The sequence below is a fragment of the Sus scrofa genome, chromosome 1 (genome assembly GCF_054392235.1).
Source record: "Sus scrofa isolate SSC_HxYL_T2T_F1_AM1 chromosome 1, Sscrofa_HxYL_maternal_Yorkshire_Landrace_v2.0, whole genome shotgun sequence".
NCBI lineage: Eukaryota > Metazoa > Chordata > Mammalia > Artiodactyla > Suidae > Sus > Sus scrofa.
Window position 1 is genome coordinate 17,870,076 of NC_139383.1, and position 487,587 is coordinate 18,357,662.

Genomic DNA, 487,587 nt, shown 5'->3' on the forward strand with positions numbered 1-487,587 from the left:
CTCCAGCATATGGAAGTTCCTGAGTAGGAGGAGTTGAATTAGAGTGGTAGCTGCTAGCCTACACCACAGCTACAGTAACACCAGATCTGAGCCACATCTGTGACCTATGCCACAGCTTGTGACAATACCAGACCCTTCACCCACTGAGCGAGGCCAGGGATTGGAACCTGAATCCTCACAGAGACAACATCAGGTCCTTAACCTGCTGAGATATAATGGGAACTCTGGGGAATTTCATTGTAAAAGATATTATTTATAACAATATCAAAATGTAAATTTCACCCCAAATAAATCCAGCTGCTTTTCTACCTTATGTGGAAAATGTCATAATTTTACTGAAAGACACCCATGTGACCCCATGAATAGATACATCCTGTTCAGAGATGGAATGATTCAAAATCATTATGAGGCTAATTCTTAACAAATTGATTCTATCAATTCAATTCCAATCAGAATTCTAATCTATTAATCTCTACCAGGGATTTTCTGTGTGTGTGTTTGTGTGTGTGTGTGTGTGTGTGTGCGCATCATAAAATAAGCTGATTCTAAAATGTACACTAGGGTAAAGGGTAGAGAATAGTCAATACCATTCTTAAAACGAGAAAACAGAGAATTTAATTTATGAGAACTCGGATTATTATGAAATATATTAAGAATAGGTGGTTTGGGGAGCTCACACCTGGAAGATCTGACATTTCAGAATAAAACTTTTTTTTTTTTTTTTTAGGGTCACCCCTGCGCCAGCATATGGAAGTTCCCAGGCTAGGGGTCAAATCAGAGCTACAGCTGTTGGTCTATGCTACAGCAACACAGAATCCAAACAGCATCTGCAAACTACACCACAGCTCAGGGCAATGCTGGATCCTTCACCCACTGAGTGAGGCCAAGGATTGCACCTGCATCCTCGTGGATAGTCAGATTTGTTTCTGCTGAGCCACAATGGGAACTCCAGAGCCAGACTTTTTAATAAAAATAAAATCAGACATCTAAGAAGTGGACTTAGATCCTTACCTCACACCATAAACACAAATCAATTTCAGGTGGATTAAAGACTTGACGTGGGATGCAAAATTATAGAACTTTTCAATGTGGACATAGGAACTATCTTTATGGCGTGGATTGGTGTAGGGCTTTTTATTCAATACATAGACACTCTAGAGACACACTGGGAGACACTGAAAAGGTAACATTTTGTTCCTGCAATTAACTAAAAAGAAGGGACACATCATATACGGCAAAAAGGATGCCCCAAATCTATAACCTGGCAAATTATAGTGTTTGGGAAAGCGTCAGAGATAAACCAGCTTTTCATACAGAACTCCTTATATTCACATCCTAGTAGGGCTGATGACCATGTCCTTCAACAGGCAAAGCAATGAAAAATACCATTGACATACATCGACAGAAAATGGAGTTCACTGAATTATCTTGCATAAGCAATAAAATAAATATTAAAGGTTAATCTTGAGTCACAGAGGACATACCTTCCTATCAATATGAACAGATGTAGTTAGTGCCTTAGCACCTGAAAGCTACACTTAACATTTTCATCTGTAAAACAGATAGAAAGAAGTCATTCTTAGAGCATATAAAAATGATATGTAGCCAGAGATAGGAACTTCCCCCCAAATTATTTGGTTATAAGACAGTGAATCATGGAAGTGCCATTAAAACCTGAACATAAGAATTTTTAAGAGAACATAAGAATTTTTCCTCTAGGCCCGTCCTCACTAGCTGATGACTCCACAGTCATGAGCATAAATATTTTAAACCCAGTGTTTCCTCCCCTGCTCATAAGAGATTGATAAAATCCAGGGAACTGTAAGAATGTCTTCTTCTGCTTCTCTCCTCTCCCCGCCAACCTCTTTCTTTCCCTCCTTCTCTTCCTCCTCTCTCTCCATCTTTCTTCATATTTTTTGGGAAACAAAAATTACTAACAACTGAAGACAATTGCAGAAAAAAGTCGTTTCTCTATAAAGAGGAGGGAGAAGAGTACAAACTTGGAATTTGGAGCATATTTTAAATTGATTTCAATAAAATAAAAATATAACCCCAATGCCTTTCCAATATCAGATGCTTATCATATTTTCAGGAGTCTCAGACAGTTTTTCCTCTGCATGCTGGAAAGAGAAGAAAGCTCTCTTTCCCCTATCTAAATAATTTCAGGCACATATCAGATCAATAAACTACAGCTGGCATAAAACAATGATTATTTCATAAGGACAAGTCCTTGTGAACTAATCATAAATGTCTAGACTTGGAGCTGTGACTCCTTTTATAATGACAGAAGATCTAACACATGAATCACTTTCTTTCCAACAAAAACAACTCGGTACTACTGGAGAGGAGAACGCTGAAAAAGCAATTTTAATAACTGTCCTGAGAACACATTGGCCTCCACTTTCAAGGTTCTAATTTATGGACCCAACTCAAGGGGAAGAATGGGGATATCACGCCTCTTCTTTTCAGCCTCAGGATCTCAGACTCGCTTGGCTCACTGCCACCCTGTCCTGCCAGTTAGGGATTTCTGAAGAAGACACAAGCCAAGGTCGTCAGCTGGCCATAAGGTTAAAGGGACTGTTCGGTCGTAGAAAGTCACCAAGTGGAATCCGGATGTCATAGCTGCTTAGAGTCACTCTAATCCTGTGCGTTGAAACATATACATTGCTTTACAAAAATGGTGTCAAAGACTGCTTATCAATGCCATTCCCATTCTGGCTCCCCTTTCCTCCCAGTATCCTGTGGACTTCTGATTCCCGTGGCTCAGTCCTTCCCTTCTCTTGCTGGGCTGGCCCTTCTGGCATGAGGACGGACTGGGGCGTGCTTGGTCTGATTTCTAAGGGGCCCTATGCGAAGCTCACGCTGCCTAGTTGCCCCGGGGGACAGCCTGGGGCCAGCTGTGGCCTCTCCTGCAGGGTTAAGCAAGTTTCGGACAAGGCCATCAGGGGAACGGATCTACAGTCCCAGGTTTGCCCGCAGAGTTACAGCAGTCTCTCTGGTGAAAGCTTTCTCAAGCCTCATTTGATCCTCACCCCGGTGTGTGCTGTGGCTCTGTTCATTTTCTATCTCCTGGCTTTTTACTTCAGAGTTTTCGCTTTATCTGAAGTTGAAAAGGCGCTCTAAGAATAGAAGTGTGTTTCTCTTTCTGACTTACTTCCTTTAGTATGAGAATCTCTAGTTGCCTCCATGTTGCTTCAAATGCCATTATTTGGAACCTCTCCACAAATCAGAAACAGACTCACAGACATAGAGAACAGACTTGGGGTTGCCAAGGGGGAGAGGGGAGGGAATAGGACGGATGGGGAGTTTGGGGTTCATAGATGCAAACTATTCCATTTAGAATGGATAAGCTATGAGGTCCTGCTGTACCACACAGGGAACTTATATTCAATCTCTTGAGCTAGAAATGATGGGAGATGGTATGAGAAAAAGAATGTGCATCTATCTATCTATCTATCTATCTATCTATCTATATGACCGGGTCACTGTGCTGTACAGCGGAAATTGACACCATACTGTAAATCAACTACACTTTAATAAAGTAAATAAATAAATAAAAAGGAAAAAGAGAACAGTAGTGTGACTGGCCACTGTTTTGAGATATTAAATTTGTGGAGAGTCAGAATTTTGGCTGCCATGGCCTCTGCCCTCTAGTGACACACCATGTTCTGTTACTTGACTAAAGGGACTTTGCAGATGTCATTACAGTTACAAGGCTTACACAGGGAGATTATCATTTATTATTGGACCAGTCTAATCACTTGAGCGCTTAAAAGCAGAGAACTTTCTCTATTTGCAACCAAAGAAAGATGCATCAGAAGAGGAAGTGAAAGAGTCAAAATGTGAGCGGGACTTGATCCACTGTCGCTGGCTCTGAAGGTGAAGGAGGCCCTGAGCCAGGGAATGAGAGGTGGCTAAAAGCGGAGAAGAACATCAGGCTGACAGTGGGGAAGGAAAGGGTAGACACACCGAACAGATCTGGGCCCAAAGCATGAAGGAGCGTAAAACCGGACCCCCACTCTCACCCCATCCAACCGCAGGGCCTCCAGAGACGAGCCCACAATGGCAGACACCTTGATTTTGGTTTCATGAGACTTTGAGCAGAGGAACCAGCTGAACCCACCAGGACTTCTCACCTGCAGATCTGTGCGATAAATTAGTCTTGTTTTAAGCCATTTAGTTTATGGCAATTTGTTACAGCAGCAATAGAAAACCAGTGTAGGAGTTCCCATCGTGGCTCAGTGGAAAGGAATCCGACTAGTATCCATGAGGACGCAGGTTCGATCCCTGACCTTGCTCAGTGGGTTAAGGATCTGGCATTGCCATGAGCTGCGGTGTAGGTTGCAGATGCAGCTCTCAGATCCTGAGTTGCTGTGGCTGCGGTGTAGGCCGGCAGCTACAGCTCGGATTGGATCCCTAGCCTGGGAACCTCCATATGCCATGGGTGTGGCCCTAAAAAAAAAGACCAAAAAAAAAAAAAAAAAGAAAGAAAACCAATGTAAGTTGTCATTTTTTTCTTTTATAGTCTCCCAACTCTCTTTTCTTTTTTTTTTTTTTTTCGTTGAGGAATTTTTTTATTTGGTATTTAGATCGATATACAAACACACCTCATTTTATTGCCCTTCACTTTCTTTTTTTTTTTTTAATTTTCCCACTGTACAGCAAGGGGGTCAGGGGGTCAGGTTATCCTTAGTTGTATACATTGCAGTTACAGTTTTTTCCCCCACCCTTTCTTCTGTTGCGACATGAGTATCTAGACATAGTTCTCAATGCTACTCAGCAGGATCTCCTTGTAAATCTATTCTAGGTTGTGTCTGATAAGCCCAAGCTCCTGATCCCTCCCACTCCCTCCCCCTCCCATCAGGCACCAACTCTCTTTTCTCCTTCCAAACAAGAAGTTGGCTCTGTGTTTTAGTTATGAGGGAGCCATGATGTAGGAAGTGTGCCCAGAATTAGACTGACCACTTTTCTGGTCTTTGTTTAATGAAATCTCAGGCCAAAGGGAAAAGGGATTCCTGAGCTTAGGTAGAATGTCTAGATGAGAAGAAGCCAGAAGGAGGACAGAGGGATAGTTTTTTCTAAACCTGAGCTAACCCTGCGTGTGGGGGCAGGAGATTGGGAGGGAAGAAGAAGAAGAAGAAGAAGAGGGATCATCAGAAGGGTCGCTGAGGATGGATAGCCCAAGAAAACATCTCTGCCTGGAATGAGCTTGGTGGCTGGACCAGCGGCAGGGCCACCACTGGGAGCATTGTCTGAAAGCCCAAGAGTGATGCAAAGTCTGCACCATTGCTCCTATGCTACTCCCACGTGGTATGCGCTACTCCCACGTGGTATGCGCTACTCCCACGTGGTATGTGCTACTCCCACGTGGTATGCGCTACTCCCACGTGGTATGCGCTTCCCCAGTCACCTGGGGAGCCTGATGGAAGGAGCGTGAGGGCCCCCTGCGCCAGGACAGGTGTGGCCCCCCAGTCCCAGCCATGGTTCTCTGCTTCCACCCAGAGCCCCACTACATGTGAGGTTTGTAGGGTGCACTGTCCAGGTTCTCCTAAGCACTGGCCTTTCAGTTAGTCACCCTCTTACCTCCACACCTGGCTCTTCTCGGCTCCAATTCCACTGATGGTAGTGATGCTCCTGCTGCCACCTCCTTGCAGTCTTGCTCCTAACTCTTCTAATCTCACCAGCTCACTGAACCCATTTCAGGGCTCACCAGGCACCTGGGCGAGGGGGCTGGGAGGGGGCTAGGGCTCCTCAGTTCACCCCAGGAGCTATATAGTTACACACTCTACAACATGCCACTACCTTCTGGCGGTCTTCAACCCACAGAAATGTCACCACCAAGCAGGTGACCACATACTTCGTGATTAAAACCAGGGTACTTGATAGTGAAAGGAGAAGCAATGGGAAATTCTGCCAGGACAGCAGGCACGTAAACCCAGGGGATTCTGGGAGGTGTGGTCATGCTAGCAAAACACCTCTTTTCTTTGTTTTGCTTTTCTGGTCAGCCTCTGTTCTCTGGTGGCTGGGACGGGGGTCCCAGGGTGCGCTGGATGGGAGGGGGGACACTATGCTGGGTTCAAGATTCCCCTTCCCCTCCTTTCAGACCCTTTGCTCCTTTTTATTATTGTTGTTATTATCTTTACAGTTTCCTTTTTCTTTAGAGCATAGTCGATTTACAGTGTTGTGTCAATTTCTGCTGTGCAGCATGGTGACCCAGTCATGCATATATATACATTTTTTTTTCTCATACAGTCTTCCATCCTGGTCTATCCCAAGAGATTGGATATAGTTCCCTGTGCTATACAGTGGGATCTCATTGCTTGTCCATTCTAAGTGTAATAGTTTGCATCTATGAACCCCAACTCCCAGTCCATCTCACTCTGCGCCGCCACCCCCCTCCCCTCCCCCCCCCGACCACAAGTCTGTTTTCTGTGTCCATGAGTTTGCTTCTGTTTTGTAGATAGGTTCATTTGTGCCATATTTTAGATTCCACATATAAGTGATATTGTATGGTATTTATCTTTCTCTTTCGGACCCTCTGCTCTTTGGACCATGCTGGGCTGCCTCATTTTCCCTTCTGGTTGCTTGAGGTCTTCCCTGGAAGATTTTTGTCCCTCAGGCAGATAGATTCATGTCAGCTTATCCCTAAACCCTTCAAGGAGACCTGGGCAAACCTGAGCTCGAGTACACATAGCTCATACTTTCAAGCCATCTACTTTATGTTACTGAGTTATGGTGGCACAACTGGAAACTATTTGAGCCAGAACTAGAAGCCTCATCTTTTAAATTTCATTCCTGGGTTTTTTCTTCAACATCACAAAGTTCCAGGTGGCTAGAGCATAGCCTCCTTGCTGGCAATGCCTATAATTTTTGGCTTGGTCAAAACTAGATTCTTAAAATTTCTCATCCATCACTTTCTGCCTCTCACATCCCAGCGGAATCTGATGACTGGGCCCATATACTTTTCCAAAGGCAATACTTCGTTGATCTAGAAAAATAAAATTGCCACTGTAGAAATGACTGGCAACAAGGAAAATTTAACCTCAGCTAAAGTTCATTAAGTGAGAAACTTCAATTTAATATTCATGTCACTGGTCACAGAAGAGACAGCATTTCCTCAATGGCAGGTGGAAGAAAAGAGTCTGGAACTTAGATCTCAAAATCCCTTTGTTTCTAGGGCTGTATCTCCATGGAGCTTTATTTGATTCCCACCACATGGTCTGAGGATGCTGATGTCTGTGTATCTTTCAGAGGGAGTCACGCAGTTAGAATGCATTGCTATAAAATGATCAGGTATAATTTTATAAGGTAAGGTCAGAAAACATTGCAGTCTCTCCTGCTCCCTCTTTTAGAGCTAGTTTATTAAGTTAAAGAAGGGAAAGAAATGTGCCTTCAAACAAACACGCTAAATTAGACCTTTCAAAACACTTGTCATTAAAAGATGATTTGTTGAAACTTCAGACAGGTTAAACGTATGCCACAATTTGAGTGAAAAAATTAGCTTTCCAGGGTTGCAATTACAATCCTACTTAGTTGCCATGGTGATCACACAGCATATGGATTTTGTCAGATAAAGACATCAGGGGTGGTGAGAAGGGACAGTGTATTTTTTGAATCACCACATGCCAAGTGTCAACTCTTTGGCGGTTCTCTTGCAAAAAAAAAAAAAATTTAAGGAAAAAAATGTATCTGGATTCACAAAAGGATTAGGAAGAGGCACAAGGCTTTGGTAGAGTAAAAAGAAAAGGGGGAGAGTACTGGAAATATTTGAAGAAAATATGAATTTAAAATAACTTGAACATTAATGCCAAACTGAGTGACAAGGGCTCGGTGGGATTTGGTGTTAGAAACACCAAATCTACTATGTGACAAGTTCCAGGAATGGATGGCCAATCTGTTCAACGCCCACCCCCACCCCCGTTTTAACTGTATGTGTCTCTAGGATGATTTTCGTTACTGTCGATCCACTGGGCCAGTATAAAAACTACAATGTAGAGTAAGAATGAATGTCCCTGGCCTGAAGACGCAGGCCTCTAAGATGGGAAATAATCCAAAATGAATTTCTTCCGGTACCAAAAAGCAAAACAAAAAGACTGAATACCCCGTGGACTCAAAATGAAACTTGGAATCTCGATTTACAGTTATTTTCATTTATCATTTAGAACATAATACACTCATAACAATGACATCTGTTCTGCCAGCATGAAAGTGAAACTGAAAGATGGTGCCACATCTCTGTCTGCTGTGACCTGGGAGACAGGGCCCCGGAGTCGGCTAGCCTGGATCCAGTGGCCTCACTGGCTGTAAGGTATTAGGGGTGGCAGCTGTCTGTCAGCAACTATAAACTCCTGACGTTTTGGACTTGACTTTTGTGCAGGAAGAGGAACAAGCAACACACAAATAATACATAAGATATTAGCAGAACATAATAAGGACGGCGAAGTAGGAAAACTGTGGTCTTGAAATGCCAAGTCCATGAAGGGGCAGGAGGGATGTGGGTGGTGGGTGAGGGACCTACTCCAGATGGAAGGTCCTGAGACCACTCAAGGAGGTGATCTATGAGCTGGGGGGATCTGAGGGCTGAGACACAGGCAGCCAAGCAAAGATCTGGGGAAAGAGCTGAGCGAAACAACACCACAAAGACTTGGAGCCATCAAGAGCTTGACTGGAGCAGAAGAGGGTCTAAAAAGCTTCCAACAGAGGAGATCAAGCAGGGTCTGGAGGTCCAGGATATAGGCTTTGTTTTTTTTTTCCTCTATAGGAATTACAGAATTACATCAAATTGCTCCAGAATCTATGAAAATGTTACTATTAGACATTTTTGGAGGACGGTCTTTGAAAAGAAACACATGGGGTTGGATGGGCTTTCAGGATATTTTGCGGAAGTGCCAGCCAGCGTCTGGGGTGGATTTCGTTGATGGAGGAATGCGTTCCCTCTTCCTGGCCTTCCCCCAAGGGGATGTGATTCAGCAATGGTACCCAAGCCTTGATGATCATCAGCATAACTGGTGGAGCTTGTTAAAAATTCAGGCTCCTGGCCTCTCTCCCGGGCTTGCTTAATTAAAATGAATTGGGAGGATGGGGCTGGCACATGCACACGACTCTATAGAGGGGGATAACTAACAGGGACCTACTGTAGAGCACAGGAGGTCTATGCAATGATCTGAAATAATCTACGTGGGAAAAAAGAATAAACACAGGTGTATAGATACACAGATACCTATAACTGAGACGCTTTGCTATAAACCTAGAGCAAATTCAACCTTGTACCGCAACTACATCCCAATAAAAATAAATAAAAATCATAGTGGGGTCCAGAGCACTTCTCTTTCTGTTAAATCCTCCCAGATGAGTCGGATCCTCTGCACGTTGGGACACTGGGCGGTGCAGAGCAAGGGAGCAGGACAATTCCACCTCTGCCAGGGTGACCGGGGGGGAAGTGGGCGGGGCACGTACTTCTTACTTCCACAAATGGGGGTGAGGAGGGAGGTGGGGGGTGAGGCGGGAGATGGGGGGTGCGGTGTCTTCGGGAGGGACTGAGGTCTCTCCCATTGTTTACACAACAGGTCCCCTCTGGTGAGGGCTTTAAGAGTTTGAGTTCCCCTCAGAGTCCCAAATTGCCAGTCTGTTGACTCATTTAGTGCTTCTCATCCTGACATGGAGATGATTTCTTAGACTCGCAAACTTGTCTGGGTATGTTAATAGCGTGTCTGTGCCTTTAAATAGAAAGGCATCAGGGAATATTAGCCCAGGCTAATTATACACATCAGTTATAGCTAATAATTAAAATTTGCCTTAGGCTTTGTGGGAGGGTCGCTCTCAGGGACTAAGGGTTGGTTCTCCTTTCCTCGTTGTTTTACATATTTACAAATTAATTTAAATGTGATAATCCTCAACACTGATCATTATAAATGCTTCGCTAAATAGAAATGTGTTAGCCTTGAGATAGGCTCCTTATAAGATGCCTAAGACACAACCACTGATCCAAGAAATCTCCCTACAGGGCACTCTGCTGCAGTTGTGGAGGGGCAGGGGCAAACCAAACCCAAAAAGCCTCTCCGATCTCCATCAGCCTAGTTTCTTGGAAGTCAGTGGGGCTCAGAAAATGTCCACCCTATAGACATCTATTTGAAGCTGGACCCAGATCAACATCCAATTTAATACAGGTCAGCGAACACGTGTTAAAAAGCAAGGTCTCTCGCCTGCTTCCAATCTATACTGGATTAAAAACAATGATTTAGAGGTGAAAGGCTCTGTGTACCCTGCCGGGAGCTCAGGGCCACTCAGCGCTTTGGCTATCCTTCAGCACCGAAATCCATGGCACCATATTTTCCTGAGGTCATCTGCATCAGACAGGCCGTTGCTCCATCTCATCCGGCCAGAGAATTTATTATATCGATTTGGGGAATAAGGTTAATTGAAATGAACTTTGGGTTTTAAAGGTGGGTTTGGTGCCAGACTTAACAATTAAAATGGGATTCTTCAAACGACTTGGGCGTGCATGGACCGCGCTGTTTAGAACCGAGGCAGGCTTCGTTGTACAACGTGAAATGCTCATTTACTTTTCTCCTGTTGCTATAACAACTCACTTTTGAACCAGACATGGTGATAGAAAGCCTTAGCTTCCCGATGAATTTCACATTGGTTTTGTTTAGATGTTCAATCAGTTCACTTGGAACTGCAGCTGCAAGTGCAGGAATAGATTGGCCTCTTTCCTTTTTTAGAAACCTTGCTAGGACTGAAGCTGTTGTTTCCATCTGGTCTCTAGGGTTCCACCCCATGCACAGTGTGTGATTTCCCCGGCATAAATCACGTTTCAAACTCAGGATGTGTGCTCTTCTCTCCCTTAAAGGTAACACCAGGGTTTTTGCTGCTCCCAACAGAGAAATAGGACCGTCAAGCCATTCTATGTCTCAGTCTTCTTCCATCCACGTGCTACCAGCAGGACGTGTGTCTCTGCAGGATTTGGGGATTCACAAACCTCAAAATCCTGGTAAACCTCACACAGCACAGCAACACATATTGTTTCTTAATGACTCCAAGGGAATGACAAGCAGATTTGGCAAAAGGAGAAGCAGACAAACATTTTTGGAGAAACACAAAAGAGTAATCACACACCCAAAGAGATGCCAATCCACGCCCATTCACTTCTTCACACCCCCTCCACCGATCACAGATGCTCTCCAGGACCTAAAACAGATGCCCTTGCTTTTGGAAGATCAGGCTCCCAAACGCTGATTTGGACACTGGCAGAATCAAGAATTGAATTGAAAAAAATGGACTCAAATATTTGGAGTAAAACAAAGTGCTTTCTAGTCAACATCTACACCTTCCCTTTGGGGGAAGATAAACTACAGAACAGTTTTCACAGCTTGATGAAAATTTTTAAAATTGGAGGATTCTGGAGGCTAAGAAATAGGATGTGAAAAGCAATTCCAGGAAATACAACTCCCCTCGAGACAATATCTTTAGCAAGATAGGAAGTGGCCATTAGGCAGTGCTGGTCCTTTCAACACTTTTTCTTCTTATCCATAGGTCTTAGGAAGAAGAGCTGGGACTGTGAACTATGAATTGTTAATCAATAGCCTCTATTCCTTAAATATTAAGCTAAATACCTAGGTGTTAACATGGGAAAATCATCAGAAATGCTAAGGTGTCATTTTAATGTCAACACGTGACAATGCCAGCGTTTTGGTCCTTTTCCGATACGCTGCTTTTCTCTTGAGAGTCCAGATAATTCCATGACTCATTATCACCAACTTGGTTAGAAGCTACGTTTGTGGCAGAATGTGGCATTTGTTCCTTATGGCATTACAAAAAAATGTGACCTAGTTGGTGACAGAATAATGATGACCTTTAGGTAAAGAGAATTCTTTTTTTTTTTTTTTTCTTTTTATGGCCACACCTGCAGGCTGTGGAAGTTCCTGGGCTTATGCCACAGCCACAGCCACAACAGATCCCACTGTAGCTTGTGGCAACACCAGATCCTTAACCCATGGAGCGAGGCCAGGGATGGAACCCACATCCTCATGGATACTAGATGGGTTCGTTGACTGCTGAGCTGCAATGGGAACTCCACACAGCATGAATCTGAACTTCTGTTCTGCAGGTGCAGAGTGGGATCCCAGGTTGCAGCTCAGCCTCTGGGCCAGGCAGGCTCTCTGTTGTCTTTGCTTGATAACCAGCAAAGACTATTACATTCCTAAGTATTCAGGAATGTAAATTTGGAGTCCTCCTAACTCCCAGTTTCTATTTAACTCTGTAAATGAAGCATGGAAGAGAGAGAGTCAATATTTGAGCCCCTCTAAATGTTAGGTGCGGCTTTTGTTCAAGAGAAATCACATCCGAAGCAGTTTTCTAATCGTATGTGTGAAAAAATGGGTCAAATCAATTGAGGAAAGCCCTGAGAGCAGGCCCCCCTGCCAAACGACCAGGAACACTGCCTCGTAAATAGCTTTGTTCAGAGATGAGCGGATAAACCAAGAACATTTTGAGAGGGGAAAATAGCAAGATGTTTGAAAAGAACTGCCTGGCCAGATGCACGGACCCTGAAAAGAACCTTGAATAAAAGGTCACCTCCCAGCAAACACGACACACAGCTGCAAGGAGAGGGCTGGAGAGAAATGAGACCACAGCAGGGTGAAGACATTCACTCATGTGTTCAATCGCTAAAAAATACCAAACAAACTTGCATTTTGAAGATTGAATCCACCCCAGTCTTTGCGCCCATTGCTTGGGAAACAAGGGGGCAGGCGGTTCTCGCAAGTAGCTGAAAGTCTAATGTGCCGAGATGTGAATAAACACAGTCAGCACGTGACACTCAATGCTGACATAAAGTGCACGGCAGCGAGCTGGGCAGGGCCCTGGAAAGGGGGTGACCTGTGAACCAGGTCTCGAATGAAAGAGAGATTTTCTAGATATAGACAGGAAATGGGAATGGGAAATACAAAAGATCCAGAGGGGGAATTATGTGTATTATGTGTGTGAAAGGCCTTTGGAGCTAAGCTCAAGATTTGAGGCCCGACCACCTCCTTGCAGGGATTTTGCAGCAGGACAGTGACGTAACGCGGTCTGTGTTTGGGGAAGTGTTCCCGGAGGAGTGCAGGGGACCAACTGGGAATGGAGAGAGACTCAGAGGTGGGGCAGCTGTTTCACTGGCGCACCATCCAGGGAGTTGCTGCTGAGACTTAAAGTCAGGGCACCCAGGAGTTCCCGTCATGGCGCAGTGGTTAACCAATCCGACTAGGAACCATGAGGTTGCGGGTTTGATCCTGGCCTTGCTCAGTGGGTTAAGGATCTGGCATTGCCGTGAGCTGTGGTGTAGGTTGCAGATGTGGCTCGGATCCCGCATGGCTGTGGCTCTGGCATAGGCCCGTGGCCACAGCTCCGATTTGACCCCTAGCCTGGGAACCTCCATATGCCGCAGAAGCGGCCCAAGAAATGGCAAACACACACACACACACACACACACACACACACACACACACACACAAAGTCAGGGCACCCAGTCCAGAAAGCTTATTCTCAGCACACGGATCTGCATCACAATTTGCTCACTGAACAGAGTTCTGCAGGGCTGTATGGTAGAAGGAAAAAAATGCCAGAGTAAGAGATTTAAGCTGAAATGCTTGTAAATTTTTAGATGATGTGCATAGTTTGAGTACAGTTCAGAGCAGCACAGATCTCTTCCTTTGTACTGTATTTCTCTGCTCTCACTTCCTCTTCTGAGAAATGGTGGTAATCACAGCCCCGCCCTCTTGAGAAAGAAAGAGGCTAACGCTTTCACGGGCTGGATTGCCTAGCACCATGGAAGGCATATCTTAGTCCCTTAATAAATGTCAGCTCTGATTAGGTTTTTTGCACATTTACTTTAACTGGCTTGGGTGCGTGCATGTGTGTGGTGGGTTTGAGTGTGTGTGTGTGAGGGGGTGTGCCTGCGTATATGCATTTGTGTGCTGGGTGTGAGTGTTCTGTGTGTATGTCTTTGAACGTCTCTTTTGTTGCTCCACTGCATTCTTTCTTTTCAAAAATTCCCTAGTGGATCTTTTATTGGACTCTTTCAGGTGGCCAAGCCAAGTGAAGCACGAAATCTTTATTTGCTGCAAAGCCAAATTTAAAGTATAAAGAACAACAAGAAAAAGGGAAGAATACCATATTCTAATGCCACTTAAGAATCATTTTGTTTTTAACTTGGATCCTCCTTTGTCAGCAGTACCGATTGCTGAAGGTGAATGTACCGTCTTGCCATTTTTTTTTTTTTTTTAATGGCTGTAGACACAAATGCTTTCTATATTTAGGGGAAATAATTTCAATCAACCACCCACAAAGAAAAAGAAGTTGAACAGACTTGTGGTTGCCAAGGGGGAGGGGGGAGGGAGTGGGATGGATGGGGAGTTTGGGGTTGATAGATGCAAACTATTCCATTTAAAATGGATAAGCAATGAGGCCCTACTGTACAGCACAGGGAACCATATCCAGTCTCTTGGCTAGAACATGATGGAAGATAGTATGAGAAAAAGAATGTATGTATATGTATGACCGAGTAAATATTCTGTACAGCAGAAATTGACACAATACTGTAAATCAATTATACTTTAATAATAAAAACTGTGAATGCCGATTCAAAAAAAGAAAAGAAAAAGAAGTTAAACGTGTAAAGTGCATGTGAATGAAAAAAATAACTTTCAATCCTTGATGGGGAAATTTTGCGATAACACCAAACTTCTTCTCACTGTTTTTAAAAGGTATTTCTGGAAGCAACAGTGAAATGACTCTATTGTTCAATTCATTTATCAAACCATCTCTTGCTTCTGTTTGGAATGTGGGGAACGAATGATAAGCATCTTATATGTTAATGCTATCTCCCTTGAGCATCTTATTCCATTAAAAGGATTTACTTAACTCTATTTAGAGCCAGCAGTTACATAGGTAGATTGAGTGTGCTATTAGAAATCCCCTCTCGAAAATGGTGCTTCTGTGTATTTATGGTAGGCCACTTTTATCACTTCCTCATTTTCCACTAAAGCGGCATTGAATCATGGAGAGAGAGGAGGTTCTGGTGTTGGGAGATCTAGGTTCAAATTGCAGCTTTGCCACTTAGGTGTTTGATCCTGGAGACATGATTTTATTCATGTGGTAAAATGTAGAAATATTACTTGGCTCTTAAGCTGCTTTAGGATAGCTACTCTATCACATTACCTGGTACAGCAGAGGCTCTGTAATCATAGCCATGCCTAACCCATGATCCTGTCAATAATTCGCATGGTAGAAAGTATTGTCTACTCAGGAGTTCACATAGCTTACAGATTGTGGTGACAGGCAGTTTGTGACCAATTCTTTATCTGATTGTTAATGCAACCCACAAGGCACTGCCCAACAACCTTGGTTCACTGGAATCCCTCATTCCACACCAAACAAGAAATCAGAAACACTCCTTCCACGGCATCACCTAGGTAGGACATATAATAGCAACTTCTGTTATACCACTTGGTAACTATAGGGCATAATGCAGAAATGAGAATCAGAGGTACACATAGAACTTTGCCCAGCAGAAGACAAGAGTTCACAGAATTGGAAAACCACTAGCCATCTTCAAGTTCAAGCAACATAAACACAAACAACTGCAAAATTTATTCCAACCAGTACACTATTTGGCTTATTCAGGCAACACCCAAGGGAAGCCCCCTCGCCCTTGCCATTGGACGTTCAGGAAGGTTCATGGAGCTTTTGATCATAATGCTGACATTTCTTCAGTGAAAGCCAATTGACTTAGGAAATGATTCTCCCAGGCAGGAAGGACAATCCATATGCGCTTGGAGCCAGCACACAGAAAGGTCAGCGTTTCCCCACCAGCCAGTCTTTCTGTTTTGGTTTCTGCTTTGATCTAATGGCTGCTGAAGTTTGGTGATCCTTTCTGAGCAGTGCCTGGGGTGGCATTCGGGCTGCTCAGCATGCTTTCTACAAATCACTGCTTGAAAATCCAGAGATCACAGATCAAAAAAAAAAAAAAAAAAGCAGACCAAAGAATAAAATAAATACAACTACATAATAAACCCACCATAAGCTTGGTTCAGGGTAGATTAGAAGGGGAGAAAAAAGGAAATTTTAACTAAGACCTTCAGTTCAGGGCAGAGCACCAGGCGTCCCCAGCCAGCCTAGTGACTGCAGGAGGCTGAAGGCCTTGGGTTTTCTGAATGCTTCTTCCAAACAAACAAGAACGGTCTAATCTTCCCATGGAGCCGGCATGCTCAGCAAGCAACAAAAGCAAACTGAGATGAAGACATTCTTCGGGCTACCTCTTTTAGGCCTATAATCCCCAAATCAAACATGTCTTTCTTACATGTGCTTCCCCGGATCGCTGTAAAGACAGCAGACAGATTCCCCAGGACTCCTTCCAAGGTCTCTGTAGGATGCTGGGCAAAGCTGGTCTCCTGGAGAATCTAAACCATCCTGAGCTGACTGTGTTAATGAACTTTCTCTGGTCTGCATCACCTAAACACCCCTGCCAATATCAAGATGCCTAATGTATAAAAGTCAATCAGCCACCGCCTTGACTGCAGACAAAACCAGTACCTACAACTCCCACTTGCGATGGGTTGGCCTCACAAAGGAGCAAATGTCCCTTCTCTTCTATGGCTGACGATATTCTTAGGTTGGGGACAGAGCAAAGTGTTATCATCATTTGCATCCATCTTTGCCTACAGCCTCAAACACTGTTCTTCCTTTGCATCTTTTGCTTTTTGAGCAGGAAGGTTAGCAATGGCCCCAGGCTCCTCTTTGCTGATTTCCAGGCAGTCGCTTGAAAGAGGCCTCATCTTAATTAAGTCAGAGCCCCTTCATCAATGTAGTTGTCTTTGACCAGGCCAGCTCAAAGCACATGACTTGGCTAACTAGCCCTTGACTGGAAACCATGTCTTAATAGGGAAGCCTCCTAGAGGTACAGAGGTCCTGCCTTCTCTGCCTCTAAATCTGACCTGTTGTTTGGATGTACATCTGTAGGAATCATACAAACATCATGCCATTTGGAAAAAAACTGGGCAGTCTTTGAACACATGGGTGTGTTGAAGAAAACACATCAGGTGCAAATATTTAAGGAGCATTACCAGTTTCTAAGTGATTTATTGTTCTTAGGCACCCTATGAATTATTATTTCCAAAATGAAGGGCTTGAAGAGGCCAACTAGATCTGCTTCTACGCGGGCAGTGCTATGTTGGGAATAGGCCAATGGCCACCGTGGGAAGAGCGGTAGGTGCCACCTGGATCTGGAAGCAGCTCAGCAAGACTCAGCCCTGGGTTTCAGTGCCACACTCATGTCGACTATAGGATTAATAAACAAGTCTTCCTCTCCCTCCTGTCATGAGACCCCACCCCTAGCTCAGGGCACAGGTTTTCAGGGAAATCTGGTACCCAGTCCAAAGGAACATCCCTGTGGCAGAGAATCAAAGCTTCAGATGCCACAATTTGAGCCACCGTGATGAAAGTCAATAATTTCCAGGGATTTTATGGACTGTTTAATGTCAGGTTGGTAGCTTAAAAGTGGCCACCAGGAAAGTATATACATCATGAAGATGAACAAATACTACGAATTAGAGCCCCTCTCCTCCCCCCAAGACCTGTTATTCAACAGTGAACCACCGGACAGAAATATATCAAGTGACGTAAGAGGGATATTCACTCTCCTAAGATACCTAGAACCATCACTGCTTGAGGGCCAACCAGAAAGTTCCTTTAAAACACAGCGAACAATAAAGACAGATCTGAAGATCTGACTAGGTTGGTCCACTTTTTACTCTTTTTTTTTTTTTTTTTTTTTTTTTTTTTTTTTAAGGCCATTCCTGTGGCATGTGGAAGTTCCTGGGCTGGGGTAGAATTGGAGCTGCAGCTGCGGGCCCATGCCACAGCCACAGCAATGCCAGATCCAAGCTACATCTGCAAACTATGCTGCAGCTTGCAGCAATGCCAGATCCTTAACCCACAGATCGAGGCCAGGGATTGAACCTGAATCCTCACGAACACTATGTTGAGTTCTTAACCCGATGCACCACAATGGAAACTCCCACTTTCGACTCTTGGTATCATCGTACATTTTAGGCTTATTTATTTATTTTTACCTAAGTAACAAATAAATACAGTCTCATTGCAAAAAAATTGAAGTAATACAGTATTACTATTATTATTGAAATAATAATGTACAGAGCAAAAATAGATCCTTTTCATGCACTGATTTCTTCTTTACTTCTTCTCAAGTTAAGTACTCCTCAGTTTCCTGTACCCTTTCACTCTTCTTTCTATGCACAGACACACATATATGAATAGAAAACATACATTTTCACACATGTATGTGTTCATATGTACCCTTCCGCATCTTTCATACATTTTTCTTTTTAGGGCCGCACCCACAGCACATGGAAGTTCCCAGCCGAGGGGTCGAATTGGAGCTGCAGCTGCTGGCCTACAGCACAGCCACAGCAACGCCGGAGCCGAGCTGCATCTGTGATCTATGCCACAGCTTGTGGCTACGCCAGATCCTCAACCCACTGAGCGAGTCCAGGGGTCAAATCCACATGCCCATGGAAACTCGTCGGGTTCTTAACCCACTGAGCCACAATGGGAAAGCCTGCATTTTATATTTTTATAAATCTCTAGTCTGATCAAGATATTCCAAGACCCCGTTCAATTCTAGGTCACCTGATCTCTTACCATGAATTGAAGCTCGTTGTCATCAGAGCAGAGGTGATTTCTCTCTCTCTGTTTTACATTCATTCACTCCACCTCCATTCACGCTTCTGGACATGCCTGGAACATCTGTAATTTGTGTTCCATATAAATTGGCCTATTTTTGGGTGCGCCATAACATGCCTATTGCAATGCTGTGGATAAACCTCCTCATTTTTCTGAGAGTAAATTAGAAACAATTTTCAGAAACTATAATGATAGAGATGATAGACGTCGTATATAAAAATCAATTATTTTGAAATATGTGGGGCCGGTTTTATATAAGTTTTTAAAATTAGTTTTGTTTATTGATGCTTTGGGAAAACAACCATGTATTCGAAATGTCGATTATATTGTTGAAAAATATAATTAAATACCTGGATAGAAGAAGGATATTATCTCACATGACATAATTCATGGCAAATACTTTAAAAACAGTTATGGGCTATTCAAACAGTACCTATTGATGTCATGCATAAAAAGAGAAATTTGTTCTTTCTCTCTTGCATAAATATATTATTAAAGGGGCTATATATCAAGCATGCATTCTTTACGCTTTGACACAGGTTTCACACGACTTTCTCCATGTAAATGTTTATTCCTAACTCACTGAGCAATTGCTATGCATTATGCATAAGCCTTCAACTTTCAATATTCAGATAATTTAGAATTTCTACCTATAATTTAAATTCCCTACATGCAAATGACTATCAATATATTTCAGCTAAATACTGCTAATTCTCAGGTTATTCAGGATGACAAGGAATCGGCTTGGCAAGAATAATCCAGAATGACTTATAATTCTCAGGACATAACCGCTTTGCAGGACATGCCACGTCTTTCCATTATGAACCTGAATAATCAAGCATTATGTTAACACTGATTATTTCCTTAGTGGCCATGTGAGGTCCCCTGGCAGGCACACGTCTTCATTTCCTTTCAGATGCTTCTGCGTTTGGCATAATACAACCCACTCAACACTATGCAGTGAATAGCTGCAAAGGTAATGAAAACAATAACCAAACCATTAAATGTACCGAATTCCATTCAAACATGTAGGTGCGCTTGACATGTCTTTTATTCAGAGGCTGTCTCCCAAATGTCCTAATGACCACTGAGCATTTGTTACACATCAGCACGTTGTGAGTGGCATCCACATTTAATGTCAAAATAACCACTTCTTAATCCTCAAACCGTGGCAGGTGTAGCTGCAAATCTCATAGCCTGAGGAGACTGAGGCGAGCGCTGATTTGATAGACTGAACTTTATACCTTGTCCTCTGTGAAATAAGCACACTCTTTTGGTAGCAAGTACTTAGGAGATTCCCCAAATATTTGCAAACATCTCTGTCAGATAGCATCACCGTCACCATGTGATTTAAACAAGCATGTATTCATCACACTTAAACCAGATGTCATCTGAGTAGATGAGAAATGAATCATTTGCTCCTGACAAGCTTGTTTATTTCTGGCAACACTCTCCAGCAGGGATTGTCTCAATGCACAACACACACACTCCTTAGGTCTAGATAGGAGTATGAAAGTCCAAATGCTGCAGGAAGAAGTATTTCTTCAAGATGATGCTCCTTACACACAGACCCCCCCTCTTACCGCTCAGATCAAGGAGGGCGTGGCACAGGAGAGATGAAGTCTTAGAGCTCCAAGCTCTCTGGGTGGCTAAGAATGTTAATTCTGTAAGAATTACCACCTCCAACTCCAGCCTGAGGGATCATTTCCATTAATTAAAGGGTGGCTCCCATTAACTAAAACATGCTGGGAAGGGTGCTAAGCATTTTGCTAACAGGATCTCATGTAATCCTCACAACAACTTTAGACATAGGTATCTTCTCTCCATTTTAGAGTTGAGAAAACCACAGTACAGAAAGGAGCTGAGTAAACGGCTTTAAGGATGCCCAGGGATTAAGTACAAAGCATGTCAGTGATTCCTACCAGGTCTTCTGCCTCCAAAGTCTGTACCAGACTGTGGTATCTCAAAATCTCAGCTGACGCACTCAAGTTTTCTGAACCTCCTCTTTCTTATTTGTGGGATTAGGGAGTTGGGCAATGGATTAACTAAGGGTCTTATGATTTTATTTACTTATTTAAAAAAATAATTCAAGTTATCTGCTCTTTTTTTTTTAATTTTTTTTTCCTTTTTTATACCTGCGGGCATATGGAAGTTCCCAGACTAGGGGTGGAATCAGAGCTACAGCTGTTGGCCTATGCCACAGCCACAGCAACACCGGATCCAGACCACTCCTGCAACCTATGCCCCAGCTTATGGCAATGCCAGATCCTTTAACCCACTGATCAAGGCCAAGGATGGAACCCTCATCCTCATGGACACTATGTCAGGTTCTTAACCTGATGCACCACAACGGGAACTCCAGTTTTAGATTTCTAAAAAGGTAAGCACATCCCAACACTTACAAAACAATTCCTATAATATTTTTGATCATTCTCAAATATCTGTCCGCCACATATTGTAAATGGGCAGGAAGTTAGCTTCTCAGAATGTAAATACAATCTGTGATTTTCTAGTGTGTTTGCTATTCTTAGTTAAGAAAATTAATTGCAGAGCCTTAAGAATAAGAGACATTTGTAAATTTTGCTGGGGGTGAGGGCACAGGTTAGGTCAAATGATCAGAAAAAGATTATGTAGAGATATGCGTCATAGAGAATTATTGCTAGGTCCACTCTATAGTTCCCGAGGCAACTGAGTGGCTTAAAAGAATGACTCTTCTAATAACGAGGAGAAAGCCGAAAGAGGGAGATGGTGAGCAAATGATTGGTGAGCACTGCCATTTTGCAAGAGTAAGGTCTTTCCCATAAATCCTAGAGATGCTGGCCTGCTCCCAGGTCAGAGGGTCATGATTCAAATGGCCAGAGGAACTGCCGTGTCCACGTTAAATGATAGCCCTCCTTGCTACAGGCCTACGAGGAGATGGCATTGAAGGAAAAATATCAACTATCACTACTGTCCTCTGTGCTCACATTGCCTGCTCCTCTCTCCCGACGGTAAGGAGGTGAAGATGAGAGGATCGCAACTGTACGAAGTTGGCTGGTGAATGAGAAGACCACCCAAGGGCTGCACAAAAGATAAAGGAAAGTGTGTCTCTTTCACAGGTGGTTGCAAGGGCATTCATTTCATCCCACTCTTGTGTCACAGGTATTAGAACCCACCTCCCTGTTCATAGTCAACCCAGACTAGCTCCTCCTCGCTGCTTTGGGCAATGTCTGCTGATGGAAATAAATTGCTGATAATCAGGAAATTTTTTTTCTGAGTGTGAAAGTTAATATTATAGGGTGCATATGGGCAGAGACTCGGGAAGTAGCATTTGTGTTAGGGTGGTGAGATCAGGAGACAATTTGTTTTTATATTTTACATTTCCATGGATATGGCTATACCATGGTATTAATCATAGATACAGAAACGGGGGGGGGGGAGAGCAATTTGGTATATATAAATTGATCTGCAACAAAATAACTTCCACACGTTGCTCTCCATAAGCAAAGGGAAGTCCCTCTTATATGTGTTCTCTGGGATCACCCATGGGAAGGATCTGAATTTCTGACAGTCTTAAATGTGACAGCAGCCTTTTAGCATGGAGACGAGTACAGTAATTTGGCAGCAAATCCAAGACTCATGCTCAGCAGACTGGTAGATCGGAAATAAATCACAGATGTCACACACATGCTCTCTTAGAAGGGAGAGAATTGATAAGGTGCCAAACCCTATCACTCCCAGACCGTTCTTGTTCCAATTGATAGAACCTCTCACCCTTGAAATTCTGACAAGTACTATTAGGGAAAGAGATTCTAACTCATATCTCTTCCTGACTCTTTATCCATCTTTCCAAACAGTTTCTATCTGAGCTCAGTCTCAGGCTCATTTAATTATGACATCTGAATCAATACTCCATACTAGACCCAGCCTGCACCAGCTTGCTTGGCAGCTTCCAATAGCCATGACAGCCTTTCTGAAAATGTTCATTTTCCCATTTTGAAAGGAAGGTATCCGGCTTAACATTAGGTATCTTTATTTATTTTTAATTTTTAAAACCAGTTGTTCCTTACAGGCCTAGCAAGAATTAACACATATTTTAAAAAAAAATGTTGCATTTTCTGAATTCAGATTCACTTTCTGTCTCTGAAATGTTAAGCTGCAGACGAGAGAAATGGAAATGAAGCCAATAGCAATTTAAATAAATTACAAGCTGACAACAACCTGCCTTGGTGATGTTTTAAATGAAATGTATTAACTGCAAAGATATCAGAATGCTTTAGAATATCTTAAGAGACTTCATTTTGTTACTGTGGTGGATTTGCAGATACCTGCAGATAAAGGAACATAAGCATGAGGGAGGCTTAGAAAAAAAATTGCACAAAAATGATGTGCTAAATTTGGAGGCTGATTTGGTGAATAAACACGATCAGTTAACATGAATCAATGTTTTTTAAATACAGAATGTACATCTAAAGAGGACTTCTGGCGGAAAAGCTCTCTCCATGTTATGTACATAATATATAGTTATGGTTATACACTAAGAGCATCTATAATGGCCTTGAATCAGAACACTTAGAGGCTTGTCCCTGCGAACCAAATCTGTGAGTCTAGTACAGATTATCTGGGGTCAGAGTCATCTTGCCTATCAAATATTTGCAGAGAAAAGAGAACTCAGGATAACAAACCTTGAAGTTTGAAAAGTCTGTGATTATAAGGACATCTCAATGGTGTGTGCTTGGGCCTTTAAAATACTCATTAGGAATTTGGGGACACTTTCTACAAGGTAGAGGCCTCTGTGTGTCTGTAAGCTATAGGCTTATATGTGCTGATAGGTTATATAGGCCTATATGTATATATGGGATAAAGTCCTGAACATGTGTCTAAGGTACATAGAGGCCTCTGTAAGCCCACACACTTTTAGGTCAGCATGTGTCTATACAGCACAGGTTTCTAAGGGTCTTAAAAGTATAAACCAGTATGTGTCCATAAAGTGTAGGCTTATATGTGTCTATCCAGTACAGAGCCGTGTATTTATAAGATATAGGCCTCCATGCGTCTATAAGGTAGAGAACTTTTTGTGTCAAGAGGGTATGAGCCAATGTATGTCTACGAGGCTTAGGCTTCTATGTATCGAAACAAGATAAAGGTCTCGAATGTCTTAAAAATATCTGCATGTGGTCAAAGAATTAGCTACATTACCCTGATAAGATTCTTTCCAGTTTTGGGAATAAACTCCCTAATTTTACCATGAGGAACAAAAGAGACACACAGACACATACTCACTCACAGATGTACTCACACACATACACACACACACACACAAATAAAATGACTCCTCAGAAGTGTCAGGGAGAACTCTGTATACAATATAGTTTATCTATGACTTAAGTCATAAAATACAGACATTCATAGGTAAGCTCTTTTAATCATGAGCAATTTAAATGTGATTACAGAAAATCTTTTAAATGATGCTTTGGGAGCCGTCACATCAAAGTCAATTGTTTGGTGACTGTTTTTAATGCTCCTACCAAAAAAAAAAAAAAAAAAAAGACCCTCTATATCTTTCCCCTGAGAGCACTTAGTTTTACTGACACTAGCAGGACTTCGATTCGTTGAGCTTGGCATTGTCCTAAAGGAGAAATAGCCATTATGATTGGTCGCCTTTGGGAATGACACATGATTGATGAGAGTTCACGGGTATTCTCATGAAGGAACTTAGGCCTAATTCAACTTAGCAGATGCCCCAAACAATAATATTAATAGTTGGCATTTATTACTGTCACCATTTTTTCAAACCCCTCGACTGGCTCACTGTCGTACATTATATACCAAGATGTTTCTTGCTCAAGCGATTATCTCAAAGAGGCAATCAAAGCATGAAAAAAATTCTTCCAAACACACGGTGTGTCTTCAAAGTATATTTATGGATCACTTCATATTTTTACAGCTTCCAGAAACTAGGTCCTAGCAGTTAGAAATGTGTGTCACTAAATAACCACTTCTGGATGACCAAGAATACAATTTCATCTCATTTACCCTCCATAAATATGATAATCATTTATGAATCCTAAAAAATAGCCTCCTAAAATACCTATATATTTTTGGGCTTACAGGAGAGAGCTGAGAAAAGATGGCAGAACTCTCTTTTCCTGATGTCAAACAAATGTCTTAACCATTTCCTGTGCATTCAACTTTGACATGGTCACAGAAGGAAAGAACTAGAGCCAACCGGGTCTAGCTTCTTAAACTTTGACTTAGACTTGACTTTGCCTTGACTCCAAACATCTCCTAGGACCATAAAAATATTGTTAGATCCTCTTTGTAGAACCCGATTGGTCAGCACTATTTTGTCTACCAAGTGTTCTGTATAGAAGGACTTCTGAGGGAGGGGTGTCAGCGGTGGAAGTCATTCAAGACAAATTGCCATGGGACTGTGTTCTGATGCCAGAATCTCTGAAGAAAATGTAATCCCAGGTCTCTGAATGCTTTTTACCGCTATTAAACGTGGCTCCAAAGGGGAACAGAGTTGGCATAAGAAACTGTCAGTGTAATTCAGCATAAAGAGCCCTTACTTAAGGCAATCATTTAAATTGTTGTCCAAACCTAGATAGTTATGTTTTTCTGACTATGTTCTGAGTAAATTACAACAGGCAAACTGGAACTTGTGGTCACACGGCCATCACTGGCTGGGCAAATATTTGCTCCTTGTTCTGGCTCTTGGGCCTCAGTTTTCTTCCATGTATTGTATTGAAAAAGATGCTCCACTTCAACTTCTTTCAGTCCTACTACGGGGTGACCAACATTATGGCTAATCCTCGAGAGTCAAGAAGCAGAAAAAATATTTACATTCTAAAAGCATTATGATGTGTTTCAGTGACTGTTCTCCAAAGAGTCTATAAAATTCACTTCAACACCCAACCTGTTAGAGGCTTAAGGGAACTGGAAAATCATCAGTTCATGCGGAGAAGAGCTGTTTTCTGTGGACTGCAAGCTTAACGTGTGCCAACAGTGAAACTGCACTACCAAAAAGTGTCATCTGAGATATCACTAGTAGAAGGACAGCCTTGAGAGCATTGAGGAAAGGAGTATTCCCTGCTGTATTCACTACTAGTCTGTCCATACCTGGACTAGTACATCCAGGATGACCTGGAGCAATTCCAGGCGTGTGATGAGGGCAGCAATGGCCTGGAAACGAGGTCATTTCTGGAGAGATGGAAATAAGTGGGAATAGTTAGACTATAAAAGGAAGACATTACACCTAATTTTACAATCCTGAAGTGCTTTGATGTGGACAAGGGATTTCTCGAGGTCCAAAGGCTAAGATGATAGCCAGCACATTGAAGTTATAGGGACAAAGCCTGCATCGGTGTATGCAAGGCCTTTCTAATATTCTAATGTGTTTGCACACAGAATTTTGAGGGAATGAGCTCCTTGTCACTTAAACTGTCCAGCAGCATCTGGATTCTTCCATGAGCGGGGGAGGGAACGAACTATATCAGACGTTTCCCACTTGTGTTCTGCAGCACCTGAGGAGGGGCCACAGTAGGGCCTCAGGAGGCCTCCTTATAGAATTAGGACACTGGGGCCCTTCAGCGGTATCAGGGCACCAGCCTCCAAACCTTTCAGGTTTTTCATTATGGCCAAGAATGTGTGTTGCTGGCAGCCAGGTATTGTTCATAGAAGAAGCCCATTGTCTGCAGAATTCACTCCCTCTGATTCAGCAGAGCCAGAGTCTGGCAAGTTGTAAGGCCTGGTACACATGCATTTGTTTCTACAACCTTTTAATTAAAGTTTTATCTGGAGCTTTTAATTGAATTTGTGTATGGCAGAGAGGCAACTTCTTGTGTGCTAACGGCCTCGCCGCTGTGCAGCCGAAGCCCAGGGATCTGCACATGCCAACAAAGCTACCCTTGAATGTATATCATATCTTCAAATTATGTGAGGAGGAAGCCAAGTTCAATGGCAAGAGGAACTCTGCAGCTCTCGAGAATTAAGGTCACATTTGTTAACTGGGCCCAGTATCCCTACCCATATGAGTGGAATGGATTTCTCAACTCTGTTCAGAATCTTTGTTGAACATCTGTTTTTTTTCTTTAAAAAAAAAAAAATCTGAGATCTAATTCAGGATAAAAACTATCCACATAAGTATCAGATAATTCAGGCTAAAAGTTCTACTGCTTGCATTGAGGTTTTCACATTGGCAGCCCACATTATACAAATTAAATGGCATAATCAGTATTTCATTCCACTTGACATGAACACAGTCCAAGTCTCGCTTTTTATTAATAGAATTCTTCTCTTTTTATTAATAGAATTTTTAAAAATCTTCTTTGCTTTACTTCAGATTTAACAAACCACTGTCTGAGGAGGGAAAAGGGAAAGTGAATCTTCTTCCTTTTCAAACCCAGTAACCTTGGCAGCACATAAGCCTCCATCAAAGGCAAACAAGGCTGTAAATAACAATTATTTCCCATTCACAACAGCTGCCTTTGACAGTCCAAGAAATAACAAATTACAAGTGAATAGCCCCCAAGAGGATTTCAAGCACTTTAATCATTCTGAACCTGTTTTGATGTTGTTTCTTTAGAGTCGAATTATTAACTCCTCTGAGGAACTGCAACCAAGTTTGTGATTTCTGGGTGTTCTACCTAAGCAGAGTTGGAACAGAAAAATCCACTGTCAAGGATGTTTTTTTGAAAAATTAAAGCAGCTAAGATATTTTGAGGGCTTCAAATTCAGGAATATACCCTCCTTCCTTCCTATTTTCACGATGAAAAGGGACTAAAGAAACTTGATGTATATCGCCTGTTCTTAGGAAGCTTATCTTACAATGGGGCGTCAGAATACATTCATTCTTTTGATTCATGTGTTGCTCACTTACTCTTACCTAATGAATCCTGGAGTGCTGGCAGGGGATCAAGAATGCGGTATTGGTATAGATACCCCTATAGAGTTGGAACGGATGAATGCATCTAAACCTACAAGCATGTGAGGCAAGGAATGAAGGTTGAACAGAAAGAGCTCTCATCCTGCCAGGAAGTAGCTGTGTGACTGGATGTAACCTTCCAAGCTACAGTTCTCACTGTAAGAGGCTCTTTCCGGTTGTATAACTTCTGTGCTTACAGTCCTAGTAACACACAGTGCCTACAACTGGAACGATGGCAGTCACCTCCAGGCAGGTGCTGTTGAAGGATGCCAAGATAAAACCAGGTAATAAAGATGGGTCAAGGATTCATCAGACGAGCAGTTCACACAGTGCCCAATCAAAGAGCACCCAATTGTGAAGACTCTCGAACTATGTAACTAGATTTTTATTCTGTTTTGATATAATAACAGAATCCCCAAATGGAATTATACTTAAGACTAAGAAGAGGCAGCTGGTGGTAATGTAGGTATAATTCTATCAAGAAATTCAGCTGGAGCCATAACGCAAAAATGAGATGGGTCAGGTGATTAGATTTGTATATATATCTACTATTTCCAGAAAATGACAGTTTCTGCAATTATTTTAAAATAATACCCACGGTTTCTTTCCATGGACATCTTTATCCCAAATGGCTGTAGTATGATCTCAGTATTACTTTGTCATGCACACTTTATCACAGAAATGGAATGTAAGCTACCCTGTATATTTCAAAACTGTTTTTGCTTTTCAAGTACTATGGCTCAAATTACAGATTTATAGGCTATGAATGCTACATCCCTACAGTTTTTCTGACAGAAAAACAGGCATTTTACCTGTTCGAAAACCGAATCTGCCTCTGCCTAAGGCACTGAGAGGAATGCAATGAGTTAATAATCAGGGACACTTCATTCTTATCCTTCCATGGAGGCAATTATTTCAATTTTAAATATCGGGGTCACATTTTTGTTACAGTTCGTTCAGAGAGCTAGCTATAAAATATGTAAAATTCAGAAGTCCTTTGGTTTTCTCTTTGATTATTCCAAAATGCTAGACTAGCACTTTTGATCTGGGGTTTTGGGACTAAGTCTTAATTAGAAGAAAGCCCGGCATTGACAACAGTGTGCCGATGCCACATTTTTTTTCCCCAAGGAAAAAAAAAATAAGGAAACACATGGTCATTATTAGTGAAATCCTAATTTGACAGTCATTGCTCTTTAAGACTTAAACAATAGTTACCACAGTAAATTAAATAAAATGTGGCGCAAATGAACCTACTTACAGAACAGAAACAGATTCACAGACATGGAGAACAGATTTGTGGTTGCCAAGCGGGGCGGGAGGAATAAATAGTATGGACCAGGAGTTTGGGGTTGGTAGATACAAACTATTATATTTAGAATAGATGAGCAATAAGGTCCTACTGTACAGCACAGGGAACTATATCCAATATCTTGTGATAGAACATGGTCGAAAATAATATGAGAAAAAGAATGCGTGTGTGTGTGTATGACTGGGTCACTTTGCTGTATAGCAGAAGTTGATACAACACTGTAAATACTTTAATAAAAAATTTTTTAAAAAATTCAACTGGTCAGTACAACTCCCGATCCTTGGGTGGTTATTTCCATTCTTGCTGATCAAAAATAGTTCAATATTGGCATTTTTATATAATTCAATCTACTAGTTGGGTTTAGATAATTTTTTCATATTTCATAGAGATTTTATGACTTTATACATCATAACTGCAGCCATTCTAAGTTCTAAATAAATTGTGAATTTATGTAGTATGTTACAGGCTTATTCCTTAAAGGTCATGGTTTAGCACTGAGCTTTTCAATAAGTCAGTTAATGTGGATGTGGATAGTTTGACATGCATGCACTTTAGTAATCATGCTTTGGTTTTCTGTCCTGGGGCTAGAGGAAAGCTTGCAAATTTTAACATCACCTGCCTTGTTTCCGAGATTTCTATCAATGCCAAGGCAACCACCCATCACGGGAAAGTCCCAGCAACAGAATTATTTTTATTTATTTATTTATTTGTTTATTTATTTATTGTCTTTTTAGAGCCACACCCGCGGCATATGGAGGTTCCCAGGCTAGGGGTCTAATTGGAGCTATTGCCACCAGCCTACGCCACAGCCACAGCAACACCAGATCCGAGCCATGTCTGTGACCTATACCATGGCAATGCCAGATCCTTAACCCACTGACCAAGGCCAGGGACTGAACCCACAACCTCATGGTTCCTAGTCGGATGCATTTCCACACCATGACAGGAACTCCCAGAGTTATTTTTATCGTGGGATCAACAAGAGTCATCAAACGTAGCATAATGTCTAGGGCTCTTGAGACTTAATATATTTAAATCTATGAAACAATTAATGAACACTCACTGCTTACATACTCTAAGCACTTGCATCCTTACCAGTATTCATTATATATAACACTATTCACAGTTCACTTCAAATGCCAGACTTGAGCAAGGGGACTATTCCTTGAGCAAAACATAAATAAATCCCTGCAGTGGATTTCAATTAGATTAAATCTGCTGTTCTCTGGTACAGTAGCAGAGGAGTGGCAATGTGTGAAAGCACCATCATGTAGCCCCTGATCTGGATCTCGTCCACCAGGCTCTGCCCTTGGAAACTAAGAAAGAGAAGGGCGTGCTTTGTGAATGAGTTTGCCCTGTAGCAGAAAGAACCAAAGAAAAACCTGGCCTTCTTCCCTGAGCACTTCCACAAAGACACACAACATGCAGTGAAGGGTGCCGACAGGGGAAATCTTTCCAAGTTAGGCTCCAGGGAAAGGTCTGCTTTGCCTTCCTTGGAAACTCACAAAGATACCAGTGTGGAGATTAAGGATTGCCAAATTTCCCTTCAACGGGGAACAGGCCAAGTGGCTCAGACATCCCTCGTCACTCGTGGGTCATCGGAAAAAAAAAAAAAATAAAAACAACTGTGCTGGGGAGTTAATGGAAAAAAAACTTGGGTAGTTTCTCATTTCAGGAGAGCTCTAGCATTCAGATAGGTTTCAACTTTCCTCTAAAATTCTGAACAGAAAGAATCTTACTTAAGAATTTTCCATCGTGAAAAAAGACAAAACTTAACTCAAATCACCAGTGAAATCTCAAATGCCAAAAACAACAACCTGCGGTTCTTTCGGTCTTAGGTGAAGTGTTTCTGACATGAATTTTCACTTGGCATTTTCCTTCTTTCTTTATGATTGAAAAAAGCATATGTTTTCCTTTTTGATAAAATGTGCGTCTTCGGACAAAAATATCTGCGACCTGCTGGATGGTGGTGCTTGATAATTGATTAATGACAGATAGCAATGATACCTTTGATTTAACTTGGTAATTAAAGTTCTGTGCACTTTGAACATCCGATGCAGTTGAATCTGCTTATAAGATTAAGCAGATAGAAGAGGGGTTAAGGTAGAAGAGGAGGCTCAGGAATAGATAAAAGCAAATTCCTTGTCTCTCCACAATGCAGTTGGGTAGGGACAAACATTGGATTATGGGAATTGAAGGAGCTGATGCACTTGGCTGTGAAATTAAATAACTGCAGATGTGAATGTTCTGTCACTTGTGCTGTCCCTTTAATTGAGACTATCTACGTCTAGAGCCTTCTCACTAGTGCAGAGGCATCCAGAAAGAAATGTTCAGAGTTAGCTGTACGAATGCTGTATCACTGGTTGTAAAACAAAAATATTATACATGACTTTTTAATATCTCCTAAGAGGGACATAATAAGGAAAATATATTTGCTTTCCAAGAAAACAGATCAAATAAGGTAAATGATTCACTATGTAAGAAAAAAATTTCATTAATATTCTTCATAAAATTGTTTCATAAAAAGCTTACATATGAAAATAATTTTTCACTTAAGTAGATTTACTCTTTGATGTTAATAGACTTAGCTGCTCAAATTAATTTTAAAAACAAAATTTTTAATTGCGAAAAACAACATAACACATTGGCTTTGTTATAATCTAGGAAATTATTTTTTAATATTTCTTTGTACTATTGAGCAATTGAAAATCTGTGAAGTAATGCATTCTTCCATGGGAAGCAACCACTAAGGTGGTTCTGAAACCTTAATTTTTATATTAAACAAAAGCATTAGGCTTTAGAGTTTACTGAGGCAACAAAATGAAATACACAACTGCCTTGAAATATTATGCACAAGTAATAAAACATTTATACCTGTTTTATATAAAAATGTAGATTTTAATCCATTACAGTTGAGGTGTGAATAGTCCAAATTAATGCAGGTGAATAAATACTTCTGCTGAGTGCTCTCCGGTGAATTGCAGTCAAAATTAAGACATACAATTTAACAAGATAAAGTCACCTTTAACTTATTCTTTGTTAATGTTAAACAAGGGGAATTAAATGTCTTTATTAAGATTAGGCTTTATGAATTAAAACATTCCATATGCAGTGTATGTCAGTCCTTACCAGCTTCCTTGGTGTTAACACACGTTATGAAATTTACCTGTAAGAGTTCCATTAAATAATCCTAGAATTTCATAGCATTGTCTCCATGTATGGAAAAACTCCTTGCTAACTCCCCAAATTGCAAACATATCTAAAATGAAGATGGCATCAAATGGCTCATGATTAGGTTGTTGTTTTCGATCTGACATTTTAAAATGGACTTTGATCACCTGCAGACATCCTTTTCTAAATTAAGATTGCAGGAGAGTACAAACTATTTGACTTACTAAATGGAATTCAATATAATGAAACTGAAGAACTTAAGGTGATAAAGCAATGATGTTAGGTTTGAGTAAAAATAATTCAGTGAAAATAAAAAGAGTAGAACATCAACCACATCAGCACTTTCCAAGGCACAGTGTAAGTAAGTCAGGTTGGTGTAAAGATACATTATAACCCATTCTAAGATGTCTCTTTGGCAGCTGGACACTGTCACAAGCTGATGTTAAGTTGTTTTATCTGTGAAGTTTCCAAAATGGTTTATATAAAACCTATAAAAATATAACCCTATTTTCTTTCGGGTTTTTCTATGATAAAAAAAATATACTTTTAACTTTTTCTAGAAAATGGGGATAATGCGTTGCAATGTAGACCCAATCTTCACCACGATGACAGGCCATTTGTTGGCACATCAATGAACAAAATGCATTGCACTTAAAATTGAGTGCTCAGAGACATGTGTGGATGAACAAGGAGACCATAGGATAGGTTATGATCCATATTTGGGAAATTTTAGACATTATCTATGCAAATATTTACATTTCAAATAATAAGTGTTTACCTATAATATATAATTGTGTTAGCTTACTGAAGGAAGATTATGATGTTGAGTAGAGCTATATTTGTGTTATATATTTTAGCTGATTTTAACAAACATAAGCAGAATGGGAAATTGCTGTAGATAATCACCAAATCTCATGTAAAGGCCTATTTTCAAATTTCTTTAAAATCCTACTTGATACAACTGGAAAAGAACTGGATTGGGAGCCAAAAGACAGGGCTGAACTTGGACAAGGCATTTCACCTTCTTAATGTCTGGTTCTCATTGTACTTTTCCGCGTATAAAACACCAGGCTAAATGTCTATAACATCTATCTGAATTTATCTTCGAATTTCATATCCATTTATTTTCCCTGACAGGACTTCTGATAGTCAAATGGCTGAAATGGCCAAACGAAGAGAGAAAGAGAAAAATGTAAAAATTAGAGAAGCTATAGCCAAATAAACAACCTTTGATAAAGCAAGAACTTACAGTGAACTCAAAAGTTTTACAAAGATTTTAAATATGTAATATTGTTTTAAAAATGTGCTACATTTAAAAAATGAGTACACAGAAAAGAAAATCATGGACTTGGAGAAGAGACTTGTGGCTGCCTGATGGGAGGGGGAGGGAGTGGGAGGGATCGGGAGCTTGGGCTTATCAGACACAACTTAGAATAGATTTACAAGGAGATCCTGCTGAAAAGCATTGAGAACTATGTCTAGATACTCATGTTGCAACAGAAGAAAGGGTGGGGGAAAAACTGTAATTGCAATGTATACATGTAAGGATAACCTGACCCCCTTGCTGTACAGTGGGAAAATAAAAAAAATAAAATAAAATAAAATAAAAAATGAGTACAAAGTGGCTATTGACAAAGAAAGTGCCCTTGAATGGATTTGGAAATTTTGACCCCTTAGTGCTACTGACATTGACCGCAGGATGCTTTGAATATGTCAGGATACTCAGTGAAGATATAAGCACATTAAAAAGAAGAACACAAGATGAAGAAAGGAGAAAGAAATTAAAAATTAAAACATAAAATTGGTCAAGCCATAAAAATATAATTAAAAAATCCTCTGAGGCATTTCATCATGATTAACATAAAAAGTTGTAACATTTTCAATTAAAAATGAGATAATTCATTATAAAATGAAATGTAGGCTGCTCCAAGTATTATCTCATATAGGTCCTTTCCGAGATAACCAAAAAGGCTTAGTTTAAACAATATTACCCTAAAAGAATATTTTGGACTATCTTAATGATATGTTAAAATGTCAAGTAAAATTGATAGTTATTACTAATAATACATCAGCTCTACCCAGAGAAGAAAATATAATAACCATTCACTACACTCAATTACTTTGAGGGATTCTGTGATTAACCTGATATTTTAAATAAAAGCAGATTGTTTTATTTGCACTATTTGGCAGACTGACTGTAAATACTTTATACTTTGTAAATAGAAAGAGAGAAATTTTGAGAAATTATAAGTCCCCAAGAACTCCTTTGACATTCATCTTTTTGGACTGATTAACCACAGAGTGCATTGTACGTCGTTAGTCCTCAATAAAATGGAATGAAGTGGCTAAAGCCCCATTTTCCTTAAGTAAGTTCCCACCAAACACCATTCCCAGCTTCATCACTATACCTTAGCAGCAGTTCTCAAAGAAACTTTTCTGGGTTGTTCATGTTACATGAATATGGCCAATAGGAGTTAAATGATGTTACCTCTGCTTCTTACATGGCAGGAATTTTCTGAAATGTTAATATGTTAACATACATTATGAGTCTCCAAGGTGGATTTATGATTTGTAGCAACCCCAGACAGATTTGTTCTCTATCTCTCACAACATCTTACTGGACCACTGTTTTGCTAAAATCACTTAGAGAAGGTGGCTGTGTATGGTTGACCCCTTGGCCAACCATCCAAATTCCTCCTCATTCTTTCTCGGTCCTTCTAGATGCCCCCAACACAAGGTGTCAAATATAATAAACACTGTCTAATGTCTCCTTGGTTGATTGAACATACTATCTTGCTGAATCTGCATGGATCTCCTTGCAGGGGGCAAAATATGGTAGATGCATTTTAATGTGCTTTCCTCATTTGCATTCCTCTGTATATAAGCTGCTAACTAGTGAATCCAGGGCATCAAACTGTATAGTGTATAGAAGTCATTAGAACTGTGTTAGCAGGAATGAAAGAAAGGAAGCAAGGAAGAGAAAGCGGGAGAAAAGAAAGTGCCACATTCAGCTGTTGATGACCAAAATCAAGTCCTGAGCCAATAGTCATGCAGAGCAAAGAATTGCTTAAAGTCCTATTTTCTCTCATTTGGCATACTCAGAGCCAAGCCTGGCTACTAGAGCTTAGAATTTATTATATACCGGAAGAAGAGAGAACTCAGGATATAACACAAAGAAAGTAGAACATCATTCCAGGACTTCGGAAAGAGAAAGTTCTGGATGTAAGGAAGGCAGAGAAAGATTTTCGACCTTCTCTATCTCAAAATCCTAGTAGGTAGATGTGTTAGATTGGATGAGAGTAACACTGAGGGTAAAGCAATTTTATCTTGCTTTCTCTTTGAATTTTCCAAGAAAAACAATTTCACAGGGTGACTGGAACAAGCTGGGAGCTCCAAAGGGTTGGATACGGTGACAGCACCCAGGGAACTTGGGCTGCGTTGGGGAGATATTCCAGAGTTGCATGCCATGTCGGGCAAGTGGAGGAGGTAGCTGATGGTGCTGGCTGGGAAGTCTCCAGCTCAGACTGTCCCTGCACCCTGGAGACAGGGTGATCAGACCTGTTGGGAGCCAACTGTGAGTCAGCTAGATCTCAGGAGGATGTGTCAAACCCCCAAAGGCAAACCCACAGTTCACAGCAGCAGCCTGTCAGCCACGCATGTACCACACAAACCTTGACACAGGTCAGTGGACACAGGTAAACCAAGTTCAATACCACAATGCCCCGAGCCCTCTTCTGCACCCAGACATACTAAGGGTGGTAGCTGGGGTAGAAAGAGCAGATATTATTTGAGCCAGAACCTGCAAGAAGTTGAACTTTGCCTACTTATTCACAACTATTTAAATGAGAGGAGATTGAGATTTGTTAACTAGCAAGTCTGAATTTCTCCCTACCTGGTATGCTGAGAGCTCAAAAAAGTCAGACTAGTGCTAGAAAAAGAAACTGGATTTTCTCTGCACAGCTAACTATGTGCAAATTTTCAGTGTCCTTTATCCTCCTAAAATACTTATTTTCTATACCATGCTTCATATCCCATTTTCTACTGTTATCCACCTTTTTTTTTTTAAGGCTAGTATTTCCTGTGTCTCTCCCTGATGATGTGGTTTCATGAGAACAAGGATACATTATATTTCTATTATTACTAAATATTACAAGCCTAGCACTAACACAAGCCACTAGAACAGAGATTAATTATAATTTTTTCATAATTCAGCCCAATTCTATAATACATTTGATCATATTTGGATTCTGTAATAAATACTCTATAACAGATTGTACCTAGCATAATTAAACATTTAATGTTGAAGAGGTATAGTATCAGTTAGTTTGTAGTACCACAGAATTTTCAAACAATATAGAAGTGAAGGCTGTGCAACTATCACTCATATGATCAGACTTCGTTATACCCCACAGTGGAAATACATTATGGTCATTATATATTATAGATCATATGCTAGGTCAGCATTTTTTAATAAGAAAAATAATATCATAGACACATCATCGGCAGAAACTCGAGTACATCTGATACCAAAGTGGAAGATGTTCTTAATAGAAGCAGCACACTATAACTCATAAGCCCTAAGTGAAAAGTAGACTTTACCCCACATAAAATATTTTTGAGTTCTCTTTATAGTGAAAATAAAAATCAGCCGTTCCTCCAGAGTTGACCTTTCTGGGTGGTGATAAGAATTTTAAAATAACAAAGGAAGCTCTCAAACCAAAATGGGTTACAGACTAGAAACAAAGTGTCTTTCTAGTACTGTTGCCTGAGCTAAGGGATGTGGAGTTAAACACACAGCATTTGTTCACCCTCCAATTTTTTTCCCCCACCACAGGGGCAGTATCAATAAGTAGCCCCTGGCCTTTTCAAACCTACACCACCGTCTCTCATTTATGGCATCCAATAAGGTCAAAAGGCAAAAGAATAAAAAACTCCCAGCATGGGCCAACTTTGTCAATTTAAAATGCGGTTCACTATTCAGCCCGTTGTTAAGCAAGTCGTTCAAATAATGTCTTGGTTCACATGTCTGTGGATCTCTGATGGGGTTCAAAGCCTGGGGAGCAGCCTATGCAAGTTTGAAATCTAACCTTCCTCACCCTTCCATCTTTCTGTCTCCTGTTTTCTGATCTTTTTAATCCAGAATCTTTAATAGAAAAATTCTGGTACAGGACTGAAAACAGCATGGGGTCAAAAGCCCATACAGGTTATTTAAAGCAACACCTACAGTCTTTTGAATGTTTCAGGAGCAATTTAGTTCACCTCTGGGTACTTTTCTTGAAACACATTCTATTAAACACCCATAAATGCGAGTCAAACATGTTTTAAGGTCAGATTATCAAAAGTCAAAAGCCCAATAATTCCAAATGTTTTTTTAAAAAGGCTCTTCAAGCAACAAACTACATATATCTCAGATCATTTAGTTAATGTAAAAACAAGAGATTTTGGATAAAGACTGTGAAGGAGTAGATAACAGAATACAGCAGAAACAAATCTAATGTCTTTCAGGAAAAACAACTTCCAACAAAACCAATAACCTGAATCAATAGCTTTTAAGATAATCAAGGACATGTTAGACACAGAGAGGCCTAATTTTCTCTGTTTTCATGCAAAAGACATATATATATATTCTATTATGAAATCTGACTTACAAATCAAAGGACTCTAGTTCTTTTCCCTGATTTTTGTTTCCCTTTGGGATTACGCCTCAGCCATTCCTTGAAAGGAGAAATATTGCCCTCAACAACATGCCTAGAAAAACAACTACCCTCACTCACTAACCTGCAGCAGGAAATCCATAAAAGAATGTATCCGTGTCAGCATCACCAGAAAAGGTAGGCATGTGTCAGTTTCAGTCACTTCATAAAAGTGTTTTTATAAAGTAGGATTTAATCACCACATTATGCAGAGTACCAATGGACCATCTAATATTCTACAGAGGAAGAAACTTTTTTTTTTACTGAAGGAGACTGGAAGATGAAGAAGGTTCTTGGCAATGATCCAGCCGAGACAGACTGGAGTAACACAACACAAGCAAAAACTTAAGCGACGTGTCTCCGTGTGGAGTTTTACGGTTTATCAAAATATGAATGGAGGGGATTAAAAAGTATTCAATAAAAGCAGAAAGAAGTAAATAGAAAGAAAGAAAGAAAAGAAAGTCACACAAAAAGAATTTCTGAAAGGCAAATTTTCATCAACACTTAATCAACTCTTGGGCCCTTTTCCAGCCTGGAAAACAAAGTGTGCTATGACATAACTCCAAAGAGCTCAGGGAAAAAAAAAAAATTTAATCTAAAAAAGATTTAACACATACCAGCACTTTCAATATAAAGCATATCCAAAGTCCCCTCGTGTTTTCCAGTTTGCGTTTTGGTTCTCTCAGGCAATTCATGTACAGCATTGAAGCAACACCATGAACCACAATAAAATGAACACTTACCAGACAAATCACCACTCCCTGAAGCAACGAAAACACCACTTACCTAGGAAAAGAAGAAAGGGATAGAGAGATTAGGATGTTATCATCTAAGGACAGAGCAATTCTTAGATTGTTTCAGCCCCTCTATTGCCCAGATTTTCTCAAGGAACGTCCTTAGGATTTTAGAAGAAAACCAACTGTTAATTGATTTATGGCATGAAGAGAGTTGTATGAGCAGTGACTTCAACAAGACAGCCCCCTGTTGCAAAATCTCCTGTGAGTTCATTTCACCCCAAGGCACCAGGACATATGACAACAGGCAGGCACAAAGGGGAAAATGGTAACAGGAATCTGAAAGGAAGAAAACCCCACTCTTGTTGTTATTTCTAAGGAGAGTAAAAGATTGTCAGGAAACAATCCAGAGTGCTTGACAATGAATCCAGATCAGGGCATGGAAAGGAAGCTATGCCCTAAACCCCAGCTGGACCACCCCCAGCTGGCACATCTAGATTTAACGAGAGCTTATGGGCTCCCAGAGCACAGGGATCATGAAACATAGGTATTTGTCATTTTGGATTGGCTCTGTTTCAAAACACTTTTAACTGTCAAGTTATTCAAAGTGCAGAACATTTATAATGTGTATGAACTTTGTAATTTCAGTTGCTAATTAGTTACCAAGTGAAAAATATTGGCTGTGCTACCTCAAGTACGTATCACAAAACATAAGAAAATGGTACAGAAACGATGCACTAGAAATTAAACAATATTTAAAATTCATTGCAGCTGGAGTCTCCAGTATGTAACCAATTACTTTCAATTGCAGTATTCTTATAGTTTAAATGACGGGTGTTCTTTCCTCTGAATTCTGAAGTCTTGTGAAGAGCAGGGAGGAATTAAAGAAGAGAACACAAAACATAGTTGGACGTGTCTGAGAAACAAAGGTGAAGGAGTAGTTTACAGGCAAAAGTCACCTCTACTGTGCCATGAAAATGTCCTTAGTCACTTCATTTGTTTACTTATTCAAGAGATGTGGAGTTCCATCGTGGCTCAGTGGAAACGAACCTGATAAGCATCCATGAGGACGCAAGTTTGATCCCTGGCCTCCCTCAGTGGGTTAAGGATTTGGCATTGCCACGAGCTGTGGTGTAGATCACACACACAGCTCAGATCCTGCATTGCCATGACTATGGTGTAGGCTGGCAGCTGTAGCTCTGATTCAACCCCTAGCCTAGAAACTTCCACATACTGAGGGTGAGGCCCTAAAAAGACAAGGAAAAAAAAAAGAGAGAGAGAGAGAGATGTTTATTGAATGTCTACTGTGTATAAAAGACCATCCTAGGCCTTGCATGGAAATCAGATACTTACAAAAAGTTAACACTGATGTTCCCAGGGAGCTGAGAGTCCTGCAGGAAAGGATGTGTAGACACAGAGGGTGGTAGAGGGGAACAGCGGTCACAGGAGAGGTACAAATGAAATGCTGTCAAAAGGGTGTGCTCACATGGGTTAGAGTCACTAGAGAGGTTCATGGAGAAAAGCTGGAGCATATTTAAGGATGGGGGAAGATATCGGACAGAGGGACGTGAAGTCATCTCCAGGTCATATATGATATAGACATAGACAGAGTGAAATCCACCATACAGTCTACGCAAGGTCCAAATGGTATCCAATTTCAGTTCAAGAGTGTCTCGTAAAAAGTAGCGGGAGAGGAATTCCTTTGTGGTGCAGTGGGTTAAGGATCCAGTGTTGTAATGGCAGCAGCTTGGGTCACTGCAGTGGCTTGCATTCCATCCCTGGCCTGGGAACTTCCATATGCCATGGGCTTGGCCAAAAAAATAGTGGGAGAGAAAGATGGAAGAGCAGCTGAAAGAGGGCCATGGCTTAGTGGTCCAAGAATGCCAGGCGGACCACTTCCTCCTCTCACCTCCCCTTATTGCAAGCTGGCCATGCAGAGACCAAAATGCATTTGATCATATATGCTGGCTAACATGACTGTTGCTGTGACCCCGTCTTACTCTTCTTTTTGCTGATGATACTGCCTAGCCCAAGGGATGGTACTAGAAGCAGAATCACTTTTCTTGTGGGGACATGATAGACTGGCAGACATTGGTTCGCTTCCTCTCATTCACAGACCTGAGGACGATGGGCTGATATTCTCAAGGCTCTCACTCCGCATCACTGCTTGCTCATCTCTCTTCATGCCCCTCTCAACCACCTTACATCACTCCCTCCCCAATACTGTTACCCTCTAGGAAGAGTCCCTACTTTTCTGAGTGGTATTCCACCATATCCATGAATCCAATATCCAATGAACTCATCCTTTTTCATAAATAATAATATTTTTTCCCCTATAGCTTGACCACATTTCATTTTTTTTTTTTTTTTTTTTTAGGGCCACACCTGCAGCATATGGAAGTTCCAGGCTAGGGGCTGAATTGGAACTACAGCTGCCAGCCACAGCGACAGCAACTCAGGATCTGAGCTGCATCTGCAACCTACACCATAGCTCACAGCAATGCCAGATTCCTAACCCACTGAGCGAGGCCAGGGATGGAACCTGAATCCTCATGGATGCAAGTCAGATTCATTTCTGCTGAGCCACGACAGGAATGCCACACATTTCATCCTTTTAAATGAGTTTTAAGTGAGCACCCGATGTGTCTTTATACATGGATAAGTAATGTCTAGGGGTTAAAAATCTGAAAAGATATTATTGTTCAGATCTTCAAGAAATGTACAGTTTGGGGATAAGACAGGCACAAATCATGAAATATAAGGCAGTCTGGGGTGGAACGATAATACTATAGGAAATCTCCGCGGACAAAGATCGGTTCTGGTTGTGGCATCTTGCGTAAGGTACCCTTGGGTGTGTCTGGAAGATGGACTGTGTTTTGCTAAGCGGAGCCATCGTGGGGAAGGAGAGGGATAACAGGAAAGAAGAAGTGAGGGTGTAAGGAGCAAAGAGATAGGGAAGCACGGGAAGCATTCAGGCAATAGAGGATACTCAGGCTTGACTAGACTAGGGTGGGAGGGTCGGAGGTGTGAGAGCACCACCCTCAGAGGGCCTTATATGGTGCATTAGGCAGTTGGGAGGGAACGGGTTGGCCGTGATGGGGAGGACCGTTGACTATATTTTAGTTAAAATACGGAAGACAGAGGGGCAGCACTGTGTGAAGACAGAGGCAGAGATGGCACTGGTGCCCCTATGGGCCTAGGGATGCTAACAACTGATAACTGTCACCAGGAAGAAGCGATTGGTGGTGGAACCGATTTTTCGTTCAAACAGACCCTAATCTGCTGACATCTTGATTTCAGACATTCACCCTCTGCAACTGCAAGACAATCAATTCCTCTTGTTTAAGGCACACAGTTGGTGACACTGTTACAGCAGCCCTAAGAACTTAACACAGATTTGAGGAAAAAAGGACAAAGATGTCTGTCAGCATCATTACGAGGATAGTCAAAAGTCCATCTGGATGGGAATTTGTAGTAGTTTAGATCCTCTGAGAATCAGATGCCAAGATACAATTCGACCTGCAAAGATTCAGGGGGCGGCGGCGGGGGGTGGGGGAAATGCTTGTGAGGGAGGGATGGGGAGAGAGCCAAGGAAGGCTGGCAGGGCCAAGTCTGACCCCCCAGGGCAGCAGGGAGGGAAGGTGGAAGGCTCTTGGACTGCAGTCTGAGAAAGATCTGGCAAAGCCACTGAGGCTCCTGTAGTCTCTTCCAGGAAGCGGTGATTCTTGGTACCCCCATGTCCTGTAGCAGGTCACCAGGGGGGAGCAGGAAGCCTGGCAGGTGCCTTCTATCAATCAGGAGTTCTGCCAGGCACATTCTCATGGCTTCCAGGCAGTCAGAAAACCAGGGAAAAGAGACAATACAACTAGGATTTGAGCCAGTGTGACTCAGAAGACAATGGGCATTAAGTCGAGTTCCATGTTTACATCTGCAGAATGGAAGGTAACGCCTGTCTGCTCATGGATGACAAGGATGGTCTAGGGTGTGGCTGCGAGGCTGAGATTGAGTTTCTGGAAAAAAAAAAGAAAGGCTATTGTTTCACGAGAGTGGATGAGATTAGGAAGGGCCAGGGGAAAGGAGAGACTCTTGTGAAAGCTATAGACTAGATCGACAGGAAGGAGGAATCCAAACTAATGAAGTTTTTACAGGAGACTAAGAAAGGCAGGAGGCCAGCTTTGGGGTGGGAGTCTGCCCTGTCCTGGGAGCTCAAGGAAGAGGTTTTCCAGGAGGAGGCGCAACTGTGGAGCCCAATAAGCAGAGTGATCAGGGAGGATGACCACAGAGGGAGGTGGTGGGTTTCCATGATTACAGGAACTTTCCAGAAGGTGATTGAGGTGGAAGTCTGAGTTGTGTGAGGTCAGGTCACAGACCAGCAAATATAGACATATTATATTTACTACTTTCCTGGTCATGAGCAGAAAAAACATAGGCGCTAAGGGGGATAAACCAACCCACATTCTGAGGAACGATATATGGCGTTCAAGAATGATCTGAACACTTCCTAGCAGATAAAATGATGCTCTAGCAGATACAGTGTTTCTCAGCTGCCAAACTGTCTACAAAACCTTACAGGAGTCTGTTCTGGGATTCGAAGTCTCCAGCAAGAAGAAGCAATGGAAAAGAAGCATCAGGAATACAACAAGCATCATATACATCATATACATATCACGTATGCAATTTACAATGACAGTGTCTCTTTCACCAGGCAAGAGGATTTTTAAAAAATCTCTGATTATCCTCAGAAGGAAAGATAGATTCACTGTCTCTTTCTTCTTTGGTTTAATTGGGGATTTGTTTGGCAAGTCGTAACATGGTTACAAGCCCACAGCTGTGGCTGCAGCCTTTCCATAGGGAGCTCTCAGCCAACAAGGACAGATCAATACCTGCCTGTTTGGAAGACAGGGTGTTCCTGCAGCCTCACACTGACCTCCTCAGATGCTCACACCTTGAGGGGCTTCCCTGCGCTCCTCGCCCCCCTTCTCTCTTTGTTGATCACAAACAAGTTGCTGAGAAGTAAGCAGAGCATTTAGTCACACAGATGTCCTGATGTCTAGAGATCAAGTCAAATGGGACTTTCTATCACATCTCGTTTATGCTTGCTTTTATTTTGCATCTTTTCAGGGGATATGATTGTTAAAGCTAAACTGAGATCCAGGATATATTCATTCTCTCTAAATCAGAGAAGGTGTGAGAGCTGGAGGCAATCTCTTCCTGGTTTTCATTCTTTTCCCCATGCGTCATTTCAAATGAAATTCAATACTATCTACTGGGAAAGGTGCCCATTCAAAAATACCACACACACACACACACACACACACACACACACACACATTCAATTTTAGTCTGAAATAGTTTAAATTAAATTCCAAAGTATCATGTTTTGGTCATCGCATTTTAGAAAAAATACTTTAGTTTTGTGGGTTTTTTTTTTAATTTTTAAATACCATGCTCATTGAGTTGCTTTGTCATTTTGGTATTCATCCCTTTTTCTTTGGTTCATAAACGATAATTTTGTATAAGGCAAACAGATAATAGTACATCTAAAAATAACTAGACTCTATTTCCATGTGAGTTATTAAACTGCTTGGGCTATAAACTGAAACGTGAGATGATAAAGCCTTGACGATATTAAACCACTACTTATTGTTGCAATTGCAGGCATGTTTGGAATTCCAATGCCAGTGAGAGTTCCAGCTACATAATGCCAAGCCCTCCAGAGGGGAAATCTGCCAAAGCCCCTTTAACCACATGCCTGTAGGAATTTGTGCACTTAATTAAATGCACATACTAAGTAGTTAAACAGCAGAGTCACTGTTTATTCACACACATATCACTGAATCACCAGATGGCATGTAAAAGAGACCTAAATTCCCTGATGGTGTGTTACATATCACACAAAACACACTAAACACAGGTAGGTGCCATCTCCAACATTTGCATCAGCATAAACTATACAGATAAAGTATAACCAAGAGGAAAATAACATATATGATAGCAAGCTGGAGAAAAAAAGACTTTAAGATGTCTCAATTGCTAGACTTTCAAGAAAGACATTGCCAAAGATGACTGAGCATTTGTTTTCAAAAGTCCTCTAAACATGCTCCAGCCCAATTTAATTAGTCATAGACTTTCTAAATATGTCACTTCAGACCACAAATGATGCTGCAAATACACATCGTAAAGCAGAATTATATGATCTTTGCTGATACTGCATACCTATTTCCTGGTAGAATTTTCAATTTCTACAATTTTACGAAGCTCCAAGTACCCCCATCATAGAACAGTGGATTGAGCCAGAGAGGATGCTCTGCCGCCACCTCTCCATTCCCAACTGGACTAAGGAGGAAGACACGGCACGGAGTGGCTGCTTCTATTCCTGATGCTCACGACCTTGTCACCCCACACCATCCCCTGGCCATGCCGAACTACATGTAATGTTAGGAAGAGGCCCTTTCTTTCTTAACTCCATATTTCACCACTCCCATCTGAATAACTCTCTGTCATCCTTTGAGCATCAATTCAGACATCCTCTCCTTTTCAAAACCCAAGCTGGGCTCTCCCACAGCCCTTGTGCATGCCTTTGTCAAGACATTTATTACAATGAAAACTGTACGAAGGCTCTCACATGCAACTACACATTTCTCAAAGACTGAGAAACCCTGTCTGTTTTGTTCTTTAAATCCTCAACATCTCACACAGTGAAAGAAACACAGTGGACATAAATATTGAACCAGCTACTTAATATCATGGCATATTTACAGTTCTTTTACAGCTATTACTCATACTAATAGTTACCGCTTTTTCACAATGTAACCACTATGCAGGATTCTACCTAAGTACCTGCTAAACTCTTTCTGGCCCACTCACTATATGTAAATACAGGGTCAGCGTCTAAAAGCTATGAAATGCAACGATCTACAGGAAAACTTTAAACATCAGTTCCTGACTATTGCATGAGTTCCTGGAAACTGCCTTTGGCATTGGGGAACTGCCCTACCATTTCTGCAGCACCCACAGCCAATGGCTGGCCTACGCTATATGGGCACAAAGGCCTGGGTCCCTTGCCTCAATTAGGACTAATCAAAAGTGGCTTTCCAGCCCATAATTGCCCCCAGCTTGGGGAGTTCTCTGCTCAGCAGGTCAGCTTCTCTGCTGAATCTCACCTCCCTTCTGAGTACTGCCCAAAAAACCCTTCAATACTCAACTCCTACCCTGGAATTTGTTTTTAGGTAATTTAATGGAAGAAAAGGACCATGGCTTAGGATGTAATTTTAAAAATTATTAAGCAGTTGTTGCACATTGTTTTCAATGTGATGCTGTACTGCTTGAAGCAAATCTCATCTGTGGCATGAGTTTTCAATGTCTGGCTTCTCTCCAGAGCCAGGGATGAGGTGAGGTGAGTGAGGCACCTCTTTCAAGTGTAAAATTTAAGGGAGCAGCCACAAAAGCAGTGATAAAGATAAACAATATTTTAATGCAGCAGTAATCTTTTTTTTTTTTTTTTTTTTGCTTTTTAGGGCTGCACCCAAAGCGTATGGAAATCCCCAGGCTAGGGATCAAATTAGAGCTACAGCTGCTGGCCTACACCACAACAGCAATGCTGGATCCGAGCCGCATCTGCGACCTACACCACGGCTCACAGCAATACTGGATCCTTAACCCACTGAGCGAGGCCAGGGATTGAACCCTGGATCCTAGTCAGGTTCGTTAACCGCTGAGCCACAAAGGGAACACCTAATTTTTAATTTTTTCCCATTTTTAAAAGTTTTCTTGAGGTATAGTTGATTTACAAGGTTATGATAATTTCTCCTGTGCAACAAAGTGATTCATTTATACATGTATATATTTATACATGTAGACAAGCCCATTCTCTTTCCGATTCTTTTCCCACATAGCTTATCACAAAACATTGGGTAGAGTTTTCTGTGCTATACAGCATGTTGCTTTTAGTCAACATTGCTAATGCGGTATTTTATTTTATTTTGTATTTTTAAAGGTATAGTTGATTTATTATGTTGTATCAATTTCTGCTGTACAGCAAAGTGCTCATTCTTTTCCTCATATCATCCCCCCATCATGCTCTGTCCCAAGAGACTGGACACAGTCCCCATGCTGTACAGTAGGACCTCATTGTCTATTCATTCTAAATGTCACCATTTGCATCTATCAACCCCAATCTCTCGGTCCACCCCATTAACGCAGTATTTTAAAAAGTTGACGTTAATGCCAAAAGATCCATGATGAACAAAACATCAACACTTTAAATAAGGACAGAATGAGTATTACTGATGTTTGTTCTTATGCCTCAGGCTCCAGTAGGACTTGGCATGGTGCTGCTTCTGCCCAAGCCAAACAGAATTTGTTTTCTGAAAGAAGCCTTTTCTGTTCAAATTCCAAGTTACAAGGTGCATGACTTGATAAGGCCCTCTATGATGTGGGTCCAGTTTACCTCCCAAGCCTCATCCCCTGACACTGATCCTTGCTTCCCACAAACATATACCACCCTACCCATGCTTCACCCACAGAGAACCTCTTATAGCTCCTATGCTGTGCCATGGTATCTAGCCTCTGGGCTCGGCGTGTGCTATTCCCTCTACCTGTTCCCCACCTGCTCTCTGCCTGGCTGGCTTCTACTCATTCTTTAAGATTCAGCTCAGATACTACTTCACTTGGGAATCCTTCAGGATTCCCATAAAATTGAGTTAGTTCCTTCCTAGGTGATCTCATAACATCATAGTCTTATCCCTATAAGAACCTGTCTTAGTCCAGATATTTTGGAAATAACTGAAGGAACCGCATTTTATTTTATTTTAATTTTATTTTTTTGTCTTTTTGTGCTTTTTGCTCTCGCAGCATATGGAGGTTCCCAGGCTAGGGGTCGAATCGGAGCTATAGCCACTGGCCTACACCAGAGCCATAGCAATGCAGGATCCGAGCCACGTCTGCAACCTACACCACAGCTCACAGCAACGCCGGATCCTTAACCCACTGAGCAAGGCCAGGGATCGAACCCGCAACCTCCTGGTTCCTAGTTGGATTCGTTGACCACTGAGCCATGACAGGAACTCCAGGAACCGCATTTTAAATAAAGCAAGCTAAAACATTACGGAAAGAATGCACTGGGAAATCTCATGGAACCCAAAGCAAAGGTGCACGACTTAGGCCTCAAGAAAAGTAGGAACCAATTCAGTAGCTGGGAAGCTAAGTCATGGCTCGGTCTCCCTCCCCTCCTCCCTTCAGAGTCTTGCAGTCTCCTGCCTTCTCTTCTTACATCTCTCTTAAAGGCCAGCATACTCTGTTAGGCATCTCCATGCCAGCTCAAATGCTCCTTTTCTTCTGGCCCCAGCTCCTCTTTACCCAGTTCAAGCCATCCACTCTGATACACTAGCATTTCTCAATCTCAATCCTTAAAGACAGGAAAGAGATTCTGCCCAACCAGTTGGAAGTACGTACCCAACCTTGGGATAATCACAATGGCTGAAGGATACAGAGTCCTGTATCTTAACATGGTTGTTGAGGTCCACCCTTGTTGTTAGGGGGCCATACACGGACAAGGGGAGATAGGTTATCATACATGCATGCAACTGTCTGTTTATTAGTCAGTCTCTTCTACTGCTCTACAAGCTCCACGGGTGTAGGGTCTGCATCTACATTTCCATTGAGTGTCTATTATCTGATAGTCAGTACCAAAGAAGTGCTCGATAAATAGCAATTGAATGAAAAATATCTCTGTCCTTTGATTAATACTGTTGTCAGTAAAAAAATGTTCTTTGATTTAGTAATGAAAGTAGTAATGAAAACATGCTTCTCTTCCATATCTTCAAAACAACTAGCTATAGAAGTGAGGCGCTGAAACTTTGCTTAGGATAGATTAGTGATGGATATAACTGATTCGCTCCTCCCAATATACTCCGTAACATAGACTCATCTTCTTTAAGTCAGTATTTCTTAGAAGTTGAACACAAGGCATGGGCTCATTGAAGACTCAATCACCTCTTGAATTACAAAGAATTTTTACTTCACTTGAAGCTCTACCATTATTCATAAATGACTTAAATTAACCAGCCATGAATTTTCCCACTGAAAAAATTTCCCACCTGTTAAAGTGTCTTAGGGAACTTGAAGTCTTAGTCTCTAGAAGAAGCTGTGTATGTTTGGGTACACAGATCCACATTCTAAATCTTGGTTTAAAAACCAAGATTTGTTATTTCCATGTCTGTCTTTCTCCCCCCACCCAACCCTCCACCACACATACCTGAACCTATACAGGCTTTGTCAATACCCATGACATCTGCTCTGAAGACTCAAGGTAAAGTATTTTCTAAAGTCCAAGGGTAAGATGAAGACCCAAGGGCTTTCAAACTCTGCCTTGGATACTTTCAGGAAAGGTTTCTCTTCTACTGCACAGAGAAACTACTGGTAACTCTGACTTTATTTTGTGTGTATGCTCTCCCAGCATAGGTAGCATGGACCCTCCTGGTTCGTGATTTGATGAGGACTGTTGGTTAGCAAGGTAACTATAATGCCAAGCAAGTTTGTGCATCAATACAGGGAAAGAAAGCTGGGAGAGGCCAGCAAAGGCTTTTCAACTTTAAATTTTATAAATTTTAATGGCCTTCCCTCCCCACTCCTTCTAAATTCCTTAGCTCTGTGGGAAGGCCTGACTGTAGCCCCTGGAATTGTCCATGTGGTCAGACTCTGGGACATAGTTATCTAGGGTATGACTCTGATATAGAACCAGGTGGAGAGCTGTGCACATTGCTTGCACCTGGTTTACAAGGGATAATCACACAAGACCTAGGAACTATTTGCCTAAGTCACCCAGTTGGCACTGCAGCCCATTCTAGAACCCTTATTTGTGGTTCCTAATTCTATATCCCTTTCCCTTTAAAACACAAAATTTCATGAAAGGAGAATGGTTTGATATGCTTCCTTCCTTTCTTACTTCTTTCCTTTCCTCCCTCCCTTCTCTCTCTCTTTCTTTTCCTTTCTTCCTTCCTTCCTTTCTTTTTTTTTCTTTTTGGCTTTTTAGGGCCACGTCCACAGTGTATGGAAATTCCCAGGCTAGGGGTTGAATTGGAGCTGCAGCTAAGACCTATACCATAGCCACAGCAAAGCCAAATCCAAGCCATGTCTGCAACCCACACCCATGGCAACACCGGATCCTTCACCCACTGAGCGAGGCCAGGAATTGAACCTGCGTCTTCATGGATACTAGTGGGGATTGTTACTGCTAAGGCCATGGTGGGAACTCCATCACCAATTCTTTCTTAAAAAAACTTATTCATGAAAATGAAAATATTTAAAAATTCTACTTCAAGAGACATAGTACCAAGAGACTAATTCAGGTGATATTAAGTATGAATTATATCCCATAAAATGGAATATGAAACATGTTGGCTTAGTTTTTCCTTCTTTATTTCTGCTTCCCATTCCTGGTGGTAGCCACAGTGTTATAGGTAAAATTGCCTATTGGTCACTTTTAAAACAATAATCCCTGAGGGCTGGCCTGTAAGGTGGGTAGTCATGAAGCACTTGCACTTACTAAAAGGCAGTTTGGCATATGTGTCATGTTTAGTCAGTGGAAGAGTGGGCCTGTTTAGACCCAGTTGTTCAGCATGTGGATGGGAATGGATTTGTATTCTCACCTGCCTACTTGCAGACAAGTGAATCTCAGGTTATTCCCACCCATGAATGATGAATAAAAATAAGGAGATATAAATGATATCATATGGTATTTGTCTTTCTCTTTCCGACTGACTTCACTTAGTATGCGGGTCTCCAGTTCCATCATGGGAAAAAATAAGAATCATAAAAAAATTCAAATTAAAAAAAAGAAAAAAATGAGAAGAGTCAGTCTTCCGCCCATACTCTTCTTAGACATAATTGGTTATTTTCTCATGAAAAACTAACCTCAGTGCGGTAGCTTAAATAGAAATCCCCAAAAGATATGTCCAAGTCTTAAACCCTGGTACCTGCAAATGTGACCTTACTTGGAAATAAAGATTTTGTCGAGTTAAGATCTTGAGATAAGATCATCCTAGATGGAGAGTGGGCTCACTCCAATTCCAATAACTGGTGTCCTTATACGAGAAAGGAGAGGGGGATTTGAGCCACACAGACGCAGTGACACAGAGGAAAACTATGTGAGGACAGAGGGGGAGATCAGAGTGATGCAAATTGAAGCCAAGGATCTAGGAGAAAGGCCTGGAGCACACAATTCCTGGGAACCTCTCTGTGAAACCAATCACACTGACACCTTGATGTCAGACATCTAGATTCCTGAATCAAGAGAGAAAAAACTCCTGTTGTTTTGAGCACCAAATTTATGATAATTTACCCTGGGTAACGAATGCACTCACATACCACTTTATATCTCAGTTCCTGTTCATTCTGAGCTCATTAGAAACCCAACAAGAGCAGTGGTAGCAATTGGTCACTACACTAGAGAAAAGCTCTCTCCTTGATCCTTTGAAAATAGTTACCAAAGAAATATTTTCATAATAAGCTAACTGCCCCAGCTCCCCCCTCCCCCTAATTGGGACGAAATCCACCTACAGCCACAGGACTCCTACTCTTATGTGCATCTTTAGAAGGTCTAATCTAATAGTTTGGGTTTAGGCAGGTCTACTGGGTCCCCTGCTCTGGCCATCTTCCTTTTTACCCAGCTAGCTGTTGGGCCTGCCCCAGGTACCCCTCACCAGAGTGAGTGTTTCCAGCCATAGAGTCCTAGCCTTTTTTAAATTAACGAATCAGAACCCAGTATGACTTGGCCCCCCCCAGAACTAGTACCTTGAACTAGAAAAGCTTGAAGAGGAGCTGAGTTTACATACATACATAGTCTCTGGCAAACAGAGCCTGCGTGTTCTTTTATAGAAGAGAGAAAAAGGTTTCCCTGTAGCACCAGTGGGGGCTGTTTCAACTTCCCTAATGCAGGTTACAAAGGTTTTGCAATGGAGTGTCCTTCCTTCCGTTCCCCACTTCCACCAATACATTTAAATGCAATATGCTTGTTTTTTTTTTTCTTTCTAAAATAATAACTTTAGTGAAAATAATGCAGACACAATAAAAATGCACGTAATATAGAAGGGCTAGTTGCATGCAATATGCTTCTAATGCAATGGGGAAATATGTTTGCCACCAGACTCAGAGTGTTGGGGGGCATGCTTCATAATAGGATGTATTTTACCAGGAAGAAGTAAATCAGAGGCATATATTAAGAAGCACCCAGGGGCACACCCATGGCAATGACCTTTAAAGGGCAGTAGTAAGTTACTTGACAGCATAACCAGCGAGTGAATGATCTTGCCATGAAAGGTCACCTGCAACTAGAACAATATTTCCTATTTCAGCACATACTTGGTACTTTTTGACACATTTCTCTTCCTCAGGATGATCTGATTTCTGTAGAATAGATCGGATGCATTTTCTTCGTTTTGTGATGAATGTGCCCGATTTGGGCTCTCAGTAATACTGGCTGGCACCTGTAGGCAGTCCTTGCTATTTTGGTTGTTTTGAAGGCTGGCTATTAAAAAGAGGCATTTGCATTACTCTCTTATTTTGACATGCCATGGAATTTTAGAATGTTGCAAATTAAAAGGGGCTTATGAAACACTTCAGTCTAATCCCTTTTTGCAAAAGAGGACACAGCTAGGAAGGAACAAAGCCCCTTGTCCAAGGTGACACAAAAGGAAGGGGGGGGAACCCCAGCTCCCTACTCTTGAGTCTGCTTCACCTTCCATCCTAACACAACCTTCACAGGTAAGTCAGCAAACATTTAGCAGAGTGGATTAGCAGTGCTCTGTGTTTAAGTGCCTGTGAAATTCCTTAATAGGTATCTCTTCTCCCTACTTTGCTGCTTTCCCAATGGATCCCCAAGACGCTTGCTTTGTTCTCTTCTCATCTTGCAGACACCATGGGCTGTGTCTGGTCAGCCATCACTTTTGTTTCCTAATCCAATTGCATGACTTGATATTCACAGTCCCTACTCATTGTTCTGGTGTGTTAGACCATGACTATAGCTTGCCAGATCTCCTGTCTCTGGTGATCACTGATGCTTCTCAATCTTCTGTCTTGTGATGGGATTTTATCCATGCTGTTGGAAGGCAGGAAGTTGTCTGAAGCAAGCGTGGAAAATATTGAGTGGTTTGGTGTTTGGTTAAAGATACTACATTAAACCAAAAAGCTCAAAAACATCAATCTGGCTCTTTTTCTGCTTACTTTTTCCTCACTGGAAATGTAAAAAAAATTGTTGGATTTCATTCTCCTTTGAATGTGTCATTTAAAATGTTGATTGTACATAATCACAATGTTTTTGCTATGGAAATCGATTTATCACAGTTAAAAAAGTGACTAAGCCACTGAAGTTACTCAGATAATATTCAATCGGCAAACCATTGTCTTGGCTTCCACCAGCCATTGCCTGTTTGTGTGCAGTGAACTCTGAAGTGAAAACGCTCAGTTACAAGTGAGCTGGTACATGTATCGTAGCTTCCTTTCCTCTAAGATTCAGCAACACTGCAATTCCATTCCCAACCGCAACAGAGACACACACCAGCACATGAGTGGGCTCCGACACAGCTCTATTTTCATCTCAAGAAGAAAGAAAAAGAGGGGAGTGGAGGAAGACAATAATTTTAGTATTTGCCTTGAGTTAAAGTATATTATCTTTGAAAGGGTTGGCCAGGAAAAAGTCAAGTTTGCTTAAATGACTTTTAATGACGCCTGCATGCACACCATGCTGTGAGGTATGTGAGTATTTTTTGAGTCAAGCTGAGTCCCCAGAGCCCTCCAGGCCATGGCTGGGCCTCCTTGTACATGACTCAGGGGGTCAGTGGGGACTCCCTGGCTGACCCTGGCTGGCTGCTCTGGGACCCAGTTCCCTGAAAAGGTCCCTGTTCTTTGAAGTAGTTGGGTGCAGGGTTTTGCTCATGCCCATTTGGGACTCTCAGGCTATTCTTGTCTATTAAACTTCAGTTTGCTCACCTCGTGCTCATTTGTCCTGTTCCACAAATTTTGCTATATATAACAATAAAATGAGGAAGAAGAAAAGTGCTTTTAAAATTCCAGAAGAAAGAGGCTAATTTAATGCTATTATACAAGAAAATATTACATGCTGGTATTTCTCTACCTTCATATGTCAAATAGAAATAAAAGAGAGACATGGAAGATTTCTTTGGAAAACATTTAGAACTCAGGGCAAGGTGTAGCTTGAAGGTTTCTTTTCTTTCGAAAATGCTAAAAAAAACTATGATGCTTATTGGACTGCTTATTTCTATTTGATGTATCACTACATCACTGCAGATTTTTGATATGCAAATTCCTATGAAACCAAAGATGGAAATATTCTTCTCATTGATCGCCATGGGCTTTTATGTAATAAGGATAAATACATAGTAAAAATGCAATTCAAAGAAGAATGTCCTTATCAGAAAGAACAGACAAGCAGCTTGTTTCCCTGCTCTGCAAACAAACATTTTTTATGACATTCTTCAAGTTAAATATGAATTTATTGATTTTTGCCATTTCTTCTGCAGAAACACAGGGCATCAAAGAGAGGACTACATCTGTCAATATGATTCAAGTCAATATGATTCAAACAGCCTCAATGCTTTTCCCAGAATGTTCCTTTCAAAATCCAACTCTGCTATTTAGAATGTAACTAGAGAATTACTCGCAGGGGCAGGATTGACAAGCAAAACCTGTACTTAGATCTGTATCCTCCTGGACGGATCTTTTGTAAAAATGGGGCAAAGATGTAGTAAGTAATTTTGAAAAATGAAGGCAACATGAGTATGGACACAAGGTAAGTATGCTGAAAGGTATGCATGAGGCAAGGGTGCTGAGTGAGGGGTTATTATTTTAGCTGAGAAATAAGAGAATAATCAGATCCTCTTTTCTCCATCTCAATCCAGGGCCCATCGGCATCATCACCACTGCACATTCACTTTAAAAGAACAGAAAGCGTATGATCACACTAGCTCACAAAGAAAACTACTGTGCACCAGAAAGATCAAAACGTCCCTTCCAGATTCTCCATGGAGAGTGTTCTTCTGTGGCCATGAGAGGCAACATAGCTTTAGAGCAGAGATTCTTTTTTTAATATATATGTATATAATGATTTTTATTTTTTCCATAATAGCTGGTTTACAGTGTTCTGTCAATTTTCTAACTGTATAGCATGGTGACCCAGTCTCACATACATGTATACATTCTTTTTTTCTCACATTATGATGCTCCATCCTAAGTGACTAGATGTAGTTCCCAGTGCTACACAGCAGGATCTCATTGCTCATGCATTTCAAAGGCAATTAGTTCATATCTATTAACCCAATTCCCAGTCCATCCCACTCCCTCCCCGCCCCCTTGGCAACCACAAGTCTGTTCTCCATGTCCATGATTTTCTTTTCTGTGAAAAGGTTCATTTGTGCCATATATTAGATTCCAGAATATAAGTGATATCACATGGTATTTGTCTTTTTCTGACTTACTTCACTTAATATGAGAGTCTCTAGTTCCATCCGTGCTGCTACAAATGGCATTATTTTGTTTGTTTTATGGCTGAGTAGTATTCCATTGTGTATATATACCACATCTTCCTAATCCAATAGTCTGTGGATGGACATTTGGGTTGTTTCCATGTCTTGGCTATTGTGAACAGAGCTGCAATGAACATGCGGGTGCATGTGTCTTTTTCAAGGAAAGTTTTGTCCTGATATATGCTCAAGAGTGGGATTCCTGGGTCATATGGTAGTTCTATAGGTAGTTTTCTAAGGTACCTCAACACTGTTTTCCCTAACTGTTGTACCAATTTACATTCCCACCAACAGTGCAAGAGGGTTCCCTTTTCTCCACACCCTCTCCAGCATTTGTTATTTGTGGACTTATTAATGATGGCCATTCTGACTAGTGTGAGGTGGTATCTCATAGCAGTTTTGATTTGCATTTCTCTAATAATTAGTGATGTTGAGCATATTTTGATGTGCTTGTTGGCCATCTGTATATCTTCTTTGGAGAAATGTCTATTTGGGTGTTTTTGGAGCAGAGATTCTTAAAAACAGTTGCTACCACTCCTTAATGGTGTTTTAAAAAATTTGTGGAGACACTGTTTTTGTTTGTCAAAATGACAGGCAGTTTCTGGAGTTCCTGCTGTGGCTCAGCAGTAATGAACCTGACTAGTATCCATGAAGACGTGGGTCCAGCATTGCTATGAGCTGTGGTGTAGGTCACAGACACAGCTTGGATCCTGCCTTGCTGTGGCTGTGGTGTAGGCTGGCAGCTGTGGCTCTGATTCAACCCCTAGCCTGCGAACTTCCATATGTTGCAGGTCCAGCCCTATAAAATAATAAAAAAAAAACCAGGCTGTTTCTGATGTTCAGTGGCCAGATGCCAAGCATGTTGTACCTTCTGCAGTGTGCATAGTGTACAGGAGAGTTCTGTACGTAGATTTTGAACATTCTAAGACATTTAGGTATGTAAACACCACCTTATAATTACTTGAGCCCAGATTCCAACTCTATTTCAAACACAAATATAAATTATTTTTGGAATGATTTTAAGCTGTACTGAATTTTCTAGAAAATCAAGTACTATGTATAACAAAGGATTTATTTATTTTTCTAATTTCTTACCAAGATTTCTATACTAATTCAGAAAATCACATCAACAGGGGTAAGGTCACTGACTGTATATGAATGGCAATAGACCAAGTGTATCAGTCTGCATTTGTAGTTGTCACATCTATGGTGATTCTGCATATTTGCAGCTGTCACATTTATGTTGCTTATACATACAGCTGTGAGCATCTGACATCATTAAGTCTTCCAGTAAAGCCATATCATTTATTATAATTTTTCCTTTTATTTCCTCATTACATTAAATTTTGGGGGGTTGGTTCTAAAAATATATGTGTGTGAGTTATGTCATTTGTGAATTATAGCTCAGAATTGGAAAAGGAAAATTAGAAAACATTTACATGAAAAAAGAATGTTGGTTTGGAGAAAACTCTAATTCTAAAGGACACATGCACCCCAATGTTCACTGCAGCACTACATACCACAGCTAAGATATGGAAGCAAGCTAAGGGTCCATCTGAAGAAGAGTGGATAAAGAAGATGTGGTGTATATATACACAATGGAATATAACTTGGCCATAAAAAAGAATGAAATAACGCCATTTGCAGCAACATGGATGGGCCTAGAGATTGTCATATTAAGTAAGTCAGACAAAGACAGATGTCATAGGATATAACTTATATATGGAATCTTAAAAAGTGATATGAGGGTTCCCTGGTGGCCAAGTGAGTTAAGCATCTGGCATTGTCACTGCTGTGGCTTGGGTCACTTGCAGTGCATGTTCAATTCCTGGCCCAGGAACTTCTAAATGCTGGAGGCACAGCCCCCCCCCCCCAAATGATATAAATGAACTTATTTACAAAGCAGAAATAGACTCACAGACATAGAACAGAAATTTATGATTACCGAAGGAGATCGTGGCTGGGAAGGCAGGATAAATTAGCAGTTTGGGATTAACATATTCACACTACAATGTATGAAATAGATAAACAACGAGGTTCTACTGTATAGCATAGGGAACTATATTCAATATCTCGTAATAACCTATAATAGAAAAGACTCTGAAAAAGCATCTCTGTGTGTGTGTGTAACTGAATCACTTTGCTGTATACCTGAAACTAACACAACATTGAAAATTAACTAGAATTCAATTTAAAAAATGATTTTTTTAAAAAAGACTCTTGGATGTAACAGAGTTGGGACCCACTGGCATAAATGAAATGGTGCATTAGGAGACCTGATCTCCTGCAGCCTTGGTCAACCAGGTGTGGTCCTGGTGAAGTCAGGTCATCCCCGAGTTCACGCAATGGAAAATAATGGGCTGCAGTAGATCTCTCCCAATCTTAAATCTCAACTCTCTTAGACATTAGTTTATATTAAAACAATTTGAAAAATGGAAGCAGCTTAGTTAACAGGGCCAAATCAACACTTTGAAACTGTTGCAAAGTGTTGAATGTTACTGAGTGAGTGTTCTAGATAAAGATAGCCAAGGTTCATTGAAAGTTTGGAAATACTTAGGCAAGATTCTATGAAGGAATAGTTGAGCATATATCCTCTTCTTGTGTCTGTTAAAATTATGCAGCCATTGAAATTTTAGAAGAGAATATTGAAAGCATAGGAAATACTAATATGTTAAATAAAAATCAGGGATCAAAATTTGATAGGAAAAATCTGTCTACAAAAACATGGCAGGATATATCTTTGGGTACTAGAACTCCTAAATTTGTTTATTTTTTTCCTTGTAATAGATTTTATTTTTGATGAGTATGTTTTTATAAGGAAAGGAAAACCCCTTTATATCATTTTATTTTAATTTATTGTTATTATTAACATATACTTGATTTACAATGTGTTTTCAAGTTCTGTTGTACAACAAAGTGACCCAATCACACAAAGTTCCCTGTGCTGTACAGTAGGGTCCCACTGCCCATCATTCCAAATATAGTGGTTTTTCACCTGGAAATTCCTTATACTGCTGCTGGGCAGTAATGTCCTAATGTACCTGTCCCTACGGGTCAGAGAGTGAAGCCATACCTCTGTGAGTAAGTGGTAGGGTCTCTGCTTAAAAGAGTAGGCATACCTAATGTCAGTGATCCAGGAAAGAAGGTAGTCCTGGAAAAAGAAATGGTGTTTGAAAGGCATATCTTACACTGAATAAAGGGTGGGAACAGTATTCCTTTGTCTGTCTGGCTCAGACTAACAATTAAGGGATAGATTGCTTGGGGATGGTCTGAGGAGGGGAGGGAAGACTGCTCTGGCCAGTTGGAGGAGGCTTGGGGTAAGGCAGGGGTCAGTCCTTAGGAGACTCCATAAATGTAGAACTCCTAAATTTTTAAAAAAATTATTACTTTCTCAGTTTTACAAAGTCAAGGTCCCAGCTTTACAAGGTCTCAGTTTTACAAGGTCAAGGCCCCAGCTTTACAAGGTCTCAGTTTTACAAAGCAAGGTCCCAGCTAATGGTTCCTGGTGGGGACCCTCTTCCTGGTTTGCTGATGACATCTTGCTATATCCTCACATGGTAGAGACTAAGAGAGGAAGCGAGATCTCTCAATGTCTCTTCTTATAAGGCACTGATCCCATTTATGAAGTCCCCATCCTCATGAACTGATTACTCCCAAAGGCCCTACCTCTTAATGCCATCTCGTAAATCTCTCAACACATGAACTTTGCAGACATTCAGTCCATAACACTAACTTAGTATTAAATCACAAATTTTTACTTCATAATTTTTGTTTCTTGTATTTTTAAGAAATCTTGTAAGAGGGCCATTCTGACTGGTGTGAGGTGGTATCTCATGGTTGTTTTGATTTGCATTTCTCTTATAATCAGCGATGTTGAGCATTTTTTCATGCATTTGCTGGCCATCTGTATATCTTCCTTGGAGAACAGCCTATTCAGGTCTTTTGCCCATTTTTCCATTGATTGATTGGCTTTTTTGCTGTTGAGTTGTATAAGTTGCTTATATATTCTAGAGATTAAGCCCTTGTCCATTACATCATTTGAAACTATTTTCTCCCATTCTGTAAGTTGTCTTTTTGTTTTCTTTTTGGTTTCCTTTGCTGTGCAAAAGCTTTTCAGTTTTCCCATTTTTGGGCATATATCTGGACAAAACTCTACTTAAAAGAGACAAATGCACCCACATGTTCATGGCAGCACTATTCACAATAGCCAGGACATGGAAACAACCTAAATGTCCATCGACAGATGATTGGATTCGGAAGATGTGGTATATATACACAATGGAATACTACTCACCCATAAAAAAGAATGACATAATGCCATTTGCAGCAACATGGATGGAACTAGAGAATCTCATCCTGAGTGAAATGAGCCAGAAAGACAAAGACAAATACCATATGATATCACTTATAACTGGAATCTAATATCCAGCACAAATGAACATCTCCTCAGAAAAGAAAATCATAGACTTGGAAAATAGACTTGTGGCTGCCTGATGGGAGAGAGAGGGAGTGGGAGGGATCGGGAGCTTGGGCTTATCAGACACAACTTAGAATAGATTTACAAGGAGATCCTGCTGAGTAGCATTGAGAACTATGTCTAGATACTCATATTGCAATAGAACAAAGGGTGGGGGAAAATGTATACATGTAAGGATAACTTGATCCCCTCGCTGTACAGTGGGAAAATAAATAAATTAATAAAAAGAAAGAAATCTTGTAAGAAATTAAACATAGCCTCTCTTGATTGTTAGTCCATCAAAATGCCTCAGGATCATAATTTTAAACACTACAGATCATCCAGAATTATAGATTTGAAAGGTATTAGAGATGAGATTGAACATGTGTTTATCCCAGCTCCAGTTTTGGAAGTTCGATATTAAAAAATACCTAATCTTACCTTGGGGTTTATGAATTTGTTTAGTTTTAGTTTTACGTGATTTGTTTGTATATATTGAAGTTATCTATGTCTCAGAAAGAGCAAACCTTGGAGCAAAGTCTGGGGCTCAAGTTAATAAAGGATTTAGTTCACTGTCTTTTTGAGTCAACTTAGATTTTTAATTTTCAGATCAGGTTTATGTCCTGAAAAAGCACATGGCACTTCCATGATTATAGACCATAAATATCAAATAATAGTAATATGCAGAATCTGATTTAGTTAAATTACATTAAATTAAAAATTTAACATCAGTATACCCTGTAAACCTGCTCACTGCTGATGAACTAAAATAGAGTAGCTTCACTCTCATTATCTTGAGGTTCTCTTAAGGCCTAAGCTCCAGCCAAACATACTAACATGTGCCCTCTGCTGAACCAGTAGTGTTGGCTATGATTAGTTTCCTAGTGGGAGCTCCCTGTGGTTCAGCCTCTTGGCTTATGGCTGAACAGGCAAACTCTTTTCTCTCTTCATCTCCCAGACCCTACTGCCCCATTCACATCCCCATATAGGCTGAAACTGCCTTGAGGACAGCAAGTCACCAAATATCACAAATACAGGGAGAAGGAAAGCAACCAGCCTGTGAAACCTGTAGACCCTGAGTAAGTTTTTCAACATCTCCAAGCCCGTTTTCTTATCTGTAGAGATATGTTTATATCTGCCCTAATTCAGAGCTATGAAACCAAAAACTAAACCAAAAGCACTCTGTAAATTTTGAAGCATTAAATTAATAAAAGTTACATTATTATTATCATTTATTCATCCAAATGCATAGGGCAGAACAAGGTCAGGATACATTCTTATTGACTACCTCAACATAATTATGATAATTACTGGTCTTTTTATTGACAAGCCCATCATTGCCTAAAATTGATTAGCAATGATGTGATATTTAAGTGAAAATAACTAGTCTTGTGCTAAAACTCAAGGATCTATCAACATAATTGGAAAGATCAATTGCTCAGCATATCGAGTATAGAATTATAAATTCACTCTATTCAGATTTGCACTTGTTACAAACACATTCTGGACCTCACTATTAGGTTCAATGTATTTAACTTTTCATTTTGTTTGCCTTCAGTTTGAACACTGGTGGGCTCCACAAAAAATGTTTGAGACAGACGGTAACCCCAGTTGCTTCTCTATTGGTTTGTTTGCATGTTGGATTTTTTTTTTTTATCATAGTTACTCTGCGATTTAACAGTAGGTGGCTAATGGAAATGTTATTTGCAGCAGTGGCAGACTAAATCAGTGGGAAATAAGGGGGGTGGAGGGGGAGAGTTGGGGGAAAGAAAGAAATGTGTTTACACTTGAGGATGTCACATGAAACAGCTGGAGCCCTGAGCCCTTGATTCTGGAACTGGCATGTGCTTTAAAGAACTCATCTACATTATTACACGCTTCTTCACACTTAGAAATCTATTAATTTACAATTAGTTGTATTGATTTTCTAGAAGATTTGTAATTTCTGTTATAATTTACAGAGTTCTGAAGAAATTAACCATGCCCCTTGGAAAGATAAGCATTACTGAAAAAATAGATCCCAGCATGAGTTACCGAACACATCATGGAGCGTCTCGATTTTTAGCTTTCAATTCTATATTAATTACAGCAGAACTGATGGGGGAATTCCATCTGACTATCAAGAAATATCCTTCTTCATTTGATGCCCACTCATGCCCATAATAATTTAGTAAGAATTCTAACCTGGACATACAGGTAAGAATATATCCTTCCTGTTTTTTGGAGGAGAGAGCCAGCATCATCTCCTTATACAACAGGAGAAAATTTCCCCAACAATCCACATATGCTCTAAGCTGTATTTTTTTCCCCACATAAGATGTAGCAATAATTAGTCAAAAAGCATGCAAATACTTGTAACTCTTTTAAATTAATTCAGTTCCCCTAAAAGTTTTAGTGGGTACAGGATGTGCCAGGCACTGTTAGCCCTGCAGTGGAATCACAGTCCAGGGTTGGAGAGGGTTCAAGGCTGATGAGAATAAGGGACAGTGTTAACTCAGCGTCCTGAGTGCAGAAATATGTACGGGGTTCAGAGGACTCAGGAAGAGGAGCTTAGTCCAGTCAGAGGAATGGGAGTATGGGGAAGTGATATAAGAGGAGGTGATTCTCCATTTCAAGAAAAAGAAGACTTGAGTTGTTACAATTCTGGTAAGATCAAATGCAACTGAGTCTGTGTTTTTCATCACAAGATCCATTGCCATTTAAGATAATTTCTGACCATTATATGTAAGAGTTCAATCCTAATGCTTATGTTGTTAATTCACTTTGTATTGTTTTTCCTATAATGAAATATTTGTCAAGATGATTGCTCCTTTTTAACTATTACATGAAGTGTTATGACGTGGTGAAGAGGAGTAACTCTGAGGTCTCTGTTTACTTTGGGTCAAAATGTGAGAACACCGTGAACAGAAAGCCTGGGCAACACTGGCCCATGGCTTGAGAAATGTCTGATGCAGAATCACCTCTCTCCAACATACCATCTCCCCGTGCACCGTGATTTGGGATGAAGTGGAACTTACACCTGTAGCTTGAACACAATTGTGCAGTCCTGGAAAAGTCATGTTATCACACTGAGTCCACGCAATGGAAAACGATGAGCAGGACCAGTTCTTTACGGTACCTTTCAGTTTCAAACTTGACCTCCATGACTTTGACGCTAGTTGAGGCTTGGGAATATTTAGCTTTTTTAGGAAGTGAAAACAACCGAGCTAACAGGGAGGGCTGCTGTGGTGACACCAAGCTGTGGCAGATTCCTACGCAATGGCTGTGTTCCAATATTGACACATTTTCTTGGTTCTCTTTTTGGAAGGAGTAACTGTTTCCTGTTGCTCAGGTTTTGATTTTGTTTGCTTGTGTGTGTGTGTGTATGTGTGGTTGTGTGTTACTACTCCCCCTTTTGCTAAAACAGTGTTCTGATATCTCTTGAACCAGCCGCAAGCAGTGACCTTCCCATCTGATCACAATGCCTTGCTGGTCTGTTTCTGCCTAAGTTCCACGAGGGCCCTGGCTGTTCAACAGTATCTTATTCTAGACCAATGTCTGGTTCAGGATATCCGCTCACCTCCTATGCGGTCAGTGAATGACTTACAGAAATGCAGAAATGTCTAAAGGCCTGACATGAGACAACTCAAGGTGGAGATTTTAAGAATGCTTTGCTTTCTCCTGTATTTGAAAAAAATTGTAACAGAGATAATGACACAGTAGAGCTTATAGAGTTTGGGGAAATCTAAGATGTATGGTAGTTCTGAAGGGTTTTGTTCCATTGTGTCCTTATCTAACACGTCGCTGAACACCTATGGTGTTTTTGTATTGGTCCCAAGAAAGAATTCTGTCCAGGGAGTGGGACTGAAGACCACTGCACACATAGTAATGCTCTCCTTCTCCATGTCACAAAACTAAATACACTTTTATTCAAGCAGTAGCTCTTTGGATTTTTGGCTCCCGATCATTATAATGGGAATTTGAAGGAAAAAGTGGAGACTGACAGTCTGTTCAATTACACGGTGGTAAATAAGTTGTCTAAAATGATTTTAAGTTCAGTCCAATAGATGTTGAAAATTAAATCCAATTACCAGCAACCACAGGCGTACCTTATTTTATTGTGATTTGCTTTATTGTGTTTCACAGACACTGAGTTTTTTGATAAACTGGAGGTTTGTGGCAACCTTCGAGCCAGCGGGGCTATTGGCACCATTTTTTACAGTCGCATTTGCTCACCTCGAGACTCTGTGTCACATCTCAGTAATTCTCGAAATATATCAACCCCTCCACCATAGATGATAATTCCCGAAGGCTCAGATGGTGGTGAACAGTTTTTAGTAGTAGAGTATTTTAAAATTAAGACCTTTCACATTGCTTTTTTAGGACATAATGTTAGTGCAACTTAACAGACGACAGCATGGTGTGCACATCACCTTCACATGCACTGGGAAACCAAAAAATGTGTGTGACGTGCCTCATTACCATATTTGCCTTATTGCGGTGGTCTTGGGACCAAACCCACAACATCTCCCAAGTATGCCTATAAGAGTTGGTATAAAAGGGTTTTAGCAATAGTCACATGTATTTTTTTTTTTTTTGGTCTTTTTAGGGCCACACAGTAGCATATGGAGGTTCCCAGGCTAGAGGTCGAATGGGAGCTACAGCTGCCAGCCTATACCACAGCCACAGCAATACCAGATCCGAGCTGCGGCTGTGACCTTCACCACAGTTCACGGCAATGCCAGATCCTTAACCCAGCGAGCAAGGCTAGGGATCAAACCTGTGTCCTCACGGATGCTAGTCCAATTTGTTTCCACTGAGCCACGACGGGCGCTCCAGAAAGGGAATGTTATGTACATGTGTGACGGGGGCACTTTACTATAGAGCAGAAATTGGCTCAACATGGTAAATCAACTCTACACTAATAAAAAAAACTTGAAAAAAAGAAAGAGCAGTAAGACAGGAACATTCTGAGTGTTAGTGCCAGTGAATATTCACCGTGAGCCTGGGTTGCCAATCTCGCTCTCCTTGCCCACTGGAAATCAGTTGAGGTCAAATGTTTTCCAGTGTTTGTTTCTGCTGGATCAGGGAGAATTTAAGTGCTGGTGCATGGCTACTCCCTTCAAATTTTGAGCAGCGTCATGACTCCAAAATGATAACTCACCCTCTGAAAGAACAAGGGGATCTCACTGTGACAGGAAGATCTGTGTGATGCACGTGGCTCCTGGCCTCCCCTTCCCTCCCCTCCCAGTGAGGCCACTGGATTTCTGGTGGAGGAGAGACTCAGCTCAGTCAACACTCATCAGGAGCCAGTGGCTTCTTGAAATGCCATGCCTTTTGGAGCCTTCTCCTCCATCAATGGGACAACGCAGTGATGAATGAGAAGCACATGCTATTTTGCCAAGGGACAGTCATGGCACTGGACCAAGTCATTTTTCACTCCTGGTCTGGATTAAACTCCTTATTTCAGCTTGATTCTGGGCCCACCACATGCTAACCCGTGGAAGCTATGAAAAACATTCTTCCCTCTAAGGCTTTCACATTACTTTTACACACCGGATAGTTTCCAAGACAACAGTTAAGTAAAAGACAATTTGACCAGGATCAAATGCGACTAGGAAGGCGACATTTATCGGAGGCGAGAATTCTACCACTGAACCACCAATGCCTCGGTAGAAGGCGACATTTACGGAAGGTCTGCTCTGTAGGCCGGGCACTTCCCGAGTCATGTTGAGAATATTTAAGCCATTTACATTGCTTCATCCGTAAGAGAAATCAAGAAAGGTGGTGCTCTTGTTTCACTCGTAAGAGAGCCAAAGATCAGAGAAGTTAAATAGTGAGTCTGATATTACACAAATAGAAGAATATTCAAACTAATTTTTCCTTTTTTTTTTAAGGGCCAAAGGTGTGGCACATGGAAGTTCCCAGGCCAGGGGTCGAATTGGAGCTGCAGCTGCCGGCTTTTGTCATAGCCATAGCAATGCCAGATCCTTTATCCACTGAGCAAGACCAGGGATTGAACCTCCATCCTCATGGACACTATGTCATGTTCTTAACCCACTGAGCCACAGTGGGAACTCCTAATTTCTCCTTTAAAAAAATTTTTGTTTTAACTTTTTACCTGGGAATAATTTAAAATTTATAGAAAAAAATTGCAAAAATAAGATGCACCTAACTTTTATCTCAATGCGTTATCATTTGAAGGCTATTTTTGTCTTTCTATAAATATAGAAATTACATATTATTATGTTTTTAGAACCATTTGAGGATGTGACAAATATCATTGCACTTCCTTCTAAATACACGTATTTCATGAAAACAGGGCAATTTTCTTATAGAACCACAGCAGAGATTTTGACTTTAGTACATTTAATACTGCTACCATGATCTTATTCTGTATGCCAATTTTGTCAAATGACCCAATAATTTTTTTAATGGCATTTCTTTCCCTCCAGTACATGATCTAGTCTAGGGTCCGGTATGAGATTTATTTGTTATTTCTCTTGACCTGGAACAGTTCCTCAGCATTCCTTGGCATTTTGTAATATATAAATATTTGAAAAAATATAGCCTTCTCGGTCTCATTTTTTAACACAAAATTTCCACCCATCATTTTGTGCTTGTCTCCTATTTCCTTATGATTAGCATCCTCACCCAGAATACTACATAGGTGGTACAATACCCAGCTCATGGTATCACATCTGAAGGCACAGATCTCACTGGCAACATTAATTCTCATTACCGAGTCAAGGTGGAGTCTGATCACTCCACTACATAATTATTGTTTTTTTTTTTTTCTTTGCAACTAAAAAGCAGTCAGTGGGGAGATATTACAAGGCCAAGCAGATATCATGTTCTTCATCAAAAATTTCCCCTAAGTTCAGCAACTCTTGAAGCTGTTTCTTTTTTTGCCCGATCCACTCTTAAGGTGGTTACAAAAGCTAACTTTCCAACTCAGACCTCTTCCATTCAGCATCCAGTGCAAGCAAGATCCTTCCCTAACTTGATTTATCAGATTATTGGAATGGAGGCATGAATGCCTTTTGTTTAATGCTGTGTTATGAATTATACTGTTAATTTTATTTAAATTGTCCCAGATCTATCTATAAAAAATCCCCTTAACAGCTTGCTTCTGTGTCCTTGTGGACATCTTTTTGTTGTTGTTGTTTTCTTTCAGAATCTTCTACTTGCTAGCATGACAAGGTGTTCCAGCCCTTGGGGTGCTTTGTTACACAGCAAGAGATAACTGATACAACCGTCATGGCATCATCTTGGCAATAGCTCTGTCTAGCTCTCCTAGAATGTGTGAGAGGGTGAATGTGGTAGAAGGAAAAGACATTTCTAAGAAAAATGCTATTGGATTAGACAGGGAGGGGCCTGGCCAGAGGTTGCTAGGGTATTTGCCCCACAGGTCTCAGGAATATGGAACAGTGGGTCTAAAATCTGGGTCCCAGTTTTGGCGTTGTACTAAGCAGCAATGTAACAGTGACAAAGTCCCCAACCTGCTATGGTCTCACACGTAAAACAGGGAGATGACCTGAATCCTCAAAGTTCCTTTCCACTCTTGACTTGTCAACTGATGTGTTCATTCCATTTGGTCAAAGTCTGAAGTTTTGATGAACTGACCAGTGAATCCCAGCTTTTTTTTATTACTCAATGAATTTATTACATTTATACTTGTACAATGATCATCACAACCCAATGTCTTTTTAGGGCAGCACCTGTGGCATATGTAAGTTGCCAGGTTAGGGGTCAAATCGGAGCCATAGTTGCCAGCCTATGCCACAGCCACAGCAATGCCAGACCTGAGCCACATCTGCAACCTACACCACAGCTCACGGCAACGCTGGATCCTTAATCCACTGAGCAAAGCCAGGGATCAAACCCGTGTCCTCATGGATACCAGTAGAGTTCGTTAACTGCTGAGCCACAGCAGGAACTCCGAATCCTGGCTTTTGAAGGGAATGGAGGGGAGTAAGATAAGGAGATAGGCAGGGAGAGTTCCCCAGGCAATAAACATTTCTGTTAAAAAAAAAAAAAAAGTGTTGTAGCTGCATTTTGTATCCTCCCAGATAAACGTAAAGTCCAAGGGGAGCCTCCTACTCATTCTTTCCAGGTATTTGGGGGGAAATAGGTCGCAGCAAAACATTCCACAATTTTACCTCTTTGTAAGCATTTCTCTTCAGTGATATGCGGGCCTTTAAAAAATAATTTTGCCCAGAGGTAACAGGCTTAAGGATGGATAACGTTCACCTCACTTGAAGGAGCTCATGTAGTATTTGACAGAACATTCAATTCCAGAGAAATCATCACAAAGAGATTTATTCTATTTTGGAAAATGTGACACATCACCAATTTGTATTGTCTGTCGAGAGGTACAGAAAATCCAGGTTCGGTGGCATTTTCTACCGGGCAGCGGTCAGGGTTCCGGAGGAGGGGGCTGGGCAGCCCGGAGGGCATGGGATACTGGGGTGAGTAGCAGCAGGAGTGGACACTACCCAGCAGAGCTCTCGTCCCAGTCCTCTCGCTCCTTCTTGCACATTCTCGCCCTTCCCACCTCTTCCCCAGTCCTACTTCCTACAGAAAGGAAGCTCCGTTTCTGAGAGCCAGTGGAGCATGACCTCGGGAAGCATCTCCTCTCAGAAATGCCACCTGACAGAGGTCCTCTCAGGACCAAATGTCACGTGGGAGCTGAGTGCCACCTGGGTGCCATTCATCTGGTGAGAAAGCAATTCCTTTTATTGGAGGGGATTATCTGTTGTTTACGAGGGTTCAGCATGATAATGGGGACCTTAAAACCCCTTATTGATGACACTCTTCTTTACCAGACTGGGAAACAGTCCTTGAGGATGCTATTTTCCTGGAAGTGCTACAAATGAAGGACAAAATTCTCCAGAACATGCTTCCTTGCTTTGCCACCAAATCATCACTACACAATCAAACATAAAAAGTGATAAATGTATTTAGGTGGGGAGAATAAATGTTGCTAACACTGCACTCTGGGTCCACAAGGACACCTGGAAAAGTTCCTGGTGTCACATGAACGGGCTTCATCACCTTAGAGGAAAAGGGCGTTCTGGGAGATGTGTCTTCTAGCTCAGTGTTGGAAAACATCCTGCAAAGAGCCAGGCATTAAATATTTGGGGCTTTTCAGGGCCATAAAGTCTCTGTGACAGCTCCTCAACTCTGCCAATGTAGTTTGAAAGCCGCCATAGACGGGATATAAAAGAATGAAGGTGGCCATTCCACTCTGAAGTTCCAATAAAACTTTATTTACAAGGACAGGTGGAACAAAAGAAAAGAGAAGAAGAGGAAAAGATGGATAGCCCTTTTTTCTGATACCTATTCTGGCTTATTTCCCACTAAATAATTACAAATTATTTCATCTTTGAATCTGTCTTCTCCTAAATCAAGTAAAGATATTACTTCTCTATCTCACAGGTTTTCAGAGACCCTGGAAACATTTTCAAAGGCGTGAAGCACCGTACACATGCAATGGGCTTCCATCATGCGTGAAATCAACAATCCTTAGAGTTCCCATCATGGCGCAGCGGAAGCGAATCCAACTAGGAACCATGAGGTTGCAGGTTCGATCCCTGGCCTTGATCAGTTAAGGATCCGGCATTGCTGTGAACTGGGGTGTAGGTCGCAGACATGGCTCGGGTCTGGCGTTGCTGTGACTCTGGTGTAGGCCGGCAGCAACAGCTCTGATTCGATCCCTAGCCTGGGAACCTCCATGTGCTGCGGGTGCGGCCCTAAAAAGACAAAAAGACAAAAAGACAAAAAAAAAAAAAAATCCTAACTTGGATCTAGTACAGATTCTTCTAAGACGTTCGCACGCAAAAGCAGCCTCTAGGGGTCAAAGAAACACATCTAGAGACGGATGGATCCTGGCCCAGTCACATCAAGGGCTGTTTTAGATGGATGGCTATCACAAGCCTGGCCTGCATGGTACTGAAATTACACACCTTCACTCTTGGGGCTGCTTCAGACGCATTCTACAGTCATAACAGAAATATATTTCTCATGCTCAGCGCTAGGGTTTGAATTAGGTAAACAAATCCCCAGATCCCTTCTACAGGCTTTCTTGTCAATGACTCACATCCTACAATTTCCCCTTTTTTTCAGTCTGTCTCTGTGCATTTCTCTCACTATATATGCAACACATAGTTTTTCTCCTTCCCTACCACGGAGTGGCGAAAGCCCATACGGAAGCCAGTGATCCAGCTCATGACAGACGACCCTAATGGGCAATGAGTTGGAAGCGGATAACACGATCATACGTGGACCCCATGTCAGCTTCATCATCCAAGTCCAGCCAGTTGAAGGAAAGGCAATAAGAAGAATCCCTTCTGCGTCCTCTGTCATAAAATCGCAGTTCGCACCCAACAATGCATGTGGCATGAGATCTGCACAATTCCTTCACAAACACACATGCATGCTTGTATTCCTCTTCCATCCCCTCCAGCGCCTAGCCTTGGCCAGTCTCTACCTGGGTCACAGAACCACCCTAGGAAAAACTTATTCTCAGAAACTTTGAGACGAGTAGTTGCTAAATAGAGGTTCGATAATAAGCTGTCACCTGCTGCTCTGTTTTGCACTGCAAATGTAAGAATATAGAAACATTTTAAGCAGCTTAGGGGCAGCAATAATAGAAAACTAGTGATTTGGGTAATTTACATATTTATAGAGGCTGTGGGGATTTTAGTCAGGAAACAATGAAGAAAACAGAGTTGTCAATGATCAAATGCCGCCTGCCATGAAGAGCTAAAACCAGTAATTTAGAGCTAAGCTCAGTTACACCTTTGAAATTACTGCAGAAAAGAAAAATAAAACACCAAAAATGTGCATTTTGGTTCAGGTTATCAGCTTTAGAGCTCTATAAAATGAATGCATCTGAGCATGTGACATTTCACACAGGTAAAAAAATACCATTACAGAGAATAACAGTGCAAATGAAAAACGAACTGTGCAAATGGATGATAAGGTTTCCTACACGGCTCTCTTGGGAATATCTGCATTTTCATACGAACAAAGGCCTCAGTCAAAGGGAAAACTCTCTAATAGTACAATCCAAGATATTGGAGGCAAAGACTCCTTCCGACTGTATCCCATCTCCCCTGAGTCCTGGCCGATGTCCTCACTAAGCTTCAGATCAGTCAGTGGCCATTTGGCATTCATAGGGTCTATTCTCTCCATATTTCCTACCCCTTAAAAATGAATTAAACTCCTAAATCACCTACCAAGCACAGTGCTCACGTGAACAGAGAGCATCTCAGGGTAGAGAAGATGGGGGGCACTTTTCTTTCATACCCCATAACCTATATAGGTATGCTCACCAGTGGGAGACACAGCATGTGCAAAGGCCCAGCTGCAGAAGGAGTCAAGGACATAGCGTATGTGGACATTTCCAGCCAGTTCCCTTTATTTGGACCCTCTTTTTACACCTGCTCAATTTTTCTTCTGGCCACACACACAAAAGCATGTTAAGTCTGCTTTCACAGCCCAGGGGCCCCGTATTCTCAGCAGGCCTGTGTAAGACTGTCTCCCTTAATAAAAGTTCTGGATCACTCAAAGATGGAAAAATCCTTGGAAAGATCCAAGCAGAATTTTTCAAACCTCTCTGCATTGTAGAGCATCCTCTCCCATTTTCCATCTATTTCCTACAATTCTAGCAACCTCTAAAGATATTTTTTTCAAGGGAAAACTAAAAGAGATTCAGCTAGGGGATTAGCCACAGGCCCGGAGGTCTTAAGCAGATCGATTCAAGATGCGCCAGAATTTCAATTGCTTGAGCGTAGACTAAGACATTCGTTGGACCAGGATCTTAAATGGGAAAATGGCCCAATTGCAAGAGTGGAGACTGACCTAGACAAATTGAAAGTGACTTCAGGACCCTGAAATGTCAGGCCTGCACTGAATCTGCAGGGTGATTTAAACAAGGGTCTGGGGGTAGGCGGGGCAGGAGGCCCTATTCATTTATCCTCTGCCTCTCTGAAGTCAGTGTCCAGTTTTGAGGTAAAAGGAAGACTAATCAGACACAGGCAAACCTCCAGCATCAAAAGGTTCTGTAAAAGCAGAGGGAAGCCACTCCTGGGATGGCTACTACCAGCAGATAACTTTGAAAAAACTGTGAGTAACGACAAAGCCCCCTGAATCCTAAAATGTCCCCTGAGAGCCCGAAGTATAAGCATCTTACAATTATCTCAGCTGAAGCTCAGGCTGTTTTCCTATAAAAAGTCCAAAGAACCATGCGCTTTACGGATGTTAGGGGGAAAGACTTAAAGCGTTCCCTTATCAAGATTCTTGTGCAAGTTTGCATGGCATGTTGTTTGGCCTATTCCCAAGGCAGATTAAAGATTGCATGTAAGTGTATGAGATTGCCTTCCACCTGACTGAGAGCACTGATTCCTCCTATCACACCCCAAATGACTTACAGATTATTCTACAAATGTCTTTTCCAGCAAGAGTCCCTGCTGAATTAGCATCCACAGGAAAAGAAGTTTTTCAAGACGGAGTCGCTGCTCCAGGCACTTGTCCACGGCAGTCACCGAATGAGTTTGTGTTTTGGCCCTAGCCTTCTTCTGCCCTGAGCATTTTTAAAGGATGTTCTGTTGGCCAGAGAGAGAAACTGTAGACTCCTAGAATGTAAAAGCCAGAAGGAAGGCCATTGAGCTAAACCCTCTCATTTCACCAGTGAAGAATTGCAAGGCTCAGAAGTGGATAAGAAAGTAGGTATATCTTCACAAGAGCAAGTGAAATCCATTTTTCAAATCTAAATTTCTCTCTGTGGATGAGCTCCAGGTTCTGCCAATGTCACCAAGAGTCAGAAAAGAAGTCAAAGACCAACAAAACAGATTAAGAAGTGTCAGCACGGGAGCAAGAATAACCATGGTGGAAATTTTCCAGAAATTTTTTTCCTGTTTTTTTTTTCTTCACTAAAAAGCATTCTCAAATCGCAGGCAACTCAGCATATTGCATTTCTGCCAGAAATGCTTGGGGATGGGATTTACAAATTGTCCGTGGCCAAGCTAATTTAAATTTATGTTCACACATCCAAAGGATCTTTTCTGAGATCTCACTGTGTGCCAGGCACTGGGCTGTAAAATGAGAAAATGTACGCATTGCCCTCCAACTGCTCATCTTCTAGTGGTTTCAGAGAATGGGGTCCCACAACAGAAACCAAAGTGTATCCCTTTGGTCTAATGCAGGCCAGCCTCAGAGGATGCAAGGGTTCATGGGTGGTCAGGCCTGGAGAAAACTGAAAGGAAATTACCTTGTAGGCTATAGATTTTTGGAACTCATCTCAGAGCTGATATTTACCCTTCTTCAATATCAGTTAATTTCTTGGCACTCCCTGGTATACTTCATTCAGGTGTCAATGAGAAGACCTGTGGTTTTAAATAAACATAAGCTTTCGTTTTCAACCTCACCATTTTATATATAACCAGTGAGTTATAGACTAAGCAAGCACGGACAATGATTATATCTGGGTAGTGATTTTAGGGGTGATTTGGTTTTCTCATTTTTGCTTACTTGTATTTTTTAAAATTTCAAAAATGAACACGTTACATTCGAGATGTAATAAAATATGTATTTCAAAGCCATTGATTTAGCTTTGAGTCATGTGCTAATGGAGAATATCTACATATAGGATGCTGTGAACAAAAATGAAGGAATTTCTTCCAAATGCAGAGTATCTGATGGGAGAAAGTGATGGTGACCAGAAGAAGGAAAAGCCACTTAAGAGTCCTGAGCTCCTTAGCTTAACTTGTGGGGACTAGGAAGATGATGGTGGGAACAGAAGATCAATCCAGGAAACCAGGTTTGAGGTGAGTTACAGACTTTCATGGCAGAGGTGTCTGACTCGGGGGAGACAGGTGTATAAATGTATTAGTTAGGGTGGATAAATGGCTGTAAGAAAAAGACCCAAATTGCAAGGGCTCAAACACAATGATGTTTTTCTTTCTGACCTAAAAGTCCAATGAGGGTGTTTCATGGGCTCTGCTCCCCTCAGTTTTTCTGAGACCCAAGCTGGACATTAGCTCTGCCACCTTGAACGTGCAGCCTCCATCGTGTCCCTGTAGCTGCTACTCTGACCACAGGGAGTGGGAAGAACACGGAGGGGCATCTCTAAGATATATTATGGACCACGCTTATAAGTGTTGCACATCAATTCTATACAAAAATCTCAATGGAGAAAGCTAGTGCTGTGATCACAACTGTAGTTGGGCAGCCATACAAGCAGCTACTATTGAAGAAGAGAGGAACCCAGGTTGGTGAATATCTACCAGTTATGGCCACAGAAAGAGGGAACCACAGGAATGAGACCACTAGTAGAAGCTGGTTAAGAGGATTTCTCCTGGGAGCACAGTGTTAACAGTGTGAAGAATGTATAGCAGTATTTCATACGGTATGCTTCACAGACTAGGAAATCTGGAGAGACTCCATACCATGGTGCCATCTTGAAAATTCACAATGCCTATTAGTACACTAAGTGATCTTAAAACTTTGATTAAAAATAAATCTAACCTTGATAGAAATATCTACTTGAGTTTTCCAGCATTTCCCACATACATATGACAGCAAATCAAATTCCCTTTCTGGGTCAGTCCACCATCTTGAAATAACTGCTGCTAAAAAATGCTGTTGGTTGTGCATACTTTCTGAATCTACACTAAGTTGCATATTTAGCAAAAACATGGATTTTCTTCATCCTCGAATAGAGCTAGAAGTTTGTTTAGTGTCTTAGAATTGGACTAGGATGAGTTTTTATTCTGTTCTATCATAACCATAAAGAATAACCTTGAGGTAATCAATCAGATCAACTTTTTATGTTTCCTTTCCCCATCCAGATAATGAGGGCCAAGATATTGACCTACCTTGTAATGTATTTTACAAAATCAACATAAAGGTTTATATTAATGTTATTAATCAAATTAGCAATGAAATGGCTAATAAGTAATTAGCCATGGAAGAGTGACTCCACTATAATTGTATGCCCAAGGATTTGCCACCCTTCTGGAAGGCTTGACCTCATGGAGGAAATAATTAACATCACGCTTTATCTTTGGATATTATGGATGGCAAATAAGATCTGGCTTTAAAAAATCATTTCTAGCAAATGAATCTTTGGAAGGCTTATAAATACTGATGCTTCACAATCTAGCCAAAAATATTTATGAAGTTCCTATTAAGTAGGTCTATGCAAAGCCTAAAAAGGAATTTTGTAAGGTTTCTGACTTATAATAACATACAGGTTTATACAAACTTATGATAAAAGTCAGGATGTGAAAGGAGACTGCAGAAAATTTCTTATTTGGGCATGCAGGGTGAGGATCAGAAAAAGTTTCAAGAAAAAGATGATACTTAAGCTGCCTTTTGAAGAGTGGTTTGGAATTCAGTGAATAAGGTAGGGACAGTGAGTAAGAAATGCAAGATTACAGGATATTTCCCACAATTAGAATCATATTAAAAGGTGAATTAAATCTTTACCAGGATTAATCATAGGTGACAGTCACAAGGAAATAGCCAACTCTTTAATTCTGTTTTCTCAAAGTGTTTGGAGATCATTTGTTTGGAGACAGGTTAATGTGAGATCTGAGAAAAACAAGGCCTCCTATGGTTAAAAAATAAGTTAGAGAAATATTAGGTTAAATAAGGTTAAATCTGTTTCATTACTGGGTGCTCTTCAGTGCGCATGGATATGCAAATGAGATCCCTGACTCTCTGAGAGGGGGAAATTGAATAAATAATTCTCCAAATGTCTATCAAAGTCCAAACTTCCTCCCTGTGTGTTCATTCATTTTACACCTTAGGGACAGTTTAAACCTTAGCTCAATTTGTAATGTTGTTTTGATATGTAACGTTTTTAAATGCAAAACCTGTGACAAATAGCACATGAATATGAGCCCTAACCAATGTTTAGGGCCATCTCATAGATGCTGGAGGTTATTTGGACCAAGAATGATGGATTTTTCTCTTGATGGCTACACTATTCAAGGCTTAAATTGGAAAGTCATTGTTATGAAAGCAATGCAATACCAGAAAATATTCAGGCCTTATGCCCCAAGAGGAGACTATGGATTTTTGAACCAGAAACAATATCTGAGCCAATCAAGAAAGAGGAGACAGGGCCATTTAGGATATAAAATATCAACTAACACGTGGGGTGACAGACTTGAAGTCTTTGATGACTCAGAAGTAGATCTGCCTGATGGGAATGGGAAAATGGGTCAGGGGTTTGGGTGGCGGATTCCTAATGAAGTATAAGGAAATCGACATGAATGAATGCATATAAAAGGTTGGTTATTAGTATTCTACCCATGAAAATCACAGTGTGGAGTTGTAGCAAAGCCTCCGATTCTGCCTACAGAATAAATGCTAAATAAACGAACAGTCACAGCAAAGCCAAGTTTCTGATTCTTTCCCATTCTTTCTAATGTAGGTGCCAGTCCTCACACTTTAAGTCCCAGAAACATGGAGGATGTCTCCCTACCCCAAATGTAATAGAAATTGTCACATCAGGATGTAAAAAAATGGTCTACCAAGAATTTATTTCTCTGGCATGGGAAAAACTACTTTAGAAAGACCATATAGTCTCTTAACACATTACAATAAATGAAAGCAGAATGGATTTAAGCAAAGGAGAATATAAGAAAAGCTCTTATCTAACTGCATTTAATACTCATTTTTGTGTTCTTCAAAAATGATGCCTGATGGACTCTTATTTGTATAAAATTTTCTTTCCACTTATTCATAATTGAGCAAATGTGATTTGAAACACTTTCAATTAATTGTCATACTTCTTTGTGAACACACAGGTGTGCACAGATGTATAAACCATAAATTAGCTGATATTTACTGAGTACACACTAAAGGCAAGGCACTATTTTAAATTCTTTTGTATATAAAACCATTAATTTTCATAACATACCTATCATGCTGGTGTTGTCATTATGCCATTTTACAGGTGAAGAAACTGAGGCATAGAGATGTCAAGTGACTTACTCAAAGCAATGTGACTAGTAGTTGGTGAAGCTATGATTTGAACCCTGACTGCCTCCATATCCTACACTCTTAAACAATTAATGCTATTTTTTCTATGTGTATGTGAATATGATTCCTTCAGAAAAGTTACATTCTGGGTGCTTAGACCTTACTCAAGTATTTAAATAAATTTTGCTATGTTTATAGAAAAAATCCTTACTCTCCACTTTTATAATAAACTAGATTAGGCAAAACATTGATAATCACTTCTAGAGGGGCCATACTAGTAATTTTTTTCCTTTTGAAAATAATAGTAAAAACCTGGCAAATGGCATTTAAATCTAATCTAGGGAGTCACCTGGCTTCCTTCTTTCCTGAGGTCTTCCAGCAATAGACTGGCTTACAATGTTTGAGTAGGTGAATGCCATACATCCAAAATGACATCGATAACCTACACAATTAGGGAGCAAATTGAGAGGGTTCCTGTTTTTCCAGAAGTATCGAGATAACTACTGCAATTCTTCATTTCCCTTTGGCGGATGACCTGCTGGCCAAGCACCCATTAGCCTCCTTTCTCATAGCTCACCTGCTTCAACATCACGGTCTGGGGCAGGGCTATTCACTACGATGGCTGGTTTTCCTACCACGGCACTGCTCATTATGAATGACCTTCTGCATCTCTAGCGAAACAACAAAAGACAAAATAGAACTGGCTCATTTCCCAGTGAGCTCTTGCAAATCCCTTGCATGTTTCACAGACTGTAGCATGGCTGATAAACCTTTATCAATCCAACATCACAAAAATAAACATGATCAAGGTTTCAGGTCAGCCACTTTGGTGTATACAAGCAACATGTCACACGCCCTCCTTTTCTCTTGACACCATCCTCCCTCCCCCATGGATCCTGACAGGTGGGAGACATCCCTACACTGGACTTGCTCTGTGGCTGTTACCATGGTTCCCTAGTGCTTGCTCAAAACTCACAGTGCATTTCTCTGGGAGAGCTCCTGGGAGCTAAAGATTAAGACTCAGTCTCCAAGGCTTCATGGCAACTGGGTCTGTCCTAACAGAGATGAAAAAAAAATCATCACATAGATGCAGTTTTACTTTTAGCATCCTCCATCTACCTTCTTGCTTCCCACATTCCTTCTCTCTCCAATACTCCTTCACTGACCTGCCTCCCAAGAGCTTGGCACAAAAGTCTCTGCCCCAGCTCAACAAAAATGTCTACTCAGGAAGGGACCCAAATGAACATTTCCATAACTGAGTGTGAATAATTTACTGCTACCTGGGATATAACCTCTTAACTAACTATGGAATACAAGCCTTATAGAAAAGGTTTTTGAAACAAGCAGTGTTCTTAAAACCCCAGAAATGAGTCCACATACAGGGGGTCACAACTCAAATGCCTGTTTATGCTGGTGATGTAAATGTATAGAACGGGCAAGAGTAAGACAAGAGGGCATAGTGAGGACTGGGGCATGCTGGGGAACCCACACTTTCTCCAAACATGTGGCCAAGCACTGTTGTCATGCAAGAATATAGTCCTAGTCTTGCTAGATATTCTATTTTTTAAAAATAGAAGTGGAAAATATATCCCTTTATTCTTAAATGTTGTCAACCAATTGAAAATCTGAAATCACTCTGCAGGCTTTATAAAAACACACTATGGACCTGAGCTATCCCAGGGGCATGGAGTTTGAAACATCTACCTTGGCCAATGATATCCTTGCCATCTGGTCCTTAGTCCCAAGTCCCATGGCTCCTGCCTACTTAAGTTGTATATGATGATTTACTAGAATCTGATCCAGTTCTAGAGCTGGCCATCAACATCTTTCATGAATAAGGAGAGTGCTTTCTGGTTTTCAGTGAACTATTAACACACGTGATATTGTTTAATTTTCACAATCACCAATCTACATGCACTTATTGACTGTACGGTGATATATTATTTTCTGCTTGAGTATAATTAAATATATACATATATCTACATATGTATATATGTACATACACATATCATATCATATTATTATCTACTATAAGCTTATATGCTGACAGTAAAGCTCTCTCCAAATTCTTAAAGGTGAACTACATAATTTATAGACAATGAATAAGACCAGATTATGCAAAAAGGAATCTTGAAGATAAAATATTTCCTATTTCTTCAGAAATAAAAAGAACAAAAAGTTGGTTTTAATATAATAGGTGGTATGAAGAACTAACTTAACCTACTAATATTTTGATTTTTTGGGAGTGCTGTTACTGGTGAGTTTGGTCAAAAAAAAAAAAGATTCTTGTGTCAGAGAGGAAGTGTCCATTCTTTCTCGGGGAGAGATTACCCTAACTCAAACCCAGAACCCAGCATGTCCTATCCTAGAGGGAGATAAATTATCAGAAGAATGAACCCACTGGTTTATCAGAGCCTAGAATCTTCTCTTATGATTCAGTGCTTTCTGAGTAGCCTTCCGATCATAACTCAGCATTGATTTCAATTTTTTTTTTCTCTTTGTAGAGTCGCACCTGTGGCATGTGGAAATTCCCAGTAGATGCACTGACTGGAGGAAATGGGTATCTAGTTGCCTTGGCAGTCACATTTCTTGTTACAGATTGCTAAACTGGCGACTAAGTGTATAGGTCAAAGTCCCGAGAGCATGCTCAGAGTCGGCCTCTGGGGTTGGGGAGGTGTCAGCATGTAGAGTGTTGGCCAAAATCATAACTCAGGGCTTAGCAAGCCAAGAACCAGACTCTCAGCTGGGATATACTCATCAAAGTCAATGTCATCTTCTGAAGGCTCTCAGCCGCCAGCTGCCTCGTGTCTTGCACACCCCTCCCCTTGTCCCTTCTTTGTAATCCAAGTTCCCATTTGATAGAGAAGAATCTAGGGCCTGGAGGATTTGCTGATTTGCCCCATGACTACGAAGTGGTTGAGCTGGACCTGGATCTCTCTCCTCGGGCCAGTCCTCCTTCTGTTGCAACAGCTGTGGGCAGTTCAGGGTGGCCCAGAAACTACATGGGGACCTAAGGCCAGTGATGAGGTTTAAGAATCTTCATCTACGGCCACCGAGGACACATTCCAATGCTAAGTCAGGCACAACCCAGGCAGGTGATCTTCCCTTTCTTTGTTTGTACCTAAACCTAAAGTGATACTTACTTAACCAAGGATGTGGAGTTGGGTTACAAAGATTCCTTTGAACGGTTTGATTGAGAGATAAATCATAGAGCATAAAATCCATCTGTTTAAAATGTACAGTGGAGCCATTTTGAGTTGAATTACAAAGTGCCATCTGAGCTACTCATCGTAATTTCATTTCAGAGCCTTTTTCCCCACCTCCTGCCTATAAGCTGTCAGTCCCTGTCCCACAGTTCTAGGTGCCCACGATTCAACTTTCTGTCTCTACACATTCGTTTACAGAATGATCTATTCTGGGTAATAAATTTCCAAGAAATGCAATCATACAATATGAAGTCTTTTGTGACTGGCCTCCTTGGCCGATGCCACGTTTTTGGGGTTTGTGTGTTGTATCAGTACTTTCTGATACTATAATGATTCCTGGTGCTATAATGATTTGGAGAATGATTGCTGTGACCAAACTCCAAATTGCAAACTCTGCTGGCGATGTGGGCTTTTTGTTGTTGTTGTTAATATTCATTTCTGCTACTCCAGCAATTTTTTTTTTTTTAAGAACACCCCCATGTAATATTTTAGCCAAGGCAATCCAGGGAGTTCCCATTGTGGGTTAAGAACCCAACATAGTGTCCATGAGGATTCAGGTTTGATCCCTGGCCTTGCTCAGGGGATTAAGGATCCAGAGTTGCTGTGAGCTATGGTGTACATTGCAGATGTGGCTTGGATCCCGTGTTGCTGTGGCTGTGGAGTAGGCTGGCAGCTACAGCTCTGATTGGACCCCCTAGCCTGGGAACTGCCATAGGCCACAGGTATGGCCCTAAAAAGAAAATAAAAAGAAAAAGAAAAAAAAAAAAAAAGAAAAAAAGTGCGCTCCTTCCCTGTTATTGGGCTCATCTTGCACATCCTTCCCTAGAGGCACCATCCTTCCTCCCTGCCAGGCAGAGCAGATGCAAGCTGTCCTGCCAAGGCATCTGCTAACCTCTCCTTCCCTTGTATGCTAGGGAGGGGGGAGCGGGGTTCCTCTGCCCCAGGGCTCTGAGGTCAGCCCCCATTTATATCACCTCCCTTTAAGTCACAGATAAAATGAGATGTCCTGTTTCCAAGCTCCCCCAGGTCCCACTCAGAGCAATCAGTCATTAAGTGAATGGGGCAGGGACCAGCCCTCAGTCACGGTATTGGCCCCCATCCCCAGGGGCCACACACGGCACCCAATAAAAGTGCCATAGAGCGAAGTGAATCAAAAGACAAAGACACTATGGTGACCACTGTGGGGATTTCATGAAGTAACAGGAAAATAACAAAGTTCCTCAGTCTGGGGACATTTTAACTGCAGAGAACCTCCTGGTGGCTCAGTGGGTTAAGGATCCATGGCTGTGGCTCAGGTCACTGATGTGCATGGGTTGGATCCCTGGCCTGGGAACTTCACATGCTGTGGGCACAGCCCCCCCCCCCCCAAAAAAAAAAGGGAATAAAACATTTTAAGATAAAATAGGTTTGCTAAAGCTCTGCCACATGCAACATACTCCCTCCTGCCTTCACTGATCAAATATTAGTGTATAATGTTAGCTGTCTCTTTAAATCTCCCTGCCTTTGGAGTCTTGTTTTCCAAAATGCTGTTTAAAGTCCATGTTTTCCAGTTCAGGTTTCCTGGGAGCAGCATGGCTGATTTGGAATGGTGTCTCTGCCCACTGGAAAGGCTTTGTACCCCTCTGCATTCTGACTGCTGGGAAGCCCTCGCAGGCAATCGGATTTTCTAACGGGGCCAAAATCACAGATCTGTCGGCATCTGTCTTCGATCTTCCACATCCTATCTTGAGGCGCCATGTGCTTTTATTATGATTGGGGGTGTATGACTGGCTGCAAAGCCAAGGCAGGGTAAGGGAATCAGATCGTTCTTTACTCTCACGTGCTCAGGCTTTGCAGTCTCCGAAAGACCAAGATGGGAGCAAAGGACGCCTGCTGCGATGCTCTGTCTTGGGCTCACCCCTTTGCCTTGGAACGTCTCCCTCACTCTGAATTCCTTTGGCAAATGCATCAGCACCTGATTCTGCTCCCATTTTCATTCTCATATTTCACTCCAGGAGCCTGATATGTGGCTGGACCTGACAAGAATAAATTTATAAGGATGCGAGCTCCAGAAAACCTTGAATATATTCCAGTTAAAGGTCTATGGGGGCAACAAAGAAATCAGCTCTAACTCATTTTTGAGCACTGTAACAAGGGCATTTTCCAGGGGAGAAAAAATCATGTTTTATTGTTGCACTTGTAATGTTCACAGCTGTTAAGGACTCTGTCACCTCTAATGACAATACGTTAAGGGGAACATGTCAGCATCTGTAAGGGAAGGCGGGGCTGGAGCAGAGGGTCGGCCCCAGCTCCTCCCAGCAGCTGTACTTTTCACCAAAAAAAAAATCAATTACTGTGTACCAGGATGCTGGAGTCAGGCTATTGGTCTTTAACTAATCATGTTTTGCAGCAATTCCTTCCCACAAAATAATTTTTATTAATGAGAGGTGAGATGAGAAAGCTCCACTTCGCCTGGAGCAGCCTGCTGATATGTTAATACCTCCTCTTGCTGAAATGCTAATGAATCAAAATTTAATCCTCATTTAGACAGGAGCGAGCACAGACTTGGGAATCGTGGAACTCAGATGGGAGTCTCTTCTCTGCCACTTACTGACCAGGCTGGGTCTGGAAACAGGAAGACTCACTTACTTCATTGCTAAAATGGGTTTCTCGTGAGAATTAGATGAAATCAATTAGCTGGTATATGGAAAAATATACTATGGATATTAATTATACAGTAAACATACAACTATGTACAAAAAACTTCATATGCATACCAGTGTCCTCTGAGTTAAATGGGGTCTGCTTCTGCAGTGCTTAGTATAGGACTTTCTAAAGAATTGCATTAGAGGAAGCATGAAAAGTGCCTAGCAAGGCATCACCTCTCCATAGATCTTGCAGATGTACTGCTAGTATCTTTGAACAATAGCTTCAGGACAAGATTGCTTCATTTAGGAACTGGGCAGATTTTAAAGTTATTTATCTGGGTGAATGAAGGACTCAATATTAGAAATGGGGCATTAGAAACCTAAGAGAATGGAAATCCACCAAGATGTGATGCATTAAATAAAGTACAACCATGCAATGGAATACTACGCAGCCTTTGAAAATGATGTTTTAGAAGAATCTTTCAGGACACAGAGAAATAGTCATGATATAGGCACTAAGAACAATGAGGTTATTAACCAAAAATGTATACACGCATTTTTCATCTAAACATGCATATGTAAATGTATCTCTAGAGAAAAGATTAGAAAGTAGTTGTTATGGAGAGAGGATTAAGATGGTGAAATAGAAGGACTGGAGCTCAACTTCCTTCTTAAAAACAACAAAATTCACAACTAAATGCTGAGCAATCTCCACCCAAATGGACCGGAAACCTTAAAAAAGATACCCTACTCCAAAAGAAAAAGAGGAGGCCACATTAAGAGGTAGGAGGGGTGATTTCATGATATAAACAACCCCATACCTCCCAGGTGGGAAGCTCCATAGACTGAAAACTAACTGGTTCACAGAGACTCACCTACAGGAGTGAGAGTTCTGAGACCCACATCAAACCCTCACGTGCAGGGATCTGGCACTGGGAGAAGGAGCCCCTGGAGCATCTGGCATTGAAAGCCAGTGGTGCTTGTGCGCAGAAGCTCCATAGGACTGGGGAAACGGAGACCCTATTCTTAAAAGGCACACATGGACTTTCATGTGTACTGGGTCCCATGGCAGAGTGAGATCTCCATAAGAATCTGGGTCAAACCTGACTGCAGTTCTTGGAGGACATCCTGGGAAAACGGGTGAATGTGGCTTGTTGTGAGGGAAGGACATTGAAAGCAAAGCTCTTGGGAATATTCAGCAGTGCGCCTTTCTCTGGAGGTGGCCATTTTGGGAAAATCTGGCCTCACCAATCAGTCAGTGCTGAGAAACTCCAGGGCAAAGAACAACCCAGGTGGGATCACAACCCCACCCTTCAGTAAACAGGCTACCTAAAGACCCCTCAGGCACACAGCTCCTCTAATCCCATCCAGAGACTAAGCCCCACCCACCAGAGGGGTTAGAATCAGCCCCACCTACCAGTGGGCAGGCATGGGTCCCTCCCATCAGGAAGCCTACAGCAAGTCCCCGTACTGACTTCAGCCACAAGGGGGGCAGACACCAGAAGTAAGAGAGGCTACAACTCTATTATCTGTAAAAAGGTCACCACATCAAAAACCTATAAAAATGAAAAGACAGAGAACTATAACTCAGATGAGGGAGAAAGGAAAAACCCCAGAAAATCAGCTAAGTGATGAGGAGATTCTCAGTATCCAGGAAAAAGACTTTAGACTGTTGATGCTGAAGAAGATGCAAGACATTGGAAATAAACTGGAGGCAAAGATCGATAACTTACGGGAAACACTGAGCAAAGAGATACAAGATATAAAAGTTAAACAAGAAGAGATGCAAAATACAATAACTGAAATAAAAAATTCACTAGAAGCAGCTAACAGCAGAAACAGGAGGCAGAAGAACAAAAAGTGAGGTGGAGGACAGATTAGTAGAAATTACGGATGGAGAACAGAAAAGAGAAAGAAGATTGAAAACAAATGAAGAGAGTCTCAGAGAACTCTGGGACAATGTGAAATGCACCAACATCCGTATTATAGGGGTGCCAGAAGGAGAAGAGAGAGAAAAGGAGACAGAAAAAATATTCCAAGAGATAATAGCCGAAAACTTCCCTAACATAGGAAAGGAACCACTCACTCAAATCTAGGAAGCACAACAAGTACCATATAAAATAAACCCAAGGAGGAATACACTGAGACATATATTAATCAAACTGACCAAAATTAAAGACAAAGAAAAAATCTTGAAAGCAGCTAGGGAAAAGAAACAAGTAACGTACAAGGGAACCCCAATAAGGTTATTGGCAGATTTTTCAACAGAAACTCTGCAGACCAGAAGGGAGTGGCATGATATACTTAATGTGATGAAAGGAAAAAACCTGAACCAAGATTACTCTACCCAGCAAGGCTCTCATTCAGATTTGGAGAAGAAATCAAAACCTTCACAGATAAGCAAAAGTTGAGAGAATTCAGGAACACTAAACCAGCCTTACAACAAATACTAAAGGAACTTCTCTAGGCAGAAAAGAAAAGATAGCAAAAGGAAACAAAAATTCCGCAAATGACAAGGCTCACCAGTAAAGGTATATATACAGTAAAGATACGAAATCATCCATGCACAATTATACCACCAAAATCAGAAATCATGAGAAGAGGTGGGTACAAATGTAGGACACTGGAGATGAACTTGCAATTAAGAGAACAATGACTTAAAACAATCTCATATACATATAGACTCATATCAAAACTTCAGAATAACTGCAAACCAAAAATCTGTAATTGATACAGAAACAAGGAATCTCTGAAGAAGAAATATATCTCAGTAAATTAGTGCATAATCCACCATGAAGGGGGTCATTTGACATTATTCTTGGAATACTGAAGTCTTCTTACATCTGATTCTGACTTCCTCTCCATCAAAGAATTGATGATAATTACAATTAAATAATTCAACTGTACAATTGAATAATACAGTTCTACAATTGTATTAATAACCATCTCTCTCCATGGTACAATGTAAGGTCTATAATGTCTTGTTTATCACATCACCTAGAATGGTGTAATGCCTATATTGAAGAATCAATAAGATATAACAAATTGTGAGGACATATTTATATAGTTACACTGTTTTTTAACCAATTTATGCATTTTATATTTTACTTATTTTTAGAGGGTGTTTTATTTTTGTTATTCTTACCAGTTAAGTTATTCTTTTTATTATGCTATATAAAATATTTAATAGTATATAAGGCTTTCTTCTCTATTAATTTTAGTTGCAGTATACACAATTTTAATATAATGCTAATTTTTAAAGAAAAATTGAAATGTAATAGATAATAGTAAATAGTAAAGATGAAAGCCATACAAAATCGGATAAAATATAGAATAAATTTCCTATTTGTCTCAGTATAATTTCTGTTCCACTTCTCCAGAGGGAGTCACTTAATCTCTTTCTTAAGATCCATGATATAATAATCTGTGTGAATGTAATTGTGTTTAAATATACATATTTTATTCTGTAAAAAAAATAAAAATAAACCTCTACTATTTGATTAAAAAATAAAAAATAAAATTACAGGACAGGCAAAAAATGAATAATAAAAATAATTTTTTTCATAAATAGAAAAAAAAAAGAAAGTAGATGTTATGGACTGAATATTTGTGTCCATTGCCCAAATTCATACGTTGAAACTCTTCCCATCCCCTGATGTGAAGAAGCCCTCATGAATAGGATTAGTGCCTTTATAAGAGTCATGGCTTCCTCCCTCTGCTCTGCCCAATGTGAAGGGCACCAGGGGAAGCCAGCACTATGAAATCCAGAAGAGGGACCTCACCAGCCTGACCCTGCTGGCTCCTTGCTCTTGGTTGTCCAGACTCCAGAACTGTGGGCAGTAAATTTCTGTTGTTTATAAGCCACCCAGTCTATGGAACTTTATTACAGCAGCTTGAACTGAATAGGAGAGAAATACACTAAAGCTACCTCTATATAAGCAGAAAAGTAAGGAGGACCTGCTTAATAAAAAAGTGATTAAAAATCAATTTTGGATGACTATAAATTTAATGTGAAAAAAGAAAATAATGTAATGTGAACAGCAGTTTAACAAAGATGCTAAAAAAATGAATGCACTCACAGTGTGTTGAATAGAAATATAAGTATACAATAAATCAAGTAAGATAGCAATATATTCTAGGCTGCTCAGAACTTAACCAGTATAAACTATCATATTTTAATAGGAAGAAAGAAAAATGGAGTTATTCAGGGATACAAGATCAACATCCTGATTTGTGCTAAGGGTATGACACCTTAAAACCTTATGAAAATCTTGTGGGTTCTATTTCATGTTTTCACTTTGATTTTTGTACTAGTTGGATAATAATGATGGAGAGGCAGCAGACTCCAGTGGTTAAGGGCTTAGGGTCTGGAGTCAGAGTCTGGCTTCAAATTCTGGACCCATAACGTCATAACTTTGGACAAGTTATGTAAGTCCTCTTAGCCTCAGTGTTCTCCTGTGTAAAATGGGATAATAACACCACCCATCTCAGAGTGTGGCTGGCAGAATGTTGAGTCCTAGTTACAATTCTCAACACATACTAATACTTCAAAAATATTAGTTATTATTAAAAAGTGCTAGTAGCCGAAGTGAAATTTTTGGAAGCTCAGAGAGGAGTATTACAGTCATGCTAACAGAATAAAGGGACTTTGGAAAAGGACCTAAATCCAATCTGAAGGAATTTTTAAATGTGTGAGCAGATGGTGTATGCCTCCTGGGTCCACCACCCCGAATCTGCCTCCATATGTTAGGTGCCACTCTACCATTCTGTCTTTTATTCCAAATTCTCTGATCTTTTCCTTTTTAATGAATTACCAACTGGAGCCACTCACCAAAGAAGGAGTAGTACTAAGGCATTCAAGAGGTGGGAAACAGATGTCATTCAAAGAGGAAACCAAGACACGACCTTTAGGGAAGCAGAACTTCAGACGTGAACTTAGATTCACAGGTTCCAAATCCGAACTGTATTGGTGCAAACAGACTTCTACCTCATGAGTTCAATTCTTCCTGAGTTAAGCCAATGAGGGTTTGGTTTATAAACCAAAATATTAATTTAGCTGCAATGCAATACAACAAGTACCACTAGAAAATAAAGCTAGAAATTCACAATCAGTTAGTTCGGAGGTCTTCTCCCTGATAGGAAAGCCAATTTTTATTGTCAAAAGTTTGATTTCTGAAAATAGACTAAGAATGAAGGAGTTGTTGCCATGAAGGCTTTTCCTCTGTTGTGCTCACTGCTTTCTATCCAGCATTTCCACTGTAATGGCTCAATAAATTGTTGAGTTGAATAAATGAATGGAAGAAACAAAGGAAGGAGGAAAGAAAGGAAGGAGGAGGGAGAGAAGGAAGGGGAGGAGGGGGGAGGGAGGATGGTTTCAGGGGCTAGTGTCATCAACAAAGACGAACCTGGCTCCTCTGTCACTGTCACCCCAAGGCTAGCCATACAACATGATCAGACTTGCTGTCAGATGCTCAGTCTCCTGATCCCTGGCTCGGGCTATTGCCCAGTGACAAATTCTTGTCTAAACTAACCTTCCAGAGACACCCAGCATTGAGAGAGGGCTAGAGGCAGGAAAAGTGGGACAGGATGGGAACTTAGCCTCTGTCCCTCCAGTTCTGGGCACCTCCAAACCCAAGGCTTACACAACAGACTTCTGCTTTCCTACTGAACTCCAGTGTTTTCTGCTGCTGTTGCTTTAAACCCCATCGCTGTGGAGAACACTGAGCCTTTACAACGGATGAGCTTCTATCTTAGATCTGGGGAGAAAGCTTATATGAGTTCAGAAGAGGATTTGTCATTTTTTAAACTAAATTTTCCCACATTAGATTTTATAACATTACTCATCTGTCCTTAACAATCAGTTGAAGAGTTGAAAGCCTCTGCTCTCCCTTATCCTCAAATGGTACAACGTCTCTTACACATTTAATCTCATCACTCAGTCCCGAATCCACATTCTGTAAATGAATAATGACTACTTATAAAACCCTTAAAATTCTATTACATCCCTCTATATCCTACCTCCCCAAACAGACCACAGGTATGTAAATTTAAATATGCCACATGATCTCTACGAGTCAGTTATAAATCTCCAAAGTGCATTCCCCCTTCTTTTCATTCTTTTTTACTTTCCTTTTCTCTCATTTATTTTGGCATTCAGTTTTCCCCATGTTCTATTTATTTATTTATTTATTTATTTATTTATTTATTTTGTCTTTTTGCCTTTTCTAGGGCCGCACCCTCGGCATATGGAGGTTCCCAGGCTAGGGGTCAAATTGGAGCTGTAGCTGCTGGCCTACACCACAGCCACAGCAACGCGGGATCCGAGCCGCATCTGCAACCTACACCACAGCTCACGGCAACGTCAGATCCTTAACCCACTGAGCAAGGCCAGGGATGGAACCCACATCCTCATGGTTCCCAGTCGGGTTCGTTACCACTGCGCCATGAAAGAAACTCCCCCCGTGTTCTAATTTTATCATTACACGAATACTGCATAGACTACTTGTTGTCAGAATTTGAGCCATACAGAAGGTGTATAGAGTATGAATACTGTCCTTTAACCAGCTCTCCCCCCATTCCAAGGTAATCATGGTTGACTATTAAATTCATAGCCTTCCAATTTTTTTAAACACTTTTTACATTTTCCTAAGAATATATACTCATATAAGAGGATGTAAGGTTATTTATGTAAGGCAACATTTTTAAAAATAAATGGGATCTTATTATATGTGTTACTTGATACTTTTTTACTTAACCTCTCTAGAAAGAGTCATGTGTCAAATCATATAGGGCTACCACATTCTTTCTAGCAGCTCTATAGTCTTCTACAATATGGATACACCAAGTGTATTATACTGTTTTCAGTGGATGGTCATTTAGGCTATTTCCAATTTTATTTTAGTGGATCCTTCTTTGAAAAGTTTTATGCACAACCGTAAATGGGTATAAATATAGGACAGACTGCTAGATTTGGAATTGTTGCATCAAGGAGCATGTGCACCTAATTTTTTAATAAAAATTGGTTAACTTCCCTCCAAAAAGAACATCCCAAGGTACATCACTCTCCACTATTCCTGTGGGTCTCAATTTTCATGCACTGGTGCCGACACTGAAATTTACTGATCTTTTTATTATTATCATTAGTATTATTTTCTTTTTTAGCCACACCTACGGGGCATACGGAAGTTCTTGGGCCGGGGACTGGATCTGAGCCAGAGCTGTGACCTACCTACACCACAGCTGCAGCAATGCCAGACCCTTAACCCACTGTGCTGGGCTGGGGATCAAACCAACACCACCGGAGACAAGCCAGATCATTAACCCACTGCATCACAGTGAGAACTCTGATCTTTTTACTGTTGACTATCAGGTAATTTCAAAAATTATACCTCATTTACATTGTCATGGTGATTAAGTGGACCAAGTGTAGGTATATATATATTTTAGCCATATATTTAGAAATATATATATATATATTTTTTTTCTCTTGTAAATTTGACCATTTTTCTCTTGGGTTATTTTTTTCTTACTGATTTGCATTTTGTATAATTTTAATATTAATCTTTTTTCTGTTACACATGTGACAAATGTTTCTCCTCAGTATCAAATTTGCTTTTTATATTCGCTTATGGTGTTTTTTCCTGGTTCAGAAAATTCTTAAAAATTATATTACCAAAGGTAAGCATACTATAAACTGCCTAGCTAGTGCCTGGAGAGACTTTTGAGGTATGGTACAGCGAGGGGGAACTCAGGCAGAAGGTGGCAGTGGCCCTAAGTTGAGGTGACAGAGTTAGGAGTCCAGGGAGGGCAGCATATCAGAGAGGGAAGAACAGTGCATAGAGAGACCTTCAGAGATCTGCAGTGTGTTCCCTAAGATAATTCAGTTGAATAAGGATCAATGCATGTGTGTGAGGCCAAGGAAAGAACCAACCCAAAGAGTTAAAGTGAACAGTGCCTAGAACCCAAATAGGGCTAAGAATAGCGTGTCTCCTACAGCTAGATTAGAAATTTCATAGGTCAGGAGCATTGATTAGGATACTAAAACGATTTTGCCTCAGATATGATATAAAGGGATCAAAGTGTTTCTAGGTAACTTAGCGATGTTACAGAACAAAGCTCAAAAATACTTACAGGAATACAAAAATCTAGCAACCGATAAGGTAAAACACAGAATATCTGGCATTTAATGATAAACTACTCAGTATGCAAAGAAGCAGGAAAGTACAAATTTCTTTAATGAGAAGAAAAATCAATCAAAATTGATTAAGAAATAGCACAGATTTTGGAATTAGTAGAACAAGACATTGAAGCAGTTATGAGAATTGTATTCCATATATTTGAAAAGCTAGAGGTTGAAAATGTGAAGACTGAACATGTTAAGTAGAGGCACGAAGGATGTTTAAAAGACCCAAGTAAAACTTCTAAAGATTAAAAAAAAGAGTGTGAGATAAAAATACAGTGGATGAGATTAAAGGGACATTAGACATGACCACCACCAACACCAAAATAGTGAACATGAAAACACAACAATAGAAACCATTCAAAATTACAGAAATTGTGAAAATGACTGGTAAAAAAATGGAATATACCATCAGTGAATTGAGGACAACCTCAAGTGATCAGATATACATGTAACTGGCATACACGAAGGAGAGGAAAGGGTAAGGGAACCAAAAAAAAAAAATATTTGGAAAGAAAATGGCCCCAAACTTTCCAGATCTGATTAAAACACTTAGAGTTGTAGAGATCACAGATCCAAGAGGGTCAAAAAACTACAAGCACAAGAAATATGAAGAAAAATACATCATAATCAAATTTCTTAAAAGCAGTGATAAGAGGAAAGGCTTAAAAGCAGCTAGAGAAAAAAATACATGTACTGAGGAACAAAGAAAAAAATGACAGCAGACTTCTTATCAGAAATAATGTAAGCAAAAAGACAGTACAGCAGCAGTTTTAAAAATATTGCAAGAATAATACCATCAACCTAGAATTCTTATTCAGTGAAAATATCTTTCAAAATTAAAACTCGGTGAAAATGTTTCTAGATATACACAAGCTGAAAGGACTCATCACCAACAGATCTGTACTACAAAACACAGTAAAGTCCTCAAGCAGAAGGAAAATCATAATAGAGTGAAACTGTGACCTACACAAATGAATGAAAATTATTGGAGAAAATCCTTATGACCCTGAATTAGGTAAATTTTTTCTAAGTATAATGTAAAAGAATGATCCATAACATAAACAAAATTATAAATTGAACTTTACCAAAATTAAGAACTTCTACTCTTTGAAATACCCTGGTAAGAGAATGAAAAGGCAGCCCATAGGCAAGAGATAGCATTTTCAAGTTATGTATTGGTCAAAGAACTCAATTTAGAATATATAGAAACTCTTTCAACAGTTGGCAAGAAGAAAACAAACAATCCAACATGTTCTCCTGTGGCACCATGGGTTAAGGATCCAGTGTTTTCACTGCAGTGGTTTGGGTCACTGCTCTGGCTCGGGATCAATTCCTGGCTGTGGAACTTCCACATGCTGTGGGCATGGCCAAAAAAATTAACATAAATAAATAAATAAATAAACAAACACATTTCACTGTACATCAATAAATGTGTTCTATCATATCCTTAAAAAAAAAAAAAAAGATTGTGAAGAAAAATGGAATCTTCCTATACCGTTGATGGGAATGCAAACTAGTGCAGCCACTATGGAAAACAATGTAAAAGTTCCTTAAAAAAACTAAAAATATAGTTGACATATGATCCAGCAATACCACTCCTGGGCATATATCCAGAAAAGAGGAAAACTCTAATTTGAAAAGACACATGCACTCCAGTGTTCACTGCAGAACTATTTACAATAGCCAAGACATGGAAGCAACCTAAACATCCATTGACAAATAAATGGATAAAGAAGATGTGATACATATACACAGCGGAATATTACTTGACCATAAAAAGAAAGATAAACTGACATTTTGCAGCAACATGGATGGACCTAGAGATTATCATACTAAGCAAAGTCAAGTTGGATGGAGAAAGACAAATATAGTGTGATATCATTTTTGTGCGGAATCTGAAAAAAGATACAAATGAACTTATTTACAAAATAGAAATAGACAACAGGGAGTTCCTGTCATGGCTCGGTGGTTAATGAATCTGACTAGGAACCATGAGGTTGTGGGTTCAATCCCTGGCCTTGCTCAGTGGGTTAAGGATCTGGCGTTGCTGTGGGCTGTGGTGTAGGTTGCAGACGCGGCCCGGATCCCACGTTGCTGTGGCTCTGGTGTAGGCCAGCGGCTACAGCTCCAATTAGACCCCTAGCCTGGGAACTTCCATATGCCATGGGAGTGGCCCAAGAAATCACACACAAAAAAAGAAATAGACCACAGACATGGAGAACAAACTTATGTTTACCAAAGGGGAAAGAAGGGCAAAGGGATAAATTAAGAGTTTGTGATTAACAGATACACACTATTCTATATCAAATATATAAACAACAAGGACCTACTGTATAGCACAGGGAACTATAGTCAGTACTTTTTAATAAGTTGTAATGGAAACAAATTTGAAATATATATATATATATATGTATATATATATATATATATATATATATATATATATATACACATACTCCTGATGACTTTGCTGTGTGCTTGAAACTAACACAACATTACAAGCCAAATACACTTAAATTAAAAAATTAAACATTAAAAAAGTAATGGTAGAAATGAATTGGATTAGTTATCTACTGCTGCAACTGATTTAAAAAATAGCAGTTTAGAATAGCACGGTTTATGTGGGTTAGAAATCTGGGCACTGCTTAGCTGGGTTCTCTGCATCAAGATCTCACTACCTACAATCGACATGTCATCTGGGCTGCATTCTCATCTGGTGGCTCAGCTGGAGAAGAATCCACTTCCAAGCTCACTCAAGTTGTTCACAGAATTCATTTCCTTGTAGCTGTAGAGCTGAGACCTGTAGAATTTTTTTGCTGACTATAGGCTGAATGCTTCTTCAGCTCCTGAATGCTACCCAAACTTCCCTGTCATGTAGCTGTTTCCATAGGCAGTTTAGGAAGTGGCATTTTGCTTCTTCAAAGCTAGTAGAATCTGCTAGGAAGACGGAGTCTTATATAACATAACACAGTCCAAGCATATCGCATTCACTTTGCCATATCACATAACGTAATCTTAGCAGGACATCCCACCATTTTTACCATATTCTGTTAGTTAGAAGCAAGTCTCGGTTCCTGCCCACCCTCTAAAGGAGGGGATTACACAAAAATGTGAACACCAGGAGGGGAAAGTCACCTTGGAGGCTGTGAGCCACATAGACATTCCTTTCTTAGTAACTTTGATGGAAAATTCTTCAAAATGTGGCTTTGCTTTTGATAGACACTCTTTATCAAGTTTTTTTTTTTCTTTTCTTAGTGTGCTTTGAGGGATATTTTGGAGTTTTTTGGGGGGGTGGTCTGTGTGACTCTTTTGTTTCATTGCTTTGCAAAGAATTTGAATTACATCAAATGCAATTTTGGCATCCCTAGTGATTAGCGTGTGGACTTATTTTTAAAAATCTGATAAGGTGGTACTATTATTTCCAATACATGATAATGTAGTGAGAAATCCTGGGAAATACCTTTTTAAATACATTTGCTGGATTTGATTTACAAATACTTTATTTAGGATGTTTGCAACTAAATGCAGAAATGGGCTTGAAATGTAGCTCTATTTTTATTTTATGGTACTTTATTCTGTCATATTAACTTTCAAGGATGAGTTGGAAAGCCTCCTAACATTTTCTTCTCTTTGGGATTAGGTATGTAATATAGGATGTATATCTTCTTTCCACATATAGTAGTTTTCCCATGAAACCATCTAAGATTTTTAGCTGCTCACGATGAGACATAAAATAAGGATGAAAAAGGACTGGCTGGTCAGGCAGGCCCCAAACCGGTCACCATGAGCGTTGCTGCAAGGCACTTCCTGTGTTCATTGTTCTTACTTGGAGTGTCCCTGTAAAATTAATGCCCTTACTGTCCCAGTGGTGGTCCTCTCTCCTATTTAACCTGAGCAGTGTTGTTTTGTTTTGCTTTGTTTTGCTTGCTTTTTCGCCATCTCCTTTCCCCATGGATCCAGTCCTGGGTGCTTTTTACATTTTTTGTAGTTGCTTAGAATTTCTCATTCCCTCATGTCATGCTTTCTTGTTTACCAGACACTTCAATTCATACACATCTTATTTTGCTATTTGAAGAAACTTGGGGTTAAAGAAGAAGCAAAATGTTTTGTTACAGCCACCATCTTGATCCAGCCTTTTTTTTTTTTTCTTTTATTATTTTAGGAAAAAGTGTTGGGTCAAATTTAGATGATCAAGTGAAGGCTATAAAACTTTGAACATGCATCAGAATTTGCTTCAGATTTACCAGGCTTACATAACACTAGCTAGGCTGCCTTAGAATGCACTTGAGAGACAAAGATAATATTGGCAGGGCAGAGGACTTTTAGGAAAGAATATATTGATAATTAGACTTATGGAATTCATTGGTATAATACATGATTTTTAAAGCTATTTTTAAAAGGTTAATCAAAGCTTTCTAAGTCTTAAGGATTGGGTCCTGGTTCGAAAGCAAAATTAGTAGTAGTACCAAGATAGAAATGCCTCCTATCCTATAATTAAATAAAGCTATAGTAAATAAGTTGTTTAAAGTTTCTATTTCTTTCCAAGACAACAACTCCCCAGTGGTGCAAATATTGCGACAGTTACATCACATAGTCATATTTAGGTATTTTTCAATTCAATATTTGAATTCTGTAATATTCAGATAACCGTGAATATTATAGAATTAAAGGGAATCAAATCATTAATGTTTGCACAACTTGCACATTTCATATGAAACACTTAAATTGATATAAGGTGGGCCAACCTAAAGCCAACTATATTATGAAGAAAATAAACATGAGGTTGAAAGACGTTTCTAATTTATCTGATACATTTCCCTTCTATTTCACAATGAATGACTTCATAGCAACATCCCATATGCCTCTTCAACAACTAATTACCTGAGCATTAAGGAGTTTGAAATTAGTTTAAAACTGTTTATGATAAATGGATTTTACTAATTATGGGAGGTATTAAGGGCAAGTAACTAACTGGAATGTCAGAGATTGGGGCACCTGGATTTCAAAACTAAATCACAAGCTCTTTCCAAAGTCACTGCATGTAACTGCAGGTGTGCTGGACAGTCCACCAGAGGCTAGCCTTTGCTCCCTACCTGCTCCACAGCAAGGCAGCATCTTGATGGATGTCAAGGAAACATATCACATGGTCTCTGGGTTCTACGCCACCGGGAACCACACCTGCTTAAATGTTCTGGCTCTCCCTTGAGATGCTAAGCTACCAGTTCTCTCTGCCAAAACTCATCTCAGGCAAGATGCCTGTACTCCTCCAGAATCTCTTTCTCCTCTGTTGTAGTCAGGGGAAATTCTACCACTTTATTTCCTAAGATGGCCAAAGGGGGGAAAAAAAAATGACTGGAAAAAAAAAGTGACTGCAGAAAAAAAAAAAAAAGATTAAAAATTTAATTGTATCTAACAAAGGAGTCATAAAGGAAAAGGAGCATCTCTGAGACTAAAACCTTAGAATTGGTTGGTCTGTATGCATCTGAACTCTTAAGCAATAACCTTTCATTAACTTAGGGCATTGAATAATACAGATTTAATAAGATAAACAGGAAAGAAGTCTTATGGCTCTGAAATGTGAAAACGCAAATATTCACACCCATTTCCACATTTCAGTGGCCTTTATTATTACATTTGCAGTGATGCAGCAATAAAATTAGACATCAAAACTTGCACCTTTGTCTTCGGTCTAGAAACTGATTAATGTCAAAATGTCACATCCTTTCCACCGTCAATAAACAGAGACTGGAAGCTGGTTATTTCTCTAAAAGGTTTTAATGGCACCGAGAGAAAATGAGTTGATAGCTTCATAATCATTTGGATTTTCGAGTACTCCATTTTTTAAAAAAGGCTCTATAATCTCAGAGATTAAGGAAAAAAAAAGGGGAATGACTTACAGAACCACTCCTACCCAGGAAAAATCCACTATACTCTGAAATGTGATGAAAGGGGAAGATGGTTTAATGCATTTTGTCCATCACATTTCTGAGCTTCTCATCTGTTGTGTTCCTGGGATAAAGCCTTTATGGCCTGTATCTGTATCTTTAGAGCATCATAATGCCAAATTACATGACTCAGATCTGCTTCAACCCACTCTTAGGGACAACTCTGAAATAAAATTAGAAATGGCACACTAATCCTTGGCTTTTTATTATAATTTTATTTTATTTTTAAGTAGCACTTACATTACTACAAAATGCCCCTTGTGTCTGCTAGACTCCTGTATAAATGAAGTGGAAATTAGATACACAAGCATGCATACTACATTCAATCATGGAAAACCTTCATTCTTGTGTAAATTAAAATGATCCTCTGCACAGATGCAAAAGAACTCATCCAAGTAAAAACATTTACATGTAATTTACAGAATGTTTTCTCCCTTGGAAGCAATTGCTTCTTCCAGAATCATAAAAACCTACATTTTAAATGTTGACTAATGCTCAAAGACACTGAACCAAGCTAATAAAGAGCAGAAATTGAAAGAGATCCAAATGGGAAAATGTAAAATAACCATATATTTTGATCTTTTCAGGAAATGTTTATCTGACAGTAATTTTACGTACTGTATTAAACAAATTACCTAAATTATAATTACTTGTCTTCTAAATTTCTTTCCTAATAACAGGGCAAAACATGTATGTACAAGAACTTGGTCTTTTGATGGGTTGTTTGATTTCTATGGTAAGTTTTTATTGTAAACATTGTTCTTGGCTCTCACGCTAGCAGGTCCACCATAATGGCTTCCCTGACATCAGAGGGTCTGGCTTGCTCAGTAAGTGCCCTGTTCACAGAATGAGGGGCTCTGCCAGTGTCACCCAATAACTGCCAGCACAGGAGAGGTGACTTCGACTCAGAGCATGCACCGTTGACTGCTCACTGTTTTTTCTACTCCCTCGTTGACCACTTTATCACCAACAAAGTTCCCAAAGGGGGCAAGCCACTTCAGCTCCCGCTGCCTTATTTTCCTCATCTAGTAAATTAGGATAATAAATAGAGATCTTGGGGTGTGGTGGTGAGAATAAACATGATAACATCTAGCTCCATGTCTAAGAAAATGCCGAGTAAGGAGAGGGGTGAGAGAGGGGGAATGATTTTATCCCAAGCTTAAGTCAAGAAAGCTGCAACTGAGACGGAAATTGAGCCCCAGGGCTTTTGGCAGCTCAGGCAAAAGAGGAAATATGATGCATCAAAGAGCTCACATTATCTTATGAACAGAAGCATCCCCTTTCATCAGAAGAAAAATTCCCTGCACTGACGACCAAACTCTTCAGAGGACTTTCCCCTGATTTCTCTGGGGCACTGCGGGACACGAGGGCTGGTTATGGACCGCCCCCCTCCCTACCGACCCCTACGCCTACCCCAACCAGCTCTGTGAAATGCAACGGAATTCTTCCTGTGCTTCTTTCTCAGATCAACCTCAGACCAAAGCCAGGGGCATTGTGTTAAATTCCTAACTCTGTGAAGACATGGCTGTGGGAAGCTGGAGTTACACACCCCAAGTGTATAACTTTCTCGTGGTCAGACCTGATGAAACGGAGAAATCCCGGAGGAGCTGATGTTTGGCAGGTCCCTGGGGCTCCTGCTCTCTGCTAGGATTTGACGGGAGCAGACATTTCAGAATTGAGATGCAGAGCACAGCCAGCAGCCACTGTGCTTTGTTGTAGGAAAGGAGCTCAGGTGCTTTCGGTCTCTGACAAGCAGGAGTCAAAGCTGACGCTTTCCTATGAAGATCAGGTGCTGAAGGGCCACCTCCGCTGTTGGGAGGCGCACCCTGAGATGACAGGTAAGGCGGCAGCTTTGGACTTTGATGCTCCGTACCCCAGGATGATGTGACAAGGCCGCCAAAGAGCTTGAGGATCTGATGTCCCACTTACCTACCTCTGCCCCAGGGAGCCTTGACATGAGCCTTGGAGAAAGCTTCATTTTGACTGGGGCGCCATCGAAATGAACCTGCTGGAGTGACTTAGTTGCCAGCCTTACGCCTAGATAATGAAATGCCTGGCCCTGCCGGGCTGCTTTTCATTCCTCCCTCTCCCTGAATGCTAAGAGCTCTTGCCCAAACAAATGTCTTGGTTTCCCCATAATTGCCACTGAGCTGTCATTTCTGAAAATAACTAAGCAATGGCTTCTGTTGCTTGTTATGGCCACTCCTGGGCCGTGAGGGTAGAATGGAGTCATCCACATGGAAGAGGTCCTTATCATCCTATTTGCTATGGCAGGTGGCTCTCCAACTCGGTTCATCTAAAATCTGCGTCAAACTGCTTAAGGAAATGTTAAAAAGAGAGCTTAAATCCAGCACCGGGTCCAGGGTACACAGCCCTGAAAATAATACCCTTGCTGAAGGAAGAAGCCTTTGACAAGGAGAAGGATGTGATGCTGAGGGTTATTTTTACAATCGGAAAGGTTTCCTTAGAGACCGAGGATAATGACACAAAGAATGAGATCAACATTTGGATTCCTACGTTAGAACTGTCTTCAGAAAAGTACGTGTTTCCCCGGTGGGATGGATGGTGGAAAGTACGGAAGATGTTACATCTGAGTGGCAGTGAAGAGCTGCTGAAGGGCGAGCAGGCCACGTAAAGGAGAGGAGCCCAGGTAAAGCAGAGAGGATCCCAGCCCGAGGCAGCAGCATTCCGAAGTGCAATTATCTCAGGCACCCAAAGAAAGCTTCCAGCCCCAAACCACATGCTCCACAGATTTTGAAAATCCATTTACAAAGCAATTCTTTCTACTAAGCTTCATCCTCTTTCTGACCTATTATATTACAATATTTAAGGAAGGCACAGTATATTAAGTCTCTACCAGTGGCGTGTGAATGTGTTTATCAGATGTTTTTATCCAGTATAGCAGACGTCTGGAAGGAAAGACGGGACAGGGTGTGTTGTGTGTGTGTGTGTGTGTGTGTGTGTGAGATAGAAAGAGACAGAGACAGACAAAGATTGGCATAGAAAGAGGGAGTGAAGGAGAAACAGAGACAGAGAGAGGGAGAGACAGAGACTTATTTGCACTTGCAGGGAAAAAAAAAGGCATATGTGAATAAATGGGAAAAGAGAGACATTAGGACTTTACCTATCTGGACAACCTAGGACTGGTTACCTGGCATCTCAGAATCTCAGTTCCTTCCAGAGAAGGTGGACATAAAAATGCTTCCTCTTGAATCCACACTTGACAGGATTTTTGTGAGGGCTAAATAAAATAACACATGCAAAACTCCTGGTCCACAGTAGACATTCTGAAGGCATTTATTTTATTGCCTGTGTTAGTTTCCTCCTTTATAATTTTGCCTAAGAGCCACCCTAAGAAGAAGCAGGAGGAAGAAGGTGCTGAGGAGTCGCTAGAAGAACTGGAGGCGAGAGGAAGTTCATTTCCCTTCCCATCATCTCCTGTGTTGTGCAAAAAGAGAGAATCTACCTCTAGGTGTCCAGCACCATGGGTTAGAGCCAGCTAATTTATGTTTACATACAATGTTCCATCAGGGAGTCACAATCCAGTTGGTTTCTAGGAGAACATGCTTATCGGCACGCCATTATTCTTTAAACATTAGCTGAGAGCTAGTCGGTAAATGGTCCTTTAGGACAGCCTTTAAAAAACAATCCCCTATTGCTTTTTGTGCACTGTTTTCCAAAGCCTCTGCTAATAACCGCATTTCAATCAGATCTCTTAGTACAAATGAACCTCCCATCAAAACTCTAAGGGCAACTCATGATATTATCTTTGCCAATTGAAATTCTCAAGGTAAAATACATATGTGCTATAATTGGCACCTTTGAAACATCATTTTCCCATGGAAAGCTTTCAGAGCTGCTACGAGCAAATGCAGCCTGGCAGGTCCAGAAAGGTGAGGTCTGAGCATGAATGCTTCATTACCAGCAGGGTTTTACCCAGGTGACAGAGTTTCAGCAATCTGTCAGTCATGCCCATCTCTGGTCTCACAGAAATCCAAAGGCACTAAGCTCCAGGCATCAGCCTGTTCAGATAAATAATGACCCTAGCTGAGCCATTTCACGGAAAAGCAAAATTCTGTGTCAATATTGCTTGCCCAGGAGCGGTTGTGAAATTCACAGCTTCTTCAGCACAGCATGGAGAGCGGAGCAATGCATATGGGTGAGCACTAAACAGTGATAAGAGTCCTGATTTCAAACAGGGGTAATGGCATATTTTTGTGGATCTGTGATTCCTTTAATTTCCATTACAGGGAAGCACCTTCATCTGATGTTACAGCAAAGATTCAATACCCAAGCCCTTCCTTAAAATAATTCCCTTCCAAAATATTTGTTCAAAATTACATTTTTGCTAGGGTTCTCCAGAGAAACAGAACCAACTGTTGGTTCTGTTTCTCTGGCGAATATATATTGGAGAGAGAGAGACTGATATTTTGAAATCTATTTTAAGGAATAGGCTCATGTTATTGCAAAAGCTGGCAACCCTGGAATCTACCAGACAGGCTGGTAGGCAGGAGGCCAGAGAAGAGTTGACGTTGCAATCTTGAGTCCAAAGGCAGTCTGAGGGCAGACTTCCTTTCCAGGGGACTTCAGTCTCTTCTCCTAAGGCCTTCAACCGGCTGCATGAGGCCCACTCACAAATGGAGGGTAACCTGCTTTATGCAAAGTCTACTGATTCAAACGCTAATCACAGCTAAAAAAAATACCTTCACAGCAACATCTAGACTGGTATTTAACCAAGCAACCAGGTGCCACAACCAAGCCAAGTCGGCACATAATTTTATCACACTTGTTAAAACAAATGTGTCAAATCCCCTTTGACACTATATTTCTGTCTTTCCTGTATATAATCACCTGTGCCTTCATGCTTGCGTGCCTGCTAATGTGAAGTTGAGGTCTCTGCTGTAAGGTTGAATTAATGAGTTTATCATGCACACCATTATGGCAAAATGTATAGAATCATCTTTTACCTGAAATTTACCTGCAAACCCTTGTGTCATCAGCCCTCCATATCCATGGCTCCTCATCCACAGATTCAACCAACCATGAGTCATACAGTATGTTTTTATTGAAAAAAAAAAAAAAAAGTGGAGCTTCACAGTTCAAACTCACATTGTTCAAGGGTCAACTGCAATATTACTAAGTCTATACTCTGTGCTGGGAACTGCGTACTAGGATTTTACTTGGGTTATCTTCTTTAACCCTCATGACAACTTTATGGAGTCTATTAATATCCTTGTAAATGGATTAGGAAAAAAAATAACTAAGACTTTGGGGAAAAAAATAAGGAATTGCCCAAATTCCCACTATTAAGGGATGGATCTGGATTCAAATGGAGCCTGCCTGCCTCCAAAATTCAGACTCTTAACCACACAGCACCAATATCTGCCAAAGCTCTATCCCAAAGAACAATTGATGGCTAGTTGCGCTGACTTTAATCTAATGACCCTTATCATTGTAACTGATCTTTGCAAAGCCACTGACAGGGACAATGTTTGGTTGAAGTAGCTACTTACCCTAAACATTCTATTTTATAATAGTGGTAGCAGAAATAAAATAAAAACTGCCAAGAAAGTGGTTTAAAGTAGCCTAGCCCCAAGTGACGACATCACTATCCTCCACCAAATCAGAGCGAGTTCTTCCTTTAGTGAAAATCAGTATTTCTGTGCTCGATAATGCAACGTAAAATGTACTGAGGATAATAAAATTTGTTTTCTTTCGTTTCCTCTCTTTCAGTTTCGAATCAGTCAATACGGAGTAACAGAAAGATGTGTGTGGAACCAGAAAGGTGATTCACCAGAGATGGTCAGCCCTTAGTGAACCAAGAATCACAAGAAGTCTATGAAAATGCAGATTCCTGGGCCCCATCCCTTGAGATTTTAATCATTTGTCTGCGCTGAGGAACCTGCAATCTTCAGTGAGTGCTTCTCACAAAAATATTCACTGGTGTCATTTTGGAAACTGCTCACTAGAGGTTAGTGACTAGTTACTCCAACGTGAAACTCACAGTGAAAGAGTGAAGGACATTCAGGACTCAGGGCTTTCTTGGTCTTTCACAGCTTCCCTCTGACGACAGGCTTCATAATTTGTGGGGCTCAGTGCAAAATGAAAATGCAGGATTCAAAAGTTACCAGGACTTTCAAGATGGTGACAGCAGAGCATTCGATCAAGCGTGGGGCTCAGTGTGGGGCCATGTGGAACTGTCCAAGTTGAATGCCCAAGGAGGCCCTGTTGCCCCCCTCTGCAGTGTTCTGGCATTTATGAGACTCAGATGACAAGAGAATGGAAGAGGAGAAGGATGAGAAAGTTGCAAGGAAAAATTATACATAGCTGCTGAATACCGCTAGGAAGACTGAACTTGAATGCATACAGCAGATGTTGGGGGGGGGCATATAAAGCAGTCTTCACTTAGAGATGGTAAAAGACTTAAGTGGGGCCACTATAAGGCCACCACCCTGATTGTGCAAGTCACTGTACTGGCCTTTGAAAAACCTGGCACTGTCATCACATAATTCACAATTTTTTTCAAATGTGTTGTTTGGTTTTGGAAAAAAAAATAGTGTATGTAACTTAGAATAAATGTGACAAACATAAAATTGGTGATTACATTTGAAAGATTCATTTTTAAACAGAGAAATCTTTAAATGATTATTTATTATTATTATCTTAAATAAAGAGGTTCCAAAATTCAACTTCTAAATGCAAGTGCAAATTTGAAAAGGTAAGTGAATGAACCAGCAGATGGTTAAAAAACAGCAAGATGGGGGAAACAGGACACAATTAAGAGAGTTAATCTCTTCCCATTTGGGCATTTTCTAACGTGAGATGCCAGGAGCCACCCAGAAAACTCTGGACACAGCTTAACATAACCGTCAGTCCTTTTTCAAAGTCTTCCCCAAATCCCACCGACAGTATGAATCTGTCATTATAAACACAGACAATCAGTCACAAAGGATCACTGAAATTAGAGTAAACCAAATGCTGAATATTATCAAATATATTTTGGGGAAAAGTCCAAATGCTCATGCTGACCCCTCCAACCCCTGGAAAACTCCTGCTCAGCATCTTCAAAAGTACCAACAAAGCTGAGTTTTGATTAGGAAAGCACAGAGCCCATTCTCGGACGAACTTCTCCTTAGTAATCGCTGGGCATCTTCCTTCACGGTACAAATGAAGACATAACGGCTTTCCCCCCACTGTGGCTTAGCCATTGAGTACCCAGCCAAAGGCCCAGATCATGCCGCCAGCTGTCTGGATGGCGGGCCGTCCTGAGCAAACACACCGAGAGCGCCGTTCCCCACACAACAACATGCTTTTCAGCCCCTGCACAAAAGCTTGAATTTAATGTGGGCTGTAAAGCCAGCCTGACAATAAATACAAGAAAAGGTCATTTTAGATTGAACACAGCTTTTCAATAATAGGAATTATCTGATGCAACACATGGGCATGTTCTTCTTTTACCCGTGAGAGCTGGAGACATTTTAGATCAATAATGGGATGAAGAAATCTAAGATCTAATATGAAATGAGCAAAGACCTTCAGAGTCAGGTGTGTAATATTTGGGTAAAGACTAAACTCGGAAAGCCGCGATTAGGGAAAGGAAAGCAAATCAGAAGGCCGTTTTTCTCACCCAGGGAAAAAAGCTTCTACTCTTGCTTAGCATTGTCCAAAGTCTCCTGAGCAGTTAAATAAGCATCGTATCATGTTCGCTAACAGCAGATGGGAGCTGAGACAGATTTTCACTACATATGTGGTACTGTTTTGAAAAATATAGTAACCTTTGATGATATGTTTTCCAGAGACGTGTAATATACAATAATTCACTGACTTAATGCCACCTTTCTTCTATGTAAGTCTACCACTAATTTGGGGTTTTTGAAATAACATTGGTGATGCATCATAAAATACTTCTTAACTTTTCAAAAGATGTAGAGGATACTAAAAGAATCTGCGTGGAAACTATGGTGGCTATTTAAATCAATGAAGTAAAGATAAATCTGATAAAAGAAAGTATTGACTTTGTAATTACAAGGAAAGTCAGGCAAATTAAGTAGAGAGTCAATATTTATTTATTTGTTTGTTTATTTATTTATTTTTGTCTTTTTTGTCTTTTCTAGGGCCACACCCAAGGCATATGGAGGTTCCCAGGCCAGGGGTCTGATCGGAGCTATAGCTGCCAGCCTACGTCAGAGCCACAGCAACATAGGATCTGAGCTGCGTCTGTGATCTACACCACAGCTCACGGCAATGCCACATCCTTAACCCACTGAGCAAGGCCAGGGATCGAACCTGCAACCTCATGGTTCCTAGTCGGATTCGTTAACCACTGTGCCACAATGGGAACTCCCCAGTCAACATTTAAACTTAAATATTTAAAAAGTTTTCCAGTTATAAAATTAGAACAATTTAAAAGAAAAATTTATGCTTTTAATGAATAATCCATTATAACTAGTAAGTACCATAAGTATTAGTATAATATATACACAGAAAACCTTCTCACCTCATATGGATACTTTAAAAGAATTTTATTTGTATGTCTTGGGTTACTCGTTATCCTTTTTGTATGAAACTCATACTATAATTCATAGCAACGGTTAAAAAAAAAATCCTAGACTATTAAAAAGTCAACTAACAATGTAGTAAATGAAAATAGATACCACATACATTTTGACTCATTCATTTATGATTTCAATATATTCCTAATTTTAATAATATTTAAGGGTACAATTATTAAAGATGAGGTTACTAAGTCATAGATTGGTTCAGTTTGCCAAATAGTTGTTGATAACCCACTGGTGCCAGATACTACATCTGGCCCTCAAGCTGATTAAAAAAAAAAAAAAAAAACACACACACACACAAAGGAAAAGAAAAACTGGGCACACTTGCTGTCTTCAAGGAGCTATGGGACTTGCTGAGAGAAGCTTTTTTAAAAAAACTTTTCATTAAAGTATAGTTAACAGTGTTGTGCCAACTTCTGCTATGTGGCATAATGATCCAGTCATACAAACACACACATTCTTTTTCTCAAATTATCTTCTATCATGTTTTACCCCAAGAGACTGCATATAGTTCCCTGTGCTGTACAGCAGGACCTTATAGCTTGTCCATTCTAAATGGAACAGTTTGCATCTACAAGCCCCAAACTCCCCGTCCATCCCACTCCCTCCCCCTCCCCCTTGGCAACCACAAGTCTGCCCTCCATGCCTTTGTGTCTGTTTCTGTTGTGCAGACAGGTTCATTTGTGCCATGTTTTAGATTCCACGTAGAAGTGATATCATATGGTATTTGTCTTTCTCTTTCTGGCTTACTTTACATAGTGTGAGAATCTCTAGTTGCATCCATGTTGCTGCAAATGCCATTATTTCATTCTTTTTTTTACGTCCAAGAAGTTTTTTTCAATAAGGCATCAGGGTATACTGACCCATCCATTTGTTCTCAATGATTAGCCCTTGTGACTGTGGCCTAACACGGTTCTACCAGGTTGAGTGGACATCATGGGGGAGGGATTTTCTTCATGTCTAGTCCATCAGGGACCGTGAAGTAGGCAAATCCATGAGCATGAAGTTAGTCCCCACAAATCCCCATTCCGCACCCAGGTACAGGAGGGATGCCTCATGGGTTTGAAGCCAGCCTCTCCTTCTTCCCAGCAGTGTGGCCTTGGGCAGGTAACCCAACCCTCTGATACACTTCCTCATTCATATCACAAGAGTAATAACCCTCCCCTACTGGGATGCTATGAGGATCAAATTAGTTATTCATATAAAGCACTTATATCAGTGCATAGCACACACAGAATGTTCCCAGTAAGTACTGGTTATTCCCAGTCATCAGAAATGGAGTCGCACACACTGGAAAACAGCTCATGAGTCTTCCCAGTAGGCAAGACTTTTCTCCATTTTTTTTTCTTAATTAGGTCTCTGTTAATCAAAATAACTTTACACACATATATGTATGTTAATATTTCTGAGGGTTCAGTTCCTCTTTAATTACTTAGCAGAAAATCAGTCACAGATTTAATTCACTGTATTAGAAACAACTAGTTGGCATCACGGAAAGAGGATTTGGAGCTTAAGAAGAATTAAATGGGAGAAGAAAGTCTAAGAGAAAGCTGGAACAAACTGGCAGATTTTTGAATGATGTGATCAAGTATGACCTTTTCTTAATATCGCTGCCTCCTTGGAGCTTGCTAACAGGACAAAGACAGGGTGACACTATTCAGCAAAAACTATCCTGTAGGAAAGTCCAGAGGATGGAAAAGGTAGGAAATTTCCCTTCCATTAAGTTACAAAAACAAGTGTCCACTGTCTCTCCCAGGAAGGTGAGCTGCTCAGGACACCAACGTTCCAGATGAGCCATAGCTCTTTTTGGTGCCCAAGAACCAAACGGCTATCATACTGTTCATTTTGGTTGTTCGATAAACTGAATGGAATGAGAAATAAAATACATAACTTTCTCAACTTTGTCTCTCTCCTTCCTCCACTTCCTTTATTTTTGAAAAAATTTTAGACTGTTTTGTTTTTGTTTTATAAATCTTATTGGAGTACAGGTGACTTATTGTGTTAGTTTCAGGTGTACAGCAAAGTGAATCACATACATATATCCATTCTTTTTTGGGTTCTTTTCCCACAGGCTATCACAGATTTTGATGTTCTGCTGGCTAATCTTTAAAACAAGGTTGCTTTCTAGAGATTTATCTTGCCCTGCTTCTCTGTGTCAGTGGGAAAATTAGCCTCAAACAGCAATCTAATAATGTCAAAGCAGGACAAATGCAGTGGTGAATTTGTATGGTTTTTATAGTCGCATTACTAAGCTTAAATATACTCCTTTTGAATGGCTAATTCTAAAAAAAAAAAAAAAAAAAAACTTGCTACTTTTAAAGTTGTGTCGAACTCCAAAATATTTTTTTAATATGATTTTCTCCCAATTGATTCTGTCAACGAATGAGATTCTAATTAAATTATCTTAATTTAACACAGTCAAAAATGCTTAGATTAGGTTTGCTATTAATGGTAGGGGTCTAAAGAAAACACTCCAGAAGATGCCTGAATGTTTCACTGTTTTCCCTTCATAAACATCACTCTCGCTGGCAATTGATCTTACACACAGATATTTCCACCGCCACCCTCATTCCCAAACCAAACCAGCCCTATTTTCCAAAGATGGACTTAGTCCTTGAAAGCAGAAGGATCAGAATGAGCCGGTGGAGAAATGGTGGGAAGGAGTGGTTTGCGAGTCTGCATGAGCTTCTTCCTCCAAAGTTGCCTGTATTTCTCCCTCCTCCGCTCCATCCTTGTTGGTCTGCCCGCTCCCTGCTCCTCACTCTCTCTCTCCCATGCTCTCCACTCCCCCAGTTTCTCTCGCTCTCCTTCACGTCTCACTTCTGCTCTGTCTTGATACGTGCACTCCGGTATGTTCTCCTCATCTGAATTTCAGGTTGCATTCGTTTAGCCAAGCTAGCAAATATTTACAGAACGCCTCTGGTGTGTCAGGAAAGTGATATGATACAGGCACGGGTTCTGTCCTTTAGAACCTTAGAGTTTACTATAGGGAATATTATAAAAACACTAATTATGACACCATATTAATGGCAAAAAAAAAATACCTATATATGTCCATATATGTATGCCAAAGAGGTAGCAAGGAAAGAGCTTCTATAATACAGTCTTGGACATGGATGAAAATAAAGGCAGGTTCCCCCGGAATACTAAGCTGGTGCTCGCCGGGTAAGCAGGATTCTTCTGTCTTTTTTTTTTTTTTTTTTTTTTTAATGGCCACCCTGGGGCATAGAGAAGTTCCCAGGCTTGGGGTTAAATCAGCCTACCCCACAGCCTACCCCACAGCCAGAGCAACCCTGGATCCTTAAACCTCTGAGTGAAAACAGGTATCAAATCTACATTCCTACAGAGACAACGTCCGGCCCTTAACCTGCTGAGCCACAATAGGAACTCCCATCCGGCATGTTTAATGAGCGCCTGGTTTGTTTCTTCCAGGCACCATGATCACCACACACACTGGGATTTTTTTTTTTTTTTTTTTTTTTTTTTTATGTGTTGTCTCGATATCTCCACCACAGCTGGGGATGTAGTTCATTATCTTTGTTCACATATAGAGATGCGCTGTCCACTGGGAGCCACTAGCCAGATGAGCCAGTGAGAACCTGAAAGGTGGCTTCTTCTGAGTTGAGACGCATTTTAAGTGTAAAATGCACACTGGATTGTAAGAATTAGTATATTAAAAAAACAAGAAAGCAAAATATCACATTCATGATTCTTATGCTGATTACAAGTGATAATAATTTGGCGATATCACATTAAATGTACATTAGTGAAGTTAATTGCATCTCTTTATTTTTTCAAATGTGGCTTCTAGAACATATGTGGTTTGCTTTGCATTTTTTCTGAATAAGCTCATCTAGTTTCTCTCTGATCGATCTGGTAACGAAGCTATGTCTTCCCATGGAGCATGTGGGTAGTCCACTCCACTCCACTCCACTCCACCATGTATTCAGGAACGACTGGAGTGCAAAATGCTTCTGCCTCCAAGCTAATCCTAGGTGTGGATTCACCATGACTGCTCTTGGGGGCAGGACCTCGCTCGGTCTGTATCCATATGAACAAAACATCTCCCCATGACCTTGGAGAAACTGCACAACCTCAGAGAAATGCCTTTCTAGAAAGCTGCAGGAAGCTGGGCTCCAAGGGCCAGAGGCTGCTCTGTGCAGGGTCTGACTATCAGCATAAGAGGAGACACGTTTATCTGCAAATTGTCCCCCACTTAACAGTTTGCAGAATATGCTTTTTTCCTTTAGAATTGACTCACATGTTATTCTCAAGCAGAGGATCAAGCACAACATTTTTCTTGCGGAAATTTCTGGGATGAAAAATGAAGTGAACATTCCTTTCTCCTTTGTTTACTTAAGTGGTCACATCCTCCTACTCAGTGCAAAGCCATCACCATCTGTTTTCTGTGATCTAATTACAAATGGAATAAGCTCTTAATTCCCCTTTCCATCATTTTAAGATCTATGACATGAAAATGCCTTGGCAAATACTTCCAGGGTACTTATGTTTTTTTACCATGTCTTTGATACAACTTATAGGGGCAACGTTATTTGTTTATGCAGAAATAAATTTCACTCAGAGCTGTTTACATGACAGAGACTGAGAGGTGTTTTCTATCAGGACTCGGCCTGGTTTCTGAATTTGTTTACTGCAGCCTATCTTCAGAAACCAGGAAGAAGTGTATTTAGCAGTAAGTTAAATGCTTTTATATCTCACGTAAATTTCTCATTCTTTAAAAAAATAATTGTCACACACATGAGAGTCTTCTAAGCTGAATGTTGCTGGATATGTAATTCGGTTTCATATTTCCTGCGCACCACAGAGTAGTAGCTTTTTTTTTCCATCATAGTTGATCTTCAGCCTTTACCATCTGGGAACTCGAACTCTATTTTTAGCCATTTCATGAGTTGCCAATTTAATGCATTTAAAGAGGGCAGAGCAGATGTCTAAAACATTGAAGGTAATTAATTAAGTCCCACAATTTCCAGACTACACAAAAACAATTTGCCATTGCCTGTAAAATGGTATAATTGAGTATTATAAATGTTTCCAGGCCAAGTCTTGCTATGAATTATTTAGTGCATCTGTCCTAATTAAAGACCTATTGGAAGATTAATGTCTCGTAACCTGACAAACTACTTTACTTAGTAACAAATTATCCATATAATGACCTCAAACTAAATTTATATAACCCAAGAAGCCATCTGAAAGAACTCACAAACATGCTTCAGTAGAAGGAATTTTCTCTGCATATTTACATTCATCTGCGCAATATTCTCTCAGCTTTGAATAGTTGTAAATGAAAACCAATCTGTTCCAAAATAAGTTTCCTAATCATCTCTAGCCTTAGTCAACACCTTGTAAAAGATATGTGATTCACATCTCCTCCAACCTTCCCACTACACCTGACAGAAAGAATTTGCACTAAAGACAAAGATATGTACATTTGTAAAATGGAATGCATTGGCAATAATGAAGAATCTTTTTTCATTCTTATTCTTAGCTTGTGCTTTTAGGATGAGATCACCCCAATTATTTTTCAGCAGCACAAGAGACATCACATAGTCAGTCAACAATATCTTAAGCTGAATGATGGGGCATTACCCTACCAAGGCTGGATCTCAGGGCATCTGATGAAAGTACAATACTGAGGTCATTGAAACCTAAACTTAGAAGCAAACTAGATGAACCAATTCTGCTTTGGCATTAGGGATCTAATGGGCCTTACAGCTCTAATCCCCAAAATGCTATTTTAAAAAAATCAATGGCATTCCATGTATCTGATGGACTATGAAGGGGTGGGGTGGTGCTCTGCTGATTGCATCTCATGATATAAAGTAGTTGGGAGAGGGAAGAGGCAGGGTCAGCAAAGGAAAAGCTTAATACCCTTTCTTTTAAATGGAAATCATCTCCCATCACAAATGCACTGCCCTTATCATGAACTTCTTTAAAAAGCACTTTATGTGTTATTTCCAAAGCTTTTAAAGAAAAATCTTCCCACCTAGGTTTTTACAGGAGATTTTTCAACAAATCTGAAAATGTTATCTCTCTCTATATATGTATACGCATTGGCTGCCCTATTTTAGGACACAAAATATAAAAACATTATCAGAGTTAAGTAAAACTTTTTAAAACTCAATGTGTTAAAGTATGGTTAATTGGCCACAATCGTAAGAAAGCAAACAAGAACTGATTAGATATATAAATCAGCATGGGATGGGATACATACATATATGGATATATGTATTAAAGAAATATTTGGCAATCTGCTTTATTGTCATAAGTCCAACAGCAGCTTGGTTAAAAACTATATAGTTCACACTCATCTGGACAGAGAAAGAAATATTCAAAAATTTTTTTCTTCTAGCTTGGATCCAAATATTTATAAAATCATTGTCATTCAGCATTACTTCCATGTAAGTTTCTTTTCGGAATAGACTTTGTCACACTGGAAAGTCTTCTTATACCCCTGTATGAATTGTATATTTTAACAAAAATGAGGTCATAAGACTTTAAAGGAAATACGTTCAATAGGATCATATTGATGGACTGCTACTTAACATCTCCACTTTTTTTCTTTTACATCTGCAGAATATTTGGTGCTCTTTTAAAATGCTTTTAGCCAGAGTCTACTTCACACAGAGGTGGAGGAGGATCTCTAGTTATATCTAATGGGCTTACTGACTTTTTTGCCAGGTGAAAGGAAGGGAGTAGTGAAACTGAGCAGAGAAAGGAAAGAGTTGAGTATTTGTTCATAACATTTGTTTTCTAAGTAACAATGACTTGTTGCAGAAATTTGGAATATAAGGAAAAGCGTAAAGAAGAAGGAGGAGGAGAAGGAGAAGGAGAAGAGAAGTGTTCATTTGTAAACAATAGTCGCATCAAAAATACTTAGAAATGAAACTCATCAAGGAAGTGAAAGATTTATATGCTAAGACTACAAAACATTAATAAAAGGAAATTAAAGATGATTCCAAGAAATGGAAAGATATCCCATGCTCTTGGAGTAGAAGAATTAATACTGTTAAAAATGGCCCTACTACCCAAGGAATCTGCAGAATTAATCTGATCCATATCAAATTATCCATGACATTTTTCATGGAACTAGAACAAGTAATCCAAATATTTATATGGAAACATAAAAGGACCCGGATTGCCAAAATAATCTTTAGGAAAAAGAACAAAGCAGGAGGAATAACTCTCCCAGACTTCAGACATTACTACAAACCTACAGTAATCAAAACAGTGTGGTATTAAAAAGAATGTATACATGTATGTGTAACTGGGTCACCATGTTGTACAGTAAAAAAAAATAATAAAATTGTATTGGGAAAATAACAATTAAAAATTTTTTTTAAATCAGTAAAAAAAATTTTTTTAAAGTGTGGTATTGGCAAAAAAGCAGACATATGGATCAATGGAACAGAATAGACAGCCCAGAAATAAACCCACACACCTATGGACAGCTAATCTTCAACAAAGGGGGCAAGAATATACAATGGAGAAAAGACAGTCTCTTCAGTAAGTCACGTTGGAAAAGTTGGAGAACCACATGTAAATCAATAAAGTTAGAACACACCCTAACACCATACTCAAAAACAAACTCAAACTAGCTTAAAGATTTAAGTATATGTCAAGACACCATTAAACTCCTAGAAAAGAAAATAGGCAAAACATTCTCTGACATAAGTTGTACCAATGTTTTCTTAGGTCAGTTTCCCATGCAGTAGAAATAAAAACAAAAATAATGAGACCTAATGAAACTTATAAACTTTTGTACAGCAAAGAAAACCATAAACGAAATGAAAAGGCAACTTACAGATTGGGAAAAAATATTTGCAAACAATGTGATAGACAAGGGCTTAATTTCCAATACATATAAAGAGCTCATACAACTCAGGTGCAAAAAACATAAAAAATAAAAAAATAAAAAATAAAAAAAAACAACCTAATTGAAAAATGGGCAGAAGACCTAAATAGATATCTCTCTAAAGAAGATATACAGATGGCTGATAGGCACATGAGAGATGCTCATCATTGTTAATTATTAGAGAAATGCAAATCAAAACTACAATAAGGTACTACCTTACACTGGTCAGAATGACCATCATTAAAAAGTGTACAAATAATAAATGTTGGAGAGGGTGTGTAGAAAAGGGAACCCTCTTAAACTATTAGTGGGAATGTAAACTGGTAAGCTATTATGGAAAACAGTATGGTAATTCCTCAAGAAACTGAAAAAAAAAGAGTCATCATATGATCAAGCAATCCCACTTCAGGGCATGTACCCAGACAAAACTATAATTCAAAAAGATACATGCACCCCTATATTTATAGCAGCACTATTTACGAAAGCCAAGACATGGAAACAACCTAAATGCACATTGACAGATGAATGGATAAAGAAGATGTGGTATATATATACAATGGAATATTACTCAGCCACAAAAAGTGAAATAATGTCATTTGCAGCAACATTGAGGGACCTAGAGATTATCATACCAAGTGAAGTAAGTTCAGAAGAGGAAGACACATACATGTATGATATCACTTATACATGCAATCTAAAATATGACACAGATGAACATACCTAAGAAACAGAAACAGATTCAGAGACATAGAGAACAGATTTGTGTTGCCAAGTAGGAGGAGTGATGGGGGAGGGAAGGATTGGGAGTTCGTGATTAGCAATTTCAAACTAGTATATAGAGGATGGAAAGACAATAAGCTCATACTGTGTGGCATTGGGAACTATATTCAATTTCCTGTGACAAACCATAATGGAAAAGAATATGAAAAAGTATATATATATATATAACTGAGTCACTTTGCTGTACAGCAGAAATTAACACAACATTGTAAATCAACTACGATAAAAATTTTAAGAAATTATTAATAGACCCACCGACTAATGATAATCTCATTAGATTTTTGGTATCCCTTTTTTTTTTTTTCCTTATCTAGGGCCGCTTCCCGTGGCATATGGAGGTTCCCAGGCTAGGGGTCTAATTGGAGCTGTAGCCGCCAGCCTACGCCAGAGCCACAGCAACGCAGGATCCGAGCCGCGTCTGTAACCTACACCACAGCTCATGGCAATGCCAGATCCTTAACCCACTGAGCAAGGGCAGGGACCGAACCCGCAACCTCATGGTTCCTAGTCGGCTTCGTTAACCACTGCGCCACGACGGGAACTCCCCTTCATTTTTTTCTCTATGCATCCATTATGTAATGGAGTCTTTGTATCTCACTATTTTACTTTCCATTACATTGAAATCACTTTCCAGTGGTCTCAGCTTTTTACCTGTCTAAAGAATGACTTTTTTTTAAAATCATAACTAAACGTAGTATTCCTGTGAAGCAGAGGAAATATGTCCTTTCCATGTAATTAAGTTTCAGACTCCTCAGAAAGGGCAATTCAAGAAATTAGCTCCAATCTACTCAAAAGATCTCTCCTGAGGAGCAGACAAGTTGTAAGCTGATCAACAGAAAACAAGTGTAGGTCTATAAACGCCTGTGTTCCTGCATTTTTGGAAATAGTCTGTTAGCAAAAAAATCCCAGCTCACTAACATACATTGGGTGTATAAAAAATAAATGGTAAAAATCACATAATTGTATAAATAAAAACTTTATCTTTTAATTTGCTAGCTATTAAAGGCATACAAGCTTTATTAAATATTTTAATGAAAAACCAGGAGAACCAAATTATAAAAAAGTTTTAAAATGTATTGTTATATTATACCTACTCAAATTTGCTTTGGGAAATGCTCAATGTTCTTTATCAGAATAATAGGTTATCAATAGGCATAAGTACATTTACTGCTGAGAATGGACAATCAGATATTTGCCTATCTGTTTAAAATTGATCTTCACTCAAAACGGAGTAGGTTTTGGCAAAACACAATGAAAGAGCATTTTCTTGTTCTTCTGCCTTAGAATATTGCCTGAGGTAGACACTAAAGACTCAGCCTTGGAAATATTCATAATTGTCCTCAAGTGGCAGCCAGGACAAACCCTCATTTGAAAACATTTCGAAAAATATCAGGAAGACATACAAAATCTTTGCGATTTTGCGAATTTTTGAAGGATTCGTTTATGCACTTACTAATTCAGCCACCAAGGATTCACTGTCAGGCCCTGGAATTGTGAACCAGCTAAACTTAATGTTACAATAGAGAGGCAAAAATGCACATATGTATTACACCCAGGCAGCAGAAATGTTAAATAAATCCTTGTTTCAAACAATCTGGTGACCCAATTCTGAGACAATCCATCTTTTATCTTTCTCCTTTCTCTCTGCTGTCTCTCTCCCTCTCTCCCTCACACAAACACTCTTACACACGTACACTCCCCTATAAATACATACACATACATATGCAGACACACAAGTCAGAGTCTATGTCTATAACATACAACGGCACTCAAGACCCTATGTAAATAAGTCTCCATATATCTACCATTGAGTTTTACCTTCAGTTCCCTCTAAAATAAGCAGAAAATATGATGTATGGAACACTGGCCTCAAAAGATGCCCACCAGAAAATAGTTCCCTGGTGGCATAAGTTTGGAAAGCAATATAATTTATTCTGCTAGTGGAGATTTATAACGCATATTAGCATAGTAAAGACTTTGAAAGAATTCCTGCAACAATGAAACCTATTTTAAAGTTGTTTGCCTCAGAAAGTTTTAATCTGTAAATATTTGCTTATTTGGTTCACTCCACATTATCAACCATAGGGAAAAGGCAACGATATAAGAACCTCAACATCCTATAATTGGGACCTTTCAAATTTTATGGGTGAACACATGTGGCATGCAATACGTTTCACAAAATAGCCTCGTTTTATAAAAAGTATATAAATTGAAAAACTGTGGTGTTAAGCCCTGTATTCACTCACTAAAAAAAAAAAAAAAAAAAAAAAAAAAAAAAAAAATCACTAATTAAATAAAGTAAAGGTAGCCTGCAGGCTTTCCTCTGTTGTAACAGGATTCCTTCACATTTCCCCGATATAACAGGTTGCATAAAAAGGTCTGGTATTGCTCCTTTCATTCCTGGGGTCTGTGACGGTAGTGTGGTGTTTTGGGACATTCCAGAAACACTGCATGGCAAAGATATCTCATTTTTGACACCTTTTGGGGTGTTCAGTATGGAGTATCATTCGCAGGTGGTAGGTTTACCAACTGCATTTATTTATTAACTGAATCTTTTCTTTAGTTTTCAGAACCCTCTTAAAGGAAAATATGAAAAGGTTGTTAAAGCTAATTACATCCACTTCAAGTGCACTTAGGGCCAAGGTTTTCTCTTAAGAATTCTCTAACAGTGAATTGACATTTTGAACCAAGTCCTGCTGCATGAACGACAAGCAGGACGTTCCCCAGGGCGGTGGAATTCCAGTTACTCAAGACATGGAGACAAAAATGATATTTATGTTCTTGAGTGGCAGGTCTCTGTATAATCACCTTTAAAAGGGGAACGAAATCAAAGTGGAACACTGAAAAGAAACAAGGAAGTGGTTCCTTTGCCACCTTGCAAACACAAATGTTTCAGTGACAGACAAGACCAAATATTGCGGGCGGGGGTGGACTGTGGTTGGAGGCTCAGAAATACAGTGACAGGTCAATAGTAAAAGGCAAGACCTGGTCCTGTTTGGAACCATGACATATATGTTACCAAAAAATGTTGCGTGAAAAAAAAAAATGCCATGAAAAGAAGACAAAAGGAGGAAAAAGGTGAGGGAAAGATATTGCCTCGCTTAATCTTTAATTCCATTTTACAACTGCCCAATAAACAACCTTCTACTTAAGTTTTCCCTTCAGTGGCTTCTACAGTGGCTAGCAAAATCTTTTCACTTTACATCATAACCCATGGCTGTATAATGGTCTTTAAAAATGGATATTCAGGTGTTTCTCGACTTCTGTAGCGAGTTTTAGTTGATGAAGAGTTATCCGTCCTTCAAATCAAAGAACAGTCATAATACAGCAAAGACTGCCCCGCCCTCCCCACCAGTCCCTCCTTTGCCCAAGTCAATCAATCCACTTAGAAATGATACTTCTAAGGACCTAGGTCAACTTAGGCTTTCAAGTCCCAACATGAGCTTGAAGAATGTACTAAAATGTAGAAGATGCTTAGTCTCTGAATTTACCACCTAGTATTTCAAGAAATATTACTTCTGAAAGAATGACCTTTTACCTGTGACAATGACCCTATTAAATGGATGATTTCTTCTTTTAAGTCCTTGACAATAAGATTATTCTGTAAAGAGAAATCATTTAAACACATACTGGATCCTGCAGTGACCTCTCTTTTCTGCATCTTAAGTCTATATTTCTTGCTCTTTCAGAAATCATCTTCTAAGCTAAGACCAATAGGCAAAACACATTCAACAGAATGAACAACTTCTTTAGCACTAATACGACTTTAAATTGGACAGAAAACTGACACCACCCTCTTGCAAGAAGCTTCATTCTAGAGAATATACACCATCTTATGTAAAGATACAAAATCAGACAATTTCACCAAATGCAATCTCACATTTGAGATCTCAAAAAGGCTCTTTCTTGAAGTATCAATAAAAGAGAGTTATGAATTTGGGTTACCATAAAATTCTATTTAATATTAGTATACTTTCATATGTGAGCTCTCTTCGGTAACATAAAAATGCATTCATGGAAGGGCGATTTTTTTTTTACATTGTTTGATACCAGCAAATAAATTCTGAATAAGGAGCAAATGCTCTTCCCTCAAATTGAACTTTTCAAAAATCCATCCCAGGTCCCAGGATGCCAGTGAAACTTCTGGAAGATGCTAGAATTCATCCCAGGGATTAGAAAAGGGGTGGATGGATTCCTTCCTACTATGATGGGTCCTTTCAGCTTGGGAGAACGCACACAGTTTTTGAAATCTGAAGAAATCAGATCTAAGAAAGAGAACCAGTCTCACTCGAGAGAACGGATCAATTCCAGGCATCTAGAAGTTGTCAAAGAATAGGCAGGGTTCCCAGGCAATACTGCAGCCTAAAGACTCGGAAGTAAAGTGGCCTGATGAGTTAAGTTTTCATCGCACATCTGACAAGCGTGAGAAACATGTTTTCAAGGGAGCAGGGGAAACAAGACTTTTTTCTAACAGTCAATCTGATTCTTCAGAGTATTAGGACATGTAAAAAAAATAATTTTTTCTTTAAAGAAAGCTCAATTAAACAACAAACCAAAAATTCCATGTCTTATCCAATTTGTTAGTCATGCATGGTGGCTTTGAATGGACTTTTCTGCACCTTTTTTTTTTTTTTTTTTTTTTTTTTTTATATATAAAGGAAAGTAAAAAGTCAGGAGGGAGGACATCCTCAGAGACTTCTTAGCAAGGATGCTTTCTGGCCCAAAACTGGACCTCTCCCTTTCTGATCTGTCATCTCCATCACAAAGCGTGGAAATGTATCTATTTATGTGCAAGGCTATATACTCAGTTGGGCTGCTCTCAGCTCAGTGTCACTGAATAACAGCTGCTGTCACAGAGCCAGAGAGGAATATCTGCCCCAAGTTCACACAAGGGGCAGCCCTTCAGGGATTACACTTCCCGGGATTTATTTTGGCACATTTCCCCTTGGGCTTCAAGAGTGGGTCTGAGTATGGAAGTGGACCTGAGGGAGGGAGGCCAGGCTGGAAATGCAAACTCTGATAACCTCTGCAGAAATTCTGCTCGGTCCTACAGAAATACACATTCTCTATTGATCATTTTTAAGAAGTCTGGCAACACAAAAAGTACTCACAAGCCCTGGCATCAGGTTCAAAATAAGACCTGGGAGTTCCCGTGGTGGCACAGTGGAATGAATCCGACTAGTATCCATGAGGATGTGGATACAATTCCTGGCCTCCCTCAGTGGGTTAAGGATCCAGCGTTGCCATGAGCTGTGGTATAGGTCACAGAGGCAGCTCGGATCCTGTGTTGCTATGGCTGTGGTGTAGGCTAGCAGCTACAGCTCTGATTCAATGCCTAACCTGGGAACTTCCACATGCCATGAGTATGGCCCTAAAAAGACAAAAAAAAAAAAAAAAAAAGGCAGAGAGAGACCTGATCCATGTGGGTTTGCCTTTTCTGGATGGAAACCTAGCCTATGGGGTGGGCTGATATCCTAGTGCGTGACATCTGGAAAAGCTGAGGTTCTGACTAGCCAGGCCACTTTTGGAAATAATCCCAGTCAGCAGAAATGGAGAAGGAACTTTCCTGTGTCTACCACCTACCAACCTACCGCATACCACTGGAGCTGAAATGACAGAAAGACTAGAGATGAGATGAATTTGGTCAGCTGGAAAGGTCAGTGACCCAATTTCTCCTCTACTCTTGTAAGTGTTGACCCCACCGTGGAAAGAGAAATTTGAACTTTTATAGAATCATAACAGATGTTTTCAATAGTTCAACTGTTACCCATCCATTACCATTGTCTCTTAATTGCATATTGAGAAAGAAAAAATATTCATTCAAATAATTTATTTTCTATTTTAAAATTACACATTCACATGGACACTATCTTATCAAAAAGACTACTTTAGGTTTTGACAAAACAAGCTAACAAATCACAGAGAAAGTTTTGTTGAAGAAAGAAATTTTGCAGTCCTCTTATTGTTTGTGTTCCTATTCAAGGTAGACACTACTCTCAGCTCCTAATATTTAAACAGCCAACTTCTTTCCCAGTTGGTCCTAAGCTTGTGTAGGGCTACGACCAGCCTGAGGAATTATGGGTCCTAAATCTATGACTGGAAGCCAGAAGGCCTTTACTCTCCAAAGATGTGTGGATTTTATTCATATCCTATGGATTTTAAAGTAAAGGATAAGCTTTATAAATATTGATGAATGGTTGTCTTAACATACTTGACTTGTTGAAAAACTTGCTATAGTCTTGTATTGAATAGCTCCTGAATTAAGATATCAGTTGCTATGGGTTGAACTGTGTTCACCAAAGATATATTAAAACCCTCCACCTATAAATGTGACCCAGGGTAAAATAAGGTCTTTGCAGATGTAATCAGGTTAAGATGAGGTCATACTAGATTAGGGTGGCTCTAGTCTAATACCACTAGTATCCTTATTTTTAAAAAGGGGAAGACAAACAGAACACACAGGGAGCAGGCTACGTGAGAATGGGGGCAGAAATTAGCCATCATGTGTGCACAAATGTTTTTATGGGGATACCAGTGAGAAAGCTTAGAGAGGAATAAAGAGAGCTCTCTGAGTCCCTATTTAGATGGCTTTATTTTTATATTTAATATCTAAAAAATTTCATATGCATTCTCCATCTATCTATCTGTCTGTCTGTCTGTCTATCTGTCTATCTGTCTATCTAACTATCCAAGCCAAGGAATGTCAAGGAATTCTGGTAACAACCAGAAACTAAGAGAACACAAGGAAGAATCCTCCCCTAAAAGCTTCAGGAAGAACATGGCCCTGCTGACACCTTGATTTCAAGCTTTTAGCCTCCAGAACTATGAAGTATGAAGCAATGCATTTCTGTGGTTTTAAGGCATCCAGTTTGTGATACTTGTAATGGCATCCCTGTAAAACCAAAACCAAGTTTAAGCTTTTTAAAAAATAAATAGGAGTTCCCATCGTGGCTCAGTGGTTAACGAATCCAACTAGGAACCATGAGGTTGTGGGTTCAATCCCTGGCCTTGCTCAGTGGGTTAAGGATCTGGCGTTGCCATGAGCTGTGGTGTAGGTCACAGATGTGGCTCAGATCCTGTGTTGCTGTGGCTGTGGTGTAGGCCAGCAGCTGTAGCTCTGACTCAACCCTTAGCCTGGGAACCTCCATATGCCACAGGTGCAGCCCTAAAAAAGACAAAAAAAATTAAAAATAAATAAATAAATAATAAATATGATAGTTAACTATAGGAAACTTACTTTCTTATTTAGTGGTGGATATAAATAATATCCATAGTATTTATTATGGACAGACTCAAGTTATTTTCTGACCTATGCTTATATAATTACCTCAAACTTTAAAAAGAGAATGCCAGAGATAGTTTCAATTGCCAAAGAATGCCAGAGAGCATTTTGATGGTGGGACTAAGAGAAACAAACAAGCAAACAAATGAGAACAAAAACTAATAAACCATGAGAATACATGCTCATGTGATTTAGATGCAGCCCTAATGAAGAAAATGCTTTTAAGTGTGTTGTGCTATGGATCAATTACCAACTTTGGTTCCCTCACTGGATACCTATTAGGGAAACTCAAAAGTAAATGAATATTTATGAAGTTTATCTCAAATGAAATAACTTTTATATTTTGGCCATGTTGCCTAAGCCTGCGTCAGCATATGAGGGAAAGCCACAAAGTTTCATCATCTCATTTTTCCATATAGTAGGCTTCTCCAAATCCTCAGACATTAGTATTTAACAGAGCTGTGCAAGAGATTTTTTCACTTATCATCTCACATTAAGGAACCTGATGTAATTTTTTTTTAAATGTGTGTGTGTGGCGGGGGGGGAGTCCTCTCTTCTTTAGGTTGTTTTCTCATCATAGGCATGATCAAATGCTTCAAAAGAAGGTGGAAAGCAAGCAAGCCAGGAAATTTAGCCTTTACCATGACAAGAGTCATAAGGACATGTGGTGAATGATGTCAATGTACAAATTACCATTTAGAGAGCCGGCAGAAACAGCCAGCCTGGAGAAACAGTAAAGGGTAGCTGGACAGTGTTCTGGGCTAAGGGAGCACCATGTGTGATGAGGTCCTTGCATCTGTGGTTCCCCCATGTCTATGACTCAGCGTGGGCAGCAGATTGGAGCACAGGGAGGTACCCCCTGGGGACCTGGGAACGTGAAGGAATGCCCATCTTCATGGTCATGACCCTGGACAATTCCCACAAATACAAAAGTCATCCCTCAAAAATATATGGTTACATATTTCCAAGGCCTGATGAGGGAGTTTAGTGAGTAGACCTCTGCTGATGGGTGATTGCTTCTCTAGGCTACCCAATCAAAGCATCTGTCATCAACTGTACACTATGGGCATTTTATCACTTTTAAGAATTGATTATCTCCAACTGTCAAAGCCAGTAGGTTTAATTACTTTTGAAGCCTTTACCAGTATACAATATCTAAAACTATATAAATCAGCCAGAGGTGGATGAGGCATCTCTAGCACCCCAAACTAACACAATAAATTGCTCAAAGACGACAGACTAATAAAGCACCAATTAAACAAGTCTTACTATAAGCTTCAAACAAAGCAACCTAAGATGCATAGCAGTAGAAATAAATGTTTGAAGAAAGGTCAAGAGTTATACTAACACCTAAGGGATTGAGTTGCAGATTCTCATCTAGTTGATAAGTGACCAATGACAATTTGGCCAGGCAACACTGATCAGGTCCACTCATTTAAGAAATATTGATAAACTACCACAATCAGAGGCAGGTAGAGGACTAACATGTCCCCCTCCCCTTTTTTTTCTAAGTCTTTTGACTTTTTAGGGCCACACCTGAGGCATATGGAGGTTCCCAGGCTAGAGGTCAAATAGGAGTTGTAGCTGCCAGCTTATGCCACAGCCGCAGCAATGCAGGATCCAAGCCACGTCTGCAACCTACACCACAGCTCATGGCAACGCTGGATCCTTAACCCACTGAGCGAGGCCAGGGATCAAACCTGTGTCCTCATGAATGCTAGTCATATTCATTTCTGCTGAGCCATGACAGAAACTCCCCTCCACCATAGCCCGATCACAACTTGTATGTTACAACCCAAGTAAGCCTACCTCCAAATTCTGCTCGGAGTACCATTTTGTTATTAGCCAGCAGGCACAAAAAGCCCTCTGAGAGCACTCTTCATGAAGGGTTCACCCTAAGGCATATATGATATTCTGACAGGGAATGAGCCCACTTCTAACTAGTTAAGGGGCAAAATCTAGAGAAGGGATTCAGATGAGCCCAGAGATCTCTAGACCTCAAAGGCTGTATTGCAGGTGTCAGGTTTTGGGCATGTCTGGCATGGAAGGATAGTGGCGTTCATAAAGTTCTGGTTGTGAACCACTGAAGAAAAATATTTCCATATATTTTATGCTAATGAATTAGCCATTTGTTCCTTTGCATTTTGATAACTATTAAAATATAAGCAATGTATAAGGAGCTCCCCCTATAGTGTTGATTCATAATAACTATGTTTCAAATGCCAAACATTTTTTCCAAATGCTAATGTAATTTAAAATGAGGCTTTAGGCTCATTTACATGCACACATACATGATAACACTCTACCTATAATGGCAGAAATGGGGCCCATGAAATTTAATGCGTAAAGTGTGCAGTGGACTTACTATGAGAAAAACAAAGTGACTGAGATGACCCTAAGCAGCTGGTGGCTGGGAATTCTGGGGCCTGGCCTCATAGTCCAACTGTGCCTATAGTGGTTGCTATTATCTGGTCGTAGTTTTCTACTCTGCCTTAAATATCAATGGCAACGATTCTGGGCCCTATGGACATCCAGGGCAGGAATCTACTGATTAGATGGTACAGACTTGTTTAGCTCCTTTTGTGTTACCTCTCTCTACCTTGCAGTTCAAAGACAGGACCGAGAGGGGAAGAGAAGCAATCATCAACAATTACTTCACATTACCACAGGATGCATTATTGTAGATTATTTTTGCTACTGAAAAAATCCTTACAGAATTCCAGAAATCTCAAAATTTAACAATATGCAGACACTGAGTCTTTAAAAACAAAAAACAAAAAACTAACTCATTGACCAATATGATGGGTAGGAATGGAAAATGCTGATGAAAAGCATCACGACCAGATTCTTGGTCTATCTAGGCATTAAAGAGAGCAAGTGGGGGGCAGTTTTTACCTATTAAGCTTTAGAAGTTTAGGTTGATAATATAAAATATGTTTGCATTATGTAGTTGAATAACCATACAGAGCAAAAGACTGGATGATAACACAGACGATTCTGGTGGTGGTCTTCTAGACTATTCCAAGAAGCATTTTTGAGTGAGTATTATCAAGCATAAAGTTACCCTTCTACTTGAAATATCCTGTCCTATCTTGCATCTCATGAAAGAGAAAATTTACATTTAAATTCTGAAGTTATACTCTACTTACTGACTACTTTGTAACTTTTGGACCTTATTTCCTCATAATGGCACTTTCAACTGCATATACTTAAAGCATATATATGCTTATATCTACATCTCTATATATTATGCATATGCTACATATATATCCATAAAAGCATCAGCCCAATCAAAATAAGGAACAAACACGCATCACCCAAATGTTTTCACCATGTTCCTTTGTAATTTTCCCTCTGCCTCTTTCCATTTGCCTCCACTGCACCACACCCATCCCCAGGCAACTATGGATTTGGATAATTTCACTGAAGATGAGTTTGCATTTTATTGAATTTTATATAAATGAAAATGTGAAGTATGGACTCTGTCATATAGCCTTCTTGCACACACCATAATTACTTTGACATTCATCTATATTATTGCAGATAACAGTTGATTCCTTTTCATTATTGAGTAGTATTTCATTTTATGTACCACAGTTTGCTTATCCACTCATCTATTGATGGATACATGGGTTCTTTCCAGGTTATTGTTATTACAAATAAAATTTCAACGAACATTGATGTATAGTTCTTACATGGACATATGGTTTCAATTTCTCTTGGGAAATACCTCTCAGTGGAACGGTTGGATCATATGGTGAATGTAGTTTTAACTTGTTAAAGAAACTGCTAGACTGTTTTGAAAATTGATTGTATGCATTTTATCTCTAGATAAATTTGGGGAGAAATGACATTTTTAACAATATTGAAACTTCTGACCCATGGGAACCATATATTTCTTCATTTGCTTAGGCCTTTAATTTCTTTAGCAATGTCTTGTAGTTTTTAGTATACAGTTCCTGCCCCCTTTTTTAGATTTATCACTAAGTATTTCATAGTTTTATGTAATTTTACATGGTATTGTTTTACAATTTCAAGTCTCAATTGTCTCTGCTAGAATAGAGATACAATGCAGTGATTTATATTGGTCTTGAATCCTGCAACCTTACTAACCTAATTTAATATTTGTAGATTCCATCAAATTTTCTATATAGATAATTATGCTGTTTGTGGATACAAACAGTTTTTCTTCTTCCTTTACAATCTGGATGCTATTTTTTTGACTGATTGATTGCTGGTTTTATTGCACTGGCTAGAACTTTTTGTAAAATGTTGAATAGAAGTAGTAAAAGCAGACATCCTTGTCTGGTCACTGATCTTAGGGGGAAAGCCTTTAGTTTTTTACCATTAGATACAGGATTAGTTGTAGGTATCCTGTAAATACCTTGGACCAAGTTGAAGATGTTTACTTTTATTTCTAGTTCTCTCAGACTTTTTAAAATCAGGAATTGATATTTTATTTCATCAAATGCTTTTTTTGCATCTCTTTGAAATGATCTTATGGATTTTCTGCTTTAGCTTGCTAATGTGGTGAATTATACTGATTAATTGCTGAATGTTAAACCAGCCTTGTATTCTAGAGATAATCAATCTTATAAGCTTTTGCACAGCAAAGAAAACCATAAACAAAATGAAAAGACAACCTGTGGACTTGGAGAACATATTTGCAAATGATGTGACTGACAAGGGATTAATTTCCAGAATATATAAACAGCTCATACAACTCAATAACAAAAAAAAAACTAACAACCACTCAATGGGAAGAAGACCTAAATAGACATTTCTCCAAAGAAGCATACAGATGGTCAACAGGCATGTTAAAAGATGCTCGACATCGCTAATTACTAGAGAAATGCAACTCAAAACCATAATGAGGTATCGCCTCACAAAAGTCAGAATGGCCATTGTCAAAAAGGCTACAAATAATAAATGTTGGAGAGGGTGTGGATAAAAGGAAACTCTCCTATACTGTTGATAAGAATGCAAATTGGTGCAGCTACTATGGAAAAAAGTATGGATATTCCTTAAAAAATTAAAAATAGACTTGCCATATGATCCAGCAAACCAACTCCTAGACATATATCCAGAAAAGACAAAAGCTACCTTTAAAAAGATATGTGCACCCCAATATTCATAGTCGCACTCTTTACAATAGTGAAGATGTGGAAGCAACCTAAGTGTCCATCAGCAGATGAGTGGATAAAGAAGACGTGATATATATATATATATCTACACACACACCAATATATACATAATGGAATGTTATTCAACTATAAAAAAGGATGAAATAATGCCATTTGCAGATGGACCTAGAGCTTATCATACTAAGTGAAGTAGGTCAGAGAAAGACAAATATGATATCACTTATATGTACAATCTAAAAAATAGTACAAGTGTATTTATTTACAAAACAGACTCAGATGTAAGAAACAAACTTATGGTTACCAAAGGGGAAGGGTGAGGAGGGATAAATTGGGAGTAGGGGATTAACGGATGCAGACTACCATATATAAAATACATAAAAAATGAGGATTTACTGTATAGTATAGGGAACTATCTTCAAGATCTTATAATAAAATGTAATCAAGTCAGGAAAAAAGAATATAGATATATACATATGTAGGTATACCAAGTCACTGTTGTGCATCTGAAACCACCACAATATTGTAAATCAACTACCCTTCAATTAAAAAAAAACAAAAAATGTGTACAAGGAGTTTTGAAGATCCAAGTTATAATGGAAGGCAGTCTGAGGCAATCACAGTCTCTCATTCTCTCTCACCTGCATAAGGGAAAGTTTTGCCAATTTCAGTGTTCTCACATGAAGGCATCCTCTATGTTTAAGCACAGGTCAGTTTATATCATATTTACCACTTTAAAATGTTAATATGTAGTGGTCCATATATGTTAAGATCCAGTGGTTCCAACTGAGCAAAATCCAGTTCCTCAATACGGCTTTGAAGGCTCTTTTCTGTGTGGTCCCTTCTTGTCTTCTCTGGTCGCTTCCTTTCCTACCTCCCCAAGAGCAGATGGTTTATCCCTATCAAGGCTGCTTGCCTGTCAAATCTCCTTATTTATTCTCATATTTTTCTCCATTCCCCCACCCCTGGGAAACTTCTCTCTTATTACATCTCTCTCAAACATCACTTACCCTCTGAAACAGTCTTAGCCTTCCCCAGACTCAGGCCTTCTAAATAGTGATTTTCAGCTGGGACTATATATTAGAATCACTCAGAGAAGTTTTTGAAAATACCAGGTGTAGACCAGCTAAATCAGAGTAATGCCTGGTGCACAGTAGGTACTTAGGGAATACTTTAAAGCAGTATTCAATAGAATAAAAATAGATAAACAAAATACAATAGTGAAATGCATCTTCAGAACATTTAGATTTTTTATTTTTGTATTGAAGTATAGTTGATTTACAACGTTGTGCCAATTTCTGCTGTACAGAAAAATGACCCAGATATATGTGTGTGCATACATGTGTATATATATATATATATATATATATATACACATTCTTTTTCACATATTATTTTCCATCATGTTCAATCCCAAGAGGTTAGACATAACTCCCTGTGCTCTACAGCAGGACCTTATGGCTTTCCCATTCTAAATACAATAGTATGCATAAATCAACCCCAAACTCCCTGTCCATCCCACTTTCTCCTCTCTCCCTCCTTGGCAATAAGTCTGTTCTCTATCCATGAGTCCATTTCTGTTTTGTAGAACAGTTTCGATATGTATTTGCCTTGTTCATTTCTGACAATAAGGGTATTATTATAGGTATTATTACATAGAAGAATTGATTAATCATGATAAAGCATTTCATCCACCTGCAGTGTTAACTCACAGATAAGAGTCATTGAGATAGAGAGATGGATAGCAAAGTTTCCTTTTGAAGGAAATTAATAAATGAGGCTTTTGGAAGGAGATGTCAATGGCTAAGTAAAAATACATTTTTTTCCTGATGCTCTTCAAAAGGTAATTGACCTAAAGGGAAGACGAGTGTTACTTGGGTGAAACTGATAGGTTTTAGAGCTTTGCTATTTCTATGATTTTAATAATCCTGCAAAAATGTAGTATGAACTACTTTCTATACCTGATCAGATCAGGGATATAGGTTAATAGGTTTACTTATCTGGTGGTGTATGAGAATCATCCCAAAGGTGCCTCAAACATGGTATTTACTGAGGCTTTTGCTGTAGCTCACAGGTTCATATCCTGCGATTTCACTTTCAGAGGAGCCAGAACTGCTGACAAGGGGTATGTTATCAGCCTACGTCGTTTGCAGAGCTGTCCCTTTTCTTCCTTGAGAAGAAGCAGTTTTTCCTTAAAGCTCCCAGGGCAGGAACCAAGTGACAGTCCTATTACTGAGGCTTAGAGGGAAGAGGCTGTGAGAGGATTTTGCTACGCAAGGGCATCGATATATCTGGTTGGCTTGAACGGCTGTGACCTGTCAGAGAGCATTGCTTCAAGTTTGTCCATTCCTTAGAAGGAAACTGAAGGAGACATTAGAATCTGTATGATCTAACAAACTCTGAATTAAACTTTAGGATACAGGTCCTGTTTTCCTCCTTACTGATTCTAGACCGGTGAACCAGGCACGGGCTACCTCGTTTAATATAGAAGAGATAAGAAAGATGGAGGGACAGTTTTAGGGCCTAGGAGAAAGAAATGTGAATTTTTGCAATGACTCTTCTCTTTTTAAATGTTTCTAACAAATTACTTCAGAGTTGGGCTATAATTTAATGCAAATGAATGGATGACAGGATGGGAAGGGTGGATCTTTACCTGTCTCTTTATTGGGATCCGAGCTGTGTGTGCGACCTACACCACAGTGCATGGCAATGCCGGATCCTTAACCCACTGAGCAAGGCCAGGGATCGAACCTGCATCCTCATGGATGCTAGTCAGATTCATTGCCCCTGAGCCACGACAGGAATTCCTTTATTTTATTTTATTTTATTTTCCCACTGTAGAGCAAGGGGATCAAGTTATCCTTATATGTATACATTACATTTACATTTTTTCCCCCGCCCTTTGTTCTTTTTTTTTTTTTTCTTTTATCAGCATTTTTAATTTTAAAAATTGCCCACGGAGAGTACTGCTCCTCTGTTGTGTATCACACTGATAAAAATCACTGGGAGAATTAACACTGAATATGAAGCAGCTTTAATCTTTTTTTCCTTTCTTTCTTTCTGTTTTTTTTAAAGACCACATCTGAAGCATATGGAAGTTACCAGGCTAGGGGCTGAATCGGAGCTGCAGCTGCTGGCCTACACCACAGCCACAGAAATGCTGGATCTGAGCTGACTCTGCGACTTACACTGCAGCTTGCGGTAACAATGGATCCTTAACTCACTGAGCAAGGCCAGGGATGGACCACACATCCTCATGGACACTATGTCTGGTTCTTAACCTGCTGGGCCACAACGGGAACTCACCAGCTTTAATATTTAGGTAGGAAATCATATTATTGGAGATATGGCTATCCAGAATTTATGAATAAATTAAACATGTTAATAATAAAATATAGAGATATTTAAGAAATATCACATAATTATTCTCAAGTCTCAAATATTTTGGATCTAAATAGAAAGATACCAATATTATCAATGGGCCACAATTTTAAAAAATTCTAATATTTATTGAGACTGTTAGTTACTGTGCTGAATTTAAAGTTCCATATATACTATATGTTACCTCAAGTGTAACATATAATATATATGGATATGGTATATAGATCATATACATATGTTGTATCTGCAAATATAGCAGGGTGCTCTCTCTATAGGAATAGTCTACTATATTAACAAGTATTTTTTATACTTATAGATAAAGTAATGTTGAGGATATTTATAAACAGTAAAACTGGCATTATATTTTTCTATAATTTTTAGGCCTTTGCAAAACAAGTGCTAGTAAATATAAAAGAATATAGAGACCTATTTTAGAAGATGTACAATATTAGAAAAACACATTTTGACCAATAATTATATGTCAGATGTAAGAAATTGTTGGGTTTTGTCCTGAAAAGTAAAATGTATTTGAGTAAAACTACACCGTGCTTCAGAGAAATACTTAAATATTGACATGTGACCGTTTATTTCCTAACATAATTTCAGTGAACTTTTGGAGATAAAAAATATGAATTTTCTTTTTCATTAACATTTTATTGGGATATCTAAACCAATGTGGTCTATTGGCTGACCATCTGCTCCCAGTCTAAAGCAGGCTGGAAGAGAGTGTAGATTCTAATTATCTACCCGTATTTTGTACATGGTGAATGTATTCTCAAAAATTTGAAAATGTTAAGTATGAATGTCCATTAAGCACTGTAGTACTAACATAACACAATCGTTATAGTACCAAAAGATGCCTAGAGTGTAACTTCTGAGTAAATCAAAACCCTTGTATATGAACCATCCTTAGGAGAAAAAAGCCTGTATTTCTTTTAGAAGCAAGAGAAAAAAATATCAGAGTACAAATGGTGAATGAAATCAGCCTCCTTGATCAATTCAGAATATTTCCTAATATTCTGAAATATCTAGGGGAAATAAAAGAAACCATTTTTAAAACAATGCCCTCAAAATTTGATAGCACTTTGTCTCTTCCTGATTATATCTGACACATAAACTGCACCTGTGAATTTTTCTCTCAAAATTTTAGAAATTATCTTTTCATGTAAATTCCTTGATTGTGGCTGGAAATATTTGGAACAATACCCAGCAGTGTTGAGCCAAAAGCAGGTGGGAAATAATTACCTGGAGCTTGGTTATGAAAACACTAAGAGGTGGCAAGAGTTGAGCTAGGGATTCCGAATATTATACTTTCTAATTTTCTGAGGCGTATTACATGATGCCATTCACCTTGAAGTTTTACTGTCTAAATAATACTATCTTTTCAAGATGATTCAGTGAAATAGCTTAAGTTTCAGACTATAACATAACTATATAATAATTAAAACCAATACAATACACAACTTAGGACTGAATAACTGACATATTTTTATTTTTCTTAACAAGAATAGTGTCTACTTGCTGAGAATATATTACTGCAGTATTTTGATGCCATTATTGAAATATTAACCCTCTATAATTAGAGTCCTTTCAAAAAAAGCTCCCACATGGCATTATATTTCTTTGACTAAAAATAATAGAAATTTAATTTTAGATACAGGCCTCTGCTGGTTAATTTAAAAACCAGTTAATTTTCATCTCTAGGAAGTCTAAGGCATTCTAAATTTATCATACAACTATTTTTTCTTTAACTAGGCTTTATTTGATGTCCATAATAAATTGCCTTGGTATGTTATCATTTAATTAACTCATAAGTACATTCTGTATCACATTGTCCTTTCAAAGCCAGAAAACCATAAAGCTTGCTGGATTTGTATACATACATTTTCCGAAGATTCTCGAATCATTTAAATAGCATTCATGACCCTGTTAGCCATTCTGAGTTTTTATATAAAAATAAAGGAGTGCAAAGTCAAGTTTAAAACACACTTATTAAAACATACATAATAAAAAAGCCAAGTACATGGGACTGATCTTAAGTCATAGAATTTGCTTCCTCTCATTTTTGTCACAAAACATCTTTGTTTACCAAAAGCATGTCACTCTCATCTTCAAACAAATGCCTTTGTTACTGTGTGCCAGAACCCAACTAAAAATTGAATACAACTGCATGCAAATATTGTCTTCAAATGCTAGGCAGCATACCAAACATTTAACTCTTTGTCTAGATTGACCTCCCCCCACCAGCCCAAGACCTGCTCCAGCCTGAACAAATGCCTTAGGGGACAAGCAGTGTCCTTTTATAGAACTCTATGAACTGGTGACTGGGCACATACTTTCAGCACTGTGGTAACAGAATTTTGAATCTTTGTTTCATACGCTGAGGCTTGCCTTGAACTAATTTAGACCAAGCTGCTTAGATCAGCAAATATCCAACATTAGGGCTAAATCAGGACACAAAACATAACACTGAATGTCCATTAAGTGCTTTAGTACCAACATAACACAATCCTAATGGTACTAAAATACGGCCTTAAGCGCTATTTCTAAGTAAATCAAAGCTCTTGGATATGAGCCATGCTTAGGGGGAAAAAAGCATGCGTTTCTTTTAGAAGCAGAAGGGAAAAACAGCATAATCAGTGAACAAAATGAGCCTCCTTGATAAATTAGGAATATATACAAATATTCTGAAATGTCCCAAGTTAATAAAAGACATCATTTTGGAAAACAATGCCTGCCTTGAAAATTAGATAACACCTTGCCTCTTTCTGATTTTGACACATAAACTGCACCTGTGAATTTTTTTCCTCGAAATTTAGAAATGCTCTTTTGATATAAATGGTAAGGTTTCGATTAAGGAATCATTTGCTTGGGGTAGATTACAAAAACCCAAAATTATGGGAAAAAAAAATCATGGGATAGAACAAGGAAATTTAACTAGTCTGTCTTTGATTTATCCAGAGCAACCAGCACAGAGAATTCCAAGCTATCTTACCTAAAGTCAGCAAATGACAGCCAGTTTTTGAGCTACAACAGCAGAGTTGAGCAGCTGTATCAGAGATGCTACGGCCTGCAAGAGCCTAAATGTTTCCTGTCAAGCCCTTTGCAGAAAAAGTTTGCCAATCCCTGATCTAAAGGATTCAGACCTAGGCAAGATTTCTGACTTTGCAGGAGAAAACATTTCAAACCTGGGTACTCAAGGGGATTTCTGTGTGCTGTACAGAAATGCAATGACTGAAAACTAGAAAATGTGGTTCAGCCATATTAAAGCGTGATAGCCAATCTAATGGCAGACCAGATTGGCTGGGATCTGCATTGTGTCTTCACCCTGTGTGGGATCTCCTTTTGGAACACTGCACCTTCAGCAAGTCCAGTGGACAGGAGATGCTTTGTCATGACACCACCCAGCAATGTCTATATTAACTCGAGAGGCAGATAGGGCTGAGTGGTTAAGAGCTTGGGTTCCAGTTCCAGCTCCATCATGAATTTAGCTATATATAATTAGGTGAGTGTTGACCTTCTGGGCCTTAGTTTCCCCATGTGTAAACTGGGGATATTATAAATAATAGGATAATAATCCTCGATGGGTTGCTTCAAGGAAGAAATATATTAAGAGGTGTGGGGCGCTTAACACAGTGTCCAGCATGTGACACAGGCACAGTAAACAGTAGCTATCACTGTTTTCTCAACTCCCAACTTTGGGAGAGCCAAGACGCAAAGTCTTAGGATGTGGGGCTCTGAGTGATTACAGCCTTTAGAATTCTGAGAAAAAGTGTGTGAGTTCTATTGGCCTGAAAGCCATAGGTACTGCTAATACTGTGCTTAGGTGCCTGCATTTATAATCAAAATAAAAATTCTAAATTTCTGGAGTTCCCTTTGTGGCTCAGGGGTTAACGAACCTGACGAGGAACCATGAGGATGCAGGTTCCATCCCTGGCCTTGCTCAGTGGGTTAAGGATCTGGCGTTGCTGTGAGCTGTGGTGTAGGTCCAAGATGTGGCTCAGATCCTGTGTTGCTGTGGCCATGGTGTAGGCTGGCAGCCGTAGCTCCGATTCAACCCCTAGCCTGGGAAATTCCACATGCTGCGGGCACGGCCCTAAAAAAATCAATCAAACAAACAAAAAAGAAATTTCTATCTACTGTTATTGAAAATAAAGATACATTTTTTTCCCCCATTGACTTTCAGGGATCCCAGATTAAGAACCCCTGACTGAGGAGGAGAAATGGATTTACTCTGTACACTCTAGAGATGATGCACTAGCATCAGCTGGTGGCCATGACAAAGATATCCTTCAGCAAAATCATAAAGGGGCATTGGAACAATTAGTTGTCTATAAATTCCCCCCCCTGCTCCCAACTGTCCCATAAAGAAATATATTTCCTTTCTGGAAAACTTCCCAACAGCTTGGGAGAATACTCCCTAGGAGCACAGGGGGAAAGCTGTCATGGACACTGGCTAAGACCCACCCATGAGAGAGGAGAGAAAAGGCATTAGCCTCTCATATTTCCCAACTGACCTCTAGAGACTCCTTAACTCAACCAGAGCAATGGGAAAATGACTAGCCGAGGGGTTTAATCCCGAGTCACCCAGCCAAAGGCGTTTGGAAGCAGTTGTTAATTTTCCTTCCCTGTTGTCTAAAGCATTCGATAGACTGCTGACTGGCCAGTATCAGGGAATCGTGGCCTTCTGATTATTGTATGTAAATTAATCTACTGAAGGAAGAAAGCCCAAGTGTTTAGTAGGACAAGGTTGCTCTGTTTTGACAGCATTTTTGTTATGGGTTCAAGAGTAATTACTGAAATAAATCATCAATAGGTGGTGGCAATATTGATTTTTTGTCAGCACCTGAGTAACCTACAATGCAGCCTCGATCTGGAGCCATGTTCATTGTCTTTGAGCTTTATTTTTGAATTGCGGTCCAAAAAAAGGCTTTAGCCTCCGCATGAAATTGCCTACTGAGCTGCTTTTCCCAGGAAATCTCACTGCCCAAATCACCTCTCCCTCTCCGGCTCTCACCCTGAACAGTCTCCTTGGACCATTTCACTGCACCCTCTTAACTAGTGTGAAATGCTAATACGGATTGCTGTGATTTTCCAACAAAGCGAAAGGAAAATGTGATTACTGGTCACAGGGTTTTATATTAGCACTTGCTTCTGCTAATTTAAAAATAGGTTGGGCTGCAGGAAAACCAATTTCCTCCCTTAACATTAGTTTGTTCTGCTGGTCTTTGTTTAATAAATATCCTCTGGGTCCAAACTAATGTGAACAGGAGAAAGAGACCTGAGTTCTCATTCTATTAAATGTAAACCTGAACTCTAGCCTGATTTAATATGGTTGAAGACCACTTTGAACTTGATCTGTAAACCAAAATAAAACAACTTCCATGGTTTTATTTATATTTTTGGCTGGCTGGCTCAGATAGAAAATCTTTGATGTTTCAAGTTATTAAAGGTGAGTCAGGGAACTATGAATAGCAGGGGAACTGAATCAGGATAACCTAACCTTAAATAAACTCAGATTAAATGGGTTTTGTTTAATACCAAGAAATGCTCCTTTGGCTGATAACAAAAAGCAGATAATGAAGCAGAGCGTATCAACCAAAGCTTCCACATTTGCAGAATCACAAATCTCGTCTCATTTAGTTGTCTCTTAAATTTTGATGAGGACTAGCTCTATGTGTATCCTAGAACAGTAACTCCCCCCATTCCTATTTATTTGTGCTCTGTATTTTGAATAAACATTTTTGACTATTCTAATTCAAAATCCAGACTCCTTTCCATTTTTTCATCTATTATTCTGCATCTGTTGATACATATGTATAAACAAAGCTTCCCTTCATTGCTCTATGCCCCAACGCCAGGTCAATCATAAACCACGCCTTCTCTCTGCTTCACCTTGCATTTGCTTCTGCTTATCTCCAAGATTTTCAGAGCATCAAAGAAAATGTATAATAAATATTGATAATGATACCATGTTGGCACCTGTATACCACTCTATATTTTACTAAACTGTTATTATCTCATTTGAGAGAATTATTATCTATATTTTACCAATCAAGAAACTGAGCTTCCAGGAGTTCCCGTCGTGGCGCAGTGGTTAACAAATCTGACTAGGAATCATGAGGTTGCAGGTTCGATCCCTGCCCTTGCTCAGTGGGTTAACGATCTGGCGTTGCCGTGAGCTGTGGTGTAGGTTGCAGATGCGGCTTGGATCCCGCGTTGCTGTGGCTCTGGCATAGGCTGGTGGCTACAGCTCCTATTCGACCCCTAGCCTGGGAACCTCCATATGCTGTGGGAGCGGCCCAAGAAATGCCAAAAAGACAAAAAAAAAAAAAAAAAAAAAAAAAGAAACTGAGCTTCCAGATGGCCAAAACAAAACAAAACATGAAAAGATGCTCAACAGTACTTATTATTAGGGAAATGCAAATCAAAACTACAATGAGGTATTATCACCTCACACCAGTTAGAATGGCCATCAAAAAATCTATAAACTATAAATACCAGAGATGGTATGGAGAAAAAGGAACATTCCTAAACTGTTGGTAGGAATGCAAATTGGTGCAATCACTATGGAAAACAATGTGGAGTTTCCTTAAAAACAAAATATAGAATTACCATATGATCCAGCAATCCCATTCCTGGGCAAATACCCAGAAAAAACTGTAATTCGAAAAGATACATGCACCCCAATGTTCTTGGCAGCACTATTTACAATAGCTAAAACCTGGAAACAACATAAATGTCCATTGACAGAGGATTGGATAATGAAGATATGGTACATAGGTACAATGGAATATTACTCAGCCATTAAAAAGAATGAAGTAATGCCATTTGCAGCAACAAGGATGGATCTAGAAATTATCATACTAAGTGAAGTTAGACAGAGAAAGACAAATATCATATGAGATCACTAATATGTGGAATTCAACAAAAATTATACAAAATATACCTTAAAACATAAAAACAGACTCAAAGATTTTGAAACTACATTCCTGGTTAGCAAAGGGGAAATGTGGGGAAGGAGGGAAAAATTGGGGGTGGGACTGACACACTACTATACATAAAAAGGATAGGTAACAAGGACCTACTGTATAGCACAGGATAACCTACTCGATACTGTGTAATAACCTAAATGGGAAAAGAATCTGAAAGACAAGGATCGATGTATATGTATAAATGATTTACTTTGCTGTATATCTGAAACTAACACAACTTTCTAAGTCAACTATACTCCAATAAAATTTATTTTAAAAAAGAAGGAAACTGGAGTTCCCATCACGGCTCAGTGATTAACGAACCTTGCTAGCATTCATGAGGGCGCGGGTTGGATCCCTGGCCTTGCTCAGTGGGTTAAGGATCCGGCATTGCCGTGAGCTGTGGCTGCAGAGGTGGCTCGGACCCCACGTTGCTGTAGGCTGTGGCATAGGCTGGCAGTTACAGCTCCGATTGGACCCCTAGCCTGGGAACCTCCATATGCCGCTGAGGGTGCAGCCCTAAAAAGACAAAAGACAAGACAGACAGACAGAAAGAAGAAAGAAAAGAAAAAGAAAGAATTTGAGTTTCAAGAAATTAATTTATGTGCCCAAGATCACACATTCCCAAACAGAAGAGTTAATACTTGAAATTCTTATTTTCTATACCATATCTTTCACTACTATAGGTCAAGGTTTCTTTGATTATAAATGTTTCCAGGTCTCAACCCTTTTCCCCTCCTTGTTGAGTTTTTTTTCTCCTGTGCTTTCCTTTCTAAGACTAAGTGTCTGTGTTTGGGTTGCCAGGAATATGCCGGTTCTCACAGGTAAGTCCCCATACAACACGTGGGTATGCATTTTTGAACCCCTGCCTAGAATATTTTTTTTTTTTTTTTTTTTTTTTTTGCTTTTTAGGGTCACATCCTCGGCATGTGGAGGTTCCCAGGCCAGGGGTCAAATCAGAACTACAGCTGCTGGCCTATGACACAGCCACAGCAATGCAGGATCCAAGCCTCGTCTGTGACCTACACCAGAGCTCACAGCAATGCCAGATCTCCGACTCACTGGGCGAGACCAGGGATCGAATTCACATCCTCATGGATACTAGTCAGATTCGTTTCCACCGCGCCACAATGGGAACTCCCCAGAATAATTCTTTAATAACAATTGCCATAGATGTTTTATGTTAGCTGCACCTCAACAATTTTATACGTTTTACCTGAGGACAGTGCCTTGCACATAGTAACCATTCAATAAAGGTTTGTAGAATAAATGCCTGAGTATACATTAGAAATCTCTGACACACCATCAAAATACTCCCAAGCCTTCTCTAGGGGGTGTCAGGCTAATGTAAATGTGAGCGGAAAACTTGGCAAATGTCAAAAGGCTATAAATAATCACTTGGTTTATCAGTGCAGGGAATTTACATATACAGACATTTCCTTTGATGAATGCTAAACCTCATAATGAAAATGAACATCTATTTAGAAAAATTAAACATACGGTGAAAAAGCATGGGCTTTGGATCAAAGACTTGGCTCCTAGACTCATCTCCGTCACTTACCTCGGACAAGTGACTGAATACTTCCAACTCCAGTTTCTTCATTTGATAACAGGCTTAATAACATCTCCCTCACATGCTTATTGTGAGGATCAAATGGGATAATGTTTGAATGGTTCCTTTGGACACCTAACAGGCCCTTTATAAATGTCACGGCTACTATTTTTTTTTTTTTTTAAGTCATGAGGGTCACATTCAAATGTGACTTGCTAAGAATTGATAAACTGAATTGATCCAGATATCAGATTCTCTATAGGCATATGACAGATTTGGAAACTTCAAAAAGTGTTATTCTAAAGATTGGGGGGAGGGGGAGGTCATAGATCTAGGCAGTAATAAGACTCTACCCAACTGGAATCTTCTGACGTATATTCCTCATGTAGATCCTAAGCTAGGCTCTTGAGGAAAAAAAAAAAAAAGAGTCTAGTGTGGTTCCTTTTATCAGGAGTTCAGTTTAGAGGGGCACACAAATGAGCACTGAAATGCAACTGAGCAGATAAGTGGTCGTACAGCAGCATGGACACAGTGGGAAGGAGTTCACAGGTAGAAGCCACTGAGGTTGGGATAATTGCAGATGGTATCTCAGAGGTTATAATATTTAAGCTACCTCAGAAATTCATTTAGACTTTTTATATACTGCATATACATGTTGGCTGTGAATATCAAAGAGGGTGATTTCTTCAAGGCCCCAGGATGTCCTTGATTTTGACCTTGAAATGTCAGTGGCTGCCCTGATTTCTTGCATGTGCTTTCAGTCTCTTTCTGTAGCCTCATCAGTGACTCTACTTTGACACGACCTCTTCTGAGAGGGAAGGGCTGCTTCTTTCTTTCCTTACTCACACCACGTGAATATGGCTTACAAGTAAGACCTAGTTTAATCAAGTTTACTCTTCAACTCTGATCCTAGATAAATCTCATCTATCTGTCATTTCTCCCTGGGATATGTCAACTCAGAGATATTAGCACAAATCCAAGGCTGGAGAGATCTTACTCCTCCAGAGTCAGGTTGACCAAAGTAACTCAGTAAAACAGAATCAAGGGACAGGAAGTTGAGAGCCAACAGCCATTGCTTAGTGACGATACGAGAAAGAGTAATGACAAAAGGAGGAAGAGACTATTCTTGTTGCCTACTATGTCTTAGGACATTTAAATAAATACTTCTCATTAAGTTTTTACAATACCATAAGACAAGTATTACTACCCCCATTTTACAGATAAGAAAGCTTAGTCCCGGAGTTCCCGTCGTGGCGCAGTGGTTAACGAAACCGACTAGGAACCATGAGGTTGTGGGTTCGGTCCCTGCCCTTGCTCAGTGGGTTAACGATCTGGCGTTGCTGTGAGCTGTGGTGTAGGTTGCAGACGTGGCTCGGGTCCTGCGTTGCTGTAGCTCTGGCGTAGGCCAGGGGCTACAGCTCCAATTCGACCCCTAGCCTGGGAACCTCCACATGCCGCGGGAGCGGCCCAAAGAAATAGCAAAAAGACAAAAAGAAAAAAAAAAAAGAAAAAAAGAAAAAGAAAGCTTAGTCCCAAGATAAGACCAAGAATTAAACACAAAAGTTGGACCGACTATTCTGAGATCCATGTGCTCAGGTCTAAATCATGTTATGTTTTGATTCCATGCTCTTACTCAAACTTTAGTCCTTCATTCCATATTTTTATTTTCTGGTATTTGTCAAAACATTTCAGTGGCCAATTCAGTTTTTCTCAACAGTTCTGTAGCTTCGAGGCTTTATTCTTCCGCATTTGTCAAAATGTATTGGTGTAGGGCTTTTAGTCATGTATATCTCTCTTCCAAGGTCCTCTGTATTTGAGAATCCTAAATTCCTTTTTAGTCTGTTGAGTGAAGCGAGCACTGCCTAAACATGCTCCCTTAACACTACACGTATTTTAATAATTAAATATCCCATGTTGAAAGTGGGAGTATCTCGAGGACAATGGTGAAAAAGAGGAAAACAAGAAAGAAGGAAGGCTAAGGTCATTGAAGAGGCACAGGTGTTCTGTCCCTTTGGTTCCACCTCTAATAGTTTAATTTTACCCCTTGTGGTTAGAGACTTCATTGACTCAAGATTTGACTTGAATAATTTAGTTAGTGGCATGGTCTGTCACTTGAGATAGTCAAAAGCAAACCTTATTCCAAGAGTTAGTCAAGTAGAAGAGTCTAGAGGTAGAAGGTATTCTGAGTCAATGACTCAATGGATGTGACCAAGGACCTTGTTTACTTACATCTTCCCACTCTGTTTTCCATAGGATCAGCTTTATCCTAATGCTGATTTCTATCACAGAAACAATGTTGGTTATAGCAATTCTCAGCATCATACCTACATACTGCATAGTCTGCAACGGGACAGAACATTTCTTCTAGCAGCTTCCTTAGAAGTTTCGAGATGCCTCTTCTATGTCTCACTGACCTAAATTGGATCATAAATCCTTTCATTATTTCCTTTCCTCTCCTTTCCTTTTCTTTCTTTAGGGCCACACCCACAGCACATGGAAGTTCCCAGGCTAGGGGCTGAATCGGAGCTGCACTTGGTGGCCTACACCACAGCCACAGCAACGTGGGATCTGAGCCGCTTTTGCAACCTACACCATAGTTCATGGCAACGCCAGATCCTTAACCCACTGCGAAAGGCCAGGGATCAAACCCGCATCCTCATGGATACTAGCTGGGTTCTTTACCACTGAACCATGACAAGAAATCCCATAAATCCTTTTTTAAACAGTCTCTGTCCAGATTGGCCAAAGGAATTCTATGAGCTGACTGGCTTAAGTCCGGGTTATCTGAACTAATCACTGCAGTAAGGAGAATCAGACTGTCCTGACTGGGTTAGACTAATACATGTCCACTCATTAGCTGAGAATAGTGCCATCTTTCTCCAGAAGCCATGAACTTTGAGGTGGAAGTACACAGAAAGGAGGAAGAGAGGTATGAACACTGGGTAGGCTACCACCAAGGAACAGTACCCACTTACATAAGAGAAAACAAAGTAATCACCAGAACATAAGAAAATCTTATTAGATTAGTATTCTTGGTAAGGAGTTCCCGTCATGGCTCAGCAGAAATGAATCTGACTAGCATCCATGAGGATGCAGGTTCAAGCCCTGGCCTTGCTCCATGGGTTAAGGATCTGGCATTGCTGTGAGCCGTGGTGTAGGTCACAGATGTGGCTCAGATCCCGCGTTGCTGTGACTGTGGTGTAAGCTGGAAGCTATAGCTCTGATTCGACCCCTAGCCTGGGAACCTCCATATGCCACAGGTGCAGCCCTAAAAAAACAAAAAAAAATTACTCTTGTTAAAATCGAAGGGTGTGTCAATCTCTAGGAAGAGAATATTAACACTCTCAATCTACCAGTGTGTCATGGTACATCCTCTTCATATACGTAGTCCAATTCTCTCAGGTGTTTCAGAAGAACAAGTTCTCTGTTTTTCTTTTGGGTTCTTTCTAGCAATTGGCAACTGACATCATTACTCTCAAGGAAGTCTTTTTATATAAACTTCATTTTTGCTTTGAAAGTACTTGTCATTTACACATTTTGAAAAAATATTTGTGGGTATCTACTAGGTACATGATATTATGCTAGAAATACACAGAAAAGATATTGTGACTGAATTTAAAGGGCTTACAATGTAGTAGGGCTGAGAAGACATGCTTTTAAATAATGGATTTAAAGCAGCATTGGTATACACTTAAAGTAAGTACAAAGAATCCGAGAGGTCCAGAGGTAGACAGATAATTTCTAGCCATGTACGCTAGGCAAGAAGAATTCGGAATGGTAATTTTTTAAAAAATCTGAACACCAAGCAATGAGAATGCTCATTAGGAAGTGAGGTATTTAGTCTGATATGGCTGAAGGAATCAGCTGGATGAGAACATTTGAATTTTGCCTTCATTGAAAGTGGTGTGTAGAGAATAATGTAGAAGGAGTATAGAGTGTGTATTGTTCAGGCCCCAACTAGGAAAATAGAAACAATTCTTTGTACTGAAAAAGAGTAAACTGGGTTCAAAGACTTGTTTACACAGGTAATGAAAGAGCTGAGAAGCCAAACATGGCCAGTAACGTCCCCTTCGGATAAACATAGGAAAGGCTACTGCTGCCTTTAGAAGAGAGGGACAGAGGCAGATGTGAAGGGACCAGAGGACTATGTCACACAGCAAAATCTGGGACCTTAGAGAACCTGTTCAGAAGCAACTGGAGCCAAGGAGAAGATGCAGCTCCTCCTGGAGATCCTACCTGAGGCAATGGGAGGGAGAGAAATATCCCAGCTTGTTCCCCTCCCCACCCCCTCGCTAATCTCACCCCAGTGCCCACTCTCCCACTGGCCCAACTCTGCCAGAATCCAACTGATATGGGGGCTGCCAGGGTCCACAACTCATGATATGGAGCAGAGCAGGGAAAAGTTGGAAAGTCAAGGAATGGACCTTGGAGTAAACAGGCCCAGGAATAGCATAGGAGGAAAATGCAGGGAGTGTCACTGAGTCTCTGCCAATGATGACTTGTAGAACAGGTGACGCCACCTGATGGACTTAAATAGGGTGAAGGCAGAGATCATCACGCATGGCCACTGCATATGTGAAATGGGTTGAAGCTGAGCTGAAAAAAAGGTTCCTCATAATTATTTAAATGAAATAGCAATGAGAAAACAGACGACCCCTCTGAGAGAACGATGCCACCATGGGAGAGCATGGAACCAGAGCCAGAAGCCTGCAGTCTTCTCAAGGAAATCAGACAATAAAACAGTGATCCAAACATCACAGTCATTACACACTTCCATATACTCCCTGCCTTAATGTAGACTGACTTTTCATTTTTGTGTCAAAATATAAAGATATATACTATCCACATTTAATTATGTATTAGGTTAGGTGAAGCTTCCACATCAGAGTCTCCCACTGGATCAAAACAATGCTGATATATCTTATTTAAAGCATAATCTCAGAACTCCAAAATAGCTTTCCTAGCCTGTAAGAGCGTACAAGTTTTGTTGTTGATGTTATTGTTGATTTGATGTTTCCAAAATTATTTTATTTCTTGATATCATCTGTGTCCATTCATGCTTATGACTAAAGATAGCAATGAGTGTGTTTCCGAAAAATTAGGATCTCAGTTTGTTTCACCACCAGCTTCAGTGTATGCATATTTCTCTACATAAGAAAAAGTCTAGTGTCTGTCACCCCATCACTTCATTATGTTTCGTTAACTAATTTTGCACAGGTCCGCCCCAATTTGGAGATCCAGAACTTTTACAGAGAAAAGTAACTACAGTAAAATTGTAATAACAAACTAAATGACACCATAGCATCCATCACAAGTTTTTAAATACAGCTGGATGACCAAGCATAATACAAAAGGCCAAATTGTATTTTCTAATTCTGGCCATATTTCACAGAAATGGACACCATAAATATAGTTGTGAAAATGGAAGAGGGCAACAGCAGATGAGACAATGTCTATAAAATTACCCAAGGGAGGAGTTCCCGTCGTGGCACAGTGGTTAACGAATCTGACTAGGAACCATGAGGTTGCGGGTTCAATCCCTGGCCTTGCTCAGTAGGTTAACGATCCGGTGTTGCTGTGAGCTGTGGTGTAGGTTGCAGATGCAGCTTGGATCCCGCATTGCTGTGGCTCTGGCGTAGGCTGGGGGCTATAGCTCCAATTCGACCCCTAGCCTGGGAACCTCCACATGCCATGGGAGTGGCCCTAGAAAAGGCAAAAAGACAATAAATAAATAAATAAATAAATAAATAAATAAATAAATAAATAAAAATAAAATAAAATAAAATTACCCAAGGGAATACAAATGAGTTCACATATCCCTGTCTAACCCCCAACAATCTAACAGCTGTGTGCTTTCTCATCCTTGTCCTCGCCTAATCACTCAGGCCCATTTCTTTATTTCCTATCACTCCAGTGGTTTTGAGTCTCATCTCCAAAATTAGTCTGCTTCAACAGATTCGTTACAACAACTATGCTTGCTATAACATCTTCAGAAATTATTGCTTCAAACAATAACAATGCTTTGGAGGGATGATTGCAACAACCTAAGAATAGATCAGTCCTATGACGGACTATACACCCCAACTCTCCTCTCATGTCAGGAAAACAAAGAGAAATAAAGAAGAAGGCTTCTCCATGTGTACTTCATATGCTATAACTCATGGGAAATGAAACCCCTATTTATTCATCTCTTTTAGTAGCGTGCATTTGTAAGTTGCCTGCGCTGTGGTTTATAAATTATTTTAAGCTCTTACACTGCTGTTCCAAAATATAAATGTATGTGTTAATACTGTAGACTTGGACTCGGCTGCTGATAATACAGGGGAAATTTAACTAGCTTATAAATGTTAAAATGTAAAAGCAAAGGAAGTCCTGCTATTCATCTTCGCTGCAATATTCAGACATTCATGAAATTGAAAGTTAATGTACCAGGGACTTTCATTATCTGACCCATTCCATCCTATCTATTAGATTCTCAAAGCACTGGAGACAGAGGACCAATATGTCACCAACACAGGACTGGAAAGGTCACAAAAACGAAGCATCAATAAAGCACTACTTCTGAATTAAATTTCACAGGGCTCAGCAGAAAATATGTTCCACAGACTCCGAGTATTTGTAAGAATAGAACTGATAGCTAGACGCAACTTGAAAAAAAAAGGGAAAGTATTTCTTGATTTTAAAAAAACTACATTAAAACTGTATACACATACACAGAAAAAGGGAACTATTTTATATGCTTAATGCAGAAGAAAAAAACTCTTCACTGGAACCACAACAAAGTTTACAGTCACTGAACTCACTAGCTAACAATACAATCTGGTTAAACCACCCTTTCTTTCCTTAGTAGAAGTCCATACAGGACTTGTAAAATCAATGTGGTTTTCAATACCCTTCCCCAGATTTCATTCTAGTGAATATGTGAGTTAACTTATCATGGCCTTTGCTATTTTTACTGTCTGAAATATGTAAGCTTAATTCACTGAATAAAAAGTAATCCACCAAAATCCATGACTTCTTTTAGCTCTGGCAATTTTGAATAATCGTGAGTATTCTATTATTCAACAAGTATATTTTCAAGATCTGCTGTCAGTAATCTTAATAGGTGCCATGAAGATGAAAAGATAAGTATTAAGAGAAGGTTTCCTTTAAATTAGCTGCAGATACAGGAATATACGGAAAAAGATGAAGCGCAACACTGCCTAGGCTGAGTGGCCAATGAGTTATGCAATTAAAGTTATAGGAGCTTCTAGGAGAAAGCAACTGCCAAGGTCTGATGAGAACAGATTGTCAAGCAGTAGTTCTCAAACATTAGGATTTCACTTCCAAAGGATCAGAGGGACTGGCACTTTCTATTTTTTTTTTTTCCTAAATTTTTTATAGCTACAGCACTTTATGGAAGTTCCTGGGCCAGGGATTGAATCTGAGCCGCAGCCACGACCTACACGGAAGCTGTGACAATGTCGGATCCTTTTGCCCACTGCACTGGGCTGGGGATTGAACCTGTGCCTCTGCAGCGACGTAAGCTGCTGCAGTTGGATTCTTAACCCACTGCGCCAGAGTGGGAACTTCTTGAGTTTCTATTTAAAAAAATAAATAAAAATAGCAATCCTGCTATTCACAGTCATTATGGCTTTCCTTCTAAAAAGGGCATTTAACACCAAACTTTCAAGAGAACATTACCTGAGAACAAAAACTGTCAATTAAATTGAGTTTAGTGACTAACTCATTACATTACTATCATTTTTTATTTTATTAGGGAGAATTTTTTTTTTTTTTACAGACTAAGATTTGGGAGACTTTGGTTAATTCTAAGGTCTAAATGTATACTTTAATAGGGAAGTGATAATAAGGCAGTATTCCTGGCCCCAGGAGCTTTGAGTCCAGAGAAAGAAGAGACATACACTGATGTGATAAAACAATTTGGTAGTGAAAAGTATTCATTGTTCGGTAGACAAAATGCAAAAGAAATTAGGGTGATCAGAATGCTGAGCGGTCTTGGTCTGGGATGGGGTGTGGCTTAGCTTGAAAGGAGGAGAGGAAGGGACATTTAAGCAAAAGGGAGATTGATTTGCAGGTGATGACACAACGGAAAGAATAAAAGTAAATGAGGTTGTGATCAGGAGACAAGACAGACTGCAGGAACAATTTTATGTTGTGGAATATTGTGGGAATTCTTTGAAAATGCACTCTTGCCAGTAAAATCAGTTGGGGCTAAATACACATAAAGAGACAAGGAAATTCACATCTTTTTATGGCTCTGTTAATGATGGAGACAAATATCAGTGTGGATGATAATACAAGTGGAATTTAATGAGAACATTCATTCCTGTCCCTAGTATTTTAAAAGAAAACTTGGGAGGCATTACATTTTAAACATACAACCCTCTTTTAAGAAAGGGAGAAAAATGTTATAATAAAATTAAATTTACTTTTAAATTTAAAGTATTTTTTTCTAAGTCCCACAGGCATTTGTCAGCACTAAGAGTTTTCATCCCATGCATTACCTTTCTCTTCTCTTCTTGACATGACTGGGTTATTTATTTTCTCTTTTCCTTGCTCCTTCTACCACATCACACTATTCAACTTAAAATATTCCAGCTCTAGAATACCGATTAGACAGTTGGGATTCTACTAAAATACGAAAAAAATAGACTATAACTTCTAGGAAAATGTAGTATAAGATAATTTCTTCCAGATTTTAAGAAGAGATTAAAATCATGGTTCTTTGTTAGAGCTACATCTGCAGCATCTGGAAGTCCCTGGGCTAGGGGTTGAATCAGGGCTGCAACGCCGGGTCTTTAACCGGAAAGGCCACAGCTGGAAACTGCATCCTCAGATACCAGTCAGGTTCTTAACCCACGGAGCCACAATGGGACCTCCTGAAATCACAGTTCTTTGAAATAAGGAAAGAAAGCAATAGCCTGAGGTTCTACCAGAGGAACAGGGTCTTGCTTGAATAGTCCAAATATCACTGATTCCTTAAATGTCTTGGTCTGACAAACTAATGTGTGTGTGTGTGTGTGTGTGTGTGTGTATTAGTTTGGTTATATATATATATAATATATACATTAGTTTGGCTGCTGTGGCTCAGCAGGTTAGGAACCTGATAGAGTCTCTATGAGGATACAGATTCTATTCCTGGCCTCGCTGAGTAGGTTAAGGATCTGGTGTTGCCACGAACTGAGGTGTAGCTCACAGATGTGGCTTGGATCCAGAGTTGCTGTGGCTGTGGCATAGGCCTGCAGCTGCAGCTCAGATTCAGTGTTTAGCCTGGGAACTTCCATATGCCTCAGGTGCAGCAGTAAAAAGAAAAGAAAAGATTTGGCTGGAAAATTTCAGAGTTTGCATCCACGAATGGTTGTTGTACGTGACCACCGCGCCTTTCTAGAACACTGTTGTGTAGTTAGCTGCTTACAAACCCTTTGAACCATCCGCCAAGTTTCCCTCAACCAGTCTTGGGAATGAAGATCTTGGAAGATATTTTAAAAATAACTCTTTCTCTGTTTCTCTGAACACAGGCTGCCACGTTCCCTGAGCCTACAGGTCTGTTTTAAATTCAAATGGAATCCGAGGATCTTGACAGAAAGGACCCCAGAGACAGCTTGTCCAATTGACAACAGAAAATCCAATAAGTCTTTTCATCTTCGGCCGCAAGATGTTGTGTTGGGAGGAAAAGAGAAAGAACGAGAGCAAAGGGAATGCTAATAGCTTGAGCAGATTTGGGGTGAAAAGTCTCTCTTTTTTGGGGGGGGGTTTATTCCTCACCATCCCCATATGCTTAAATTTACCATTAAACTTTGAAATTAAGAAGTGTGGTAGTGCCACAAATGGGAGAGAAGTTACAGCTTGACAACCCGACCTGCTTTTTCATCAAATGTGGAGCCTTTGAGATATTTATTCCACGTTAAATATCTTATGTTATTTTTACGATGAAAAGAGTTTGTATTTAACTTCAACTTCTTTTGCGACTTATGGTTGTTATTGAAAGATGAAGTCTTTTCATCAGATCTAGACGTTTTCACTTTGTCCTCGCAGGGGCACAAAAGGGAAAATTTTCTCCATTTCTGCAGGAGCCTCTATTTCTCTTACATTTGCCAGAGGGGTAAAGCTTTTGTGTTTGGAAGATGTATGTAACTTTGTACTTAAATAATTCTCTGCTGCAGAGACTATAGATTTCTCTGAGAAAAGTGCATTGTAAAGGTTACAAGAGGTAACAATAGGAGAGAGAAGAAAAAAAAAGAAAAACGCCTAGCAAAAACCTATTTAACATGTTTCCTGTTACTATTCTGAGAGACTGCTATTAGGGTTTAATTAGATCTCCCTGACAAAATTCATTACAGAAAATCCTGGCTTAGTGAAAAAATAATAAACTCAACTCATTCATAACCTATTAGTTATTTTGCTTTTAAGGAACTAGAATGAGGGTTTTTTTTTCTCCTTTCTTTCGTTTCCCTTACCTAGAAGACTTGAATGAAAGTTAACAAGTAGTAAAGGAGGAGGCAATGAGAGCAGCAGGAGGAATAAATCAACAAACTTCGCCCATCTGCCCGTCTTCCATGACAACATCCTCCACTTAATAAGACAACGTGTAAATGGCAAGAGCTCATTGGGCGAGAGTAGAGTAAAAAGAGACTCCACAAGCCCCCGGCATCTCTTCCCTCATGCCAGTCGTGACTGTTGTAGATTCAGACCCTTTTATTCTCTCCTATATTAACACATCACCTCTAAACCCGCAGACCTCTTGGCCGTCACTGTTGCAAGCCAGCCCCTCTCCATCCAGCTTCCCAGAAGGAGCCTCTTCAAAGGCAAATCTCATTTTGTTCATCTTTTGCTTAAAATCCTTCAGGGGTGTCCCATTACTTATGAAATAATAAACCCATTTATAACAGAGCAACCAAGGCCCCCCACTATCTGAAATCTACATAGATCATCAACCGTATTATGCTTTGCCTCTGCCCTCTGGCACAGCTCATCTTGCCCGAAGGTCTGGCTGCCCGGATAGAACCACCTGCAACTCCTTGGAATGAGAACCTCCAAGGCAGTCTCACAGGCTGAGCTTTAATACACAAGGCTGCCTTTCCCTGAAGTGTGCTGTCTCCATCCTCGCCCACCTGGAGAACATGCAGGCATCATGGGGCTCTTGGTGGACCACTAGGGAATGTTGCTCTTGTGATCTATATGTGCAGACACATGTTACATAAATATATGCATTCATGTACTTGCCTCCAAAGTACACATTTGTATACTTTGGAGACAGATTATCACGTTTGTTTGTTTGTTTCTGTTAGAAAAAATAGCACACATTTCAGGAAAAAAAGAGTGGGAGAACTTGCCTCTCCCTTCTCAAGTTTAATTGGAGATCAGGCACGGAAGCTAAGACTATTCCGTGCATCAAGCCCACACCTTGTGACTGAGGAGAAGACCATCTTAGTAGGATAACACTCCATCTGGCAAAATCTGGGAGTCACACATTCCCTACCACCCACCTCGGGCACCGGAGCCAGGAGGTCACACACTGAAAACTGCAGGAGGCAGGAGCCCAAATAATCAACCTCCTACATGTACCCCGCTGGGTCCGAGTTTTACATGCCCAGAGTAACTAACCCCATCAGTGAATGACTTTATATGCAAAGCAGTACTTCCTCTTGACCCCAAATTCATCTGTCTAAAGTTGCAAGGAAAGTGGGTTCCCCTGTAATTACAGTTCAGGGTTGGATGAATATATTTGTGTTATCATATTCATATTCCTCACAGGTTTTAGACTTTGATGTTAGCTTCCTCAGTCTTCATACTTCAAGGGCTAAAGACTTGATGGGTTACTCTGTCCTCCTCTGATACACCCGGCAGGCACTCATTCCTCTGCCTATTCTTGCTATGGTTATAATAGCCTTCTTTTTTCAACTTCCATGGATTTTAAGGACTCCAGCTTCCTCTGAATTTTAAGGTTCAGTGACCAAAGCTGCACAAGATCCTCCCAAAGTGGCCAAACCCTGTTGGTGCGAAGGCAGGGTTGTGATTTGTTTTGGCGTTGCCTGCCTTCCCATTGATTCAAATCATTTCTTTGACATTTTAGGAAAAGAATCTGCCCAGTCCATTTCCAGGATTGATGACCTTCAATTCAGTTCAACTCAAGAAATATTGATTGAGCAATGACCATGAGCTCAACACTCTCATAACTAGAGTCAATAATGGTTAAAAGCCATCATTTTATAAACTTAGTAGAGATTGGGGCTTAGAATGGAATATTAGCTCTGGGCAGAATTTAGGAAATCAGTAGTTCTGATGGTTTTATAAATTCTTATAATCCAGGAAGCACATTCTTCAAATGAAAGCTCATTATAATGCTCAGAAAATAAAGGTTGAGCGGGTCTACTCCAAGAAGTTGTTCAGGAGACAAAAAGGTTCCTGGGAGCCTTGTCCACTGTACTTACACATACATTCATGGACACAGAGTTAACGCTGGACTCATCATTTAATTTACAGAAAGGTGACTCAAGTAATAAATCCAAGGTTACATGTAAGTTAGTGACCAAGACGGTCTGATTCCTGATCTTGGACAGACCCGCTACATTCATTGCATCTTCCTCTTACTAAAACTCACCTAATTTTTTTTTTTTTCCCAACACCCTATAAGGACAATTCTCTAGATCAACTTCCTGAGTTTTATTATTTCACTATGCCTGGGCTTACTGTTCTTCCCTCTCTCTTTCCCTTCTTCCCACCATTCCCTTCTCCACCCCCCCAACCCCCTCTTCCTTCCTTTTTATAAATAAATGCGTTTTTCACACTCCTCTGTTTAACTTTCTAAGGCCTTAAGTTGGCAGAAGCCTGACCTCGGGCTTTTAAGTTATGTTTCAATCAGACAAATCAATCTCTATTTGCACTCTGAGCTAATTTGTCCTGAATGCGTTCAGAAGGCATTTACTTGTTCTAATTCCTTTAACCCACCTCATTTTCCTACATTCCCTTCCCTGATCAAGGAAGATGATCTGATTAGGGTTTCTGCTGAAAGCTGCCCTGTGGTCTCTAAAAGTCCCTTTGCTACCCTTGTGGGTAGAGGATGATTGGCATTAATAATAGCCCCCATTCAGCTCTTTCGTGGACTGTGAGCAGCAGCTTAGGCTGCTGCAAAATCCACTGCTGCATGTTTTAAGACCTGCCAAGAAACAGCAATAGGCCAGCATACCTGGCAGCAATAAGATCACAGTCCTGACACATGAGGATGCATCTAACAGCAGATAGAACCATAATAACGCAACAGTGATAACCCTGGTTTATCTATTGCAGGGCCGTGGCATTCTCTTCCCATACAACCTTAGTTATAAATGAAACATGACATAAATGAGTGGCGAGCAAAGAAAAAACTTGGGCCACCTTAATTTAGGCATCGTCAACTTTTTGAATGCCAAAAGTAAATATAAAAGATGAAGAGACCAGACCGTGGATCAGAAATACGAAAACTAATTCTTACCCCGTCCTCAGGATGCTTTGTTATTGGAGCTCATGACCTTCTTTGGAGAAAAGTATATGTGAGGAAGTTGAAGGACCATTAGTAGCATATTCTGTAGCATTAGAGACTCCCGAGATTGATGCTGCCCTTTAAAATAGAGCCTGCTGAGCTTGGCCAGACATTAGTTACACATCTCTTTCTTACAGCTCTGCATTATCACAAATGATCATTCTGGGCATGCTAGCCATGGAGGATTATTTCACCACATTCTAGCAGGAGGGTCAAATGAGTGGAAGGTGGAGAGACAGTGAAAAGAGACCAGAAATTGCTTTAATTTCCTAATCCAATGCATCGCGACAGCTAAACTCACCGGGAATCTATTCACTGAAAGCAAGAACAACACTGAGCCCACCATGGGGCCACCTGTATTTCTAATACACACATTAACTATAGTAATATCACAACTATCAACGCACACATTTAAAAGAGACTCGTGGCATATTCTGTTCAAGTTCTATGTTCCCTGAACAAAAATGTTGCCATGGAAACCTCTACCATAAGGCAGGTGTAGTTCTGCAAAGGACTATGGGCTATGAAATCAGGTTCCCATGGCAACATTTTTGTTCAAAGCCTGAAGAATCTTAAATACATGTGCCAATACATATTATTACCCACCAAGATACACAGGTGGGATTAATAAAGTTCAATATTTGCTCAACTAAAAGTTGTAATCAGAGTAAAAATAAATGAATTAGAACAAGTTCCTATGGATCATTTATATAAACAGAATTTAGAGTTGTAACACCACTTGCACATGAATAAGTAACTATATGTAAATTATTAATAGATTACTTACTTTTATTAAATTCATTAAGCAGAGAAATCCTCATAAAAATGAGAGAATTTTAAAATCTGAAATAGATCTTCAACTCAAAATTCACTGATTAAATTCAATCACTCAAATCTACCAAAGAAAATTAAGATCACACTACCTTACCTGTAATAGAACCAATTATTATGGTGACCAAACAGCTAAAGGAAAAAATGTCAGGTTGATTCATCTATGTTATGTGAACTCATGCTAATAAAATGTGCCAGTTGGGATATTTATGATAATTGCCATTTCCAGAGCCTCAAAACATCCATATAAATATGCCAAGAACCAAATTAAGAAAAACTTTTCCCTTTATCTTTTACAAATAACCCAGAAAGTAATAATCATTCATTACAATAATATATTTCAGAAAGTGTATAAAGAAGATACACTACATAAGGCAAAGAAGTTATCACACGGAAATGCTTGAGTACGTTTTTAAAAGGAGAACTTATCTTTCATTATCATTTTACATTTGCTAGCCACATAAAACTTCAAAATAAAATTGATGAGCGCTAGAGTGAATACTCTATGAGGTTAGAAACTGTGTTTGGTTTTGCTGGTCATTGATCTGCACAGTGCCTGGAACACATTAAACATCCAATAAATATGTACCGAATGGATGGATGAAACACTTTATCAATTTGGGCAACAAAGAATTTTAGGTTACCAACGGTGTCTTTCACAAAATTATTTAAATAAAATTTGGGTGATTCAAGTGAAATATTCCCATTCGTTCACCTTTTAAATTTAGAAAGGTATTATCATTTCTAAATTGTTTTGTAATTAGTATTGGTTCCCAAACCTTTAGCAATTTTTCCTTCTCTTTTTTTTCCCAGCCATTTCATCAAGTGCTTAATGATCTATAATCAGACATATAAATGCACCAGGAAAGCTGAGCACATAAAGAAACCCTGGGGACCTTTTTATAAAGTAAAGAATTCATTTTTTTTAAAAAAATGCAATTAACCAATTTCCAGTTTATCTATTCTGTGAGTTATTTTTTTCCTATGTTGGGATTTTCTTAGAGTGGTACGTCTGTTAACATGTAAAACTGAACTCTGATCTTTTTTTTTTTCCTAATTTGAACTAAATTGCATACAACTTCTCATAGTTCCCCAAAGATGCTGAAACTTAGTCTAAGAATATGACCACAGTTATACAATTCATTTCCAAAATTTCATGCATTATATGTATATTCTTAAAAGAAATGGGTATATCATAATTTCCCAAAGCAATATGTTAGCCACAGCTTAAAGACACACAATCTAAAAACAAGAAAAGAGTTTCCATTGTGGCTCAGCGGGTTAAGAACCCGACATAGTGTCTGTGAGGATGGCCCGCCCTCAGTGGGTTACGGATCTGGTGTGGCTGCAAGCTGTGGTGTAGGTTGTAGATGTAGCTCAAATCCCGCATAGCTGTGGCTGTGGCGCAGGCCTCAGCTGCAGCTTCTAGTCAACCCTTAGCCTGGGAACTTCTATATGCTGCAGGTGCAGCCGTGAAAAGAAAAAGAAAATAGAAGCAAGAAGAGAGCTCTGAACTGCCAAGGACATCAAGGGGGCTGAGTGTGGGAGATGGCCAGGCCATGAGCGCTGTGGAAACCCACTGGGCTCTGAGGATGGGCTGCAGCTCCATCCAAGAATCCCTGCTCAGCTGAGAGGTCCTGGGTAAGCCATAATCCTCCCTGAGCCTAAATTCTCTTATTACTTAAAATGGAAATAACTTTAATGCAAAGGGATTTGTGAGCACCGAATGAGATGATGGATGTGCAAGGGTCCCATGAAGTTCCGTGTCTTACTGCTACATATACAAATGTAAGTTTTGTTGCTGTATTATTTTATTCAAAGTCCCTAAATATTAAATAAACTAAAGACTAATCACCTTGTGCATGACTTTAAAAAAAAATAACATTTAACAGCATACATGCCTTTATAGCATCAAGTTCAATTCTGCCGGTGTCTAATTATTTTCTGAAAGTTTGGAATCCTGGAATGAGACTGCATGTTCTTTCACTGCTATTTAAACCCTAAAGAGTTAGGATTTTTTTTTTTCTTTTGCCACACCCGAGGCATGTGGAAATCCCTGAGCCAGGGATCGAACATACGATGCGCCACAGCAGTAACCCCAGCTGCTGCAGTGACAACGCTGGATCCTTAACCTTCCGGACCAAAAGAAAACTCTGAGTTAGGATTTTATTTTAAGGAGTTTTATCTTTTTAAAGTCACTGGAGTTAAACTCCATTAGTACCAAAGCGTTAAGGCAATTCTAATAGTTCCCAGTTTTCAGAATTTCTTATGCCCTAGGAAAGTTTGGGTCGGCAACAACATGATACTCTTGTAGAAACAGGTGACTTAAAGTTTCCCAAAGTTTAATAAGGTAAATTCTTCTACTATTTTTCAGAAATCTGCCAAAGAAACATGAACTTGTTAAAAAAAAATCCAGTAACTTTATCCTTTCCTTCACACTAGAGGAAAAATATTGAAACTATAAGCAAATAAGACATACAGGGAAATATGCAAATGATTATTTAAAGAATCTTCTAAATCAGGCTACAATGACGGTTTTTAATTTATTCACCCACAGAAAGTACATTTGCTGCAGTGCTTCTTAAACCTTGGGTCAGGGAGGATGGGAGTGTGATTTCTGATTTTGCAAATCCTATGAAAAATTTAAAAATCTGCATTACCTGGGTGACTCCTTATAACCAAGAGTTGAGACATAAATAAAATTATTCATAGTTTTCCCAGAGAAAACCAGTGGGAGAATCGAAATCACACAAAGGGGGAATAGCCACGAGGAATGCAGAAACCCAGCTCTGACCATGAAGAGTATTCCTGTTGCCACCGGCTATACCCACTTGACACCTTGTTTCTACAGAAGGTGTGGCAATAAATATCCACTGTAGAATTTTCCACATACAGTATTTTGAAAAAAAATGAATGTTGTATTTTGAGGTGCTCCAATGAATGAGCTTTTCAAAACAGATGGTGATTTAAATTCACGTTCACTGTAAAAAAGAAAAATAACCAAGACAGTAATAACAATTCAAACAATGGACCATCACACTTTTTTACTCAAAATTGTAAGACTCAAATTGGCAACAGAAAAAAAAAAGCTCAAAAAGTTTTTTTTGTTGTTTTTGTTTTTTTAAATTCTTGAGCATGAAACCATTTTCAGCAAAACTATCACCTGTTGTGTTAAATTAAAGTTGCTAGGACCAGTTGGGCCGATGACATAAATTGGTGGCATTTGCCCTATGCATTTTGGTTGCTCTTCTGGATAAGGGCTTTGTAGAAAGGAGTTCATTATTTAGTTTCAAGTGTGTGGATGTAGATCTAGGTACAAATTGATGATTTTAGGACATGTGTTTTTGAGTCAACACTGGGGACTCATTTTTTTAAAAACTTTAAAAAGTGTACTTCTATTCCTTCATTCTAAAAAATACTAGATGTTGCACCAGGCTCTCGGGATGTAAAGCTGTGAAACATCTAGAGAGACCCTTTGCTAGTGTCATCTGAGGGTAGAGGAGGGAAACTTATAAAAACACATCCAGGTAAAATATGATATGGTATGAAAAAAGCAGCAGTCCAGAAAAGGCAAAGACTAAAATCTACTTTTTTTTTTTTTTTCTATTTTGGAGCAACTAAATGAACAAAATATGTTACTAAAAAAAAAAAAAAGCTATGAACAAGTATATTGCAGGGTAACTTTCCCAGTTATCATCTGTTTTACTAGAAAACTAAAGTGAAAATTGCAATCTGCTGTAGAACATACTGGAGTATGATTTCAAACTGATTACAGACTTGAACTCAGCCTCTTCTACTGGATCCCGGGACAATCCTATGTAAGCTTCTGAGCATGAATTTTATTACTATCCAGTTGCTGTTTGGCCCTTTCAGAAATTTCTGCAGAAACATTTTAGGGGTGGTGGTAGAGGGAGGTATTTGTAGGACCCCGAGTTTCTTCACAGAGCTAAAATGCTGTCAGGGGTATAAAAATCATCTAAGGACTGCTTATGTTACACAATTTGATTCTTAATCTTACAAAGGCATCTAATGAAAGGAAAGCAATTATAAAAGATCATGCATAAATGTTTGCATTCCCAGAAATGATAGGAAATAAATAATTTAGATCAAAATGAAAAAAAATTGCCAGAGTGGAATGGTATGATTAAGTCGTGCTCTTCGGCATCTGTTGCTTCAGAGAAATGTGGCTCATTCATTCATTCATTAATACATAGTCTCTGAATTCCTGCTATGTGTTAGGCACTGCAGTTAGAGCCACATGACATGGCAATAGCTGATAATTAAAATTAGCCCATTTAAAAAAAATCTTAAAACCAAAATGAGGTCATTTTTTTTATTTACAGAAATCTCTTGCTGCTGCCTAAATAAATTAGTAAAATGAGGCACCAGCTTCACCAGATTTTAGTCTGACAAAAATAATCGAGGTGGCCAGGAAACAATGCCATCATGAAGCATTGCAATTTCAGCTGAGTGATTCAGGAAACGTTTCTTTCCTTTGACCTTTACACCCGTAAGTGATCGAACTCCTCTGTCCAGTGTATAGGTCAGACACCTCTATTGCTGCACAAATATCATTCAAGAGAAAACACTCTATTGCCCAACTTGATTACATGGAAATTGGTTTTGTACAATAGAAGCCTTTTTGTTCAGACTGACTATGGCCTCCTACAGTGTAACTTTCTTTAGAGAGTTAATAGACTAGGGATGGATTTTGAATTTCACACACATACACAAAAGCCTCATTACCATTTACATTTGTGCATGGCTAACAAAAATGAGCAAGAGCTACTGCAAATCGTTAAAGCCGAAAAATGAAATTGAACCGAGGTAAGGAAAGCCTGTTTTCTTAAAGCCCATTTAGTATGGATTAACGTTAATTACAACAGGATAGTTCAATCTATAAAGAAAAAGTGTGCATTGTATTTAGATGTTCTGAAATGTAGACAGGGTCCTTGTTTGATTGTCAAGTTCATTTTCACATCTGGACAGCGGGATGCTAGTGTGTCAAACGTTCATTTCTTTAAAAAAAAAAAAAAACAGCGTAAATCTGAAATGTTGATTCTAATTAGAAATGAAACATGGTTTTCAAGCAAGAGAATAAGAAATGGAGGAAGAGTTCCCTAGTGGCATGAAGAGTATGGATGATTTGCTTACAAATTAAAATTTAGTGGGAGTTTCAGTGGGTGGCTCAGTGGATTAAGGATCTGTCATTGTCACTGCTGTGGCTCTGGTTACTGCTGTGGTGTGGGTTTGACCCCTGGCCTGGGAACTTCCGAATGCTGCCCAAAGAAAAGAGGAAAGAAAAGAAAAGAAAGGAAAAGAAAATTGTGGAGGCAAAGGAAGGGATACAGAAAAACTATATGTGTACTTGATTTCTGCACCTGAAAGCAATGACATTCTTATCCACCCTCCATGGGTCCAGAGGCCACCCTGACCCCCCACACCCCACTTCTACAGATTTGGAAATGCCGTGGCTTACATATCCCTACTGTCCTCTCTATACAAGCCCCATGCACCTCATCTCCTCAGCTTGTCTGGATTCGTTCTTTCTTCTCACCCACATGCCAGAGCAGATCTACCACTGGATGTGTGATCATACATGGCAAAGAGAAGTCTCCTCCATGACTCTGGGGGTTATTAGGAAGGGCAGACCGGCAGACATCCTACCTCTTCGAAGCTTTCTTTCCTTTTCAGGATCTCTCCTAAGCCACAATGCTCCTGATGCCAGCAACATATATTCCAACCTTCTTAAACTCTAATCCCAGCCTCAGCTGGCCGGCCCAGCAGGTACAGATCTGGAAAGGTCCTCTCCAAGCTCCAGACAGCAGCTGGAGATGTGTTCCAGCTCCTCATCTGTTGTGGCTCAACTCAATTCCATGTGAATGAGGAAGAGTGGGACTGAGATTCATGAACTTGAGGTTGTCTTCCTTGACTGTTAGAAGGTGCTCTCACCCACAAGTGGTTACCCTTTGATAAAATTCACTTGGCATTGGTAAACTCTTTCTATTTTACCCTCTCCCTACAGTTTTTTCTGTATTGCTTACAGTGAGTAGCAAGAAAAGGACATATGGAAGAGTCAGATAAAAGTAGATGAATCTGACATTTCAAAGTATTAAGACATCGAATTCACCACATAGGATGGAAGGGTCACAGAGGGTAACTGTAACTTGCTGGTGTCACAGTCCTACATCCAGATTCTGGATTATAACTGAGTTTCCAGCTTCATCAGTGATAGGACAAGCTGCTTTCGCTCTCCAGGACAGAGACAGGTCCAGGCAAGTGGTGATTGGCCCTGGGTGCTGAAGGGGCCGATACATGTTTACCACAAAACTCATCCACTATTTTTATTTTCCCTAGATCCTAAAAGGGCTGATAGATGGTGGGTGGAATGACATATATAGGCATTTGCCAGATTAAGCACATTGGCATTTGTCTTAGTTATCTTACGTACACTTTTTTTTTTTTTGGTCCTTTTTAGGGACCACTTGCAGCATATGGAAGTTTCCAAGCTGGGGGTCAGACTGGAGCTGCAGCGGAGGCCTACACCACAGCCACAGCAGTGCCAGATCTGGGCTACATCTGTGACCTACGCCACAGCTTGCAGCCATGCCAGAACCCTAACCCACTGAGTGAGGCCTAGGATCAAATCCACATCCTCACACACACTACGTCGGGTTCTTAACCCGCTGTGCCACAATGGGAACTCCTAAAACCATGGTTCTTTGAAATAAAGGAAGAAGCAGCTTGAGGTTCTACCAGAGGAATAGGGTCTTGCTTGAAAGTCCAAATGTCACTGGTTCCTTAAATGTCTTGGTCTGACAAATTTGAAAAAAGTTTCTGTTGTGGCTCAGTTCAGTTCCATGTGAATTACCTTCCTTTGAAGTACGGAGAACTCCAGTTTCTAACTGTCCAAGGCTCTACATGGCTTGGTTTCTTCCATTGAAGAGATGTGTGTTCACGTGCGGGCATGTGGTGTTCCCATAATTAAGCAAACACTCTGCTAATACATCTTAGTGTAATATGAATTTGAAGTGTTTCTTCCAAAAAATATGTTACCTCTTTTTAAAACTAAAGCAAAATCTTGGAAAGATTTCTTTTCACAGAAATGTCTTATCTTTTCGCCATATGGAAACAATCTTTCCGACATATCTTGGTTACAGATTTAGAAACTTGATTATTTGAGCTTCAACTAGCCATTCGGATTATTATGTAAAACAGTCAACTTCATGGGGTTGGAAGGACACAAACAGGGGCCCAGCAATTAGCTCTCGTCATGCTTGCTGTGTGAAAATTGAATGATAACACTCACGACAGGGGTGTCAGGCTCTGTGAACTGGTAGCATGGATGTTGCTACCCATGCAGTTCCTGGAAACCATACAAAAGCCGGGCTCCCACAGAGGTTAAAATGATTCAACCAAACCCTTCACAAATAATTGTTTTATGGGTAGCATCTTTCTGCAAACCAATACACGGGTTCGTAAGGAGAAGTTTCTGCCTCTCTATATTTCTAAGAGTGACTTTTTTCCCCAACATACCAGGTAGCATGACCTCAGCTGATAGAAAAGACTATTTATTAAGAAACAAGACACTGTGGTGCATGTCAGAGGTCACTAGCTTTATGAAGAAGCCTCTTCCCTTGCCACGTGGCAACTGGAAGGAGCATCCATCCATCAATCAATACTTGCTGAGATCAGATGTAGCCACTTTCCTTCACTCCTGCAGTTGTCAGATTTATGAAATAAACAGGTGGCCTCAGCCCGAGGTGAAATGTTTTCTATTACTACTGCCTGTGTAGCCATATACCATACTGGACCGTTCACGTGTTCCATAAATACATATTGAATTTCTACCATGTTCAAGGCATTATAAGCCATAGCAATATGAATATGGCCTAATGGGGTTCTCGGGAAGGCTGCCTCATGGCAGAAATGCATATGGCCCCTCAAGAGAACATTGAACCATGGCAGTGAAGAAAGAAGAGAAATTTGGCAGGAAGTCTGAAACAAAGGCTTTCAGAACTAAGGAAGTAGAGGGATGAGCTAGGCAAGATTTCAATCTTAATCAACCACTTTCTCTTTCATGTAACCAGATTCAACTTTCATTATTAGACCTGTTAGGTGTCTTTGCTTTTTTTTTGGAGATGCCTTCCACCTGCACTAGACTAGAGCCCCTTTGAGGCCATGGACAAGCTCCTCCTTTCTATCTTTGCAAGAGCATACATTAGGTGCTCTTGTGTGCCTGAATGAACAGAATGCAGTGGAAACGACATCATTTTCAGCACATGACTTTCAGGCCAGCCTGGTCACCATGGATTGCTTTCTAGGAATAGTTAGAAGCATGCCTATTATGCCTATAACAAACTTTGTTTCATTTGTTATATCCACAATGTATTCCCTATAGGAAAAAATATTTTTCTGTTTATAAAATAAATGTAGCTTCATTCTATACAGTTTTGCATACACACAGAAAATCACAGAGAAAATTGTCTTTGTACTCTGCTCACTAAGATTATGGCTCATTTTCTTGTCTTTTTATGTAGTGATATTATATAAGTACTCAATACTCAATATATATTCTGTACACATTTAATATCTTAATACCATTTCTACATATATGTATAGTTAACACTTTGATCTGATGATATATTTATCTTCCTTATGTATTTCTTTTGGTTCTTTTTTGCTTTTTAGGGCCATGCCCATGGCATATGGAAGTTCCCAGGCTAGGGGTCAAATTGGAGTTGTAGCCACTGGCCTATGCCATAGCCACAGCGATGCCAGATCTGAGCCACATCTGTGAACCACAGCTCACAGCAACGCCAGATCCTTAACCCACAAAGCAAGGCCAGGGATCGAACCTGTATCCTCATGAATGCTAATCAGATTTGTTTCTGCTGAGTCATGATGGGAACTCCCTTTCTCATGTATTTTTATTAGTATGATCCCATAAACAGAAGAGATATATTAAGCTTGAGTTCTAAAAGGAGCATGTTAATTTTTTTTTCCTTCTTTTTAGGGCTACACCCACAGCATATGGAAGTTCCCAGGCTAGGAGTTGAATTGGAGCTATAGCTGCCAGCCTACGCCACAACCACAGCAACACGGGATCTGAGCTATGTCCGCTACCTACACCACAGCTCACACCAACGCCAGATCCTTCACCCACTGAGCAAGGCTACAGATCAAACCTGCATCCCCATGGGTACTAGTCGGGTTTGTTACCACTGAGCTTGTTCACACCAGAACAGTGGAAACTCCTGAGTTTGTTCATTTTTAATCTGCCATCAAAATATGCTTATTTTTTTGTCATCTCTTTCACAATGGATTTGAAGCCAGATTAAACACTCTGCTACCAGTTCTATTTGGAGTATAAATCATGTGACACTCATCCAAATATTCAACCCCCACTAGACTCCTGAAAGCAGTTTCCATCAACCAAGACAGCAGTACTACCATCGGGGACATTTTCAGTAAAAAGCAAAGACGAAGTCCTGGTTCCCGTATAGACACAGACCTTTCAGAAAAAATCGGGTTGCATAGGAATGCTCCAGAGGGCTTGGTTAAAAGAGTTATTAAAGATACAAAGTATTGCATTTGGAGTGGATAAGCAATGAGATCCTGCTGTACTGCACAGGGAGCTATATCTAGTCACTTGTGATGGAACATGATGGAGGATTGTGTGAGAAAAAGAATATATATATATATATGTATATAATATGCATATATATGTATATATGACTGGGTCACTTTGCTGTACAGGAGAAATTGACAGAACACTGTAAATTGACTACAATGTAAAAAAAAGAATTATTAAAAAACAAACAAAATATGACATTGACATTGTCCAATATGAGCATGGCATTCCCCTCCTATCTCTCGAAACCCTCACCTTTCATGCTTCCAGCCTCGTTCTGGAATTGATTCTCTGCCTCGGGCTTCATCTCAGCTCCTTCCTGGGCTCCTGCTACCTCTGTTAGCGTTAACATTGAACGCTCCTGCCCCATTGCTCTCACTACACCGGTACTTGCTTTGACTGCTGTGCCATGGACACCTGGATCCATGGACGATTCTTCAACAGTTGGGTCTCAGATGGGCCATTATTACCGCGTTCACTTCTATGTTCCCACCATCCAGCCCAGCACATGACACACAAAGGTGCAAGTCTTGTTTGCTGAGTGAACAGCTGACTGCCGAGCTGACTGCATGAGGTCCTAAAGGGTGAGCGACAGTTGGAAAGGCAGACGTGGACACGGGGAGCCCACTGCATGATTCGCCTAGACTCACTGAGCTCTAAGAAGGGTCACTTCAACAATCTGTGGCATGAAGCCTTGCCTTCATACCATACTATGGGATCAGCACAAAAGAAACAAAGTTCTCGGTGTTCTCCTAAGTCAGTAAGAGTCGCCAGAGCTGGCCTATGGGGTGGGCCCTTAGCCGTGATCATCTCTTTCAATGCAAAGGCTGACACCTCTTTTCCGACCTCTCTTCAGACACTCTGCCTGTCCTCAGACCTCCCCCATGGCTCCCCGAACACTCAAAATGTGGGAAGAGCGTTGAAGACCTCCTTTCTTGCCAACTGCATCTCCCCCTGGTCTTTTTCACTGCTAACTACTGATATTTTCAGAGCAAGTTCCACCAGAAAAAAGAAGCCAAAGGAAATCTGCATGGCAAAGGTACACATATCATTTTAGGCATGCAAATTATTGTTTTTAGAAGAATAAAAGGCTGTAAATATTTTGAGAAGTGGGCCCCTAGTGCCTCTTAAGTATTCTAAACTACACTGTGTGCTTCATAATTATGTAATATATAGAATACCAGCTGCTTTGAATGGTACTCTGGAGGTTCGGATGATATCAGAAAGCTCTCCTCCCCCACCGAGAGCCATAATCAAGCCGGCAATACCGTAAAGCCAGATCCAATTGACATTGAGTTGCTGGATTTTAACACACTTCAAAACAGATGTTTAGTCTGTGTGGTGTGGTTACAGAAGAGCATATTTTTGCGTAAAAAAATATAGGAGTCCTACACAGTTGTATACCTGTGAAACATTTAAGATTTCTTATCTCATTAACATCTTTCTGAAGGGATACAAGGGGACATGTGGATATATGTGAACACACTTACATATTTAAATATTTATATCTTTGCATTCAAATCCACACATATATTTAGTTCCAAGACAAAACCCTAGATGCTTCTTTGCAACTATGACAAAGAGCAGGGCTACGTTTGAGCTTCTGGAGCAAAGAGGAAAGCACACCAGTGCTATCCACGTGCCGATGCTTGTCACAATCATAGGCAGTTTTGTTTTGTTTGGGGTTTTTTGTGAAGACTTCATAAAATGATAGGTTAATTATTTATAGTCTTAAAAATCCCCTTCTTAGTTGCCTATACCCTGAACAAAATGACCACCTGTGTAAGAACTTTGATTATAAGAGAAAAAGGATCGGGCAAAGAACACAGATACAGGAAAAGGATGGGGCAGCCCCCTCAGCTTCTCCCGCAAGGACTTCACACATGGCCAAGGCCAACAAGGAAGTGGTAATTTACCAAAATGCTTTATAGAAAAAAAAAAAGATAGAGAGATGAGAAATTAAAAGTCCCATAGCCTTCACAATTAAAATGTCAGCATGGATCTGCAACTATCAGCTTCCCCTAGGACATCACTGGTATTGGGTTCAAATTGTTACTTTGGCAATTTATTTTAGAAAAATGGAAAACTGTCAGCTGTCCCCAAAGGCTAGAGCAAAAGGGCTATTGTTTCTTTAAGAAGCAAATACGAGTTCTATTCACAAAACTCAATGGAACAAGTCACTCAGAACTGAATTGGGCTAAAGGTGCTTCAAGACACAGGCATTTCTGGGTTCTCTATTTTGTTCCATGGGTCTGTATGTCTGTTTTGGTACCAATACCACACTGACTTGATGACTGTGGCTTTGTAATATTGTCCAAAGTCTGGAAGAGTTACGCCTCCGGCTTGGTTTTTGTTCCTCAGAATTGCTTTGGCAATTCTGGGTCTTTTGTGGTGCCACATAAATTTTTGGATTGTTTGTTCTAGTTCTGTGAAAAATGTCATGAGTAATTTGATAGGGATTGCATTGAATTGGTAGATTGCAGGATGATTGGATTAGGAAGATGTGGTATATATACACAATGGAATACTACTCAGCCATAAAAAGAACAAAATAATGTCATTTGCAACAACATGGATGGAGCTAGAGACTCTCATACTGAGTGAAGTAAGTCAGAAAGAAAAAGACAAATACCATATGATATCACTTACATATGGAGTCTAATATAGGGCACAAATGAACCTTTCCACAGAAAAGAAAATCATAGACTTGGAGAATAGACTTGTGGTTGCCAAGGGGGAGGGAGTGGGATGGATTGGGAGCTTGGGGTTAATAGTTGCAGACTATTGCTTTTGGAATGGATTAGCAATGAGATCCTGCTGTGCAGCACTGAGAACTATATCTAGTCACTTATGATGGAGCCTGATAATGGGAGAAAAAAGAATGTATAGATGTATGTGTAACTGGGTCACCATGCTATACAGTAGGAAAAAAATTGTATTGGAGAAATAACAATAAAAAAATTAAAAAAAAAAGACAGGCATTAGAATCAGCCTTATTAGATGCCAACTGTATAACTTACTGAGCGATGACCTTAAGCAGTTTACCTGAACTTTCGAGACTCAGATTTCTCACCTGTCAGAGGGCAACAACATTTATCCTGAAGTGAGATATCCTGAGATAGTTCTTGCATTTTACAGGGAAAATACACACTCAGGCAAGTCCATACAAAGACATTACCACAATTTCCTAAATTGGTAGTTAGAAAGTACCTTTAGTAACTGACCAGTCTGTATGTCTAGCTTGCACATTATTTGTGGTTCCAATTCTCCTTGAGTTTGAGCAACAAGATGTCCTTCGGAGAAGACTGAGGTTGATAGGTAAGCAGTGTGCAGAAAGTTTCAAAACCTCCCCTGACGGGAAACACTTTCTCTGCACCTGTTCTTATACATCTGTGCCTCTCTGTGTTTCTGTTTCTCATATAAAATCCACGCTCTGACTGTAACTCAAGCAGAAAATTTTGACTACTTTTACATACATTACGAAGGACAGATAAGGCATGCTTACCGAATGATTTAGTGGTGTTACTCTTGTTCTAATAATTACGCATCTTCAATGGTGCTAATACAGTGATGATAATATTGCAAATTTATCTTTGTTCTACTGCCACTGTCAATTAGCAGTGGCGTGAAGACAATCATATTAATAGGTAACGAGAGGCCAATATTGATGGGGAATGAAACATTTTTTGAAATACGAAGTCTTGTAGTTTAATTTACCATCATTCACTTAGCTGCCATACATGTCCGTGACAGCCACTCTCTCACAGCTACATTAAATGAGAGCCCTACATTTCCTCCTACCCAAAAATAATCTTCCCACAACCTTGTTTCTCATTCAACAAATATTTATCCAGGGCTTGTGATAAGCCAGGCTCTCTTTCTTTTCCTCTCCACAAAGAACCATCAGGAACTCATGATCTGTACCAGGGTAGCAAATTGCAGCCTCAAGGACTATGTCCCATCTGCAGACTGGCCTTGTTTGGTTTGGACAGGGTTTTTAAACATTTGAGCCAACATTTTAAAATGTGCAAATTTCACATTTAAAAAAAAAAAAAAGGCCCTCCCTAGATTGTCTGTTTCATTTGAAAAATCAAAACCTCTGGCAACACAGGGTTCTCATTTCCATATGGAAACAATTGATTAGGGCTGAAGTGGGGTCTGGGCACTTCCATTCACCATATGCTTCCCCCCCCCCCACACACAAATGTGTGTGCATGTGTGTGCGCGTGCTCTTTTCAAAGACTGACGCTCTGAGCCTGGAAGGTTCCAAGATGGGTATTGGACTTCCACCCCCATTCCATATAACCACCCTGCCCCCACCCCAACCCTCCTTCCTTACTTGCCACAGCATTTCCATCAAGAACAGAAAATTTGATCTCAAAGTAAATTTAATTCTAATTATCATATGTCATGAGCTGCCTGTGTAATCTTCCTCCTTCCCAGACGCTGAAATGTCTGAATCATTCCCCAAACCTGCTCTCTGGATGTGTCCTCCACCTGGAGTCTCCCCCTTGGGTCTCATCTCATCTCCCTCGACCTTTTCCTTTTCCTCAGGCATTGTCACTGGCTGTTCCACACCACCCTCTCCCCAGGAACATCATCTTTTATCCTTGCTCTAGTTCTTACGACTACAGCAGCCTAAACAACTACTGGATTTCTATCTCCAGCTCAGGAGTTGGTCCTGGAGAGGAGATCTGTTTCTTGTACATCCGCAAATGGATGGCACCTCGAACGCAAGATGTCAAAAGATGAGCAACCTTTGCAGCTTATGTTGGAGTTTTCTGGATCTTCATTATCACTGCACAGTCCTTCCAGTTATGATTCTCAGTATCTAAAAACCATCTTTGATCTTTTGGACTTGTGACAACTCTCTCCTCCATCTCTGCCAGGCCCAGTCAATTCTGTCTCCTTCCCCAGCCACTCCCAAGGCTCCTGAAGCCTCATCAGCTCCTTGCCTGTTTTCCAGTGTCATGGGCTTCTGATTGTGCCCCTGGAGACTATGCCTCTCCACTCAGATCCAAATCTTCCTAAAGCACTATTCCTCTTCTGTTCAAAATCTATCCATGGTCCCACATTGCCTAATGAAAAGTTCCAAATTCCTTAACCTGAAGCAAATGCAATGACTTGGCCTCAACCTACTCTTTTACCTTTTCTTCTCCTGTACTCTTTGATGCCACAAAGAAGCTAAACTCTCAGCTCTTCGTATTTTCTGAGATCTCCTGCATTCTACTTTTTTCTGTTTTTTATAGCATTTTTATTACTCAGTTACATTTATAGCTGTACAACAATCATTGTAACTAAATTTTATAGCATTTCCAACCCAAACTCCCAGCGCATCCACCTATCCCCCATCCTGTCTCATTTAGAAACCATAAGGTTTTCAGTCTGTGAGTCAGCATCTGTTCTGCAAAGAAGTTCATGTGTCCTTTTTAAAAATTCCATATGTAAGTGGAATTTGACGTTGGTGTCTCACTGCCCGACTGACTTCACTTAGCATGACAATTTCTAAGTCCATCCATGTTGCCGCAAATGCATTTATTGCTTTCCTTTTAATGGGTGAGTAATATTCCCTTGCGTTTATGTATCACATCTTCTCTATCCACTCCTCTGTCCATAGATATTTAGGTTGTTTCCATGTCTTTGCTATTGTATATACCCTACACTCTACTTTGATTTGTATCATTTCCTTCATTAAGAATAGACTTTTCTCCCTCTGTCACCAGATACTTAAACGTTGCAAATCCTTCAAGCTTTAGTTAAAATATCACCTCCATGGAATCTCTGGTACACTAAGTAGGAAAAAAAATCTCTCATTCTGTTATTCCTCTTCTACTATATAACATTTACTAAGTAATTAATAAATATGGACATTGTTCTTACAATAACCTGATAAGGTGAGTATTATAATTGTACCAGTTTTAGAGAGAAAAAACTGGTTTAGGTTTGGAGATATTATATAACTTGCCCCAGGCTGCAGAGCAAGCAACAGAGCATATTATTTATCACATCTCCTTTTATGACATTTAACATGTTTGCCTTTGTACTTTCTATATCCAAATTATTACCCTTATTTTTTATTTTTTGCTTTTTAGGGCTGCACCTGAAACCCCTCTAGCAAATAGCTCTAAGCTCCTTGAGGTCAAGGAGAATGCCATATATGTATACACTGTATCATATCCATAATATCTATCACATAGGATGAACATCAATGATATTTACTGAATTAACAAACTATATTAACTTCTCTGTGCCACAATTTTCTTTTCTATAGAACAGAGATAGCAATAGTCCATTCCTTGTGACTGCGTTGTTAGGATGAAATGAGCAAATCAACTAGAGTTCTCAGAACAGTGCTGGCCATGTAGCATGTGCTACCTAAATGTCAGTTATGCTAGGAACTGCCATATTGATCACTGGCGATTTGTGCCTCTTAAATGTCCAAGATGAAAGTGCCATCCTTAAAAAGAGAAACATTTCAGCATTATGCTGGGCTCATACAGCTTTTCTCCCGTCTTTATTTACTGCCTCAATTTCTTGGGCAGGTAACTCAGAATCACCACACACACCAGGAGGTACTCAGAACCATCTCCCCATCACATGCCCAGTGGAGTGGGGCTAAGCCAGTACCACACTCCAGGTGCCCCTGGGTCATGGACCCCTGAGGGCCAGGTAGGATCAAATGGGTCAGTATACTTTTCGGTAGCCTTTTGGAAGACATCTCTTTAATCAGACCAGATTGGTAGCATCTTCAGAAGGAATGATAAATATACTGACATTAATTTCTGTAAGATTCATGAGAATATATAATACAACCTTATGATGCAGTTATAACTCATGAGGAAATAGGAATTAATAATTACATGAAAATTGTTATCCTAGTAATAATAAAAGCTTTCCAGAAAAATATATCAAAAGAACTCTTAAAAAACACATATATTAATGTATTTAGGCTCAAAAAATGGTTACATAAAGACCCTACTTTCTCTATCCCTTTTTTTTTTCTTTTTTTAGGGCTACACCTGCAATATCTGGAAGTTCCCAGGTTAGGGGTCAAATCAGAGCTACAGCTGCCAGCCTATACCACAGCAACTCAGGATCCAAGCTGTGTCTGCGACCTACACTGCAGTTCATGGCAGCGCCAGATCCTTAACCCCCTGAGTAAGGCCAGGGATCAAACCCACAACCTCATGGATACTAGTCAGGCTTGTTTCCACTGAGCTACAACCAGGAATTTCTAAAGACACTACTTTCAATTTTCCATGTAGTCATTCAATTGACATTTGCTAGGTAAATGCTATACCTCCACACTGCCAGGGACCAGGGATGCAAAGATGAATAATTAAATCCTTAAACTCAAGAAATATATTCAGTGGTTCCCAATGGGAGAAGGAGGGTGATTTTGCCTCCAGGGTACATTTGGCAGTGTGTGCAGACATTTTCATCTGTCCTGGTTGGATGGAGAGGAGGGCAGGTGTCAGTGCCACTGGCTTCTATTTAATAAAGACCAGAGGTGCTGCTAAACACTCTACAATGCACAGGAAACTCTCCACAACAAAGAATGACTGGGGCCCAAAAGTCAATGATTGTGTCAAGGTTAAGAAACTCTGATATAGACTTAGGGTATTAAAACCTTATTCCTGATAACCTGAATCCAAGACTGGAAGTAAAAGCAATATCTACCCAGCCACGTGCAATAGAAGAAATAAAATTTTTCCACGCTGAGTTTTCTGTGATTTTGCCCAGCTGGTAAATTCTCTGCTACCTCCATATTTGTATTAGTTGCATTCATTTTTAAAAAAGAAAATGATCTGTAGCTTTATTTTCCCTAAGGTCTCTCCTCCCTAGTGACACCAGCTTTGGAAACCCTGTTTCACTGATTCCCATGACTCACGGGCAGGGCCGTGTGGCATGTTCTCCACATAGTGGATCCTCTGCTCAGGTCTCCTCCTGTCAGCTGGACAGGGATGGGTTCACCACACCCAGGCTACTATAGCAGCAAAATATGTGTAATCCATCCCAGACCTGACTTTCTGGAGGAGATCTAAATTTCCGTGTGAAAGAAAACCACTGAGATGTTTGGATTCTGCAAACACTGTAGAGAAATGAACATGAAGAAAATAATATAAGCAAAAGAAATAAAAAGAGAAACCCATCTTGACAAATGGCCAAAAAAAAAAAAAAAAAAAAAAAAAGATAAGCACAGGTTTCCAGGACAGATCAATGATTTTGGTAATAAATGCCTGTTTTACTGCAAAACGTTAAATTCTATTTTCTGCCATAACTCACTCTACATGCAATCCAAGATCCATTAAATTACAGCCTAATGCCATAAACTTTGCTTCTGTCATTTATAAACATATAACAAAATTATTTGATGGAATTCTCATCTCCTTTCCCAAAAGGACTGCTTAATATGAGTCAATAGGGCTTTGGTTTAGGCCACATACACGGGAACTGGATGGTTTTGTCACCACTGCCATGTGTATGTCTGCAAATCCGTAGCTCTCTTTTCAAACTGCTGACCTAAGCAGAGCTGCTTCAAACTCAGAGATGAATTAGGTTTTATATACAGCTGATGAAATAACATTTAAAGAATGACTATGATTCAATATATTACACATTCAATTCATTTTTTTGGTGTTGTTTTGAACTGGGAAAATAAAATAGTTGAAGTTTTGCTTAAAACTAAAATTAAACAAGCTTTTTTCCCTAAAGGCCTAACCCTAGAGATACAAAGTTAATTCTGATAATTCCTTGGCAATACTTTAACCCTCTTACTTTTAGTGACAAGACAAGCGACGATTCAGTCATCTAGAGGACACAGAGAATACAGGACCTGTTAATGTCCATAGTTGCTGAGTGGCTGGCTTCCACTCACTGGAGGCCGTAGACCTCTCATCACTGGCCCCAGGCTTCCCACAGTCCTCCACAGGATGTTGCTGACTGCTGGGCTGGCCTCTTAAAAGACATGCCTCTTATTTCAGAAAACACTCGAAGTGGCTGAGGGGGAATTGAGACTCAAATTTTTGTCCATGTTTTCCTGACGCACATTCCAAAATATGAGAAAACATGATCCCAATGAAGTATTATCCAAAAGAAGCCACGTGTATCTGCTGCTCAGCTACGTGCTACGTAGTGGAAAGTCAACAGATGAAGTCCTACAGCCTAGAGATTTAGAAGTAACTCTACCCACATGCCTTAATGCAAATACGTGTATAATGGAAAGATAAGTCTTAGATAGAGGTGCAAGTAAAATGCAAATAAAAGGCATCTAAATACAGGAAGTCTAAGGTTGCACCCCTCAACACAGCCACGTGCAAAATGGATAACTTAAACCTTATCTCCATTTCAGTAATGGCATGTTTATTATGAGGTGGGGCTAATCTTTTTTTTTTTTTAATGGTTGCACCCATGGCGTGTGGAAATCCCAGGCCAGGGACTGAGTCTAAGCCACAGCTGTGACCTACACCAGAGCAGCGTCAACAATGGATGCTGCAGTCAGATTCTTAACCCACTTGCCATGGCTGGAATTCCCAAATCATCCTTTTTATTTTTATTTTTTTAGGGCTGCACCCACAGCATATGGAAGTTCCTGGGCTAGGGGTTGCAGTAGAGCCACAGCTGCCGGCCTACACCATAGCCACAGAATGTCCAATCTGAGCCGCATCTTCGATCTACACCATAGCTCATGGCAATGCTGGATTGTGAACCCACTAAGCAAGGCCAGGGATTGAACCTGAATCCTCATGGATACTAGTCAGGCTCAGTAACGCTGAGCTACATTTGGAGCTCCCAAATAATCTAATTTTTAATGCACTACTGTGAGCTGAAGAGAGCAAATATTTTTACACTCAAACCGAGGTTTAATTAGCTAAATTCTGAACCAAAGTGCTCTGTTCTCTGAGTCCTGTTTTTTTCATTTGTAAATTCCTCTCTATATCAGTCAGCTCAGGTGGCTATCAAAAAAATATCAGATTGGGTGTCTTAAATCATGGAAATATGTTTCTCAGAGTTCCAGGAAGTCCTAGATTAAGGTGTCAGCTGATGATATTCTTTTTTTTGTCATTGTCACCTGCGGCACATGGAGGTTCCCAGGCTAGGGGTTGAATTGGAGGTACAGCTGCAGCCTACACCACAGCCACAGCAACACCAGATCCAAGCCATGTCTGTGACCTACACCACAGCTCATGGTAGTACTGGATCCTTAACCTACTGAGTGAGGACAGGGATCGAATCCACAACCTCATGGTCAGATTCGTTTCCGCTGTGCCACAACGGGGACTCCAGCTGATGATATTCTTGATGAGGGTTCTCTCCTGGTTTGTAGAAGGCCACCTTCTCTGTCCTCTCTGAGATGGCAGACCCCACCATCAAGACCTCATCTAAATTTAAATACCACCACATGATAAGTAGAGGTTTCACAGGGGTTGGCAGGGGGACACAATCCAGCCCATGGCACTTTTCAAGTTGTGGAGAGGACCACACAGTATTTTCGGGGAAGGATCTCAAAAACCGGGCAAGGTAGGCAGTGCACAAAACACTCAGCAAAGAACCAGGGAAAAGGAAATGTGGGCCAGAAGCCACCAATCAACTAGAAGGACCTAGTCAAGAGGTGCAAGTTAGGCAAACATTTAGAAATGATGAAACATGCACGGGCTAGAGGTCAGAGCACCGCAGTGTAGCTGAGCCCTAACAAGTGGACCCGAAGTCAGAGCAATGCGTTAGACTGGCAATTCATATTTCTACTTTCTTTGTACTCTAACAGGTACCAGTGGTGAAGCTTGAAGGATGTAAGTGTTAAGTGGTAGCAAATACATGACCATGACTGTGGGGGGGGGGAGGGGTTCATTATTAATGTTTTCTCATTCATGAATAAGAAGCAGTCTCCCATTCCTGGCATCTATCCCTACATTGGAGCAGCCTTCTTTTGGTGTCCCCAACTTTCAGTCTATCTGCCTTTATAATCTTGTCCAAGGATGTTTCATTGGCATAAACATACCCCACTTATTCCCCTACCAGTGGACTCAGAGGTCTGGGAAAGAACAGTGTGTAGGCACCATTTCTGTGACCATCTTCCTTGTGGATGGGGTTCCATACCAGGCACTTCTTGTGCTGGTCCCTCTCCTTGGCTACTATCACACCCCTACCAAACAGATGGCTTCCTGCTTGCTGTGGTCCCCAGGGGAACCCTGAGGCTGCTCTGATGCAGTGGATCATAAGGGTGACACGAAGGCCAAGCCGTATGTCACCAATAGTACTTCAAGCTCATTCTTTTCCTTTCAAATTCCAGAACTTTTTAAAAAAATCAATTCTTTCTTATCATCTTCTGAAACAAATACTGCATTGTAAGTCAACGATACTCTAATAAAATAAAAAAAAAGTCAAAGAGGATATCATTAATTTTAAAGAGAATTTATATTAATCGAAACCCTGCTACAAATATCATAATTTAAAAAATATTCCAGAACTTTAAATGGATCTGCAACCCTATAACTCTTACTTCCTTCCAATGACCGTGCCCCTCCAACTTAGGTCCCCAAATGGTGAGCACTCCTTCAGTATTTTACTTTATTTTGATCTATTTGCAATATACCTGGTAAGAAATTCCCAAAAGTTTCTAGACCCCAGTCAATACTCTTCCTTAAGTTTCTGCTCCGTTGCATCTTTTACTCTGTCCTGCTGAGCATATTGAAAGGAGGCTCCCATATTTCTAGCTGTGCATCTGTGTGTGCCCTCAGCATCTAATACAGAGCTTAGGCATAGAAGTTTGATGGCTAATAAATGCTTTGTTGGCTTGAAATAATACTTTGATTTCAAAAATTTCCTCTTCTTTTTTCTCTCCATTTCCATTTTGATCAGCCAAGTTCCCCTGTACTAGATCTATACAAGTCAGTTCATTGTTATCATGTCAATAAAGAAAGCTGTATTTCCATTCCTATAGTTTAACATGGTGAATGGAACTTAATAGCAGCAGTTGTATGTAAACACAGCTAAAGTTAGGTAGGACAGTGAGTGGCACTGAACAAGACAACTACGGTTACGGATACATATACCGGAAATGGAAGATTCCACACAAGCACATGGGTATTTACAAGCTGCTACTGTTCATACTTGATGCATTCAACCAGTGATGGATATTATCAGAAACATATATATAAGAAAATCCCTCTTAGTAAATATCACATAAACAGACTTTAAAGATGTTAATTGATGTAATTGGAGCAGAAATTGCTAAAATGACATTCAATTGACTCTCCTTTGCAATAAGCCCCACTGAAGGAATAAAAGGGACTGCTAAGAGTACAATTAAATTCCTGTCAGGTCTATGTTTTAGTTCCTTTAAGGTTACCAGTATTTTATTTAATTTTCAATGTCTATATTTGGAAAGGCTATTTGAACTCATCCTAGGCAGATACTGAATGCACTTTTAAAAATCTCAGTTCTTGTTTATAACAACACTTTCTTTTTCATTTCGCTCTAATCAAATATGCCATTCAAGGTCTCAAATTTTATAGGACATAACAGTAGTTATTTATATGCTGGGAGCAATCCATTTTTTCAACAGCTGGCAAAGCAGCTTAATATCTCGGCCAATCATTTTAAGCTCTAAAAATTTCCACATTCTACAGCGCTCTTAAAGAGTAACCTCATAATTCTACTCTTCCTAGGAAATGAGCCACCCCACCCCCATTTTTTTCCTCCTTTTTGGTTTTTGAATCTTTCAGCTGAGCTTTAAACCATTTCACTACTAACAAATAATTTACAGTGAGAGATCAAAATTAGGCAAATGCGACTTTAATGCTTGATTGTCTGGCAGGAAAACACTTATTTACTCAACAAATACTTATTATGGACCCGCCTCTCTGTATGCTAAGGAATGAGAAAAACAAAGATGAGGAAGACAGTGTGTTCTGGAGGAGCTCCCATGAGGGGGAAGCAATGCATAAACATGTCTTCAAAATTAAAAAATGATGAATATGGAAATGGACCCGCGACAAACATGCTTTAGCTGAATAGGGCTATGGGTGATGCCTTTCTCCAGAAGTGACTCTTAGTGGGAACTTAAATGATTGGCGAGCCTGCAAGTCAGAAGGAATGGGAGCTTCCAAAGGAGTCATGGGAACAAAAAGATGGAATTGCATAAGGACACAGCGAAGCTGGGTGTGAATGGAAGCTGAGAGTGCAGGGCTGAGGTTGAAGATTAGTTCAGGTAGCAAAGTTGAGAGGCAGATTCTAAAGGGAGGCAGTGTGTAGAGTGGCCATGTACTTGAGCTCTGGAGTCAGACAACATAGGTTCACATCCGACTGTTACTTGCTGGCTATGTGTCTTTGGTCAAGCTGCTCAAAAAATCTGACACCTGCCTCATCCATTAAGTGGAGGTGACTAACTGTACTCACTTCATGGGTTTGTGACAATGACTGCATGGGATTACAAACGTTAAGAAGTTCAGTCTAGCACATTTTAAGGTTACCTTTATTTTAAATGTTATTATATGCCATAAGGCATGGATGGGCAAGTAGACCACAGGAGCTGATGAAGTTCTTAATCAAGTGCATAGTATAAACATACTGGAATGTGAGAAAGATAAGGCTCTAGGACGAAGGAAGAGAGATGAAAGAACCGATCAGAGGCAGGGACTTAGGGTAGGAGGCTAATGTAATGTCCAGGTGAGAAATGATGATGGCTGTACATAATAAGTACACATGTGAAGAGATGGACTGGAGATAATGTTTTGCAAGTGGAAGGATCACTACCTTCTAAGTGATTGAATTCGGTAGAAAATAGATATGTGGGAACATCAATTAAGAAACATGTACAAGTACATAATTTATACAGTTGCTAACACATGAGACACATACACACAAAGAAAGGAAGATCAAAATTCTTAGGTTGTATAGAGAAAAGGAGTATTCAGAATATGTTCATTTGTCAATACTTACTGATTTACTGAAATGTAATTTATATACAGTGAAATGTAGAGATCTTGAAATTTCTATAATTTGATGAGTTTTAACAAACGTTTACATCAGTCAAGATACAGACACCCCCAGAAAATTCCTTCATGTCCTTTCCTAGTCAAATGATGCCTCCCAAAGTAGAGGCCATCCTTGTTGTGATATCTGAGTCTTTTGCCTGCTCCAAAAAATTTTTAAAATGGAATCCTACAGTATGTTCAATTTTATGTCTGGTTTCTTATACTTAGCAGGTTTTTGAGATTTGTGTGTGTGTGTGTGTTATATGTGTAGGTACTGAACTCTTTGTTAGTTAAAGCAATAGTTAGGTAAAAGAAATACTTGTTAAAAGTATTGTAACAATTCGTTTATCCATTCTCCATCTGTTTGAGGGACATTTGAGTTATTTTCAGTTTTAGACTACTAATGTTGCTATGAAGGCTCTAGTACAAATCTTTTGGGGACATACGCTCTCATTTTTTTCTTGGGCGAATACCTAGGTGCGGAACTGATGAATCAGAGTAGATAGAGGTATGTTTAATTTTACATAAAATGCCAAACTGTGTCCCAAATTGGCTGTACCACTTTATACTCCATGGGTAATTTATGAGAATTCCGGTTGCTCCACATCCTTGGAAACATTTGGTGCTATTAGTCTTTTTAATTTTTAGCCACTCTAGTGTTTAAACAATGGTTTTCTTCATAGGTTTATTTTTCATTTCTTTGATGATGAATGATGTTGGATACTTTTCTGTGTGACTACTGGCCATGTGTATATTTCCCTTCTATTGAGTTTCTGTTCAAGTATTTGGTGCATATAATTTTTAATCTTTAATCTAAAAATCAGCCATTCTGTCTTTGTAGAATTAGATTATAGACATTATTTTAATATTCTAGATACAAGTCTTTGGCAATCATATGTATAGCAAACATTTTCTCCTGTGTGTGAAGCATTTTCTCTGTGTGGCTTGCCTCTTCATTGCTTAGGTGTATCTCCTAACGAACAGAAAGGTTTGATTTTGGTAAAATCCACTTTATCAAATTTCCTCTGTGATGATATAATTCTACGTCCTAGGAAATCTACCTTTCCCAAGGTCTTGCATATATTCTCTCTTATTTTCCTCTAGAAGCTTTTATAGTTTTTATAAAACTATGTTTTTATGTTTAGGCTTAGGATTCCTATCGAATTAATTTCTATGTATAATATGAGACAGGGATCAATGTTTGTTTTTTTCCATATGGATATCCAGTTATGCCAGCACCAGTGATTACAAAGACTTCGCTCTCTTAGTGAATTTACTTGTTACCTTCCTAGAAATTAATTGACCACGTGTGTATGGGTCTAATTTTGCTTTCCCTATTCTGTTCTATCAATTTGTTGATCTAGTCTAAAGCCATTACCACAACTCTTTTCTCTTTGGGCCCCATCTCCCTGTGATGCAATGTGAACAGGTAGAAAGTCAGATGAATATGAAGTTTTCCTTTTCTCAAGGATTGCAACCCTGTGCTACCTGTTATCCAATGTCTGAAAACAGCTGTTTCGTGTGAAATGCCTGGCACTGACCACACTGGGCCAAGGCCAATCATCCCAAAGGCTGAGGCTGCTGTTCAGTGGCTCTTGAGCTTGGTTCCAGTTCTCACCTCTGTCATCAATCTTAATGTAAAGTTTTAAACCTCTGTTTTTAAATTCATCTCCACCACTGAACATGAACACTGGGAAGTATTTATCCTTGGGTCCCCACACAATAAATCAGAAAGAAAAAGACAAATACCATATGATATCACTTATATGTGTAATCTAATATATGGTACAAATGAACCTATCTACAGAACAGAAACAAACTCATGGACATGGAGAACAGACTTAGAGTTTCCAAGGGAGATGGGGCGGGAGTGGAATGGACTGGGGGTTTGGGGTTAGTAGATGCAAACTATTGCATTTGGAGTGGATAAGCAATGGGGTCCTGCTATATATCCAGTCACTTGTGATGGAACATGATGAAAGATAATATGAGAAAAAGAATGTTTTTTTAATGTATAACTAGATCACTTTGCTGTACAGCAGAAATTGACAGAACATTGTAAATCAACTATAATAAAAAAAATTTTAAAGAAAAGAAAGAGGCTTGTCCCCCATGGGTTGTTTCCTAGATAACATCTAAAACTGATACTTGACAAACAAGACAGTTCAGGCCAAGGCAATGTCTTTATGGAATCCTAATTTTACTACCATTAAATCATTTCAGTGATTTTACTCACAGAATTTAACAGCTATATTTTGAATTCCTTCTACCTTAGCCCAAGAGTATGCAAGACACCCAGTTCCCTGTGCTATATGGTAGGGCCCTCTCACCCATCCATTCCAAATGTAACAGTTTGCATCCAAAAACCCAAAACTCCCTGTCCATCCCACTTCTTCCCCCACCACTCTAGCAACCACAAGTCTGCCCTCCTTGGCTGTGATTTGTTTCTGTTTTGTAGAAGGATCATCTGTGCCATATTTTAGATTCCACAAATAAGTGATATCAATGGTATTTGTCTTTCTGGCTTACTTCACTTAGTATGAGAGTCTATAGTTCCATCCATGTTGCTGCAAATGGCATTAGTTTGTCTTTTTACGGATGAGTAGTATTCCATTGTATATACGTAACACATCTTCTTAGTTCATTCATCTGTCAATGGACCTTTAGGTTGTTTCCATGTCTTGGTTGTTGTAAATAGTGCTGAAATGAACACAGAAGTGCATGTATCTGAATGAAAGTTTTGTCCAGATACATGCCCAGGAATGGAATTGCTGGGTCATATGATAGTTCTACATTTAGTTTTTTAAGGTACCTCCATACTGTTTTCCATAATGGTTGTACAATTTACATTCCCACCAACAGTGTAGGAGGGTTCCCTTATCTCCACAGCCTTTCCAGCATTTGTTATTTATATACTTATTAATGATAGCCATTCTGACCAGTATAAGGTAGTTTTGATTTGCATTTCTCATTGTAGTTTTGATTTGCATTTCTCTAATACTTAGTGATGTTGAGCATTATTTCATGTGCCTGTTGGCCATCTGAACGTCTTCTTTGGAGAAATGTCTCTTTAGGTCTTCTGCCCATTTTTCAGTTGGGTTGTTTATATTTTTGCTGTTGAGTTGTATGAGTTGTTTGTATATTCTGAAGATTAAGCCTCCATTAGTTGCATTGTTTACAATTATTTTCTTCCATTCCATGGGTTGACTTTTTATTTTATGGTTTCTTACAAGCTTTTGCTTTTTGTTTTTTGTTTTTTGGGGGGGCTTTTTTTTTTCCTTTTTAGGGCTACACTCATGGCATATGTAAGTTCCCAGGCTAGGGGGCCAATTGGAGCTACAGCTGCTGGCCACAGTCACAGTCTCGGCCACAGTGACACTGGATCCGAACCACATCTACGACCTACACCACAGCTCATGGCAACGCTGGATCTCTGACCCACTGAGTAAGGTCAGGGACTGAACCCGAATCCTCATGGATACTTGTCCGATTCAATTCTGCTGTGCCACAACAGGAACTCTAAAAGCTTGTAAGTTTGATTAGGTCCCATTGGTTTATTTTTGTTTTTATTTCTATTGACTTGGGTGACTGACCTAAGAAAATATTTGTACGGTTGATGTCAGAGAATGTTTTGCCTAGATTTTCTTCCAGGAGTTTTATGGTATCTGGTCTTATGTTTAAGTCTTTAAGCCATCTTGAGTTTATTTTTATGCATGATGTCATGGTATGTTCTAGTTTCATTGATTTACATGCAGCTGTCCAGTTTTCCCAGCACCACTTGCTGAAGAGACTTTTTCCCATTTTATATTCTTGCCTCCTTGTCAAAGAGTAATTGACCTAGCTGTCTGGGCTTATTTCTGGGTTGTCTATTCTGTTTAGTTGGTCTGTATGTCTGTTTTTATACCAATACAACACTGTCTTGATTACTGTAGCTTTGTAATATTGTCTTAAGTCTGAGAGAGTTATGCCTCCTGCTTCTGGTGTTTATTTTTTTTTTTTTCCTGCCTCAGGATTGCTTCGGTAATTCTGGGTCTTTTGCAGTTCCACATAAATTTTTGGATTGTTTGTTATAGTTTTGTGAAAAAATATCATGGGTAATTTGATAGAGATTTCATTAAATCTGTAGATTGCTTTGGGTAGTATGGCCAATTTAAAATATTAATTCTTCTAATCCAAGGGAATGAAATATATTTCCATTTCTTTGATTCCTCTTTAATTTCCTTGATTAATGTTTTATAGTTTTCAACATATAGGTCTTTCACCTCTTTGGTCAGGTTTATGTCTAGGTATTTAATTTTGGGGGTACAATTTTAAAAAGTTTTATATCTTTATATTCCTTTTATAATATGTCATTGTTAGTATACAGAAATGCAACCTATTTCTGAATGTTAATCTTGTATTCCACTATTTTGCTGAATTGGTTGATCAGTTTGACAAGGCACTATCATCCTAATGCCAAAACCAAAGGTTCTACCAACAAATAAAATTATAGGCCAATATATTTGATAATATAGACGTAAAAGTTTTCAAAAAATCTGTAGCTAACTGATTCCAACAACATATAAAAAAGATCATACACCACCACCAAGTGGGAATCATCCCAATTTCACAAGGCAGTTCAACATGTGCAAATCAATCAACATCATATGCCACATTAAGAAAAGAAAAATCAAAACCACATGATCATCTCAAGAGATGCAGAAAAAAGAATTTGACAAAATCCAACATCCATTTATGATAAAAACTCTTACCAAAGTGGGTATAGAGGGAACATACCTTAACATAATAAAAGCCATTTATGACAAACCCACAGCCAACATAATACTCAATGGAGAAAAGCTGAACGCCTTCCCACTGAAATCTGGAACAGGACAAGGATTCCCACTCTCACCACTTTTATTCAACATAGTATTAGAAGTCCTAGCCACAGCAATCAGACAAACAAAAGAAATAAAAGGTATCTAAATTGGAAAGGAAAAGGTAAAATTGTCACTAAATGCAGATGACATGACACTGTATAAAGAAAACCCTAAGGACTCCACACAAAACAAGCCTCTTTCTAATAATTATGGTACTTATTACAAAAATGCACAGATTTCACTTTTACATTATAATCCTTCAATAATAGTTTATAAACATTATTTATGCATTGGATACATTGCGAGGACTATCATCATTAGTGCTACTTTTACCATACTAATAACTCATTAGACCTTTCAAACAGAATATGAAACCACTAATAATATTTCAAGTAACAAAAAATCTCTTTAGGTCTTTTAAAACTGAGGGAATGTGATGCATAGTATGTATTAATTCATTTTATAATGCGTTCTGTCATAACAGGTTTCGGGTGTATGTTAAATACTTTTTTATTACATAGACTCTATCAATTCCCTAGTTGTACCACTCAAAGTAGGGTCTTAACTTTGTAGAATGTAACTCAACAGTTTATCTTCCTAACTTCATTGATCTGGCTTCTCTGGATGTTAGTGTCAACATTAAAGCTGAATACCAAATTACACAAAGTAGATAAACAAAAAGGACTTAATGTATAGCATTACACATTAACAAAATAAATTAAAGGTATCCATATTGGAAGGGAAAAGGTAAAATTTCCACTAAATGAAGATGAAATGATACGATACATGGAAAACCTTAAGGACTCCATAAAAAAACAAGCCTCTTTCTAATAAGTATGGTACTTATTACAAAAATGTATATATTCCAGAGAATTATGTTTGATATAATAAACTATGATGGAAAAGAATCTGGAAAATAATATATATATATATATACTCAAATATACACGTGTGTGATCACTTTGCTGTATAACTGAAACTAATATACTATTGTAAACTAACTATATAGTTCAAGTACAAAAATAAATTTAAAAAAAAGCAAAAAAAAGCCAAATACCAAGGGAGTCCAAGTCCAAGAATGGAGAGGGTGGATCTTTGCAGGCTCTAATACTCAAGGACACTAGAAGGAATTTTGCACATCTGTTCTTTATAGCTTATTCTGTGGCTCATGGACATTCAATTTTTATGGTTCTTACATCTTACAAACTTGTACCTATCATACAAACTTGAATTGTCAAACATTCAATAGAGGAATCTATAAAAAGCCTCAATATTCATTTTCATAACTTTACCATATTTCAATGTATGCATTTATATAGTCACAAAGTTGTGCTTTTAATAAAAATTTAATACTTTCTCAGAAACCATTACCTTTAATATTACCAATGTTTAATGTATCCTAGGGTAAAATTAAATGCATTGATATGGCAGCAAGGCTTTTTATATAATGCAGTATTGTGCTTTAAAAGTGTAAGATGTTAAACAATACTTAAAGAAATGATAAATCTTGTACCAGACTTTTATGTGAGGTTAAACTCTGCACGAGTTTTTTTTTTTTTTTAAATGAGAAAATGGGTTAACTATAAGAATAATGCTTATTGAATACTTTAAAAGCTCTAAGCATATTTAATTCTTATTGGCTCTCTAATTTAACTCTCCTAACAATCCTGGCAGTAGATTCTAACTGTTGTCACTAGTGAGATGTTTATCAAAGAAAAATAAGAGGATTAGAATATTTAAATATTCAAATTTATGCATTCAAGTAAGTGTTACTGTTAAATAAAACACCTGGGGAAGACAAATACATTTTTTCCAAGTGTTGCAAATGCTCAAATATTTTGAGGGTTAATATCTTCACCGTAGGGGCAAAATTTTAAGAGTGGATTTGGGGGTTCCCATTGTGGTTCAGTGAGTTAGGAACTCGACCACTCCATGAGGATGTGGGTCCATCTCTGGCCTCGCTCAGTGGGTTAAGGATCCAGCATTGTTGCAAGCTGCACGTACTTCACAGATGTGGCTCAGATCCGGCGTGGCTGTAGCTATGGCATAGACCAGCAGCTGCAGCTCCAATTTGATCCTTAGCCTGGGAACTTCCATATGCTGTAGGTACAGCCGTAAAAAGGAAAAAAAAAAAAAAGAAGAAGAAGAATGGATTTGAATTTGTGAAATGGTAAAAGATTACTGAGAGCCAAGTATAATAATCAAGGAGAGAGAACATAACCAGCAAGCTATTTTGTATCAAGGGACTCTAAAATTTACATGGAAAGGCAAAGGATCTAGAATAGCCAACAGAGCATTTAAGAAGAACAAAGTTGGAGAATTCACACCATGCGATTTCAAGATTTACTGTAGAGTTAGTTACAGTAATCAAGATGGTGAAATAACTGATAATGAACCAGAACGGATAATCCCAAAATTGACCCACGGAAATATATTCAATGTTTTTGGTGTTTATTTATTTATTTATTTATTTATTTTTTGGTACAAAATATAAGTATCTAAAACAGTTTAAAAGAGTAAAAAATAAAATGAAAACAACCAAAATAGTCACCCCTAAATATTTGTATCCTCACATTTTCTACTATTTTTCATCTATAAAATGGAATAATATCCAGCTACTAAAAAAGATGTATGAATACTGGTATGGAGATGGGCTTACATGTATGTACATCATTATCATTGTGTATGTACATTTATTTTTAAATTTTTATTATAGTTGATTTACTATGTTCTATCAATTTCTGCTGTATAGCAAAGTGACACAGTCATTCATATACATATGTATAATATACATACACACATTCTTTTTCTCATATCATCTTCTATCATATTCTATCACAAGTGCTTGGATATAGTTCCCTGGGCTATACAGCAGGACCTCATTGCTTATCTATTCTAAATGTAACAGTTTACATCTACTAACCCCCAAATCCCAGTCCCTTCTGCTCCCTCCCCCTCCCTCTTGGCAGCACCACGTCTGTTCTCCATGTCTGTGAGACTGTTTCTGTTCTGTAGATAGGGTCATCTGTGCCATATTTTATATTGTGCATATAAGTGATATCATATGGTATTTGTCTCTCTCTTTCTGATTTACTTCACTTAATATGTGAATCTCTAGTTGCTTCCATGTTGCCACCAAAAAACTGCAATGAGGTACCACCTCACACCAGTCAGAATGGCTCCCATTAATAAGTTTACAAATAACAAATGCTGGAGAGGGTGTGGAGAAAAGGGAGCCCTCCTCCACTACTGATAGGAATGTAAGTTGGTACAACCTATGGAAAACAGCATGGCGGTACCTCAGAAAACTAAATATAGAACTACCTTATGATCCAACAACCCCTGGGCTTATATCCAGACAAAACTTTCACTCAAAAGGATACATGCATGCCTATGTTCATTGTAGCACCATTCACAATAGCTGAGACAGAAACAACTTAAAGGTCCATCAGCAGATGAATGGATTAAGATATGGTTCATACACACAATGAAATACGACTCAACCACTTATTTTAATTAACTCAAGCCCGTACTACTTGTATTTCCTTGATTTTTACCTAATATCTTTTCCTTTTCCAGGATACCAGTGTAAATGCAATGAATCAGAAGGTCACAAATAAGCAAAAAGAAAAGGCAAGAATGATCTAAATGGTAATGGATTAGAGTTTCAGATATCTCTTATGAACCTATGTTTAACTTCATAAAGATACATATAGATATATAGGATGTATATATAGAAACAAATATGTATATAAACAAATTCCTATATAGGCCCTATATATACCCTTATGTGTATATACAGCTTTATAGCTGAAAGGGCCTAGAAATAACATCACCCTGATAGCAACAAGTATACCTCGTGCCCAGCTCTCAGGAACCAGGAACCAGGGCTCCCTGGAGAAATGGATAATTCTATGTCTGGAGGAGAAAATATATAAGATGAGCTGAGAGCATCTTGTAGCACAAAGAAGTAAGAAAGTGGTGGAAAATAGCAACAACCATTGGGTCACATCAAAGGGACAGAGGAAACAACTAAATGCATTCCCAGTGGACAAGACTGAAATAATCTGAGTAAGAGAAGAAAGTAGTAAGCCAAACAGACAAACAGCATATGATATAGCTTGTATATGGACTCTTTAAAAATGATACAAATGAACTTATTCTCAAAACAGAAATAAATTCACAGCCATGGAAAACAAACTTACGGTTACCAAAGGGAAGGTCGGGGAAGGATAAACTGGGAAGTTGGGATTAGTATATTCATACTACCATATATATAAAATATATAAGAAACAAAGACCTAAAGTATAGCACAGGGAACTATACTCAATATCTTGTAATAAGAGAAAAGAATCTGAAAAAGAAGGGATATATATATATATCTATGACTGCATCACCTTACTATAGCCTGAAACCAACACAACATTGTAAATCAACTATGTTTTGCTCTAGTTTTGTGAAGAATGTCATTGGTAATTTGAGCGGGATTAAATCAACTATACTTCAATTTTTTCTAAAGGAAAACAAGACTCAAAAAAACTAGTATTGGATTATAATTCAAAGTTCAAAACAAGTATCCATGAGCCCACACTAATAAAAAATAAATGACTGAATAAATAAATAAATTGGGAAAGAACGGACAACTCTCCCACGCAAAGAATTTTCAATAATTTATGTAGGTAATCCATCCACAAAGACAGAGTACATCACCCCACTCTTTAAGTGTGGGCTGTGCACAGGGACAGCCATTCAAAGAGTGTAGTAGGGGAAGGGGGGAAAGAGTGACTTGACAGTGGAGAAACCTGACAAACACTAGTTCAGCCAGGTTATCGAAGTCAACATCAACAATAATGAGTCATGTTGAGAGCATGTACTTTTGACAGACTCTGATGAAAATGAACCCTCCCCTCCTGCTCTTATTCCGAAACCCCACAACCCCGGCTGACTCAGGAGAGATATGAGACCAATCCCAACCAAAAGACATTTTACAAAACACCTGCCCAGCACGCCTCAAAACTGCTAAGGTCGTCAATAGCAAGGCAAGTCTGAGAATGAACAGAACCCAGAGGAGCTTAAGGAGACATGATGACCAAATGTCACGTGGTGTCTGGAATGGGATTCTGGAACAGGAAGAGGACATTAGGTCAAAATCCAGGAAATGTGAATAAAGGATAGGCTTTAATGTTAATAGTAAGTATCAATGTTTATTCATTAATTGTAATAAATGTACCCAAACATGTAAGATGTTAAAGATAGGGGAAACTGGATGGGGGCATATGGAACAGTGCTCTCTTGAGTAAGTCTAGAACTATTCTAAAATAAAAAGTGTATTTTTAAAATTATCCCCCTAAAAATTAACTCTCAAAAATAAAAAAAATACAATATCAGAGAGGAAAGCAGGAATAGGAAGAATGGTTATCAAGTTATAACTCTCCTCTGTGTCTATGGTGATGGTTTCTAATTGGTTCTGAATAAAAATTTATTAAAGAAAATATGTTTGAAACTCAATGGCAGCATTACTATAACTTCATTAGTCATGGGCTAATATTCATATAGTATTTAATACCTGCTAGAACTGCCCTAGAAAATTCACCCACATTCTGAACCACCATGCTATATCATCTCTTAAAAGTAACTACATTGAATGGGAAAATCTTATTTTGAAAGTATATACACAGACTCTTATCCCAACAAGGCTAGACTCCTATAGTTATAAACACTGGCATGTTTCTTTTCTTTTTTTTTTAAATTTTAATCATTTTTTTATATACATACTGTACAGCATGGTGACCCAGTTATACATACATGTATACATTCTTTTTTTCTCAAATTAAGTGCTCCATCATAAGTGACTAGACAGGGTTTCCAAATGCTACACAGCAGGATCCCATTTCTAATCCATCCCAAAGGCAACATTCTGCAACTATTTACCCCAAGCTCCCAGTCCCTTCCACTCCCTCCCCTTCTCCCTTGGAGTTCCTGTCATGGCACAGTGGAAAGGAATCTGACTAGGAACCATGAGGTTTTGTGTTCGATCCCTGGCCTCGCTCAGTGGGTTAAGGATCCGGCGTTGCTGTGAGCTGTGGTATAGGTCAGCCGCTACAGCTCTGATTAGACCCCTAGCCTGGGAACCTCCATATGCTGCCGGTACAGCCCTAAAAAGATGTTTCTTTTCTTTTAAGAAATTTTTAAAAAGTCTTTGTATTTGTAATCACATTTAAAAACTTCTAGAGTCCTCAAGGGAAAAAAGTTCCAAATGCTTCATTATTAATTGGATAGCCAGCTTTCATCTGTATCTCAATATATTATTTGAGGTTCATGTATATTACGTTTCATTGGAGAAGGTAATATGCCGAAGTCTTCAGTAACACCTCTTAGCATTTCCGTTTACATTTTGCTGGTGCTCTAAATTATCTGCTGTTGTCCTAGCTTTCAAAATCCTTTAGGTAGCCTTAATGATAAATGCGATATATTTAAAGATTCACAAGCTTCTGTTACAATGTAAATATTGCATCCTAAATATTTTGGAAACAAAAGAATAAGAATTGCAAACCTTCAGGGCAGACATCTGTCAGTGCATCGTCTGCCATTTCCAATAAACCCATCCATGCAACTCTGATTCCTTAATCAAATAGCAAGCTCAGCTGTTGGGGTTGACATCCAAGCTGACTTGAACTTCAAATGATGTCTCAAATCACAAGAAAAGCTGTACTAACCATTCATCCAGTCCTTGTGTAACCCGTGATATAAACCAAATTTGCTCCTCTTTGATAGCTGATAAAGAAGCACAAAAGATATCTGTAAATGGTCAAATGAGTCTTAACACTATGTAACTAGTGATAGTACACCTCATTCACTCTGCCTTTATGATAAAAATATTATGTTCAATAACGACACGATGTATATCATGCAATCAAAATGCCAATGTATCCGGAGTTCCCGCGGTGGCACAGTGGGTTAAGAGTTCAACCCAGTAGTCTGGATCACTGCAGACGGGTGGGTTTGATCCTGGCCCAGTGCAGTGTGTTAAAGGATCCAGTTCGGATTCAATCCCTGGCACTGGAATTTCCATATGTTGCGGGTGTGACCACAAAAAACAAACAAATAAATCAATAAGAAATTCCAATGTATCCTTTCCTAATCTCTTTTTGACCAAGCAGAGAAAAAAAGTTCCCTTGCATTGGACAGAAGCAAGTATAAGGCTTTCCTATATCTGTCTCGTGACAACATTTCATCTTAATATGAACCAGTCACAACAGCTACTGCAGAAAATTGCTGTTCGCTGGCACCCAGAGATGCTATCATTACTGACAAGACTGAGAAACTCGTCAATGACAATTCAGGTCTCAGTGCAATGAGAGTATCCAAATGTAATGTAAAAATGTGGGTTTTTTTCAGGGCTCTATTTGTGGATCTCTTTAATTCTTATTCATGTCCACTGGTCCTTGACTTGCATGAAAATTCAATGCAATAAGGGCTTCAGCTCAACTCAATTCAATTTCAAAAATCATCAAAAAGTAAGATTTATAAAGTAATGTTTAGAAATCCCTTTGACTGCCTCAGGTGAGAAAAATACCCTTGGAGGACTCTGTATCTGCCTATTTCAGGGCCACTGTCCCCCTCCATCATGGAGGACATCTATTCTCTTTCAAGTTAACGAGGCTTAATTCCATTTCCATGGGCAATTGGCAAGAATAAATTAGCCACTTCATTGAGAATTTTCTGTAACAAAACTCTTTATGATTGGAGCCCACATCACAAATTTAGGTACTTTCTGAGGATGTGCCAATAAATCTATCAGGATAATTTCTGAAGGTTATTTGTTTAAAATTACATCACAACTTCTGGCTAAATTCTTTATACTTGTAGACTTCCTGTCATATATTATTTTTCTCCTCCAATGCACTTTAATGAAATCACTTAATTCTACGTGCAAGGCATTTGACCAAGGCTAAAGGCAAATATCCTTGCAAATATATTATGACTCGGGAACATAATAGCGTAAGAAACAAATATGATGGCAGAGCGTGGTTTGCCTTTTGCTGTAAGTACTTAAACTATCAAGTCAAACATAGTAGAATATTCCAGTCTAGGTGATGTCAAAAGTAACACTCCCTCACTCCCACCTCCTGCTTTAGAAGAGCTTGAAAAAGAGTGAATGACTTCAAAATAAATTAGAAAAACACTGGCAGCAATATGGGTAGCATCAAAAGGAGTCCAACTCATGTAATTTAGGACAAGCAAATGAACTCGTGTCAACCCTAGTTAACAGTCTGCTAGTCTCTGCACCTGAGAAAATTTCCCACATCGGCTTCTCTCCTTTAGCAAGTTTAAAGCCAAGGCAAATACGTACACTTTGCCTGATGAAATTCAGAAATGACAATTTTGCTGCAAGGTCTCTTAACTAGGTATGCATGATATATTCTGAAGCAATGAGAATATTCATCTAGATTTACCACAAGGGAGTCCATGAGCTTATATTTGCCTCAGAAAATGAAGTTTCGACTTTCCAGATGAATAAATTATACTGCAGATCACTATATTCATCCATATGGAAATAATTATAATACAGGCTTCCAATCTGAAAAAAACTGTTCAGCATTTTTCAAGGATGATAGACTATTATGGAATGTTTACAGTTAAATAAACAAAAGCATAGGCAATAATAGTAAATGAAAACCAGGTAGATATTTCAAACTTCAGCTGCTATAAATGTTATAAGGCTATCAAAATATGTTAAAACAATAGGCAGGCCCTTGGGGAATAGTCAAAAACAAGGGAGCTAGAGATGAATTGGTTTAGGAGACATTTTGCAGAACCCAAATGTCTCAGTTTCCTAAAGCTGCAACTCCAAAGTAAACAGAAAATGTGAAAAAGTGAGCATGCTTTCCTGCTGAAATTACAGAGCCAATTTAGTCAGCTAGCAAGGGATGAAACAGGGTTGAAAATCAGCCAGAAAACACATGTTACATCACCGTCATTGCAAGAACTAGTAGAATTCTGCATACCTAGAAACTAGGAATTTATCAAAAGTCATTATCTGGCAAGAATAAAATTAACAATCTCTTGAGACCTTCCTGTAATAACACTGTTAATAACTAGTGCCTGTTCTTTCTCATCATTTTGCCTTAGTATTCAGAGTATTTGAAACACTAGCATTTATAGCTTTTATTCATTATACTCATTAAGCATTCCCTCAGATGTCACTACATTATTTATATATTCGACTTTACATGAGAGTATGTATATAGTTATAAGACATATGTGCACACTTCTAAAAATAAAGTCTCAATATCAAAAGGAAGTCTGGCTTGGATGTTGACCAAGAAGGTTCATGCCTGAGGAATGTCAGAATCAAGGCTGAGGGATTTGTCTGGGATGGTCAGGCTCTGAAGAACAGACTGACTCGGGAGTGTCTAGCAAGGAAATCAGGTTCATGTGAACATTCCAGAAGCGGTGGATCCTATCAAAGGTGAACTAAGCCAAGGAGGCCTGATGGAGAGCAGCAAGGGGAAGTGTCAGACGTAGGTGAAACCGTGTGTCTGGGACATCAAGACCCGGCAGATGGAGCCTGGGACAGTGAGGGGTTCTGGGACAGAATTCCAGGTCTGGGAAAAAGTGAAGCAGGTGAACAAGGCAGGTACTCTGACACAGGGTAGCCCATCAGGCAGTTTCAATTCTCTAACTGGAAGCCAGCATGATTCCAGAACTGGAGTATAAGAGGCATGGCAGAAGCTTTCATATTTTCAGACATTTTAGTGGAAGGAAGGACAGTCAACATGTTCATACTTCTTTTTTTAAGAAACAGGTAGAAATAAGCAGAGCACAGGGATGCAACACGGAATTTTTTTTTTTTTTTTTTTTTTTTTTTTTTTGGTATTTTTAGGGCCGCACCCTTAGCATATGGAGGTTGCCAGGCTCGGAGTCGAATTTGAGCTATAGCCACCCGCCTACACCACAGCCACAGCAAAGCCAGATCCACGCTGTGTCTCTGAGCTACACCACAGTTCATGGCAATGCCAGATCCTTAACCCACTGAGCGAGACCAGGGATCAAACTTGAGTTTTCATGGGTGCTAATTAGATTCATTTCTGCTGAGCCACAATGGGAGCTCCAAGGAATCTTTAACTTTCAAATAACTGGGGCAAAATTATAATCCGCTTTAGCAATTCACTGAAAATAGCAAAATAATAATGCCAACTTAAAACTTTGAGTCATTTGAAGGAACTTAACTGGTTTAACTATCTTCATTATCTTAATTTTGGAAAAGGTACATAATCACACATATAATACAGCTTACTTTAGTTGAGCTATTGACTTGAACAACCAAGCCGTCGTTCATTTGATTTAATAAAGTTCAGGGGAAAAAAAATCTTGATTTTTCATTGCCAATTTCCTTTGCTCTATAAAAGGAAAGTCACCATCTCATTATAATCTTCGTATTTATTGGAAAGAACTTGGCTCGTGGCTACTTATCACCGGCATTAGACAGCACCCTTTGTATTGTCTCGAAGGAAAAACCCAGGGCATTACCTCTGAAATTCAATTCACTGCAATAATTGCTGCATTTGCAAATTTGCCAGGCAGCTTAATGCAAAATATATCAATAATGTTAGTAGAGTCTGGCAGTAAACAAACATATATTTACATGTCACTAGGGTTAATAAGAAAATTCTCAGTTTATATGGAACACAAAACAAATGACAAGATTGTGTTGTTTGGGCAGATAACCTAGCAAAGCTACAAGTGGGTCAGAACAACCTTTCAATGAGTTGTATAAAATGTTCATGAAAGCAGAGACTATTTATAGAAGGGTAAATTGTCGTCGTATCATTTTACTAGTCACAGTTTATTATGTAAGGAGATACCACCCATCTGTGCCTTCAATGGGAAAACAAAAAACAAAACAAAACAAAATTTTATTGTATTTTTTTATTTTTTGCTTTTTAGGGCTGCACCCGCAGCATGTGGACGTTCCCAGGCTAGGGGTCGAATCAGAGCTGTACTTGCTTGCCTACACCACAGCCACAGCAATGCCAGATCTGAGCCATGTCTGCGACCTAGACTGCTGCTCACGGCAACGCTGGATCCTTAACCCACTGAGTTGGGCCAGGGATCAAACCCACGTCCTCATGGATACTAGTCGAGTTTATTAACGCTGAGCCACAATGGGACCTGCCCCAAAATATTTTAGTTTAAAAACACAACTCTCCCCCACCACTTTAAGAAAAGTAATGCTTCAAATGGAAATACCTTTAAAAGAAATTTTCTTTTCTAGTATCCCTGTTTGCAAGGGTGGGTGATGGCTCTGAATGTGTTCAGAGAAGGTCTGGAAAATGAGAGCAGGAGGATAGCAATGAGTGCTCTTCTTATTCACGCCGCTGGGCTCATGCAATTTCCTTCTCCTGGGTCTTAGAATCACCCTGAGGGCCCTTCCCAGCCATGGTCACTCCAAAGCTAGACCCAGGGAAGGCAGATTCAAATCAGAATTTTATTTCAGATCCTACCTCTTAATCTATTAATATGTAGTTGATAGCGTTTATTTAGTGGTTCAATACAAAAATGTGGCAATTCCTAATTTCTAACTTTTTCTAGGAAGAAATAACATGAGTAAAAATATATTTCATTACAAAGAATTCCCATAATGTAATCTCATTATAAACTAACCAGAAAATGAAATAGGGAAATACTATAATTATGTTCAAAATTGAAAATTTCACAAGAGTAGACTCTATGGATAATGTCTCCTGGATTTCAAGTTTCAATGCAGCTATTATTCTGTTGATGTTCTTATACATTATTAATGTTGTTATTTTTAATATCAAAAGTTGATATCACAGTCAGATCCTAAGAACTTTCCAGTTTGGGAATCACACATATAGATATAAGATTTAATAACTGCTGTCAAGTAAAATTGGAGTCAAAGAAAACATTATAATTGCTATTACATTTATTGGCCCCCCCAAAAGAAAATAAAAAATAATCTGAAGATTTGCATTATATATAAACTAGAATATCATAAATACACTACAGAAAGAAAAATCCCCCTCTATAATTGTGTTGTTTTAGTATACAATTATGTATAAGGACTCCATATTTTAAACTTCAATTACATACCAAAACATCATCTTCCCAAATAATCAGCTAGAGTAAAACAGTTTCAGCATACTCTGGGTGAAAGGCATGCCAGAACACAATGGCAGCATATTACCAGAAAATGATTGCCTATTTAATGCTGGTTCTGAATTCATCAAGAAGGGACCATTAGCTGGATCGAAATTTTAATTTTTGAATCAAAAGCTTCTTCATAAAATGGTCTATGTTTTGGTCTCTCTTTCCCAAGCTCCAGGAAGTCATGGCACATGATTTTTAAACAAAGCCTCTGCTCTCTGCCATTAATCCTTTCTGAGTAAGCACATAAGTAATCCTTTTCATTGCCTGGGCTGATACACATAGCCTATTGGTGAGACATCAGATAGTCCCCTGCCCACGGCAGGAGAATCATTTCCACGGCCAGGGAGAAGTGCAGGATAAACATCTCCATATAGGATGTCATGGCTGAATTAAAAAGCACTGTGCTAGGAGCAGAGATGGATTATTTCTTTATTGCATTATAATCCACGGCGTCATTAACGTGGATGGCATGTTCACCCACTCATCTCCTCCTGAGCTGCAGTTGTGTGCAGATAACTAGCGTCCACTTACACAGGCTCCTTGAACATGAGCAGCGAATGTAGCTGGACACAACTCTTAGCATGACTCTCTATATCTGCCACAAAGTGCTGGAACTTTGTCACATTCTCTAAGGGAAGCCATTTAACTTCATCTCTTTCAACCTTTAGGCCCAGTGCTGAACATATTTATTTTCTTTGACCTCCTCCAGTGTGGGACTTCTGGCCATTTATTCCTTTAGTTGATTTTTTTTTTTTTTTATCTCAAAGAGCTCAGTGGGATTTTAGAAACTGAATTATTAAACTTCAATGCATGGTATCAACAGCTCTTAGAGCCATTTTTTTGTAAAGATATACATATGCTTTAGTAATAAAATTAAAATCCATTTCCATGGTATACGGTCTTTCATTTCATATTGTTCCTTTATCCATCACACAAGATAAAAACAATGACAAACATTCTTTTTTGTTCCTTTTTGAGATCCTGGGAAGCTGAATATCATCATGATCAGCAGCAGCAGCTCTACCATCAATATCATAGCTAATGTTTATGGAGTTGATATTAATTGGCAGACACTGGTTCCAAGCCATGTGTGTGTCTGTACACAAATTATACATGTATAAATTATATATATTATATACAAGTTATAATAATACACATTCTATTAGGTCAATATATATCTTACACACATTAAATTCCAACAATTCTGTGACATTGTTCCTATTATTAACCCTATTGATTTAAGGCTACTCAGGTAAATATAACTTCACCAGAAGCTTTCAGATGGATGTGAGTTGTCGTGATGTGTATAGATTTATTTATTTATTTTTAATTTTTTGTCTCTTTAGGGCCGCACCCACGGTATGTGGAAGTTCCCTGGCAGGGGTCAAATCAGAGCTGTAGCTGCCGGCCTACACCACAGCCAGAGCAAGGCCAGATCTGAGCTGTGTCTGTGACCTACACCACCGCTCACAGCAATGCCGGATCCTTAACTTGCTGAGGGAGGCCAGGGATGGAACCTGCATCCTTGTGGATACTAGTCGGTCTCATTACCACCGAGCCACGATGGGAATTCCAGTGTGTACAGATTTAAATACAACAAGGAAGTCTGCTCTCAAGGTCTCAGAGGCCATGCCAATTTTAAGGCACATGACAAAATTAATTTTCATTGTCTAAAATTAGGACAATGACAAAAACCAAAAAACTATGAACACATGGAGTCTCTCTCCTCTCTTGAATGTATCTCCTTTTCTGTTGGCTGCATACAACTTAAGTTTAAACTGTATTTTCACAAATTCCATTGAATTCAAAAATTTATTCAAATTATTGAATTATTTAGTTATATTTAGTAAAAGCTAAAAATATATTATGAGGAAAAATGAAGTTTCCAAAGGGTATTTGAATGAATAAAGGAATTAGCAAGTCAGGCTGAGCAAGGTCTGAAGTCCCATTAAAATAAGTTATCAAGTTTTTGAAATTTCGAAAACAAAATTGTCATATTTCTGAGTTAACTCCCTACTCTTTCAAAGAAATTTATGGTTATATGAAGAAGTTAATTATTTTTAAATTTTAGTGGTAAATATTTCACTTTAGGAAAAAAAGAAATTAAAATCTGTTGGGATGGAAGATTTTTCCAGTTTTAAAAATTTACAGAATTTAATAATTCTTCAAAGACTACTGATTAACAATGATTTGTTTTTGAAAAACGAATCTACATTTGACTCAGGATATTTCTTAAAAGTTTCTAAACTTAAAAAAAAATAATTCAATGATTAAGTTATAAATTGTAGGAAATGCTGAGATAACCTATATAGGAGGATTTGTGTGACCTAACAAAAAAAAGACTGAATGAGACGAAGTCCACGAAAATGCTTGACTGCATGTCCACCCCAGTGGCTGGAATAGCTGGGACTCCACAACTTAGTTTGTGGGACCTGAATAAAGCTGAAAGTATGTTTTTATCTTTTCTTTTATTGTTTTATACTATGAAAATAAAACATGGTAGAAATAAAAAGCCATAACCATTCCAACCCATACCCATATTACAATTTGCACATTCCTCCTATATGACTCTACAGGGATCCTACAGGGAGCTAAGAAGATGTGAAGTCCTTACATTAATTTTGTTACTAATAGGATTGTGCTTCACAGTGTCTCAAAAATAATTTTTCCAAAGCCATAGAGGAGGAAAATGCCAGAACCTGGGCCTACAAACATCCTCTCCACTCTATCATGCTCTTCCTCTACAAGGAATTCTCTTTTGCAGAAAATCCTCAGTGCTGTCATTCAGCAATTACTTAGTAGATATCTATTAAATACAAAGCATGACTTTAGGCCTTGAAGAGAATGCAAGAGCCCAAGGCATTGTTCTGCCTTCAAAGAGCTTAAAATTTAATAGAATCTGTAACCCCAAGTACATTTTAAAATTTTGTGGTACCAATAATGTAATTAATTCATCATGCATATTCCATCAATGTTTTTTAAATCATTCATATTATTTGAGGAACACTCCCCTCTCACTCAAGACAAAATAAAGGAACAGAAGCTGAAGCGAAAAGTGTGTATGTATAATGAGGGCTTCAGCAAAGGTGAATTCTATAAAACTAAAAGTAGCTATTGCCAAATAATGTGTGTCTGTTACAGCAACACCAACTGATCAGGTTGTTCAATATCATCTCTTTCAAAAGGAAAGTATCTAACATGACAAAAACACTTTCAGTTCAAATAGACATATTTTGTTCACATGATGGGGTAGGATTTATCTGAAACATCTATTTTTGCTGAAGAAAATCCAGGGAAACTTACTGTTTTTAGTTTTTCATCTACAGAATCTTGATTTTGTTAATTCCTTAGGAGCAGACACACTATCTTCCACTTATTCTCCAACCATCCATTCAACAAGTATTTACTGAATCAGTACTATTCCAGGCACTGGAGGATCAGCAGTTAACAAGCCAGACACGTTCCTGCCCTCACACTGGGGTGCAGGGGACACAACTTAAATACACATGATGTCAAGTGCTGTGAAGAACAGAGCAAGATAAGGGGGTTGAGCATGTTGGGATGGGGTTATCTCATATGAAGTCTTCTTTGTGCAGATGGTATTTGAATAGAGAAAAGACCAAAGTTCCGGGTAATATTTTGAAAGTAGAGCCAACAGAATTTGCTGGTGCATATAGGGGGGAAGAAAAAGAGAAAAGTGAAGGATGAATCCAAGGTTTGGGGCCTGAGAAACTGGTACAATGCAGATGCCATTGACAGATGCGGGAATACTGTGGGAGGAGCAGGTTCATGGTTGGAAGGGGATGGGAAGTTTGGAACACAAGTTCAATTTTGGACATTTTCTTGTTGAGATGTCTATTGAACATCCAAGTAAAAATACCCACCATGCACAAGCTTATCTGAACCTAGAGTTTATTGGAGTTTGAGGCTAGGCATATATATCAACATGTCCACAGTATTTGGTCAGAAGGTTGGAGGAAATCACTAACAGGGTGGAAGTACATGGGAAGAGAAGAGACACAAAGATCAAATCCTCAAGTGCGCCAATGATGACAAATTTGGAAGACAAGATAAAACCAACAACGAGACACTACGTCATAATCATTAGGTTGGTTATTATTTTTTTTAAAGGAAAATAACAAGGGTTAGGAATGAAGAAATCAGAACCCTTGTGCTGGGCAGAATGTAAAATGATACAGCTATGGAAAACAGTTCGGTGTTTTCTCAAAAAGCTAACACAGAATTATTACATGAGCCATCAATTCTACTTTTGAGTATATATCCTCAAAAGATTTGATAACAGAGACTCAAACAGATATGAGTATTCTCAGGTTTATAGTAGCATTTTTCACAGCACCAAAAAGTAGACACAAACCAAATGTCTATCAAGAGATGAATAAACAAAACATGCTCTAAACATTCAGAGGAATATTATTCAGACATAAAGAGGAATTAAGTCCTGATATATGCTACCACATGGATGAACCTTATAAACATTATGCTAGGTGAATAATCCAAAATTAAAAGGACAAATATTGTATTACTACATTCATATGAGGTATCTAGGGTAAGCAAATTCATAGAGACAGAAAATATAAGAGATGTTACTAGGGGCTGGAGGAGGGGCAAATGGAGGATTATGGCTTAATGGTTTCAGAATTCCTATTTTAGGTTATGGAAAACTCTAGAAGAAGATCATGTGCTGGTTATGCAACATTGCAAATGTACTTCATGCCACTGACTTGTACACTTAAAAATGGTTAACATGGGAGTTCCCGTTGTGGCGCAGTGGTTAACGAATCCGACTAGGAACCATGAGGTTGTGGGTTCGGTCCCTGCCCTTGCTCAGTGGGTTGACGATCCGGCATTGCCATGAGCTGTGGTGTAGGTTGCAGACGCGGCTCGGATCCTGCGTTGCTGTGGCTCTGGCGTAGGCCAGTGGCTACAGCTCCGATTTGACCCCTCGCCTGGGAACCTCCATATGAAAATGGTTAACATGGTAAAACTTCATGTTATACATATTTTACCACAATAGAAAAATTAAGAAGAAAGATAGAACCAAGAGATGAGATTAAGAAGGAGTGGCTAAGGAGGTAGGAAGAGAAGCAAGAGAGTGTGGAGGCCAAGCAAAGAAGATGTTTCTTAAAGAAGGAGATAGTCTTAAGGGTTACAGGCCACTGGGGGGTTGAGTGGGATGACCAAGGAGTGATAGAGGAAGTGGGTGGACAGATCATGAAAATTTATATTTTTAACCTAATTAAAAGAGACCTTGTCCTTGGAAGCTTCATTCAATTTCTACTAACCAATGTTATCAGCACAACTCTTGGCATTACTGAAGCATGTTAAGAGTTATCACTAACCACTGCAGAATAAAAGAAGGTGCAAGAGAGAAAGAAAAGAGGGAGAGAGAAGCAGTCAAAAATATTGTAGCACAGACACCATTTTTTTACTCGGCCTAACATTAATGCTTTTTTTCCCTGACCTCCAAAGTATGAAATTAATCTATTTTAAAAGAAAATAGGGGACAGGGTGCTGATTGAAACTAATCAATCAAGTTGGGAGGTGATTAATAGAAGGCAGTCTTGTATGTGCTGCAGGCGTATCTACAATGCAGGTTGAGAAGTGGTCGTTTTATAGTTCATTACATATCTGGGTGATGTTATTTATTGTTTACTTAAGCAACAGCAATTGAAGCACAGACCAATTCCTTGGAATTAATGACCCACTGGGAGAGTCCATTACCTCTGGACATTAACCTCAGTCAGTTCACGGTTTTTCCAGGAAAATCCCTTTGAAGAACTATTCGTTCTCCATCCCTCATCACTACATTTGAAAACAATATTTTAAATATTCCTTAGTGTAAGGTCACTGAACTACACTAACAGTTCTATGCTTTTGAAAGCAATTGTTTCTTTAAGATAATGTGGGGCTGACTATAAAGACTACCTCTTGAACACCTTCTGAGTTTATTCTACTATACACTGCAACCTATAGAACAAAATTTTAAAAGGAGAGTTAAAACTCACGTCAAATGTTTCAATAGTCCTAATTTTAAATTTAACATTTTAATTGAAGTATTTTCAGGGTTTGAAGACTCCCAAATATCTCCAAACCAGAGCTTAAAGTGTGAAGGAACTCACACTTCTAGCACTTTCTCTTGGTAAGAGTACAAAGGAAAAAAAAATAAAGGAAAAGGTAGCAAAAAAAATGAATGTGGTTAAAATACTAGCCCAATTATTAGTACTTTATGTTTATAAAACTGAAATTCCACCTCCCCATTACATTTTCCAAAGCAATAAATAATCAATATTTACTGAGGAAGGCATAATCTGATCACTACCAAGATAGCAGTTCAGAGAACGTGAAAGTTGGACAAAATCTCAGTCATCCCCAAGGCCAGGAGAGGTAACTCCACTGGCTTCAGGGAAGAGAGAGCTCAAGTTTTCTTTACTCTAGAGTTACTTTTGCTCCAGCTTTGCTGAATTTAATAAGAACAGTGGTCATGATTGTATATGCATATGTGCACTTACTACATGCCAAGTATTCTTCTAAAAACTTAACACTCATTGGCTTGTTTAATCTTTACCATCACACACGTCGGGGTACTGCTATTATCATCCCCATTTCATAGATGAGGAATACTGAGGCACAGAGACATTAAACAACTTCCTCAGTGTTATCCAGCTGGTAAATGGAAGAAGCAACGTCTGAAACCTTTAGAAGCAATGTCTTCATAAGAAGAGGAAATCTGGAAATACAGACACTAGAGATGTGTATACACAGAAGAAAGGCCACATGAGGAGACATCCAGAAGGTGACCATGTGCAAGCCAAAGAGAGAGGTCTCAGAAAAAATCAAAGTTGTAACACCTTGATCTTGGACTTCCCAGACTCCAGAACTGTGAGAAAATAACATTCTGCTATTTAAGCTGCCCAGTCTGTGATATTTTGTTATGGCAATACTAGCCAACTAATACAGACACCAAATTTAACAGTCCCAAAGTTTGCTTTTAATGTTTATACAGAGCTTAAGCACTTAAGTGTGAAATATTTCAAAATACTTTGCAATGTCACCATCTAGGATGAAGGTTCTTTCCTATCCTTTCTTGAAGTTCTGAGCACCCCATCTGTCCACTTGACTTCTAAAACTTTTAGGGGTGCCTCCTGTTTCATTTGATGTAGACTCACTTTTCCCCTCAGGAAGATTTTTAAATTAAATATCTTCCTAAGTTATCTGGAGTATTCCCAAATAATGCATTTGACATTTCAATGCAAATTGCAAGTGAATATTTAGTAGCAGATCTCATATCCTGGAACTCAATTACTGTCTTGTGAAGGAGACGGAAAGGAGATCTATGATGTCTGAGACTCATTATGAAATAAGACTGGAATTAACTCCATATATATACATATACATATACATACATAGTATTTTTGGTGATAACAGAGTATGCAGACTCCCTTTTCCAGAACAAACCTTTTAATCATCTAAATCAAATTTAATTCTTTTTTTAAAAAATTTATCAAGCACGTAATAAGTGCTAGAAGCAGACATATGATAATTTAATGTAGACATTATGACATTGGGGGCATTTGGATTCAGCAAGTTTGCATTGGGGTCATTTTAATTAGCAATAGAATACTGTGTTTTTTAAAAAATTAAGCTAATGTTTGGAGTAGAGACTCCATCTCTACCTTTCCCTTTTGATGAACATAAGGCAGAGGAGAAAGCCACCAGTACCACAGGTTTTGGGTGCAGTTGGGTGTGGGACTAATGTTTGCAAAGGGGTGCAAGTCAGGATTCACATCAGACTTACTCTTCCACTTATTTTTTGGCAATGAAACACATGGCATTTTGACTCAAACCTGTCAAAATCAACCAGATAAGAATGCTCCTTTGAGACCTGGCTCCATGCTGCCCTGGAGATACAACCATGAATAATACTGACTCTACTACTAAGAAACTTAGAACCTGAAGGATGCTGTCTCTATAGGAATCCACTCATGTGATGGGAACTAACTGCATTCCACTTAGAAGAAGAAAAAGAGAAGAGGCATGGGGAGACAGAAAGGCACTTTGTAAGCAATGATTCCTAGCACCCTCATCACTCTTTATAGCCAGGTTAGAGTGCTGCCACTCTGGGGAAAGGGTAGAAAGTGAGGGAAAGGACGGAGAGAAGGAAGCAGAGTCGCATCAACTGGGCTTTGTCAGGTGGTAGGCTGGGTCACTGGCATATCCACTGCTTATCTTGAAGTCAGAAGATGGCAGAGACCACCAAGAGCCTCCATGAGAGCCAACATGGACCTGTTTAAGGAAATGTTTTTCACCAAGTGGCCATAAACAGTAGCTGGTAAGCCTCGACCTTCCTTTTTTCACCCTTTTAGGGTCCAACTATTCAGAAGCCCTGATTTATCCTCAAGGCATTTACCTGATAAGAATGTCATGGCAGAGTTCCCCTTGTGTCAGTGGGTTAAGAACACAACATAGTGTCCGTGAGGTTGTTGGTTTGATCCCTGGCCTTGTGCAGTGGGATAAGGTTCTAGCATTGCCAGAAGCTTTGGCATATGTTGCAGATGTGGCTTGGGTCCTGTGTTGCTGTGGCTGTAGTATAGGTCTCAGGTGCAGTTCCAATTTGACCCCTGGCCCAGGAACTTCCATGTGCCAGAGATGTAGCTGTAAAAAGAGAAAAAAAAATGTCATGGCAACAAACTGGTCAGTAACATTTGCCTCCAAGAAAGAGTTATTACTGTTTTTCTTTTTTTTCCCCCTTTTTTGGTCACATTGCAGCATATGGAGTTCCTGGGCCAGGCCTGAGCCTCAGTTGTGACCTACACTGCAGCTGCAGCAAGGACAAATCCTTTAACCCACTGTGCCAGGCTGGGGATCAAACCTTCGTCCCAGTGCTACAGAGATGCCTCCAATTCCTTTGCACAACAGTGGAACTCCAAGAGTTGTTGTTTTAAATAATTTAAGAATTTTAGCAAGGCCATTCGCCCCATTCTATAAGTCTATGGTGACTCGGATGCCTGAGGATTTATGGTCCATGTGTTTATAACCTCTGAGAAGTGAACTTGACTTCAGCAGCAATCATTAATGAACTATTGGCACTATTTCCTTTTGTCAGGCTGGACACCAGCTCCTAAACCTTGAACAGCTCCTCCCAGACCATTCGGTTGCCCAAGGTCTGAAATTTATGTTTTAAGAGATGTTTATTTCTCAAGATGAACTGTAAAATAAATATCCAAAAGGACCACAATAATAATAATCATTTTTATAAAAGCAAACCATCTTAGAATTGACAGTCTCTTTTCTTACAATCTGGTCTGTTTGAATCAACTCCCTTCATAAAAATAATGAACAAAGCCCAAACTCCTCAATGTACTCAATAAATTGGATTTATTTGTAAATCTAAAGTACTCAAAAAATCTTCACGGCAGCCCCTTTTCATACCAAGTTAAGATTAACGCTGCCCAAAGAATGGTGCATAAAATAATCTGTTTTATGGTTTGACCCAATTAGTCAATTCATGGTAAAAGACTCAGATTTCCTGAGTCGGCACCTGAGTCATGCTGATACCCATAATTTAGTATGGACTTATAGCAGAAATCATCCCTTTGAGCAGCTTTGTGATTGAGATCCTTAATCTCTTTCCCTAAGTGAGAAAGGAGAGCCTCCTTTGCTGCACAGACCTCAATCTAAACAGAGACTAGATCGTTTTTTTACAAAAAATTTAAGTACAGCCAATACTAATGGAAGGCAGCAGGGACAAAGATAACCTCAAAAGGCAGCTAATCCAAAATGTGTTTAGCTTTGGCTAAATGGAGATTTAAAAAGGATAAACTGGGAGCTGATCTGATCATAATCCCTAGCTATATACCCTAGCATTTCTTTTTCAATCTTAAAATCATCCCTTGGTTCCCACTAAGAAACTAAAGTAAAGCCAGTAAGCAGTCAGCCTGTTCCCAAGGAGCATATCATTCTACAGCTAAAACGAAGGCTACTGATCAATGACACCAGGTGTTAGGGACTGAGAGGGTTTCTGGGCCTCCAGTGCCACAGGATTCATCACAGTCTATGCCGTTTCAAACTCTCAGTATAATTTACTCTTCTGTGACATTCTGAATAGACCAAAGGCAGAGAAAGTACAATTTCCATTTCTAAACAGTAAGACCAAGAAAACAGACACATAATTGGCTAATGGCAAAACTAGATCCTAATTTCTGGCCAGATGTTACAGATTCATTCTAACCCCATAACCTCCTAAGTCGTGCAAAGAGAAACTTTGCAATAGTAAGTGGAAGCCTATCAATACATCAAATTGTGTCAATGTTATCGTTTAAGCCTTCGAACATGTTACTTGCCTAAAACTTAAAAGGTTATGATGACGTTTTCTTCTAATGATGAAAAATAAATATGTACCAATTATTATAACTTATTAAACCTGTTTTGTCTTCCAAAAGTAAGGCAGCAGAGGACAGTGGTACTATTCCTGATTCCGTTATTACTGAATAATAAAGTGATTTCATGTGTATCGTGGACAGGACCAGGGTGAGAGAAATCAAGCACAGGGAAAACAACTGAATGAAATGCCTTATAAAAAGCTTCGATTTTATATACTTATGTCTATATTCAAGACGAAAGAGGAAGACAAAAAAAAGCCAGTAAGGAACGGAAATGTAGGAAGTTAATGATATTTATATAAAATAATGGAGTTTCATTCTCCAGAAGTGGCCTGAGATCATTTGATCCATTGTGACCCTGATTTTTTTCAGGCTAATCCATAATAACGGTTCACACTTAAAGAGCCTTGATAAAGGGCCAACCCAGTCTCTGTGCATAATGTGTCTGAATTCATGTCATTTTCCCCAAGACTCATGAGGCAGCTAGTACTACTCTTCCTCCTTGATAAAGATGAGCTCAGAGGGCTGGCACATTTAAATGACTTGTCCCCAAATGACCAGGCTAAGAAGTTGTGGGACCAGGATTAGAACCTAGTCTGGCTTCAAAGCCTCTTATTACCTTCCAATGATGGGCATTTCCCAATTGATTCATTTGGGACAAAATCGAGTATTTCTGGGCATGCGTCATACAGGATTTCTTTTCTTTCTTTTTTTTTTTTTAAACCATTGTTAATCTCTAACACATGAGCAGATTACCATGGAGAAGAATAAGGGGGACACAAGTTTAAAAGCTTCTCAAGAGTGTTTAGCGCCAAGTGCAAGGAGATTGATTTGATGAAAGGCCATGTGGTTCCCACCACACAATTGGTAGCACATATTTGGTTTGAAGCCAGTGAGTACTTGGAAATGGAGATGCTTAGTGAAAGCACAGTGGATAAGACCCCATGCTCTTATCAGAGCTGAAATCAAACCTTGCCTTTAACCATGACCATTTTCAAGGTTTGCCCATGACCAATGGATTTAATTTCTCACAGTCCCAGTTTCTATTTTGGTAAAATGGGGATAATGACACCCACTTCAAGGGCTGGTGGGGTGAATAACTGAAATAATAAAGTCATTTGGCACAGTGCTTGATTCACAGCAAGAGTTCAGTTTAATCTTGCTATTGTTATTATTATTATTTCCACTATTTTTCTTTGAACATCTGTCAATATCAAATAAACTAAAGGTACTGGTATACCTAGCTGATACATACATCAACAAAAATGGTATTATATTTAATACTGTTTCCATAGGCTAAAAAAATGTACTTCTGAATTTAATTTTAAATTATTAATTTCATCAATGTTGATATGTGCACATAGCTAAAATCAATTGGTATTAAATGGCTTATAACAAAAAGAACTTTACTCTCCCCACTATGCCTACCTGCCTCTACCAGTTCTAAATGTAGTAGCTTTCACCTGTGCCATTGACCTCCATTTTTCTAAATAATAAGCTTGTGCTTCTATTGGTAATCTATCAACTTTAGGTAGTGAAAGCTACGCGTCCCACCCAGGCTCTTCCTTTGGGACGGAGACATTCATTGCCCCAGCCACAGTGAATGTCGTGACTCTTGACACTCAGCTGAGTCCGAAACTGGCCCTCAGTTCTAAAGGGCCACCTTGCCCAAGGTCACTACTGCCCTCCTCCACCCTAAGCTCAGGCTTTGCTATGACAAAATACCATAGACTCTGTGGCCTAAACACAAATTTCTTACAGTCCAAGATCAAAGGGCCAGCAGATTCGACCCCTGGTGAGAGCTCTCTTGCTTGCAGAGGGCCACAGTTTCCCTGGATCCTCACATGGTGGAAAGAGAGCTCCTGTGTTTCTTCCTCTTTCTATAAGAGCATTAATTCTGTCATGAGGGCCGTACCCCTCCTTTCCTCATCTAAACGTAGTCATCTTCCAAAGACTAGACTCCAAACACCACTGCATTCGGGATTAGGGCTTTTTTAACATATGAATTTTGTGGGGGGCACGAACATTCAGTCCACAGCACCCCCTTGAAGCTGCCCATCTCTGATGATGGGTAGATTCTAAGAGTGTAATGACCTGGTCCCCTGGAATTAAGGCAGCTTCCCAGCTCCAGAGTGAAATCTTTGTCACAGCTGCATCACCATCACAATTCAACTCCCTGTTCTGGCCAGTCTTGCTTCCTCCAGTCCTTAAGTGTTGATCCCAAGGACACGCCTCAGGAAATTGCCTGCACAGAATGTGCTTACCAGGGAACCTAACTGTAGACTTCCTGTCATGGTACTTCCTTTCCTCTAACCCTCTCAAAGTAGTTATATCACAACTTTTGGTTAAATCAATGGCCAGTGTTTATATCACCATGACAATAAAATACTGCTCACTGCTGAGTCAAATAGCATCCTTTGTTCACCATGCCTTTCTCATATGCTTTTTGTTTTGTCTTGGAATTAATAAAGTTATTGCTTGTTCATCTGCTTAGCTTCTACATTCTCTTCTTTCTTCCCATGTGTCAATGGGTCTGTCAAATGCTTCTCAATACAGTTTTTTAGATATTATACATAATAAGTAATCTAACAGCTCTACTTGGTTCTCAATACTTTTCTCCTGCAGCCCTTCACCTTCCTGCTCCAATTTACACTTATTTCCATGTACAGATGTCATCCTGACAATTCCTGTTCAGATTCTTCTGTCGGACCTTCTATTTCACAGATCCCATATGTATACCTGTCTTGGTTTATCCTTTTGTTCTACTAGAGTCTACTTATCCAATACCTTCCATTAGGAAAGTATACATGGGACTTACATTTTGGGAGTAAGTGCATCCACAAGGGTTATTTACTCACAGGTGATTGTTAGTTTGGTTGGGCATATAATTCTTGGTTGAAAAATCACTTTTCTCTGAATTCCAAGTTTCTCCTTATTCACTGACATTAGTGAAAATTACAAAGCCATTCTGATCCTCTCTCCTTTGGGTAGGAATGACTCCCCTTCTCTCAAAGCTTAAGCAAATAATTTTTATCCCTAGCATTCTGAAATATTGTAATGATGATATGTTCTGTGTTAGCCTTCTTTAATTCACTGAGCTGGGTGCTTTGTGCCTTTGTTTAATCTGGGTCATTCTGTTCTTTGGTTCTAGAAAATTTTCTTTCTTATTTCTTTGATAATTGCCTCATTGTTTCCTCCCACTTCTCAGGAATTCCTTACAGTGGGGATAATGGACTTCTTAGATCAATCTTATAATTTTATTTTCTATTCCTGACCTCTTGCTCTCTCTCTTTTTTTTTTTTTTTTCTACTTTCTGGACAAGTGCATTAATTACATCATGTCCCAACCCTTTTATGCTACTTTTTCTTTTGTCTGCCATATTTTAAATTTCCAAACACCTTCTTGTTCTCTGTTTCTTTTTCAGAACTTCCAGTTCTTATTTCATGGACACGGTCTTCAAATGTCTGTGGAAGTTTTGAAATTTTCTTCTGCTTCTCGCAAAATTCTGTTTCCTCCAGGTTTCTACTTATCTTTCAGTTTGAGACTTTCCTAAAATATTAAGTAATCCTTGATTTTTAAAAATATTTACAATAGAGGCCTATCTTTATCTTTCGAGCTCACTCCAGTCTTCAACTGTGTCCCCGAGTTTCTCCTGAGAAAAGAGCTTCAGTTTCCTCCAAGGAGGATAAATTGAGAAGAGCCAATGTACAACCATTGGTGTGAGCCTTTGCCCCAAGTCTCGCCTCAGCCTCTGGAAGTAACTGGTAGCCCTATCAGGGGTTCTAAGGAGCATGATGACTAATTTCTTGGTTATCTTGTCCTCTGCAGGCTGGGTGGGCATTTCCTCTGCTCTGATACACCAATTACCATCTGCCTTCTTGCTTCAGTAATGTTTGTTAAAATATTTTTCCACTGTTTCTTTCTCTCTGGTTCTTTTTGCCCTTGTGAATTCACATCTTTTTGGTTCTCCCAGTGGCCTTTAGCTGGCTTTAGGGAGGGGAAAATCCATGGGCAGGCATACTGTCATTTTTAAGTAGAAGCCTTACGTTTTATTTTCCAAATATGTACTTATTATTTCACATGCCTTATGATGGAATAGTTTTTCACACAAGAATTCAGCCTCTCAATGAGAGTGTCTTCTTTCACAGACTTTGAGACAGTAGTTTACTCAAGGTACAAATCCAACAAAGGAGAAGGTGTTCTTTAAAGACACAAAAAGGTGGAAAAAAGTTTTCAAAGAAGCAGTGATAGCTTTATTATAAAACTTGATATAATTTTTAAAGATGTGTTCTTACATACCTTTTTTTACAGTCATGCCGTAAAGTAAAATATGTAGACAAAGTAAATATATTATTGACTTTGCACAGAGCTGTCAAGCTTAGACAAGGAATCCTGACATAGGTTGTTTCTATTGTGCAAACCTCTCCAGAGAGAGAGGGATTCTAAACCAGAAATGATATCATTCTGTGCAAACAGTGGCAATGATTGGAGCGATGATATCAAACCACTGTGTATCCAAAGAGAAGGCAAAAGTCCAATCTCAACATCAAAGGCAATCAGCAAATAATTGAATGGACATGGTTGCATGATTAAATTGTATCATGTACAAGACATGTAAACAGAAAATAAGAAACTAGGCTGATAAAGTAAAAAGGCTTTCTTTCAAAATTCTGCTCCAAATGGTTTCTCTGTGATTTTCTACATAAGAAAAATGGGTGAGAAGAAATTCAAATGAAGGGACTCAAAATTATGGGATATATGGGGGAACACTCAAGTCATCCCTGGTAGAGTTACTGCTCTGCCAGGCGTAATGACTTCTATAAATTATTGAAACTTCCGGCCTTGTAGTAATGATTTGGTAATAAGTCCAAATGCATTGGGGCATGAGAGAACATCAAAATATTACAGTGAGTGTTAAATGTTATCGTCTGGTCCAGAAATTACTTCAGTAAATAACATCTGGTGAAAATAATTATCCTGTATTTAAGTTGAAAAATGATGAGATATTTTGGAGATTAAATATAAACCTCATATTTGTTTATCAGAAGAATTCAAGAATAATCTTAAAAGTGGGATACTTCTACATGTGGTATGATAAAGGGCGGACCCCATCTCTGGCTTCTGACTTGTCAGGTTTACGTCTTCATTTTATGACATTGGTATGAAGCCTGATCTGAGAGCTTAGATAATACATGTACTATGGAACTTGGGATATTTACAATCAGAAATTTGCGGCTTCATCTGTAAATATCGGTTAACCTACCTGAGTTATTTATGACATATGCTCCTAGTTTGCATTGTAAATCAGTATCACATTTTCTTACCCTTAAGCCACTTGCCACTGGGGACTTGAAGGCCTTCTTTTGAATAAAAGCAGTCAAATGAGTATCTCTCAAAAACAAAATAAGGTAGTGTGTGTGTGTAAGAGAAGAGAGTATTCATGTGTTCACAAGGGTATCCAAGTGTGTGTGTGTGCGTGCGTGTGTGTGTGTGTGCACCAAGCACCAGCATGGGGCAAGTAAAGTACTCGTTTCAGGTGAAAACCTAAGTGGATGCCCCCAAATCTCAGTAATCATAATAAATAATATTTTTATGTCATATTTTAAAAATCAGTATTCATGTAGAAACACCTACATGGTACAAAAACTAAAGATAATGGGCCCCAGACAGGATCCTGGAAGGATATTAGGTAAAAACCAAAGAAGTGTGAATAAAGTACAGACCTTAACTAATTAAAAAAAAATACACAGTGAAAAAAATGTCAAAATTTTAAATAAAGACAACTATAGCACTGATTTTCGTTTTTGCATCAAACTCCAACCTTGACATGCCACTGGTGTGTGCCTATGTATTAATTATAAATTTTGTTGTGCATTCAAACATAAACAAAAAGGTAGTCAGATGATAAGGTAGTCAGATGGTAATGAATACCTGTATGATATAAAAGTTAATAAACTGTACCAATGAATACTATTACTTATCTAAATACTTTGTAAAGGAGTTCCCTGGTGGTCTAGTGGTTAAGGATCAGGCAAGGGCATGGCTGTGGCTCCGGATAGATACCTGACCTAGTGAACTTCTGCATGCTGCAGGCATGGCCAAAAATAAATGCATACACATATACATACATACATACATACATGCGTACATAGTTTGTAAACTCCTTAGCTACAGGCCAAACTCCCTGAACATAGGAAATATATTTTACTGTACCCATTATATTACCTGAAACTTCAGTATCTTACATGAACTACTAAATAAATATTTGGACTGATATGAGGCTGGGGAGGGTTGGGGTAAACGAGTAAACCAGAAATAAGGAGCCCTGAGTTCTAGTTCTGGTTCCACCACTGTCCAGGGCAAAGCTCTTAATCTCACTGAGACTCAAGACTCTCATTTGTTCAGTTAATCAAACTGCATTATCTCTAAGGCCCCACTACTCTAAGAGTTTACAGATTCGTGATTTTTAAATTTATTTTTCAGTTAAGAACAATTAATTAAGAAACCCATATTAAATAAAATGTTAAATATAGAAGAATTGGCTTTCTCACTGTTAGTCATTCGATATCATCAAAAATAGAATTAAAGGGTATACATTATCACAGAATTCGCGAGCTCTTAGTGGACAAAAAGCCGAACATTGTGGCTACAAATTGGAGATCTTGAAAGACCAGAAACCAACAGCAGAAATAGATAGCTACGCCCTTGGGAAATATATGCTGTAAATGGGATTGCCTATTAAGAAGTAAAAAAGTAGTTATTTTATTACTAAGCAGTCCATAAAAGTCTACTTTTAAAACCTGTGATTGACCTGACATAAATAGTCTTATGGAATCTAACACATTTGTAACAATTATTTTACAGGAAAAATTACTCAAAGTTCTAGAACTACCATATAAGTTTTATAATATAACCATTATTCTACAACAACTTACATTAAAATTAAATACAGGTGATTTTCTAGAGATAATTCTATACTATATGACAAAATATTACAAAAATTGTCCTTCTTTATCCAAAAATAATATTTTGTTTTACAGTCAGGTCTCTAATTTTCTCTAATAATGCCGTATTTGGGCCATAAAATCCTCATTTCCAGATTTCACAATGTAGCAAAATAAGTGATAATCCTTCCCGTATCTCATTTCTAATAAGCAAGTCACGACCTTTAAAGCAGTTGACAAAAGAGTTAACACACAACAGTATGTCAGACCTTCTAGGATGTATATTATCACTTGAGTATTTTGTGGAGATGGGAGATAGAAAGGTTGAAATTAAGTGAAAATTTTGAGTCAAAATGATGTTTTAAAAAATGAACTTCCATACTCATGTTGCAACAGAAGAAAGGGTGGGGGAAAAACTGTAATTGCAATGTATACATGTAAGGATAACCTGACCCCCTTGCTGTACAGTGGGAAAATTAAAAAAAAAAAAAATTAAAAAAAAATGAACTTCCCCCAAAAGACGTAAAATAAAAATTCTAAGGACTTTATTTAGAGAATTGTTAAGAAGTTCTTTATTTCTAGAATTGTTTAAAGTAAACTGCTAAAGGAGGTATCAAGGTACTTTACTTTTTTCCTGTATGGAGGATAAATATTATCTTTATACTTTATTTGAATTCAAAATAATTGGTCAAGCCAACTCCTTTCCTTTCTCACACAGAAAGTTAAATGTATCTGCCTATTAAAATTTTTCTCCACTAATTCTGATTGAGTAGAAGCCAAAAGAAGGCTCTAGAAATTGTAGATCTACAGAAGCTGAAGATCAAAGTAGAAGTTTAAGCAAAGCAGAGATAGGAGTTGAGCTAAAGCCGAACATTCCCAAATCATTTTAGATATTGACATACTGTCTGTTTTCCTATAGTCATGTGACTTTGTAAATACTGAGAAACAATCACTAAAATTCAACATTGGTGTTTCTGATATTGTAAAAATGAACTCTCTTCTTTGTGTGTGTTCCTAGCTGCAATTCAGTGCAACGCCTTAAAAGAGAGACTGTATGAAGTAACTTATGAGCTATTAAAACGGCAGCTAGTTGGTCCCACTTTCTAGAGACTCAAAAGCAATGGTTCTGCCTCATACAGGTTTACTGAATTTGTTACTTCCTTTCCTGCTTTTTAAAAGTTACATTATCAAATAAGGTATCTTTATCAAAAAATAGCAACAAATAAGTAAATAAATAACCAAATAAAGCCCATAAGCTTTTGGATTGTCTTGGCAGTCTTAGGTATGGTGAGCAGCATATGAAGCTATTGTAAGAGACATGCAAACTTACACCTTAACTGTCTACCACTACGAGACAGATGGCAGTGGAAGGGAGACCTGTCATTTAAATGAGTCGCCATTTTCATCAATATGCTCATTGGTTACCAAGCAAAGCTAAACTATATTGGAGTCATTACATTCTGGCTTGGGATGTAATAAATGATCCATCAATCTAGGTGGCTACACATCCAGTTCCCTTTTCTAATTCTGTGTGTTTACCTGAAAAGCTGAACTGTGTCATTTGTACTGGAGCCATTTAGAAAGATTAGATATAGTCCTGTTTATTTTTCTCCAATTTTGAGCTATATTTCACCCGATGCACTCATAGGGAAAAAAACAGAAATGGAATTTTCCATAAGGTTGTATTCCATTCAAGAAGAATAATGCTTTAAGAATCCACATACTCTGTATGGTATTAGGGAAAAAAAAGTGAAATTGCATTTGAGTTTGTTTTCCCAAACTCCATTTGTGTTTTGGTCCTAAAGAAAGATCATACTGAGGTCTTGGAAATAATCCATATAGAATACACTCATTACTCCATTTTGAAAATATACTGCCAAATGCTGACTTCCCTTCATTGACCACAGATAATTCTCCACTACTCCTGCCTTGGGAACCTAGACTTTGAGAAAGGGCTATTTGTTCTGAGAGTTGGCAGTTGCATCTTTGGTAAAAAATTAAAAACCAACCACACACACACACGCACACCGCCAACAAAGACAACAGCTTTTTCTTTTGACATATTAATGCTATCAGACCACTGTCAAAACCAAACAAGAGTTACTGGCCAAAAAGAGTATGTCCTGGCCTGCGCTGAGACACAGCTGCAATTCAGTTGGCCATGCGAGGCCCCATCTGTAAGAATTGGATGCTTGGTGACCCTGGCCAGTCTGAAGCCTATTTAAAGAAGCCTGAGAAAGCTAGGCAGACAGATGGTAAAGCAATACAATAATGAAGGAAATCTAGCTTATACTGATGCTTATTTTGCCTTCCAAGAGGATGCTGAAACTCCCAAATCACACTCCATAATGGGACATCTATCACTCACAGGCATGCAAACATTTGTGCTCAACCACAAAACATCACAGTTAAGGTGGCCATAAATTTCATCAAACGTAAACAGAACACAACATTCAGCTACTATGACAATGAGCATACACACTGCATAGAGTGATTATTAAGTAAGAGATGATAATGTCATTGCCTTAGACCCTACCACCCTACCTCTTTTTCTCAGAAGGAGGTTCTTGTGGTTGCTATTTCTTTTGCTTTATTTTTGCTCTGTGTCTTAGCTTCAGTGGAACTAAAGATATTAGAAATAATGGGTTAAACCAAATGCAGATCAAACATCACTATGGCTTCTCTGAGTACCCCCAGGGGGAGAGAAGGAACACTCAAGAAACTGAAAGGCAGCCAGCCTGCCAGAGAAGGGTTACAGGAGGGGGCGACAGGAGGTGATGTCAGGTCACTTTATGGGGTTGGATATAAGCCTAACTGCAACTGGAAAGCATTGATGGGTTCTGACTGGGTTCTGACTGGAGGATAACATGATTCCATTTACATCTTAACGCCTATCCATCTACCTGCTGGATGGAGAATGGACTGGAGGAGACTCAGAAAGCCAGTGATGGGAAAATAGATTAGGAGATGGTTGCATTTCCCTGCAAAATGACCAGTCCAGTCTGGGGCTGAAATATCAAAACACGTGTAGCATAGTTAATAGGCTGGAGGGACAGGAGGGCACCAGGCTGGGTGACTGGCTCTCCCTGGCATGCCTCATTTCTTTATGAAGTTGCTTTTTGTGCCTTAAATCTCAGTGCCATTATGATTTATGACTGCATGAAATCTTTTAAATTAAGATTTGTTTGATTGTCTGTTTCCATTAAGGTGACCATAATAGCAATTTTCCTTTTTCCAAACAAATGTTTTGCAGAGCGCTGCAACTCAGAGTCTGTATATGGATTGTGACAGTGATTAATTTCTGTTGTGAAATTCTTTATTTTCTATAACTAATTTAAGATAGCTGCCACTTTTTAATAACTAAAGGATATAAATCCAGTAGGGTATTTTTCTTAGGTAATTGATATAACATCTTCATATTAGTGACTATAAATTATGGCTCTGTTACGCCATTCTGTCACCTAGCAAAGCTGCTCGAAGTATGCATACAATTTCTCCCCAACTAAACAACAAATCATAGAGCCAAGCATGGTCTAAACCAGTAATTTGGTTAGCATTTCATTCAGTTGAACAAAAAAGTCACTGGTCTTAAAAATGCCGCTTGGTTTGCTAATTTTTTTTTTTTTAAGGTTAGTGTTTACCAAGTTAAAGAAGTCACTCTAATTAGAAAAAAACATTGGGAGCTACAGCTCCGATTAGACCCCTAGCCTGGGAACCTCCATATGCCGCGGGAGCGGCCCAAGAAATGGCAAAAAGACAAAAAAAAAAAGAAAAAGAAAAAAACATTGGGGCTGGAAAGGGGGAGACTGTCTACTTTTTACCAAAAAAATGACATTCCCAAATGTCCCTACCAGCAAATAGGGAACTAAAATGTCTCAATATTTCTGAGGACTAAAAGATGTTCCACCCTGATGACTAATTTCCCTCTAAGTGGAGGCATCTCTTCTCAGCCCATTTACACACCATTTTTCAAAAGCTACATCTACAAACATTGATGACTCTTAAACAGAATCTCTTGCTATAACACAAACAACAGCAGAAAACTCAAGTACTGGAAGGGATGCCAAATGCATAAATGTATTTTGGATCCTACTGGTGTTGGCTTATATGTAACATAATTCTGTCCCTTAACCAAATAGTGGGGGGGGGGCGGGGGGAGGAGTTCCAACCAGTCTCAAAATGGCATCCAAACCACTCAGAGAGAATGGGGACATCTGTGAGTATTTACACCCATAAAAACATGTCAGTACATTCTTACATCAAGGAATCCCAGCTGCAAATGAATGAGGGTCCCTGATATGATGCTATCAATCTCAGCCGGCAGCAAGGATACCTTACAGGAGGACCCTGAATAACTGACATACAACAGTAATTGATTACATTTAGCTTTATGTGATTTGTAGATAAATGATGACGGCAGGTTTATGCAAAGTGTCTCCATAAAGGAATGAGACTAATTTTCTTCTTGAATAGCTTGTGAAAGCAGAAGAGCAATCACACCGCAGCAAGAATAGATGGCAACATGTTTCAACGAGTAGCAAGCAGTATTTCCAAGTTCAGCCAGTCAACTGTCATACGTTAACAGCTGCGGTGAATATTGCTTCATGTCAGAACAAAAATGGGTGATCACTAAAAGCAAAAAATTAATGTTGAGTTCTGTGTGATAAATCTTCAACATGTCTCCTTGACATGATAAAATAAGCTGCTGGGAACAAAAGAATGTTGAGAGTCACGATTTCGGTGCCAAGAAACTTTTTTTTTTTTTTTTTTTTTTTTTTTTAAGGTTGTGGGATATGTTTATGTTGCTACACAAAATGATTATCTGGTCAGTCTTTGAGAGTCATTCAAAAAATTTTTTTAAATGTCAAAGCTCCCATTAATTTAATTACTACAAAAATGGTGGCCAATGGCCTAAATTTAAGCAAAGAAGAAATAATAACTATTAGGGCTGAAAGGATATTAATGCTCATTCAGTCCAGCCTCCTCTTTTTGCAGATGAAAAAACTAAGATCAAAATCAAATGACTCCTAAACTTACTAAGGTGCATGGTGGGTGGAATTTTTATACAGCTTGCTGATTTCAAAGTATGAATAGTGCAGAGTTTCCGCTGTGGCACAGTGGGTTAAGAATACGATTGCAGTGGCTTGGGCAATTGTGAAGGCAAAGATTCAATTCCCAGCCCTGTGCAGTGGGTTAAAAGATCCGGTGTTGCCACAGCTGCAGCACAGTTTGCAGTTGTGGCTCAGATTCAATCCCTGGCCCTAGAACTTCCATATGCTGCAGGTAAGGCCATAAAAAAAGGCATGTATAGTGCAAATAAATAAATAAATAAATAAATAAATAAATAAAATGTCTTCTTATTGGTAGAATTAAAACTAATTTCACTTGTCCTGAAAGGAACTGTGTCATGAGAAAAGTTTCTGTAAAGATTATATTGGGTGTTTTGGATGGCAAAAAAAAAAAAAAAAAAAAAATTAAGATGAGTCGTTTTCTTTCATTTTCAAAAAACCCAGTAAATTAAAAATCCACTTTTTAAATTTTTAAATATTTAAAAATTAAAACCTGGATGTAAAATGTTCACTATCTTTATTGGAAAAACTCCCACATCTTCAGGATCCAAAAAACATATGTATCCAAATTATAACTGAACACCAAGATTTCTTTCTTGATGGTGTTGCTGAAGGAGAAAATCCTGATTTCTGCATATGTTGCATGTTGCACATCAAAATGTTAAAAGCTATCTCAACACTTAAGAAATTCTATATGACACAAACACATTGGCTAAGACCAGTGATGATCTTCTTAATGTATTTCGTTAGCTCAAAACACAGTTTTCGGTTTATCCAAATGCTCAAAGATAAGACATAGGTTCCAAAACTGTCTCAAGAAACAGCCCCATTTGCTGACAAATTTGTGTTATCCACTCAAGAAGACGAGTTTGAAATGGGAAGTATTCAATTGGGAAAAATTTTTAAAAATATATTGGTTTTAGAACTAAGTAATATAACATGTTCCAAAACTGTCTCAAGAAATAGTTCCATTATTAGACAAATTCATATTATCTGCTCAAGAAGACTAGTTTGAAATGGGAAGCATTCAATAGGGAAAATTTTTAAAAATATATTGGTTTTAGAACTAAGTCAGTAATATACATTTTATAGTTAAAGATCTATAACTATATATTTTATAGTTAAATATCTTATTTATATTAGCCCCATTTCTACAGTTTAATTATGAACTCTGAAGCACCATAAATCCTTTCAGAGTTCCCCACGGTCCCTGGAAAAAGGAAGTATTCCATAGACAGCCTGCATTCAGTAAGGGCTACTGATACAAAGATCTTAAACTCCTCTAGGTTAAGTTCTATCCCCAAAGTTTGGCTGCATGTGATTGATACTAGGAATGGGAAAGCCTGTGCTTTTTAATACCATGGACCAAAGTAGGCCTCCTGCACAACAGGGGTGGGTGAGGGTGAGAGGGCTGAATTGCATAGTTAGAAGACAAGGTTTGGCTCTCATTTCTTGAACAGAAAACTCATTCCACCTTGGAGAGCAATTCTCTGCATTTTCTCACGTTCAAGGGGAAAAAACAATATCAAAATGTAGAGTACCGGTGACCACAGTTACCATATATGTATATTTTATGCTGAAGATTATTTTGCACTCCTCAGCCACACTCTTGAACACAGAGAGCATAGCTGGCCTACCCCATCAGCAGGTTCTGTTCCCACAGATTCAACCAAAGGCAGATTGAAACTATTCCCCTCAAATTGCAGGAAGTTCCAAAAAGCGAAACTTGAATCTGGTTCTCACCAGTAACTGTTTACCTAGCAGTCACACTGTATTAGGTATTGTAAGTAATTTAGAGGTGATTCAACTGATTCAAGATGATGCATGTAGGTTATCATGGAAATACTATGCTGTTTTATATATGCGACTTGAACGTCCAGGAATTTGGGGACCCACAGGACAAAGGGTGGGGGCGGGTATCCTGGAACCAATTCCCCGTGGATACCGAGGGATGACTGTATTGTACTAACGAGAGCAAAGCAGCTATAACTACAGGTGGTGTGTGTGTGTGTGTGTGTGTGTGTGTGTGTGTGTGTGTGTGTGTGTGTGTGTGTTTGGTGATTTCTCATTCTGTGTACACCTACGACCTGGGAAGTACTGTGCGAAGTCCAGATAAATTCCTCTGCTCCTGACCAGGGCCTGCCTCCCATGAACACTGCACTTCCCCATGAACACACGTTTAAATGCAGCAAAGGAAAGAAGCACTGACGTTCTGAATGTCAGAATCAACACTGATAACGGGGTTAATGTCGAAGCAAATGCAATGACGGTTACATTTCTTTTTCAAAGTTAAATCGGTCATCCTCTCTGTAAAATCAAATGAAACAAGAATTGCATTCCAATTCTGTTATATTCTGACAGTTTACTGCTATAGGGCAGAAAGGCAAAAATAAATGCAGTAACCCACAAATTGCTTCCAATTGTCTGAGAACTCCTTAAGTACAGAGTAAGTAGCTCTAAAAGCAGAAATCTAGATTCCAAACAATTCCAACATGCTTCAAATTGCCTCTTAACATATTTCTTTGGGGACATGCTTAAGCACTGTGGTCTCTGCCAGCTAGAGCAGCTGCCTCTGTTCATTCTCGTCCTCACTGAGCCCGTCCTGAGGTCAGATCTCACAAGTATGTCACCAGAGGACCCTTTACGGTGTCATGGTGTCATCCTCAGTGCCAGTATATGTAGACACGATACAATTTCAGGGAGATATGACATAATGAGAGATTATTATTATGCAGTCCTCTATGAGCTCTAATTTGCATGTTTCCAATAAAAGTACACAGCTCACGGTTAACACACACAAGCTGTCATTTTTTTTTCAATATTATAATTATTACTTGCAAGGCTTGAAAAATATCTATCAATTCTAGGAAAGGGTTGGAGAGATTACCGCAAATTAAAATTTCCAAAAATTTCTATCAGGGCAATATATTGAAAATTTCACAAGTATATAAATCATGGCTAAAAGTCATATTGTTAGGCTTAAACTTCAGTAGTTAGAAAATATCTGAGAAATACTGAGGACTAATACCACAAGGAAATATGATTGCATTAGTTGAGACCGGATACCTCACTCTTGCTTTTGTGTTTATTTTCAAATCAAAAGTGATATCAGTTGCATTTTGTAATTACTAGAAAGGCAGTACAGAGAAGATTTAAAGTCTAGGCTTTGGAGTTCCCGCCGTGGCACAGTGGTTAACGAATCCAACTAGGAACCATGAGGTTGCCGGTTCAATCCCTGGCCTTGTTCAGCGGGTTAAGGATCCCGGCATTGCTGTGAGCTGTGGTGTAGGTTGCAGACATGGCTCAGATCCAACGTTGCTGTGGCTCTGGCATAGGTTGGCAACTACAGCTCTGGTTAGATGCCTAGCCTGGGAACCTCCATATGCCGCGGGCGCAGCCCCAGAAAAGACATAAATAAATAAATAAATAAATAAATAAATAAATAAATAAATAAAATCTAGGCTTCAAGAACAAGGTGCTTTGTATTATGCAAGGAAAAATACAAAGATATGTTCTGATACTACCATTATCTCTATTATATCAAAAAATTAAAATTTAGAGCCAAGGATAAGGCTGGTTTTACAGTTATGATAAAATGCTACAACAAATTCTAATCAATTGATATTTAATATACAATGACAGTTTCTTTAACATTTATTACCAATTATCCATTATCTTTCAGACTTTATAAAATTATTTATGTACCCTATTTTATTTATTATATGTATGTATAAATTATTTACTATAAGTCAGGTCAGATCTTTTCTGGGGAAAAAAAAAAAAGAAATACTTACAAGTATCCTTGAATCCAAAGAAAAAGGAAAAAGAGAGTTTGTGGTAAGGGGAGAATGACCCTTTCCGCCCAGCAGAGACCTTAATTCTTTTGCATACAGTATAGGGCCAGGCTTCAGGCATTTGGTTTGATTGGTTTCTTTATGAGGGTTAATAATCTCACGTCTCTCAGGACAAATGATCTTGAAAATCAAAGATCTCTAAACTCCTTGAGGGCTGCGAGCCTTCAGGATGCATTAATTATAACCACCACTGACCACCATTTTTTTCAGTGGTTGCAAGAATTCCTTTGGAACCTTGTTCTACACTCTTAGTTAATCTTGCTCATTCATCCATTCGGCAAGTATTTGTTGAGGTTACTAGTACCCGGAACTGCTCCTGGTGCTGAGGATACAACGGGAAGCCTACCAACCAAGTAGAAACAATCCCTACATTTTGGGTTCTTATGTTCTAGTAGGGAGATAGATGGAAAAACACTATAAGTAAATAAAATATATAACATGCTAAATGGGCAAAAGATAAATGGAAGAAAATAAAGCAGTGCATAGTGTGGGGAAAGAGGGAGTTGCATTTTTAAACCCAGGGGCCCAAAAAGCTCTCATGAGAAAATACATTTAGGAAAACACCTGAAGGATACCAGGGAAGGAGTTTTCCAAGCAGTGGAAACAGCAAGTGCAAAGGCCCTGAGGTGGAAACAAACCTTCTGTAGTCTAGGGAGAGAAAGGAGGTCAGTGAGTTGGAGCAGTGATATGGTCCCCTGCCCAGCAGCATCAACTGAAACTTGGCCAGAAATGCAAATTCGCAGACTTTCTTGGTCATAAACTGCAGTTGGGGGGTAAAACCGAGTTCAACCATTTGTGTACTGACAACAACCTCCCCACACCCCTTCCCAGTTACTGTGACCACATCAAAGTGTAAGACCATGGTCTGAAGCAAAGTGAGCAGAGGAAAGGTAATAGCAGATGAAGTTAGAAAAGTAATGGGTCATTACAATTTTACTCTGATGGAGAAAGAAAGTCAGCAGATGCTTATCACTGGAAAAGAAGGGGGGTGGATGGAGGGGAGATAGGAAGAAAGGAAAAGAAAAGAAAAAATAGAAAAAGAAAGGAAAGAAGTTGGCGAGATAAATTGATAATGTAATAACCTAGGCTGGGAATATGGAGCCAATAAATGATATACATTGTTTTAAAGAAATTTAATTTCATATTTGCATTTATTTAGCAAAAATGCTCATTCTGAATTGCCCTATTATTTAAATCAAAGTACAAATACAGTCTATGCATATGCATGGGAGATTTACCATTCATTACCTCATATCTATATTTTGAGATCTAACAAGCAATCATTTTGCTTAAGGAAAAAAACCTACTTCTCAATATGTTCAAACATAAAGTCTGAACAGGTAGAGACTGCCCACCCTCCACCCTCAAGAGACCCCAGAAGATCCCTTGCCCCTGCCCTCTGGTGAGGACACTAAAAGAAGATGCTATCTATGATCTAGGAAGTGGGTCCTCGCCAGACACTGAATTTGCCAGCGCCTTGATCTTGGATTTCTCAGCCTCTAGAACTGTGAGAAATACACTTCTATTATTTATAAACCATCCAGTCTGTGATATTTTGTCATAGCAGATGGACTAAGACAAATACAAACTTCTATGTCTCTTATGACAGGAAAGCACTCGTGTGTGCCAATAACCTGAATGCATTCTATACCATATAATGAAACAGTCTCTGCCAAGTGAGAATTGTAAAGTACAATCAGCAGATCGGGAATACGAGAGGAAAAAAAAGGATAATCTTACCAAAAATCTGAGTGACAACAATTAGAACAGTGATGACAATGATGAGGTTTTATGTAAGAAGTTCTGATTTAATTGCTGTTTGTATATAGACACCAAGAAGCACACACAGCTACACAAACAGACAAACACATGTTTAGTAACAGGACAGAAAAATCACTTTTTCATTTTGGGGGATTACAACTTTCCTTACCTTTTTTTTTTTTTTTTTTTTTTTTTTTGCTTTTTAGGGCCACACCTGCAGCCTATGGAGGTTCCCAGGCTAGGAGTCCAATTGGAACTACAGCTGCCAGCCTATATACCACAGCTACAGCAACGCAGGGTCCGAGCCATCTCTGCAACCTACACCACAGCTCATAGCAATGCTGGATCCTTAATCCACTGAGGGAGGCCAGGGATCAAACCCTCAACTTCTTGGTTCCTAGTCGGATTCATTTCCACTGTACCACAACAGGAACTCCACAACTTTCCTTACATTATTCATAGTAAATGGTTATGAGCATCATATGCCAAGACCTCTTTTCTGCCTTTTATTTTCAGGGTCAATATGTTCCTTTGAATACTGTTCAAAGTGCCTCTGGCTTCCTGGTTATTTGCAGCTATCATATGCTTTTACCTATCTGATTAAATTAAGCACTTTGGTAAACTGTCTGAAATATACTCATATGGTCATCCAACCTCTATCACTAAAAACTTATGACATGCCATGCAAGTTCTTACCCCCCAACAAGATTCCTCTGCGTACATATACCATTGTTTCTATTAATGCAAATTATTCACCAACAGGCGCAATTTGCTATCAAAAACTCGGTTATCGAAGAAATTTACAACACAGAGGGTGTCAGCAAGTTGAGGCTATTAGCATAAAAATATCATTAAAGGTCATTAACTAAAATGCAGCTGAGACAGATAGAAGGGCCTTAGCCTTTAAATCAACAACGGTCAATACATGGAGAGTAGCTTAGTAACCATCCACTGACCTAATTGTACAGCCAGAGCAAACCGCTGATTGTCTGAGCCATCCAGGTTGGTTCTGTCCCTAGCTGAATGCAGAGGATGTAAAATTTACATTAATGAATCAACGGCTATTTGTACAAATGCTGGGATTTGTTTTTTCAGGAAATTAGCATCTGTCAATGCTCTCTGGACTTCATCTCCTAGTAGAGATGAAAAGCTGTACAGTATTGTCTATCTCTTTCCCCTCCTTTCTTTCATTGCTTTCTTCCCTTTTTCATTCGCTCTTTCTTCTTTGCAAGTCAAACAAATGATGGGTTCTATCGGTAAACCATGAGAGGGAGCAAAGGGGTGCAGGAGGGCAATTAGTTACCCTCTATTCTTTTCCCAGATAAACTTTTTCCATCGTATAGGCCTTGAGATAATAATGATAACATAAGCACTTACTACCCAGGCACTGCTGTAAGTATTTCATATGTAAGAATTCATTCAAACATCATCACAGCCATATGGGGTAGGTACTATTACTATTTCCATCGTACAGGTGAGGAAACTGACACCCCAAGAGTTTAAGCAATTTGCCCAGTTGTCATATGGCTGGTTGGTGGTAGGATCTGGTTCTAATCCAGACAGGCTGTGCTCTTGAACAATTCCCACCTCCTCAACTACACATGGGCCAGGGGACTAGTTTTGAGCAATAAACGCCTTTTTCCCCAGCACATGATGGATGCCGTTTCAAAAGCTCCTCATAACCAGACTTGATAATTGGGATAAACTGGCACTTTTTTGAATACCTACTGTGGTGAGAATATAATACTCCTAAGTAATTACTTGTTAAATTCAACTGAGTTGGAGAGAAACGTCAACCTGATGACCGGGCATTAAAAGAATAAAGAGCTTTTACCCTCTAGTTATGTAGAACAACTCCACTGGGAGTTCCTGTCGTGGCTCAGTGGTTAACAAATCCGACTAGGAACCATGAGGTTGAGGGTTCGATCCCTGGCCTTGCTCAGGGGGTTAAGGATCTGGCGTTGCCGTGAGCTGTGGTGTAGGTCACAGTTGTGGCTTGGATCCAGCATTGTTGTGCCTCTGGCGTAGGCCGGTGGCTACAGCTCTGATTGGACCCCTAGCCTGGGAACCTCCATGTGCTGCCGGAGTGGCCCAAGAAATAGCAAAAAGACAAAAAAAAAAAAAAAAAAAAAAAAAAAAAAAAAAAAAAAAACCTCCTCTGTCCTGATTAAGTCAGTGGGGGCCAGAATTGTGCCCACTGAGGGAAATATGTTTCACAACCCAAGCATCTCTCCTTCGAACTTTGTCTTTTCAGAAAAAGGCAAAACCAAAAACAAAAGCAAAACACTGCTTGTGAAAACGTAATGGCTACTGGAAAACAAATGAAAAATGGTCGTCCCAAAAGCAATAGTTTGCATTCATCAACCCCAAGCTGCCAATCCCTCCAACTTTCTTCCCCTCCTCCCGGGCAACCACAAGTCTATTCTCCAAGTCCATGATTTTCTTTTCTTTGGGAAGGTTCATTTGTGCTGTATATTAGATACCAGATATGAGTGATATCATATGGTGTTTGTCTAGATACTTACAAGGGAACACAACAATGGGAGAAAAAATTATGTATACACGTATGTGTAACTGGATCCCCATGCTGTACAGTGGGAAAAAAAAAAAGTGTGTTGGGGGAAATAACAATAAAAAAATGGTCATAAAGGAAAATGTTAGAGGGCAACAATCTCTAAGACAAAAATAATCAAAACTGCATGCTACCAGAGTTAACGCTTTGACATAATGCATTAGGTTATGTTAACATTGTTTTACGAAAGATTCAATGAAATCAATATGGACAATCAACGCAGTAGCTGTAGGAATATAGGATGAGTAAAGCAGAGTTCTTATCTATGGCTTCTAGAGAGAGACTTGTGGCTGCCTGATGGGAGGGGGAGGGAGTGGGAGGGATCGGGAGCTTGGGCTTATCAGACACAACTTAGAATAGATTTACAAGGAGATCCTGCTGAATAGCATTGAGAACTATGTCTAGATACTCATGTTGCAACAGAAGAAAGGGTGGGGGAAAAATGTAATTGTAATGTATACATGTAAGGATAACCTGACCCCCTTGCTGTACAGTGGGAAAATAAAAAAAAAAATATATTAAAAAAAAAAGATAGGTTAGAAAGCATCACAATACAAGGAAAACTTACTGCTTGAGTGGTACAAACCAAGAGTTAAAAGGACAGATCCTGTTCAACAGGGTGAAGTAAAAAAAATTTCCCCTCAACGCCAGTGTGCATGACTGCTAGTCAGGACCCCTACTGCCCTCATCTCCAGCCTGGCATCATCTGTTGCATATGCAAAGATAGGCCTTTGCCATTTCTGGCCTGGACCGCTGTGGACCTTAGGCCCACGGAACCCCATTCCCTGGTGCCATAAGATCCCTGTGGAAGCGTTTCCCCCATATTAAATGAAAAACCTCCTCTCTCCTCCTCCTCATATTCAGATGCCGGAAGACAGTGATCATGTATCCCACCATGACTCTTTTCTTCAGGCTAAATAGCCTTGACCCGTTCAGTCTTACTTCATGAATTGAAATGCGCAAACTTGATACCATCTTCAGGGACAGGATCCCTCTAAAACATGGGTGCCTTTCTTTTGGTATAGTATCCAAGAGGCTGTGGATGTTATTACATGTTGGCCAAGCAAATGGTTTGAGAGGGTGTGTTACATGAACCACTGAAACGCAGGTAGAGTCATGTGCTGTTGCAGCCCCACGACCCAGTCTGGTAACCCCATCATAAAGGAAACGTGCCTAATTCTGCATGCCCTTTTCCCAGTGAATCCCATCTAGAGAGCCATTTCAAGAGGTAACTATGAAATCTCTTTTTATAAAATTTCCCCTTATGACAAACCACACTATCAGGAATGCAATACTCAGCCTCTTTAAATTCTTAAATCTTTGGGCAGATTTTCTCTAGTAACCAGGCATGAATACCATTTATGAATCAACAAATATTTACTAAGCTGGGACTTTGAGTCATGACTAAAATGCCCAGGGTGAACCAATTGCAGGATAGGTTAATTAAAGAGACAGCAATAGTCACCAGATAAATATACAGAAAATATCATGTTAAAATAGTCCAAAAATGAAGAAGTACTAATCAATATCACTTATGTGCATTTGTTTCAGAAAAAATTATGGAACTTTAGAAGATAAATTTTCATTTAGTATATATAATAAAAACAATCTATAGAATGTGAATAGTTGATGAGTAAGTTAAATAGACTGGATTAAAGTTAAACCATAACCCCAAATTCAACTCTAAACTTGTTATTGATCTTATTGAGCTTGGGTGTTAGCATTCCCAGAACAATTATCTCTAATAAATTGAAGTGTGTGCTCAGATTACTTTTGTCAATTGATGGATTGTCAAAATAATGGGATATCTGGTGCTCTTCAAAATTCCCTTTAAATTTAGTTTTACAGTAATACAGCAATTTAGAGAGTAATGGTTTTCTTGTCTCTCCACATTTTAAGATTTATTTGAAATGCACGCATACAGATAGAGCATGAAGTGAAATCTTCTACTTAAAACAAGTCAAATTAGTCAAGTTCAACTGTTTTTGACTTCTCATTTTTTAAAGAAAAACCATAAATAAGAACTTATTTTTTTTCTTAAAGAGGGAAAATCATTTTTAGTTGTTCATCTGGTCTTTAAAAAAAAACAAACAAACCTGCAGAGGCACTCAGAAAGAAACCTCATTATCTTGATCTTTTCAAAGCCTTTGTTACAGTCCAGTGACCAAATGTCCAGCTTCATTAACTGCTACTGGAAAGAGCATTCTTCCTTCCCCCTCTTAAACAGGAGAGGCCAAATGCTCTCTTTCGAATCAATCTACACACTTTCTCAGGTAAATTAGTAGGAAGAAAATTCACAGCCCATTCCGGCTCTAAAATAAGGAATGGAATGTTTTCCTGGTATGACTTTGTTTTCATCAGATCCATAGACATGACATGGTTTGTATCTCAGATAGGAAAAAGCCCGAGAGAGGTTCCTTAAAAGACATGGGTCATGTGAGAATTACTGCTGGCTGTACGTGATTAAGAACCATTTCAATTCAACAACTAAAAATACACACCTTAGACTTAGAGCCCTACGGAAGACCACTGCACTTAGATGAAAGAAAATACACACACACACACACACACACGTATAAGTGAACATGCTCAAGAATAACTAGGGCAGAAGTCCACTCGGGCCAGAAGAAACTAACCTGCAGCCACCTCAGACCACTATCACAGTCGTGTTAGTTGTGTTTTTTGCCTGGATAAAACTCACCTTTCATTTTTAAAAGACATCTATGAAACAAACAGTCCAGTGGTTACAGTCCAGTGGTTGCATTTGAATAGGAGTTGCAAACTATGATGGGGAAGTCCTTTATTTGTTTCTTATAAAAGCACATACACTTATACACACAGGAAATAGATGTGAGAATGATCTAGTTTTGAGGAGCCTAATAAAAAAAAGCTTTTAGATCTCTTCAAAGAAATGCCAACATGATAAGCTTTGAAAATGTGGGAAAAAAAAAACAAAAAAAAAACAGAGGAGGAAGGAAGCAAAGACATGTGAGAGTCCATACATGGAAGAGCTGTGTTTTATGGTAAAGCCCAGGGTTGGGACTGTACTATCTGTTTTCCCATGTATTCAAGGTTTTCACTCAATCGCTTCTCATTCTGTGGCTTATAATCTGATGCCATGTACTGCCCAGACCCCTGGCATGGCTCATGGGTCACGTGCCAATAACACATGTGAGCTTTGTCACTAGGAGCAAAACCACAAGTCATTTAAAACCACTCTGCAAAGAAAAATACCATTTCTGTTTGCCTTTCTATGTTAACATGCATTCACTATATTTTGAAAATAGACACATTTCAACAATTCAGATGACACTAATCCTAATTAAATCAGTATGTTACACATCGAAGTCATGGTTCAACACAAACGCTTAGACCCCTGCAAGTGAATGTGAAACTCAAGAAAATTTTGAGCAATTATCTAGTCAAACACTTTTGAAGCTTCTCTATCAAAGACCCCTAGGGCAGCAGAGAATACTGGCAACTTCCTGGGACAGGGCGGCTGATCCAAAGGGGCCTCATCTGTACCAGCTTCGGGAAGGAGGCAGGCACATCAATCCAGGGGCTCTATGCATCCCACAGACGCCCAGCACTGAAACACGTTTCTCCTGTGGTACCAATGCTGAGGGTTCTCAAACCTCTGGTTTAAAAAGTAGGGTTCCCTTTCTTTGCCTGTAAAGGAGGTCTAATAGCCATTGGTCTTACTACAAAATTGGGACTTGGGCTCAACTCATGACTCTTGTTTTCTTCAAAAAGAAACTGAGGGAAAATACCAGAGATGTCATTTCAGGATGAATACTTGAATGTATCCTGAAGAAACAAGTCTCCCAGTTTTCAAACTAAACAACACACTTAACACAATCAATTTAAAGCCCAGGCTAGTCCTTATCTAAGGTAATGGCAGGCTTCTTGGAGTGATCCCAACTGCTCTGACACATAGCTGGAAAACATCAAGACAGAGGATTGGCCTGACATCGACAAAGCCTTGAGTGTTTTTTGAAAAACAGAAAAATCAAGGTTAAATCCTTATGAAGACCGATCACAACCATATTAGGCAATTCATTTGATCTTATTTACTTATAAATTTCTGCTTCTTTTGTTTAAAACATCAACTAAGTGCTTAGAAAAAGCACTGAATTATTTCCATAAATTTCAAATCAAGAGATTTCACATATAACTGTCTTGATTACTGGCTTCTCTTTAAAAATATAACAAAACAGAAAAAGACTCACAGATACAGGGAACAAACTTGTGGGTTATCAGTGCTGAGAGGGTTGGAGGGAGGGGCAAGAAAAGTGAAGGGCATTAAGGGGAACAAACTGCTAGGTATAAAATAAATAAGATACAAGGATGTAATGGACAGCACTGGGAATATAGCCAATATTTTATAATAACTTTATATGGAGTATAATATAACAATATCAAGTCACTATGTTGTACACTTGAAAATATAATAAGTCAACTTACTTAGATGTGCCCTAAGACAAGCACTGCCTTCAGTACTCCAGCAAAACAACACACAATGGAGGCAAAAATATGCTCCAAAAAAAAGTCAATAGATCTTATTACAGTCATCCTGCAATAGCATGGGACTGAGATGATTAAATTCACAGCTTCAATAAACAGCATGCAAATTACTTCTTGAAGGGAGCGGCATAATAACACCTGGAGCGTAAAAAGAGGAAACGAACTTTAATTAAGTGTTGGCCAGTGAAATCCTACTGGAAAAGCACAATGAAGGAGGAAAACAATGTCTAGCCTGCCTAAGGATGGGAGGAGTATGCTCGAATATAAAAGACCTTAACTCAAAAAAGTGTGTGTATATTTATTACACATAATATATACTATATAAAAATATGTAATAAATAATAACATTATATGCTGTATAATAAATATACGTATTCTAAAATTCATCTAACCACAGATCAGCTGTCTCTTTGTTTCTTTTCTTTTTTTTTTTTTGCTTTTTAGGGCAGCACTCGTGGCACATGGAGGTTCCCAGGCTAGGGGTCAAATCTGAGATACAGCACCAGCCTATGCCGGAGCCACAGCAATGCCAGATCCGAGCTGTGCCTTCGACCTATACCACAGCTCACGGCAACGCCAGATCCTTAACCCACTGAGCAAGGCCAGGGATCGAACCCACAACCTCATGGTTCCTAGTCAAATTCGCTTCCGCTGTGCCATGACAGAAACTCCTCTCTTTTTTAATCTTTGCTAAAATATTGATTTGTCTTTTTATTTTTAATAACACAACTTCATAGCAAAAAATTCAAAACCTAAATAGGACTGGTGTGTCTTTCTGTAGTCAATATGAATAAATACAAACATCTTTAGCCATAAAAAAATTAATGAGCTTAAGGACAGGCACCAGATTAAAACTGTATCTTCAATTGGAACATGGTATGTTAAGAAGGAGAAATGAGACACAAAAGAGAAACACAATATTTGGACCAAATACTAAGACACATGCTTAAAGATTAGGTTTTAAATACAGTATTTTTAGGTTTCTCTTGGTCAAAATGTGAAAAATGTAGTCTCTTTGTCTGGAATGGCCTTGTGAGTTATCATCCTCAAGGCTCAGGCCCATCAAAACGTGCCTTCAAGAAAGGCTATGTTAACAATTGATACACATCTGTGTTAATCCCTTGCTTCCTGTGACCCTGTATATCCCTATGTTAGGAGAGTTACACTGGGTGTAACAGCTGTTCAGTGAATGTAAATTAATTATCTGTCATTCTAGAAAACAAGACTTTCCCTCTCATTTATGACATTTCAAATATTTCAGATCAAGGAGGTAACTCTGTAGTAAAATTTACAGTCAGTGTCTTCAAAAGTGAATTAAAGGATGTAAAGTGACTATGACTTATTTAGCACTTATAATGATGATACCAGTCATAGGAAACCTTACATGCCACTGACTAAAAGCCAGGTACGTTCTGTATACCTAACACATATCAACTCATTTAGTCTGTACGTCAACCGTGCATGAGTTTAACGATAATACTGTCCTTATTTTACTGATAAGGAAAACAGAGACACTCAGACCTAACTTGCCTGATATCACTCTGCTAAAGGCTGGCAGAGCCAGGATTTGAACCTCCAGAGCCTCTTCTCTTAATTGTTATGCCAAATGTTATGATAAAGCCTTGTGATGGTTGATTTTACGTACCAACTTGACTGGGTCATAGGGCACCCAGATATTTGAACATGGTTCTGGGGGAGTCTGCCAGGGTCTTTCTGGATGAGATTAACATGCAAATTACTAGCCTAAGTAAAGCTGGTTGCCCTTCCTAATGTGGGTGGACCTCATCCAGTCTTGAGGGGTGGAAGAGAACTAAAAGGCTGATCAAGAAAGGACTCTCTCTTGCTGACAGTTTTTGAGCTGGGACATCAGTCTTCTCCTGCCTTCAGACCCAGACTTGGACTAGAATATACACCACTGGCTAACATGGATCCGAGGCCTTTGGACTCAGGCTGGGGCTATTCCATACGCTCTGCTGGGTCTCCAGCTTGCCAACTGGGGATCTTGGGACCTCTCAGCCTCCATAACTGTGTGAGCTAATTCCTTATAAGAAATCTCTTTACATTTATCTTCTGTTTCTCTGGACAACCCAGACTAATACAGATCTTAACATATATAATCTCACATCTACCAAACAAGAAAAATATTAGTCATATTTTTATAGATAAGGAAACGGATCCCAAAATGATGTGCAAACTTACACGCTAGGGAGCAGATTTTGTAGCCCGGATTTGAAGCCAAGTCTAAATCTAGAGTCCATACTTTTCTCATAGTTGTAGTACCTCTCTGAACATCAGAAAACAGATGAGAAAGTTTCAGGCTAAAAGAAAACATTGATTTCCTAGTCTTTCTAGGAAATACCCTAATTCCACAATGGTGACCCATTAAACATCTCTGTAGATAACTATACACCTGGAGACCCCAGTGAAATTCCCCCTTGAGTGGAAAAGAATGCGTAGACTTATTTTTAATTATAAAACAGATCATACAACTTCTGAAAGTTTTAAGACTCCATACTAACCCTTAAATTTTAATTGAATCAGTGATATTTCAATCAACCATATTTAGCACCTTTAGTTCGTGTTCAGGAATCTCACCATCTCCACTTTGATTACAGATCATTTTTCTCTCCCTTGAAGCTAAGAGGGCACAGATAAAATTAATTGGAAATACTTAAGGCTTTTAGACGAGTTCTTAGACTACTGTAGTTATAGGAGAGTAAGCAGTAACAGAAACCAGGCATCCCTTCACACACACACATACACAGGCACACACACACACTATAGTTATTTCTGATAATAATAAAATCCTACAATGACAAAAAACCCTCTTCTAACATTCTTTGCCATTATAATAGCTGTCTTTGACAACTAAATACCAAGTGATCCAAACAAATGTTAATTAGCACCCCGCACTTACAATTCATAGAGACAGGCCATCATCTGTTAATTATCAGACCAATAACAGAGTATTGATCACAATTTGTCAACTTGGAAATAACTGAAACCAGCTAAAGAAGAGTAGACTCTTTGAGTAAACAATAGGCTTTCACTCCAGAAGCATTTAGCCAGCTCCCTATTATACATTACCCTCCTCATCAATAAGTGCTTTTCATGTAATTGTCTCTCTCTTGATTGTGCTGTTTTTTTAAAAATAAAAATTATGTGGCTTAGTGAGAACTTATTAGGCACATATATCATTTTGGCAGCCGATATCAAGTCATGATGAAATTAAGGGAGTCAATACCAGACAGAAGTCATACATCGGTGTTTCCTATTTGCCTGTACCTTGAAATACTGTTGGTTAAATTTGTTTTTCATCCATTAAAAAAAAAAGCTTACTGGGTGCCAACCATGTGCTTTCTAGATGTGGGTTGAATTATTCTTACATAGACGTTCGTGTTCTAAGTCTCAATGTGCAAGGCAAAGATACATAAAGCAGTCAGTCTCAGAAAAAGAGGCAAATCTTCAGTTTTCAATCTAAAGAAAAAAAGAGATTCTACTGGAACACTGTCTTGAAACACAGTCCTTAACACATTACCCCTTCTTTATTACTCTGTCCTTCTAAAACTTTAATAAGAATTTTGGAAAGGGAGTTCCTGTCATGGTGCAGTGGAAGTGAATCCTACTAAGAACCATGAGGTTGTGGGTTCGATCCCTGGCCCCACACAGCAGGTTAAGGATCTGGCATTGCCATGAGCCATGGTGCAGGTCACAGACACAGCTTGGATCTGCTGTGGCTGTGGCTGTGGCATAGGCTGGCAGCAACAGCTCCAATCAGACCCCAAGCCTGGGAACCTCCATATACCGTAGCTGTGGCCCTAGAAAAGACCAAAAAAAAAAAAAATAGGGACATACCTATAATATTTTTGTCTTTTTTTTTTTTTTTTTTTAGGGCTGCACCTGCAGCATATAGAGGTTCCCAGGCTAGGGGTCGAATTGGAACTGCAGCTGCTGGCCTATGCCACAGCCAGAGCAACACCAGATCTGAGTTACATCTGTGACCTACACCATGGCTCATGGCAATGCCGGATCCTTAACCCACTGAGCGAGGCCCAGGATCGAACCCGCATCCTCACGGATACTAGTCAGGTTTGTTACCATGGAGCCACGACAGGAACTTCCTTGAAATGTCTTATTTTTACCTAATTTTTGGTCCTCTCCATTTTGAAAGGAGGAAAGAGAAAGATAGGCTCAAATTTCAAGAAACTAGAAAACCAACTCAAGTTGCTGATAATTAACATTGTCCAGGGGAATGAATGGCCCTTTTCCAACGGTGGGGACAGGCCAAGCGTTTTTAATGCCACAAAAATATCAGCAGCTCACCTTAAAACGGGCTTTGTAACAGCTTTTTCTGCAGTAACCATATGTGCCCATTTTCTGCCTGAAGAATTTCCATTTTTAAATCCCAGAAAAACATGAATCATAATGGCAATTCTGACATAACATTAACTATAGCAATGCTTGAACAAGGGAGGAGAGAATAAAATGATTGTAATGGTTATCAAAGTTCTACCTGGAGAAATGTGATGGCTAAATGGACAACCCCTGGACTTTTCACCCCTGAGACTGTATCTGGGATTCACGTCCTGACTGGAGTGTGACTAAATCATTCTGCCCACTGATGTGAGAAGCGCCCAAAGTGAAATGAGAATCATGGTCTCAGCCCAGTTGTTTCAGGACTGTATTTCCAAATCACAAAACCACAGCAAATGAGCAGTCTCTGCAAAGATATACACCAAAAACGCATGCTTCTAAGAAAAAAGAAAAGGGTAAAAGGTACAAACCAATTTTAATGACCTATGAATCACAAAAATACACCACCCCAGTAAAATCTTGTTATAAAACATATGCATTAAAAAAAAAAGAGCCTGTGGCTATTTCATCACATGTCCTTTCAATGTCTATATTGTCATTAGCGCTTTTGTTATGACCTGCAAAATGTTAACGCGGAAGAATGGTAAATCCACTCAACTATTGAAACAACAGAACCATTATAACAGAAACAACAACCATTATAACAGAAATAAAGCCTAGAAACGGTCAAAATGTTGGCAGCGTGGCAGACCTAAGACTGAGATTGAATCAGCTGACAATTAAACACACAAAAGCTTCCATAATGCTTAAGGCCTTTTCGAAAATGAAGGAGTTCCTAGCCCCAGTGGGTTTCAAGAAAAACACCCTGCTAAATTACAAATTTCAACCAGTTCGGTGTTTCAATTAGAGTGAATAATTCATTGGTCCCTTAAATTCTTTCCCTATATCTGCTTTAAAACGCTGCTTCCGGAGTTCCCGTCGTGGTGCAGTGGTTAACGAATCCGACTAGGAACCATGAGGTTGCGGGTTCAGTCCCTGCCCTTGCTCAGTGGGTTAACGATCCGGCGTTGCCGTGAGCTGTGGTGTAGGTTGCAGACGCGGCTCGGATCCCGCGTTGCTGTGGCTCTGGTGTAGGCCGGTGGCTACAGCTCCGATTCAACCCCTAGCCTGGGAACCTCCATATGCCGCGGGAGCGGCCCAAGAAATAGCAACAACAACAACAACAACAAAAAATACAAAAGACAAAAGACAAAAAAAAAAAAAAAAAACGCTGCTTGCTTCCACAACAGGTGCTTATCCACGTAAATGACTCTCCCGATTCGGTTGGAGACTGGCTGATTACGAGCAGAGAAGAGGGAAAGATGGGGCGTTTGTGTCAGAGCCAGATACCCTCTAACAAGATTTCAAAAATGAATACCCTGGCAAAAAATAGTATTACACCAGGGAAAACAAGACCCATTCCACCAAAAATAAATCTGAAACTCAGTCAAGTAATATATTCATTTTTCATAGAGAATTACATGCAACATCCCTGCCTCATCATTTTTAACTGTTTAAGGAAACCAAGCTCTCACCTTGACACAATTTTTCTGTTTACTATAGACTTTCTGCAAAAATCCAAGCTTCATAAAGCGGTGGCAATTAGACCAACAGCTCCCATTTTCTACAGACAACATTCTTGAGAGCATTTTTTCAACTTCTGTATTTCATTAGATTAGACAATTATTACACACCTCCAACACTAACTCATAGCAGTAATATATGAGAGAAACTGCAAAACCAGTTAGCATGCCCTCCATATGAGGAAGATTTTCAAGTATAGCTCTTTTTAAGACGCCTGATTAGGAGGCTGTGATTGCAATCACTAATTCTTTCCTCAAGGGTCACACAATTGTTCAGATGGCCTGGAAATTGCAATTACAAAGCAAAATGAGGGATGCTAGCTGACAGTCCTTTTTCGGAAACCCAATCCACTTTTAAAGGACACTGCATTCCAATAATTGCTTCTCATCAGTTCGTCATTTAATAGTAACATTTTATGATTTCGAATTTTCTTTGAAAAATCTCATTAGTCCAACAAGCACTGGGCTTGCATGAGTTGTCATAGCATCAAAAGTCTTGTGTTCTGCTTCCAAACCACAGAATTTCTAAATATCCGAAACACTTGTCAATCTGTGTCCCTTGCTGCCACATGTTTACTTGCAAGTGTGAACAGACATGGGTCTTGCTTCTTAATATGCTGCTAATATCATTCTTTCTCTTTGACAACCCTTTGCTCCACAAATATAGAAAGTGAATGAATGACAACTAGCTGCTCCAAATTCTGCAGATTGCTCTACTACACCAGCCAAAGGTAAGAAATTAAAGAATGAACAATGCATGGAAAAGCAGCACTTTCAGGATTTTTTTTTTTTTTTGCATTGACTGGAGGAGCAAAAGAGAGTCAAGTGTTGAAAAGTAATTCTAAACATGGATTATTCACCAGGCAACTAACCAATGGCGAGAGATTAGGGAGGCAGAGAGGGTACAGGATAGAGAGAATAGAGAACAAAAGAAACCACTTTTCAAAGTTTGACGGCCAATATCTCATTGTTTTGCTAAGTCACTAAAACTTGTGTCCAGTATTTTTACCCTATGCTTATTTGCCATAAATATCTTTGTCACTGGCTGTCTATCAAGAGATGTGCAACAATATGTCAAGAACACAAACAACAGTGTAGAGGGTTTCACAATGCAGGGAAAGCTCAGTTACAAACATGCATCCCAGTGTTTGGGAACTGACACTTCCCCTGATGGAAGACATTTTAGTAAAAAAGAAAAAGTGCAATACTGAACAAAGGGATGAATTAACAAGCAAAGATAGATAGATAGATAGATAGATAGATAGATAGATAGAGTATAACAGTGAACCAAAAACTTGGAAGATAAAAGCTTACAACTCACAAGTTAAAATCAATTATTTGTACAGTACTGTCATGAATGTACACACATCTTAAATGTATTCAGATATTTTGTATTTTGCAATAAAGCCTTTTTTGTTATTCATGTCTTATGTTTCATTATGTCCTTTTTAATATCTCTCTTTTAGTTTTCATTTACAGCAAAATTGCCTTACGGCAGATTAGTTATGTGGCAAAGTTGTCTAAGATGCTTAGGGCAAAAGTACCTAGAACCACTAAAAATAACAAAGTATTTTTTTCCCCATCACAGCTGCATATAAACATCCCTCACTGCGGTAATAGTTTATAACGAGCTCTGTAATACTTTCACAAATATTAACCTTTTGAGAATGTCTGTGTTCTATGTTCTCCTGACCGACCGAGGCAGCCCTAGGTGTGGTATACTGTTCACTGACACCGTCATTGTGAAAATATTATTTTAAGCAGAGTTAAAATAGGGATGGAGTCTGAGCACTAAAATATCTGAACTCCACCCTGGTTTCTCCACTTGCCAGCTGTGTGGTGTCAGGCATATTACTTCCTTCTTCAGCTTTGTCATCTTTAAAACGGGAATAAGAGCAACCTCTTCCCTATGAAGGTGGTTCTGAGGATTAAAAGAGTCATGCAGAGAACAGACTTGTGGTTGCCAAGGAGGAGGGGGAGAGAGTAGGATGGATGGGGAATTTGGGGTTCGTGGATGCAAACTATTTCTTTTAGAATGGATAAGCAATGAGGTCCTACTCTATAGCACAGGGAACTACATCCAGTCCCTTGGGATAGAACATGATGGACGATAGTATGAGAAAAAGAATGTATGTATATGTATGACGGGGTCACTATGCTGTATGGCAGAAATTGACACAAAACTGTAAATCAACTATAATAAAAATTTTTTTAAAACTTATCTAAGTATTCAGAAAAGCCATACTTGTCATACTGCAGAGGCTTAATATTTACCTATTATTTTCACTGTTACCATAATTCAGGTAGCACACACCTAGTAAAAACCAATCTGATCTCATAGGATAGCACTGAGTCGACCCTCCATATCTGTGGATACATAGGGCTAACTGCGCTCTGCTCTGGTACATAAGGGACTTGAGCATCCATGATTTGGGTATCTGTGGGGGTCCTGGAACCCATCCCCATGGATACCCAACCACTGCACATAAATAGCAATCCTGATTTCTCTCTTTTTTTTTTTTTTTTTTTTGGTGAAATTCCTTGAACACATTGTGTTTTTATCGTCTCCAGTTTTTCTCCTGCCATTTCCATTCTGCCCAGCCTTCTTCCACCACCTCCATTAAAACGGCTCTTATCAGAGTCCCCAGTGGCCATTGCTAGTGCCAATGGACAATGCAGAGTGCTCCTCTTATTTATGTGACAGTGCACTTGACACCGTGATCACCTTCCTCCTTAAAACTTGCTTCCCCAGCCTCCAGGTCACCACACTCCTGGTTTCCTCTGCTTTCTCTTTTCTCAGCCTCATTTGGGGGTGGGGGGCTCTGTTTCATCTTACAGCGGGGTGTCTGAGGGCTCAGTGCCTGCACCTTGTCTCCTTTGTATGTATGCCTTGCCTCTGTCATTCCATCCCATCTCCAGTCTTTTCATCTCATTTACATGCCCATGTCTCCCAGATTGCTCCCTTGAACCACAAGCTGCATGTCCCAAATGCAATGGTCCCAAACTGAACTCCTGATATAGCCCCCCACCCCCATCCCTGCCCCACCCGCCAGCCTCAGATTGATTGATCCTCAGGAAATGTCACGTCTACCCGTGCAGCTGTTCAGGCCCCAAACCTCGGTGTGTCCTTTAATTCACCTATTTGATTCTGCCTTCCCAAAATAGCCAGAATCCAAGCACTGATCACCCACTGGACCAAGGCTCCTTTATTTCTCAAGAATCCCCTTCCTGTTCTTCCTAATCTCTTTCTTGTCTCTCTTTGGTCTGTTCTCAATACCTCAACCAAAGAGACCCTATTAAAGCGTAAGAGCATCTCCTACTCCTGTTCAAACTCCTACAACTTCTCCCCATCTCCAGAATAGCCCAGGTGCCTTCTACCCCCCCACCCCATAAGGCCCTTGCTGACTTCCTTTCTCTCTCTCCCTCTCATCCTCTCTGCTCCAGCCACACCAGTTCCTTGCTATTCCTGGAACACACCGGCCGCATGGCCTCTCAGACACTCTGCCCCTGCCATTCCCCCTGTCGGGAAGGTTCTCCCCACTATTCACGTGGTTCACAATTTCACTCCCTTTAGATCTTGACTCCAACTCGCCTTCTCTGTGAGTCCTCCTCTGGCCACTGTCTAAAACTGCAACCCCTTTCTGATGGTGTTTTCTTTCTTTTTCCTATTTCTTATTCCTTAGTACTTATCACTACCTGAAATACAATGTAGTTTATCTCACAGGCATTCCTCATTTTATTGCACTTTGCTTTATTACATTTCGCAGATATTATATTTTTACAAATTAAAAGGTTTGTGGCAACCCTACACTGTCAGATGATGGTTAGTATTTTTCAGCAATAAGGTATTTATTTACTTATTTATTGCCTTTTATAGAGCCACACCTGAGGCATATGGAGGTTCCCAGCCTAGGGGTCAATTCAGAGCTGTAGCTGCCAGCCTACGCCAGAGCCCCAGCAATGGGAGATCTGAGCTGAGTCTGTGACCTACACCATAGCTCATGGCAATGCCAGATCCTTAACCCACTGAGCAAGGCCAGGGGTCGAAGCTGTGTCCTCATGGATACTAGTCAGATTTCTTTACACTGAGCCATGATGGGAACTCCAGCAATAAGGTATTTTTTAATGAAGGTATGTCCATTGTTTTTTTTTTTTTTTTTTTTTTAGACAATAACGCTCTTGCATACTTAATAGCCTACTGTATAGTGTAAACAGAAAGCAAAACATTCCTATGACTTGCTTTTTGGTGGTGGTTTGGAACCAAACCTGCAATGCCTTCAAGTTATGCTTGTATTTATTGCTTCCCAACTAGATTTCAAGTTCTGTAGAGAGAGAGATTTTTGTCTGCTGTGTTCAGCTTTGACTCTCCAGCATCTAGAACGATTCCTGGCACATCGTGGGAAATCAATAAATAAGTGTGTGTGATGAATGAATTCTTTCACTGAGGTACCTTTTAATATTTTGCAAGGTCAGTCTTGTGGTGCATCGGTACTGAAAACAGTTAAGGGAAGTCAGCCTTGTGCAATCATTTTTTTAAGAGAACACTTTTGTCATACTTATTGTAAAATAAACCAGGTACAGAAAACCACCTCAAACAAATGGATCCCTTAACGAGTTTATTATTATGAAGCAAATACTTGTAACTACCACCCAGTTAAACGGAACTTGGCCAGCCACTTCAAAAGCCTCTGCACTCTTGTCCAAATCCTTATCCCTCCACCACAAAAGTCACCCCCATCTTGGCTTTCAAAGAAATCACTTCCTTGTGTTTCCTTATATTTTTATCACCGGAACAGAATTTCAAAATCAAAACTTCAGTTTTGATTTGCCTATGTTAAAATGTTCACGTGTTCCGAAGTCTCCTTTAACCTACAACTCCCTCAGCTCACGGCCCTGCCTCGCCCCCGCCCATCTTTCTTTTCATTACATTTCATTTCATTCTATTGAAGAAGCTGGGTCATTTGTCCTGAGGGTTGCCCCCAGCCTGCACACTGGTGGTGCCATTCAACGCTCCTCTGTATCTGCTGCCAATGGGCAATGGGATCCCAAGGCTCGATGAGAATCAGGTTCAATCCCTTTGGGCAGAACATAGGTTGTGTCTTACAATTTTTTCCATCCGGAGGCATATGACAACTGGTTGTCTTTTTGTGACACTGGCCCTCTTGATACTCAACACATAGCTCTATTAACTCACGAGGGGTGCATAATGGTGATACCCTAATTCTATAATTTAATTTTCCTTTGCTGATGAATATGTTTTTATAAAGAAGCAATCCCCCTCCTCTGCTAGTTGATTACCCACTGGTGCAGTTCACAGGGACAAGGCAGGCGACATGCTCGATTCTTTCCATCTCTTTACCAGTTTTCACAATAATTAGTTCCCTATCATACTTTGTGATCATTTAGTGTTTTAACAAATGTCACAAGGGATAAAACTTACAATATATGTAAATTAGATGCACAATGTCTAGGGCAAAGAAAGCGCACATATAAGTTGTAGTTATTTATTGAGATTATTCAAAAATATTCTTTATATTCTCTATGGGGGTGATATCGGAAAATGGATGAATAGGTGAAAACAGGGGTGGGCAGTATTTAGGGGACAGAAGATGATAATATCAGGATATTTTTTATTTGTGAAAAGCATTTTCAAGGCAAGGAACCAGACTTTATTTCTTTTATTTCTGGCAGTTTCTGGAAAATAGGAGTTTCTCAAATATGCATAGTAAGGTTATAATTCATAACACAATACAGAATTGCAAGGGAAGAGAAGTAATTCCTTGAGTTTACCTATAGCTGATCTGTTTTCCTCACAAGCACCGCCCCCCCCACCCAGGTGAACAGTAGAAAATACCTTATAGTCTTATCCAACGTAAAGCAAAGTGGGATCCAATAGTTTAATTAATCCCTTTCAGGTAATACTGAGTCTTGCTTTAAAAATAATAACCCTGGTCTTTCACCTCCATCTTCTCTTCTTTCTCTTCCTAAAATAGCATCCAGATGTATGCTTCAAATCAGGATAAACCCACTCAACATAAGACTGCAGGCAAAGAGGCAACAGACTCTTCAGTGTTCTCCAAAGTGCTCCTTCTAGGGGAGGTGAGCCCAGGTCCTGCGAGGCTCCTGTGCTTTATTCCCACAATGTGTGAGAATGCTGTCTTCTTTGTCCAAGTCCACTCGGTATATTACACTGGTTAGGCTTCGAGGCCAGAAGAGAACTAAAGGTCTCCGTAGCTGGTTCATAATACATTCCTTATTAAAGTTTAAATAACTACGGATATTATACATTGCAGAAGCTGCCTGTAAAGGTCTGTCAAACTCAGTGACATATACTTTATCATAAAAGTTGGGAAATAATTTATCTACAGGACAAAGAAGAATAAAAATCCTAGAATGGAAAATAAAGGGAAAGGGATCAAGTTATACCCATCAATAAAAAAAAGATGACTGGTTTTGAGAGCTCTGATACTAGCTGTATATAGGTAGCAAAGTGTTCTGCAAGAAAATTAGATATAACTAGTTCTTTTCTTTAGGCAGAGCTATATGCATGTTTGTCTGAAATTAGCCATAAACTTTAAATCACCAAAATCTTAGGTTTGGGTCTGACATTTATAGGATATGGGAAGTCTTTAAGAAACACTTTATTTCTAAGTCAATATCTTGCTTGGTAGTTTCATCTTTTGAAGATGAAAATTGATTTTTCTCAACACTGCAAATAGGCTGCTCCCCTCCCCCATCACTACAAAGTGCCAGAACACAGGCGAATCCCTGACCAGGGGCAGCCTTGTGGTTCGCCATTCCAGCATGATCTACACAGAGGACCAGGAGAAGGTGACTTCTCCCATTTGGCACATTTTTAAATAATTTTTTTTGATTATTGACAGAAAGATAGTCAAGTAGTACTTTTGTTACAAGCCATCATAGTTATTTTACCTAAACTCTTATTTCAGGCAGCAAGTGAAAAGGATTGGCTCAGATCTGACTTAAAAATAACCCAGCATGTTTAATGGTGACAGGCTCATTTTTCTATGAGGACCGAAGGATTAATAGTCATTGGGCAAAGTTTGAAATCTTTTATTTAATTTATGAGCTCTCACAAAAAAAAAAAAAATCAAGCCCACAGAACAAAAGGCATTTTTCTGTACCATTTCACTTCTTTAATTGAGAAATATTAAAGAGATATGTTATCTCCCACAATACGATATATGTATTTTTTTGAATGAGAAAAAAATGTCTCCAGACAGTTGAAGAAGTGTCTCCTCTGTCACAATGTTCTGCTGGCTGTTGGGGCACTTGTGAGATTATATTAGGGAAGTTCCATTTCCACTTGGGTTACTGAAAGCCACAAAAAACTACTCTCACCTTACCAATGAAAAAAAAGTTTAGATAATCTATAAAATCACAACTTTTCCAGAGCCCATCAGAGAGCTGAAGTCACAAGGCAACCAAGTGAACTGAATTTCAAAGAACGACAAATTCCCTTGAGGACAGATGGGACACAAAGATTGTTCTGCCAAGGGCAAGGTATGGGAAAACCTGGTAAGAAGAAAGAAGCTTTAATTTTATGAATTTTCAAAGACAGAATGTGGGTTAGTGTGACAATTCAGAATAACTGGGGACACCAGACACAAGAAGGATCCATGCTGTCTTGCAGGTCACAGTGGTATGATTGTGTGCAAGACTGAGGGTAGGGAAAAAGCATGAGAACAGTGGTACAGGTGTCAGGAGGCGACTGGCTGCCATCCAGACAAAACAAATGCCCATCCGCTTCCCCAGACCATTCTCTTATATGTAGCCAAGCTTTCAGCTGCTGTGGGGAAGGAAATCCTCCTGTCCCAGGGCAGAGTCAAAGACCCAAGCTTCAGGAAACAGAAAAGCAAAGGCTCTCTTCTCCCAGGGGAGGAGAGGCAGGGAGCTCATCTGGGCCCCCGATCCTGCACTGATACCAAGCAGATATCTGTCACAGCTCAAAAAGGAGCAGAAAGCTCTCTCCTACTCAAAGCGTGGCTGCTGTGATGAGGGGAGGGGAGGCAGGGAGGGATGGTCATGCTGAGAAAGGCTTATACCCAAGGCTCAGGCCCACAAGACCTCCCTAAAATTGGGAAATGAGGGATCCCCCATCATGCATCCAACCCCCAACCCCAACTCTATGGGCCTAATCACAAGCCTAGCACCTGGTAGCAAGCAAACACATTCTACTGCTGAGGGAAGGACAATAATGGCCCAGATGTGCATGAGCTACTGCAATCTGAGGATGGAGCAGGGACATTAAGAAAAATCCATCATCACTGCAAGATCTACTCTAAGCACAAGACAAGAGCAGCCCACCATGGGAGGAATTTGAAGTTCATGGTGTACTCAAGGTTAACTATAGTAACAGTGAAGCCCAAACCCAACCCAACCCAACCAGAGACAAGACTGGCTCAACCATATGCAATGATAACCTGAGAAAACATGAAGTGTATTCATTTCTGGATGTCAACACTGTTTACTTCAGTCTCTTCTGTTCTTCCACTCACAATGTCTGGCATTCAATCAAAAATAACGAGGCACGTAAAAGCAAGGAAGAAGACGACTAAACGAGTCTTTGTTTTTATTAAGTTCTTGCTTGGGGGAGAGGCCTGTTAGCCAATAGCTAAAATGGATTATAACATAAAACTATATTAGAAATACTTCAAAGTGTATTAGAAGTATTGCACATATAGGGAAATGAGTGATTATTTCTGCCTAAGGGGAGGTGCCAGGGAAATCAAATAAGAGACATTAAGTGGGAGTTTGCCATGAGGACAAATGGAAAAAGCATTTCAGTAGAGGAAATTGCTATGCAACGGCATGGATGGATGAAGAGGACATGAAATATTGGCAAGTTCACAGTTAGGCCAACAGAGCCTTAGGGGAAAATAGTTCTCTCATTGTTTGGTGCTTCGCTCATGGTGTCTGTGAATGTGCATCAGTATACAATGTTAATTGTTCTCTGAAAATAGTAAAAAAAAAAAAAAAAAAAATTGACCATATGCTGGGGGTGAAGTGACTTCTTAACACAGTATGCCCTGGAAGGAAGATTCTTGAATACCTTTGATCTCATTCATAAACTGCTATGGACAAGGTAAAGTTTTCTGGTCACTGGTGATAGCTGATCTTTAATTTTAAAAACACCCTTGAATGAAAACAAAACTGTTCATAATCATTGAAGCCTATGCAGCATCCCAAAGACAGAATAGCTTTTTAAAAAGGCATTCTGGCATAAATTTGAATAAATTTCCTGCTTTTCTCTATTCACAGGAAATAATACCAAACATTTCCCCCTGTTCTTTCTTATTGAAAGTTGAATTAGGAGAAATGTATGGCTTGTAACACTTCTCATTAAAGGTAATTAGTTCCTGAATTTGAACAATATCATAAACACTCACATGTGTGTCTTAGTGGGATATAAAAATCATAACCTTTTTGGAAATCACCCAAACAAACCTGTTTGGAAATCACCCAAACAAAGCTAAACTATGATAGCTTTTGAATGTAAAGTATACTGAGAAAATGGAGAAATTGCACAGAACTTTCAATACAACTGGCTTAACTTCATTTTCATGATGAAATTTAAACTCTCATACACAGTCAGCACCATTTTATTTACAGGTTGCTACTGAGTACTTTGAGAAACTGCAGAAATGCTATGTCATTAATCTTCATTCCCCTCCCCATCTTCTCCTGTGAGGAAGTTGATTCCCTAGTGGGGTGGGTGTAGCTTCTACACAGCTAAGGATGGAATGTGTGGCCTCTATTGGTAGGGGATGCTGAGAAAGATTCAAATCTACATTGGAATCACTGATCTTCTTCTTCCCCTCTTTCATCTAGATGGGGAAGGACTAGGCGCACCAGATTCTGTACTGACTACTTGTGTATTTGCACACTTGTAATTGCAATCCTGCATTCCTTTATCTAAATCTGTGCCAGACAAGATGGAAATGCAACCTGCCAGGGAAACAAGGACTATCAGCACATCCTTCCTTCTCAGACAGGCAAGTGCATCCAGGGGATGTGCAAAGGGCACGAGGAAAGACATGGAACATCTTCCCGGATCTCGAATTTCCCTCAAATACTTTTGGAGAATATATATATATATATATATATTTTGTAAATAGATGCAGTTATGGCATGAATTGGAATGCAAATTAGAATTAGAATACATGTTTAAGCTAAAACAAACAAAAAAATTTAAACATCATCTTTACCCTTACCCCAGGAGTGTCTTCCCAGAGCCACCAGGCTCTCCTGCTCATGCTCTTCTCCTATGAGAGGCACCATAGTGGATACTGCAAGAAACTCTGATACTTGCCCAGGTGAGTTAATATGTCAAGTACAGAAATCTGGAGGGATGTACTAGCTAATAGGAAGCCATCCAACGATAGTCATGCCATGATACTTCAAGAGGTCCCAAGCGTTAAGAAACGCATTAAACAAAAACATAGCGGCCATGAACTGCCCAACAAAGAAGTTGATGAGGCTAGAGTTTCTGCTGAATCTATGATTTCTCCTGAGTCCAAGAGCCACAGGCCTTCCACAGAATGAATCAGATATCATCTTCTCAGTGTTCCAGGCTCAGCACCACCACCTTTATATTAGGCACTCCAGGGAGAAGGCCATAGCCCACTGAAAACAGTCCAAACAGCAAGAAAAAGGTGCTCTTGAGATGCACTGGGGCTCAGATATTCTGATGCCTGTCTTATGGCTCTGGGCTGTGAGGTAGCTTTTCCCCAGGAGGTCAGCTTTCTGACTCTTGGGAACAACTCTCAGAGCATCCTCTTGACAGCACCGAGCCCTCCCTACAACAAGCACATGATGCTGACTCTCCCCAGTGCATGGCCCACCTGAACATCTGCTGACCAGACACAGGTCACTGGAATCCAGCCTGCTGTCTCCACAGGAGAATTCGCAGTGTGAGGAGAGTTTACAGTGCCAGCTCTAGAAGCTGCCTGTCTGCCCCCTTGACACTGACTCTTTGCTCTGCTCTCCTCCCTAAGGTTGCGCTATTGTGTGAGGGTTGCTTGCCCTCTGAGCTGGGTGAGTGTTGGGAAGTGCAAAAGGCAAAGAAAGGCACAGAGGTCAGAAGCAGAGACGCCACACTCACCACCAGTTTCCTCTGTAGATGAACAGTTGACAGATCATCTAGAGTCTTCTCTTTGATACAGGTGAATTAAAAATCTGTCCTTCTTATAATGAAAACAAGAGAAAGGGCCACTTCTATAAATTTTGCATCATGCTACACCATCTAGCATCAGTGCTGCTACTAAATCTGGTTAAGCCATTGATTCTTTGAAGCTTCTACATATCTCTGGGCCCACTTCGCCTTTGCTTAATCCAATAGAGCTCTCTGATTTGAACGTTGTGGGAACTGCTTATCTTTGAAATAAAAGATCAGGAAGTGGTCAAGACAGAAAACCATGCAGAGGTGACTTCGAAGGACACAGGTTGGTGGCCTTCCTGTTCCACTCCCTTTCTTGCACTTAGCTCAGCAGGTGAGAAAACCATGGAAAGAATTGCTTTTACTGTAAAGCAGCTTTCAGAGACATCCTCAGGCTTGTGTACAAGGCCTGACTTAGAGTGTCTCCACTCACTGTCACTGGGGGGTGGGTGCCAACCATGGCATCTTCCCTTCAGTGCTCAGCTTAGTAGATGATAAATAAACCACTTTTCAGAAAATTGCCTCTTCCAATGTACTAAATGATACCCTGGTGCCCTGTGTTGACTGCCATCACCATAAAAATTAATTCACCTCATACAGTAAGCAACCTACTTCTTGAGAGTAATTTCATTATAGAATCAATTTTTTTTTTTCCAAAAGGAGGAATTTCTCTTGTGAACTATACCACAAATAGAATCTCGAAGCCAGGATATTTTTTCTTTTATTCCAGATACTATTTAGAAAAGGACAGAATCTGCTATTTTTGAATAGTTACTGAAAAAGGAAATGATGTCACTATCTTGCTGGTGGCCTATCAAAAGACTTTTACCCTTTTTTACTCAGTGTGGAAAAAAAACGATATTTTTGAGGTATAAACCAGGATGGACTGGAGGTGAAGGAGAATGGATATTCTGTCTTCTGCCCATGAATCTTGAGCAAACAAACACCAGGAAGCCATCGAGCCAGTTAGAAAGGCAGATAATCGGAGTCCTGGACAGACTCCCTTCATCACTGCTCTGTCTTACATAAGCTCAGCCACTTGACTTCAATGTCAGAGAAGGACATAGCTGGACTTCAGGGGCTCATAAGAGATCAGAACTGTTCAACTAGGAAGGAATAAAACCTGGGAAATGAGTATGACCCCTGAAGTGTCATCAGCACCAATGGGAAAGACCAGCTGTAGGTTTGGGAAGCAAATCCAATCATTCTACACTTTAGCCTCTCTGGAAGGGATATGCATTCCCTGTTTATCCATTCCTTCTATAATTCACCAATATGTGTCAAGCATTTATTTTGTGACAGGTACTGTACTAGGCTACAGGACTAGCAAGTGGAGTGAGATGAAGACGTTTAGCGGGATTGCGTTATAAAAGGACATTATAGGTCAAAATGAGAAATTTGGATTTCAGTCTAAGTGCAATGGAAATCACAAAGGTTTGAGGCAAAGAAGTGATGTAATATGGTTTACATTTTAAGATACAATGAAGAGATGTGCGCAGAACAGACTGGAGTGAGGGAATGGAATTGGTAAGGACTTATCAAAAGTCCATTGGTTTAGCAATAAGAGGATGCATCTGAGTAACAGGTAGGGCCAAGAGTCAAGTAAAGTTTGAGAGGAAGGGATCGTTTTTCCTTTTTCTTGAAAACCTCAGCATTGGACTTGCTTTTTCTTCCTTCTTTCCTCTCTTTCCTCCCCCTTTACGAAACAGGAGAATCTTCAGCGTTTTTGCTGAACATAGGAGAAAAACAAGCTTATTATCAAAGACTGTCAAAAGACACCGCTGTAGAAAAAAATAATGAAAAACTCTTCCCCCGATAACCACTATTTACAGTTTCACATCTATATGTCTAGGTTTTCTCTGTGAACATATAAGAAAGAATAATATTAATTAATAACGGGGATGTGGTAAACAATCATCCTTTTTTATTTTTGCTTTTTGGGCTGCACCTGTGGCATATGGAAGTTCCCAGGCTAGGGGTCGAATCGGAGCTATGCCAGATCCCTGACCCACTGAGTGAAGCCAGGGATCCAACCCACATCCTCATGGATATTAGTCAGATTCGTTTCCACTGAGCCACAATGGGAATGCCCAACAATCATCTTTAATAAGCTTGACATGGCTACAAGATGAGCGCCCAATATGAAAAGAGTTCGGAAACAGATGGTTATGGAGGAAGGCATATCCAGGCGGTATTGCTCAAGGTACGGTCCTAAGACCACCCGAGGAATTCCCGGGCTTTACGCCTTCCTACTGAGTCTCTGAGAGCAGAGCTTGAGACCCTGTACTAGAAACAGGTTTCCCAGGTGATACCAATGAATATTTAATTCAAGAACCAGTGACTCAGTCTGTAACTTTTGTCTTCATTAAACAATGAATAACAATATCTTCGAAAAAGATAAGCATGACCAAAGCACCTTTAACCTTTCTTTAGAAGAAAACAGAATTATCTTTTTCTAATGGTTTAGCCATGAAAACACATTTAGAGGCAGAAAAATGGTTGTCCTTCTTCCTCCCTCCATGCAGACTTCAATCAGTCACCCTTCCTGTCCTGTCTGCTCTCCACTGGCTCCTCCCACGGAAGAAGGAGGAACTTAGCTGATGGGCAACTCAGGACAAGCAGCTTCGTTGGGAGCCCCTCCTGCAGTGTGCATGGTTTTCTTCCAGTTCCTTCCATGCCACAGGCTTAGGAGATATGACCCACAGCTGAGTCAGAATCTCTATTAGGGAGCCCAATAGTGCCAGAAAGCTAGGGCAAGTTCTCCAGTTTACCTCTCAGCAGTAATAAAGCAGACCTTTAAACCTACCACGGTCTGACTTCTGCATTTTTCAAATGGCTTCAAATCAGGTGGGGGGCGAGGCAGGGAGTATGGACTGCGGCCCTGAGCCTTGACACCGTCTCAGCAGGTCGTGGTGACCCATCATTCTCATAACCATTTAACACACATTTTATTCATCTCATTTTAATGTCATCTTATCCTAGTGTGAAGCCAGTACTTTCTATCAATGCACAGGAATAAAAAGACAGGATTTGGTTTTGAAAAAGTCACCCATTCTGTAGTCATGCAATATATATTTTTTGAGACCTAAAAAAACGTCTCTGATTTAGAAGAAAGGGATTCTAAAGACCACATCCCAATAAATACATCTTGTGGATTAAGAAGAGGTAAGGAGTGAGGAAGGAAGGATGGGAGAAGAGAGGCAGAAAGAGAGAGATGGACTCCAGGTCTAGTCTGCCCTCATTGCACATTCCTTGGTCATAAATACTTCCTTTGCTAGGAAGGTTGTAGATAGAGCTCTGTGATTTGGGGAGCCACTCCCGTTCAGCCACTACCCAATACTCTGCGAAACCATCAGCAAACCGTTCAACATCCAGATACCCCTGTACCACAGATGGTCTGTGATCTCTCCCACTGGGTAACTTCTTTCTGTTTCCGTTGGCTTGTGCATGAGTCTTCAGTGATTATTTTTCTTTGAACACATGAAAAAAAATTAAAACATGAAAGTTTTATCCCATCAAGAAAGCTTGTAACTTCTCCAAAAGACCAAGGACAGCAAACCTAAAAGTTTGCAAAATGCAGTCAATGAACAGTCAATGAAACAGTCAATGAACAAAAATTAAAAGACTATCAAACATAAACATGTTTTCCATAAAAAAGCAAAATCTGGGCAGAGGTGGGAGCCGTGCAAGGCTACTGATCTGGCAAGACCAAGGATGCAGGAGAAGGGACAGTGAGGTACAGAGAGACGGCAGGACCTTGGATTTGATGAGCAATGCTTGGCAAGAAGACAAGCTGCCTTCTGACGACGTTTCATCCACTGAATGAGCATCCTGAATCTGGACGGGATAAGGCGGCACCACAGAATCTGTTAATGAACAAGAAATGAAGTGGAGCGACTTGGCCCTACTGTACCTCCAAGTACTGCCATGAGACCTTTCCCCCCAGAGGAAACTGATGTCTGGCTCCTTGTCCATGGACAGATTTTTTTTTTTTTTTTTAAGGCAACATCCTGGGTGTTAGAAGCTCTGAATCATGATTCAGGAGGTCTGAACTTTCGTTTCACATCTGCTATTGATTTGCGGCTTAACTTTTAGAAAGATGCCTAGCATTCCTGACGGTCTGAATAATAATGTATAAAAATGGGAGTTCCCGTCATCCTGGCGCAGTGGTTAACGAAGCCGACTAGAAACCATGAGGTTGAGGGTTCGATCCCTGCCCTTGCTCAGTGGGTTAAGGATCCGGCGTTGCCGTGAGCTGTGGTGTGAGTTGCAGACGCGGCTTGGATGCCACGTTGCTGTGGCTCTGGCGTAGGCCAGTGGCTACGGCTCCTGTTAGACCCCTAGCCTGGGAACCTCCACATGCTGAGGGAGCGGCCCAAGAAGTGGCAAAAAGACAGAAAAAACAAAAACAAACAAAAAAACCAACAATGTATAAAAAATGTTATGATTCCCTGCAGGAACCGACAAACTGCTCCAACCCTATCCCTCCGGGTGGAGTAGAAAAAACACTGAGCAGAAGGATCTCAGGTGAATGACGTTCAGTCTCTGGGTTTAGTTTCTCATGTATATACAATGAGGAAAGGTGGATGAGAATCCCTTTGCCATCCCATGTTTAAAAGCCTAGGAGATTGAGTTATAGGAGATTAAATCAGCCCCCCATCTTTTCTCTCCTTTGGACCCACATTGCTGGCACTTTTCAAACCTTGCACACAGAGCCCGGGCACCAGAGAGGGACAGCGTGTGGAGGAACACGGCCGGTCACTCTGCAGAGGCTGGATTTGGAGGGACACAGGTCCCTTGTGCTCAGGCTCCTTTACAGAGAATGTGGTAGTTTCATGCACCACGGGGGGCGCTGGGAAGTATGTGGTAGAAGGAAAGACGCTTTCAGTAGTTAGCCCGCAGTCGCTGCCACAGGATGGTGGGAAAGAATTTAAGTGTGTCAAGGATATAAGAAAAAAGGAATATGACTACCTGAACAGCAATTGGACTTAATGCCTGGAAAATAAAAGACCAAAAGGTAAACAAGCAACAATGAACTCATGACTACTCTCATGCGGTATTCTGAAAGACAGTAACTATTCTGATTTTTTAAGCCAGCAAAGGAAAGGGTGGTTAATAAAAGTCTCTGTGGTTGTACGCATTAAAAAAACAAAAAACAAAAAAAAAAAAAAAAAAAAGAAGAAGAAGAAGAAAAGCCTAGGACACAAGTAATATGCTTGGATAAAATTCATCAGTTGTTTTCCTTCATCTATTTCATGCGAGCCTGTGTGGGTGTTGGAGCAGAAGGGGGAGGCTGACTTCCTAAAGCAAACACCCCAGAACGCCTTTCAAAATATAATTAAGTTGTGTGGCAGAAACCTTCCGTTCAGGATCAAAGTACATTTATTTTTATTTGTATTTTTTTTGTTTTCTTCCCCCTTTAACTCTTTTTAAAAATGTTTTTATTATAGTTGATTTACAATGTTCTGTCAATTTCTGCTGTACAGCAAAGAAACCCAGTTATATATTTATACACATTATTTTTATTTTTTATTTATTTTTTTATAATTTATTTTTTTTCCCACTGCACAGCAAGAGGATCAAGTTATCCTTACATGTATTCATTTTCTCCCCCACCCTTTGTTCTGTTGCAATATGAGTATCTAGACATAGTTCTCAATGCTACTCAGCAGGATCTCCTTATAAATCTATTCCAAGTTGTATACACATTATTTTTAAATGATTTTTATTTTTTCCATTATAGCTGGTTTACAGGGTTCTGTCAGTTTTCTATAGTACAGCAAAGAGACCCAGTCACACATACATATATACCTTCTTTTTCTCACATTATTCTCCATCATGCTCCATCATAAGTGATTAGATACAGTTCCCAATGCTATACAGTAGAATCTCATTGCTTATCCATTCCAAAGGCAACAGTTTGCATCTATTAATCCCAGATTCCCAGTCCATCCTACTCCCTCCCCATCCACCTCCCCCTCGGCAACCACAAGTCTTTTCTCCAAGTCCATGATTTTCTTTTCTGTGGAAAGTTTCATTTGTGTCATATATTAAATTCCAGATATAAGTGATATGGTATTTGTCTTTCCATTTCTGACTTATTTCACTTAGTGTGAGAGTCTCTAGTTCCATCCATGTTGCTGCAAATGGCATTATTTTGTTTTTCTTTATGGCTGAGTAGTATTCCAGTGTATATGTACCACTTCTGAATCCATTCATTTAGAAGATATGAGATATAGAAGATAGTACTGTGCTTTAGTTAGATAGAAGTTAATGGCCATTAAATGCTATGGTGTATGTTAATAACCAGTATTTTAAAAATTCTTACAGTTTGCTTTCTCTGATTAGGCAAAGAACAACCTTTCTAAAAATTGTCCTTATTGTCCTACTAATGCTTCTTGCATTTCTGTATGAAAATGCTTATTCCTTTTCTTCAAGGTACCAGAGATGTGTCATATCAGCTTCAAATATGGTTGATACAGGAATTCCTGTCATGGCACAGGGGAAACAAATCCAACTAGGAACCATGAGGTTGAAGGTCTGATCCCTGGCCTTGCTCAGTGGGTTAAGGATCCGGCATTGTTGTGAGCTGTGGTGTAGGTCACCAACACTGCTCGGATTTGGTGTTGCTGTGGCTGTGGTGTAGGCCGGCAGCTGTAACTCCGATTAGACCCCCTAGCTTGGGAATCTCCATATGTCACCAGTGTGGTCATAAAAAGCAAAACAAACAAACAAACAAAAAGGCTCATACAGACCTCCAAGTGAGCCCCTGTTGTTTGTTTGAACAGGGCTTTCAATTCGCAAGCAATTAGACACCCAGGACATATGACACTGTAACTGCTGTCATCAGAGTAGGTAATTAAGTGTACTTATGCACATGACACTCCCTGATGCAAGGGCCTCAAAGAACAAACATATTTCCTAGTTTCTGGACACGGACAGACTTCATCATTTGGCTAGAATTCATCCCAATCTGATTATGAGTTTGGCAATGATCCCTTTGAAGAACGCAAACTACTAGTTTTCCAAGAAATTAAATTTGGTATTTGCAGCCTTTTCTTTACTTTCCTCACTGTTTCCTACAGCCTCAGTTAAATGAATCAGCTCTGCTACAGCCTCTAGTTGAGAGTAATGAACAAAACAGGCCAGTGAGATTGTTTTGAGCTTATTTCTATTTCCCCCTCAAGCACAGGAAGTCTTGAGTAATGAGCAACAGTTGAGAATCAGACCGTCTCTGCTAAATCAAGAGTGCGGGAAAGATGCAAGGTGATCCTGTGACATGGCTTTTGCTTGTACCATGACAGGGCTGGGAAAGGCAGAAGGCAGCATGGGCTCAGAGCAGGAGTCCAGGTTTGGGGATCCAACATATCTGCATTCACATCCCGGGCCCACACCTTACCAGCTGTGAGACCCCTGACAGCAGGTTGCACCCTCTGAGACCCACCTCCCTCATCTGTCATTGTAGATAATTCCTGCTTCAAAGAGTGTTGGGAGGATTCAGTGCAAGAACTAGTACCATAAATAGTCATCTCTCTAATAAATAATAGGAAGGGGATACAGCCCCCTTCTCCCTGTACCCCCTTCCCGCTTCTAGTACTTTCCATTGCTGTCGGCCTCCCTCCTTCCTTTGCTTCCTCCTTTCCTCTCTTCCTTCTTTCAATAACCATTTCTCTGCATACTTGCTCTTATGCATTTTAGACACTAACCAGATACTGTGTGTGTAACAGGCCCAAGATACTGTTCCTGCCCTCAAATACTCAGGACCTAATAGAGAAGACAAGTAATAAGTACTTTTAATACAAGAGTAAGTATATGGGCGGGTACGTAGGCCCAGCCCCTGGAAGGAACACGTAATCCATCCCCGAGCAGCAAAGGCAAGCAGTAGGGAGGAATGACGGGGAACATGTACCCAAGCAGAACATCACGCCTACAGACCCAGAGCCAGAGAGGGCCTGGACCTACAAGTAGTTTGCCTGGCAGGAGGCAGGCACAGAAAGGCATTTGTCGGAAATGAACTTGAAAGTAGGCAGAAGCCGGATCTTGAAGTACTTTGTAGACCCTGTTGAGAAACAAACTTTATCTACAGGGCAATTAGGAGCAACTGCAGAGTTTCTGGTTTTTCTTTTTAATTTTTTATTAAAGTATAGTTGATTTACAATGTTCCTTCAATTTCTACGACACGGCAAAGTGATCCAGTCATACATATCTACGTGTTTTCCTTTTTTTTTTTTTTTCCTATTCTCTTCCATTGTGCTCTAACCAAAGAGATTGGACATAATTCTCTGTGCTGTACAGTAGGACCTCACTGCTTATCCAGTCTAAATGTAATAGTTTGTATCTACTAACCCCAAACTCCCAGTCCATCCATCCCATGCCCCTCCCCCCAACCCTGGCTGCAGAGTTTTAAGTGGAAAATAGGCAGGATACCGTTTGTGCTTTAGAAAGAGAAGGAGAGGGTAGGAGTTAGTCAAGAGAGTGAGGCCAGATACAAGGCCTCTGAAATACTTCAGGGAAAGAGGGTGGCCGCCGGAAACAGAGTAGGCAGAGTTTTTACTTCTTGGAACTGAGAGCAGCCCTGGAAACTTCTGTGAAGTGTATACCCGGTCAGAAAGGCTCACCACTCTCCCCACTTTGCTGGATATCAACAGTTGGTAAGCCTGAGTCCTTGCTATTATCACTTATATACTTCCTTTGTGACTCATGGTATGTAAGCTAGAGTTCTAGTCCAGCTGTGGAGTCTGTCACTTTCCTCAGGGCTAGCCCACGTCTCCTTTCTGGGCCAGGAGAGCCTTTTTGACAAAATTACCTTAAAACAAAACCAAGCAGAACAAAACAAAAAAATCCAACTAGTCTTTTAGAGAATCTATTTGCTAAGGGTTAAGACTACAGGTGTGTGTGTGGAGGGGGAGATTGTCTCATGAATATAACCTCCCCACCGAAATGACCTTCCCTAAACTTCTGCTGCTATGACTCGAGGAGACCCATTAGTGTTTAATAAAACATCCGCATCAACACAGTTGAAGGGCAAGGTAGTTAAAGAAATCTAATATCTTAAGAAATGTGCCGACCCTGACATTCTTATGAGAAACTCAGGCATTTTAGAAGCAATTACTCTAACTTAAACAATTTCAATAAACTTCACATTGAAAGGAAATTACTCTTTGGAGGTACAAACGAAGAAAAAAGAATCTTATGTTTTTTCATCTTGCAAATAAATAAAAGAACTCTTACTAATGTTAACAGGGGAAAGGTTTGCAGGACTGATGTTTGGTATGTAGAACTGATATTTAAAATATTTAAGTGATGCTTAAAATATGCTTTCAATCCACATAAATGCAGTAACTTCTGGTTACTTAGAGAAGAGCTTCAGTGAATAGCAGGAGGCCTCATTTTAATGCTGGCCATTTAAAAAATTATTTGGGCTCACAATATTCTTTGCCAGAAGGCAATGAAGTGTGAAACCAATCCAATGAAACCAGTTAGATTGGGACACCACTACTTCCATATTTTTACCAAGCATTCAACATGCAGACACCATCTGAATCTATGGTTCAAGATCATAAATCCTCCTGTGAGGCTCATCTGTTAGTACTTGGGGCTCATTAATCATCCCAAAGGGACAACTGCAAAGAAAAACACAATTGAATACTGTCGATCCATAAATGCTCACAAGTTCGCATGGGGCCTAATTTAAACAAAAAGAAACTCCTTTGTATTGTCTTCCAAATCTACCTCCATGCTCATGTAGGCCTTAAGAATGCAATTTCTAAGTGTTTCCACTTTTGTTCTCTTTTCTCACCTCTGACCATTTTATTAAACTACTACCTATTGAGCGTCTATTATACATCATTCACCCTGGTAAGTACTTTATAAACAGGATCCTATCTAATTAAAATGATACCATGAAGTAGGTTATATTAGTTTGATAGGGCTGCAATTACAAAATATTACAGACCAGATGGCCTAAACCACAGAAATTGTCTCATCATGTTCCTTTTGAACTTGTTTGCATTGGCATTGCCCAGCATTAATTGCCTTGCAGTTCTGGAGCCTTGACTTCTGAGGTCAAGGTTGGTTCCCACAGAGGGCTGTAAGGGAAGGCTCTCTCTTTGGTTTGTAGATGGGCATCTCCTCCCTGTGTCTTCACAACAGCCATGACTGTGTCTAAATTTCCTCTTCTTATACGGTCATCATTCATACTAGTTTAGGGTTCATTCTAGTGCCTTGTTTTAACTCCAGCGCCACAGTTAAACACCCCGTCTCCAAATCTAGTCAAGTTCCTAGCTCCAGGGTTAGGACTGCAACATATGAATTTTGTAGGGAACACAAATCAGCCTAGAACATAGGTATTATACTCCTGTTTCACAAATGAAGAGATGTGGGCTTGGATGATCGAAGACCAGAAAGAGAGTTTAAGTTGTGAAGTGAATATTCCCCTGGGTCTGTCTGATTCCAGGGCACAAGCTCCTCTCCACCACCTTAAATTGCTCTCCAGTCCCAACCCTACCCTATACCATATCCCATCCCCCTCCATCCCAAGCCTCACCATAGTTATAAAGGTGCATCAGCTGGCAAGGAAATATAGGAAAACATTTTCCCACCAGAAGTTATGGGAAATGTAAATAAAAGCACCTTGACCACTTGCATTCATTATCTACCTAGCATGGGATGGTAATAAGCACTTTAGAAAGAGAGTATAAGAGAACTTGACCCTGCAGTCTAGGATCTTTTAATCAATGATGGACAACACCGATGCAAACAAGTTCAAAAGATGAATGGTGAAGACTGAATACATGTCTACATTAACTAGATAATGAAAGGAATTCCACTGAACAAGAGCAGAGAGATAAATGGGACCAGAAGGAAGTGGAGGGAGTTTCATATTTAGATTAGGCTGGTCTGAAGGAAATCTTCATCTCTTTTCCTCTTATTCATGAGCAACTGTGGGAAGGGTTTCAGGAGCCTCCAGACACAGTTCAGTATCCTCTCAATTTGTTTTTTTAAGCGCATTACATGTTTTCCATGTTTTGCTCATTGCTTCAGCAGTGTGTGACTAGTACAAATTTTGTAAACATGATTCTAAACAAAATGGCATACTCACAGAAAATGCAAATTATTTACATCCTGGAATTGAGGTCTAATATCAACTCTTGTGAAAATCTGATTCTATATTAAAACATCAAAATTAGTTAAAAAGACACCTTGCTAAGTGTTTCAGTCATTTAAGAGCAAGTTAGAAACAAATCTGCAATACCCTTACCATTATATAAACACTAGAAAATGACCATTCTGAGCATCATGGGTATGTGAAAATACCGCTTTAGAGTAAACTTCTGTTCCTCAAATGACACAACACCAGCCACAACTTTCTGAATGAAGTTAGCTTTGAATTAAGTATAAAATGTTAGTCCATGTTATGACAGAAATTAATTTGGCCAAAATTAAAAATTAATTGATCACATACCTTAACATCAATGGTGGGTACTGTAGACCTCTAAATGTCAGTCCTACCCACAGAGTTATCCACAGGAGTAGGGAGAGTTAGAAGAAGGCATCTTTTAGTACCATCCCAATGAGTTACTCACATTGGAAACCCTGACTTTAGCCTGAATGTTTAGGATCAATCAGTTTAAATACTGTTTTCTACTTTTCTTTTTTTTTTTTTTTGTCTTTTGTCTTTTTGTTGTTGTTGTTGTTGTTGTTGCTATTTCTTGGGCCGCTCCCGCGGCATATGGAGGTTCCCAGGCTAGGGGTTGAATCGGAGCTATAGCCACCGGCCTACGCCAGAGCCACAGCAACTCGGGATCCGAGCCGCGTCTGCAACCTACACCACAGCTCACGGCAACGCCGGATCGTTAACCCACTGAGCGAGGCCAGGGATCGAACCCGCAACCTCATGGTTCCTAGTCGGATTCGTTAACCACTGCGCCACGACGGGAACTCCTGTTTTCTACTTTTCTTGCATAAAGAGTAAGCATCATTTCAAAAGGTAAGCATCATTGGACCAAGCCACAATCATTACCAAATAATACACATTTCATAGAGCGCAAAATCTGCCAGGAAAGGGTGGGTGTGTGTGCACACATAAACACATTTTTTTTTTTAAGGGCTGCACCTGTGGTATATGGAGGTTCCCAGACTAGGGATTGTATACACATATTTTTAATGCATTCAAGCCCAGGAAATGGCTTCAAGCTCAGGTGTCTAAAGGACAGGATGCACAACCATGGACTGCAAAAAATAAAATCCAGACTCAAATGCCCAGAAGCCCTTTTCCTGGTTTCTCTGGGTGGGACTATGTCCAATGAAAAATTCTGTCCACTAAAAGGCCTAACAATGGATTCGTATCTTTAGAAACCATAGAGTTTGCCCTCAAATAGTATTATGCTGTCACTATTTCTCTTAATCCCACTGAAAAGCACAGTGACACAATTCCAATGCATATGTAAATAATTACTAAGCAGAAGATAATTATGCCCAAATCAATAGCTGGACAGCTGGGTTACTCTGTGTCAAAACCCAGGCAATTCAATGAAAGCTCCCTTGAGGAATATTCTTGGTTGTGAGGTTGTGATGGTGAATTGTGCTGTTACTTTTGCATTTTGATTGATTAATACACAATGCACCTTGGCATATTTTCTATCTGGGATGGAAAATGCTAGCAACACATGAGAAGACACAGTTGAATTCTCCTAGTCTTTCTTAATGGAATTTTTCTTTAATCTTTCAGAAACACAGCAGAAATGTTAGGTTTTGTACATTTTAAAAGACTTCACTTCAAAAATCCAAAACTCACATGTGAGCCTAAAATAGGATGATTATTTAAATGGACAGGTGCATCAAGAAATTTCGAGCAAATTATTCCTTTTATAATACCACAGAAAGAAGTTGATAGCAATTCTTGGAGAGGTATAAATCTACCACTATAAAGTATACAGTTAACTTTAGAGGCTGCTACATTAGTTCTATGTGCATCCACAGAGGACGTTTATGTAATCTCCACAGAGACAGTATATATGTTTGTTAACCTTCGGAGGGAATGGATTTTATAGAGGAGAAGAAAAATGAGAAGGACATTCAGAACATTAAAACACATTTCATGGGGCAGTAGTGGAATCTGGTTTCTATCCCAGTTTTCTGGCGCTATTTTATAAGGTTTGCCTCAACCTTACTAGTCCAGTGGGGAGAATTCTAACATCTTTCATATGCAGGTGTTCCAGTCCGGCTCTCCCAAGTCACTGCTCCCAATCCCCATCTCGCTTTTTCAGTACCAATGGCCGTACTTACTGGTGACAAAATGTGGTGTTTCACCCTGGGTACCTTGTGGGGATGACAGTTTCATGTAACTGATGCACTATCTCCACAAGACTGGTGACATGATTCAGGGAGGGACCTGAACTCTACAGCGGGTCCCCAAGGAGAGACAGGAAAGCTTCAACCAAGTATTTTTGGCTTCTTGTCCATGGACAATCACACTGATCTATGGTCCTCAGGTAATGGTGAATGACCACACTCTTTAAACACCACTGACCACTGGATATTTTTATTTCATCCTCACACTCCTCTCTTTTCAAACACAAAGCTTGCTTCCCTCTCTCTTGGTTACCTCAGGGACGTCAGGTCTTTGATCCTTAGTATTGTCAACCTTGAAGGGATCTAGTTTTTTCTTTTTTTCCCCAAGGCCATTATCACTTAGGAAAACAACATATTCTCCAAGCTTCCCCACCTTAATTCCCCATAACGTGTCACAGCCCATTGTTCTGATTTGCATTGGAAATATACTTTGTAATTGCCTACAAATTAACTATAGAATTTAAATTTCTCTTCCGGGATTGCTAGAATAATCCAATCTATTTTGCTTCAGTTTCTACTTGACATGAGTATTTAAATGTAATTTTTTCATTATAGAGATGATGAGTGAAGAACGTAATTTAATGAAGTTGAGCCTAATAAAATGAGAAGGGCTTGGACAATAATTAGTAGTAAGGATTTTTTTTTCCAGAAATTTAAATGTGCAGAGTTTCTGAGGGCCTATTTTCATAGGTAAGTACCTCTGCTATCTCATGACCCCTTGGGTAAAATATTAAAACCAAGCTGTTCCTAAAGAGGTGGAATATAAAGTAGAAAAGCCATATATACACATAGGCATGTTTTCAGGTATTGACATTTCAGAGAGGATTTACATCTTTTTTTTTTTTCTTTTTCCCCCTGCTGTATAGGATTTACATCTTTTTACAACAGTCCTGCCCATGTGATGCCTTCTCCTAGCCTCATCATGATGAAGACAGCTATATTCCCTTGGAATATGCTTATATTCCTGGCCTCAACGAGCAAATGTCTTCCTTTCCACTCCTCTGAGCTACTACAAAAGCACCACCTTTCTTTCCATGATATCACTTATATGTGGAATCTAAAACTGGCACTAGTGATCCTATCTACAAAACAGAAACAGACACAAACAGGAGGACAGACTTGTGGTTGCCAGGCAGGGAGAGGGGAGAAAGTGGGATGGGAGGGGAGTGTGGGATTGGGAGATGTAAACTATTACATTTGGAATGGATAAGCAGTGAGGTCCTACTATATAGCACAGGCACTATGTCCAAGCTCTTGGGATAGAACATGGTGGAAGATGGTATGAGGAAAAAATGCATAGGTATGGATGACTGGGTCACTACCCTGTACAGCAGAAATTGACATAACACAGTAAGTCAACATACTCTGATTTAAAAAAGCATCACCTTTTATTTATTTATTTTTAAATTTTTTTATATTCCCACTATACAGCAAGGGGGTCAGGTTATCCTTACATGTATACGTTACAATTACATTTTTTCCCCCACCCTTTCTTCTGTTGCAACATGAGTATCTAGACAAAGTTCTCAATACTATTCAGCAGGATTTCCTTGTAAATCTATTCTAAGTTGTGTCTAATAAGTCCAAGCTCTCGATCCCTCCCACTCCCTCCCCCTCCCATCAGGCAGCCACAAGTCTTTTCTCCAAGTACATGATTTTCTTTTCTGAGGAGATGTTCATTTGTGCTGGATATTAGATTCCAGTTATAAGTGATATCATATGGTATTTGTCTTTGTCTTTCTGGCTCATTTCACTCAGTATGAGATTCTCTAGTTCCATCCATGTTGCTGCAAATGGCATTATGTCATTCTTTTTTATGGCTGAGTAGTATTCCATTGTGTATATATACCATGTCTTCCGAATCTGTCGATGGACATTTGGGTTGTTTCCATGTCCTGGCTATTGTGAATAGAGCTGCAATGAACATGCAGGTGCATGTGTCTCTTTTGAGCAGAGTTTTGTCCGGATAGATGCCCAAGAGTGGGATTGCGGGGTCATATGGAAGTTCTATGTATAGATTTCTAAGGTATCTCCAAACTGTTCTCCATAGTGGCTGTACCAGTTTACATTCCCACCAACAGTGCAGGAGGGTTCCCTTTTCTCCACAGCCCCTCCAGCACTTGTTATTTGTGGATTTATTAATGATGGCCATTCTGACTGGTGTGAGGTGGTATCTCATGGTAGTGTTGATTTGCATTTCTCTTGTAATCAACAATGTTGAGCATTTTTTCATGTGTTTGTTGGCCATCTGTATATCTTCTTTGGAGAACAGTCTATTCAGGTCTTTTGCCCATTTTTCCATTGATTGATTGGTTTTTTTGCTGTTGGGTTGTATAAGTTGTTTATATATTCTAGAGATTAAGCCCTTGTCAGTTGCATCATTTGAAACTATTTTCTCCCATTCTGTAAGTTGTCTTTTTGTTTTCTTTTGGGTTTCCTTTGTTGTGCAAAAGCTTTTCAGTTTGATGAGGTCCCATGGTTTTGTTTTTTTTTGTTTTTTTTGTTTTTTTTTTGTCTTTTGTCTTTTGTTGTTGTTGTTGTTGCTATTTCTTGGGCCGCTCCCGTGGCATATGGCGGTTCCCAGGCTAGGGGTTGAATCGGAGCTGTAGCCACCGGCCTACGCCAGAGCCACAGCAACGCGGGATCCAAGCCGCGTCTACAACCTACACCACAGCTCACGGCAACGCCGGATCATTAACCCACTGAGCAAGGGCAGGGACCGAACCCGCAATCTCATGGTTCCTAGTCGGATTCGTTAACCACTGCGCCACGACGGGAACTTCCCATGGGTTTATTTTTGCTCTAATTTCTATTGCTTTGGGAGACTGACCTGAGAAAATATTCATGATGTTGATGTCAGAGAGTGTTTTGCCTATGTTTTCTCCTAGGAGTTTGATGGTGTCCTGTCGTATATTTAAGTCTTTCAGCCATTTGGAGTTTATTTTTGTGCATGGTGTGAGGGTGTGTTCTCGTTTCATTGCTTTGCATGCAGCTGTCCAGGTTTCCCAGCAATGCTTGCTGAATAGACTTTCCTTTTCCCATTTGATGTTCTTGCCTAAAGTTCTTTCCTTGTCAAAGATTAATTGACCATAGGTGTCAGGGTTTATTTCCGGATTCTCTATTCTGTTCCATTGGTCTGTCTGTCTGTTTTGGTACCAATACCACACTGTTTTGATGACTGTGGCTTTGTAGTATTTCTTGAAGTCTGGGAGAGTTATGCCTCCTGCTTGGTTTTTGTTTCTCAGGATTGCTTTGGCGATTCTGGGTCTTTTGTTGTTCCATATAAATGTTTGGATTGTTTGTTCTAGTTCTGTGAAAAATGTCATGGGTAATTTGATAGGGATTGCATTGAATCTGTAGATTGCTTTGGGTAGTATGGCCATTTTTACAATATTGATTTTCCCAATCCAGGAACATGGAATATCTTTCCATTTCTTTACATCTTGATTTCTTTGATTAAAGTTTTATAGTTCTCGGCATATAGGTCCTTTACCTCCTTGGTCAGGTGTATTCCGAGGTATTTGATTTTGTGAGGTGCAATTTTAAAATGTATCGTATTTTTGTATTCCTTTTCTAATATTTCATTGCTGGTATACAGAAATGCAACTGACTTCTGAATGTTAATCTTATATCCTGCTATTTTGCTGAATTTATTAATCAGTTCAAGTAGTTTTGGGGTTGAGTCCTTAGGGTTTTCTATGTATAGTATCACGTCATCTGCATACAGTGACAGTTTGATCTCTTCTCTTCCTATATGGATGTCTTTTATTTCTTTTGTTTGTCTAATTGCTGTGGATAGGACTTCCAAAACTACGTTGAAGAGCAGTGGTGAGAGTGGGCATCCCTGTCTTGTTCCAGATTTGAGTGAGACGGCTAAAAAAGCATCACCTTTTATCCTTCCACAGTATCTCTAAATTGTACCACTGAAAACATTTGCTTGGCTATGCTTTGGGGTCTCTAGCTGAGTAAAAGGAGATTGTGATTTAGATTTTGTAGCTCAAATCTCTTGCCTATCACATCTCCCAAATAAAATAAATAAAAGCAGGGCAGAATAATCAGGCAATGTGTAAACCCAGGTCTTTAACGCTCTGAGGATTTGCTTGCTTAACTTATGTTTGTGTCTGGAAATACCTTCCATCATTAACTAACATCTTTAACACAAGGGGACTGTTTTAGCTCTGCAGAAAACTGAAAGAACTGAAATGTGGTCTTTCAAAGCCAAGCCTAAGATTAAATACTCAAAGTATAAGCGAATCAACAGACAAGCTATTGTAACATGCTATGTGTAGAAATACAAAACTCAAAGAACCAGAGCTTCCTTAAGATCCTTTCTCAGTTCCCTATCTTCCATCTCTGGTTACTTGGCACAAGGTAATAGGCTCCCCCGGGCCATGAAATTGAACAGAATTCAAGGTGGGAAAGGGAAAGACCTGTAGGTAGATGTAGATTTTCTGGGAAACACACACACACACAGATAGACTATAAAACACTTCTAACTCTTAAACCATCAAAAGGCCAGAAGCTCCATTGGTCCATCAATAATGATGCCAAACCATGAAACAAAATTAAGACCCCACTCACCACAATCAACAGCAAAAAGAACTTGCATCCAACTGAACGTGTGATATTAGATACTAAACATCTGGCCACCAAAAATTGGTGGATTTTCCTCTGTCATCTGTACATGAGCACCTCAATTCTCTAGCTTCACAATTGTTTTTTTTTTTATTTCAGTATCGTTCAGCAATAACCTTCACACGCCATAATTTTCATTAGCATGCTTCACCCCTAACTCTGTAGAAAATCTTTATTGCCTCTTCTCTATAAATCAGTTCAAACATATGTCACTTCTTATCTAGTATTCTGATCATGATCAAATGCTCACCAACCTCCCCCATAAAGCTCCATAGCTTTTCATCTGTAATTTCAAAATTTTGCACAACTAAATCCTGCCTGGGGGTCACTTCCCATTTCCCTTTCTTTAGCCATATTGCTCAAGTCTAGTCATAATTTAGAAAGAAACAGACAAAATTCTCTACGGATTTCTTCCATTTATTCCTGTATGTAGTTTCTCCTTATTCATCCTATAAATAATTTTCTATTCTTTACCTCTCAAACTGTTTTATTCAAAGTCAGCATGCAGTTAAGATCAACTGGGTTTTGGTAAGCTTTTCCGGTGTTTTGATTATCTAAAGATACATGATTGTAACACAGGATCACAACCGAAATTAAATGAACCCTTCTATTTTAATACATATAATCAGTTTTTATAATGTTTTCTACCTTCTATATAATTATGTGTTTTATCTAATGTGTATATATACATGCTCATATATAATTTTGAATCTATCACATATTACGGTTGATCAGCACTTACAAATATGTACAGCGATAAGTATACAATTACTCTTCCTTTGTCTTAAGCTTTAGTGAGGCTGTTGAGATCAATGTCCAAGATCCCGTGAATAAAGGTTTAATATTTATTGTAACAGTCAGTGTTACCATTATCCTACCTCCACATTCCCTGCCCCAGAAGCGAGTTTCAGTAAAGTTCTAGGAAGGAGTCAGCTCATCTTGTTTAGCTGAACATGTAAGATTCAGGAATCCTTTTCCATCAAGAAACAATTATAACCAGGCACATTAACAAGACTTGCTTCCACCCGGATTTATCTTTCTGTTCAATCAGATAACCTTTATTTAATATCTCAGGGCTGTGTTCTGCTGGCATTTGCTCTGTTCTGTTCTCCTAGTGAATTTATTAGCCAGGAATGTAATGTAATCTGTGATTTCAATTTCCCACCGGCAGACCACATTTGCTATTATCCTTCCTAATAATATTGTTTTAAAAAGATGTCAGTTTTCTCTATGCTGTGAGATCATAGACTTAAAACCAAGTGCTTTTTATAAAAGAATGTTATACGTGCATCTAACGTAGCCTATCTGTTACATCAAGAGACCATCCCAAGGTAGCAGAACAATCACTCAGGCCCAGAAGCTTGCTGCTGTACACATTAAACCCATGTCACAGGGCCTGAGATGCAGAGGGCAATGCAGACCTATGGTGCCAGCTCACTTTCCCAGCACGGAGGTTAGACCATCACAGGGACAGAAGGAATGCCTGCTATCTGAAAAACCTGAATTTGAATTTCTGGACTCTTCTATTCTAGCATTTATATAAGACCTCTGGGGGAAGAACTCCACCAGGCACCTGCCTTACCTTAAAAAGGTCCACGATCAAGCTTCATCTCAAGACCTAATTACCCAAAGCTGCCATTTTCTCGTCCCTAAAGAGCACAGTGATTCTCAGCCAGGATAATCCAGGATTGCATGGGGAAGATGAATAATTTGAAAACTTACATTTATCATATAATCTCATCTATGTAAAAAAAAATACATTGTTTGAATAATAACCAATTAAAGAAATTGAAGGTTTAAGAAAATTACGGCAGGGATTTTTTTTTTTTTTTTTGGTCTTTTTTGGGGCCACACCCACAGCATGTGGAAGCTCCCAGGCTAGGGGTCTAATCAGAGCTATAGCTCCCGGCCTACACCATAGCCACAGCAATGCCAGATCCCAGCCGAAGCTGTGAGCTTCACCACAGCTCACAGCAACACTGGATCCTTAACCCACTGAGTGAAGGCAGGGATCAAACCTGCGTCCTCATGGATACTAGCCAGGTTCATTAACACTGAGGCACAATGGGAACTCCTGGGATTTTTTTTTTTTTTAGAGAGAGTCTGGGTTTAAAATAGCTGAAACACAGCGAACTAAATTCTCTTCCAGATCTGAGACCTATGATTTCCCCCTCCAGAGAAGAGACTGCTCCACCATCAGCATTTTGCACTGAACATGGAAGGGCTGGTTATTTCCTGTAATTAGTATTGCGTATCAGCAGTCATAATGACTTTCAATTTTGCTTTGATTAAATATAAAACATTTAATTCAAATATTAGTCAAACATGCAGATAACACAAACATCCGCTCAGATCCTTATATGACTTGGCTTCTTCTAATCTCAAACAGCCCCAGAGTTCCCCAGACCTGCTAATCTTGAATCATGTAAATCACATCCTGAAATGTTGTAAAGAACTCACAACTTGTTAGTTCATAGCTAGGCAACAATATGCATCCTGTTTATCTTCACATCACTCCTGATAGAGGAATGAGCTTCAGATCAGCTTCACCGTGGACTTTCTCCCCTGTGAATAAAACGTTTCACACTCAAACGTTTAATGTTTAAAGATCAGGACTCTTAGTTAAATGAATTAATCTGGTGTGAAAACTATTTGCATTTTTAACATCATCAGAATTTCTTTCACCCCCAACTGTTTAGTTCACTGCTACTATGATTATAATTAGCGGGGGCGGGGGGAAGGAGACATTTTACTCAGTGCTAAATGGAATTCAAAAATTCTCCAAAGAAACACAGAACAAGTGGGTGGGGCCAAGGAGACAGCAGAGCTCTGTTCAGAGAAGGAAGGTAACCTTTGTGCATAAAGAAGTGCTGTGTTTTTTTTTGCTTTTTGTTTTTGGCTGTGCCCACTGGCATGCAGAAGTTCCGAGCCAGGGATGGAACCCGCACCACAGCCGTGACCTGGGCCACAGAAGTGATATCCCCGATCCTTAACCCACTGAGCCACCAGAGAACTCCTGCAATGTCTTCTTAAAACAACAGCTCGTTTTCCCCAGGGTATCCAGTATTCAACTCATTCATGTGAATATCCTGGTAATATCTATCAAGCCCTTACTTTGTGCCAGGAATTGCATGAGGTGATGAAGGATGTCAAGTCACAGTGGACAAGAAGCTGTGGCTGAAGGATGGGGTGGGGAAGTTAGGGTACTTTTAACTTTGGGTAAATGAGATTCTGAGATTCTACCAGCAAGGTTTTAGTGATCAGGTTCCAATGTACATGGTCTCCAGCATCTAGGGGCAAGGAGGACCAGGAAATCTTTTATAAGGATTGGCCTGAGTTTCTGACCTCCTCTACCACCACCTTGGCTGTGCTCACCCAGCTCCAGTATCACTAGCCTCCTTTCTGATCCCTAAAAACGAAGAACCGAGTTCTTCCTCTGATTTGCATCTGAGGATCCCTCAGCAGAAAGACCCTGCAGAGACCTCCCGTCCTTCAGTTCCCTGCCAGCAAATTACCTCCTAGGAATTCCATGCAGCATGCTTTGTCATCGCCATCCCATCATGATTCTCAATTATCCCATTTATTTGTTGACCTGTTTACTGCCTGCCTCTCTCCCTGAGAAGATAAATGGAGTAAAAGCAGGGATCTCAAGAGGACATCACATCTCAGCCAAGTTGAAAACACAAGGAAGGGTGAACTGGGGAACAAAGGTGAGAAAACAGAAGTGACATCCCAATCCCTAACCCACTGAGTCACGGCTGGCCCTCGGTATCCAGGGTTCTGCATCCAGGAATTCAACTAACTGTGAACTAAATTTTCAGGGAGAAAAAAAAATCCCAGAAAGTCCCAAAAAGCAATTCCAAAAAGCAAAACTTCAATTTGCCACACTCTGGCAACTATTTACATAGCATTTACATTGTATTTACAACTATTTACATAGCATTTACATTATATCAGGTATTATAAGTAATCCTGAGATGATTTAAACTATACAGGAGTATGTGTCTAGGTTGGATGAAAAATACCATACCATTTTATATGAGACTTGAGCGCCTGTGGATTTGGGGGGTCTTGGAACCAATCCCCCTACGGACACCAAAGAACAAGGGTGTAGGTGTGTGAATATATATATATTTATACACATATTTATATATTCATTTATGCATAGATGCAAGGAAGCACATGAGTTATTTGCTTTGAGATAAGAGATTTATGTAAAATATTTTTCTCACTTATTTAGTCTCTCATCCAGCGGCCTTGCTGCTGTCTAAAATATCCACAAACAACAGCAAGATGGCTTGATGGGACACACACTGCCTGGAAATCCTGCCCTGACTGTTTGATGTACCTTCACTCAAAGACTCCACTCCAACTTACAACCCTCCGAGGAGGGCACTGAGGGACAAAAACGTTAAGCACACAGCCCAAAGTCACTCCACTCATAGAACAGAGCCAGATTTTTCAGCTCAAGCTGGTCAAAATGTAGAGATCTGAACTACCAAGCAGGATACCTCTCCTTGTATCTCTGGGCATTGGAGATTTCCTAATAAAATGCCAGAATGTTCCAGGGAGGGATGAAAACCAGAAGTCCCAGTCTGTATGCTGGGCTTCAGGCCTGGTACAAATGGTCACTGATACAACTGATCATCATCCCAGCAGGCTCCCAGTGGCCGGTGGGGCCACATGGCAGGAGCCCAGGTGATCACCTTAGGCACTTACCCCAAGATGCCTGCACAGATGCTGTCCTTTCCCGCATCTGCTCTCTTGTGAAGAAGGCTGAGACAGACTCTGAGCCTCATTCAGCATTCAGAATTTAGCACAGGTTGAGTTGTCGAACTGGGCAGGTCCCCATCGAGCAGCACAGGATAGAACGGAGCACCAACCCACAGGGCAGCATGAAGGGGGAGCAGAAAAAGATGCAATACATCTAGGGGATGGGAGGGGCAGGTAGACCTGGGGGGGAACAGGAGAACATGGAGTGGAGGGAAGCAGCGAAGGGAGAGAGCTCAGAAAGACCTAGGTCCCTCTGGGAACCCCACAGACTGCCTGCCTGCCTTCCTCTCCCCTGGTCAGACAGCTAGTCATCTTTATCCAAAACAGAGTCATGTACGGGCACATCCTAAAGAAAATTCTGGAGTTCCCGTCGTGGCGAAGGTTTGATCCCTGACCTCACTCAGTGGGTTAGGGATCCACAGTGTTGCACTGAGCTGTGGTGTAGGTCGCAGATGCAGCTCAGATCCCGCACTGCTGTGGCTGTGGCGTAGGCCAGCGGCAACAGGTCCGATTAAACCCCTAGCCCGGGAACCTCCACATGCCGCAGGTACAGCCCTAAAAAGACAAAAAGACAAGAAAAGAAAAAGAAAAAGAAAACTCTACCTCGTTTCTCTCATCTGGGAGGTGTTCATTTGATAATTCTCAGAAGACTTGGAGAATGAGGAAGAGATTATTTAAGGGGAAACAAATTTTCTCTATTCTTTTAAACACTTTTGGATTACATGTATAATATAGAGGAGAATGATAAGCAGTTCTGAGTGTGTAATTATATAGTATCACTTTTCTTAACGTCTCTGGTGCGTCTTCTGCAAACTTCTCACCTGGCCCTTAGTACAGTAGTTCTGGGTGCTTATTGGCCTTGAACCCTCTGAGCCAAGGACTCTGTCTTACCCATCTTTGTAGGTGAGGTTACTAACACAAGGCCCAGCACACAGCAGATTCCAAGTAAACTCTGGATAAGTGACTGAAAGAAAATCTGTAGCTTTTTTTTTTAGAGACACAATCCAAGTGGAAAGAAATGAGTTATATTCTTTGTTTCCATTGGCAGGAACTTTAAATGGCAACATATGCTCAGTTACTTATTTGATGTCCTGATCCATTTATTACACTTACCCAGCATTTTCTAGGTATCAGGAAGTAAAACTATGGTAACTCCTAAATTATCACCCCAAATAAAGAGCAATTTGAACGTACCCGCACTATGGGCCCAAGAATAACTCAGGCATTTTGAGTTTTAGGGATTTTATGGTTAAAAATCCTAGCAACTTAAAGCCGATCTCTTAAAAAATTTCCCAAGAGGAAATTTATCTCTGACAATATTTAACCAACCAGAAAATGTCAATTCAACAAGTCATAGAAGATTCTGTTCATTGTCCAAGGATGCCTAGAGTCCTCGCATTTCTTTCATGGGTCAATTTGCAGTGATTTCCAGTAAAGTAAAAATATAAGAAGGGGAGTTCTCTGGTGGCCTAGTGGTTAAGGATTCAGTGTTGCCACTGCTGTGACATGGGTTTGATGCTGTGGACATGGCCAAAAATGAAAAAAAAGAAAAGAAAAAAGAAAACGGCCATGATGAAAGTTATGTCATGCAGCCTTCAAAATCCAAACTGTGGTAGAACTTTGAACTAGGCATGAGGCTGTTTTTACTATGGGCTATTATTTACAGGTCCTCATTCCTGCCTTTCAAATTAATTTTCCAGATTATCAAATATAAATCTTTTCATTGCCTACATATTGATTCAAGAATTCAGAATGCCCAGGCTCCCAATACAGAAGGAAAAATCTTTTTTTCCTAGCTCTGATATTACTACCTATTGTTACCTGAGTCTGTCTCATATTTAGTTAACACAACACACTGACTGAATATATCAACCCATTACTTTCCCCCCTAAAATCTTATGTTTAAATGAAGAATCCTGACTGTTTACAATCAAGGCAGGCAGAGTAACCATCAACCTGTCACATTCCATAAGCAAAATCATAAATATTGGGGGAAATAAATGCCACTAAGTTTGTGACAGCTTCTGCCAATCCTGAGGGGCCACTTCACAAGGAAAGCACATGAAAGATTTTGTCTTCATCACCTTTCATGATAAATTTATCTAATACAATTGAAAGGGGAGAATGTAAGAAGGAATTATAGGTTAATTGTTATCACATGACACTTTTAAAATGTTATCCCACTTGGTACCTCTTAACAGATGCCTCCTTGGCAAACCGTCACAAGTGAACAAAGAACTTTAATTTGCAGAGGAACCAACTCCACGCTATATTAATAAAGTCACTTCTTGTTGTCTCTTAATAATGAGCTGTCAGATGGCTTGCTTTGATTAAAACAACAAACTTCCTGGTATGAAAAGACCTGTGCCGTGTGAGATTCACTGCTTCCTCTGGGATGGGACATTGAAGCATCGTTCTGACTCGCACACCAGCCTCGCTTTGATTCACCTTGCCTAAAGTTCAATCTCGAAATCTTTAAAAGTCATCCTTGGAGTTGCATGAATCCTGGCCTGCCGGGGAACAAAAGTCGTCATCCTGTCCTGTTATAAATAGGTGATTATTTATCAAGAGCAGATTTCAATCCCCCAATGGATCCTTCTCTTTCTCTCCTCCCCTGGCTGCCCCGGGGCAGGACACGGGGCTCTGCGGCACATTGCGTTATGAATCTTCCTCAAGTACCCAATTATCCTGCTGCAGCAGCGTGTCACTGTCCTGACAGCTGCAAGCCGCGTGCCTGCCCTGCTGTCAGAGGTGAAAGACACCCCTATTCCTCCCCGCATTTCCATTACAACGCGGATGCGGACACGGGAGGCGCGCACGTTGAAAGGGGTTCGTTAGGGATGCCGCGGAGGTCAAAGACTGCTTAAAAGAAAAGACTGAGGTGAAAATTAAAAACAGGAAAAGTGCCAGGATAGAGCAGACAGGTGTCGGTGCTATGACAGCGGAATAGCAAGACGCCTCTCCCAGGGCCCCTCAGAGCTATTGTGGAAGGGTGAGCACACTCGGGCTGATTTTAATTGAGATCAATTTCACAAGTACCATCTCAGGCAAAGTCCTTCAACTGATTGAAAACCAAATGACGCTTTTGTAAGTAGTGGCAGGTTTTTCTGTTGTCTCCCCCCACCCCACCCCCAGTTGAGGCCTTTCTGAACTTTTGGAGATTCTGTGCGGAAGCAAACAGCAGTTGTTCTGGGTCCATCTCTGGACTTACATTTTAAAATAATCATTATTTGAGCTGCACTTTTGTGAACCTAACCTGTTACTCCAGTTATTTGTCAGCAGCAAATTTATTGGTGGGTCAGAAACACAAAAGGCCCCCAGAAATCTGCCTAGACAGCAGCCTCCCTAAAAACTCAAGGATTCCCCTTAGGGACCACAGGACCGGCACTTATGTTCTTGGCTGATAACATCTTCAAACTACACGTGGTTCTGGTTTAGAGCGATCTTGGGCCCACACTTATCCAAATGAGTTTAAAGATACTTGTTTCCTAATGGTGGCTGTCACTTATTAACTAGGACATGCAGATGTAAGACCTTCTTGGTGTTTATCTAGCCTAATCTAAATAAGACTCTATAGGTAACCTCTCCAGATTTTAACAAACTGCTAAATAAATAATGACTCCATTAACAGACAGAAGAAGGCCTGACACAAGAGAAAACTCACAGGATAGGGAATTCCATGGGTGATGGTAAACAGTTCCTTGTATGGAGACCAGAGTAAGAAGACAATTTCTCTTTAAATATATCATCATGGCTTTAATATATAAAACAGAATAGAGTCACTTATTATAAGGGTTGTGCAGGTTTGAAATGCAATGTACTAAAGAAAGCCACAGCTCTCCTCCTCTACAGAATTTCATGAACAAGGAATGAACAAAGATATGAGTGGTGGCTCTAAAGTATAGAAAGTTCCTTTTTTTATGCAAGGACACTAAAATTTCCATACTTCAATAAGTTATCATCCCCTTCAAATAATCACTCAAATAGTTACTGCAAGATTCAAGTGATAGCATGTGGGTAAATCATGAGGTTTAATGCCTGGTATGTAAGAGGAGGGGTGTACATGTATGCACGTGTACACGTGTGAGTGTAAAACATACATACATGTGTGTAACATACATCCTATTTGTATTTGAAGACAAGGTATTTACTCCAATGAGGGTGTCATTGATCAAAATGCAATTGTTTTGAATTCCTTGTGAATTACTTTCAAAGCCTTCAGCACATTCTCTTAAGCAAGGTTTATATAGTGCTTAATATCTGCAAAAAGCAATCTTAGATAGATTGGAAAAACTTCCTGTGATAGTTGCCTTGATATCTGGACAGTGCTGGCATTCAAAAGCGAGAGTAATGAAAGTGTCTCAAGTGAGCAAGCCAAAATGTATCATTGGGGATCAAAACCGAGATACACGCTATCAAACAAGATAGTTGCTTGGGTGACATCCCGCCTAAAGGCAAGTCCAAGAGAGGAGCTGCAAGACTCTGAGTAATGATAGCTTCAGCAGAGTAAATATGTAGGTTCCTGAGTGACTCCCTTGAAACCCAACACCTTTTTGGCCATGTAAACACTGGGGGTTGTGAAACACACTTTTTCATTACTTTGTATTCAAGCCTCATTCTTACAGGTAACAAATCTAGACTCTCTCAGTAAATCTGAACAGCTGAAAGCAATCAGTAGATATTTAGTGTGTTTATTTATAGGCTGGAGACAAAGAGAGGCTTTACTAGTAATGACTGCATAAAATCAAGAAATAATTAGAAAAAGAATGGTTGAGTTCTGCTAGGGAAGACTTACATATGTCTTCAGTTATAGAAACCTGAGAGTTGGAAGAAGTCTTGGACACTCTCTTGTGTTCTAGAACAATTCTCTCATTTTCAGAGAGGAAATATAAAGTTCATAGACATTAACTGCTTTGTCCAACCACATAGACTTAAAGAGGAAGAATGAAAAAAATTGGATCAAAGTCTTAGTCCAAATTTCCACTTTGTTGTTCTAGGAACAAGGTTTTTAAAAGTCATAAAATTTTAAAGAAAACCTTGCAATAAATACTTATACAAATAGGAAGTAAGTTCCCATTGTGGCTCAGCAGATTATGAATCCAACTAGCATCCATGAGGATGTGGGTTTGATCCCTGGCCTCATTCAGTGGGTTAAGGATTTGGTGTTGCCACGAGCTGTGGCTTAAGTCCCAGACGCAGCTCAGATCCTGCATTGTGTGGCTGTGGCGTAGGCTGGCAGCTACAGCTCCCATTCGACCTAGAGCCTGGGAACTTCCATTTGCTACAGGTGTGGCCCTCAAAAAAAAAAGAGCCAAAAAAAAAAAAATACAGGAAATAAATACTTTAAACACCTCTAGAAATCTTATAGCAATGTGTCTCCATCATCAAAAAGCTAACAACAAAATGATGTCAGCCCATTGGCAGGAGTATTTCTGAGAAAATCTCTGGACATCAGACTTCTAGAGCCTGTTCCTTCTTATTCTAGTTCTTCGCCCACTGGGCATTGCTTCAGGAATAAAATGACTTACTGCCTACAGGGGAGAGAATGTGCTGGAAAGCCCATGAGAAAAACCTGTGTATCCACTTACAAAGTCTTTATACTTTTATAAACATATAATTGTGATTTTAGATTAGATAGAAAAAGTACCTTTATTCATCACTTGTCAAAAATTAATTTTAATTTTTCATGTAAAAAGCTCAGTAAAAGTTTCTACAAAAAAAAAAAAAAAACCCAATCAGGAAGAACTAATCATAAGTGTAATAATTCAATTTTCCTTTTTAACTTCTGTGCTTTAGATTAAGCCAGCATTAATTTACAAATAGTAAATAAATAAAGGTTTTTATTTTTTTTTTGTCTTTTTTTTGCTATTTCTTGGGCCGCTCCCGCGGCATATGGAGGTTCCCAGGCTAGGGGTTGAATCGGAGCTGCAGCCACCGGTCCACACCAGAGCCATAGCAACGCTGGATCCGAGCCGCGTCTGCAACCTACACCACAGCTCACAGCAACGCCGGATCATTAACCCACTGAGCAAGGGCAGGGACCGAACCCGCAACCTCATGGTTCCTAGTCGGATTCGTAAACCACTGGGCCACAACAGGAACTCCAAGGTTTTTATTTTAAAAAAGTAATAAATGCATAAATTTAAGTTTAATGTAGATACTAGTTTGTATACTTGGAGAGTTACCATTTAGATTTCAAAGTATAGGCAGTCCTAATTTTCCTAAAAATCAAATTATCTCACTTATTATGAGGTATGAATATATTATATTTATATTTTAATATGTATCCAACAACATTTTAATTGAAAGTACAGCATTCGTTTATTGTTGTAAATTGGGCTTTTTGTAAACCTAGAGGTATTTTTAAATTTCTCTAAAAAGTTGTGATAAGCCCCAGTTTTCAGATCTCAGCTAAAGTATAACTGTCAAGGAAATAGGCTTTTCTTTCAAATCCCCCTCTCCCAAAATAGCACTCATCTTCACATTAATTTACCTAACAGAATGATTTTTTAAGAGATGAAAGGAGTTCCCTGGTGGCCTAGTAGTTAAGGATCCTCAATAGTCACTGCTGTGGCTCAGGTTCAGTCCCTGGCTGGGGAACTTATACAAGCTGTGGGTGTGGCCAAAACAAAACAAAAAAGATCTTGGATTTAACCTCATAAGCACCATATTATGAATTGGTCACATCCCATGCCACAGAGAATTAAATCACTCATCATATTATTTCCTAGAAGGCCCTGCAGCATCAAGAAAGAGAATTATTTTTGACAATAAATGATTGATCTCCTACAGCACCAAAATAATTTCTCTCTTTGCAAAATTACATTACTGCCATTTTAAATGTTTTACCAGACAGACAGACTTGCAAAGCCATCTGACAGTCTAGAAAAAAATACCCCTTTGGTTGCTTCTTTTCAATTCCATTGAATTTGACTGGGGGAAGGAAAGAGAATTACCATGAATAAGCACCTATTCCTTATAAACATCGTCCCATTTAACCTTCCCACTAGCAGAATAAGGAACTGTCACCATTCTACACACTGATAGAGTTTAATTTGCTTTTTTCCAAAGTGAGTAGCCTGCATGTTTCGGAACTGCATTTGAAGCCCGTTCTGGGCTGACTCCATTTCAGTACTTAACTAATTTAGAATTGTGGTGTGATAAAGAGAGTTTGCCTTTAGCTTTCAACACTTTGCAGGCCAAATACCTCGCTTTTGAGACCCTGGTTCTAGGCTTGCACTCTCGCATTCACTGCCTTTGTGCAAGGCCTTATTGACCCAGAGATTCTGTCTTGCTCCTCTATCCTGATGACCCTCACTTTACTACGAGGTGCTAGGACTCTTAAGAGATTCCACCTCTTCAATTCAAAGGCCAATCTAAGTCACAAAACTAGGAAAAAATGACAAAGATCTTACCCCAAAGACTAGGGGGACAGGGAATGCATATTTCCTCTATTTAACATGTGGGTTAGTATGGAAAGAATTTCTGGTCAACTAGGATGACATCTTGAGCAAGCAGAGCTTTTTGATGCCTCACAGCTATATCTAGTAGTGTAACAGGGAAGGACAAATCTGACTCCATTATTAGACTTGTTCCTTTTCCTTTAAATTTCCTTTAACCTTTGTCCTCTGTCACTTGTGCTTAGTCATCCTGGCTCTGCACCTTTTGCCAAAGGATGCTGCCTATCATATAGGCTAGCCTATTCTTAGGGTTATGACCTTTAGGAGTACTGCATTTTTGGATAAAAAGTTGCAGAAGAAAGAGTAAGATCTGCTTTGTTGGAGGTTTATAGGGCATGACCTGACCTATGTGGATAGCTACAAGAACAAAGATATTTCCAGCACCAAGGAATTTGCAACAACTCACCACACCTCTCCCTCACCCTGCTTTTAAAAGGGCTTTATTGAAAGCCTTCAGAGAGTTCAGAGTTTGGGGGGCACAAGCCACCCGTCTCCTTGAATGGCCATGCAGTAAACTTTTCTCTGCTCCAAACCCCAACATTTCAGTATTGTTTGGCCTCACACAGACTTGTGTTGGGTAACAGTAGGTTTCTGACTAGTTTTCTCTTTAAAGAATGAGGGCAGAATTTCTACCTCTGATGATGGTAGACTAATTTGTCACCGACAAACTGTCCTACATGAAACAATGTAAAAAGCTGGACTCAAAACAATTTTTTTAAAGTATTGGGTAGTTACCAAAGTAGCTAAGACTTGAAGAGCAAAATCCCTGAGACAAGGGAAGCTCCAAGAAGTGTCCTATAATCTGGCCTGGTTTTCCCCTGAAGCACTTGATTAGGGACAGAAAAACTGCAGAGAACTTCCACCAGTCTTAAAGAGTAAGAATGGCAAAAATAGATTCTAAAACCTACTGATTTTCAGTTGGGAAATCCTCTCCCTAACAAAAGTTCTACCAGAAGAACAGGGGCGAACTAGAAGTAGGCCAGCCTTCGCAAAGTTAAGGCCACACTCCAAATCAACTCAATCCTTCTTTGGGTTAAGGTGAGCTTCACCTAGCTTAACACTTGCCCCAAAGTAAAAATGCATCCTTTTTGGGTAAAGATAGCTATCACTGAGAATCTCAAATTATCTATACCTCTTACTGCACTGCATTGGTCAATAAATAAAAAATTATCAAGCATATTAGGAGATAAGACTGAAAGGAGAAAAACAGAATGGGATTTTTAAAACAGTGTATGTGTATATGTACATATATGTACATGTATACATGCATGCATATATACAGTATAGATGTCATTGTTTCCAGAACTTATGTATAAATTCAATACAACCTCAATTGAAATTCCAGTATGGTTATTTTTATTAAATCAACAGGATTATTCAAACATTTACATGGAATTAAAAGGGGCCCTAAATAACCAAAAATATCATGAGGAAAAAGTTAGTGGTACTAAGTACCCATACTTCTTAAAAAGCTATAGTAATTAAGGAGTTCCTGTGATGGTGCAGTGGTAACAAACCCAACTAGTATCCATAAAGACGTGGGTTTAATCCCTGGCCTTGCTCAGTGGGTTAAGGATCTGGCGTTGCTGTGAGCTGTGGTGTAGGTCACAGATGTGGCTCGGATCTGGAGTTGCCATGGCTGTGATATAGGCCAGCAGCTGCAGCTCCAATTTGACCCCTAGCCTGCAGCAAACTTCCATATGCCATGGGTGTGGCCCTAAAAAGACAAAAAAAAAAAAAAGCTATAGTTATTAAAAGAGTGTGGAATCAGTGAAAGGATAGACAAATATACCAACAAACATAATAGACAAGAAACAGACTCACACTGTTATGGATAAGATTTAAAATAAAAATGATTCAACACAGCAGTAGAGGTATGATGATCTCTTTAAGGCTGGGTCAACTGGATACCCATATGCACATCTTGGCCTCTACCTTATCTCATAAAGACAATTCCATGTGATTATAACTCTCAATATGAAAGGCACTGTAACAATACAGCATTTATTTATTTATTTATTTGGCCAGGCCTGCAGCATGCAAAAGTTCCTGGGTCAGGGATAGTACTCATGCCACAGCTGTAACCAGAGCCACAGCAGTGACAACACTGCTTCCTTAATCCCCAAGGCCACCAGGGAACTCCACAATATAGCATTTAGAAGATAACAGGAAAATACCTTTAGGATCTTGAAATCAGCAAAGATTTCTTATACATAAAGTAAAAAGTACAAACAATAGAGGAAACATTTGATAAACTCAGCTACATTCCATTGAAAAATACCTTAAAGTACTAAGGAGTCAAATCACAGAGTTGGATAAGATATCTGAAATATATAACAAAAGAAATATAAATTCCCAGAATATAGAAAGAATTCCTATATTTTCAATAAGAAAAAGACAATTTATCATTTAAAAATGGGCAAAAGAGTTGAAAAGATATTTCACAAGCATGTATTCATGTAACCAATAAGTACAGTAGTCCTCATTTTTCATGGTTCTAGTGTACACAATTTCACCAGTTACCCAACAACACAGTGGCAATTTCACCAGTCACTCAACAACACAGTGGGCACACAATTTAGTAACTGTAACTACATGAAAGGCAAACTTTTCTGGTAGCTCTTTAGTCCACAAATCACTAGGTAAATAACAGTTGTGCATCATGACCAATGACCAATCATGTCACTTTCAAAATCTGTCAGTGATTGATCATTATAGCTGTTACTCAGCTCACAAACAGACAGTAGAATGTGTAGTTGTGTTGTCTCTTTGTAGCCTAGTGCTAAATCCATATGATGTTTTACAAAAATGAATAATCAACAAAGGATCAATATAAAGAAAATATAGATTAAAAAATTAAAAGTTAAAGAAAAATAGGAAGAGTGACAATACTGAAAGTGAAATTAAAATATAATGTAAATTAAATAGAAAAAGTTTTTTAAAAAAAATAACTGACCATGAGAATGTGGACACTGCCACCATTTGAGAAACTCTAGATATGCAGCTAGAGAAACTCATTGAAAACCAATTTATCCACATTAAGTGTGGAAAGAAGTGATGAAAAGGATTAAGATCTCCCAGAGGAAGTGATCTCGACAAAATACTTCAACACTATAATAGATGTTTCTGACACTGCAAAGTATAAAAGAAATAAAGGACATCCAGTTTGGAAAGAAAAAAGTAAGACCACCATTATTTGTAGACCACACGTTCATATATGTATAAAAGCTTACAGAATAATAAGTCTACTAGAATATTGATTTTTATGAGTTTGCAGAATACAAAAAAAATTTAAAAATCAATTATATTTCCTTTACTGGCAATGACTAAATAATTGGAAATTGAAATAAAGAAATGATGTTTATGATTACATCAAAATATATGAAAATAAGATTCTAATAATCTTACAAAAATGGGCAAGACCTTTACAATTACAATTAAAAAGTATTTTAAGAGAAATTAATAAAGACCAAAATAAATGAAAAAATGGTATGAATTAGAAGACTCAATATTAAGATATAAATCCTACCCAATTGGATTTATAGATTCTTTGTAATCTCAAGGAAAATTTATATGGAAATAGAACCTAGAAAATCTAAAGCAACTACTGACAAAGAAGAACAATGTTGGAGTTATACTACCCTGATTTCAAGATTTGTTATAAATCTACGGAGGTCAAAATAGTATGATATTTGTATTAAGATAGATAAATAAATTAATGGACTAGAATAGAGAGTCCTGAAGTGACCAATGTCATAAATTTATTGATTTTTGAAAAAGGTTCAAAGGCAATTCAATAGAGGAAGAATGGTCTTTTCAATAAATGATGCTGAAACAATTTCATGTCCTTATGCAAAAACTACATTTAGGAAACAGGAAAAAATTGGGGGTTAAGAAGAGATTTCTTAAATATGATATCAAAAGAATGATCGATGACAAAACAACAAAACAAGAATTGGACTTCATCAAAATAAGAACTCTTAAAGACCATATATTACAATCCCATAGCTAACATCATACTCAGTGTTGAAAAGCTGGAAGCTTTTCCTCTAAGATCAGTAACAAGATGAGGATGGCCACTCTTGCCACTTTTGCTAAACATAGTATTAGAAGTCCTACCCAGAGCAAGTAGGCAAGAAAAAGAAATAAAAGGCACCCAAATTGGAAAGGAAGAAGCAACAATGTTATTACTTGCAGATGATATGATATTATAACTGGAAAACTCTAAAGACTCCATCAAAAAACTCTTGGAAATAACAAATTCAGTAATGTTGCAGAATGCAAAATCAATACACAAAACCCTTTTGCATTTCTACACACTAATAATGAACTGTCAGAAACACAGATTAAGAAAACAATCCCATTTACAATTGCACCGAAAAGAATAAAATATTTAGGAATAAATTTAACCAAGGAACTGAAACACCTGTATACTGAAAACTGAAAGACATTAAGGAAGGAAATTAAAGACGCAAATAAATGGAAAGATATTCCTGGCTCCTGGATTGGAAGAATTAATATTAAAATGTCCATATGAACCAAAACATTCTACAGATTCAAGGCAATCTTCATCAAAATTCCAATGGCATTTTCACAGAAAGAGAACAAACAATTCTAAAATTTATATGGAACCACAAAATATCCTGAATAGCCAAATCAATCTTGAGAAAGAAGAACAAAGCTGAGAGTATCATGTTCCCTGATTTCAAAACATGGTACAAAGATACAGTAATCAAAACAAGTAATCAGCATAAAAATGTACACATGTATAAATGGAATAGAACAGAGGACCCAAAATTAAATACAGGCATATATGGTTGATTAGTTTACAGCAAAAGAACCAAGAACATACAATGGGCAAAGAAGAGCCTCTTCAATAAATGGTGCTGAAAAATCTGGAGAGCTACATGCAAAAGAATGAAACTGGTCCCCTATCTTATACCATACACAAAAACTCACTAAAACAGATTTAAGACTTCAATGTAAGACTGAAACCATGAAACTCCTAGAAGAAAACAGGGGGAAAAAAAGCTCCTTGACATAGGTCTTCACAATAATTTTTTGAATCTGATACCAAAAGTAAAAGCAGCAAAAGCCGAAACAAACAAGGGAGAGTACATCAAACTACAGAGCTTCTGCACAGCAAAAGAAACCATCAACAAAATTAAAGGCAGTATACTTAATCAGAGAAAATACTCACAAGTCATATATATGATAAGAGGCTAATATCCAAAATATATAAAGAACTCATACAACACAATAGCAAACAAACAAAAACAAAGAGTCCAATTAAAAAATGGGCTGAAAACCTGAATATTTTCTAAACAAGACAGACAGAAAACAAGTAAATGAAAAGATGCTTAAATCATTAATCAACAAATAAATGCAAATCAAAACCACAATGAGATATGACCTTACACCTGTCAGAATGGCTATTATCAAAAAGACAACCAACAAGTGTTAGTGAGGATATGAAGAAAATAGAACCCTTGTGTTCTGTTGGGGAATGTAAATTGATGTAACCAGTAAAGAAAACAGTATGGAGGTTCCTCAAAAAATTAAAAATAGAACTACCATATGATACAGCAACTCCACTTCTGGGCATTTATTCAAAGAAAACAGAAACACTAACTTGAAAAGACATATGCACCCCCATGTTCACTACAGGACTAGTTACAGTAGCCAAGATACGGAAACAATCTAAGTGTCCATCAATGGATGAATGGATAGAGAAATTGTGGAATATATATATACATCCTTGCCATTTGCTACTACATGGATGGACTTTAAGGACATTATGCTAAGTGATGTAAGTCAGACAAAGACAAATATCCTGTGATCTCGTATATAGAGAATTAAAAAGAAAAAAGCCCAAGATCATAAATACAGAACAGATTGGTGGTTGTCAGAGAAAAGGGAGTGGCAGGGGGTGGGGGGAGAAATGGATGAAAGGGTTCAAAACTTAAAAATAAATAATAATAATGTGATATAATTATAATGATTAATAATTATTATTCTGTACACTGATTACATATTGAAATGTTAATACTTGGGATATGTTGGATTAAATAAAATATATTATTAAACTTTAAAAATTTAAAACAAAATTCTGAAAGATTAAATATATAAACTGGAATAAAAACAAATCTTTAAAACTATCAGAAGAGAATGTAAAAAAATACCTTCATGACCTTTCTTGGAAAAGATTTCTTAAACTGAAACAAAAAGTACAAACTATAAAAAATTGTGAAGTTTCACTACATAAGGATTATACAGTTAAGTTAAAAAAACAAGGGACTCACTGAAAGAAAATATTCATAAGATGTAAAAAAACAAAGGATCAAAATCTTGAACATATAAAAAATTTCAAATGAATAAAGAAAGGCCTAGGAGTTCCCAGCATGGCTCAGCAGAAATGAATCTGAGCAGCATCCATGAGAACACAGGTTCGATCCCTGTCCTTGCTGAGTGTTAAGGATCCAGTGTTGCCGTGAGCTGTGGTGTAGGTCACAGACTCGGCTTGGATCCTGTGTTGCTGTGACTGTGGTGTAAACCAGTAGCTACAGCTATGATTTGACCCCTAGCCTGGGAACCTCCATATGCCGAGGGTGCAGCCCTAGAAAAGACAAAAAAAAAAAAAAAAAAAAAAAGAAAGAAAGAAAGAAAAGAAAAAGAAAGTGTAAACGTAAATTTTATATAACTGACGTCGTGAGCCTCCTTCTCACTGGTATGGGGGTTCTAGGGTTGGAGGATGAAGAGTAGGGGAACTACTGACTTTCCAAATAAGTGAGTCTCAGACATACTTGCTTCTAATTCAGCTTCAGATAATACAGGGGGGTAGGGGGGTGGGGTGGGGGGACCTTGATCATCAAAGGAAGCATAAATATTGATTGATGTTCAGTCCTTACTAGGGCAATAAATTAGAAACATTTCAGAAAAAAATCTAACATTAGTTGAAAACTTCATTTTAACCAACTGATGAAAGAAGACAGAATCCAGATCCCTTGATTACTCTGGTTAAACTATAACCTCATTGGTCGAAGGAGAGTGTTCCATTAGAAAGTTCTTTCATTTATTTAGCAAAGACATACTAAGTGCCTAATTTGATTTAACTCTTGGAAAATACAGATATGAACAAAACAAAGTTCCTGTACTCATATGACTTGTAAGTTAGTAGGGGACATAGATATAAAGCCAAACAACCAAAATTGTGCTCTTAGATATATGTTTTTATGAAAATGATGAAGAGATAAACCACAGACTTGGAAAAATAATTTCAAATCACCTATATGATATATGGATTTTATTCAAAATACATAAAGAGCTCTCAAAACTCTATGACAAGTAAACAAACAACCCAAGTTAAATACATAAAAATGCAAATACACACACGAAGACATGTACAACACCATTAACCATCAGGCAAATACAAATCAAAACTCTAAGGAGATTTTACTACAAACTTTTTTGAGTCCCTATAATTAACAAGTCTGACCATATCAAGTGTTAGCCTGGTATGGAGCAACTGGAACTCATACACCGCCAGCAAGAAACTAAAATGACACAATCAATTTGGAAAATAGCCCAACAGCTTCTTAAAATGCCATTCACACCCCTACTATTTGATCCAGCCATTCCACTCCTAGAGAAAAGAAAGCATTGGCCCTTTCAAAAATGTGTACATAAATGCCTGTAATAGCTTAATTTGTAATAGCCAAACTATCCAAATTCCCAGCAGCAAATGAACAGATAAGCATATATATATATCATAAAACAGCCAAATGCTTCATAACAACCAACAAAGGGATTGCATTTTTTCTGCTTGGCAGATTAATGCTATGTATATATAATATATATACATATCATTGTAATATGTAATATTGTAATAATATTGTATATATTGTACATATTGTAATAATATTGTATATATAATATTACACATATTATTGTGGTAAATGCAGCCACACAATTGTATACAGTAGTATTGCCACATAATATACATTAGTGAAAGGCAATGAACTATTGACACATGCAACAGCAAACTTTTACAGTGATGGATATGTCCATTACCTTAATGTGGTGATAGTTTCATGGGTATATACTTTTATCAAAACTCATATATAATTCTTCACTTTAAATATGTGCAGTTTATTGTATATCATCTACTTAATTAAGGGTCTTAAAAACAAAATCATAGACACCATGCAAACAATCCCCCTTCCACAAACTCCCATTTCTCAAAGGCCCTTCTGTGCGTCTTTCTCCAAAGTCAGGACATCCTTATGCCAATTTCATCTTTAAGTCTCTGAATTTGAATTAAATTATTGATGAGGGCAGGAAACACATACAGATTAGATCCTTGATCTTTCTGCTCACTAGAAAAGAAAGCTTTGATAGGCTTAAAAAAAATAGAAAACAAAAACAAAAATAAAAACCTTAAAAAGGAAGAAAATCATCCTGATTTATTGCTCATGTTACAGCCAACGATCTGGCAGGAAACAAAACCAGCAGTTAATCTGCCAAGCAGAAAAAATGCAATCCCTTTGTTGGTTGTTATGAAGCATTCGGCTGTTTTATGGTGGGAGTCTATCAAATTCAATACATTTTACATGATTGCAAATTCCTTAAAATATGAAGATGCTCTAACGGTGTAACAATGAGGGACTGTGGTACTTTGCAATAACAAATTTTGTTATTCTTTGTAAATTCTACTGTTTTATTTTTAATAGTGACAAGACACCAAATGCTACAAATGTTATTTTAATATAAATGGATATGTGTGCTTTAATGTGCATATGGAAAGATAAGAACTGCCTTGCCTTCTTTCAGAATTGTAAGTCAGGCAAATACAATAATGCGAAGACAATCTGATGGGTAAAACGGATCCATAAATATCTATGAAAATTTACTATAAATTACACATTATCTTGTCCCACCCCCACTCTTCAATGGAGTAAATGCCCTTAACCAAAGATGTGTAGGATGAGAACAGATTGTGTCATTCTTCATCTTTTCTGCATAAACTCTGTTAATTGCAACCCTAAATGGAGCAGCTATTTTCAGGGTAATAGAAGGTGACACTGGGGATGCACCAGGAGGATTTCAATCACTGGGAAGTAGCCTAGCCTGGAAGTGGCTTACTTGCTCACTTTTCGGTTTTGGCCTAAAAGGTGACTGTTTACAACCCTCCCCATCAGCTATGACCCCCAGCTCCTCTGTCCTCTCAGTGCCTCTGAATGCTGACCCTGTGACCTGGGTTCCTGTGACCTGACCCCTGGCCCCCTGCTTCTCCTTAGGCCATTTACCATAAGCACCCTCTCTGCCTCGTTCATGACGTCATCCTGACTCAGAATTCTTCTGTTGCCCATCCTATCTCTGCCACTCTGAGTGCTTCATCCTCTCTGGGTTTTGTGTCTTCGTTTTCGTTTTTTTGTTGTTGTTCTTTTTTTTTTTTTTTTTTTTTGCTTTATTCGTTTTTTAAAGTTTTATTGAACTATAGTTGATTTACAATGTTGTGATGATTTTTGCTGTACAACAAAGTGATCCAGTTATACATGTACACACATCTGTTCTCTCTCAGAATCTTTTCCCACATAGATGATCTCAGAATGTTGGATAGAGTTCTCTGTGCTATATAGCAGGTCCCTGTTGGCCGGTCATTCCATATACCACAGTGTGCACATGCCAGTCCCAAACCCCCAGTCATCCCTCTCCCTATCACCTGCCCCTTTGGTATCCATAAGTTTGTTTTCAGACTCTGTGAGTCTGTTTCTGTCCTGCAATTAAGTTCATTTGTATCATATTTTTAGATTCTACATGTAAGTGATATCATATCTCATTATCTGTGTTACACACTACAGAATCAATCACATTTCTCTTTTATTTTCTCACGTTAAATGTAACTTCATTTTCCTCAAGCTCAAAATTTATCCTCAAAATCTTCCCAGTGCAGCTGCTCCTTCTCCAACATCAGGACCAGAGGCTGAGATGGTCCTGCTCTCCTGCTGTCCTTCTCCTCACTGCCTCTTCCGGTCATTACTTTCCCAGTTCACCAGACTGCATCTTCATGGAAGTTGATGGCATCTGTGACATCTCCCTCCACCTTATTCACCAATATCAGGGCTGGCTCTACCATCATTCACCATTCAAGAGAATAATGCTCCCAAGCGCCGATCCCTCCCCAGGTTCCTCAGCTGGCCTAACAAGGGGAGGTGTGGTCACACACACCTTGACAACTTCATGCTCACAAACTGAAACAGCCCTGGCTAATCACAGTTGACTGTCCACTGTCACACCACTTTCCCATCATCACCCTCTGCTGCTGAACCTTAGCACAGATTCGGTGGTGTGAATATGACCTCAATTACAAAAATGAGGACAGCTGGCTTTCTGAAAGGTTGACATCATTAGTAGCTTTGAAGATTTGGTTTCTAAGCAAAAGTCATAAAAGTCGGGAAAAGAGTCACTGCCTTTAAGAAAGAAAATCCTCCTTTTGATTTAGCAAAGCAAACTCATCTGTCTGCTAATTTTAATTTTTATCAGGCCCTTTGCCATCCGGCCCTAACTTCTTTCATTTCCTATTTCCCCGCCATCTTCCTCAATCCTGCACCCTTTCTACCCCCATAACCCTGGCTCTCTAGCCACCCCAGCCACTCTTAACTTCCTAGGCATGTGGTTGGTGCCTTTTCTTGTGGTTTATCCTTCTACTGGAAGCCTGTATCCCCCCTGCAAATTTCCATCCCTTCTTTGGTTTGGTTCACATACAACTTTCTTTTCAAATCCTTTTCCCAGCTCTATTAGGATTATTCATTCCCAGGGTTTTTGAGTGTGTCAAGCACTTTAGAGGATATAGGGGTTCATCAATAAAAAGTGAGTGTGTCAAGCACTTTAGAGGATATAGGGGTTCATCAATAAAGAGAACAGACTAGAATCCTTGCCTTCCTGGAACTCACCTTTCAGAGGGAGGGAACAAGAGGAGACAATTTAAAAATACCGTATGAACTGTATCTGATCACTTTTGATGGAACATGATGGAGGATAATGTGAAAAACAGAATGTGTGTATCTATATATATACATATGTGTGTGTGTGTATAACTGGGATACTTTACTGTATAGCAGAAAATGACAGCAACTAAAATTTAAAAAACTAAAAAATTAAAAATAAATAAAAAATAGAAGAAAACCATAAAAAATTAAGTCAAGTAAAATTAAAAAACTAAAACATTAAAAATAGGAGTTCCCATCATAGCACAATGGAAACGAATCCGACTAGGAACCACGAAGTTGCAGGTTCGATCCCTTGCCCCACTCGTTGGGTTAAGGACCTGGCATTGCTATGGCTGTGGTGTAGGCCGGCAGCAACCGCTCTGATTAGACCCCTAGCCTGGGAACCTCCATATGCCACGGGTGTGGCCCTCAAAAGACAAAAAAAAAAAAATTAAATACATAAAATATAGAAGAAAAAAAATACAGGTTATTTACTAATAACATACTCCGTTAATGTGTTCTGTAAACCAGAAGAGAAAAAGAAGGGGCCCTGAGAGCTGGGCGGGAAATGACAATGTGAAGCGAGGGGGTCTAAGAGGCTGCACTGAGGGGCTGATTTTGAGTAAACACTGCAGTTGCTGAGGACATGAGCCCACAGCTGAAGAATGACAAAATCAGCGTCCATCGCTAATATCTTAGTGTCCAAAGTCGATGTAAATTCTTTGAGGACAGAAGCCATTTCTTAGGGATGTTTTTGCCTCCAGCTTCCAGAATGGCTCCTGGCACCTTGTAGGAGTTGGAAAAAAAAATGTTTGTGTTAAAATTAATACTAAATCATGCTGTGTTTATTCTTGTCGGGGTAAATTTCACATTTTCAGGTGACTTTTCTCAGGGGTTACATGACAAATAGGCAACGGAGTGAAAGGTGACACATTTCAATGACCATAAAAGCAACCCATTGCATGCTTTCGGCCCTCATTATAAAATGAAGAGTTAAAAGGTGACTATTCTCAGTGTCAATACAGTGAAACTTAAAGCTAAATTCTTGGCCTTCGCCAACATATTTACAAGTGTCTAATAAAATGCCAAGGAAGTTTATTTCTTTTGAATGTCATTTTATTAATGCAAATGGCCATAAGTTTCATGCAACACATTATCCTTGAATGACAGTGATACATTAATGGAAAATCACTGTCAGTGCATTGCAAATGGATTCTGGGAGGGTATTACAGTGTTCCCCTCATATAAAAATATCCTAAAGTCTATATTTAAATGATCTTTTTTTGCCTTATTTTTAGGGTCAAACCCGTGGCATAAGGAGGTTCCCAGGCTAGGGGCTGAATTGGAGCTGTGGCTGCTGGCCTACACCACAGCCACAGCCACAGCCATGCAGGATCCAAGCTGCATCTGTGACCTACACCATAGCTCACAGCAACGCCAGATCCTTAATCCACTGGGAGAGTGCAGGGATCGAACCTGTGTTCCCACGGATGCTAATCAGATTCGTTTCTGCTGAGCCACAAGGGGAACTCCCTAAATGATATTATTGAACCCATAAATGGCTACAATACTTATCAAAGGTAGCAAATCTAAGAGTGAGACTTAATGACATATACCATGTGTAAGTCTCAACCAAAATAAATCAGAAGCTAGAGACCCACTGACAAATTTTACAGATGCAAAGCCCTCCAAGAATAAGTTAAAGTGACTCATGACGAACAAAGAAGGATTTCTTCCTGCTGAGATGACCTCACTGAAGAGTAAAACTATCTCTAGAATATCTATGTCAGTTATGTCAAGGGGGGCAGTTGTGCAGTGTGGGTCTGTGTTAGGTACTCATTTGGCAAAATGACCTCAACAGTGAAGCAGAGGGAACACATTCAGGTTGGGTGTCTCACATTTCAGACCTTGTGGTTATAATTTTAAAGGAAGCCCATGAACACAGGCTGGAATCATGCTTTTGTCATAAATAAAGCATTTAGTCTCCTTGTTAGAATGACAGATTATCCATAAAACCTAAGAGAAAAAGAATGTGGGATATATATCTCCATAGTACTCTCAGAATATAATTGTTTCTGTACAATCATTATGGTTTTTATGTCTTTGAGGAGGTTTTGCCCAAGTTGTGGCCAATACATAGGTTATTTTTACACACCAATTTCGATTGATTAGTAGTGGCTGGCCAGACTCCTGTACCGAGAAGAATGTACACCAGATCTACTATCAGCAGGCAAGACTGCTACAATCAATTATTAATGTCTGCCTTGGGCAAGGGTTAATAATATCACATATGCTTGGCTTCAAAGGATGGTAATACATTATTGCATGAAGCAGGCATGGTGATGGAGGAGAAAATGTAACTCGAGACCTGGAAAGAAAGATGAGACAGCAAGAAGAGAGACGATAATTGTTTTATCCAGCTGTCCCTCCTCACTTGTAAATTCTCCTTCTTTTGCTAAAATCATGGGTTCATTTATTTTTGCTTTGTTTTAACAAGGCAGGTTAACTCCTTTACAAAGCACAAACTAGGTAAACCCCAGGACATTAAAAAATGAGAGGATAGCACTGTATCTGGTGGGGTTTGGTCAGCAAAGCAGAATCCACTACAGATATTTCAAGGAGGAAGAGATTTTATCCAGGGCTCTGAAGCAGAACTCAATAATAGAAGGGAGTCATGTACACAGGATGCAGAGCCCCCCCCCCCCCGCAATACCCCAAAACCCAAGTAACAATGAACTGAGGACTCAGATTTAGAGGGTGTCCGTCAGATCTTTAATGACGAAAAGCTGGTCAGTGTGTTCAGGGCACAGTGTTCGTGCTACTAATCTTGGCTTTCAGGTGGGTGTTTGGGAGTGTGGAAGATGAGGAATGGAAACAGGTGAATTTTCATCCTAAGAGCGAAGTGAGGCTCCCCAGGCGGGCCCTGGCTCTGCATGACAGCTTCCCAGAAACAGGTGCGGCTGTGACAGGCAGCCTGGGTGTCAGCAGCCAGCCTCCACCCTCCACCCTGCTCCATCTCTGTTGCCGAAGAAAAGCTTAGCTGGCCTTATATTTCCTACTAAATGCTGTTCGAGGAGCTCTGGGGATACAGAGCACTTAGCAAATGACTGCTTATCTCAGCCACTGCCCCTCTTTCCTCTGCTACCCCCCAAAATGACATAAAACCCCAAACCCAATGCTTTAGTTTATATTGACAGCACATTATGTCATCAGTGCATCCATTAAACAAGTGTGATTAAACACAAGTTTAAACTTACTGTTAACCTTTCCTAATAATTACAGATCATAAAACAGCCTTGTACAGTATAATTATTTTTGTTCATTGTCCAGATGCTTGAAGATCTCAGTATGCTATTTTTTTTCTGGCAAATTGACCTCCACTTTCTTTAAAATTCTATTCCAGCAGAGAGTAAATCCTCCCCTCACCTTGCATCTTAAGTTCATGTTGTTCTTGTTATCAATGCCCTAGATTTGGGTGAGCTTCACTACAATCCCATTATTGAGGAATTGATGTTTACAACTTTTTCCTTTTAATTCCAATTCTCATGTAGACTTCTAAATAATTAGTTAACATTCAAGGTAGTTCCCTAAGAGTCAGGGAGAAGATAAGAATAACCAATATTACAGTTACTATTTAACATTGTTCTAACCAATGAGATAATACAAATAAAAAAGAGAGATAAGAGTGACATAATTGTAGGAGGAGAAGACGCAAAGCTATTACTACCTTAAAAAAATCAGAAACAAAAATCAAATATGGTACACTATTTGTTCCGGCAATAAAGATGTTAAACGGGTCTAATAATGTAAATAGTGACTACTGTTTTGTTTTTTTTTTAATATACACATATGTTATTTGGGAGGAAATAAAGGAGCAAAGGAGTTAAAAGAAAGTGAACCTTTTACCTAGAAAATCTATGGACGTTGATACATCAAGAAAGAGTAGTATAATCAGAACATTTAGAAATAAGAAGAAAAGTGCTGAAAAAAAACCCTCAAAAATTGCTTAACCATTTAAGTAGTAGCTTCTGGGGAGGACAGATGAGGGTGGAAAGGGTTGTGATAAGGAGATTGATTTTTTTCATGACAAGCTTTTCAATGTTATTTGCTATTGATTTATTTAACTATGTGATGGAGAAGCATTTTCCCTTTTCACCTTATGAATGTAGACTCTGCAAATTCTACTACAACAGGTAATACCTTGTATTTAAAAAAATAAGAATTTCTTAAGCCAAGAAAATCCTCTGAACATCTGCTAAAATTTAAGTATCTACAATAAGATGAACAAAAACCAACAGCTTTTTTATTGGCCACATCCATGGCATGTGGAAGTTCCTGGGCCAAGGATGGAACATGCACCATAGCAGTGACCAGAGCTGCTACAGTGACAATACCAGATTCTTAATCCACTACGCCACAAGAGAATTCCATCATATGTATTTTTAATAATCATTAGAATACATAATGTGAAAAATTCCCATTTGCAATGGTGACAAAAAGAATAAAATACTATCAATAAGACAAAGAGCAAATGTACATGAGCTATAACATTTTACAGAAAGCTACAAATGAAAACATGTAAGTGGAGAGGTTAACCATGTTCCTGGTTGGAAAACTCAATATTGTAAACCTGTAAACTCTCCTAAAATTAATTTACAGATTCAGTGCAGGCTGCAACAAAATCCCCAATTGAGTTTTCTATGGAACTTGTCCAGCTGATTCTAAAACTCTATCTGGAAAAGTAAATGTGAAAAATGAGCTAAGAAGATTCTGAAAAAGGAAATAAAAAGGATAAGCTCTACTAGATATAAAATCTATTACACATTTCCAGTAGTTCTTAAAATGTGGCATTAGAGCTGGAATAAACGAAAAGAATGGAAATTTTAAAAGATAAAACAATTCATAACCAATCTGATGGACACACGAAAAGATGCCAGATTTCTCTGATAATAAGGGAAATAAGTGATGAGCTACTTGTTGCCCAATTCATTGAAAATATTAAGAAAAAATGAATAATAGTCAATTTTGGAAGATACATGGAGAAAATATGTTTTCAAAGGCTATTTGTGTGAGCAACTTGTTTCAGCCTTTCTGGGGATAATTTGCCAGAAAATCTACATGTTAATGTGCTTAAATTCTGACTCAGAAATTCTACTTCTAGAACTCTGCCTAAAGATATATTCATGCATGTGCAAAGAAGATACATGTACAGAAATATTTACCTACAAAAAATCCTGGAAATTATCAATGTAACAGTCCTATAGGAAAGATCATCAATGATATAGCCATAAAAATATATATTAAACCTTTATGTATCAGTATGGACAGATCCCCCAATGTATACCTTATTCTGAAAGTGAAAAAAATCAAACTGCTGAACATAATGTATAATATGATACAAGTTCTTTGTAATCTATACATGTATATACATATGTACAGAGGAAAAGATTTCTGAGAACATACTTAAAATGTTTGACAGAAGTTCCCTCTGAAAGGGAGCGTGCGATGGGGGTAGGTTAAAGGCAGAAATTCACATTGTACTTCATATATGCTAGCATAAGTTTGAGATTTCGGCTTAGAGGAGAAATATTTGCATCCCTTTGTAACTAGACATATTTTCATAATGCAATATTTAAAATATTATAAGCCAGTCTACTAAAAAAGAAAAGCCTATGGCAAGTATATTTTTATCATTTCATATTTAAGTTGAAATTTTATTTTACCACTCAGGCTTTCTGTAAGAAAGAAAAATTGCAAGTGCAGAATCCAAAATGTTTAATTTTCAGTTTTATCATTACATTTTCTTTTCTTTTTTTACTGTATGAAAAGTTTTCTGTAGAAAAGGAAAATGGGAAAAGAGAAGAAATAGGAAAATTTGGGCAATTCCCTAAGACATGAGAAAAGCTCAACTGTATTCTATCGGATAAAGTTGCTAGTCACCTCTCCCTACCACAGAGTGGTGGAAAACAGCCTTGAATGCAGTCTGTGGACTATCATAATAAAAACAGACAGGAATCTGAGTTAGTATAGGTCCCAATGCATGCAGAACCTTGCTTGTGCATATGCAAAAGGTGCAGACAAGACCAAAATGCCCACTGTCAGTGGTTTTTATTTTTTTTAGCTCCTTTTAGATTTTGTCATATAGATGCTTTTTACCAGGCTTTGCCACCAAGCGTTCCCCATTATAACATGCCAATGCCCTTTCGTAAAACTGCAAACCGCCACGCAAATTGTTCGATGTGCTTATTATCAATTCCTGCAAATTATATTTTAATACCGCTCTTCCTTTCTCTAGTCAACACTCACATAAAAATAAATGAATGCTGGGAATTCAAATCAAACAATAATATCCCCTTAATTGGTGCCTCATATGTGCAAAACTCTGAACAATAAACTGTGGGAAAACAAAAGATGAGCTAGACACGGGCCTTACTCTCTAAAAACCCTAAAAATGTACCAGAGAGGACTAATATGTCCACAACCACTTTAACAGGCTGAACTCAATAAAGGCTTTTTTAAAAAACTGAAGTATAGTTGATTTACAGTGTTGTATTAGTGGCGTTCCCATTGTGGCTCAGCAGAAACGAATCTGACCAGCATCCATGAGGACGCAGGTTCGATCCCTGGCCACATACAGTGGGTTAAGGCTCTGGCATTGCCTTGAGCTGTGTTGTAGGACGCACACAAAATCAGTTTGGATCCCGCGTGGCTGTGGTGTAGGCCAGCAGCTACAGCTCCCATTCGACCCCTAGGCTGGGCACCTTCATGTGCCACGGGTATGGCCCTAAAAAGACAAAAAAAAAAAAAAAAAAAAAAACCAAAAAACCAATGTTGTAATAGTTTTGAATGTACACCAAAGTGATGCAGTTATATTATATATAGTTCCCTGTGCAATACAGTAGCTCCTAGTTGTTTACCTATTTGCATATAATAGAGTATATCTGTAAATACCAAATCTCTCTTTTTTTTGGGGGGGGGCCACACCCATGGCATATGGAGGTTCCCAGGCTAGGAGGCAAATTGGACTTACATACAGCCTCAGGCCTACGCCACAGCCACAGCAATGCCAGATCCAAGCAGCGTCCGCGACCTACACCACAGCTCATGATAACGCCAGATCCTCCACCCACAGAGCAAGGGCAGGGATCGAACCCGCAACCTCATGGTTCCTAGTTGGATTCGTTAACCACTGAGCCACGATGGGAACTCCTAATCCCAAATTCTTAATTTACCCCTCCCCCATCTTTCCTCTTTGGTAATCATAAATTTGTTTTCTGTCTCTGAGTCTGTTTTTGTTTTTGTAAATAAGTTCATTAGTATTGCTTTTTTTAGATTCCACATGTGTAATATCACATGCTATTTGTCTTTGTCTGACTTACTTAGTACGATAATCAATCTCCAGGTTCATCTATATTGCTGCAAATGGCGGTATTTTTTTTATATGGCTGAGAAATATTCATATATATATATATATATATATATATCTCCACACTACTTCTTTATCCATTCCTCTGTTGATGGAATTTAGGTTGCTTCTATGTCTTGGCTACTGTAAATACTGCTGCTTTGAACACTGGGATGCATGTATCTTTTCAAATGACAGTTTTTGTGCTTTCCAGATATATGCCCAGGAGAGGGCTTGGTGGATCATAGGGTAACTCTATTTTTAGTTTTTTCAGGAACTTCCATACTACTCTCCATAGTGGCTCTACCAATTGACATTCCCACCAACCGTGTAGGAGGGTTCCCTTTTCTCCCTATCCTCTCCAGCATTCATTTGCAGACTTTTAACAAAGACTTTGATAACCAGATAGCTCGCAGCCAGAAGGGTGATATCTAACCAGACGGGCTCTAGAGGCTTCCTGTGGGAAATAGCATGTTATCTGAACCCAGAAAAATGGAGGAGAAGAAGATCCGTATAACCAAAGGCTTACGAAAACTGCCAGTTATCTGGCCGTGAGGCTTGATGGAAAGGGGAAGGGTAAAGGGAAACGGAGGCAGACATAACTGGGAATCAATCTGAAAGTGAAAGCTGGGGCACACCTTCTCAACAGCATCCTGGTAAATGTCTCCATGCTTACTGAGGATCCGGAGGGGGTTTTTTCCTGGCTTGGGGTTTATTTCTCATCTGTCGGAGCTATGTAACACAGACTTCCCTGTATGTCACTCCATTTACTAAAGTGGGCGTTTTGAATCCAAGCAAAGAGACTTGTTATTCCCAAATCACTTCATTTGTAGTCTAATCACAAAAGAAAGGTTATTTCCACTTCAGACACAGATGGAGAGTGCAGCTTTGGGGGGCCACCAAGTGAGAGTGCATTTCAGCCCCCCTCTGCTTTGCAAAGCAGCCTGGGGCACAGGAGAGGGAAGCCAGGTCTCGGATAGAAAGATGAGGAGCAAGGGCCCAGAGCTTGCAAGAGCCAGCCAGAAGCAGAAATGCGGGTGCACCCTGTTCTTATGGACAGAGTATAGATGAAGTCATTTGGCAACTTAGTGGAAAATATTTTTATTTAAAGCCCTCTCTTCAAAATACATATGCATGTCCCACTGAGCTGCCTCAAACACATCCTAAGCAACTCTTATTTTAAGTCAGAGTAAGGCAAATTTATTGAAATATTTTGTAATGAAAGCAAAAATAAACAGCACACTCAGAGAGAGCAATGTTTCTTTGATAGGGGGAAAATGACCCTCCTTTCATAGTCTTTGCTTACATAAGCAGCTGAAAAGGACTAAAACAACCCAGAAGGTTCAAAACACTAAGATTTCCACAGGAGTGGGAGAAAGACGATGTAACAACCATCTCAGATTCTGGAGAGAAGACTTTCACACCAGAGACATCTTCATCGAAAGATGGTATCACATCAAGGATTATCTTGGCAAAAATTATGTCAGTTGACATTTCAGGGACCCCAGCTGTGGAAATGGTTTTTATGGCTGCTTGAAAGGACAGACTCCAAAAGCAGTGGGAAGTCACCCTCTAATTACATCAGGCTTGAATCCTGACCATGAAGCTGATTGGTGAAAGGTACACAGTAGGAATTCTGCAAGAGCTTGTTGGCAGCCTGATCGCCACTGATCTGACACCCATTCTTTCTAATACAAGGATTTTTTTTTTCTCTTTTGATTACAAAAATGCTTCACCATCTATGGTAAATTTTTACAAGGTACAAAATAATTTTAAAGCGAAAATAAAACTTACCTGTCATTATAACCAATATAACAACTTTTCATTTTGATGTCACTCCAACACTCGCAAAACATGAATTTATATGATACATCATAGGATTTATCTGACGGATGTATATAAAATAGAAAGAGACTTATCCACGCAAAATGAAAAAGGAAACACTCTGGAAGAATCATATAAACGACATTAAACTATGTTTGCAGATTCAGTTGCTTAAATTTTATCTCCAAATGCCATAAAAGCCATGCAGTAGAAAATACAATGAAAACATTCTTTTAGAAGAAGATAGTCATTACCAGAACCATGTTCCATAGTAACAGTGCAAATGCCCATTCTAGTAAAACAAGGTTGAGTGATTCCTTACCTGCTTCTCTTACAATCTTGGGACGTGATAGAGAAATTGCGACTTAAGTACATTTTACAGAGGTTACAGTAGGCCAAACTTAGAGAACAAAGGCGAATAAGACAATAATATTTAAAGTAGCAGTGAAAACCAACATAATCTAATTCTACCAGCAGAGGCTTGCTTGATGTTATTTGTTTTACCTTCTGGAGGAGTTATGAATTGCAAATAATAATAATAATAATAATAAACCCCCAAATCTAGATGTTGCATGCTTTTGAATTTGATACACATATCAAATATATATTCAATTTTCAATTAATTCTGCAAATATTCAGTTCAGTCATGAGAGACTAGAACAAAATGCCAATTTCATTTACATATGGCGTTAAGGGTTTCTGGATTTGTGTTTTGTTTTTAATTTATGGAGATCCTATTTGCTGAATATTAGCATCAATTTTTCACTTAAAAAAAAGAGTCCTTCAAGAAACACACTTGGCATATTTTGAGGTGTAATATATTAATATTTTTCTATGAAAAGATCAAAAACAAGCACATCTTTGGGCATGAGAACTCATCTGATGGAGGAAATCTTTCTGCAAAGTACCTGGACCTCAAAAGTATCAGGACAAGTATGACCCACTCAGAAGATGGCTTATAGTATATTTATCTCTGCTGGTCTCCTGGAGTTATAATGATTACTGTCAGCGGGGATGCCCTTTCCTCTGACAGAGCTGACACCGCTGAGTACAAATTAAAGGAAAATCAGATTTTTTAGTCTTTGAAAGGGTGGTGGGGATGGGGGAGGGGCACATCTTTCCTCCCATATCTTTCTTCTTGCCGTTTTGAGTTTGTCAAGGAAACTCAGCACCAGGACATTTAAACCAAGACGATGCTCACTCAAAGGGGAAATTTAAATTGTTTGAGTGAAGTAGAGTGAAACAATCACTGCTGAGAAATTACCCAGGTCCCTTCAGATTTCCTTAACCATTACCCAAACAAAAAGATGGATTCAAATGCTTCTCAGCTTTGTTCTCATAACTCTGTTAGAACTAGGAATATGTTCTATGATACATTTCCATAAGCCAAAGTGTTCAACGTTGTTAAAAACAACAACAACAACAACAACAAAAATTCCACATGTCAAAAACTTACAGAAATGGATGACTGAAACAATTATAGAATTCTTTACCAATGGAGGTTTCGGGGTTTCATTGTGGTGGAAACAACGAAAGATTTTCAAATTGTTGAAGAAAAGCTTAACATAGGGCAATATTAGTATGAATTCACATGTTCATATTTTTCCCTAGCTTCATGGCAATTCTCACTAAAAATGAAAGTCAGCCCCTATTCTGACTCGATCCTTAATTGCACAGAGGTATGCTAATATGGTAATGACACATTATCAGATGTTGCTTTTACAAAACATCCTACAAGACAAGTTACTAGTATACTGTGAAAAATTAATAATTAAAAACAAATCACACTTGTCAAAATAAATACATCTGTCTATTATAATATCTTTGTTTCTTTACTTGCACTTGTTTTCTGAAATGGCAGGTGTCAAAGAGGATCTTTTGTTGTACTACATGTATCCAATTATGCACATGGTTTAGGAAAGACCTGACAGCAGACTGAAATTATTAAATGCATGTAAGAGAGTGATGTAGCAAAAAGGGAAAACGCTCCACAGTTATTGTTCTAGGACAATTAAAGACAACGGAATGAGTCCCAAACTGGAAATATTCCATCAGTAATATTTAACCCAAGTCTTTGCATCCTGGACATTCTCATTCATGTAGGGAGCCTGGAGTGAAGGGTACTGATACACTGACATGCAAAGTGAAGGAGATCAATATTATGAGAAGGATTCACTTATTATACAATTTACTGCACGATTCGGTGACCAGGTTCCTTGGTTTCATATTTAAAGTCCTTCACTAATTCAAATAATTTTCTTGCATATCAAAACAGAAATTGGCCATGCCTCTCTGTGTCTAAGGTTCTGCATCTTCATTCATTTCCATTTTCAAAATAAACCAGTTACTAGTTTAGAATGAGGTCCTTAATTATCAGGTGGACCAGATGTCCCAAAGGCTTGCCTGGCGTATCCATCTCTGAAAGGAGTTAGTTATAACCTCATTTGTTTTCTGTGTCCAAAGTTTGACAAATTACAAATGAGATGAACTTAAGCCATTTAATTGAGGAAGGTGACTAAGTCCATAAAATCCTATACTTCTTTCATCTTTCACTTAACTCAGGTCGTTACATGCCAGAAACCCTACTCAGTAAGCATGTAACCAGAAATGGGGTATGTTCCATTAGTCCTGTTCTCCCTTCAGAGTATTATATGTTTCGTCTGACCTTTGCTGCTGTGTCTTCTTATTCTTGGGAAGATGTGAGACATCAAGAAGGGAGGAAAGGAATGAAAGAAGACCATTCACCAATATATGAAAATGGGGGGAAATGGAGAACCCATGAACTTAAACTGTTGGCAAGTCCTTAGTTAAAAATAAACAAATAGGAGTTCCTATCGTGGCACAGTGGTTAACGAATCCGACTGGGAACCATGAGGTTGCGGGTTCGATCCTTGGCCTTGCTCAGTGGGTTAAGGATAATCTAATAAATTAAAATGTAAAAAATAAATAAATAAATAAATAGATAAAAATAAAAATTTTTTTAAAAACCCAGCAAGGTCCTTCTAATGAATGAGGCTACCCTTGCTAATCTTATCACTGTTCCTTCCAGCAAGTTAGTTTCCTGCATGATGAGTTCTGAGAGTGATTAGTAATTTGGTGACTAACAGTGTCTTCCAAGATCTTCCTGCACTTCTCAGATGATTATGAGAACTTTTATAGAAATCTTCGCCTGAAAAGTTTAAAAGATACTCTCTTCCTGAAGTAAGTCAGAAAGAGAAAGACAAATACCATATGACATCACTTATATCTGGAATCTAATATACAACACAAATGAAACTTTCCACGGAAAAGAAAATCATGGACCTGGAGAACAGACTTGTGGTTGCCAAGGGGGAAGGGGAGGGAGTGGGATGGACTAGGAATTTGGAGTTAACATATACAAACCATTGCCTTTGGAATGGATAAGCAATGAGATCCTGCTGCATAGCACTTGAAACTATATCTAGTCACATGATAGAACATGATAATGTGAGAAAAAAGAATGTATATATGTATGTGTGACTGTTTCACTTTGCTGTACAGTACAAAATTGACAGAACACTGTAAACCAGCTATAATGGGAAAAAATAAAAATCATTAAGAGAAAAAATAATAAATAATAATCAAAGATACTCTCTTCCATCACAGTATGATGTCAAATTTCAATCTGTAATGATACCAGGTGTGTTTTCCCAAGTATTTTACATACTTATTTCTTTCAAGTGAAACCCAACACTTTCAATTGTGATTTTATATTTTTATTCTTCAATAAAAAGTCTGAGGGTAAGGTCTCAAATGCAAATGCCTTTTAAGGATAACATTTATTTGGAATCTTAAGATTCTGCTTTCTTTTTTTCATGGCTGTTCTTTTCCCGGGGTCAGGAAGGGAAACAGATCAGCAATTTTGCTCATAAAGGGAATATGTACACATATAACTGCCTAACTACCATCTAGAACTTAGCCCTGGTAGCCAATTTGGAGAATTATATCCTCCTGATGCTATGTATTGGGGAAAGTCTGTGCATGACCTCACTGTGCATGAGTACCCAGGCAGACAGGAGGGGTGATCTAATGAAACTTGGAAGAGTGATCTTCAAACACTGTCTCAAAGAAACCTGGGCCTGACTTCCCAATTCCTACCAGATCATGAAATCTAAAGGGCCCAGATGGAGTATTACACTTTGGAAATGTCTGTTTCACCCAACACTGGATCAGCGTGGTAGGGATGCAGGGTGGCCTGGGGACAACAGCCGGGGAAGGGAGGAGTTCTGAAAATCCCTCTATAAATCCTGTTTGGTGGTGGGGGTGGGGGTGCTGCTGAACTTCAGTTTTAGTATGAAGCGCTCCATAGTTACAGGCAACAACCATGACTCACTGCATTTGCATGTAATAAACGGTGGAGACACAGGAGAAAAAAATAACTTAGATGTTCACGCACGTACAGTTCCATTTCTTGCCTGAGCATCCTTCCGCAGAAGGAGCTGGACCATTTCACATGTCAGAAGACAGGCAGACGTCTAATTCAAGGCTCTCAAGACCCATCAGGTCCGCAGCAACCTCAGAGCTTCAATGTCAATGTTGTTAATGGCAAATCTAAGCACTGAGTGTCTTCGGTCAGGGTGCTCCTAATAGCATCGTGATTGCCAAGTGATTGAGGACAATCATAGGGAGAAGACAGAAATGGCCTATTAGGACTTGGGGGCCATCTCCCCTCCCTCCCCACGGAGCTGCTTTCTTTCCACAGGCACAACAGGGCGGTGACCTACTGAAGATTTACTATACCTTTTCCTAGTTCTATTTTTAGCCACTACTAGTTAGAAAATCTAACATTGGGGGGGGGGGGCAATGGGAAATAGACCTTAATGCTATAAATATGTACCCTATTGCTAGGTATTTCCAAAGACTTACTTGGCTATGGCTTATTACTCATACTCTAGATGGGACTTTTAGTTGTTTAATAAAAGCAAAATTGAAATATACTCCTTCTTTTACATTTTGGGAGAACCATAGGGAAAATTCTGCTTGATCACCTCTAAGAATCCTCTATCTTCCCAATGAACCGCCTCTCCTCTATTTAAACCATCCCATCTGATCAGGAGGTGGTTGAGCTGGTGTGTAAAGATACAAACACAAATCCTTTTCTATTTGTTCTCTTCTCCTGATTACAGGATCTTTTGAGAGAATCTTCTAGGTCACCATTGATAACCTTTGCCAAGAGCAAAACAACCTATACAAAAAGAAATTCTCTTGTGGTGCAGTGGGTTAAGGATCTGGCATTGTCGCTGTAGCGGCTTGGGTTGCTGTTGTGGCATGGGTTTGATCCCTGGCCCAGGATCAGAAAAAAAAAAAAAAAAAATCACATAACCAGGGAAGTGAAAGACTCCCCAGTTTCTCAGACATGTTCCCAGGACCACTAATTTGAAAGTTATTTCTTTAAATGTTCTGAGAACATGTCCTGTTTCCCAATCATATTTGACTAGGAAGCTCATCTCCCCAAAGAATACCTATTAATCTATTCACAACTCACAGCACACCAACTGTCACTTGCCAATTTTAAAGCTCTTAGGAACACACTGGTCTAAATATTTCAGCCCATTCTGTTACAGAATCATGACATTTGATGTTTTCTGCACAAGTTTGTTTTTGAGAAGGTGTCTTCTAAAATCATTCTTTGATTATATATTAAGTCCCCCTAATCTCATGTTGTCAGTGTTTTAGTAGTTCAGACTCTGAAGTAATTCTCACTAATTAACTGAGTAAATTATATCTTTTGTGTCTGTTTCCTTATCTCCAAAATGAACACAGTGATCAAATTAGTTGATCCACGTGAGGGTTTAGTATATGGTCCCCAGAATATTCAATGTTAGCTATTACTAGTATCATTATTACACATCAAGGAAGATCAAGATCAAGCTCACAAAATAAATCCAATTGATCTTCATTCACCGTTAACCAAATTCTTATCTTCATTCCATGTGCTCAGTGAATGCTCTCTTCTACCCACATTCTTCCTCGAAAGTAGACAAAACCCATATTATCCCAAGAGGGTATGAAAATCTGACCCTTTCAATTCTCTAATGCCTCTCATATCATCTCAATTTGTAAATCATTTTAAGTGCATAGGTGGGCAGAAAACTGTGCTAAGTCCTTTAATAACCGCTGTTTTCACTTTCTCACTAAGACTGTCTACATTCCAAGATGAATTGTCCCAGTTGCTAAATCAACCATCATTTTGCTGGAAAGATTCAGGAGAGACAATTCCACATTAACTGTGGTCTTTCATCGTGGGCCCTGCTAGTTTTGGTAGCTGTAAGTAGAGCCTCTGTATTTCATGAAAAAAAGCTGTGAAATAATTTCGATCCTCAAACTATCTTAACATCCTTTGGAACACAATCCTGAAACCAATTAGACATGCCCCCTGGGCTGCTGGGTAGGTGGGTCCCTGGGGGCTTCTGGAGAGATATCTGGCTGATCCCAGAGGCAGCAAGACTGATGTGAAATGTTTATTTGATGCCTTTGAACAAAGTGACAACGGCCAACTCTGAACAGCTATAGAAGCCCCGTTGGGGTGAGAAATCTATTTTTTCATCATTTTTAAAGACCTTTAATTTGGAAATATTTTCAAACTTAAAAAAATGCAAAACATTTTTAAAAGAGAATGCCCACCTACCCTCTGGCCAGATACACTTTTTTTTTTTAACTATTTCTCCCTATTTGCTTTCTCATTCACTCTCCCTTTTTCTCATTTTTTTCCTGAACCATTTAAAGGTAGGCTACATAGCCCCTTTATCCATAAAATAGTCAACTACATCGATCCTTTTATTATCCAAAAATAGGAGTATTCTCTTACACAGCCACAGTACAGTTACCAACTTGAGTAAAGTTTTCATAAATACTTTTTTATCTAGTCTGCAACTAGTATTCTGAGTTCTATCAGTTGTCTCAAATATGTCTTTTGTCCCATTTTTTCTAGCCTGCAGCACAGGATTTGATATAGAATTGGGTATTTCCTTTACTTGACACATCTCAATAGCCTTTAGTTTGGACTACTTACATAGTCTTTTATAATAACTTTCAACAGCTTTTACAGAATTGACATTTTTGAAGACTATAGTTCCCTACCATCTCATTTATTATTTATTTTAATAGAACATTCCTCATGTCCAGTTTGATTTTCCTCATGATTTTATTCAGGTACAATTCTAGGTCAGAAGACTGCACAGGTGGTGTGTCCTTTTCAGTATCACAGCTGATGATACGCACAAGGTCCCATCCGTGATGTTAATTTTGATCATCTGGTCAAGGTGTTGCCCAATTTCTGGACTGTAAAATTACTATAGATTTTCTCCATCACACTAATAAGCAGTATCTGAGAAAACATGAAGACCGTCCAAATAGCCACTCCTCAATATACAAAATTTCTCGCTATCTTGAGCCTCAGTTAATGATCTTCGCTTGATCCAATCCTTACCATGACTTTTCTGGCTCCTGCACTTTCTCCAGCCCTCCCCATTCACCAGTCAACCCTCAGGATTCTACGGGGAAGCAAAGCCTGCCTTTCTCCTTCATTTATTATTGTTTTTACCTTTGGGTTACTGGCACAGATTCATGTTCCTATTATTTTGTAATGACTTATAATTCATTCCACTTAATTATTTTAGTGCTCAAACTGCCTAAGGTTTGACCAGCAGAAGTCTCTTCATGCTGGTTTCTTGTCTTTTCAGCATGGTCTCATCTCTCCCCCCCGCCCCAGTGCTTCCTTCCTTTGTAATATAATAAGATCCAAGTCCTTTTGCCTATCCTACCCTTGTCCTTCAATCAGCCATTTCTTCATGGATCTCTGCTTCCTTTTAGTGGAGAATGGTATTAGAGACCCAGATATGGAACTAGGCAGGATCACTGCTGTTCGGGGTATCATTCCTTCTGGACATGTTCAGCAAACAGAACTCAGAAACATATGCAGATATAAACATATACACAGTTATATATATGTATATACATGTGTATGTATATATATATATGCACATATGCATAATGACAAGTACATGTATACATGCATATACACAAAACATACATATTTTATAAAACACGTGTAGTTCATCCAAATACCTTCAGGTCTGTGTACCCCCTGAGGTTCTTTCTTGTCTTCTCCCATTCCACACTCCCCAGGGAGATTCCAAATCAACACATTTACTTTTTTGTTCAATCCTATAATATACCTAAAATAGCTTGAAACTTTCTTGCCCATTATATAAACTTACTACACAGAGTTGAGCATTTGTTCAAGACTGCCAGGCTACCCTTCCCAAGACTGAGGGTATACAGTCAAATTGTGTGTTCATCAGGTACATGAATCCTTCTTTCCTTCCTTCCTTTCTTCTTTCCTTCCTTCCTCCTTCCCTAACTTCCTTCCTTCCTCCTTCCCTACCTCCCTTCCTTTTCCCTTGAGTAGGGGTAAAATACTCATTATGGAATAGAGTTCATTTTTTTTCAATTTATTTCCAATTCTTATAAATTTTATTTTTTGAATATTTACACATTAACTTGCTTTCAAAAGTTAAAAATATATAAAAAGATATATTCAGAGAAGTGTCGTTCCTTCTGTATCCCTTTCACGCTTTCTCTACTCAACCCTTATAGGTAGGCATCTTCATTGTTTTTTGCTTTTTGTTACTTCTTGTTGTGTATATTTTAGTTGAGATAAGCAGATATACATACTTTCTAATTTTTCCTTATTTCATATATGAGAAGCATACTAATATACTCTCTTGCACATGGTTTTTCTTCATTTCAATGGAATTCATCAATCCATTACAGAGGTCTTTCTCATAATTTTTTTATAATTGCCTAATACTGCAGAGTGTGTCTATACTATAGTTGATGCAACCACTCTCTACACTTGGACACTTAAGTCGTTTCCAATATTTTGCAAAAACAACAAATGCTTCAGTGGACAACCTTATGTTTATATATTTTTATATTGTTGGTTTATCTTCAGGATAAATTCCTAGAAGTGGGATTGCTGAGTCAAAAGCAAATTCACATACAGCTTTGTTAGGTATTGCAAATCCTCCTCTGTAAAGACTGTACCATTTCCTATTCCCATCAGCAATGTATGAGAGTGCCTATTTCTTTATAGCTTGGCCAAAAGAATGTATCATCAAGCTTTTAAATTTGCCAGTCTGGTGGATGAGAAATAGATTAGTGTTGTTTCAATCTGCATTTCTCTAATTTTGAGTGAATTTGAACATCTTTTCACATGTTCCTTTTTTTGTGAATTGTTTCCTTCATGTCATTTGCCCATTTTTCTATATGATTTTTGTTCATTTCTCCTTAATTTTTAAAAGATGCTAACTAATTAGAGACAGTAGCTCTTTATTTGTAATAGATGCTGAAAATACTTTCTCCTAGGGGTCACTTATCTTTTAACTTCTTTGCTGATGCTATTTTCCTTCATGAATGTTTTGTTTGTTTGCTTTTTGACACATAAAAGCTTTTAATTTTTAGTAGGCAAATTTATCTTTTGTTTTGTTGTTTCAGAATTTTTAATAATCACTCAAAAGCCTTCCTCTGCACCCAGGTTTTACAGGGATTTAGTGATGTTTTCTTCTGGTATGTGTAGGTTTTTTTCACTTTTAAATCTCTGATGCATTTAGAGTTTATTTTTGTGTGTGGTATGAGAAATGGATCTAATTTTACCTTTTTCAAAATGGCTATTCAGTTGTCTCAACACCATTTATTATAAAAAGACCGTATTTATCTCCCTGTTTTGAGATACTAGTTTTATTTTACACTAAATTTCTACATGTAATTGGATTATTCTGGAGTTTGTATGTTATTCCATTGATTTCTGTTTTATGCAGGCGGATGCTGTGTTATTTGGTACATAAATATTCATAATTGTTATAACTTCATAGTAGTAATGGCTTCTAATGTTATAATTTTGTCTTATTTAATTTTTTTTGGCTTGAAGTCTACTTTTTCTAAAAACGTATGAGTTTTGCATTTACATGATTTTAAATGTCACATGTACTGTACTCTGTGATTAACATATTTTTTGATCACTAGCACAGCTTTCTACTAGAAAAGTACAATAAAATGTAATTAATTGGAGGTATGATGTGGAGAGTTTGCAACCTCTGCTGTCTACCTGACATGGCAACTCTAGAGAATCAAGCAGATATTGCAATTAATAAATTACATAAATGCTCTTTTGCATTTGCTGTGGTGGCTGTAATTGTATACAGCAAGTAGCTGGGTTTTGTTACATAAACTCAGATTAAAATAGTCACTCAATATTTTTGTGCAGAGATTTGTTTTTCTGTCCCTTTGGTAATATTTAAGTTTTGAGAAGCTTTAAGATCTTATAAGAGGACAAAGTGGATATGTATGCCTAATTATTGCTTCAGAAGAGAAAATTTATGTAAATAAAAACAACTAATTTTTTTTTCAGTTTGCAAGAGCCATACATGTGACAAAAATGAAGCCCAGTGAAGTGACCTGCCTGCTCACATAGCCAGTTACAAAATCATTCCTATCACACAGGTTGTTTAACGGCTAAGTCAAGTGTTCTTTTCACACTTGCATATTAAGTCTATTTCTGTACACATCAGAATGCCTCCCCTTTGCATACACCTTGGCTAACAGAAATGCTGTGTGCCCAGAGAAGCCTAGGTGACACACAATGTGTTATTTTTATCCTTTTTTTTTCTGCAGGCCACTTGCAGGGGAAACAAAATCTTAAAGTGCACCGACCTTGTCTTTAGGGGAGAAGGAATGGGCGAAAGGGATTTCAGCATCTGAAAGTAACATTGTCTGATGTCAATTATAATGATGACTAAACAGGTAGGTGAAGTGTGGTGCTTAGAGTCCTGATCACCTGGGCTCATTCCTTCTGTTTAATCCAGAGGACCCAGATGTGCTCACCACCAATGTCCAGGCTGACCAAAGATCCTACAGCCTCAGGTAGGAGGATGGATGGCAAGCTGACAACAAGCAGATTTCTAAAGTGTTGGAAAGGCATTTTAGGTCCCCTGTCTGGACTATATGTATATATATGTCTATATGCGTATGTGTGTATATACACACACATATGTATATATGTATATACATCTAGGTATGTATGTGTCTATATGCATGTACACACACACACACACACATACATATATATGTTTTTTTAAGGTAAAATGGCCAAACCAGCCAGGCAGCAAATCATTCTGATGTAAAAGCTGTTAAGAATCATGGAGAAAAAACTCTCCCTGCGTGCTGGAGCTTACTGTTTACTGGCACTTGTATTAGAACAGCAGCAGCAGCAGGAACAGGAAGCAGAGGCTAATCAGAGAAAAGGAAAAAAACCACACTCTGAAAATGCTAAAATGGAGCAATAGCAGGGTCCTAGAACAGGGTGTTATGTGTTTTGGTAATAAATAAATAAATAAATAAACAAACAAACAAACCATGTAGCAATGGAGAATTCAAATCCCTAGGAGTCTTGGAAACTGTGCAAGGCTGCCTCCACTCCCTCCCCCAGTTCTAAACCTTATAAATCCCAGGAGAACTCTTTGTGCAGAGATAATTTCTCAGACTACTTAGAAGGTAAATTCATACATTTATAGAAAGGCATGTGATGATGGTGTATTTATGTGTGAAAGAGGAACAAGGAATCTACTGGTCCCTCCATTTTCAAGGAAGAAAATTCAAAGACGTTTCACACTACCACCTACAGACGAGGACAATGCCTTCCAGAAAAATAAACACCATTCCTTTCATGGTTTCCAAAACTGCAATGCAAAATTCAATTATTTATTTTAAAGTCCCTAACAGGATTGTTTCATCCTGCATGAGAAAGGTCCCATAAGGAAAAGGAACCACAAGTGCTAACCAAATAAGCGGGACAAAAAGGCTCATTACAGCATCCTCAGTATAAGGGGATATTATTCTAAACTGTTTATTAAATTCTTCTTGTCTTTCTTGATCGCATCTCCCAGGCTGCGACTGGTGTTGTAACAGAATAGGAAGAGCATGAAGTCTCAAATGCAACCCCTCTTTTCCACACCCCTGGGAATATCTTAGCGCTCACAATGGGTTAATAAAGAAGCCCCTGATTCTTGATCTCATGGATAAAGAGCTCACCAATTAACAGGCCCACAGGAAAGCACAAAGCAGTTTCATATCAAAACAGAAAAGAAGCCCTGCAATTTGCAAATGTCCAAGAAAATGCATGAAATCTCAGTAAATAATGGAGAGGAATAGAAATTTTTAAATAGACGCAGTGCATCTTTCAAAGTGCCTTTTTCCAGATAAATAAATCTAGATGAACAATTTCATACACACAGGGCATTTGAATAATTCCATAGAATTCATTTTACCAGATCTTTCTGCCTAATTACAAGTCTTTGAACCAGACAACGGTACTTCAAAGATCAATGGCTGGCTGCACAAAGCATATAGAAAGCGTAATTAAGAGGACTGCTCGATGGAGCAATAGATAACATCCATATGGATGTGTGAAGCTTCACGTGTACACACTTTATGTTCATGATACGTGCAGTGAAGACACACGCTCCCACCATCCTGTCTTTGGCTGCCATTTTGTAAATGAAACAATCAAATGAAAACAGAATTTAAGATAGTAATAGTGCAACCACGCTTTCGTTTCTTTTTCCGGCAACTTTGAAGTACAGGAAAGTCCAATTAACTATATCTGCGGGTGTTTATTTCTAACATGGTTTTACTTCTTACTTCCATATAAATCTCATGTATTTTAGGAAATACGTGGATGGAACATATTTCCTAAACATGTCATCATTTATTCACCTTGTTTCTCATCCTCCGATGCTAAATCAAGATCCGAAAACATTCACATCTTAGACTCTTTGGAAAAATATGTTTATAATTTCAGCTTGGGCATTGCCTTTGTGAACGAGGAAGGTAATGAATGCTTCACGTTTGAGAGAAAAGCAACTGGAAGTCACTGACACCGAGTGTTCTCAGTTCTCAGGGGAGGCAGCCTAATGAGTATAAGAGATGACAGGCAACAAAAAGGCATCTAAGACAGTGGCTGGCACCAGGTAAATAAATAATAAACAGTCAATTAATGTTGACCGGATAAAGTGACAGGCTTCAGCGGCATATTAGATAGGATAAGAAAAAGTGTGAGGAGTCAAAAATCGTGGGGAAATGAACATGTATGTCCCGTCTGGAGGATAAGAGACTATTAATTAGCATTGCAAGGAATCATAAAGACACGTGTAGAAAGGAGGGAGCGGATCCGGATCAGAGAGACAAGAGGCCGCGGAAGGCCATGGGACCCAACAGTGCCTGCCTTCCCCATGGCTTCTCCTGGGCCGTGATGTCTCCTACGTCAAGACCCCTCTCATTCAGTGAGCTGATGTTCAACAGCATCTCAGGCAAGTCCTGGGGGAAAATAATACTGGACATCATCATCTCTACCTCATTTTCCTCTTATGTCTCTACGTTTTTGGAGGTTGAGAGGAGAATGACAATTATGATACAATGTTTACAACATGGTTTCAAAACCACGCAGCAAAAATAAATAAATAAAACTTTTACTTATTAAACCAGAAGCAATGTTTGGACCTTCTGATGAAACCACATGGCTTTGAGGGCACTTACATAAAAGACACATAACCAGGGAGATAACACCCTTTGTATATTTGCAAGTAAGGAGCAAAATGCAAAACAGCTGCCTAGGAAATGCTCCTTTGTCTCCTTTCATTTTCTGTCCCTACGTGTTGGCCAGTTAAGATGCAGTTACTTTTGTGCCATACATTAGATTCCAGATTTAAGTGATATCATATGGTATTTGTCTTTCTCTTTCTGACTGACTTCACTCAGTAGGAGAGTCTCTAGTTCCATCCATGTTGCTGTAAATGGCATTATTGGGTTCTTTTTTACGGCTGAGTAGTATTCCATTGTGTATATACAACTGATTACAATTAAGACTACTTGATAAGAAAACAAATAAAAATAAAAAATAAAAAATTTTTAAAAGATGCAGTTACTGCACATTTTTATTTGTCAGTAGTTTGAGACAGCATTTTTTTTGAAATGGCAAAAAAGAAATAAAATAAAAATGGTATTTATTGAATAATAAACATCTTATCTCATGCATTTCCACGGAATCCTAGGCTGGGAGGATGCTGGGTGGGATAGGCTGTGCTGCAGCTCATGTCTGACCTGGTGCAAGGCACTGAAACACTCTGGCCTTCTGTTTCCTCTTCTAAAATATGGCATGACTGAATAAAGAACCTCTAATGTCACTCATAGCTCCCTTTTCTCTGATCATTCTGCTTCCTATTTGATTTCGTTCTTTATATAAAAGTTGAATACCAGCAAGACAAGCAACTTTTAAAGGGGAAATCATATGTTAAAGATTAGTAGTGGAGAAAGTGGCTACAGAATGTCAGACTTGTTTGTAAATTTCCATGACCCAAAGGCTCCCTTGTCCCCACAATGCAGTCTGGACCACCATCATTTGCTATTTTTAATTAGAAAGCTTTCATTAGCTCTCATGATGAAGTGGAAAGAAGAGTGACATTTCCAAACTTGATTTTTGGCTAAAAATCTCTTTGCCAATTCCTTTGGACAATAAATTTTGAATAGTGGTATTTTATATCTCCCAGACAAATGTTTCTTTCATGAAAATGGGTGGGGATGAATGAATTTCAACATGTCATCATTTTAGCTACCATTTATTCTACGCTATTACAAATTCAATAACCTTGAACCAGAGCTAATAGAAATTCATGGTAAGTAATAAAAATCAAACTGGCCTCAAATTCCCATGGCTTCAAACACTGCCTATAAGCTATCAATTCCTCAATTTCTAGAGGAAATCTCTCCACTGAGTTCCAGCCAAAATTACAAAGACGGACAGCACCTGGAGGTCCTACTGGAGCCTCAGACAGAACACATCCATCACCCTCTTCCCTATCTCCCAAACCAGCACCTCCTTCAATGCTTCTGTGTTTCCACCACCCAGCCTGGTGCCTGAGTTTGGCTCTAGGACACTCCTCTCCTTTGCCCCAAACACCATGCATTCCACCTCCTTCAGTCTCATCAGATACATCCCAGTCTTCCCCAGGAAGATGGAATCTTAATCCTGCCTTCTAAAGCACAAGCCTGATAACTTTCCTACTTAAAAATATGCCAGTGCCCTTAAGGTAAAGCCTAATCACTCTAGCACCACAATGATGCTTCAGGATCAGGTTTCTGCCTTCCTGGCCAGCCTCATTTTATCCCTTCTTTCCATCAAAAGTCCTTAATATCCCAAGGCTTTTACATGTTCCCAATATCCTATATACTGTTTTTCCCCTTGAGCCTTCGCATATTTCACTTTTTCCTACTGGGACCGTTCCTTGCTCCCCTCCTTAACAGGCTGACTCCACTAATCCTTTGAAACTCACCTCAGCTCTTCTCCTGCTCAACTTCAGCTTTCACTGACTGTTCATATGGGTTCTCATAATACAGCAGGCATCCTTCCACCAAAGTCCCCACTGCATGCGTTTTGACTGCTATTGGACAGTGAGCCCATAAAAGCAGAGTCTGCTTTTTATTTACTTAACTGATTAGTACTTGCCATATAATAAGTGTTCAGTAAATGTGCAATAACTGAATAAATATATACATAGCAAAGGGTCTATAAGGAGAATAATCTTAGTTAAGGTGCCTGGGACAGTCCAGGTACACAAAGGTCCAGCCCAGGCTGTCTCAGCCTGACTATTAATAGATGCCCCTTTCATTCCCAAGTGCCCAGAAATGGAAAAGAAATCATACAAGATACACTTCTAGCCTTATTCATAATCAATATCATTTAAAAGACATAGCAATGCATTTAGAAAGAGAGTAATCTGGGAAAGACAATCACTTACCCAGGTGGTAACATTTCAAGGAATTTTTTTTATCCTGTTTGTACCTTTTTTGGGGGGGTGCACACCCATGGCGTGCAGAAGTTCCCAGGCCAGGGATGGAACCCAAGTCACAGCAGTGACAACGCAGAATCCTTAATGGCCAGGCCACTAAGGAGGGAACTCTTCCTGTTTGTACTTTTATTAATCAGTGTTGCTTTCATTCATTGAGCACAGATCACTTTTATAAAAATAATAAAACGACTTTGAAAAAGTCATGGCATAATTCATTTTGTGTGAATTTCCCAGAATATTTAGCTTCATCTTTAAAACTATGGAAAATGCCAAGATTCTTCACATCATAGGTCAACTAAGCATACGACAAAATGGCCCACCATAAGGATATAGGATGCCAGAAGTGTGTGATTATACTCACAAATGTCACCCAACTCCTCATTTCATGAAAAACGAAGCTAACTCAACTAAAATAAATAGTTTTGACAGTCAGGACGCCAGAATATCCAGACATTTGGTTGGAAGTTGCTGCATAGGGTCTAGACGTCCACAGCTGGTGATGAGAATAAATGCACAGACCCAACTTTGAAATAGTAACAGCATATGGAAAACATTAAATGCAACATAAACATTGCTAATCGGAATCCGACAGAGGTAATCTAAAAAACATCCTCTTGTGTGAATGTGCTTCCACAGTCAATTCTGCTTCACAGGGCAATGGCTTTTATCAGTTCAAACAGCTAAAGCTTAATGGAATGCTAGTATGGATGAAAAGTAATCATGTTTGCCATCAGGTTTTTACAGTGCTTAAATGTATGTCGTGAAGCATCATTGGTCAGGAACTTTTAACCAGTACTTAAATATACAAGTTTAGAGCAAATTTTTGACCGAGTTACAATTCCAAATAAAGTTCCAGGCCAATTACTCTTAGTTACTTTCTCTATTTTCTTGCTGACTTGCAGATGCATCTAAAAGAGAATAGCACAGGCACATTGGTTCTGCCTGAACAGAGACATTTAAGACAAATCATCTCCAACTTTGTGGATCCACAGTTGAGACTAGGTTTGCATCTCTTCCAGAGTTGAGTATTTCTGGTTAGGAGGCCTTATATATCAGCTGAAAGGAGGAGGATGGGGGGGGGGGTGCATCTTGGTTGGCCAGAGACTCGAACTTCCTTTTTTGGCAGTGGGCTGGGATGCAAACTATGGCCACTCTCCAATCTGCTTCCCTAAAACTGACAGGCAGCCTCCAAGAGGGACGTTCCCCACTAACCAGGATCAAGCTAAGCAGCTGATGAGGGGGTGACATCAAGTCCCAGAGACCTAGGTTCAAATTCTTTCCATAACCTTGATCAATTTACTTACCCTCTTAAAGAGTTCCTACAGAACACTGGCTTTGAGTGAACACAAACACTCAGCCACCTAAATTGTAGAGGCATTATGTTTGAGGTAAGCTCAAAAGATACATTTTTAGAAGGGGAGGTGGGTTATTCAGGGAGCCATGATTCTCTAGTCACCTAAATTTTCTCTCAGGAGATGAATTTGGCCTGAGGGCAGCAATATTTCCCCTGCTCAGAGTGACATCCTATCCAGAAGCCCTGATGACTTTGCCTGCAGCAAATCACAGTGTCTGGAACTAATGTTCTGAGAGCAATTATGCTGCTTCCTACCTGGGCCAACTCATCCTCTTCCTAATTTCCATCACCATCTCAACACTTAAAACCTATTTGTCCGGCCAAGATTGTTCCCCAGAGCATGAGATCAATATCACCAGCCGACTTCTGGAAATCTCCACTTTGAGTGTCCCACTGCTTCTTCATGCTCAGACTCAACTCACCCAAATCTGATCACTTCATCTGCTACTCTTCTCAAAGACAGATCTTCCAAATCCTGAATCTTTGTGAATGAGGTTACCATCTGCACAATTACCACACCCAGGAATGTTGAACCTCATCTTTGATTATCCTCTCCCACTCCCTGTACTTACTCAGTCACCCTTTCTGACTTATTCTACCTCTTAAATGTTTCTTGCAAACGTTAACGCCAACTCCATGTCACTACTCTACTTTAAGGCACTATCCCCTCTCTTGCATCATCCCCATTAGCTTCTTAAAGCTATTATCAACCCCATAATCACTGGCCTTCTCAATCTGTTCTCTCCCTATTGCTCTCAAACTAACCATCCTAAAATTCAAATTATCAAGTCATTCCCTAGTTTAAAACTCTTTGTGTAAAATCAACATGAAATGGGTTAAAGACCTCAATATAAGACCTAAAACTATGAAATTCTTAGATGAAAAAAATAGGGGAAAACTCCTTAACTTTGGTCTTGGCAATGATTTTTCTGTATGCGTTACCAAAAAGAAAAGGCAAAAAAGCAAAAATAAGCAAATTAGGACTACATCAAACTAAAAAGCTTTTACATAGCAAAAGAAACCATCAACAAAATGAAAGGGCAAGCTACGAAATTGGAGAAAATATTTGTAAACCATGTTTCGGATAAGGTTAATGTTCAAAATATAAAAGGAACTCAATTCAAAAGCAAACAAAACAAAACAAATAATCTGATTTTTAAAATGAGCAAAGGACCTGAACAGACGTTTTTTCAAAGTCATACAAATGGTCGGCAAGTATATGAACAGGTGCTCAAAAATCACCAATCATTAGGGAAATGAAAGTCAAAAACCACATCAGATATCACCTCACAACTGTTAGAATGACTATTACCAAAAAGATAAGAGTAAACAAATGTTGACAGGGATGTGGAGGAAAGGGAACCTTTCTGTACTGTTGGTGGGAATGTAAATTGGTACAGCCATTCTGGAAAACAGTATGGAAGTTGCTTAAAAAATTAAAAATAAAGAGTTCCCATTGTGGTTCAATGGGTTAAGGATCTGGCATTGCTGCAAGCGGCTGCAGATGCAACTTGGATCCAGTGTTGCTGTGGCTGTGTCATAAGCCTGCAGCTGCAGCTCCAGTTCAACCCCTAGCCTGGGAATTTCCATATGCCACAAGTGTGGCCCTCAAAAGAAAAAAAAAATAGACCCACCATAGGATCCAGCAATCCAATTTCTAGACATATATCTAAAGGAAATGAATTAGTATCTTGAAGAGGTAACTGCACTCCCATGTTCACAGAAGCATCATTCACAATAGCCAAGGTATGGAAAAAATTTAAATGTCCACTAACAGATGAATAGATAAATATAGCATACACACACACAAATATGATTCAGCGATAAAAAAAGGAATTCTTGTCATGTGTGACAACATGAGTAAATCTGGAAGACATGTTAGTTGAAATAAGTTGACACAGGAGGTGATGCTGCACCAGGACACAGGTTTGATCCCCACCGGGCATAATGGGTGCCCTGCAGTATAGGTCACAACCATGGTGAGAATCTGATCTCTGGCCTGGGAACTCCACATGCCATGGGGGGAGCCAACAAACAAGCAAACAAGCAAAGAGAAATAAGTCAGACACAAAAAGACAAATATTGTATCATCTCACTTACATGTGGCACCTAAAAAAGTCAAACTCACAGAACCAGAGGATAGAACAGTGGTTGCCAGGGGCAGGTGGGGGAGAATGTGTGGGAGGAATGCCTGAAGGGTACACGCTTTCAGTTCTAAGATGGATAAGTTCTAGGGAGCTAATGCACAAGCACTGTAATTAAAGTGAATAATACTGTACTGTATACCTGAACTTTCCTGAGCGTAGATCGTAAATGTTCTCACCACACATAGATGTATTCATGAACTTTACTGTGGTTGTCATTTTGCAAGGAATACATACATTCCATCATCATGTTGTACACCTTAAAAAGAATCTAAACATATAGGACCTAAATATATCCAGTCTTTATTGTCAGGCATAGTAACGCTAGAAAAAAAACCAGAACACTCTGTGCTCCCTCTGTTTTCTCTCTCCAGCTTTATCCTTTCTTAGTGTCTTCCACCCCTATATTGGGCTCTACCTCCAGTTACACTGAACATCTATCATTCATGGAAGAAGGTCCCCTGTCCTCTTCCATCTCTGGGATCCCTACAACTTATGCCGAGAGGGCCATAAATCCCATCATGATGTTCTTCACTTAGTCAACTCCTATGCATCCCTCAAGCCCCAGCTGAGCATCATTCCCTGGAATGCTTCTCCTCTCGTGTGCTCCAGAACACCTTATCCTCACTCTCACCTCCTGTATTTTAATTTAGATAGGCTATAAGCCTTCTGCACTTAGCTCATTGCTTATTGGATCCCGAAAGCCTAGCGAGTCTCTGAAAGATATTTTATGTTCAATTAATATTTGCTAACTAAAATTCTGAGCTTAGGGTTAGGCTTCTTTTCCTCCTATATACTAGCTATTAAATTCTTTGCAAGTTACCTAGCTACACTCAACTTCAGTATCCTTATCAGTAAAACAGGATAATAATACCTATTTCACAAGGTTGAGTGAAGATAAAGGCACTCACATAAATAAACCACTTGGCACAGGGCTTGACGTGTAATGAGGCATCGATAATGATACCAGTGTACTGGTGAGCCAAGGGCAACTTCTGGTCTATAAATGGGGTTCGTTGGGCTCAAAATGTTATTTAAGATCGAAAATTCTGAAATTAAAAACTTGAGGACTCAGGAGTTCCTGTTGTGGTACAGTGGGTTAAGAGTCCAACTGCAGCAGCTTAGGTTGCTGCAGAGGCGCAGGTTCCATCCCTGGCCTGAGCAGTGGGTTAAAGGATCCAGTGTTGCTGCAGCTGTAGCAAAGGTCAAGGCTGTGGCTTGGATTTAATCCCTGGCCCAGGAACTGCCATCTGCCTTGGATGTGGCCATAAAATAAATAAATAAAGTTAAAAAAAATTAGGTTTTATTTTATATGAAAACAAGTCTTATTTTTTTGCTTTGTAGGGCTGCACCCGTGGCGTATGGAGGTTCCCAGACTAGGGGTCTAATCGGAGCTACAGCTGCTGGCCTATGCCACAGCCACAACAACATCAGATCTGAGCCGCGTCTGCAACCTACACCACAGCTCATGGCAATGCCGGATCCTTAACCTACTGAGCGAGGTCAGGGATCAAACCTGCAACCTCATGGTTCCTAGTCAGATTCATTTCCGCTCTGCCACAACAGGAACTGCTGCATGAAAACAACTCTTAAGAGCTGACAGCCCTGGATCGGTGTTATTTATGCAGCAATCTGCTAGAGCCAAGTAATACCAAGTCTTCTGAGACATAGGCCTTGTTTTTCCACAGACCTCACTAATCCTTACACTCTATCCCTGACCTGCTTCTCAGCTTAAGACCATCTGCGCTTAAGACCTTCACCGTACAAAAATTATGAAAAATCCTCTGAGATAAAAAGTGTTAGCATACATATGCAAGATTATACCTAGTACAATGGAATCCAGTGTAACGGGCTCTTTCCCTTTCTCCAGATGGCCTACAAGTCTAAGCTGCAGTAAATCTATAAATATATGCAGCTAGAGGAAAATTCTATGATTCTAACCTGTGGGTCAGCATTATCACCTCCAGCAGAGGAAGGGACAATGCTCCTTTTGTTTTAGAAACAAAAAAAAAAAAAAAAAAAAAAAAAAAAAAAAAAAATTAAAAAAAAAAATGGGGAGTTCCCGTCGTGGCGCAGTGGTTAACGAATCCGACTAGGAACCATGAGGTCGCGGGTTCGGTCCCTGCCCCTTGCTCAGTGGGTTAACGATCCGGCGTTGCCGTGAGCTGTGGTGTAGGTTGCAGATACGGCTCGGATCCTGCGTTGCTGTGGCTCTGGTGTAGGCCGGTGGCTACAGCTCCGATTCAACCCCTAGCCTGGGAACCTCCATATGCCGCGGGAGCGGCCCAAGAAATAGCAACAACAACAACAACAACAACAACAAGACAAAAAAAGACAAAAGACAAAAAAAAAAAAAAAATTAAGACCATCTGCGCTTAAGACCTTCACCGTACAAAAATTATGAAAAATCCTCTGAGATAAAAAGTGTTAGCATACATATGCAAGATTATACCTAGTACAATGGAATCCAGTGTAACGGGCTCTTTCCCTTTCTCCAGATGGCCTACAAGTCTAAGCTGCAGTAAATCTATAAATATATGCAGCTAGAGGAAAATTCTATGATTCTAACCTGTGGGTCAGCATTATCACCTCCAGCAGAGGAAGGGACAATGCTCCTTTTGTTTTAGAAACAGACTGCATGTGCTTAGAGAAATGAACTTGGAGAGTGTTTTTTAAAAAACAATTTCCAAACCCTCTTCCACAGGTGGTGCTGTCTGGAATGCTGACCTTCCACAGCCCCGGGGGAGCTGGCCTTTGCTCAATTTCTTGAAAGAAAAATGTCAGGCTCAGTGACCCCCAAGCAGGGATTGTCTTCTCTCTTTGCACTGGCCATCAGCTGCTGGTGGCATTTCTTCAAATCAGCGAGGCATCCTGGTGTGCAGGGTGGGGGTAGGGGGTACCCCAACCTGGCAGCCCCACAGAGCCTCTGATCCAGGCATCTCCTTCTTAAAGTCTCGGGATGCTGGTGTTTCACATCACATGAAGGGGGCTTCCCAGGTGGTCTCTGATGTTCGGTTTTGTTGTGTCTTTTCACAGAGTACAGAAACCCATCTGTGACCGTCTCGACCTACGAGTATGCAGATCAAACCACAACCAGCATGTTTCAATAACAGGCTCCAAATTCAGGCTTGTTGGTGAACTCTAATCTGACCGTGATCCTAATGTATTGTTTGACCAAGAGGTTTAATCAAGGGGCTGCTATGAATCTTATGTCTCTTTGATGGTTTAGAAAATTATTGGGTTAAAACATAAGATGTACACACATACATACAGAGGCACATAAAATGACTGATAAATATACACTCTATAAAATCATGTTCTAACTTTAATATAATGAAATAAAGCACTAAGAAGCAAAGTGGTCTTGAAAAAAATCAATCGTTTCAATCAATGAAAGTATTTGATAATGTTTCTACAAAAAACTTAAGAAATCCATTTTTTTGACCAGGTTCTGAGACTCTAATTATGAAAGTCTTAAAGAGAAACCGACCCATGGTCAGGAAAAATTTGTTCCTGAAGTCTCAGAGTGGAGAGTTGTATTTATTTCCACTAAGATATTAACTTTATAAATTAAAAAAAGCACATTAGATCCATAGCAAGAGGAATTTTAGTAACATAAAATAAGAATAAATCCAATTTCTTCCAGCGACTTCAAAAATATTTCCCAAAGAACGTAAATAAAATGTCTTGGTTCTCTAACTTCTAATGCTTCCTGGAATGTATTGCTCGGTTCTCCCTCACCTCTCCTAGACAGACAGACACACATTAAGAGAAGCTTTAATCTCAAAAGGGCAAAGCTCCAAGTCTCCTTGCTTCCTCTGATTGGGATTTTAAAAAAATCCGTTTTCTAATTGGAGTAACATTTCAGGAGCAAACACTTCTAGGCATGGTGTCTACATTTTACAGTCAGTAAGAAATATTGTTTATAATTTCATGGAAGGTAAAACATTTCACCAAGGGCAACCATTCATCACACAATGAGTCAACATCCAGTCACCCTTATCCCAATTCACATGCAAATAGCTTCCAAATTTTCCTACTTGTCATCACATGCGACATTTAAACCCAGTTACTCTGGACCTCTAACACTAGATAACTCCAGGCAAGCTTAAGATCCCAAACAAACCCTTGCTGACATGTCAAGAATGCATATTTTCCTTCTTCCTTTTTGTTTAGTAAAGTCTTTCACAAATGTATGCCCAATTCTGTGTAACCAAATGCTTCAGACTACACACGTTACGCAAGCAGAAAAGCACATCTTAAAATTGCTCCTTACTGACAAATAAGCGACAAGTCTAATGAATTTGGGATGATTTTCCAGTTGGAAATTTTATCTCTTCCTTCTAATTGTTCCCGCAGGGTAAAAGAAGTAAAATTCAAATTAGACAAGTGGTCCACTTTTTAAAAAAAACTATATCAAAGTCAAATGAAGGAAAAGAACTCCTACCTCACAGGTGGATAAAATTAGCTTCTTTACTGTGTGTTTTAGTTGATCTCATCCCCATTGCCATCGATAATTAAGAAAAAAATCTCCCCACAAGAGTAAAAGGATTGTAAAAGGTACATCCATTTCTAAGCAAATATGTAGTTCCTTTTTAAAAACTGATGGAATTTTAAAGTCCCTAGAAAAATATACTTAGAAAAATACAGCAAATACAGAGGAATATATATAGCATATGTAGAATATTGAACATGTATAAAAATCAAATGTGTGGAATGTATTTGTGTTAACCATAAATAACAATACATTCTTTTTTTTTTGGTCTTTTTGTGTTTTGTCTTCTCTAGGGCTGCACCCACGGCACATGGAGGTTCCCAGGCCAGGGGTCTAATTGGAGCTGTAGCTGCCAGCCTACGCCAGAGCCAGAGCAACTTGGGATCCGAGCCACATCTGCCACCTACACCACAACTCACGGCAACACTGGATCCACAACCCACTGAGCAAGGCCAAGGATCAAACCCGAAACCTCATGGTTTCTAGTTGGATTCATTAACCAATAAGCCAGGACAGGAATTCCTAAATTCTTAATTTTTAAAAGAAGCATTAACAAATGGAATATAACATAGTCTTATCAACTTACTAATAATTTTCAGAAGGATACAAAATTAATACACAGAAATCTGCTGCATTTCTATACATTAACAGTGAACTATCAGAAAGGGAAATTAAGAAAACAATCCCATTTACAACATCATCAAAAAGAATAAAAATACCCAGAAACAAACGTAACCAAGGAGGTAAAAGCCTTACATTTGGAAAACTCTAAGATGCCGATGAAAGAAACAAAAGACAACACAAACAAACAGAAAACTACACCATGCTCTTGGATTGGAAGAATTAATATTGTTAAAATGTCTATGTTAGACAATGAGCTCTACAGATTCATTGCAATCTCTATCAAACTACAAATGGTATTTTTCACAGAACTAAAACAGACAGTTCTAAAATTTTTTTGGAAACAAAAAAGACCGCAAATAGCCAAAACAATCTTGAGAAAGAAGAACAAAGCTGAAGGTATCACATCCTCTAATTTCAAACTATACTACAAGGCTATAGTAATCAAAACAGGATGGTACTGACACAAAAACAGACACACAGATTGATGAAAAAGAATAGAGAGCCCAGATATATATCCACACTTGTACAGTAAATTAATCTACAACAAAGGAGGCAAGAATATACAATGGAAAAGGCAACCTATTCAATAAACAGTGTTGGGAAATGGGACAGCTACATACAAAAAATCAAACGGGACAACTTGCTAATCCATATACAAAAACAAATTCAAAATGGAATAAAGGTAAATAGATGCAAACTATCATCTTTGGAATGGATAAGCAATGAGATCCTGCTGTATAGCACTGGGAAATATATCTAGTCATTTATCATGGAGCATGATGTAGTGTGATGTGAGAAAAAGAGTGTATATATGTATGTGTGACTAGGTCAATTTGCTATACAGTAGAAAATTGACAGAATACTGTAAACAAACTATAATGGAAAAAAAAAAAACATTTAGAATAGGAAAAAAAAAATGGAATAAAGACTTTGGTACCTGAAACCGTGAATCTCCTAGAAGGAAACACAGGCAGCATACATACTCTTTGACATCAGTCTCAGCAAAAAATGTGTTTTCAATATGTCTCTTCAGCCAAGGGAAACAAAAAACAAAAATAAACTGATGGGACTACATCAAACTAAAAATCTTTTGCACAGGGAAGGAAACTATCAATAAAATGAAAAGACCAACTACTGAATGGGAGAAAATATTGGCAAAAATATATCTGGATTAGAGGTTAACATCCAAAATACAGTTCACCCCCGAATAAGGCAGGAATCAGAGGCACTGATACTCCATGCAGAAAATCTACATGTAACCTCTATTTGGACATCCATATCTGTGGTTACTCTGTATTTGCCATTCCACACTTGCAGACTCAACCAACCATGGATTGTATAGTGCTGTAGTATTTACTATCGAAAAAAATCAGTATATAAGTGGACTTCCAAACACGTTATTCTAGGGTCAACTGTATACAAAAAACTCATACAACTCAACATCCAAAACAAAACAAAACAAAAACACTCAATTTAAAAATGGGCAGAGGATATGAATATATATTTTTCCAAAGAAGACACAGAGATGGCCAACAGAAACATGAAAAAAAATGTTCAATATTACTAATCACCAGGGAAATGCAAATCAAAACCACAATGAGAGACCAGTTCACACATGTCAAAATGACTATCATCAAAAACGCAATATAAAAGTGTTGACAAGGATGTGGAGAAAAGGAACCCTCATGCACCACTGGTGGGATTGTTAATTGGTACAGCCACTACGGAAAACAATGCGGAGGTCCCCCCCCAAAAAAAAAATTAAAAATAGAACTAGTGAAGTAATTCAACAATTTCACTTCTGGGTATTTACCAGAAGGAAAAAAACCACTACTTCAAAATGGGATGCATACTTCAATGTTCACCGCAGCATTAAGATAGCCAAAATACAGATGCAATCTAAGTGCTCAATGATGGATGAATGGATAAAGAAGATGTGAGATACACAATGGAATATTAGTCCACCACAAAACAATAAAATCTTGCCATCTGTGACAACATACATAGATCCAGAGGGTGTTGTGCTAAGTGAAATAGGACCGAGAAAGACGAATATCACATGGTATCACTGATATATGGAATACAAAACAACATACCAAACCAAAATGAAAACAGACTCATAGATACAGAGAAAAAAGGGGTGGCTGCCAGAAGGGAGGTAAGTGAGGGAGTGGACGAGATAGGTAAAGGAGATTTAGAGGTAAAAGTCTCCAGTTACACAATAAACAAGACATGGGGATATAATATACAATGTAAGTAATATGGTCAATATATTATAATAAATTTCTATGGGGCCATACAGCTATTAGGCTTATCATGGTGATCATTTCCTAAGGCAGGCAAATGACAAATCATTACATAATATACATGAAACTAACATACAATTACATATCAACTGTCTTTCAAATGAATGAATGAATGAATACATAACTAAATAAACAGAAGCTTCAGAAGACTTCTGGGATCATCTCGGGTATATCTCCCATTTTACAGATAAGGAATCTGAGGCACAGAGAGGCAACATTTCTACCAATAAGGACATTATTCATGGCCTTTTAAATGGCTTGTGATACAAGAAATCAAAATGTACTAAGAACAATAATGACTAAGAATGAAAAAAGCTGGGAGTTCCCATCATGGCTCAGAGGTAACAAAGCCGACTATTATCCACAAGGACATGGGTTTGGTCCCTGGCCTCGCTCAGTGGGTTAAGGATCCGGCATTGCCGTGAGCTGTGGTGTAGGTTACAGACACGGCTAGGATCTGGCATTGCTGTGGCTGTGCTGTAGGCTGGCAGCTACAGCTCTGATTCAACCCCTAGACTGGGAACTTTATGCCGTGGGTGCAGCCCTAACAACAACAAAAAGGCAAAAGACAAAAGACAGAAAAAAAAAAAAAAAAAAAAAAAAAAACAGAGAGAGAGAGAGAAAAGCTGGAAGCAAAAAACTTTTGTCAAATCTTTAAAGCAAGAAAGTTTAAAAGAAAATGGATTTTTTTAAACTAAGAAATAATTACAAGTGCCACACACATTCTTGCAGTAAGCTATAATCTAGCTCATTATTTTCCTGCAAAGAAAAAAAAAAACATAGTGTGATGTATGTATAATAACCTCATTGTTCACTTTACAGGAAACAAAAGGCAAAGTTTTAACAAAAGGTGTAATTCGTTATTTCCAGACTGTAGGAATTAAAACAGAACAATAAAATAGGAAAACAAATCAAACGTCTTCATGTTAGGCTGTCATTGCTGTAACAAAAAACCAAGTATTTCAAGAATATGACTTTCGCCTAAGCACTTTATAACTGAATTAAGGGCAAATTAATTTTAGCAAACACATGAATTTCAATTCTAGTGAATCAAACAAGAATTTTATTGCAAAACTCTAAAAGTGAAATGATTCCACATTTATAGGTAAAATGAATAGATTCTGTATTGCTTGCCTCCCATCAAACACTATAAATGTAACCACACAAGTCTTGCACCGGCATGCAGGGCAGAATACCAAAGAAAGCTCACAGCAGGGTTTTGAGTCTGTCGGATATTAATCATGTGCAAAAGTCTTAAAAATTTAGGATCTGAATCATTTAAAAACACACTCTTTACAGACATTTTGAAATTTTATGATGAGAGTCTAGTCATCCAACTGTTAAATTTTTGAGCAAAACTTTTAAAAAGGCAGAGAAAGGAAAAGAGTCAGAGAGTTACATATGCTGAAAAACATGCTGGAGAGACCAGCCCAACACACAGAATCTCTACAATGTGCTCCTCCTTGTGCTTCTCTCCTGCACGTGGGACCTTATCCTGTCCAAAAAGTTGGCCTTCCATCAGGGATGAGCTGCTCCATCACATCCACTGTGAAGAGGGCTCTTTGACTCATGGTAGCTAGTGGGTCTGCCAGCTTCTAAGCAGAGACTCCCAGCAACTGGACAGAGGAAAATGCTTGTGGGAAATCTTCCAATGTTTGCACCTCCAAACTTGAGTCAAATATCTTAGCTGCAAGAGCTGAGCCCTGAATGGGCTGTTACAGGCAGAAGAAGTCAAGGATCGGGTTAACAATCTGGATTTTTCAGATCCTGTATCCCACCCCACTCTACAAAGCAATGCCCATTTATCATTGTCCAACTATTATGAAAGCCTCCTGGATGTTAAAGCAGATTTACAGAGGATTAAGGAGCCCAAAGTTACCATTATGCAATTTTAAAGTTTCTAGGAGTTCAGTGAATCTTCAAAGGGATATTTGAGAAGTTGAGGAGGCAGAACAAGGGAAGCTAACATTAAATTAAAAAATACTTAACTGCTAAGCAACAAGATAAGCATCTGAGTGATCTTCTGGAGGACAAAGTCCCCAGGTCTCACTTTGTAGGTCATGGCTTTGATGCAATATCGGGCAAAGCCAGGGGCCATTTGGCTCAGTAACTTTTCTAGGTGCTTCTCCATTTTGGTGCTAAGGAAAGAGCATCACAAAATTTTATTTCTTTGAAGAAGGAAGCTTTGTATTGAGCCTGTTTTAAATGGGGTGAACAAAGTAATCCTGGTTTATGGGGTAAATATGAAATTTAAAAACGTGTCTTAGGGCGGGCCAGCGGCACAATGGATAATGTGTCTGACTACAGATCAGAAGATTCTAAACTGTGTCTTTCTTCAATTTGTGAGAACATTTTAGCATTTTAACCAAACTTACGGGTTCCTCCTTGGAATGTGGCTAGATTTTGTAGTGCTCGGCTCAATTTTATGCTTAGCATCCCTCACCTCCAAGCCTTTTAACTGCAATGTGTACAGCCTCACAATTCAAAGAGTAATTTATTCTTTTCCCCTATCTTTACCATTACAAAAACAAACAAGAAACTCTACAATATTCTTGCCCTTTACAATCAGCAGCCGTCTTTCCTAATAAAAATAAAACAATAAATAATGGCTTCCATTGGAAGTTGTCCTTGTAACTATATGGATACTTAAAACTTACCTAAGCTTAAGTTTTAGCGTATGGGCTGCCAATCAAAACAGAGTGGATGTACGAATGGATGAATCTGAATAACTCTTCTCTTGGGATTTTCCAAGAGGGAATATATGAAACTTCTTCTAAAGAAAGAAGCAGAGGAACGATGTACAAGCACGTTTCTCAACCCTTCTTGGTCAGAAAGGCAGGCAGCAGCTATGAGGGAATGCAAGCTCATCTATGGCTCTTCTTCCAGGCCTTCTGGCTAACAGAAGAGAACTTTGGTGAAAGGGGGATGTAGCACCCACTCTTTGGATGAAATGAGCATCACTCCTTGGGGGACCCCAGAGTTGCAGCTCCCTCCTTCCAGACCAGCATGTGCATAGCTTTGAGGGATGCAGGAAGCTTGGAGAGAAAGATTTCACTTTGGAAATAAAAGATCTCACACGCATGAATAGTACATTGGCTGTACAGAATAAAACTTTAGTATCCCTACCTTGATTATATTTTCATAGACCAAAAACTGGATAATACTCAACTTTTTTTTTTTTTTTGGCCACGTCCTCAGCACACAGAAGTTCCTGGGCCAGGGATTGAACCTGCACTGTAGCAGCAACCCCTGGCCACGGCTGTGACAATGCCAGATAATTAACCTGCTGTGCCACTGGGGAACCCCTTCAGCATTTTTTTTTAAATTATAAGTTTCATTAATTGTGCTTTTGTATTTTTGTTACTAATTCATGTAACTACAGTATTATACTTAGATCAGAATTGTAACCACATCAATGTTAGAAAGTCTGGCTGCCTGGAAAGGATATCAAGACCATAAAAATTCAAAAAAATGGTTAGAAACTGAATAACTGTCATTTGCCAAGCATTTGCAATTTATAGCTTAAATAGTTCACTTTGGCTGGGCTGTCTTTAGAACAAGAATACAGGGCACAATGCCTGTACAGAACTTTGTCCAGGTCAACCAATGTCTTGATATGTGACCTAACTACTCTTTCTTACTAAGAAAAATCAGCCACTGTTTGGACCGAAACAAACCAACCAATTAATAAACATATTTGAAAACACTAGTCTATGAAATCATTAACTAGTAAATGAACATATTATTCAATTTCGAATCAAAATGCATTTACAGTAACACGAAATAAATTTAACTGTCCCTGAATGAGAGAAGGTCCCCACTAAAGACAGAAAATCCTGAAATTGACAGATGCATGAAGAATAAATTGTGCATTTAATTTATGCCATAATAGGCTATAAAAATGTCTGGCATCAAGGATTGAAGGACCCCACACCATTTACCCAAAGATGACTGCTGGCCATCAACACACACAGCTCCTCAGGCCCACAGTTCTAAAATAATGCCACCCAGCTCAGGGCAGGCCCTTCTGGGCAGAGCTGAATTTCAAGCCAGGCTCAGGAGACAGGTGAACACCAATGCCATCTCACACCAGTCACTCGTGGCTGACACTCCTAATCAGGCTTTTCAAAGGAATTCCCATGTTGGCTGTGATTCACAGAATGGACGCAGAAAATGTAATTATGCTACTTTAAAACAAAATCAAATTGCTAGAGTATATATCTAGGCAGGAAAAAAACTATCTTTATGTAATTCCTTTGAAGCCTTTGGTGAGCAAAAGAAAAATTTTCAGGAGTGTAGATAAATGGACTAATACTCGTAACTGACAAATCATAAGTTACATGTGCCATAACCAGCCTGCTTCTTATCAGGAAGCAAAGCATTTTCAGAAGTCATCATATTTTAAAATAGCATCAAAATTGACTTTTCCTTTACTTAATGCTATATTTTTTCTAAACATCTGGTGAAAAGAGAGAGAGAGAGCACATGAGCGAGCAGGTAGAAATGGTAATACTTCTCTCTGCAGTCTCCGTTACCATCACTAAGTGTAATTGAATGTATTAGCAGGTCTCTGTAGGAATGTGATATGCTAACACACTCTAATTTTCATTAGTTTCTTAAAACTGTCATGTGAGGAATTTAAAATATGTGCATGAGAGAAATTAATAACGGCTGGCACAGAACAAAAGTATTAAACTGGTTTAAGATAAAAAAAAAAAAAAAGCAAAACTTGCCTAGGAAAAGGAAGACGCTTAAATCATACACAGAAAAGTGCTCTGATGACCATCCCCCATTTATTCTCCTGAAACAGCTGCTGTGCCAAAGAGTGACAATGAATCCATGAGTTCCCATGTCTCCATCACGGTGAAAAGCCTTCTATTAAACAGGGAGGGGTGTTTTAAAAAACTAACAATGTTGATGAGGTGAAGGTTTCTTTTTCTTTTTTCAAAATAAAAGGCATCAGCTAGGTTCTCTTTTCTTTTCTGATTTTTTTTTTGTTTGTTTTTTTGTGGGTTTTTTTTTTTTTTTGGCTTTTTAGGGCCACACCTGAGGCTACAGCTGCCGGCCACAGCCACGCCCGATCTGAGCCACATATGCAACCTACACCACAGCTCACCGCAACACCGGATCCTTAACCCACTGAGTGAGGCCAGGAAAGGAACCCACCACCTCATGGTTCCTAGTCAGATTCGTTTCTGCTGCTCCAAGACGGGAAATCCAGACCATATGTTTTCTTTAAGAAAGACTGTGGATTAAAAGAGACAGCTTTGCTGAGATGTTCATACCTAGGCATCTTTGGGGAGGATCAAGATGTCAAGAGCTTTCTAATCTTTCATCCCCACAGCCAACAAGCACATGAGGTTTAAGCGCATTTACATGCAGTATTTCATTCCAACCTTGAAATAACCCCAAGGACGATAGGTAGATAGATGTCCACTCCTCTCCACTTTACAGATGGGAAGAGCTGGGTTTCAGAGACATAAAGCCATTCTTGCCCAGGATGAGGCACGTTCACCAGGGACCTGGGGCTGAAATGAGTTTACTCTTTCAATGTAAGGGTGATGGAGACCCTTAGGTGCTGGGCTGAACATGGGAGGCACTCTTCATTCAACCTGGACACCCCTGACCCTTGGCCCCATTAGGCGGGATCTCCTCTCTGTTTAACATGGCAGATGGAGCCTTGCTGCCTGGAGTGTCTCGGCAGGTCCCAGAGGATGCTGGCTGGCCAGGGTTTGGGCTGCTCTGTGCCAGCCAAACAGTCCTCCATGGGCTTTCCAGCACCCAGATCTCAACCTGCTGCTGGCTGCTGCCACTTCTCTCTCTTTGCTGTCCTCACATGGCTGGAGTATTACCTCTTGGGATGAGTGATTCTAACACACATTCCTCTTTCTACCCAAGATAATGTCTTTTAAAAAAATTTCCCCCAAACTCTTTTTTTTTCATCTGAATTAAAGGTATACTTTAAATTTGTCTGTTGAGCACATCAGAACATTAGGTAGCCACAGGGGACTCCTGTGTCTCAGGAGTTGTTCATCAAGGGTTTTCAGTCACACTGTGAATCACAGTATTTAACATCTAGTAATGCACTCGGCCACATGACTGGCCCTTTATCAAAATTATTTGGTGTAGAGACTGGATCTTCACCCAGGTCTATCTAACCCCAGAGCTTCAGTGCTTAACCATTGGACAACACCACTTCCAGCTACCATGCTAGGCACTGGCCATAAGAAATAAAAATTCTTAATTCTTAAGAAGTGACAGATACAGGAATCCAACAACAGGTTTCTTATTTTTTTTAGGATTCAGGCCAGGTGACATAAAAAGAACAAGATAAGGGGATTTTGTATTTCATTCCTATAGTTTCATGCAAGTATCTTGATCACATGCTCATACAAATAAATACTTGGGAGATATTCTAACCACCCAATTTTTTTTTTTTTTTTTTTTGCTTTTTAGGGCTACATCTGTGGCATATGAAAGTTTCCAGGCTAGGGTTCAAATTGGAGCTGCTCTGTTGCCAGCCTACACCACAGCCACAGCAACTCGGGATCTGAGCCGCATCTGTGACCTACTCCATAGCTCAAGGCAGTGCTGGATCCTTAACCCACTGAGTGAGGCCAGGGATGGGACCCACATCCTCACAGATACTAGTTGGGTTAGTTACTGCTGAGCCACAACAGAAACTCCCCTACTCAATTTTTTGATGATGGATTTCTAAATTTTTGATGAGTGTGCCATCTCTGCTAAAAACATGATGGCCAACCTCATGAAAATATACATTTCTTGGTGTTCAGAAGAGTTGGATTATTACATGTGTTACCTTGCATTCTCATAGCCCCTCAGCCTTGCTGATACTTCCAATCAGTTGTAATATCCTCTCCTTAGAACTCCCAGAGCATAGATTCAGCCATCTGCTAGGGCACTAACCAGCTTTTATCTTGTCTGCTAATAATGTATGGACATGTTGTCTTTCCTGACTAAGGGGACACCAAATGCAAGACAAGACTATCCTGGATCCATCTTCATAAGCCCAATACCTGCTACAGTGACTGGCATGTGGTAGACAATCAAAGCAGCCTTGGTTGAATTAATTACTAAATGAATGAAAGAACAAATAGATACTATTATTAGTAGTCAATATTGCTGCAATGAGTCAGTATAACTAAACCACCCCAACCCAGTTGCTTGCCATGTCAAACATTGATTCTCATTCTCTTAGATTTGCATAGTAAAGCAGATTCCAATGGGTTTCAGATTGAAGGTCAGTTGGACTTGGTGCCAGACAATTTGGCTCAAGTCTGCTCCATACATATTCATTCTGGGCCCTAGACTGAAAGGGCAGTGTCTATCTGAACATCCTTTTTATGTAGTGGATCAGTGGTGCAGGAAAGGCCCACTGAAGAGTGCAAGCACATTTAAGGCTTCTGCTGCATTCGTGTGCCTTAATGTTCCATTGGGCTAAAGTCAGTGGGAAGCACGTACCAAATCGCAGGGTGGACGGGAGGGTATGAGTATTTGCTAACAACCATTTAAGCCACCGTAACTATGAAATCATCATAAAGTCAAAAGGGACTGAGGCAGAAATTAGACTAAAAGTTTAGAAGCTGCATCTAGAAATTGCTATAGAAAAATGTATGGATATCAGAGTCAGTCAAATCTAGTTCAAATTCCAATTTCACTTTTGTCATATATAAAACTGGGGATATTAGTAGGTCCTACCTCATCAAATTTGTTAAGAAAAACTAATATAATAACCCATGCAAAACGCTTTTGCACAATGTCCTGAAGCCCAGCAAATGGCTATGTTCAATACATTTTAATATGCATTCAACAAACATTCATGATGACAATAGTGCTGGTGGTAACAGCCATGACAGTGATGGTGGTGATGATGAAGGTGGTGAAAAGTCATAATTTCAATTATTCATGAATGAACTAGTTTCATATTTCTAATTTCAACAATTTCATGATATCTATAAACTAAACATAAAAAATCCCAAAATTTTGGCAGTTGTCTCTGCCAAAAATTTCAACATCAGGTGTAACGAATACTCTAAAATTTTGGCTTTAACGCAAACTGCCTGTATGTGCGTTTCCACTCTCTTTCTTTCCAAATTTTCCTATGTCCCACTACGGGGCTTTGCCTCTCTTCTTTATCTTACCCCTTTTTGATTTCATACTCATTCAATCTATTATGTCAAATAACTTCTCTCATTGTTCCCGTCACATCTTTCCTTTATAACCTTCACTCTGTCAAAACTCAAAGGCCAAACTCATTTTTTTCCCATATTTACTTTGGTAGCATCAACTCAGCACTACTGAACTTGTACTATGTTGCAGGTGCTATATGTTGTGGAAAACACAAGCCTAGTAGGGAAGCAAGATCCCTTCCCTTAAAATACCTATAAGCCAACAAATGAGCTAAAACTTTTCTGCCTCAAGAAAATGAGAGAATGGAAATGTGGTATGTATGTCTATACGAGGACATATTATTCAGCCATAAAAAAAGGGAGTACTGATTCATGCTTCAGTATGGATGGACGGACTTTAAAAACATTATGCTAAAAAAAAAAGATGCCCATCATAAAAGAGCACATATTAGATCATCTAAAAGAATGGATATATGATTCCACTTATATTAAATTTCTAAAACAGGCAAATCCATAGAGACAGAAAGTAGACTAGCAGCTGCTGAGGGCCGCGGATGGGGATTGGGGATAAGTGGTGGGAAGGTGTGTTAATGGGAACGAACGGGGTTTATTTTTGAGGGAATAAAAATGTCCTAAAATTGACTGTGGTGCTGGTTACACAACTCTGTGATATATATTTTAAATGGATGAATTGTATGGTACGTGGATTATATCTCAATAATGCTATTTTTAAATAAAGGGGAAAACAAATACAGTTGGCATCAGAACTTGAAAAATTCTCAAAAGAAAGGAAGGAAAGGAAAGGAAAAAGAGGATGAAGAAGGCTAAAAATCAGCAGCAACATAACTTCCTGAAATACTGCAAAAAACTGTCTGGACTGTTAAAATGATATACAAATTACCAGATCAGGTTCGCTGCTTTGCAGAGAAGCTGTTGTGCCTTGGCCTCCAGAGGAAATTATTTCCATACCACTCTCTGTACTTGGAAAAACAGCAGTTGTCAGCTGACAGGGGTAGACGCTCCCTCCCCACGGCCACCTCCACAAAATGCTAAGACTGTGCTGGTGTGAGCAGAAGACGTCCCCCGTCACTTCCCATCCACTCAGCAACCGGCAAAGCTAATACTGCCATCGGCCCTTTCCTCCTGGTGACAAAAGGAATAAGAAAGTGCAGCCTGAAGGTCAGGCGACTCCATAAAGAGAACGGAGAGCAGGAGGAACCAGCTGGAAGTTTTCATCTTCTCAAAGCAATTGGCATATAACCCTGGAGAGAGTTTATCTGCAATAATTTCAACAGTTTTAAAGTAAAGAACTAGACATTTTGCCTCAAAAAATGCTACATTTGCTGCATTTTGGAAGAAACCTCATTGAGCCTTAGGCACTGAATTAGATGGCCTCTTTCAAGGGAGTAACCAGGAGTTCCTGTTGTGGCGCAGTGGAAACGAATGCGACTAGGAACCATAAGGTTGCGGGTTCGATCCCTGGCCCCGCTCAGTGGGTTAAGGCTCTGGCATGGCCGTGAGCTGTGGTGTAGGTTGCAGACGTGATTCGGATCCTTCGTAGCTGTGGCTGTGGCATAGGCCGGCAGTTGTAGCTCCTACTGGACCCTTAGCCTGGGAACCTCCATATGCCGCAGGTGCAGCCCTAAAAAGCAAAAACAAACAAACAAAAAAGTGGGGGCCGGGGTAGTAACCAAAAGCTAAAACTCCCTGTGTATCTGTCATTTCATCCAACTCGCTTCTTCATCCAAGGGTTTACACCTGAACACTGACCATCCTATGATGCTTTATTCCTTTTGTTCTCAAGGACCAGTGGCATAGAAAATACTTAATACGTGTTAAAGGAAAGAAGGAGGAAAGAGATTGAGAAGGTGGGACGGGAAGAACAGGAAAAGGAGAGAGAAGGAAGGATTTATGCTAATTTTAAGATTTTAATTAGAATTAAATAGCCTGTTAAAAATTGAAGTTATGAGGCGCCAATAGTAGAAATCATCTAATGTTCTCCACAGCATCAGTTTGTGAAGAATATTATTTTTAAAGCTTATTACTTTTAAAAGAGTCGCATTAGCCATTGACACGCACTTTCAAATTTTACAACTCAGTACCAGATTAGAAGTGAACAGAGTAGTCAAAAATCAGTCCACTGTCACAGGACTCATACCAAGCCTGTGGTCCAAATCATCCTTGACCCTTTTTCTTTTCTTTTTAAGGCTGCACCTGCAGCACAGGGAAGCGACCAGGCTAGGGGTCGAACCCAAGCTGCAGCTACAGACCTACACCACAGCCACAGCCACGCTGGATCTGAGCAGTATCTGAAACCTACGCCAAAGCCTGCAGCAATGCTGGATCCTTAACCCACCAAGCGAGGCCAGGGATTGAACCAGCATCCTTATGGACCCTATGTCAGGTTCTTAACCGACTGAGCCACAAAGGGAACTCCCCACCCTTGACCCTTTGATTTTTCCCTTTGTAATGAATAGGTGAAAAACTAGGTCAATTCTGTCTTAAGAAGATCCAAGGATCATGACTCATTGAAAACTCTGCAAGGGCTGGGAGTCAGACGTGGGTTTTTCAGAGCACATTGCTGCCAATCACGTGGATGGCAGTCAGAGTGCTGCCTCCACTGTCTCTGTGCTGCGGGGAAAGGTGGCAAAATGGGAGATATTTGATGTACCCCCCAACACACACAAAGAGAATCCATATGGTCAGGAATCTACAGATAACAGTCCATGTAAAGTAAAAGTAAAGGAAAAACCACTACACCTGACACAGAGCAAGTGCTTAATCCTTTGTACCACACCAAACCCCACAGTTCAGACTGGCTCTGACAATCAAGGAATATGAGATGCTGTGTTGCCCAGTCTCAGATACTATCCTTTTACTACTACTGACTGGTATTCATGTTAATATTGACCCAATCTCCCAAACCTTTCTCATACGTGCTGCTAAACCCTATCCTCTGTCTTGTACACAGATGATTGGTTTTAATAGTCCAAATGCAGGGCTTTCCATCTCTTCCACTGAAGTCCATTCTATTGGATTTCCTATCATTCTACCTTTTGAGAGCTGTGTAGAGTCTGACTTTGCCTTCCAATATGTTAATATTTCCCCTCGCTTCATATTCAGGAATTTGATCATCATCGATATATTATCCACTCAAGAAATTCAGAAAATGGGAAATGGGAAAAAGAGAGGATGCATCTCTGTGACATTCCACTGCAGCATGCATCCCAGAATGTCATCAATGCAATAAGGAGCACTGTTTGGGTATGGACATGCAACCAATTATGAGCCCAACCAAACATGCTATTCTACAGGCCAGTGACTTTCCATCTGTTCTCCAAAGAGTGTTATGAGGTCCGGCAGATGCAGGAGATAAGGGAGCAAAGAGAGGGTACTCCCCAAGCCAACTCTTTTTCTTTTCTTTCATATTTTTTTTTGGCATATTGTATTTCCTCATGATATCTTATTTGAAAAAAAAATCTTTTGTGTTCAAACAAATCTTTGAAAACCATTGATTGAGACCAAATTTCTCTATTTTCTATAGTACATCATGAGATCCTTTGACAAACGTCTTTTGAAATTCAGACAGACCGCACTGACCGCCCCTCACTAGCACTCCCGCGGTCCAACCACCAAAGCAAATAATCTTAGCAAAGCCACGCAGGCTCCTGGTGATCTGCTTCTTTTTTCTTCTTTTAATTCTCAAAATATGTTGGTTTAAGAAACTCTCTTATACTAGGCTGGAATGGGCATTCAGCTTATTATTTTTAAAAATTAGGGGCACATGTCAAACTGTAGAATTTTAGAAATGATCATTTCCCCCACAAATCCTTAAAAATGGCCAGTAATGGTCTATAAATATGATTTTCAAGTTCTTTCAGTAGGTTAGACAGTAAATCACCCATACCAAGGGCTTAAAGTCATTTAAAGGAACCAGAAGCTCTCTTATAATCTCTTTTATTTAGGGCTTCATTTTCCCCTACCTAAGGCTTATAATGAGATTAAGGAAACTTTATCAACACTCAGGAATCAAACAACAAGCAAATCTATCAATAATATCTATTGGTCCATAATAATAATAATTATTTCATTCACGAGGAAGTATACGTTTTCAGAGTGAAAATATTTACTAGACTTTGCATTCAGTATTTAGTAACTATTCTGAACAGATTCTAGGCACTGGGACATGCAGGCTGATATTATTAACCCTTCTGCACATATCAAAGCGTAGAACAATACCCAGTGGCAGGGAACATCTGTACAAGAAAGAAATAAAGCATCAGTGAAATGTGAATCATGTCTTTAAAACTCTGGTAAAATTTCATTTTTGGCCAATAGCTTGCTTTCTCTGGAGCCAAATTTCATGTAGGTAGAAGGCTGGCAATACTTCAGGCTGTCATCCAAATACAAAGACATTTTTACTGCAGATTTACTAGATAGCCCTGCAAAATCTAGACCAGGCATCATAAAGAACACAGGAAAAAGGAAGGATAATTATGTAAAGCCAACATTTGAATGCATTGTGTGTGGCTGGCAGACTTCTCCTGACTCACATTAATATTCACATCGGCACTGTTTAATGATGCCATTCAGAATGGGGATATGGAGCAGGAAGAGGTATAGAGGCAATCGAAAAATAATTTATTGCAATAGAAATATTCCTCCTTTTGAAGCACCATTTTTAAAAAGAGGCACTTTTTTTTCCCCTGTTCCTAATTTTACTAAATAGATTCTCTTCCCTGTCAAAGTCCCAAGGGTGCTTTATGAGAAATATAAATTGGTATGATAAAAGAAAATCCTACACAAAATGTATATCACTTAGGTGACACATCACATGGACCCTTTAAAAAAAATCAAACCCTGTTCAGCACAAGCAGAGGCCTTTGGTTGGTAATAAGGTGCTTTTGTAAATATTTTTCTCCAGTTTACCCAGGTAACTTTTGAAACCTGAAAGAAAAAGAAATGTTTCCTCTAGGGTCTTTTGTCCTCCAAATCTATCCACTGTCAAAAATTCAAATTAATAGCACACCAGGAATGAGAAATTATCAGGCTATTTCCAACACTGAATTTAAAAGTTTAAGCTTCTCCTCCTTAGGTAAGTATTTCCTGAGAAGTCCTAAAGCCTCTGTACCATTAGTAAAGGGGTGGGGCTCCATATGGAACCTCAAATGCTCATCCTTTATGAAAGACCTAGAGGAAGAAACAGGAGGAGGAAGAGGAACAGGAGAATTACAATAAAACAACAGCAACAACACACATTTTTGAGCATAAGTATGTTCCAGATATGATACTAAATGTCTTCCATGCATTCATTTTGTAAGCCCCAAAAGGACCTTATGACGTAGGTACTATTGATATTCCCATTTCAAAAACTGAAAGGCTGAGTAATTTTCTGAGGTTACAGAGTTTATTTTAAATACATAAAATTAACACAAATTACAAAGGCTAAATAAATCTCAAAGTAAGTAATAAGGAGATAGGGCAATACTTCGTACAATAATTAAGGCCAATGACCCTGCAATCCTCTTGGCCATTTCCTCAGGGTCACAAAAGAGCTGCTGCAATTCCAGCCACCATACCACATTCAAAGACATGAAACAGATACTGTCAAATGAATACATCAGAAAAGCAAAAGCTTTCCCCAAACCACTCCCAGCCCCCCAGACAAAATATTTCCACTTAGGTCTCCTAGACCAGAACTACGTTACACGGCTACTCTTAACTATAAAACAGCCTGAGAAATAGGAATAGGATTATCATGACTGGTTGGATCATTTGTGATAAACTCTCTGGAGCTGAGCACCCTGCTGCCTAGAATTCAAGTGGGATTCTGTTAGCAAGGCTGGGATTGAATTTGGAGTTACCACAGTTGGCCATGTGCCTTAGGGGTTTGCAAACTATTTCTGCAAAGAAGCTGAGAGTAAATATTTTAGACTTTGAGGACCACACACGATCCTTGTCACATACTCCTCTTTGGTTTTGTTTTAACAACCCTTAAAAAATTCTCAGTTCCTGAGCTATCTAAAAGTCGGCAGTGAGTGGGGCTGTAGTTTACCCAAGGCTTGGGATAAGGCTCCAGGTACAAAAGAACATGGTGGGTCAAGACTGGTTAGAAGCCTTAAGACTTCCCTTTATCTAACTTCTACTTTCTCAAAAGGAGTAAGACTGGAAGTGAGGAAAACCAGATTCCCGGCGTAAAGAATTTACTAATCAATTAACTAATAAATAACTGAGCGACTTAATAACTAAATTATTTCAGTAACTCACCTAATAATTTTAGCCATTTCAGGTCAGACTACATTCCATAGAGAGTTAGAGATGGGTGACTCTCTCATAGAGATGGGTGACAGCTCCCTTCTGGCCCCATTACTGAGGGATTCGACGAAAGCATTAAGGGTGAAAGCAGCAGCAATCGTCAGGACGACCAAAAGCACAAGCCATGGGAACATCGAGCCACATTAACCACAAAATACTAGTAGACTGTTTCTGTGATCCTGGGAGACCCTGAACACTGCGCAGACAGGGGGTATTCACCTGGACCCTCCATTACCGGCCCCCCATAAAGTCCACACTGATGGATACCTGGTCTGGAATAAAAGTTACCTGTTTCTCTTGGTCTCCCTACTTGAGTTTTTTTGTTGTTGTTGTTGTCTTTTTGCCATTTCTTGGGCCGCTCCTGCAGCATACGGAGGTTCCCAGGCTAGGGGTCCAATCGGAGCTGTAGCCACCAGCCTACACCAGAGCCACAGCAACACGGGATCCGAGCCGCGTCTGCAACCTACACCACAGCTCACGGCAACGCCGGATCGTCAACCCACTGAGCAAGGGCAGGGACCGAACCCGCAACCTCATGGTTCCTAGTCGGATTTGTTAACCACTGCGCCACGACCGGAACTCCCCTACTTGAGTTTTAATCCATCTCCTCCCCTTCCCTACAACTCCCAGCCAAAATGCCAAGCCAAAGGACAATTGCCCTAAACAGGCAGGGTTTTTGTTTTTGTTTTTTTTCTTTTTAGGGCCACACCTGTGGCATATGGAAGTTCCCAGGCTAGGGTAAAATCAGAGCTATAGCTGCCAGCCTATGCCACAGCCACAGCCACGCCAGATCCGAGCTGCATCTGTGACCCACGCCTCAGCTTGCTGCAACCAGACCCTTAACCCACTGAGCAAGGCCAGGGATCGAACCCTCATCTTCATGGATACTAGTCAGGTTCTTAACCCACTGAGCCACCACAGGAACTCCATCTGGCAGGTTTTAATTTGAAAAATTTTTAATTTAAAAAATCAAGTTCCTCTTGCATTATATATGTATCATATATTCTAATGTACCTGTTCGCTTTAACATAAAAATAATATTTTAATTACTTCACATTCAACAAAACCAATGCTACAGGCAGATAAGCCACGGTTCCTGAGGCCCCTGCTACTGGGGAAACTCTACATTCCTGGGGAGGGGGCACAGCTATGCACACCCCAGCCAGGACCCACTTTCAGGTTCCTTGTAAGACTAACTGGGGGTTTTTAGATACTTGCCTCCTTGGATTTCAGAATTACTAAAATTTGGAAAATAAAAGAAATCTACCCAGGAACTCAATACCATAAAACACACATGTATATGCCCTCTGTTAAATTTCACTCTAATTGAAACTGGCATCTACCATTTACCTGTTCTGCATTTATCTAATGTGTGCAATTTTACTTAAATTTAATGGCCCTTTGAGATCATAAATGTGCAGATACACTAGGCATAATGCGGTCAGAGTTATGATGAGCAAACGCTTGTTTTTCTACAATACATTCTGTTTTTAGGAAGAATTGTTGCAAGGATCTGCTGAGTTATATTGTTTCCTTCGATGAAAATGTTCTAACGGGAAAATAAATCATGGAAACAGCAGAGATAATATCAGAGGACTCCATCTCTCCCATTCCTTCCTGTATACGCTTCAGTCGGGGAGGAGGCCAAAGACCCCTTACAAGGCTAGAACAGTCTTCGCTGCAGTGCAAAAGCATAGGTCCTAAAATACAGACATGCACTTTTGGGGGTCAAAGTCCTTGGGTATTAGCATAAAGATTTTAACATGAAAATAATGTCATAGGTGGTTAAGTCTCCATTAGGAGACCTACTGAATGTGGGGCGGGGCGGGGGGGGGTTTGCAAAATGATAGCCAAGTAAGCGACAAGGATGTAAGAAGAGCACAGGTGTTCTGGGGGGTCTGGGCAGCTCATAGAGACCTGCTGTCCCCTTTCCCCCACCCCCACACACAGCTGCCAGCCTTGTACACTGTACCCTCACCATCCTGAGAGCTAATTACAGCAGGCCACACCTTCTGCCCAAGAATGTGAGATTGGAGCCACTTAACTGTACTCCTTTGGGGCTGGTCTCTGGCCGTGAGACTCAGGAACCAGTTTCTTGGTGCCTTTGACAATGAAGGACTCCATCCCTCCCTTATTTCTCACGTACACAATTGCAAAACCTCCTCCAGCTTCTCCAGCCTCTCTCCCCTTTCTCGCGGGAGAGGTGTCTGAGCACACCAGAAGCTTTGCTCAAATTAAATCCCTCCACTAGGCATAAACCTGCACCGACTACCCCGACTGCAAAGTACAACTCAAGGCCAGGAGCCTGGCCTGTGTGGTGACGCCCTGACCCATCTTTGCAGCCGCGCTGGCCACTGCGACACGCACGGAGCACAGTCACATCCAAAACCGCGTAAAAACACAGAAACATCTCGACTTTCTCTGTCCAACCTTGACTGCCCCGGAACTCCCCCGCAGACCCACTTTCCTGACGTCCCAATCTAGCCTGTCTTGAAAAGAGTGTTCTTACCTTCTTCGCACCCGGATACACAGGGGAAATAACAGCGTCTGCACAGCCCACCGAGGCAAACTGGTCTTACTGGTAACTCCAGGCCTGCCAGGTCCTCCAGGGGCTGAGTGCACGGGCTGAGCCGATGGCTATTGAGTTCACCTGTATCCTGTTCCCAACCCACTAGGGGAGAAGCGCTCGTTGCTTTAGGGAAGAGTCTCCTTCGTGAAGCCTCTATGGGTCCTATTGGAAATGTTTTCTCCCTCCGTAATTGACACCAGCTCTTACGACATTTGAAGAAGAATTAGTTATGCCTGTGTCTCCTCTCCTCTCCCTGTGAATCCCTCCCCAGGCTGCCGCGCTCAGCTTGCAGGACCCAAGGGCAAATCAAACACTGCACTGTGGCCTCTCGGTTCTGAAGCAGCGCTTGGTGGGAAGGGGTCCAAGTCGGTGGCCGAGGGGTCCTACAGGAATAAGACAGAACTAGAACCTCTGAGGAGGACAAGGGTAAGGGGCCCTGGGAAGAAAAGGAGCAGGTGAACGATGCAGGTTGCGCTCTGAGTTGCTGAAGCGGAGCAGAGGGCAGGCTGGACGAATGGAGGCAGGAGAGTTAGTGAAAAGGCAGCGATGAGCCCTCGGGGCTGCCCAGGGCCGAGGAAGAGCACAGTGCTCCTTCCAGCAAGGGTTACACATGCTTCCAAGGAAGAAGCACCAACAGTCCACCGATGGTGATGACATGCATCCCACCTCCTACAGAATCCACAAAAACTGAAAGGGTGATAACATATCACAAAGCTGTTCACCAGAAAAGACTATCAGTGGAAGCTTCCCCAGGCTCCTAGGTGTCACCAGCACAAGCCTGCAGGGCCTCCGAGAGCCCTATTGACCTGGGTGTCAGTCCTTTGGGGTAATCACCACTAGAGGGCGCCCTCCCTCACGAGGCGGCCTAGCTCTGCCATGGAGGCCCTTCCTACAGGACAACAATGACCATGACCCAAACACTCCAGCCCATCACACTCAAAAGAGGTATCTCTAGTCCCTGATAGTGAGAACAGTTTTCCCCTCTCTGCTCTGTTTCTCAAAACTTTCAGAAGGGGGCAATTCTCCCTCACTCTTAGAAATCACAGTGCAGAAGTGGTACAATTTCCCCTCCAGTTCATTCATTTACAAACAAAAACCAAACATCTCTTCTTGTATCAATTTGCAACTTTGGAAAAATGTCAAGGAGCATCTTTACCTAAAAGTACCCTTTGGGGTAGCATATTCGCCATGCTTCTATAGAAAACGCTTGCATAGACCTAAGGAAAGCTTCTCTCCAGATCAAAGTGTTGTACTCAGCTCCTTCAGGTCTAAAGAACTAAATAATCCAGTCCATTTCCCTTTTACCTTGCCTACTAGGAAGTTCAGACATAATGCAATGTTCAATGAAGTGTTTAAATCATTTCAAGTAGATGGTGACTTTCTATTTTTATTTCAATTTTCCAATTTCAAATATTTCTTTTAAATAAGAATGGGGAAAATGTGGGAGCTCCTATCGTGGCTCCATGGCAACAACGAATCCATGAGGATGTGGGTTTGATCCCTGGCCTCTCTCGATGGGTTAAGGATCCGGAACTGCCGTGAGTTGTGGAGTAGGTCGCAGACATGGCTCAGATCCCACATTGTTGTGGCTGTGGTATAGGCCAGCAGTTACAGCTCAGATTTGACCCCTAGCCTGGGCACTTCCATATGCTGTGGGTGCAGCCCTAAAAAAAGACAAGGAAAAAAAAAAAAAAAGAATGGGAAGATACTATTTTTGAATAGCTAGAAAGCATATCTCTCATTTTACTGTTTTGCAAAGAGTTCCAACTTCCTGGTTAGAAGTACATTCTCCTTAAAAGACAAAATAACTTAGGGCGAGTTCTATGGTGGGTTAGTAGTTGGGACTTGATGCTTTCACTGCTGAGGCCCAGGTTCAATCCCTGGTTTGGGAGCTGAGATTCCATATCAGGCTGCTGCATGCTGAGAAAAGGATGAACTAACTTAAAAAATATTGCTGAGCCCCTGGAATGTACCAAAGGAATACAATATTTGGAAGAGATGAATCCTGTAGGTAGGCGTGTGATGATCAAATGACTTACTGAGAAATGGGATGGTCAGGAGAACAAGCCTGGATGATCTCATCAAATGTCCTTTCTATACTCATGACCCCCATGAAATGGCCAGGGACACTGAGGAATCCCGCCACATTGGTCAACTGAGTCACTGGTTCCAAGCTGCAGCAGAAACTGAAGCTCTCTAGATAGTGGGTTCCGCATTAAGGTCTGGGTAATAGGGCTGCTGTGGACATACGGCCATATGGAGTGGACAGTCTCCCTAAGCTTCTGACCTCACCTTGCTTTGTCTGTTCAGTTCCTGATAACTCTCTTTCCTTTGACCTCTGATAACCACTGACTTCAAAGTCCAGCTGCCCTGTGTATGCTCAGGCCCCCTTTAGTCCCACCTTCCTCCTAACCCCTTAGACTCACCCCCACTCCCCCACTATTTGTGTAAAGTGCTACCAGATGTCTTTCCACGAGGCTCCTCCAGCACCAAGCAGATTCCCATCTTTAGCCTGGTCAGTTTTTCTCTTCTTGTTCTCCCTCCAACTAGGATTTAACGTCCTTGTGCTTCGGGCTGTATCTTATCGATCTGTGTGCTCTCGACATCCGGCACAGTGCAAGCATAGTTAAAGCGCTCAGCAGATGTTGATCAAATCATTTAACCTCTTTGCCTCAGTGACAGCAGTTTTCTCACTGATAAAACAAACTGTAGAGCTATTGTGAAGATTAAATGAGTGAAAACATTAAAAAAAAAATGGAGTGTTCTGGCATATTCTAGGCATGCAATAAAATGTAACCATTATTATTAGGCACGCCATAAATATCTACTGAATAAAAGATTTAATATGGATAGGAGGACAAAATCCGTATTAAAAATTGAATGACTCATCTGCCCAGTATGTTTTGCCTTTTAAACACTTTCACATTAAATCTTGTCAACAAACCTGTGTGGTCGTCATGGGAGGGAGGTATTATTATTATTATTCCAGGCAGGGCTGGAACATCACCAGAAGTATGTACTGGATGTGAGATTGTGGCCAAACCCTCTTTCTCCTAGACCAGCGGGCTTTCCTAGAATCCAGGCCAGTGTGACAGGTTTTACATGTGACACAGTAGAGAAAGTGACCCCCATAAACTAATATAACCCAGCATTTGTTTCCGGCATCTGCCAGAGCAATTTCAATTAGCTTCCAGAACAGAAAGTCCCATGTAGCTGATGCAGCAATTTCCATTTAAAGCACCATGGAGCAATTTCATCTCATAAAGCCACCCCTGCAGCTGAGATTTGAGAGTATTCCACATTTGCGAAGATGGAAATGACATCATTATGTTCTAAGTCGAGTTTATAAGTCACAAACCAATTCCAAAGCCAATGAATCTGAAAAGTTGCTTTTCCCAGGTGTCTTTTTCAGTCTTTGGGGCCCAGTGGCATGGTGGCTGGAGCTGAGCACACAGCCTACACAAGAGATCCTGCTTTTACTGAAGTTTTTGAGTGTTACTTGGTCTTCAAGACATATTATTAATTTTTCTGAATACCCTTTTGGCTTACCATAGCCCTGTGCAAATCTCCCATTCGGAGCCCAGCATCTTCTCACACCAGGTAAGAAGCACCCAGAGAAAAATGGTCCCCAGTATCCCCCATAAGATGAGGGAGAGAGAGCCACCTGATTCCAACCATTCAAGTTCACAGAGGAGAAACTCTCATCCCATAACTTCAGCCTCTACTATATCCAACTTGAAGGTAGTCAGTCACACTGAAACAAAGCAGAAAAACTATCTGAACCAAATACCACTCACTCTCTTCTTACTAAGGTATATTCTGAAACTAGCATTTGGTAAGTGAATAAAACTATTAAAGCTAAAAGTGACTGCATGAGTGAGCTAACAGAGGGATCACAGTGGCCTCAGAATCCCCTGGGAAAACAAGGAGGGAGGGATGGAGGGAAGCAGTCATGGAGCACCGATGATATGCCAGATCCTGTGCTTTCAGCTTGTCCAGGCATTCCCTCCTCACAAGGCTACACATCGAGGCAGGTACTAGCAGCTGGGATTCCATTTTCCAGTAAGTCATTTCAGCAACACACATCTACCCATAGGCTTCCTCCCTCCCAAGTACTGTATTCCTTTGGCACATTCCCAGCAGCTCACCAGTGTTTAAGTTACTTCATCTTTCAAGGAGAATGGGTCTCTACCTAGGAATTTGGAACTCTTTGCAAAAACATAGTAAAATTGGAGACATACTTTCAAATCAATCAAGAATAACATCTTCCCCCTTCTTATTTAAAAGAAATATATGGGAGTTCCCTCTGTGGCTCGGTGGATTAAAAACCTGACCTAGTGTCCATGAGGATGTTAGGTTCGATTCCTGGCTTAGCTCAGTGGGTTAAGGATCCAGCACTGTGGTGTAGGCTCCAGGGGCAGTTGTGATTCATCCCCTAGCCTGGGAACTTCCATATGCCTCAGGAGCAACCTTAAAACAAACAAACAAACAAAACAAAACAAAACAAAAAACAACAACAACAACAAACCTACAAAATTGGAAATCTAATAAACTAGAAAGTCGCTCTGTACTTGAAATGACTTAAGTACATGAGTGAACACTTAAGGACTGAATGCATTCATTTCTACCTGAACTTCCTAACAGCCAAAGTAAAACAGGGAAAGCATTGAGTTATTTAGTTTCCTGGGCCCTCAGCAACATATTCTCTTACCAACAGAAAAGCCAAGGTTAAAGTCATGACACCTGGCCCAAAGTAGCAGAGTTACAGTGAAGAAACTGTTTACGGTTTTAGTATATTTCAAACTATGCCTAATATAATTTATTTATTTAAAAAAATACTCATGCGTACACTTTTAGTTCACAAAAATATATGCATCTTTCCAGCCAATATTTTTATATCATTTTGTTAAGGAAAGTATGTTTATACTGACATGCACCCCAGGCATATTTCAAAGAACTAAACATTTATTAATATTTGGATTTTGCTAGCAGAGTATGCACGGCAAATTCCTCAGCTATTTCTGGAGGAGTTTTATAAACAAGTTCACAGTCATGAATGAAATGATGGGTACTTTGCTCCTCAAATTAATAAAATCTCCACTTTCCCTCAGTTTTATTAATTTTTGATGTAAATAAAAGCAAGTGCCTTTCCCCAAGACATAGAAAAGAAGTGCCAAAAAGGCACAAGACGCATTATCAGTGGTCTATTTTTAAGTTGATAAATACGTAAAGGTACCCATTTACTAAATCTAACCTTCAAATCAGAAATATATTTGCATGGTGTTAATGTAGCCTAATTTTAAATTTCAAGCTTTTAATAACCAGAAACATAAATTGTAAAATCAGGGCTGGTTGTCTAATAGACTTTGTGTTGGTGTTTTAAATATCCTATTCTACCCGTGTGTAAACTTTCTTCTGCTTAGCTTAAAAAAAAAAAAAAAATTGCAGTGTATTTCAGACATAGTGAAATGCAAAAATCTCAAGTGTGCAGCTTGATGAATTTTTACATATGTACGCTCCCATTTACTCCCTATTCAAATCAACATGTAGCATCTTGGCCACAGCACAGAAAGTTCTCTTTTACCCTCCAATCCCAGGTTATCACTTTATAGCTTCTGAAGCAGAGATCAGTCTTGCCTGTTCTAATCTTTTTGGAATGGGGTCATAAGCATGTCTGTTGTGTGTCAGGCTTATTTCACTCAACGTAATGTTTCTGAGACCATGTTCTTGCCTGGGTCAGTAGTTTCCTCATTTTTTGCTCACTCTTTTTTTTTTTGGCTTTTTAGGGCCACATGGCATATATGGACATTCTCAGGCTAAGGGTTAAATCAGAGCTACAGCTGCCAGCCTATGCCACTGCCACATCAGCTCAGGATGGAGCCACATCTGCGACACTGCAGCTCATGACAATGCAGACCCCTGACCCGCTGAGAGAGGCCAGGGATTGAACCCGCATCCTCATGGATACTAGCCAGGTTCATTTCAGCTGAGCACAGCGGGAACTCCTACCAGCTCATCTTTTTACAGGCTAGTCTCTCTATCTCAGAGATCACCTTTTTGCTAATAAATCCTGCCAATCTCGCTGGGCTCACGCCATGCCATCTCCCCATCAGATGCTGCTCTATCTCCCCAGACAACATTAGCAGCTCCTTTTCTGATCATATCTTTTTCTTTAAAACATATTTCAATCTGCTTCCTGGAGTGTGACGTCCCCATTCTGCAGCGCACTGGCCAGGAGAGGGAAAGGAGAGACCAGACGGGAGTCACTTAGTGGCTGGATATGAACAGGTGGTGCAGCTGCAGGGCAGATTGAGAAAAATGTTTACTATAGGCCAAAGACCTACTCTCACAATTTCCTCTCTCTCCTTCCTCTTCTGCCACCTTCTTCTCCTCTGTTCTCTCCACCACTCCCCCTTCTCTTCTTCCCTCTCTCCTCCTCGTCTTCCTTATCCCTTGGATCCCCTCCTCTATCTTTTCTATAATTTTCTTTACTTTCTTTGAGTTCATTTTTTCTTTTCTGGTGTCAGTTACTTCATTTGAAAAACATTTAATGGACTCTCGGGCTACTGAGATCCCAGAAGTTTCATTAACCCTGTGCCCAAACAACAGGTGGTATGTGCAGTGGTCATTGTACAGGGTATCAGGAGGAGGTAATGAGTGGCAGAGAAGAGCTCTTAGGAGTAGAGAATAATTCCTGCCTGAGAGACTAGGTATGCGCCCAACGAATTGACTGGCCAGGGAGGTTTGAGACTGACCGTGGGTCAGACTGGCCTCCCAGCACATGGGGCTCGAAGGTGTTTAAGAGGCTCAGGGGGCTCAATAGAGAAGCAAAGCTTCCAATTCACAGGGCAGAGACCCACTGTCTCTACATCCTCCCTCTGTGCTGTGCAGCCAGCTCTAGGGGGTGCAGAAGGGGGGTCAGATTATAGAAAAAGTGACTCTATAAAATATAACCATAGTTAATTTTCAAACGAAAACTGAGACTTTAAATGCAATGACTTCAGAAAAAAGGAAGGGAGAGAGGACTGAGTCCAGTCACAGGCCGAGCCCTCCGGGGAGAACAAGAAGAAGAAAGGAACTTAGATAACATGACGTAACAGTATATTTTGTAAATAAGACAATGGCCCAGAGAGAACCAGTGGTTCATCGACGCCACACAGCAGTTTCCTCTGTTCTCCAGTGGTTTTTTGAGGCCAAGTCTAGCTTTGTGACTACCATATTTCTCAAAACAGAGGTTCAGGAGGAGAATGTGAGAGGGAAAGAAATTCAGACAGCAATTCAAGATATCAGGGAAGATTAGACCAGAATATGAATGGAAAAAGAGGTTGGGAAAGTAGTTTGAGGATGTGCATGCCAAGTAAGAAAGTGTAAACTTGATCCTTGAAAGCAGGAATGAAATTAGGGATTTTTTAATCAGAGGAAGCAGGAGGTAAACAATGTTTTCAGGCACTGAGCTAGTTCAGCAGCAGTGCACCCTGTGCCTGATCACGCTGCTTGTGTCTCAGCAGACAGACCTCAGGACAGTACAAACACACAGCTCTGCCACAAGCCACCACACAGATAACACATGACCTCCCATGATGGCCAGGGATGGACACTTGACCCAAGATCTGTCCACCTGCTTCCTGAACAGCAACCAGGCAATAGTCCGGCCAACGAGACCCATTCCACCCTTGCTTTGTGAGGGTGTGAACTTGAAACTCACAAGGATAGATCAGCAATCATGGGTGGCAGTGGAAGAAAACTAGCAGAGACAGGAAAACAGAATCATATGGAAAAGCGAACGACATCAGTGGCCCTACAGGTTAGCTGTTTTGCTGGAATGGCAGAAGGTACTCAGAAGTCTCAGCTGTCTCAGCCCTGACAATGACCATCCTCTTCCCGATGACATCTGGAGAGCTGCTTCCAGGGGTCTAGGCGACCTGAGTGAGATTCCTGCCACGAATCCTTACAATAAGGCTGTATTACTCCAGGTGGCTTCAGGGAGTGTCTATTCCTCCTCACTAAAGAATCCAAGTAGCAAATAAGTTGAGGACTATCTGGCTCAATTCCAGTTTTCAGAGGAGGCCAGCACACCCTTCTGTTGTCATCATGGAAAACCCTACTGACGTCAAAGCATCTGTCCCTCACTCTCCCTGGGTACCTCTGCCAAGCTTCCACATTAATCAACTCTCAGACTCTTCTCTCAGCTCCCTCTCTCACATGTTCCACCTGAGACTGTGGATCTCATCATTCCAGAGCCAGGCTTAACCTTCTCTAAAGCCCCCTGGCTTTAATGGACCCTCCACTGGTTCTTTCTGCCTCAGTCTCTTCCCAGTAGAACACCCATCTCAGACCTTCCCTCCAGGCCCAACCCCCAAATCCTGGCCAAACTTTTGCAACAATGAAGGACATGAAGGCCAGACCCTTCTGAGAGGGACTGGTGACTTTGGTCTCTCTCATTAGACTGTGGCTCCAGGACAGGGTGGGAAGATCTTATTTAAAGGAATAGTAGGTGATTTAAATTTCCAAGACATTCTGGTGTTACTTTGACATGTCTGGGAAGCATCTCACTCCTAGCAAACTACTGCTAATAATACAAATTTCAATTCCATGCTTGAATACAATTTGGTAGGAAATATATTGCACAACAGATGGTGGTGGGGAGAGACTACTGGAGAATCACATCCCCAGGGTGCTGCTTATACACAACATCGCCCGGCTTGACAACTGCTCCCAGGAGTGTAGTCACTGCACCAGACCCAGTCATGTCTCGAATAAAGTCTCTGTTGAAAGAGGACATTTTTCTCCTATTTTTACTCCAATGTGGTGGATCAGCTAGGAATAATAAAAGTTGCAACGGACTAAATGCTTCAGGTAAATTACCCCTTTCCTTCCCTACACTGTGTGTTTATCAGCCAGACCAAATATTTTTCACATATAAATGTAAATGGAAACCCTGAGCACCGACAATGTAAGACGTGTAACAAGAGGTATGTGCCTGGCATGGAAAGTGTCTCATAAATAAGAAAATTATGTGCATCGTTTACAGGGCCCAGCAGACAGTATAACGTGGGATCTTCATACTTTGTTGGCGGCTTTTTCCCCTACTGTTTCATGAAAGCCACAAAAGTCACAACAGATTGTCTTAGTGTAAACTGGCCTGTTAGAAAAATTCAATCCAGGTGTATCTGAGGAAAATAAATATTTTGTTGGAGGCAACTGCTTTCTCTGACCTACCAAAAATGTTCTCCTCTTAGCAATCCAATAGAGATGTGAAGTAATACCTTGTAGGGAGTGATGTCTTGCTAGGGTTGCCACAACAAAGCAGCACAAACTGAATGGCTTAAGCAGCAGAGATTTGGTGTCTCACAGTTTTGGAGGCTAAAAGTCCAAGATCAAGATGTTTACAAGATTGGTTCCTTCTACTGCCTGCAAGGAAAAGATCTATTCCAGCCTTTTCTCCTTGGCTTGTAGATGGCTGTCTTCATGTTCACATGGCATTCTCCCTGTGGGTATGTCTGTCTTCAAATTTCCCCTTTTGATAAGTACACCAGTCATTTTGGATTAAGACCCACCTTAATGAGCTCATTTTAACTTGACTACCTCTATAAAGACCATATCTCCAAATAAGGTCACATTCAGAGGTACCAGGAGTCAGTGAACTTGTTTTTTTGGGGGGGGGCGGGGCAGTGTGCACAGTTAAACCTATCCAGGGGTTAAAAAAATGATAGCTTTTTTTAGGGAACTTTTTCTTTTTTTTTTTGTCAAGGAGAGGCTTGATATGAGATCTCAGTTCCCAAATCAGTGATTGAACTCAGGCCACAGCAGTGAAAGCAGTGCTGAATCCTAATCAGCAGTCCACCAGGGAACTCCCTTTTTTTTTTTTTTTTTAAAAATCTTTTAAAGGTAGCTCTTACCTGTTTTATATATGAAAATAAGTATCCTTTAAAACCTGTGTCCTATGTTTTCACAAAGAATTTTAAAATTCCAACAGAGTTAATAAAAACAATTTGAAAAACTAAAATGGAGCAGAAATGTCAGTTCCTCCTGCCACATGTACAGAGTATGGTGATTGAGGACCTGGTGTGGGCCAGCAGGCCTGCTTTATCTCATCCATGGATTTTCAATCTTGCTTTATTTTGTTTCAATGAATCCAAAGGTACTTTATAACATGTCAGAATCCAAGGAGCCCACAAAGTCACATGACCCCCACATCTCTGCACGTCTTGAATCTCTCCATTAGCACCCACACCAAAGGATTGTCCAGGCTGCACTGAGCAGCACACTCACCAGAGGATGCCTGCCCCACTGTCCATAGCTAGAAGGTAGAAAGTTCTCCCTTTTATTGAGTAGAATGGATCCTAATTCCATCTATGGGACCCAACAGAACGCATCTAACTCCTCTCTCACATGACAATCGCCAATTATGCGAAGCCTGGTATTCACGCATTCAATGGATATTTGCTGTGTATGTACTATGTGGAAACACAGCCCTATACCAACCAGAATCTTCTCTATGACAAACTCTTGTGGCACGAACATCCTTCATGGGAAACAGCTTTATTCCCTTTGCTATTCTGGTTTCTCTGCTCAGAACTGTTGTCTTTTTAAGGTATATTGCTCAGAACCAAATACAATCCTGATATTAATTTTTTTAATCTTTTGGGTTTAGTGCATCACTTTATCTCAAATTACTGCATAATAAACTTGCAAAATGTTACAATCTAATTAGTGTAAATTCCACTGAATTTAAGAAAACATAAAGAGGCAAATGCTTGCTTTTAATCACTTTTAATAGATTTTTTAAATGGGTTAATATTTTTTAAACATATCTCTCCTACCCACTCCATTTCCTGTAAATTATTTGATTTTTTCAAAAACAACTTGAAAAATATTTAAAGTTATAACAAGTATCTTACATGATTCTTTGGTTTCCAGAATAAAACTAAAGCCACAAAGATGACTCACAGATTCTTCACCATCCATTCCTACCAATACATTTTATAAAATTTAAAACACTGCTAAAAGCCACACGACACTGACCTGGCACTGAAAGGGACACTCAAGATAGCATCAGAGAAATCTCTGATGTGGAAATGCAACCAGACAACTTTAGTTGCCAAGGTTCTGATTGTCTCCCACAAGATACACATCAGCAGCTACAGTTGAGAGCTTCAGAAGTTCTTATGGCAAACATGTTTGTTCCCACTATCCTTAAAAAAAATAAATAAATATCTACTCCATTCTCCAGGCTCCAGTTAACCAATAAGGTAGTGCCTGGAGTTTTCCTAACATCAGTGTGTGTGGGAAGAAGGTGTTCTAGGAGACCTGGGAAGCTGTGGGTAAGGCAATTAATTACCCACTAGGTGAATTCATTCACTGCCTTCGCCAGCCTGGGTTCACAAATTCCATGATGCTGCAGCTTAATTAAGTCAACGCGTCAGAGGATCAAAAGAATTCTTCCAACCAAGCTGAGCCAAGGATCCAGCACTTCAAGGAAAGATAAACCAAAACAAGTTTGCTGCTCGAAAAGCAGAATTGAAACTGGATCCTCAACTAACACTTTTGGCACCGGCTGTATGTTTCAAAATTCCCCAAATCTGCCAACTGCTCCCCCCAGAAAAGGACTTTGTAATTATATAGCACTTAACCTACAGGGAAACTACCTCCTGGCTCAGATTTACGTGGTCGGAGGAAAAAGGGCATAATTTCTTCAATCTCATACCAGCTGCAGGACACTTATGCTGTTTGGGTTTTTTGTTTGTTTGTTTGTTTGTTTGTTTTTTAAACTATATTCACCAAGAACTACCAGGTCTCTATAGCAGGAAAAAGTAAAGGTAGTATTAAAAATGAGATTTTTTTTTTCATGGATCTAAAAACTAACTTAAGCCTTAAGTTCCAGAAGTCGATACTTAAGCACACACACACAGACACACACAGAGTTAGTACATATTACAGAAAAAGCAATTTTGTCAGTCTTGGTGGTTTTGTTAAATCTAAAACTTCTCCAGTTGTCAGTCTTCGTGTTAGAAACCAAATATTATTTTCTAATAGTATTAAGCCTATAGCCCATATTAAAAACCAGGGTAATGAAATTTAAAATTATATATATATATATATATTTTTTTTTTGTCTTTTGTCTTTTTGTCTTTTGTTGTTGTTGTTGTTGTTGCTATTTCTTGGGCCGCTCCCACGGCATATGGAGGTTCCCAGGCTAGGGGTCGAATCGGAGCTATAGCCACCGGCCTACGCCAGAACCACAGCAACGCAGGATCCGAGCCGCGTCTGCAACCTACACCACAGCTCACGGCAACACCGGATCGTTAACCCACTGAGCAAGGGCAGGGACCGAACCCACAACCTCATGGTTCCTAGTCAGATTCGTTAACCACTGCGCCACGACGGGAACTCCTAAAATTATATATTTTTAATCCAGTCACTATGGGAAATTAAAGCCTAAAAACACAAAAATATTTTAAATTAGATTTTATAAAAACATTAAAATACTAAGGCTCCATAAGCTAACATAGGATGACTTTTAAAAAAATTATTAAAGCATAGTATCAAGGAAAGCTAGTAGTATACAGGAACTAAGTCCCTCCTGCTCAGCTTTCAACTCCAGCATAAATATGGGAAAATCTAAACCTCCATTGCCCAGCAAAGGAAGTTTTTTGGAGCAAATAAGTTTGCTCCATTCATAAATGTGCTAAGTGACAATTTACCTGAAATCTTTGAGCAACAGCTTAATGGAAAGCTCTTGGTGAGGAAATTGGGAAACCAGTATTCCAGATCTGGCTTTACAGAGAGCTAATTTTGTGACACAGCAAATCACCCACCCTCAGTGCACACTGAAAAAGTTAAAGAGTAAACGGCTGTGAACACAAACCCTGGGGTTAAAACAGAGGGTACCTGGGAGTTCCCTTCATGGCAGCGGTTAACAAACCTAACTAGGATCCATGAGGATGTAGGTTTGATCCCTGGCCTCACTCAGTCAGTTAAGGATCCGGCATTGCCATGGGCTGTGGTGTAGGTCATGAAGCGGTTCAGATCTCATGTTGTTGTGGCTGTGGCACAGGCCCACAACAGCAGCTCCAATTCGACCCCTAGCCTGGGAGCTTCCATATGCGGTAAGTGAGGCCTTAAAAAGCAAAAAAAAAGGGGGGGGGTACCATGTGTTCATTACTCCCCCACCTCCAGGTACCTGTTATTGTCAGTTGCTAACTGGAGCACATTTGAAACACTGATTCCTGTGCGTTTTTCTTTTCTTCCTTGCAGTCAGAACATTTAACATGAGACCTGTCCTTTTAACAAAATTTAAAGAGTACAATGCAGTATTGTTAACTATAGCTATAATGTTGTACAGCAGAGCTCTACAAATTTTTTTTTTTTTTTTTTTTTTTTGTCTTTTGTTGTTGTTGTTGTTGCTATTTCTTGGGCCGCTCCCGCGGCATATGGAGGTTCCAAGGCTAGGGGTTGAATCGGAGCTGTAGCCACCGGCCTATGCCAGAGCCACAGCAACGCTGGATCCGAGCCGCGTCTGCAACCTACACCACAGCTCACGGCAACACCGGATCGTTAACCCACTGAGCAAGGCCAGGGGTCAAACCCGCAACCTCATGGTTCCTAGTTGGATTCGTTAACCACTGCGCCACGACGGGAACTCCAGAGCTCTACAATTTATTCACCTTGCATAAATGAAAAACTTTCTATCCCTTGAAATAGCAACTCCCATTTCCCCCTCCCTCCAGCTCCAGAACCACCCTTACACTCTCTGCTTCTAGGAATTTGGCCATTTAAATGTCAATTAGGTGAAATCGGGCAGTGTTTGTCCTTCTGTGGCTGGCTTATCTCACTTAGCATAATGTCCTCCAGGTTCATCCAAGTTGTCACATATTATAGGAATTCATTCTTCTTTAAGGGTGAATAATATTCCATCCCATTTGGCTGTCCATGGACATTTAAGTTGTTTCCATATCCTGGTTATTATGAATAATGCTGCAATGAACATGGGAGTGCAAATGTTTCTTCAAGGTTTTGATTTTTTTAAGATTTACTGAAATATAATTTACAAGGCTGTAATCATTTCTGCTGGACAACAAGGTGACTCGGTCATCCATATACACATATCCATTCTCTCTCAGAGTCTTTTCCCACATAGATGATCACAGAATACCAGGTAGAGTTCTCTGTGCTAGACAGCAGGTCCCTGTTGGCCAATCACTCCACATACCTCAGTGTGCATATGCCAATCCCAAAACCTCACCTCTTCCCTCACCTCCCACCCCCAAGATCTTGATTTTGATGCTTATAGTTTAAAGTAAGGACTGCCTTCAGGAAACACCTAATTCTAATATAAAAGACAGAATAAAACTAGAAATCCAGTGAGCAGTCGTCTTTCCATTTGTCAATATAAACCCAAATTAAAATCTATGTAGACCTCCACACATACACACAAAAATTGTTGCATAAAGCATTAAAAATATTACACTTGCCTGGGTAATAATAGACTGATTAATTCATAACCTGAGACCTTTTCCTCCCTAATACTCAACTGAATTTCTGTTGTAATCACCTAAAAGTAACTTCAGTTAACATATGGTGCAATTCCTTAGGAAGAAACACAGAATCAGTTTCTTCTCAAAGAACGCAAATCTTGAACTTAGTCATATCTTTTCAATTTCATCTTTAATTTTACGTGCCTTTAACATTATACCATGGTAATTTGCTTCATACTTAGAAAATGTATTTCCATTACTCCATTCTACTTGATGCTTATCAACTTCAAATAACAGTCATTTCCTTTTTTTTTTGGTCTTTTTTGTCTTTTTTAGGGCCGCACTGGTTGGTGTATGGAAATTCCCAGGTTAGGGGTCTAATCAGAGCTATAGCCGCTGGCCTACACCACAGCAACAGCAATGCCAGATCTGAGCTGTGTCTGCAACCTACACCACAGCTCACCACAATGCTGGATCCTTAACCCACTGAGTGAGGCCAGGGACTGAACCTGCAATCTCCTGGTTCCTAGTTGGATTCGTTTCTGCTGTACTATGACAGGAACTCCCAACATAGTCATTTTCACACTAGTTCCAGTGAACTGTGTGTTTTCAGAGGCCCCCATCTGCCCCAGCGGGCACTATTTTGTTTCAGTATTCTTAGCCAAACATTTTCCTCTTCTCTTTATTTTTAATTACCTAACAATTCTCCTTATTCCAAAACTACACTTATTCTATTGGGGTGAGAGATTTTTGTGACTCTGTTTCCACAATGATCCCTTCCTTTGAACATAAAGGCATAACTTCTGAAATATGCCCCAATATACCATCTTCAAATGTAATTTAAAAAATAGGTTAGTTATTAAAAAAAACTACAGAATTAATGCCACTAACTTAGCACTGCTATCCTTTCCAATCCAGAATTTTCCCTTCTGAATTCAAAAAATGATGTTGCAAATGATGCATTTTCATGGCCCCCTCCCCTCAAATGAGCATGAAGTCTTCAGCCTGCCCAATCTCAGATGGAAAGGAAAGATCTTTCATAAGTGAGATTTTACCAGCTTTCAGGCTGTTGGGAGCTCTCAATCTGTGCTAAGACATTTAAAAAAATGTAAAATACATGCGTGTCCTTTATAAAGCAAGACAGCGCAAACGAAAGGAAACAAGTTGCTGCAATTTGGTGGGAGCCAATTCAGGCAGCTGCTGCTGTGCTAACGAGATTGGAGGTTATCTTTCCAGCTCTGCTGAGTCTTCAGCCCCTTCCTTAAGGATAATTGAGTGCTAATTCAAGGGAAGGAGCCAATGGACCAAGATAGTTTTCATAAAATATGAACCCTCCCCAGCACACATTCCTTCTGGCAGCTGCTGCTTCTTCATGAAAATTCCGAGATGCATAATCGCACTCCCGGTGAAGTTAGCTCTGTCAGACCTGTCGGTAGGACAACACACCATGATTAATCCTTTTGTACCATACGAGACAAGAATAACGGGACTATCAGACAAAAATAAGGCTATAACTTAATTATATTTTTCTTATTTCATATCTTTTTACGTTTTCTGATTCATGGCTAGGATTGAGGATTCTAACCTGACGTACATTCATGTTCATGCAAAGTGCATATGTGCCCATTTGCAAAGGTTTAAAAAGCATCTGTCCTCAGGATATACTGAAGTTTCAAGTCTCTAAAACAATATTAAACAGACACGCATACAGTGGTATTTTTTTTAAAAATAATAAATCACAAGGTGGCAGTTAAATACAGATCTTACACTAAAATAAACCCTGACAGGAATCAAAGAAGTTGTTCTGGACATAAAAGTAATCTGATCATTCGAGTAAGCTGCATGAAATAGTCACTGGTAGATCGGCAGAAAAATTCTAATCGATGGTATTCAGTGTATTTACGATATTATAAATGTATAAATACGTGTGGCACAAATCTGACAGTTTTCATGACTTGTTTATTTTTGATACATGTTTCCCAATGAACCACTACCCACTTGCAAGCTAGGCCACACTGATCCAGAGTAAGAGATGGCCCTCGCACAAGAAATCCTGTTGGAGCTGTTTCTGTCGTAGCTTAGCGGGTTAAGGACTCAAAATTGTCTCTTTGAGGTTGTGGGCTTGATCCCTGGCCTCACTCAGGGGGTTAAGGACCCAGTGTTGCCATGGCTGTGGTGTGGGGTAGAGGAGCAGCTCCGATTCAACCCCTAGCCCAGGAACTTCCATATGCCACAGGTGCGGTGTAGAAAGAATAAGAAAAAAGAATCCTATTGGAGAAGCAGGTGAACGCAGTCTGGGTTGTCTCAGGGTCAGTCGTGCCTTCCACAGGGAACCTATGCCAAGCTAATCGATCTGCTGGTTTCTCGCATTAAGTTTATCACAGAGTCAATCGTCATAGTCCAGTCCCAATCACAGCAAGAAAAACCCACGTCTATTTCTGAAAAGCCTATCCTTGTGGACAGCTTCTTCTAAGGTTTAGCCCTCCACCCCTATTCCCTCCATCCCTACTGCCTGACGAATGAGTCACGGCGGCAGGAACAGAACTGCTCTCATGCTGTTTGATTTCCTCAAGGAATTCAGATTTGGCGTCGCCTCATCTCACCTCTGCCCTCATCCACAAGAATCCATAATTTGCTCTCACACTTCCCACCTTCTCCAAGCCTCTTGAAGGTGTCCTATTACCATCCGACAGAACATAGCGACCCTGTGATCAAGTCTTGACAAGCTTCATCTCATTAGTGCCTTTTTTAATCATCAAGGGTGACAACCCATGATAAAGTATGTCAAAACATAGGATTCTAAATGAGGAGAGGGAAAGTGAGGGAAAGGAACGCACTCCGAGAATAGATGCCTTTATTCACCTGATTTTGAAATTAAACAGAAAGAAAGATAAACCCAAGAGGGCAGGGAGCCCATGGACTAGACTGGGAGGAGAAGCGTGAGGAGGAAGAATTGCAAATAAAACTCCCCAAAAAGAAAGAAATGGAGGGGGGCACTAGTCATGTCTCCGTTCTGTTTAGTTACCTCTTTTACCAACCAAGGTAAAAGAGAATTTGTCTGAATCTGGGAAGGAAAGAAAGGAAAGAAAAGGAAAAGAAAGTTCGCCATCTCTATTTGTTTCTTTCTTTTTAGGGCCACATCCATGGCATATAGGGGTCCAATTGGAGCTACAGCTGCCCACCTACACCACAGCCACAGCAGCATCAGATCACAGCTGCTCTGTGAGCTACACCACTGCTCACGGCAACACCAGATCCTTAACCCACTGAGTGGGGCCAGGGATCGAACCTGCAACCTCATGGTTCCTAGTCAGATTCGTTTCCACTGTGCCACAATGGGAACTCCATAGCATCTCAAACTGTAGACACTTTGTTAGATGCTTTGCAAGGACACGCTGACTCCTCCATGAACTCCCTAGAGCAGAGGTAGAGTGAAAGCTGGAGGAGGAGGGATGGGGAGAACTACTATAAAAATCACGACCATCCACTGCTACGCGGGGCATCCAGGAAGGCGTGTCCCTGCCCCCCGACCCCCGACCCCCAGCTCTCTTTCCTCTAAGGGAGCTTTGCAGGACCCAGAGGCTGAATATGGCACCAGTTCTGACCATACTGTGAAGACAGTCCAGAGTCCCCTTCCATCCCCTCTCTCTTAAGAGGAGTGGCTCTTCTTCCTAAAAAGAAAAGACTCCTGGGAAGACAGGCAAGGAAGAGGATGGGGAGGCCCCGAGCTTCCTGGACCCCAGCAGAACCTTCAGAGGAGCAGCTCTGGCTGCCCCACAGGTCAGGCTCATCCAATAACAGACACGTACATAAGGCTTTTAAGTGAATGACTGGAAGAAAGAACCTGGGGCCAGTTGGTTGCAGCGGGATCTTGAGTTTTACCAAGAAGTCAGGCAAAGATGTGCTCTTTTTCACAAATTTCTTAGGACAAGAAACTGACTGAAATAGGACCTGACAGTGGGTCTGGTTCTCATTGCTTCTAATTCCAACTCAGGAAGGAAACAGCTGAGATGAATGTTGAGGCGTCAAAGATGTTCTTGGAAAACGGTTTGGATTGGTTCTTTTCCTCCCTCAAAGTATTTCACTAGTCAAAATATCAGGTTTCATTTGGAAAAATTTTTTTAAATAATACGTTTTCCCCTCCAACTCTGACAAATGCTAGAGCTATATTAGATTAGAATTTACATCTTACTTTAATCATTAAAGTGGAGGTGACAGATTAATTTCCATTTTTATAATTTTAGAAACTTTATTTCATGGCAAATTTTACATGTTTTTGGCACGCAAAACTGTCTGGAACATATCACAACATGTTCCAGCTCCTTCATCTTCAAAAACAAACCTGTCTTAATTTTTAGTGCCTTCTTTCCTACAAAGCCATGCTTCTTTCAAGGAACGGATATGTCCATCTTTTTATTCCCTCCTAAAACTATGACACTTGGGCATTCTTTGCACGCCTCCACCCGTGTCACTGACGTCTTGGTCTTGCCCCAACCAAGAGACACTCGGAACTGGGCATCCGTCCCACAGCCCATGTGCTCCTTGGAACTCATCCCTTGTTTTTTGTGACACCACCCACTCTGGCTCTCATCCCCCTCCTGGAGCTCCTCCCACTCCACTGATCACTCCTCCTCAGTGTTCAGGACTGACCCCTCCTTTCCTGCTCTCCTTGTAAAGGTCTGGTTCCCCAGAGGTCCATCCTCAGCCTTTGTTTTTTTTATAATTTGCGCACATTCATGCTGGTGAGTGCAAATGGGCCCCACAGCCTCAACTACTTCCCTCTGGTCCTCTTCTCCACCCTCGTGCACCCGGGACACGCACCTTCAAGACATAAATCAACATTGGACATATAAATGGGTGCACGCTAAGTACAGACTGACGAATGAATGAATGAAAGCACGTGTCAGATGTAGAGAATGTTTTAGACTCTGCTGGGGGATCCAAGGGCTGGTTTCCAAAGAGGAGCCTGGATCACATGCAGTCTTTCAATTGCCATAGCTCAGTGACGCTGCAAAGTCAGTCTCATCATCATCACCCTTTGCTTAATATAGACAGACGATGGATGAATATTCAAACCCAGGTCTTTCTGGTTCTAAAACTGATGTTGTCTCGTTTTATATGGTCCCACAAAAGAGAGAGGGAGAGGAGAGAGAACCATTCTTTCTTGCTTTTAAAAAAAATACCCTGCAGCTTTGTTCCCTGGAGGACTCCACCACATCAGAGGGTCAGTGAGGCTCTGCTGGACAGTCTGAAATAGTCCATTCAAAGTAATATGGCACCAGGAAGGAGACAGCTACATGGAAGGACTGGCCAAGCAGAGCTGAGGTGCTGGGTGGCCTGCAGGGGAGGGAGGTGCTTCCATCTCCGCAGTAGACGGGTAACCAGAGGATGCAGCAGTGCAGCCATGCTTGGAGGAGGAAGTCACTACTTTCCCTACTAGACAGGGACTCCCTAAAGATTTCCAGATATTGTCCCAGAAGGGCTATTTCAGGAACCCCACAAGCTGGAAGTCCCACACAAGTTGGAAGCTTGATTCAGGGAAAAAAAAAAAAAACTGTTTGCCACGCAAAGTGTTACCTTGCAAAACAGGAAGTCTAGAAGAGATCATGAAATTTATATGACTAGAAATATCAGTATAATTTTCTTGCTTTATTGAAATAAATAAATCATGTTTTAGAATGCGATGACTCTTCCCTTTTCAGCTGCAATGTTTAATTTTATAAGTACGCTTCCCAGGACGGTGAGGGGAAACACATCTGAAAAGCTATTAAGATTTTATCAAATTTTATCAATTCACGACACAGAAGTATGACACATACGTGAGTGAGAAGGATATCCTGATATAATTACAAATAGATTTTTTGCTCACAGCAAACCCACAACAAGCTCTGTTATAAATAGTCTCCTTTTACTGTAAAGTTGAGTAAGTGAAAGGGATTAATTCATGGTCTGAAAACACATCCCAGCAGTGCTCAAGGGACAGTATCTCAACAGACATCTGGAGAAGCCACTGATTAATTAATAGATTAATTAATCAGACAGCTGTACTCTTAGGAGAGAATTTAATTGTTTGGATTAATAACCCTACTAATTAATCCTAAAAATCAACAACCTTATAGTTGAGAAAACGCTGATTGTCTAAAGACCCATCTGTGTGATAAGCATCCTTCTCAAACACTCAATGGCTACCTGGACAATAGCATCCCAGGATGCCCAGGTTCACCTAGAATCCAGGTGATGTTTCAGCCGGGGCAACACTCTTACCCCGTCATTCCTGTCATCACAAACCAGACCCATAAGCCTTTAGGACATGAAGGGGAAAGTCCTCAGATGGTATTTATTTGAAACATAAAGAATGTGGTGCAAAAAAAGTAAGCCATTTTTTAGAAATAAGACTCTGAATAAAATTAAAGTCACCACCAGCTGTATGATTGGTCCACATGACATTTCTAAAGATGAAATAAAAGCAGACAGAACCTCCTTCCATAGTACCTACCCAACAGATAAAGCCGGAAAGTACAAATATTAATAGGTGGGATGCTTGTCAAATAAGTAGGAAAAAAAAAACAAGTTTGGGAGAGCAGCTTATTAATAACTGGGGACAGAGCAACACTAGAGTGTTTGATAACACGTAATTCGAATAGATTTTTTTCAAGTGACATCCTTAGAGCAAAAGGTAATTCCATTTCTCTGGAAAATGTATGTTTAGAGAAAGGATATTAGCCTCCAGTTATCACTTGCATATACACACAAACCAAAATTTTGCCGAGTAGCAGTTTTGGCCATAATTAAATGTCAGTAGGTTTAATAAATAGGCAACCAGAAATATACTTTGTAATCAATTTTTCAAATCATATTAGGTTTAACTTGAGAATATTTTAGAAGAAAGTTGATGGTACTGAATGCGTGGAGATAGAGACACAGTCATGGACCAATAGGTCCATCTACATTATAGCATATTGTTGGGCAAAAATAGGGGCACGATTTACAAAAAAAACCCTACAGAGAAAAACTAAACAAATCCGTAATCCCGGTGAAGAGGAAAAAGTAAATGAAGATAAAAGAAATACTGAAGTAATCTGTTTTTCGACATAATTTTTAATTACTTTTACAAGGCCTGAGTATCTTACTTAACTGAGAATCTGCCAAACACAGAAGGAATCATAGCTAAACACATCACGTAAACAGGATGCATCTCAAATATTTTCCTTTGCTATCCCTGGCCAGCAAAATCTATACAGCTATGAGTCTATATCACATTCGTTGGTATCATAATAATAAAATAATAACTGAGCTTCGTAACAGAGAGTAGTGATCAAAATTTTCCAGATAAGAAAACAGAGGCATGAAGAGTATGGATGATTTGCCTACAAATTAAAATTTAATGGGAATTCCCTGGGGGCTCAGTGGGTTAAGGATCTAGCATTTTCACTGCCATGGCATAGCTTTGATTCCTGGCCTAGGGACTTCTGTGTGATGCAGGTGTGGCCAAAAATAAATAAAATGATAACATAAAATAAAATTTGGAGTGCAACCACTACTAGAGATGGGGTGGGATGGGGGCGCAGAGGCACTTTTATTCTAAGGAGGTTGAAGAGCACGGAGATATGGGCTGCATGGAAGACCTGAGTTAGAATCTGGCCTCCACTAAGTCCTGGAAAAGTTACTCTAAGCTGCAAACTACTAAATGGAAAATGGGAGAAATAATAGCCTCTACCTCATAAGGTTGATGTGAGCCTTGTTATCTATTGCATATAAAGATTTTTGCCCTGTGTTAAGAGCAGTAATGCTTATTACTGCTATTATTATGGGGGGAAAAAAGATTTCACCATCTGTGTTAAGCATTCCAAACATATTGGGATTTTTTTTTTTTTTTTTTTACACTTGCACCACAGCTCACGGCAAAGCCACCTAAGCCACTGAGCAAGGCCAGGGGTTAAACCCACATCTTCATGAATACTAGTCAGGTTCCTTTCCACTGAGCCACCACGGGAACTCTGGGAATTTTTTAAGCGACTGCTTAAGAGGGAGTGAGTCTCAAACTAGATCAGGTCTCAGGATGACATACTACGCTGTGGTCTTAATAGGTACAGCAAATTCTAAGGCAGTTTATGAAAAGTATTCAACCATATAAAATTCAGAGCTTTACCAAGGTTTTCTTCTATAGCAAGGAGGACACATTCTGTCCTCCATGGGACCCTAAAAGGGGTGATCCATGGAACACATATTATGGTAAACAGACCGGAGCGCCTTAAGGGGCTCACTCACGGATTCCTAAGGCAAGCAGACACCAGTATTTAAAAATGACACTGAAATTACTCCAGTTTTTCTGTCCGTCTTAAAGTGGAAACAGCTATTTACCAATATCTGCCTTTGTAACATAATGGATGAGATGAAAACTTGTAAAATACACTCAGTCTCAATTATCTCGGCTGCTCAGAACCTGGCATAATTAAAGTCAATGGCATTATCTGTAAACTTCATTATAATCTCATTTTACCTTCAATCTCCTCTGCCACCAAAACCTTTCACAAGAGCTGTTAATGAAAAGGAGAAGAGACTCTTGCATTCTCCTCTCCCTGCTCTTACCTAACCTCTGATCGAGTCTTAACAAGCAAAGAAATGAGCGAAAAATGAGCAGGGGAGGCGAGCAGAAAAGATCAAAGTGCCCCGATCATACCAAATGGACTAATTACGGCTGGAAAATGGAGGTGCTCCTGGTTGTACTGTCCTCTTTGGCTCCTGGTGTTTTTGATTTTACTTTCACGGGGATGAGTTATTGAAAAAGAAAACAAAACAATGAAGTAGAGCTCCTACAATGGATGTTCTCTCGGCTTCAGGATGTGGAGAAGCAAGTAAGTAGGTGATTTTAGAGAAGAAAGCAAATGAAATCCAATACCGATGCTTGATTTTGCCGTTTAAATTCTTCCGAAATTCATGTTCAATCATGGGACAGCCTTGCAGATACAGGCAGCCTGAAAGGGCTGCATTCAGCCAACTGCAAACACCACGTACCTAACGCCTCTGTACAAAGGCATTCGCTACAATGCCAAACGCATTAACTCTAAAGAAGATGCCAAATGCATTAATCACACATTTTGTCGTTCTAATATCAACTCTATTTAATGGGGAACCTTTGTAGAAAAGGACTTTCTTGGTCCCTCGGTCTAAACTAGGTCCCCTCCTCCTTAGTCTCCTTGTCCTTCTGCTTCTGATCATGGATGTATTTGAATATTTATCTGTACGATGTCTGCCTCTCCACCAGACTGGGAGCTGTTAGGGCAGGGGGCCTGTGCTGATTTGTTTGCCACTATAAATTCAGATATTGTCCAGCATGATACCAAATAGGTTCTCAATACTCAATAAAATGAAGGAAAGGATGAATGAATGGGCCAGTGCATGAGTGCTGGAATTCAGTCTTGGCCACTAACTTCTGATGTGACCTAGCAAGGTCACGGCCCTCTACCACACGTTCTTTTTGCTGTTAAATGAACACAAACAATACCCAGCCTTGATTACCTCTGCAGGATCCCAAGATGCTACTTGATCATTTTTTAAAAAATATCCCTCCAGACCCTATACTATTGAAGATCTCATCTCACAGCAAGAGGCTGTGGTTCTACCTCTACTTAAAGGAGGTTCCAAATCTCCATGCTGGTTGGATGTGATAGATCCTCAACACAGCATGAGAAAAACAGTAGTGGTAACAGCTGATGCAGTCATCTATGGACACCAGCCCTGGGCCAAGTACCAGGCTGGGCATTTTCCATATATGTTCTCTCATTCACTCTTCAGGACACCTTGCAATATGGACATTATTACGTCTGTTTCGCACATGAGAATGTTGATGTGCAGAAAACTTCAGCATCTTGCCCGGTGCTTCACACCAACTAAAGCGCATCATCATCAACATCATGCTGCCCTTCCTGCCGGGCATCATCATCGACGCACAGGCTCAGTCTTCTAGCTGCTTAGAGTCTATTTGAGAAAAGAGAAAATGTGTGTTTTTCTCAACTCGTTCTGAGAAGAGTGTAGATGACCAATCTTGGCCTTGAGTGAGGGCTAGGACCTCATGAGTCAGAGAAGAGGGGAAGACAGACATCAGTGGGCCCCAAAGTGTTTGGGGACCAGGGAAAGTGTTGATGGGTGTAGATTGAGAACAGGCAGAGTGAGGAAGAAAATGGAAGAAAGGTGGATGAAAAATGGATAGAGTAGAGCTTTAAATATCTCAACTGCATTCTTTAAATCATCAAGAACTGGTGTCCTGGTTTGGGATGTGCTGATTTTTTTTTCCTTTTCTGTTTTGCTATTGTTGTCACTGTTGGTGGTGGTGGTGGTGGTGGTGGTGGTGGTGGTGGTGGTGTTTTAGGGCCGCACCTGTAGCATAACAGAAGTTCCCAGGCTAGGGGTCGAATCAGAGCTGTAGCTTCCAGCCTACACCACAGCCACAGCAATGCAGGATCCAAGCTGCCTCTGCAGCCTACACCACAGCTCACGGCAATGCCGGATCCTTAACTCACTGAGCAAGGCCAGGGATCGAACCCACATCCTCATGGATCCTAGTTGGGTTTGTTACCACTGAGCTACAAGAGGACCTCTGGAAGTGCTGATGGTTTAACTTACATGCCTCCTCCTCTGGGAGCTTTCCCCCCACACCTTAGTCCATGACCGGTGCCCCTTCTGTGTTGGCATGGCATCCTGTGCCCACCCCTTTCTTAGCATTGACCCTCCCTATTATAGCTGCCTCTTCATGGGTGTGGTGCAAGGAAAACCCTTGGCCTTTCAATAAGAACCAAATGAAGCCTCTGGGGAAGCAGAACAATTCGTATCATCCAAGGGAGGGCTTTGGTTGAGAACTAGCTGGACAGCTCCTTGTATACAGAAAGTGAGGCTCTCCAGGGCCTAAAGAGAGAGCAAGACCCCTATTTTCCAGAACTGACTCTGACCTGGTTTTCCTGGTGCCTTGATGGCACCAGCTCCCCCCACGCTGGGAGAAACTGGGGAGACCCTTGGAGACAGAAGAGCTGCTTGCTAAGGGGTGACACCCCGGGACCCTTCTTAGCAGGGGCTCAAGGATTCTGAGCTTCATGCTCCCTGAACCTATAAAGGTGGGTGCTCCATGCTTGCCACACCTGGCCATTTCCCAAAAATGTCGTGGTGATCCTCATGTTCTTCTTCTGAGCACAGTAAGTCAAATTAGTGCCTATCTCCTATTTCTAGCAAAGAAAATCCTCATTTCAATGGAAACCTGAGCAACGCATTACCCAGATATATGACTGCAGTACATCTCTTCTAGAAAGCTGATCCTTAGGTGGCAAACTGTAAAACGTACACTGGTCACAAAGAAATGTTCAAAACTTTGCACTAAAATGTTACTCAGTGCCAAGGGGGAGGGAGTGGGATGGACTGGGAATTTGGGGTTAATAGGTGGAAACTGTTGCCTTTGGAACGGATAAGCAATGAGATCCTGCTGTATAGCACTGGGAACTATATCTAGTCACTTACGATGGAGCATGATAATGGGAGAAAAAAGAATGTATATATGTATGTGTGACTGGGTCACCATGCTATACAGCAGAAAATTGACAGAACACTGGAAACGAGCTATGACGGAAAAAATAAAAATCATTTTTTAAAAAAGTAAAAATAAAATAAAATAAAATGTCATTCAGTGAGGTCAAGTAGACTTCTTTTTGAACTTCTTTCCTGGTAGACAAGAAGTGGAAAGAAAAAAAGACCATGAAATCAAATGATGACTACCCTGCCCCCACTCTAAGTGGGGTGAGACCCCCTTCACTTAGGCAAATGCTCCCTAATTCCTGACAGGTACAGGGCCCAGTGGCAGGCAGTGAGATATTTCATTCACCGAAGGGGCTTATATTCCACTGGAGTTACACCGTCTTCAAGGAATGCTAGAGAAACTACTTGTTCCAGTTCCTATGTAGAGATGGAGATAGGCCATATAAGGGATAAATGCATTCCCTCTCTTTCCTGGAAAATTCCAACGAAACATTTGAGACCATTAAACCATCACAATTCTGGCTTTGACTTCAAATGCACAGGACAAACAAACCCTCCCTTCTCTGCATTTCTAATTCAGCAAAGCCAGTATACACCCTCTAAGAGCAAATGAATTTTATATTTGCAACTTATTCAAAATGTGTTGGCATTTGGCTAGACTTTTTAACTGTAGCTTGGCAGCGCAGAACCTTCTATTTGGGGATATAAAGCAGAATATGCTCAGAGTTCCTCATTCTGGGCCCATATACACAGACTTATGAAAGTGCATATTTTGAATATCTATGATGAGTATATTTTCGCTGGGATTCAGGAGGGACAGAAACCAGAGACACGCCAGGCCAGTGTCCAGTAGAACTCATTTACTGAGCGCTGACTGTGTGTTAAGCACTTGCATTTAAACCATATTTAATTCTCAGAGCATTAACAACAACTGCTAACATTTACCGAACACTGTTCATGCGCCAGGCTTTAAGAACATGCATGTATGTCCACTCATTAGGGACATCTTAGGGACCCTAACCCTAACCCTAACCCTAACCCTCTAACCCTAACCCTCATAGCCTTAAGTTGTGGCCAAGCTGGGATTCACCCCCAGGCAGTAGGGCACCAGAGTCTAGGCCTCTAACTGCCTCTCTCTGAAGTGCTACTGCAGTCCCGCGTGCATATGACCCTGGGGCCTGAAGGGCCAGCTAGCTGGTCTAAGGTCACACGCCCTGCAAATGGGGAAGCTGGGCTCTCAAACTAGGTCATCTGTCTCCAGCTCCCAGTCCTTTAAATCGTCATGCATAATGGCCATGCTAGAGTTGTTTCTGCAGCATAGGCAAGAACCGAAAGCCTGGTCTTTGAGAAGCAGAGGTGAGAAGAAGGGGGAAATGTTCAAAGGATGAGAAGGTTGTTCAGAAAGTCCTCATAGACTGACCAACCATATGAGTAACTACCCAAATTTTAAAAAGTGAAATGGGCACCATTAACAGCAATACCAGGACAACAGACCTAAACCAAGAGGTATGGTCACCCAATACAACTCTGATAAAATCATGCCACATTTCTACGAAATCGGCTTATTAGCTGAGCTGATGTAAAAACAAATATGAGGAAAAACTGGCAAACGGTTAGGGGATCCTTACAAGTAACAAAAGCATAAATCATCATGATAAGCACACAATGTGTTTTTCAGTAGTCCTCTAAAATCTATCTCAAAATCACACCACAGAGTAAGAAACCAAATTGTATTCAGAGAGCTGAAATGATTGCCTGAAACCAGGTAATAGTATTCACATTGGATATTTATCTAAACTACTTAGAAACAAATTAAATGTCTCAGGCTCCTACAAAGATGTGTTAATTAGCATATAATGATTTCTTTCAAGAATAAATGAGGGACATTTAAAGCAACATGCTCCAGTCTTTGCTCCTCAACCGTGTATTGCCCCACGTCATTGCCTATTCCATCTTGATTTCCTTGCTTCTGTTTTATTAACCCTACAATGGCAAGTATCTTTCACTGTAAGAAGTCTAGAGAGAGAAGTTTAAACTAGAAAAAGTGGAAACAGATCCTCATTTGTTTTGAAAAAATGCAAAACTTCAAACATGGCAAGTTTCCAGGTTGTAGAGCATCCTTCAGGGAAATGAGTCCTCATCGTCCAGCTCTATTTTTGTTACTATAAACTCAGAGATGAAATGGAGAAGGAAGGCTAAGTTCTGAGAGCTTAAAGAACAAAACAAGTCATCGCTCTGGCAGGCTGGGAGGGACACACTATGTCAGACAGTGGAGGAGGAAAAGTCCCACCAAGGTTTTTTATTTTTTGTTTTTGTCTTTTTAGGGCCACACCCACAGCATATGGAAGTTCCCAGGCTAGGGGTTAAACTGGAGCTGCAGCTTCGGTCTACACCACAGCCACAGCAATGCCGGACCTTGACCCACTGAGCAAAGCCAGGGATCAAACCCGAGTCCTCATGGATACTAGTCAGATTCATGACCGCTGAGCCACAGTAGGAACTCCCCCCACCAAGTCTTGAAAAAGCTATTGAAACATAGAAAAAGTAATCATATGGTAAATTCCATGGCTCACACGTCCATTCTTACTGGTATAGTAATATATTCATTTTGTCATGAGTGTAGAATATCTCTTAACCATCTATATTTATTTTACAAAATTTTAGATTTACTATATGAAATGACATTTTTCCAGCACAGCATGTCTTTAAGAGTCATCCAAAAAAATATTTTTAGCAAGAATAACAGGTGTGGCAGGCACTGGGAAGACAGTGGTTAAAAAAAACAAAACACTTTAGAAGCTTCCAATCTAGCAAGACAAGAATTAAACACTAGACACACAAATAAATACTTTGTTTCCTGTCTTTATTATTACTATTATTGTATAGTTGATTTACATTGTTTCATCAAGTTCTGTTATACCACAAAGTGACCCAATCACACACATTTCCCTATGCTGTACAGTGAGATCCCTTGCCCATCCGCTCCACATATACAAATAAATACTCTTAAAACTCCATAAGTAAATCTAATAGGAAAATAGCACTTTTTGTTTTTGTCTTATTTTAGGGCCGCACCCACGGCACATGGAGGTTCCCAGGCTAGGGGTCTAATCAGAGCTGTAGCTGCTGGCCTACACCACAGCCACAGCAACGCCAGATCTGAACCGCGTCTGCGACCTACAACACAGCTCACAGCAACGCTGGATCCTTAACCCACTGAGCGAGGCCAGGTATTAAACCCACATCCTCATGGATGCTAGTTGGGTTCATTAACCACTGAGCCACGATAGGAACTCCAGAAAATAGCACTTTTTATCAGAATTCATATTACAAGCAACGGTGCAGGATAGCAGCTATTATCTTCTTAAAGTAACATATAAAACTGTAGATAAGGAGCAACAGAATACATAATTTATGTTCTAATAATTGTTTATTAGCTCCCATAATTTTTTTCTTCCAGCCTATGGGAAAGAAAAGGCAAGGAGTAAGAAAAATGGAAGAACACTAATGTATTTCTTCATTTTGCCTTTTGTTTTATTAATTGGTCTTTATTTTATTTTTGCTGCCATAAGCTCTTTTCCATACTATATCTTTATATTTATATTTCTATTATTTATATCTTCATATCATTACAATGTAAGTTACACTAGCTAGTACTTTAACCCCCATTATTTTCACAGAGTATAGAGGAAATGATGATTTTTTTAAAAATCTAGGCAAGGTGGACTTATTTAAAGAAAGACTGTGGCATTGTTGATTAGCTTAAAGGCAGAGTTCAGGCAGAAAAATTCTAGTCTCTCCATTAAGCAATCTCTCTTGTAAACACCCAAAGAGCTAATTTACGTCAACATCAACGCAGCTATTTCTTCTCTAGTTTGTTTCCCTTGCGAAAGGTTTAAGCATTTTATTAAATATTGCTATGCGTAAAATTTCATAGATTGGGTGGTTTTTTTTTTTTTTGAGTCTATGTACACAAGGATTTTTTCCCCCACCCTTTTAAAATAAGGAAAATAGTTCTGTTTCCCAAAGCTTTCCAAATACACACATCCTAACAAATTGGTTTGTGATGATATGAGACTAGGCAGTTTGCCCGTAATTGAAGACATTTTGCCAACAAGACACAGGCTGCCAAGAGAAGCAGTGACAGTGCTCCGAATATGAGTGTATGATCTCTATGTAAATATCGACGCTTCCTGCCCTTTTCAAAGCGATGATGCAAAAGCCCATATGACTGGCAGATGCCTTAATTAATCATGGCGCCACATGATGGCTCTCCTTAAGGATGACTGTTAGCTCCAAGCTAATATCCACTCCCACCCCATTCTTTGGTGTGACCCATTTCTTTTTGTCATAAAGGCATTCAGAGGCACCGAGAAAATTTCATTTAAATTACAACTCTTTGTGTGTGTGTATGTGTGTGTGTGTGTGGTCCTTTCTGCAGGATTTATGTCAACACTGAACTTTCACTTGTCACTAGCTGGTTTCAGCATTCATGGTGTGACTATGTGTATATGTTTTCTCTCTCCAACTGAGATGGCACATTACGACTTAAAAAAATTAAAGTTCTTTAGAGTGTCACAATTAAAGGCCAAAAAATGAGAATCCTTGAAATGACAAAGAAATGTCAGGGTCTTCATACCGTGTATGGGACTTTTTCCCTCTGAAAAGAAGGAAGTAAATTGCTGCTCCTTTGGAAGACTTTTTCAGGCTATTACGACGTGATTTCTTATGCTAGAGTAGTAATTTATTAAATGAATTCCTAGTGGCCTGAAAGACTTAATGCACCTACCAACGGGAGCACTTTGCTGCCTTCTCATTAATAGTTCTTGCCCATTAGGTATCGTTCCTAAGAGAAGGCAGCAAAGCGCTCCCGTTAGTAGTGAGTCCATGACAGCTCTAAAGAGCAAAATCGTATTCTCTTTGGTGAGATTAATTATTGACTTTGGGGGCATGTTTTCTGACTTAACAATCACTGGGAAAGGGTTCGAGCTATAATTCCAACAGCCTCATCCTTTCCTGCCTCCATTCCCTCTGATAATATTTACAGTGGCTTTTGGAGTTATCCCTGCAGCTTTTCATTTGAAACTGTGAGTGTTTAAAAATCCTCCACTGGCCTCCACCTCTCTCCATTAACAGATCCCCATCTAGTTGCCATGACATTCTCTAGATTCTTATATCACTTGAAATAGTTCTCAACCTTTGGTCTGTACCAACATACCTGCCATAAATAACAGAGTCTCACTCAAGTGACCAGGGCATCAGAGGTTGGGGAAAAAGCATCCAGAGTTAATATGGATGAGTGCAATCTTTAGAACCCCACAAAATACTTTTAATATAACCATACATTTAGACATGCTTTTTAGGGCCACATGTGCAGCATATGAAAGATCTCAGGCTAGGGTTCGAATTGGAGCTGCAGCTGCCGACTTACACCACAGCCACAGCAATGCCAGATCCTTGATGCACTGAGCGAGGCCAGGTATCAAACCCACATCCTCATGGATACTGGTCAGTAACCCCACAAAGACAACATCGGGTCCTTAATCCTCAGAGCCACATGGGAACTCCAAGAACCACCGATTTGCTACATCTATGTTTGCCAGCAAGTTGCTTTTGTGAAGTCAAAGATTTTCTCTCATGCTCTTTCTTTCCTTTCTGTCACATTTTCTAATAAGGGTTTTATAGCTGATATCATATCTGCCAAAGATAACACAAAAGTTACATTTCACCAGGCACTCACGAAGCTAATCTAATTAGTGGTTTGAAACACTTGAACGATAAACACGTGTCCTCATTTACTTATGCTAAGAAAGTATATTACACTCACAAAATATGTACATAATTGTAACATATATAATTCATCAGTGATAAGACACGGAATAGAATTAGGGGTACGAATGTCACCCGAAGCCATGTTCCCACACCTCCTGGCCTGGTCCCTGGGTTTCGTTATCCAGTAATAAGGAGAGGGATGTGGGCCAGGAATTGGCCAGGGCCGCAGCTGCGAGGCCAGAGAAGCCCTGGCTGAGCTGGAAAAGCAGGTGGAAGACTTGGGCTCCGGACAGCTTCAGAGTAAGTGAGCAGTGCCCAGAACCAATGCTGTGGTCTTTGGAATCTTAGAATAAGGAACCTGAGTGGTGAAGAGTTAAAGAAGAAGTGGATCAAATTACAGAGAGGAAAGACGTCCTTCATAAATATACTATAATGTAAAGACAAATGAGTCTGAGAGACAAAAGGAAGTCCTTAGTCAAAAACCTCTGAAAGGTGTTTATAAACTCTCCGTAAAAGTGTCTGAAACATGTGGGTTTTTTTTTTTTTTTTTCTTTTTGGTAGGTTGTGTTTTAGTAATCATGGAAGTAATACACGCCCGGGGCTAATATTCATTAATAAAGGAAAAATCATAAATATGCCTATAATCACACCAATCAGAGATAAGAATTGTTAACATATTGCCATTTGACCTGGCAGTATTTTTCCCACATGGACAGACAACACAAATATTTACTAAAATCATATACTTTTTGAAGTGTGTTAGAATATTTTAAGGATTTTTTTAAGCTTTATAAGTGAATATTTTAAGGATTTTTTTAAGCAATATAAGTGAACATTTTATTTATGTATAATTTAGAAACAGAGGAATATTCCATAGACTTTTATTTGTCAAAAAAAAAATCAAATAGTTTTCTTCCTAGGAAGTTTTTTCCAGAAAATTTGCCATTTTTGCAGATTTTTTTTTTAAATTCCACTTTTTTTACATAATTATCAGGGAACTCATTCTAGGGCAATGGAATCCTTCCATAAATTTCTCTTGCTCTTCATTTCACCACTCTACTTGCAGAATGGCAATAGGTTACAGACGACTTTATGAGCAGTTTTTCATTTCAGTATAGGGTTGATGGTTCCTGCATAAAAATTACCTGTAACCTTCTGGATCTATCTTTCAAGTAGTTATGCATATGATTTAATATGCTGGCCCAGACATATTAGAGTCAGCTAAATATATGGATTGTGTGTGTCAGCTCTTTCTCATAAATAATAATGTTGTACTTTCTCTCTCAAAACAATTGGCTGCCACAATGACAACTGATTGTAGGAAAAACAAAGAGAGTTTCTTGTGATGGATTCTTAATAGGTTTTAAATAATAAGAATTAGAATGTGGTAAGCTCAAAAGCATAGCAATTACATTTCGCTTGTTTAGAATGTAATCCAAATTCTCGCATTAATTCCATGCTGTGTGTTTAAATTTTGGTTCACTGAGGCTTACTGATTAGACCAGATACATCTTATAGTATTTCTTTCAATATCGAGTCTAACTCTGGTATTGGATTGAGCAACTCTTCCCTCCAGAGCCCTGATGTGGCATCTGGAGAAACAGCTGCTCTGTTTCACATTGGAGAAATATTCACATAATGAAATGTTTATGTTGAAAACTAGATATGGGTTTTATACATCCTGTTTTTGATGTCATGAAAGGGGTAGGTTATTTTAAGAAATCATTAAGTGTTTTAATGTTTAGTCATATTTTCATCTTGCATAACAAGATTTTCTCAGAAGCTAATGCCACCCAGATCTTAACCCACCCCATCCGCTGGAAGCAACTGTGTTTTCTGGCACCTGCAAAGACAATGAAGGCTTCAGCTGTGCACCGAGGCGGGTGGGCAGGCAGGCAGGCACCACAGACCCTGTCTTACACAAGCAGGTGCTCCTAACGCTGGACCTCTGGATGCAGCGCCAAGCCAATCCAAAGTCTTACTCACAGCTGAGGGGTCTACACCTTAGAAACTCAAGGATGTGTTTTGAGAGGGTTTGGGTTTTGTTTTTGTTTTTGGCAATACAAACTGCAAAGAAAGAAAGCCAAAGTGATTATCAGTCTCGTTTCCTGCTTTTAACTTACTCAAGGGGTACTTAGAGCATCTTTTGATTTTAGAGCCTCAGAACTACTTGCTGCTGAGAAATCCTTCTACAGATGACAGCAGACCTATCTCTTTCCTAAAGCCCTGGACCAGCTTCAGAAACACAGCTGACTCTATGAGTGTATTTCTATTAGGTCAAATAGAAAGATCACTTCAGGAATACAGAGAGTCTTAGCCATAAAACAAGTTTTGGCAAGGCCATCCCTAAGACAGGACTTTCTTACTATCTACCGAGCCTCTTAACTTACCTGTGGCCACATTGGTCCTCTCCATCTTAAACTGAAAGGCATCCCTCCCTCCATCTGCTCTTGGACCAAATGCCCCCTCTTCTCAGGAAACCATCCCTGGATGATATGCTCACTTCCTTTCCTGCATCTTCAACCCCTCTCTATGGACCACTCCCCCACCCCCAACAAGACCCAACTCTAACTCACCTTCAGAACTACACAAAACCAAATCCAAAACCCTCTCCACCCATCTCAGCTCCCGCCAGCCACAGCCATTCCAGCTCCCTCCCCTTCACAGACAGACCTTCTCCAAGCAGTGGCCCATGCTTGCTGCCCTCGTTTTCTCACCTCCTACCCATTCTTCAAAGCCACGTCACCTGTTCTCTCTGGAGTCTCTACTTTCTATGTCATGGGGCTTCATCTAATGGCTACTTTCCAGTTCTTCCTTAACTGGAAAATCTTTTTCCTGGAATTGTCTCTCCTTTTACCTTTGGGGACTGTCTTCTCTTGCTTTTTCCTCCTACCTGATTCAAAGCCCCTACTCTTCATTGAATGTAAATACCAATACTATGGCTATGTGCTGTCTTTCATCCTTTCCTTTTCTAACCTTACAAACTGTGTCTGGGCCATCTTATCATTACTGTAGCTTTCACTAACATGTGCCAACGACCCCCAAACATTTATCTCCAGAACAGACCATTCCTCAGAGGTGCAGACATATACCCCACATCCGACTGCATGTCTTAGCACAAAGACCTCGACATGTCCAAGATGGCACTAGATCCCTAGCCCCGCTGATGGAGTCCTGCTCTCGTGCATCCTTTAGGAATGAATGGCACCATTCAGTTCATGGAATTACCTATCAGATAACCCCTCCCTCTCCTTTGCCCCATATCCCTTAACAAGTGGGAGCCTCATAAGGGGAATCATGTCTCTTTCCAGGGTACATTTTTGTCCAAACAGAGCCACCTCTTCTCTTTTGCAATTTTTACCCTGAGATAGCCTGTTTAGAAAAGAGAGGAAGAAGAAAATTGTTCTTTTCCTAGGATAGATAATGGCAAGAGGTAGATTAAAATAAAAAGCCACAGCAGGGCTGTACCCCTGGGGTGGCATCTCTTTTCTGCCTGCTGCCAGGGCTGGAAAGCCATGTGTAGACAAAAAGTGAAGAGCAATTCGACTTTCCCGCTCCCAGATCCAGGTGAGAATTTTAAATTAAAAAAAAAAAAACCCATAGATTGGCTATGGAAAAATAATTCCAGGTACTTTAAAACTATAAACGTTGAATGTAATAATTTGCCAGACATATGATTGTCAAAGAAATAGACTATGGAGTTGAACATTTTTCGAACGTCTAGATCCATGCTGTCTAATATTCACTGCTAGCCACCTAAGACATCTAAATGGAAGTTAATTAAAATTAAATTTGCCTTCCTCAGTAGCACAAGCCATAATCTGAACATTCGGCAGTCACGTATGGCTGGTGACTACCTGACAGTGCTGGTCCAGACAAATATAACTACAGAAATGAGAATGGTGAATAAAACAAACGGAGGGGAGGTTTAACGAGAGGAAAAGGCTTGTGGTAGATGTGCCCTGATGAGACCTGTGCCTTTGGCTGTTACAGTGCAGAGGTGGTGCCAACAAATAAAGAAGAGGACGTCTCAGGGGATGCGCAGGGAAGGGCTGCCCATGAACTCACGGGATGACGATGCTCAGAAGACTAGCCTTAATATCAGCATCCTCTGGTTCCTGCTCAGATTACATCACTTCCCCCCTCCAAGACCTGAGTGGCAGTTGTCAATGCTGGGGTGCAGACCCTCAGAAGAGCTGTATACTAGTAATCTGCTGACAAGTATATTTAAAGCAGCAGGCTGTGCATAATTGTCAATTTTATGCATTAGGCTCTTCCTATCATAACCAGATTATCGTGGATTTGCATTCTAATATGTCCTCTTGAGTGAAAGAGGAAAAGAATAGCCTGCACTAAATGACCCACACCTATATTTCTTTAGAAAGACACTCTCCATGATGGCAGGACTATGTCTAGTTTTCCCTTGTACTTAGAACAGTGCCTGGCATGAGTAAGGATTCAGTACATGTTTTGTTGCATGAAAATACACTGGGTACATGAATGCCATCAGCCATGCACCTTGAGAAAGAACGCTTGGAAATATACAGTATATTAAATATATCCTCTTAGTATAATACCTGAGGCTCTGAGACCTGCTTGCAAGCTATGACAGCCGTATTTTCCTCTGATTCACCTATTTGTCCTGGGCTCCTGGGCTCCAGAGCCACTGGCCAATATCCTTTCCTCTGCAATCACCATGCATTTTCATCCCTTTAGGCCTCTGCTCGTGCAGCTCCCCATCTGGAAATCTTTCCGTCCTTCACTCCACTTCTACCCCCCAACAATCAAAATCCTAACCACCTTTTAAGACGGTTCATCTAAATCATAGACCATCTCTTTATTTCCGCAGCACGTACTAGGAATTTATATGGCACTAGTGCCATTTTGTTTTGATAGAGTTTGAATCCTCAGCACATCCACCTCCTCCCATACCCTGTAAATCCTTTGTTCATTCCTCCTTGTGTTCCCCCTGCACCCAATGTGGTACCTGCAGATGGACTTCTCATTCAATTCTTCTTAAACAAGATCATGTAGGAACTCGTTGGGTCTTAGTTCATCACACAATTTAACAGCATGGTTGTCAAACATGAAAAGGAATTCTAACGACAACTGCTAACATTTATTGGGCACTTACTACATGCATATAGCACTACACAAATAGTTCATACGATCCTGACATAGGTGAAGTCAAGGCCGCAGAGATTTAGGTGGCAGAAAGAAATGCAAACCCACATCTCTCTTCTTTCCACTGACATTTGCATTTTCCCTCCTTTGTGCTACATTTTATCATCTGTCATAAGTATGGATCAGTTTATTTTTTTCACTTTGAAGAGATTACTCTTGACGCCATGGATAAAACATGAAATGACTGGAGTTCTCATCCTGGCTCAGGGGTTAACGAATCCAACTAGGTTGCAGGTTCAATCCCTGCCCTTGCTCAGTGGGTTAAGGATCCGGCGTTGCCATGAGCTGTGGTGTAGGTCGCAGACGCGGCTCAGATCTGCTGTGGCTGCGGCTGTGGCCAGTGGCTACAGCTCCGATTGGACCCCTAGCCTGGGAACCTCCATATGCCACAGGAGTGGCCCTAGAAAAGGCAAAAAGACCAAAAAAAAAAAAAAAAACCCATGAAATGATTATTACCCACAAATAACTTTTAACCTCTGCCATAAGTTTTTCCTATGGACTCAATTTATCATTCTCTGTGTTGACTGTAACCAGTTTTATCATCCAGGGGAAACTTATGCTTAATTTTTTCTGTATCTAGACAATGCCTGAGAATAATTTTTGAATCGTGCAAAGAATAAAAGCATCCTTTATTGTGAAGACATATTTACTCCCAAGCTTTTTTATACATAATTGGTGTGAGTTTTAAAAGCTCCCTCAGAATCTCCAAGGTGAGCAGAGAGGTGTATTTATTACCCAGTGCAGGTTACCCCTCTTTTTTTTTTTTTTTTTTTTTTGGCTTTTTTTTTTTTTTTTTTTTTGGCTTTTTGGCTTTTTGCCATTTCTTGGGCCGTTCCTGGGGCATACAGAGGTTCCCAGGCTAGGGGTCTAATCAGAGCTGTAGCCACCGGCCTACACCACAGCCACAGCAACACAGGATCCGAGCTGCGTCTACAACCTACACCACAGCTCACAGCAACGCCGGATCCTTAACCCACTGAGCAAGGCCAGGGGTCAAACCCGCAACCTCATGGTTCCTGGTCGGATTCGTTAACCACTGAGCCACAACAGGAACTCCAGGTTACCCTCTTAACTTAAGGGCATGCTTCTCTGGGGAGGTGGGGATGAAAATGGGCATGGCATTTTAGGTGCTCAACATCATTTACTGTTTATAAAGTCAGGTAAATTATATATAAGTAGACCCCAAACAGTCTACTAACACCACAATTAAGCAGCAGAGTATCAAAATGATTAAACTTTAGGCAAATATTAATAAGAGTCAAAAAAAATCTAAAGGCAAGATTCAAAAAAGCTATAAAGTCGAGGGGCAATAAACTTCAGATGTAAAGTTACCTACACCGCTTGCTTGGCCTCCCTCATGTCATTCCAGGAAGTGGGCTTTATAAATGTGTTCCAACTTCTCTCCGTAGTATGATACAGTCAGAGGCTTTGCCTGATTCGTAACATTGCATTTAACAGATGTATCATTTTGATAGATTGGGCTTTTTAATTTTTTCATTTTTCGCTTTTTTAGGGCCGCACCTATGGCGTAAGGAGTTCCCAGGCTGGGGTAGAATCGGAGCTCAGCCTACACCACAGCCACAGCAACACAGGATCCAAACTACATCTTCGACCTACACCATAATTCACAGCACTGCTGGATCCTTAACCCCCTGAGCGAGGCCAGGGATTGAACCTGTATCCTCATGGATCCTGGTCGGGTTCGGTACTGCTGAGCCACGATGGGAACTCTGGACTTTTTAAATAGTATACTCCATGTTAGAAGCCCTCACTGGTTTATTCTTTTCCAATTATTGCTTGAGATTACACTATGATTTGTGTTATAAAAACACTAAACACTAGATTTATATGTATATTCAGTTGCTATGTGCTTTTTTGAAGCGCATTCATCAAAATCACATACACCCTGGCTATTTTCCTCACTGAAAATGGCTACTTTGGTTTATATCAATGATGTCTCTGGAGATTTTAAATCTAAGTAGAGATTTAATTTTTCATTCAAAAATCACTTTTTTGCCAACCCTTTCCTGACACCTCCCAAATCTAGGAAATGTGCCAAGGTTTTCAGAAAATATATTTACTTATTCTTCAAATGTACTTGGAAGGAGATTAAAGCATAGATAAATAAAAGCAGATGAATAGGACTTGTGGGCTAAAAGAGATATATTTGATTCATTTTGCTGTCAGTTCCAAGAAAGGGAGAGAGAAAAAGAAAGAAGGAAAGAAGACAGGCTCAAAAATTTTAGGCAACAGTTTTAATGTTTCTTAAACTATGTCTTAATCGATAACATCTATCAAATGTTTGAATGAGCTTGTCTTTTTTTAAATTAGAAATCACCCTAATTCTATTTTATTTTATTTTGGCTGGGCCTGCAGCATACGAAAGTTCTCAGGCCAGGGATCGAACCCTCACCACAGCAATGACAATGTCAAATCCTTAACCGCTGGGCCACCAGGGAACTCCACTTCTTTGTCTTAACATGTATAGAAATACTGTTCTGTTTTGTATTTGGTGGGGGCAAGGAAGTAATTTTTTAAAGGGAATATTTCTAACGCTAAGACCGGGATTTTATCAAGATGAGAGCCATTGGAAGTTATAGCTTATCGTGTATCTATTGGTTCATTCAAAGTACAGAAGGTACTAGGTTTTCCCAACCAAAGGTCCACTAAAAAATATTTGATCACTAAATACTTCAGTTTAGACATCATGGAGAATATTCACAAACATTTGGAAATGTTTGGACCTGGGTATGAAACTGCTTACTGGCTTTTCTAAGTTAAAAATAAGTTAAAGATTATCGATGACTTAAAACAAAAAGAATCAATTTGCATAATAGAAAATGACAGGGGGTGGGGGGCTTCAATAATTCCAAAGTGTTTACTCTCCGCTCAGAATGTATAAGGAGATTCAAATGGCAAATTATTACGCCTTAGCACATGCATGGAGGAGGAGAAAGGCAATTAAAAGCCAGCGTAATAAAACTGGTCTTCGTTTCGAGGTACCTGATATATGCAGTGTATTCTCGGGGTACAGCTAAGGATCACAAGCATATCTTTAATAAATCTAAAGACATGTAGGATAAAAGACGTGCAATGAAGGTCCTAAGGAACTTAACTCTCTGAGTCTTAGTTTCCCCACCTGTAAAATGGAGCAGTAATAGCAATTACTTTATTGGGTTATTATAAGGATTAAATGCAATTTGTATTCAGCTTTTGCTCTGACTGGTGAAAATACTTGGTATTTTTTTTTCACCAAGGCCATTCATTAGGGAGTTCCATGTTCCTCTCTCCCTGGTCCCAAGGCTCCACCCTCTTCCCACCTGACCATGTATACGCTGAGCACAAGGAATGGGAGCCCGGTAGCTCCTGAAGATATTTGGAAACGTCAAGTATTTTCACAGGGTTCTAATATTTAGGGATCAAATAGTAATCAGGAGCTGCCACTCAGAATTCTAATTACAAGATAGAGGATTTCTTACTCTGAAGCATTAATGAGAACAAACTCCTGCTTCAAATAGGGGGCAGGTGCATTGGTGTTATGATGGTGGACTCTGTAATGGGCATCGTTATTAAAGTACTCAAAATAAAAATAAAAAGTTATTATTATTCCATGGGGGAAGGTGCTAAATTCTATAAAATAATATTTAAAGCACTGTTTAAAGGCTCTCCCTGAGCCAGAGATCCCCATGAAATACATAGTAAGCCAAATGTGCCAATATGTATTATGTGACTATAGGTTAAAGCAGGTCAAGGAGCCACTGGACAATAATATTAGCGTAGACTCAACTACTAAAAAATCCAAAAGAATTTCTTATTGAGTCTAAAGTTGTTACAGGCAAAACTACTAATACCTAACTATCAACAAAGTAGAGGGTCAGAAAGTAAAGTGAGTTGGGAGGTTATATTGTCCTTGTGACTTGACATACAAGAATACTTCATGGGTTTGAATGTGCACATGTCGCATTTCAACATGATGACACTGGGGTGGAGAACAACAGGGGAGGAGGGAGCCAGAGTTGATTCTGATGGTGCCTAGCAATACAGCCGCCACCAGATACACATGTGCAAATGCAGATACCATTGCTGGTGGCACAGCTGCAGAGCCGCAAGCCCACATTTCCGCTGAGAAACCATTTAGTGACCATTTGAAGAAAGAATGAGACGCTGTCGGGAAATCTGCAGACACCTGCAGGTAAGATCAAGATAGCACCAGCATCTAAACTGACAGGAGGGATGGAGGAAATCCAGAGATGACAGAGGCGGCGCCTTCAGACAGGTGCATTAGCCACCTCCTGGCCACAGGATGACACTGTGAGGACAGACCTGAGTCCAAAAGTGACTCAGAAGAATCTACCTAGAAAAACGCTGAAGGCTTGCCTCATGCTTACTTAGCTTAACTTTTAGAGTTATGCACATCTGAATGATAAACCATCAACATCATGTATAAGGAAGTCTAAGACGGCGCTGTCAATAAGTTGAAAAGAAAAGTCTTAAACGAAAAGCAGTATCAGGTACTAGTTGAACATTTCTTCTTTCTTGGATGCTCACTAGTGGTCTTACCTCTATGGCACCTTAGACTTGCAGGTGTATTTCGCACCTTCTTCACCCTGTCTCCTGACCCTTCAAGCACTCCTTCTTTTATGATAAACCCTACTCTCCTCCGTCTGTCTGCCCTCCTACTTTTTAATTTATGGCTCTTATATTCGGTCTCACAATAATTTCGCCCCATAAACCAAACATCAAGGCTAAAAGGACAGGCTTCTGCGGAGATTCAAATTCCAGCTCTCCTGGTTACTTGCTGCATGGTCTTAGGTAAATTTCCAAAAACCCAGCTCTCTCTCTCTTTATTTTGTCTTTTTTTTTTTTTTTTTTTTTTAGGGCCACATCCATGGCATGTGGAAGTTCCCAGACTAGGAGTTGAATCAGAGCTACAGATGCCGGACTATGCCACCGCCACAACAAAGCCACATCTGAACTGTGTCTACAACCTATACTGCAGCTCACGGCAACACCAGATCCTTAACACACTGAGTGAGGCCAGAGATTGAACCCGAGTCCTCATGGATACTAGTTGGGTTTGTTACCACTGAGACATAATGGGAACTCCGGCCCCAAACCCACCTTTACTTCAGTTTCCTCAGCTGAAGAATGCAAATAATGATCACATCTTCCTCATGGGGAGTTCATGGTGGTGGAGCAGTTAGGATTTTCACTGCTGCGGCCCAGGTTCAATCCCTGGTCTGGGAACTGAGATCCCATATCACACCACGGCCAAAACCCCAAAAAACACATCTACCTCATGGGGTGGTCGGGAAGATTAAATGAGAACATGCATGGGAAGTGCTTCGTTCTGTCCTAGGCACCGTATTAAATGTCCTTTTACGTGTCGGCAACTTTATGTTTTAATGTTGTCTGTAATGAAGAACACGAGCTTTTTTCTAATCGATTTGGAAAACAACTTTAGTTCATGAGTCACAAATCTTTCTTCTACGTCCTACCTCTCCACTTCCTACCTGCCAATACTGCCTACCTGATCAGTAGGAAGGACTTGTGTTCCTTCAACGTGAGACCTTCTATCAATTATCCAAGAAGTTAGTTTGCTCAATTTCTTTTTTTTCCCTCTTTTTTCTTTTTTGGTCTCCCCGAGGCGTATAGAGTTCCTGGGCCAGGGATCAGATCTGAGCAGCAGGATCTGAGGTCGCAGTTGTGACCTACACCAGATGCAGCCATGCCAGATCCTCAACCCACTGTGTCCAGCTTGGGTTCGAACCTGTGTCCCAGCACTCAAGACCCCGCAGATTCCATTGCACCACAGTGGGAACTCCAGTTTGTTCAATTTCTACAAGACCTCTTGGAGGGAGTTTTATTAACCTCCCTTTTCAGATGACAAAACAGTCCAGAAAGAGTTGAGTAACCCACCTAAGGTCACTTGGCCAGGCATGGGGAATCGGAATTTGCATCCACGTCTTTGTGCTTCCAAAGCCTTAATACTCTTTCCCTCCTTCCATGGAATGCACACATTTTAGCAGAACAAAAGAAAGACAAGGCATGTGGTCACTGTAGTGTTACAAGTTTCCTTCTAGATCAAGCGATTATAATTCTTGGGGCTCTCTGGGAGACAGACTGAATGACCCTAGACTGACTATTCTTAATCACGCCACTCTTTTTTTTTTTTTCTCTTTTGCCTTTGCTATAAAAGTAATCTTTAGGGAAGAAATAATTATATCCAGGGACAAAATCATGGGTCATATATTTATATTACACATATCTAGAAGGTGGTGTGTCCAAAATGCAACTAAAGAAGGAAGTTACTGTTTGTGTAGAATGGGCTATCAAAATATCTTTGTATTTTGTCTGCTAGCACTATACACTAGCATACATATGATAAGTACACTCATCATAGTTTGATTAGCTTTAATTGCAAGAATAGATTGATCTTTTATTAGTTTTAATTGCAAGAACAATTAATTATCCCTCTCACCCTTCAAGTTAGGAAAATACAACCAAAATAAAATCATAATTCAAACAGTGTGCCATTTTAGTGCTTTCAGATGCCATCAAATTACAATATTTAACACATTTCTGTAAAAGAAAACCTAAATGAGCATGTAAATTTTTATTTTATCAAATATTTGCATTTAGAGTTTTATACAAAAGAAAACAGAGACACCAGAGGACTTAATAAAAACAAAATCACACCCCAAGGTGAACTTGTGATAAAGAGAAATTTGGTTTCCCGAGTCTGAGAGTGAAAGGCATATTCTTTGAAACCCAAAAGCCATCGAATTCCTGCAAGGTCTCTGAGACCAGGAAATACCCTGGTAGAAAAAGTGATACAACTTCAGGATTCAGCATCCTCAGGCATGTGGGAAAGTTCCCTTGGTTCTTCATTCATTCGACAATATTATTGAGCACCTACAATGTGCCAGGAAATACACCAGAACTACGGAAGCACTAAGCAGGCAACATCCGGCGAGGGGGCGAACCAGATACGTTCACAGCCCCAGGAGGTTGTAGTGAAAACCAGACCATATTGCTCTGTGACTCTCTTGTAGAGGACATGACATTATTCCCAGATACCTTCAGTTTTCCAAACTTTTCACAGGGCAGGTTTAGGTAACACTGTCCCCACTGGACTCTTTTACAGACCTAAGAGCAGTGAAGAGGTAGAGGAAGTGTTTAGACAGCTACTCACCAGGAAAACCAAGACTGGGTTGGATCAGGGCTTCTGATTTATAGGTCAGGATTTAGGGGAACAATAAATGTATATTCTTCACTCAAAACAGCTATTTTTGCCCACACTATTAGGTAGACTGACTTAGTTCCAAAATGAACCTGAAGTTAAATTGATGGAGCCCAACAGATGTAAAAGAACACACACTAAATGCATATATAATTCACGATTGGGGCTTAGTATTCAAGCAAGAGACAGATGAGATTCTGCAGACATCCTGTTAATGGTACATGGATATAATAAAGTAGAGAAAGCTGCCCAGAAAGTGTCCATAATTATATGCACAGACTCTGTCCTCAGAGTAACTCTAGCGTGGGGAAGGAGTGAGTTTTTCACTTAAAATTGTTCAAGATTTCTCTTTTGAATTAAAAAATCCTCAGTGGAGCAGCATATGGCCTGGAATGAGACTAAAAGGTATTCATTTCCCAGATTCGGTTGACAGATTTTAAAGGCTGCCTTAGGTGAAGTGATTTTTATTAATGACACAAACCATCCTCTTCTTTGTCAAACGTTCCTTACTTGGGATCTCAGCTGCATGCTCAAATTTCCCCTTTTTAAAAAATGCATTTTAATGCTGCCAACCAACATTATGGACTTTTCTAAATATGCCTGAGAGATCACAGAAGATGTGAGGCATGAGATTTTAGAGCTGAAAGATGACCTTTTTTTGTTTGGTTTTGTTGTACTTCTAAAGGCTGCACCTGCCGCATATGGAAGTTCCCAGGCTAGGGATTGAATCAGAGCTGCAGCCGCAGGCCTACACCACAGCCTCGGCATTGCAGCTCCAAGCTGCATCTGCAAACTATGCCACAGCTTGCCCAGTGCCAGATCCTTAACCCACAGAGTGAGGTCAGGGATCAAACCCACATCCTCACAAGCACTAGTTGGATTCCTAACCCACTGAGCCACAATGGGAGCTCCAAGATTACATTTTCTTACCAAAATGCTGGCCCCTGCAGAACCCTGGGGCTGGCAGGAGCTTTAGTTTATGAACAAAAGCATTCTAAGGCTAGGTCTTGAAAACCACGAACCTAAGCTGAAATTAAGGCCAGTCTAGAAAGCTGGCACTTTTTTTGAGGATGCCACAAATCCCTTTAAGTTTACTGTCTAGGATCTGACATCGGACAAAAGGCCAGGATTAGAGGACCTAGGAAATCCTCAACTGTCCATCACCAGCCAATGTCACAGGAGGTGCGCCACACACTTTGGGTCCCTTAGTGTCCTAATGACACAACTTCTGAATCTGTCTGGGTCATCCTCAGGTCCCTTTTCATTTCTAAAAATAAAAATTTTACGTATTTCTTCCTAATACTTCCTCCGCATCTTCCTTGCTTTAAATTTACTTTCTTCTCATATTCAGCACGAAGCGAAACAGCTATTCATCCTCATCCAAACATATCACAGGATGTCATTTATACAGAACCCAAAACACTATTGAAAAACTTCTTTGACTTCATGTTTGAGATGTTGCCAAGCATGTGCTAATTATTGTGCCAAACATTTGCAACGATTATTCCATTTGCTCAAGGTCCTGAAGGCAGAAAGTGTTAAGGCTGGGATTGAAATCTTAATATACAAATCATACATGTATATTATACGTCAAATCCTAAACAACAGAATTTCTCATGACCCCTGAGATTCCACTTGACCTATAGCAGAATCGCAACCACCTTTGGGTCATGGAGATTCAGGGAGTATGGGAGCCACAGCAGGATCCTATGCAAAGAAATTCCACATATGTCCCCTCTTACTGCCTACTTTGTCCCACCTCCCACTGGGGGCGGGGGGGAGCAGGGCCACAATTACCATCACAGAATTGTATATATCACTCTCAAAATTCAAAAGTGGGGTGGGGGGAGAAGGGAGAAAGCCCACCACTTACACATACACACCCATCACACAAAAGCACCCAAGCAAACTGCATTAGCCATTTATCTGAATTTTGCATGCCATGTGGGGAGCTTGGCTTTCCTCCCCTCTTCTGAGTTAGCACTCTGATTTCCCATGCAAACCATAATGCCCTAGGACCAAAAACATTTATATACTGTCCATTTAAATAACGTACATACTCTACCCCATTCATCGAAATGTAAACGACTCACAAAAGAGCCAAGGCGGAACTGCTGTGAAAGCTGTAGCATTTATTGAACAGAGGACATATGTCTGCAAATCACAACACTGCCTGGGCGTACATTCCAGGGTTCATAACGCGGTTCCAACTCCACTTTCCACAGTGCCTTCTCCCACAGTCCCTTCTAAAAAGTCACTGAAAGGCAAAAGGTGTCAATTGCAAATGCATGCACAAAACCACACTGCAACTTTGGTTTAGGAGGAACCTCTGCTCTATCACTTAGATGGGCACAAGGTGATTCTGCAGGCCCCTGCACACAATTCCGTGTGGGCAGAACTTTTCAAAGACTAATGTTTCAGGGACCCACAGAGCATCTATGAATATTGTCCAGCTCAGAAGCAAGGTAGCAACTTCCATAAACATCTGAATTTTTAACATTTGCCCCAGTCAGTATACCATCGTCCCCTCAAAGATATTCAACACATTTCATTCTTTGAAACAACAAGGGAAAATTCATCTGACAAAGGGCATGATACGGAGTACATCTGTAAGAGACATTTCTCATCTCAAACAATGTTTAATAGCAACTTTTTTCCTTTTGTTCCAGTGGAAGAAATTTTGGCCAAACTGTCCAAAAAGAAAAAAATACCGCCGAGCTCCTGAGGTAGAATTTAACCTCTCATTTTCCTCTAAACGTTAGCTTTTACCAATAACAATAAAAAAAATGAAACTTCATTTGAGTATTTAAGCAATTTAAAAGAAAATATGTATTTGGATAAGTTTTTTTTTTAATTGAGAAACAATATTTATTACTCCAAATCATGCTGATACAATTAAATATCCACATTGGTAAGATGAATTTGGACTTTTACTTCAAATTATATACAAACATTAAACCAGAAGGAATCATAAGTTTTTTTAAAATGTTATGTTATTTGTTTTTCAGAACTACCATTCTAGCTTTTTTTTTTTTTTTGCCTTTTATGGAAATATCTAAAATAGTAATCATGGAATAGAAAGTAATTTGATTTTATCCCCTCAGAGATTAAGAATAGAAAGCTGAAGAGGGTTTTCTAATCGAAGAATCTGATAGTGTAAAACATCTGATGTAAGAATACTTAATTGATGACCACTGGGACCATTAATAAGAATGAAATTAGAAAATGTATGGGCAAAAGCCTCACTGATTCCCTTTGCCCTGCACAACTTAATTTACTACAGCATCTATGTCGGCTTTATTCTAAGCACAAGTCATCAGCTTGTCTCTTTTAAGAATTCCCTGTTACTTGGCCCTAGGTCTAAATGGAGAATTGGGCTTGGCTTTTTTTTTTTTTTTTTTTTTTGGCCACGCCTGCAGCATGCGTAAGTTCCCTGGTCAGGGACAGAACCTGAGCCACGACAGTGACAACACCAGATCCTTAACCTGCTAAGCCACCAGGGAACTCCCGAGAAGTGGTTATTTTTAAGGTGAAGTTCTTGCTCATTTCTTACAGGTGTCTCAGGATACAATTTTCTGCTCTTTAGTCCTCATTTACTTTGAAATTCAGCAATCTTCCACCTGCCTGTTTGGCATGTAATTACATATTACATGTAAGAATGAACCATCTTGTCCAAGAATTTCATTTTCTTCAGTCTTCCTGTGTGTCATCCTCCAGGGCCCGTGCAAGGGTCCTGTTTACAACGCCCACGCTCTTCACGGAGGATGATCCAGACAGGCAGGTGCATCCTGTCACTGGCACATCTGGTTTCTCTTCACAGAGAAAAAGAGTCTGTTGATCGACCATTATCGGCTTCTTGTCTTGGCTGGATCCACCACAGAAAAGGCTATGGGAGAATGCCCACTGGCACGCCTAACTTGTAAATCACAGTCATAAAATCAGAGGAAAAATCACACACCACTCACTAATTTGTATGCCAAATTTATAAATCTAAAGTTTTTATAGAAAGAGGCAACTTAGGAGTACCCACTTTGGCTCAGCAGGTTAAGAACACAACACAGTGTCCGTGAGGACATGGGTTCGAATCCAGGCCTCACTCAGTGGGTAAAGGATCTGGCATTGCTGCAAGCTATGGTGTAGACGCAGAAGTGGCTTGGCTCTGGTGTTGCTGTGGCTGTGGCATAGACTGCCAGCTGCAGTTCTGATTCGACCCCTAGCCTGAGAACTTCCATATGCCACAGGTGTGGCCCTAAAAAGAAAAAAAAAAAAAAAGAGGCAACTTAAAGGAATACTGTTATGTGTGTCTCTGTGACTATTTCGGCATTGAAAAGTCCTGGCCTTAGGATTGCTCACTGTTCTTAAAAATCATGTTCTTTTTATTCGATCAATAAACACTTAACTTCTACCATGGGCAAGTCACAGGAACCTTGGTTTATCCTTCCTAAAAGAAAGCAAAGGGCCTCATACTGAGTTTAAGGCAGTAATAAGAACATGTCTATTTATGCCTGAGTGTTCGAGTCAGCTTTAAGGCAGTCTCTCTCATATGAGAGGAAAAAGATGCAGGGAAAGAAGTGAGGCACTGCGAACCTACTATGCATCCAACACCAAGCCAAGAACTGGGTGGGTGTATATTGCAGAACTCTTAAGTTTCTCAAGAACTATGGCAGGGTATTTATTCTTCCCATTTCAAGGACAAGGATTAAAAAGCTTTGATAAGTTTAAGACGTGTTCAAAATCATTCCCCATGCTACACTATAGCCGATGCTCTTAGCTGATACACCGCAGGAAGAGCAATCCATGTGATCCTGGAATTTCAAAGCAGATCTGAGGGACTCCCAAATAACAACGTATTGTTTTGGTCATTAATTCTACAACGCAAGATGCTGTAAATTTCTCTGGACTGAGAAATTGCGTGAGTACAGCTTTTCTATGTTACTGTAAATTCCTTTGGTGAGGAAGAAGCCCTTAAATTATGCATTCCCTATGCCAAGAAACATGTGAGTAAAATCTTCCTTCACTTCCCCAAAAAAAAGTTTTTAATGAAATGAAGAACACTTTGCTATAATCCTGCCAATTCCTCAGTATTAAGAAGTAAAAGTCTATAACAAACCTCTCTTGATATTTTAGGAAACACAAAATCAAGATAATCCTCCAGTTTTGATAATATATTTGTCCCTCAGCAATTTCCTTTGTCTTAAAAAATTAAGGATATTATGAATATTCGATAAAGGAAAAAACACTGTGAAAAAAATTACTCTTATTGAGCGTAATTACCTCCAAACACAATTCATCTTTCTCTTACATCTTATATTCTAACTCTTACCTCATCTTCATTAATGAAAAGGAATTAATGCGCTTGCTTGAATAGTTCTCTGCTTATTTTAAAGTTTGCTTCCTCTAGCTTTAGGGAGGAAGTCTTTAATATTCATTGGCTGTTTCACTGTTCGAGATTGTGCCTCTTAATTTTGGCAGAGGGTTATTATTTTCAAACTCCAACAGCAGACACAGAAAGAAGATTTAAATTTGGCAAAATAATTGAAGCTAGACATTATACAGATAGAAAACTTGACATGACCGAGGAACCCCCTTTTTGGTTGCAGTAGAGTGTATCATAATGCCCAGCGTGAAAATAATAGATTTTTCAGAAACCGAGTCCTTTCTACTAACAGTTCAACAAATGCATATACATGTACATCTGTGAAATAAATCTGCCACAGATGCTGCACCTGGAAATGAGGTCTCGAACAGGAAGCCATTTGTTATCACAATAAATTATATCTATAATCTGTAGACACCCCCACTCCTTAAAAAAAAAAAAAACTAACTTGGAAATTTTAAAGACTCTAGTTCACTTGAAAAAAAAATGATGAAAGGTTGATCAGAGTGTAATTCTTACAAAACTACGAGCTCTAATATGAAGTTTAAAAGACAATGTATACATGCTTTGAGAGCTTAATTTCCTTGCCTCTGTACTTAAGAATGAGACTTATTTTACCCAGTGTCCCTCTAGAAGTAGCTAAACTATATACACATTTTAGATTTTTAAAGCAGTATTGTGATAATATCACTGTAACCCATTCCTAGGGACCGGTATACACAAGGGAGAAATAAATGCAAATTTCTTTTTCTTTGAGAGTTCCCTACGCTTGAGCATCACCATGTCATGTAAACATACATCTCTTACTTACTTCTGAGGAGTAAGTACAGGGAAGATTCTGGAATACAGTACTGTCCAGCTGCTTGATCTGCTCAGATCACCTTTTAACTAAGTTTTTGGTCCTGTCTGTATGGTTGTATTTTCTAAGCAGAAAATAAAGCTGCCAACATTCAAAGACAAGAACAGTGGGAATTAGAAAACCTCTTGGAGTTCTCATCATGGCACAGTGGAAATAAATCTGACTAGGAACCATGAGGTTGTGGGTTTGATTCCTGGCCTTGCTCAGTGGGTTAAGGATCCAGTGTTGCCATGAGCTGTGGTATAGGTCGTGAGCTGTGGTGTAGGTCACAGACATGCCTCAGATCTGGCATTGCTGTGGCTCTGGTGTAGGCCAGCAGCTGTAGTTCCGATTAGACCCGTAGCCTGGGAACCTCTATGTGCTGCAGGTGAGGCACTAAAAAAAAAGGCAAGAAAGAAAACCTCATCTTAATTTCCTCCCCCCACCTCCTTCTTCTCTCGTTTTTGGAGATATGGGGCTCTTAATGCCCAATGGGCATTCCTTGCTGCCCGAAGGCCTGAAGTCATAATTTGGGGAGGGAGGTGTGACAGTGGCCAGTGTGGCAGTGTCAGGGGTGAAGAAAACTAGCCATCAAGTTACACAGCTGGCTCTTGCTCAATGTACATCAGAATAAGACACTTGTACAGGTCCTAACACTAAACTTCAGCCTGATTAAATTTTAAAAGAGAAGTTAGAAAAAAGGTTCTTCCTTTGCTCATATTCAGTAGTTCATCAGCTTTTATCACTGTACCTATGTATGAAATAACTATATAAAGCACCTTAAAACAAGAATTCCTTCACCAAACTACTCTATATTGAATTACATAAAATATCCAACCTATAAAACACAATCCTATATGAAACGAAAAAAATATATGTTTTTTTGTTCATTTTTTGCTTTTCTTTTTTAGGGCTGCACCTGCAGCACATGGGTGTTCCCGGGCTAGGGATCGAATTGGAGCTATAGCTTCCAGCCTACACCACAGCCACAGCAACGCCAGATCTAAGCCGTGTCTGTGACCTACATCACAGCTCACAGCAACACTGGATCCTCAACCCGCTGAGCGAGGCCAGGGATTGAACCTGTGTCCTCATGGATACTAGTCAGATTCCTTTCTGCTGAGCCACTACGGGAACTCCAAAAAAAAAAAATATGTTAAGATACAAAATTTAAGTGATTATTTTCAGAGTTCCCTGGTAGTTCAGTGGGTTAAGGATCCAGTGTTGTCACTGCTGTGGCTAGGATGTGATCCCTGGCCTGGGAACTTCTGCATGCCTCGGGAGCAGTCGAAAAAATTAAAATAATAAAATGACTATACTCAAGTGAAAGATCATTTTGGAAATGATGTAATGCCTAGCTAATGGCAGAAAACTTTTGGTCTTATATTACACTTAAACATGGAAACGCTATAAAATTTGGTTGTGATGATTGTTGTACACCTATAAATGCAATAAAGTTCATTAAGTAATAAAAAACTAAGTCAGTACCCAAATGCTTAGCTACCTTCATTTACTTTTGTGAAGAAGCCGTAGTATGGGGGACAGAATTCCAAAACAAGCAGAATCCCAACATTACAATGGTGTATCTTTAAAACATGAACTCAGTACTTCCTTGTGTGTGATATTTCACTGCCTTTTCTCTAGCTATTGTCAGTTTGTTACCCAATGAACTAGGTTGATTATTCCAGAATTTTTCCAAGCAAAAAGTTAAGCTGATGAGTATATCCATGGTCATCATCCATCTCCCTTTTTGAAAGAAGGTTCTAAATATGCCCTTTTCCAGTCTTCAGGCACCTCATCAGTCCTCCACGGGTTCTCAAAAATGATATCTAGCGGTTCTGTGATGACTTCGGCCAATTCATTAAGTACGCTAGGATGCCAGCCATTGGGACCTGTGGATTTGAACATATCGGGGTTATTTAAGTTCTCCTTTACCCATTCTTCCCCTAGTCCATCATGGATTCCTGCTCCAAAGTTTAAGTCACACTTTTCTCTTTCTGGTTACTGTCTGGATTTTTGCAAACGAGCTTTAAAGTCTCTGTTTTTTAATCCATCAGTTTTCTCTTTGAGGCTAACAAATGAAAAATGTGCTTTGTTCTTCTCAAGCCTACGTCCTGTTTTTTAAAAAGGCCCCCTTGGAGTTCCCACTGGGGTGCAACAGGATCAGCACCATCTCTGCAGCACTGGGGCATAAGTTTGATCCCTGGCCCAACACAGTGGGTTAAGGATCCAGCATTGCCACAACTGCAGTTTAGGTCACAACCGCAGCTCAAATCTGATCCCTGGCCCAGGAACTTTGGTGGGGCAGCCAAAAAGTTAAAAAAAAAAAAAAAAAAAAAAAAAAAAAAAAAAAAAAGCCTCCTTCTCTTTCCTTTCATGTTTCTTAGAAGAAAAGGAAAGTTAAAAAAAAAGAAAGAAAAAGTGTATCTTCTAATACTTTGCCTTCCTAAGCCATCTCCCTCAATTCTACCCTTTGGCGGCCTTAACATATAGGAACAGTCAATATACTGTGAAACATTTCAAAGGCCACCTTGCTCATGCTCAGAGAGAACACATCTCTCTAGCTCGCCCGTGCAAGGGCTAATTCAAAAGGCACCTTCCCAAGTTAAAAAAAAAAAAAAAAGACAATCATCTTTAATCGCAAGCATTTGTATGCATAAACAGTAACTTTTTCACATAGGCATTTAAAAAGCATAGTTGTGCATGAGTTGGAAAGAGATGAATAAGGCTTTCTCACCAAGCACGTAACCTAGTAGAATTCCTCTGCTATTGTGTGGTCATCAGCACCAGTGTTCAGGGATTGATATTACACTAACTATCTCTAAGCTCTGAGCGGTGCTGACAGTTTTAACCCCTTCATGGCCACTACAATTCCTTTGAAATTAAAAGACAGCAACAGTTTCCGGCCCATCAGTCACAGTTATGCCCTGGGCCAAGAATCCCTTGACAGATCAAGAATGGACAAAGGAGAAGGAAAAAAGAGTGCAAAGGAAGAATGAGGATGCCTGGGTCTCTCCCACGATTTTTGATATGACAGGCAGACTGTGCTGCTTGGATTCAACCATTTACTTATTTTTTAACTGGAAAAGCTTTGGGAAAACAGCAAATCAATCTTGCTCTCTTTCGTTTTTGTAGTCTTATATGTGTTTCTCCCAGTTTTATCTCTTGCAAAAAAATATCATATTGCAGGCACTATGAAAAGACTTAAGAAATAATTCTGCGCTTTTCTCTAGGGTATAATAATTTGTTTTAGCGTGTGTCATTTTCACCCCTGCTCAAACAGCCACTTGCTGATGGAAATATGTTAACTAATATGTCATTATTAATTACTTTGGGTAATATCATCTGGCAATTGCATCTAACTGGATAGAAAGTATTACTATCCATGCCCAGGAAGTTTCTTTCTCCAGACAATGAAGCTATTTGCAGGCCTTTTGTCCCCCTGTAAGACCAAGTAATAATATCTTACTACTCACTAATACACTCAAGTAGTCAGTCATTCAAATAAACCCATACCCAAGCCACTGAATGTCTCTATGAAAAGCTAACTCATGTTGTCAGAAGCTATGAAAAAGTAATTTTCAATCTATGTCGACAAACTAAATTTTGAGTGGGGGGGGGGATGTTACCTTAACAGGAAGAAGGTAAAATTGTTTCATTTTTAATGCTCTAATAAAGGAATGAATGAAAAGGCACTGCAACAAAAATTGTATTGGCTACATAGTGCAAGAGAACTTGCTATTTCTTCCTGAAAATCCAGAAAGAGCCTCAGCTTACAGCATCAGGGTTGCTAAAATCTTGGAAGACTACAGTTGGATTTTGAAGGAGTCACAAAGGGAGGAGGCAGCATCTCGAGAACATTCTCATTAAAGCAAAAGATTCTCAGATGTCTGTACGTTGCCTGATACAGCTCTGCCTGAAGTCAGCCGGATGACCTCACCTACCGTTAAAGGTCATTTTATTCCAGGAACCTATAGAAATAAAGAAAACACCTTTGGACAGGTTATCATCTAGTGAGCACAGACACCCTTCCTATTAAACTTATCCAAAGATAAGAACCACAAAGTCATTCACAAATCTGGCATCAAGCTAATAGCCTCTGAAACCTCTTGTGTCTCTGGTTCAACAAAACCAAATCGCATTCATTAAACAAGCCCAGCCTTGCAATTTGCTAGTTTTCATTCTTTGGGGGAGTGGGTGGGAGGCAGACAAACAGGATTTCTGCAGTTGGGTCATGGAGAGTTTCAAGATGTGAGAGTGATTAGCAATTAACCGAGCACATGTTGCTTCATGATCCTAGGAAGCATTTGTAATTTCCCTGCTAGGAAGGGCTCCTCTGAGCTCTGGTGGCTGGCATGCACTGTGACAGCCCTGCTCCTGCTCCTTGTAGATCTCACTCTGGAAGCAGCATAGAAAGGGCCAGATGTTTAAAACTCGGACCAGCATTAAGGAGATAACTGCTGAAAATACATCTTCTGGGCAAAAAGGCGATGCCCAATCCACAGAGCGGCCCCCGCCAGCTCACATTCTTTTCATTTCATTTTCCTCCTAAATTATCCAGAGAACTCACACAAAGAAAAAAGCCCTTTCTTCACTCCATGAAGAAAAATAACAATCTGTTTATGCATGTTTACAGCCTTCTGCGAGTATAGGAATAGGCGGATTTAAAAATCATGAAAGGAATTGCCTCCAATCTGATCTTTTCTCAAAATTCATGAAAGCCAACCACTAGACCAATAAATAGCAAGCTGTATTTCTGCTTCTGTTAATGCTCCTGTAGTTTTGCTGTTTTTAAAGACAGAGTTTGTAAAAAAAAAAAAAAGAAAGAAAGAAAGAAAAAAAAAAAGTCTGCCAGCAGCTTGGACCATGACAAATTATTTTCTGTTTCTAAGGAAACATTACTAAAAGGTTTCTACCCTAATTGGCCTGATTTCTCCCCTACCTGCCTGGAGACGGTCCTCAATCAAAGCATTCTTACATGAGGGCCACGCAAACCTAATTCTTGGGCTGAACTGTGACTTTCTCGGTTTATTTGCTCTGGGCTGTTATGGGGGGTGGGGACGGAGAGGAAAGTCTTTCATGTTACAGGTATTTGGCAATTCTAATCAGTGTTAGCGCTCCAATGTGAGAAATGGAGGGGGTGGGTGGGGGCGCAGAAAAAGTTATTTAAGGAATAAAGAAACTATTATTCTGTGGTTAAAAATTAAGATTTATGAGACTACTTTTTTTTTTTTTTGCTCAGTTGATTATTCCGATTTTTAACTGACTTCAAGTCTGTTACTCCTTTTAGCTTGTGATTTTCCACCTAATTAAAAGGCAATCAGAGTTCTATGCAGGCTAAACCATTTAGAAGTTATTTCTCTATTGTGATATTAGTTTAAAGGATGTAGCTCCACTGCAGATATAGAACCAATAAATTCTCCACAGTTGGTGGCTGTGATAAAAAATAAAATAAAACCGGAGTTCCTGTCGCGGCGCAGTGGTTAACGAATCCGACTAGGAACCATGAGGTTGCGGGTTCGGTCCCTGCCCTTGCTCAGTGGATTAAAGATCCGGCGTTGCCGTGAGCTGTGGTGTAGATTGCAGACGCGGCTCGGATCCCGCGTTGCTGTGGCTCTGGTGTAGGCCGGTGGCTACAGCTCCGATTCAACCCCTAGCCTGGGAACCTCCATATGCCGCGGGAGCGGCCCAAGAAATAGCAGCAACAACAACAACAAAAGACAAAAAGACAAAAGACAAAAAAATAAATAAATAAATAAAATAATAAAATAAAATAAAATAAAACCGGTGCCTGTACAGTAACAGTCCATGCAATTTCCTTACAATTAGGGGGACAACAGCCTCATTGGAAAAAATGATAAAGAATGAGGGTACAAATATTGCCTTCGCTCCTCCTGGATGGCACAAGATACACAAATCTGAACCTTTGGGCAGTCGGTGACAAGACACAAGAGGACCTCATGACCTCCTCAATATTCGGCCGTGTCAACTACCTATCAGGATGGAACCAAGGAAGGTTGGTAATTTGCTGAGAGATGGTGGCAGGGGATGGTTAAGTACGGCCTCATTTGTTAACTGTCTCCAAAGGCAACAAGGATATTTTACACTTCTTTATATTGTCCCCAGGAACCTTAACTTATATGGCATGTCACACTGCTGGTGGATCAAACTATCCACAGTATAATTTCTACGTATAATTTCGCAGCAAACTAAGTTGTTACTGAGAAATTTTAGTCGAGCTAGTCAAATAGGAGTATATTTTCCTTTGCCCACACAACAGAGAAACAATTACCAGTGTGTTCACGAAATGTGTGCCTATTTTCATGGTCACCTTTCAGTTCCTCCAGGGGCCCCCCCGAAGGTCCCTCTCAGCTGCTGCAATGGGATGGCCAAGGCTACCTCCCAGACCCCCATTAAGCTGGATGATGCAATCTTATGTTACCCAATGAGCTGGCATATACGACCTTTTTTCCCGGGAGTTTTACAGGCTAGGATTCCTAGGGATTCTACAGACTAGAAAAATGTTTGGCCTGTTCCAGAATGATCTATGTATATTTTCTCTTTTTGACTTTACACGAATACCCAAATGCAAGATAAACTGTCCTGTACAACCATCCTGATTTCATCCCCGGTGTGTCCTGGGTAAGTACTGATTTACTACCTAGTTCCCAGAACAAATTAAATAGGTTATAATAAACTGCACTGCTTCTTCCCGCCTTCTCTGGACCCAAATGAGTTCTAAGCTTCACTCAAGATGAAATCTGCAGTTTTTAGCAAAAGGAAAGTATACTGGAGAAGATGGAAATTTTCCTACCCACTTATTATTCAGCAAACTCTCAGGAACAAATTCTGAGGTTAAAAGACAAAAGCCTCTTTGTTTATGCTCTCCTCGGGGCATTAACCCATTTTATAATTTTTCCAACTGAATAGCTTATGTAAATTCCTGATTTCTTGAAAGCACTTTGTTATAATCATCACTGGATATTCTGAATTTGTTACATTCCCCCACACAGAGAACAGCCCACGGGGTTGTGGTTGGTAAGTGGCCACAAACTCCAGGAGACCCAGGACCTCCTGACTGCTCAAAGTCATGTCTTATCTCTACCGGGAAGAAATTATCAGTTTAACTGTTGGGAATTCTAAATTGTTCTTTCAGCCATTTTATAATAATTAACAGCTGGTCCCAACAAAAGCTGGCCTAGGTCACCACACTTTCAAGAAGTTTTAGTACAGTTAAGGAGGGGACAGTGCTTTTCAGCACAAAGAGGGATTCTGGGCATATTTACAGAAGGGGTGGAAGGATTCCATGGAGAGAAACCAAATGCAAGAAAACAAAGGGAGAATTATGGACCATCATCTTGGGCCAAGGCTAGATACCAGGAAGAGGGATTAGCATTAGAGGGGGGAGGAGTAAATGCTCATCAGAAACAGAGGGAAAGAGCAGATGTGCAAAGATGCCAACACACTGTGCGGTGAAAGAGAACAAGGGAGGCAGGTCTTGGGTAATGGACTTGCAGGTCTCAGTAAGGACCCAGCCAAGGTCATCTGCAGAAAGGGAGGTAAGAGGGGCAAGGGTAAAGTTTTAGAGGTGCCCAAAGGTGGCCTGGGGGAGGGGAGGGTCCGGGACAGCCACCAAGGTGAGTGCGACATGAAAGCCTTTTGACAACTGCAAGAGGGCAGATTCAGCTGGACTGGACTGCGTGGAATTAGAGCGAAAGGGGCTCTTTTTCTGTAGGAGGTTTCCAAGTCTCCAAATATTACCCCCAAATGGTGGTAAGACTCAGTCCTAGAAATGTACAAAGTCCAGAAGAGAAATAACAATAAATGCTAGAGTAGGATGAACGCTAGTGTTCTGTCTTCCAGTTCAGCTCTCAGGCATATTTGGTGGGGTTCTTTTTTGCCCTTTTCTTTCTTTCTTTCATTTTTTTTTTTTTTTTTTTTTAAGGGCTGTACCCAAGACATACGGAGGTTCCAGGCTAAGGGTCAAATGGGACCTTCAGCTGCCGGCCTACGCCACAGCCACAGCAACTCGGGATCCAAGCCGCATCTGCGACGTACACCACAGCTCGTGGCAACGCCAGATCCTTAACCCACTGAGATCAAACCCACGTCCTCACGGATACTAGTTGGATCTGTTTCTGCTGCGCCACAACAGGAATGCCTTTGGTGGGTCTTTGATGAAACCATGCCATCAATGACTGTCTTGGTCTGTTTGGGCCGCAGATTGTGTGGATGACAAGTGTAACCAAGCAGGGGCCTGTGGGGCTCCTGGGACAAACGTCTTTCTGTATCCCTCATTTCTTGTTCTTAGGAAATGGGCCTCATTCAGCCTCCATGACCTTCCCTGAGTTCCAAGGGACAGGTTCAGACAGGGGCTGATCAGGAAAGGAAGGGGAGCCGAAGACAAGGAAGGAACAGTCAGGTAACAATAGTACAGCCTCAGGGCAGGATCCCGATTCCCTCGCAAAGGATACACATAATGACGTAAATGTCTTATACACCAAAGAGGAAAGTTATAGTAATTATGCTTCTTTTAGAAATGAAGCCTTTAAAACTGAACAGCTTAGAGTCTTTCCTTGTCCTTCTCCCTGGCTTCACTGCACCCTAAACACAATCACCCGTAAACTAAAGATCAGGCACCCTGAGGACAACTGCCTGTGGGTTAAAGATTATTAGGAGTTTCCATCATGGCTCAGTAGTAAGGAACCCACTAGTATCCATGAGGATGTGGGTTCGATTCCTGGCCCCACTCAGTGGGTTACGGATCTGGCGTTGCTGTGAGCTGCAATGTAGGTCACAGATGCGGCTTGGATCCTGTGTTACTGTGGCTATGGCATAGGCCAGCAGTTACAGCTCTGATTCGACCCCTAGCCTGGAAACTTCTACACACTGTAGGTGCAGCCCTCAAAGGACAAAAAAAAAAAAAATTAGCACATGATGTTTTTCAGGAACTTTCCTTGTTTGTTCCAATCTCTGACCAATGTGCCCTTTTCACAAGTAACCCAGAAGACCACCGTCATGACCATGCAGAGATCTCCTGGATCAGCTTTGATGACGAAGATTCTCCCAGAGAAAGAAGAATGCATGTCTGCCCCAATCCTGATTCCTATCTGAAAACCTGTTTTGCTCCTTTTCACTATAAAACGCCCCACAATTCTTCCCAATGGAGGGCACAGTCTTTAAAGCATTAACCTGCTGTGGCCTCCTTTGCCTGGCAAAGTAAGAAAAGCCGTCTTTTTCTCCTTCACCCAAAACTCTGTCTCCATGTTTCTATTCGGCCCTGGTGGACAGAGGCCGAGGTTCAGCAGTATAAACAAGAGAAATTCATTTCTCACGCTTCTGGAAGCTGGGAAGTCCAAGATCAAGGTGTCCACAGATACAGCCTGGTGAGCGGATCTTCCTGGTTCACAGACAGCATCTTCTCACTGGGTTCTCTCCAGGCAGAAGGGAAAAGAGGGCTCTGGGGTCCCTTCACGAGGGCTTTCCATTCATGACCTCCTCACCTTCCAAAGGCCCCATCTTCAGATACCATCGCACTGGGGACTAGGTTTCAACATGTGAATTTTAAGAGGACACAGACATGTAGTCTATAGCAATGTCCATCTCTAACCAGGCTCACTGGCTGCCCATTTAAGGGTCTCTCATCTTCCTGTCTCCCTCTCTCTCATCCACCTTCTCTCAAGAAAACCATCCTTTCTTATGTCCTCATGGTGTTTGAAACCACCATGAACATTAATCGAACTCTGATCATGATAATCACCAATGTAACTGCCGTTAACAGCAGGTTTCTACTACATCCTATGGTTGTTAGTACCTGCCCAACCGGCAACGGTAACCAATTTCAAATAGTAACCAAGCAACCTTCTTCTTCTGTGCCAGGCACTGTGCTGAAGGTGTGGTATATATTTAAACATAATCTCCTCTACTTCTTACCACAGGCCAGCGCAATGGCTACCGTGGACTCAGTTTTACAGGTGGGAAATCTGCGGCTTTAAAAGAGGGTCAAAGGGCTCATCAGTGGCAGTTCTGTCCAACACCAAAGCCCCATCTTATGTAAGTACATCTGCACTCCCCATCGCTTCATTGGGAATGTATAGTAGTTAAACAGTGTCCCCCAAAATTCACAGCCACCTAAAACCTCAGAAAGTGAATGTGGAACAGGCTTTGCAGATGGTATAAGCTCTGGAGATGCAATCATCCTGGATTTAGGGTGGGTGTGAGATGCAACCATTGGTGTCCTATAAGAGGAGCAAAGGATGCAGGGAGACATACAGAGAAGGAGGCCCTGTGAAGAGCCAAGCGATGCAGCTCAAGTCCAGTAATGCCAGGAGCCAGCAGAAACTGGGAAAGGCAAGGAAGAGTTCTCCCTTAGAGCCTTTGGAGGGAGCATGGTCCCACCCAAACTGTGACTTCACATTTTGGATTCCAGAATTGTAAGAGAGTAAATTTCTTTTGCCTTTAAGCTGCTCCGTTTGCAGTGCTCTGTAACAACAGCCCTCAGAAACTAATATGGCACCCTTTCACAGAAATACATAATCTCTCAAAATGCTCTTAGGAGTATTTTTAATCACTTCATCGTTTTTAGCAGAACATGCAAATGTGATTTTAGGCAAAAGGTACTTTATTTTTATTCAGGACGTGAAATGTTATGCAGAATGCTTAGATATATTTAATGTCATTCATAATATATAAGAAAAATTTAACTTTGGCTGTTAAATAAATGATGCAAACTGTTTAATTATGTAAAGAAATATGATTTATAAAAAATACATTAAAAATTACATACTATGTTTATACATGGGCTCCATGTATATTTAGATGCAGTCTGGGATTTAATTTTTTGCTACAGCATCAAAAATAGAAAATAATCAGCCATTGGGATGACTGTTTTCATTCTGCTTGATGTCCACTATTTTATATATTTGAATATTTATGATTTGCTAAAAATTGCTAGATAGGAGAGGTTTTGGGGGCTACATGCAAGCACTTCTCTACAAATAAAAATTACATTTAAAAAAACCAACTTGTATCTCCCACCATTTCTGAATGCTGGAGCCAAGGCATATGTCATGAAATCAGCACCAGTTAATCTCAGACCAACTCATCAGTCTGGATTATAATTCTGCCCTTTGAAATGACAAACACTTCCTAAAAATCACTCTGTATTTACCTTCCTGGCTCCTGCCTGCCTCAGCCCCATGGAACTAGAAAGTCTGTAGCCTGCCTGCCATGAAGGTGAGTTGACTTTCCTTTCTTGTCTGAGGAGAGGGTTTGCTAAGATAGCTGGGATGGCTGAGGAAGGAAACACTTCTTGAAGGGACTGTGCTTGCCAGCCTTGACAAAAGCAAGCACTTTTGAAGTGACTTAGCCAGTTCTGATCAAAAATAGCCCATGGTCTCTTGGCATTCCGTCCCACCTCCCCAAACACTGAAGCATGCCCTGCACTGGGCCTTAACCTCACCTGCCAAATTGGAATGGGCAGGGAAGCAAGACAGCTGTCATAATCCTCTTTAGCAATTCCTTGGAAAGCACATTTGCATGTTTAGCAGCAGCCAGAGTGAAGCACTACTCAGGGGATCTGTGCTGTTTCCTATCACTCTACCTCTTCTCTGGTTTTGGCAGGAGAAAGAGGGATGCTTTCACATGTCTCCCAAAAGCCACAGGCTCTGATGCCATCATTCTGGGTCTCAAGACCATCAGCTAATTGCTTTAAAGAAACAGTTAATTGCTTTATAAGAAACTTATAAAGTCATCTGAATAAGCCTCAAAACACTGGCCTTGTCCAAATGAACTCTGAGGACATGTAAATGGGTTACCTGAAGCAGCAAAATTTGTAAGCAGACTGAGTTCCATCATAGATTGAAGGTCTTCCCTGCGTACACGCGCGTACACACACACACACACACACACACACACACACACAGAGTTATGAAATGACACTTCTAGGTTTGTGAGGAGAGCCCAAATCAGGGGGCCTCACAGTCCCAGTTCAAGGTAGTCGAATATCATCCTGTCCAGAGTAAGCCCAGCTGGCATATGTGCACTAGTCTGTGTGTGTGTGTGTGTGTGTGTGTGTGTGTGTGTGTGTGATGTTGAGGGTGGGAGATGGTGGTTGAGGACACATGGGTATACCTCCTCAATCGAAACCAGCCTGTCCTCCAGGTATTTCTTGGTAGTCATCCCACCCCTTCCTGCCAGGACAGAAGTGAAAAACCCTGGGGGATGCAGTGCAGGGCTGGAGATCCATGCTCAGAATATGGAAGGAAGCCCCAGCTTTGCTACCACCTGGATGCGCGGCCTCAGGCGCATTACTTAAACTAACTGCTCTGTGCTTCAGTTTCCCATCTGAAACGGGAACAGCAGCGTACCTACAGTTCAGAGAGTTGTTATAAGGATTAAATGAGCTAATATTTGTAAGACTGTTTAGAACAGTATCTGGCACAGTATAAACCTATGTAAGTGTTTGGATGTTTATCTAACACCTATCCCATAAAAGGCATGGAATTCTATTTCTTCATTCAATCACCGAGTGATGTAAACCCACCCCTAAGGAGGCATAGATACTCAGGCACATCTTCCGAACAAAAACCTAATGGATGTGAGGCAGCATTATTAAGTTAGTCATCCACAAATGTTGTTAGATAAATCATGAATAATGTGTGTGCTTTAAGCACTGTCTAGCCATTAACTTTTAAAAATTTCATTTAGCTTTGCGAAGCATGCCCTATAGACCGTAACTACCATAGCATAGTTCTCGGCTTGTTCAAGCATAAAGACCTCTTTAATTGTTTTAAAGCATGAGACGTGCCCTCCCCCAACCCCGCCACAGGGCATGTGCATGTGCATGTATGTGTGTGCGCGTGCATGAGCATGCACGCGTGCACAAATGCACATTAAAAGGAGAGTAACTTTGATATTATACTTTTATTTCTTCCTACCACAATTTGATTGAAAAAAAGTGTTGCTTTAAAAGTGACCAAGAGGAGTTCCTATTGTGGCTCAGTGGCAATAAACCCAACTAGTATCCATGAGGATGCAGGTTCAATCCCTGGCCTCGCTCAGTGGATTAAGGATCCAGGGTTGCTGTGAGCTGTGGTGTAGGTCACAGACGTGGTTCAGATCCTGCATTGCCGTGGATGTGTGCAGGCCAGCAGCTGTAGCTCTGATTCGACCCCTTGCCTGGGAACTTCCATATGCCATAAGTTCAGCCCTAAAAAGAAAAAGAAAATACTGTTATGTATGTGTGATTGGGTCACCTTGCTGTACAGTAGAAAATTAAAAGAACACTGTAAACCAGCTACAATGGGGAAAAATCATTAAATTTTTAAAAAATAATAAAAAAATAAAAAAAAATTTTAAAGAAAGGTGACCAAGAATTTAAGGATACTTTCAAATAAATGTATGTGAAATATATTATTTATGTACAGATCCACTGAAGACAACTGGTACCTAAGTAGGTTCCAAGACTCTTGTATTAATTCCTTGAGGGTCTGGCTTCCTCAGCTTTGGAGCCACCTTTCACGAAGGAATAGAGTCATCAGAAGCTAAGAATATGTCCTTGAAGAAAGTCAAATATATTAAAATAAAACTTGATTAACCAAATGAAAGTCACACCCCAGAATACCTACTTCAACTAACATCAAGTAGCCACCCCAGTCTTGCACTGGTTAGCGTATGCCAGGCAAGAAGTTTTTCAGTACATCTGAATACAGCAGTATTTCAAGAGGCTAAAGGCCAACATTTTTTATGACAAATAAGGATAACTTGCTTTCCTTTTCACATGGTCTTCCACAGTTGAGCCTTATAATCGTTCATTGTTTATTCCTTCAGGAATCTGACCCACCATAGCAAAGCTGTTAAGCAGAGAAACAGATAATTCCATGTAGTTTCTGCAGGAACCATGCCTGGTTCCAAAGATAATGGAAAGGACCCAAATTTCCAGGAACTAATACAGATCCATGGAAACATCCCCAAGTAAAAACAGAGAAGCTCAATAGATTGGACATTTTTTCAGACAATTCAAAACTAGGATAACACGGGATTTTAGAAACCCCCTCTTGTTGACAGGAGTTGACCCTGTATGACATGGAATGCTGTCCCAAGAGCTGACTTTTGCCCCTGAGATATAATAGAATTCTCCTTTTTTTTTTTTTTTTTTTTTTTTTTTTTTTGTCTTTTTGCCTTTTCTAGAGCTGTTCCCACAGCATATGGAGGTTCCCAGGCTAGGGGTGGAATCGAAGCTGTAGCCACCGGCCTTCACCAGAACCACAGCAACGCGGGATCCGAGCCGCGTCTGCAACCTACACCACAGCTCAGGGCAACACCGGATCCTTAACCCACTGAGCAAGGCCAGGGGTCGAACCTGCAACCTCGTGGTTCTTAGTCGGATTCATTAACCACTGAGCCACGATGGGATCTCCATGAATTTAAAATAGATATAAACATCTGCTAAAATCACACTTAGGTACAAGTTCTTCAGTTATTTTCTTCGGTGCTTCTCATTCCCTTTGAGACCAAATGTAAAATAACCTCTCACATTACGGCAGTCTGCAATCTCTTAAGGCAGAGTTGTTTTTATTTTAGGACATAAAGTGTGAAATCATGCTATTTGACACTACATTATATTCACAGATCATGCAAGTTAAATAAAGACACCTTGCTGATTTCTTAATATAGATTTAGCTAAGATTAGTTATGCATCTGCCACCTTAACATTCAGATTGGTGGGGAAAAAAGCCTTAGTTAAAAATCACACTTGCATAGGAAGCGCTTAGAATTTCATGGTTCATTTAAGAACATCACAATCAAGAATTTAATTACGTCAAAAAAAGAATGGTATCTTCTTAACCATCAAAATTACATCCCCCTCAATTGCCCCCACCCTTATCAAAGTGGATCATTTTCCTTAACCTCCATGGGCTTGTTTTCTGACCTGTGAAATGAGGAGTTTGATTAGATGATTTTAAGATACTCACTAGTTTTATCATGCTGTGATTTTAAGATTTCTAGGGAATAAATACACTGATGAGGAGGCAAAGAGGAAAGAGAGCCAAGATGCTATGGGAACTAGGCCAGTTCAGTTCCTAAACAAAGCAGTATTTCCCAGAAAGCAGACACATCCCCCTGGACACTGTCAGTGAACTGGCAACTCAGAGCTACCCCAGAACAGCAGTTTAACCAAGACCTCAACTCTTCATTAACATTCAATCATCTGCCTACACAGTTTATTTAATGCAAGGATCTCTATGACAGCTGTTAAAACAACAAAATTCCACTGAGTAAATCTGAAGATCTAATTGGCTCTAAAAGTAAAGAAAATAAAAACTAAACAAATAAACATTTGCCTCACTGAGTCTCGAAAAAACACAGATTCCTCCCAAACAAAGTCTGTGTTATGGCATCAAGATGGACTGAGAACTAACAACAGGAAATTAATCTGGGGGGGGAGGTCCTTATTTTTGGAGCAGCAAATCTAATAACTTCTAGGCTGAGTAACAAAGTGTTTATGCTTTGCGAGTTTCTATAAATATACAGTATAATCCTTTCCACCACTGATTTACTTAAATCTCTCTGGTGATGGGTAAATATTCTTACTGATTTAAATGAATCTGACTGGTTCCCCTCCCCACCCCCCAAAAAGAGTTTGAGACAACAGCTTATATGCACATAATTTATTTGTGAATGTGATCCCAGAGAGCAGAATTAGGGGACAGAGAGAGTGAAATAAAGGAGGGAAGCCAACACAAAGATGTATCTAGAGTAGGTCACTCAATGCTGTGCTGTTTGATTCTGTCAGACCTCTGGAGGAGCCTTAGGAATTCATCTCAGAATTATGCATGTAAGAGAAGAAAGAAGAAGTATTTAGCCTTCATCTTCTGTTACCCATTTGTCAAGGTTTGCCTTGTGGGTGGTCATTTTTCTTCATTCTTGCTTACCCACGGTGAGTGCCTCGTCTGCTCCCATAGGAGTGAATGCCAAAGTCAAAGGAGCTCCTGGCTGTAGAGCAAGAAGCACAGGATTGAGCCAGTGACCCATCAGGCTACACCTACGTACTGCTTGTTGAAGCCTGTGCAGAACTGTTCACTCAGCAGTAGGTGGAATAAGAATTAAGACCAAGATGATTTGAGCTATTGCATCAGGTATGTGTTTTGAGTCAGGATGGGCCAGTTAGGCCACAGTAACAAATGACCCCACTATTTGAATGGTTTACAACAACAAAGATTTCTTTTGCTACAAATCCAGGGTGGGTCTGCCATGGTTCTTGTGCCATTTTCTTCATTCTTGGAACCAAAGTTGACAAAAGAGACTGCATCAGAAACATAGTCATTTTGACTGGAGGGAAAAATTTAAATTTATGAACTATGCACAGTTTTACAAAGTTTCTGCCTGGAGGAGGTCCACATCAATTTTACCCACCTTTCATGGACCAGAACATGCCGTCTGTCTATTCTTAGTTCAAAGATTAGAACCTATAATCCTCCTCCAGGGAGAGGCAATGTAGGAAGGGTGATTTAGAGTACAATACAATCTATTACTCCATGCTTTCGTTCTCATGGGAGAAAGGTCTAGGGTAGGAGGAACAATTCATTTTAAGGAACCATGTGCAAATTCTTTCTTAGCACCATCTTTCCTTTGAGTACATGACAACCAATAGTGAAGAATATTAAGTCTCCATCAAAGAAGGCAATTCTTTTTCCAATGAGGAAAAAAAAAAAAAACACAGGGGATATACCTTGCAGGGAAGCATAAGAAATCATCTACTCCTTGTGTTGTGAATTTCTTCATTTTACAGATGTTGAATGGTTCTCACAAATCAAGTGACTTCTAAGGAAGTTAATGACTAGACCTGGGACTAGGCTTCAGTTCTCTGTAACCCCATTTTAGGGCAAAGTTGATGGGAAGCATTACAGTCCTAATTTTATATTCAAGTTACCTGAAAAGAAAAGTATACACATTTTACAGAAAATATCTGCTTTTCTTGTGTCCTTCTTTTTTTTTTTTTTTTTTTTTTTTTTTAGGGCCACACCAGCGGCATATGGAGGTTCCCAGGCTAGGAGTCTAATTGCAGCTATAGCTGCCAGCCTACACCACAGCCACAGCAACGCCAGATTCAAGCTGCATCTGTGACCTACACCACAGCTCACAACAACGCCGGATCCTTAACCCAATGGAGCGAGGCCAGGGATCGAACCTTCAACCTCATGGTTCCTAGTGGATTCATTTCCGCTGTGCCATGACAGGAACTCCAAAACATCTGCTTTTTAAATGTAACAACCTAATATAACAATGGAACATTTTTAAATAGCTAGGTGAGCACCATGTTGACAAGACAAAATTCAATTTAATTTTATTAATAAATACTGCAAGGAAGCATGTTACAGTTAAGAGCACACCATTCACCAGAGATAGCAATTCTTTGTATAAACTTAAGAACCATCAGAATTTCGTCAGATGAAACAAAGAAGAGGGGAGAGGTGAGATGAACCCCATTTAAATAACGGGAGTCTGTATTTGGGAGAGAAAATTGTAACCTTGGGTCTTTACTTAATTTGATCTGTCTCAGGGCCAATGATGAAGGTGACCAACCACTCCATTCATTTATTCACCCTGTCCGTATTTACTGAGCACCCATGATGCGTACGGCACAGGTCTAGGCACTAGGCTGATAGTGAAGAAGAAGGTAGCAATGTTCCCTGCCGTCGTGGAGTGTGCACTTTGGGGAGGGGGTTGAGGATGCAGAGAATAAACCATTAGACAGGTAAATAACCAAGATATCTTCAAATCAGGGCAGGTGTTCAAAGACAGTAAAGCAGTGGTCATAGTAACGAGAAGGGGGTGCCAGTCTGTAAAGAGTGGTCTCTCTGAGAGGCAACATGTAAGAAAATTATGAAACTATTTATTTAAACTCACAAGCCCATTGTTAGTAACAGTTAGCAACATTATCCTTTCAAGGTTATTATTACTCTAGCAAGACCTGTGAATGGATTTTACCCTCTGTGCTTTTCCTCTACTTCTCATTCACCACTTAATCTTTCTTTGAATTGGTCATGAGTATATCTTTTCTTTTACTTATTCAATGCACTTTTATGATGACAGACTTAATTTTACAAGGAAGTAAGCTAGTTTATAAGCCCATTACCCAAGTTAAGTTGCTTTTTAAGTATTTTCTATACAACATGAAGCCTTTGAGAAGAAAATTCATCCTCTCTCTTCACCAGCCTCAGCCACTTTCTCTTCTCCTGCTGCAGTGAATTCTTGTTGTACAAAGATTTCTTACCTTTCAGATCCATCTTTGGACAAAAACATGGGTCTTGTTAAACAAAAACTTCCTTTCTAACCCCTACTGGGCAGACACACATACAGGAGATAGCAGGCTATGAATGGCCCCAGTGACTCTTGCCTTTGTCCAACCCCCTGCCCTTCAAGTAAGGAGAAACCTGTGATTACACAATGAGATGTCACTCCTATGATGAGGTTACGCTGTCTGACAAAAGGCAGCTTCTTCAGGCTGGCTTAATCTAATCTGATCCTAGCCAATTAAAGGCATGATGTTCCTCTGGCTGGAAGACAGGAAGGTGGAGAAATTGGGAGCATGAGAAGAACTTGGACCACTGCAGCTGTGAAGACAGAAGAGCTATGTGTGAAGAAATTTGGTCAGTCTCTAGATGCCCACTGCTACTGGCCAGCAAAGTAATGGGAACCTCAAATCAACAGCTGCAAGGAACTGGATTCTTCCAACAGCGTCAATGATCTTACAAGCAGATTTTCCCCAAAATCTTCCAGATGAGAGCCCCTGGCTAGCTGATACCTTGACTTTGGCCTTATAAGACCCTAAGCAGAGAATTCAGCCAACTCGCCCAGAATGATGACCAACAGAACTCTGAGATGGCCAATGGGTATTATTTTTAGTCATTGTGTTTGTGGGAATTTGTCATGCAGCAATAGAAAACTACTACAACAATAACCAGATTTATCAACTTAGTGTTCTACTGTTGTTAAATAGCTAAATAATGAATGTTTCCCACCTTCATAATGTGCACCATTAATTACCTGAAAGGAAGGGAATTCTCTGGGAGAGAAGGCAAAGGAGGGTCAGTGATAGAAAAGTAGGACCCGATGTGGGACAGACTAGTGACAAACATACCGTATCACTTACATTGGCCAATTGCAATGTGACACTTGTGCTGGGCTACTAACTACTCTAAAGGAAAGAACGAGGCAGAACAACTAGGATAAACCAAAAACACTAGGCATGAGTAATAGGAATGTGGATACAACCGATTTTCCTGATCTTCTCTCCAATTCTTTGTACATGGGGTGGGGGAGAGAGGGGAGATGGTGAAACTGCTTAAATGAAGCCATGCTTTTCTGGCATTTTTCTAATTATAAATTCACATGTGATTATATGCTGAGTTCAGAAGCATTTACATACTGCAGCACAGAGAGACCACTGTGTGTTCACTGGCTACGCTTTTCTTTTCCATGGCACAAAGGAAGGCTGCCGTTTCAGGCTCCCCTACAAATATGTTTGGAACATTTGATGGTATTCTGGCAAATGGGATGTAAGCAGAAATTAAAGAAGTCATTTCCAGGCCACACTCTTTAAAAATATCATGGACAATCCTAAGTTCTTTTGTCCCTGAAAAGGCCATGTGTTGAGATAACAGACCACTAGATGGAGGGAGCCTGGATCTCTGAGTCACTGGGTGGAAGAGAGCCTCCATCAGTGTATGCTGGACTTTGCTGGGGCCAGAAATAAGTATTTTTTAAGGTTTTGAGATTTGAGGGGGCAGGTAATCTTATTACAGCACAGCTTATTAATATTAATTTATCCTAAATAACACACATATATTTTCTCATTTGACTTAATTTAGCAGGTTTAGACAGAATCTCTTTATCTTAGACTTTTTCTTGATTTAGTGTAACACCCAACATTACACAAGAACATTAACACAGGAATTTGAATATCAAATTTAATTACTGGTACGAGAAATTCACATTTCTGACACATCTGATATTTACAGTGGATAATTCCTGTCTTACAGAAAACTACAATGAGGAGCACAGATATACATGCAAATTTATACATATACATGTAATTATTAATAATAGGAATAATGACAAACTCTTTCCTGCCATGCCAAGTAAAAGTGCACTTAACCTTAACCACATCTCCATCCCCAATTACTCCCCACCCCCACATCAGAAGATGGCCCCACCTGATCTTTTCAGCCTAATTTAAGCAATGTCAACCTAGAACAAAGACAAATTTAATGTGAAAACTAGCATTTGTTTAGCAGGGAGAAGGACTCACAATGAAAAGTCAAAATTATTTTCCTGAATATTCAGAAAAGGTATTAACCATTTATAAACCAGGAGGCAGAAGTGAATATACCAGGCCTTCTAACCCAATCACCCATTTTGCCATTTACTTGAAATGAATCTCCAAAGACCTAAGAAGAGACAAAGGGCTAATACGTATTCTTTAATGTACAAGATTATAATTAACCTAACGTCTGTTTCAAATTTACTATTATCTCTTAAAGAATAAATAATTTTACAGCCCTCTAATATAGCTCTTAAGCTTTAAATCACTGACCATAACTAATAAGCAGCTTAATAGCAAGAATACCCTAAATAGAGCCACAGACCGCAATTTCACTGAGAGTAAATCATCATCATTTTTAATGCAAAGGCAACAGCAAATCTCTGTAATTACCAGGCGCATTTTGAATCACTTTTATTATTACTGCACTGGCCCCATTAAAAATCCAAAACACTGAACTGCATGGAATATAAAACTGAAATTATGATACCCTACAAACTCTAATTGAAATCCATAAATTTTCTACTAGTATTCAGAATTATTTTGCTGCCAAAGAATTTCAGCTATTCTGAATTAACTTTGAAAGCATTTGCTTTGTCTAAAGCAATACGTAAGAGCATTTTACACTGCCAAATTTGGGGGAGTCCATTTTGGAGCAGAATGATGTGGATGGTTTCTTAATCCCTCGGGATGTTACATTTATAAAGCAAGTCACAGTATACAAAAAGAAAAGTAGGGTAGAAAAATCTAATAGAATATACCACCCACCAAAGGATATTAAACAGTGCATTCCTTCCCCACTCGCTACCACAGCGACTGTCATCCAGTGGGATGTGATGGGGATGACAACAGGCTCTTGGAGGTCAGCATGAATCTCCTTACTAAAAGACAACAAAGGGATGTCACCACAATGACAAAAAGGTAATCGTGACAACATTCTTATTTGTGTACCTGCGAGCCATCAACACAGGCTGGGCCACCAAGCCGCTGTGAGGGATGGTGATACTAAGAACATAACTTTCTGTATGAATTTAACAGTCAATGATTTCATAACTGCCTCTTAAATAAACTCCGTAAGCCCTGCAGTTCCCATGAATGTACGTATCTGGGTAGACACAGAATTTACTATTTACATCACATGGCTGAGCATGCGGTGTAATCATCCTATTAAAATTAAATCTTCTCTATACTGACTTTTACTAATTTGCCTGATGTCCACAATAGAGGTCACAGACCTGCGAAATCAACCAATTTCTTTTAATAAGGTTGGGCCACCACAGGGAGCCTTTTGATAAGTTATATGCATTATAATTTTCTATTCACAGTGTCCTGGCATCCGAAGGGGCTTAATCTCCTTTGAGTATCTTATTTTTGAATAGACTTTTCTATTACCTTTAAAAGGAGAGGAATTTGCTTTCCCTTGAACATTCCTCTCCCACTGCTTATTTGTGTTTTCTTGTATTTCACATCCTCCTGGAGTGCCTCTACTCCTCCTCCCAACTCATATCTAGACCTGACTCAAATACCATCCTTTATTTTATAAATTCCCAGATCACCCTGTCCTGAAGAATTCATTCTCCTTCTTCTAAACTCTTAGTTCATTGACCAACCATCCTTCTCTCCCATCTTTGCTTCTTATGCTATCAATTAACACATTTAATATTTCACAGATGTCTGTCTTTACTTATTAACTATCAGTTCATCAATAGAGAGCATATCTTAGTGCTAAAAGATTTTAAAAACTGTCCATAATTCTTTAACATTTAAGAGTTTCATAATCTTAGAACTAGATGTTCTTTCTCAAGTTATTTGGATCTAAATGTTGTATATTCTGGTCATTATACCCATTTTGGCTCCAAGCAACTCAAACACACAAACAGCAAAACAAAGATTCTGTGGTACATTTTTTTTAATTAAAATTTTCTCACTTCTATGTAAGTTCAACTAAGAAGTCCTATAATTCTGACCTTGCTCTCACTAAAATTTTCTCCAGAGGGATAAGCAGAGGGCTCTCATTTGAAATCATAAAAAAAATGCTTCCGGATGTCAAAATATATGCATGTGTTTAAGAAAATCAATGCAGACAAGGGCAAATGATACAGCTATCAATGGAGAAAAATAATGTTGCATCCAAGAAGAGTGTGACTTCAAATCTTGACTTTGTCGCTGCATGAGCTTGGGACATTGCTTTAGTGGTTCAGAAAACCAAATGGGAAAGTAGGGTCAGAATGACATAATCATTGATTCCCAAACCACTGAGTTACCCAGGCTGGTGTGTGTTATCTGACTCCTCTTTCTCACCCTAACCATTTATTCAGACAAGCTCTTTTTTTTTTTTTTTCCCACTGTACAGCAAGGGGGTCAGGTTATCCTTACATGTATACATTACAATTACATTTTTTCCCCCACCCTTTGTTCTGTTGCAACATGAGTATCTAGACATAGTTATCAATGCTGTTCAGCAGGACCAGACAAGCTCTTTTTAACTGTTTGAGGATTCCTTATGAGATTTTGCCTTTAAACAAAGGTTCTACAAGACAAAAAAAAAAAAAAGGAAAAACCCCAGTCCTTTCACCTCTGACATGGATGTGTCTATAAATGCGTTCATTTTATAAAGAAGAAAACTCAGGCTGCAAAGGCCTCGGGACCCCAAAATAAGTAGCCAATGGCAGAGCAGGGATAGGACCCCCACATTCCACTGTGGTCCTGCTGCTCATTCTAGGTGTGGTAGGTCATCTCTACACCATTATAGGAGTGACCTGCCCTCCCCACCCCTGCTGTGGTCTGGGCTGAGATCTCACACTGGAGCTTGTAATGATTAATTTTATGTGTCAAGTGGGCTTGGCTACAGGGCCTCCAAAACAGCCTAGATGTTGTGAAAATGTTATTTTGATGTGTTTAACACTTAAAATCAGTAAACATCAAGTAAAGCAGATTATCCTGCACAGTGTGGTGGGCCTCACCCAATCAGTTGATGGCCTTAAGAGAAAAGACTTAAGTCCCCCAAGAATGAAGAATTCCTGCCTCCAGATTGACTTCGGCCTCAAACCATAACATCAGTTCTTCCCTGAGTCTCCAGCCTGCCCTGTAGATTTAGACATGCCAGCCCTCAACCTGCTGAATTTGCAGTACGTCTCTCATTGTCTTCTGCCACAAATGAAGTTTCTGTGTGTCCTGTCTTACCATCCTGTTGTCTAGCTTCCTAATCTAAGCCTGTAAGCTTTGCTTGATCTTTAAAACACTCCCTCTGCTTGATTAAAGGCAGGTCTACCATGAAGAGGAAGCCTCAGGGCTTCTCACCTGGGCTTTTCCCAGGCCTTTTACCTAATTGTGTATTTCATTCCTAATTAAACTCAAAAGCTGTTCACAGCAAAGGAAATCATGAAAAAATGAAAAGACAACCTACAGAATGGGAGAAAATCTTTGTAACTGACAAGGGCCTAATCTCTAAAATATGCAAACAACTCACACAACTCAAAAGCAAAAAACCAACAATCCAATCGAAAAATGGGCAGAAGACCTAAAAAGACATATGGATAGCCAATAGGCACATGAAAAGATGCTCTACATCACTAATTGTTGCAGAAATGCAAATCAAAACTACACTGAGATACTACCTCACATTGGTCAGAACAGCCATCATTAACAAATCTATGAATAACAAATGCTGGAGAGGGTGTGGTGAACCCTCCTACACTGTTGGTGGTAATGTAAACTGGTACAACCTTGTGGAAAACATTATGGAGGTTCCACAGAAAACTAAATATAGAAATACCATATGATCTAGCAATCCTACTCCTGGGCATATATCCAGACAAAACTATCATTCAAAATGATACATATACCCCTAGGTTCACTGCAGCACTATTCATAATAGCCAAGATATTGAAACAACCTAAATATCCATTGACAGACGAATGGATTAAGAAAATGTGGACCATATACACATAGAATACTACTCAGCCATAAAAAAGAAAGAAAGAATGCCATTTGTGACAACGCGGATGCAGTTAGAGATTTTCATACCTAGTGCAGTCAGAAAGAAAAAGACAGACACCATATGATATCACATATATGTGGAATCTAAAACATGGCACAAGTGAACCTATCTACAAAATAGAAATAGACTCATAGACACAGAGAACAGACTCATGGTTGCCGGGGCGGGGGGGGGGGAGGGAGAGAGATGGACTGGGAGTTTGGGATTAGCAGATGCACAGTATTACATTTAGAATAGATAAGCAATGACGTCCTATTGCATAGCACAGAGAACTATAGCCAGTCTCTTGGGAAGAGCATGTTGGAAGATGGTGTGAGAAAGAGAATGTATACACACACACACACACACACACACACACACACACACATATGTACAACTGGGTCACAGCAGAAATTGACTTAACACTATAAATCAACTATAATTAAAAAATAAAAAATTTTTAAAATGGCCACCTATATTTGATAAATTTCTTCCCCCAAATATCTGGTTCTGCCCCTGAGTTCTCTGGGTGAGTTGGTTTGGGCCCCTTTGTTGGAGTCTGAGATCTAAATATGCCGGTCTCACCTCTAGCAGTGCCACCAGACTCCTACCCTGCCCAGGGCCTGACCATCCCTGGGTCTAGGTAGGTGTGTAAAACCTCAGCTTAGAGGAACTTAAGTTAACGTTTACTAACCCAAATCCTAGAAGTAACTCTAATAATAAGGCCTCTTCAGTAGAGTGCTATTAATACTTAATAACTCGTTCCCCAGAGGGGAAAATGTATGCACACAAACATGTTCATAAATATATTTTGGGCATTCTTATTGTGGAGAGAGAGAGAGAGAGAAAGAAAGAAAGAAAGAAAGAAAGAAAGAAAGAAAGAAAGAAAGAAAGAAAGAAAGAAAGAGAGAGAGAGAGAGAGAGAAAGAAAGAAAGAAAGAAAGAAAGAAAGAGAGAAAGAGAGAAAGAAAGAGAGAAAGAAAGAAAGAAAGAGAGAAAGAAAGATTTTTAACTGATACAAAAAGTTTACAAAAAGATAAACTCTACAATGCCCCTTACTGTAAACTCCGTAATACCCAACTGATTTTCACAGAATGCTGAAAATGTGTTGACTTGGCTGAAGTCTGGTCTAGGAAGCCCATTGATATTATACTAATGAGTAGAGTTCTGACATGAACGTTGGCTGCTGTGTTTAAGGTAATGAGCGAGATACAAATGGAGGCATGTGCCCTTTTAGAGCACATTTCATTGAGTGGATGCCGGGCATGGTGTCCAGCCTTGGGGCTGAAGAGATAAATAAAACATGGGCCTGCCTCCACATCTTAGGGAACTAAGAAGACTTAAAACAGCAATTATCCTCTAATAATCTAAGATTACAGTTAAATACTGCAATTTCAGGCAGAATATTTTAAATGCTGAGCCAAATTCACTTCTGTAATTTCCATAATCATAACTATTATGACTTGAGTGTAGATTTCATATGTGGACTGGACTTTATTCACATAAATAAGATTGGAGTGATTTTTCTCAAACATTGGAACAAAAATGAATTGAGCATGTTTAGAGCCTAAAGCACCTCTTTGACATCCAAATTTGAAAAGAAAAAAAATAGTATTTTTAAATCCTTGCAAGTTTAAACATCCTGGAATAATTGAAATATATATTCTGATTTTGTTATAGAGACTTCTCAAACCAGAAAGGATCTACAGTAGGGGGGGGAAAGGCGTGTGTTTTATAAACAGAACACTTTAAAGTGAAATAGTCAAGACAGTAGTTTACAATTTGAAATAAGGCTCATTGTAAATGAAAGTAGGTCAAGTTCAGAGGTTAGCTTGGATTAACTTGGATCTGTATAACATGATTTGGTAGTTTTTAGAATAACAGATTAAGACATCAACTGGCAGAAATTGCAAAGAAGGCTGATTATGCAAAATGCCCAGGGCTCAGAACTCAGGATTTTTCTCCCAGTGTTTGGGAATCAGTGGCCTGGCCAAGCATCTAATTCCTCAACTCCACCCCAAGCCACTCTGCCAGCCCATTCTCGGTCTTTTAGCTGGTGATTCTTAGTGTTGACGGCAAGTCTTTTATTAGGTTTGCATTTCACTGGTTGTTCTGCTTATTAAATTAATTTCACAATTCTCAACAATCACTGAAAAGATTAAAAAAAAAAAAAAAAAAAAAAACTACAAGCCAGATGTAGTAGAGACGGCAGGGGTGGGGGCTAGATGGTATGTTTCCAAGATGCTTGCTAAAGGAAGGGATGGGTTGGCCCCAGAGGTACTGTGGGCTGCTTCACGTTGTGCCTCTCTGTAGAAAGGAAATGAGAACTGACAAGCCCTATCACTTAGAGAAAGCTGTCTACACCTGCCTCCTGCGCACTGCCCACAGGCCCTGCTCCAAGGTAAATGCCAACGAGAAGAACGTGCACGCGTGCGCGCGCGCCGTGCACATGCATAAGTTACTGTATCACCGAAAAACATTCCTCCACCTAATATTAAAGTGATTCCTGTCCAATCACCTCCACTTATAGTTAAAAAGCTAAATTAATTACTACTAAAAAGAAATCCTAAATACAAACCACATATTCTCTTTCCTATATCAAAACCTTTTAATATGGCTGTTGGATAGCTCTGTTTGTAAAGATTTTTATTTTTTTAAGCAGAACCTATGTATTAGAAAAGCACCTTCACCATGTGGTTTAGACTAATCAAGAAAAAAGAAAGATCATCATAAGAAAAGATGCCAAATAATCCCAACATTTTTAAATGTTCTCTCAATTTGTCTCTAAAACTAACCTTTTCCACTGACTTTATTTTTTAAACACACAATGCAAATCATGAGTATCTGAGTTACCATTTGTATTCTATAAACTAAGCAACTCTGAAAGAATTATTTTATGTTAGTATTCAAAACAGCCATCTATCACTAAGTTTTTATAAATGCCCAACTCATTTTTATTGAATTTTTCAAAATGTTCTAACATGAGTTCAGGACTGGCAAAATAATTCCTATGAAAATCATGAATAATAAATTGCTTTACTCAAGGTGGGAAGAAGGAGGCAGAAAGCACAGAAAGTTCAAGATTTTCTTGGACGAGATTGGCACTTCAGTATCTGCCTCTACATGGATTGAATCATGAGCCTCTGCAGCTGCCGACTCTCAAGAGTGAGGCTCTCTGTGCTCTCAGAAAACTGGCTGAACATGTCTTCAGACAGTTAGATATTTTCCGGAGAAAATTTTATGAGCCCAATTCTTGCATGTCCTCGTATCTAGAAAAGCACTAAAATCCTTCGTGATGACATCTGCTCCTCGTGACTAGTAATTAAGTTCACAAGACCAGCAGTGACTTTCTGTAAAACGTGTGCTTGACTGCATGTACCCCTTCATCAAAATCATTTTTATACACTGACAATCCCTCCTACCTCTTGGATCAGTTTTTCAGAGCTATCTGACATGCTGCCTCCTCGGCTAGAGTCCTCATTTTGCTTCAAATAAAACTTAACTCACAACTCTCATGTCTTTTCAAGTCAACACAAGAAAATCATTACTGATGAGTTTGTTCAGCATTTTCTATGACTGCGATCTTTCCTTTAAGCAAACCTCCTGGAAAACTTCCTATGACATTATCCGTAATAAAGTGTTAATAGAGTCCAATTGTGCTGTGTATCTTAACACAAAGAAATAACATATCTGTATCTATACCCCATGAGTAAGACAATTAAAGAGTACACTATTAACACAAATGTTCAATTCTGGAACATAAAGCCGCCGAAGTTATATTGAAATTGGTACTTTTCAAACTGTTGTATTTAAGGCTATGGAAAGTTATTTTTCAATAATACTATGGTGTACACAAGAATAAAAAGTACAGTACTTGATAAGGTTACAAGAACAATATATTTTTAAAACATGGAATATATAAGAAAAATTGTTTCTTCTATTTATGTAAATATGGCTGCAAAGACTAATATTTTCCTGAAACTTCTATTGCTAACATGCCTGTGAATAGATATACCATTTTCATCTTTTTTTTTTTTTTTCCCACTTGCACATATGGAAGGTCCCAGGCTGTGAATAGAATCGGAAATTCCGCATCCTCATGGACACTAGTTAGGTTCATTACCACTAAGCCACGATGGGAACTCCCTAATTTTCATCTTTAGTAACAGCCAATATTGAATATATATTAAATTTTTAAGTGCTTACCATGTACTGAGTGAGCACTGTGCTAAATGCTTGACCTGTATTTTCTCCTTTGATCTTCAGAACAATTCTGTGAGGTAGGAAACATTATCTTTGATTTACAGGTGAGGAAAACGTGGCAGAGAAAGATGAAGCCATTGGCCTGAGGTCATACTGGTCAAAAAGGATGGAGCCCAGTGCATCTCTCTTGAGAGCCTGGGATCTCACCAACTGTACTGTTTACCACTTGCTTAAACGGTTGGTTATTCTCCAGTAAATGTCACACAACTTTGCTATGCATTTATGTTCATCCTTTCCAAAAATTACTTAAAACTGTTGTAATGTGGATCACTCCTGGGTTTGACAGAGACAGCTCTTCAGAAGGGGCCACTTCCACTAGGCAACAATCTAGTTCCAAACGCTTCTGAGCAAGGAGCTACTTTAAGTCTCAGGTTCAAGTTCATATTCCAACTACATGTGAACAGAACTGACTTAAACCCCAAAAGCATGACCTCCTGTCAGGTGGCAGAGCATGGATCTAACCCCTTAGGTCAGTGTTAACAGTTGAACTGTGTCCTGTCAACCCCCGGGTGTTTCAGAAAGTGACTATGCTGAAGACAGGGCCTTTCAGAGGTAATTACAGTAAAATAAGGTCATATGGGTGGGCCCTCATCCAATAGGCCAGGTGTCCTTATAAGAAGAAGAGATTAGAAGATTAGGACACAGAGGACACACAGAGAGGAGACCATGAGAGGACACAGTGAGAAGATGGCCATCTGCAAGCCAAGGACAGAGTCCTCCGAATGAAACCAACACCTTGATCTGGGACTTCCAGCCTACAGAACTGGGAGAAAATCCATTTCAATTGCTTTAACCACCCAGCCAATGAATACAGCTAGCAATTAAATCCACATCCAGCCCTTAGAGGAATACTGCGTTCTATGTTATAAGCTTTTGGACCAAGAAATGGTCAAATGAATTGACTGGAATGAATGGAAAATGAATTGATTACCATTAGAGCAATGCCACAGACAGTTTTTTTTAAAAAAAAAAAAAAACAAAAACAAAAACAAAGCCTCAAGGATGGAGGGTAGGGCGGAAGCCAGTAAACTGGGTGCTTAGAGATAAAGAGATTCAGAACTCCTGAGGAGATAACAGGAAAGAAATCAAAGAATGGTACCAGCATGAAGGAGCTTTGTAAAATGAATAGGTTTAGGTAACTCTCCAGGTCAAATGTATCTGACAGGTCCCAGGCAGTGGAATTAATTCTCAACTCCTTAGCACCATAGCAAAAGAATATATATATATGTGTGTGTGTGTGAGAGAGAGAGAGAGAGAGACTGGGTCACTTTGCTGTACAGTAGAAATTGATAGAACGTAAACCAACTATAATGGAAAAAATAAAAGTCATTAAAAAAAAAACAAGCCCTAAGCTGCACCCTACACTATATCAGCATTGGCCCCTAGCTAACCACCATCCACTGTGGACCACTTACCAACTTGTAGTTTGCACTTTCTTTCTTTATTCTGAGACTTTGGTTATGATGCTTCGTGTATTCATCCATTCGGCAAACATTGGTAGCAAGGTGCTGAATACTCTAAAGCTTATAAAGTGGACGAGTTATAAAATGGGAATCTAGTTCCCTCAGTTTCCAATTCCAATTCCCTACTGTGGTTCTGTTCAGTGAAACCTACCTGCCCTTCACATCCCAGTTACTCTCCAAAGGTCCTCCCAAGCCCCAACCAAAATGAACAGCTCTCTCTTTGGTGCTCCCAAGGAATTGTTTGTATGTAATTTTAATATTCATATCATACTGAAAGGTCATGTGTACTTACTTATAGATATGTATTTACTATGTATGGATTTCTGGATGTATTTGTGTATATATAGATATACAGATACAGAAATGGATAATGGATACAGATCCTCCTCTAGATTATAAATTCCACTACAGCACAGTTTATACCTTGGTTACCTGTGAAATCTCCACATTACACCTTGCTGCTTTGCACCTTCTTAGTGTTCAATAAATAGTTGCTGAATGTTATTAAAATATTAATTAACTGGAGTTCTGTTGTGGCTCAGTGGTAAAGAACTCAACCAGTATCCATGAGGTTGTGGATTCAATCTCTGGCCCTGCTCAGTGGATTAAGGATCCGACATTGCCATGAGCTATGGTGTAGGTTGCAGATGTGGCTCGCTTCTGGCGTTGCTGTAGCTGTGGTGTAGGCTGATTCAACCCCTAGCCTGGGAACTTCCATATGCTGCAGGTGCGGCCCTTAAAAAAGAAAAAGAATTAAAAAAAATTTTTTTTTGGAGTTCCCATTGTGGCTCAGTGGTTAACGAATCCAACTAGGAACCATGAGGTTGCGGGTTTGATCCCTGGCCTCACTCAGTGGGTTAAGGATCCAGCATTGCTGTGAGCTGTGGTGTAGGTCACAGATGCAGCTCAGATCCTGCATTGCTGTGGCTCTGGCGTAGGCCAGCAGCTACAGCTCCGACTGGACCCCTAGCCTGGGAATAGCTATATGCCGCAGGAGCGGCCCTAGAAAAGACAAAAAGACTAAAAAAAAAAATTTTTTTTTAATTAAAAAAAATTAACTATAATCAGGAATGTGCTGAAGTGCAAAACTAAAAAAAATTATGAAACTCACCAAACCTAAGCTCCCAACTTCTGAATTTAAAATGTTTCCTCTGCCAATGTTCATGCTTTTTAGCTGAACTGCCACAAGTCCACTCCATGACACCTGAACCTTGCCCCAGGAATGTATCTCTAGCAGCCCATCTGAAGAGGGTGGTCTGTAGGTGATACTAAGGAAATGACGAAAGGCAACCAGGTATGGACTCTAGTATATTCAAGGCTAATGGCCAAAAGGCTGGACCTGAACCTGCTTACTAAAACTTAAGATTGGTTTAGAAACTGATGCTTCTCACCATGATAAAACCATCTAGCTTTCCAGAAGTTATACTGGCTTTCTGGTGTTTTTCTACCCGTAGGTAAGCATATCAACAGACTGACTCTTCTAAAGGAGCAGAATTTGTTAAGCACATTCAGGGACCCTGACAAAAACCAGTGCTTCTCTAACACAGGCTGACAGATGTTTCTCTCTTCAATAGGCTTTGAGACATAGGATCAGTTGATTTTGCCCAGGAACCAACCACCCTAGTTCACACCTCAATTAAAACCTTAACTGCTCTGGGAATTCCCATTGTGGCTCAGCGGGTTAAGGACCCAATGTTGTCTCTGTGAGAATGAGGGTACGATCCCTGGTCTCGCTCAGTGGGTTAAGGATCCAGAGCTGCTGCAAGCTGCAGTGGAGGTCCCAGATGCAGCTCTGATTTGCCTCCTGGCCCGGGGAACCTCCATATGCTGCGGATGTGGCCATGGGGTCAGGGCAGGGTGGGGGGGACCCTTAACTGCTCTCTTAAGGAGTCTGATGGCTGTGTGGTTTGTTTGACCTTTCCGCTATGACTAACAACAGTGCCAAGTCATAAATGGGAAAAAGTGAGAATCATATCTTTGGTAAACTATACTTTGGATAACAAGTGATTTTACCAAAAGATCAAATACTATTTACACAGATTCAATTCTTTTTTAGAGTTCCTTTCCCTTCTGTATTAGCGTTCCATGGATTTTTAAAAAACGCATTCCTATTCCCAAACAGGCCAATTGATGACCAACCAGCTGGCATCAGGGGTCAGCCATACCATCACCTCCCCCATAAAATCCCTCTGCCCACCAGATCAGATACTTCCTCCACAGACTCCCATCACTGGCTCCCATGCCTCCTCATCATACTTATCACAGGCAAAGCACTGTAATTCCCTATTGATTGGTCTGTTCGCACCTAAGTTCTTGAAGGCACTGAACTGAGCCATATTCTTCAAGGTAATTCCACCACCTAACAAATGTCTAATAGAGAGAGCGCCCAATTAAAAAAAAAAGTGTCGAGTGAATGCAGAAACGAGTTTATGCCATTGCACCAGCAAACATCAATTTTGAAGTAAAACAGCATGGACAAAGAATGTCGCCTGTCATTTCAGCCATCAAGCCAGCAGCCACTGCAGCCACCCCTGATGGTGCACCTGAAGGGAACTCAGGTTGCGAGAAAAACAGGACACTGGCCCTAGAGTGTTAAGATGGATATCAAAGGAATAATTTCAATATGCCTAGACGCTGGCATCTTTTCATACACAGAAAAGTGCTAAATTCATTAACTTGAGATGTCTTTTTCTCCTTCAATTAGCAGTAATCTTTTGGGTTTTTTTTTTTTTTTTTTTTGCAAAACCTAGAGGTTTTTTGCTTTTGTTTGCAAAAACTCCTGTACATGGTGGCTCCTTCCTGACTCTTAGGAACAGTCCCTCAGAGCTATCTGAGAGCCTAGTTTGCCTCCGGGTCTAAATTCTCAGGAAGTCCGCCAAATAAAACAGAATTCTCAACTTACAGGTTGTACATTTTTTGCTAGTTACCGATGGGAACAATTGCCTCAGTTCTTACTTTGGGTCATCAACAACCCATGGAGATCTAACGCCTCAGTTCCTTATTCTATACAGAAGTTAAAGCAATATACAGAAAATATTATTTGAGCACTTACCTATGGTATGGAAGTTTTTCTAATTTCTTTATGTGTATTTCTTAAATGCTCACTAAAAAATTCATAAGGTCTGTAGGACTGCTATCGCACTATATGAATAAGGAAAATAAGGCCCAAGAAGTGAAATAACTTGTCCAAGTCTCTTCAGAGAGCATGGTATAATTGTAGATAGAAAGCACCAAGAGTTCTAAAAATTACATTTTAGGAGTTCCGTCATGGCTCAGCAGTAATGAACTTGACTAGTATCCATGAGGACATGGGTTCGATCCCTGGCCTTGCTCAGTGGGTTAAGGATCCAGCGTTGCTGTGAGCAGTGGTGTAGGTCAAAGATGCAGGTCGGAACCCATATTGCTGTGGCTGTAGCATAGGTCGGCAGCTATAGTTCCAATTGGACCCCTGGCCTGGAAACTTCCACATGTCATCAGTGTGATCCTAAAAAGACAAAACAAAATTACATTTTAAATTATTTTCTAAGAACTATGAGTTCTAGAGCTTAATAGCATTTTTGGACAGGTTTATTGAAAAATAATTGGCACACAATAATTTACCCCTTTTACTTATATGGCTCACTGAGTTTTGACAGATGTATGCAGTCATGAAACTACAACTGCAATCAAATGCATAACAATTTCATCATCTCAAAAATTTTCCATGTGCCCTTTTGCGGTCGGTCATTCCCATCCCTCTGGCCCAGCCCATGGCAATCACTGACCTTGCTCTTTTTTTCTGTCACTATAGTTTTGTCTTTTCTAGAATATCATATAAATGGAATCACACACTATGTGGTCTGGTCTGCCTTCTTTCCCTTTGCAATAAGGCTCCTGAGTAAATCCATGTTACTATATCACTATTTTGTTCTTTTTCTTGCTTGATGGTATTTCATAGTACGGATATAGGACAATCTGTTTCTCCATTCACAAGTAAATGAAGATTTGGATTGTTTCCAGTTTGGGGCTGTTTAAGTAGAGCTTCCATGTATATTCATGCACAGGTCTTTGTATGAGCATATGCTTAATGTCTCTTGCGTAAAGAGCTCTGAGTGGGGCTGCTTGGCACCTTCAAAAGAAACTGCCAAACTGATTTTCAAAGAGGCTGGGCCAGCCTGCATCCTCATCAGCAAGGTATGACAGTTCCACTTGCCTTATATTCTTAACGGTGCATGGTTTTTGACAGGCTTCTTCATTCTAGCCATTCTAATGGTATCTCACTGTGGTTTTAGCCTGCATTTCTCTAATGACTAATGATGTTTAAGCATCTTTTCATGTGTGTAATTACAATCCATAAATCGTCTATGATGAAGGTCGAAATGTTTATCCATCTTCCTGTTAAGTGATTTCCTTCTTATCAGTGACTTGTTAGAGTCCCTTCTATATTTCAGTTAGTTACCAGTCCTTTATCAGACAGGCACTTTGCAAATTTGCCCAGTCTTTGGCTTGAATTTTTATTTCCTGAATAATGTATCTGAAATGTATTCCTTAACAATATAACTTTTAATAAACTCAATTTTTAGAACAGTTTCAGATTTACAGAAATATTGAGAAGACAGTACAAAGAGTTCCCATATAACTCCATATCCTCCTTCCCCTATTTTAAACATATTTTATCACTATGGTATATTTTTTATAATTAATAGCCATGTTTAAGTTTCTATCTGATATTTACAACATCCTGGTCACCCCTGAGTCTGATTCTATTGACTGCTTTTTCTCTTGGTAGGTGAATTTTCTTCCTTCTTTTCCTTCTGCACATCTTACAGTTTTTTGACTAAATGTAAAACATGGTATACAAAAGAGCAGTTAAATTGCAGTAAGTGAATTTACTTCTGGGATGGCCATATCCTCTGTTGAGAGGCTATTACTGAGAGTGGTTGAGTTAATCTAAGAGCACTGAGGTGGGTGCGTGTTTTGTTGATGCCCCAATAACCTTCAGTTGCAGCAAAAACCATGAATTCCTCCAGTGGTGGATTTTAGCCACCTTGTTTTTAGTGTGAAACCTGGGGAGTCAGAGGGTTTTTCTTGGTGTTTCTGTTTCACACCCAAACAGAATGGGGTCAAAGGAGTTTCTTTATTCTCCTGCTGCAGCCTCTGTCTTTGATAGGCCCTTGTGTGCCTGAGCTTCAGAGGTGAGGCTTTCTCAGTACCCCTACCTCTTCTACCCATGAATGACAGCCAGTCTCTACCTTGTACTTTTGGTGGATCATGGGTCCCACGCTGCTCCTCCCCAGCTGTGGCAGACCCCTGGTAAAGATTAGTTCACACACAGGGCACAAGTGGGTTTCCTTCTCCTCCCTTGATACAGACGGGCTTTATCCAGCACCCGTGCCAGGATGGGAGAGTCTATTTTCTACCCCTGTCCCAACAATCTGCCAAATTTTACCTGGACCCAGATGTTTGGGCAGGTGTCTTTCTTGCCCATCCCCTGCCTATGACAGCTTTCATGGCCTATGACAGAAGTTTTGGAACACCGTGGATTCTGTACTCTCTCTCAGGGGTAGAGCTGATAATCACCTACACCATGGGTGGGCTCTCTCGGTTTTCTGCCCCAGTCCTCATCTTTTTCAGGAGTACTTAGTGGAAGGCCTAGGCTCTGGTAAAGAGTGGCAAGCAGACCTGTATACTAGCTTTTATAGATTCGCAAAAATTTTACCTGTTGTCTTCACATCTGCTTTGATGGCCACTAATCCTCCCTTGTGAGCCCCGCCAAAGAAAAAACAATGATGTCTCCCTTTTCTTCTTGGACTTTAGATCACCTGACTGCCTTTAGAACCCAGGTGGGACCAAAAAAGGCATGATAGTCTATGTTAGCCATCTTTGTCTTGTGGTTAAAGTGGGAGCAATGTCATCTTGTGGCTTTCTACACTTTAAATGGAAGCAGAACTCTATAGTTTAATAATATTTAAAACAAGTTATTGATCTTATAGGACATTATAGTATAACCAAAGGCTTTCTTATTATTTTGAAACTTCCCTTTCCTTCCTTTTCGACAAAATTAAGCCACATATTTGGTATGTGAGTCTTTTTTTTCCAGACTCAAATGATCTAAAGGTGTCATTCCTAGGCACATTCCCATTAAGACACCTGGTGTTCACAGATGCAACATGGGCTGAGTCTTACTGAAACTGTATATATAATATGTCAACTAATTCTTCAAAACAGGCTAATCCCCTCTTACATACTTAAGGCCTAGAAGAAGACAGACTGCTTCTTCAAGTTTATAATTGCTACTCACTTAATTTCGAATATCTCTTCTTCATTTTAATAGCAAAATAAGATCATCAAATACATGAGCCTAAGCAAAGGGGATACTTATTACAAATGATGAAGCAGAATTTTTTTTAAGAAAACAAATCAAGATTTATATATGACTAAAAAAAGATATATTTAAAAGTAATTTCTGTTGGGAGACAACACTATTGAAACAGTAGAGCTACATACATGATCAAGATATTAATGAATCATTCCTCTCCCTGGAAATGCACATTTCTAAGAAAACCAGCCTTATCACCTGATAATCACATTTTGTTTCATTTTAATTTGATTGTTTGGAATTTGGGACTAAAGTAGGACTGTGCACTAACTAATTCTTCCAAAAGAACTTTCAATACCACCCAAAACACCAAATATGCTGTTAGAAATATTCAAAAACTGGAGTTCCCATCGTGGCGCAGTGGTTAACGAATCTGACTAGGAACCATGAGGTTGCGGGTTCGGTCCCTGCCCTTGCTCAGTGGGTTAACGATCCGGCGTTGCCGTGAGCTGTGGTGTAGGTCGCAGACGCGGCTCGGATCCCGCGTTGCTGTGGCTCTGGCGTAGGCCGGTGGCTACAGCTCCGATTAGACCCCTAGCCTGGGAACCTCCATATGCCGTGGGAGCGGCCCAAGAAATAGCAACAACAGCAACAACAACAACAAAAGACAAAAAAAAAAAAAAAGAAATATTCAAAAACTATGCTGGAAGCTACAAAAGCAACTCAAATTAACTTTAAGAAGTATTCCTGGAGTTCCATGATAGCTCAGTGGTTAATGAATCCGACTAGGAACCATGAGGTTGCGGGTTCGATCCCTGGCCTTGCTCAGTGGGTTAAGGGCCCAGCGTTGCCGTGAGCTGTGGTGTAGATTGCAGACATAGCTCGATCCCACCTTGCTGTGGCTCAGGTGTAGGCTGGAGGCTATAGCTCTGATTGGACCCCGAGCCTGGGAACCTCCACATGCCGCAGGAGCAGCCCAGGAAGTGGCAAAAAGACAAAAAAAAAAAAAAAAAAAAAAAAAAAAAAGAGGTATTCCTAGAAAGAAAAGAATCATTTGATTAAATGCCTCCTTCCTATATTATTCTCTGTGTAAAAGAAGAAAAAGGCTTGGATCTTAAGCACTTAAATGAAAATCACAAGGTATGTATTTAGCAAAGATATTAATATGGTAAAAACTCCTAAAAAGCCAAACCAAAAAGAACCAATATTTGTTTTGCAGAGTATGTAACACAGTACCAACTATACTTCGTTAATGCTGGCTAATCGCTTCATCAGTAGACCTCAAGATCTTCCATCACCAAACCCATGTGATTTAATTTATGCATGACTTTCTTTCTAGTCTCCTCTTGCCAACTGGTATTTGTAATACATGTTCAAAGGGTAAATGAATTCTCCTTGTCTTAAATCAGACATGAAATATGGATTCATTTTATCGTAAGTCTTTGAAATTTACACAAATTAGTATGCCATTAAATTTTAAAAAAAGAAAATAAAAATTTCTAGAACATATCCACTCCTGACTCCACAACTATTCCTCATTTTCCTCACCTATGATACAGGGATGGCAAAAACAGCATCTCCCTCAGAGGCTTGTGATGAGGAGTGAATGAAATAGTGTGATAAACCACTCTTTACCAATAATATAGACTGTTATGCCTGCTATTATCCTGCACAAAGCTGTTTCCTTATGTTATATCTAAAGAGGCTGCCAAGAGTAGGAAGCTTAACCTAACTTGCACAAACCAGACTACAAAAGTACAACTTGGTGGGAGTTTCAAAACTCTGTGGAGAGATTGAGGAAGGCAGTTCCAGGAAGAAAAGAAGCCCCCTCCCGGGGAAAATCACACACATCCATACGTATTTCATTTAAGACTGAATCAATAAGTCTAACTTTCACAATTCATGCGATCAAGGCACAACAAAAGGTATTCAAAACTACAGACTGAACTTACTCCTCTAGAAGTTCCTGCTTTTTCAGTCTGCTTTCGAAAGAACACCATCCCTCTCCCCCTTCTGTACAAATCACGTTTAATATAATTTAGCATGTGCATCCCACAACAGCATCTTGGAGGCAATAAAGAAGATCATACTTCCTGTCAGCGAGCAGGACTAATACAGCTCTGTGGGTCAAGCATGTTACTTTCACAAGGTTTTAATTAACACACGATCGGAAGATTCAATTCACCCCCATTTTCAAGGTAAATCTATCAATACAAAGGACCATATGAGCAGAGATAAATACCCTGGCCCAAATTGCTATGCCAAGAAGTGGCAGTAAAAACTGGACTTAAAATGACACAGCCATAAAACTCAGTTAATGTCACCAACCGAACTTCCAACTCGCCATCACATCTCTGTAATGAGGTAGGTCTCAAAAGAGTAAATTATTTTGCATACCCTCTGGCTCCACTCTAATCTATAATGGATGCAATATGCATATGCTGAATATTTCTCCTACTATGCAAGCCTAAGCAAGGCAGAGATACAGGGGCTTTGTGCGATCCCAGACAGCAACTAATCCCATCCTTTCTTCACATGCCTTATAAATGACAGGGACTAGAGCACTGACCTTGGATGTGATTAACAACTTATCACATTATGCGTCTTTTTTTTTTTCTTTCACATTTAGGTAGAGCCACTTTTCACCATAACCAGATCCTGTAGTTTAGCAAGTCCTAGAGGTGCTCAGATGTTTTTTATGTAAAATGTTTCCTCTTCATAAAGATTATCTACTGCTTTATTACTTTCTGGCCATGAAAATATTGCTGCTACTTAACGCAATACTACTTTTGTCAATCAAGAGTTTCCCAAAGGAGCACTTCCTAGCCCAGCAGTGTTTCACTCTGTGTTGATACATGGTTCCTTTAAGTGCCTGTATCTTTATTGCATGATTGATGGCCAGCTTCGGAAGTGTTGGGTACAACCATTTCTACAAACTAAGCTAAATGCAGCCCCTGAGGTAGGTATTTTTTCCAAAACACATATCATTCCTGAACCCCATCTTTAATCCTTGCTTCAATGACCTTTTAAAAAAAGTCATTCTACATATGGATGGCCAATGGGCACACAAAAGATGTTCAACATCGCTAATTAACAGAAAAATACAAATCAAAACCACAATGAGGTACCACCTCACCCTGGTCAGAATGGCCATCATTAAAAAGGTCACAAATATAAAATGCTAGAGAGGGAGAGGATAAAAGGGAATCCTCCTTCATAGTTGGTGGGAATGTAAATGGATGCAACTCTATGGAGAGCACCGGAAACTATCTAGTCACTATGGAGAACAGTATGGAGGTTCCTTAAAAAACGAAAAAAAGAATATCATATGATCCAGCAATCCCACTCCTGGATGCATACATGGACGAAACTATCATTCAACAAGATGCATGCACCCTATGTTCATAGCAGCAGTATTTACAATAGCCAAGACATGGAAATAACCTAAATGTCCACTGACAGATGAATGGATAAAGAATATGTGGTGCACATATACAGTGGAATATGAGCCATTCCAAAGGAGGAAATAATGCCATTTGCAGCTACATGGATGGCCCTAGAGATCATACTAAGTGAAGTAAAACAGAAAGGAAAGGACAAATACCGTATGACATCACTTATCTGTGGAAGATAAAGTATGACACAAATGAACTTATCTACAAAAAGAAACAGACATAGACATAGAGAAGAGACTTGTGGTTGCTAAGGGTGATGGAAGAAAGGAGAGGGCTGGGAATTGGGGATTAACAGATGCAAACTATTACATAGAATGGATAAACAACAAGGCCTTATCGTATAGCACAGGGTAACTACATTCAATATCCTGTAATAAACCATAATGGAAAAGATTTTAAAATAAATAACATTTAAAAATTAAAAAGTCATTCCATTTGATCTGCCGGCAAATGTTCAAATGTAAATCAAGAATTTGTTATAATAATACTTCTTATAGAGTTTTCCAACTTTATCTTTGTTACAATTGGGCTTTTGTTTCCATGCAAGGCCAAACATTCAAATTAAAATGAATGCCACTTCAATTCCTTTTACAAGGGTTTTCAATTTTAAGTTGGCATCTGGCAAGCAGCCCCCATTTGGATTTTCCACTAAAAGGGTGGGGTGGGGGCAGAAAGGGAACAGACTAGTTGACAGGGGTGTGGGGAACAAGGTGGGTGGGGTCAGTAGAAGAGTAGGAGGATGAAGGAGAAGAATATAATTCTAGAATCCGGGAGCAATTTCCTGAACTGCACTTGGGAGGGAAAAAAAAAAAGCCCATTTTGGCTGTGAAAACAGTCAAATCAATAAAGATTCAAGTTAACCCCTTACCCCCACCCCCTCTTAGATTCTCTACCCTCTGGTTCAAAATCAAAATGCCTGCACAAGTCAGAAAACTAAAGTGTTACCTGTAAGTACACAGCTATTGCCTTTTGAGCACCAAGAGTGCAGGGCTGGTCCCCACATCTCACTGCTGTCGTTGCCTCTCCTGCTTGTCTAGACAGAGACTTCCAGAAAGCTACTGGCAGGAAGTCAGCTGTAATAATATCATGACAATAACTGTCGTAGTGGTTACCAAACTAAAGGTAAATGTCAAATATCGTTCGTGAAATGAAAGATACGTAACGTAAAAGGATGTCACAATAATCTGGGCAGAAGATCACAAAATTCCTCCTGTCACACTCAGGCTGCTTCAAAAAACGTCATTTAAGGATGGTTTCATATTAGAAAACTGGTCATGTAATACATCACAACATTAGACCCAGGAAGAAAAAGCCTCAATTATTTTTAAGTGGCTAAAAAGATATTTAATAGAATCAGATATCCATTTCTGATAAAAATGCCTACAAAATTCAGAAAATAAAGATGCTTTTTAACATCATGAAGAATACGTTAAGCTGACAGCCAACAGCAGAACAACAAGAACACCTAATTACCATTATTACATAATAAATGTAATAATTTAATTCTAGCCAATGTAGTAAGACCAGGACACTGAAATAAAAGTTGTAATTCCTGCAAAGTAGATAATAAAATTGTCACCTGTGTCTGATTGCAGGTAGCATTAGAACTCGATCTTATACCATGTCCCCAAATAAATTTCAGATAAATCAGAGAGGTGAATGTTAACCTGAAACCAAATAAATTAATTGGAGATACAGGTAAATGTTAACTGAGTTTGGACTAGAGAAGGGGTCTATTATAAAACACAGATTGATTATATTTCTCCGTTGAAAAAAAAGGGAAAACCTAAAAGACAAATGGTGAATTCAGTAAAATAGTTTTAATTGTTATACCAGACAAACAAATGACATATTATTGTTATTTAAAGATCTTTTTGAAATTATGAAAATAAATTTTAACCTCAAGAGAATCATGAGGACATGAATCAATCATTTAAAATAGATCTTCAGACTGAGAATAACCTCATTATCATAAGGTTTTGTATTACACTATAAATATTAGCCAGATGTTTTAAGGAATTACTGTCAGTCATTCTTTGAGGCCCTTTTCATATACTGCCTCTCTGATTCAACTCCCTTAAGAAGTAGGTATTATACCCATTTGATAGATGAGGAAACTCAATTTAGAAAGGTTAAATAATTTATCCAAGAAAATGGTAGAAAAGAATTTAACTTCAATTATATCTAAGTCTGTACCCTCTATATTCTTCTAGTCTAGGAGGAATAAATTATTGATAAAGTGGAATATATAAGAGTTTTAAAATTTTGGACACCCCCCACCAAAAAAAAAAAAAAAAAAAAACTCATTAAATTCTAAGCTAAACCACACTCTGAGAAAAATCTCTGCAACCTTTAAAATGATGATCATTTTCCTTAATATATTAAGAGCTTTTACAAAGCAACTGGAAGTGACCAAAGACCAACAGAAAAAAAATAGGTAAGCACCACAAATAAGCAATACACAATTATAAGTATAAAAGCCACAAATATGAAATTATGTAACTTGGTAACCTAAGAATGCATTCAAGTAATGATGAAATACTATTTCTCAAACATGACATTGTCAAATAATAAAGTAAAATAATCAGTAATAACATGGTAAGGTTTCAACCCAATAAGAAAATGATTGAATTAATTATGGTGCTAAACTAAGATGGAATATGTCTTAGTATTGAAATCATTTTTCAAAGGATATCTGCCAAGATAGGAATAGCCTTACACTTATTCTTATCCAATATCATATTTGTGCATGTGTACAAGACAGAAATTCTAATTCATAGACAATTTTTAAAGAAATACACTGTAGTACTAGAAGTGTAAAGCAGACCATTTTAAATTTTTTCTCAATCTGCCTCAGTGCTCTCCAAATCTTCTAAATTCGCTGTATTTACTTTTGAAACAGAAATATTTTCAAAATTGTTTTAGAAACAATGATTTATTCACTATCAATAAGAACACTTTGCACTTGTAAAGTTCTTTTAGAATTTACAAAGCAACCTATAAATATTATCCCATTTAATCCATACTACAACCTTTTGAGATAAATACTGGCACCATTTTACAGAAGAAATAACTTTTCTTAAACTAAAATTATCACATTTCTTTATGTCTTCCGAGGCCAGGGCAGAGAGAAGGGTTCACCCTAGTTGCAGGCAAAGAAGGGGCCCTTAAAACAAAATTAAATTATGAACATGCCCTCTGGATAACTCTAAACAATGGCAGTGATAAAACACTTCTCCTTGAAAAAAATCTCTTGCTGGTCTAACTTCAGTTACTGTCACGGTTATTGTCAAGATTTAATGGTATGCATATTTACTTCGAATTAGCATCTTTTGCTACCTGTCCTTTTATAGGCCCTGTCTTCTACCTGGGAGTTAATTCAGAGAACTCCTAGTTATATGGTGGACCCCAAACCACAAACTTGGTTATAAGAGTCCTTTTCTAAAATAAAATTTGTAAAAGTAGGTATTCCTAAATTAAAAGTAGATTTGAAATAAGCAATGACACCACCATGACTTGTAAAAACAAAACAACAACAAAAGCAAAACTTGAATTAGTTCAATTAATTCTATCATTCTTATGGGACCACTTACAGCTTTTATTTGTGTTGAAAATTCAAAACAGTGAAACAGACCACAAAGTGCAAGGTGTAATATGTTAGTTTGGTAAAGGGCAAATTCTATTTTATTTTATTTTATTTTTATTATTATTATTTTTTGTCTTTTTGCCTTTTCTAGGGCCGCTCCCGCAGCATATGGAGGTTCTAAGGCTAGGGGTCCAATCAGAACTGTAGCTGCTGGCCTACATCTGAGCCACAGCAACGCTGGATCCGAGCCGTGTCTGCAACCTACACCACAGCTCACGGCAATGTCAGATCCTTAACCCACTGAGCAAGGCCAGGGATTGAACCTGCAACCTGATGGTTCCTAGTCAGATTCATTAAACACTGAGCCACGGCGAGAACTCCCCGCAAATTCTATTTTATAGACAAAATGTTTTTTCTTAATTTGAATTCTTTAAAATTGAATTGCTAATCTTATTTTAATTGCTAACTGTTTAAAATTAAAGAAGAAATCAAGAATCAATTAGTGTATTATTCCATGACTCTTACTCAAAATAATGTCAAATAGAGGTCGGGTGTTAAAAAAACGCAGGGGTCAAATACAACAGGTACACCTCTAGTCTTATTAAAAATTAGGGGATGATCTGTGGGGACATATTTTAAAATTTGGAAAATGGGTTCATTACGATTTTGGTGAAGAATATACACTAATCGTTTTCCTTAGGTTTCAGACATATTCCAAATGAAGTAGGTCTTATTTTGTTTGCATTTATAACTTTATGGAAACTTAACGGGAAGGTTTTTAGAGCTCATCAGACCATTTATTTCAATTAGAAGCAGTAATGAAATCTCTTTAAACTATTAGATGCCACTTAGTCTCTATGTAAGACAGATTGTATGCTTAATGCCTTTTGGCATGATCCACAATTACTTGCCCTTAATAGTTTTCATGTTGATTGAAAACAAGGATTCCCTTCCTGCTCCTCCCAGCCCTCCTCAAACCCAAATCCATCCGTGGATGATCTGAAATTGCATTTTTTCATGAAAGTTAGAAAATAACTGTTAAAAAGCCCTTCAAGTGCTAGCAGTAGTAACTGTAAGCCTTAGCGACAGCTAAGGACTCAATGCTCCTTCTACTCAGGCTACAACCTTGAAAAGCTATGACCATCCTGGTCCTGGTGTACTTTGCCTCACCACTGGCACTGTTTTTTCAAATACCTTAAGATACTCCTTGCCGATTTCAAGGACCAGCCCTGGGTGAGTCCATGTCATCTGACTCACCTTATGTCAAGAAAAAAATTCACTTCAGAACATACTTCTGGTGAACTGGAACGTAACTGCTTACATAATCTAGAAAAATCTGCATCTTCATCGAAATGTCTTTCTTCCTTTTCATGACATGCCTTGGACCACTACTGAAGAGCAGACAAGGTCCATGAGGCCATTCTTAGCCCTGCTAACCCTGCCTTGAGCATCTTTTTCTCCCTGAAGAGTGAGGCAGGGAAAAAGTACAGCTGAGATCTCTTGAAGACTAGAAATGGCAGCACAGAGGAGAGAGCTCTCTAAGAACAGCAGGATGAGCAACAAAAAGTCCTAAGAACACCAGCAGACCACCCTTATCTGCATTAACTCACCAAGGGCTATGCTTTACTAATATCTGTGCACAGTTTACCTAATTTCCTGCCCTTTAGGCCACAGGCAGCTTTACAGTAGTAATCTACTCATTAATTCCTCACTAGTGGCCTTGCTCTTTGCAAACGCTTAGGGGACTGACTTTTGTGTTTTAAAAAGTCTTGCCGAGGAATGTCCATATTTACAGCAATGGCTATACTGTGAGAGCATATTTTTCAAGGGTTCAAAAGTAGGAAAAGGATTGTTAGGATCATGAAATCTAAAAACCGTTTACAGGTCATACCAAGGGGAAAAAACACTCATTTTGTTGTCAGTTCTTATTTTCCATTTCATGTTCAACTGAATGTCATGACTCTTGTATGACTGGATTCCAAATTACCTGAGGTTTTATCCCAAATTAGACCCACTTTAGAAGAACAACAGCTTGCTACCATTTAAGTTACTCTAAAGAAGTTTCTGCAGACCCAAGATTTTCCAAAATGTTCCAAGTAATGGCTATGCTGTAATCTACCAAGCGACTGTTCTGAACATTACAACCTAATTTTGAATATCTAATTTTATTTTTCTTTTTGGTCTTTTCAGGGCCACACCCAGAGCATATGGAGGTTCCCAGGCTAGGGGTCTGATCGGTGCTACAGCTGCCAGCCTACACCACAGCCACAGCAACGCCAGATCCAAGCCACGTCTGCAACCTACACCACAGCTCACAGCAATGACAGATCCTTAACCCACTGAGCAAGGCCAGGGATCAAACCCGCAACTTCATGGTTCCTAGTCGGATTCATTTCTGCTGCACCATGATGGGAACTCCTGAATATCTACTTTTGAAATGCTTATTTTATTTTTGTTTTGGCCACTCCTGTAGCATGTTCCTGGGCCAGGGATTGAACTGGTGCCACGACAGTGACAACACCAGATCTTTAACCTGCTGAGCTACCATGGAACTCCAAAATATTTATATTAAAAAAATCATTTTCACTATTGTATCCTCAGGTCCACAGAAATGACTGGGCCTCACTAGCACTAAGAATTTACTGGTGATTAATTACCAAGCATCCCAATCATCACACATAAGACCCGAGCCAACAGGCTCTTGTGTACTCAGCCGACACATGAGCATCATGATGGGGGCTGAAATGCCCAAGCAAGGCTAGGGAATAGAGCTAACACAGGTGAGCACTTCCCAGGAGCCAGGCTATTCATCCGGCAAATGGTTTTTCTTTCCTCAAAGCCTGTTAATATCTACCAGAAGCAGTTTGCTTTCAGCTGGAATATACATCACTGTCCATTTCAGGGGGTATATTGACTCTCCAGCCCATGTCATAATTTAGCTCACAGCGATCTTTATCACCTTTCCCTTTTGCTTGATCCGGCACTGGTCCCCTTAACTGATGACATCATGTGGCTTGGACCTAGTGAGCAAGACATAGCAACTACTCTAGACGTACTGCTAAGACTTCTGCATGTCAGAAAGGAGGCAATCCAGCCAAAACCCAGGGGCCTTCTGGCTCAGGGGGAACTTTCAGGGGTCCACCAGTGTGGGGCATCTGGGGATATCCTTTCTAAACTGAGGATAAACAGTTGCAACTGGCCCTCCTACAATTAAAAAAGAGGCACAATGCCTTTTTGGATTTTGGAGACAATCTATTCCTCATCAGACCTTTTACCAAGAGATTCCCAAATCTGCTAGTTTGGGAGTTCCCATTGTGGCTCAGCAGTTTGCTTTCAGCTGGAATATAGATCACTGTCCTATCTCAGTGGATACCCGACTAGTATCCATAAGGACGTGGGTTCGATCCCTGGCCTTGCTCAGTGGGTTAAGGATCCACGATGCTGTGAGCTCTGGTGTAGGTCGGATCTCATGTTGCTGTGGCTGTGGCGTAGACCTGCAGCTACGGCTCTGATTTGACCCCTAGCCTGCAAACTTCCATATGCTTCAGGTGCGGCCCTAAAAAGACCCAGGCACGCACACATAAAAATCTGCTAGTTTTGAGAAGGGCCCAGAACAAGGAAGTCTCTGCACCAGATCCAGGCTGCTGCGCAGGCTGTTCTGACATTTGGGCACGTGCTCCAGCAGATCATCACTGCTTATCCTGCCAATGGCAGGAGAGGGACGCTGCTGGGAGCCTTTGTAGGAGCATCTATGGGTAAATCAAGGTGCAGACCCTTAGGATCTTGGAGCAAGACCCTACTGATACCTTAACTTTGGACATCTAGCCTCTAGGACTGTCAGAGAATACATTTCTGCCATTTTGTACATCCAGTTTGCGGTCGTTTGTTATCACAGCCCTAGGCAATGGAGAGAAATTTTGTTCAGAGAAGTTCATGAGTAACAGCTCATCTAATCATCTTAAGAATCTAAGAAGTGGGCACTAGTAGAGCTACTTTTTACAGATGATCCAAAGGTGACCTAGTCCGGGGCCAAGCTGGGTTGTGCTCTGCAGTCTAGTTGTATGCAATTATCCATGGGAGCACAGTGTCAGCAGAGAGGGGGAAACAGGAACCCACAGGACCCTCTTATCTGGATGAACTCATGGGCTGCCATAACCATAGAAACCACATCATCTTATGCACACTGAGGTATGTGGAATGACTGGCCAACAGGGACCTGCTGTCTAGCACAGAGAAGTCTACCTAGTATTCTATGATCACCTATGTGGGAAAAGATTCAGAGAGAGAATGGATATGTGTCTATGGATGACTGAGTCGCTTTGTTGTCCAGCAGAAATTTTCACAACCTTGTAAATCAAAGATACTTCAAAAAAAAAAAAAAAAAGAAGCATCAAAGAAAGAAAAAAATAAAATCACTACCATTATTAATAAATTTAAATATAATGTACATCTGGCAAAAAAAAAAAGGGGGGGGGAAGAGAGAAAGAAAAGAAGCCATGTCATCTTAGTTTGGAAGCTCAGCACTGACTAAGCTCTCAGCACTCAGAGCATCGGCAGAGTAGGTGACCGCCCTGTGTATGACCTGAGGGCTACCTGCCATGCCTGAGAATATGTGGTATGTCTGATAAATGATTGGTTTATTCCTGGCAGCCTGCCAAGGCTTGCATGGCATAGAGGGTGAGTCCCTCCTGAAATTTGGCACCTTGGTGCCCCACCCACCTCACCCTGGTCCTGGCCCTGCTGCCAAGGTCTTCTTTTTAAAGGACCTGCAGGAGTAGCATTTTAATTCCCAGTTCTTCTTTGACCATACTTAATGAATAAACACAGTTTGATTTTAAACTTCACCACCTTACTCAAGCCTCGACCACAGGCTGACCTTTTTAACATTTAAAATAAGCACAAGGGTAAAATTCTCCAACCCTGGAGATTTGTAGAAATAATATTCAGTGCAGCCATTCACACGTCAGGCACTGGGTTAGACCCTCCACATACAGGTCCATTAAACTGTATGCAGGAGTGTGTCTGTCTACTTCTCTGCTGTAAGCCTCAGGCCTGGCACAGGGCATGTGCCCAGTATCTATTAAGCAGATGAATGAGCAGCTCGATGCATGGCTGTGAGTCCATGGAAATTCCATAGCAGGTAAACTGTAAGGAGCATGACCGAAGCGGCAGCCCTGTTTGTCTCCTTTCTCTCTCGTATCCGCAGTGCTCTACTCAGGAAACATAAAAGCCGAGAAAGACCTTCACCCGCCTGGGCTGAGGATACCCAACCGTACTGACTTGAGCTGGGAAAACGGAACTTTGCCAGCTCCCATCTCTAGTAACTTAATAAAGGCAGAGGAATTCTTGGGAGAAGGCATATTTATTGTCATTACAGCTTCTGCCAGGACCCAAGGCACAACTCCAAAGGATGCAAGTATATCTCTGCCAACCTCTCTCTTTTCTTTCTAACTACTTCTTCTAGGAGTCCCCTGGTGGCTTAGTGGTTAAGGATTCAGCATTGTCACTTCTGTGGCACAGGTTCGATCCCTGGCCTGGGAACTTCCACATACCATGGGCATGGCTAATTACATACATATATATATAACTTAACAGTATATATATATAAAGACTTCTAAATCCTTCTTAATGAATAAATATATAAAGACCTCTAAATCCTTCTTAATAATAATATATTTGTATATATAGACTTATAAATCCTAAATAAATATATAAAGACTTCTGAATCTTCTTAATAATTATATATTATATATTACATATTATATATATCGCATAGTAGATATTATATTACATATATTATATATATGTTATATATATATATAAAGATTTCTAAATCCTTGCCCTGGCCATAGACACAGGTGTCCTCAGGCTACCTGTCTCTCCAAACCTTCACCCCAAGCCATCTCTCCCAAATACCCATGAGCTTTACCACTTAACTAGATTCCCGAGGTGTGAATGAAGCTTACCATTCCTACAGCATTATTAAGTAAGCCTGTACTAACTCACACAGCTCTAGCTGGTAGTGTGTGGCAAGCAGATATCTTTTAGTGAAGAAATCCATACACCTGCCCCATCCACTGTCTACCCTAGAGCCTACCCTCTGCTTTCCCAATTCTGCCAGGAAACAGAATACTCTTACAGCCCCAGACCATCCACATCTACCGCAAGCCACACACCTAAGCACTGCCGAACTTAACAGTACTCAGCAAACATCACGCATAGCTTGCGATCAGCAGCACAAATACATGAATGGTGAAGGTACTTCCTACTCATGTATAGTTACATACGTCCTATAAGTATTATTGTATAATGTCTGTATTTAGACCTAGCTATAAACACCAGATTCATAATACCTAATATTTGTCTATTAACACAATGTTCTCCAGAAACCTCTAATCTCTCCATCTCCCCTCACCGTATCATGTGAGCAAACAGAGGAATGAGGGTGTTCACAAATGTCACCCCCACAAGCTTCCAGGCTCCTCACCCATGCTTCCTCTCCCCCCCTCTACCATGGAGAAGGCACTCTCCTCCCACCAGAAGGGAGTCTACCTTTTCCTCCCAATGTTCTAGACACAATTCCCACCCACCTGCTGGATCTCTTGGGCCATCTCCCTTCTCCCATATTTTCCTCAGCTCCCTCTCTCTGGCTCCCTCCCACCAACACTTAGGCGTGCTACAGCTTCTCTCATCCAAAAAAAAAAAAAAAAAAAAAAAAAACCGCACACAAAACTCTTCCCTTGACTCAAATTTTCCCTTCTTCCTCCAGCCTCCAGCTGTAGCTTTAGTTCTAACTTCTCAGTCCAACTTCATTAAAAAGTGGTCTGTCCCACATCCAGACAGTGGAATATTACTCAGCGCTGAAAAGAAAGGAGATATCACGCCATGAAAAGACACAGAGGAACCATAAATGCACATTACTAAGGGAAAGAAGCCAATCTGAAATGGTTACATATTATACAGAACTCCAACTATGCCATGTTTCAGAAAAGACTAAACTATGGAGACAGCAAAAAATCATTAGGTTGCTGTAATGCTGGCTACATGGCATTCCTTATACAAAGCCAGGAATGGACACCAAGAATGATCCCTAATGTAAACTGTGAACTTTAGGAGGTTATAATGTATCGATGTAGGTTCATCCATTGTAACAAATGCACCACTCTGGTAGGATCTGATAACAGGGAGACTTCCTATGTGGGGCGCAGGGGGGTAGAGGAAATCTCTGTACTGTCCTCTCAACTCTGCTTTGAACCCAAACCTACTCTTTAAAAAAATTATCTCAAAAAAAAAAAAAAAAAAAGAGGCACCTGTGCTCCCTATCTCCTCGTCTTCTCATTGATCACAACACCTGCATCTATTTCCGGGGTCCCCACTGGTCTGGCTGCTACTTCCCTTGGACACACTGGATTCTTGCCCTGCTTGGCTACTCTCTGACATCCTGACCAGTCCCTCCTCCTTAAAACATTATAGCTTCCACTGACTCCCCCTTTCTGCCTCCCTGGAAGGTTCTCCGTCCTCTGCCCATCTCCTAAACCCTGGCATTCCCCAGAGTTCTGTCCTCGTCCTGTCTACCTTCTCCCTCTACAGTGCAATTCTGTGCACAGCATCAATGTGCAGACAACTCGCAAACCTGTATCTCTGACCCCAGGATCTCTCCTCTGCTCCGCAGTCATACTTCCAACTGCCAATTAGACAAGGAGGTTCAAACATGGCACCAGCATCAGACGCTCAGTATGTTTAAGCTTGAAGGCAACATCTTTGTTTCCAAACTTGCTCTTCTCCTGGGTCCCCTACTCAGGAAATGGCATCGAAATCCTAAACCAGAAATCTACATCCCCCTCTTCTCTTTCAGCCCTGTCATCCAAACAATCACCCAGTTCTGGCAGTTCTACTCTCAGGCACTCCCACGGCTCCTTGCTCACTGTCACCACACAGTCCAGGCTGCCAGCAAATCTCTCCTGATGCTGCAACCACATCCTAATCATTTACTCAATCTCTGGTCAGGCTCCATCAAGAGTTCCCCTCTCAAGATCTACTCCAACTCCTAAATCTGACTTCCAGGCCACCCAGGACCAACCCCAGCCTTTCCCTCCATCCCTTGCCACTTCTTCCAAGCATTCTGTGTTCCAGCCAGACTGAATTTCTTTAAATTCCTGCTGCACCGATGCATGCTGCACTGCTTCCCTTTCTGGCCTTTGCACACAGGCCGCTCTCTCTTGTCTAGAACACTCATTCCCCACAGACACTCTATACTCCAGGCTAACCTCTATCCTTCAGTTCTCAAACCAAAGACCAGTTCTGGAAAGCCTGCCATGATCCCACCTCCCCACCAACCAGGCTGGATGCACCTGTTCATGGCATCATGTCCTTCCCCTCAAAGCAATCATCACACTGCATCACTGTTGCTTCCATTTGGTATCTTCCCCACCTGAGTTCCTTCGAAGGCAATCACAGTAAGCCAGAGTTTGGCAGAGCCTTGGCATAGAGAGACTTGGTAAAGTACTGAAATCATGGACACAAAGTTTACCTCATCCTTACTTCGTGAAAACATATCCCTATTTCATTAAGGTAAAAATCACAGCAGTCGGAGAAGCTAAGGACAGGGCAGAAGGGGGACTCTTGCAGTGTTTTTCAATTTTAAGCAGTGTTCTTACCAAGCTCCTGGTTTCCCAAAGCCAGACTGCCTTTGGAAAATAAAGAGGAACTTATTTTTCATATATTTTAACTCATCTAAAAGAGGAAAGTGGCAAATGTTGATAAGATTTGATGAACACAGCACGGCAGCACAGCCCCTGGTAAGACTGACTGTTACTGGGGCTAATCCCACAAAATCCTACAGTCCTTTCAAGTAATTCTTGGGGGAAATTCCTCAACGTACTTTCCTCTGGAAAGATTCACTATCTCTGCCTCCATCACCCTTGGTAAAATCTGCTTTCAAACCATCTAATATTCTCACCAAAGTACAAATGACTACAAGGATCGACCATGCCAAGTCTAAGGAGAAGTGAGCCGGTTCTAACAAGCAGAATTCCGAACATACATAACCAAACACTATGTGAGCTGATCATGACAGAGCCAAAGAATCTGGAGAAATTACAACATGGATCACATTTTAATGAAGTCCTCATATTGTCTGCAAAGAAACAAGCTATGTTGGAAAACATTGTAAATAATTTAAAACCCAAAACTTCCAAGGCAATGCACATATAAGCAACAAAGTTACAATGACCCACGGAGGTGACCTGGCACTATACACCGTTCCTGCTCAGTTTGGGTACATGAATTACACTTTAGTTTCTATTTCAGTGTGTGTTTAACTTGTAAAAAATAGGGGAATATATTTGGTAACAGAACTTTTTTACAATTAAATTTATCAGCTCCATGTTTTTGTCCCCCATTAGAGCATCAACGAAGAAGGTATAAAAACACTTCTGGCCCCATTTTACTCCTTCATCGGTTCAAGAAAGAGAATGATATATACATAGAAACTGAATAGGGGTATATCTTTATTATCTAGCATTACTGTTATGGGATTTATAGAAACGGTGACAGAAATCATTATTTACATGGAAAGTAAATAGTATCACAACGCAAGCTGAAATTTTCTTCAACAAACTGCACTAAGGCAAATGCACTACCACATCACACACTGATGTAGGCAGGAGGGCAGAGCCCAAAGCCTATATGCCCACACATCCGTGTGGTTAGAATCCACTTCCACTTATCCTCTTCAGCTTCTAAGTTTGATCTCTAGGCCTGTCTTATTAAGTCTCAGAACCAAAGTATGTCCCTTCCTACCCATCACCCCCATTCCACACCCTGCCCTATGTCCTCCCAGCCTAGTCCTCAGCTCCTCTCCTGGGGAATAAGCAAACCGTAGTGCTACTAACTTATCTCTGCGCCCCTCTCTGGCCAGGACTGGACTTGTGCCCTCACCTGTACCCAGGTGCTCACACTCTCTTAGCTGAAGCCCATCGCACTTCCTGGGATGTCATCAGGAAAGTCTGGCTGGCTTTGAACTCCTTGGAGCTGCTATCTCCAGGAAGGAGCCTTGATTTCACACTGGTGGTCAAAGTCACTACATACACACTGCACTTCACCTAGCTCTCATTCCACCCGCCTGGGAAAACTATGTTCTCCCCTCCATTGCCTTGTTTGGGGCACAGATCAGAAACACGGTCAGAGCGGCTAACTGGCACACGTGTTTAATTTGGGGCAGACTGTCCTCCAGACCCACCCTTTTTATATAGTTTGTTTTAGATAAAACCAATTCATACTCTTTGGCAGGTTATCTGAATTGCCTGTCTGACAAGATAACATATGGACAATATTAAATCTTCTAGCCCTGTCCTCCCTAGATATTGTTATCTACTTTTTACAAAGCTTTCTCTTGAGCCTCCTTAAATCAGGGCATCAGGACCTTCACTTCAGACTGTAAAGCAATGCCTAGTGCCCAAGACAAACACACAGCATTTGGATTATCCACATGTCCCTGTTCAGGTGCGGTGTTTACTCCTTGCCAGCTGCAGCATCCTCATCTTCATCCTCCCCTGGCTTCTCCAAGTCCCCATTTCTTGGAGATGAAATGCACCTTTTCCTGGGTAACTCCAGGCAGGCTTGAGGATAACCTGTGCTGTTCTCCTTTTCAAGTCAGGACCTTCTACCTGGCTGGCGGCAGAAGCCTGAAGTGAACAGACTCAGCCGGAGGCTGAGCTCTTGTAAGAATTAAGACAGCGCAGTTAATTATTACACACCCAAATCCACAGTTCAGCCTTCCTCACTGCCATAACGTCCCCGCTCAGGGAAAGAGGCTCCCTCTCCAGGGAATTCCTCACCGGCACCCGAAAACCTCACTTCCTAGGGTTCTGCCCTCCCCTCCCATATACACATCCACTCAGCCTTTCTAGGTCACAGCTGTACCTACTTTATCTCATCTGGATTAATAACCAACCAAACTGGTGTTCCAGCACAGAACTCGGCTGCTGCACGCTCAGTGGCTCCATTTTCTCCAATGTCCTTAGCACTCATTACCTCCCTAGGCTGCAGCTGAAGGAACTTATCCCAAGTGGCCTGACTTGTGTTTTGTTAACTTTTCCCCTAGACTGTTCATGTCAGTGGTTCACGTTTCAAATCTGCAGCAGTGCTGGGATTCGACTTGATGGAATTGAGAGCAACAGGGCATCATTTCCCACTCTATAAAGAAAAGAGTTTGCCAGTTTCCCTCGGGAGCGTCTCAAAAAGGTAAGGTAAAGGACGAGAAAGAGAAAGGTCGAAAACAATATGGGTATTAAGCATTCTTCTGGTACCTCTCAGACCCGAACGCGACCACGAAGGGCGTCAAGCACTGTCCTGTGCCCCTGAAGAGTCACCGCGCGTCCAGCTCCCGAGGGAAACTACGCAGGGACTAGGTCCTAGTTTAGAATTAACACCTGGGTGAGGGATGATGTCCTAACCGCTGGTGACACCAGGAAGGAAGGAATAAAGAGCGAACACAGAAGGAACACAGAAGAGAATCCCAAACACCCATTAGCATCCTCGCCTCCCCGGCATCTCCCGAACGGGCTGCCAAGCCTGGGCAGAGGCGGCTGGGCCACGTCCCCTCCCGCCGCCCGCCCCGCCACGCCCGGGCGGCGCCTCCATACCTTGCGGGAGTACGGGGGCTTGCTCAGGTGGATGCCGTCCCGGACGAGTTTGTCCCTGATCATGATCTTCAGCTTCAGTTTGGGGTAGCTCACCAGCTCCCTGCCGCGAGGGGCGGTCGTCTGGCTGCGCGGGTCCCCGCGGGGGCCCTGGGTCGGGCCGCTGCAGGGCTCCCCCCGGCGGCGGGTGGGGACGGAGACCGCGGGTGGCCCGGGAGGCACCGGCGGCGGCTGCGGCTCTAGCGTGAAATAGAGGCCGGCGGCAGCAGCGTCCTGCTCCCGCAGCCGGCGCACGGCTTCCAGGATGCGGCGGCGGTGCGCGGGCGCCAGCACCCCGATGGCGTCCAGGTCCGGGTCCCCGATCTGCTTGCACACCTCCAGGTCATCATAGCCGTTATCCACGAAGGACTCCGCGTACTGCGGGAGCTGCAGCGCTTTCAGCCACTCGTAAACTATGTTGGTGCACATGGTGGAACTGGAACCCCACCGGCAAACACCCTCCCAGCGCCCGAGAGGCACTGGCTGCACCAGTTCTGAGAACTTTTAATCCTCTCCTCCAAGGGGAAAAAGAAATCTCAGTAAAGTTTTCCTTTTAAAGAAAAGGACAGGGCCGGAGACAGAAAGCCATCAGAAGAAGCCTGAGGAGGGAGAAGCTGCAAAGCGGTAAAGTGAATTCCCCAAGCAGCCTGGAGCTCGCAGGCACTGTTGGCTGGGCGAGCCGCTCCGCTCCGCGCCGCCCCTGGATTCGCCGCCGCTGCCGCCGCCGCCGCCGCCGCCGCGGGGAGGGGCGCGCCGCGGGCGCGCGAGGGGGCGGAGGCGGGCGGGGCCCGGGCACACCCCTCGGACCCGCTGGGGTCAGCGCAGCTTTACGCTGCCCCGTACTTTCCACAGCCGGGACTGTCCCGGGGCCGCGCCCCGCATCTCAGTTCCTGGCCGCTGCAGGTGCGCGCCCCACGCCGGGGGGGGCGGCTCCTCGGCGCAGACCCGCGGCCGCCCGGGAGCGCCTCGTCTTCCCGAGTCACTGTCGTCCTCCTAGCGGGGAGGGGGTGTCTTCCAAACTGCTAGCCGTCTTGGATTGCTTTTTACATTTTTTTTTTCCATCGGCTTTCTCTAGCTGGTGGAAATCTCGGAGCTCACTTCTTCCAGAGCCTCTCTGTCTCCAGTCTGCACGCTCGCGGGCCCAAGAGCACTCCCCCAGGCTAGGTGAGGCTGTGAGGTTAAGTTCTCCTCTTTTCCTGATCTGCGTTGGATCCCCCTTCCTCGGATCCCGCCCGCAGGCCGGAGCCCAGCGGTCTGACTTCTCCCAAGGACCGCAGCTCAGCGCTCGGAGCAGCGGCGCTTTGGCTTGGCGGGTGGGCACAACGCGGGGACCGCCCGTTTCCAGCCCGCGCTGCGTGCGGCCCCTCCTCGCTGCAGCTGGGCACCTTGGGCGGCCGGAGAGGCTGGTGCTTCTATCTGACTCTTCCTTCCCAGACCCGGGGATCTGCAGAAGTTTGGGATGGGTTATATTCTCCCCTCGGCTGGTGCATTCCATATGGTCCCCCACCCGACTTTCTTCCGGATCCTCTCACCCTCGTCTCCACTGTGCTTTCCTTCCGGTTCCCACTACCACCACCCAGCATTCCGCCAGACCTGCCCGGGTGGCTATGCCCCTCAGGGACACTTGGAGGCATCCAGTCCTGGAACCTAGGGAGAGGAGCTCACGTTTCCTGCCCAGGGATCGCGTGGACATCGATTTACCACCACCCAGCTCTGGTTGAAGGAGACACATGGAAATCTCCGCCCGTGGCACTTTCTCTCTAGGGAAGAACAAAATCCACCGGAGTTTCCCCACTTGCTGCCCAATGCCTGAACAAACCGTGGGGTGGGGACCCGAGCAGCAGGTGGAACAGCCCGAGTACCTCGCCTGAGTTTCCTTAAGCGTTGATCTCTTCTTGAGCTTAAGGGATTTGGGGCTAGGTACTCGGTTTGGCAAGTTCACTTCTCCTCTCTTTTCTCGAAAGTGCTATTCTACTTTGCACCTGAGCCATTTCAGGACCTGAACTGGACACTTTTCCAGGAGTCCCCGTGGGGCGTGCCAACCGCTAGCCCCGACCTTGGAGGTGGACAACCGTGATTTCGAGGTCGTTTCCAGACCTGTGCGTTGGACGGGGAGGGAGATGCTTTTTTCCTAAATCAAAAGAGATTAACTCCTTTGGGGACGCAGACCCCCTTAAAGAATCAGATGACAACTTTGGCTCTTTTAGCCGAGAAAACCACTGATCTAGGTGCGCCCAAAGAATTCCCTATAGTTGCGGGGTGGGAGGAGAGGCTGGGGAGAGGGTGATCTGGGTCCCTAAGCCCCAGGACTCCAGGATCCCATATTAAGAACAGTTACCAGGAAGGACCTGCCAAGATCAAAACTGGTGGAGGATGGGGGGCGGTGGTGGCGGGAGTCTAATACAAAGAGCTGTGAGGCTACGTGTAGCCCGCCCCTCACCCCTGCTGGATTACCCGGGTCACCCCTGCGGGAGCTCGAGCTAGGGTCTCTGACCCGGCTGGGTTGTGTTTCTACAGCGCGCTTGGGTGCTGGAAGCAACAAGCCTTTTCCACCCAGCGCTGCTCACCGCCTCTCCCTCGCCAAAGCAGGCTCACAGTGCCCCCTTGCGATCGTGCAGCCGAATTGTAAGGCATTGCTCAATTCTGCCACCCACTCCCTCTGCCGCCACCTCCACCCGGCCCCACGGCTTATTCCGCCAAGTGAGTGAGCTTCGAGGCTTTGTATTAGTTTCCCCGCCCCCTTGTAAAATATGTTTACATCAGGTTTTCCTTTGTACCCCGACACTGTTTCATAGGGACCTTTGACTTTTAGTAGGAAAATATTCCAGCAGTTTGAATTATGCTGCCAAAAACAGAAGTTATAGCAGATATTTATTTGAAACATATTATATGCCAGACATCGACACATATCTCTTTATAGATGGCAAGTCACCCATTATCTTACCGAATAGTTTGAGGCACCAAAACACCAATTTGCCCCTCAAGATGTCACCGTTCATGGAATAAACTCAGTGCCTGTCTTCCAGCCAAGGAAACTTCCTGGTCTCCGGTGTATTTTGGGTAACATGCAGGGGAAAAAAAAAAGAAAAAATGGGCTGGTTGTAAAAGGGGAGTGCTTTTTGTTTGTAGACTGGGAACCGAAAGCTCCAGAGTTTTACAGATGTGGTTTTTTTCTTTCCCCAGTTATGTGATAAGTCCAACAGTGTTTCCAGCGTTCTTTGCTTGCTTATATACAGCCTTTTCCCCTCTGGGAGCTTGAAGCCATTCACCTTGCTTATTAATCCTCGGTGGCGGGCAGCAAGTATTTTTATTTCCCTTTTATAATTAAGGAAACTGGTTTGGGGGAAGATAGATTACTTGCCCAAGGTCATACAGTGAATCAGGGCAGAGACAAGAACAAACCTGCCATGTCAGAGCGTCTGCCCAACAGGCGGCAGTGATTCTCCCTTTATTTATGTTCAGAGTCACTATCCAATTAGGAAATAAAACATCCTGGTGCTCTCTTTGGAAGGGAAGCCTTTTATAAATTAATCAGTTGTTAATCAGTCATAAATAAAACTTACTGCTACCTCTAGAGAAAACCTACTGTCTTCTGGAGACTTTCCAGTCTGAACTAAATACTTTACCTGGAGACACTCTGCGGACATGCCTTCCACTTCTCTTGTCTCTTACACTTGCTCTAGTCTTTATGTGTGAGCCCTCAAGGCTACTGTATTTCTACTGCTTGCCTTAGCATATTGAACCTCTTACTATAGTTAGTTCCAGAGTCAACTACATGTAATCTCAAATACAGAAGTTTTCTAGGCTAAACAGGGGGTAGAGACACAAGGCTAAGGCCCAAAGTAAAACAGCCAGTTTTAAGATTTAGAACTGTAGTATTCTGGAGCCAGAAGGCCATTCAAGGTCACCTCAAGTATTCACATTTCCATGAAAGAAGCTGAGGTTCAGGAAGGTCAAGTTACTTACCTAAGGTCACACTGCTAGTTTGTGACAGATCTAGGACAAGAACCCAGTTCTGTTTCCACACATGCTCTTCACAATGCACTGCATTACCTCATTTTTGCTGTAAGCGCCTGGCTACTGTCAAAATCATTCATTTACTCATCAAATGTTTATTAAGTAGGCACTTCAGTGCCAGCCACTGAAGCAAAAAGAGAAGAGTTTTTCTTCATTAATTGGAACTGGAGAGATTTCAACATTCTAAATATGTAGAGAATAAACCAACAGTTTTTTTTGGTGTGTGAATTCACGAATTAGGAAGATTACCAAGGAGATATTTTCTTCTATCTTTAATTATTCAAATTCCATGAATTATTACATTGGCCAAAATTTGTAATTAAATTAATTTACATCCAGACAAAAGGGTACTTGAAAAAAAATAATAAAACAAGTGGCTATTATGCTTCTAGGCACAGCCGTAGAACATGAAATTAATTTACTCAACACACATTGTTGAGTATCTATAATTTTACAAGTATTTTCAAGTGGTATTGCTTTATTAGAGGTTTTTTCTTTTTATAAAAATGTTTAAAACATTTATCATGCTGATTATTATTTAGTATATTTGGGGCCAGATTTTTTTTTCCTCACAGAAGGGACTCCTTGCCTAATGAAAATCAATGAGAAAATAGACTGAAGACAAATTATTTTAGAACTGTTCCGTAATGGTAATAACTGTGGCAAAATGCCTGTTAATAATAGTGTAATAAATTAATGATAATTATATTCAAATTTTAAATTCTAAATATCAAAAGACAGCTTTTCTACTTTGCTCAGACTCTGTAACTTGACTTAAGGATCTAGAGTGAAGTATAATTTGTCTTGAAATTTTCTTGGTGCTTCCTAAGGTTTCATACTATTTTACTTTGAAGATAAATATTCGCACAAAGGGCGTGTAAAAATTAAATTCCATTAACATCTGTTAAACGTCAGTCCCCAGGGTGTCTAGGCTTGTAAAAGTCAAGGGTATATGATATTAATCTTGAAATGCAGAGTATGTCTTGCCTCTGTTTAAACCATGAGCTAAAAAGCATCTAGAAGGAGCGTGTGCCACAGGAAGAAAGGAGAATAATGGACTTGAGTGATGTAACAGGCAATCTGTTCTCCGGTGGCTGGAAGTCAGGCGTTGGGTTGGCAACTTAATTGGAGGCAGACTGGGCGGGGGCATTTGTTAATATGTCTGCACTGTATACATTATACTTGCGTGTGACAACACATATATGAAAGAAGGAGAGACACGGAGCAGTAGGGAGTAGCAGCAGGATTCCATTAGATTATTCATTACTAGTATAACAGGCCTTTCTTTCTTTAAGGAAGAAACAAAGGGTAAAAAAAAAAAAAAAAAAGTTCAAAAAGTCAGAGACCTGGAGATCACTAACAGAAAGAGCCAAGCAAGAGACTAATAGTGATAGACAATAAAATGAGAACCATTAAAAAAATCTTATCCTCTTACCTCTGGTAAGCCCAGAATATTCTGTATTTCTAAAAGCACTCAAAAAGAGGAGGGAAAGAGTAGTCCAGTGTTTCCCGAGGTAAAGATGATAGGTGAAGTATTTTATTGAGTGATAAGCAGGTCCTAGGAGGAATTTTGTTTGTTTGTTTTTAATAGAGCAGTGACAACATCAAATCCTTAACCACTAGGCCACTAGGGAACTCTAACCTTTTTTTTAAATTCTAAATCAGCAAAATTTACCACCTAAAAATTAGGTTATATAATCTCACACAAGTGAAATGACATCCATCAAAGTTATTTCAAACAAGTGTTATTTATCTAATCACACCAATGAAATCACTCAATTTATGCACAAGTGTCAAAATAGAAAAAAAATACTAGTTGTTTCCATCTAACAGTTTATTTCCATTTAGAAGTGATGGTAGCTGATTCAGTGAGGCTGCTTCCTGAGATCTATTTGGCTTCCCATGTATAGGATGCTATTGGTAGTCTCTTTTGAGACAAAGTAATTTTATGTGTTTGTTTTCGAGTCTTTGTTCTTTCTTAATTGGTCTAAATTAGCAATTGGAACATATACTCTAAAACTCTTGAACCCTTAATTTACAGGACACCTGCACATAATTGAGGCCCCTTTGGAAAGTTCAGACCCTGTTCCTTTTCCAGCTTTAAGAAAGAGGCAGGTGGATGTCTTCACAGTTTTGAAATGGTCTCTGATCTTTGAGGTTGCTTTTGATAGACATGTGCAAACACAGACCTCGTTTATGGGCGTGTTAACATTCCATCTGAGTGCAGCACCAGCTCTTTAGACCAGCAAAGCTGTGCTAACAAACCTGGGGATACTAAGTGTTTTAAATACAGCTTCAGCACTTGCTGCTTACCAGTTTCACCAAAGCCAAATTTCAGACTCTTGGGGTTGTTTAGCTATCTTGTTTGAAGGAGCCCAGACCCCCCCAACTTGGCCATGACGATGGTCTTCGTGGCATGCTCTCCACCAGTGTGTCCTGACCTCAGAGGACTTGCTGGTGTCATGACGAAGGAGAACAGGGTCTTCAGGGACCTGCCCAGAAAGAAAATATAAATGATATGTTCCTTATAGTACATCAGAACAAACTCCAAATGGAGCAGAAATTTAAAGACGAAGGTGAAACAATACACATATTAAAAGAAAACATGGGTATATTCCTCTGTAATCTAAGAGTAGGGAAACCTTCCTTAATTTTGAATCTGTCTCCAGAAGCAATGGGAAAAAAGAATGATACCTTTGGTTACATAAATATAACAACATTTGCAAGGCCAACAAATAAAATAAAAATTAAAAATTAAACTGCCATGAGCCAAATAAAAAGACAAATGATGATCCCTTGTGGGAAAATACTTTGAATTTATATGGCTATAAAGGATTGGAAAAGCTAATACAAAAAAATGTATTTTTCATTTTTTTAAAGTTTTATTGAAGCATAGTTGATTTAAAATGTGATAATTTCTGCTATACAACAAAGTGATTCAGTTATACATGTACACACATCCATTCTCTTTTGGATTCTTTTCACTTATAGATTATCACAGAATATTGGATAGAGTTCCCTGTGCAATAATACAGCAGGTCCCTGTCAGCCAATCAGTCCATATACCTCAGTGTGCATATGCCAATCCCAAACCCCCAGTTCATCCCCCTCCCCCATCACCTGTCCCCTTTGGTAACCATAGGTTTGTTTTCAAAGTCTGTGAGTCTGTTTCTGTTCTGCAAATAAATTCATTTGTATCCTTTTTTTTTTAAGATTCCACATACAATTGATATCATATGATGCTCAGCTTTCACTGTGTGACTAACTTCACTTAGTATGATAATCTCTAGGTCCATCCACACTGCTGCAGTTGGCATCATTTCACTCTTTTTTTATGGCCAAGTAATATTCATTTGTATATATGTACCACATCTTCTTTATCAATTCCTCTGTTGATGGACATTTAGGTTGCTTTAAAAAAAATAAAAGAAAGCTTTCTATTTTAAAAATAGAAGGTAAAAAGGCGATAGATGGGAAAATTGGCCAGAGTTGCAATAAAAATGTAAATGGGAGTTCCTGTCGTGGCGCAGTGGTTAACGAATCCGACTAGGAACCATGAGGTTGAGGGGTTCGGTCCCTGCCCTTGCTCAGTAGGTTAAGGGTCCGGCATTGCCGTGAGCTGTGGTGTAGGTCGCAGACGCGGCTCGGATCCCGTGTTGCTGTGGCTCTGGCGTAGGCCGGTGGCTACAGCTCCGATTGGACCCCTAGGCTGGGAACCTCCACATGCTGCGGGAGCAGCCTAAGAAATAGCAAAAAAACAAAAACAAAAACAAAAACAAACAAACAAAAAAAGTAAATGGATGGAGGTCCTGCTGTGGTGCAATAAGATCAGCAGCATCTCTTCAGCACCAGGACACAGGTTCTATCCCCTGCTCCTTACAGAGGGTTAAAGGATCCAGCATTGCCAAAACTGTGGCTTAGATAAAATCTCTGGCCCCGGGAACTCCACATGCCACAGGGTGGCCAAAAAAGAGAAAAAAAAAAAAAAAAAAAAGGAAATGGATATTTATCTAAAACCATTCTCTGCCTTCCTCAAAATAAAAGAAGCACCTATTCAAAATATACTGAAACAGAGTCCCTGTCGTGGCTCAGCAGAAATGAACCTGACTAGTAACCATGAGGATTCAGGATCCATCCCTGGCCTCGCTTAGTGGGTTAAGGATCCAGTGAGCTGTGGTGTAGGTCGAAGACACTGCTTGAATCTGGGGTTGCTCTGGCTGTGGTATAAGCCTGTAGCTGCAGCTCCAGATTCATCCCCTGGCCCAGGAACTTCCATATGATGCAGGTGTGGCCCTAAAAAAGAAAAAAAAAGTTGAGGAAACAAAGGAAAGACGATGAGATTATTAGAATATAGAAACCTAGAGGAGGAGCCCTGCTGAGCTGGGCAGAGTTCTGAGAAAGGTGTGCTGCCGGACTGGTTAGAAAGAAGGAGTTCCCGTTGTGGCTCAGTGGTTAAAGAATCCCACTAGGAACCATGAGGTTGTGGGTTCGATTCCTGGCCTTGCTCAGTGGGTTGAGGGTCTGGCGTTGCCATGAGCTGTGGTATAGGTCGCAGGGATGGCTCAGATCCCACGCTGCTATGGCTCTGGCGTAGGCCGGCGGCTGCAGCTCAGATTAGACCCCTAACCTGGGAACCTCCATATGCTGTGGGTGCAACCTTAGAAAAGATCAAAAAAAAAAAAAAAAAAAGAGAGAGAGAGAAAGAAGGGAAGGACCCCGTGGAATTGGAACTGGGGTCAGACCTCTGAGGAAGGGGCACCACTGTCTGGCTAGTGTTAGGCACCTCAAGAGTTTGAAGGAGGCCTCCCTGCAGAGATGAGATTTCTAAGGAAGGTTGCTGACTGGTTGGGCTGAAACCTTAGGGAGGGTTCTAGGGGTGTAGAAAATTGGAAACTGTCACTGGATAAAAAACTTGCATGGGGTGACCCTGACAGAAAGAGGGAACAAAGCAGAAAGCAGCAAGTCTCATTCTTTTCCCTGCCTTGCAGTCTACTTCTAGCACATTTTTGCCAAAACTTAACAGGGAGTCAGCTGGTAAATCATACCTGTGGTGTGATGAATCCCAGCACCAGCATCTCAAGGTAGATGAAACGTGGGCAGAGAAATGAGGAAAAAAAAATTACAAGCATAACCCCTATGGAGGGGGATTTGCCAATATCCAGCAAATTCCACATGCATCCTCAATTTAGCATTCCCACTTCTATGAATCTATCCCAAAATATACTAGCAAAAATTCTTTTAAATTGTTTAAGTATGCATAAGACTATTTGTCACCCTTTTTTTTTTTTGTAACAGCTCAATACTGGTGCCAACTCAAATGTCCATTAATAAGGGACTGATGGAACAAACTAGAATTAATCAACACAGTGAAGTACTTGGCAACTGTTAAAAGGAATGAGCACTTCCTCTGCATACTAGCATGGAGTGATATGCAGGATATATCACTCGTTGGAAAAAAAAAAAAAAGCAAGCAAGATGGAGAAAAGTACTCTATGTTATTCTTTATTTAAGGAAGAGGAGGTATGAATATACGTCTTATAATCAGAGAACTGTTTACCAAAAAAAGAGATAGATGGCGCAGGGTGGAAGGGATGGGAATAGTACCTAGAATTTTTTCAACATATTTTGTTTTGTACATTTGACTGTGGAACCATAAAAATGCTTTTTACAATCATAAAATTAAATTTTAAAAAGCAAACCCACCAGATTAGAAATGAAACAAAACAAATAAACCTATTTTCCCTATAGCCACATAACTATTCAGAGAAGAGCTATCCAGGAGACTTAAAAATGGTAATTTGATCACACATGCCTAATGGAAAAAATAACAATAGTAAAAAATAATAAACTTTTTGTTTACTAATGAGACTGTTGTTAGTAGTGCTTAAATACAGAGATTGTTATGTGTATAATAGGGTATAAATCAAATAAATAATTGTTGGTGTTGCTGAGACCAAGATTTTGGGCACAATTGAAAGAAGATATAATTGTAAGATCAATAAATTAAAAATAAAAACTCAAAAATGAACGAACAAGCTCCGGAGTCCTAATATTTAATTTGAGATATCAATATGAGGTCATGAGGTGCTTTATCTTCAAAAAACATATTTTCTTGGCTTTGTCTATAAAAAAGTTTAGGAAAAAAATGATCGACCCAATAAATAATGAGATTCCCCCCCAGCACTTAAATCCTCTAATACCATCCTTTAATACTCTAATACCATCTCCCACAAAAACTATTTCCTTAAAAAAAAAAAAAATTCCCAGTTCCAGGTTTGGGGAAGGACATGAACAAGATTAGTCTGGAAAATATTGTTGTACCAGAAGGCAAGTTATCTATCAAAGACAGCTGACGAACCTGAACAATTTCCCACCAGATAATGCTGGAATAACTTGAACATTATCAATTAGGATGCTAAGTGGAAAGAATTAAAACATCACATATGTTTAAACTTCGTAAGTTCCTATGATCTTCTAATAAAATTCTAATTGGTAAACCTTTGGAGAATATTAGAAAATCATTTCTATTTTATTTCATTTTATTTTTATTTTCTTTAATTTTATTTATCTTATTTTATTTTTTGGCTTTTTAGGGCTGCGCCAGCGGCATAAGAAAGTTCCCAGGCTAGGGGGTCAAATGGGAGCTGTAGCCACTGGCTACACCACAGCCACAGTGGGTCAAGGAGAGATCCTTAACCCACTGAGCGAGGCCAGGGATAGAACCTGCATACTCATGGTTACTAGTCAGGTTTGTTACCACTGAGCCACAACAGGAACTCCTTCGTTTCATTATTTTAAAAACTGGTACATAACGGGAGTGAACCAAGTACTTCTCCTGCTTTTTCTATGTGACCTGTATCCCAGGACAAAATCATTGATAAAGATATGTTTCTATATAGAAACATCCCAGCTATTAAGATCTGAATATCACTAATGCAACTCCCTAATAAAGTGATATATCTACCAGTAGCTTTCAAAGTAAGATTCTGTAGGATGCTTTTAGGGAGACCATGAGTTTAATATAATTTTGATGGCAATATGAGAACATTATTGGCCTTTTTCACTGTATTAACATTTACGATAATGGTACAGAAGTAATGGGGGACAAAACTGCTGGGGCATCAACACCTAACAAGACCTTAATGGCTTATACTCATATTTACTGTATTCACTGTTAACACATACTGCAAGATGAGACAAGCCAGTTTCACCTCAAAATTTCCTAGTGAACCAGTAAAAACAATTAATTGCATTAAAGCTTGACATTTGAATACTTTAAAAAAGTACATATTTCAGGTAATAAAATGAGAAATATACCTATAAGTTTTCATACTTATGCTGAAAACTGGCCTCTCATGGTCATCTCCTTGGAAATAACATGTATGATTATTTGAGTTGCCAGCTAAAGTAGCAGCTTTTTTCATTGGACACACGTTTCACTTTAAAGAATAACTGACAGAAAAATTATGGTTATTCAGATTTGAGTATTTGGCAGGTGTATTCTTTGAAAATGAAGTGAACCTGACACTTCAAGTATACAACTGATAGTATCTGTTGCCAGTGGTAATATTCGAAATTTTTAATAAAAATTTGAATCTTGGAAAACTCGAGTTTACCACCATGAGCTTGACAGTTTCCCAACACTTATAGTCTTTTAAAAAGTAACCAATGGCGTTCTTTGTACTAAAGAATGAAACATAATCACAGTTGGAAGATATACATATATCAGTATATTTTCCAAATATTGTCACAAAATCATGCATGGCAAGAGATCCTTTAAAAGAGCAAATTAAACCAATGGAATTTAATGTAACAATAGAAACATTTCATTGACATGGCTTTAGATTTCACACTGCAAATAACCTTTAGAAAATTGTCATTTGTCAACTTTTGATATAGATTCCAAGAAGAATGCCTACAATTATCTGCAAAGGGCATTAAAATCTTTCCACTTCCAACAACACATCTTTATATATCTCAACCAAAGCAACATATTGTAACAGATTGAACATAGAAGCAGAAAGAAGAATCTATCAGTATTCTAGTCTATTAAACTACATTAAGGAGTTCCTATTGTAGCTCAGTGGAAACGAATATGACTAGCATCCATGAGGACACAGGTTTGATCCCTGGCCTTGCTCAGTGGGCTAAGGATCTGGCATTGCTGTGAGCTGTGGTGTAGGTCACAAACATGGCTCAGATCCCATGTTGCTGTGGCTGTGGTGTAGGGCAGCACCTACAGCTCTGAGTTGACCTCTTGCCTGGGAACCTCCATATGCCGTGGGTTTTGGCCCTAAAAAGACCAAAAAAATAAAAACAAAACAAAAAAAACCCCAAAAACTAGACATTAAAGAGATTTGTAAAAGTATAAAACAATGCTCTTCTTCTTGTGAAATTTTAATTTTGGAAAATATAGATATTTCCCAGAAAATATACTCTCTATATTAACATGTAAAAATTTATTACTGTTATTTTTAAAATATGTTAAAGTTTTCTTGATTTTAATATTTAATATAAATATAAGTAAATAAAATCCACATTAAACAATAGCTCTGCAGAATCTTCAATAATTCTTAAGAGTGTAATACATTCATAAGGCAAAAATTTGATAACTGCTAATCTAAGTAGTATGTTAATGGCTGACAACAACACTAAAAGAGAGCTAACCAGACATTATTATTATTTCCTTTGAAAGCAGACACTACCACTGAAGAAGTCTTGCTAAAATTGATATTCAGCCCAATTCTGATAAAAGCTTTACAACTAACTACCAATTTATAAGAAATACAACAGATGAACATGTGGGAGCTACAGTGTGCAAAATCCAGACAGAAGGAGATTGCAGGAAAAAAAAAAATGACAATTTTCTTGAGCAAAAATGGTGGAGTGGGGTTGAGGATAGAGAGAGGTATTGGGAAATAGAGAACATGACAAGAGAAAGAAAAAGCAAATCAAACAATTTTAAAATATGAATTTTTTTCTATAAACTAATTCAAACAAACGCTGTTAAACATTGGCATAAGAAAATAATAAAAATGTGAATACTGACCAAAAATTTGTTGATATTAAGAAACTGGTATTTTGATGTATGATGCTGGTATTAGAGTTCTACATGTTTTCTTCTCTGGAGATTCCATGGAGATGGAATTTTTACAGCTGAAATGAATGCCTGGGATTTGCTTCTGAATAATCTAGAGAGTTAAGAGGTGGTAATACGTGAAATAAGGCCAACCATGACAATTGTTAAAATGAAAAGACAACTCATAGAATGGGAGAAAATATTTGCAAATGATGTGACCAACAAGGGGTTAATCTCCAAAATATACAAAGAGACCATTCAGCTCATTATGAAAAAAATGAAAAACCAATCAAAAAATGTACAGAAGATCTAAATAAACATTTTTCCAAAGAAGAGAAACAGATGGCCAAAAAGCACATGAAAAGACGTTCAACATCACTAATTACTAGAGAAATACAAATCAAAACTACAATGAGGTATCATCTCACACCAGTCAGAATGGCCATCATCAAAAAGTCTACAAACAGTATGTGCTAGAGAGTGTGGAGAAAAGGGAACCCTCCTACAATGTTGGTGGGAATGTAAATTGGTACGACCACTATGGAAAACAGTAGTGGAAGTTTCTTAAAACTAAAAATAAAAATGGAGCTACCATATAATCCAGCAATCCCATTCCTGGGCATATATCCAGAGAAAACCATAAATCAAAAAGATACATGCACCCCAATGTTCTTGGCAGCACTATTAACAAGAGGAAAGATATGGAAGCAAGCAACATAACTGTCCATTGACAGAAGAGTGGATAAAGAAGTTGTGGTACATATATATACAGTGAAGTATTACTCAGCCATAAAAAGGAATGAAATAATGCCACTTGCAGTAACATGGGTGAACCTAGAGATTATCATACTAAGTGAAGTAATTCAGACAGAGAAAAGACAAATATGAAAGATCACTTATATGTGGAATCTAAAAAAATGATACAAATGAACTTACAAAGTGGATACAGACTCACAAACTTAAAAAACAAGTTTATGGTGGAGTTCCCTTTGTGGCTCAGTGGGTTAAGACTACTAGTATCCATGAGGATGTGCGTCCATCCTTGGCCTCACTCAGTGGGATGAGGATCTGGCATTGCCGAAAGCTACAGAGTAGGTTGCAGATCTGGTGTTGTTGTGGCTATGGCATAGCTGTAGCTATGATTCCACCCCTAGCCTGGGAACTTCCATATGCCCCGGATGTAGCCCTAATAAGAAAAGAAAAAAAAAAATTCATGGTTACCAAAGGAGAAAGTGGTAGGGGATAAATTAGGAGTCTAGGATTAACATGTACATACTACTGTGCACAAATTAAATAATCAACAAAGATCTACTGTATAGCACAGGGAACTCTACTCAATATTCTGTAATAACCTACGTGGGAAAAGAATCTGGAAAACAATAGATGTATGTATATGTATAACTTAATCACTTTGCTGTAACCTGAAACTAACACAACATTGTAAATCAACATACTCCAGAATAAAGTAAAATTTTTTTAAAAAAATTGGAAGTTTCTGGGCAAAGAGGAATGTGAGCTGACCCCAGGGAACAAGCATAGAAGCTGCGAGACCACTAAGCAAGCTACTTCAGTAGGTCTAGCAAGGACATGGACTTGCTTACTATAGTGGCAAATGTGGTGAGAGGTCATACCTCATTTGATTGTGTGTCATTTTTTTAAACTGAACTTCAAAGATACTGTGTTTTTTTCTAAATTTAAAATTTGTAGAGTTCCCGTCGTGGCTCAGTGGAAATGAATCCAACTAGCATCCATGAGGACGCAGGTTTGATCCCTGGCCTTGCTCAGTGGGTTAAGGATCTGGCATTGCTGTGAGCTGTAGTGCAGGTCACAGACACAGCTGGGATCTCACATTGCTGTGGTTGTGGCATGGGCCAGAGGGTACAGCTCCTATTCGACCCATAGTCAGGGAACCTCCATGTGCCACAGCTGTGACCGTAAAAAGACAAAAAAAGAAAAAAGGAAAATAAGAAAAAGAAAAAGAAAATTTGTGGCAACTCTGCCCTAAGTCTCTCAATACCATTTTTTTTCAATAGCATTATCTTTCAATTAATGTACATTGTTTTTAAAGATAAAATGCTATTGTACACCTAATAGAGCAGTGTAGTGTCAACATAACTTTTACTTACACTGGGAAACCAAAAAAAAAAAAAAAGTGTGACTCAAGTTATTTCAATATTCACTTTATTGCAGTGATCCGGAACCCAACCCTGCAATATCTCCAAAGAGGCCTATACACTAGTAGAACTTGCAGGTTCTGGGCTACGGAAAAGAGAGAAAACGAGGTTGAGTCCGAAGTGTTTGGCATGAGCAATTGAGAGAATAAGCTGCCATCTTCTAAGGAGGAGAGACCAGAGATGAGTGAGGTCGGGAAGGTGGATGGAGAGGAAGCATGAGTCCTCACTCAGACATATCAAGTTTCAGACGCCTAACAGTCATCTAGGTGGAGTTGTCAACAGGAGTCTGTAGCTAGGGGAGAACGGTAGGGAAGAAATGTAAACCTGACCATTTCAGTACGCAGCTGGTGTTTAAAGTCATAGGAGGAAGTGAGATCAGATTAAAGGAGTCAAGTGTTGAAAATTTAGGGCACCTCAAATGGAGAATTTTTTGTTTGTTTGTTTGTTTTTTGGCCACCCTGGGGCATTTGCAGTTCTCAGGCCAGGGATCAGATCGGACCTCCCATTGCAACTATGCAGCAGCTGTCTCAATGCCAGACACTGTGCTGGCCTGGGCATAGAAGCTGCATCCTGATGCTACAGACATGCCCCCTCCCCCATCCCACTGTGCCATAGCGGGACCGCCAACATGGGGAATCTGGAAGGGACTCTGAGGAGACACAGGAGAGAAGCAGAAGGAGCAACCAATGAGGTGGGGATCTGGGAACTGTGAATAAAGCCAAGAAGGCAATGAGCAGCTGCGTCCATGGCTACTGAGGGATCCAGAGGTGAGAGGACTACAAATGACTTTGGACTGGCCGCAGGGAGGTCCGTTTCTGGCCTTGTACAGAGCTGCCACAGTGGAGTGAGCTCAGGAGAGACTGAGGAGAGAAAGTAGAGGTGACAAGATAAGGAGAGTGAATATAAGGGACCAGAAAAATGGGGGTAGGGCTAGAGAATGATATGCAGTAGGGAAGGGTCTTTTTCAGTTACAAGAGAAATTTCTGCATGTGGGGCTGTAGAAGGGAAGGATCCAGGAAGAGGGGGAAACAGTGCTGTAGGAACAGATCACCTGGGGGCTGGGTGAGGATGGAATCCAGGGAGGGCATGTGTGGAGGGACAGGCCTTGGGTAGGAGCCCAGCCGGTCTGTTTCATTTGTAGGGGTAGGAAAGCAAGTCTGTGGGGACAGACACAAGATGAGTAGATCTGGAGACAGGAGGATGTGGACGTTCTGTTCAGATTAACGAGGGAAGGCAAGGTCGTCTGATGAGAAAGGGGAGGAAGGCAAGAGCAACATGAGGTGGCACAGAAACTGTCATCCTAGAGAGTGGGAGGGTGAACTGACAAGAGAAGTACAGGAAGGAGGCCAGTAATCCTGCAAATATGATTTGCAGCTTAGGGTCCTAAATCTTTCTAACAGTCTTTCTGTTATCCAGCATAAAGCAAAGGAAGAATTGAGTTCGTTAATCAAGGAATTCAAGTAATAAAAAAACTTTTTATGGAGTTCTCGTGTGGGTTTTTATGGAGCTCAGTGGGTTAAGAGTCCTGTGTTGTCACTGATAGGGCTCCGGTCACGGCTTGGCGTGGGTTCGATCCCAGGTCCAGGAATTCCCACATGCCATGGGTGTGGTCAAAAACAAAAACAAAAATTTTTTACATAAGATTATACATTTTTAAAGGATTAGTATAAATAAAATACCTACTCAAACCATACTGGCAACCTTCTTGATTCAGAGAATAATACGGTAACTCAGGGATATAATTATGAGCATCAGTTATTGTACTAGCGAAAGAAGTATTAATCTTGATATTAGAGAGAAGAGGAAAGAATGACTATACTTGATAGAATTCCAGATAACCCAATTTACATTCTATAGAAACTACTTAATGTAACCTACCACCATGAACATGCTGCAGGAAAGGAAATCACAGGACTCAAAAATCTTTTTCCAGGGCCTGAGATCAGTGGTGTTGATGGGAAAGGACGATTTATAAGTCACTTGGGCACAGAGAGACATAAATTTCAGGTACCAGGAAAATAAAAGAAATGAGCACAAAAGCTACATGATTGGAAGAGTTTCCTCTTTACATTTTATTGTATTAATTTAGTTCTATACCTAGAAGTAATGGAAAATGACTTAAGGCATGTTTTTTTTCTTTCCAGAAATTCTGAAAGATCCTGACTTTGGATTGGTAGAAGGAAGATGGGTATAATTTACAGAAATAAGCATGAAAGATTTATTAAATATAAAATCTATAAAGGAGACCTCCCCCAAAGATGTCAAAATATAAGATTGTTAGAAAAACTATGTTCTCCAAGAAATTCTATGAGATTAATGGAGAACGCGTTAAATTTTTTTGATAAAAATCTTAGGGTGTCCATTAAAATGGTAATTCTAGGAGTTCCCGTCGTGCACAGAGGTTAATGAATCCGACTAGGAACCACAAGGTTGCAGGTTCAGTCCCTGGCCTTGTTCAGTGGGTTGCCGTGAGCTGTGGTGTAGGTTGCAGACACAGCTCGGATCCAGTGTTGCTGTGGCCCTGGTGTAGGCAGGCGGCTGCAGCTCCAATTAGACCCCTAGCCTGGGAACCTCCACATGCCTCGGAAGCGGCCCTAGAAAAGGCAAAAAGACAAATAAATAAATAAATAAAAATAAAATGAAATGGTAATTCTAGGAAAAAAATACTAGATGATAAATAAAAATAAAATGATAAATTATGTAACCTTGCAGGAACTTGTGCCCATTTATCTTCTATTTCCTTAAGGAATTTCTGGGTTAGGGGAGATTTCTTTGAGGCGAATAGTGTCAATGTTAGTGTGTGGTAGAAAGATCCAGGGTTGTGCCTTTCTTTAAAATACACAAAGGAGTTCACATTGTGCCTCAGTGGGTTAAAACCCAACTAGTATCCTTGAGGATGCAGGTTTGATCCCTGGCCTCACTCGTGGGTTAGGGATCCACCATTGGGGCAACTTTCAGCATAGGTCATAGATGTGGCTCCAATCTGGTATTGCTGTGGCTGTGGTGTAGGCCAGTAGCTGCAGCTCCGATGCAACCCCTAGCCTAGGAATTTCCATGTGCCACTGGGTGCGGCCCTAAAAAAGACAGAAAAAAAAAAATACGCAGGGCTCCTACACTTTGAAGGGAACTCATGTGATATTATAAGACACAGGAATAAACTGATGTGTTTTTTTTTTAAAGGTGTCTCATACACTACAGAGAATCTATTAGCAAACTATTTTAACATTACTTCTTTTAGTAAAATTCCATTTTTTTTCTGTAATAATATCCCATTCTGAATTTCCCTCTCCTAAAGATTTTTTTAAGTGTCCTACAATCAAGTTAAGACAAAAGAAGTTCAAAATATTCTCTGTAGATAAGAAGAAAAAAAAGTCTTACTCTTCTTAATATCAGTACAAATTGATCAGCTTTACAGACACTGGTAAAACATTAATTTTCAGATCTAGCAACCCCTGCTTAGTCTCACTGTAAACCCGGTGCGATGTGATGTGGGACCCTGGCCATCTACACCTCCTATGACTTTGGTAAGACAGCACCTATTTCTTTCTCCTGCTAAACTTGTCTTAATGAGCCTCCTCCTCTGGCCCCAGTTTGGTAGACAAGCATCTTTCACTGATTGTTAAATAAACCTGTATTCCATAGTTTTCTCAATATATTTAAGCACAGCCTTGGGCAAGTTATTGAATCTCTTGAAGACAAGGGATTTCCCCTTTAAAATGAGATGATGCTTATAGTTCCTCCATCATAAGGCTGCTGGGAAGGACTAATGTAGACAAATCAGATAAAGTGCTTAGAGGGGTGTAAGGGCTCCACAAATGTTGGTAAATATTATTATCATTGTTGCTTGTTAGCATTATTATTATTACTGGTTCTCGAGAGACAAATTGGACTTTTATAGCTTTCTGTACATCGTATCTAGCTAAGTTCACTTAGTATCTGTTAGTGAAGTTGAGGTAGGTTTTTTTTTTTTTTTTTTTTTTTTTTTTGTCTTTTTTTGCCATTTCTTGGGCCGCTCCCGCGGCATATGGAGGTTCCCAGGCTAGGGGTCAAATCGGAGCCATAGCCGTCAGCCTACGCCAGAGCCACAGCAACGCTGGATCCGAGCCTCGTCTGCAACCTACACCACAGCTCACGGCAACACCAGATCCTTAACCCACTGAGCAAGGGCAGAGATCAAATCTGCAACCTCAAGGTTCCTGGTCGGATTCGTTAACCACTGAGCCATGATGGGAACTCCGAGGTAGGTTTTTATACTTTCACAATATAGTTTAGTGCAGGAACTATTGAGGCCTTAAGAATAAGTTAAACAACAGGCCACATGCCTTCTTGTCACCTCCTTTGTTTTTTGTACCTTGTGATTTCAATGGTCCCACCACCAAGGATGGTATCTTTGATATTAAGACATCTTTACAATGGGTATAATCTCATTATGAGTCAGTAACTACCAACAATTTACTTTTTTTTTTTTTTTTTGGTCTTTTTTTTTTAGGGCCACACCCATAGCATATGGAAGTTCCCAGGTTGGGGGTTGAATCAGAGCTTCTGGATACTTGTCAGATTCTTAACCTGCTGAGCCACAACAGGAACTCTCCAATAACTGACTTTTTAATTAATCTACTTACTTATAATGCTACTTACTTATAATGTTAAAATTTTAACAAATTTTGGCATAAATAAACATTTCTCTCTGTGTGAACATGAATGCCTGGGGTAGGGATGGACAAACTGTTCCTGTAAAGGGCCAATAGCAGATGTTTTAGGCTTTGCGTTCTGCAAAAATATCAGAAAACACTCAGCTTGATGATTCCATAAAGAGTCCAAAATGCATTTCCCCCTTAAAAATAAGTGTCATCTGCTACCTTTATATTGTGTATGTCACACAAATGAATCTGATGAATGAATCAAATAAAGTGGAAACATGTTCACATATGTCTATGATCCAAGGTCAGCCTTCTTTTGCTAAGCCATACATAAGGGGATTTGCTGGGGACCACCGTGAGAACCAAGGTCTTTAAAGGTCCTTGCACTTTTGAGGGCTTTTTTTGCAAATACCAAGGCCATGACCACCGTTGCCTTATGACCAAGCTAACTTCGCTAATTTTCTAGTGGCACTGACTCTGTGTGTTGATATTTACTAAATAGAATACAGCCAAAGAAAGGTGACCAAGAAAGAATAGGCGACAAGACATGACAGAGAATTCTTTTTCCTATTTGCTCCTGAGTTGTGGCAATAAAAGATACCGTGAAGTATAACAGTAAGAAGTTTGGAAAGTGAGAGATATGGGGATAAGCAAAGCCCACTCTACCTGTCTTTAGAGGCAGCACTGTTAAACCTCCTTGAAATTTTTAAACCAGAATGTTTGTGGTCCTGTCTTCAAATTTGACAAGCACCTGAAAGATGAAAGAGGTAAGATTATGTGGATTTCCAAATATACATTACATTTGTGTGTGTGTGTGTGGCGTGGTATAAAAGTGTTTGGTCCTGTGGTGGTTCTTAGCTATCCTAGAGGCATCAAACAGGAAAGGTCAGACTTGAATTCCACGAATTCCTTGACAGCAAAATGAAAATGCATGTGGTGAAAATAGCATTTCTCTAACAAAGAGACATCGATGTGCCAACTTTTAAAAAACACATACAGTTGGTTCAATTCTTCTGTTTTAAAAAAACAAGAGAATGGGCTAAAACACAACCAGAGAGGGGAAGCAAAATTGAATAGAAATGTTAACTTTCTGGGAAAAAGTTTGAGAATAACAATTACACACAGATTTCACTGAGAAAAAAAGAATAAATGTACTGAAAAGCATACCAGATAAAAGACACGTTATTTTTTATAATTCATTTTTTTCTAATAACCCAACGAATCCATACAGGAAAGAAATGTACAAAAATGGTCACTGTTGTTATTTTAGGATGATGAGCTTATGAGTGAGTTTTAATTTCTGTTTTATACTTTTCTATATTTTTCAATTTTTTGCAATTATAGTTACAAGCAGACAAAAAAATAATAAATAAATGAGTTGATAAATATGCCTTTCTTAATAGTCACATTCTTTCTGGCATTATTTTCTCCAGGAAAGCTTCCTAACTTTTAGAGGACCCTACTTTTTTCAAACTGGATCAGGGATTATGATACAGAGTGAGACTCCAGTTTGGATTTTTGACTGTCAACAGCTTTTAAGCCTCACTCCTCTCTCCCGGGTGTGCCACAGCCAAGAAGGTTGATTAAAAAAAAAAAAAAAAAAAAAAAAAAAAAAGAGCAGGTGCTTCTTCCTTTGGATCCAGCCAGAGACTCAAACCACACAAACCTCTGCTGCCTTCAAGAATTCTCGCCACTGCCCCAACTGTCAACCACAATAAAAATCCGAAGTTAGTTTCCTTTCCTTCCTCTCTCAAGCCATTTCCAATCTGCTGGAGGAGCCGGTGTCTCTCTTCTCCCCAGAGACCTCAATTTTATGTCAGTAATAAAATTTTCATAGCCTCTCAGGGTGTGTGTGGCATTAGCAGTCTTGACATCCTAACCAAAATTTAGGTGAGGGTCTCTCCTGCTTTTACAGAATAGCTACAGCAGGGAACCACTGTGTATTCCATGTCTCCGCAGTGCCCTGCACTAACCTCTGTCACTGAGCTGTTTCTTATCTATTTATGTAGCTGTATTGCCCATCAGCTACAAGCTACTTGAGAATGGGGGCACTATTCATTGTGCATTGTTATTCTTTCTCCAGCATCCCAGGGATGCGGGAGGTACCTGTAAAGGTACAACAGGTAGGAATTGCTCCACAATATCCAAGAGACTGAAATATACATTTCTTTGTTTCTCCAAATCAAATCAAATCAAATCTGGCCACCCCCAAGAGCCAAAGGATAAAACTTTTTTCATGGGACTCTCACCTCCCCCATCATGGTGTAAGAACAGTGAGGTTTCTGCACATGAAGAAACTGGAGAATTTCAAAACCAATCTTATAGTTACCATAGGTGAAACCACTGGGAGGAGGGAAGAATTGAGAGGGTGGGAATAACACATACACACTACTATATAAAACAAATGATTAACGAGAACCTACTACTTAAAGCACAGGAAAATCTACTCAATAGTTTGTAATAACCTATATGGAGAAAAATGGATATATTTATATGTATGACTGATTCACTTTGCTTTAAACCTTAAACTAATATATTATAAATCAATTATACTCCAATAAAATTAAATTAAAAAAAAAAAGAACAACAACAAAAGAAAAAACTGAAAAAAAAGCTAAAACCTTCGATCGGCCTTGGTGGCATGTCCTTGTCCAGGCTCCTGAGAGCCACCTGAAGCTGTAGGCTCTGCTGGTGACATCTGTAATGCCAAGCTCAGTCCCGATGTACTCAGGCCCCAGCTAAACACAAATCCTCCAAATGGGGTTACCACCACTTCCTGGCATTCCAAAGGGTGGTAAGACTACCTCTGGTAGAACCTGCCCCCCTGCACCTGGCAAATATGTTCCCCATCCTACCTCTTCCTCCCATCTCCTTTGCCATACCCCCTCTTTGGTCAAGAGATCCCTAACCTCAAGTCCTGACTTGCCTTCTTGGTCAGCAATTAATTTTCAATAAACCTTGTTACAAATAATTGATGAATAAAAGAAAAATTCTTTAAAAATTTTCACTAATCTAAGACTTAGTTTTAGTATCACCATATGAGGGGGGAAAGACAGGATCATTTATTGTGTAAGTAATATAATTTAGCCCAACTTTTGCCATCTTCTTTTATGCATTTGTAAAGTTTCCTTTCTGCTTGAATTTTTTATTTTATTTTTTGGCCACACCTGCAGCATATGGAAGTTCCCAGGCCAGGGATTGAATCCAAGCTGCAGCTGCAACCTACACCACAGCTGCAGCAACGATGGATCCTTAACCCACTGCGCCACAGCAGGAACACTTCTGTTTAAATTTTTTAAATGAGCTTTAATTAGGTACAATTTACATCCAGTGACATTCACTCATTTGACTTGTATTGTTCTAGGAATTCTGTTGTACATATACCATCCTGGATCAGCATAACAATTAAGATACAGAACACTTCTCTCACCCCAGAAAGTTCTCTTTCCCCTTTGCAGTCAATTCCTAGCTCCAGGAAACCACTGATGTGCTTTGTATCATGACTTTGTCTTTTGTAAAATTTCTTATAAATGGAATACAAAATATGTGGTATTCTGTGTCTGACTGCTTTCACTTAGCAAAATGCATTAAGATTCAACCATGTGGTGTGAATCTGTAATTCATACCTTTTTTATTATTGAGCAGTAATTTATGGTTGAGAATATGCCACCATTTGTCTAAACTAGATGGACTTTTTGGGTTCTTTCCAGTTCTTGGTTTTATGAATACTGCTCCCATGAACATTTGGGCACAAATCTCTGTGAGGATTGCCACCATGCTTTCCTCTCTCATGGACAGATTCCTGGGAGGGAACTGCTGGGTCATGTAGTGACCATAAGGAACTGAATATGGCACTGCAAAACTGTCTTCCAAAGTGACTGTGTGACTTTGCATTCCACTGGCAATGGAGGAGAGTTTGATTTGCTACTCATCCTCTATAACATTTGTCATTGTCAGACCACTTCATGTTAGCCATCCAATTTTTATATGTAGCAGTATCTCACTGTGCATTTCTCTAATAACTGAAGACACTGATCATCTTTTCTTGAACCTGTATCTTGTAATTACATCTTTGGGAAAGTGTCAACTTTTTGCCTCTTTTATCAAAGTTGTTCTAATATTGAGCAGCAAAGGTTCTTTATAAAATCTGGATACATGGGTTTTTTTTTAATCAGGTACATGCTTTGCAAATAATTTCTCTCAGTATATGACTTGCCTTTTTAATTTTACTCACTTTGTTTTCTGAAGGACAAAATTCTTAAATTATATTTGGTTTATCAATTTGTTCTTTTAAGGTTAATACTCTCTGTGTTTTATTTAAGAAATTTTTGCAAAATGCAGTCACTAAGGTTTTCTCCTCTATTTTCTTCTGGAAGTTTGTAGTGGTCACTTTTACACTTGGATCTATGATCCATTTCAAGTTAATTTTGTATGTGGCCTGAGGTAAAAGTCCAAATTCTCTCTTTTTTTTTTTAACATATGGATAACCAATTCTTTCAATGCCATTTATTGAAAAGTGTTATTGTTAAAAATCATTTGGCCACCTTGAGGGCATTATGCTAAGTAAAATAAGTCAGAGAGAGAAATACAATACCTTACTTATATGAGGAAACTAAAAAAGAAAATGAAAACAAAAACCTACAAGCTTCTACCCACAGAGTATATAGATTAGTGGTTGTCAGAGATGGGAGGCAGGGGAATGGCAAAGGGGGTCAAAGACACAAACTTCTGATTATTTTTTCCATTGATCTTGTATCCTCTAACCTTGCTAAACTCACATATTAATTCTAGTAATTTTTGTTTTTACGTGTATGGTAAGTTCTCAGATTATTATTATTATTTTTTTTATAAATACGGTCATGTTATCTGAGGATAAACAAAGTTTTATTTTTTCTTTTCCAAATTATATGTCTTTCGTTTCTTTTTCTAGTGTTATTACTCTGGGGAGGGCATTAAGGATAATAGTGAACATGAGTAATGAAGGCTGATACCCTTGCCTTGATGCCTCATGAGAATGAGGATATAATAACTTCTTGGTCTTTCTTCTGGCTTTACAGGTATAGCAGAACCTAGACTTCTTGGAACTCTGAGACTGTGTTTGGTTTTCTCTGTGAATTCCTTTCCTCTTCTCCTTGTCTTATAAATATAGGCATTTCTGAATTGAATGTCTGCTATCAGAGATCTACCATTTTGGATGACTGGGAGACACTTTCGAGTAATCTGAGAATTGCTAGCCTGGTCCAGGATTTCCATCATCTCTTGCAACACTCTCCTAATTGGTCTCCCTGCTTCTGCCCCCGCTCCCCTATTCTTCTCCCCGGAACTTACTGTTATCTAACATAATATTTAACATAGGTTCAAATGAGAGCAGAAATTTGGTGGGGTGTTCACTGCCTAGAACACTGCTTGGCACATGATAGGTGTTTAATGAATGTTTTTGGAGGGAATGCAGAAATGATGAACAGTGGTAGATGCTCTTGAAAAGATCAGTAAAGACATACTTAGCGGAAAAATCCACAAGGCACTCTAGACCTTAGCAATCTTGTGTTAAAGAGTTTGTATAATTTTTGCAATTTCCTGGTAAAGAGAATACTTTCATTATACTGTATTACATTTGGACACACACATACAGTAGAATTTAATGATGCCTAGTCATTATGACTTTTGAAGCCCTCTGTTTAAGTTACCTGGCTCTCTTGGCCTATTCCTTTGGGTTATTTTATTTTGAAACATTCATTGTCTATTGTGGAGACAGCTTTGCACAGAATGATTAGAGCAGCCTCAAAGAACTTTGAAGTAAAATGAAAACTGGTCTCATTCTTACTAGCTCTTCCTAACCCTTTTCTAATTTATCTCCGTCATTCCATTGTTTAAAGTTTAGCATGCTGCATTGCACGCTCCTCTGCCTAGAACCGTGCCTGTGCCCTATAGATAAATTGGGAAAGAATAATGTGCTAATTTGTGGGCTTCAGAGCATGGTTGCATTTAGGTTTTAGCATAAACTTTAATTTTAACAAAGGGAAAAGACCAGATTCAATTATAGATGTGGAAAACCTTAAAGACAACCAGGAGCAAAGGAAAGACAAAGTCAGAACCATTACACTCTTAAAATAACAATAGTTTTGCTATTTCACTGTACAAAGCACTTTTGAAAACTTTATCTTTTGTGCACCTCATTCACTCTAAGCCTTGAAATAAGTATTTTTATCCCTTTAGAGATGTGGAAACAAAGGCTCAGAGAGGCTGTAGGTCATTTATAGTCATGTAACTATTAGGTGACAAAGAATTATCAACCCCACATCTCACAGCTCTAAATTATATGTTCTCTTCACTGCAATACGTTAACATATGCTTGATCCTTGATCAAAAACTATGAAAGCATCTGAAATAATCTGACTTTTAAAAACATTCCATAGGCATCTGTGTAAAGGCAATAGCATAAAAGTGTAGGTCTCCCATAATTAAAGAAAGCAGTTGAGATACAGAAAGTAAACCAATGGCCACTATCCAAAATCAAAAGAAATGTCAAAGTAAAATAAAAACTAGAGACCTCCCAGACAGAAAGATAATAACAATGGAGATAAATGGTGTCTCCACGTCCTGTTAGCATTTCAGTGGAGCCACAGTGAACAAGGAGGGCTGCTGGTCTGAAGAATCTCTTGAAAACTCAAAACATGATTGTGATTATTCTTAACTATTTAGGAAGGAGCTTAAAGTTCAACGAGAATTTCCACGTGGCTGGTCATCAAGCAGTCTTAATAAGATCACGGTCTATTGTGTTATTTCTTTATATTTGTCCTTTGAAATGTTTCAGATCTTGTTTTTACATTACAAAGATATTTGCTTGGTTGTTAGTTATCATCCTTGAAATTGATGCTCATAAAAATAATAAACACATGTTATAAATTTGGACATAACCAGAATTTCAAAAATAAAGCCGATGCATTGAAATCAGGAAAAATATTTCACTAATGAATTCAATGGCTTGTGAATTTTTTAAAATATGAGAAAATAAATATCTTATAAAAAATAAAGTAGCAGATCCTGCTGTTGTTGTAAATTATATACCCAATATAACATCTTTCTTCTTTAATATTTCAGGGAAAAAAGAGTTGTTCCAGAAGATAATAATGAAAATTAAATTAAATATAAAATTGTGTTGTTTGTGAAACCATTTATAATAGAAATGAGTCTTTGAAATATATATGGGCTTATTTCAAAATTTTTACAGCAAAGTGTTATCATAAATTAATTATATAAGGATAAACTACACATTTGTATTCCAGGCATCTGCCTTGTCATCTGCTTGACTAGATTCTAATTATGAGTTTTAAGCTGGACAATGTGCACACGGTAGAATTATCACACTTAAGATATTAAAAGAAGTATTTCTTAAATGCTTGGTTTACACATTTAACTTACATAGGGCATTTTATTTCATAATTTATATACCTGATGCAATTTTTATAAGTGTGCATAAATACATTTGATTGAATTGTGTACTTACACAGAATGCTTGTAGGTCTAGTAGAGGGTAAGCAGTTCCCTTTCTGTAAAAATAAATAAAAAGAAATTTTTTTAGAAATAGCCTGTTTTATTTTTCCATCTTTAAAATTATATGTTAAGTTTGGAGGTAAATATTTTTTCTTAAAATAGTAAATATAAAAAATTTGACACTTTTTTTTTCTTTTCATGGCTGCACCAGCAGCATATGACAATTCCCAGGCTAGGGATCAAATCAGAGCTTCTGACCTACACCACAGCCACAGCAATGCTGGATCCGAGCTGCATCCGCAACCTATGCCACAGCTTGTGGCAACCCACTGGGAGAAGCCAGGGATTGAACCAGCATCCTTATGGACACTATGTGGGGCCCTTAACCCACTAAGTCACAATAGGAACTCTAAAACATTATTGAAATTCTTATAGACATATATCTTTTCTTGCTATCCTGTGCTTTCATCCATGACTAAGCATTTCCTTTTCCTTAATCAAACTGTGATTAGGCGATATCAACAAGAGGAATAAGAGCTGTACCTATTTGATGGGGTTTTTGACACATTCATATGTTTAAAAAAAATGTTTTTCTTAAACTCATTTGAAGAGAAATACATACTCGCAGTGAAATCTGGAAAATAGACAATGAAAAAGAAATAGTACTTATTCATAATTTCATCAGTCGTGGATAACCACTGTTAAATTTTTCCACATTTCCTTTTCACTTTTATAGGTATACATAGAATTTTTCCACTAATTGAAATAGGCATAAAAATGAACATTTTAGTACATTCCTCTTTGTTCACATTTTTGATGATATTCTCAGTTAAGTTCCTAGAAGAGGAAATACATTGGTTGAGACATACAGATGCTGCTAAAATTACTTTCCGTGTATATTTTACCAATTCTCCCTCCACCAAATGTGTATGTATCTTATCAAGTTCTAAGTAATATAAAAACCTTTTTGGGGGAAGTTCCCATCGTGGCTCAGCGGAAACGAATCCAACTATTATCCCTGAGGATGCACGTGCGATCCTTGGCCTCACTCAGTGGGTTAAGGATCCCAACGTTGCTGTGGCTGTGGCGTAGGCCAGCAGCTGTAGCTCTGATTTGACTCCTAGCCTGGGAACCTCCATATGCCACGGGTGCGGCCTGAAAAAGACAAAACACACACAAAAAAACCTTTTTTTTTATATTTTGACAACTGAAATTAGCATATCAATATTATTTACATGTACATCTCTTTGATTACTAGTTACTTTTTTCAGCTATTTAAAAATAATTTGTAGTTTTTCACTTGCTGGGACTTCAATGAGTGTTTTATTTATTTACAGTATTGACACTATTAATACATTTGTCCATTTACTTACTGGGATTTTAATGAGTGTTTTATTTATTTAAGATATTGACCTTCGGTTTGTCTTTTAATTTTATCTTTTTTTCTTTGCTTGTTAGGGCCACATCCGTAGCATATGGAGGTTCCAGTCAGAGCTGTAGCTGCCAGCCTATGCCACGGCCACAGGAAAACGGGATGCTAGCCTGCCTGCGACCTACATGGCTCACAGCAATGCGGGATCCCAGATCCACTGAAGGAGGCCAGGGATCTAATCTGCATCCTCATGGATATAGTCGAATTCCTTTCTGCTGAGCCACAATGGGAACTCCAGTTTCTAATTTTTTTGAAACAGAAAATTTAACAGTTTATGTGGTTGAATCTTTCTTTCTCTTGGTTTGCTTTAAGTTAGGAGGTCATTTCCTAATCAAAGAATAGCTAACAAGATAAAGAATCTCTTCTAGTATTTATATGGTTTGATTTTTTAAAAATATTTGAGTTTAATTCAATATACTATAAATTTATTTAAGAGTGGATATGAAGGTAAGAAGAAATAACTAGCCAATTCTTAGCTCATATATTAAAGGGTCCTTCCTTCTCCACCAGTTTGTACTACCAACATTTTAAAATCTGGGGGTCTGTTTCTATTCCATAGTTTCTGTTCCATTCATCAATTTATTCTTAGACCAATACCATACTAACTTAATTTTCATAGTCTTTTTCAGATGTTTAGAATTCACCCTCTTTATTTTTTTTATATTTTATGCCCTCTTTTTTTAAATAGAAAAATTTAACCAAGCCTATACTTCCCAGTGCATTTAACAATAATTTTGCAAATTCTTTTTAAAAAATAATGCTTCTGAATATAATTGCCATAAATCAACTTTCTAATTAGGCATAGAGTGTGTCTATCTCACTCTGCTTCTTTTAGTCACTTTTAGTAACATTTTTATATTTCTCTTCCTATAGTTCCCTAAAGTTTCTGGAATGTTTTGGTCTTCCCTTCTTGCAGTCTTTCCCTGTTGTCAGAAAAACTGATCTCCCTAAAATATTAAACCTAGAACACTATTGAATTTATCTTACTGTTTTATCTCAAATTCATTCACTTCTTGTTTCCCCAAGCATTTGCATATAGAAAAGGGAGTCTTCTTCAATTTCAGTAACCATGCTGATAAATACTTTTAAGGCTTCCAGTTCATACTGCCTCGCTGTGCCCTTCTGAAGTAGAGGCTGCCTTTTCTTTCCTGAGCCTCAAGTACTAAAGCTTAGAAATAGGATAGGTGCTCTCCTTGCTACCTTTCATTCCTTGAGAGAATAGTTACAAATTAGCTGAGAACCTTACCATGGAGCAAAATGTACCACCTACTTGCCTGCCTTTGTTTGGACTTCAGTGGGAGAAGAAGTACTATGTCTGGAACCCCATCCACCTCTTCACCAGAATCACAAAACCTCTCTACGCCAATTTCTTCATGCCTTTACTTCTGCAATCTCCCCTCCTCACTCCTGCATCAGTTTCTCCATGCATACTGGATTATTCTCATCTGCACACAAAGTTCTCTGTTATATCCTTTCCTAGGAGCACTTCCTTGACCCCCTGTATCATCTCCAGGTATGTCACTATTTCCTGTTATTCTTTACAGAAAATTATCAGTTATCTTCACTCGTGGTCTTCACTTCCTGTCTCTCCTTAGCTCTTCCCAGGCAAAAGACTATCCCCTCTACTCTCTTGAAAGGTCACCAAAGACTTCATCGAAGTTGTCAAGTTTCCAAAGGGCTCTTCTCTGTTCTCTCAGCAGCATTCAATTCAGTTAGCCATTCCCTTCTTTGAAAATACTTTCTTTTCTTTGTTTCTATATCACTAAACCATCCCATGAAACACACAGCAGGATGTACATCACGCTTCCTATATTGGAGCAAAGAGAAATGGGGTTTAAGAAATGCCCATGGGCTTCTCCCCAGGTGACTGCAAGGTGTAGGAACAGAGCAGATCAACATCGTGACAGTCAGAAGACTCTTCCATCTCATTCTCATATTTTGAAGTTGTGGCCCTGCCAGCAGGGCCATCAGGGCCTGAGTACCAGGTGTGGGCATGCTAGAGGCAGGGTAGGAAAAGTAGATAAATCACTTCCTTCCAGAGCTCTTCATATTTGTTGAAAATAAGTAGATTTTTCTACAACCACCCTGGAGAAAAGAACTTTTATACTTTTACTTTTGTGATGGGACCAACTCATTACTACACCAACAGAGCCAAATGGATCTTTTAAGGATTTATAGGGATGCCCTTTAGACACTGACCATAATTCAGGTTCAAAAATCTTTCCAAGCCCACGTTGTCTTAGACCGTCATGTTATACTATTTACATTAGATGCTGTTACTGCACTAATATATCCTAGAAGCAAACAAATTGAGCGCCTTTTGATTTGAGTCAAGTAAGTACAGTTAAAGAGACTAGATTCTAATTTGCTTTTAAAGTTAATGGAGTCACAGATTGAAGGGAAGCAAAGGTGTTGATGGAGAAACTCAGAAGGTCAGAGAAATATTCCACCCTCCCCCAAATGAGGCTACTTTCTTTGTTGAAAAGGAGCACTTGTTAATTACGAAATCCTCATAAATCTGCCTTAACTGCTGTGCCCAAGAGCCAAGGATAATGGAAGGGAAAACAATTTAAATCACATTATGCAGCAAGCAACTGAATAATGTATTTTATACTGTCTCAGTGTATTTCATTTCTTCAAGTTCACAGAGTTGCTCCTACAACTTCAAATAGTAGAAGGAAAACATACTTTTGGTTTATATTGTTCTCTATGATTCATGGGTTCTCGGTAGTAAACACAGCGTTTGCTTCAAGAGGATTTTTCCTTTTCAGTGCCTGCAGCCAATTTATAGTTTGTTTTTTGGAAGGGCTTTGAAAGTGTTGAAGCTGCTAAATATATAGTAATCCCTGACTGTTATCTGAAATTTGAGGAGAATTTCTAAGACTAGTTATTTTAGAGAAATCCAAACCATATCTTAAAAATTTTGCAAAGGCATCAACAGTAGTTATGGAATATCTTACTTTCAAGGATGCAACATTCTTGGAGTTCCCGTCGTGCGCAGTGGTTAACGAATCCGACTAAGAACCATGAGGTTGCAGGTTCGATCCCTGGCCTTGCTCAGTGGGTTAAGGATCTGGCGTTGCCATGAGCTGTGGTGTGGGTCACTGAGGCTCTGGTGTAGGCTGGTGGCCACAGCTCCAATTAGACCCCTAGCCTGGGAACATCCATATGCCAGGGGAGTGGCTCAAGAAATGGCAAAAAGATAAAAAAAAAGGATGCAACATTCTTATTTTACTTCTTCTGAGTACTATTCAAATCCAAGTGAAAAAAAAGACCAATTTTTTTTTTACTTTGGTGTGTTTTCTTTTACCCTTTTAATATTTTAAAGCGAAATTACAATAATAATCAATCACATGTACAGGAAGATAAAGATAAAAGGAACTCCCACTAGCTGAGAGAAAATGATGGAGCCACTTAGGTCAGCGAATAACTATTCTTCTGAGAAGAACAATCTCATCCCTGCTGATGTAAAGTAAATCCCTGAATGTGATTAATAACACACTGAAGTACTGAAGTTCCTATAGAATTCAGAATTACTGCATCTAAGAGTCATGGACATTTACAGCTGAAAGGGTCCATAAAGATAATTTAGCCCAACCTCTTCATTTTTCATAGATGGAGTTACTTTGGCACAAAGAGAATAAAAACTAACCAAAGGTCATGCTGCTAGAACCAGAATCAAATTCCCTACCTTCACTGGAGTGAGATTTAAAAGACATTAATTAAATTCCATTGCAGGCAATATGGCAGACTAAATGTTCAGAAGAAAGGAAAATTGTTGTATAACTTTAAGTATTTTATAAAGCATGGCTGAGCTGGCAGAAAAGTACATATAACAGGAAGGGCAAAAATAATAAGGAAGTATGAATTTACAGTGTCCTATAAATGCTGGAGTGTTTGTCCACTCCATGGTATTTGCCAATCTTTGGGAGCCTAGAATGTGGGATTTAAAGAGATACATAATCTGGAGCTTTGAGCAGAGTGGGGATTTGGACAGTTGACCTTCACATAAAACTGGAACTTCCAAAAGATGATAACCTCTAGTAACAGGGTCAAATAGAAAACTATCACCACAGGGAGAGAGTTAGCAAGCATCTCAAATTTGGCTCTGAGTGTCAGAGGAAACACAGGTTCCCCCGAAATTCTCAACATTCAGGTAGGTGTGGTATGGGCATGCCTACTTCCTGTGTGGTAAAACTCTATCTGAAAATTTAGTTGCAAGTGATCAAGAGTTGGCAGTGTCCCCAAATATATGGCAGAAGCAAACTCACACACTCTCTGGACACTTTCAAACTAAGCCTTACATCACTCCTACAATTAAAGTTCCAAGGAGTTCCCACTGTGGCTCAGTGGTTTAAGAACCCACTATAGTCTCTGTGAGGATGCAGGTTTGATCCCTGGCCTCTTTCTGTGGGTTAAGAATCCGGTGTTGCCACAAGCTGGGACACAGTTCATAGACACGGCTCGGATCCAGTGTTGACGGCTATAGCTCCGATTCAACCCCTAGCCTGGGAACTTCCATATGCTACAAATGTGGCCCTAAAAAAAAAAAAAAAAAAAAGGCAATAAAAAGGGGGTGAAAAAGAATCTCCTCTACTTGATGTTTCCTCTTAGTAATTTTCCATCCACTGACCCCACTCTGTTCCTTGGCTATAAATCCCCACATGGCCTTGTTCTCGGAGTTGAGCCCTATCTCTTGTCCCTACCACAAAGTCCACATTGCAGAGGTCCCTTTATGAACAGTCTTCCTTACTGTCTCTAGCAAGTGTCATGGAATTTTCCTTTAACAATCACCAGCCCTTTTAAAAAGTTTTACTAAAAGCCAACCCATGCTTACATTCCAAATGTAATGGGGGAATTTTTCTGAAGATCCCATCAATGTACTCTTTTGGGGTCTGTGGTGTTATTGGTAAAGGCTTTCAGCATGACAACTGTGGGGAAGGATTTATTTCTAAAATATAGCTGTGACATTTTAAGAAAGGAAGCCTCAATGAGTAGGGTCATTTCTTGGCTTATTAAGATGTTAAATTTGGTCCTGGCAGAAGATGCGTCGTTGGGATGTATTGTAATGGGCTCCATGAGTGGGATCATGCTACAGTATTTGTCAATTAAAGGTCCCCAGGTTTCCTGGGGAAATAATTGGCACAGCTTGGGTGATGGAAGCAGAAATGCCCATGTCTTGCTTTTCTGTTTGTGAGATTGTAATCTGACAACGAGTGATAATATTGTTCCAAAACAATTTCATTGCTTTAATGCTAGATGAGAGTAGGCAACATTAAAAAACAAAATTCAACTGAGTACTTTTTTTTTTTTGGCTGCATTTGGAAGTTACCAAGTCAGGGACTGAACCTGCATCACAGTAGCCAAGCCACTGTAGAGACAATGCCAGCTCTTTAATCCATCGTGCCACAAGCAAACTCCATCAACTGAGTACATTTTAAATATCTTTTTAACTTGATTCAGTGATTCATGAATCAGGCAGCATCCAACACAGCAAACAGAAAGGAGCTCTGAGGAGCTATACAAAATGAAAGACTTTTTCAGGCAGAAGGGAGAGAGAACAAGGACATTATATAAGGCAAAAAAAGCAGATTTGTTATTTCAAGATTACTTTCCTATAAAAGATGTCAGGAATCTATCTAGTAGATTATCTAATTACTGCTGATCAGGTGATTCCTGATTGGCTGGTTTAAGATTCTATTTCTCAGAGACCTGAAATTGTAATTAGGTCTTGGTTTGGTGATATGGGGTTTAGCATAACTAACTCCATCTTGGCCCTGTCTCTCTCTTTTTAAGATGCAGCCTTCAGGATTATAGCATGTACCTATGTAGCGTTCTCTGTTCGACACCTTTTGCTTCAATATGGAAGGTGAAACTACACATAAAACACTGACCAGTTTAAACTGTTTTGCCTCCTTAAGTAGCTTGTTGCTTAATCAAACCTTGAGTTATTTTACAGAGACAGCATTGCACAGGGGCAAGACAGGAACCCATGTCTCCAGGATGACCCTGGAACCAAGAATCTTCAGTCTAGGGAACTCAAAGAATAGAGATGTGGTCATTGGAGTCCTTTATGAAGCAGAAGTCCTCAATAGGGATTGAATTCCCGAAGCACAAGCAGTTTATATGGACAAATTCAAGACCAGCCAATCAAGGTCCAGGTTTGAAAGACCCCTAATCCCTTATATTTTGTCTCAATTTCTGGACCGAGGAGATGGATTAGAGCCCTGCCTCCTTTCTCCTTGCCTAATAAAGCCCCTTCTTTTCTCAAAAGCTGGTGCCATGGTATTGGCTTCTGTACACACCGGGCATTGAGCCCTTGCTTGGGAACATCAGCTTACAGATGCAAAGACGAGGGATGATTGGAGTCAACTTTTAATGGGCCCCAGAGCTCACACTGTTGGGCTCAGATTCGGATTCAATTACTCTCACTTAATTCGATAAATTAAAAGGGTTCTACATTGCCTGCTGCTGACCTGCTTTTCATTCTTTTCAAAAGCATTTGGTCCTCAATTCCAGAAGTTGTGTCTGGGTGAACTGAAAGAAGGAGAGGCCAAGTTTGTGCTCCCACAGTTCTTTGTTTTAGCTCCAGGACAAAAGGATTCAGGCTAGCAGCCTGGGCTATTCAAATGCAGATGCCTAGCAGGGACCCTAAATCAGAAACCAAACATAGAAAAACAAAAACAAGAAGCACACACTTTGCAGACTAAACAAACTCTCCCCTAAAAATGTCCACCCAACTTGGTAACCTCTAAGAGCAGTTATTGGTAATTTTAAGCTACTTAAATCAGCTTAACAATATTTGTTGCCATTGTCTCTTATACAGAGACTTACATATAAACTATTTTATGTAATATATAAACTATGTTTCTTTTTATTCTTTGCTACATCTGTTTTACTATCATTTTTCATTTTCATATTTCATCTTATTTTTAAATCCTTTACCTTAATGGCAAGTTGGCGCAAAAGGAAGAATTTCCAGATAAAGTCTGTAAGTCCCTCTTCTTGGTCCCCCTCAGTTAGCTCCACTGACACCCCTTCCACATCCTGAAACAAATCTTCTGACCCCATCCTGAATTATTCCATTGACCTTTAAGAAGTCTCTATGGGGAAGATTCCCACCCTCAAACCCCAGTCACACTTCCTGCGAAGCCCCATCCCTGTCTCTGGCATGTGAAGTGTGTTAGAACTCAGTGGCCAAATCAGTCGCACAGAAGACAGGAGAGGAGGGCTGTGGGATGAGCCCCGGTCCAGGCTGTGCTCCACTTTATTGACCATGGAGCCCCACACGGGGTTCCACAGAACAGAATGCCCTTCAAGAACTGAGCCACAGAGATGTGGAAGCACCTGCCTTTTGCCAGGATTCCTTGTAAATGCTGAAGATGTATTTATACTTGTTGGGGGGAGGGAACTACAAGGAAGAGTAGAGAATAATTAGGACTAGATGGAGTAACAGGGATCCCGTTCAGAATTCCTGAGAGGAGGTGGAGCTTTTCCAACCCTCCTTGCTCTGCCCTGGGGTAGATGGGGACTTGAGGGCATACCATTCTGGTCGCTAACACTGTGAAAATGTGCCACTGTTTTAGCAGGGATACATGATTTTCCTCAGTTGTGTTGGGACACAAAACCTATTGAAAATCTTTTTTTTTTTTTTTTGGCTTTTTGGCTTTTTGCCATTTCTTGGGCCGCTCCCGCAGCATATGGCGTTTCCCAGGCTAGGGGTCTAATCAGAGCTGTAGCCACCAGCCTACACCAGAGCCACAGCAACACAGGACCGAGCCGCGTCTGCAACCTACACCACAGCTCACGGCAACGCCGGATCCTTAACCCACCGAGCAAGGCCAGGGACCGAACCTGCAATCTTGTGGTTCCTAGTCGGATTTGTTAATCCCTGCGCCACGACGGGAACTCCTCTATTGAAAATCTTTGCTATGGAGCTTGGGGAGATTGTTTTTAGGGAAAGACTAATCCAGCTAGATTTGCATAGAAGAGAGTAGATCACTTTAGCGGTTATGTACAGGATGGCCTAGAGATAACACTGGAATGTTCGAAAGATTCTGAAATATGCCAGTTCCCATTGTGGCTCAGCAGTAATGAACCTGACTAGTATCCATGAGGGCTCCGGTTAGATCCCTGGCTCTGCTCAGTGGGTTAAGGATTCGGCATTGCCATGAGCTGTGGTGTAGGGTGCAGACAAGGCTCAGTTTTGGCATTGCTGTGGCTATGGCATAGGCTGGCAACTATAGCCTCGATTTGACCCCTAGCCTCAGAACTTCCATATGCTGCAGGTATGACCCTGAAATTTTAAAAAATAATAAAAATAAATAAATAAATAAGTAAATATGCCAGATGGGGTGCCTGAAGCAAAGGAGATACTTTGGGAAAGGAGATGAACAGGTGATTTCTGGGGATATTCAGGAAGTAACCTAAAGAAACACTGCATTAAGATTCCTATGACTGTAAGAAACAGTTTTGTCCATAAGCCAAGAGATCGATAGAAGTCCCAGTTTTAACTGACAAAGTTATTTAGAGGAACACAGTTTCTGCAAGATAAACCTTTGATCTGGGAAGGAGGATTAGAAGGACTGAGAGCTTTGACCCAGCTAAACTTGCCTGTTATAAATATGCTTTACAATCCACCATTCCGTTGTATCAGAAGAGATTAAAATCCTGGTGCCCCTTAAGTCGTTAACTCAAGAGTATTATCTGGAAGTGGCAGGAAAAAAAGAGTATACAAAAAAGTAGGATTGGGGGGGTGATACTTTCTGGAGAAAAAAAAAATTTAAGAATATATCTTTTGGGAGTTCCCATCATGGCACAAAGGAAGAGAATCTGACTAGGAACCATGAGGTTGTGGGTTTGATCCCTAGCCTCACTCAGTGGGTTAAGGATCCGGTGTTGCCATGAGCTGTGGTGTAGGTTGCAGACAAGGCTCAGATCTGAACTTGCCCTGGCTTCGGTGCAGGTTGGCAGCTGAAGCGCCCATTGGACCCCTAGCCTGGGAACCTCCATATGCCCCAGGTGTGGCCCTAAGAAGCAAAAAAAGAAAAATACTTTTGTATTTGAAAACAGTTAAGCTGCTAAGTTCTTTAAAATGCTATACCCAATTGAAACAATCTGGAGTAAGTGAATTAAAAGGAATTGTCTAAAAGGCAATTTAGAATATTTAAATTATCAACTTATACAGGAAATGAGATATTTCAATTGTTTATCCTAGAACTATTGCTTATTTTCAAAAGTATAGGAGAAAGTAAAAGCTATGTTTTAGACCTCCCCTCCCCCCACCCCGCCAATAAGAATACATCTTTTGGGAAATAAAAATTTGCTTTGAGGGATATTTGTTTTTCTGCAATAAAGTTATCTAAGAAGTAGTGAATTTGCTGAAGCACCTCACTGTGTCCTAATCGCAAAGTCACACTTCCTCCTCTGAGGTTCTTCTTTAAAGATTCTCCTTTTAGGTGGTATAATGATTTGCCTACATTTCACTTCACCCAATTTTTCTGGGGCTTGGAAATATACAACAGAAACTTATGTAATTGAAAACACTGACCCCATTTTCCTCTTTCCACTTATTTACAGTTTCATTTAAAATAAAGAGTAATCACTAATTGCTTTACGTAAAATCTCTGTGTCTGGTTCCAGGAAAGTGTACACGAACATACTGACAGCCTAGATCTTGCTGTGAACAGGATGGGTTCCAAATTTGGCATGTCTGCAATTATTCAAACATGGTCATCTTTCATTAGTTACTGATAAATTAGGCAGGATGACAAAAGTGTGGACTAATTTCTCTGAAAGATGGATGGTAAGTGTCCACGGCAGGAGTAGTTCTCAAGCCCATCCTGCGATTCCAGGGGTCTCCCTGCTGCCTCTACATCAGGAGATCTCCTTTAAGAGCACAGGTAGTTGATTTGGGATGGACCTCAGATATTTGAATTTTTTTAAGGTCAAAAACTTGATTCTGTTCATTTTTAGAACTTGGAAACAACTGTTATAATACATGAGTTTGCCTCTTATTCTCTCTTGCTAAACAGATAAGCCCACATTTATTTTTCGGCACCTATTATAATATCACACATGACATTTATCATAAATCCTACATGATTTGACAAGTGTGTCATACACCAGAGAGAAAGCTTAAATAATTTCCCTGGGGTTATAAATATGTGAACGTCAAATCCAGAGCCAGAACTCACAGTCTCTGAATTTTCAGCTTGTTTTATGAGTGAGATCTGCTGTCATTCTTCATCTTATTTCTGACACAACCGAATAGAACGAGGTAAAGGAAAACAAAGAACTTCTTGGTTGCTTCTGTTTTAAGTCTTCTTTGGTAAGTTTCAGGGAACAAATTCAGAGTCCTGAACACAATGAGTGCTTTTAAAATTCCGAGCCATTTTGTAAATAATTAAACTGATTTGGACAGTATTACAAAACAAAGAGAGGGCTAAAATCTGAAGCGATATCAAACTTGATGATAAAGCAGGAGAGAAAACAAAAATACACAACTTAAGTCTAATGACTGGGTACAATGACTAGCCTGAAACAGAACGGTAATAGTTGTGTCAAGAAGAATGATGTAAAGGAAGGAAGTTCAGGAGTTCCCGTTGTAGCAAAGTGAAAACGAATCCGACTAGGAACCACGAGGTTGTGGTTGGATCCCTGACCTCACTCAGTGGGTTAAGAATCTGGCGTTGCCCTGAGCTGTGGTGTAGGTCGCAGACGTGGCTCGGATCCCGAGTTGCTGTGGCTGTGGCCGGCAGCTGTAGCCCGGATTGGACCCCTAACCTGGGAACCTCCGTATGCCATGGGTGCAGCCCTAAAAAGCAAAAAAAAAAAAAAAAAGGAAGTTCAGATGTCAAGAAAATCCAATTCAACTCAGGAAAAAAAAAAAAAAAAAAAAAAAAAAAGAATGACCGTATTCTGACTCCTCTTGTTAGGAATAAGCAACACACTAAATTCTTGGCTACTGGGTCTACATCACTAATATACACAGAGAACCCGGACTGAACTGTGTTGGTAAGATAAACTATTTAAAATTTCTTTAATTACAAAATAAAATTAAAGTTATAAAAGCGCTTTTGACGTCAGTGGCGAGGGAAACAGAGCCAGCGGAGCTGACCCTGGGTTTGGGGGTTTGGGAATCCCACCTGAAGGGAAATTAAAGTCCCAGCTGTCCAGGGCCCAAAAAGGTGTCTCAGGGCCTGGATGGTATAACATCTATGTGACCGAGAGTGGAGGCTCCGCCTCCGGGGACTAGAGACGCGTGTCAAGGGGAGCCCCGAAGATTTCCCCAGGCAAAGGTAAAGGGAGAAAGGAGAGTTACCCCGGCTGGCATCCTCCGACTGCAGCAGGTCTTGTTCTGCAGGACCTACTCAGGGACCGAGCTGTCCCTGAAGCCAAGGACCAGTCAGGACCTGCCTCCCCAGGGCGCCGCCAAGGAAGAGGCAGAGCAGCCACTGCGCAGGCGTAGTCTGCGCCTCACAGGAGCGCCTGCGCAGACGGGATGGGGATGGGGAACTGGGGTGGATGGGTTCTTCGTGCGAGGAGAGGCCCCTAAAATCCCTCCTGGCAATTCCTGATGTAAAGAAAAACTTGGAGTTCCCCTCGTGGCTTAGCCGAAACTGACTAGCATCCACGAGGATGCAGGTTCGATCCGTGGCCTCGCCGAGTGGCCTAAGGATCCAGCTTTGCCGTGAGCTGCGGTGTGGGTCGCAGACACGGCTTGGAGCTGGTGTTGCTGTGGCAGTGGTGTAGGCCGGTGGCTACAACTCTGATTAGATCCCTAGCCTGGGAACGTGCATATGCCCTAGATGCACCCCTAAAAAGACCAAAAGAAAAAAGAAAAAAAAGAAACTTACTACTGAGAAGTTGAGGGAATTTGTTGTGGGTGGGGTGGAGAAGCCAGGTTCATAAAAGAAAAGCTTTTGAGCTGTCCTTGGAAGAGGAGTGCAGAAGTGCAAAGTGGGAGGGAGAGGAGGAGGGGCAGTCGTGGAAGGTGCTGAGAGGGTTGTTGCGAGGACGGGTTGAGGGTGTGTGAGGAGGTGACCATGTATTTTAATACGGTTCTAGGCATTGCTGGCCAAATAGAAATAGCAAAAAGTTTACACCATAAGGAATAATCCTTGACTGAAAGGAATTTTTCTTTCCTCAAAAATACACGCTATTCAGTACTAAAGATGTGGTTTCAGTCCCATCTGTGAGCTAAAACTGCACTCACCCTCAGCTTCAAACACACCCAGCTCAGTCCTGAAATTCCTTCCCACCCAGCCTTCTGGTTTTATTTTGGGCTTCAGTTGATTGGAAGCCACATTGGGGAGGGCAATCTGCTTTACCCAGCCTACTGTTTCAAAGGTTAATCTCACCTAGAACCCCCCTCAGTGGTACACCCAGCATAATGTTTCACCAAATATCTGGGGACCCCATGACCTAGTCAAATTGGCACATAAAATTAACCATCACAGAGGTATCTAGTCTGAGCCACTGGATGTTTTTGGCAGATGCGTTACACCTAGAAAACTGTGTCAAGATGGATGTGAATTTGTTAAAAACAAGACAAAACCCCTCAAAATTAGCTTGAATCAATTATATTTTATATTCATTTAGAAACACACTATTAATTATAAAATGAATCATTTCAGTGAGCGAGGCAGAAGTGAAATACAGTAGTTGACAAGAATGCTATTGGACCATAGTCATAATCAGGGCAAAGTACAATTTGTGCATTTTGCTCTTTCGGCAGCTCCATTAGAAAGAAGCCCATCAATCAGCAGGAGGAATGCAGGGAGTCAGCAGAACTGAGTCTCAGCTGAGAGATTTGAGGGCTCGGCAGTTTATAATAGATGTAAGAATCTTGAAGAGGCACAGTCAGACACTAAAACGCATCTAATAACGGGAATATTTTTAAAGGAACAGATGTCATCCCTGAAGATAAATGAAGATTGTGTATTTTATGGAGAGAAGATTATAGAAACATTTGTCTTCATTCGTTATCTGGACCTTGTGAAATCCTTTTCATTATCACTGGGTACTAAAGAAATAGTTTTGGTGCCTAAATGTCCCATGAAGTACATTCAGTTAAGATAATGTTTAGCTTTATGGAGATGGGTTAAGAATTTAAGAATTCTCCTCATCCCAAAAAAGAAAGACAATTTCAGAAATTTAAAGAAGTTTTATCAATTTGACTAGTGGATTTTTTTTTTCTTTAAATGTCAGAAATAAAGTACCAGATGAGATCAGTGCTTGTCATCAGCTTATTGGATAGCTGAAAAAATTAAGTCGACGAGCAGTGACGTGGAATGGCCATGGGCCTCCACCTACATGGTGATTGAGAAAAAAAAACAAAAAAAAACAAAAAAAACAAAAAAAAAACCCTTTAGGTTCTGATTTTCACTCGCTTTCTCTTTCCACTGTGTCTTTAAGACACTTGAAATCTAGCAAGTACTCTTATGTGGCAGAAGTCATGGAGATGTTTTCAACCGCATTTTCTCATTTAATTTTCCTAAAAGTCTTTGAAATACGCATGGCTAGAGTTTTCACCCTTCTTTTATAAATGAGCAACTGAGCCTCCAAGAGTGAAAGGATTTCTTCATGGGTATGCAGAGCTGGAAAGCCAGACCACTGGGGTTCTCTTGATGCCAGTTCTAGTAATCTTTTTGTTACCTTCAGGGATGGGGAAAAAAAAAAAAAAACAAAAAACACCCAAATTAAATTTGAT

The 487,587-nt window shown here is 39.9% G+C and overlaps 1 protein-coding gene and 2 long non-coding RNA genes across 5 annotated transcripts; all 3 read right to left on the reverse strand.

Moving 5' to 3' along the window:
- Nucleotides 1-32,645: 32,645 nt before the first annotated feature.
- SAMD5 (sterile alpha motif domain containing 5) lies at nt 32,646-445,728 on the reverse strand. 3 transcript variants are annotated; one of them, XR_014844874.1, is made up of 3 exons: nt 445,002-445,728; nt 391,218-391,878; nt 386,614-390,242 (listed from the first exon to the last, which is right to left on the reverse strand). XR_014844874.1 is itself a non-coding variant. In XM_021072102.2 (2 exons), exons 1-2 carry the CDS (start codon nt 445,464-445,466, stop codon nt 38,426-38,428), a joined length of 645 nt encoding a protein of 214 aa, XP_020927761.1. In that variant the 5' UTR covers nt 445,467-445,728; the 3' UTR covers nt 32,646-38,425. The 3 variants fall into 3 exon arrangements, 2 of the variants coding, with proteins under 2 accessions (XP_020927761.1, XP_005659216.1); XM_021072102.2 differs by lacking the exons at nt 386,614-390,242; nt 391,218-391,878 and adding an exon at nt 32,646-38,605; XM_005659159.4 differs by having other exon boundaries at nt 386,614-391,878.
- Nucleotides 429,103-439,067, reverse strand: LOC146405955 (uncharacterized). Its single transcript, XR_014844920.1, has 2 exons — nt 436,794-439,067; nt 429,103-435,695 (listed from the first exon to the last, which is right to left on the reverse strand). It is a non-coding gene; the product is annotated as an uncharacterized LOC146405955 (long non-coding RNA).
- A 5,145-nt stretch (nt 445,729-450,873) lies between the features above and the next one.
- Nucleotides 450,874-485,331, reverse strand: LOC100522716 (uncharacterized). Its single transcript, XR_002338298.2, has 5 exons — nt 485,197-485,331; nt 472,455-472,497; nt 465,614-465,698; nt 458,104-458,245; nt 450,874-451,546 (listed from the first exon to the last, which is right to left on the reverse strand). It is a non-coding gene; the product is annotated as an uncharacterized LOC100522716 (long non-coding RNA).
- Between the last annotated feature and the right edge of the window lie 2,256 nt (nt 485,332-487,587).

What these genes read in the sequence shown, in the direction of transcription:
- SAMD5 (XM_021072102.2), bottom strand. Translation starts at nt 445,466, where the DNA reads ATGTGCACCAACATAGTTTACGAGTGGCTGAAAGCGCTGCAGCTCCCG. An exon ending in AGCCCCCGTACTCCCGCAAG is followed by an intron (nt 38,606 to 445,001) that starts GTATGGAGGCGC and finishes TTCTTTTCCTAG; the next exon opens with GTAAGTGGTGTTTTCGTTGC.